The sequence below is a fragment of the Nomia melanderi genome, chromosome 4, assembly GCF_051020985.1.
Source record: "Nomia melanderi isolate GNS246 chromosome 4, iyNomMela1, whole genome shotgun sequence".
NCBI lineage: Eukaryota > Metazoa > Arthropoda > Insecta > Hymenoptera > Halictidae > Nomia > Nomia melanderi.
In genome coordinates, this window is record NC_135002.1 from 416,866 (window position 1) to 965,989 (window position 549,124).

Sequence of the window (549,124 nt, forward strand, 5' to 3'; positions counted from 1 at the left end):
GTCGAATAAACGGCAAAAAGGTTCTCCCCGGGACTCGAACACTGTCATCAGGCATGATCAGTTGGTAGCGATAGACCTCCGTAGAGGTGTTGGTTAGTGAAAAAGTTTTCCGCGCGACCCGACTGTGTCTCGGCGACGATCGGTTGGAGACGAAACGAAGCGAGTCTCCCCGTTTTCCGTAGTTTATTTTTTAGCCTCGCCTTTTTAGCGAGACGGTAAGAATTACTTGCGTCGCTGGTTACTTGTAAATTTCAAAGAGAAGTAATTTTCCTTCTGGCAATGATAATTATGTTAATCGAATTCGATGAGAAACTCCGACCGCGGTGCATGGTGTTCTAAAGTGGTTTACGTAACGCGCGTCCGAACGTAGAAATCATTTCGATCGGGAATGGAGGATAATGGGAATCATGGGAATAGTTGACTCGTCTTCACCGGTTAACGCGTTGATGTATTTTACTCTAGCGATGATAATAATGACGACAACAATAAGGATAGAGGAGAGATAATCTATTTTGGTCGAAGGTGTTTCGAAGGAACGTTAAGGGGAAGGCGCGCCGGGACGAACGAGACGATCGAGACGATCGAGACAATCGGTACACAGCCCCGTTCGTCGCTGATACATACATATATATTTTGTCTATCCGGAGAATGATAGAGATTCCCCGCGGGAATCAATTGTACATTAGAAGAAGAGAAAAAAAGAAATATATTTTGGCCTGCTCGCCAAGGGTGTGCATAATGACGACTTGTAATTAATTCTAATCGAAAAGGGAGAAAATTCGAAAAAAAGTGAACGACGGACGATTGTTAAACGAGTGGAATTACGATAAGCGTTGATTGTGTGAATTGGTAAATACACTCTGAATAGGTAGGTGTAGCTCTATACGCCTCGAGCTTATTTATTACGTTATCTGTGTGTGTGCGCGTGTGTGTGCGTGTGTGTATGTATGTGTATATATATATACGCGTATGCATAATATGTACGCGAGTATATATGTATATATACATACGGTTCCACTGCATTGTATATAACTTGATAATTATTTTCTAGTTAATAACCGATGATGATTATTATTAATATTATAATGATGATGATGATTATTATTATTTCTTTAAATCGAATCGTCGTGCAGGATTCCTTTGTCGATCGTGTCACGCGATTGTGGATCACGAGTGGAGAGAAACGCGTGCGCAACAGAGAAAGAAAGAAAGAGAGAGAGAGAGAGAGAGAGAGAGAGAGAGATTTGGAAATGTTTTCACGCGGACGAGACGTTTCTCGATATTTTGTTTCTTTTCTTTTCCTCTTCTACTCGTTCTCTTCGCGTTTGCATTGTCGCCACGTGGAAACCGGAAACGGCGGGTCGACGACCGGCGGCCCCGTCCGGTTCCGCGAGATGTTAATCTCGATCGTGTTGGATCATTAGAATCTACTGCCTTAATGAAAGTGACTAGCGTCGTTATATCGATTGTAAATAGCCCGAGAATGATTTTACAAGACGCGAGAAACGAAAGCGCGTGTTTAATGATAAGAAAACGAATAATAATGTAAATTATAACCTCATCGTTACGCGATCATCCGGGAGACGGAGGAAACGGGATCAAGCAACGAAAGATTAAGGGGGGAACGATGGAACATTTTTTTAACCGATCAACCCTGTTAACGATTAACGAGAGAATAACTCGAGGTTGAGAAGAAACGGCGGCGGGACGCGTTTCAGCTGTGTTGATTCGCCGAAACGACCAACTCCGGAAAATCGAGAGTATGGAAATTCTATCCGATTCTATATGTGTACGCGTACGCGTGGAATACTTTGAAAAGTCGGAGTTGATCGATTTCAGCCGCGAATCAGCCGTTTCCGCTTTTGAACCGATTACCGTCGACACCGGGAGCGGCTCGCGATTACTATTCTCGATTCCCCGATGCGTCCAAACGAAACTGCCTGTAGCCTTCGAAAGCGGGAAACACATTGCTTTCCTTTTTTATTCCTCTTTCTTTCTATTTTAGTTTTAACCCTCGATAGAATGGATCGAAAATTAATAAATAATAATAATGACGATGCTGGTAATAAATTTATTACGAACGAGATACGCTCGCAAAGTCGCGGGATCGCGAGATTTTCAGTGAGAACGTTATAAAATCAGAGACAACTTTAAGTTTTAAGTTTTTCACTGAAAATCTCGCGGTCCTTCGATCTTGTACACCCGTGTATTAGAGATCCGAGGAAAAGCCGGATGCGCCATCGGTCGAGGGTTCAATGGCTGTCTCAATGGCTGTCTCAATGGCTGTTCACCGCGTTTGCACTAGTTAATACGCTCGCGTGGAATCGTTCATTCCGAATTGAATCGAACGCCGCGCGGACCGGATCAACCTCGGACGAGATATCGGTTCAAGCGGTTGCGCCTGCTCTCTTCCGACGCTAGAACTACCGCGGATCGCTCAAAATTAGGCGTATTCGTAATTCTTCTGCGTCCGTTCAACGAGTCTAGTTTTTCTAACAAATTCGGAAACAAACGAATTCGCATTATATATATACATATAAAGAAAGAGAGAAAGGAAGGAACTCGACGGATACGCGATGCGACTGTGTTCGGTAGCGCTAGCGTTTAAAAAAGGTGGTAAACGGTAAACGCGCAGCTCGGCTTCCGTTGGTTTCCGGCTCGAAACGGAGCCGAGCGGGTAGGAAAAATTTGGAGTAAAGTCGGCGAGTTGCGCGTTTACCGGAGAAACAGATGAAAATTTCTAATATCGGCTGTGTTGCGTTCTAGGAAGATAACGGTCCGAACGACGGTTCTCCGTCGTGCCGGCGAAACGTTTCTGTAAAACTTTCTCGCGACGGAGTCACGGAACATTTCATGTTCGAGTGTATTCCCTCGGGTGGTTTCGTTGCGTGCTCGCAGACTGTCCAACGGTCGAGTTTGTCGCTGTGTCAGCGGTTGCGCGCGATCATTCGTCTAGACCCGAAACTTGTTCACGGCTTCCCGAATCTGCGCCTTTTCACGCGATACTCGAATGATCGTTGCCTGCAGCGTACAGTATCCGCTAATCACTCTCGCGGGACTCTCGATTTCGTTCCACCGAATCTATAGCGATCGAACGAAAGTATTATTTTATCATGGCAGACCGAAAGGTTCAGATACTCTGACCGGAAGAGCGCGTCGCGTCCCTTCCGGAAAGGTCATTAACGGATATTATACTTTTTGAAAACGATTTAACCTGCTAACCAGGTGATTTTTTTATATATATATATTAACGACGAATAAAATAAACGCGATGGATATTTTTGCTGCAATAAACGTAACCGCAACGTAGTCGATACTATTGCGAACGCTATGGTACGGTCGAACGCGAGAATAGTTAGGCAAATGAAGAATGAAATGGAAAATGAAATCGAACGTATAAACCTCGCTAATTCGACGTTGCGTCGGTGTCGTGTTACGGTACTGTTCTTGGTTCCCTTAGCTGTAACACCTTCGGAGTTTTCGCGGAGCCGAAACAAGCCTTTCTTCTAGAGTCGACTAAATTCTGCTAAATTCCGCTGGCAAATCGACGAATCGAACGCCGCGCGTACGAGCGCTCGGAAGAATATCCCCGGAGGAGCGAGGACGCCGAGAGAGAATTTGAGAAAGTCGAGAAACAGCATATAGGACACGCGGTCCGTGTCCGTCAAGCCAAGGAATCGTGTAACTCGACGCGCGCGCGTAATCTAATCTGGAAAACGTTCACGTGCCGACACGTACAAAAAGAGGAACGTACACACTCACACACATACACACACACCACGCACGCATGTCACGTACAACGCACACAGGTACTATTCGGTAGCTGTGCACCCGTCATTGTGAGCGCACGTACGCGTCAACCGGAGGAAAGAATGCGGCGTGGGTATTAAATATACATCTATATAGGTATATGTATGTATGTACATACATACCTAACACATACATATATATATACATATATATAGAGAGAGAAAGAGAGAGAGAGAGAGAGAGAGAGAGAGAGAGAGAGTGGATAAAATTGTAATACAAAAAAGATACTTGAAGGTACATTATACATATAAAATGCTCTATTTTATTAAGGATATTTTTGATATATCTATATGCATATATATGTATATCTATATACATATGTATATGTATATATATATATATACATATATATGTGTATATATATGTATATATGTATATATAAATAACTATAAATATATATATATATATATATATTGAAACTACGCGAATCACCGATCGTACAGATTATTCAGCGATCAGTGTAATTGTTATTGTCGACGTTCGATCGCGCCTTAAAAAGCGCGTGCCTATTTTACCGAGCGGTGTGCAGTACACGTCGAACCGTTTTTCTATTCGAGACTGAGAACTCCTTGCATCGAGGTTGTTGACGACGATTTCCCTACATTTTCCTTTCTTCTCCGCGGAAACGTTTCACCAGCGGTTTCGCTCCCCTTCCGCGAGAATTGTTAATCCATTTTATTTATTAGCGTATATGCACGGAGTCCCGTCCCTCGACCCGTTCTCCAACGCCTCGCCTCCTCCTCCTCCTCCTCTGTCCTTGTGTGTATCCTTGACACTGAAAAACGAGCGAGAGAAACAAATTTAGATAGCTTTTTATAAATTGTTGCCAAGAAATCATTGTTATAACCAGTCTCTGTTGCTCGCGATTCGTGGACAAGCGACGACGTCACGAGACATCGAGTATGCGTCCATCGATCGAGCGTGTAACCTTCGTTCGTCGAACGCGTGCACGTGCACGGCAGTGTCCCCGTCGAGACCTTGCATGATCCTTTAATCGTTTGTCCGGCTCCTTTCCATTCTCCGTTTCCCCCTTAACGTAACAGCTGAGCATTTACCGAGGCGTGTTCGATTACTCTAAGGATGCGTGTGTATCGATTAACAGTTTTACGTTAAAATATACATCTTTCGTCCCTTTCCCCACCCCCCGAAACCGGTGTACGTTGAATCGTTCGTCCGCCCGTCTCCGCCGATCAGGCTCGCTCTCGGTTCGCCGTACGGTCCCGATTCTCGTCGAGTGTTCTCTCGAAAGTAACGACGGAACGATGCACGAATCGAAAAACATTTCGTTTGTCACGTCGACTGCATACTTCTTGGCAAATGATCGCTCGCGCGAGTGGCACGGATCGCGGTGTATACGGAGGAATGTGGGGCCGGGGGGTGGGCGCACGCGCGCGTTGCATAGAGAAAAAGAGATTGCGCGGCTGTGTGTGTGCGTGTGCGTGTGCGTGTGCGTGTGCGTGTCCGAGGAATCGTGTGAACCAACTGAATTTAAGTTTTAAGAATTCTATTTTTGTGATCGAAAGAAAAAGAAGCATAATTACTGTAGTCAAGCGGCGCGGGGGAGGTGGAGGAGGTTAGGAACCGTCGAATGACTTTTTGCCGAGAAATACGCGCCGACGCTTTTTTCTTTTCCAAATTATCGAACACGCGTGTACGTCCGCGCGAGCGAAATGATTCCGAGCCCCGCCGGTCGGTAGCGGGTCCGGACGATCGCGATCGGCTCTGAAAACCGTCGATGCTTCGGGAATACGCGTCCGACAGCGCACGGCTGCGTTTCTACTGGCAAGTAGACGCGACTACGTTTGCCGAGACTTAACGCGAGCACGACGGAGCACGTACGGTGGGAAACCGAAAATCGGGATCTTTTCGTTTCCAATCGACACCCGACGCTCTTCGCGTTCTCCGTTAAAGAATTTCGTCGAACGGTAGGTTAGCTCGACTCTCGTTTCGATCCGCGCGGCGTTTAAGATCCGTCAGAATCGGAATTAGCCGGGAAGAAATCATTCGACGTTCTCTACGAGAAGAAATATTTTTCAATGTTGCACGACGAAGAATAGATCGAGAAATGGCGGGAACCGAGTGATGGCCACCGATCGGCCGATCGGTTCCCTCCGTTTCTCGAGAGACACGATATTTTCTTACGCGGTGCGAACAGCGGAACGAGCAATGCGAACCGATACAAAGTAGAAGGAATAATGATGAAAACGGGAAAGTCGAACCGTAGGTTTTCGCCTCGTCTCGTCGTCGCGAACGAAACGGCTGTGTGGCGTGTGTCCGTGTGCGTGTGTGGTGTGTGTGGTCTTCGATGCGCCGATGGCTCCGATTCACCGAACGACGACGCTGCTGCTGTTTCTCGACTAACTTCAGAAAACTTCGCGGTCGCGGCAGTCGATCGATAGACGCACGCGAAGTACGCCGTACACTCGAATACGAATTTCTTCAGTAGCAACTTGTTTTTTTTCACTTGAGTGATGTGTGTTGACAGTCCAGCGATTTCCACGCGACAGAGACGGAGACAGAGAGCCAACGAACGAGAGAGAGAGAGAGAAAGAGAGAAAGAAAGAGAGAGGGAGAGAGAGAGAGAGAGAGAGAGAGAGAGGTTATCGTTGACGCGTGAAAAGTCGGCTCGATTGTTTTCATGGTATCTGAAATAATTTCGATCGATCGATTCGATGCGTGCTGTACCGTAGAGGCATCGAACGGCGGGAAGAATATACGGTGTTCACAGGTTTTTTACACGATTTTATAACACCCGTCGGTCAGACACACACGGTGATATCGTGACACTTGGATAGTTTGCAATCGATTCTCGGACGCTCGAGAACCCTTTATACGCACAAACGTCTCCGAACGTCGACGACGATATAGAGCAAACCCGGAAACGGCTTGTGCAAACGGTAGAAATTTTTCACTTTTTCACGTGCATGCGGAGCGATCGTGAACGAACGAGAAAGGACGCACGATAATTCCGATATACCGCGCGTTCCTCGGAAAGACAACGCGCGAAGGGACGCTAAACGAACATTCGCTGGATTTCCTGTCTCTCCGTGTACAGTCGGTCGACGACGATTTTTCTTTTTTTTTCCCTTTTTTTTTCGATCGTGTTGTCGATGTCAAGCTCGGTCGTTTCCCTTTTATTCGTATTCCTTTCGCTTCGAGGGATCGAGGCTCGCGAAACAACGTTGACGCGACACGAGAACGATCGATCGCCGGGAGAAGGAACGTTCGATAGGAAAACGCGAGTCGATACACGACGGAGACGCGTTCAAGGTACGCAGTGAAAATATGTCCTTTTTAAAAAATTCAACACACATCGTTATGATTACGTTATTTAAATAAATATTATTAACACGAGTTAATACTATTATCGTAACCTTTGTTTATTTGGTTCTAATGTAATAGTTATTAGTTCGCCATCCTTTGTATATATATTCGCAACACTCAATAAAAAAATATTCGAAAAATATTATACACACGTTTGCCGTTTGTTCTCAACGTTTCAACCGAGTAGGTGGATACGTGGTGCGTGTCCTTCGCAGCGTACCTGTTCGGAAGAGTCAGGTTAGAACGACGTGAAATGAAGGCGGGAAAGAACCGACGCAGTACGATCTTATGTTTTTGCAGTTTATTCGCAATTTGTTCGTATAATTGGTAACTGATTTCGGATAACTAGTACTAAAAACCTAAACAATGTATGAAACTTTATACATAGTTGATTACTTATACACGGGTGGCTAAGGCAGCTATTTACAGTGCGACGCGTCGCGTCGGCCCGAGTCACGGACAACACATCTCCTCGAACCGTGATTCGTGATTCGAACGTTCGAAAACAATTCGATTCAATCTCTTCGCATTATTCCCTCGTTTCGACTTCGAATAGATTCGTGTATTCGCTAGACTGCGGATCTTTATGCGCTCTCGAACCTTGCACGGGATTTTACGAAAATGCAAACGATCGAATGAAAACGAAAGAGACGAAACGTCTAACTGTGCGGTGGTAGTCGATCGTTTCCAACGACGTTACAGGGGGGGGCGGATCCAGCGGAGTCCCGTAGAGAGAGTTAACGATGACGTCGCGTCTCTGTACGTTAACCCGATGGTGTTTCAGACTTTGGCTGGCAACCAGGTATTTTAGTGGTATTCTGCTCGCACTGCCAAGTGCTCTACCGAGAAACGTGCGGTGGAAATTAGAAGCAGACCGGGACTGTCAATGTCTTCCGATGAAAACTGATATACGAGGAGACTTTGATGATGTTCCGCAGCGGCGAGCAAGTTCTCTAGCCCGGATCGTGGCTGATAGGGCGGCACGCGTGTAACGCGTCGTGCCATTAGCGGTAACTCGCTGTTGTATCAACCGCGGTGCATGCCGTCGAACGGAGATTGGTCGAAAGCGAGGGATGCTCGGAAAACGGCGGAGTCGAACGACGATAAGGTTATACCGAGAACTCGTTTCCTCTCCGGGATATGCACCTTGGTAGCGTGGACGAGATTGAACGGAACCAGGAGGGTCATTCTCGAGCACTGTACAGTTGTTTTCAATGAATTCGTAGAAATGTCGAAACTCGCATAAACATTCGCAGTCTATACCACGGTATCGTCTTCTCCGTTACTGTGTCGTGTCTCGTTCGACTCGCAAGTCTCTCGCGAGCGTCGACGACGAATCGATTTCGCTTTGGATGCTAGTTGCACGACAAAAACATAGAGGGCATCGTCAACATTCGGTTGTGCGGTACATGCAACTTCGAATCGAGAACGACAGGGTCGTTCGACAAGGTAGAAACGGATCGGCGAAGGGGCGGCGTCTGTCTCTACGGGGAAATCTGCCAGGTTGGAGGCCACGGGTTCGAAATGCTCCGCGTAGAAAACATAGAAAAGTTCCGTCGCGCGGTGATTCGTTTCTCAGCACCGGAGTAATTAAACCGTAGAAAAGATTTCTTTCGAGCGAGATGTAATGGGAAAGCCGATGAGAAACAACGCGTCGTCCAACATCCAATTCCTTCTTAGCACTTTTGTGAATGGGGGTTGGAGGAAATGGAAAGTCGGGAGAGGGGAAGAGCACGGGTAAAGCTAAATATAGATTCAACATCGGATATGTATTTTTGTGTCACGTGACATGGGGTTCCGCGAACTTGTTTGCATTGTTATCGGTGCGAAAGGAAATTACAATACTCTCGGCGGTAATTGGACTCGGAGCGAGACGATCGGTAAGATTACGAGTTACTTGAAATTGTACAACAACGTTGAATGTCGTGTCAACGTACAGAAATAAAAATAATCAGCAGCGTGTCGTGTCGTCAACGCCGCAAACACAAGTGTTACAGGCTCGATGATCAAAGTTGGCTCGTAAACGCGTGTATCTCTTCCACCGAACCGTTGCCTCTGAACACGTGACACAAACTTCCATACCAATGTTACATCCGTCCTTCGGCTTACTCGTGCTAGGACCACTCTTACGAATAGATCAACGCGAATCGTGTGACCGACCCGATCCACGAATTAATACCAGACGTTCCTTCGAATAAACGGATTCTCACCGTTGAAACGTTCAGGCGCGAATCACGGCCGCTTTTCGAAAAATCACTCCAACGTACCGACGCGTATAATCGCTCCAAAAGAATGTACCGTGTATCTCGAATCTTTTGGAATTCATTTTTTTCTCTCTTTTCTTTTTCTTCTTCTTCTTCTTCTTCTTCTTCTTTTTTTCTGTTCCTTTTGGAATTAATTCGCGGATTCTCCCCGGTTGGGCAACTGGATGCACAGAGTATTGCACACCGTACAGTGTCCTCTGCCGAGTCCACGCTAGGATACACCATTTTTATCGATCGAGCTTATCTCTATATATATATATATGTATCTTTCGAACAATACATTCTATATACAAGAACAATGTGTACAAATTGATATACACAGTCGCGTGTATTATTTCATCGTAACAAAATTTTATAAAACTTATTGCGACATTCTTAGCTTGAGGGAGGGACGAGTTAAGAAAAATTCACGAGACCGTAAGTCGTTCGACGTATCGAAACGGAACGTACACGTTTGAAAAGCGAACAAAAAATTCATAACTACCGGAAAAACGACCGCTCGCGGCTGTACCGTTCTCGTCGATCCTCGCGCGATCGTTCCACGGGACGATCCATCGCGATCGACGTGACGCGATTAAATACAATTCGGTCGAGGCGTGTAACTCTGCCGAAGCTCGTTCTCGCTGTTGGGCTGAATCGTAAATAAGAGTTCGGTTTCACTGTTCGAAATCGAATCAACGAAAATGGGGGCCGTTAGACGAACACCTCCGATTTAGCTCGCGATACGCGTCAAGAACGCCTAAGGTTGCTTTCGAACGAATCTCCGAGTCGCGTGAACGTCCGCCGACTATTTATGACTCCAGCTCTCGACACTGACCCGCCGTATCGTTTTCGTCCGCTTCACCGCGAACGCTGCGCGAGCGTCGCGTACGGCCAACCGAATTTAATCGAATTACAACGGAAGAGATCTTCGACGTACAATTGAAAAAGTCTATCGGGATCGGTTCGATCGATGCGGTCGAAGGATCGCGAGGAGACCGACGACGACGACGACGACGACGACGACGAAGCACGAGGGAACGCATTTGCCCTCGTTACCGGTGGAACAGAGGGACGACACGCGAGACAAAACTATCGTTAATTTCATAATCGAACAACGCAGCGCAACAATTAAGGCCCATCGTGGCATTATCGCGGGGTACAGCGAATCCGTATCGATTTCATCGCACACCACCACACGTTTTTTTTCTTTTGTTTCTTAATTTCTTTAACTCTCGCAACGCTACTCTCTAAAGGCATTCTTTTTTTACAGAGTCACGAGCGCCATCTTGTCGTTCAGCGTTTTCTCGCCTGTTGCTCGTCGCGTAAACTTGTCCGTCGAGAAAATTCCACTACAAATTCATCTATATTGTTACCGATAACGTATTCTTACAAACATACTCGAATATATACAAATTACGCCTATTTATATATGTATACGCTACATATATACCTATGCGTAATTCAGGATATTTTGGTACCGATGTTCGTACGTACACCCCCACGGTCCGGTACCCGTCGATGCGCGTATGCGCGTCACGAGGTACCGCGTTCAACCCTAAAGAAACGTACAAGGTGCCCAAAACGTATCTGGCTAACGACGAAGAAGCGGCCCCTTCGTCGAGGTTACGCGAAAAGCATCCTATAGCGTTCCCCGATCGCGCGTTACTCGACGGGTTCGCGACACTGCCTCCCGTCCACCTCCAGCAAAGTCGCGACGACTTCGACGAGAGTACCCCACACCCCCTTTTTCCTAACTTGTTATCTATACCGAAAGCTCGTACGATCGGGCGACGACGAGGCCGAGTCTCGGTAGACGAGACGACCACCCCCGTTCTCGCGTACGGGACAGAGGAGATCGTTACTCGTTCGCGTCGAGTTCCCAAGACGGTACCCGACCTCGCCGGGCCGCGTCCGCTCGCGAGAGGGTGGGTCATCGAGCAGCCAGCCAACCGAAGGAAAGTCTTCTCTGCCGAATCCTCGGTACCAAACACATCCTCGACAGAACGGGAGCGCGAGGAGGGGAAGGGGCGGCCCGTCGTCGGTGTTGCTCGTCCTCTCTTTTCCTCCGTTCACACCCGAAATCCAGGTTCATCCTCGCCGTGTATGATCGTGTGTGCCGCGAAACCGTCTGCCCAGGTCGTCGTGGTCGGTCCCGCGGTTCTCCATCGAGCCGGGCACGACGACAGGAGGAGGGTGGCGGTCGAGGCACGGGGCTGCCTTCTAAGTCTCCAGGCCCGGCACTAGACTGTGGAACGTCTGGATATCGTGGAACGCTCTGCCACAGCTCTGATTGTTGTTCCTCTCGAATTTGGCTAGGTCGAAGTGCTCGTCCAGCGACTGTAGCTCGACCAGACGCTCCTCGAGGCTCTTGGCCGAGTCCGCGAACCTGGCGAAGTCGCAGATCCGGTCCGGGTCGACGACGTCCGAGGCCTCCATCATTCCGACGTCGCCGGATCTCGCGACGACGTTGTTCAGCTGCGCGCCGGAATCGTCCAGCTCGCCGGGGAACATGACGGAGCTACAGCAATTGCTCGCGCCGGTGGTGCTACTGGTGCTGTCGTTGCTCGCGTTGCTACTGCTGCCGCCGACGGCGCTGCTGCCGCTGCCGGTGGTGCCGGTGGTGCCGGTGGTGCCGGTGCTGGTGTTGCTGCTGCTATTGTTACCGGTGGTCGTGTTCGCGGTGCTGGTCGTGATCATCGTTGTCGACGATCGGACGTCCACCGTGCCCAGACGATTCTCCGGGCAGACCAGGTGATGGCGATGCGCCGATTCCGACTCTTGGACCTCGTCGATGTGAGAAAGCAACCGCGGTGTCGGCGGCAGGATGTAGAAATCGCTGAACACGTCGTCCTGGAGGTCGAGGTCGTCGTGCCTCTGACGCTTAGAGCCGAGTCCGTCGTTCCTCGTGTCGTCGCTCAATCTATAGAAAATAAATCGTGATTAGCCGCCATCGATCTTCACTGTCTCGGACGAGTATACATCTCTCTCTCTCTCTCTCTCTCTAGGAAGTTACGCGGAGACGCGCGAGTCGACAATCCCCCAAGATATTGCGCAATGAGCGCGCGAACGCTCGCTCCGTTCCCCGTTGCTTTCTTGCGTCACGTATATTATGTAAAACGAAGCCCCGGCGATTAAGATACGGCGTTCTTTTTCCGCTACCGCGCGCGTAGATCCGATCGGTGGTTCTCGCACAATTCTCCGGTTGGAAGAAGGAGCCCGCGTTTGTTGCGATTACCGAGAGATCTAGATCCGCGTTATTCCTCTAATTTTCTTCAAGCTTGGACCCAACTTGTAACTAGTATTTTTTTCCTAAAACAATCGTTCGTATCCGTACCTTTTCCTGGAGGAGGTCTCGTCATCCGTCAGGCCGACGATAAGGTTGCTAGAAACGTTGTTCTCTTTGGTGGAGTCGTTGAGATACGTGACCACCGGAAGTCCGTAATTCCTCGTCTTCTCGTCCCTGTTCTCGCGTTGCAGTCGCCTGACGGCGTTGTTGATGAGAACCGATCTGCAGAGGCTCGCCTCCGGATCCTCGATCCTCCTCAGCTTACCGGCGGAAATCTTCAGCAGACGTCGACGTTCCTCTCTCGCGCGATACTTTGCGGAAATCATCGTGGGTCGGCTCCTGCGTATCACGAGATCTTCTTCTAATCTCATCTTAGCGTCTGCAACCAGAGAAGAGGAAAACATTCATTCAAAGTCGTTCCGTGCGTGCTCTCTTTCCGATCTAGTTACGTCCAGCAACGTAAACAAACGATAATAAGCGGCAACGACGGGTCGACTCTTTGACCCGCGGCGACGGACAGACGTACATTCTTTCGTTCCGTCGAAAACTAACAAAGGTCTCCGTAATTGCTCGATTAATCCATAATTGGAGATTAAACGCGCGGCTCGACGTTGCCGTGGCACAACCTCTGCGCGAAACGCCAAGTAACAGGTGAGGTGCGACGACAGAGGTGTCCGAGTTACTACCCCCGCCACCTCCGCTTAAGGAGCTGCCCGAGACTGTGTACGTGACTGCCAGTTCTATGTAGCGTTCGATCCGCGCGGGCAAAAGTAGCGGAGGAGAGGGGAAGTTTTCGCGAGGGGAGCGTCGGCGGAGTGGCCGCGGGCACCGATTTAGAAACCCTCGACGACCGAAGCACACCCTGTCGTTTATGCGCGACAAAAAAATTGAGAAACGCTCGCGTAACGGTACCGCCGGCCGATTACAGTGGGTAAGGTTAGCGGAACGTGACCACGAATTTACGTGTTCTTGTATTCTTTTCCGCTTTTGTCGCGACTGGCCTGAATACGGCGTCGCCTTTCGACGAATCGGGACCAGCCAGCGATTTCTCCGACAATGCTAATAAGACCAATCGCGTCTGCGTTACGGTACGGTTCGTTTTTAATTTGTCGGCGGACTCGACACCGCGACGGACGTTCGTTCGTCGTTAACGTCTACGGTTTATCCTGCTTCTAAATATCTTGCACAGATACGCTATGATTCGACGCGCAAGTTTATTCGTAACACCCTCTTTATAAATATTTATTTACCACGTTTATTCGGCCACCGCGAGGTACAATCGCGTCACGATGACGAGCACAACGAAGAGACCTTTTGACCCACGGCAACACTTTCGGAACAATTTTTAGGTCGTAATCGGTCGATCGGCGGACCGAACGAAAGTGTTCAGAGCACGCGGAAAACAGGATTGCGTATGCTTTGTATCCGCTCTGGTGTCTCGTTCGGTGGCACTAATCGCGAGGAAATTGATTGGACGCGATTCGAAAGACCGACGGAATATAATAAGTGGCTATCGTCTGTTGCTCCGTCCGCGTCGCGTGTAACTCGATCGGCCAATAAATCACGTCGTTTCATACGTGACAGGAACAATCGAATGCGAGTAACGAAACCGTCGATATCGGAAATGAGATTTTTCCGACGAACCGATAGGATATCAGTGTTCCCTGAGACGCGAGGCATGCGTGACCGATTAACAGACTGCGTAATGCACTATTTATAGAGTTCGCTTTTTGTACGCACGGCAGCAACGGAATTCCCCTGCAACGCGCGAACTTCCCTGACATTCCCGTCCGCGGAGAAGCCTGAAAATATGCACGGCGCCGGATTCGCGAGAAGAAAGGTTCGACCATCGGCCCTACCGATTTCCACGTCGATTCGCGAGAAACCGTGAAACTCGAAGGATGCGCCCCTGATGCTCCTTTCCCTCCGTTCAACGGTCGTGTCGTACCGTGTAACGGTGCAGCGAGCATTTTTTTTTCTACGGCTGATCATGGAAATAACATGGAATTACGCTCTGTTCGCCGAGATATCCGACCGAAAAGGGGATACGGTAACTCCCGTTCAAAGGACGAAATATTTCAGGGAATCGTTAACGACGGCAATTTTGCAGGTTAAGCGTGGCTCACGGGAGAATCGGATTGACGCGGGCTCCGCGGCGTACTTCCCGCGAAATGATTCACCGTGCGCGTTTTCGTACGTAATTATTAAGATTTAACGAGAAGCGATGAATCCCGCCGGAAATGATTTCCAAGAATGACCGGCTGAGTCATACTCGCGGACGGAAATAATTCGGGCAACGGATTGCTCGATCGGCCGGCAGAGGGCGACTCGCGCACGTTTCGGTGCCGACAACAAAATGGCCGCTCGGCGGCGCATTACGCTAATCGCGTCGAAAGAATCGACGTCCCGAGCGTCACGTGACACTTGTTGCTAAATTATTTGTTCGTATCGGTGCCGAACCTTAATCGATACGGCGATGCGGGGGGTTCGGTGCTCGGCCGCGTCGATAACCGTATTAATCGTCGTGTCACGAGGCGCACGATTATTTCGAAACGGTGGAACGCGAAAGAGAACCGTTTCTCGCGCTGGTGGGACTACTCTTTCTAGAGAGACGGCTGTTCGTCGGGCAATTTCATTTAACTCCGTCGCCGCGGAGAACGGAGAAGAACTGTGCCACGCGGAGAGACGATTTTACGCTCCAAGCGTGCCTAAACTAACTTTCTCCGCGAGGAGAAAAAACCGGCATGGATACTCGTTACCTAACCTGTACACAGTCTCTGGCTCGGAGTCGCTGACTCGTGCGCGTCGTCCTTTCCCCACCCCTTTCCGTCGGTTTGCCGCGTGTTAGGTATACATTCGCACGCACACGGACACACGCTCGCGTACCGTACTTCTTCTTCCCTCCGACCGCCGTGTCATTTTTCCCCGATACAGTTACTCGAAAGAACGTAACTGTCGATATGGCCGAAATTATTCGCGCGGCCGAGAAGAATCCGGATTACAGACGCATTCGCGGATCGCGCGTGTGCATTTAACAGGCTCTCGTTCGCGGGCTGTGCAGTTCGAGACCGAAAACTGCGACGTTTACGCGGTCGACGATCGACGCTCGATATTTCGTGTCGCGCGCGGTTCATATTTATCTGTATCGATCTTCGCGGAGATAAGGTTCTCCGAGTGCTCGAAATTCAAGGAGGAACCAAGATTTCTGGAAGCGGTGGCTTTCCGGGGCAGTGGGCTCGCGAGGATCGTTCTAAAAACTATAACGTCACCCCGATGCCGTTACATCTAATCTTACATCACACACCGTAGCGGAGCAGTGTCTGGCAATTAAACGAAGCTTTGACCTCGGCCGGAATTAGATCCGTTTAAACCTGTCGTTTCAAAACACAGACATACTTAACCGTTTGAGGATCGCTACTCGCTCTCGAGCGCAGTGCCGATTTCCGAGTTTCTTCTCACGCTTCTCTACTCGTTTGTACGCTCGCCGAGGAGAACTTATCGAGAGTCCAGTCACCGACTAATTCTGGACGAACGAACGAACGAACGAACGAACGAACGAAGATCAACGGAAAACACACAGGCGTAATTGCCGATTTGTTGATCGAACGATGGAGCGTATTTGTCCGGCAGCTAATCGTCCGACAACAACGACAACGATAACGACAATGATAATAACAATCGTTGTAACAATATTTGCGTTGGACGTTGCGTACAGGATTGGTGGGAAAACGATCACGAAACGTGTGTACGAATGCGTCACGCATACCGAAGAAAACGCTTCCACGAGCGACCATATTGAACCGTTCAAAGTAGAAAGCGGTCGGTGCATGGGGGACGACCGGGTCGGAGCGTTGCCGCCCGTCCGTTCCCTGCAGGGGCCTTGAAAGGAATGCGCGGGTAAAAAGAAATCGGCGAGCGAGCAGTTTTACACGCTTCTAAATAAACGCGGACAGACGGACCGAGAGTCGGGCCCGTGTGCGCGCCGATTCGCTGCTCCTCTATCCTCTCGAACTCGCGATATTTATTCACCGTTTCGGCCCGTTTACGCGCATTACGTTTCATTATCAACCGCGCGCATCTCGCTTTACACCTAACCGAGCACTGCCGGCCACTGTTCGTTACCGAGCGAGAATTTCGAAAATTTCCGTAGCCGGAAACTAGAGAAGCGGCAGAAAAGCGGCAGAAAAGCGGGAATTAGCTGACGGCGGTTCGGCGAGAATCGTTATCGTTATTCCACCGTTCGATCCGCGTCGCACTCGTATCGATGTTTCTATTTGTTCGCGGGGTATCCGCCGACGCGTACACCTATCTCGCGGGGAACCACCGGTAAGCATATTTCGAAGTGGAACGCAGCACGCACCGCGTTCTCCGCGCATTCTTTAACCTCACTTTTCGCTCGATGTAGAAATCACTCGTGTCCCATTGGCGTGGATCTGTCGGGAGGTTACTTTTATTGCGAGAGCGTGTTCGTTCTACTTCTCAAGGACGATCCAATAATACAATACCGCGACGTGCCGCGGAGTAGTTACGCGGAATAATTTCTTACCGTTCCGAATATCGCGCACAGGTACAACAGGTACAACAGGTGCTCGGAAAAACGGAAAGAACGAAAGGTACGCGGCGGCGGCGGCCGTGAATCGTCGATAGAGAACTCACTTTCGAACTATGGAAAACCGTGTCTCGTCGGACGTGCACGCTCGTTACACTTTCCAGGTTCCTCGGCTGGATGCACCATCGGAAAAGAAGAAAATACAAGTCGCCGGGGAAGCAGCGCGAACGGAACGAACGCGGATCGACTGTCCGCGAGAATCCGCGCACCCGAGGATAATCCGAACGGAGCCGAAGAGAAATTTCAATGGAAGCGCGTTGTCGGTGCCGAGGAGAGCGCGAGCGAGGCCGCGTTTCGCGTGAGACGCGCACGGTGTCTCGAACTGATCTGTGCGTCACGCGTAATCGCGGCGCACGTACGACGATAGTCCCGACGACAACAAAAGTGTTATCGGGCGTCGCGTGACGTCACGGCCGGCCGTATGTGCACCACTGGCTGGCTCGCGCATGCGCGCCTCCCTTCCACGGGAACCACGCCGACAGAGAGCTACACATCGTTTGTCCTGTCCCCAGTTGTCGACCGCGGATCATTTAGCGACGAGCCTGGTCCGAGTCGCCGGAAACACTATCGCGCTTTCTCTTTTCGCGCTACGAAAACCGAGGAGGCTCTTCTCGAGACGATGTACACACTTTCTTCCAGTCTCTCTCTCTCTGTTCCCCGATTCGATATGCGCGGAATAGACGAAAATAAAATATTGGAATACTTCATGTTGACGAGAAAATGTTTGTCGATTCGAGGGTAACGTTGACCGTCGAGTCGATGCGTTTTCGCCGGTTAACGGGTTAAGGGATAATATTTGAAACGGAATTGCAACGGGACGAAAAACTGCATTGAAAAGCTTGTTACGGCGGAACGGCGGATACCGCTTTATCTCTCGACTCGAGCGCATACCCTAGCGCTCGCTCGGCTCCGGATTCCCTTCGAGACAGTGGAACAGGTACCCGTGCGCGTGTATGCGTAAACACGTACGCGCCAAACTCCGTTAAGGATTCCTCGTAGTTCGTTAATTGCACCGACACGAGTACTTTTACTCTGCTCGAGTAATGAAACGGGCGAATTTCTTTCGCGAAACGAGCCTGCCCTCTCGCGACCATAACCTCTCTGTTGGCGCGGTGCGCGCTTTCAATACCATTCGAATTAAAATGCCCGTCTTTCGATCGCGCGCCCTCGTATCGATCGAATCGACCGAGACGTTGTCGAATTTTCACGATATCTCCTTCTACGTACCGCGACTTCTGTGTCGCAACGTCTCGAGAGAGCCGCTCGATTACCAAAATTCTCTAATTAAAGGGAAAAACTCGCGGAACGCGCGACGCCGAGAAAATAATTGCGCGCACCAATTTTCCGTGAGCGCCATGTTTGTAGAACGAGACCGGTCTCGATTGTCGTAATCCCGCCGATTCCTTTCGAGCTTCTGCGCCACAAAGTGCGCACAGAAACGATGAAATTGTACGTGGCAATCGTTAAATAGGCCGTGACCATTCGCTCGGTCGACTTTCTCCGGCAAACCGCAATGAAATGAACGAAGACACGGAATCGAGGGGAAAAAAACAAGTCGTTCGTATTTTAGAACGCTTTGTCTCTCTGCGAGCGTTACAAGTATCGCGGGCGCATCGCGACAATGCCGCGACGATGACGACGATGACTGCGACGGACTACACAACGACTATAGCGACATCTTATCCCCTCGCGAAAGCTCCGAGAGTTCCCCCAGTAGCTCGAGGCTTCTTAAAATAAACCGAAAAAAAGTAGTTGCTCCTTGGCTTTTGTTTCCGATTCCGTGGCTACTTAACGGAACGGCTAGCTCCGCGGTATCGCTGTCAGGAAACTCGATGCTTCTTCTTCTAGCGAACATTTCAATCCACCGATTGCTTAAATACCATTTCTTCGAGGTTACAGAGAAATAACTTTGTTGTTCTTTGTCGCCCGTCGGACGAGTTATATTCGCGGCGAAAACACTGACACGTGTACGCCATTTCATTAAAAAAAAAAAAAAAACCATCATATATATATATACATATATATGTATGAGGGTGTGCATAGAAATATATATATATGTATACATATTTATATGTATATATGACACGCGATGCAACAGGTTGAAAAAAATCAACGAACGTAAAACCGCTGTAAAATTTTTAACAAATTTTCGATTTCGCGACAGCCGTAGAGCTTCGAAAACGAACGGGCGATACGTGCGCGAGAGACAAGCGAAAAGAATGTTGCCCCGTTACTTTCTCCAAATCACAGATTTCACATGGCGCGCGCCCCTGGAGACGCGGCGAACGAGATTCTAGAAAATTTTAAGGCGAACCACATCTTCCGATTTCCACGCCAACCGTTCGAAATAAATAAGCAAAAAGCGTGAACATTATCATCGCCGGTACGCGAACGTAAAAACTGATCGCACTATCGTGCCTAAATGCAAATTAAATTGCACAACAGTTTTTCTTGGTGGCGATATTGCGTAACCGAGAGTATTGTATTATTTCTACAACTGCAACTTTTTCAAAGCCATTATGTAAAGTACATTGCGATGTTTATTACTCGATCCCCGTTGCAACATCGTTTCCTAGTTCACGTCAATTTTCACCTCGTACGAGAACAAAGTTGCAAAGACAAGAATGCGATATTTCAATCGGATCGATAAGCATCCGGCGGACCTGTCGACCGCGTAACGAACTTACCAAAAGCGGCCTCCGATCGTGTCGCGAAACAGCCATTGCGACGAGTTAAGTCGTCATGCTCGTCGAGACGTACGCGCGCTACTTTCCAAGTTCCATGGCGAGTTAACTCGTCGCGCGTAGTTAGAGGATCAAAGAGCCGAACGATTTGGAAAAAGTTTGCGGATCGGCGAACGGATACGCCCCGCGGACGACGATCCCCGAGCCGATCGGAAATAAGCCGATTCGAACGGGCTGCGCCGGGATTCCGGTGATCCAGTCGCGTCTCTGGACTCGACTCGAATCTCAGGTTGGAACGCGGCGCGGCGAGCAACGTCAAACGGACGGCAGTAGGTGCAGCGCAATATTCCAGCGGCCTCGAGTTTCGCGTAGCAGGAACATTAACGACCGTCAGCTTACTTTGTTGTCCGTAGGCCGCCGCGCGCCGTAAAGCCACATCAATACACGGCAATCACGCTAAGAGCAGATGTTATCCCTACCAACGCCGCCCCTCCAGTTTCCGCGACTCCAGCCTGGAGAGATCGGCCGAGATTCGAGTGGGGATGAATCGGCTCGTGTCGCCGATACTCGGCGGCTTCCCCCACCCGCGCCACCACGCGTGTGTGCATCCACTAGGAATCAGGGTTGTACCGCGCGGCCACGTTCCCTTTGCACGCCATTTTTATTTGTTCTTCCCTCATTATCCGCCGTACGACTCGCTCGCTTCTCGCCGGAAGCGAAGGATATCCGATCGCGAGTCTACCGAGAGATAATCCGCGATATACTCCGAACGAAGAAACACCGCGACGAGTCATCGGTGCGAGATTATCTCCGTGATTCACGAGTGCCGATCGTTTTCCGGGAAGCCATGCGTCTCTCGGATCCGATCGGCGAGGATGTACGCCGCTGCCAGGAATAGGGTTCGAACCGCTGTTCTCGGTACGTCACGGGCGTCGATTAAATATAGCGCGACGATTCGATGAGCCACTCGCCGATGCGCCCGACGGCAGCTACGGCCCTGATAGGTGTCTCGTGCCGCGCTCGACGGTGTGCGCGCGTACGTGCAGAGAGATCGCGACTCGTGTGCGCCAGTATTTAGGTAGCGGTTGGAAGGAGAACGCTGTCGCGGAGTAGGGAGAGACGACTGTATCGATAGCGAACGAGCAGAGCGAGGAAGAGAGAGAAAGGACAGCCATAACGTCGGTGTAGACGCATGACGTCACGCGCTCCACCAGCTGGTCGGAAGACGCGCCATTCTCCTTGTTGCCATGCCCGTGTTTTTGTCGCGCGATAACACTGTCGCACACCCAGGGACGAGAAAAGCCAGTGCGCGCACTTGCGGGACTCGGCAACTTTTCGGGGTTCGCTCGCCGATGCCCCGTCACCCTTCAACCTTCGATCGAGTGCGATTCGAGTTCAGCCTCGGAGGTTAGGGGACTTCCCCCCACTCCGACCTCGATACCTCTCCCACCTCTGCTTTAAGGCCCCACCTGTTGATGGCGTTATTTCAACCTCCGAATAGCGATCGTTAATGTTAATTGCAACAACTTGGAACAATTTCAATGATTTCGTGCCACCAGCGGCGAGTCGGACCGTTCGGCGCAACGAGGCGCGACAGGGAAAGTAATTTAATCGAAAGAACGATTACGTTTAATCTAGGTTATTAAATAAGCGAGCATCCCTCCTGCCTCGCATCTTTCGTGGACGAAAAAGAGTTCCCACCGAATTAACGCAACGAACGTTTCGCCTTCAATCCTCGTGCGACTATGCCAACCCCTCCGACTATCCCACTGTGAAGCGTAACCCGAGGAAATAGAAAAACACCTGGCAGATATTCGATCCCGCGTCGTCCTTCTTCGAAGACGAACAGCGTTTTCGATGGTCGCGAATCGATTTCGTTTTCCTAATTTTATTCGCCGTCGATATTTCGTTTTTCATCGCGGGACCATTAAATACTGTCCTTTGTACGATCCGAACAGTTCGATATGAATTTATTCGATTCCGTCGTGGACGGCGATGGGTTAAGAACAACGCGGACAAACGACGATCGGTTTTTTCCAGTGACGGATAAACGTCGAACGGTTCGAAGACGCGGTGACGTTAATGACATCAGCGCGGCCAGGATTTCCCTAAAGGCGGGTGTATCGCGTACACGAGCGTGACGTAATGCAGGCATTAGTAATTATTGTGGCATAATGGTGCGTGTGACGACGCGCGGCAACGAGCATTTATGCCCACGCAGTGGAAGGAAACAAGCTGACGCGCGCGCGCGCGCGCGCGCACCTAAGGGAATTCATAAAACCGAGCAAGGCAATGGCGGCGTGCGCCGGTGAATATGCTTCGGGCAGGTCTCCTTTGGATATCTGCCATTGCGAGCGATGCTTTGCATTCTAAGGGTGTCACATGGCTCGGTGATCCCCGCCGCGGATCGTCAATAGCTTTCGTGTATCACTTGTTTCGCTTTTGCGGCTTTCGGTCGAACGCGTCGCGAAAACGGCAACGTTTACGAAGCCCGTCGTCCCCCCTATCAAAGCGTGCGCGATCTTGTTCCTTTTCTACGGTACACAATGTCCCCCGACCGCCGTGTCGCGGCTTCCGCCAGTACCGAGGTTCGCGTCGGTGCAATGGAAATCGGTCGCGTTTCCGGTACGGTGTCGTCGATAGATAGAAAGAATAGCATTCCGCCGGAGAGGATCCTAATCCGCGATCGAGCGTCCGATCCGCGATCCCGTTAAAGGGACGCCTCGATCGATTAATCGTAGAAATAACGGCGCACGCGACGCATGCGATATTTCGCGCGGCGAGGTGCACGCTCGCGGAAGGTCAGTGACAGAAAAGAGTTGACAGGTCCGCGGAGCGGAGGCCAGTCATCGTCCTCCCGAAATTTCGATTAGCACCGCGCTCGCAGCGCCGCCCGTAGCTCGCTCGACTACTAGACTCGGCTCGAAACTCATTCCAGGAGTGAACAAACGGATGCGCGTACGCACGGTGCCTCTATTTCCACGCGTGCCTCTCCGCCGTAAAGGTGCGTTTAGCCGCGGGTCCGACCATTAACCGCTTTCTCGATCCGACTCGCGAGCGAGCGGAAGCCGGTCGCGTTTCACGAAACACCGATCGCCGATAAAGTTCTTCCCTTGGCGCGCGCGGTCAAAGCGAATTGCTTTGTTTCGAGAACGCCGGGGACACGGGGGGGGGGGCGGTAATCGCGGCAACTTGCTCGAATCCTCGGCGAGTAAACGGTACTTTCGGCCAAAGTACACGGAAAGATTAAACCGCCACGGCGATCTTTAATAAACTTTGTCACGCATCGGAGCGTACCCGCGGAACACCGCATGCGACGCTTTTGCCGTCACGCTGAAACCCGCGCGCGCGCGCGCAATTCATTTCGCCTCGTAACCTTTTATTTCCGATGGGAATTATATCGCATTTTCGTCGATCGCGAATCGAAAGGTCGAACCGGGCACGATTGCAGCAGAAAAAGAGGTCGCGATCGATGTCTCGTCGGATGCAAACGAACTTGTTCGTTACGCGTCGCCCGTCCGTCGTGCCCACCTAAACGCACCTTAACAACGTGCTCACGACTGCGTTCTATTTCCGTCGACGGATTCACCATAGAATGAGATCAGTGCGCTAAATTTACGACGGATCCCTCTCTCCTCTCTCTCTCTCTCTCTCTCTCTCTCTCTCTCTCTCTCTCTCTCTCTCTCTCTCTCTCTCTCTCTCTGTATACACACTGGAATGTTATCCTCTCTCTAATAGCTACGCTGGCTGGCTCTTAGGTTGCTTTCGCCGTTCAACACGCTCTAGCGATACGTATCACTCGCCAGCGCCGCGGGGGACTAAGGCCGGGTCATTCACGACCCATCCAGAGATTCTCCGAACGTGTTCGCCTAAATTGTATTTCGTTGGACCGGCAACTCGCGCGTTTCGACTTGGAATAAAATAAAACCGTGACGCGTGTATCGTTGACAAGCGATTGTTGTCAATAACATATCTTGGCACTCGGCGGGTCAACAGAATCAACGTTTGCTCGCCTATTACGTGCTTTTACCGGTATAATCGTGTATCGACGTTTTATCTCCAATCACGCGACGCGAGCCCCGCTGCCTACGCCGTGCGATTTTTACATTCGGTCGCGATTATATATTTCAAAGTTCAGCCGCTTCTCGTTTTCAGCGAACCGCGTCTGTACAGGTGCGTACGATCGGAATATCGGTCGACGAACAGGTTAACAGAGTTGCTCCGCGCGAACGCAGCCTCGTACCGGACCACGAAAAAATAGCAAGAACGACGCCGCGATGCGTTCGTTCGTCCGAGTTTCGTGCGCGCCAGCGTACACGCGTATGCGCGACGCGTCGGTTGACGGAGAGCGTTAACCGTGCTTAACAAAACAGAACGCACCGTGTTAGTTGTATTATTTCCAGAAATCCCCCTATAGACCGCTAGTTTATTCCACGTGCAGTTTACGCCGCACAGGAAGCGCGTATTGTTACGAGGCGTACGGAATGACTAAGAGATTAAACGCTGAGCCATTGTATCCGATAAACGAGTCCGAAGTAAACTGCCACCGAATAGGAAATATGACGTTGGATACTCCAAGAACGAACGAGCGGCGCGTTGTAGACAACTCTCTCGCCTAAAAAGGAAAGAGGGCGTTGCGTAATCGAATCTGGAAGAACCGAGCTATCCGATTCTGCCGTCCTTCGCGCGAGTTCCAAGTGCACAGCCGAATGTATTCCACCGTGACGCGACCCAATAAGAAACACATAAAAGAGGACGCGTATAACGTTCTCCGAGTCGTAAAGGGATTTCTGGACGGACCGAACAAACTCTCAACGGGAAATCGATGAGATTCGATTTTTCATTTCCCGGCCGCAGGCGCGGAGTGTTTAACGGTATTTCTTTTATTCTCTTGTTATTATTCGCCGAGGAAACGAGACCGCGACCGTAGAAAGTTTCGAGCAATATTTTCAGAAAATCGTTTCGACGAGAGGCGATGCGGTCGGTTGCCGAACAATGGTTCCGGTCGATCGGTTTCGTTTCGAAATCCCCCTGCGGGTGTACCTTACGCGCCCGTGATTTCCAACGAACTCGATTCCGAATTAACCGATAGCAAATTATGTTCGCAAATGAAAGCGCACCGCTGTAATTCCAACGGAAAATCACCGAACGGTACAACGGACGCGCACGCTAAAAACCTAACGGCGATCTCGTCGAGTCCATTTTCTCCCCTCGGCCGCGACCGCTGCTCGGAGTACAAGCGCGAGGCGCGATTCTCGAAAGATCAAGAGGGACGGCGCGTTTCCTGCTTCATTCCCTGCAAAAGGTTCGGGCGATTTCGAGCGGGTAATACCGCGACAATCGCGCACGAGTCACCGAGAAGCCATTCGGCGAATGGAATCGTGCCAAGTAATCCGTTGCCCGACGATTTTATTCATAGGGCTCGCGCGGAGACGCGTGGATCCAACGTTTTCATTGTTCCCTCGTTAGAAACTAATTTCTCGAAACAGAGACGTTTACAAATATATATTACCGTAGCATGAACTACGGTTACCGGAATTTATTAACTACCCGAGGAGCTCGGGATCAGCTTTAAAGGCGTCCGCGTTCCGCTCCCCGCCTCGCCCGACAAGATTCAACGATCAAAGGCGCGACGCGGATCGATGAGAAACACGTAGAGCGCGTTACATATTTATAAACTGCTCGCGACATCTCTTACCGTCGTAATCATGAGAAAACTCGCAGGAAATACGAATGGCCCGATCGACCGACGATAACGAACGAAACGCCGCCACGGTGAAAACCCATTTTTCTTCCGAAATTGATTCGCTCTAATTTCAGTCGGGTCGGGTGCAACGACAGCGCAAGTGCAATTGCGGCGACGCGACTCCGCTCGAAAAGAAGAAACGAGGGGAACAGGGAATACATTTCCGAACTCGGAGAGGATAAAACGTTCTCGATCAAAGGACGGGCGAACGGACTTTCTATTTCGACGCGACCATCTTGCGGGAATCGCGGAAGCGTGGCATTTCGGCTCGCGTTACGGCAATTGTAGTTAATTGGGTTATTTTTCGCTCGACCCTGGGAAGTTGGTTCGCTCGATGCTCGTATCGGTCGCCTCGACGTTCCCCTCGCTTCGCTACAGTCGCTGCAAAGGCCGGGCGGAGAGAGACGGAGACGGAGACGGAGAGAGAGAGAGAGAGGATCGAGCGAAAAGAGAAGAGAACGAGTGCTTCTCCATTTTGCGCGAGCCAGGTAGCCTAACCTCTTCCAACATCTTTGACAGGCGTACGAATTCTATCGCCGCCAGGTAAATCCGCGTGTCCGACAAGAAACTCGCAGAGTGCCGCTGGAATATTCTATCCGATTCGGTGAAACCGGGAGAGATCGCGCGGCGCGAGAGAATCGTTGGAAAAACTGCAGACCGGTGTTCGACGAGGGCGTCTCGGTTAACGAGTGATTTTCAATGCTGTCGTTTAGCGAGGTTGATACTGGCCCCGGGCCAACCTCGTAACAATCACCTTGACGACAACTTTCTAGAACCTCTGACGGAATATAATTAATTTGCATTTCAGCGTCGCGTGCGAGTTCCACGCAGTATTGCGCTCGCAGGTAAAAGCGGCACACGCAGCCGAGCGTCAGGTAAAATTGCGCAGCTCCGGTGTGCGAGTCAACCGCCGCCCCCCTGCTCCGCTCCGCGTACCGATCGGTAATCGATAGTCTCTCAAGAAATTAGCACGAGTTTGTTTTGTTCGGAAATCGAGCACCGGCCGAGGAATAAATTACAACGAAAAGTCACCGCGACTCGCGCCGATTAATCCCTTATTTCAGCCGCTCCTGCTTTTCTCCGTTCGGTCAATTAGTTTTGCCGGCGCTCGCCAATCGGAAAGAAAAGAGAAAGGTCAACGACTCGGTTATTATTTCTATTATTGCTTCTAACAATGGCAACTCTATTATCGAGTTATCGACAACCGTAATTCATCGCGTAGGCCTTTTTCGATTCGAATTTCGGTGGCGGACGATTCTCGATCGGAGAGACGAAACGGATTCATTTTTTCCCGAGACACGTAATTCCGTCCGATTAGGCGAACCACCCTTAAACGGAAGGCAGAGCGATGGTGGTTCGCGAGGGGGGAAGGAAGGCGGGTACGAGGTTGAACAGTGCTTCGAGCGGCCCACTTTCTTTACTTTCACGCTGGCGTCGTCGTTCTTCTTTCGACGCGCTCGCTACTCGGGTTCGTAACTCGACGACGAGAAAGGCCCTATGGCGGACGTGCACATTTGCTCCTCGCAGCGCGCGCGCGTCCGCGTATGTGCACACCGTGGAAACGCGCGCGTCGACGCGACCAACACCGCCGCACGACCACCACCACCACCACCCACCGCCGTCAGAACGCCGTTGACTCCGGGTATGTACGGTCGTTCGCGACACGCAAGAGTAGCATCGAACAATTTCTAACGGGTTTCCACTGGTTCGCGCGAACAGTAAAGGAAATGCTCCGTAATAGCCCCCCGTTCGCCGGTGTTTCCGATTCGGCTGCTTTTCCTTCTGTAATTTCCCAATTAAATCCGCTCGCATCTTCCATGAAAATCGATGCAACGTTTCCAGCGTACGATTCGTTGCGTTTCCATCTCGCTCGACAATGCCGGCTTTTGTCCGATCGACGCGCGGAGATCTTCCGATCGCCTCGTTACCAGCGGGACGGCCGCTCCCCGCCGCCGATGAATCAAACTTAACGATTTCGTCGGAACCTATATAACGACGGCTCCGAACGTTCCATTTTAGGGTCGTGTCCTTGACAGCCCTCGCCGGCGAGCCGAGGAACTGTACGCGGCGAGAGGAGGCGTCGCCGAAGACGCGCCGCCTCGAAAACGGGATTTTTAAACCGTTAATCACTGGACACGCTCGCGCGTGTCCATTGTTCTCCGGTTTCTTTTGCAAGCGTGTTTACGGGGAATACGCGGCTCGCGCGCGCGCGCGGTGGATGCCCTTTCGTAAGTCACTTTGTAATTCAACGCAGATCTGGTATGCGCGATAATACCTTTGTTTAGCGTTCGGAACCGTCGTCTCCGATGCACGCGTGCGCGGGGAAAGAGAAAAGAGTTGCTGCCGCATATCGGTTGCCTGTGTTGCGTTTCGCTCAGTCCACCACAAACAGCTGCGTTCGTCGCGCAGCCCTATGAAAGTAGCTGTACGCTCTCTCGAGCGAGACGTAAATAGTTATACGAGTCTCTCTCGCTGTACGATTTTAAAGCGGAGTTGTTAACGTCTGCCTCTCGCGATGCGTTTAAGGCGAGCATCCCTGAACGACAGCTCGGTCCACGTCGATTAACGCGCGCTCGGTTATGGTGCTGCCAAGCTTTTCAGCTTCGGAAATCGCGCGGATGTTAAAATCGTACTCTATTTCCATAATCGCGTATTGCACAAGGAGTCCCGAGCACTCGTCGCAAAATGTTCGTGCTCGTTGTTGATTAGCCGGCGAACCAGGGAGCATCGCGCAATGACCGATACATTATCTAAGAGACCGGTTATGCGCGAGAACCCCTATCTGCTGTTGACCGAATCTGGGATGTCGCGAGGGACCGTCTCGATGGAATCGTAAATAGTTACGTCGACGCCGCCGTTGAATCTCCAGTCGGACGAGGAAGAGGCCACGCACGTCCGACGAGGTGATACGTAACACGTAGAATAATGCAGATTAGTCGCGACGCGGCTAAAGGAGGCCACTAATGTAACGTTAATCCGCTGGTCGAGCAGTTCAAGAGAGCAGCTTTTTTCTCGGAACCAGAGTCCCTTAATCTTTAACGCGAAAACCGCTGGATTCGGTGGGCGATCGTCTCGGCATCTTTAACGATATTTCGAAAAAATATGGTGACCTCGATCGCGATAAAAATGTTCCTGCATAATTTCCAACGCGATAATCGTTACCTGCAAAGTCTTCTCGAAGCGTGTTAAATGTAAAGGGCAAAGATAATAGGTGTTGATATCTAACGCTTACGCACGAAGAACGTTCCTCTTTCCGGTTGGTTTCTGAAAACTGCAACTACGTCAAGAACGCCGCGGCAACGGGGAGCGAGAGAGACGGAACGGTTCGTATCTGTCCATCGGTGACGTTCGTTCCGGCTGAAATCGGATTGCTTATTTTCGAGCGTATCGCGAGAAACGTTCATAGCGGTACGGCCGACAGATTAGCGGGTTAAAGGTTACGACATAACCCTCGCTGGCGAGCGGACCGCCAGGCGATTAATGGCCAATAACATTTTAGGTTACGTAAAATAGATTCGGACGGCCAGTGGTATCCGTAGCCCTTGTTACCGGTCGAGCAGTAGTCGGAGGTAATGTGGTTCCCGCGATAATAACTCGATACGTTGGCTCGGTACGTGTCTCTGTTCGGTAAATCTACCGTGCATACGTTACGTCGGGAGCGAACCAGCGGGGCGGGGAGAGCAGAGAGAGAGAAGCGTATCGAAAGTGGGGAGCCAGAGGACACCGCAGGAACGCGACGAGAATCGGCCCGAGTGAAACTTATTACCTTGCTCGTTCTGCGCGTATTAATGCTTCCTAAACAAGTAATAACGTTCGCCGTATCTCATCGGAAACCATCGGAAGCAGATTTCGGAGGCTGGAATCCCAAAAATTCCCCGGATCGATCCGAATCGAACGCGTCTCGAGCTGCAAATCGGTTTTCCAGTCCCGGTGCGGGACGATAGCAGGCCGTGCAACGAAATGAGATACGGATTGACCGAGATCATACGTTACGACCATAAAGTGGACAAAATCGATACCGGCCGAGCAATCCACTTAACGGCGTTCTCTAAGCAGCCCGTGTACGTGATAAATCGAAGGCTGCGGACTATTTAGATATGCCGCGACGATGCACGGGAACAGATTATATGTTAACGAACAGTCTCGATGGGTCCCGTTCACGACGGGAATCGAATTCGTCTCGACCGTGGTTCGTCATTATCGAACACTCGTCGAGCGCAACTCGATTTACTCCGTTAACGCTATTCCGCCGAGAAAACGGAGTGTACGTGAGGATGTGTCTCTGGGTCAGAAATGACCCATTTACGATTCGTCTCACGGTTCGTTGCGCAAAAGTGGCCAAGGCATCGCGGAACATTGTTCGCCGAGGTTGCTCGGAAACGAGGCTTGACCGTTGCGAATAAGTTTCGATCGTTTCGAGTGCTCGGCAGCCGAAGCGGCAAGCCCGCATCCTCGTGTCACGGTATCGAGTGAAACGCGCCACCCCTTCGCGGCGATTCCTCGGTCGAACCGCTTCAAGGAACACCGCCGAACGGTTCATCTATCTTTAGAAGTGAACGCCCACGCGAAAAAGCCGAAGCAGCCTTTTCCCCCGAGATTACGTTGTCCATTGAGGACGAACGCCGCGCCATACGCGTAGAAAACCCGCGTAATATCGTCCCTGTGACAAGATCGTCACGCATGCTTCTTGCCCGCTATACAATGGCGCGAGAGAGGAGGGCTGGCGGACAGGCCGGCGGACGGCGGGCCGGCGGTGCGGCGGGGAGGCGGGGAGGCGGTGGTGCTGCGAGAAAAGCCGACCAACACTCGGGGGAGGGTAAGAGGCGCGGACGGGGAAGGGTGTACGAGAGAGTCGCGAGCAGCACGGGAACAAATAGGTGACGCGCGTGTAGATGGAGGTTGCTCAACTTGACATCGCTTTCGTGACGTCATACAAAATCACTTTACCTCGAGACGAAAGCAACTGCTGGTGCCCCGCGCGCTATCCTCGTTGCACGGTGCACGCGCGTCGTCGTCGCCGTCGTCGTCGTCCTCGTCGTCCTCGTCGTCGTCGTCGATGAAGAGCCGAACACGGGAGGGTGATAAAGAACACACGACGAACGCGGACGAGATGACGAGGATTCCCCCGGAGAGAGAGAGAAAGAGGAGGGCGAGAAGGACGGCACACGCGAGACAGTGCGACAGAGAGCGGACGATACAGCGTAAGTCTGTTGGGTAAGCGAGCGAGCGAGCGAACTAGCCCCGCTCTTCTCCGCCGACTGGCGGAGGACGTCGCTTCTTTGTTCTTCCTTCCTGCTCTCGCAGCTACTCTCGGAGCTTCACCACCACCACCACCACCGCACACACAAACCACACGGACAGGCACACACACTCGGCTGACTAACGGAACGAAGTTAATCGGAGCACGTTAGAGTTCCTGTCTATCTCTCTTTCTCTATCGACTGCGTCCCTTAGCGTCACTGTTGCACTCCTCGATGCGTGTGCTCGTTCGCCGATGTACGGAGCTTCTTTCGATGCACCACCACGGATACTCGGTCGGCTGTTAACAGTGCACTCGTACCGCGACACCCGACAGTTCGATTCGCAGTGAGCGCTTCCTCTTCGCGAAAATGATTCGACGACGAGCTACCAACGGAGATACACGTATATTGTACACTTGGCGGTGTACGTATTCTATGTGTCTGTCTGTGTGTCTGTGGTATCCTTGCGTGTGTGTATACACGAGTGTATACACATGTACAAATATACAAATATATAGATACAGATGGATATATAGATGTACACAGAAAGTACAAGCACACGCGTCAGACACGTACACGACGGAAGAAAACACTGTGTATACGTGACTGTTACCCTATCGTGAAGCGGCTTCCGACCAACGTCCGTACGCAAGCAAGGCCGGAGCACGACTGAGCGCGTACGCGAACCGACACTGGCCGAGCGTGTGGCCCACGACGCGGAGATACCCGACCGAACGTCGTACCGCTACAACACGAGTTCCGAGTCCCCCCGCTCCCCGGCCTGCCCCTCGCGCTCGAACCTCCAGCTAACCCCTCCCCCACCGCCGCTCCGAATCCGCCGCACCGTACCCAACGTTCCTCTCGTTCCACTCGTTCCTCCCCGTTCCTCTTTCCCTCCGCGCTTATATCTCCTGCTTAAACCCGTACACGTCCTTCGGTGTACGAGACGTAACGCGATTTTTCCTCGGCGAAAACTAACGCGTGCACGGCTCCGCCGAAAACCCATATCCGCGGCCGAATAATCGCTACCTGTGCCTTTTTTCTCACGGCATCGACTAGGGTCGGCTTTTGGATCGGCCGCCGAACAGGTGTGAGGCAACGCGGTGGGGCACCGGGGTTAAAGAGACTAGGGGAATGCTAAGTGATTCCTGCAGAACGGCGTGCTCCTACAGTCTATTATTCCGATGATTATTATTCTTATTCGGCCGGAGAATTTCGACAGCCCCTGCGCCGAGAGAACTCGGTTCCCAGATTTTCGGGGATCCAAGGAAACGGCGAATGCCCCGAATGCTCTCGTACCTGTGAACGTTCAACCAACGAAATAATCTACGGTATCGTCGCGACGTTACTCGAGTCGCCCGGAGCTCGATAAAAATGGCGTAGGCTGCGCTCGAACCTTTCTGCGATAATAAATCGACTTAACCTTAGATTTTCCGTGTCGAGCACGGAAGACGGCGCGAACGAAGCGAGCCAGCCGACGCGAACCGGTAGGTAGTTCGCGCTGAATTTAATGGCAGATAGGAAGGGTACATTATACCCAATGGGGCATACGTGGAATTTAGTGGATGTACGCGCGTCTAAGTACCGTAATGCGATATGATAATGCGCCGCGCGCGTGGTTTTGTGCGAACGGCCACGTGAAATATCGTGGCGAGCGCACCGTGTGTGTCTGCGAGACCGCGCGCGTACTCGTTCACCTGGGGAAAAAACGCCCAACCCTTTTCTTTGCCAATTTTCTTTCCAGCCGGCCCGACGTTTCCTCGCGATTTCCGTTGATGACTCGATCGATACGCGGTGGAACCTCGTTTATCCGAACGAGTTGGAAGCAACGCGGCTCGAACGATCGAACAGCGAAACAAGCGAGAAAACGGTGCATCGACGATACAGGGTCTGGATAATCGAGCTTCCACTGTACATCGGTTTCCCGAGCGACATTATTTTCGAAAGAGCGCGAGAAACGGTTCTCGGAGGAAAGGGGGGATATCGGCGCGTTCCCCGAAGAGGCGACGTCGTCGCGAGCGATCAGCTGGCGAAACGAAAGCGAAAGCGACTCGATACGTTTTAACTTATCAGCGATTAAGCGTGCGAGTTATTAAAACGCCCCCACCGTAACTACCCGTTGCTATCTTCGCGCGCGTTTCTTCCTTTCACCGAGTAAAAGTGAACAATTTAATGCTGGACAGATCTACGTTCCCTTTTTTCAACGGCGCGCACTCGGATCGGAGATCCTCCCGGTTTCCCAACGAGGATCCGGCTAAAAGTCGTCGACGAGAGATGGAGGGGACAGGCATAAGGGTTAAAAGCACTGCGCGATAAAAATGACTCTTGCGGCTCTGTGTTTCCCCCTAGACGAAACTAAGCGGTTCTCATTCATCGAGGACCCTACGGATTTCGATGGTCGATCGACGTCATTCGCGTCATTTCGAGGCGGCGACGTAGCTAGTGGTTCCCAAACTTTGTTACTCGAGTAACGGTATTTTGGTTCTTACACCACTTTCGCAATGCATTCGGAAACTTATCGATCTTTTAACCCTTTGCGGACGATTTAATTACTCGAATAGCAAGTGAGTGCATAGTTCCTTTTTTTTCTATCGTTTAAGCATTCGATGTACAATTTCGCTTCACACGTTGCAAGCTTCGTGTACTTTGAAGAGTCTTCGTCCGCGAAAGGTTGAAAAACCTCGATGATGCAGGAAAGCGATCCGGTCGTATCGGTCCGGTGTTCGCGGCCGCTCGTGCCGACGAAACGTCCGTTAGCGGCGCGTCGAGTCGAACGTGTGTGCGCGCAGAAAATCAGTAGGTCAAGGGAAAATTCTTGAAGGAAAGTTAAAAGGGACAGAAAGAAGGGAGAGGCGTAGCGTCGGTGACGCGCGATACCGATTCTGGGACACCGGTTGAATTCCCCTGTCTGCAGAGGAAGAACGAACCGGAACGCGTAATTGAAAATGAAGAAAGATGCACGCGTTTAAAAATAGCCCGTGAAACAAGGAACTTATCGATCGTTAATTACGCAACCCGGACCGAGAAAACATTTCGAAAGAGCCACGTGATCGACGGTTCAGTTCGTTCGTCTGGATGCCGGCCACGCTCTGTGACACGCTTTATTCTCGCCCGTCTTCGGCGGAACTGGAACAATATTTTCCAATGAAATTAACAGTAATAGCGTCGATAAATTATTTATCGAGGATTCAGTTCGCTTTCATTCCGATTTCGTTTTCTCATCTGCGATTATCGCCGGTTATCTCCGTCCCGCGTCGACTTTACGGAATTAATCTTATCTACGCCGACCCGTCCGTCGCAAATTGTGTACATGCAAACGATTCCCGCCGTTCGACGTTCGCAACGTCGATTCGTCTGGTACATTAACAATTCAATGTTGATCTTCTTCGAGGTTGTCGACATTCTATTTTCCTGCTTTTCGCTCGAATAGAAATTCATTTCGGTCGTATCGCGCGGCGGTCGCTTTGTTCGTTTGTCGGATTTATTTACGTGTCACGGGAATAACGATCGCGAATAATTCGCCGAAGAAGATTGGCAGATATTTTAGCCGAAACTAATATCCCGCTTTGTCGTTTCTCGTTACGTTGTTATTTCTGTAACAAAGGGATTACATATCCCGTGTACGAACAAACCAAATCACGGTCGAATCAAATCAAACGATTATGCGCGGTGCGCGAGGCTCGCGCGCCGTGGAAACAATTGCGGGGAGCACACGGGATACAACATCGAATCAGGAAATTGCGACGGATCGATATTTCGGCTTAACTTGTACGGTCACGCGTTCCTGCACGCCGCCGACTATTTTTCAGGTTACCGTGCAGCTTAACGAATTTAAAATGGCTCCTTAGGGCAAGGGAACTTCGGCCCAGCCCGTCCCCACTTCCGACGGACCCCTGGACGCGATCGAAACCTCTAACATCGAATGCCGCGACTGTTTCTCCGGTTACAGTCCGTTCCGTTCGCAAAACCGACCGTTTCAATTCCGTGCGTTCACCGACGCGCACTATCGGACTCGAATATTTGAGCAAACGCTAACTTGGAATTAACGAACGTCTCTTTGATATTTATAATTCAGTGTTTTGTTTGGCCGACGACGATCCGATCGAGAACCACCGATCTGTCATGCATTTAGAGCGTCGTTTAACGACGCTCCAGATTCCACGTTTCAAGCCTACACTGTTACAGAACAAATAAGAAAGGGAAGCGCGAGCATTATCGTAAATAGTCGATACGTTATCGTCATAACCCGTCGCGACGTGAACTCGCGAAGCTGTATTATGTGAAAATGGAAATCATTGAATAAATTTGTCTGCCAACGCGTATCCTAAAATACGAGTTAATCGATATCTCGGCGAGATTTACTCTTGTTATTTAACGAAGAAATGCCAACTACGCTGCTCGGCAATTCGAGAACCGGAGATCGGTTTTAAAATATATTTCATTTGGAAAAATGTGCAATGCCGAGTGACTCGACGGCGACGGTCATCGATAGAGCGAATCGCGGAACGCAGAGAAACGGAGGAACAGGAGAAAGAGTGGGAAAGACGCGTAAGGTCGCTCCTCGAAAAAGGATGCATTATTTAAGGAACTCGGGTTTCGAATGGAACGCCGCGGGAGCAAGTTTCGGCACGGCTTTTGTCTTGAGTTTATGCCGTAACGTTTCAGTCAGCTCGAATGAAAGTTATCTTCTGTTAGGACGAGGAAGGGTCGATCGTAGTGGGAGAAGATGCTCGGTCGTCGGGTAGCGCGAGGCGTCGAGGGGAACGAGGGACGGCGAGGGGCGGCGAGCGGCGGCGAGGGGCGGCGAGCGGGGAACAACTGGAGACAGGTGGGCGGGAGAGGGGTCGCCGGAGGAGAAGCGGAGAAGCGGTCGAGCGGAGGGGCGGAGGGGCGGCCGGCCGTACAGGCGGAGGCGCAAGGAGGAGAAACGATGCGCAGTACAGCGCAAAATAGACGCACCGAGGCTCTCTTGCTCGTTTGTATTCGTTTTGCCTCGAACCGACATACTTCCAGCCGATATCGGCTACCGACTCCCCTTTCTACCTAACCAGTCTACGTTACTTTCCTTGTTTCGCGTTGTTGGTAGAACTGGAGGCACGGGACGACGCACGGTGTTGCGTCCGATAAGCCGAAACCGAGTCGACGTTTAACGGACTGTAAACTCGCCATGCTCTAAGAAATATTTCTACGACTCTTCCACCGAAACATTTACTTCGTCGAATAATCAATTAGCGCGACGTTCTCTTGCGAACGCAACTGGAGACGAGTCTCGGTTCCAGGTATCCATAAATTAGAGCGTTATCGCGCGCTCGGTTGACGCAACGAATTGAAATTCGACCTTGATAGTAGGTTTATCATCGTTAATTGATCGCTGGCGACAACTCCTCGCCGATAAGCAGGCACGGCGGGCCGCGACACGGCCGCGGAAAATCGGCGCGAATAATCGTGATATAAAAGGCGAGTAAACAACGCCGGGCGCGGGGTAAAGGCTGGATCCAATGCATTGAACGGTCAACGACGTTCTGGCTCGTGCGCACACGGGGCCGCGCAACACGTGACCAAGCACCTAGCCAGCGAGAGCGTGCCTAGTCGAGTGGGGAAAGCCTTTTCCCTCGAGTTTCGTGCACGAGTAATGACAATCGAGGCTGCGAGAGGAAGGTGTATGATTGCGACGTGATGCGAATCGAGACTACCCACCGAACTTTCTTGAATATTACAGCACCGACGTCAACCATTTATCCTGCCAGGATTTTCGGATAAATGGACATTACAATTACCGGGATTCTTGTCCTTTCTTAACCTTGCGCCCCGAAACGCTTCCGTCTCCGATTTCGACGAATTTCACGGGAAAATATATTTAGCGCTGCGTATTCTATTTTGTAGGCCGATAAATGTCATAATTATAAATTGCATTGTTTACCGCGAGGTATACGCAAGGTTAAAAATATTTGTTCGTCTACTGGGGCGACCAAGGCCGAAAAAGTTGTCGAAAACGACGTCTCCGATAATAGAGTGGAAGGTCGTGGAAATCGGCGATGAGCTTCTCTAAATAATTACCGCGACAAAGCGCGGAGGGAGAATCGACTGGAAGCGTGTGCTCGACCGGACGAGGAACGGCGAAAGAGAAATGAAACGGCGGGTAGAGAAAAACGCGCGTCAGGACTCGTTTCGTAGTGGGGCCGTCGGGAGCGTTGTACTCCGGGTGTCTTGTAATTGAACAGCCGACGAGCCACCGAACTTCCTCGCGTCCGTTCCACCCGTAAGGGAGAGAAGAAAACCGTTCCTATTTCTGGCCGGTTCCGAGGCCTGATCCTACTACGGGCTGCGAACAGCCCAGGATTAGAAGGTTGTTTGTCCTCGCGACGGAATCCTCGTGTTTCCGCTTTTCGAGCAACGATCCTCGCCGCGTCTATTTTTACTTGTTGCGACGAGAGGCTCTGCCCGCTGTTACGCCCCCGACAAGTAATCCCTGGTCGCGCGCGCTCTAACGTCTCGATGTGTTTTTCTTAAGTTAGCTGCGAACTCTGTCATTCGTTTCGTTCGCCATACGGGCGAAATTGTTCAATTTCGGTCGAGGCAAATTTTCGCTAACTTGTTGCAAAACGCGTACAATTAATTTCATAATAATAATGTTAACCCTTTGAACTCTGTACGCTTCAATATTGCACCAGGAATAATATTGAATATTTTAATGAATCAAAGAAACTACCCTAAAATTATTAGATTTTCCACACAATCGAATTTTGTGCTGAAAAGAAAGATAAAAGATCGAAGGAGTGTTATAGCATTTTTTAATTTCACTAGAGATACTGTAAAAATTAGTCGCAGTTGCTGATAGATTTCCATCTGGAGTGCTAAGGGTTAATAATAACTGCAGTTGGTTTTTTTGTAACAGTGACTAAAATTCTGTAGATGTGCATCTTCTCGAAGGTAATAAATATTATTGAAAGGTGAAGAGGGTATCGTTTCGGCGACTAAACGACAGTACTACCGAGGAGTACACTGGATTGTAACTCCTCCGGGGTAGCTGACCTAAGGAAGAAACAAAATTGGAGGAGAATACGATGTATTCCGGGCAGGTATATGAACGGGGGACAGGCTCCGGCGAGAACAGTGTTCTTCGGTCGAAGGCCACGGTTTCGAGGCTGAGAACACTCGGACTAATTTATTCGGAAATATTCATGCGGTGACGAGGATGCTCGCCGTGCTCGTGACCAACTGAACGCGTTCGCTAGAATCCCAGCCGACGCGATAATAAACAAACTCCGCTCCCTGTTATTTCCGAATTAACCCTTGTCAAATTTAAACCGTTCCCCGAGCCTCTTTCGCGCAATTTCACAGAATCGCTGCGACTCTTTGTCCCTCGACGCTTTTACTTCGATCTGCGCTTCGTAAGAGGAAAATCTTGGTAAAAATATTGCAAATTACAGTCTCGACGGACAAATATTCGTGCACAAATATTTGTAAATAAATCGATCGGCTATAAGAATGAATTGTTAGCATATCGAGTTTAGTGGAATCGAACGAAATTCCTCGGTTGTCCTGCTCGCAGCGTTTCTCCTTTCGCAGCGTGGAAGCGTGGCACGCGACGATCCGTCGACAGAGTCGCAAGCAAGAAAGTGGATCCAGCTCCGATCCGATCGCGGAAAAAATCCTCGGCCGCTCGGTTGAATCGGAAGAGTGGAATCGTCGGTTCGAAAGTGAGCAGAAGCTTCGACCGGGCCTTTGCGAGACCAATGGCAGGATCACCGAAGGGCTTTAAAGGGGTTAAACAACCGAGACCTTTCGAATTCGAGGGGTACCTGGCTCTCTTTCGTGAATCCGCTGCGGCGGAGGGGCCGAGGGGCGGGAGGAACGCCGGGGACGCTGGTGGGGAGCTGTTCGTTGACTTTACCGGGAACATTGAGATTTAATATCTCGAGAAGGACGTCGCGGCGTGGCCACTCGCGGGGGAAAGAAGTCGGCCGCAGAGAACAGCTCGAAAGTTGCGCGCGGCTCGCTTCGCTATCGCATTCGCGCTTTAACTCTGTCCGTGCCAGGCTTTTTGGAAGCGTCCGGAATCTTTCGTATCGTTCGTCGAGCTGCGCGTTCGATCGCGCATTGTCCTGGAGATTTTAAACGTAATTCGGCAAGCATAAATATCACTGGTATCGCGATTCTTGGCCTACTATTCGACATTTCCGCTCGTCAGCCAGCGACTCGAAAGTGCCGCTCACCGGCGACCGCGGCGATCATCGCGATAATTTTCCGCCGATCCTGCGCGACAGCGCCGGAACCTACCCCAACGCGATGCACGAGAAGGTAATTGGGCTGGACGGCGACTCGACGTCGACTCGACGTCGAAATATTCATTACCGTGTCCGCGGGAATCGAACGACAGCTGCCGCGCAGGGCAACCGGGGCGGGCAGAGAATATATCTTATTTCTTTCGTACACATGCACACGCGTACAGCTCGCAATATGCCCGAGTAAAAAAAAAACTAATTCTAAATTATTTAAACACGTCGCAGTTTCTGTCGTCGGCGAGCGCGCGAACGGAAATCTTAACGATATTACCGATACATCTATAACTTTATCGACAGTCGCAATACCGTCGCGCACTAATATTACTGGAAAGCCATCGACACCAAAATCGTATAAACACGGATTATCCGGCACGCGGGCCAGGACAAAAGCCTCTGTCTTCCGTTTGTTCGGCTCGTCCGTCCCGTCCGTCCGTCCGTCCGTCCGTCCGTCCGTCCGTCCGCCGGTCGACGAGGAAACGAACGGAAGAGAGGCGGGAGCGGAGGGGGGAGGTGGACACCCGGTGCAGTTTGAAAGAGTAAAACGAAGACAGAACCAGCCAGGACTACTCGACTGCCCCCGTCCTCGTCCCTCCAAGGATAGACCCGGCCGTTCTGCTCGTTCCTCGCCCTCCGCCCCATTCGTTCCTCTCTCGCGCCGTGCAGCTTTCGAGTACCGCGCTCTCCTATTCGAGACGCTCGATATTTTAATTCCTGCCGATCGACCGACTACCTCCGAGCCGCCTTCTTTCGCGGATATCGTTCCTGCCGTTCCACGGAGTAAATAACCAGCTGGCAAAGAAATTGTTTCCTCGTTGCCGTTCGCATCGGAATCTTCAGCGACTGGCAGGGCACGATCACTGTAACCTGTACAACCAATTAACGCGCTGCCGACGACTAACCCTTCGCGACGACCGCTGTCGTAATCTATAATATCCCTAGCATTTCGAACAGCGATCGGTTCCGGCGAACTCGAACTCGAACCCTCTTCTTCGCGTGTCCGAAAGATATTTTCCAGGCAACGAAGCGAATACGGTGCACCGTGCAACGAGAGAGAAAAGGAGGACGGGCATCTGATCGTTGATCATCGGAACGTAAAAATACGCGGAGGTATTCGAGCCGTGAAGAGTAATGAATAATTGGCAGTTCGGATGGTTAAGGCTGAGAAATTGGAGGGGTAGACTCGGCAATGCGCACGGCGCGGTGTCGCGGTTGTTCGATTCCGCGGCAACGAGATACGCGGGTGCGGAGAAGAAATCGAGTATACCGCTACGACACGAGTTCCGAGTCGTTCTCCCCTTCGCACGGTCTCGTTCCCTCCCCCGCCGGTCGGCGTAGTTCGGTTTCGTCTCTTTCTCTCTCCCTTTCCTTCTTTCTCCATCTGCTCCTCTCTCTTTCTCTCTTCCGTTGCCACGTTGGTACTCCTGCTATTACTATACGGGGTGTCCCAGCTTTTAATGGGCGAACATCGAAAGTCATTGCGTGCAGGTCTGTGCAACAATCGCGTATTATGAATATAAACACGGGTTATCGACTGAAACATCTTCGCTAATATTCTACCAGCCTGAGTAAAAGCAAAACGTAAACGCGAATCGATTAGATACGTTAAAAGTTTCGAAGAGAAATGCAAAATACGATGCGAACGCGGTGACAGCGATATTCTGATTCGATTCGTTATCGATCACTCGGAGCAACGGGTACACCGGCAACGTCTGGTCGCGACGAATCGGGACACCCCGTATACCTTCCACTTCCTCGACCGTCCTTCGCGAGTACACTGCAATTTTTCTCGGTTAGCGGGAGCCGAGCCGGTGAGGCCAAACATGAAAATCAAACTTCAAGGAAATTCCTGATTCCCGGCGACCGTCCGCGCGCGTCTTTCGCCTTTCGCTTTTCGCCTTTCGTCGACGCTGCTTTCGTCCCAGCTCCGAGCCGGAACGAAAGGAAGCGAGCAGCTTCCCTTTTGTGACGATGTTATCGCCCCCGCCGATGTCCCCCGAACATTTTTTCGTTTTTCCGTCGAGAAACCTCTCGGACAATGTCGCCTTGCGAATGGAACACAGTGGACCGGCCGATAACGAGCTTAATACGTTACGAATGCGTTGCGCGAATTCGCGTCGCAGGAAATTGCGCTGCGCGAGAGTTTCCTCGTGTAAAGCGAATAACGCGAAGCGACGCGTTTTGAGTGATCATTGCGCCGCGCCAACTTTCTCTGTGTTTCACGAAGAATGAAAAGAGAGCGAGAGAAGCGAGGAAAAAGAGAGGAAAAAGAGAGGAAAAAGAGAGGAAAAAGGATGAAAGCCAGGGGCAAGGTAAGGCGAGCCTGTGCATTAGAGCTCTCTCGTCGGTTCACCGCATCCCTCGATCTTCATCCCTTCCTCGCCACTTTTCCTCGACTCCCGATTCGTTTTTCTCGATCTTCCCGGCAAAGAAACGGATCGAAAATGTTTGTTGTGGTTGTTGTTTGTGCGCGATTGTCACGTGTCCCGTCCCACCCGTCCGCAGCCGGGTGCGCGTTCGTTTCTCTTTCTCGGCCGGCTGCTGGCGAGCTCTCCGTCGCACGCACGATTTCATTCCCCTTTCACGCGCACGGTTTTATCCTCCTCCCGTCGAGCTTCATTCTCCGTTACTCTCGTCCTGGTGCGCTCCCTCCCGACGAGCACGGACCGCGCACACCTACTACCGCCGCCTTCGTTCTCCGCAGCCCCGGCGTCTTCTCTATCATTCGCTAACTCGTCTCCTTTTTGTTCCAGCGCGGCCATCCCTCTAACTCGATTCTCTTTTCTTCCGCGACCGACCGACGACGGGGATATCTCGCCGCGGAGATGCGGACTAAGTTTTCTTTCGGCGCTGGGTTCTTCGGATTAACGCGTTCACGAGTATTTTTATTATTTTCGAACGTGGAACGCCATTTCGAACGGCGTTGGATTTTTCGTTAACCCCCTGCCTTACAATAACGTGTCGGACACGTAATGCAGATTTCAAACAGAATCGAGCAAGCACGAACATTGCTTAATCTCTTTCAATTCAAATTTAATATTCTTCTGTCATCGATTGTTATACTTTGGAGCGCAGATCGATATAGAATATGCCTTTAAATCTGCTCTTTTCCTTAATAAATTATTAATTACAAAGTGGTTGTATCAATCGTAGCTGAGAAATAGATCGTAAGGCAAGGGGTTAAACGTTTAGTCAGACATAGCGACCAGTGATATCGAAGGGAAACACCGTTTCCAGTTTATGAGTATTGATCTTTCCCAATGAAGATTCGCTTTGGTTAGATAAACGCGCGAGTCTCTGATCGGCGAGAGGAATATTTACAAATAAACAGCTAATTCACAAATTGCGAATATAGTATCTTATTAACGACGCACTGTGATTGCAAGTATCGGTAAAAGTAATATTTACTTTGAACAAAACATTTAGAATAATAGAGAGTCATCGAAAGGAGAATGTAGAAGAAACTAGGAGCGCGAAGGGTTAAGGGTTAAACGCGAACGATTCCTTCGCCAGTGGCCAATAACGTGCCAATAATTTTTATCACGGACGTTCAGTTTGCTTGATCAACTATGGCTTACAGCTTACACAACCCCGACCCCTGTTCACTTCCCTTCTCCCCGACGCTCGGTCTCTCTCTTTCTCCCTCTCTCTCTTGCTCTCCGTTACTCTCATTTCCATCTCTCCGTTGGACGCTTTACTTCCCTCGTACGCTCGCTCTCCGCCGTCAGACATCTTTCGTCCTTTCCTGACCAATCGATTTCCCTTCCGTCGCTCTCTTACTTTTTCCTTACCGCCTGTACAAGGTGATTCACCCAGCTCGATAATCTAAAAATTACTCCTAACCTATTTACCGGATGACAGTATCGCTCGAACGATCGCTGATCATCGACGCGGGGACGTAATAGTCGGTTATTTTGTACGAACAGTCCGTTGAAACAAGCTGCAAGTCCTTTTCGCGTTATCCGAGGGAAGCCTCGATGGGTTTCGAGGAACGTTCACGGGACGGAGCGGTCACCTTCGTTCCTCGGAGTTTTTCGAATTGTTCCTACAATTTCATCGAACCTCTGAAATTTCTCCTTCGATCGATTCGTCTGTTCGCCGAATAGACGGTTCGCGACATCCGTACGTGTTTCCCGAAAACGTGGATGTATCGAATAGAAAGTTAACTAGGAAAATTGCCGAATAAAAACGGAGCGAAAGATATCGAAGCCACGCTCGTGCCTCGGAACCGCGGTGGTTGAGCGAAGCATCGAGCGGCGACTCGATAAAACGTCAGAGCGATCAGTTTGTATGCCAGCTTACTTATCGCGGCGCAGAGGAGTCGAATCACGTGAATCACCCGGTGAATATTCTCGGTCCCTCTCGCTCGCTCCGTCCGCCGCCCTTTGTCAGTCCTCCTCTTCTCGTCGCCGAGAACGAACACACGGAAGGGCAGAGCAACACAGCGCAACACGCAGTTGCGTTGCGCTCCGTTCCAGCGTGCACCGGGAATCCGTGAACAGCCGGTTTAAGCCGGGGAGGAAGAGGTGGAGACGGCAGCGGTCGATCGATTTTCATCGTGTTTCAAAATTCTCTATGCGAGACCTGACCAGGAACTAACCACTTACCGATCAATTGTGCTTTTTTCTCTTCCATGGACCCTTGTTGCGGGGCTCGTTCGCCGCAACTGGTATCAAAGAAATTTTATTTCCACCCCTGACCACCGCCCGTTTGCACCGGTTACGCTGACCTTTAACCGATTATTTAGCCCGGTTGATTTTCGACGAAATCTTGCTCTCTCCGAAGTAACGACTCGTCGAGTACGCCTTTTTTCAATGAACCGTGCCCGGTAACGCGGCTGGATTATTATTTCGGAATGCCCGTTCGCTGAAAGCTCTCTGCGTGCTCGGTCGACGCACGGTACCTTTGACACCCCTTTGCATCCCGTGTTTCGCGTTATTCCGAGTAGAGGTGCATTATCCTGCGCTCGGCGATTCTCGGTTTCCGCTTGGACCGCGCGGGGATCGATATTTTCGAATAAATTTCGTCTAACCTTTGACTCGTCGGATATCCGAATTTCCGTAAAGAATTCGGGCTTACGTGCATTGGTGTTTCTAATTCCGTTGATAGGTCGTTCCATTGGCGTGTTCGAAACGACGCGATCGCGAAATAATTTGATCGGGAAGCGGCGACGATCCGCGGCGACGATCCGCGGCGACGATCCGCGGCGAGGAATCTGCGGAGGTTTAAAGGTTAACAGAATTTTCGTGTCGGGGTGCCCGCGTCCGGTTCCATCGTCGCGCTTTGTTCCGCGGCGCTGCGGCGCAGCCTCTTCGCGATTCATTGGCCTCTGTTACACTACACGAGCAACGAGTGTGTTCGGTCGTGGGTCAATTCAGCCCCTCCAGGCGTACGAGCGCCTGCCCGCCTGCTCGCTCGTCCCGCCGTCGGCTTTTTGGTTAATCGAGTGCGGTTATACGTAAATATTGAAAAGCGCGTTTAGATCCTTTACCCCGCCCTACTTCTCCTCGCCCATCCCCGCCGCCGCCGCCGCCGCGCGACTGTTTACCTTTTTCGTTACAAATTGGACCCGCCCGTGCACGCTTGAAATAATTATTTCCGGATCGCGGATTTTCATTCCTTTTTATTCGGTTTCATTCAACTCTATTCGGTTTCATTGATTTTCATCCGTTTGATTATTCGCGAAACCGTGGATAAAAATCGGGATTTCGACTCGCCTGCTCCGCAACGTTCCGCGCAAGCGAATCGCGCTGCCGAGGGTCGCGGGGGCGTAGGGAGCGACTGGAAATAAGGAATACACCTGCTTCTGTAATAAACTCGAAGAGCTTCCACTCGCGAAGCGGAGACCATTATCCCCGGCGAGTATCCGCGGGAATCTAGGGGAGCAATTAAAATCGTGACGCGGGATCGTTGAAAACTAAACTGCATTCTGAAATGCCGTGAAATGAAATGAAACGAAATATTTCTATAAGGATTTGTACAGGTCCGCGGCGGACTCGCTGAAGCCGGTTTACGCGGCGAGTGTATATAGTCATCGGGTTGGAAGGACAAGACCGTGCAAAGCCGAGACGCGCGGACTCGGGAGAACGTGGCGCTTCTGATAGCGTGATTCGGGTAATGCAAGCGTAATAGGCATATCAAGCACGAGACCATCCATGCTGATCGATCTTCCGGCGTGGCGCGACTAACTGTGAAAAGCTGTCGGCGCCGGCAGCGCCGCAGTCGCCGCCATCGTCGTCGTCGTCGTCGTCGTCGTCGTCGTCGTCGTCGTCGTCGGTCTCGCTCCTCTATATATCTTACTCCTTTCTCTCTCTCTCTCCCTCTTACATGTGTATATATATATGCATATATATGTACACGTACTTTTTCTCTTTTCTCGGTGCTCTATGCTCGTCCGTCTCTTCTCTCCTCTCTATCTCTCCAACATTCCCCCGCTCCGTTTTCTGTTTTTTCCGCTGTATCTCTTAATTTAAAAACTTTTTTATCTCCCCTCGTTTTTACGCTATTTTCTATTCCGCCAACTTTTTCTTCCGCCTATTCTTTGTCTCCTATTCCCTCCGTCCGATAACGTTCGATTCCTTTACTCCCTTTTCCTTTTGTGCCATTTCCTTTACCGTATCATCCAATTTTTGATCCACTTTATTTCTCCTTTTCCGCCTCCGTCTTCGTTCGCGAGTCCCTTTCTCTTTCTGTTCAGTGTGGTCCGATAACGACCGTGTTTTACGCACCACACCAAAATAATCCGATTATCGGGCCAGAGGCTGGCTCGCAAAAAGCGCCATCGAAACGGAGAAAAGGGCGAGAACCAGCGGCGAGGGGGAGAGCGAGAGAGAGAGAGGAGGGGACCGGTGGAAAGAAGGGGCGCAGAGGGAGAGAAAAAAAGGAGAAGGGTGGTGGTTCTTAACCTCTTTCAGTCCTCGGCGTTTTAACAGCGATTTGGACATCAAGTTTTAATGAACTCTTGGTCCACCTAGTTCTCCCGTAATCTGATTCGTCAATTTGGAATATCGCCAGCCGGTGTTCGCGTGTTCCGAAATATTCCCATAGTTTTCGGAAAGGGTGAATAAGGGACTGACGAAATCGGTTGCGATCCTTACCTCTTTTGTTGCCTTTTATTCTTTTCATACTCTTCGTAGATTATATTTAATTTGTCGAATAAGCAACGCACAGTTTAATAAAGTTTCGTCTGAAGCGACAAAAGCGAAATCCCTCTTGGAATGTAATTTTTGTTCGCTGTGGCAGATTGGCACGCATCGAGCACACGGTCCCTATAGTTACCGGTCTAAAAGTAGGAGGGTCGTCGATGTCTCTCGTTGCTCGAATTTTCAGTAGTTTGCATAACGTTAGGTGAAAGTCTCGAGCTGGAATGGTAAGGGCCTGGCCGACGCAATCCGAACTCGGGATCGAATCGCTCTTGTAGAAAGTGAAATTAAATTCTTTTTTCCTCCCTCCTCGCGCCTCGACGCTGGCCACTCGCCGAACGAGCCCGACGGTTTTCGAAGCGTTTAGAAACGTTTCGAACGAGATTTACAGCCGTTACAATTTACAATAACTCGAGTAATTAGTGTTCGCTGGTAATTGCTCCACCTCGAATCGTTGCAATCCGCTAACTGTTCCACCTCGAGTCGACTCGAACGACTGTCTTTCCTTTCCAAATTAATTTACTCGATAATTCGTTGGATTTGATCGTTTCGACGAACGAACGAAACTAGCACCGCGATTTGCCAGCACGTGTTCCGGCAAACGAGCGAACGAGTAACGTACGAGGAATGGGAAAATGTAATACAGAGCGCAGCAGCAGCAGCAGCAGGTGCGAGCGTAGAAGAAAAAAGCCCCCGATCGTGTCTCTCGATGTCTCCGGACGTCTATTTATCGATTTGCGCGGCGATGGTGTATACAATGCCTCTTAGTACACAACCTGCGGTGCCGGGCACGCAGGGGAGAGGGCGGGATCAGATTTCGAGGGATCGAGCAGTGAAGAAGGCGTATCTCGATAACCGAAACCTCTTCTCATTCATTTACCGAAACGCTTCGACGTCTCTCCGACGATTCGAGCGTATCGGTTATCGTGCGAGTAATCCACGAGCCAAGGATTCTTCGATCCTTGTTTAACTGACTAGATCATTTTCCTCGTTCGGGAAACGTTCTTTTTTCAGCGAAGAATCCCGCAGTCGGTGAAAAATTCGACAAAGTTACGTTTATTCTTCGTCGAAAGAAACCTTGGCAGCAGGGATGGCAGAGAAAAACGGGGACCGAGAGAGAGAGAGAGAGAGAGACGAGGAGTGTCCAGCGAGAAACGCGACAAACTGCAGGCCAGAATCCTCTGTTGGCGCGGGGAGGTTAGCAGTGTGCTAGAAAATAACGGTTGGCGCGTAGGGAGCAATGGAGCCGAGGGCTCCCATTGAGAACCACTAAAGCGGCCCCTACAATCACCGGCGAAGGCATGTCGAGGGTGGCGGTGCACCTCGGTTAACCCTGTGTATACGCTATTCGAAATAATTTCCCGCGTGATATTAACCCGTTGCCTTATAATAACGCGTCAGACTCGCGGCGAACATTTTAAACAGAGCTGGACGAGTTCCGATAGTTTGCGGTGGAAAGTAATCTGCGCGAGATTAATTAAAATTTTCAATCGATAGATTAATCTCGGTTTTTGAAATGTCTCGTCGATCTTTTTTTCGATGCGTCTCGTTCTACGTTCGCTTAGAACGCCAAGTTGGGGAGCTGCTTTCCCAGCAGATGGTGTCCATTTTTAGGTTAGACGTCGAACATTTCGAATCGATAAAGGTTCCTCGTTGACGATTTCCCAGCAGGTAAATCAACTGCGTGGGAGGAATCTTTGAATCTTACGAATCGAGGCAAGTAAATGACAAGGAAATGTTATTAATTGAATGAAACGGGATCAGGAAGAGGTTCAGCCTTTGAGAACGGGATTGATTTTACAAAGGAAACAAATTCGATCGGCCGCGAACACACGCGGGACGGTCCACTCGGTAGAAAATTGAAACGAGAGTAAGCGCACACGTAAAACAACAGCCGCACGCTCTGATAACTCGTGTTTTCCGATAGGTTAGGTCAGGGACTAGACTGGAAACAACCTTTCGAATCGCAGTGTTGTACACGTGTTTTTGATTTTTATTTTAGTTCTTCGACACGGGACTACGCCCACCGTCTTTTTCCTCGCTTCCGTTATTCGATGAACACTCGACAGTCGCGACAATCGCGCCTGAACGCTACAATTGCCGAGAAATTAAGCCGCCTAATACCTTCTTGCAGGAATCACGAAAGAGCATCATTGAGGTTTCGATTCAGCAATTTACCAAAGGAATGTTTCTAATTTAATTGCCTGATCTAAATCAATATAATTCAAGTAATACCAACAATTTTATTACCGCTATGCCTCGAAACGTATTATCCCAACTTGATTTAGCGACCGGTATATCTAGTTTTCATTTCCTCGCATTTTCATCCTTTCGGATTCAAAGAAAAATGCCGAGAAAACCAACACACGCGTCTCCACTTTTCCGATAATATCAGAAGCATCTCGACGAACCGAGGACTACAGCGAAATCAAGCTCGCCTCGAATCATTTGTTTCGTTCTCTGTTACGCGTCCGCGAACGGTACGAACCCGTTCGTTGATTTTTTCCGTGTATTCATTATATTAATTAACTGTTGTACCCGTCGGCCTTGGCCAACTCACCAAACCGCAGTGCGCGATACAGGCGTTGCCCAACGAAAGTGGGAATTAGTGCATTATTCATTTAGAAAAGGAAACGTTTCCAAAGGAAGAGAAAAAGAAACATGGACGGCGCGCGGTGCGGCCGCAGGAGCGAACGAGTATAACTCGCGGTGGAGTTTTCGATTTTTCTAGCGCGCGGCATAAACATCGCGAGCGCGCCTTTAATGAAAACGGTCGAACGCAAATGGAAAGCCGTCCTTCGTGTCGCTTCCCCGGGTTTTCTTCTCTTTTTCCCCCGTACCGCCGACCCCTGTCCCGTTCCCAGGCTGTTCCCTCCGCCGTCCCGAGGTTTCCCCTCTTTCTCCTTCTGGCCGCTCCATCGACTTTCCTAGGGATCCCGCAGACAATGTACAGCGTTCTCTCCTAGACCATACGCATCGCGTTTCCGAATAAACTCGTAACGCTCGATACAGAATAAATCCCTCTTGCTAGTGTTTGCTCGACGTACAAATTTTCAGCTTTTCCGCGCGTGCTTAACCTCTCGCGCTGAACACGAATTCCGAGATTTCGCAAAGTCGACGAACAACTTTGCTTTTACCTGTTTCAGTTATGTATCCTTACCACTCCAGATGGTTTTGTAATTTATCAGTAACTGCAACTAATTTTTATGGTATCTCTAGTGAAAATGATAAATGCTGTAACATTCCTTCGATCTTTTATTTCTCTTTTCAGTACGAAATCTGGATGCGTGGAAAATTTAATAATTTTAGAGTAGTTTCTTTGATTCGTTGAAATATTTAATGTTATAACTGGTGCAATATTGGAGCCTACGGAGTTCAAAGGGTTAAAACGAGATACATTTTGAAGCAATCCATGCAGCACGAGCGACGCAGCAAAACTATCGTTGCGTACACGTCATTGGCAATTTTCGACTGAAAACATCTCGACGCGTGTGGTACGTCTTTCCAGCGCGTGCTTAACGAACCAATGTTTTCCCTCGAAACAAACAACGTCCGTTTTCGCGTCTAAAGGACGCTCCTTTCTTCGTTTTCACTCGGTTTTGGTTTAACCGGCGTGAACGGTCGAGAACTCCGAGGAGCATTTTATAATTCACACGGTGTTCAAACATTTGTTCCCGTCCTTAGTAGCGCAGCAAGTTTTTGCGAATTGCGAGAGGCGAGCGGGGCAGGCTTCTGGAAGATTTCTAAGAAGATTTCTAAACGGATTTCCGAAGATTATCAATTTCCTTCGAGAATTATGGATCCATAAAGCCGAGTTTCCAAGTAGCCAATCTCGGGAGTTTACGCGACATTAATCACTGCGCGGACAACCAAAACGTTGACGATTGTTCGAACTTGAACGTCACAATATTTTCTCTTTAATATTAGCCTTCCCACGAAAGCGATCGGAAAATAGATATAGGTAACGATCCTCGTTCAGAATTTCTTTGAAAAACGGAGGACCATTCCGAAAGAAGCCACCAGGGTTTTTCGTTAGACGCGTGTTATAGCGCGCGTAGAGTTCGATTCGAAACGAGATTTTTCTGTCGGGCCCTCTCCTCGTAAGTAGGCTAGCAACGGTGACGAGTAGAAATCCGCGGAGGAGCGAGTTGCCCCGATATAGTTTTCTTGGCCGCGGAAAGAAGTGAAAGTTCATTTTTAAAGCCGGGCTCCGGCGGCTTACAAAAGCGCGTAATTACAGGGTGAACCAATCGGGCCCGATCATTGTTTTCAGCGGAATGATAGATCCCATCGGGAACGCTATCATTGAACGCTCGGTTACGCAATCGAGCGGATCATTCCCGCCGCCAGGCGTGTGTAACGCTGACCGTCCGTGCTGCACAAGCGTTATTAATACATGTCGATGAACGTGTGCCAACAATAGTGATTTATTTTCCGTCGCCCGCTGTCGTTTGTACACGCTCCGTCTCCGTCTCCTCCTCGAATCTCTCTCTCTCTCCTTCCCTCCGTCCGCGTTAGCATCTTCGCGGACGCGGCGCGAGGTAATTCAACGCCTGTTCGATCGTTTTCTGGAGAAACGATCGCTTTTCGAGGAATTATTTTTAATCAAATTCCACCGCTACGCCGTCCGTTTGATCGATTTATTCCGACGACAGAAATATACCTCGCAACTTGTACGTTTCGATGTTCCCGGCGGAAGGTGAATCGATTAGTTTCTCGCGACGAGTGCACTCCGCGAGCAGCGTCGGAGGGTTAAGGTTTCGAAGAGTTTCGGCCCGAAACGGCCGAGCGCGTCAGAGCGGAGCGCAATCGTTTGTCGAACGGAGCCGGCACTCCCATCTTTATTTTCAGTGGCAGCGGCCGCTATATTTAGGCGGCTTTAGTCACCTTCGAAAGTGCCTCCTACTCCTCGTCGAACGCTGTGTTCGACGTATCGATACCCTAATCTCGTGCGCCTCGGGACCCGAGCCATTTACCGAGACAACGGCCCTCGTTCAACGCGAACCGAGCACACACTATCAGCCCTCGACACTTTCAATGGCGAGCGTGGCATTCCGAAAACGAGCGAGTACCTTCACTTTCCCACCGATTACGCGAAACGAAAATATCCTAGTTGAAATGTGTCTAGAATGTCGTCGCTTTTCTTCTCTTCGCAGTCGAATCTACGCCTCGCGAGAGTTTCAATTTGGAAAAGATCATCGCGCGCTCGTTCGTTAATTCCCCGGAACACCGTGAAATCGTCTCGAGCAGCCGAAAAGCGTTCGCGTCTGAACGCGGCTTCCGTTGTACGCTCGCGAACGGACAATGGAGGCAGCGACTAAATTCGAAACGAGACTTTCGCGCAGCGTCGAAGAAACGGACTGGTTCTTTCATTAGCAGCGAGCAGTCGCTTAGCGTAACCGTAAGACGCGAGGACTCGGGCGGACCTCTCCTCGTATCCTTTCCAGTAATTGCAACGCGAGAACGTGCACGATCAACGCCGCGGATAACCGTGTTTACAGGATCTGGCGTGGCAACGTTATCTCCGCCGACTTCCGCAACGTCCGTGCTTCTTTCATAAACCCACGCGGAATTCGTTAACGCATCGCGGGCCAGACGTTCCGTTGCTAACCGCGTCTAGACGTCTTTTCTCGCGCGTGAAGCGTGTTTATCGGCCGCACTCGCTGTCGACTCGAAATCGATATTCCCGCCGTGGACGGAGGAGATTCTTTAATTATGGTCCTTTAATTATTAACGATTGACGCGTGTACCGGCGAATAAATACTCGGCGGAACTACTCCCGTGAAACCGAAACAGTTCTCTTAATCGTAACGACCGTAACGTCGACAAGAAAATGGAGTCGTCGAGTTGACGCAAAGGAATGCTGTCACCCGAATTCGACTGCGACGACTAAAATACGATTGATCGTTTGTTTTTTCGTTTTAATCTACGGTACGATGGTCGAGTATACCCGGATAATTTCGATCGAATTATTTCTCGAATATTCTTTTGGAAACGCGTATTTAATTAGAAGCTTGATGCCCGTTGGAAGCGGCACGCAAGCACGCGAGATATCTCGTCACTCGTCCGCGATGCGTTAACCTTCCATTAACCCCTTGGCTTACGGTATCGACCCGGACTCGCGGCGAAGATTTTATACTGAATTTAATGAATACGAGCATCGCTCGTCGCTTTTCAGTCGGAATTATACACGACTCTCCTGTTGTCGGCGTCCGATAATTCGAACGGGTCTCTTTCCTCGAACATCTACGAAGCGACAGATGATTCAACGCGTCGACGCGAATATACACCGCAAGCGTGTTAGCGGTGTACAAGTATAAAGAGGAAAAAAGGTACGCAAGCGTTCGAAAAAAGGCAGAGTCTCGAGGGAAAATCCTAACGGGTTAACGTCCGTCGACGCGGATCACCGAGAGGTCCCTGCATCCGTCCGCGTTTCACGATTAGCCGACGCTAATGACCGCAACGCCGACAGCATTTCGAAAATTCCGCTCGCAACACGGCCAAAATGATAATAACGATAATAACGGTGTGCGTTCCGCGTTCCCGAAATTCACTCGTTCCGAAGCCGGGTAATTCGGTCCGGCCCGGCCCACCGGCGAACGGAACACAACGATGAAGCAACTAATCAACTATTTCGCGTGGCTCGGATACGCTCCGGCGAAACTAGCCGACGATTTATTTTGGTCCCGGCTCGGCAGCGGTCGCCGTCATAACGTGATTAACCACTTGCCGGTATTCGTTCTTCGGGACGGTTTTCAACAATCGTCCCGACAAATCGGCCGAACCGACGCGTCGCTTTCTTGCGCGGTTCGAACGTCGCGATTTCTGGGTCACTCTCGGTTTTCAACGATCGCGCGGATCGGTAGATATTCCGGTTGGACCGATCGTTCGCGGACGGGCATTTCCTCGAATCTCTTTCCACGACGGATTTATCAACGCGTCGAAATCTGAAATATCGGAGAAACAGAGAACCGCGTACCAATCATTCGTTACGCGAATAATTCAATTATCCGTCCGTAGTTATCGATTTTAGATACGGCGACGTTCGACCGAGAAAGGTTCCAGCGAATTACTCGTTTAATTGTTTCGAATTTCAGTCCATTGCGATTTACGAACGTTTACACTTTATTCTCTTGGTTCTACCGCGTAGAACTACGCGTTCGTTTATACAGATCGGGAAAATTGTAATACCAGTGCATAGTTGTTCCGTAAATCTAGCGTGAAAACGACTAGTAGAGTCGACTGCGCGAGGAAAGTTCGTTTCCCCGGGAAACCGCGTTTCCGAACGAAAAATCTAGTGGCCCGGCTACGGAATTCCGTCGGCACGGCAACGCCACGTCTCCCCGTTTCGTCGGCGACCTTCTGGGCCGAGCGGCGTCCGCGAGGAACGGTATCGGGCGTAAGATCGGCGCGCGCGGCGAAAAATAGCGCATTTAATTATAGGTCAAACGCGAGATTCCGCGGAGCAGCTGTTTAAATAGCGATCCGCTCGCTCGTCCCGAAGGCGATACTCTCGCGAGCTCTCGGAGCCGGTTCCGCTGATCGCGATCGACTCGAGAAACTCGCTTCGACGCCGGCGCGTTTTTCCTTTTTCTCCTGGTCTTTATCGCGCGGAACGAATTTGTTTACCGGCAACAGGCCACCGATGGACTCCGCTACGCTCCAACCGGATTTCTTCTCGGTCGGTTGTCGCTGGTGACCCACGCTTTTGTACCACCAGGTAGCCTCTTAAACCAGCCGGCTAGATTTCTTAAACCTCCGACTCGTGGCCACGACGAATAGAGGTTGTACCAGAAAATTCGGACAATTCTAACGAACGAGTCGTAAAGCGAAGGATTGCTGCAACAATAGAGCCGATTGTTCGTCGAGTCTGTCGTTGCTTTCGTCCTTCGAGCGGTCTACGCGCACTCTCGACGACTGCTCTCTATTGTTTTCGATTCAATCCCAACTAACGCGCGAATGATTGCTCACCCTGAGCTTAACCGGGAAAGAACGTACAAGCGAGACTATCTTGCTATTCTCGACGCGCTACCTTCGAAGTTAACGCGCGCTTGCAACGGACGAATCGTCCGTTCGCGTTTCTCGCGAATCATCGACCCTGGAACTGGTCGAGGTCGGCGGCGGGGGACATCGTACGGCGACGAGTTCATGAAACCGAGACGAGAGAGCGCGGAAAATCTGAGTCGGTGTCGAAATCCGGACAGGCCCGCAACGTCCGAGGCACCACCTGAAGGGAATCTCGGTGCTTCCCTCGCAGTCGCCGGCTTCGTCCGGCTATCGGGCACGGCATCGTAACCCGCCGGACAATGAAAACAATGTGCTCGGCTGAGTAATCCTCCTCCTTCGGGCAGCCCTCGCGGAGACGTTTAATTGTGAGGCGGCCACGTGGGCGAGACGGAGAAGGGAACACGGGCATCCAGGTGCACAGAGAAGGACGACTTCTCGTTGTCCGACGGAGACGCTGTTAGTCATACGCATACCTGCCTACTTAGGGAATTCAACGGCCAACTATGGCAAGTACCCGCGATATCCGAACCGATAATATTCGGCTCGGTCGCAACGACGCGACGTTCTCGTGCTGTCGACGAGCTGAACCACCGGTGATCTTGGCCAGATCTGTCATTTTTATGTTCTCCTGCGATTTATATATAGTTTACCGTTACCACGATAACATTGTAATCGTATATTATTGCGCTCCGAGCAATCGTCGATACGGCCTTCCAGCAATCCGAATCGTTTTCGCCGAGACCAGTCACTGTACACCGCAACCGGTACGCCGGCGATTAAAAACAATTGTTGAATAAGAGTTCCCTTTATCTCGCGATTACTCATTTCTTGGCTTTCTTCGGCGCGTATCTCGAGGATACGTCACCGAATCACGTGGACGGCCGCCCAGTGCCCGATGCCTTCGATCGCCGTGTGTTTAGGTTGGCGAGAGTGTTCTTTAGTGAAATCACCCGTCGATTTGTAGATATCGCGCGCTGATAATCTGACTAATAGGAAATATTGCCCGACGAATCATTGGTGAGCGTGTCGCGTCGTTGCACCGGCGTTTTCATCAAAAAATAGTGATGCTTCCGAAGATTTCAAAGTCATCGCTGGTTTCTTCGGTTCAATTATAGACTCTTACGCTATAAATAACGCGGACCGAGGCGTATCGGACCGAATCGGATCGTTCTGTTCGTTCAGATCGAACATTTACAGACACTTGACCGTTGATGATCGAAAATGGAGAAGAATGTTATACTCGTTTCTTCAGAAATAAGAAACAAGAACATGAGAAGCATCATTTGCGACGGAAGAAACGCGGGTTTCTTCTTTGAATCCGAAATTCACCTCGACCGACACTGTTCATCGCGAGACGCGTCCAGGCGGATCCGAGCGATTTATAAATACCTCGCGTAAAAAATACGTTATGAGGTAACAATATTGCGGCTGGACGCGACCGCCGAGCGATTATTTCGGGTTTCCAAGTTCCATCGGAGACGGACTCCGCCGCTGGAAAGAAACTCCCTCGGCAACCGACGTCCCCGAGAAACGATAATTATTTCAACGACGCTCCGCTCCTTACGACGGAAATAAAAATCGATCGATCCCTCGAGCCCCGCGCACCTGATAATCGCGCACCGAGTCCCCGGATCGCATTCGCGGCTAATTATTTTTATCCACGCCGACGAGTTTATTAATTGAGCCACGAGAGCGACGCGTGTTTGGCCGGCGCTCTTGTTTCGTCATCCGCCGCTATCGTTTTAAATAAATTATTCCGCGGCGTAGAGACCGTCGCAAAAGTATCCGCTCCATCCGAGCACGCGGCTCCTGTACCCGATATCGCTAAGTATGTAGCGTTGAGATTCGCACGGCGAACCGAGGTTTTTTCCCAACGGTGCAACGAGCATTCGGTTCGAAGGAATTCGCTCGCGATCGTGCGCGTTCCTTGTTTCTTGAGCAATCAATTTTATGAAAGTTCATTTATTTTATACGCAGCGAATTGTTTCAGCCCGGCGACTCGAATTTTACGAAAGTTGGACTCGCCGAGCTCGAACCATTCACTCGTCGCGAACAACCGACGATGAGGGCGACGCAGCTGAGACTGGCCGATGTCGCGCGGATCCTCTGAAACGGAAGATTATTTTACGGAAATTCACTAACTGGAAACGCGAAACGCGTTACGCGAGTTCGAAGAAAATCCGCGAGTATGCGGCGAATTCGGTGCGACATTTTCTGTCACCGAAGAATCCGCGCCGCTTCGGAACGCGAGGCTGCACAATTCCGCCATCACGAGGACTGTTCGCGACACGGTCGACAATCCGTCTGGTAACCGGAGCCGCGGATTATCCGTTTACACATTTCCGCGTGCAATTAACAATTCCGTGTATCGTAAACGGATACTTGAAAATTCGTTTAAACGTTTACGGTCCGCGCTCAAACGTTTCCCGCGTGCATTTGTTCGAACCGACATTTTTCTCGAAATGCTTTACGCTCCGCCATGTTCGGAGCGTTTCCGACTGCCAAAGCGACCAACTTCGATTCGTGGATTTTTTCCACGTTCGGCGGCGAAGCGTTTAATCGATGTTTCAAATTCAACTGCGCGATAACGATTATATTGTCGATAATAACGATTTATTGAATATGTCGTGATATTTATTCGCGAATATATTCGGGGAAACGTTGAAAACCAAAGTGTGCGATGTCATTAATTATCTCCATTGTTTTCCCTCGGTAGAGCGTTCACTGTGGAAGTAAATATTTTATTTGGGAAATGATTAGAGGACCACGTGGCGCGTTCGATGAAGCAATCAAACGGTTCTAACGAGTGGCACCGTTACGATCCGCGAACGATCACCGAATTGAAATCGAGAGCTGTTTTCGAGAGAGATTAGGACCAACCGAGAACTCTACACGGCACTGAACGTAGCAAATTGCCCTTGAAACTGAAACATCACGTAGCCGGAAGATCTAGGTTAGGTCTGGATCATTGTTCGTCGACCGTGAAGCCAAAGAGGTTAGGCATCGAGACACTGTCGATACAACGGCACAAAGAAATGCTGCCAAAACCGTTTTCAAAAACCAATCGTTCTTCCGTGAAAATGTCCCCAGAAGATATTCGACTTATTTCGCGTCCAATTATCCGTGGAGTACAGTGATTTCCGTTGGATTTCTCAACAACACGATAAACCGAAGAGATAAACGTTTTATCGTGGCGAGAGCGTTTTGCGGTCACAGCGAGGCAGGTTGAGAACCACTGGCCGGCGTATAAATCAGTTGGAACACACATACATTACAGTTACGCGCAAGTGGAAATAATTTAGCTGAAAGAACGGCGAGGCCTGCGCCGAAGATCGGCGGGACGCGCACTCCGTTCCGTTAGCCGATTCGCAGGTTCCATTACCGATATTTTCGCGAAAAGTGGCGCGTAAAGTGGCAGAAAAAAACATGGCGGACCACGACGAGACAGCGGAGCGGAAAACAGGATCCAGATATGAGTAGTGGGTTAGGAGCATTGTCCACCTGTCCACCTTCGTTGCTGCAGTCGGCCGCGGGGCACCTGCGTGACGTCACACGAGGAAACAGCTGGTCGCTCCTTTCTTACCTGCGTCTCGGAGTCCGCTGCTCTGCAACCTTTCTCCGTCTCCCTTTCTCGTCGGCGAGCTCGCTCGCCCCTTCCGCGGCAGGCACGCTCGTTCTCCTCGTTCCATTAATCGGTTCTCGCTCGCGCCTTGTTTACTTTTTCTCTCTCTGCCCCGTCGGTCCCTCGGTTGCTCGGTCCTCCGGCGTTCGCTTCTCGATTGCGCGAGTCGCGTCACGTTTCCATTCCTCGACGAACTTGGTACGCCTCTTTCTCTTCTCTCTCTCGGCATTTCTAACTGGCCCGTCTCTATCTCCGTTCCCTCTATCCCGCTTCGCCCTCTCGCTCCCGCAGCCTCGTTCCTCTGCTTCCCTTCGCGTCTCTGTTCCGCCGGTTGGCGCGCGTCTCCCTCTCTCCGCCTGCTCGCTCGCGAACTCCACCCGGTTCAGTTTTCATTCTTCTCGTCTCAACCGGATCCCTGGGCACCCTTAACCTCTACGTCTGTCACAGATAAACGAATCGCGCGCGATTAATTTTTAACCGCGCAAAACGCGCTCGTCTCTCGATGCGGCGCGCTATCGATACCTCGATCGACGCTCGTAAATGACGCGCGACGCGGATAGCCAGTCCTCGCCTGGCCTAGGGCATGCCGTGATCGGTGATTGGTCGTCGCTGCCATTACGGCTAACCTGAAAATAATTGAGCCGAGAATTCGGACGCGACACGCCGCAGAATTCGAGTACCACGGTCGAGCATTCTTGGTTGAAAACTTATTAGGTAGTCTTCGAAGGCTTCTTCGAGACCCTTCGGAACGGTGCGCCTCCTTGCTGGCCTTGAAACCATCGACAGACCAATCGATAGACTCAACAGAAGGAGCTCGTAAATCCACGTTTATTATCGGCACCGAGAAGCTGGATGAATTTTTCGGCCCGCCAAGAATTCGGTGAAGCCACGTTTCCCCGAAGAGCCGCGACGCGGAAAGAAAAGCGAAGACGACCGGCCGTGAGTCTATGCGCTTCCGAGAAGCGCTTATTTAAAATCGTTTTCTCCCTGGGATCGAGGTTAGGCCGCGTTCTAAAGCGCCACGTTTCCCCCTTTTATTACGTCGCCACGGAGTCCTACGAATCGGTCGAATCCTCGACGCCGGATTATTCCCACGGGATGCTTGGCGTACGCGTCAAGTTGCGATATATTAACTGTCACAATGTTTTCCAAGATTTACGGGTTAATTGTTGTTACGAGCGCGACTCGTTATCGGGGCATTTCAAGGAATCGATAAGCGGACGGGTAATCCGCGCGAATCGAGTTCCCGGTATCCGGGAACCCTTTAAAACGTATTCCCGATATTTCCAGTTTATTAACGATCCATAGCGCGTCTATGCATGCTCGTCCCGCGATTGAATATTTTCCTGGAACCACAAGTGAAAATAAAGAACTGGAATGTTCCATCGAAGCGTCGCTCCGCTCCGCGTTAAACTATTCTAACGAATCCCTGGCGCTGTATCCGTTCCGCGGCTGACAGTTTATTTATCTTTACGCGTTATTGCGCCTCGACAAAAGAAAGTCCGAGAAAAGAATTGGTCGGGGCCGAGTAAAAACCGCGGGGCAGCTCTGGTTATCTCGAAAATGTGCCACACGTTATTCGCCGCGTCCGTCTTTGTCCGACCGACGTGTGTCACCGTGCCTGGTCGATGTTCCTCTCTTTCCACGGGGTTCCCTTTGCGCTGGATGAAGCGAAATAGAGGAGCGGAGCGGGAGAGGGTGCCCGGCATCTTCGTTCTCGTTTCCACTCGGTCGGAACTCGTCCCTCCTTCTCCGAACGTTCGACCCGTAACACCTCCTTCTCCGTTCGGCCGGCTCTGTCTCCGTTCATCGTGCACGCGCGCCCGAGGTTTCTCCTCCCGGCGAATAATGAGTGCGACTGCACACGCACAGGGTGTCCCGAAAATTGCTCCCGTCCGTCGGATGTTTCCAGCTGCGATCCCGAGACTGTTCCCGGGTTTACGACGGGAAAGATTTCAGGCGTCCGGGTTGTCCGTGACTCGGCCGGCTAATCGATCGACGTTGACGTATACCTAAGTGCGCGATAGTTTCTGGACGATACGTATGCTTATGTGCGAGCCCGAGTGCCGCCATTGGGGCGTTCGACTGGCGAGCCTCGATGGAAACCACGCTGTCGCGGGATTCGAACACACAGAAATAACCGAGGACGTGTTGCACTCGGAAATTCCGGCGGCTTGTATTTTTATAAATTTCCATTTGTTTTTCCGTACGATACGTTCGACGGCGTAAATATACTCGAGCGTCTAAAATTACTCCGCTCGTTTCGAGTCGTCGGAGAAAAATTGCTTTCGAGCCGAGAGGAGCCGCGATAACGCGTTACGGGATAACCTAATTCCGAGGGCACCGCGGAAGGAATGAATTTCGTGCGGCGACGGAAATAAACGTGGAACGGGTGCTTCGAAAGGGTTCGAAAGCAATTGCAACGCTATCTTTGGAGCACCCTATTTTTCGGACGCCTGTTGTGCATCCCGGGGGAAGGTAATACGGAGCGGCGCGCGTGCACGTTTACACACTCATACACGTGTCTCTCCTTTCGCATCGGGGCTCTCGCAGTCGGCCGGCGTCGTCGTAGTCGTCGTAGTCGTCGCAACGTCCTGCTCTCGCCGTCACGGGGGCCGCGGGGAGCGCCTCGTTCTCCTCGGGCTCGAGCCACCTTCAAACTACAGTTAATTCTCCCGATGGACGCGTGGCGCTGTCGAACCGTGTGTGCACGTAAACGCGACCATACGTGACGATTCTTCTTCGATAAGAGCGTTGTTGTCTCTAAGTGATTTTCAATGCACGACGATACAGCGGCGCTCAACCGCGTTCCACGCGCGGCGACCGACGCGACGTCTGCGCCAATGAATCAGGTTATGACTCAGGAATCCTTTGGAAATCGCGCGATTCGAACTTGTTGTTCTATTCTCGCGCACGGCCGCTCGCGAACGACGGCCAACAGAAATATCACTGACAAAGCAGAAAACCGTACTACAGCGGTACGAATTCGACGCCGAAAGTACTCGCCAGCGACGACGAATAAGAAGAGCGCCGATAACGAATTACAAAGGGAAATGTTTGCCGGGCGTCCATGTTTATTTTCCGCTCGCGCTTCATATTTATATCGTTCGGTTGACGATCCAGTTTACACTGCGACACTAGCGTCGATTTGTTGGTATCTTTCCCGAGTCGAAAATCACTCGAAGAACCGGTTCACCTCTGCGACTCGAGAAAGTAATTACTTTAACGAACTCTCAGGGCGAATATGCGCGTATATTTCTTCATTAGACGCGTTAGGCTTATTCTACCGGAGATTACGCGCGGGGATAATCAGTTTCTTCGCGTTTATTCCGATACGTTCGAATATACGTGTCACCGGTGACGCGCGAAGCCCCTGGCGGAGAAAATCAAATTCCGTCTAATTCGCATGCATATACATGAACGCTCGCGACTGAATCTGCATAAACGTCCGCGTTCTGGGTATCAGCGTCCAGATAAGAAGCGTTTTCGAGCGAACGTAAACACGCTCGGAGATAAATAAAATCAAAGGAGTGACGATTAAATTGGCTCGCGTCTAACGACGCTCCCCGGCCGGGCAGCTTTCGTCCCCGTGTCCCGTTCGTCGCGTGGCGAGCAACGTTTGCCAAACAATCCCCGCGAAATAGTTAAACAATACGCTTTAAGTGCGCGTTTACACTGCAATACGCGGACGGACTGCGATAAGCGGAGTTGCACTTCGTACCGAGAGCACGCGGAACGGGACGGGTCTCTGCTCGGAATACCGAAGACTGTTTATCCGAACGAATCATTTCATCTCAACTAATTCACGATATTTCCTATTTTTCTATCGGTGAGCGATAGAAATGGGATTAGATTAAATTGATTCTCGTTTCATTCGTTTATTCGTTTAAATCCTATTTGTTACCGTATCGCTTCTATTCGGAAGCAATAATTCTCTAATGTGTTTCTCCTAATTTTAAAGCGATTACACAAATGTACATGTTTCACAATTTTCGTTATCTTTTCACACTATTAATAACTACGCGCAAATAGACATTGCACTTGAAGTGCACGTCGCAGCACTCCCATTAGCAAGTGAAATATTTTCAAAGAAATGAGCAATTTTTGTATATTACACCGCTCGCAGTGTTGTCGACGAACAGTCCGCTATTGTTCGCAGTGCGTCGCGATCGCCTTAATTCCCGGGATCCGTTTCGACGTTAACTCCGCGGATATCTCTCGTGCTCTTTGTTCTACTGATTTTACAACGATTTATGTACGCTCGCTGACATCTCGACAATCGGGGATTCAAAAATAGACGATCAGACCACGTATCCGCGTAATTGCGTCGGTCGCGATCGACGCGAACGTTTAGCGAGTAACGTTAACGATAATGTTAGCTTCCGTGGAGCCAGTGTTAACCGAATCACGAGCCGGCGAGCTGGGCAGCCGCGTGCGTCACAGGCGTGCACGCGCACGCTCGCGTGCAGGGGGCAAACTTTGATCGGAATTGTAAATGGGAAGAAAAAGAATATTCTGTGGATAATCGCGCGAATGCAACATTTCCTGTTAACGTTCGATCGTACGATTAGCCGGTGATTTGTACGTTGATACGAATTCGTATTTTAATCCGCGTCTGTGCCGTTCGCTTTCCGCGAGTCGGCTGTTATCTCGAACAGTAAGATATCGATGCTCGCGTACGTTATTTCAGGTGTATCGTAGCAGTTTCTGCATTCCATTCTATCCTGGCAGACTCTATAGGGAATGAAATCAAATTACAGCATTTATTATTACCGCGCTGAAGATTTCCTAGCATTTATGGGAATAGGAGGAAATAAAATATTAAAAGAGCAGTGCATTTTCTGATAGTGTGTAGGAAATACCGCGTTCCACAGTGAACTCCGACGCGAAAACGGAGAGTCGATTAACAACTAAAGGTTCCCAGAAAATAAATATTTTTTTTCTCTACAAGTTTTTCCCCCTTAGATTCTGGCATTTACGGTGATATTTCTTGTATCGCCTTTCAGCCGAAATCCCCCTTCTGTTTTTCCTTTAAGTCAATTGCATCGCTCGCCGTCTAGAATTATTATCATTACCCGGCCGACGTGGATTCGACGTCCGTCGAAGAACACGTCGGAAAAAAAGCGGCTTCGATTACGTACGCGATTTACTAGCGCCGAAACGATCCTCGCGTGCGATGGGTCTTCGCGTTTCGAGTCCGAAGGGGAGGGCGAGAGGCCGAGATAAATGAAATAGAAAAGAAAAACGGTCTCGCGTCTCGTCCTGCGAAATAAAACGATATCGATCGGTCTACGCGCCGAACAACCTGAACGGCGAGAGGAACACTGACAGAAAGAAAAGAAAAAAGAGGCGTTATCGAAGTTACGCTCTTAGTTAGTTATATTAGTACGAAGTATCTCGCCTATAATCTGCGATCGTTTAACTAAAAATATCCTTTCGTTCTCCGAATTTGGTGCGGCGATATTGCTAAGCGGAAAGGTGTATCGAGAGGGATAATTGAAAAAATAATCGAAACTTGCCGACACACGCAATTTAAACATTAGTAACTGGCCCGGTTTTCCTCGCTTTCGATCTAATCAACTACTACACGTTGCTCAACGTTTCCGTTACACTTGAACTCGCGACTTGAAATATCTGCTTAACGATCTCAATGGTATCCGCTGAAAGTTGACTGTTCTCGAGTACCCCGTACGATCCAGCGAACATCCGTTTATCAGATATTCCAGCGATTTAGGCGGATTACAAGGATACCTCTTTCATTTCGCCGGTGTCCTGCGAAATAAAACGATATCGATCGGGCCAGGTAGCGAGAGAAGGACAGAGGGCCAGCAGGAGAAAGAAGCATTATCGAACCTAAGTAATTCTGCACCCTTCTATTATAGGCATTGAGATTGGCACACCCCGCCAGGAGAAAAACCCCTAGCCGAGGGTTGAAAGGGCTCGTCTTTGTGTCTCGACTGCGTAAGATCAAAAAGGGCCGGCCGGGACGGCGCTTTGTACGCGACGATTCCGAATCACCCAGCCGGTCGAACTCTCGACAAACAAATATCCGCGCGCCTTTCAATTCCAATTACGTTTATCGCGAGGTAATACACGCCGCGCGCGCGGCTCGGTTGCCACCGTCGCGCACACACTATCGATTCGAGAGGCGAACAACGAGAAACAAAAAGGAGACGAAATAAAAACACATTGTCGCGGTGTTCGTGCGCACCGACGGAATCCCCGTGCAACCGCAACCGCGACTGCACTCCGGGTTCTCGACGTTTGTCGCGGTCGATCGTCCGCCTTCCGATTCGACTTGGATCCGCGGGACGATCATTTTTAGTTGAATTCGACTCTACTCTCGATGCTGTTAATCGTTAACGGAGCGAATGGTTATAGATTTTCTTAAAAGATCCTCCGCGAAAGAGGAAAGCGAATGCTGTTTCGTTTGGTTCGTTCGCAAATAGGATCGCGAACAGAGTTGCTGCATTCGAGCGAAACGACTCGGTTAGCTTGTTGAACCTAACTTCTGGATAGGGGAAAGGGGTGCGTTGCTGCAGGAAAATCCTCGCGGGGCGCCGCCGCGACACACTTTCCGTTCCTGTTGATAGACAATAAAACTCGGCCGGCTCTCCCGAAGGTTAATCGGTAATTAAAAGTCGATTACCGTTTCCGCGGAATATCGACCGCGCCGCCCTGCGACTGCTCTCCTCTCTGCCACCAAGCTTTCTTGCATTCGGCCGGACGGCTCGCGAAGTTTTCGGCCGGTGCAACGACCCCGGTGGTCCGTCGTTTGCTGAAAACTCTTTATCGGCCTCTTTACTTTCTTCGAGGAGAATCGGTCAAGTCGAATCATACATCGGACGCATAAGCAACGGAAGAAACGCGAAACGATCTTTGGTTGTTCGAGTAACCAAATGATGCGTTTTTAAGTTAGCATTTCAAAGGTGGAATTTTGAGAATTAAAAATCCTCTAGCAGCCACTCGAAATCGTTGAAAAATCCGTGCCCGGCGGAAACGAGGGCAAACCAGCGGCTTCCTCGCGAATCCTCTGCTCGGGAGGACGAGCACGCGCTAACGGGTGGCGAATCCGACGCGATCGCGGAGAAAGGAAGCGATTCTTTCGGCGCGTGAACGAAGGATTTCGCGAAAATGCTGGGAATGTGAAAGTCCGAGGCGCGAGGAGAGTTCGTTTTCTACGACGGCCGGCGACCTAGAAGCTGCCGGTAATCGCGGATCACAACAGTGTCACCGCTGGATTATCCTGCTGTTGACAAACTACCTGGTTACCTGGCGATTTACGACGTCCAGCTACCCGACCCGCCCCGCCCCGGAAATCGCGTTCGACTTCTTTGCTGGAGGGCTGGATTAACGGTAGAAGCGGACAGGTCGGAATGACCCATTTTCATTAATTTTACCCATTAATCGTTTCCTGCGTAATCGTTGACAAGCTGCAGGCAGATTCTGTGAGAAATGATTTAAGAAGTTGTTTCACCGATGCCCGAACCGAGATGGAAACCAATCGAAATCTTAATGAACGCACGCCTGTCGGCTTGACAAAGAAATTTCGGAACGATTGAAATGCTCGGCGGTAGCAGCGTTAAGCGGGACGATCGTTCCCCTTCGCGATTAACCCTGTCACGGATCATAAATCCGCCGGAGGAGATCTCGGCCGGCTAGGAACCGTCCTCGCACCCTTGTTTCAGCGACCCTGACTCGCATCGATCGCCTAAATCCTCGTTGACGGCGATAATAGAGTATCCTCGCGCGAAATGGTTGCCCATCGAAGAATGAGAAGAGGCAAAGAGAACATCGAGGAACCGGTTCACGATTTTCTTGTATCCTAATTTTCTTGCGATCGGCGTTCAGATCCTTAGCCTTAGAATTACCGGATCGGTTGAAATTTCCTTGCGTCCCGATTATCGGATATTAAACAAGAATAAAATCGCACGGCAATCCTTCGTTGTTGAAACATTGAAATTATTCCTTGCAGCTTTCGATCTCGCACATCGAAGCGAGCCGCCATTACGTCGGCCTCCTTCGAAGAATAAATCGAGGAATGTCCCGTGAAATCCATCGATCGTCTCGTTTTCGATTTTCAACGGTTCCACGGACTATCCGTCCCGGCGTCCCGTGAAATCAGGTCACGCGACGAATTAGACAACGTTGGTTAGGCTCGTTTCTCCGTTTTAACGTGCTCGTGGATGCGCTCGTTTCGACGTGCGTTCGCGCACACGCGTCTTCTCTCTCCGTTCCTCTCTGTTCCTCTCGCGCGCGTTCCCCTCAATGCCAGTCCACGTCACAATTCATTTTCCAACCGGTGTGCTGCCCGACATTCTTATCCTGCTAGTCGTCTATCCCCGTTCGGAACGTTCGCGACCGGGTACAGTTAGATCTCGGTTCTCCGGCCAGGCACGCCAGCGGTTCTGGCCGCGTGGATTTTTTCACACGAAACGAGAATTTTCCACTTTTCCGTGGCATTTCCGCCGTGCGAGCGGGAACAGATGAAACGAACATTTAGGAATGGAATCAACATTTTTTCGTTTGCTTATTTATTAACTCTTCAATCGTAGTTGACGAGTATACTAGTCATCGCTTGTTTTCCATTACGCGTTCGAACCAAGAATTTTCAAATAAAATTCCACAGTTAAAGGGTTGGAGAAATTTTAATGTATAGCGAAAGGGGATTAATCGTTTCACATGAATATGACTTTGAAGAAAGGTTATTTATTCGAATAAAGGTTCTAGTCATTTCGTGGACACCCCGTATAGGTACCGTAACCGTGGCGCTCTATGCAGGTTGAAACGAGTCTTTCCAACGCTGATCGCGTATCGCCGGAGAGACACGGGCTAGTTTTGAATATGGTTTCATAGCGCTGGGACCGTCGACTCTTTACCTAAAGTGTACTGCATTTTATAGTCCGGATTAGATCCGGGTTGAAGCGTAGCTTCGCGCGAGAAACGATTCTCCGTCGTAACGCTATTCGTCCGATTAGGTGCTTAAAAATTGGAATTCCCGTAAAGATCGGTAGTCGATTCATGATCTATTATTCGCTCTGAATTTTGTCTTTGAATCGCACGACCCAACGGGCATCCGAGCGGCCTGAAAATGGCCGAGAATCCGTCGTAATGAACGTTCGCTAGGAATTTGCGTGAAGCAACGCTTGGAGACCGCCCGCCCCCTACTCCCCATCGCGGCGCGCATTCCATGCCGGAGGAGCGTAAAAGTTCCCGTTGCCCCGTCGAAACTCACCACTTTCACTCTCGACAAAAATGTCCCCGGCGAGGAACGTGGGCGACTTCGCGCGGACCGTCCCGCGGACTTCAGACGAGCTCAAGAAATTCGAACTGACACTCTGAATCTTCGTTTTCAACCGGTTGCGCTCGCGTTCCTCGAGGCAGGAACACCGAGATTGTTCCTGTCCCTAGCGAAATTTCTTTATCCGTTAAATCGTCGGTCTATCGCGCAGACGAATTATAGTTTGCGAGTCAACTGCTAATTTAATCGAGTAAACGGTCAACGAACCGACGAGACCTAAAATCTATCTAAAATCTCGGATCTCGAAAATCGAAGCTAAAAACTCGGGACGAAGTAGAAGAGTCGAATCGAAGTTTAAACCTGTTTCGCAAACGATCGTATTTCCACGTCTAACAGTGACAATTGTGTAACATCCGACTGGCTGAGCACCGATACGCGCGATCGCGAAGAGATACGGCACTGCTCCGAAGAAAGTCGTTTCCCGAGAGCCGCGCGAAGCCGTACTCGGCCGTGTGTTGCGCGTATCGCGGCGCACTCTGACCCAGAAACCCACTTTCTTACCGAATTAAAAGCGACATCGCCGAGCGTACCGCGGCTCGCGGCTAGATACGCCCGGCCAAATGGATCGCCGCGATCTCCGATCGCGTCTCGTTGCGCCGCTCGTATTCGTTCAACGGAATGCCGGACCAACCAAAACACGATTATCGACGGAAAGATGGGAAAATAAGGACGACCAGCTGGGACTTTTTATCGACCCGCCGTTTCGCCGTTTCGCCGTTTCGCCGTTTCGCCGGTTAACCACACTGGCAGCCTATTATCCCGTTAACCGTGCCCCTCGAGATAGCGCTTGCGAGCGGGCCTTTGGGAACAACCGAAATCAATAGGCTACTATTTCCCTATAATCGCTAATTTTTATGTTTCACGCGTTTATCTGTAAGCTTGTAAGAACGGAATTTGTATTACCAGTGCAGACAAATTTTAGACTCGCTTTAGAATTGAACTTGGCTTACAGGAAAAATCGAATCTACGTTATTTTATCATATTACCAATCCAAATCGACCGATCGCTATGCTCTTAGATCTTTCCACTTTAGAAAACGGAAATCTAAAGAAGAGCGTTTCCCAGTCGGTCAGCGCGTGAAGTGCCGCGACGAAGTTAAAGTCGAAAAGATCGAGAGTCGAGCGTTTGCATATTCATGACCAGTCAGGTTGTTTGTTGACCGCGCGACCGGAGAAGATCGAACAATGGCGGAAGGCGAGCACGGGAAAACGCAGTGGCAGTAGCACTAACAGTAGCAGTAACAGCAGCAGTAGCAACAGCGGCAGAAGATATGGAAGAAACGAGGTTAAATAGTAGGCGCGCGCAAGAGGAGCGGAAATACGCGTCCCCGATCTACTAAACTCGATGATTTCCGAGGCTGGTTATGCGTGCGCGGGCTCGGCCCGTCCGCAAACCCACCCTGCTATTTTTCTATCGCCCGACGCTTTCACAACGCTCTTTCGCCGACTGCGATCCTCGCTTCGAATCGTGTCGCCGCCGAATTATCAAGCAGGACCTTCGTTTTTCGATTCGATGGCCAATGGTTCGAGCGAGCGGAGACTGGAGAACAAGTCTTCTCTTTTTATCGAGACCTAAATCCGATGGAATCCTCAAAATCAACGATCGTTTCGATGCTCCTCATTAACAGTGAAATTTTCAAATTTTCATCGGTCTTCCGACAAGCGCATTTGTTTCCTCCGTGAGAAGTCGAAGGTTCGCAAATATTGTTTCACCAGATTATCCCGTGGCGCGGTGATCTTCTGTTTTCCGATCGAACAGAAATCGAGGCTTCCTAAACATTATTTCGCCGGTGGATTCGACGCGGATTCGATTTTTCCTGCCGATAAGGGGCTCCGATCGATCACTGTCAGCGGCGAGGGGAACGGGCCCGAGAGTACAGGCGAAAGGTGAAACGGCGGGTTGCGGCGTCGGCGACGACCTTGACTCCTTTCGACTGTTGTTCTTAGGTTAGGAGGCTCGTGGGCGGCGCCGGGGGTGTGGAAGACACGTGGGACGGAGGGGATGCCGGTGACACGGCGGCGTATCGGCGCGTCTCCATTGAAAACGGCTTTCAAGCCGGATTTGAATAATCCGCGCCCCGGGAAATCCTCTTTGCACCGGCGCTGGTATACAACCGCCCGGCGTGTAATAGCGGAGCGGATCTTTTTAACAGCTTTTCGACCGATAACCGATGCGCCGCCGATACTCGCGCGCCGGGGGCGACGGGACTGCCTGCCCGCTGGGAGACGTCTTTTTCTCCTACCGTTTTCGAATTCTCTGCGACTACGCTGGTTAGAGAGCTACTTCGACTGGCGGGTTCATCGCTGATGTTGCTCACCGATCGAAGCTTCCGAACTGCTTCGAGAGGACTGCGACTAGGCGACTCCGCGATTAGCCGAGTTCGAGACTGCCGATCACTCGGAAACCTTGGATTCGTTTAGGGAGCTGCTCGCGGTACGCTTCGCGAGAGAGCCACTCGTTGGTGCCGAGTAGCTTTCTCGCGGAGAAAAGAAATAACGGAATTTTCGATTTCCCATTACGCATCGGTAATAAGCTTAGAGTTACCGCGCTTACCATACAAGAATATGCAAGTATCAGGACTATTTCCCGGTTACCTTCGCAGGGCAATTGCTCGAATGCCTATATTCGTTTCCACTTTCGATTAGATCCCGCGTTCTTCCGCGTCTCGGTTAATTACCATATACAGCACTGGCATTTCCGATTATCCCAGTCACCGATCAATCATCCTTCGTATCGTCGAACTCCTCGCGCCAGAAGCAATTCGAGATCGGACGAGCGGTGCATGCACGGTTTTGGGGCGGGCCGGCTAGCGATGCATTTGGCTCGTTAGGACACAGATCGGTAGCAGGACGCTCCAGCGGAAGCTTGGCAGCGAGGAATGTCGCGTGGACGCCAGGACGTTTCTTCGAAAGTGGACGTGGTCCCGCAGCCAACGCGACACGGCTCCCTGTCCGGACGTCTTACGTTAATTGTCAGTGACGCACGGACGTGACGAAACCCCGGTCCATCTAATTATGACGCGGGAAGAGAGGTCAGGTCCCCGGTGAAAGGCACGAGCGAGCAGCTGCGGCTGAAAGTCCGCAGTCCGCCACTGCTAAATACGTTCTGGAAGGACTCGCGGCGTTACTCAACCTATTGCCAGACGATTTTCGCGATGCGTTACCGATTATCCCTCTATCTGCGTCTTCGACGTCGTTTCATCGAATGCCTACGTATCGTCGGTAGAACTATTGCTACTCCGATCGAGTACACTCGTATTTCCGAGTGGAAAGTTTGCGCTGATTAATTTTCGAATCGTATTCGGGAGCATTCGATTTCTATACGGCATTTCGCAAATGTATATCATCCGGTGCTTCAGTGTCGTTTCGCGGCGGGAAATTTGAGTCGCGAGCAAAGTTGTAGCGCGTTGTTTCGCAGCGAGGCTCCAGGTAATCTCGACCGATGAAAATAAGACACGGACGAGCAGAGGTCGGATCAGCGAGAGTTCTGAAACGCAACCGTGACACCGTTCCACGGACCTTGTCCGTGAATGATAGGCAGGGCCCGTGACCCCATCCTACGCACCTGCCGGTGCCCCGGGAACGATACGATCGCGATCATCGGCGAAGTTTTACGACGAGGCACGAGGGCACAATCGATATCCCCGGTGGGGGCCCATCTCCGCACCGCCGTTACGGTATCTGTCGTACTCCAGCACGAAAATTAAAGATCCGGCCGTCGCGAGGGCGAAAACGCCGCCACGGCATTACCCGTCGCGTTCGTCGCGAATATTCCTCCCCTTTCACCCTTCGCGCGCAGAGTCCGATAGTTATATATAATTTACAACCACGGTAAACTAATTACAGTAGGGTGCTTTCGAGAAGCATTAGGAATTTTTTCGTAAAAAGGTAAACTACATGGGAAACTCTGGAATACTAGAATGAAACATGTAACAATAAGATAAAACCAGTAGCTACCCTCGCGTTCGATTGTCCGAACGGTTTGGGATCACGGTTGTTCGGTTGACACTTAGCCAACGGAATGGGGAGATCTCCCACTTTTCGCTTAGCAACGTATCGCCTTTTATTCTGTTTATCCTTTCTTTTGTTGTTTAGTAAGTCTTGAAGTCGGATTATTTGCAGTTCATCAAATGCGGTTCTTGTTTTTGCAGAACACAGTTTCTCACCGAATTGATGAATTACCGAAGGTAATGAAGGAGGTTGTAGTTATAGTTGTTTTTAGGCGATCGCCTAAGTGTTAATCGCTGCTCTGTTTATTATAGAATATTTATTAAATTTGCCACGTTCGAGGAATTCGAAGAACCTCAGAGGTTCCCGAAGGATAGGCGGCGGTCGTGTCCGTGTCGGACTCGAGTTTCGCGGATTAAATGTGTTAAAAGCTCCGGCCCGCGGATAATTGCCAACCATAACGAACAACGAGTAGAATGCGAGCTGTAAAACAAACCGGGGCCGCGCGTGCGCTCGCGAAAAACTTCTTTGACTCCTTTAGCGCTGTGTGTTTCGTCGCTGAACCGGCGCGGCGGTCCGGCTCGTTCGGCTTCTCCTTTTTGTCCCCGCGTGCTCCCCTTTTGATCATCGCGCCGTGTTCCACGGTCCTTTTAAGCGAAAGGAAACTACCCGGTTCAAACATTCAAGAAAGAAAGAAACGAACAAAATAATGTACGGGGAAACAGGAGCAAACGAACTTTGCCGGGCGTTGCGAGCTCCCGTGTTCGCGTGGAAACGAACTCGCGGGGTTCGAATAAAAATCTCGCGCCTCGGAGGCTTCTAAATTTCCTCGGAGGCTTCTAAATGGCTCTCGCCATTCGAGGAATCAACGACGTTGATAACGCGCGCTGAAAAGTCTCCCAGCAGAGATCAAGGAAGGATGGGAGAATTGATCTTTGGGAAACGGAACTTCGAGGAAATGATATAAACTATTCGAAGTAAAAGGAAATTCTCAGATCGGCGAAATCGTTTGTTTAAATAAAAGCATGTAACTGAGAGTATAATTAATCGGAACAATTGATTTCTATCGTTTTGAACTCGAGGAAATTGTTAATGTTAGATGTTTTTCACCTTCGAATGCATGGACTCTGAAAAATTCGTCGATCTTATATTCGTGGAGATTCGAAGATTCGTGGATGGAACACGTTGGAACGCGACGGGAACGGAACGGGTCCGTCCGTTGAACGGGCAACGTTTGATTCGAGGCATTTACAGGTCATCCCTAACCACCCCCGGAGGGACGAAGTTTCGGGCCGCCTCGACCGATCGATCAGTCGGCCCTGTTTAGCCCCGAACAACGCTGAAATCTCCTCGATACTGTTCGCAGACGGATTCGACTTACGTTCGTCTAAACGGACACGCTTTGCGATCCGGTATCGCCATTAATAACGTTATTACAATCGCTTCGTGGCTTTTAACCCCTTGATTAATCACCTCTTCCGTAATTAAGCTTCCAACGATTACTTCGTCGTTTCGGTAATTCCCTGACAAGGGCGGACAATCGTAAAATCACCGTTAAGGTCGATCTAATACCGAAGAATAAACTCTCCTGACAATACTGGAACGCAACTAACTCGATATTACAAGCCAGAGACACGGAATGCGAGCAGTAATTGGAAAATCTGGAAGTGTCGACCGGAAACTTTCCCTGTTCCAAAAATAACCTACGCAAAAATCCTGAATGGAATTCTTCGCGACACGAAGGTACAATGGTTGGTTCGTTATTAATAAAAACTCCCTCAGCTGCTGGTTACGCGATATTGCAACAGATATTCGCCGAGCGAGCCCTGAACCGGATGGGGATGACAAGGTGTATTACGCAACGGACTTTATCGGCGGGTCGCTACGCCGCGTAATAATGTTACGACACCTTCCCCGATTTAACCTCCTCCGGGTTCGCCGTCGAAAACGGCGCGAAGCGCAACCCTGCAGCCGCCACTTCGGCTCGGAATTTCATCGACGGACTGCACGGGAGACACTCGTATTCGTTTCATTCCACTCGATCGAAATTTAACAATTAATCTCAATTATTCTTATTGTTAAAACAGATTGTGTATTATATACAAGAGAACGATAATATCGTTATTTATCTTCTTATCGATGATAATCGTGCGTCGTACACCGCTCCGCGAAATTGAAGGATTACCCAATCCTAAGTAAAGATCGTCAACCTTTGAACTTCCGTGGCATCGCAACGAGAAGTCGCTCAACGTTCTCCTTAGGCTCGTTGCGAAGCGTGAAACGTCTATTTTCGCATTCCGCGAGCCATTTCTTCCTACGATGTTCCTGCTTCGCGCAACGGGCGAGACCGCACGCGTACCTTTTCGTTCCCGAAATCGCGCGAATTCGACATTCGAATGTCGATCCGCAGGGATGAAAAAAATTATTCTCGAGGCAGAATCCGCCGTGGATTCGAACATTAGTGTCTATCCTTCGCGACGACCCCTCGAAACACGACGTGCGATTTTTGCCCGGCAGTTTCTTGGAGTTCGAGCGATTTCGATCACGCGCGAGAAACGTTGTCCCCGAGCGAAGCGGTTTAAACCGCCGGACTTTCTAACTGGAATCTGCACATAGACAGACGTCTTCGGACGCGTGGGAGAGCGGCTGTGTCGACCGCGCGAGGAATGGAACGAAGGTACCGTACTCTCGGAGTCGCTGACACTGTATCGGCTCCTCCTCACCGAGGATTCGAGTCCTTCGAGAATATCCGGGGACTACGGGAGGTTATTAAACGGAGATCAGAGAACAGAAAAGTCACTGGACAAAGAACGTTCATTGCTAAAAAGAAATACTCAATATTGTATATTCAGTATAAAAATTTCATTTGTATGTTCTCAAAGTCAAGGGAGGTTAGAACAGTTTTTGTCTCGTTGACTTGGCCAGTCGGTCAAACGAACGACTCGTGTTGCACGAGTTTCTTTTATAGATCAGATTCGAGCAAGAAATAGCGAATTCGAAGGGGCCCGCGACACAAGATGACGATCCGTCGGGATTAATCGGGCGTCAGGCACACGTAACAGGCCTCGGCCCGCGTAATTATGTCGACGGGTCGATCAACATCGTAAAACACCGAATTGGCCGGCCTCTAACCGTGCCGCGCACGTAATATTGATCCTGATATTGCTGCTTGGCATTGAATATTTCGAGGATTAACCTCTGCGGCGCTCGAGTGTTCTTTGCAAAAGGCAGGGACGATTTGAATATTCGTTCGATTAAAGTTTACATAATGACTGTATGCGAGTGTGCCGCTTCACAGGATAGAGATACAAAGTTACTGTCAGGAAGAGCAAATAAAAGGTAATAGGATATTTTTTAGTTGACCTACTATAGCAGCGACGTGTTCCGCCGGATCGACGGACGGATCCAGCGACTTTCATTCGATTTTATTACGGGCCGCGCGAGTAAACTCCCTTTCATCGATGGTGGTAACGCCTCGATCCGGAGGGAAACTTTCCTCACCCCGTAAGTGGTTATTCTGGTGAAAAGAGTCGATTTTTTTCTTAGCTTTCGAAAGTTTGCACCTTTAAGAAGATACTTTTTATAGCGTAATTCGAGATAGTTTGCCCGATACGGTATTCTAATAGACGAAGAATCAGGTGCGCCTCCGAGGTAACACTTTCCATTCAGGGGGTGATTTCAAAATTCTCGTGTATCTCGAGAGATGTTTCTTTAATCAGCGTTGCTACGTCCGAATAAGCTACCCGGTTTGTTGCTTGGCTGATAAAACTAGGATATCCTACGGTATTTAAGCAGCGCCCGATAATATTCGCTACAGCAGTCAAGATAAACCTGAACTTACGATGAGACGTGAATCCATTCTGCTCCTAATCGCTCGTCAACGATCAAGTAATTCCCTTAAGCCCAGTTGCGAAGGAAGGCGCAAGACAAGGGTTTGATACTGTTCATCGGAAATTCTTCCAACAACAAAGGGCTCGCGCGGGCGGTGAGGACGGCGTGGGCAGCGAGGGCGGCGGGCGGCGGGCGGCGGGCGGCGAGGGCGGCGCGAGCCGCCATTAAATTCGGAACGATCCCGTCGCGGCGTAAAGCGATTCCATAGTTTAGCGGGTGCGATTGATTGGCAACTGCGAGCGTTATTCCGCCCGCGCCACCCCCAAGTATGCACGTGAACGCCCTGCCGATGAAAACGTAATTATGGATTCGCTTTGACGCTGTAAAAGGTTCATTGCCGGCGAACTACGTGTCTTATTAGCCCCCGTGAGTCGATTGATACGCAAGTTGCCGCATCTACTCGGAATCTACGGTTCGTTCGACGGATCCGGCAGCTGTAAATAATGTCACGTGACCAGTGTCTAAGATCGGCAAAGTGAAATTCGCGTTCTCCGAGCAGTTTGATACAGTTCCGCCAACTTGTTCGCGCGGAGTCGCTTCGCCAGACCGATCGCGACGCTGGTCTACCGAGCGAAAATCGATTAGTTTGTATTCCCTGGTGGTCCAATTCACTCGCGTTCCAGTTCACCCATTAGTAGAGTAGATCGGTTTAACGATTTTTCAGGAGACGGTCCGTATCTTTTCGATAATCGCGAAACAAGGAACAACAAATGGGCGATTTCGACTCGTTCGGTGGCTTCGGCGTTAGCGCTGGAAGATGGGAAGTGCGAGGATTTGACGAAATTATTGTTACTATTATTATGAAATTATGAAATATAGAAGTTCAAACAAGCGTTTTGTCACGAAAATTCGAAAAACAGGCGGTTACAGTCTGCGAACGACTCAGCTGTATACCGATGGCGCGTCGTTGTCCGTTTCGGAACATTTCTTTCCGTCGGTCGGTTATTTTAATTAGGTCGACGCGTCCCTCTCCGTTTATCGGCGATTAATCGCCGCGATAAAACAAGGAGGCGCGGTGCCATTATGCGTGCGTCCGCGCGGCTGAATCCGAGGCGAGTCACGCGCCCTCCGGTTACGCCATTGACCCAACTTCGGGACCCTCGTTTTCATTAATCCTTTCAACGTCCACCTCTCCCTTCCTCGTCAGCCTTGTGGACCTTTGCGGCTGGCACGTTTATCCATCGATTCGAAATATAAATAGTCCTCTCCCTTGGGAATCCGAGGACTCGTCAAGATTCTCGTGTAGAAATTTCTCGTCGCGTAGGAATTTTCATTTCGATCGCTTTTGAAATCGAACTGGAGGAGATTACGCGTTCGTAGATGAGTCTGGAGATCCGTTTGCAAGATCTTTGGAAACGACCATTGTCTCTGGGACGCAGAGATGCTTTGTTCCTTCGGAGATACGTAAATTCGCGCGATTAACATGAGTTGGGAACCGCTGCTCTAAACGCTTACCATGTTACGCAATCTGTGTCTACTTGGACGATGACGCTTTTATCGAACCGTTCGGATACTTTCGCCGCGCAGGTGGAAGTTGTTGGCGTGAAACAGTGGGATTCGCGGTGACGGAGTCGAATCTCGCGACACCTTCGGATCGAACAAGTTCTAAATCCTACGTTCGATTTCCTTCGAATCGTACTCCTTTGTTATCTCGATCAAATGAAAGAATAGGAAATTCTTTTGGTACACACTCGAAACACTCGGGATCTCGAAGACTTGCAGCTAGAACGGGCAGATCGATTCTGTCGGAACGATATGAAAAGATAGAGATATCTCCGTAGGAAAGCGTCGAAAGGTCGATTAGACTGTTCGGCGGTTGCAATGCCGAGAACGATCAATCGGACCGATTGGAGGCTAGCCCAGATCCACCGTCGACGATGTTGATCGTCCGTAGACATCCGGTTCTCGGGAACGGTGGTCGGCGTGACGCGTCTCGTCTTCGGACACCTCTCGCCGGCGGCGTGTACACACACACACACACACAGCGTATACACACCGGCGCGCTACATAATCGATATCACGGCGTGGCCAAATGCCTTCTAACACCGGTTATTGATTTGAAACTCCACCTCTGGCCGGCGTGTACGCGCATAACGCCGGCATAATAAACCAGCTACCATCCGCTGTCGGCGTTAATGTCAATCTAAGAAAGATAACGCCGGCCAGCTGACGACAGTTATCGCCTCGTTGACCTTGAATCACCTGTCGGCCACGCCGCTTTTCCCCGAATATCCGGGAAAATCGGTCGCGCCACGGATCCGTATCGCTCGGCGATCGTGCCGGTGGTTCGCTCGGTTGTCCGGCACTCTGTTTCGACGCGTGTCACCGCCAACATGGCGTCCCCGAGCCTCCGCAGCATTCTTTCGCGATCCGTTCGTCTCTCGTCGCGAGGTTTCCTTCGTAATTGGATTGATTTTATTCGAATTATCGGTGCGTTTAATTAGAGAAAGGAATTCCACTTTCACCGTGAGTCTGTGCTCCATTCGAATACCGAGCGTCGAGTGTCGATCGCGGAGATACACTACTCTCTGTCTCGAGTAGACGAGGAAACTCGCAACGTTCGCATCGGTTCGACCGAGAGTTCGAAGTTTAATGATTTCTAGAAATTTCCCTGGCTGATTCTTGTAACCGGTTATCGCCTTCGAACTTTTCGTCGGCGGGTCGTTCGTTCGTTTTTCCGTCGATATTTGTTAAACGGGCTTCCATATAGAACACGTTTTTACCCCACTCAATCCAAGTTGCGAGAGACCAAGCCTCGAGTACTGGAGGGTTGGAAGAGCTCGCGAGGGGCAGCACGAGGAGAAAAATATTTGAACGTTGGGAATGGCTGCGAATGAAACGGAATAACAATATTTATACGGATCGTAGGTCGCGCGAAGGAAACCTCCGCACTTTACAGCCTCAACTATGCCACTATTTGTACTATTACATATCTTAAGAAACAAAGTTGAAACGAACTACCCCAAGTTTTTAATTTCACCCGCTCCTCGACAGAAAATCGGTTACAAAATCGGCTCGAGTGTTGCGATTCGCGTTTCGAAAGATACAAATTTCGATGAATCTCTCGCTTTCGCGAATCGAGCGTCGAATCTCGGTTGACCGTATGAACTTTCTTAACAACGATTAAACGTTAAAACGTCGAAACGATACCTGAAATCAATTCGAGCATTCGGAAAACACGGTCGCGCGAGTCGAGTTGGAAAAAGATATGAAATCCAATCTGAAATTCAAAGACGTTAATACGTCCGTCGTCACGGGGCAAACCCAATACGCGTTCGAGCGAACGGGCTGATAACTATCGAGCAGCAGCCATACAATTAATTTATTCCCCGCTGCTCGTTCGAACAATTAATTCGAAGAATGACGATCGAAGGCGACGACGGCTGCGTTCCGCGATGATCTCGCATACACCAGGGAATTCCTGGTTTTAACTTTCAACGGCCCAAGGACGGATCCTTGGGAGCAGTGACGCGATCGCCGCGTCTCGCCGCGTCTCGCCGCGCGTCTTCGACGCCAGAGGAGTTTCGTCCTCGGCCGACGATAAGATTAACAGCCGCCTATCGTCGTAGATTTTGCCTGCCACGATTATCGACTTCACAAATACGCTCTTCGGATCTTCGGATACTCGGATACTCGATTAACCCCTTCGAATCTGTTCCAGTGCTTCAATATTTCACAAAATATTCAAACTCCCGGCTACGATAGCTAAGTTCGAGCAGTACGTTCTTCGAATGTTGTCGCTTTAAAGATGAATTTTCGCGGTGAGATACAGAATTAGTTTAAGGGGGTCAAGTAACATCTCCAACGTAACTGTAAGCTCTAAAATCTCGAGTGGAACAGATTTTATTATCTCGCATTAGCGAAACTTTCACGGAACTATGAGAATTCAACGATTAATTCGAAGACAATGGAAAGACCGGATTAACAAGGCCGCTTCCGAACGCTCGTGTTCGACAAGCTTTTCCTTCCCCGGCGTTTCCGTTTCGGGGAAAAGCGCTGTAACCTAAATCGTAACCAATCGATGGACTTCCTCGGCATATGTAGGTTCGCGTGCACATTTCCTCGAGGAAAATTTCGCGGGGCTCGAAGAAGCTGTCTCGTCGAGGCCATCGAAAAACACGGCCGCGCGATCCGCTCCGAGAAATTCGCGAGAACCGACAGCGCATCGGTGAAACCCTTGCCCTATCATTTCTTTCTGAAACTAAGAGGAAATTCCAGTCTTACTTTATGCTCTAAGGTATAACCATTGACAATAGAGGAACAATATCAAATTTACATTCAAACGAATCGAACAGCATTTGTGCTCGTTAAACTCCATTTGAAATCTTCGCCGCGAGTCCGACACGGATGTCGTAGAGCAAGAGATTAAACGCGTTTCGTTACTTTCGCTCGACCTTCTTCGACTCGGACGTATTCTCATTTCGTCAAGGATATCTCTCAATTCGCGAGAAACCTAAGAAAATCGTGGTCAACGCACGCCTGCTTATTTCTCGATAATATTCCCGCTGAAACGAGAAACGCGGAGTCCGAATCGTTAAGGGAGGACCTCGGAGAGGCGGGTTAATTAATCAAGCAATCGCACGATTTTGCCCAGGGTTAATTATTTACCCGCCCCGCAGTCTGTTGCTTGCGTAGGGTTAGATAGTGTAACAACGTAGTTTCACGGGGACCGATTACACGGCGTCGTTGTTCGTATCGTCCCAGCATCGTGGTTCCACAAGCTCGCACGCTCGCCGAAACATTCACGGTCTTCGCGAGCTTGAACCTCTGACCTTACGGTTTTTTCGCGACCATTTCGTCGGGATTAAGCGTATTCGACTGTAAGCAACATATACTCTGCTGTTTAAACGTGTACATCGACCGCACGTTGGTTTTAATTACAAGATAAAGGGTCGATCGATATATTCTGACACGAGAACACGCGAGACTGTTGACACGATCGGAGAAGCGGTGAACAATCGATCTGAAAGCTTTCGAAATTTCTAATATAATCCAAGGCAGGTTTACTAGACGCCTAGTTTCGCGCGACGCCATCGCTGCGAACGTACGCTTGCCAAACAGCCATCCCTAACCGATCATTTTGATACACGCTTCCGACGAAAAATGTCTGTTTCGAATCAGAAGCGCGAGAACGGTGATCTGATCGAACACACGAGTTAATTAGCGAACAGCAGAGTCGGGTTACACACGCGACAGGCGACGTCTAATCGCGCGGGATCGCGGGTCGAAGGAGGAACGAGCTGAAAAGCGATGAGTACCGTTGCGTTCGCAGGGCAACGCCGGCTTTGCAGGAATAAGGAATTCCAGTTGGCGAATATTCAACGCGAATCACGCTCTCCGGGAGTATCGAGCTTGCACCTGGACCAGTTTTCTGCCGCAGTGCTGCCGCCGGAGCCCTCCCCCCAGCCCCCGCCCCCGCCGCCGGCCCCGCGCCCCTCGCCGATTCCTCCTTCTCTTTATCCCCGCGTCTCTTTCCCTCCCTCTTTCTCTGTCTCTCCCCGCGTTTGCATTTTTTTCATCAAAACGTTTCGGTGAACGGACGGGTATAACCCCGCTGCCGCCGCCGCTGGAACGGATGCATTTTAAATCTTGGCACGCGATGAAAATTCAACGGGTCGAACGGGTATAAACAGTCCCAGCGTCGCGGGAAAGACGATCGCGCTTGCTCCTCGGGTTTATTTGTTATATTAGCGGCGAGGGACGGTCGGATCTCGGTGTTCGAAGTGATTCGAAGCTTTTCGATGCATATCCGGGGATATCCGCAGGTTTTCCATAATGCTGTAAACTGAAACTAAAGTTCTGGTAACAGACGGCGCCAGCAGCGAATGCGTTGACGGTATCTTTGCGATATTATCGATATTCCTCGGCAGGTATTCACACCTCTACAAGCGTCCAACCGATTGCTCAAGAGGAACCACGCGAAGTTTCTTGGTTAGCCAACGACGCTCGAGAAGTGTGAACGAACTTTCAACGTTCGAAAAGCTTGTCCCTGACTCGGCGTCAATTAGGCCAATGCCTCGGCGGACAGATCGACGACTCGTCGGAAAAAATCGTTCTTATATATTCAAGCGGCCGGCGTGTTGACTAACCGCGCGTCCGGTCGCAATTCGGTCGACCAATTTCCTGTGCCGGTTCTAGATTCGCCGCTCGTCGAATAATGCCACGAATCTATCTCGGAACTCTTTATCCGGATATTACGTTTATCTGGTCGCGATTTAGGAAACGAGCAAGCTTGACCAACTTCCTGGCGCTCGGAGTTGCGGAATATCGCGAGCGCGTCGAGATTCGCGCGTTCACGGTCCCGTGAACCCTGCAACGTTCGCGCGGAGATCTTCGACGAAACGCGCCGGTACCTTGAGTCGTCGCGATACCGTCGCCGACTTGGCCGCCATTTTGTCGGGCCTAACCTGTACGAAATATCGTGGTTTTTGGAGCTAATTCTATATTTTCAAATCGACTAGGTATCAAATTGTACGCGTGTCTTTCGGTAGATTTTCTTATTGTTACCGTTAAGAGTAATATGTTAATAATTTATTAATGGAAAGATGGTTAAAGAACCTCGCGAGAGCCCCTTTTCGGAGATTCATTCTTCGAAGATGTAATCGTTTCCGTACACCTTGTATATCGCGTTTACAGGTTTGCAGAAATTCAGAAGCTTAGAGTATTAAGTATCTTCGACTTAAAATGCTGCATTAGAAACCTGTTTTACCGGTAGCTAGGCGCTGACACCACCATTTTGCACGTTCCGTCTAGACAAATTTCAAATAAGCGGGAAAACGATGTCTCTTCCAGGGATAAATGCAAGCGGATTTATTTAACATTCGAAAAACTTCTGTTTCGTGCACGCTCGTGTTCGGAACTGGAGATTTTTCAGTGAAATTCTCGTTCCCCCGGTCTGGAAACGGCACGTAAAGTACTTAGATTCCTGCGGGCGTTCAGCGGCCGCTGATTTATGCCGTTCGCGCCATTCTTTGACCTTTACGAATTCTTCGGACGCGTGCAACAAGTTAGACCACCGTTTGGAAACGGCGCCGCGGCCGAAGATTCGAGAGGACGATAGCCATGTGTATCCCATTGGCCTTAAATGCAAATACCGTCTTCTTCCTCGTCACGGCGAGGTACGCGTCAATCCACGGAACCTGTACCCGAACGTGTGCCACCTTTAACCGCAACGCCATCCATTGAACTCGTGTTCTTCAATTTTCTGTTTTCAATAATTCCCAGCTACTCGAATAACGCGTCGCTTCGGGAAAGAAATTTTTCACATTTCTTATTATCTCTTTCGTATCGAAAGACTCGCGTCGACGAAGTTATTACTATTATTATCACCGTAACGATCGTCGGTGGCGAGAGGGTAGAAAAAGTTGGAGCTAAACGCGAAGATGTATTTCTAATTGGAAACGAGTAAATCACTCGACTCGGTTGATCGAAATAGATTAGAAGCATACATTGTAGGACGCCGTGGAGTCGGTTTAAGGGGAATTCGCAGATACTTTCGTGGGCTGAACGTCCATTAGAAATTGGCACTTAGACGCAGCGCCGATCCAGGGTTGAAGCAGGGTTGTACGGGCAGCAGATCGGGCAAAACGGGTAGCTGCACGGGAGGAAAGTTTCGCACGGTTGTGTTCGTTACTCGGAGAATTTCCCGATCCCACCGCGACGCTGTCTAACCCCCGATGAGAAGCTTTAGCTGTAGGGGACTCTCAGATATTCATGAAAATGGAACTCCGTCCCGTGCAGCCGCGATACGCTCGCAATGACTCAGTCAACCGGTTGGTCGCTTTTTTCCTTCCTGGTGTATATCGATTCCGTACCGGTGATTTAATTTCCACGAGGAAAAATCCTGCAATGTTGTTCGCTCTCAATTAAGACGCGAATAAAGGGACAGCCGGGCTTCATTACCGCCGAAAATTTCGATTGCATATAAGAGAAGGTTCGCGCGAAATCGCCGATACAGTCGATTGCCTTTTAATATCGGTATAATCGTATTTACGATGGAGATTTTAAGTCTCGAATTTCGAACTTCGAATGCCAAGTATTCTACGAGCAGAATTCCCTTTTCCACCGGCGATTATCAACGATAAGATATTTCAACCGATCCAACCGCGGGGAGATCAAAAGGCGAACGACCTTAAACCCGAATAACGATCGATTCGAAGCACATCCGTTGGTCGGCGAGATTAATGATCGATCGAAGTACGATCGACTGCGACTGATCCCGATGCTTCAAGACTAAGGTACAGCCATCGAAAAGACAGGTGATCAAACTCGAGAGCAGTGTTCCAACAAGTGTCGCGGCCGAATCCGAAGCGAACACGATTCTTTTGCGGTGAAGGTCATCCGAAGGTCGTGGCCGTTATAGGTCACCAACGTGCTATCGAGGTCAAGAATGGAACAGAGCCTCGGAGAAAGCAGCTGTCCCGCCCCGTGTGTCTATTACTATCATCCGTACGACCCATATTCTCGCGGAAGCATCGCGTTCACTTGCTCGTCCGCCATTTTCGACGCCATATTTACCCAGATCTACTCGACGACTGCAGAACGTAACCCCCGGACCGATCTGCTTCTAGCTTTCGAGAGGCTAACTAACACATCCGATCGACTGCAAGAAATATACTATTCGACCACGTCGATTTTCAAAGTGACTCGCTCCGCGAAACGAAAACCAGGGAAACTCGACGAACCGTTATGCGCTTTATGCGTTTTCCCGCTGAAATTCGAACACTTTAACAAAAAGGATTTGGTCGTTTTGCCTCGCGAGCGACTCGTTTGGTTCTCGCGAGCAAAGATACGTTCGACGAGGAGTATTCTAAATAAACGCTTTCAGAAGGAAATCATGCGGATTAAAAGAGTGTCGGTGTAATTTACGTGCGTCACGGTTATAACTCACCGAGAGACGCGTTATATTTTTAGTGGAAAATCGTCGAACGCGACAGGCGAATTACATCCATCGGCGGCTGTAAGTTGTTCGTTGCGTACACTGATCGCTTTCTGATCGGCGGTATACGTCCGCAATATCGAGAGGGTTAAAAAGCGGCGAAAAAGAGGAGGGAAAAGGACAAAAAAATGGACGTGTTCCTGTGGCGACGGCCAGGTGAGCTCTGGCAGCGCCAAACACACGATATTGTTCCCGCAAACATTTACGTGCTGTGAAACAGGTGCGAGTCGTGCTCTCCACGACGCAATATGCGAGCACGACCGCGCCGTGGATAACGGACAAGTGCTCCGGAAATCAGGATTGCAAATGACTCTCAACCGAGCCGCACGGTCTTCTCTCTCGTGACGATTAAAATGATACTCCTGCTTGCCGCGATCACGCGACGGAAAGACACTCCGACACGGAACTTTGTTCTAATCGCCGCCATATTACCAGCAACGGAGATCTCCAAGTGCACGGAAAGATGGCTGCTCGATCTTGGTTCCTTCGAGGCATTTCATTCCAGTTACTTTACGATGTGTGCATTTTCTGCGTGATAGAGCAAAATGGACGTTTAGCGTTTTCATTTGTCGGGGAACAGATTCGAGTGGAAGTTGCGCGTTGCGTAATCTTTTACTCGAGAACTTTCGAGTCATAGGATACAGGCTGACAACCACTGGCTAACGCGTATACGACAGAGGCCGGTAAAATTTATTCAGAGACGATTAACTTTCCGCGAGTCCTTCTAAACTGTATTTCAAAAGAAGTTTCGTTGTTTCGCAGTATTTAATTAATCGACAGTGAACAGCTTCTCGAAACAAAGAAATCGTGCACTCGTCATAGGAGTAAAGTCACCGGAGGGATGAAATATTCATAAGCGCAGATCTCATTAATCTTTAACCTATGCGAGTCGGATAATATTTATAGGTTTATTAAATTCAACTTCGAGCCTTCGCTCGTAGCCCTCCCGATAAACACTGGACAGAGGATTTAATAAATGTCAGTGACTCGACGTGACGAAGCAAAAAGTAAACATTAGTAATTATTTTCAGCCGCGAACGAAACGGAAGTAACTTAAAAATAGTCGTCGCGATAGAGGAAGATGGCTACCGGGCAACATAATGTCTGCTCCGCAATGCGTCACACGGTTAATTCGCGTGTTGGTTCAGGCAGAGTATTAAAAATGGCAAATTTCGAGTCGGTGACTCAACTCGAGATATTTTCGGTTAGCGCCTAGCGTCCCCGCGACTAATTTCGCAGAAAGCGCGTAAACGTATCGGGACGAATCGTCGACTAGGGCGCGACAGATCAAATGTTTCTAGCTAACTCTGCCGCGCGCATGTAACCGCTCGTTAATGCTGCCGATATAAAGCAATTTGTAGACTATCAATGTTTTCTGAACGCCATCGATTCCGCCATTCGAACTTGACGAAATATTAACAGAGCTCGTTCGAATCTGAAGCGTTCCACGTTGACTCCTTTCACTTTTCATTCGAATAAACTTTCGGACTTTCTTTCCGTGCCTTAATTCGCCCGAAGAACCGTCGAGTTCGAATAGCTTTGCTTAGCCAGAGAGCGAGAAACGCGCAGCAGGAGAACGGGCAAATGACGCATTCGACGATTGCATATTCGCGACACGAAATGATACAATCGAACGAATCTAGAGGTTACTCGTGTTCTACGGCGTCGTTAGTTTGCCTGGTAGGGAGCACGAAGGAATCACGGTGAGAGCCGCGGACGCGTCTCCGGAGGTTCCCGTGCGGTCAGAAAAAGGGACAGTAAAGTCGAAAGGCTGCTGCTCCGGAAGGCAGCTGTTCGATGGAAAAGGACGCTGCACGGCCAAGTGTCGTACAGCTTATGTTTCGCAACACCCTGCGTTCGGGTAATCATTTTCGAGAGCCTCGATCGAAGAACACAATCGCACCTGATATTTCGTCATTGGACGCGCGTGCAGCCACGCGACGAGCCAGTGGCGTACCGCGGAAAACCAGCCGGTGGCGGTGGACGTTTCTGCGATACTTTCGCGTTTCGCCGGTTGGAAAACAAGCTTAGTCTTGGGCAATTCCCAGCGGCGAGTTTCGCCGAGTCGGTTCGATGGCGCGGAAGAAATCGTTGCGCCGATTATTCCTGAAGCGATTCGGAAGGTCGGTTATTCGACACCTCCGGCCGCGCCGAAAGAAAATTCGACCGCGATACTCCGCCAGAGGAATGTCACTACGGTCCGCGAACGAACGGTTATGTAGTCGACTTAACCGCGGCGAAACCGCGTGTAACGGAACTATTCGCACGGTCGAATATCCTTTTAATAGACTCGACTCGGTTAGTAATCGACGCGCGTTTAGAATTATTACGATGCCGTGTGTTTAACATTCCCCTTTTCCTCTTTGAATTCGCGTACGAGCGTCTTTACAGCGAAGCGAGAAATTACTGAAAACGGTATCGTTTCCACCTTTGCTCGTGCACGGCGGGGTAAAAACAAAGCCGCGAAAAAAGAAAAATGGCGGTCGTTGGTCGGCGAGGTTCGACGCGTGACGGATACGTTTTAGTTTTGCAATACGTAGCTCGGTAGCTCTCGGTGTCCTCGAGAATCGGTACGGTCCGTTAGCGTTCGCTCGATTCGATAAGATAGGAGGAGACCCTTTAAAGCACTCGGTTTTCACGAACATTACCGAGGAATGCGCCGCTTAATCGCTTCCATTAAGAGGAACAAGTTATTTATATAACTCTGCCCGGTGACAATGTTCGCTCGACGGTATTATTCGCGTCGATTTTCATTCGAGATTACTTTCGTCGGACAATTCGCGTCAACGTTTCCAGGGAAAAATCATCGGTGCGCGAACAGTTTTTTCTCTCGCCGTACGTTCCGCGATCGAGCGTCTTAGAGTAGCTAACCTGACCTAGAAATAACGGTCCGCGAGAAAGCGAATTCAAAGGAAGAGAGAGAGAGAGAGAGAGAGAGGTGAAAAATAGAAGACGTTGGAAAATGAACCGTGTCAGGTAGGAGTGGGACGCGGTTAATTCAGCGACACCCTGTAGATCGGAGCAACAAGCAGGAAAAGAATAGGACCGAAGGGGTCCGGTGGTGGGTTTTCACCAGGTGTGCACCGATACGGCGTCGACGGTGCGAGCGGTGTGTCGCGCGGGCTTCTGTCGGGCATGCGAGAAGCGATACGAAGGAAAAATTACGAAGGTCGTGCGCTCACCCTCGAGCAGGTGCCAGTCTTCGTCGAGCGAGGCCAGTGCCTGGGCCTGATTAGCCTGTTGTTCGAAGTCGAGCATCTTGGACCGGCGTGCGTCTCCTCTGCTCTGGTCGGTGTATCGGTTCGTATCTTGCCGGGCACACAGGAAGTATATCTCTGGTCACTTCTGCCACGAGAAACTATCGCATAGCCGTTCGCGGGCCTCGGCTCGCCGCGAAGTCCACGCGCAGGTACGAACGAGTACGGCACACGCACCGTTTCTAGAGAACGCGCGGCGACGATCGTCTTACGTTTCGCGCTAAGCTACCGCGCGAGCACCAGACCAGCGGACGCGCGCGGAATCTTCTCGAGCCAACAATTGAAAACTGGTGTATATCAAAGACACGACTTTCCCCTCGTAGAAACGTTCGCTCGGATAATCTCGAACGTCCTTTCGTCACGAGAGAAAGAAAAAGTGGGCGGTGGGCGGTGGGGGGCGGTGGGGGGCTGGGGGAGGCGGAGCGAGGGGTTAGGAGCGAGCGAGGAGCGAGCGAATCGGAGATAGAGTGGGAGCGAGCGAGACGGAGGAGCCGCGTTGTACTCTTTCTCCGTCGCGGCGCGTCTCGTCGCCGAACTCCGGTTAGCTCTTTCTTTTTGTTTCCGCCGTTTAAAACTCCGCTCTCTGTTTACATCGGTGTTTCTGATTGGTCTGGTCACCGGTCGGTCCCCCCGTCGGTCCTCCCGCTCGCCGGGAAGCGGCGCGAACCGAACCGTTCTCGGTCTGTTCTCTCGTTTGTTTCTCTCGAGAGACAGCTAACGAACGCCGGGAAGAACGGTCGGGGTCTTACTGACCGATTTCTTCGGTACGCGTATATGAAATTTCTTCTGCTTTATTTTCAGAGGGGAGATTATGTTCGCGCGTTACGCCGAGAGAGAGACAGAGAGAGAGAGAGAGAGAGAGAGAACCGTGCGTGGTGTGTTGTGTCACGGACTTTTCTGGCAGAGTAACCAGACGAGCAGACTCGCTCGCGTGCATACGTGGCGGTACTCGAACCGCGACTGATTTCCCCTATCACTCCGTGCTCAGCTGCCACCCACTACCCTCCCCCCCACCACCCATCGACTGTCCCCACCTCCGCAGCCACCGTCGACGCAAGCTTGATGGTTGCAAGCAACGGTAGAACGTCTGACCCTCCCCTCGCCGCCTATCCGCGCCCCTTTCTCCCTAGCCGTACTTTCTCTTCCTCTCTCCGTTACTCCTTACGCCTCTCTCTCTGTCTCTCTCTCTCTCTCTCTCTCTCTCTCTCTCTCCCTCTCTTTCTCGCTCGCTCGCGCGCATTCTGTTTCTCGCTGCAAGTGTACAGGGTGCGGCGAAAGTTGTGGCGCAATCGAGAATAGGGAGATTCAACAACGGTAATAACAAGTGGAAAGTGTAGCGTCAACTTCCTCTTTAGAATCGTCGGAACTGAAAGAAAACGGGGCGGGTAGATTGGTCGAGGTGGCTGAAACATTCGCAATTGCGCTCGAGCGATACGCGGTTCGCGCGCGATTGATCTCACGACGCTTATCGTTAACGTATCGCCGCGAGAGACGTCGACGACCTACTCAACGCCCCGCTTCGAGCGCGGCCGTAACGCTCGATACGAATCTATATTTACCGATATTTATACACGGTGTCCGGCGATATTCGCGTGTTCCGATACGGACGCGCGCGATCCCTTCTCGGGAAAGACGTTCGGTCGGTTTGTTTCTGTTCGAAAGAGAGCGCGATCAATTTTCGAGGTAGACGCGATAACGAAGAAGAAGGCTGCTAGGTAGACGCGCAACGGCTACTCCAGCCGAGTCCGCGAAGGGTATTGGTCCCATCGGCGAACGTGTACGCGCCTCTCCCTCTCTCATTTCTCTCTCGTACTTTGTAGTCTGCGACCGTTAATGCAGGGAGAAGTTCGCGAGGCACTCGTGAATCCTCTTCCACTCTCTATTTCAGTTCCTCTCTTGTCCTCCGCATGCCTTTCCGTTCTATTTCGACGTCCGTCTCCCTCTAGCCTCGCGTTCGCTCCCGCTTCGCTCCCGCTTCGCTGCCGGTTCGCGGCTCGGACTCCTCCTCTCGCTCCCGCCGACGCCGCTCCGCGTTCTCCGTCCTTCGCGAAAAGATTCCCATCCTCGTCCCCGTATTCTCCGGGTTACGGCTAGCCCGGGTTACCGGTAACCGGCCAGTAAACACGAAGTTATGCGTCTCTCGGTTCTAACCTGCTACTTTTTAGCGTGCTATCTGGGAAGCGAGACAGATGCCGGAGATTCTGTCTTTCGGCCGATATTCCGCAGCCTGGCGCGGCAGCTGCCGATGCTCAATTTATCGTGCCCGATGATTCTTTCGTCTTGCGGGCCGACCTTTCGGCGGTCGGAGTCCTTGGCCGTTCTTCGCCTCGAACGTTCCTTTAAATCACCGCGTTTTCCTTCGCGCGACTGGCGAACCGCATCCTTCAAAAATTTCCTCGGTCCCTTTGCCGCGGTCCCGCGCGACTTTCTCTCGCCGTGCGTTCCCTCGCTCGTGAAAGCCAACGGCGAAATATCAGTTTATCCGAGAATCCTGTATTTCGGAACCGTCCTCGAGTACAACGTTCGACCAGTCGGAATCTTTCTGGAAAATATCACGGAAAATACGTCGAAAGGATAAAAGTATCGTTGAGAAAATTCTTATCGACGAACGAGACGCGTCGCGTCGAGAGCGGAGCGTCCGATCGTATTATCTGTTTCGCAGTCGCATTACTTTTATTAACCGGTTAAGGGTTAAGGTCGCGCGCGCAAGCCACGGCTCCTGGAACGCGTATCGCGTGCTCTCCAGCATACGGCCCTGATGGCTCGCGCGCCTCGTCATTTGTCCTCGCCCCCCTCGCCGTCCGCCCGCCCCCGACCATACACAGGATACCGTCCGCCGCTCACCAAGCCACTCGATTTACTTCTCCCCCTAGCCCCACTTCTTTCGGACCGCCTCTTCTCTCTCTGTCGCTCCGGTGGGCGCGTCGCGTGGCACTCTCTCCCTTCCACTCTCTCTTCTTCCCCACTTGCTCGCCAGCCGACTCGTTTGCTTGCTTACTCGCACTCTCTCTCTCTCTCTCTCTGCCCCCCTCCCGCCCCCTTTGCCGCTCTTTACTCGGCTATTCGCCGTTCCTTCTTTTCGGGCTATACGATTACGCTTCCTTCTCTCTCCGACGAGCGAACCGTTTGTTCGTTGCTGTCTCGCATTGTTTTCCTCGGCTGCGCATCTGCCCAAGTTTTTCTCTTCTACTTTTATTCCGATCCGATCGCTCGTGGATCCTTTTCGATCGACGCGATCCTATGTTTCCTCGCGGTAGCGAAACGAGCGTCCCGGTATAAGTTTCTACCTAAAATATTGTAACGTTCAATTTAAAAACCGAGTGCTTTCATCGAGATTTCTTTTGTACGGTCGAACAGGTTTCTCTGCGGTCACGTCCGAAGAGGGAATTTTTTCGGGCGCTTATCGTTTCCAGCGTCGACCGTGGTTATCCAAAATCGAGACTCGCCGCGATCCGACGCCGGATAGAACAGTCGGACACGGTTCGAGAACCTCGCGGACGATTCTCCTGGCAAATTGAAATGAGAGACGCGGTAAAGCTGTGCGCGACGATTTTTTCTCGTGTTTCTAGCCGAGGAGCGTCGCCTTCGTTGCGTTTGCGCCGGTACGGTCGACCGACCGGTCTGTCTTTTTCTGTTTCGTTCCTGTTCGACCTCGAGAGGAATCGGCGTAAGGTTTCTCCCTCTTCGTCGCGCGTGCCACTATCCCCGGCTCGGCGTTCCTCGTCCGCCGGATCGCTCCGTCCCTCTCGGGCCCCGTAGTCCGTTCCCTTTCCCTCCAACGGTTTGTTCTCCGTCGCAGATGCTCGCCAGTGACGACAACCTCCCCCACCAGGCCGCCTCGCGAGGATAATCGAGACGACCTGACGAACGTTCGTGCCTCACCTTCTCTCCCCGAAATCGTATTGCTATCGCTGACACGGATTCCTAACCCGTTTCACGCTGTACACGAAATATAATTGCCTAACGTTCGCTCTCCCTTCCTCGCGGAAAGAAATAAAGAAAAACCGAGGCACACAGAGAGAGAAAGAGAGAGAGAGAGAGAGAGAGAGAGAGAGCAGCGTGTCGATTGGACGCTTATTTACGCGAAAAGTTCCGTTCTAGTAACGCCGCTAAAATATTCCCGGCGAGCAATATTTTCAGGCATCCGATGAGGTTGCACGCCGCTAGAGTTTTGGTCTACCTGGCCTCAGCGGGAGTTTCGGGTTTCCCGTGAACAGGAAACCGTATCATTTAGCGTCGCCATCCCCACGAGTGAAAATGCATTAACCGGCAACGGCGGGCAACATTGCGGCAAAGTGAAACCCATCGTCACGGCTGCGGCCGCGTTGAAGCGGCCCGCGTAAAATAGCGCGACAATCGCGGAGACCCCGAACATCGTGATCCCGCTAACGTGCCCTTCCGGCTCGTCCCTTATTCCCTCCGCTGCTGACCCCTTACCTGGCCTCCCCTCGCTCCCCTGCCCGGCGAGCTCTAAACTCGCGTAGCCGCCGTTTCTTGCCGTGCAGTCGCGTTGTAGTCGCAGTTTCACCGAGAGTACCACCGAACGCAAGGTCGTCGCGCGAGATCACGTGTGATCGTTGCGTGTGTCGCTGGACGTAACCTCGCGCGCTCTGCCTTGCCGACCGAGCCTCTCGGCCGAGGCGGACGCACGCGTTTTCCTCCGGAACGACGACGTCCCGGTTGTTTCAGGCCGGCTCGCAACCGAATATTCCTCCGATGCTGGAATTCCGACGCTGCGTCGCTTTTCGCTGAGTCGTTCGCTCCTCGTCGCAGCGGACGTCGCGCGAAACGACGCGGCGAGAAGTAGGAAACGCCGTGCTTCTTTCAACTTCGTTACGTCACGTAATCTTATAACGCGAATGTGTAACCGTGGACAATAAGTAAGCCCCTCGGAGCTTACGCAATCGTAAAAATGTACACGCCCATTGGAAGGCCGTCTTGCCACTCGACGCGAGATTCTATTTAGTTTGCGCGATAATTCGTTGAACGCCATGGGGGTCACCGGTGACCCAAATCGAATCGAAAACATTTCTGACTGAATATTATATTTTTGCTTTCTGTATTTCGCTCTACGAAATCCCGTGGCATTCACTGCGTCGATCGAAGACTCCGCGATTCGAAAGTTAGGTTAACCGATCGAAGAATCGTCTATCCACGCCCGGCGAATTCCGGTGAATTCGGATTCGACGGAACGCAGGAAAATAGCGTAACGTCGAATCGAACGTTTATCCGGCATTCTTTGACGGCAGGAAGTTTAGGTTAGGTGGAGACGTCGCGACGAAAGCAAGGCGGTCGGAATATTTGTTGAACATTTAACCTGTTGCCATTTTTGTGGCTTTCATCCGTGACCTATCGCAAGGACTTGGTCCGTGAAGCTGGGCGCCGCGACGCGTGTACCCGGCGAACTTTAAAATCTCGTGGGCGTCCTCGCGTAGGTTCGCGAGGCGAGTTTCCATGGTGATCGCTCGCTATGACCATGATTTCGACGTGACGTCATGGATTTCGAAAGGACATCCACGTGCTACGAACGTGCGGCGTCGGCTAACGAGTTTTCCCCGTAACAATTTTTCACCGTTACGTCACGGGGAAAATGCACTCGACCAGACTCAACTCGACGTGTAAATATAGTCTACTCGGATAAAAAAACCCACGCGCGCGTCACGGTTATTTAAGAACGAGAAAAATCCGCTATGGTTGCCCACTGGCGAGTAAATTAGGTTCGCATCGGGATGACGCTGAACAACGGAAACGGTAATTAACTTATTTATCGGTGTTCGAGCGACGAGCGGAATTAGCTGTATTATTCTTTTATTCGGACTTCATATTAAGATTTGAGAATGAAGGTTAACGAACATTCTTCCTGGATTAACGGTGAAATAATTTGGCAACGGCTCCCCTAAAGAGATCTTGAGCGTGCTTTTAGTCGAGCTGATACCGTATCGAAGGAGATAAGATAAGTTTACTATATTTATGAATATGCAAGTAATCGCGCCACAAAACAGGATAGCGTCACCGAAAAGAATTTCTTGCGCAGACGTATGTTTGTGTTCCTAGGTTACTGGAATTTTTACAGACTCGACGAGTCTGTGATGACCTCGTGAATAGGTTCAAACGAGGCAGTGACATTTACATTCGAAGTTTGAGCAGCCTTGTTACTGTTCCCTTACATCGACGAAATTGCAGACTTAAAGTTTATAGAAAATGACTCGTAAGTAAAGACCTGTACTAGGAGCTCGCGTAAATAGGCCACGAACGTTGATATACATACGTATATATGTAGATCGAATTTGAAGTGGCTGGGAAATACTGTTCCACCGTGTCTGTCGCACGAAACTCGTATCATTGGTTTCTCTCTTGAAAATTATTCTTTATTTATCGTAATTCGATGTATAATTTCAATTGCTCGACGATCGCAGATTGTCATGGGAGAAATAGTTGCAAGCACGGTAATAAATATTTTATGAATAATCATGAAATACATTCGAAGTAGATTGCGCAAGGATGATTTCATATAATTTAAAATAATAACACATTACGTAATCATGGCTTGCAATAGTTACGAAAGATGTATGCGTGCAGTGTTTCAATGAGAATTTAGATTAAGTAGCGTGAGAGCTCGGAGACGACAAAAATTGTCGGGATACCTCTTCGTGTGACTTCATTATCGGAGGGCTGCAGGATCGATAGACGTTTCACGATCTTTGTTAGTCGAAAACCTGAGAATATTTTCAAAGCGAAATGTCTAATGCAACGTCTCTCGAATACGAATCACCGACAAGATCGTTAGCAGATGTTGGATCCTACAATTTACTTCCCTTTGTCGAGGCATTGAATATTTTCATGATCCTTTTCGAGAGGGTGACAGTTTGGCTATCTAGCGGCAGTTGCTGTGAATTAAAATAGAATGATCGGAACAGATTGTGGATTCGCACTGACATATCGTCTTATAGTAATTTTCGCTTTAACATATTTTATCTGTAATTGGTAAGAAAATTATATCACCGACGACAGGTAAGAGATAGACTGAATACCTTAGGAGACTTTGTCTCCGATGTTGCACACTTAACATCTGTAGGTGACTTCGAGGTAGTAATTTATATGATCGCTAGATGGCATGCTTTTTTGTTAGGTAATAGTCAATTAAGATGGCGGCACTAAATGCTATGCGCTCATCCACGATTTGTGTCTAAGCCGGGTAACCTCTTAAATGGTGTACTTTTTTTATTAACAAATTAAAGCTTCTGTCGACAGACATAACACACCACTGTCAGAGACATGATTCCATTTAGATTTTATAATGCCGTCAGAGGCTTCGCGACGAAACTGGATAAAATTGGAAATCTTGTTAAAGTAAGCTGGTGATTCTACGTTCTTAATATAATGTGAATGAAATTCTCTATAATTTTATTTGTCAGTATTTGAAGTTTCGAGATATCAATTACTTGTAATTTAATAACGCAAGCGAGTGTGTTAGTTTGTATTTCATGTCAGCTCTTTGTTACCAAAAATTCGTATTACTTCTATTGAAGTACAAGAAAGAGGGCATAGATTTAAGATACAAAGATTAGTTTAGTATTACGGGTTGTCAGTTCTTAATAACAAGTCACAGAATATTGGTTGATCCTTTCTTAGCAAAACAAGGTGGTAGTCTTCATGAAAGGTATACCGGAAGAACCCAAATGTGGTTTCAGTAATGCGGTTGTTCAAATATTGAGGATGCACAATGTCAACTATGACGCGCACGATGTTCTTCAAGACGAGGAACTTAGACAAGGTAATTGTTATTATCCAGAACATTGATTGTTTCCAATAAAAGTTGTAATAATAAGGTCTTATCAAAGCTGGAATAATTTCTTTTGCAATCAGGTATTAAGGACTATACCAACTGGCCCACGATACCACAAGTGTTCATTAATGGTGAATTTGTGGGTGGATGCGACATCCTATTGGAAATGCACAGGAATGGAGAGTTAGTACAAGAATTGCAGAAAGTGGGTATCAAGAGTGGTTTTGTAGAGAAAGAGGAAAAGAAAGAGGAGAAACCTAAAGAATAAGCGCACTCAAAATCTAGTTTGTTTTTAATCCTGTAAATAAAACGTTCTGTTGATATCTTACCTTTGTTATAATAAATTTTCTTATACCGACTCTTAGGATTATCATGAACTGGTAGACTTTGAAGTCTTTATAGAGTATGCATGCAGATGGCAGCATGTCAATACGAAGGTAGCAATTAATAAACCTTCCATGTTCAGTAATAAGCCACAGAGTGTATAGTCCCTTTAAGCCCATTACTTAAACAAAAACTGATCAATACAGCTCCTATACAGGTCTCATTACTTCATCATTTATGGTCTCATTCAGAAGTTGATCTACTTCTTTGATTCCCTGATGGCATTATCTTGTATTTTTCTTATACATACATTTAATGCAACAATGGAACTGCATTTTCCAAAGATAATTAATTAATTCTCTAAAATAAAGACTCGTTACATTATAACCTAACAAAATTCCGATATTTAAATACTTATAACTTTACAATGAAAAATCATTCAACATCTTTCCTGGACTCATTATAAAGCCTAATACTTCTACTTTCATGTTCTCTAAATCATTTTTCCCTAGGATGTTTCTGTCTTACGTAACGCATGGAGGAATAAACGCATTTTCATTTGTAAAAATTTCGCATTTGAAATGTTGAGAACGCATGGTTTCGCGTCTGTTCGCGAAGGGGAAAATGCAGGGCAGAAAAAGTGGTTCAAGGCCGAGCGTGGCACGGGGAGAAGTCCGTGCATGCGTGACCGTGATGTGCATCGTATTCTTCCGCATTGCGTTCACGGTCGTTTTCGCCGCTTCCGTTACAACGGCCCGACCGACTTCGAATTTATAGTCGAGGCCGGATAATATCGCAAGAAGAACGGGCCGTTTATCGTCTCGCGTCGCTCACCCCCTTAAACCGTCGAATACGGAGTCGAGGAGGATCGGGAATTCGAATGGCGACGATACTCGTCCACCGGAAGTAGATTAACGGTTATATCAACAGCCAAATTTTTTACGATCACCTCACGCTTGGGTATTACAATATCTTTACAGAATATTTGATTTCATTTAATACTATTTCCGTATTTCTTTATTTCTTAATATTCGTTAAATCATTCAGAAAGTTTTATTTATCTAGAAGTGTCGAAGAAATGGACATTCGAAGCAATTTCGTCAAACGGAAAAGAATTTTCGTCAAAATGAAAGAACGGTTGCTAATATAAAGGTTAACGGATGAGGAACGCCTGACTGTTGGCTTCCGTCGGTCAGGAATACGAAATTGCGAAAGAATAAATGAAAAGAAGGCGAACGGTGGATGCTCGTGAATTATATTTGCTTTGTAGGCGGGCTGGTCGTCCTTGGAAGCCGTGAACCTGCAAATCGTGGGATCGCGTGCGGACTGATTCGTCGACTCACTGTTTTCCTTCCATTTTCTTCGACACTGGCTCCCTTTTCCCTGTAAAATCGCCGCTCGTGATCTCTAGATTTCGTTAAAGAAACGATCGAAACCGTGAGATAAACAGAACACATTTTATTTAATTGTTTCGGTGCTCGTGCTGTTCGCATGTTCCCAGATATTCGTGATATTTCTATATAGATGTATGCATATCTCAAAGATTATACTGCAGCACGTCATCGATTTTCACGATTCCTTAATTAAACATTTCATTACGGTATACTTCTATATTTGGTATTTGTAGCCGTTCAAATCACGAAGTGAAATAAGTTTTGATTATTTTGTGAATTTCTACGATGACTCGCGATAGTAAAAAGTTTAAATTTCTATTATAGGCACGGAATTTAGGGAACAGATCAGTGGAATCGCGATAACATTCGAAAGATACGCCGCGCAGCATCGTTCCCGAGACCGGGCCGCCATATTTACGGGAGCAGCTGGCGCGCACACGTGCCATTTTGATTTCCCGGCACTAATTGCGAGTCGCGTCTGGCTGGCTGGCTGGCTCTCGAGCGCCAAATTAATTAATGGCATACCAAATGATGAGAAGAGAGCGAGTTCCGCTCGGGTAGTCCTCCCTTAACCCGGAAAAACGTGAAGTAACACGTGTACGATCGTGCCGCGAATACCAATGCTTTCTTCTCCGTCGTTGTGGTCGTCGAGAAGAAGCGCCGTCGTGCTTCGTTAACGACGTAACGCTCTTTCGTTCCTCTCCTCTTCCCCACAATCTTTTTCCCTCTTTCCTTTTGCACAAATATTCTTTATTCTTAAGAAGATATATTTAGCTCTTTACACTCGACTGTCCTCTTTAAGGTTAACGAAAGTGCTTCAACGTAACGAAAGCAGATTGAAGCCTACAAACAATTGCAATAAAAAGATTAATCCCGAAATAAAAATATTTACTAACGCGAGTAACTAGACGATAGTGTAACCATCAGACTTGTGATACCAAATCGTTAATAATTGTTTCTAATACCACTTATATTTGCCACGAAACAATGAATATCGTATGAACCGTTGACAATTCTCATGACATTTCATTTCGCAACGAAGCGTCACTCGTTCCTTCGTGAATAAAGTAAGTTTGATTTATGGGATTGTCACGTTTCGCCACAGTTCACTGGCCAAATCAGCAACATTCTTGCGATCTTTGCGCAATGGCGCGACACACTGATCCATTTCGGGCGAACCGTTGCGAATTCGAGGACCTGGCTGTACTCGCTAAACGGTAAGGTAATTTTTTACTTAAAAAATATCTACCGCAATTTACTGTATTTTTATGAAATTGATTGTTCTACACGCTTCCTGGCACGTTAAAAGTCGAGATCAGCTCGGCTCGTAAAAATTGTCGGAATGATTGGACTGCGCTTCTGGGAACTGGAGTGCGGTTTATCTTGTCCTCGTCACGTGTCTCCGACCGATCTCCGTCGAGACAGATCCCGGGCTCGTAAAACTTTTATGAAAGAGCAGTGCGCGGCGACCCGTCAGCCGCGATTATGTCCTCGGCTTCAAGATTTCCGTAAGCGTCGGAACGGGCAAAGCTCCGGCAGCTCGCGAAAAAGGGGGCTGGAATTAATTACGCGCGATTTCCGAGTGCTTTAAGCTAGATACACGGGCCGGCCGGCCTCTCGACTGGCTGCCGGCCAAATGGATTTCCAAATGCGCGATCGCTAACGCGGATGATCTCCCATCCCGGGATCAATCGTATCATTCGATTTCACTGGAACTTCCGTTCTATTCCTTCGATGAGTTATTTATTTCTCAATTATCCCCGTGCTCCTCCCTTGTGTCTTTATCGGTTGTTTATGTTGGGTCTGTTTCAGTACTTCGCGACGTTGCAACGAGCAATAATGAGCTTTTCGAATCGATTAATTCTAGTTAGACATCTATCTACCCTACACATCCAAAACTAAAAGCTGAACATTCGAAACAGTCCACAGGAAGAAGGATCCTAGTCTCTGTAACGTGCCTCGAGGACTGCAATCTGAAAAGTCCGCTAAGTAGATGAAACCACGAGTGTGGAACCGCTCCGAGATCCTCCTGCAAAACCACCAATCCCGTTTCTAACTTCTCCGATACTCCTTGCAGGTAGCGTTGGCGATGCTCGCGAGTGAGCTTTCCGCGCCCCGAGATTACCCTTATATCGGAATCGCCGAGCTGTTGTTCGCCCCTACTTCCCAGTCCACAACAGCGAAGGGAGGTGTCCGGAGTAGCTGTTGTACACGCGGATCATCCGAAAACTGCTAGTCGAAAATGAGAGTCGAAAATGAGAACAGCGGAGGAGTCTCGTTGATCGTGAGAAAATTACCATTGAAAGTTACCGTCGAAAATAATGTAGACGTCGAGTCACACATTACATAGTAGTTTGAGTTTCTCCTTTCTAAACTGCAACGTCTCGACGCGATTCGACTGTTCCTCTCGATCGCGAACCGGTCGTACAGCCGACCGCCGGTCTGAATCGAGCCGAAGGCGCTCGGATAACGCGGACGGTGTTCGCGGCTCATTAAGCGGGATGACAAACCAGTATGGTAATGATAGGGGTGATAAGTGCGCGGCCCGCGGGAGCCGATGGAAATGGGGTGGCCGGCGAGGTGGCGCCCTCCCTTCGACAACTTCGATCGAGCCAACCCCCCGGCTTCTTCGCGTCTCCCGCTTTCTCGCCCCTTCCCCTCGCCATCGACACGTTCTTCCTGCGTTTTTCGACTCTCCGTGCTTCCTTCAGGAACGTCGCGACGACCTGGATTACCCCGCATTAACGCCGGAGCTACAGCGGCACTGCCTCCGCGCGATTAACAGATTGCTGGGGAATAATTATGAAACGGAGATTCTTCGCGAGAGAATAATACGAGCGGAGACAGAAGGAGCGGTATCTGAAAATGGAGTTTAACGCGAAATCCGTATAACGGGGAGTTTTTTAATTGCGCCGTACAGGGTTCCACTGTACCAGAATGAGCTATTTTTCTTCTGTCGCGATCATCGAGAAGACACGGATCATTTTCGTTGACACTGCCAAGTAATTGATTAATTCTTATGAACGCAAGCTGGACATCTCTGTAAATGTATTTGTATAAATTCGAGAAGAAAATACGAGAGTCGGTTTTATCGTTCGGCAGTTCTAGCGTTGAGTGGTCAGGGTTTCTTCGCTGTATCGAATGCTCAGCGGGTTTCTTTCGGCGGAAAGTTTCTTGGGAATACCATTTTCTTTGGCGATAAGATGTTCCTCCTTTTTAGGGGCACTTCGGGAGAGTCTTCCGAGTGAGAGGTTGGATGTTATTAGCGGCTGTGGTCGTAAGAGTCCTTAATATTGACCTTGTTACACGAATCTCAACAAACAAACAAACGTATGTTCACCGCGTCTTTTAATATCATTCGTTGTAATATTATTAATTAATCGATCAAACTGCGATGCATCGATCTATTGAAACAAAGCCTTGTTCCTCGATTCACGTACGATTTCTGTAAGTTGACCCCAAAAACTATCACCTGTACGCGATTGTAAAGATATTCGAGTGCAAACGGTCAAGTCTTTGTGATCCAGCGACGATCCAGCCTCTCGAAGCGACAGGACCACAGTCGGAGTCCGAACCTTTTGACGGGCGTTCCTCGAGGACTGCTTTGAGGCCGGCACAATGGCGGCCGGCCCCGTCTTTATGCGCTCGGCCGAGTAATTAAAGCGCCGTTCATTAAAACGGTAAACACGTTTCGCGGATAACGAGACGGTCCTGGAGGGGTCCACTCTTCCGGCCGTTTCCGCAGAGTCCGCGGCGCGGTGTCCCGCGTGTCGACGCGCGTACCCGCGTTCCGTCTCTATTAACCTAATAAACCGGTGTCACCCGGAAAACCTCTAGCCACTGGCTGTCGCTCGATTCTCCCCGTCCAAATCCCAGCGGTTGAACCCTCGAACTGGAGAGCTTTCTTCAAAGTTTCTTGCTGTGAAACGCCTCCATTACGAACGGTTTTACGACTATCCGCCAGCACTGCGACTGGCAATGGACACTCTGTGGACCAGTTTGACGCAGTAGAACTTTGATTTTAAACCGTTCACCGTCAAGTAACGGAAACGAAGGAAATCGTTTGGGAAATGGCCATAGCCCACTCGGTTCGACAATCGCACAGTTTATTAACCCTTTCACTACGGCAGAACGTTGCGTCAACGCGGATTTCTAGGAAAGGGTTTCGAAACCATGGCGACACTGAATCGAACTACATTAAAACGATCTAAAATAATCAGATTATATAATGTACGACCAACGGAAGATGGAATTGCTGAATTGGAATTGAAGCGAAATTTTTCAAGGGCTTTTTGGCGACCACAATAGCCAAGGGGCGAAGAAGAATATAATATATCTTCTTTGTCGGTACAGAATTAGTTCTCAGACCTTTGTCGAGAACTTCATTGCGAAGAATAGCGGGTACGAAAACGATCGTAATGTTTGAATTTGGAGGCATTGAAGAGGACGCGTCGCAGTGTTCGTAGCCGTGAAGATCCCCCACGGAATCGAGTCGAGCCAGAGATTCCTCGAGGACGATCTCTCTGTTCGTGCGAGGCAGACGGAGCGTGAAAATCAAAGAGTAACCCGGTTATCGCCGCTCCTCGGGCCTTCCACTGTTTTCATCCCTCAGGTCACGCTAGCGTCTGCGTTGGCTATCGCAACCCCTTCGCGTCGGACGGAGACGACGGACGCTTCCGTCAGTCTTCCACGAAGAGTTCCGTGACCGGTGGCGAGTGGAGTTTAATACGGTTTGCTCGTCCTCCGATTGACATTGTTTCAGGCGATCGTCGATTGCTCGATGGTGCTGGCGCCGAGCTGGAAGGGACTCGTCTTACGCGCAGCGCGAAGAGCAACAGCATTGCGATCACTTTCGCCCACGGTGACTCTATCGTCCTTCCCATATTTCAATTTCAACTGGTTTTCCTCCATTAGCGTTGCTGTTGCCTCGAGCGGAAACGCCGGCACCGCAACGACTCTGTCCTACGAAATGCGATCAACCCCCATAAAATGATACAAAACGATCGCTAACATCGGGCAGCCACAGGAACGGCCAATCGGGAAATATAACGGCAACACGGAAAGTCAAGCCGAAAAGACGAACGCATCTCTATATACACCCATGACCAGGGCAACACCGAGAAGGTCACCCCGTTTGATACTCCGCAAAACTATCTCGGATCAATCAGCGAGCGGGGACTCGTCCGTTCGCCGCGGGGAGGGGGTCGTTCGGCGCGGAACGAAAAAGTTTCGCTCGGGAACCACCCCGTTCCCGGCCCCCTCCAGCGAAGGGGCAAGAGAAGCGTGTAGAAATTCGAAGAAACTCGCAGAGCGGCGAAACGGAGGAAACGAGAAAGACTCGGTCGTCGGCGTGAAGAGGGTGCGCGCGGGTCGAGGAGAACGGTATGAAGCTCTCGCCTCGGTGGGGGAGCGCGAGGGGGTGGTTCGGGGGTAGCCAGCGCCGCCGCGGAGGGTGAGTCGTCAGTCGCCACTCGGTCAGCCTGCCGCACGGCTGGGTTTCGGGATCCGTCTGCGCGAGTACACGCTATCTCTCTCTCTCTCCCGCACACGCCCACGCTCGCAGGGACGGCCACACGGACGGGGAGGCGCGGAGATACGTTGCAGTCCGCGGTGCACGGCGATCGGTGTTCGGCGTGCGAGCACGCGTCGGAGCTCTGGAACGCGACGCGCGTAATCGGGGGTGGCGGAGTCGCTCGCGCGAGCGCCGCTCGTGGCCGAGGCGCCGGGGGACGATGACGCTCGCCGAGTGATCAACGGAGGAAACGCGGAACCCGGACGCTACTGGCTCGCGTAGCCCGCGTAGCCCGCGTAGCCCGCGTAGCCCGCGTCGACCGCGACCGGTCAGCGCGCGTGCACCCGACCGCGATCGATCCTCGGGCGATACGATCCAGAAACGCGATGGACAGAACCGCCGCCACCCTCCTGCGCCGGCCGAGATAACACCGGACGGAGCCACCGCCAAAGGAGACCACGGCCGCCGACCACCGCGACGAACCACGCCGGGATTACTGTGATCGGTACGAACGCGGATGATTCGCCGCCGGGATCCATCGGAATCGGGCGAGTCCCATTTTCCGCGATAACAGCCCCCCTGCCGCCCTACTCTGCGCGCCTCTCTCTTGCTCGATGATCGTTGCGGTCGCGTGGTGCGCCACCGGACTGTCCCTCTCTGTTCCCTCTACCGTTGTTGCTTTCTCTCCGTCTTCCCTCCGTTGTTTCCGTGTTACCTTCGGCGGGGCTGCTCGCGTTCGGACCGCGGGGGACGAGTTTCTTGGCTCGGCTGTCCATTTGTGAGTAAAAGTACTTTCCGTTCGCGGAGGATGCTGGTTCGATAGTGACGATCGGACGGACGGTGTTCCGAGCTAGTCGGTTTTAATGTTCGCGAGGGGGGGTGTCCAGGCAGACTGCCGATGGTTTCGGCTTCGAATGAACAGCTAGGTGTAGGTGCTCGCTGGATTGGACCTGTCCGATCGGACGAGAATCACTCGGTGCTCTGTGGATCGGTCGCGAGAAGGTAGTATCGTTGAAAGTGGAACGCATGGTGCGCCACCGGACTCTCCTTCTCTTTTCGCATCCTCTCTGCCGCTTTGTCTCTTTCCTGTTCCCTATTCCCGTGGTACTTTCGTCGAGACTAGGACTAATTCGGATTCAACTGGAGCAGGCGAGTTTCTGTTGGGTTAGGTGTTCGTTTGTGTCCATCCGTGAATAAAGTATTTTCGGTCGACGAAGGGTGCTACCTCGACAGTGACGATGATTTCGACAGTGCTTCCGCGTTCACGCGTAATGATCTTGGGAGATACTGGTGGTGGTTTCAGTCTGCAATGGACACCTAGATTTAGGGGACACGCGAGTATCGCTGGATTGGACCTGTCCGATTCGACGAGAATCGTTCGCCGCCGTGTGGACCAGTCGGGAGACGATGGCTTGGATTAGGGTGTTGCTTTTCGCGAAACTCCGACTGCACAGAAGAGAAGTTCCGCTTGGAACAAGCCGAAGATCTAATAGTTCTCGAGAGAAGTAATACGCTTCGGAGTGTACAGCGTCGAGAGATGCAGTAGCAAAATAACCGACACGCCTTTGAGAGAACTAGTCGTCTCTATGGTGTCCTAGCGAGGACACCGTGCGATATTTTAAAGGCAGACGCAAGTTCCTCGGAAGATTAGTCGCGAGAAGGTAGCACCGTGAAAAGTGGAACGCGTGGTGCGCCACCGGACTCTCCGTCTCTTTTCCCAGCCCCGCTGCTTCTCTCTTCCTCCTTCATCCCCTATTTCTCTGTTCCGTGCGTCGAAACTCGTGACACCGACTAGGACTGATTACGATCGGCCCGGAGGGGACACGCTTCTGAAGTTGGCTGTCCATTTTAGAGTAATATTATCGTGAGTTCTCGTCGACGGTATTTCTGGCAAGCGAACCTTTTCCTGAAAGTAACGGTCGGTTGGACGGTGCTTCGGGGTAGTCACTTTCAACGCGGCATCTGTTCGAGGGAAACGCTTCTAGAGTGACTCGCGATAGTCTCAACATCTTGCCGAACCATCGTCTTATCCGAAAATTATTCGTTTAAATTCGATAGGCTTACCTTGCTTACGTATAGTACGTTGGAACGATCGAATAACCGAATTCGTGTGCGGTCGGTTGTGGAAATACGAGTCGACTCGTGACTGGTCAGCTAGCTGTTAATTTCGAATGGATACCCGCTGCAGGAGACACGCGTCTATCGCCGGATTAGACCTGTCCGATCCTGATCGGACGAGGAACGTTCGTTCTCGCGTGATTGACAGTAGACGGCAAGAAATACAGAGACGATGGCTCGGATTAACGCGGTAGCTTCGTGAAACCCTGACCTCGCGGAGGAATTCGACTCGGAAGAAGCCGGAGATCTCATAGTTCTCGGAGAACCGATACACCTCGGAATGTACAGGATCGAGAAATCTAATGGCGAGAGAACCGATATATCTTCAATCTGTTCTTAGAACGTTGCAACGACGAACAGAGAGGTCCTCTCCTGGCCGATACCCTAAAGACAAGTACCTAGATTTGGATTTAAACGGTATTTCGAGGGGATCGATGGAATTGATAAAATCCATAGAAATCTTTCGTCTCCGATGAAAATGTATAGAGTTCGGGTTCGAGTGGCAGCAGTTCCTTAGAGGATCAGTCGCGAGAAGGTAGCACCGCGAAAAGTGGAGCGCGTGGATCAATTGTCCGACCGAGGCGGCGTCGCGCAAACGAACCACGCATATTTTCACCTGACCAAGTACGATTCGGGGGAATCTTCGAGCGCGAAACACGCGTGTAATTGCACAGTGAACGACCAGGTGACGGAAAGTCGGGAGAGAAAGGTCGGCCAGCCGTTCGCCGAGCGTTCTACGCCATTGGCGGTGAGTGCAGCTGTACTCGACGGGAGTTCCACGCGTGTCCTCCGCGCTCCGGCTGGCGGGGGTTGGTATACTTGGAGGTTGGGGGTGGGTTGGCGGCGGCGACGCGGAGTTACTCGGTTCCCAGCGCGAGAACAGGTGAATCCTTTCGGACAGGGGCCGAGGAAACAAAGGGATTGGCAGATTTGATGTTTCGATGGAGCGAAGGGGTGTGGTTGGACGCAGGATCTTTATGCAAACTCGAGTATTTCGTAACGTAATTAGACGATGTTTATGTGGTGGATAAGCTGCGCTGTAACTTAGGGTGATATAGATTTGAATTTCGACATCGCAAAGTGTAAGATTTAATATTGAAAATTAGAATCGTTAGTCTTTGAACAAGTCAAATGGTAATTGACGTAAGTACTTAGGTATATTAGTACGATAGACTTACTAGCATTGCTTTTCTGATAATTCCGGAAGCTGCATCGAATAGCCCATTGGTCCAACATAATTACGTGACTAAATGACTTGATTGCATTTTAAATATGAAAGCTTGGTGTCGCCAAAGCGACGACATTCATCGTCGAAGGGTTAATTGTCCAGTCGAACGAATGGCTATGCGGAGAGCGGTCGTTCGTACGAGTTCGCCGCGATCCACGGTGATATCCGGCACGGTGGCCGTCGCGAGGGAAAATATTTGGGTCAGAGAGGGTCAAGGAGGCATCGGAGCCGCCGCACAATCACGGAGTCGACGACTCGCGGTTTCCGAGTCGGCGAACGTGCGCCCCGTTTCGTCCCTTTAACGCGTTCCTCGCTATCGGTGCTCGTTAAAAATGGATATTTAACCCTTTGCACCCTGTTGGCTGCGCTATAGAAACGTAATTTGCATTGCCGCTGCCGCGCAGTTCATTCCGAGTCGCGAAATTCGTCTTTTATTCCGACTGAAATGAAGCGAATCGACGAAAATGGCCGGATCACTGAGGATTAACGCGTCGATTCGCTCGGTATTTAACGATACTTCGAACGAGGACTGATAATTCAAGCTTCTCTCATCTCATAGGGAATTTTGAGCAATGTTCTGGTCATTTAATTTATTGGAATCAGGAATAATTGGAAGTTTCTACGTGATGCCAACTCTTCGTGGTCGAACGCCGCCATAATGGCGACTCCGATATTCAAATCCTAACCTATAAATGAATTTCATAGCTATTCAAATGACGAGAAATTAATATATATACAATACGATTTGTTATACAAACAATTGTTACAATTAAAAAAAATTTTCTTCTACGAAGGGTTAGTGAAGTTGCCACAATTTGGGTTTAGAAGGAAGGTTCATTCGGCGGAATTTCCAGTCGCAAAGAGAACGAGCAGTCCACTGAAACCTTTCCGTTGTGTTTCTCGTTAAACATAAACAAGTTGTCGGCGTGTTATCGGTAGATTTTTCGTCTGAGTCGTTGTTGGACCGTTGTCCCAACAAAGGGGACGATTTCGACAACGTTCGAGATAATTATCCACCCTTCGGGTACGGGCACGCTAGATAGGGTGGCTGTAATCGGTGGTTTCTTTCTGTCTTGACGCGAGTTCTGGACCACTGCCAGGTTCACAGGTCGCCGCGTTTACAAACTCCTGGTACACGGCTGGCTGACGACGCGTTATCTATGCATTTCCAATACGGGACCATTTTCTCTCTCTCTCTTTTCTCCTCTCTGTGTGTTTACCTTGAATTTAAGGGGTCCGCACGTACAATTTATAGCGCGGCGAGCTGTTACCGCGATTTCGAATGAACAGAAGCGATTTATGTTGTCTTATTTCACCCTTTTCGTTACGATCACCACATTTTCTCATAAACTGGATGAAAATACTGGATCGGTTGCAGATTAATTCAGTTTTTAAACAAGAAATAATTAACCCCGTTGCTCTTCGAAAGTATTTTACTAGAAATGCTTCATATTTTCCGATGAGATAGACACTGCATCTCGTGACGCATTTCTGATTTCTTTTGTTACGATTATCAGAAGAGCGGAAACGTTTCTTCGAAATATAAGTGAATTAAGATACGAATAAATGTATTTTTGTAGCTCGTGTAGAAAAATTGGGGAAAGTCAATCCGATTACTCGATAGTTCTAGTTTTATCGGGACTCTTTTCTTTACAAATGACCGGGTTCCAGTTTCTACTTTTTATTCCGTTGTTCATGGAACATAGGTGTTTCCAGTCGTTTTTAAAAGATATGAAAATATTTTACTAGCCGAGTCTGGCACAAGTCGGAAGCGTGATATTGATCGCAATGAATTTATTCAGTTCTAGATACGAGAATTTAATTGCCCCGAGTAGCCTGGTCGCTCGCTCGTAAATATTGCGTCTCGAATAAAAGTTTAGAATTGCTTTGTGAATAGCTGGAGGTAAAGGCGCACTCAAGTTGAGTCGATAAAACTTGATTAACTTCTGGTAGATTGCATTGATTAGTGAAATATGTCGGCTAAGAGTTTCGATAATTGTCCTCTGGTACGATAGGTATTTAACTATCAGTTGCCGGACGACTTTTCAAAGCTTCAGGACCTGGAAACTTGAAAGCGTTGAACTTTAAAAATCTCGAAATTTAAACTGAAACTTTGAGAATTTAGAAGTTTGAATATTTGAAAACTTGAGACAACTTGAAATATCGAACAGATGAGAATAGGAAGCATTCTTCATTTAACGGTTCGCTCCAACGAGTCAAGACCAAATTGATCGGAAGAAACATTGAAATTGGAACTCGTGAAACACAAATATGACACAGAAAATCCTGATGTTTCCTAACGGGAAAGGGAGAGATCGGTAGAGAAAGAAAGAAGAAGCGAACCCCGGCGTAATAATCTAATAAATCGGAGCCGGGGAGTTCTCTCGAGTCGTTTCGGGTCGATTAAACCCGAAAAACGGTCCGGCATCGGGATCGAAGTGCCTAGGCTCTTCTTAAACCGATCTGGTTCCGTGTTTTCCGCCCCTTTTGCCACGAAATAATAACGAGCCGTTCTCCGATCGTCCGCCCCGGCGAATTGGCCGGCCCTTTTCCGTGTGCCGCGAATAGATTGGGTTATGAATTCGGTCGAGCCCTCATGGGAAATCGGAAGCCGTATACGCGGCCCGTTACCCCGTGGCCCGAATACAATTTCGTGGCGTTCCACGTCACCGATCACTCGAACCGTCCGATCGGTTGCTCACTTTTTGCGAGGAACCTCGTTCAACCCTTCCCGAACCTTTCGCGTCGACTTGTAAATTAACTCTTATCATTCTGAAAGGGAAAAAGCAAAACCAAAGGTTCTATATAATTTTTATAAACTATTTGTTTATTAGTGGGAGTAGTTAATTCGCTTAAAAACAAATTAATTCACTCGCACTTTACTTATAATGCGGATATGCTTTTTCTCGTTGCAAAATATTAGGTTCTTGTCGTTTTACTGGATTTGATATGAAAATTAGAATTGGTAACATCATCGTACACCGAAAGCTTACCGAAGTTATAGTGAAGCGGTAATCAGTCTACAAGTTCACTGCCCTTTGGTTCCTCTCCGGCCATTTTTTCGCTCGTCCGCCATTGTTGCTCTCTCCATTGGCGCGTTTCTATTCGCTCGCGTTCTTTCTACCGTTAACCGCTTCCATCATCCGTGTCTGGCATCTTCTGCTAGTCTTTCCTCTCCCAGTGCGCAATTTTATTTATGCAGGCCCACGACTCGCTTTCCACCGGCGAAAGCAACGCGAATCCCGGTCGAGCGACACTGGAATTGGCCCGTTGAAATCTTGCACGCGATGTAATTCGATTTCCTCGGAATCAGTCCGCCGGGCACGGCGACAAACCATCGGGGAACGGCGCAATTCGCGCAGCTGTTTGTTTTCTTAATCGTTAATCGTGAAATACTGACCGCGTAATTCGTTTCGCGGACTTTGGGCCCAACCTAAACGATTCCGTCCCCCATGATTACTTCGACGCGTCGATTGCCACGGGAATCTTGCGTGGCGAACGCAAACAGAAGCGATTGTCGAGCGCTTGAAGATAACGTTGAAGATATTTCAATTGTTTACGATTCAATAACGATAACGATAATCGTCAGTCGGATAGTCTATTCTTTAAATAATTGAACTCTTTAAAGGTAGCGCGCAGGTTTAACGGTTAACTGCCCGATTCTTCTAAGGTCTTTGCTACTGCGATACACGATCGATCTTCCTCTCGGTCTAGAAAAAAAAGGAACGTTATTTTTGCCGCACCCTGCGTAACGAATATAAAGCGCGGATAGCTCACGAATCCCGCCCCTAAATCGCAGATCCGTTCTAAGCCCTCGTCTCTCCGCGACGCGAGAGAACTTCGCCTAATATCGAAATACATTTCGGTATTAGTTTATTTTCCCTCTGTTCCGTAACATGCTCCCGTTGGAATTTGTCAAACTAAGGGTTGTCAACCACGATGCATCGTTGTTCGCCGTTGTAAAGGATACGCGACTCGAGTGAGAAGAAACACGAGTATCTCCGAAGGCGACATCCAATCCCGACACAACTACGCCCCCCACCCCGAAGCGAAAACGCAACATCGATCTCAATTAACACTTTCTGTGTCACGCGAAGTTTCACCGTTTCTGTTCAAAAGCTTCATTTGCACTATTTAGCCATAACGAACTACCAATTACGGGAATTCTTCGCGAGGTTGGGTCCGACGAGGGGCTGCAACTTCTGTTCGATGTATCTGTTGGTACTGCCTTTGTTTCGACTATTCATTTAATCCGATAATGTCGAAGCTTCTTTCGAGCTTTTTCGGGTGTTTGCTTTGGAAAAGTTGAGAATTGGATGCTTAGGATACGGGTGTTGTTTCGGGGATAACTTCTTCAAATTTACCTCATTCGTTCAATCTAGGATTTTCCATTTCTGTGTTTACTCGATTCTCTCAAGGTGAAAATTTATTCATCGCGCTCCTTTTTGGTCGATCCTAATACGATTAGAAATTCCTCGATTTCAACGCGAAAACGACCGAATATTCCCACAGCGTGCCATCGCGGGGATTAACCAAGACGCGCTGGCGCGGTTCACGGGGTTAAGGAGACGGTGTCATCCAATTAACCCCTTGTCCTATACATCGTGCCGGAATCATGATGCAAATTTTCATCTGAATTTGACAAGTCCGAACGTTATTCGCGCTGTTCGAATACACGCTGAACGTTGCTATTATCGATCGTTAATCTTAGATATGAACTCAGGCATGGAGTAAGCGTTAAACTCTCTTCCAGAAAAGACGAAGCAACGAGTAAATTATGGCTACCTAAAAAGAATGTTGCTTATTCGATAAAAATTTCTAGAAACGAGAAAATGCGAAGAAATCGACTGAACCGCATTAGCTTCCGAGCGAGCGAATCGCGAAAGAAACGACAGGACAAGGGGCTAATCAGCGGCGCGGATTCGGCATGCGTCGTGACCGGGGTTGCGTCGACAAGGAGCGCCAGCCGCGGATGAATCGTCGGTACGGAACCGTTCCGGCCTGTTAACGACCGAATCGAGTAAAATATCGATCGGTCGCGGGAATGGAGGTCAAGAGGTCGAACATAATCGGTTCGATTCCGGCGGATATCGCGTACGTCACGTTCGTTCTTTGGCCCGGCCTGGCGCTGGCTTCGGGGATCGTCGAGACGATCCGGCGTCGAGCGATTTTATAATTTATAGACACGCCGGGATCGCGCCGATACGACGGGGACGGGATGTCGCTCCTGAACCAACCGTTTATCTTCGGGGATAAAGGGAATCGGGGCCGAGCACCTTCCTGACAACGTATCGAGCGCGACAATTGAACGGAATGGATCCGTTTCGAAAGAAACGTCGGAGAAATTGCAGATTATTATTCTTGGTGTTATCATATACTTATTTTTATTATTATACAGTTATCGTCATCGATATTGTTGTCGGTGGGTTATCGTAAATGTTATTCTATTATCACCACTATCGTTATTTCTTATTATTCGCATTTCAACCGCAAACATCCACACTGCCGATCTTCGTCCTCTCCACTGGCACGTTTCAGATATAGTCCTCCGAAATTCATTGCCCGATTCGCAACCAGCCCGGGATCTGGGTCCCGATTCGCTGGAACTCTCTTCGAAACGGTTCTTTCAAAGTGTTGCTCGCGTTAGGCTGAAAAAAGGAGAAGCATCCCGTCTCTGGCGAGTCCGTTTGAAAATACGACTGAAATAATGAATAGAGCAGGGGGTTGGGAGCGGATCGCCGTCGGAAAGTTGCGCGTCGAAAACGTCCGGGATCCGCGAGTACATGTTGAACTTGGTCCCGTCCCTAGCGGGCGGTGTTCCCGTGGCACGGTTCGCCGGGGAACGCGGCCGGATCGCGAAACAGGGGCGCGCGGCTGACGTCATCCCGTGCACCGGGACTCCATTGACCGAGGGAACTCTCTCGGATCCCGTCGCCGTCGACGGCGGCGGCGGTGCTTTCAATGAAATTCTCTGTAGAATCGGTTTAGAAAGATAAGGACCTCGGGTGACTCGGTTCGTTTTTCAGGCTGGGTCCGCAATTTTTAGAACCTCCTCCCTAACCAACCCCTTTAGGACTTTAATTTATTCAAACGAAAGTAACCAGTGCTCTCGTAACTACGACAGTTGGGGGAAGGGAACGTTGCTGGTAGATATAGACGATAGGTATTTATAGCTTTCCACTTGATGTTAGTGGCGAATCTCTGCTATCAACCCTTTGCACCGCAAGTATTTCGATATTACAAGAATAACAGTGATAAAATGACCGTGGGACTTTTACACGTGGGACAACACGTCAATGCTTGAAGATCTTTGGGCATCCTTTCGTTCATCTTTCTCTTCTGTCCCCATTGGTTGATATTTTCTTTAACTCGGAACCCCTTCGCCCGTGCTCCGATTCCTTGTTCAGCTTCCAAGTTCCCCTCCACTTATCCAGTCATCAATCTCCCCTGCCCTTTGCCTTCCAGGAGTCGTAGGTGCAAGGTGAAGCCGAAAAGGTAGCCCACCGTTCGTCGAACGTTGGAAGGTCGATCGATCGATACGTACTCGCGCGCACCCCTATAACCGGGCGGACGGGGGAAACGCTGCCATCGCCGACACGCTGCCTAGTGTCAACACGGCAGCCGAGGTTACCTTTTCGGCCTTCAACTTTGCCACCCTGTTCGCAGCTGGTTGAGCTAGGTCAAGCAAGCAGCAACGGTTACATAACCCGCGCCGCGGTCGCCACAGGCCGGATCGTTTTGCGACGTTACCGCCTGCGAAACGGATATGTGGATACGCGCGCGGAGCAATAATAATGTCGTAGGCCGGGCCGTGCGCCGGCCGGATGCGAATCGAATCGATCGACGATTCACGGCTGATACTCCGTTGCGTGGAACGGTTTAGCTCCATCGGCCAGCCGGTTTCCTCGTTGATCGCTGCGTTGTTGCAACGGTGAATGCTAGATTGGCATTTTCGTTTACGAACCGGTGGAAAATGGGCTTTTACGCGAGTGTACCGTGGGAACGCCTGGGCCTGCGAGCTGTTGTAACAAAAGATTGCTTTCATGGTGGATAGAGGGGTTGAAGGATCGTTGCCTCGAGCTGAAGTTACCGCGAGCCATCGATCTCCGAGCGAAAAATCAAAGCATAATCAAAGACCGGTTCAACGATAGACACGAAACGAAGCGTTTCCCAGGGAAAACCACGAAAATCCAGGTTTAAAGCGGCATTGTCAGCGAGATAATAAATTCCAGCTCCCCGTTGTCGAGCCAAATATTTTCGCGTCGGGCTCGCGTCGTTCACAGAACGTCCCGGGCCCTCAATTTATCCGTCAGCTCGATAATCCCGCGACACGGCGGTGTTGTCGGAAGGAGAGCACGGCGCGCGGCGCGGCTGAGCACTTCCGTTTGTCACCGGGAGCCATTGTCCTTGCCTCCGCCACGGGAGCGATTTCTTTTGAAGAAGAATGGACGTTTGAGGGCGGCCGCTGCGGACCGTGTCCCTGTAACACTTTTCCTCGTTCCTCGTGTCCCGCGATCCCGCCGCCCAGGGAACGTAATCACGCGAAGTAGCTATTCGGAAGAGACCGAGTCGGCGTTACGGCTCGTTACCTCTGAAAGTGGACACACTTGTGGCCCGGGGCCGACGATCATTGCCGTTGGCTACGTCTGTTTAACGATATTAGTGTCCCGCTGGGGCGTGCAACGAGAATCGTTGCGGCCAACCCTTGCCGCGGTTCTTTCATCCCCTCGAGCACCCGCGACGCGTCGTTGCGAGACGACTCGATGTCTAATTATCCGGTGCAGGGACAAGAGACACTTGAACTGTGCGTTTCGTCTGGTTCGTAGCTTCTGCGGTAAATGGCAGCGGTCGCATCGGTTGATGCTCGCGCAGCGAGAAAATAGTGAAACACAGTCTTATGCTTGGAACTAGGTGTCGAACGCGGCAGAATTCGCCGGTGAAATTTCCAGCCAGCAGGCTCCGAGATCCCACGTTTCCGTGGATCCCCTTTTTATCATCCGAGTCGTTCCATTCGTTCCGTGCGCCTGATATAGCGGAGCCGGCGGGTGTCGAAACCTAGCGGAGTGCTCGATTACGTGTTTGTTCGATGTTCGGCAAGGCGACCGGTGTCCGTGCTAGGTAAAAGCGTGGTCCTGGAACCGATCGATCAACGGGGAAGGAGAAAAAGGGTAAGCGAAGCGCCGGCGGTCGTGCCAAAAACTCCACCCACGAAAAATGACGGGCTACCTTGAGATACGGCTTGCTTTCTGGCGAGCGGATCGCTCGAAATCCGGGTGACCTCCTTCCGGAGCATGGTCTTTGCCCCCTTTTCCTCTCGCCTTTAAGGATCGGACTGGGAACCTCTCGTCCCGCTGGACAATGTTTTCCTATGTCGTTCGAGGAGCATTTCTTAGTACACCGTTTCGCTCTTGGAGCCGCGCCTCGGCGAATCGCTGGGAAAATCGGCGGTGCAACTTTGCAGCTCGGAGGACCTTCGGCGTCCTTTGGGGATCCCCTCCGGACCCCTCGCTCTCTAAGAATATCTGGAGTTTCTTTAAGGACTCCGGATACCTTTTAAGGGTTGCGTGAAAACTTTGCCTCGTTCGGGGACACTCTCGGGTACTTCGAGGGCCCCGGATCCCTTAAAAATTTGCCACAAAGTCCTTCAGGGATCCTGGATATCTTCCAAGCGTCAGCCGCAAACTTCAAGTGTCCTTTTTGGACCCCCGCGCAGGTCTCCTACAGTGCTTAATGATTCTCCAGGAACCACTGAAATATCTCCAAGGACTTTCGACGTGTTTAAAAGACGCTCGAGTGTCTCGCGGATATTTTTAGAATCTCTGGAGGTTCTTCTACAATCTCGGGTATCCTCTAAGGACCCTCGGAGTCGCTTCGAGGGTCGGGAACTCAAAGAATCTCACAGAAGTCTTTGAAACTCGGACAGAAACGTCGGAAACATCGTACGTGTAGAGGAATAATAATGTTTCTCTCGGTCGACTACGGTTTCATTGGTCGAAAATTCTTCCGTCGACGAAGGTGGACGCTGCGACGCCATAGGGCTTCCACGGGGAGCCGATTTGTCCCGATTGTGCTCGTTTCCGCGTTCCCTTTGTCCCGCTTCCTCTCTGCCCCGCCGATGGGAATCGAGTAATACCCGAGAAATTTTCCCTCCGGGAGGAAGATGGCCGCCGGCCACTGCCTCCGCCGTCTATGCACGCCGGTATCGCGTTCCAGCGAGAACCTTCCATCGATTGCGCGAGCTACTTCTCCACTTTCACGGTGACCTTCGCGAGTTATTAGAATTCTTCTGAAATCAGCCGCGATTTCGTTTTGTTTCCGGTGACGGCGAACGGCCCCGCCTCGCGTGCCAACAACGAGCACCGGAACGGAGGCGTTAAGAACGTGGAGAGAGGCCAGCGATCGTTCGCGAAATCTTTTCCGGTGCGAATACCTTGATCCTCCGGTTTATCGTTGCTTTAACGCGCTCGCCGCGATATCAACGGTCGTGGAAGTGCCAGGAAAATCATGTTTTTTCAATCGCATCGTTAACCTTCCGTTTTTCTCGAGAAAATTTCGCTTGTCCTCTGTCAATAACAACGCGAAGAAGCGAAGAAATTCTGCAGCGACGAGTAACTTGTTACTATTTGGTTTCTTGATGAGATTCAAGCTGGATAGCGTGGATTCTCGACTTCCACGGAGTCGAGAGTAGCCTCGAGATCTGACGAAATTTCACGATCAGCTCCGACGTCCTTGCGAGGACTTCCGGTACTCGCGAGTCGTCCCAGTTTCGTCCTGTCCGCCATCATTTCACTTGCAGATTTAAGCCAGTCCGCTCGCCGAGCCATCCACTCCTCTTATCTGTACCGCTTTAATCCGAATCGATCCGTCTATCGCGATCCAGGAACGAAACTCGCCCCTCGCAGCTACTGTTCTAAGGAGAATTGATCCCCCGGTTCGTCGCGTTTAACCTCAGCGCGATGAATTTGCCAGGATTTTCACACCAGAAGCATCGAGAGCTTTCTTTGGGCATTATAACTGTGCAGCGATAAAAGTGACTCGTCTTCGGTTCCTCGTAAAATTTACATGACACCGTTTATTTCAATTTCATGGCATTTTTATTGTAGCTTCTGCGCAAATCGACGAGTGTTCTGGCAAATTCCAGCGGAAGCTCCTTTATAACTCTGCTAGTTATAAAGCGAAAATCTGAAATGCATCATTCTGACCCGCATGGTAGTTCCGGCGTTAAATAAATCTTGCTGCGACAGTCGACACCCAGAACACCAAATATACGGGTCGAAGAAAGGGAGATTTCCGCGTAGCGGATTAAACAGTGCGAAAATGTACAGGAAAATCATGCCAATAAAAAAATCTGCCTTTCAAAATTAAGAAAGTTCCTATTCATTGGAAGCGCACTTCGGTTTTGTAAACGAAACACTAATAATAGTCATCATTGATTTCAGTTCAGAGTCAGACACGTCATTAAGCTTCCCACGGAGAAGGTTTTCACGTTAGAAAATCTTGGTCTATAAAGGGTTGAACGTATCGCGAACGACCCAGTGGCCAAGTTTCTCTTCTTACGTTGCTCGGAATTCACTGTTTTTCCACGAAGCTTGCACGAAATCGATGTGTATAAATCTAGCTCGGAAGCTTCCCCGGCTCGGCAGGCAGCTTCCCGATTGGACTTCTATGAATTCCACTTACGCGATTGCTGGTCGATAAACCGGTCCCCGTTTCGCGCGTTTTCGTCACGAATTTCGGGATCCTCGCGTCCAGCAGCGCATAGAGCAATGGCGGTCGACCGTGGACCCCCGGCCTACGTAAAAACACAGCGTTTTAATTGTAACTTATTTCTTTTAAATTGAACACATTGACTGCCACGGTGGTCGCCGATGACCGGAACTTCCAAATTACTCGACAACAATTACAATTCGTAAGATAACAGGGAGTGAACGAAAATGTTTAATAACGCGAATAACTTGCTCATAGTGTAGCCTAATAATTGCGTACCAAATAATCGACAATTGTTTCTTTCTATTTTTGCTACGAAGGAATAAGCGATACATAGAACGCTGAAGTTTCTCGTGGCAGTCGACGCGTGACTGCCAACCGAAATAAGTACGCACGGAGCAGGAACCGGTAGCGTAAGGAGCTCGGCAGCTCGTGACAAGGAGGAACATCGATAGGCTTGGTCTCGGGAATCAGGGGCGAGGCGCAGCGGCGCGCAAAAGTTATTACCGGCAGCAATTTTCGAAACGGCACTGGAGAACGAGTGGCGCGCGCCGGTATCGGGAGTAATCTCGGCCAGCACAATGCCTGGGCAAAACAAAAGCTATCGGGCCTCGGATCCCGACTTCGTAGCCGCGGAATGGCCGCGCGCCGCAATCTCGGCCCTGGCCAAGTCGGGTTTTCCCGAAAATCTCAATGGACAAAGGATCTTCTTCTCGAATGCATCAGTTGCACCTGTCTTCGTTTCTCCTCGGATACGAATGCGGAATGGAGATGTGTTTGATCCTAGCTTACATCGTACCCTCACGGTTTTATTCTACTTATTGTCGTTAGAACCCCTTTACCAAAGATTTCCAGGTGATTTAACTTGACACTTTAACTTGCTAGGATCAGCTAAAACAGCAAAATGCACAAAATGGAGAAAACATATCAGATCATTCGATTGAATTGCGTTGTTATTACTGATCTTGCTCAATGTCACCGCATTCAACATAGTTTATAATATAGAAACGTTGTCAAGTAATCGTCTTTGAATTGAATAAACCATACTAATTCGATTTGATTGGGGATCACCGGTGACTCCCAAGGCATTCAACGTGCTAATAGACTTAATTAGCAGACAATTAAATGTGCCGCAATTCGTGCCGGTCGATAAGTTATCGGTACAGGATCGGCAACGATTGGCAGCGCCTCTAGCGGCTGCGCGCGGCAGTCCCGAGTAATTCCCGCGCAAATTGCGAGTGAACGGTCGCGGACGAGTGCTGCGTGCAGAATTGCAGAATAGGATAGCAAAACCTTTGGATTTCTGGTGTTGGTTAGCCGAAAGTGCGCCACGAAGGGCCGAGTTTGTCGCGGAGGTTAGATTGTGCCAGTGGTGCGTCGTTTCCCGGCAATCGGACCGATTTAATTTTAGTCCGATAGCGTCGGTCTCGTTGCCAGTATTTCTGGCGTTGGATCGATTCGCGGGCTTCCGCTCGAAAAACGCGAGCAACCTAGCCGATACCCGACGAACGGACCGTTACCTCGCCCGTATAACGATGGGGTTCGATTGTTCTGGAAACCTGTGAGTACTATCGATCGAATATCATTTGCGAAACGAAAGCTCGCGAGGAGAACGTCGCTTAAATGGTTGCCAATTCTAATCGAACGTTTCCCGGTGAATTCCAAGCGGGCATATATATATATATATATATATCTGTGGCGTTTGTAAAATCATAGACTACTTTCCCGATGGAAATTGTGACATTTCCAGGGACGGTGCGTCGATTATTTCCTTTAAAGATCGGAGTCATATCGGACGATGACAAGAACGGCCTGTGCCTGTCAGGACAGGTTCCAACCTGTTCGGTGGAACGGATTGCGTCATTAAATTCGACGTGTGGTCACGTGACCTGTCATATTCATCGCGAAATCCTTTTTGTCGGATCCTCTTGCCAACTTTTCACTCGCTTAACGCGTTCGTCTATATTCCACGAATCATTTTTCTCGCTTTTAGTACTATTTTCTTGCAAACGGAAAATATACTGTAATTATTCCGAATTTGGTCGTTAGGATCGCAGTTCAGTGCTCCGCCATATTGGCTGCGAACCGAGAAGCTTCCTTTTCGATGAAAAGTCTTTTACCAATTTCCTACGGTTTTCAACATTTTTCAAATTTTACGCACGAGCAAACGAAAAGTGTAACGTGAAAAGTTTATATAGTGAAAGACAGAAAATTCTACTGCGCCGAAGTGACCGAAATTACTCGATGTATCGCATTGAATGCCATTGGGCTCACAGGTAACCCCTAATTAGATCGAATTACTACAGCTCATTTAATGAAACGACGATTGTTTGGAAACGTGACGGTATTATAAACAGTGCTACCTAATGCAGCTAGATGAACGCGGAATAACAATAATACAATTCAATCGAACGATTGATTATCATATTCTTTCCATTTTGCGCATTTTGCTCCGTGAAATCGTGTGGCATTCAACGTGTTAACCACATATGGTACCACATATGGTACACGCCAATGTTTGTAAAAAAATATTTTTAATGGATACATGGTCACGGTCGGCGGTACACGTTGCAAAGCAGTGAAAACATAGAGAAACAATATCAAAATATATAAAAATTATTATTTTATTGAAAAATTCAATACAGTTGATAAGCAAAATATAACTAACGAGGTTATAAGGAACGTGTTAATTATCGATGCGATACAATGCGTTAACAGCGTCGTTAGCGTTACTTACCTGGCGGTGTAGCGCGGATCCAGCCATTGAACGGTGGCTACTGTCTCGACTTGGCACGACTTAATGCCCGCAGCGTGAAAACACAATTTCATCCGCGCCGCTGGCAAGATACCGCGGCTCTGTCGCCGAGATAGGCAACCGCCGTCGCCCCATTCACCAAGGGAATTAGCTGCAACTTCTGAATACCGTGTATTGATACCGGGAGGGGGGAAGCGTATCGCGGGGCGGGTCAGGCTGAATGCTCGCCGCACTGAATACCTCTGGCCACGTGTCCTTACATTCGCTCTCAGATTAGCCAGAGATAGTCCGGTGAAACCTTCCGTAACCCTTCTCCATTGTACGGTTCGATTAGAGGTCTCGTGATTACGGCCATTGTCCCTAACGATAGACGACCCGTTGGTCCCTGCGTGGGTCTAGGAAGACCTGGAACCACCGACTCGCAGCGATGCTTCCTTTCTCGCGTATTCCTTTCTCCCGATGAATCATTGCAGAACGCCAGTTTCACGGTATCCACGCGAACGAGCAGGGAGTCGAACGAAGGACGAATGCTCTGATGTCATCCTAGCCGCGCGATAGTAGGAGGCACCCTTGTGTAACAAAGCAAACCCGCACAGTCCAACATCCAGCTACGCGCGTCTATCCCGTCTGAAGCAACGGTTTTATGAAGGAAACTTTAATTCGACGTCTCGTTTCCAGGTGCAGCAGCGTCGTCTCCTCGTCGAGTGACAGCAGCCCGAGGAATCGAGCGAGCCTGATCATCGGCCGCCTCCGACGAGCATTCCAAGTCGCAGCCAGCCATCGGAGGAGCAGCGAGAGTACCGGACGCGCAGTGCCCTGGTCAAGATTCAAGGATGTGACCTCGGATTCTCCTGCATCCGCGTTCCCCCCGCAAAGGGATGTTCTCCTCCGCGTGCACCAGCTGCACCGACGCCGAGGAGGACGCCGAGGATGTGGAGAACGACGTGGCGGACACCATCGCGCAGTCGTCTGATTACTTGCCGTCGGGTCTCCGTGATAACGCGCGCGATCACCTGGAAGGACTGCGGTTAGATGGGTCATCGGTCGCGCGTCCACCAGCCGAGGACACTTCCGCGAGGCCAGCGACGCCGTGGTCGCCGCCTCGATAAATCCGAACCGCCGTCCCCTTCGTTTCCCAGCTCGCTGTTCTCCTCCTCCCGCAGCCGGCCCATCCGCTCCTCCGCCTCCTTCTCCGCCTCGTCGTCATCGTCGTCGTGGTCGTCGCTCGCATCCCGGGAACCGGCTAAGCCCACGCCCGGCGCCGGACCGGACACCGAGCCGGCCGCGAATCGGAGGGGAACCGAACGCGCCGAGGAACGAGCAGCGTCCAGGTGACGAAAGCACGGAACCAGTGCCATCTCCCAAGCTACCCACGAGAGAGAGGTCCGATAATCGTCATTGTCATACCGTATACCGTTAAAAAACGTTCTAGGAAGTGATCGAGGAAGCTCCCCAGGCCGCCGAGCTCGAGGCCCCGTATAAAGCCGCGCGTCCAAGTGTCGGTGTTCGCGGGCCGACACCCAATTCGGAACTTGTTGAATGGATCGGTGGTGGTAGGCGTACGCTCGGTTGCCCCCTTAGCCCGGGACCGGTCGACCCGCGACTCGGAACCAACCCACGATGCTGATTTGCCCGCGGGTCATGACATTCAGTTAGTGTTGTGTGTCGTGGCCGGCCTGTACGTCGCGGTTCGCTCTCCGACCGGGGCACCCGGGAAGAGGGAACGGAGGGAGAGAGAGGGAAAGGGTGAAGGAGTGAGTGAGACCAACAGAGAAGACGAAGAAGACGAAGAAGAAGAAGAAGAAGAAGAAGAAGAAGAAGAAGAAGAAGGAGAGGCGGTTACCGAGGAAAGAGGATCCAGAGATGAGGCGTGCGAAACAGCCCGTGTTTAGCGTAGCCGCAAGAGGCTGGCCTAGGTCCTGATAGCCGCTGCGACCAGGATCCGGGGATCATTCAAGGTGAAAGGATGCCAGGGGGGCGCAGGGGCCTGGTCGCCCCGCAAAACACATTCTTGGAGAACATCATACGACGGAACAGCAGTCAACGTGAGTAACGCCGGCTTTGATTGGTTTCGTTTTCCGATCGGATCGATCACCGCTCGGAATCGGCTGAACGCAGCCCCGGATAGGGGTTGGAGGGCGGAGGCAGGCACGCTTTTGTGGGAATTCGCGGCGTTTCGGTGCGTGCCGCCTCGCTTCGCTCTCGCCGGCCCTGCCCTGCCCTGCCCTGCCTCCCCCTACTCCTTTCCCACGGAAATAGGTCAAACTAATAACTTTACGTAACCGCGGCAAGTGTGCAGAGATAAAAGTTGGTCCGTCGTGCTCGTAACAAGATTACGCTGACCATGATAGATTCTACTTACCAGGGTACACCCGCGGCTGATCCTCGCCCCCTCCCGAACGACTCTAATAGTTCGGGAGACGCGGTGTCAGCCGTTTAACCACGCGTTTCTTGTCAATTTATATTCCTTTCTTTTCTATTCTACGAGTCGTACGAATGCTTCCGGCGAGAATAGATTTTTAGGTTAAGCGGAGTTTTGCCAACGAGTATACCGCAGATCTCTATGCAAATTCGATTCTTCCCATAAATGCATGGAAATTCGTAGTCCGGTAACAAGTTTCGGGTTATGAGGTACGAGTTTACGCAATAGCAGGCACGATTAACTCCGTGCTTCTTCTAAGCCGCCATTTCGTGCTGCGGATTTAACACTTCAATGGCTAATTGTCCCGGTAGTCCCGGAAAACTGCAAAGATAATGATTCGTTTGAAGAGGCCCGAGCAGGAGCGCGTGTCTTTAAAGCGGGTAGCACAGAATCTACCCGTCCGTGTCCTCCTTTCACCCCGTTCGTCTGTAATGGGATGGGGGCGGGAATATTTAATTAATATAATCGGATGAGGCGGGTAATTGGCGATATCGGACCGCCTTTTCTCGCGTTTGTTTGGATTCATAGGCGTACGGCGAGCATCGGTGCGAACCGCGTTAATTGGCGTGGGTTAATCCGTTCACCGGCTGACATTTCGAACTCGAACGATCGCACGGGTCGCTAAAAGTGGCCGACTCCATTCTAGTCCCATAAGAAATCGCCCAAGACAAACGAAACATCCGAGAGTCTGCCAAAGACAAATTCTCCGGACAAAGTTCCGGCGAAGTTCGGCAGAGTCAGAGTGCACGCGCAACCTCGGCTGGCCCAGGTTCCCCGAGCGCGTTGAATCCTCCGGCTGAACGTCGCGCAAACATTTGTCCGTTGACGCCATCCCGCGATACCGTCGGGAATGCTCCCATAATTATTTGCCGTATCGATTCGCGCGATCCTGACCGTAAACACCGGCTGATTCTCCGGCTGAGTCGAGAGCTTAAGAGGATTCGAGCAATCGACGCCCTTGATGCGGCGCTACCGCGATACTGACTCCGCAAGTGGGTCTAACTAAGTAGATGCTCCTCGGTCTGCCGCGTTCTTCGGCTGTTTCTCGAATCACTCGTCTTTTCGTTTCTTTTAGCCTCACTTTTGTGGATTCGATTGTTTTCGACTCTGTTGCGTTGCCTTCCGTTAACGCTGGAACTACCGGACGCATCCCGACCCATTCTTGATTTCTTCATTTTGCAATTGTTAGAAAGACGACAGATGTTTCTCTGAGAAATTATTAAGGACACTCGATTAGTAACAGGCAAAGCAAAGTGCAGTGGCCTATAGTAAAGTGATCTCGCCGCTAGATCTCAGCCGACACAGCTAAGAAAGCATCAGCGTTACGACACTCCGCCCAGATTCCCGAGCACGCGACCGCCAAAAACCTCGTAGCCGGCGTATCGCCCCGGTCAAAGGTCACCGGCGATGAATAGGCTGTTGTGAAAGGGTTAATCCGAGTGTGAGACGCTCCGGCATTGACCTATTAACTCGAAAAGCCACGGGAATCCCAAGATCCGTGCAAGCAACCGCAAAATCTCGATCGAATCCGTACGGGCGCCAAAGTAGAGACTCGAAGGATATTCTCGAGACTTTCGATAAGCATAATTTTCTGTTAGAAATGGAACGAGTCGCCATTGAAGTTTGCTACCGTATGTTCACTGAAGACGAACAGTCTTCGTATCGAACCAATACGACTCGTACAGTTTCTCTACCCTGCAACGCAAACTCGCAAGACGAAATTTATATTTACATGTAATTCGAAACCTTCGGAAATCTACGACTGTAATTTTCATTTCTCAAATCCTCTTCTCTCGAAAACTCGACGATATGAAACCCATGCGACTCGAAGATCTTACGTTTCTCCCTATAATTCGACTTATCGAGGTTCTACGCTACTTTTCTTTATATTTCCCTTCTCTTGGCCCCATTTCCCCCATTATTCCAATATAATATGCGTTTACGTGTAGTGCCTGGTTTCGTTGGGCATACCGCGGAAGGATCAAACGATCGTTCCGAACGGGAAATAATTTATCCGGTCGGCACGCACAGAATTTCGGCAGCGTTACGCTCGCCGCGTTCCTCGGCCATTAATATTAGCCGCGGCCGGGCGTCGACGGCCCTCGCCAGCCTGCGGATCGGTCGCGTTAATAATCGTCCTCGCGAAACATTCCCTTGGCTCCGGTCGGCGATTCTCGTCGTCGGGTTTTTTTTTTCTCTCGCGAGGATATCAACCCCTTTGCTCAATGGGTCGTGGATGTTACGCGGTCGTTATAGCCGTGTGCCGTTTTACTCGATTGATTTTGAAATTTGTGTCACTGGGAAACGAAGCTTTCTTGCCAGAAAGTTCGCCCCGCGGTTTCCGCTCGCAGCGAGCTGGTTTCCGTGATATTTGCTCGACCTTTTCCACCGCTGGTTCCTCTCTGCAATATTTCGCGGATCTTGCTTCGGCGTTCCGCGCTGACCAACTTTCCCAACTTCCGGATTCACCGTTGGACGCGAACCGAATAATTGAAACATGAAAAATTGTGATTACTCGGTTGCCGGGATGTACCGACTCGAAAGCTTACCTCGCAACAAAACCCCGGCACTGCGGTACAGACGAAAACGGAGAAAATCAATGGATACGCCACAGCAAGGTCTCAATCTTGGTTCGAGCTGCAGGGTTCCTCGTTCCGTGCGGCAAGCTTCACGGTTCACCGTGATGGAGGAGAAAAATGAGGAACTCTTTCGACCGGGTATCGGATCTTCGTACGCACTGCGGATCGTGATTAGGTCGGGACTGCTGGGAATCCGGGCAGCGATACGAGAAGCTCGTCGTCGCGACGATTTCGATCCCCGCTGGCTCGTAACCGTGTTCGGGATATTGCGAACAGCCGGAGATACGGAACTTTAACATTCCACGACTGCGGTCCCTCGACGATCATTTCCTTCTCGCTTCGTTCCTGAATTTTTCTCTTCGAGATGGTCCAATTAAACGTGCCCGTGATAAGCGGAATACTTCAGGGTCCGAACTGGTTTTTCTAGGGCCCCGTAAAAGCAGCCCAACATTGCTAATGGTTTCTAGAGATTTTAACTTTGCTCTGGATAGACAGTAATTACCGATGTTAACGCTATTACTGATCATTCTTATTATCGCCAATACTATTACTAGCAATAGTTACTGCTAATAATCACAGAGTCGTAATTACTACGAGAAACCTCAAGCTCTCGCCGTCCATCCCGCGAAACGCGTATCTTCGAAGAATTTTACAAAGAATTTTAACCGACATTGTTCCAACAGTCAAAGTATTAAGTACACATCGGGGGTGGGAAAATTCTTAGTCGCGGCTCTGTATTCATCAACTTGGCTTCCTACATTCCGATCTCCCGTGAAACTTTGGCAACACTCCCGTGGGCGTCTCAACTTCCGTGAACCCGTTCTCGTGAATTTCGGGAGTTATCGCGTCATTTGCCGGAGTTTCGCGTAGAATAGGGGAAAAATCCTGCTCGGGGCACGAGTTCGGGTTAAAGCTCGTATATCGATTGAATTGTTTCACACGCTAATTTCACGGGCCCTCTCGCCGCAGAACATTAAACCCGGTGCATTTTTTACGAGCGGTCGTAGTCGCGTGACGTAATACGTATGCGCGCGTGTGCGCAGTGAATTATGCGAGGGAGCGTGGGCGAACGCGATGTCTGATGATATAAACGCGTTATTGTCTACCGCGGGCTCGTCATAGTCTCGTCATTGTTCCGCCATGGTTCCGTGATGTCGTTATTCTCTTGCGTTTAAGCCTGCGGCCATTCTGCTGGGTCGTGGCGCGGTCCCATCGTAGGGCTGTTACGTAATTTCACGAGGGTTTCCTGTAGTTCTATCGTAGGACTTGTATGGTTCACCGCGTAAGTCCATGGCAAGCTTGCCGAGCTCTTTTATAAGTAAGTTAGAGGGCGACCTGTGGAAACAGGTCGTAGGAGCGTTGTAGGGCCGACAATGTTCGCCATAGTTTCAAGATAGGGCTGCCACGGCTCGCCATAGATACGTTAACTGTCGTGGCTGATTGTACATGTATTGGAAACATTCCGTGGACGAACTTGTAGGTATTTTACTGAGTCGTGGTGTGGTTTTATCATAAGGCTACTGGGTTCGCCATAGTATCACCATAGGGCTTCCAAGTTCGTCATCATTCCATCGCAGAGTTATCAGAGCCTAACTCATAGAACCTTCGCGAGAACTCAAGTTCTATTCGTATGAGCCTAGAATCATTCTACGAAACTTTTTCGTAATCTAAACATAGGGCTACCAGGTTCGTCGTAATTCCATCATAGGGCTACCAGGTTCGCCAAATCCATCCATTACGACTCCCTCGCGCGCAAATTTCAGCGCAATCTTTCTTCCCTCGATCCCTCGGTCGCTCGTTCATCGAACCTCCCCTGGAAAAATCATTTGGCAGGCAGTTCGATCGTTGAATCAGCCCCCTAAAAGTCAGGTTGAGCTCCGAGCGTCATCGATACGCGTAAAAATAGACGGTCGAAAGCTCGGGGCGGCCGACAGATTGCGAAGTTCACTCGGCGCTCCACTCTTGTTTCGCGGGCCCTCGTGCACAGCCTGTTACGTCCTCAATTCAAACGTGCCGTGAACGAATTAATTAGCGGCGAGAGACGCGCAGAGTGGCGCGCGCGTGTCACGTACCGCGTTTAAAAAATCGCGACTGACAACGAGCTCCGGCGACCGCGAGAGAAACCAGCGCGAAAGAACTGTCCTACGGACTCGCGCACGAGAAGTAGTTGAGAAAAACAAGTTATAAATCTTTCAATGCATTAGTTCTCTGTACACGTTGTTTAGGCAGGATCGATTCGTCCGAATGCGCCGAGCGTATTGAAATGCAGCCAACCGAACGCAAAACGAAATGAAATTTCAATACTTTGGCCATTCTTCTTTCCTAAAACAAGTTCAAATGTCCCTGAACCTACTTTTCCCAGCATTCTATGAACTACTACGAGTCCGATGAACCCGTCCGATCTTTTACGTCGCAATGAACAAAAGTGGAACGCTCCTCTGACTTTTCACGATTCAGTATTCTTTCACTTACATCGTAAAAACGCAAAAGCGTTGAAAGTACGAAGCACATTTCGTTTTTACGTAAGCGTTATTACCAGAATGGGCCCCGTGGGCCGTCCTGGTCGTTCGAGGGTTAAAAGGACACTCGTGGAACGCCGCTGGAAGGAGAAAGATAGGGAAGGCAAGAGAACAGGTGTAAGAAACTCGTAATCTTTTTACGCTGCTAATTGCGCGAGGGTGTAATGGAGACCGGGGCGTCAAGAGAGTTGTGTCTAACGCTGCCACTTTAATGGCGCCGCGCACCTTTCCCACTCGCGCCGCTCTCGAGGCTGACGCTCTCTCCGCCGAGAATCCTCGTCGCGTCCTAGACAACTGAATTTAGAGTATTACCGCGCTTCAACGTTAGAACTGCGGCACCCATCGAAATGACCGATCGAAGTGTTCTCAGCTAGAATCGTAAAAATCGCATTTCCACGATTATGGAGATTGCGAAGGTTCCGTGAGAAATTCTGAGATGCATTTCTGCATTTGGACGGACGGAACGATGGAGAATCCCTAGAATTCCAGGGATTTTGTTAGCCTAACTTTCGCGCGTTCGCGATTTTGTCTAATTCGCTTACCGTTTCAGTTATTGGAATTGGTTCAGCTGGAAAACCTACGCGATGGTTTATTATCCAAAGAAAGAACTATCCTTCGCAGTAATAACTTATCAATCGGAAATCGAGGATTATCAAACATGATTCGAGATGAAACGTTTATGTTTCGAAAACTAAGCCTCAGACAAATGATTGAATTACTCGGGCAGCAAGAGATTAGCATGTAGTTTCCGTTTTCGCTGTTATTTAAGCGACCGATGTATAGTTTAGCTTCATCTGCCGAAGGTTCTGTACATTTCAAAGAATCATCGGCCGCAAAGGGTTGATCGGCGCGAGAAGCGCGCGCGAACGGGTTAATTCCCATTGAAGGAAAATCAGCGTAACAGAATCGGCGGCCGAGGCCGGCTGATTAGCCCGGACATTTAATCGAGGAGCGATCCGGTTCGATCGTCGAAAGGAAATTTCCTGTCGGGCTCGAGCGACACGACGCCCGTTTTCAACGAGATTTAAACACGGCTAAGGTCTCTCAGCCTTCGGCGAGCTCGAGCGATTCCCTCTTCTTACCTCGAACTCTCGTTTCCTCGGACTCCCGTTAATCCCGAGGCTTCGTACACGAAACTTTCGAGACCCGAACGGTCTCGTGCGGTTCTATAATGCGATTTCCAGCCGGAGATAGTCGCTTAACCATCGGCCGGGGGCTGGGTCCGCGCGGACCCGGCGTTCTTACGGCTTCGTTCAACTTCTCGTCGTCCGTTATCTAACTTCGCGTCGGCCGTTACTCGTCGTTACGTGAACCCTTTATTTTCTTTCGTTATTGGCAGCTCCCATTGTTCTTTTCTCTTATCTTCCTGTTTCCTTGCTGCGTGCTTTTATTTCCTTACATTGTATTCCGTGCGTATGCAGATTAATGCAATGGCTTCCGAAATGATTATGCGAGGAATTCAGAAGTTGTAAGAACAAGGGCTTTCTGACCTAGAAATAACGAAGGGACGAGTAAGAATAATTTATTCCATTGAAACGTCGAAAAACCAGGAAACATCGAAAGATCGAGTCAACCGCATTGGCGTCCGAGCGACTCGATTCGAGATCGGGCAACGAGGAATATATTATCGAAATAGTTCTGTTGAAACGCGGTGAACGGAGAATTAGGCGATAAAGGCATGTTTCCCGTGTTATCGAATGATGGAAATGGGTTAAGTCGCGAGAAACGTCCCTCTTAGCACGGAGAAGGGGCGCGCAGGACCGTTCGAGGATTCGATCGTTGCCGCCCGTTCCCGTTTCAACGGCGGTCCCGACACATTCAATACAGGAGCCAGCCGGGCCAATAATCGTTTCCCGGATGAACGGGATCTTCCGCAATTAGCGATTCTGGATGAACCGGTTCCGCGCGTCGCGGTATCCATCCGCGACGAGGATTTTCCCATCGAGCCGGGGCGCATTCATTTGCGACGCAATTTGTCCGCGTCAAATATTGACGGCGTGTCCCGCCTATTAATTACAGTATTAACACATTCCGGTCGTTTTGTTGGCAGTCGTGCTCGCGTCGCGGTCGCCTATTCCTTTCTCGTCGAGAGTGAAAGATCGCTGTCGCGTCGGGTACTCGACTTTGCCAAATATTTGAACATTGTACGCGTTCTCAAAATACGTGTGACTCGCGATTAGGAATGATTACTCAAAACTAATCGCGAAATCCGAGATATCTTGAGTACTAACTGATACGAATACCAAATACTAATTTCAAATACCGAATGCTAATGATACTCATTGATGATATACTGTACCAACACTAAAAAATTACACTTCGATCGACTTTCCTTGGAAAAAACGCAGTTCTTTCCAGTTCCTCGTCGGTTCTCCAGAGTTTCGGATCCTTCCCTCTTTTGTCTTCTTTCTGTTCCTGTTTCTCGAAGCCCGTTGCGTTTTTCGCTTCCTTCCTCGACCTAATCAGCTTCCCGCTTTTAAGTTCATTAGGGGAAAAAAGTTTCGGGATTGTTTCGCGGATTGGGAGGCTGGCGAAAAGTTGCCGGGAAGTTGTTGGAAAGTCGGTCCCCGTTTCGGCGGTGTGCGTGAACGAACATTGTTGCGCGCGCCGCGAATTGATCGCTCGACGTTAACAGCAGTTTCCGCGACAGCGTGGCTCTCTAATTATAATTACACTCGTCCGTGTATCGTCGCTCCGGCCGCGTTATTAATAGAGCCGCGGTTCGTGTGTGCAAATATAGCTGTCGAATAAACGCCCGGGAAATAAAGGACTATTTTTGTCGAATTTCCATCTCGCAGCATTTAATTATACCCTTTCGTCGATACTTTCGCGAAACGAGAACGCATTGTCGGTAGTATCGCTTGTATCGCTCGCCGGTGACAGTATGGTTGCATTGGATCGTTACGCTGACTTTTACAACATCCCCGATAGTATATTTCAACGGTATTTCAATCAGTTTTCATTTAAACGCGCGTAACTTTCGCAGCACCTTTCCAAAGGTCCTCGCTTTCCAAAAACTGAAAGAAAATCTACCCGCGAAGGTTAAGGTTCGCGAGATCTCCGCGCGAGCGTGGAAATCGATGCACAGGCGAGTCCCCCGTTTGATAAAGGTTTTATTGAAAAAGTTTCGGAGACCGTGGCTATGATTTTGACGAAGGAACCACTGAAAATTCCATTCGACACGCGTCTCTGTCCTTTTACCTAACCTTTTTCAAATGTCCCTTTCGCAGCGAATATTCGGAAACTCCAATACGATCGGCCGATTGTACACGGGGAAACAAATGGAAAACAGAGTACAACGTTTCTTTGTGAAACGTATTTCCGAGGTAATCGAATTCCAAGGGTTTCCTTCGCGAGAAGTGGAAACAGCGAGCCATGGCCAGCCGCACCAGCCATTTTTATTTGAGTTGTCAGGTCAAAGTGATCGACTCAAGTTTCAGCGTTAAAACGTTTAACGCTGCTTAAAGCGACCAACTCTCTTAAAATTTCTTATCTCTTATTTTCTAGAGTCAATCGTTCCGTGAAGCGAATGGCTCGTTCAACGAAACACACGTTCGATGGACCTTCGATCGGTATTATCTCGTCGACGAAGCGTCCCACCAGAAAACTTTCTTCCACCTTTCCGATTCATTTCTCTTCGTAGAGTCAGGCGTTGCTCCGTTCTTTCGCGATTTGGGGGGTGTTCCGCGTGGACAACTGTTCGACTCGTTTTTCCTTGTCGCTGTTGTCGCGGTGTAGCTCAGATTGAACGTCGTAACGGATCGCCGCGTGCTCGTAAGCGACGTCGGCGTCGACTGCACGCGACAAACGGCCGGAAATAAACGCGGCTTTAATTACGCCCGCCGTTAATTACCGGACACGCGACGGATATCAATTTGTCAATGAATCCGAAGCTGCGCTCGACTTTTGGATCCACCCTGCGGCCCGGGTTATTCTCGATTTTCCGATAATTATCTTTGGCCGATCGAAGCGGGCGGGCTTGACACATTAATCGAATTACAATAATTCAATTAATTATATAATTACCTACTATGTTATATAATAGAATTAACTCAATTAATCTGTCGTACGTTTAGCTTTAGGTCTAAATGGTTCTGTTAACTATTTTCTTTTCGGCTGGATAAATCTATTAGTCTAGAAGAGTTTAATGCTAAGAGATTCGTTAAACTTGGCATTGTACTGAGGAAACTGCTCGCAAAATGGCTGCTCCGAGACAAACGGAAGTTCCTCTTTATTTAGGTAGTCGTTACGGTGGAAGATATCTCAAGGATTACGATGAAACGGTACGCTTCAGTTGTTGCTGGAAGCTAGAAAATAAATCAATTCTTTTACATTAATCATTAGGAGCGTGACGTGTCCTATTTACGCGATTGTCGAACAACTTTCGTGGTAGAACCTATTGATCGCGCTGTCCTGAAACGCTCGCGAGATTAAGAAGAAACTTTTCCTTCGACGTTTCTGTTCGCCGTTTCACAGATTGTTGCGCGTATCTTCACCGAATCTTCGTGCAACCGATACAGTTGAACCTACCGAAGCTTCGATTAGCAGAGCGGAGCGGGCGAATCGTTAAACGTCGATTTCCTTTCACGATTCGATTAATAAATTCATTGGTACAGCGGAAAGCGGAGGGAAAAAGCTGTCGCACTCCGGCGAAGAGGGGAAAAGTGGAAAAACGGATTAGAATACGGCAGGCAACGATACCAGAAAATTGTCCGGGTTGTATTCGACGCGAGGATTTGCATTTTCGGGGCGAGTTCGGTACCGGGGTCGCAGTCGAACCGGCGCAGCGCCGGAGATCCTCGATTCTCGATGAGACCGAACGATCGACTACCACTCGTTTCGTCCATTGAACGCGCGCCGGCCGCGTCGTGGGAACGCGGTGCCTCCTCTTTCCAGAGGAATTTTTCGAACGCGCGCAACCTGAGTGGGTTCAAACGCCTGTTATTATCGGACTATGGATTTTACGCGCTCCCCGGCGGCGCTGTTTTCCCGAAACTCCTATTTCGCAGCGCGATTCTCGGCACGGAATAATGAAATTCGAATCGGGCCAGTCGCGAGCGGAAAATGAAACGTAATTTCCATGCGAATTGTCACTGAAATTTCAGTTTCATCCGTCACGGATCAATCTGCGATTGAATAATTATGTCAGTTTCCTTGTAGACTGTACGTTCGATCTCGTATCGCGTTCGCGTCTTACATATTCACGATCACTTTTACGCTTTTCTTTTCATTTCTATTTTACCGTATCGTTACTTCACGTCAACTTCTTTTAAATGGTTCGCGCCGACTCGTGAGTAGCAGATAAATAAGCGAACGTTCGTTCGTTGAAACTATCGGACGCTGCGACCCAGTACTTTTAAATCACCGTTAGATTACCGGGTTGATTAAAACTCCGATCATTTATCGGCTAACAGCGTCCGGCCCCCATTGTTTCCCCGGCGGGCAGCAACTTTTCTTTTGCGGCGTGGTGTCGCGGCCACGATTCGTTGTTCCCCGAGCGAACGAACGGATAGTTGAGCCGCGAGTTGGCCGCGGCTCGGCAAATCGGAAAGAAATATTCGATGGGAACGGGAACGAGAACTTCCCGGCCGCACCGAAAACATCGGGGAAACTTTGGTCGCGGCGGACCGTTCCATTTTGTAAATATATTCCGGCCCTCCGATAACGAAACACCGAACATTCCACTCCACCCGGGAATCCCAGGTTCCCGCCGATCGTCGGAGCGTAATTTTTATTTATCAGATACGGGACGAAGCCGATGAATCGAGTTAACATTTTCCTGCCGTTCGTCTTCCGCTCCTGTTATTTCTCTTCTCGCGACCCGATGATTTGTTGCTTCGAATCGACTGGCTCTAGCTTTCTTATTTTACAATTATCGCGGTCTCTGTATTTGAGATTATTTCGAAAATTAGCATTTTCATGTTCCTTTTGATACTTCGATGATGTCACGCGACGATCGACTGGTAGCTTTCTTATTTCACAGTTGCCGAAGTTGAACGGGTTTTCGTGGTGTTTTGTTATTTTTATAGGAAATTGGATTGTGGGTTATTTGAAATATTCGATGGATGCTGGTAAATCTGATCTTATTAATTATTGGCGATTCTCAGCGCTAAACGCGCCGAATTGCAAAGTTTCCATCTGTGTTTCTCTTTGTTCTCTTTGTTCTTGAACAACTAGTGGAATCTACATTGTTACCGCGAGAAAATATCGAGGAAACTTCTTTATAAATAACCGTGCGGCGACGAAGTCTAGTGAAATATCAATAAACGCACTCTTGCCATTTTTTACAAGACACAACGGACCGGTCACTTCGAATGCTCGGTGCTACCGGCGTTAATCGATACCGTTTATGGACAAGGAGAGGCCAGTCGACTCTCCGCTGTCGATACGCACACGCTATCGTTGAAAAATATTCGGTCACTTGTTTGGCGATGAGTTGTCTTTGCTTTTTCAACGGGAAACGAGAAAAACAGGGACGGCCACTTCGATGCTCGCGCGTTTAACGGGCCGTGCATGCGACCGAATAAAAATACTGCTCTTTCTTTCTTTCTTTCTTTCTGTTTCGATGATCGTTACTTCGAGCGATTTCACACGAATTGCACGCCAGCTGTGCAACGCGATACTTCGTTAGCCGAAAAGACCAGTCGCGTACGAATAAAGTGAAAATTAAAGGGATGCGAAGATTGCGACTCGCATTGCTTTCGAGTTCAAACGTCAAAGCCAATTTCGATAAGACGACAAATGTTCTTAAATTGTCAAAGCAACTCGAAGAAGAGTTTTCGCCTTCGAGGGTCGTCTTCTGAAAACATCCTCTGCTGTCGAATAGATTAATTTAATATTTTTGAGTGCCGGTGTGAATGCACGCCTCCATCTTGCAGGAGTAACGAAAGAGGCAGTGGTAAGGAGGCTGGTTCTTGTTTAAACATTGAAGAAACTGGCTGACGTATTTAGCTTAATTCGTCCCTTTGCTGCTAAGAGAATTAAAGTGCAGTAGATGAAATGCCACTGCAATTGCAGAAAGATGTACGTGGTGGGTTTGGAATTCTAGCGTGAGGCGGAGCGGTTATTTAATCATTTTTGGGAAATCAGTGATCGACAACTGAACATTTCATAATTAATTTTGCAGCGAAAGAGCGTTTAATCTTAACGGAATTCGTCATTTTTGGGGGAGTGTTTATCTACGAGTTTAACCAATTAGATTCTACAATTGCGATCGCTACAATTAACCTACAAAAGCTAGCCTCCTTTTTTGCATAGCTCAACCATTAAGAAACCCATTATCATATCTCCACTGGTAGCAACGTTCGCACATGAACAGTTCGCAAACAATTCCCCTCCAACCCTCGTTCAACAAAAACTTCTCGAATCCACCCAACTCGCAGAAATCACAAAACACCGTTCTCTCCCCTCCCGTCTCATAATTCATCCCCCTAAATTCCTTCGGAAATTAACATATTCCCCACCAATGGGGGAACGCGGAATGGGGGAGCAAGAACTGAAAAAGTACCAGCGATACAAAAAAATGCTTCAGGGAAAAGTTGTATAGAACTAAACACATACGGTGATTCCAACGTTAGAACAGAGAAGCGTAATCGATTCGCACGAAATTGTTATTTTTCAAGCGACAATCGTCTTGTACAGCGAGAACTGCTCAGCATCGGTAGCCTTCAATTTTCGTTACGAGAGTAGTCGAATTTTCGGGTTTCGTCCAGAAGCGGCCGCGCTGTGCGGCATGCCGGGTGAAAAAAAAGGATCGAGTGACGGGTGAAAAGTGGCCGGGAAAGGAAAGGGTTCGGAGATACACGTAGACGCGGAATGGAAGAGGTCGAAACGTAGGGGGTGGCGAACGAGCGACGCCGCCACGGTCGGGCGTTTCCGGCCGGTTTCGGCTCCGTTCGCTGGGTCATTGGGTCAAATCTTCGGTTACATGGGGGCAGGTGGCCCGTGTGCAGGGGGCGGGCTCTGCACGCGTTCACAATGCAAACTTCAACCCTTAGCGGGCCGCGCGATGGCCGGCTCGTTATTCGATGCGCGACTATTTTTAGAAGGCAGCGACCGAGCGGAAAACGCCGGGTCGTGCCCGAATGAAAGATGAATAACTCGCGGGACACGGTGCCCCGTAACACGCCCCCTGCTCTTCGACCACTTTTTTCGGACCCTTGTTTCCTCGTCGCTTCGCTTCGCGACCTTTCGGATCGTGAGACGCTCGGTACACACCTCGGTTTCGACTCTTTCAGGATTAGAATTGCTTTTTCTTAGCTCCGGGAAGGTTCTCTTGTTCTTTCTAGAGAGAAGCGTCCGATCGAGCTATGCATCGGGGTTTCTAATACCGGGAAAGAAGGAAACCGTGTATTAACCCTTTGCACTCGAGGGGCGCCTTACTAAAATAGTTCTGTCTCTTAATTTATAGAAGATAATCGATTGTGTTAGTTGCGAAAAATATCGTTAATATTTAGTCAGAAAGTAATGAATATTTTTAATGAAAAATACTGTCGAGTGCGAAGGGTTAATCTCTCGTTGTTCGGAGAGCACGATTATTTATTCTCAGCTTCTGTCTGGTAGTTTTTAGTCTGTACTGTCTCTTCGGTCTAGAACTTGTTGGCTGTTCGTGAATTTTGCGAAGGAGCTCGGAGGACCAGAAGCTTCTCCGAGTCTTCAACAGTCGTCGAAATCACTCGATCTAAAAGTCCCAAAATTCGATGTCGTGCCACTCGTCGAGCAAGGATCGTTTCTCTCGTGAATCTCCGACGAGAAAGTGTTATGTACGGGAACAAAGCGGCCGACGACGATCGTCGCGACGGCCGGGAAGGTCTTCCGCCTAATAAAGCGGAAATTCGGTGAGCCGGCGTTGGAAGAATTAGTTGGTCGCGGGGGAGAAGAAGAAAGGAGGCGGTGGGGGATAAAGTGGAATCGATAGCGCGAGGCAGCCGGTTTTAAAGAAAGCCGGCGGAGCCTCGGAAGATGGATCGCCGTCGTATATCGGACGACTCGAGTTCTTCTGCGGTGAAAACACACCGAGTGACCCGAGGCGAGCCGGATTTCTGGCACGGGATCGACCCGGCCACGAGAAATCGGCTACCGACGTTTCTCTCGGCGTTTTATCCCTTAGAACGCAGAAAACAAGCTCCCGGTCGATCGCGCGCCGAACGAGGATTCGACGTCGTCCGAGTTAGCTTCTTAACCGATTCGTTGCGAAATTCAGAACGAAATCATCCGATGTTACGCGTACTGTCTCTTTCTTCTCGAGTCTGCGTTTATCTGATTTTAGTTATTTCTTCGTGTAATAAAAGACTGTAAAGTGCACCACGCTTTGGATACTTTATATCTTTCTTCGATTGGCTCCAGTTCTGTGGAATTTCGCGCTTTCAAATTTCTCGCGAACGGATCGCAGTAGTCTGGTAATTAAGTTGGCAATGGAGGTTTCGTAATTTCGTTGGAGTTTGGTAAATAAGCGAATACTCCGAAAGATGATGGGAGATTATAGATATAATTGCGTAATGTACGAGATGAAGTTTGAAATAGGTTTGCAGGATTAATATATCAAAGTGGAAATTTCCTTGGAAGATACACCAAGGGATGTTTTAATCAAGCGAGTACAATATTTCTGTAATTCTACATCCCCATCGAGATTCGCTTCCCTGTTCTGCAATCAATAACAGCGTGCACACAGCGCCAGAACTTAATCACTTAAACTCGAAGTTACATTAAAGCTGGCTAAGCAGACAAGACGGTAGCATTGTAAACGACCTGGGGGGAGGTTGAACATCGGAATTAACTAATTCCATTTCGATGGGGACGAACGCCAGGGCTGGGAACAATGGCGGATCGAGCTGGGCGCTCGTTTCGCGACGTTTCATTTCTAAACTCGTCTAAACATTATTTTCAAAGGAAGAAAATTACTTTCCGAACGATGCAATTTCTGCGGTCCATGGAAATTAACGAGTCCGTTTGGCTGGAAAATGTTACTTCCTTTAGACCTTTTTAATAAATATTACTGGCTAATCACGTTACATCATCCATCGTTACAAAATATACGGAAGTCGCAGGGTTTCCGAATATTACGCAATTGATTGAGAAGCAAATTTTTGGATATCTTATAAGAGAAAATGGATTTGCCCCACTTTCCAAATGGCACGAACGCAACGTTCAGTGTTTTATTTGTTCTTCAGCGCCAAGACGATCCACGAAGCTATTTAGTTTCGGATTGAAAATTAGTTGAAAATTGCGTTCAAGATTATCCATGAATTATTCGAGAATCATATCGAGAATTATTCCGACAGAATTCGAGCAATTAGTCGAATGAAGTCGAAAGAAGAAAATCTTGAATGGACCTCTCTCTTTCTCTGTTTCCCTTTCGATAGACACGGGAGAGGCGTTCTTCTTTCTTCGTCGAGTGGCTTCTTCAGCGTTTGTACGACACCCGGCCTCTTCTCGCGAGAAAAGACGAGCACTGTTTCCGCGAAACTTGCCCCGCGCCGAATCGGCGGTTCTGCAGTTGCGTTCTTTGGCTGGCGAGGCTATTTTTTCGCAGTTGGAATGCAGGAAGAAGTGACGGGATGAAAAGAGGAGAGAGGCGGAAAGGAAAGAGGGAAAGAATATCTAACTCGGCCTTAGACGCGAGGATGTTTGACGGTTCAGAAAGGTATACATATTATACGTCGGGACGGATTGAGTAGCTGCGCGGCGCGACAGATATTGATGGAACGTATTTCGATGAAGACGCGATACGATTCCGAAGATATTATTCGGTAGATGTTGCGACAGTGACGTAAACCGAGCGGAAGGTGGAGGAGTTAGAATTTTATAACAAATTTGAAATGTTACAAGAGTATCGAAATCATGCTGGGGAAGTACAGATTAGGGTACAGAAAGTGGAAAGAATTTTATTGTACCTTAAATGATGAGAATTTAAAGAAAAGGGAAAATAAGATTTCCGAATTAGCATTGCGGTGGTTACAGATGGTTGTATTATATGAAACGTTAGATTCAATATGGATACTTTCACTTAGAAATCCGTCTGCTATAAGTATGGAAAAAGAAAGCGACATGGTGTTAGGGTTCGGTAGCTCGATGGATAGCGTGCTTGGTTTGTATCAGAAATGTCTCCAGTTCGAATCCCCTTCGAATCTTTTTAAATAAGTATTTCATCGAATTTTCTGTGAATAAAATTCAAAGGCAGTTTTTTCATTAGTATCTTTGTAAAATATACAAAGCTCTGTTTTTAATATTAGGTTGTAGAGACATAAATAAAAAGGTGCATTGTTGAGAGAAATAAATAAGAATACCTTTGAAAAGAAACAACAATTGTTTATTCAAGAAATGCTGTTGATGATACATATAAAAAAGGGAGGGTTGCATATTATATATTCCATTCATAAGTGTTAAACGCACAACAAGGTTGTAATAAAATAATTAATTGTGCCGTTTGCGATATTTATTTCGTTCTCCACAAGGAATTCCCACGGTGCAAGAAACAAACACACATTCTCACCCCATCGAGCAGAAATAGTGCAGAATGCGCGAAGAAAAACAAGGCAGGAATAAAACCGTCAACTGCAATGTGTGCACGCGCTAGAATGCAGAATGCAAACAGACAGGAAAGTGTGTTGTTGGAGGCGGGGGCGGAGCCACGATGGTGTGTTTTAAGCTTCCAGAATAAAATGTGTGTACGGAGTACACACAAAAGCATTTGTGACTAACATATTTGGATGTGGATGTTGGTTTAATCGGTTTCTGCACACAGTCTTCTCGTCGTCTATTGCAACAATGAATTACGCCGTACACGTGAGCCTGCATAAATAAATGGTGCATCGAAAAATACGAGTACCGATGATTCGTCGTATAAATTCCGTATGTTGCACGGCCGATAATCGCATTATACACGGAAAACTACACAAATACACACATAGTTCCACAAAGCTGGCCAAACTTAGCACATCCACTTTTCTGAAAGTGCACTCGAAACGCAAGTATCGATGTTCGGCGCAACAAAGCTCTTTCGCGTTCTCCAGATGATTTCCGGAAGCTCGCTGGCAAACGAATAATAATAGGGAAGCCACACGGACAAATTGTATCGTCGATTCGCGGGCACAATGCAGGCCGCGGGTTTTTCAGCGAGGCGAATGCCAGAAAGAGCGCGTCGAGCCGAGCTGACAAAGGAACCCCCTGGCCTCCCCGGGAGGGGGCAGGGGTGGAGGGAAAGGGGTTGAAGCGTTTCCGGGGGTTCGAGGATCTCGAAAAATGAATACACGGGAAGCCCGCGCGCGCGGTCGGGGTAAATAGAGGGGAAGGCGCGCATCCGTGGAGGGGAGGATTCGCGAAGTGGGACGTGTTCTAAAAATGGCGCGGCTCGCTCTAAAGATAGAAAAATACTTAAAAGCGCTCGGGGGAATCCCTTCTCCGAGGAGAATCAGGGACGAAGAAATATTAGAGGAGCACGAATTATCGACCGTCTGGTAACTTCGTAACGAGACGGGGCCGTGGAAACGCGGCTACGACTGCGACATCCTCGAAATTCCTCGAATTCTCGTTTTCGTTTGCCCTCAAATTCGATGCTGTCTTTCTATTATTAATTGTGATACGCGCATGCATCGGGAATTCTTGCTTTATTTTGGTAAATCAATGGCGAAGTTACCTTAGCGAGTCGCATAGGAAATTATAGGACAAAGAGCGAGCCAGTTAATCGTGGAACTCGGTTTGACAGATTTTTCGAGTGTGTAACGGAGTCGATCAATGACGGGTATGCTCGTCGAACGCGGTTAGCTGGTCAACTAGTTCTAGTCGGAGTCGAATGCGGCAGCTCGCGTGTCGCCGAGATTCCGAATCGAATTTTCTTCGGTTGCGACGGCTTTATTACGGTGAATAGGGCTCCCTTTGCAATGAAAGTTCCGCGAGCATCATTGAAACATAACTGATCGCGTGGAACGAGTTCCAAGGGAACGTTGGGAATTCGATTACAAAGCGGGGACCCGCGAAGCTTCCTTTTCGTTGCGCTCGTTCGGCTGTTCGTTATTGCCGGTCGATTTTCACTCGAGCTTCCGCGAAACCGGAGACTTATAATTAATTTCTTCCGTATTTCTGGATTTAAACGTTCGATCGAAGAGAAAAGAAGATCAGGGTTAGCTCGCGTCGTCGCGGAGGAGAAATGAAAATTCGATATTCGACTGAATACGCGTTACGCGAGTCGGAATTAACCCAGTCGAGTGAAAAATGGCCCTGCCCGAAAGCTCGCGGTGCTTCTGAAATGAACTTTGGTACCGAGGCGGGGGACGCAGCGCGTCGTCTTCTTTAACCGAGTTTTTGACGCGTCCCGACACTGACAAACTGCAACCGGAGGAGGATACGTGCGGGATAACGGAAGACGCGACCGCGCTGGCTGTCCCGGCGACGTCAATTATTTTTCTCTGATAAATGGCCGCCCGGCGACCGACTTCTATTCCAGCGTTGCGACTTTCACCCGCGCTGCCTTTCGGAAAATCCTTCTTTCTCCGATAAACCGTATAATCATTTCGAATTTGTAATCTTGGACATTCATTTTCGTTCGTTCCGTGGAAGATTCGTCTTTGGAAAATTACGCTCTCCCAACGTAGGGAACAGGATCCCCGAAATTCCTCTTTGCGACGGAATAATGTCGCGAGCATCGACTTGACATTTCTGGCGAAGGGTCAGCCACGGTCCACTCGTTGGCCGAAAGACGGAAAAGAAGTCGGGGAAAGGTATTCGGCGCGGAAGAGACGACAATGCTGGTTTAACTTGACAGCGTGAAAGACAGTAATGCGCGGGGGCGCAGCGGGTGGCTGGAGGGTGAAAAGACCGGGAAAAGGAGAGGGGCGGACAATAACTCGTCGATGTCATCACCCTGTTGCCGGTGTCGCCGCGATCATCCCCCGACTTGACATAAATTTTCTGTAAAGCCGCTACTATTTTTGGCGGGAGGGGCGCGATCGACGGGAAATCCGAGCGAAAAGGGGGACAGCAGCGAGAAGAAGGGAGGAACGAGCCACCGCGAACGATCTCCGGTGCCAGCCAGTCAACCGTGAACGTCAGAATATCGAAACAACTTCCAACAACCTCCTGCTATCGGTCTCGTCACCCTGTACTACGTGCGAATGCGTTTTCCCTTGAAAATATTCGTTGGTCTCGAGTAAGGGACAACTTATTCGACAGCTCTGCTGGATCAATGGGAGAAGAGAGAAATTGAGATTTTTCTGAAGGATTCCACGGTGTTGGATTATTTATCGTTATACAAGTCATTAAGAAGCCAATTCGGTTCAGCCTAGAAAACAGAAATACTTGCATTCTCTGACCTACCATTTGTCGCTACGTTCCTTCTCATTTATTCTGTACCAGCTGTTAGACCCTTCGAACGGCTTCGTGTTTCTCGCAAAAACCGAGGACAAGTTCAACTCTGTTGAGCAGAATTTCCTCGTTCTCCCGTTTCTCTCTCCCCTACGAAAACGCAGAGTTCACGAACGAACCGCGGAATTCCTCCCCGTCGCGTTTCTCTCCTTGAACTTTTCAAGAGTCGCGTTTTCGCACCTAGAAGTGCCACGTGGCCGCCCCTTTTATTTAAATCGGCCGGGGAATAATCGGCGTTAATTAATTCCTCCGCGATCGCCTCTCCCTCCGCTCTCGAGTTTCGGACTCGGGCACGGGGGCGGCGTGCCGGCGAGAAATGGATTGAAAGAAACAATGCCGGCCGCCTTGCGATCGAGCTGCGCCGGAAATCGCGCGAAGGGAGCGCCCTTTGTTCGCCGTAACTCGCATTCTTCGGCCGCGAGCGGGTTTATTAATTCGCTGGCGTCGTTCGTCGTTTTCTTCCGCGACTCGTCCCCTTCCTAATTCTCGTCCTTCTCGACAGAATTTTTTCGAAGGAAAGGACGAATGGCAGCGCGAGAACAAGAATATTATTTCATTGGAAAATGTTGCACATATGTATGATATATTGTATTTTCAAGCATCGAAGTGTTATTTTTGCCGACGAAGGACTATATCCTTCGGTAGGAAGGTATCACGATATAGTATTAATAATACATCGAATAAGAATAACGTTATGAACAACATCAACACCGATAACGCGGTAAATAACACAGCAAAATATTCTTGACAAGAGAAGCATATCTTTCCCAACATAAATCAGAGATACGATCGCTATTTCTGTGCAACGTGTATCATTAGCCAATTGCCGTTCACTCAACAATTAACTCAAGGCAACGGTCAATTTCCCAAACGAAACGCGCCACGTCCAGACCGCGGCACGAGTGCAGTTCCGAGCGAAACTTCTTTCCTCGCCGCCGCGGTATCTGATATTTCACAGCGTTTCGCCGCCGGTCTTTATTCCGTTTTATAGGCAATAAACGCGACGCGGTAATAAAGTTACGAAATAAATAAGAGAGGGCGAGGGAGAGAGGCGGCCGTGGAAGCCGGCGCTGCTTGTCACCGGAATTCGAGCGGCCGGATCAGCCTTGGGGCGAATTTCCATCGCGACACGCGATCCGCGCTCGTTTCGCCGGCGAATCGTGTCCGTAATCGTTACAGTTTCGCTTTTCGAACCAATCGCGGCCGGTGCGTGCGTGCCGCGCACGATAACGTCGAAAAGAAGCCGACGGGCCAGGAAAAACGAGCACGCTTCCCGTTTCTTTCGCGTGCGGTTTTCCCGGTACGCGATCCATCGATCGTTCGTCGCGCTGCTCCGGTTCTGCCGGGGTTGAGGATCGCGCCTTGTCTTCGAGAAAGATCCTCGGCCGCCGGTTCCTCGCGCTTCTTCCGCATTTTCCTTGACTTCTTCGAATGTTCTACAGTTGTCTTTTCGTTTACAGCGCTGTAGTTTGTCTTCTGAAATTCGTCGATGTCGAATTAAAGCGCAAACACGGACGGGAGTTTGAAAAACGAGAGAAAGCACTCGCGCGTCGCGCGTATTCTCCTTCGTTCTATATTTTCGTCTCGGTCGTCGTATAAGAGGGAGAAGGAGAGCGAGAGGAGCGAGTACACGGGGAAATATTTCGCGCACAATGGCCAGATAATGGTAAACGATCGAAGGCAACGGGAGGACGTCGACGATAAACGAAACGGTGACTCATTGTCCGACCCGGAGAATTGGCCGGAATTTAATAGACTTTCGACGCGCGGCTCGCCGGCATTGTCGGCGCTCGGGCCCGATCATTGAAAATTGCCGATATTCACCGGTGAATGCGGAATACGGGGCGATCCCGTGAATGACAACAAGATAACCGAATCGGCGACGGTATCTCCGTTATTAGGAGAGCCGGACGGTTCCGAATGGCGGCTCTTCGACGCTGCTCGCGCGAATCTTTCTTGCGCGCCGGTCTGACGCGTGGCCGATAATCGTTGCTGCCGATATCATTCTATTCAGTTTACTATTGCTATTAAATACTCGGCGATCGCGCTGGTAAATGATAACTTCCACTCGGAATCTCCAGCCGACGCGTGTTTTACGCATCTACGATTTTCGATTACTCCGACTTTAATCAAAGAAACTCAGAAAAATCTACAACTTCTTCTACATAAATCGATTCTTGGGAACGTCAGGTTGTAGCTGATAATCGGTGAAAGAGGGAAAGTATCAACTGTAAACGTTCTACCTCGAGTACATAACGATTACAATTACGTTTCTACTATATCATTTGCCTGACACGTTTCTATTATCTACCTCGCGCCACATCAATCGTAATTTCTTCGCCCGTGCAAAGCGCAGCATAGAAGGCGGTGCCTGCTCATTTCTACGAAGCGAATGGACAAATAAATAAATAAATCTGTCCGCGTTGCGACAGGTGCGAGAAGGGCGCAGCCATGACTGCGTGCGTGTGACTGCATCGGCTGCACCTTGACCCAGCGAGCCGGCTTCGGTCGCGGCTGAACCGTTCGCGTGCGGATCAAGATTAAGCAGCCGCCACGGCTGACCTTAGCCGGCCCGACACGATCGTTCGCACCGGGTGCGTAGTACAACGCGTCTCTACCGAACGAAACCGATCCAACTTTCGAGTGTCGTCCAGCTGACTCTGGGAGATCGTTCTCTGGGAAGAGAACTTCACTCGATTGCTTTCGCTTCGCTTTATTCTACGAAACTTGTTACGCAAACGGACAGAGCGTCGCGCAGATATCGCTGGTTTCGAAAAGACTGAGGCGTCCTCGCGGTTTTCCTTGGCATTACAGGATTTCTTAAGGGAGAGAGAGAAGGATTGTATGGAAAAACTATTCTAGGGCCCGCAATTGTGGGTCCTGTGCTCGAACTTCCATCGCTGTTCCTGAGTTTTTGAAAAAAGCGATTGTTCTGCCGCGTACCTCGCGGAAACAGGCAATAAACAGATAAAATTTAACGTTTCGTTTCATTCGCCGGTCCGGCAGATTGTATGACGCGAAGGAAAATTATTTTCATTTCTCCAAGACAGCGGATGGAATAGAACGTTAAATTTTATTTGTTTGCTGGAGCCTGTTTCCGAAGAATGCGTAACGAAGCAAAGATATCTCTGACAGAGATGTCGCGTAGGGCTAGAGAAGAAGGCGAAGGTTTCGAATGCGACTATCTCTAGTCAGTCCCTGAACGAATTGAAAAGGGGACGCACGAAGGTGCCTAAAACCACACGGGGGAAGAGGGAACACAGCGTTGGTCCCGATATCGTTCGGAGATCACCGATTTATGCGGTTTCGGGTTAATTGATGCGTGACCTGGAATCTCGTTGAAACTTACCAGCTGCATAACCGTTTCTGGCTGGATAAGAGATACCGAATTTATCGCATCTCGAAAGTACCGATAGTTAGGGTTTATATTGCACACGTGCAGTGTGGCAGCAGCTTTCCGTATCGCTGGGAATGGAGTTTAGTTAATTGGGAATTTTATTTCTTAACGCGACGGACACTTGGGAAGATATCGTGAAAATTTGTATAGTGGAATTTGAGATAGTTCGAACGATAGTGCCTCGCGAACGATGGAGGAGCGGGTACTTAGCAAGCTGAACTAATTCCGAAACTAGTGTGTGTGTGTGTGTGTGTGTATATAGAAACGCGTTTTCTAGTTGGTGTCATTAAAAACTTTCCATATTTCGCCACAACTACGAAACTAAACTCTATAACTGAACTTTCGCGGCGTGTCTCGAACTTTTCGCGCTTCGATCATCGAAAAGCTATTGTTGGAACGACGGAATCTTGACATCGCGACGCTCGAGCGCCACAATTTCGTGGCTTTTTTACTGCCATTTCTAAAACTGGGAGAGTCGACGGCAATATTCGTATAGACTGCGACTCTATTCCATTTCCCCTCCGTCGACGTTTCGGAACGGTGACATTAAACCAATTCCATTCGAAATTTTATATTAAACCGTCCCGTAGGCAATGTCGTTTCTTCTGAATTTTTCAACGGAGAAACGCGGAACTTCTCCAAAAGTGGCGTTTAAAGGTTCATCTTTTATGGATGAATCGATGAAAGAACAGCGCGAGTATTAATTGGTTGCATTAGAAACTAGGATGAGAATAAACAAGGCTATTCGTGGGATTGCCTAATATTCCCCTCGAATTTGAACCGACGATAACAGGCGAAACTCGATTAAAGAATTTCACGTGGGTCACGTGTCGAGATAAATATCATTATTTAACGAGAGGTCACGATAACAAATTTGGACGTATATGGGTTGGGGAACGAATATACACGGCGGTGGGGTGGTTGATGGGATCGAAAGCAAAGAGCGACACGGTTTCATTAATATTTATTAAAACCGAACGTTCAGCGGTGCCTTACGTGTCGTAACTGCATAAACGTCCGCAGTCCGTTCATAATTAAATAGCGAAACAACTAGTACCCTGTGCAATAAGCGGCTAGATGTGTCACAATGCAGAAGAAACACTAATCAACGCGTTAAATGCCGTGGCATTATCTTCGACGAGATAAACGTGCACCGATGATGCAATTCAATGAAATGATTTGATACTATATAACATATAATATCGTATTATCTTATTCCGAAAGCAAATAATATATTTAATCACGCCTGTTATTCAATGCATCATATTCCTTTTAAACTTCGTAGACTTCAAAGTGACATGATAAATAATAATATCGACTGTACGCGTCGTGCTCGGAGTTCGATCGCGTCTCTTTCGAACACTTTTCTCCCGGATGCACTTATCGTCCGCTGCGGGCTGCAGCGTCGTCCGACGCGTCGCCAGTGGAACAGACTCGAATTAGTCGGACGTTTCATGATTCTTCCGTGATCGAGGCGTGTGTAACGTCGTTGACGTTATTGGTACGTTGCACGAACCGTGACACGTTATTTATCGCGTTGGGACACGTGAGAAGAATTACGTGTCCAAGATCAATGTTAGCGAAATTATTCCTGGCGCGACGAAGATACGAACTTTTCTGATGAACCGTTGGACATCTCACCTGCACGTGTACGCGGACGAATCGCTTATCGGAGATATTCGTTTCCACGAAGCCTAGTGACTCGAGTTGCGAGAAGCTAACGCTGAGAAATCACTCGATCATCTTGGTAATATCTGTTGGCTCGGTGAAAGCAAAGTAAATCCGCGTTAAACCATTCTGCAACTTTTACGTCGTAGTTCCTCAAGGTTTTTATACACCGGCGCATAAAGTTACTAATTACCAATTAAGGTCGTCGGTTAGCTTCCCGCGAGGAAAACCAGATTACGTTTCAACTTTCCAGCGCTCCGAAGAATCCGGTTGTCGCGTTCCGGACGAAAATCGACCGTTACTTTCCCCGGGAAATCTCGATGATTCGAACGGCAACGCTATGCGTCTTCCTTTCAGCCGGCGATCGAGAGAAATCGGCTTCGATCGATCTCCGGGCGCAGGGATTCGAGCTCGGAACTCAGCCCCTATCGCGTATTCCTTTCGTTTCTTGAATTTCGTAGCGTCCGATCGATCCTATCGCCTTTGAGAGCCCGTGCCTCGCGTTCCTCCGAGCGGCCCTCGCAATCTCGCTGTCCTCTTCGGCCCTCCCACTCTCGGAATCACTAGTCGCGCTTCTATCTCTTTCCCGTCTCGCTTCTTTCTCGCAATTTTCGGAATTGCCGACGATCGCGTCCCCTGCGCGAGCGAATCGAATCGGAACGGCCGATCGGAACCGTGACTAGAGGAATTTGGTGACCCAGTATTGTTTATTCAGTTGTTCTTTTGATAAAATGCAGTGAGTCGCTCGCGTTTGGCATTCGATTCTCTCGAGAAAGTGGTTTAATTGAAGTACTGCTTGTAACTGAGCATCGTTGGCGATTAGTTCACTAACGAACCATCGACGACAGTGGCCGCCTTCAAGTTTTCTTCTTTATTTCCTTCCACTTTGCTGTTGTTATTTTATCAAATAAAATAGTTGGTGGTCTTGTTCTACGGATAATGTAGTAGATGAAAATGTAGTAGACAAAATATTACTGCGATTTGCCTAAACAATTCATAGTCTTGTCCCTGAGAAAAAACACGAAAAAACAACCCCTTTAACCCTTTGCACTCGGGAGGCGCCTTTCAGTCGCCATTTGATTTGACCGAACGAAATGATAAAACTAAAAATTCAATATTAAATTTTCTATAATGTATCGACACATGGAACATCGAAATGAAATAGTTGTATCACTTAATTCATGCGAGGTACTTCTTTATGGTAGTTGTAAGAATGTCATTGATATTTCATCAGAAAATAATGAATATTTCTTGAGAAAAGTATTCTCGAGGGCAAAGGGTTAATATGCCCTTCACCCCCTAAATCTCTGAATCGCCATTACAACCGGCGAACACCTGAACGATCGATACTCCTCTCGCCCCGTCCGGAGAGAGAACGATAAAAATCAACTCTCGTGCCCAGTCCACTAATCTCGCAAATTCAATTAAACCGGAGGAAAAGGGGAACACCGTGTTCCCGGTTCGCCGCGGTTGTTCCCCGTCGTCGGGGGTGTCCGTGGCGCTGGCATCCAAGGGTAGATTAGCCGTTTCACGTGAAAGGGGAAAGATGTTCGGCACCGCTCCGAGGCACTTTATTGGCCTCTAAGTAGAAAAGTCCATTAAACAACGGGCGGTACATGCGTGCGCGTGCACGTGCGTGCCTTCCCACCCCCGCGCCTTCGATATAATCGTCCGGAGAAATCGAATCGTTCGCGTGCGTCGCGCTCTACGCGAGAAGGTCCGCCGCGCGCGATAACGAGGGAAATTTTATTTTATGAAATATAAGGACATTCTTCTGCGAGATTAACCCTTTGCGGAAGATTTCATCGAATGCTTAAATAATATTGAAAACAAAATGAATACCGATCGCTTGCTGTTCGAGAGAAGAAATGGAAAACTGAATTCTTGTTGTCGCAGTATAGGAGAATTGTCAGACTTTGATCTTCTGTAACTTTGTAAAAAAGAACGATACTGCTTTTTCTTTGGCATCATTTTAAAGCGTGATCTTTCTACTTTCATCTCTAGGAAGCCATTTTTCCTGGGATGTTTCTCTTTTGTGCAACCGGTGATACGGCATACACACTTTTTCTCTCTCCGTTTCCAATATTCTGTGACTTTGAACATCTCGGTTTAGATTAAAAATTGTTTTTCCAGGTTCAATCCAACTCGGATTGATAGATTGGCGTCTCCCTTTTGTAACGGTAGCTGAAAACTTGACGCACGATTTCTATTCGCCATTTTATCGGTCTCTATTGGTCGCTTTGCATTTAAGGTTAAACGCGCGGTCCCGTACTTCGCGCGAAACCGTACAACACAGTTAATATTTTGATTTTATTACCATTGACCCAGCAAGCAGGGAAGCCTCGCAACCGTTCGTAAGTTCGTTGTTTTCCATGGAAAACTTCGACTCGCCAGACCGATCCGATTCGAAGCTTTCGAACGTTCACGTACAGCGAATCGGAAAAATGATTCTATCCTTTCCACTGTAGCTTCAAGTAAGCTTTCATACGTATTCCATTGCGTGTCAACAATTTATAACAATCTTATGCATTTATACAGTCTATAACTTCTAAAATAGTAAACCAGACGGAGAAATGAAAATTTCATATTTCTCGCACGACTGTTCTAAAATACGTTGCCACTGTTGCCATATCGCCTCTCCGCGCAATGGGCTATCAATGCAAATTGTCCATACATAAAAATGGACTTTCACGGGAAAAATGTACGCGCAGATAGTTTTTTCGACGCGCTGCGGTCGGCCACAATAATTGGCAACCCCGCGAAAAGGGGACGCATGAATGTTTCAAGACGAGCTTGATCGTTTCGAGAAGTTTTCCCGGCGATGGATCAGCGCGCGCTGGAAAGTGGTTCAAGTACGGGCGTGCAGCGACGCGCTACTGCCCCCGAAATAACGATTACACCCACACTATTTACCTGAGAGACGGACTATCGATTACGCCAGCCGATAAATATAACGCCGCTAAAGCCGCGCTCGACCTTCCACGGCGGATCGTAGTCAACGCTCGTTTTCAAGGTGGCCTTTTTCTTCGATGTACGTGGCCGTTGCCGATTAACCCCTCGGCTCTATGATTTCCTTCGCGGCCACGCTCGTCCAACTTGTTCTCCTAGGCGTCGCTCGCGGGAAGGATTTCCAGCGATTCTATCGATTAGCGTACACTTAATAATAGACGCATTCTGAATATTCAGTTCTCCGAGTACCGAAACCGACGAAACGAATTGCCCTATTGTAGTTCGGACGAGAAGTATTCACCCTTCGCGGACGAAGATTCTTTTGAGATACACTAAACCTTCAGCGGGTGAGGTTAAATCATATATAAATTGCTTAAATGATTAAAAAACTACGTGCTGATCTCTTGCTGTTTGAGTAATCATCTGTTTGCGACTCAGTCTTCGAAACGCGAATGCTTCATCTTCAACTGTCGACATTCGTTGGCAAAGGGTTAACGTAGTAACGAAACGTTGAAGCAAGATCATTCGTATAATCAAAGATTTCTTGATATTTTCTGATTGTTCTGAATTTTAATATAATTAATAATATTCTGTTTGGTTATTCAAGGACGTACTCGTTTGTTCGTTTTGTAGGTTAGAAAGCCCTTCTAGCTTCTGAATACATTGTACATCATTTCTATATTATTCTCGTTGAATTCAACTAGAAATCGTCGTCTTACAGCGAGAGGTTAAACTTCTGTTGATAGCATTTGCAATTGGATGGAATAATCTTTCTCGTTGTTTACCAACTGCACGTAGCGTCTTACGCTGCCTCGCGTAACTTCTCAGAATTATTCTCGAGAGAAGCAGCCGCGGAACGGAGAAGGTCGTCATCCGCCAGTAGTTAGGACAGTGATCGACACCTAGCAGAAAGGCGAACCGGCGCGCTTCCCTCGGAAGCGACAAATATCAAACGCGGCGTGTTTCCGGTGCAATCCATCCTTAATGCCCGTCCGGGGCCGACTTCCTCGACCAGCGCAGACGTTCGCCGAGAAAGTTGCGGAAACTTTCCGGTAATTGGATCCTCGTCGAACGAGAAATATCACGAGTTTCCGGCCACGACCGGAAACTCGCGATGTAATCGGCGCCGGTGCAATTTCTCCTGTGAACAGGGAATCGACGATGTTCGTTCCGCCCGTCTTTCGACTGTCCTTTCTTGCCATCGAATTTTCCGTTGATTCTAGGGCTTTATCGCTCGACGATGCGCTCGAGTCGCGAATTTAGTTCTACGGAATGTCTCTGTCAGCTTATTTTCGTCTTTAGGGAAGATAAATTCGAAATGTTCGATTGAATTCAGTTTACGTTAGTTTACGTCAGTGTATATTATGTTTCACTGTTTCGAATGATTCTTCGAACACTCTTAGGAAAGCTACGTTAGAGAGCAAAGAAAGTCTGTTGATGGAGAATTTGTCGAATGCGCCAGGTGTTTTTAACTTTCCAAACTTTTCCACAGCGAGAAAGAGACACGAGCACGCCGAACGCATCGAGGGCCTCTCAGAACTCGATCTTTGATCGCGGAGGGCTGTTTATCGGTGGCCAGGCTTCGAATGTTCCCTTACGTGGTCCCTCACCCGCCGGCTCACCTCATCCATATTCAAGAGGCACTTCGCGCCGGTGAATCGGATCCGCCCCGATAAACGCATCGAAAATCTCGCGAGAGTACTACGTACTACGGGGCGGAATTTTTAATCGACAATTAAGAGAGCGCACCTTCGATCCTTAACGAACGGCGGCGAGCCCCGAGACCTGATTTCTCGCCGGGTCGTCGCTTGAAATTATCCTCCGGCGTTTCATTCGACGTTACGGGGCACGGCGCTGGGCGAGTACCTCCGAAAAGGACGCTGGATCGCGCGAGTCGGAGTTCAGGGATTAATCTCGGCCGAACGAAGCACGGACAACGGTTCGACGGTGTTTTCCCTCGCCGCTCGGTCGTCGTCGGCTTGCCAGGCCATTCTACTAGCCCAATTTGGCAGTGTCTCGGATCCGGGAATATTAATGTTCAATTTCCACGGCATCCTTCTTATCGAGTTGGCAGCCTAGGCTGGCAACATCCACTTGTTCGCGTCTACCGGGCTGTTTCTTGTCATTCCGATCCTCTATCTGGCGAGTAGCTTCCTAGCTGCAGGTGACGCTGTATTTTCTGCTTCGAGTGGACTGCATTAACGAAAGAATCGAATGATCGTTGAGTGCCATCGATATCAGGGCAAGATATTAACCCTATGCACTCGAGAGCTGACTCAGTCACCACATGATTTGACACAGTAAAACTGTAGCATGTGATGTTTAATGTTAAACATTGGAATAAAACAGCTTTGTTCCTCAATGTACTGGTGGTTTCTCTTCGAATTAGTCTCAAAGAACATCGTCTCCGAAAGAAATGTTAAATATTTCTACTAAAGAACATCCGAGTAAAGGGTTAATCAGAAAGAGGTGCTTGAAAATCGACGAGGCAGCAAATGCCTTCGATAACTCGCGACACGATAACCATTGCGAAGCACGCGTCGAGGGTCGAAGAAGAGAATCGGCTCGCACACAGGAACGGAAGACGAATGCGCGATGCCGCGAGCGATGCATCGACGTCCGCGATCGAGGAATGCCGGGCGGAACGGCTCCAGCTGGCAGCCTCCTCGAGAGGATCCTCTTCGCGGGCTCCTGTTGCATAGGCCCGCGAGGGAACGCCGAGGGCTTGGCCACGCTCGAGGACGCACGCCGTTCGGCGCGGCTATCGAGACGAGGAGCCGCCGCGCCGTCGAGAGGACACTCGATCAAAAGTGCCTCCCTGTTGCGAGCTCCGTTGTTCCCACGGCCTCACCCCCTCGCCGTCTGATCCTCTTCGCTAGCAGCCGGCTGCCAGCCCGACTGTCCCTCCGTTTTAGGGAGATCGTGATAGGCTAAGTGCCCGTTATCCACTGTGTTGCCGCGGCCCGCCGGGTAATCTGGTTACCTTTCACCCTTGCCAACTGAGTCTCGACTCCCGCAGACCTATTTTCAGATTGATTCGTTCGCGTGAACCGGTTTTAACGCGACGTGTCGCAAGTTCTTTCAAGTTCTTTTCAAGTTGTTTAAGTTGTTTGAGTTCTTTGTGTAAGTTGGACGAAGAAAGCCAAGTAGAATCGAGGAATAACGCTGCCAAGGCTGGAATTCATCGGTCGCCGATGGGGGAGGACGATTTTCGAGGGGGTTGGTCGGCCAACGGGACGCGTAGGCGGTGCATGGGTTCGAGGTGCGTGGCCTTGACCCGCTTCTAGGGACCGGGCCGGGTCAGGAGTGTGCGTTCGAACGGCGAAGCTCCTCGGTGGCGTGCACGGGGACCGAGCTCGAGCCGCGTGTGTCCGCGATTATCGTTATCGTTCCGGTGACGAGGCACGAGTCGCGAGGAAATGGCAAATGTCGAGGGAACAGAGGAGCCAGCCCTTCACTCGCGAGCTCTCGCTTCTTCCACTGTTGGAACGTCCGATGACGAGTCTTTTCGAAATCGTGTTACGGAAACTTCAGTGCTCGAGTACTCGAACGTTCGAGTAACTCGAAACTGGAATGTTCGGAAGCGGAGAAATTTAAGAATTCGAATATTCCAGTTATGCAAACGTTCATTTCGAGTTTTCGGAACCGAGACGAATAAACGAAATCGACAAGCAGATGTTATCGGACGCGGAATAAACCGCGATCGATCTTTTTCTTCGATAACCGCTTGTCCGTGGGAACGGAGCGCGGCTCAATTGAAAAATATTAATAAAAACGGACCGACTCGGCGTCAACAGTTTTATTATTAAACGCTGCTGCCGCAGCTGCTGCATCCTATTGGAGAAACGAAAGCGGAACGGGTCTGTTTTTTTGGCAGTCTTGGTTCGGTGGTAGAAAAACAACTGGTCGCCGAACGAAAAGGTTGTTTAGACGAGTGAACGAATCCGATGAACTCCTTTCTCGTTACTTTTTCACTCCTCCGATCCTCTTGTTTCTCTCGTTTATAACGATTAATACATCGAAAGTGAAATTCAAGTTTAAAAGGCTCAACTACCCAAAGATGAACGTTCCTTAATGTTCTCAATGCTTTCGCGTTCACGCTTCGATTACAAAATGGCGAACGTTGCACGTCGGACCAACTCCGAAAATTCGAAATTCAATGAAACAAACATGAAAGTCGTTCGCGTTGAATTTCCAGTGAAATATTCTCCCCGCCAAAGATTGTTCGAAGCATTTCAATTATTCCGTGATAAGTTTATCGCTTAAGGTAATATTCAGTTGCAGCGGTTGAAGATCGATCAAGGAGTATCATCTATCGACGAACGTGATTGCTTAGAAAGATAAGAACCGTCGAAAGATGACGCCTTCCACCAGATTTTCGAGCGTTTCGCACGGGCAACGCTCGAAACTGGGTGAATGCGCCTTGATTAATCTCCCCGGCGCGACCCCGTCGTCGAATCGACGGCGATTCAAAATAATTCCCGACTAACCCCCCGCTCTTTTTCCGTTCTGTTCACAGCTGACAGCAGTTTTCTCCTGGCGAACGCTCAGATCGTCGACTTCCCTATTGTCTATTGCAACGAAAGCTTTTGCAAAATCTTTGGCTATGATCGTGCCGAGGTAATCTCCTGTTCCACGTGCGGGACCCGCGACCGTCTACCGGCGGCTCCACGAATTCTCGCCTCTCACCCTGTCCCCGCAACGGTTTTCGGTCCCTTTATTCGACTCGCTTTGAACGCGCCGCCGGATTTCGCGGTGGAGACGCTCGGGAAACGTTAAATCGAGCGTACGCGGCTCAGACCGAGAGAAATGAAGTCCGATTTCGCTGGAATAGTCGCGCGTTGTCGGAGCAAACGATGTTTACGTTTGTCGTTCCGTTGCACGATCGTTTATATATTTCATTCTTTATTCGTTCGGTACTAGTCGACGCAGTGTCGCTACGCAAGAATGAAATCGCGACTGAACGGATCGGTAGTAGTTAAACGATATTAACGCGCCATTCTCGACGTGTCTTCTGATTTTTCATTTTGATTTTCCGGTCTGTAGTGAATAGAAATCCGTATCTTTTATATTTCCACACTGTACATCCATTTAACAGGTTGAATGCAGGTTACCTCGTTGTCCTATAATATCGCGTCGGACTCGTAACGAGAATTTCGAACTGAATTCGGCAGAGATGCTTGATAAATTCCTAACCGCAACGTAGACTCATCGGTTCCGAGGGAAATCATAGGGCAACGGGTCGAAAGTCTCGGGTCTCGGACAGAAAGGCGGCTTCGACGTCCTGTATTCTAGACCGACGACGGAAAGATGACGAAGGGAGACGAAGATCCAATGAATTATGCGGGAATCGGCACGATCCCGATTCAATTTTCGCGTTATCCGCGGACAAACACCGAGGCTCGTCCGATTCCCCGATAGCGAGCCCCCCGTTCCGAGCAATTACCGCTTTTCCATTACCCCTTCCAGCCGTGTAATTAAATCGACCCGTTACGTCGGATTTATGTAACGCCGCTTCCGCGTCGGGCCACGCGACCGATCGCGTTCTTGCCGCTCGTGCTCGTTTTCGGGAACGAGCGTTTCACCCCTCGCCTCGCCACTCGTTTCGTCTCGGACGTTTCTGCTTACGCTGTTTCATTTTGTCGCGATTCCGTGGATACGACTGTTGTAAAAAAGCTCGACTGTTACAGATTCGATTGAATTTTGTTTATGAAAAGACAATTCTTTCGCTTACGGCGCGAGATTTATGAAAGAATCGACAAAATCGAGTCATCGCGATCGCAATCGAGTTAACCACTTGCGCTGGAAATGAATTCCGAGATTTGTTGAATTTTGTTTTCACTCGCTTTACGCTGATATGTACACCAATTTTGTTTGTTAATCATTCTGTATAGATACATTTCGAAACAATTTGATAGGCGCAATGCAACAAGATTGTCATGTGTGAAAGACATAATTGAGGATTTTGTAACAGAAACATCTCGACGTGCGTGGCGCGTCTTTCCAGCGTAAGTGGTTAAAACAGTCGTCGGAACTGTACCGGGGAACGGTGTTTGCCTTTGAAAGCTGTCGGCGAGCATTTAACGGTGGCCTTTGTAGAATCTTCGAAACAACGCGTGACGACCGCGTGAAAATTCGAGGCTGTAGTTTGTTTTTGAATCTTGAGAAAAACGTTCCGCGATGCTATACGGATAATTTATATGAACGACGCTCGAAAAACGGTATTTCGTCGCGACACCCACGGTTTCTTTTGAGAATGACTAACGGGAATTTAACGGGACCCCGGCCTAAATCATGCAAAGAACGGTATTGACATGTTTGTTCATGATCCTGTCAGGTTATGCAAAAGTCCTGCCGCTGCGGATTCATGTACGGGGAGTTGACGGACAAAGAGTTGATCGCCAGGATAGAGGAATGCCTCGAGGGCCAGATACACGATCAATTCGAGATCCCGCTCTACAAGAAGAACAGTAAGTACCAGAGGATGCATGGCAGCGTCGCTGCGCGGAGAGAACTTTAACCCTTTGCACTCGGAAGCGTTTCGCTGGAAATATCCGACATTTCTCGACGAGACAAACATTCTCTGAAGCCAACTAATCGGAAACTATTCGTAAGCGGAAGAAACAGCTGCTTTGAAATACCATTTATTAACACGGACGAATTTGGTTTATTCACAGTTTTGCAAATTATGCATTCGTGTTATTTGCAAGTTGAATCTTTAACGCTTAGCCAACCGAATGAGGTCTCTCACTTTTCACTTAGCTAGGTATTGCCTTTTATTCTGTTCATCTTTTATTTTGTTATTTAGTAAGTCTCGAAGTGGGATTATTTGCAATTATTTACAAAACAGTTTCTAGCCGAATTCATTGAATCAGTTCAATTGAAGATAATGAATGGGGTTGTAGTTATAGTTTTTTTAAAGACTAACTGTAAATTGAGTCTCAGAGACTCTCTTCCATGTGTCGTAACGACGTTACATTTGAGACTTCAGATTTTTGCTACATCGAGTCCGAACGGAGACCGAGCGTCGCGTCTCGAGCGCGAAGGGTTAACTGCGGCGTTCGTGGCTATTTCCACGCCGAGAACCGACGATTTCGGATTCACGACCAGTGTCCACCCTCCGGCGAACCTGTCGGGTTATTTTCGAGAATTTATGGCCGCGCGGAAGCGGTGTTTTATCGCCGTTCGAGCGACAGACGCGCGATCGGGGCTCGAGGTGGAAGAATGAATAGCTTATACGGATACTAGAGTCATTTTTTATTGACGAACAGCATTCGAACATCTCTCCGGGGCTAGGCTGTTCACCAGAACTGTAAATAGTTCAGTTGTTGCGGTAAAAGCGAAGCGTTCGAAGGTTTTCTCTCGATCTTCGATTTCGAAGCACTGGAAATTGACGAATTCTAGGAGAGCCTTGCGAATTCGCTGCTACTATCGCTCCATAATTTCACTAAAGTAGAATAAACAGTTCGATTACTTTACAATCTACTGCAGAATCGATTAGCAATATCTTTGCTTCCTTTTGGCAACGCGATGCAACAAAGATCATCGCTATTGCCAGATTTTACGAGAAACTTGCGAATTCGTTGCGACTATCGCTCCATAATTTCGCTGAAGTAGAATAAACAGTTCGATTACTTTACAATCTACTGCAGAATCGATTAGCAATATCTTTGCTTCCTTTTGGCAACGCGATGCAACAAAGATCATCGCTATTGCCAGGTTTTACGAGCACTTCTCCCCGAAGAAATCGATGAAATCGATACGTAATGTCAAAGTTTAGTCAACCGACTCGTGTTGGTAGGAAGGAACGCAATCGAACTAGAGTCTAGCGGTCGTAGAGCGTATTTCGAACTTCTCGCCCGAGGGTGGCCAAAGGAAATCGTCGGTTCCCAACGCGCGGCGCCATTGGGCACGGATTTACGCGTTGCATGCCGTTGTGCATGCGGAAAAGACGCTGGCCTTTAACGCACCGGTGTTCGGTGTTCACAGATCATCCACGCCAACGCTTCTGACCCTTGCTGACTGTCTTTCTCCCCGCGTTTAGGGTGGACCGAGGCGAAAATAATTTTCCGTTCGATAAAAAAGAAGCGAAAAATATTTCAACGTCGATATTCAGCTCTCGCGCTGGAAAGACGAGCCACGCGCGTCGACGCTTTTTTTCTTTCGAAACTGCCGATCGCGTTTTACGCGCATCGATAGACTTGTTGCATCGCGCACACCAGATTCTTTGGAAACCGGGTAAAAAGAAAATTCATTGGACAAGCCTCTGCCAAATCTCCGAATTAATTTCCAGCGCGAGCGGCCGATCGATTCGCCTCGATCCATCCTATCTGCTCTCCCCCTTTCTCGATGTTCTCTGTATGTTTTCCACGTGGCAATATATAATTCGATATTCATAAGCAGTCGAGAACGCAGTCGCTGCAAGGTACAGTATTCGGATCACGGAATGTAAAGGGTTCATGGCGTCGTCGCAGTTCTCGATATGGAGGCTTTCGGGCGTGAATGTCGTTTTGGAAATGTTCAGTGTTTCGAGGTATCGAGGAAATATCGTAGCCTTTTCCCTTTTTATTTTATCGAAGGAAACAGTTGTTGCTAATTCGAGGGACTTGGTTTTAACGTTCTATCAAATTATTCCCTGAAAATAGAGGTACGTTGGAACACTGAACGCGTTTCTTCCGAACGGTTTACGTCTAGGAAGCAAAATTGACAAGGACTGTACCGATTGCGATAGTTTCGCGGCAAGGAATAAGCGAATCCTCCTAAGCAACCGAGCGACCCATTCGGCGAATTACAATATCGCCGGCGGAGCACAATAATGAATGATCGTTCTGTTTCAAGGTGCTCAACGAGGTATGTCTAGCACAGGTTCGCAAATGAGCGCTCGAAAGACCCACCAGTAAGTCAGCCCCGATTCTACCAATACAATCACAATAATAATTCATAGTTTTGTCTTTTATCTATCTCTCTCTCTCTGTATCTATCTGTCTTTGTATTTATTTCTTCATAAGAGTGTCTCGTGACATATGAGAATCGCTTTGAGGACGGCTTCAGCGCGCAAAGAGAATAAACAAAGTTAATGTAATGTTTACGTTTAACGAAATCTTCCATGAGAAGCGTCTTATTGTTCGTCGCTTGAATTAAAGATCTGTCATACTGTTCTTATTCATATTGTTGTTCAATTGTTAGTTACTCTATTCATTGATAAATTGAATTTGTTGAATGAGTATTTCGAAATCTTTTTTCATTCTTCCGATGGGCTGAAGCCGTCAGCAAAGTGTTCTCCGTGTGTTTCGAAACACCCTGTATATATACATATATACATATATATAAAAACATTAATGAGTATGTACATTGGAGCTATATTGTATACGATTATTATACGCCCATCTCTAGCGTGAGCAAGAGACGACACACGTACAAGGATCGTCGAACGATCCCTGGACCAAGGGGCGCCCATAATGAGAGGACATTATTCGACCTCCCGCCTACTCTTGAATTCAGTTAATTTTTCCCGATTTGTACTAAACATTAGATAATACGCACAAGTACTTGAATTACGCGCAATCATCTTCGCAGTGACTGTCTCCTCTACCAGCCCAGGGAACTGCCATGGCGGTGTCCGCCATTTTCACTCGTTTCGCTACGATCCGCCATCTTATTTCCTGAAATATTCGAGATTTAATGTTTCTTCTTTTAAATAAATTCACGAATTCGTTGCCTTTGGGATCGGAAGTGAAGCAACTTTTATTTTTATCGTTCGATATATTTCTTTAAGAATCTGTGATTGTATAATCATTTGTCGTTATTCTTTGCGTTACTTCGATATCTTAGGCAACGGATTTTTTGGAAGATCGTCGCATAATCTTTGATAGACACTCTTCGACGGATGCTCTCCGTCATTTTCGATAAAGTATAGTGCGGGGAACCGCGCTAAATTCGACTTACAGAAGCAGTTTATCGAGATCGGTAATGGATCACTCGAAAATAATATCCCAGGATTTGTTTACCTTACAAGAAAACCTTTCAAGCCTCTCAGGACCCCATATCGCGGTGAAACGATTGCAGTCGAAGCGAGAACTGACGAAAATCCTATTTCCAAGGATGGAATCTATTCGATTAGTCGAGAGTAGGTTCGCTGGGCGGGCAGAGAGGCGTAATGTATGCAGGGGTGGGCAGCTCCACGATTTAAATAAAACCTTTCGAGCAACGAATAAAATCCTACATACACGTGACCAGTTTCTCATCGTATTAACCCAAAAATTCGAGCAAACGAATATTCAACGATAATCGCTTAAAAGCATAAACAAACGGAAATCAACAACGTTCGACCCTCTGTCATTTGAATATTTGCAGTTCTTTAATCATGTTTGAGTAACGAAAGATCTTTAGTTTCCTTGTAATAATTGTCTCCTGATTTTGGTCTCTAGCCTTTTAACGTACTAATGTACGATTTTTAATAATTCCGAAAATTCTAGAATCCATGAAATAGTACGGTGCCCGCCCCTGCACGTATGTTTGTCCGTGTGTTTCGTCTTATACAATTGAAAACGCTGCGAGGAGCATATATCGCAAACGAGACGAGTTCACTCGTCGACAAAGTGGCCGTTGACAGCGTAATCGCGAGTTTCTTTGTCGATTTTTGGAACAGTCATAAATGTCACGTCCACCGTAGGTAACCAGCGTACGACCCGAGCCGAGATTACCGTACATAGTCGCGCGGAATTAAGGGACCACTGAATTCGATGAAAAAATCATCGATTTTCTCCTTCCCTTGTTTCATTTCAGCGCCAACGTCACGCTTCTCCATCAAACTCGAATAACTCGGCGAGAAAAAATCGTACTTAAATTTTTAAGGTGTCATTGTAAAGGGCAGACTCCAATGTTCAAGTCCACGGTGGATTCGATGTTTAAACAAATTCGTTGGCGTCCATAGAAACGTTCGAATTCGTGAAACACTGAAAAAAGGTGAAGAAAGAGTACGTATGCTCTTTCACTCGGCACATAAAGAGGAAACGTCGCAGGGAAAAGTGATTTAAAGGGATCGAGAATGGAAGGTTAATGTTTGAAAACGAGACTATCCAGAATGTCGTGCGATCTTTTTCCGCGAAATTACAACGGTTCGAACATCGACATCTTTTCACCGAAGGTTTAGCGATCCCTTAATTCCGTCCAGGAGAAGTCTCCTTTAGAAATTCTCCCTCTTTCTTTTTTTTCTGGCTCCCTCCCTGGCCGTTCTTTTTCTTTCTTTCCCCGGCTCCCGACTCGACTACGCGGGCGCGGGGTTTGTAATCGAGCACGATAAGTTCAAAGTGAATTTGTTCGATTGTCGAGCGACCGGCGGGATGAAAAGACGCCGTGGAGAAAGGCGAGCGCGGATTAAAGGGGCGCTAAAGGGAACGGAAACGAGGGCGGGGGTGGGGGGCGCGAAATATTCGAATAAAATAATATTTATACAGCGTGTCTCGCGCAACTGGGCCAAGCCGCGGCCTTAAGGCTGTGCGACAAAGCGTAGAGCCTATAGTTACGCGACAAAGCACACGGGACAGCTTGTGCACTCCTTTAACGATTAATTCGAACATTCGAAATCGATCGGCGACTCGCGCAATTTTTCACTGTTCTTCAAGTTTTTATTTTCGATACGTAATTCGGTCTTCTTGTAACTGTAAATTTCAAACTATAATTCGTTTAAAACAAAATAGAGAGTTTTCAGTAGTTTATTTTCAGTAGATACCGTAGCTTTTCGAAAGTTTCTAATTTAATCTTGTAATTTAAAAAGAAGAGGGACCTATCTTCCAATCTAGGAATTTCCCAGTCGCCAAGTGAAAACAGAATATCGAAGCTTCCGTCGAACTTTTTCGAAATAAAACTAAACAGAGGGTAAAAGAGTCCGATGGAGCGAGATTACAAGCCCCCCGCGACCGGAGCCGCGCAATTGTTTCCGTGCCAGCATTAATTACTGATCAGTATCGCCAGGCGAATCCGCGGGAGCTCGCTCAACGAACCGGAAGCGGCCGAAGGACGGAAAAAAGTGAATCGGATAATCTCCTCGATAATGTTCCAGGAGCAGCAGGCTCGGCCGCGAATTTCCGGTTGCGAAGGAACTTCAAGTGTTCTTCGCACGCATTTCGTAATTATAATATAAATTTCTTCCGCAAAATCAACGGAACCGTGAAACTCTCCACTCGAAGAAATAATTAAATTAAATTAAATAATGGTTGTCATGGTTGTGTCTCGATTTGGACACGTTCAAAAATTCCTCATTGCTTTTATATATTATTTTATATTACACCAATTTCCAAACATTAGAAAATTTCTAATTCAGATCTCGTTACTTCAGACACCGTGTTATCAGAAAATTCTCAGCAGATCTCGACATATTTCAAGAGGGTTCTTCACGATATTAAAATGTTTCCATTGAAGCTACCCTCGGTCCGCAACTCGAGAGATAAAAACAGGCCGAAACCGATTCCACCAGCGAAACGTCGAAGCGACGCGACTTTTTCGCCCGCGGACGGTTCGCCGGAAGCTCCCGTCGACGCTTGCCCAGCTATTGTAGCCGCGCAGCCCGCGAACGCCGCTTAATTAAGCGTACATCGTCGAGCATCGGGGTGGAAAGGACAAAAACCGTTGTCGCGCGATGTTCCCGGGGCGAGAACTCGACGATCGGGACGTCGAGGAGCTTTTTTTCAGGGGAGGCCGGCTGTACAAGCCTTTTCAATCGAAACTTGTCCACGGAAGCGGTTCGAGTGTCTCCTGGACCTAGTTATCGATTCCTGGACTCCGAAAGTTTCCAAATTTCTATCGATTCGATTCGGGCTGCGTCAACGTTTGAATCTTCAAAATGTCAACGTTCTATTAACCCTTTGCACTCGGAAGTATTTCGCTGGAAATACTTAACTGTACAAAGACGATATTCGTTTAAATGAACTCGAAGAGAAAATCACAGGTAAACTGAGAGACAAAGCCTTTTTATCCGAATATTTCATACACCGATGTATTAGACAGTTCAATATTAAATATCAATCTTTATACTTTTACTGCAAAACAATTTCAAAGTGCACCAACGTCCGCGACTTCATGAGAATTCGAGCCGAAAGTTTTCGACGGCAGATGTACGCTCGCGGAGCAACGATTCCTCGAGCGACAGTTTTCCATTGCGAGTCGCGCTTTCGAGGAAATGAAATAACTGAACGCATAATTTTCGAGTGCCTCTGGCTCGTGGTAATTGCAACGTAGTCCTGGCCAGGCTCCGTCCGCCCCCACTCGACACACGCGACGCTGATTTGCATGGGTGGCACGAGTTTGCCCACGAGGAAGGTTCCCGGTTCGCGCAGCTTCGCCAGACCCCAGCCGTTTCCCTCTCTCTCTCTCTCTCTAGTTGATTAACCGGCATGCCTGCGAACCGTATTTACTCTGTGTTACTCGGTAGTGTACAAGCAACAGCTTCCATGTCCGTAGCGTGATAGATAGCGATAACGTTGGGCTCGCCCTGCGGGAAGAACGCTCGGGGAAGCTTGACCATCTTCCCTGCAACGAAAGCCTTCGACCCTGAGACGCCTAACGCGCCGGGGCAAGGAACCGAATCGGAGAACTTCGAACGACAGTTGCTTCTCCGTCGAAACGTTTTGCAATATCTGTTGCACTGTTATTGGAGTTGATCGGTAACTGATTCTCGAGAATTCTCAAGGAAGAATATTCAGGTTTGTCCGACTAGTTTATGGGATATTCTCCTTAATTTCACTGCATTGTCCGTTGCCTGATTAGCACATTTCTATTTCATATTTTCAATTGTTTTTCAACGTTCAAGCTTTGCCTCGAACCCAATGAGATCTTCCTGCACGGTGCTCGAGCTTATTTAGAAGAGTCGAGTAGTTAGTTAGATAGAAGCGAAGTAGCTGCCGTTTAAGTTGCTACCGGCCAGAATCTCCGTGAAATGACAGCGTCCCTCTTTCCGCTTGATGCGCAGAAACACCGCTATGGCTGATCCTGCAAATAGCGCCGATCAAAAACGAACGGGACCTGGTGGTCCTGTTCCTGCTGACCTTCCGGGACATCACTACCCAAAAGCAGACAATCGAGGCGGACGACAGCAAGAGCGGCCTATCCAAGTTCGCGAAACTCGCCAGATCGGTCACCAGGTCCAGATCCGTTCTTGTCTCACAGTTCAGCTCCCATCTGCCAGCCCTCAAGGACTCCGCGTTGCCGACCACTGCGAAACAATCGCATCTAACTCACGTAAGTGCCTCGCAGATCAATCTGATGCATCCGCGATGAGTACCATTCTTTTATTTTCAAACTTCCGATTCGTTGGACCTAGATTATAGAAGCGTTCACCATTCGGGAAGGTGTCTAGCTGTAGAGAACTTAAATTCTCCAGAAAACACGCGTTTGGTGTAAAATTTCACGAGAACTTTATTTTAACACTAAAACTACCGAGCAGTTCAATTGACCTTTGAAAATTTCAAAAATTTCATTTCAATTTGCGTAGTGCTAAATGAATTTCTTTAATAATTTCTTAGAGAAACATTTCTTACCTTTCTAATAATTGCAAAAAGAAGACATCAGGCACGGGTCATTTGACCCCTCTGGTAGTTTTAGTGTTAAACATCTTCCCTTCGAATAATGTGAAGTGTTTTCGGCACGTTGGGAACTTCACTTGTTTCTTTGATTCGACTGATTTGAGTTCGCTGATTTTTATTTCGCTGTTAAATTAGTTGCATTTCGCCAGTTTCCGTATGATGATCGGCTGTTTTTGGCCCCGTCTAGTTATTGACCTTAAGCGGCGACGTAATGCCGCAGTACAGGCAGGAGGCGCCGAAGACACCGCCGCACATTTTGTTACATTACTGCGCGTTCAAGGCGATCTGGGACTGGATCATTTTGTGTTTGACCTTTTACACGGCCATCATGGTGCCCTACAACGTCGCGTTCAAGAACAAGACCAGCGAGGACGTATCGCTGCTGGTGGTCGACAGCATCGTCGACGTCATATTCTTCATCGACATCGTCCTCAACTTTCACACGACGTTCGTCGGCCCCGGCGGTGAAGTAGTGTCCGACCCAAAGGTACCTACTTTACCATCTGAGATCGCCCATGATCATTTCTCTGTATATCTCAAAAACACAAAAGTATTCTCGAAAAAAAAGATTCTAAAAACACTAAAAATATTACAAATATTGATACTAGAATTACCAGAAAAACAAGTTAGCCCATTTCAGAATGTTTATTTCGCAAATATTTAAAGCACAAGTAAGATACAAGTCCCTTCACATCTCGAGATATGTATTGTAATATTTATAAAAAATTGGAGATCGAGCAACTCGTATTGCGTCCACACTGAATCGTTTATCGTTTACGGGCAAGTAGAAACGAAGACCTGTTCAAGTCCACGTTGTTCGGGTTCCAGGTGATCAGGATGAACTACCTGAAGTCCTGGTTCGTGATCGACCTGCTGAGCTGCCTGCCGTACGACGTGTTCAACGCGTTCGACCACGACGAGGACGGCATCGGCAGCCTGTTCTCCGCGCTGAAGGTGGTGCGTTTGCTCCGTCTAGGTCGCGTGGTCCGCAAACTAGACCGGTATCTGGAGTATGGAGCCGCGATGCTCATTCTTCTGCTCTGTTTCTACATGTTGGTTGCTCACTGGCTGGCCTGTGTCTGGTACGTCACTTTAAGGTGATTTTACCCTGCCCACACACTGAAAGGTAACACAGCTGCGGCAGGATTGACGGCTACCTCGACGTCATTTACATAACCAGACCGGTTAACGGTCGCGGTCACCGATGGGACTCGTAATCCTCTTGCGTGCAACTCGTTGGGGACCACCGCGGCCAACGGACAGGATGACAATTAACGTCCGCAACGTATACGACGCTCGTTTGTCGCATGAACCGTGTAGAATTTCTCGAGCTTTGATAAACGAGTAAGCGACATTTTTTCATTGTTCCTGGAGGAACGTTTAAACTCATGCAAATTTATTTGAGCGATGATATTATGTCACAACGAAATGCGCTGGGAGGATCAGTCGATTGTAGAATACTTAATAATTTCATTTGTATTTATTCCTTTTGCGATCTTATAATCTTATCCTCGTTATCATTGAATAATTAACCACTGATTCTTGAAGAATCGAGTCCCAGCCGTAACCGCGACGGTTCGAATTAGAAACACGGAGACACGCGCACACGACACACTGTGACGCATGAGCCGCTTTCCGCTCTCGTTCCAATCGGGGCTTCGAGCATCTCTCAGCGTACGACGATACATTGTTTGACCGCGGAACAATCGAAATTTTCGTGGATTCTTCGATGAGAATGTGATTAGCGTCCACTACCCCGATAAGAACGAGACTGCTACAGCTTCTAGAACGGTGACGACGTTTCCGTTACCTAGTGGACCGGCTGCCGGCGCGCCAGCCGAAAGAGAACCCGCCCACGACCACGCTGTTTGAAAACAAGACGAGAACTTTGCATCCGTGGCTGATTAATTCATCACACGAGCTTCCCAATTACTCTCGCTTGTGCCATGCGCGCTGCCGAAACTAGTAGCGCTTCGATTAGTCGAACAAACGAGAAAACCCAACAGAAACGAACGAGAAGTTAGTGTATAGCAAAGATAGACCAGTTTGTCCGTCAGTGAGAAGAGTATTAGAATATTTTCCACCGAAACAAATTATGCCTGAGGTTTAGAGTTACAAGGGTTGATGCCTGTGGATTTTTGTGAAAGTGCTTTGTATTGTCAAACATTGTTATCGGTGACTATTATGGTAGTCACGCATAAAATCCTATCTCGACTTCGATAAAATGTCTTCGATAAGATAAGACGCCTTCTGTTCTCAAGATCTATATCGGCAACGAACACACAAGAATCCTCGGGCAAACGATAATACTCCCAGCACGTCTAGATCGCGTTTGCGTGACATCGATTGTAAAAAGCTGGCCAAACGAAGTCACGCACACGCGACGCCGGCCTTAGCGGTCGTTCCCAATGTTGATTCGTCGATCTTAACACTTTCACGTCCGGTGACACCAACGCGGTGCTATTGGAAATTACACGTATTAAATAATTAAAGTATTAAGTAATTTTATATTTTATATTTGTACATTTTACCGGACAACTTTGCAAAAAGTTTCGGCAACGGAGAAGAAAATCTTTGGGAACCGTGCGGACGTGAAAGTGTTAACGCGCTCGGTGTCGCGGATAAGTCAGATTAGAAACTGAAAAGTCAGCGTTCGAACGAATCTCGAACAACGTAAGACCGAGTTTAGCCTGAAATGAAAAACATTCATTTTCGCGTGAAAAACAGATCAACGAATCAACGCAACAGCGAACAGTTGATAAAGGAAACTCGAGAATAGCGAAATAGATGAAGCATGGCAAAGTGCTTTGACCAAAGTCGCCTATCATTCGCCGATCACGTGGCTGTGGCCGATCGCGATTCATCGCCAACCGTCTGAGAGGAAGTGTGTGGTTGGTTTTGAAGGTACTCGATAGGACGATCGGACGCGGACAACGGTGTCCAGTACTCCTGGCTGTGGAAGCTGGCGAACGTCACCCAGTCACCGTACAGCTACCTGTGGACCAATACGAGCACCGCGCCGGAACTGGTCGCCGGCCCGTCCCGCAGGACGATGTACGTCACCGCGCTCTACTTCACGATGACCTGCATGACCTCGGTGGGCTTCGGGAACGTCGCCGCGGAGACCGACAACGAGAAGATCTTCACCATTTGCATGATGATTATCGCCGGTACGACCATTGCGTATAGCGGCGACGAGTAATCGACTAATAATTATTAAACGCCGCTAACAAGGGAACCCTTCCGACCGGCGCACGCTGATTTTCATGAAACCGATGTGAAATTTCACGTGAATTTCATGAAAATCGAGTGTTGGTGGAAAAGGTTCCCTCGTAAGTCTGATTAACCCGTTTCCCCGTAACACCGTGTTAGATTCGCGATGAAAGTTTTCAGTCGAATTCGTTAGATTCGAGTGTTGTTTACTTATAAGTATGAAATCGGTCTCTTTCTAATAGATTATTAACGATAAGGGTTTGACCATTAGTAACTAACGGTTATCAATAACGAGTCGCTAGTCGAAATATAACGCGTGAATTGCACAATTTTCTGTAGTCTGTATTTCCGAAGTATTACAATTTGCCCAACTCTGGCCACGGTGCGGTTCTTCGAGAATATCGATTCGAGCTAGGGAGAGGGGACCTTGAAAGGTCCGACGTATGGTTCACCGCACACGGAAAGGGACACGCGTTTCCCATTCTTCGCTGCTCGCGAGATGAGACGACGAGGAACACCGACGGTCATGATGCAAGGATGCAGGATCCGTCATCTTTGGATGAATGGATCAATCGTTGGCCAATCAATCGATGCCTAATTTATTTCAGAGCATTTAACAAGCGCTAGAATTATATTTGTTCATATAATATAGTTGCCAGCTGATTTGCAGGATTAGCAAACGGTTGCACAGGATTTGGAAAGTGAACAGAGTTTTAAAGACAACCGTTTGGACACAAACGTGGGTGTACCTCGTGGTCTCTTCTCTTAAGGTATAAGCTACGGTAATCTGTCGATACCCGCAGCCCTGCTGTACGCCACAATCTTCGGTCACGTGACCACGATAATTCAACAAATGACCTCCGCGACCGCGAAGTACCACGACATGCTGAACAACGTGAGGGAGTTCATGAAGCTGCACGAAGTGCCGAAGGCGCTCAGCGAGCGCGTCATGGACTACGTTGTGAGCACCTGGGCGATGACCAAGGGCCTAGACACCGACAAAGTGCTCAACTACTGCCCGAAAGACATGAAGGCGGACATCTGTGTTCATTTGAATCGAAAAGTCTTCAACGAACACCCGGCGTTCAGGTGGGAGAGCTTTCCTCTACCCCCGGGGATTCCCCTAACCGAATAAAATCGAATTTTCAATGGAACTAGCTAGCAGTCAAACTAACGAGTTTGTATTTCATCGGTGATGCGCATTTATTGGGAAACCCCTAAATAGGTAGTTCTAGCGTTAATCGAATTTTCTCTTTCTCCATGAAAACTTTTAACCCTTTGCACTCGGGAGGTGACTCTCAGCCACCACGTGATTTACAGTGAAGCTATAAAGTTTGATATTTAATATTATACTTCATATAATACATCAATCTGAGAAATATTGACGCGAAATAGCTTTGTCCGTCAATTCGCGTGAATTTCTCGTCGAGTTGGTTTTACAAAATATCATCTCATCAGAAAATGTTGAAATATTTCTAGTGACAAACTTGGGAGTGCAAAGGGTTAAGACGGATGGTCGGACAATAGCGATTATTGATCTTACAAGCAGACCACACGCGTCCATGTGAATTTCTCCGGATAAAATCTACAAATAACTGGATTCCTCTCGTAGGCTGGCCTCCGATGGTTGTTTGCGTGCCCTGGCGATGCACTTCACGATGTCGCACAGCGCCCCCGGCGACCTGCTGTACCACACCGGCGAGTCGATCGACTCGCTCTGCTTCATCGTGACCGGTAGCCTCGAGGTGATCCAGGACGACGAGGTGGTCGCGATCCTCGGCAAGGGGGACGTGTTCGGGGACAGCTTCTGGACGAACCCGTCCGTGGGACAGAGCGCGGCGAACGTCCGCGCCCTCACCTACTGCGACCTTCACACGATCAAGAGGGACCGGCTGCTGGAGGTGCTGGATTTTTACCAGGCGTTCGCGAACTCGTTCGCCAGGAACCTTGTTCTGACCTACAACCTGAGCCATCGGGTGAGTCCTCGACCATTTGAGAAGCCGTGTTCGCATAGCACTTCGTAGACTGCGAAGGATTATGGATTTTCAAGGGGTTTTCATCGAGGTCGACATGGATGCGGTGTTCAGTAGATTGTCAGCTAGTCTAGGGGAAATGAGGAAACGTTCAGCGAGGTTTCAGTTGTTTATTGAACTCGAAAAGTCTCGAACAACGGTGCGGTGTTCTCTCTTTGGTTTCTGTGTTGCTCGTAATAGGAATAAACACGCGCACGCACACGCACGAACAGTCTTATGTAACAATAGTGAACGATAGTCGCGCGAAATGTTTACTGATACACGGAGTATTTGTTCGGCGCGGGTGCTCCCCCGGTTCTAAACGGTTCACGTGACTCGCAGGCACTAGAGAATAGGCAATCGAAAGACACGGCGACTCGCGGTGGTTTGCTCTTCTCGTTATCGCGACACGGTGTGGCTCGTTCGGTGGCTCGTTGGGTGACGCGAGCGAGTCGCGAAACGTGACAGCGATCGGAAATAGATGACTTCCAGCGGCAGAAAGTGATATCAGGCCGTTACAGGGACACGAGAGTTTCAACGGAGCTTGTTTCAACGTTGTCGAAACGCCGGCTACGAGATTACCGATATAGTACCGATCGCGGTGGTGACGTTTTACCTGCTCGCTCGTCGCCTTACGGATACAACAGATTTACAATGATTTCTCTGTTCTAAAAAGCTGTTACATTTTTAATAGCCTGATTACAGATTCGTATATACCCCTAGCATCAGTGAGACGCGTCGCACGTCACTCTTTCTTCTCCCTCAAACCGTCGCTGTGCATTTTACGACCGGCCAATTCCATCATCACTTTGGTGGTAGAGTCCTGGTCTAGAACCGACCTAGAGTCCCGCACGTCCTCCTCTTGCTCCGGCAAAGGACCGACGCCCCACACTTCACAATGCTTGATCTTGAAGTTCTCCTTACCGCTGAGCTGCACGTAGTTCTGGAAGGTTGTGCAGGATGGACTTGATCTGCCTGTCCCGTACTCGCTGTCCAGCCACAGGCCAGGGTAGTTCAGCTGCCCCCCCATGAGCAAACCGTTAGGCATAGTCTGTTGGAGGAGATTCAAATACTGGTAATGATTATTGTAAGTTGTGGATGAGAATGTTAGTATCTCTGGTTCGAGCTTAAACAAGAAGGAAGTGTGGTTTCCTATGAAATTGGGACCCACTTTCCAACTGTCGGAAGCAAAACCCCCAAAAACGTGATCGTCGGTGTCTTGGAGGATTATAATGGTGGATCCTTGCATGGTAATTCTTCCTAGCATGGTGGAGAACGATTCCCCGTGCACTTGACTAGAAAACAAGAACCTCCATTCGTTGCGAAGTTCGTGGGGCAGGCTGAGATTTAGAAACAGAACGTCCCCTAGTCCCAGAATGCTAGGGAAGTGAGGTATGTTCTCCAGACCTTTGCACACTGGCAGCAGATTCAAGTCGTTTATTCTGCCACTGGTGTTCTTGTCCCCCTTCTTTTGAGAAACAAGGAAAAGGCACTGGAAGACGTGCGATTGGATCGTTTTGAATGTAGCAGCTGCAACAAACCAATTTTCCACCTGCTCGGCAGTCAATGTATCCCCGTGTTTAATGATGTCTTCGCATAAAGTTCTGGAGCGCATTCCTATCCTCCTGGTATTCACGGTGCAGCCTATACTGCTCCAGGTTAAATAGTGTGCATTGCCGGAATTCTTCTGAAGCCTCAAATAGGAATTTATCGTAGCTTGTACGTATTGTAGGAATATTTCGGTGGGTATCTCTTGCTTCTGCTCCTCTTCTGAGTAGCCATTAAATACTAAACTTGTCCTCTCTTCTGGACTACCACGAACAGAGAACACATACAGACGACCAAAGTTCTCTCCATTTATAGCGGAGACTTTTTTTCCTGGTTCGTGGCAGAGGAACCGTACCACAAATTGCAATAAAGTGTCATCCAAGTGGACAGTCCAGTGTTTAAATATGTCCTCGCGTTTTATGGAGCCTGAGCTTCGAAACATAGACTTGAACAGATTCTCCACTAACGTCAACTCCTCCGCGGACAATATATTCGCGGAAGAAGCACTGCGGCTCCAAGCATGACCCATCTGGAACAATACATTAAGCCTAATTTATACTTAATTCACAGCTCGACCAAAAAACATTGCAAAGCATGCAAAAAGTCACACGAGAAACACAAAATCCAATGTTTAATCGGACTCGATAAGAAATTACATCGTATGTCTGACCAACGGGTACCTTATTCTACTTGATCGACGTATCACCTTTTTCCTCGGTTCGATTCGCGACGTGTCGATTATTTCACCGAGAACCGTTGCGCAGAAAGTGTACGAGCGAAACAGTTACGGATTCTTCGACGAAAAAAGAACCGGAAAACAAAAAGAAATGCGCTGCTAAATCTCTCGACAGGTAGGGGTACAGAACAACAGTAGGTATACACACCTCTTCGTGGTTTCGTGGAGCGATTAGGATTCGAAACGAGTCACGGAGGTGAAAGTACGCGCGAGGCCGCGCACCTTTTCTCAGGAATCAAATACGACGCATCCGAGACGAAGTTCCGGGACGGAACTCGTCGACGGAACGGTCCGCGACCTTATCCGTTCCGACGCGATAAATAAGATATTTTGAGGTTAGTCGAGTGCGAGTTGTCTGCTACTTATGCGCCTATCGACTCCCGTCACCGCGCATGCGTCGTGGCCGAGTGTGGGCGTGCAAACCGTTTCTCTTTTATCGCGACTTTTCATCTAGAAAAACAATAGGGAGCCGTTGTTCTTCCGGTGTCGAAGCTATCGAAAACAATTAAATCGAATCTTCGGTATCACACTGACCACACTATATACGCTCGTACTAGTACGATCCCTCGTGCCCTTCTCGACTGGCGCTTTCCGTGGCCGTTACTCGGACATTTTGAATTTTTCAAACGCAAAATTTATATAAATAAAATTGGGGAGGGAGGATTGCCTATAATATGTATATATATATATATATATATATATATATATGTATATATATATATATATATATATATATATATATACAGTATCCCCAGCGACGGCTCATCGATTTTTCCTAATTAACGAATATAAGCATCTGCCGGCGAAACGTATGGAATAAACGAACAATATAAAATACATAAATAATAAGTTGCCGAATTAGAGATTAACATTTCGCGCATGCTGCAATTCAAAGCATCGTAACCAGTTTATTTCAGGTGATTGGGCCTTGCAGGTTAGGTAGTTGTCTGCTGCTTTTTTAATTGTTTTTTAAATAGGTTCATTATAAAACACACTGCATTTAGGTCACGCGAGGCAGGAAAAAATGAACGCAATAACCAATTTGCCTCGTCCCATCGTAAACCTAATATCGAACGGGAACGACCGGTGACCAGCGCTGCGTGCGGGCCACGAAAATTATTAATACTGAATAATTAACCGAATAATCGTCACCTACATAGTAAGTGGCAGAAAACCGATAAAGGGTCCGGCACGCTGCGGGACATTAATAATAGCGATGGAGATCCCCGGGAGCAGAAATAATTATTCTGGGAGCCATAAATAATGCCGGGTCTTGGGATGCAATCGTAATCTGATTAAATATTTGCTTATCTGCCGGCACGGGCCGGGCGGAATTGGCACGAGCCGATCGAACATTCGAATAATCGTATTTCTTTGATCCCGCCGCGTAACGATCGCGTCCATTTCTCGCATCTCGTCCCCGAAGAAGGTACAAAGTGTTTATCTGAATTTCTTATTCGAGTGGTATCGAACGTGTCCACGTTTCCGGGCCGCCCATTATGCAACAAAGGAATCAATCGCGCATGAATAAATCGCGTCGGATTAACCTGTTAACAAGGGACGACGAGTCAACTCGTCGTTGCCCGCGGACTTTGTGCGCTCGTCGCGAGTCGCGGATGTACAGGCACAGAGAAATAAGTAATTCCATTGATGTCTAAACATTAGAGTCGTTCGGGAGGCTTCTAATTACTTCATAAATGTTTAAACTTGCAACGAGAGCAGTCGATCTGTTGGGAAACCCCTCGTTTCCCTGTTCATTCGATTGATCAATTTTCCATTTCGCTGCGTCTCTGTAAACATTTGTTCGCGGTATAGATTTCTCGATTTTCAGGTGGAATATTTCATTGGCTGTTTACCATTTTCCACGCACGGCGACTCTGATATTGTTAATACGTTTTATTAATGATATTATCTGTTGTTACTACGTTGTATGAACGATATCACCAGCCGCCGATAGGTTGTATCAACGGTATTGTTGTTTCATCGGTACGATTTGTCCACAGTTAATATTCCGGAAGGTGGCCGACGTCCGGCGAGAGAAAGAGCTGGCCGAGAGGAGGAAGAACGAGCCGCAGCTGGATCAAGCGCAGGATCACCTGGTGCGCAAAATTTTCTCGAGGTAGGGACAGATTTGTTGCCATTGAGCTCGAATGGATACTGCCGCGAATCCATTCCGCGCGCTGTTCGCTGCCTCTCTCGATGGTCCTTCATCTTTCATCTATCGCCAGGCTTCGCGGATTTTTCTCTCGCGAAGCCGCTTCAACGATATCCGGAAACGATATTTCACAGCGAGCACGTATCGAATTCGAACAGTTGTACCGATAGCCGAATATTCGAATGCCAGCGAGACGTTTAGAGCCGTGCGAGTAATGTCCTTTGAAGGAGAAGATGAAATTTGGAAGTTTGAAACGTTCAGACTGTCGGAATGAAATGTTGTTTGAAGAGGAACGCGAAGAAAGATGATGGACCGGGAGGAGAAGAGCAGCAGGCGTCACGGAAGAAGCCTCGTGCCTCGGACACACGCGTGTTCTCGCGCCATTGTCGTCCGACCAGCCTCCCCCGGTGAAAATTTGAATTCCTTCGACAACAAGATACTACAGTGAACGTCCGCAGGAAAATTCAGAGCCGCCCCCGAACAACCCATCTCCGCAGACAATAGCGTGGAACGCGCGGGCGTCGTCTAGTCACGATTGTTTAGCTGGCGAACGAACTCGACGGTCGTTAAGCGAATCACGAGGATTATTAAGGGGAGGGTAGTGGCTGCGATCGAGGTGAGAATGTCAACGAGAGAATGGCAGTGCGAGCGAGCGAGCGAGCGCGAGCGTGAGAAAGGGAAAAAATGAAGGATAGCATAAGAAACGCGGAAAAGATGCGGAGGTGTGTCGTCAGCGGGCGATCCATGTCTCTCGAAATCAAATCGAATCAAAGAAAATACAGTAAAGTAAAGTAACATAAAGTAAAATAAAAGAAAAGTTAACGAAAAAATAAGATAAAATAAGAAAAAAAAAACCATTTCCAAAAATCGTATATCTCAGTGGTAAAATTGTTGTTGATTGTTGATCGTTGCTTGGCTGGCCTGTTGTCCGAAAAGGTTCAAGACCGACGGGGATGCCCAGATCGGCGTGACCAGGGCCGCAAACGGACGGTCCCAGCAGGATTCCGACGAGGAGCTCACCGTGAACGTCCTGCCGCCCTGGCCCAGTTTTAGGCAATTTCATTTCTTACGTATTTATTTATCTTCTTCATTCTTTTTTATTGCCATCTTTGCTACTTCTTACGTATAATAATTATATTTGGAGAATTCTCTTGAAGAAAGAAAGAAAGAAAGAAAGAACGAACGAACGAAACGAAACGAGAACGAAACTAGAACGATACGGAACGATACGCAACGAAACGAAACGAAACGGAACGGAACGGAACGGAACGGAACGAAACGAAATGAAAAGATAAAGGACAGCGATACGAATGTGTAACCTTTTAAAGATCACGAGAACGAACACTCTCTGGTTGTATATAATATATATACATATATATACGTATATGCATATATATATTATAGAGAACTACTTAATCTTATCGACTTTAATTGTTACTGTTCGATCGATTCGATTTATTATTCTTCTTCTCATTATGATTATATTCAATCATCGTTATTATTATTGTATATCGTTACATATATATTATTATTCTTATTGTTATTATTATTATTATTGTTGTTGTTGTTATTCTTATATTATTATTATACTCGTCAACTGTGACTTTTTACATTATATGTATATAATATACACGCGGACGTTCTTGTAACACAACCGCGGTACGTCGATTTACCCGCGCGAGAACAGTCGTTGGAACCGTTGATCGACGGACATTTTTCTTTTTCCGCGGCGAACCGTTTGAAGGACAGCCGCGTGATTTTTCTCGCGTCTCATAGATCGGGTTTGGGAAATTTCCCTCATTCGAGAGATCTCGGGCGACCTCGCCACTTTTTGCTCTTTTTTTTCGTCTCGAACGAAATCGTTGAAGACTCCGTCGGAAGAGAGGGTATCACGGATGTGCAATCGCTGTACACACGCTTGAAAGAGACAACTGATATATATATACTACTATCTATATATATATATATATATATATTAATTCTATTTTCACAGCACGTCCACGAAACACCCCCGCCTGGCCGAATCAAGACCCCGCCCCCGCAGGGGACCGTAGAGACGCGCACGTAGACCACTCAGTATGCATAGACCACTCACGGCGACGATCCTCGTCGGCGAGATCGATAGATAGAGCTCGTGGCCGCCGGCAACGAGGCGTCGTTCGACCGACCGCCTCTTGTCGTCGCACCTCGAGAAACCCAAAGTTTCGATCGACTCGGAGATGATCATGGCTAACAGCATCGCACGCTCGCGATAATCGGCCAATCGACGCCGTCGGTTCCTCGGGGAACCCTCGAGTTTCTTAATCTAGAGATACCGCTAACGAACACCCCCTGTGCGTACGTATCGAGATCGGCTCGTTAGTCTTTGCTTCCTCGATTAGTGCCAAAGAAACGATCGAATCAATGGTACGGAAGAGAAATCGAGTTGAATCTTCGCGAGACCCAGTGTTTCCGAGGCGCGCGGAAAAGTCAAAGTCCCTCGCCCGTGATCGTTTCCCAGTAAGTATACGGAAGTCTCATCTTCCCTTCTCTTATCTTCTAAAGAAAGACTCCTCTGGGAAGACCGAGACGTTTCAGCTTCCACCAGTAGCCTACAGCTTTCCGTTTCGTTTTTGTAGACCAGCGGTTCCCAACCTCTCTCTCCCCGTGCCCCTTGATCAGGCTTTTCAACTCCAAATCCCCCCGCAGCATCCCTTCCATTTTCTTAAGTTAGCTAAACAATGAGAAGGCTTTCATCTTCGACTTTGCATCTCACAGTTTTTACCCATTTCATCCTCCACGGAAGCAAAAGTACGTCGCCTCGTTTCTACGTTTTCATTTTGACTCTGTAACATTGGTCACGGTGTTCCTCGCCGTGAGCAGTGTTACGTTAGGTTGAGAACCGCTGCCCTGCCGTAGATAGACGACCCAGGCGGACCCGCGTGCTCGTAAGGAAACTGTGTATCTATCTCCACCTATTCCCTTCTCTCAGGTGCGAGCGTCGCGACGGGGCTCGATTCGGCCAGGCGTGTCGCGTCCGGCCAGGATGCGTGTACACATCACCACCCGGTGGCCATATAATACAATCTTTGCCATTTTCTGGCGATCACTGCAGTTCTGACGAATGCTAGAGTGCTGTAAGATATACGGCTTTAGAGGGTTATGCGCATTTTTCTCCCACCTCGTGCATGTATGCGTAACACGCGCGCGAGCCCCGCCGTGCGCGTGCTTACGCATACGTGTACACTTTTAGCGGACAACCAAGATTGTATAGTGCGGCCTCGAGGGCTGCGCAACTATTTCGCTTGATTCTACGAGTAAAACGGCATCGTTCGGTCAGGTGTAGCACTAGAACTACCGACCACTTGAATAGACTTTTCAAATGTCTCCATGGAAGCTGTAAACCCGCGCGTATTAAGGTTTCAATCGACTTCTATTTCAATTCAGGTATCGCCTAAGCTCCAATGATTTTTCGAAGACTTGTCTGCGCCTTGGTAATTGCAAAAGATTTAATCAGGAATAGGTCAGGTTCACCGATCTGCTGGTAGTACCGTTGATGCCTCCTTTCGAATTTTGAATGACGTACAGTAATTGCACTGCAAATCTACGCGTTTATATTACATAGAAATACAAAAGAAGCGCAAAACGGAATGAAATTCAATAGAAAGCTCGCTTCGGTCCACATTTCACTCGAACTTCTGCGAATTCCATCTGAAAACTTTTCCTCGCGAAGACACCGGGTCTGACAGTAATAACCAATCCTACTACGGGAGAAAAAGAAAGTTTCGAAGTTGTTGCCATTAACAATATGTCATTTCCCGGAGAATAATATCCACGACGCGGAACCGCAAGGGGTAACGCTAGAACTACCGGACCAGCTCGGAACCGCCCATTCCGCGATGCTTCTACAATTACTGAGAAGCTAACAGACACTTGTCTAACGAGCTAATGAACGGATTTAGTAATACACGATCTACGTCGGAAATCAATCGAAACCTCGCGCCATTGGAGTCTCCGTAGAAAACTAAAACGAAGCGAATTTGATTGCTCCAGTAGTTGCAGTAGTCCTAGTGTCACGAAGCGACAGACGCACGAGCACAGCCGGTGTCGTCGAACGAAAGTTTCATTCCGTCCTCGGAGTTCCACGGGAGCGAAATAAGTGGCGAAGTCCTCGCTGCGCCTCGAGCATCCGATCCTTTTACGATTTTATGCAACGCCGAATGCATGTGACGTACACACTCTAGGATTCAAATTTCTCTCTCTCTCTCTCTCTCTCTGTCTGTCTCTCTACCTGTTTCTCTATCTATCTATCTATCTCTCTGTCTGTCCCTCTCTCTTTCTATCTCTATCTCTCCAACTCTCTGTCACCTGTACTACTTATATATAGATATATGTGTACACATATACATATGTTTCTAAATATATATATGTATACGCATATATATTTCTATACCTTACACAGCGACACACAAAACACACACGTACATACACGTACATACGCATTATATGATAATGTTCCGGTGTCGGCTGGCGGCTGCTTGAAAAACTGCCGGACTGCAGTTCGCATTCTCGTCGAACAGTTTGCGTGTACCGCAAAGAACCGGTTAGCGTACCTCGGTCGTGGCATGTCTTTGTGCATGATAGATACTTAGAGTTACTTAGAACACTTTACACCGAGCGAGGTGGTCGCGAACGAGGCACTCCCAAAGTTGATCAGGCAGCTCGCGGCACCGATTACGATACCGTATGTCATCCGACGTCCCGTCGATCAACTTGGATCGTGACCGGCTGCTGGAAGATGATCGGTAGACCCTGCCACAGGGGACGATGAACGTCGACGGAAAGGATGAGCACCGTCGGGAATTTTCCATGGATTCATGGTTTTGCTCGCGAAGTATCAATGACGAGTTCCGGTGAAGTTAGGAACGCGAGAGGTTCGACGATTTGCCACGCGAAAAGAATGAGAACCGTTCGCGAACTCCGATCGGTCAACCCGATATTTACTGATTCGCGTCGATTCGTTATTCCGGTCGGGAGTCCTCTCGGCAATAATTCAAACTCCGATGCTCCCTGCGAGCCGAGAGTCTAATTACGGCGCTGCTGTCCACCGCTCGCCAGTTCCTAAGTCGGTCGATCCGGGCTGAAAAGCGTCGCGATAACGCGTCCCGATGATTCGCTGGAAAATCCGAGTAGCCCGGTCTCCGCCGCGCGGAAATCGGAATCGGTGATTAGGAGCCTCTTGCATGATAAATTGCGACCTCGTGTTATTGGTAAACTGGAGCAAGCGAATTCTCGTTCTTTCTGGCTACTTCTTTGCAATCTAAACTAAGATATAGCATTTGTTTTCTATACTGTAACTGTGTCGGTCTGCTGGAACTGATCTAATTGAGAATGAAATTCTTGCGATTTTCTGGAAACCTTCTATTTTGTACTCCCTTTTTGATAATCTTTGTTCGAACAACTGCATGAAGATTACTTGTAAGTTAGTGTTACCGTCGTATAAGAGGTTTTTGATCGATCGTTCGCGACCAATGGTAGATAACTCCGAGATTTCTCAAGCAACTTTGAAACGTGCGAGTGTCACGATCGATGGTTGATCGACAACGGCCGTCCCTCCCGTATGTTTTATCGGCATCTTTATCACCACTGCGACTACTGTCTTTCGAATCCCGTAGGCACACCAAAGTAGGTTGCTCGTGAACACACCGCTGGAGCTGTTTTCCCTTTTTCTAGCCTCAGTAGAACGAACTTGACTCATCTTTTACCACCAAGAGAATCAGAAAAGCAAAAAAAAAGAAAATTTACCATATTCTTCTCGCCCTGTCCGAATGAAACAAAAAAGAAAAAAAAATGTAGAGAAGCTCTCGTCGTTCGCCGGGTAACGAACGATGATTGATGATAAATGAATGATGACGATCACGATGACGATGATAGCGATGACGAATCCTCGCGCGCTGCAATCTAGCGAGCGAACGAGCAGAGGGGAGAAAAAAAAAAATAAGAGATATGAAAGTTTCACGCAGCCGAGACGAGTGAAACTTGTATTATCCGGGGAGAAAGTAATCCGATCCCATTTTCCACGACTTTGTACACCATGTATTTTACTATTATCCCCCTTTACTTAATTATATAATCGCCTAGTGAAACTGGCCTCTTTGACCCCGTAAATTGTAAATAGCCCCGTCCAGTTGGTCTCGTGCGGTTACTAAACACGAGCGTTCTCGCTCTCTACTTTTTTTTCGATCCAGGTTCCGCAGGGAGAGGCACACCGCCGACGTGGAGAAAGGGGATGGGAAGGACGGCAAGGACGGCAAGGAGGGCGAGTCCTCGCACTCGAGGAAACTCTCCGCCGCCGACGAAGGCACCGCCACCAAAGGTCGACCCGGAAAGTGGGGACGATTGTTAGGTAATCCGATTCTTAACGATAACATCGGTTCTATCCGCGTAAAACAAAGATAACGGAGAACGCGAAGCATAAGGGTGAACGCCATATTGTCGGCAGTGTTGCTATTACCGACTGGGCTAGTCGTTTCATGCCGCTGAAGGATGATACATGTTTCCAACGACGGTGCTTCGTTGTTTAAACGATGAAATAATTTATTCTTCAACGAGAACGATCGTGTAATGTAAAACAAACCGTTCTGCACGGTCGGTAAAAGAACTGCGACGGTTCGATAAAACAGAGTACTTTACCGTAGTACGGTAAAGCTGGTATGTTGAACCTCCACAACCCCTGCCTCGGTGAAACTCCCCTGTAGCGAAACTTTCATAATAAAACGCAACGGTTGATTGCAGGAAGCGCGAGCCTGGACTCGGGTAGCGAAACAGGAACAGGCGTGGACACGTTCAAGCGGTCGTTGAGCGCACGGGACGCGCGTCCAAGCTCGAGCGGCGGCAGCAACAAGGTGTTCCCGAAGTTCGGCAAGCTGACCGGGACGATCGAGGAGTCCGGTGACGGGGACACCGGTAAGGAGAGTAGCCAGCAGCAGCAGCAGCAGGCGAGCGCGGCGGACTCGAAACAGCTGCAGCTGCGTCGACTGGAGAGCTACGACGACGGTCTGATCAGCACGCAGCCGAGCCACGACAGGGAGATCCTGGCCGCGGTGCTCGAGGTGAAGGTAGACCTAAAGCTGGAGGTGCAGCGCGTGAACCAGAGGCTAGCAAAGATAGAGGACATGCTGCAGATGCTGATGAGCCGGCTGCCCACCGTGAGCCCGCAGCAGCAGAAGGCCGGCTTCCCGCCGGGCAGCAACGGGTCCGGGCAAAGTCAGCCGTCCAGCCAGGGCCAGAGTTCGTCGAGCTGCCAGCAGGCGACCCAGACGAACGGCGGGATCGGCGAGCAGAAGGTCTCGATAGCGACCACGTCCACGTCGACGATGGCAGGGGAAGGTTACAGGGAGCAGGGCACGACCACCGAGCGCAGCTCCAAGTCCCAGGATCATCATCATCACCATCACCATCACCACGAACCGTCCTCGGGCAGGCTGAAGGACTCGGACTACAAGAGCTCGTCCAGGGAGGTCAGCAAGGAGCTGCTGGAGAGGCTCGCGCAGGCGACCACGTCCAGGTCGGACGACGCCGCGCCGCTGGGCCCGTTGATCCTGAGGAAGCGCAGGAGCAAATCGCGGAACAAGGGGGCCGCGCCGTTGGCGCCGCTGGCCAGCCAGCCGATCAGCCCGTCCGAGGCCACCGAGACCACGCAGATGCTCGAGTGCACCGACGACAGGGAGCAGCAGTCCTCCGCCGCCGCCGAGAGGAGCGACAGGAAGAGGCCTCCACCCAGGCCCAGAGAGTACTTGTGAAAGTTCTTGTGGCTCCGGTCGGTTGTCTCGTGGCTCCTCCTCTGAGGGGACGGGGAGGGGAACTGTGACAGGGCTCCGAGGTCGGAGAACTTTGTATCAGACTCGCGGTGTGTCGCTCGGATAGGGGGTTCGCAAAGGCGACCACCCGGAACGAGCAGCCACGCGAACCGGCTGGGTGAATCCCGTGTCGGAACCACCACCCCCGCACCACCGAACACTCTATTTTTCGACGTTCAACGAACTGTCTAGGAACCGAGGAGCGAAACGTCGCGCGACGCGTTTACGAATTTAAGCCGCGCATTTTGTCTGTAACTTCACCGGCGCCGCTGCAATTTACCGCTAACAGCCGCTTCGCGAAATGATATCATCCTCAGCGAGCTTCGCCGAAGATCCGTCGGTGCACACGCGAAGAACACGGCCCCTGCGACGGGGGAGAAAGGAACTAGCGTAATTAAATATACATATATACATATATACATAAAGAATATGCATATAAATATATATATATATGTATATATATACATATATTTATACATATATATATATATATATATAAATATATACGAATAAATACCGAATGTATAAAGAGAGAAACGATGTGGGAGAGCGATTGTAGGTTGGGGATTTGGGGGGTGGGGGTGAGGGGACGTTCGTACCGATGAGATGCTCCCGTTACCAACAAGTTGGCATATTTTTGCATGGCCAAACGAACAAACAAATGAAAATAAAAAAAGGGGATAATCGCGATAAAATGGAGCGAAATTATGATCGGAGTACAGTTTCAATTGTTGAGTTTTCAATTGCTTGCGACGGCTTCTTCGAGACATCGAACGTTAACAAACGGGGAATAGGGCGAACAAAGAAATTGGGGCGAAGTCCGGTGGAACGAAGAAACCGAGAAACTATTTCTGAATGCTCGCGTTCCACGCCATTGTGAACACGTGAACACACACAGAGACACGTTACACACCGACACATCGTAATCGTAGATTTACACGCATCTTAGGGGATCTCAGAGCTAGAGCCGTTGGAGGGGCGGGTGGGGGAGGGGGGCGCGGTTAGATTTTAAGTAAATTAAACGATGAGATTGGAGGAAGGGGGAACGAAGCACGGAAGTAACGGTCACTCGAAGGGAAGAAATGATTTTGTACACATTCTCTGTTGTTTTTAATTAACGAATATCGTTGGGTTGCTGCGAACCGACTTACCACTGCTTCTGGCGACCTCCGAAGCGATTCCCGCGGCAACGCGAACGCCGATCGGTAGCCTTCCGACTGTCACCGTCTGACTGTTTCGCGCGCGATCGAATTCGAGAACAACAACGTAGAAACTTCACCGGGATTCATCGATGTTCCTCGCTTCAAGGGAGGATTCCGTAAACGTTCACCCTGAGAGATTGTCCTTGGCCTCCATAGTTTCCTATAGAAAACCTCTCTACAAAGAGTTAAGGAACCTAACGATTCGATTTACTTAAATTCATTTATCTTCGCTTCGAAATACTTTCTTATAGGTTTTGTAAATCTGTCCTAGATTGATATCTCGACCTAGAAGCTAAATTTCGATGGACAAGCCACGGACGTTCTCTCGGGATGAACCGATTCGCCGCATTTCTTCGAGTACTCTTTCTCGGAAAGTATCGTCACCGATCTTCGACGGTCATCGCTCGCCCCTCGAGCGTCCCCCGACGCGTCGACTGTATTCACCTGACCGGGAGCCACGGGAAATCGGCCATACTGCCATCGAACGACACCGCGATCGTCTCGGGAAAATGAATCGAAGCTCCGATCGGTGCGGATCCCAGAAGCTCTCACGGACAACTCATTCGCATACGAACACGACACACGTACAAGTCGAACACTGCGCGGAGCGAGAACCCTTTGCGCTCGATTGGCGTCGACGCGACGATTTCTGCGAAAGTTCAAACAAACGTGAAACGCATTTCGGGACGTTCATTAATTTCGATCGTTCGGATATCTCGGAAAATTCCTTCTGTTCGAGCATCAATTGACACGCGCTTCTAATTCTCTCTGAACGGGACTTTTAATTTTCGAATAATCGGAGAGTCGCGATGGTTGATCGGTCGTGTCGAAGGGTGTGTCCAAGGGCGCAAAAGGTTCAGCAGGATTCACACGTTAGAAATATTGGGGCGGTGAATGCGTTCGAGCCGCAGGAGTCAAGGAGAAATCGAAGCAACGGAAAAATCGAGGTACAAGAATCCGGCGATGCCTAGGAGTCAGCTTTATTTTTTTAAACGGATCAAAGTGCCCGTTGCCGGCAGAGTTTGTCCTCGGACTCCTAATTCGATGTACCGGGTGGTAACGTAAATTCGTTCAGATGTATCAAACGCTTTTGTTACTAGCTTCGTGTAACGGCGAAGTAACGAGGTTTCTCGATAAATTATATAATTTCATTGTCAGAGTTGAAACATTTTCCATATTTCGAACGCAACCTATTTACGTTAGCAGCCAACGGAAAACCGGTCGAGCCTCGAGTGCCGAGGCAATGGGCGTCGAATCGGTCCGCGTCGTAGAATATTATTAGAAGTCAATTTGGCCGCGTTTCGGAAGCGTTCCCGTGTCTTCGCTGGAGGACGTCGAGTCCTGTGGATGCTGCGCCACGATTCTCGGTCGCGTCTCTCGATCGAGGCTCCGATTTGCTAAGTGGTTCGAGGGATCACGCGACCCTTGTACACCCAACGAGCGGAGAAACTTCCGACAAAGCGGAGAAACTCCGAAACTCTTTTCCGACGCACGCAACGGTAACTTTTAGTTCGTTCGAATTGTTTGAAGAATCTTCCAAAACGGCGACTTCCGAATCGCTCGTTTCCAAACCGGAATCGCTGGCCGCAACGACGATCCCTCGTGAACGCGGATCATCGAGCGCGAAGACCCGTTGTAACCGGTCAGCGAGACGAGAACTGGAGCCGTGATCCAGAGCAGATCGCCGAGAACTCGCGCCTCGATCCTCGATCCGGGGTGTCGATTCACGGACATCCGGGACGTAGGACGTACGCGACTCGCCGGGGTTTCATAACTTTGTTACGTCGCGAACATGACCTAATACCCGCGTACATATGGCATTCACGAAGCCGAACAGCAATATTAGGTGTATATATCTTGTAAAACTAACGACGTCTGTATATATATATTATATATACAAATATACATATATTATATATCTGTATATATATATACGGTAGACCGCCGTGTAACGCGTTGCATGAACTCGCGTCGCAAGGAACCGTGCTGTACGCGATTTCCTCGTACAACGCGAACATAATGATACTCCCTCCGTTCCGAAATGAGTGTCGTGTTTAGAGCTTTTAGTTCCCACGTTTCGTGAAAACTAAAATAAACCAGAGAAATCGGCAGTAGCGAAGGAAACGATAGAACCCTCGATTGAACCTTCTTACTTTGAAACACGAGAAATTGCTGTGTCGTAGTGGACGTCGCGTTGTACGAGGAATTCTACGTAAACAGCGGCCGCAATATCTTCGACGCGTTGCAGGAACTCGCGTTGGGCGGCGGTCCACCGTGTATGTATATCGTGCGTACGATTACGGCGCATCGGGTCCGTGACAGCGCGTTCGCACCCGTTTGCGTGGAAATAAAATAACGGTCGTCGGCGCTCCTCGACTTCCGGTCACCGTGGAGGGAGGAAGTCGACGGATATTCCAGCGTTCGAACGTACGCAAGTACGCAGACACAATACGAATAGTCTCGCGATCACGCGACGCGCGCTAAACACGACCGGTTTGAATTTCATTGCCGCTGCCTTTTTCAGATTAGACGCTGCGAAACAATTCTGAAGGACAATCAAAGATGGAAAGTACTGATCTCACGCTCTTCTGTAGGACGAAGCGATTAATTGACTAAGGCTAGATATGTATTTCGTTATAGCTTAAGCTAAGACACCGCTAGAGCGACCGCGGCGAACAGCGAGCAGACAGCTTCAGGAATATCGTTTCTAAACATCGCGGACGGTCGCGCGGGTTTTGCGCTCTTCGTCGAACCGATCGCGTGAAACGGCGTTGTGCGCGTGTTTCTTCTTTTCGAAGAAATTTCATTGCAGAAATTTCATTGCACTCTTCGAATCGCCATCTTGAGCGTGGAACGATGGTAACCTGCTTTATCGACAGTTGATCGTATCATTTGCATTTTTTAGATTTTCAGTTAAAGGAATCAATCGGAAGAACTACATAGATTTGTAGTTGATAAGTACGTTCGCTAAAGCTATTGTTGCTCTTTATTCTCCGCGAAACAAAATGGTGGTCCACGACGCCGTTTCTCTGCCTATGTATTAACAATGTCTGTTCGTTCGCGAATCCGTTCCGCGAAGACGCGTAAACCCGGCCGAACGTTCGCGGGCAACCGACAACGCTAACAGAAATTAATCTGGAAAACCAATCGGGTTCAATCGGAGGATGGAAGTGTGAGTACCGGCTTCCCCGACAAACGGTTCGAAAATGGCGGAGTCCCCGACAACCGGGCAACGAACGATCCGTGAACGTCGAGGCACGAGAACGCCGAACCTCCTAATACAATATTTTGTATATTCTTTTCTACGTATAACTACTGTAACCGCTTTGAGCGAAGCGTTGATCGACGATCAGAAGCTTCTTCAACCGTGATCCCCGATCGTTGATCTTTGGTCCGAGATCAGAGCCGATTTAAAAAGGGGGAAGGAAAGACGGGCGAACGCGCTGCCAAGGATGGCCGTGCGTGTAAATATTATAAATAACATAGGAGGAGAATGAATTAACGAACAGAGAAAACAGAGAAAAACGCGAGACAGTATGAGAGTGCGAGAGAGAGAGAGAGAGATTGGGCTGCTTGTGTGTGAATGCGTGCGAGAAGGAGCGAATAATTGTAATCTCGCGTTCATGTGAAACGGAAGTAAGAAAGAGAGAAAGAGAGAAAGAGAGAGAGAGAGAGGGGGAGAAAATGAATTATCGAAGAGTTACGAGGACTTTGTTAATTAGGTTTTAGCGGCGAAGACGATATAGCTGGCTCTATCGTAGTTTCTATACTTAACGAACGCGAAAGTTTAACAACACCGTTCACGGGAACGAGAATGGTGTGAGGAAATACGTTCTTTTTTCTTTTTTTTTCTAGCAGCTCAAGCCACCAAGTCGATCGAGGTTTTCGGAACGGTGCGCCGGCTCCTCCTTGAAGCTGAATAAACAGGGTGGTGGAAGCTTGCGGTTTCGACGCCATTGAGATGCAAGCTTTCGTAAAACGAACGAAAAGAAAGTCGGGAACGATACGAGACGCGTCAATTTTTGAGCGAAAAATCCGTTGACTTTTCAAACACCGTTCTTAGAGGGGAAACGATCAGGGAGTGCGAGGTCGCTGCATCCTTTGGGACGCTCGGAATCGCGAGCGAGTCCCGTGAAACGACCCTATCGACGATCGTAAGTCACCAACGAGAAAATCCTCGATTTCCTCCGTCGAGATACACGGAAATTCTCTGTTCGCTGAACGAACGTGAGTGTAAAGGAATTAACTGAATCTCAAGATCGCGAATAGTTGCCGAGAATCGCGGAGAAACTGGGACAACCGAGTGGACGGTAATAAAACGTAGCGAATAACGAATGCTTGCGAAGGATCCCAAAGAATCGCGAAGAATGAAGAATGGTCGTGGAGAGTAGACAAGAAATTGGGCAGAGGGTGGCAAGGAGTATCGGAAAGTAGAAAAGAATCGTTGAATATTTCAAAATCTCGCGGAAGAATAGCAAAAGCATCGTGAAAAATGATAGCGAGAGATGTTTCGAACAGCCAAGTATCGCGAAACGCCAAAGAAACACGAAGAATAATAGAGGATCGCAAGAAACGGCAAAGAAAACGGTGAGCGTAACAATGGCGGATGGACCGCGAGAAAAAGCCCGCGAACTACGAAAAGTTCTCGGTTACTTACGATCGATCCGAGCGGGGTCGCCGGAAACTCCGTCGACGCGGTGCTCCTTGTTGCCAGACGACGCAACGACAAACCGGAAGACACACTCACACAAACTCTGTGTTTCTCATCGACGATTGGCGCGAGCGCTCGTTCAAAAACATAGGAAAAACATGCACGGAGCAGTTTCTCGATCGGCCGTGTGAAACGATCGGTGCATAGAAACCGGAAAACCCACGCAACGTACACACACACACACACATACACACACACACACACACACACACACACACACCCACATGAACAAGCATACATACGTACACACGCATAGACACACACACACGAAGAAGAAGAAAAAGAAAAAACGCGGAAGCGAAAACGATGAATAAACATGTGATATTACCGATTTTTTATATCAGCTACTTCGCAATAATGAATTTATCAGCCGTACTCGAGGGGTTTGGGGGGAGGGTAGGGTTGAGGGGGTGAACAAAAAGTAGCGTCGCGACACAGGTCGTCGTCTTCGATCGCAGGAAACGAAGAGAGTCCCGCGTGATCGATGATATCGGGAAAGGAAAGGGGAAGGATCGAGACAGAGAGCAAGGAAGTTTTTTTTTCATTTGCCGGCACAGAAGCTGTATTGGCGAACGGAAATCCGCTTGATACATTCCGATCGGTCGTTTCGGTGACACTTTCTCGCGCGATCCTCGCCTTCTCCGAGAATTTCGAAACGAAAAATCAGTTCCTTCGAGCGCGAGCGAGTTCGCGAAACAGGGGGGAGCGAGGAGAAATCCACGGGAAACGAACCGAATTTTGTTTCCGAGCGCAGGCGACGCGTTACACGTTTACGACGACGACAGTGATCGCTGCGACGATCAAGGCAGCCGTGATCGTACCCGAATTTTCATGAGAATGGTTAAGCGAAATCTATAATAGTAGCTAACGAGCGGAATAACAAAGGAATAAAGAAGAAAAAAAAATATATATATATATATATATATTATTATTATCATGATTATTATTATGATTATTATTATTATTAACGTAATTAGAAAGGGGGGAAAAAAGGTTTTTGCTATAACTAAACACTTCGTCCATTTTTCTATATGGGCAATTCGTTGCACTGTAATCAATCCTCGGCCTTGTAAATTCTGTCCTTGTCATTTCCGGGGACGCTGTTCAGTGACCGGATGCCGCGGCGGATCCATCGGGAAACTCTCATCGGCTTTTGCGCGTGTTCTCCCGAGCAGACGTCGGGCGCAATTTTATCCGGACAACGGCTAACAAGATAAGGAAAAACCTTTCTTCGTTATTCGGGGGATTTCTACCGTCTGTTACCGGTGTGTGTTCCGTTGCGTACTACAAATTATTCGTTTTCTTTAGTTGTCGATACGAAATATTGTACATATGTTACTAATAACGTAATATCGATGATTTGCGGTTAATCGTTTAATAGATACTCGTTCAGGATAATCGATAACGTTGCTCGAACAAACAGAACAACTTCGTAATTAGCTCCGAATAACGAACAATCGTTACCCGACCAAAGTATTCCGCTCTTTCTCGACCGACTCTGCTCTCGAGAACACCCATAAACATCCGGCAAACACTTCTCGAAGCATTCGCGAAGCGACGATACTCGAGAAGAGGACTGACTCGAACGAGATCGAGGAACGATCCGCCGACTAACGCGTAAACGCTCGATCCGATCAGCGCGGCATTCGCGAACCGGCGAAACCGAGCTCTTTGCGGACTCTCGTGTAAAAAAAAAGCAGGAAAACAAGCAAAAAAAAAACACACAGAAGAAAATAAAGAAAACGAACGCGCGATCTCGACGCGAGCCGACCAACGAAACGCGACGAACAGCAATAGTGCTCCCGAGAGCGCGTCACAATTCGCCGCGTTTGTTGTTCTCCGTTGTTGTTTCTCGGTCAGTAGCGATCGTCGACGATTCGTTCGTGGAAACATGCACACACACGTCCACGTACACCCACATACGCGCACACAGAGTGAGAAAGAGAGAAAGAGTGAGAGAGTGAGAGAGAAAGAGAGAGAGAGGGAGAGAAAGAGAGAGAGAGACACAGAGACACGTACACGTTCACACACACGCATACATTTGTTCGATCCTCGGGGAATCGGCCGGGAGAGCTGGAGTGACTGGGAGAACCTTGTCGAGCGTCCGCGCCTCGGCTTTAAATGTATTTTAAATAAAATTCATCGTTTTCCTTTTTATTTGCCTTCTTTCGTCTTTAACACGTTCGCGACCACCATCTTTGTCGGACCGAAATGAGATACGAGAAATAAAACTCGTCAACTTCCCGCACGTTTTATCATGCGTTGCCAAAACGTTGAGCGTCGCGAATATGTGACGGTGGTGACGAACGTATTAATCGAGAACGAAGAAGAAAAATCGTTGAGCGCGGTGTCTCGATGCTAGAACCGCGAGACGTTTGCGCGGCCTGGTCGCCATTTTGTTTGGCTGATCGTAGCGGCCATATTGTCGCATCCTTTAGCCCTAGAAGGACTAAGAATAATTGAGATATCAGTTGCAGGGTATTGTAAATATGTTATTTCTAGACCGCCGATGTTTGTTCGTGTTTAGTAGATTCCAATGTGCAAGAATTTACAGGAATTTTAAGTTGCTTCGAATCTATAGCTGTCGGAAAGATGTGTCATCGAGACATCCGCAGTCTAGAGATGATTATAGGATTAATGTTTAGTTCATGAAAGGTGTCGCGTTTCGGGAACAGCATTTCTTAGTCCTTCTAGAGTGGATCGTAGAATTGTACGAAGGTGCGAAGATGAGGAAATTGTTGTTAACGATCAGTTGAAGCCGAGGCACGGGTGCCAAGCGATGGCGAGTGTTTTTGTCGATCGAGTAGACATCCGATAGAATGATAAGCTCAGTCCGAAGGAGACACGCTCGACCAACGAAGCGAGAGATTTCGGATTTGCCGCGGTCTTTAATTGTCGCTAGTCTTCCCGCGTTGTTCGCTCGAATCGGTTTACAGGATGCGACGATCGAACGGTCCCGGGAACGATCGAGAGAAGCGTTTTACGAATCGTCGTCAACGACCGCTTGAAACCGTATCGTCGAGAGATCAAATTGTAGCATCGAACGAAGCCTGGCTAGAATACTCAAAAGAAAGCTGCTTTCGAACTTATAATAAAAAAACCATTAAAAACTTCAGGTGGCCGATTTTCTGGCGCGCGAATGATACGAATCAACAACCCTTTGTGTCTCACTCATCATCATCTTTATTCTAACCCTTATCGTTCGCGGACCTTACAAAACGTCGTCCACGATGTAAAAGACACGACCGCCAAGCGAGTCGTGCGAACGACTGATCGGAAAGGAAACTAAAAAAAATCCTGATTGCAGTCTCAAGAAGCTGGACCGGTTTCCACGATCAGTCTAGTCTTAATAACGAAAAACAATTCAGGATCTCGCTTCTTGAGACACTTAACTTCCCGTTATCTTCAAATAAATAAACATAAAGAAACTAGACTACAATATCCGATGCGCATGATTCCTATTGCTACTCGCAGCCGGTCTCGGCCAGGCCGTGTTGACGGGCAAGACAAGGCACTGCTCTTTCTTTTGTCAACAAAATATTTCTAATAACATAATCAGGTAGCACAATTACTCAGCACGGCCTGGCCTTGCGTGGCAACGCGAATCATCGCAACACGTTACAAAAAAAACAAAAGAAACATCACAGAAGTGGATAAAACGAAATTGTACAGAGTATCGTAGGATAAAATATTCTTCTTGGGAAATCCCCGGACACCTCGGCGAGCGTATTATCGTTCGCTGTCGCGCCAGCTTCCGTCTTTTAAATGCTAGAGACTGGAACGGACCCCGAACGGATCATCCTCGACGCGCGGTAGCCATCTTATGACGGTCGCCGTCTCTTAGACGGGTTTCTCCATCACGTGGATGTAGAAACCGGGATGCTTGACGTCCTCCAACCGTTTAAAGTCACCGTAGATGGTGTGCTTCGCCCTGTAGTGGAAAGCCTCTTCCAGCATGTCCCTGAACACGTGCAACCTGTGGGGATAGTACGAGAGCCTGAACTCGCTGATCACCTTCTGGCCATCGTCCTCGTCGATTTCGTCCAGGGTGATCATATAATCCAAGGTGACGATCGCTGGTTTCCCAGAGACGAACAAAACGGAAGCCTTGATGTTCGTCATGTGTTCACTCTGGAGAAATACGATAATTAACGCTCAATTATTTCCCTTGTCACAGTTCTTTGGCACAGAGGGTCTAGCAAAATGGCATTCTCAGATTGGAACGCGTTGTCGTGGCAGCATTCTTAAGGATAAAGAAACTAAATATCGTTTGAGTATGACATAATAAATTACAGCTCTCAAGGTTATTAAGACTTCGTTAACGATAATCGATAGCAGCGACCATCTCGCGTTGCGCAAGGTGCCACGTTCGCTGGAAATACTTTCGATCGCAGCTGCAGTTGCTGACCATCACGTGGAGATAAAAAAATAGAGTCGACACTTTCTTTTTTCATTGCAAAGCCACGTGCACGAGTGCACGGTCGACTGGAGGACCTGAACTCGTGAATGAAACGAAGCAACTTTCGCCGATCGCGCGTTCCTTGATAAGTACCAAGAATTCTTACGTTATAGTAGATGCATTTGGGCGGTATGTTTCCGGTCTCGATTATGTAATCGTAGTTCCTGTGATCGATCAGCAACAATCCGCCCGGTTTTACGCAGCGTTCGAAGTTCAGCAACGCTTGCCTGCAAATGAATTGAAACGATCAACAATTGGTAACTTATCGAAAATTCTAGACAAAAGTGTGCAAGATTGGTTCAGTGGCTAGCTACCTTTGCTCCCGTTGGTCGCCAAACGTGTCCGGCATGTGGGCGAAACTATTTCCTAAGCAAATCACAGCGTCGAAACCCTCTCCTATCAAGTGACCAATGTCCTTGGGCAAGGTCAGCCAATTAGCTTCCTCGATCACTGAAAACAGAAACGAACTTTCCACTACGAATTCACGCAAAACGATTCCGTTCTAGAGATCCCTTCGAATCTCAGAAGCACTTGGCTAACTCTAACAGCAATAATCGAATCAATTTCTCTTTTCATTTACTTTGACAATCTAACCTTTCAGACTCGCGACAGGACCTAACTCGAACCTAACCCAGTACCAGAATCCTCGAAATATTTTTTAACACTTTGACTGCCACTCATCGACACTCCTATCGAAACGATTTTCTTAATAAAGCATCTAACAATATTCGCTTCGTTCGTTACGTCACCAAGAAAATTAACGTTTAAGTGACATGACAGTCAAAGTGTTAAAGGACACCCTATAGATCAGTGTTTCCCAACGTGGGCCAATCTAATTTCCAAGGGGGCAATTTGAAACTTGAAACGTCACTTCATATATTGCACAAGGTTTACGCGCATACACAAAATAGTAAAAGTATTGTAACAAACATTATAAAAATACTACAATATTAAAAATCATATATATTAGATAGGGGGCATAATTTTAGACAGCCTTTTGCGACTCGCCACAAGACAGGTTGGGAAACACTGCGTCACATTTATGAACCGAGTTGAAAGACGAATCCTTGAAATTCCAATTACCCCAATTATCGAACGCCGGCTCTTTCCGGCGTTCCCATCTGGCCTTCAGCGCGTACTTCAGCATCTTGTCCGAAGCGTCCACGCTGACCACGTCGAAGCCCTCCTCGAGCAGCATGACCGAGTCGACGCCGGTCCCGCAGGCCACGTCCAGGATCCTCTGGCAGCCCTTGTCGCGCAGCAGGCCCACCAGGAAGTCCCGATAGTTCTGCGTCCTTTGCTTTTTGTCGCCGATAAACACCTCCCAGACTTTAGCCGCCCTGCCGTCCGCGTACTGGTCGCGGACACCTTCGGCTGCTGTTCCCAGCGAGCGGGTACGGAATACCGAATCCATCATTTCCTCTCCGACTCGTCCTGAAACCGACCGGTCGTTCATATTCCCGGTTGCGACGCGTCAAACAACTGTTCACACCCTGAACTCTCTCGTGAATCTCATTTGGTTTCACTGTTCAAGTTATTGGGCCGCGCGGGTCGTGCGATCCTCGGGGAGAGGTGTACATTTCCCGCCCAAGTTGGGAGTGTTGCGTCTCTTCAGGAAATCCCCTGCCATCTTTTGGGACGTGCATTCACTATTCGAGAGAGCCACGAGACTCTCCAGCCGATCCGGTAATCGACTGGACTTTGTTTTGATTTAGCAAAGACTATTTCAAATTTAGTTAATGGTTCGAATACGATGACACTGTCCCGTGCTAGGGCCGCAGACTTTTCGAACTGCTGCGTAGATAGACTCGTCTATATAGTTACGTAATTCATGGTGGTTGGCGAAACGCATCCTGCGTATGGGGTTTCGTTACGCGGTAAAGTAAGGTATTCTCGTGGAACCGTGAGGAATATATCGTAGTTAACAGGAATATTGATTATCGGCGAGAACGCAAACGATTTAAATACGAGGAAGTTGGTCTACGTAAAGCAAAGCACTTTTGCAAAGATGCGGCGTGAGGTTCCATTTTTTGATTTCCATGGTTACGTTCTTGTGTGATGATATATGGAAAACCGGATTGCAACAATGTGGTTTATCTTTATAGAAAGATACGTCGGTGATCTTGAAATCTTGAAACCGAAGTCGTCTCCCGACGTGACATTGGGAATCCCCTCTACCCTTCAGGTCAAGCAACTCTGCGCAAACAACTTCCCTCGTATCTGCGCCGTGACGTCTTGGAAGGCGTAGAGAAACAACGAACGCGTGCAATCGCAGGAGGCGCCGATAAATCTCGTGTTACGAGAAACAATGTATGCACGTCCCGACAAGAAGAACAATCGGTAAAGAATGTCGAAGGTCGCGTTGAAATTTACTGTTGCCGAGATAAACGATATTTGCTGCGCTCGGTGCCGAACGCACGAGCAATAGGGTTCAATATTATCGGCACCCGATACATGCCAGGGTACTTGTAAATCTCGACGTCCTTCGCATTGAATTATTAATAAAATTCCCATCGTGAGGTGAGTCGGTGGACGTTCGATTATTTTCGCAGGAATTTTCAACAATAAAACGCGCTATTTTATCAAGTATGAACATTCGACTGAACGCTATTTTCATCGGACCGTGTCTTAAAAACAAGAAAACAAGAAAGAAGGTAATGCAAAGCGAGATAACGGTTTAATCACGATTATGGGTGATTATCCTGCCCTCTTATCTGCTATTTAAATGATCCGCGAGTGACGATAAGATTGCGACAGACTAATTACGAAATTTCGATGGATCAGCGAAAATCGGCTGTCCGGACACAAAACTGGACACGAGTAACATTGTTGCGTCAGTTACGAATTTCAATGTAATAGCTCTAACAATGCTGATCCGTCTTTTTGAAAATCATATTGTCTTTGTTGCATATAGAAATAAACGATGCAAGTGGGATGTAGAAAAAAAGTATTTGCCACGTGCATAAGCTAGGTTCGGTCTACAGATTTCGAAAGCTGACTTTTGTTATGAAATAGAAGTGAATAATTCTTACGTTAACGTTATGAAAAGTGTTCAAGAATGAAATTTGCAACGTACCTTTTGAAATGAACCGTTGACCAGTGATCGATCGATTTGCGGAGAACGAGCGATATTGTCGTTTAAAGGAAGTATTCGGTAATTAATCGCCGAAGAGAAGTAGAGGAGTGAATCGTTTAGAATCGTTGAATTGAGAATTTGCAAAATAATGAACGATCAAGATCACGGGAACTGGACTAAGAAGCGTGAACGTCTTCGCACGCTGTAGTAAATTGACACTAACCCGTCGCAGCTACAGTCTCAGAAGTATATAAAGGTTCCCGAGCCCATGCTGCATGATGTAATTTTCAACCCGGTTGGAATAGAGCAGCCGAGAAATGGTCATGACACGGCAAGATTCGAAAACATTGCGCAAATTAAAATGATCTAGCCAGTGCAATGATGTTGACAATTTTCCTTACGATAACCACAATATCGTTATCGCGTCATGTAATTCGTATTATATCTTCGATCGCTGGAAAAGCTCAGTATCAACAACGATCGCAATCTGTGCTGAAATTGCTTCATAACGATACGTCGATGTTTCTTGGCCACAGTCTTTGAGTTTCCTACGTAATCTGTGATTGGAGAGAAATAGTTGAAAAAATAAGCAACAGGAGATACAGGTAGATGAAAAAATTGATTCGCAGATTTGTTTTGGTTGGATAACAACATATAATTACAAGTTGTGGTGTAAAATTTTATAATTATTTTGTCAGAACAAATTACATAATTCACGAACTTATTCCTAAACTAGATACATGCTAGAAATTCCTAAAAACCTTATCAGTTCAGAACACTGACAAATGTATTTCTAAATGCCAATATGTCATATTGTGCAGCATATTATATCATAGGTTTCTTTCACTGAATGGAAGCAAATGTACAGTGCAGTTATATTTTGCTATTTCAATTTACATGGATAAAAAAAAAATAACTCAATGAATCCTTAATACAAAAGAATATTTAAGTGTCAGGAACAAGACAAACCAATACTTACAGCCGAACTTAATTAATATGTTTTTACTTGTAATACCCTTATTCGATAGAATAATCGATAGAGATACAGTCAAATGGCAGTTTCTTGTTCCTTATAAATTATCTTCTCTAGTACTATTCACAATTCTTTCATATTTGACAACTACATCATTCGAATAAATTGTTGTTTATTTAATTTTTCATTTAAAAAGAACAATCTACAGAAATAGTTATTTTCCTAATGAAGAAGTGCATTGTAATTAAACTATTTTGAATCCACAGAGTATATTTTTTTTTGTTCTTCAATTTTTTAGCACTTGCATTTTTGTCTTACTTGTAGAAAAATGAGGTAACTGTTTTACTACCTGCATCATTAAAGTATGTATAAATATTTGGAATCATCCTGCTAAATTGATTAACTTTATTTCTTAGTAATGTACATATTCAATTACTTTAATGCTTAAGTGAAACCTCAGCGATTGTGTTGGACATCTTTGGAAGGAAACCAAATTTTTTATCTCTAACCGAGTCTTCAATAGTGTTATATAGTAATTTAGGGCTGTGCACGAAAATTCATTTCTCAAACGTGCAGTACTTCACTTTAAACACTAACAAGGTTTAATTTATTCTTTGAATTGGGCCTATGTAATGATCAGTTGAATGTTAAACTGTATCACTTTGTTATTCGCAGTAGTTTCTTTCCTTCTCCACTTCCTGTCCTCGACTGTTACAAGGGATCTTACCCTCATATATTTTTTAAGTCTTCTGGTAAATCATTCTTAGGATGTTTGTTTTCAAAGTGTTGCTTATACGTCTTTGGGTCTGGCATCTGTGCCTGCAAACACATTAAATAGTAAAGATTAAATTCATAAATTTATATAAGATAATCATAAATCTTAAATCTGTTAATAAACTTACTTTACAAACTGTGCATACATGCACTAAAGCTTTCTGTGCTGCCTTTTTCTGATCATTGGCACTGTGTCCTTGTTGTTTTTTCACTTTTGCAGCCTTTTCTGCAGCCTTAGCTTGCGATTGAATTCTCTGTTGTCCACGAGCCATTCTGCAAAAAAAGATTCTATTATTCCATCAAACCTTAACACGGAAGCTAACTTTTCACTTAAAAATAAAAATTCCTCGAGTTCCATTAAACTGTGACAATTGCATTTAATGTTTCGTGCTAATTTTAATACAAAAATAAATAAAAATGTCATCACTTATATTAACAATCTTACTTGTTTGAAGGATTCAATGATTGTACTAACAAACTTTCAATAAACAGAATAAGAAAGAAAAAGGCGATGCGTATACATATACTTTATTCATTATTATATAATTATGGTACAATAAATATTTTTACTCGTAAACATCTATAGGAACTGTAACAATATTTGTCCTATTCGGCTTGCAAGGTTGTACATACATTATTTGTTGCGTTCACATGACAAACAGGCGATTATTTACAAACATATAGACGATTCGAAATGAAATGATCGTATCGTTAAATACGGGCAACCGTGAACAACGAAGAGATGCATTGTTACAAATGTTAACAAAAAGTTCACTCGAAAGTGACCGGATCTGCACTGTACGTCTTCGTTCGTCCGTGCAGTCCCCGTTCCTTTCTCTTTGACAAACTATTATTACGTACTTTCTCTTCAACCGAGATTACTCAGCACGTAGCCAACCTATAAAATCGGTATGGTACGAACCGTAGGCTGGCCGACGGTGTCGTTCACGTTTTTACAGGATACATTTTGAATGAAACGTGAGACTCTCCTTTATCAGAATTCATTTCACCAAAGCCACGAACGAAAAGAACGCGTGGACGTGTCGCGTGTGCCCGAAAAATAGATCGCTCACCTGTCCGAGGATGAACGTGTTGCAAAAGCAAGATTCTCTTGCCACCACGATGATCCGGGGCACGATTTTCGGCAGCCACGAACCGAGCAATCTTTCTTTCGATTTTTGATTTCGTCGCACGATCAAATATCGCTGCGGGATCGAGAAATTCGCGAAAAGGGGACGAACAGTCAGCTCAAAATCAGTGCTCTCGGCACATCTGTCGGGACGAGTAGTCTTCGATCATCCGCACGTGAAGTACTCTATACCGTCTGACAGAGAATCGTTTCCCGGAGAACAAAAAAATCCACCGCGAGGAGTAACGCGATTCTCACGGAATCGCAATTGATTCACGCGAACGTCCTCAGACTTTTCCCTCTCCGGCCCTTCTTGATCCTTTCGGTCACGGCTGTTCGAGCTTGAAATTGTTTTTAATCGATATTTCAATATTAAGCCCTGCAGCCTCGGTGCCCATATTCCTGGATACACGAGAAGTATATCAAGTTTTAGATCCGTATCGGAATACTTTCTTCCAATGAGAAATGTAGTCTTCTGACAGTTCCACCACGCTATTGGCTCAAGCATTTTCGAACCGTTCGAGGAAAATTCATAGATCCTTCTATAGATCCCAACAGAGCCTTATATCACTGTCGCTTCGAGTCGAGTATTCCGGTTAATTTTCTTCGATTCTAGCAACAACTAGCAATTGTACAAATAGTTAATCGCTCTGATATTCCGACGTCGGAAGCAGTGCTTTCTTTCTTAACCTGTGATACTCAATGACGTATGTCGTGAAAATTGTTACGAGCGTAAGAGTAACTAATAAATTAGTTGTTGAATGTTTTTTCATTGATCTCTTGCGTTATCATTCGTTGTGGCAATTTTAATTGATAATTCGTTTTCCATACGTAATAATTATTCTAGGCAGAAAGAAATAGTACAGCGCCATCTACGACGAAACGTCCAAGCTTCTGGTCATCGATACTTTTATCTTTTCACGATAGATGGCGCCGTTGCTGGTTTCTATGAAAATTCCTAGATTTGCGACTCGGTCGATAAGAGTGAATAGTCTGCACGTGATGAGCATTCAAATATGGACAACTAAATGATAAACGTGCAAACTTATTTTTCTATCGTGCAGAAAATTGTATTGTTTACAGTATACAGATCTTACAACTACGCACAGCTTAATGATTATTGCATATCACCACGCTCAGTTAAATACGTCATAAACTAATCTTGTTTTCAGTATTATCGTCAAACATTATATTGATAGTGCAATCAATATAAACAACTAGACAATTTTATCAGAGCTAGTTACACTGCGCTCGAGCTGGAAGCACTGTTAATCCAGTAACATTTTTATTTACGTTGTCAGCGGAGTTCAACGAAAACGCATTTGCATTATGTAGAAACCAATTGAAACGTCACTGGGTTTTCTCAGCACCGTATGACGTCAGTAACCAGTTAATCATTATAGTTTTCCCTTCTCCCACCGCGGTTGTAGACGCAGTATAATCTACCGTCTTTCATCAACGGCCGTAGTATATACGTGTCATTGATATAAAACAACTAAATATCTATATAATAAAATTCTGTGAAACATTAGGTAAGCTCTAAATCTTATTCTACAACGTGTTGGTATAAAGCTTAGTGGATCACCGAATTGTTTGTCAGTGTTTCGTAACTCTTGACAAGTGTACAAATATACAAAGCTCTTTATCATTATTGGGCGTCTACTTCTTCTATTCTTCTCTTTCTTTCAGCTGCACATGAAGCTGATCTCTAGTAATTACAGTATTACAATCTTTTCCTGATAGCTATATAATTTAGTAGCCAACTGAAGGAAATATCTTGTTTTGATTTCAGATTAATTGGAGCCAGCCGTTTTCTTCAATAAAGCAAAAATGAGTTATGGGTATCAAGTAAGTTTATCCTCATTTTTGCTGTAGATTAGTCATTGTGACATTTTAATTTGTTTGACACCGTAAAACAGGTTGTTCAGTGTTGTTTTTCTTACACTAATAACATAGTAATGTTATTTTCCATATTATTATTTTAATTATATTAATTTAATTTAATTTATAATATAGATTTCTTCTAATATGTATAAACACATTAAGTGTAATGAAGCAATATTTGCTTGTTTTAAGTGAATTTTCATGTGGTTATTAGCTACATTATTAGGGCAATTTATTAAAAAACATTATGCATAAGTTTTGGAGCTTGTTATTTTAATTTACACCTTAATATCAAAGGGACCACCAGTGATTCAGTTTCCGGGACATGCACCGCCTACATCGTTTGGAGCTCCACCTGGCACACCTTCTGCTCCTGGTGCTCCACCTTATTCTGAAGGTGGCAACATAGGTTTCCCAAATGGTCCCCCTACATCTTTTGGAATGCCACAACCTTATTCCTCTTATCCCCCTTCCCCTTATCCTTCTTCCCCTTTCCCGGCCCAACCAAATCATCCTTTACCTGGACAAGGTCCTCCTCATGCACCAGCAAGATCTTCAATGCCTATTCCTCAGTCTATGCCGTATCCAGCTCAACAAACCAAGCAACCGTATCCTAGCCAACCATCTCCATACGCAAACCAACCATCTCCATATGGTAACCAACCATCTCCATATGCTAGCCAACCATCTCCATATGGTAGCCAACCATCTCCATACCCACAACAGCAAAACTATAATATGTATCCAAATCTTCAACATGCACCAGATGCAAAAGAAACTTTCGGTGCACCTTCTCCTTACCCTTCTGCTTCTAATATTTATTCGAACAGTGCAAGCTTCTATCCAGGCGGAAGCTATCCTGGGGGGCAGGGTGCTGGTTCCTCTTCTCCATATGGAGGCAAACCCGCTTCTCCTCAACATTCACGCCCAGCCCCCCGCAGAGATCAGTTTACGCCTAAGGTGAGGCAGAGGAAATAAAATTGGGCAACTTCGCTAGATATTTCAAATTACTCTAGTTGAAAAGAAGTAATTTTTATATGGTGATTCCTCGATTTTTGTTACAGTTGTCTCCTACTGTCGTGGCCTACCATGACTTTGATCCAAGAGCAGATGCAGAAGCCTTAAGAAAGGCAATGAAGGGATTTGGTACTGATGAGAAGACCATCATTCACATACTTGCCAATCGTAGTAACTTACAGCGCCAAGAAATTGGTGTACAATTTAAAACCCTATATGGAAAGGTGAGGACCGGATTATACTGATTATCAAAGAACGTGAATGACGTTTGTCTTTTCAAATTAGGATCTGATCAAGGATTTGAAGTCCGAATTATCAGGAAATTTCGAGAATTTGGTTCTTGCCATGATGATGCCATTACCGCAGTATTACGCTAAAGAATTGCATGATGCAATGGCCGGTGTTGGTACTGACGAATGTGTACTTATCGAGGTACTATGTACCATGTCCAATCACGAAATCCGTGTAATTAAACAGGCTTACGAAGCAAGTAAGTTTTGTATGCGTTGAAGTTGTACTTGTTAGAATTACAAACTTAACAATGGCAATACTAATATTTTCAGTGTACGGGAGATCTTTGGAAGATGATTTAAGTAGTGACACATCAGGAAATTTCAAACGCTTAATGGTATCGTTATGTTGTGCCAACAGAGATGAGTCATTCGATGTGGACCACGGTGCCGCGATAGAAGATGCCAAAGAACTTCTAAGAGCTGGTAATTACTTTTTTAATATAGCTCGATTCTGATGCAAGTTCCTTAATAAACTGAAATTCTTATGTTTGTTTCGTTTGCAGGTGAACTGCGTTTTGGCACCGATGAGTCTACATTTAATGCTATTCTTGTTCAGAGAAATGTGCCACAATTAAGACAGATATTCCACGAATATGAAAATATAACTGGACATCCTATTGAGACCGCTATTGAAAATGAATTCTCGGGTGATATTAAGAAGGGTCTCCTTGCTATTGGTATGGATTATTTTACTATGTATATTCTTTTTGAATTCTGAAGGAATTTACTAATGTCAACTAAATTTTACAACAGTCAAGTGCGTGAAGAATAGACCTGGCTTCTTTGCTGAGCAACTGTACAAAAGTATGAAGGGTTTGGGAACCGACGACAATCGTTTGATTAGATTAGTCGTTACACGTTGCGAGATTGATATGGGAGAGATTAAAGAGGTCTTCAGGGGATTGTACAATGAATCTTTGGAGGATTGCATCTCTGTTAGTATATTCGATAAAGTACAATTATACATCGTATCTAACATTGACCTAACATGATTTAACATTCTTAATTTCTTTGTAGGGCGATTGTTCTGGCCATTATAAGAAATGTCTTCTGGCTCTAATATCTTAAGAAACTACTGTGCCAACAAATTCAGTGTACCGTGTGTTGATGAAAAGTTGGCACAGGGACAAGATGGGTCTTTCATTGTGTGTTTTGTTTATTCTCACGGTCGCAAGATTGTGTTAATGTGTACGACGCTTTCAGCAAATAGCTTGCAAGCCGAAAATATGTATGAGAATGGAGATGTTTCCTTCCAATCTGACCAACGAAACCCGCATTGTTTTGAAGTGCTTTCTTTCCACCAACGTATCACATAATTCAGCTGTGGTTGCATTTAACAGCAAAATTATATTTTCAATTTTAAATATTTACACCGTTATTGGGCTCGATTCACCGTACACTATAAATGCCAGTAATACGCATTTTACATTGAAAGAGTTGCTGCAATGTTCCTATTTGTAAATTTCGTTCTCAAACGATTTGTAAACTTTTATAAAAGTATTACAATGTATCTTCCATGTTTCTGCGTGTTGTAAACTATAAGCTTAAACATATAAAATGGGCGATAGGTGTGTTTTGAAAAGTTTATTAGATATATGGTGTTTTATATTCGGATATATACCTACATATGGAGATATATACACATGTTATTTACACTTATGAATATATAGTGAAAATAGATCTGAAATTTATTCTATACACATGATGAAAATAAAATATGTTATTCTGAATAAATCTTTGCGTTTCAATCATTGAATCTTAAAAGATATATCGGTAAATTACTGACGAATAACGTTTTTGAATATAACACGGTTACCGCGCCACCATGCGTAATGAATGTACAACACAGAAGCGCCAAGTAGTACTACTTGTCGGTAGATGAAATCAGTGGCTGTTATTTGTACGCTTTGTTTGTCAACGAATATTTCAGTTTTTTAACAGAAAAATCTAAGCAAAAATGGACAACGAAAAGAGTACCATGCTGGCAGTTCTACAATTGCTCAGAAAGTATAATTTAAAGGTATGATACAGATAATTTCTTTATCGGATACTTCATAACCTTAACACCGTACATAAACACTGACTGTTAATGTAGAAATACTAAGATTCTACCTTTCTGTGTAAGATGTACTGTTAAAGGATAAAAAGATTATAACAAAATGTACATAAATGTAATAAATACTTTTATAGGGAACAGAAGAATTGTTTAAGAAAGAAGCAAACTTGACAGATATTTCTCCAGACGAAGCTCAACAGACTGACTCTGAAGTTAACAGTGTTCTCTCTGCATATAAGAGTGAAGGAGATCCTGCGCTATATGAGAAAGCATATAGTGAGCTAAAAAAATTTGTAGAAGGTTCATTAGACATATATAAGGTAAACCATTGCATGTATAATATTTAATATTAGGTAGAAGATTCTAAGGATCTAGAAAAATTTGTTCGTATTGTTTCTACATTTGAACCAAAAGATGAAATGTATTTATTATTAACAACAGCATGAATTGGGTACTATACTATACCCAGTTTTGGTACATATGTATCTTGAATTGGTTTATAATAATCATTCAGAAGAAGCGAAACAGCTCTTGGAGAAATTCTGTGGAAACTTGGAAGAGTATTATCAGAATGATATGAAGAGACTGTCTAATGTTACCAAACGCGAGCAAATGGCTGGAAATGAATTAACTGACACTTTCAAGTATGTATGCAAATGATACCTGCATAGAATGTGATTCCAAGTAGATATCATGGTATAAATCATATAAAATGGTCCACAGATCTAATCAGTTCATAATTAGAATGTCGAGGGACACACTTTCGATATTGAAGAGGCATTTACAAGAGAAAAAGCACAGTGTGTTGTTAAATATTATACAAGAACATCTTTATTTTGATATGTACGAAGGAGTAGCAAGAAATAAACAGCAAATTGATGCTACATCGGGTGCAGTAGTTGGTGAAGCCACAAGACAAGGTACTGTAATTTACAGGTGTTTCTGAATTTTAAAGAAATTAAGATATCTTCTGTTTCAGACAATAAAGCCAAAGTGTATTATGGACTTCTGAAGGAGCCAGATATTCAATGTATGCCTCCAACAGAGGAAGAAGAGGATGATACAGGTGGTGCAGATGGGGATAAACCTAAGAAAAAGAAAACCAAGAAAGATCCTCTATTTTCCAAGAAAACCAAATCAGATCCGAACGCACCACCTGTTGGGAGGATGCCTTTACCAAATTTGTAAAGCAGTCTTCCATCTAAATTGTTTCTCCATATCATCTTACAATAAACTCAATCTGAATTCTTTAACCATAGAAAAGACGCAGATAAACTGGAGAAAGTGAAAGCGCTCAGGGAAGCGTCGAAGCGGGTTGTACTGGGTCCAGATACGTTACCATCTATATGTTTTTATACGATTCTGAACGCGGTTCACACGTAAGTTCACGGAATGATTAATTGCGTCTATACCAATCTGAATATGTGCATAACATTAGACATAGTGTGACAGCAGCGGAAGTAGCCGAAGATTCGAGTTTACTGGCAATTGGGTTTAGCGATTCCAGTATAAAAGTATGGAGCTTAGTTCCTCAGAAATTAAGACTGATGAAGACTGGCGAACAGTTACAGGATATCGACAGAGAAGCAGGTACTGTTAGTAGAATCGTATGTTCAGATTTTCTTGACGCAGGTTAATAATATGTTTTGTATAACGGTACGGTAGATGATGTATTGGTAAGAATGATGGACGACCGTACAGCGGAGACTTCAAGGACTTTGTTTGGGCATAACGGTCCTGTGTATAGTTTATCGTTTAGCCCAGATAGAAATCTTCTTCTCTCGTCTTCAGAAGACAGTACAAGTATACTCCGTAATGTACTTTTATAACTCCCTTAAACGACAAAGGATTATATTATCATCGTGTTACAGTCCGACTGTGGTCTTTACACACGTGGACTTGCGTTGTCTGCTACAAGGGACATTTATTCCCAGTGTGGTGCGTAAGATTCTCGTCTCACGGTTACTATTTCGCGACATCCTCCCACGACAAAACTGCCAGACTATGGGCGACAGATTCCCATCAGCCTCTTCGAATATTTGCCGGTCATTATTCGGATGTAGATGTACGTAGACTTGAATTCAGATATCCGTTACAGCAGAAATTCTGTAAAATAATCTTGCGACCTTTGATTTGCAGGTAGTACAATTTCATCCAAATTCGAATTACGTGGCGACCGGTTCCAGTGACATGACTGTAAGATTATGGGACTGCGTAACCGGTAGCCAAGTGAGATTAATGACGGGGCACAAAGCTCCAATTTACTCCCTTGCTTTTTCCGCAGAAGGTCGTTTTCTAGCGTCGGCTGGAGCAGACCATCGCGTTTTAGTTTGGGACTTGGCGCACGGCCATCTTGTCGCTGCCCTCTCAAGTCATTCTGGTACCGTGCACTGCTTGTCGTTCAGCAGGGACGGGAATATATTGGTCTCAGGTGTCGATTGCTTCCAGAATCGAATTCTATAATTTTATATTGAAACATATCCTTTATACTGATTATTCTATTCGCAGGATCGTTGGACTCTACAATCAAGTTGTGGGACTTCACCAAACTCGCAGAGGAGATGAGTTTGGAAGACGTGAATGTGTCGCATAACCCGGACGTGAAAACGAACGTGGATACCTATCTACTTCGGACTTTCGCGACCAAAAATTCGCCGGTTTTGACGTTGCATTTTTCCCGAAGAAATTTACTCTTGGGCGTTGGAATGTTCGAGTCCACGTAACGGATGTACAAACTTTTTCTTATCAAGTTACAAGTCTACCTACTGAAAACAGTTTGGCATTGAATTGCCACCGTTGTAATATAAAAAATTTTGTCAATATACTTTTTCACATTAAATACTGCGACCAATCACTAGTGTTCTTTTTTAATCTAGGTACTTACACGGTACAAAACTTTATACCGACGAAGCATCAAGTTCTCTGTCAAGTTTACCAGGAGCTTAAGCATCTGATTGTAGATGGCGCCCCAATTCATTCAATATCAATTCAAGGAGACTTAATCAAAGATGCAACGTGGCAGGAATTATTTTAATTCACGATGACTGTAGCCCGTGTTGCCTGCACAGCTTATCGTCAGGCGTTGAGCTCTTTGTACATCTAAGAGATAAAGGGAAAAAATGATAAGATACTGGAGCGTTAATATCAGAGAACTCGTAGGTCTCTCGTTGAATATGAATATTCATGAACTGATCAGGGCGATGTTCGGTTATAATTAACGAAGCTCCGACGACAAAGCAGATGCCGTAAATCCAAGGGATTCGATTGCTGAACTTAAATTACGGCTGGAATATGGATGGAGCCAGGATGAGCTTCTCAGTGACCACCATCCATATTCTATCTTCGTGATTGAGCACTCGAAACTATGGCACCGTGATTGTGATTTATTTCGAATTCCACTTGCTTCCTGTATTTTCATGAGCTCCTCTTTGATTGATTACAGGACCAAGATTATTCCGATTCGGTTTCTCGCGTTCGTCGCCAGAGGGCTAGAAAGTAGACGTCGATACCCGAAATCCCTTCAGTCGATAATTTTCTCCATCGCAATCGGAAGGCTAATGAACGTTCTTCAGGAAAAACGAAACTTCGAATCAGTGCAAGACGGAGCTTTCCGAAACGCGATAAGAATCCCACGCGAGGATGAAAGGAGAAGATTATCGCAACGCCGGAGGAAATGTATCCAGGCAAACTCGAAGAAATTGTTGCGGCACCGGTGACCCACATCGAACGTTTCATTCGCGCCGGCACATTCACGGTTGACCGACATCCGGTCTGAAACGCGCGTCCCTCAAAAACGGCCGGATACCAAGACGATCCGAATAAGACCGAAGGTCCGTGTCACTGAATGCACTCGTTAGCCCGGAAGGTCAGCAGAGGGGAAAATAAAATGTGGTCCGTTTGCAAAGAAACCGTTTCATTTCACTGGATCTGGACTAGAAATAAAAATGGGAACGTGGCGTGACCTTAAGAGGTCAGCGACCTTCTACCTGAAATTTCGAGCCACATATAAGTACAGAGAGGTTCGAACTAAATTATAAATTCCATGTTCGTTTCGCTGGACAGTTTCGGTAACGGAAATTGCGATACACTTAATGCTAAACAAGATCATTGACACGTTGGATGCCACACGACAGAGCGTACACAAAATGGAAAAAATATATTAAATCATTCGATTGAATTGTATTATTATTGCTCGTTCATCCAGAATGTCACATTAGGTATTATCTATAGTATAGAAACGTTCTCGAATAATCGTTCAAGTGAACTACAGTAATTCGATTTGCGGGTCACCGGTGACCCCGTGGCATTCAACGTGTCAACGAACGTTTCCGATGGAATTGAATCGGGGACCGCTAGAGGGCTGGAACAACAGGGAGTACGATCGAAAGCAATTTCACGCGAGAAATTTATTTCCGATTGTTGATACGCTTACTTCTATCACAGCATACAGACGTAAGTTATACGCGCTTGTTACCATACGTGTGTGTATGTATTCATGTATGTAATATGTTATGTATGACGTGATCCTCTTCCTCGTACACGTGTCTCTCTCTCTCTCTCTCTTGTGTTGTTCCGCGCGCGTGAAAACGATGGCCTTTAGTAGTTAACACTTTCGTAACGGTGTCGGGAGTGGGAAAATGGGGGATGAGGGGTGGGTTACAATGTTAATGGCGTATCGTCTCGTGTCTTCCGTTCGCCCCTTTCACGCCTCTCGTATTCGCGCTCGTTTAAACGATAACCAACTATACATCGATCTCTACATCCCAGTCACAAGCCTCGCGCGTCGATATCAAACCTAGGTTATATGTGTGATCTTTAACTATATGTTATATCATCTTCGATAACGTTATGCATTTATGAAATCTGTATAGGTTAAGTTCGTGGTTAATGCGGGAGCGTAGGGATTCCCGGAGCCGACACCTCGTTTCACGGAATTCTTCAATGAATTCATTAGCGTCGAATACAGAATGATTCGAATGACCTCGAGGTGTATTGAAAATATCCTTCCAATACGCGGGAATCGTCGCGAGATCAGGATCGCGACTCGAATTTCACTTCGTAATTTACTCTACGTATCGTCGTCGTTGCTGCGCGCAATGGCGACGCGATAGGGCGTCACTAGGCTCCCGCGTTAACGGTGGTTGGCTGCGTGTCTTACAAAAAACGATGGAATTATCGACGGATCGACGCAGATCACACCGATCTCGGTTCGGTGATACAATGGATCGGGAGGGTTCGCGGTAACGCTTTGGCCGATGTCTTTTGGTCGTAATCCTTAGGATACGTTGTGCACGACTCTCGCCGTGTCGTTCGCTTACGAAAATGATGAAATTATACAATTAAGAACTTCAATGGTGACGAACATCGGTTCGAATCATTCGGTCGTTCCTTCTGTCTTCTTCTGTCCGTTCTCCCGTTTCCAGTGTGAATCGCGACGGTTCCGTTCCTTTCCTAAACGTTCGAACGCGATGCGGCTGACCACGTGACCTGTTCCCGCGAGAAGCGACGTTGCACGCCATCTTCTTCAAATCTGTTCTCTGCGTCTTCCGTCGTGGACGTTTGTGGCACTATTCTCCGGCAACCGACCCATGATAAAAATTCTCTCTGTCTCTCTCTCCGTCTCGATGCAAATTATGATTTCTACTTCGTTTTTAAAAGCATATACTTGCACTTGCTTCATGGTTTCTTACGTGTTCTCCATCTCCGTTGCTCCCCCGACAGTTCGAATCTCTCCGATTCACCACCTGTTAATCTAACACCTGTGTCTCTAAAGCTACTGCGATACCGGGGGCCTTTCGTCGCGGAAACCGTTCGCACGAGTGTTCCAACAGCCTTGCGTCAATCGGATTCGGCTCCTCCACTCGGTGGAATCTCTCGGCGCGCCCCGAAACTGGCGGAAGCCCGTCCGAAACACTGATACCCGGGGAGTCCGTGCTCGTCGAATTTAAAAATCTGTCCGGTCGGTACGAACAGACGCCACTCGATGACCAGACCGATATACCGTTCGAACGGAAAACGAGTCCTCGCGAGCCGAGAGAATCGACCCGTTCGTTGAATGCCTTTCAGAAATTGGTCTATGGGTTTCAATACGATTATTGCGCAGCTCGGTTCCGCGCGTGCGCGCGACACGCGGCGGTTCTCTTCGTCGTCGGTTCGTCTTCGGTGGGTTCAGAGACCAGCGAGGTAGGCGTAATTCTAAAAATCTGCAATTTATTCACACGGAGGTCTCGATATCGGCGATGGCGTATTGTCAACAAATACTGTCCTTCCCGTAGTTCTCTAGGTACATCTCCTGAGGCGTGGCCACGTTGTAACGTCCGCTCAGGCGACTACCCGTCAGGCCGTTGTTGTGGTGAGTGTGGTTCACGTGGAGGTGGTTCACGTTCAGGGCGACGTTCTTCTTTTTCTTGCGGGCTTTGTGACGGTAGAGGCAGTACTTCAGGCAGCCGGTCGCGAGCAGGAGGATCAGGAAGATCCCCAGGGCACCGGCACCCACGGCCACGTACAGCAACGTTATGCCGAAGCGGTACGAACAGTTGGCCTCCTCCTCGTCGAAGCCTGACGGGCAGTGGCGGATCCCGTCGCACCACAACACCGAGCTTATGCACGCCTGGATCTCCGGACACCTGGAAAGTAACGGTGTGAAACACTAACGAGATCACGGACGATATTAACAGTAGAACTACCACTTAAACTTTAGGTGTTACTTAATCAGCTTCAGTAATCACAAAAGAAGAAATCAACAAACTGTTGCAGGTCGAATTCGGAAGTCTACAGTGAAGTATAACTGATCTGAAGTTTGCCTAACCTATATGGACACTCTTCTTGGGGCAGTATGGTGAAGACGTTGGAGCTAACGCCTGTATTAGGAGACCGTTTAGAGATAGCCATCCACGTGACAGCATAGAAACCAGGCTCCCTCTCAAGGAATTCGACGACGAAGCTCCTGGAATGCTGCGCCATGGCGACGCTGGCGTTTATCGCGCTATAGTTCCAGCCGCCGGAGAAGAAGTCAACGGTTCTGGCAGTGTCGACGCCGCCCTCGGGGCAGATCACGCTGCGCTCCTTCGTGTTGGAGGCCGAGTAAACGATAATACGGTTCAGCGTGGTGCAGTCTTCGACGTTATCTAGAGTAATACTGTATCCGGCAGTCCTTAAATAGAGGAAGTTGATGCGAGCGTCCTCCGGCTCGATCAGCCAGGGCTCGTTGACGCACTGCGTCGCGGTGAGGTCCTCCGTGTTGGTCAGAATCTCCTCCACGGCGGCCACGCCGGGAATCACCCGGGGCAGAGGACTTCTCAGAGAGATCTCACCACTGGTCCCACGTAATCGTCGTTTCTCGAGCTTCGTCGAGCAGCCCTGCTCGCTCGTGTCAGCTCCCAGAGAGACGAAACGATACTCTCCTTCGAAGAAGAAGTCCTTGTAGTCTTGGGTGACGTTCATCAGGGTGACCGTGAACCGGACCTCCACCGCGTTCGACGTCAGGGTTCTGAAGACGATTCTGTCGGTAACGTTCGAGCACAGGCAGTCGCGAACCTGGAATTTGTAATCGAACAGCGTGAAAACGAGGCCAGCGATGACTAACTCTTTTCTTGTATAATCATCAGCGTACCAGTTCAACGCCTTGCCAAGGGTACTCCGCGACAACGAGCTGCGCGCTGCCGAACTTGGTCGCCTCGGCCAAGCGCCGGTCGCAGGTCCACCGGTTGACCAAAGGATCTACGTACGAGGAACATCCTTTGTTGCCGAACGAGGCCCTGGTTATCGACAGTTCTATCCTGTGGTCCGGCTCCGCCTCGAAACGATACACACAGCTAACGTTCTGCGCACCACCGCGTCCGTAGAAGAACACACTTTTCGGCGACACGAATCTGCCGATCTTAGCGGAGGACGAGGACAGGGGGGGCGTGGAAGACGTGGATGAAGCCGACGCGGAGCCGAACACGTGGTTGCAGGAGACCGCCTCGTGCACGAACTCGTACCGCAGCACGAAACTGATCGGGTAGAGCGCACTCCCTTGCCGCAGGATGTGCTCGAGCGTGAGGTCCCTGCCCGACGACACGTAGCTCTCGGCGAGGCTGCAGGGCCTCGCGTGGCGGCTGCCGTTCCGCAGCAGGCTGTGGTCGCAGAGCTTGGGCGTGTCGTCCTTGCAGAACTGCCCCAGAAGCGTGATGTTCTGGCGAACGCAAACACACGGTCAGAAGCCGAAGAGAAGGTCAGCGGTGAAGGAAAGGGTACCTTGCGAACGGAGGTCACTTTGTCCGACGTGTAGTCGCCGTCCCATATGAGGAGCGTCGCGTTGCAGTCGGACGCGACGTCGATGTTCGTCGAGGCCTCCGCGCTGGCCGCGTAGTACTTGACGAACGACAGCCAGACTATCTCGTTCAGCTTACCCTGGAAGTGGTAGCGGCATGTCGTGTTGGGCGGCAGCGAGTGCTTGGGATTCTCCAGGACACCCGACGAGCTGTCCTCGCTGGATATATAAAAGTCGCAGTTGTTGTTCTCCTTCACGAACGTCCTGGACTTCTCGTCCACGAACAGCACCTGTGAACGTGCGATCAGTTAACCCTTTGCGGATGAGGATGAAACACAGAAGACTGTCAGTGGATGAAGGTAAACTATACATCGATTAGATCATTGGAACGGAAGCTACGTACTGATCTGCTTTAGTAATTAAATCATCGTTCGCGACAAGATGTCGACGTTCAGAGGGTTAATGAAAGAAGCTGCGACAAACTGACTGTTCCTCAACCTAACATAGGTTGACGCTGAGTAACCGGCTGAAATTACCTGAACCTCCAGCTCGAAGCCCGGCAAGAAGGACAGAGGGACAGGGTGAAACGGATTGTCGTACGGAGACGTGTGGAACTCGAGTAGCATCGTGTTGTGGCTGCTGACGATGTCCGGCACCGCGTCCCCTCCGCACAGTCTGACCAACACCTTGTCCGACGTGGAGCCGCCGTCGTACACGGTCAGGTAGTCCTGCACCACGTTGCACTCGTCCCAGACTCTGAGGAACGGATTCGTCGGATGAAAGAATCGAAGAAAAAAGGAGAAGTCCGGCCAGGAAACCGAGTTACCTTAATATCCTCTGGCTTCTGTCGTATTTCACATCCTGGTCCTTAATGTGTATTTTATGGCTGTTCCGTTGACTCACGGCCAGCAACGCCCGGTGGCCGGGAGGAGCGCGGTTCTGCTCGACGCGGTAATAGCAGGTGACGTTTCTGGGATAAACGCCCGGGTAATTCGGCGATTGGAGCCGGCAGGCTCGCGTGTCGCACTTGGTGAGGACACGGTCGCAGTACGTGCCGTTCACCAGCTCCCCCCTCCACGTGGACATGCTGCTGTTCCCGTATCTGAGATGAGCCTCGCTGCGTCTCAGGAACTTGTACGACAACTTGAAATCGAAATTGTAGCCACTCCCCTATGGAAATCAGCGGCGGTGAGGATCTGTACCGGGGGTTCTCCTGGAATCTAACGGCCCTTACCTGCTCGGACAGTCGCAATATGTACAGAGTCAGGTTGATGGAAGGCGTCTCGCTATAATACACGGTGTAGCCCCACGCACTCCCGCACCATTGGCCCCCGGTGGCTGGACGACCCTCCTCGCGTATGGTCATGTACCCGTCCGGGCATCCCTCCGACGTGAACGACGAGAAACAACCCACGGTGAAAGTGTCAAACGTTAACTGCGGGTAACGGATAACCAATGCTTTCTCTGCGTCGCTTTGCCAGCGTCGTTAATATTCCTTACGGCGCAACGAGCTAATTCAACTTTGTTGGGCTACGAAATGCGAGGAGGTCAAAAGCGTATGGTGAATTGAGGCCTTAGTCCGTTTCCGTAGAAACGTTTTCGCGACGTTTCGGCATCGTTGCGTCGTTTACTGCACTTTGTTCTGTTGCTCTTAGAGAAATTATCTGTTCATTTAGATCTCAGAAAGAACGTTTACCAAATAATGCTTAAAAAATTCAATATGAGTCAAATCGACGCGTTCCGCAAATCTAGCGTTCAGACGCTTATTTAGGCAACGTTTCTAATTTAGATGAACAGTCTCAATTCACCGTAACTTACCAGGCCGTGGAAACATCGGATCTACCGTTAGGTGAACATCGCGATCACAATGAAAACTGTAGCGTCTGCTCCGCGGAGAATTCGTTAACTACGGTATTTGTACCGACGTCGATCCAGCAGTCAATGCATTAACTTCAGCGGAGAACGCGTTAACTTCGGTTAACCGCGGCGAAGTTCCAGCGAACCGATAAACACCGTCGTTGCAGTGTACCGAGGAGCAGAGCGTAGACCGGACGCGAAAGAAGTTGGGAACAAGATTATGGACGTCGGAAAAAATCGAGCAACTTCCTCGGCGGAGGGTAACGCGAGGGAAATGAAGCTGGTATACGAACCGATTAATCGTCGCGGTAGCGCGGAGGCCGTAGAGGAGAGCGAAACGAACGAACAAACTCGCAGAAACAATTTCGAGGGGACAAGGCACTCTCGCGGAAAACGAGAACGTGTCTCGAACGGACGGGCAAAAAATGATTATCCGAGGCTACTGGCCGGGACGCTCTGTCCGGGCCGTGACAGCCTCCTTCCGGCCTAGGGGGGAGTCAGCATTTATTTTCTAGGGGGTCGCGGCCGGTCTTCCCACCTGAACTAGGTCTCCGAGGTCAGACCCGGCGGCAGTGAAGTTGAGATGACACAGGAATGGCAGTCGATCCTCCCTCGGCCGGCGGACCTCCACCCTGTAGGTCCTGCCCACGTCGCCGTACAGCGTTCTGTTGCACGCTGGAAACCCGCACAAAGAGATCAGACGAGCTCCGCCGAGTAGAAGCCGAGCTTCCAGGTGGTAGAAGTACTCGGCTTGCTAGCTCTTCGCTCGAATTCGAATCGGCGCTACGTTTCAAAGTCTAACGATGGATATTACAGGGATCGAACTACATTCGTGACACGCTCGAGGGGACTCACGGGTGCAGTATTTGGGCTCGTCGGACTTGTCGCCGCAGTCATTTTCACCGTCGCAGTATTTGTCCTGGGCGATGCAGTTTCCGGTGTCGCATAGGTACTCGGACGGTCTGCAAATGGAACGCAAATAAAAGGGCATCGCGTGGGACTACACGGGACCCGTTTCGCGGCGTACATCGACGGACGCGGGACGAGTTGGAAGTTGTCTCTGAGATAACTGAGAGATTTATCGGGACTGACGTTTCACGGGGATGAGAGAATCGAAGATTCACGCAAGAAATGCCGATACATGTTGGAGACTTTTGTACCTGCAGACAGCATCGTTCTCCGAGCTTGCCGCTGGAGTGGTAGTGGCGCTCGATGTGAGCTCAGACGGCGTGGGGCCCAGATAGGCCGCGAAACCAGGGTATCCGGAGTAGTCCGACGATATTCCGGGGTGGTAACTAGCGGAGCCAGCCTCGATCGAGGCCGTGATCGCGGCTGCGATCAGCAGCAACCGCCGGCACATCAACATGCCCCTTCACCCTGGAAATGATCGTTAGCGATGGCTTATTGTGCTATATTTCCGGCAGTCCTCGAAGATCGAGGGATTTCCAAGGCGAATGTTCGACGTGTAAATGGAGGATGATTTAACCCTTTACACTCGGAAGCTTTTCACTGGAAACATTCGACAGCTTCCGGTGAGAGACGACACTGTTTGGAACGAGCTGAGAAAACAGGTATATTAAGAAACAAAGCTATTCCATAGAAATATTTCACATATTGATGCATTGTATAAAAGTTAATATTCTATATAACGCTTTGTAATTTTATGTCGAGTAAAATGGCGACCAACAGTCGCCTCTCGAGTGCAAAGGGTTGGTGGGTGCTTTAACCCTTTGCATTAAGAAGCTTTCTATTAGGAATATTGTCACATTTTCTAAGGAAACGAAGCATATTTCGTGAAATTAACTCGAAGAAACATCACGCGTACGTCGAGGAACAAAGGCATTTTATTCCAATATTTCTCAAATCGATGCATTACACCAAGTATAATATTAAATATCAAATCTTATAGTTCTGTATGAAACGACGACCGAGAATCACCTCTCGAGTGCAAAGGGTTAACAGCTTAAGAACGCTCGATCTCAACATCTCCGCATCGAACGGTTAACTCGAACGGAAGTGCAATCGAAGGATGGCTCCTCGGGTGAATCGCGTCGCCCGGTATTCGGGAGACGAACTCGAGAGAGCCCTCGTTCGCCGGAAAACGTAATACGCCTGTACGGAGCGATTTTAATACACGACACGAGAGAGCGGCGGGGGGCTTATTAAGACGGAAGATGCAGCTTTCGACAGAGCCCGAGCCCGGACCAGGCACTGCGGAGCATGCAGCAGCAAGTGGATTATGCTAATTCCATTCAGCCGGTTATATTTATCCCCTGAACCAGGAATATGTTTCCTTATTCCAGGAACAAAGAGCCGGCTCGAGTTTATCTCGGCCTCGTTCATTTATAATTTTTCAGCCGCCGCCCCGCCCCGCGACGCTCCAACCGGCGCGTGTAACCTGCCGATGATAAAGAGGACGCCTCGCGAACGGGCAGCTCCGGCGCGGGGAATCTCATAAAAGATAACCGGATTTCACCGACGAGGGGGTTCCAGGGGAAGAAGCTGCGTAGGGTACGCGTGCCGCTAAAAGCTCTGTTTATTAAGTCGGTGAACGGGGAATCTGGGCCAAACCCACGGCCCGGCGAACACGTAGCGTCGAGTGGAATATGGTAATTCGACCCAGTCGAGAGAGACTGCCAGCCTCGCTCGCCTCGCGAATCTACGGCGAACCGAGTTGCGAGTGTCGTCGGAATTGCGAGAGGAACTTACGCGCACGGTCAATTGAATACAGCGGGGACCGGCAGCGGGCCGGGGGGGCATTTCGGATCGCGGGATTCCAGGAATTGTCGACCGCAGAAGACGCGTCACGGGAACCCGGCTGCTCGCTGTACGACGAGACGCGTGGCAGGCTGGAGCATGTGGCTGGAAAACCTGGGTGTATCGTTGATAGGAAACGAACGGAAGTTTTACGGATGATGCAGTGACGGTAATGGGGAGGACTGAGCGGAAACAACGGTGAGTGGGTAAAAGGTCCTCGTAACTCTCCGTAATGTTACCACCGAGCAGTCGAATTGAAGTTTTCAAATTGTTCTACTGGGACTCTAAGACTAACTATTGAGACTTCAATCGACTTATACAATTCGCGTGTTACTAAGTGAACTGTTCCAGTGATTCCGCAAAGCATCGTTTATGCTTCAGTTTAGGCATTACTAAATCAGCTTAATCGTTTCTTACAGAAGTGTCTACGTTTGCAGTCGCTTTGAAAGAAGAGATTAGGAAACAGGTAACTTATTAAAGGCAACAGAAACTTCCGAATGGATTTCTCTCGCAGAAAGTTCAGTTTAGGTATTACTAAATCAGCTTTAATCGTTTCTTACAGAAGTGTCTACGTTTGCAGTCGTTCTAAAAGAAATTAGGAAACAGGTAACAGAATAACTTATCAAAGGCAACAGAAACTTCCGAATGGATTTCTCTGGCAGAGGTCGCTCTTCATAAATGTAGGATCCTAGAAGAAAGGTTGTCGCGTTAGACTACTCGCATGATAAATCATGGTTTAACGACCGCGACTGTACCCTCGAACGTTGCTTAATCTCCGAGCGCTTCTTACAGGAACTCAGGGAACTCCGGTCTCGCGGAAACATCGTTCTTGCCCGGTGGCATGGCGCGTTCCATCGGGAGGCAAGATGGCGGTGCTAGAGGGAAGAAAGGTGGCGTCGTAACGGTGCACCCGCGAGGAGCGAGCTTTTAAAAATCAGTTTCGACCGTTACTCCGCGCAAAAAATGGCCGGCGTTCCGGCGATCCGGGGGCAGGGGGCGGGGCGCGGGTTAAATTGCCCGCACCGGCCTCGAAATTGGGTCGGTGCACGGGAAAATCGACTGCAGATTGAGAGGACCTCTTCGCGGCGGATCAAGCCCCCCGGGCCGCCCTCCTTCGCGAACGCCAGGCCTCCTTTTTCTTCCGGCGAGGCATCCAGCCCGCTCGTTTCCATCGATGCGAAATTGGGGCTGAAGGGGACCATCGAATCGTTCGCCAAGAATAGGCAGACCCGATTCGAGGGGATCGACGATTTCCACGGTTCCGTGGGCTCCTGCCGGCGGGCCGATCGTTACGCGGCTCGGGGGCCGACGCGATGCGAGGAAAGAAGGGAGGCGATTCCGTCTTTCGCTCCAGTTCAGTCCGCGGCGGCGGCCCGTTACAACGCATCAACCCGATACGCAAATTGGCCGTGGCGCTGCAATGATCCGCCGGCCGCGCCACTGATTTCCGTAATTGGAACCTCTGTCCTCATCGCGCCCCGCTGGCTGTGCCAACGAATCCCCGAGCACCGAACGCTGTTCACCGTTTGGAATCGCTGTCGCATGGAAATACGTTTGTCGGATCGCATCGGGCCTTACGGTGACCATGGCTCTCCTGGCCAGTCGAGCAACAGTAACGTCTTCTCCACCGAGCTCGGGCTTTGGGAACGCTAAAACAAGTATTTACGGGTTGATGGGGCTCGCCGCTAACTGCGAGCGTTAACATTTTTCGGTGTACCCGGCGCGCACCGGAACCAATGGCAGCTCGTTAATTTCCCCGCGAAAAAAGCTTGAAGCCCGCCATCGCCGCTGCCATTTCAATTCTGTTCCATTAACGCTCGCCGACACTCCGCGCTTCAATCTTCCAGAAATAAGACCGCAAAACGCCCCGGGAACGGTCGTTAAAGTCACCTTTAACCGACCGGCGAGCGCCGGAACTGTTCCCGCGGTATTGATCGCGCTGCTGCGCCGCGAGATCGGTTGCGGCTCCGCTTCCGGCCGATCGGCGTCGGTTGCTCGACCGGAAACCACCGGTGTGTCACTGGTAACGTTGACTTTTGGATTTCAGACTCGCGCATCGACTCGTGAGTCCCTTTCCGTGGAGATGTTACAACCTGTTGCTTAATTACAGGTCATCGATGGACCGGCACTTCTGACTCGACTGGTATGGCAGTGCTGGGATCGATATCGAAGATTTTCTGCGGGTATTTTTACCGATAGAGTAGTTCACTATATGGCAAAAATATTAGGTTGTTCCGTAAGTTCGTGTTGTAGTAGTTATATTTAGTTGATGCTGAATTATACTTCTCGCGTTATGCTTCAGTTTAGTCGGAGAAAATACTCGAGATCGATAGATCGTGAAGTTGGGATTTTATAATTAATCGAATATTATTTTATATGGTGGAGAAATAAATGGTATGAAGTTATGGGACGACCTAATAATTTCAATTATATTATCGACTGTGTTTCATTGCCATGTATTTAATTGTGTCTTTCCATTCTGATAATTTCAATTATGTTATCGACCGTTAATTGCCATATGTTTAGTTGTGTCTTTCCACGGCTTCATTTCAGTTCATAATTACGAATTCTGAGTGTTGTAATTGTATATGACGCACTACAGGTTTCCAGGGCTCGTCTCGCTTTCAGCTGGTTCATTCAAATTTTTTAAATAAATATATTTCTCCCTTCGATCGAAGTACGTTCGATAAAACATCTCCGTCGAGCGCAATTGGCAAAGAAATAGGACGAGGGGTTAATAGTTGACGCGTGTTATCAGCAAATAATTCTTTCGGGAAACAGCGAAATCCGCTGGATAAGATTACCAGGAGACACCATGGGAAAAGTTCGCGACTGAATGCAGTCAAAGCTGTTGCAGTCTCGGAAGTTGAACGACGACTAGGAATTTTCTCTTCTCCCCGTTCGTTTTTTCTCCCCTCGTTCTTTCTTTTTCGTCGTGTGGCAGCGCAATCTATAGATTCCTCTAACCCCGATATCCGACTGTACATCCCCCAGGGCGTTACGAGACAGATGCAATGTGTCTACCTATTCGTAGAATAGGGCGCCGCACATATGTGGTCGGACGAAGTTGGACGTTGGCAGGGAAAAGTGCCAGAAGGTACTGAAAAGGGAAGGAAATAAGCGCTGTACGTGGCGAAGGCGGTTCCCCGGCTTGCCAAAAATCAAACTTTCTGGACCGTGCTCTATCCGCGCCTCCCCCTCCGCCATCGCTCTATCTCCTGCCCCCTCGCGAGAGGCAGGGTCCAAGTGCGGCCATAAATAAAATAAAATCCGGCCCATGGATAACGGCCGTTGTATTTTGCAATATTATATTCGGCGGCGCTTTTCAATTGCGCATTAGCCATTTGCGGAACGGCAATGTCCACCGGTTGATTAATATTTGCCAGTGAGCCGGTCGTTTCGCGCAAAAGCGAGCCATTTAATTAGATCCTACGGCCGAGTCATTACGTAAATAAAACGCCATGAAAAGCATGCGGTGGGATGGATTGTAAAGCGAGGCAGAATTCTCGTTTCGACTGTGTTCGATGTCGCACGCGAAATTTTCATGCTCCTTTCGACTCTGTCGATCGCCATGCACCTCGTTTCGAAATAAACAAGAATCTTCGTGTATTCTCGCGTGAAATTTTCGAGGTGCTCTGAGCGAACGCGACGCCATCTTGGTTTCCTCGGAATAAGCAAGATGAAGGTTCGTCATCTGCTATTTCGAATTCGATCGTGTAATCCAAGGAAGCCACGGGAATTCCCATGGATTCGAAGAGTGTATTTTTTGGATATCGAAGAAGTGTGTTTGTTTCTGCAACTGTATTTGTTCGTCGATCGCGTACCGACCGATCCGCCCGGCAATCTACTTACGCGGATCAAACATGTCGGTTCCCATGCTTCCCGCAGCGAACGCTGAGTAAGTAAACGCCAGTTGGCGCGACCTGGCATCATCAGGATTTTATCTGGCCGGTAATTCCTTTCTATCGGTTCCGCGACGACGCGCCCGACAAAAAGTCAATTTATTCCGTCCCGTACGCCGCGCCGTTGATAAATGTCCCTTTTCCGATCTCCCGAATTTATTCCCTGTCCGCAACATGTTGCCCCACCTCGACGGACGCGCGCGGACCACGATATTTTCAATTACACGACGCATGTCGCGTCGACTCGCGCGGAGAGTCCGACATTTTTGTCGGAGACGCGACGAACAGTGTCGCCGACCGCCGACACGACAGAGAAATATTGAAATAACAGAGAACGAGTGAAACCTCGAGTAAAAGACAAGAAAGTCGAATGTTGTTCGATTCCACTTATCGACCCTTTGCAGTCGAGAGGTGCTCTCACTCGCCACTTGACTTCATATAATGGAACTGTGAAATTTGATGTTTAATATTCTACTTTGTGTAATGCATTAGTTTGAGAAATATTTAAATAAAATACCTTTGTTCCTAAATGTAGGAGATTTCTCTTCGAGTTTCACAGAATATCGTATGTACCTCATCGGAAATATTCAAATATATATAGTGAAGAATTTCCAAGTGTAAAAGGTTAATTTAAGGGTCGACGATACGCGCCCTCGATAAGTCGATATCGTTCCTCTATCGAATACTCGTGAAAAGTTGAAATTTTGAAATTCCACGAGGTCATTTGAAAACTGACGACAAAGCAAAACTAATAAAGTAAATTCTACTCAACTCACCTTTTTTGAATATTTTACTTAAGAATTTCAAAAAAGATGAGTTTCAAGATTTTAGTAGCTGCATTTATTATCAATTGAAATTCCCTAGAGCAGGTTCCTTTCACCGCCGCGGACGGCGCTCTATCGCGACGTCATCGAGGTCATCTGTCCAAAGATCGCTCGCGCATCTAGAGAATTCATACGCCTGGTACATTCTTCTATTCCATTGAAGCTGCGTTTCGAGTCCCGCCTGTCCATTTTCAATCCCCGGACTTCCACGCAATTTATACTGAACGAAACGAACCTATCGCGATCCCGAGTGTAAACCTGGCGCGATTATTACCAGACTTGTCTATCAAAAGTTAGATAGGAGTTGCTGGCGCGACATGACATCATCAGGATCTTATCTGTCGTCGGTAATCTCGCTTCATCGGCACCGTATCCCGGGTCTGTTCACGCATCATACATCACTATGCTGCAGACACCATACATGCGCATATTCATCATACATCGGTATACATGTACACATGACACACGTACTCTCATGTACTGGGTTCTGACATTTAACTTTTTGCATCAGCGAAACATGGCGGCGCTTCGATAAACCCTTTGCACTCGAGAATATTTTTCTCAATAAATATTCATTATCTCTCGATGAAACGTCAATGATATTTTTTATAATTAACATAAAGAGCTACCTTGCATAAATTAAGTGACAGAACTATTTTATTTCGATGCTCCATGTGTTCGTACATTGTATAAAATTTAATATTGAATTTTCAATTTTACACAAGTTTCCATATTTCATTAAATACATATATTTACTCCTAATTCTCGATTACTGAAGATCCACCTTTTCACTATCTATAATAATAGCCACACTATAGTATTGTAGAAAGCGCGAACTACGTCGGATCTCCTTTATCCGTTTGGACTACGAGAGCCATTCGCGAGACAGTCATTCTCCAAGGACCACGAGTTTCCCCCATAACAAACGCGCGAGAGCACCGAGCAGTCCTCCATGACTCGAAGCATCGAATGAGGAATAAAAAGCAAATGATCACGGAGACACGCGTCGCAGCGAGCCTCGCGATAATCAGCTATAGGGAATTTCTCGCGACAGGAAATTCGAATTACACGGACGTGAGCGGAATGCGGCGGGCGTGCTCGCGCGGGGAATCCCGAGCGCCTTATCATAACTGGACGGTTGATGGGAGCCTCGTTTCGACTTCCGACGCCGAGCAGCGCACGTTTCGCGGCTACCAATCAAAATTCAAAGTCCGGCGAATGGTCCTCGCGCGTACACACGCGCGGGAGATACGGGCCGAATCGAATCAGCTGAGTGTCCTAAGGCGGGACGTAAAGTGACCCGCTATGGTAATCGAAATGGGAACACGTCCGCGCCATAACCGAGCGCGAAGAGCGTGAAAGATGCTGCCTCGAGCGGATTTCGCAGCAATGTTTCGTGATTGCGCATCGATTTTTCCTAGGTGCTGGGGACATCGGTTGGCGACTTTTATTTCAGCGATACCGGTGCCGACTCTTTCCGGCGAATAAACAGTTCCGTTAACGCTGGATTCACGGAACCCGTCGATTTGACGGATATTTGAACATTGATATTGATATTTATATATTCATTTATTTACATTGATACTGAATTCTTTGAACATTGTTTCATAACGAAGTCGACTTTGGTTGCAATTACACGAGTACACGTTGTAATTCTCTGTTCTTGAAACTATTCTTGCAATCTGTGTAAATAAACGTGTAGCGTTCTAGGAGCGATAGAATAGAGTGTAGAATAAATGTCCGTAAATCTAGTGTTAAGATAAATCCACCGTTTGAGTATTAATCGTGCCACGCGGCGACTGCATTACAGTCCTTTGGAAATTTACCGCGCGGCGCGGGACGCGGAGGGAAAATTCAGTGGTGCCGTTATCGAAAATGTTCGCCGTATCGATTTCGGCGGCTGGCGTAATTGTGTCAGCCGGCAAACTGGACGGAATGAATTTTATTCGCGGGTTAAAGACGCGTCTCCACGTGCGAGGCATGAAGGGAGTGTTCAGGTGGTAGTAATGTAAATCTAGGCTGCCAAAATGGTACCTTTCCTCAAAGTCTCTGTGCTTACTTCTGTGTAGCGTTCAATGGAAAGTGGTAGTTCTAGTGCGAACTTAATCCTCTTATGCTAGTACTTAAGAAGCTGCTCGAGGATTGTATGTGAGCAGTTCTACCTATTTGCTTTGAGCAGTACATAGTTCTACCTATTTGTATTGAACACTTCATAGTTGCTAAACTCTGCATAGTTCTATCTATTCGTATTGAACACTTCATAGTTGCCAAACTCTGCATAGTTCTACCTATTCGTATTGAACACTTCACAGTTATTGAACACTGCATAGATGATCCAATGATGAGTGAGACTAATAAAGATTTCTAAACTAATATAACAATCTTGTTCATTACCCACGAATCAAAGCAAACAACTCTTGCTACTATCAATTTATTACCTTCAAATGAAATGTCTTCAAGTAGAATGGAAAATTCTCTTACGCTTCTTCGGAATCGTCGATAGTAAAATATTACACGATCTCAATAGCGAAAGTAAATAGTAACGCCAAGGGGTTATACACCTCTGCCGTAAAACGAGATCGAGAAACCGTCCACCGTCTTGACGGGAATTCGAACGGATAACCAGATACAGACACGCGAGCGCAGTGATTACACGTCCGCCCCGCCTTGCGTGAATAATTGCGGCACCCCGTTCCCATCCGGCAGCACCCGGCATTAATATTTATTCGCCGCGGAAACAGAATGATTAACATATTTTTTTTCGCAACGGTGCGCGCCCCGCAAATGGACTCGCGCTTCCCCATAGCCGGGGCGGCCTCGGCTCTCCGGTTTTCGCTTCAGTATTTTCGACTGAATGCCCCCGCGGAAAAAAATACGAGGAAAGGGGAGGGAGGGGGCGCATTCGCGTCATCTCGCGCCAAATTAGCAGGCGAAAATTTCTTCCGTCGTGATTAAAACGTCCCTCGTGGTTCTCCTACTTTTTCCCCGGCCGTTTCTCTCCGCCATGGAAACAGGCGCCCGTCCCCGTGGCCAAATTTCCGACGCTCCGCGCGCGATTCATCGGACGTTCGCATTCAGAATCCACGAGAATATATGGTAACTGTGGGCATAGGTTAGGCGAGGCTTGCCGAACCGACAGCGAGCTCCACAGTGACTTGCCCTCTCCTACTTTTACCCGTGTACGAACACTACAGCTGTTTATGTACAGTATGAGGCAGTTCCTACACTAGGGGTGGTAGGGGATTGTTGATCCAAAGTCACTATCACAAGGGTAGTTCGACTCTGGCATAAAGGAATTAACGGTGACCTTCAATCCGTAGAACAAGTGCTGTCCTAACTCATTATCGTACTTGAGTTTGCCTCGTGATCTAAATTTTGGACCAAACACGAATACAAGTCCCACTCGAAGCGACACGAGTTAGTCGTGATAATTATGTCCCGGGTTTTGCCCGGTTAAAGGCACGTCGAGGGGTTAAATTCTCGGTGCAGGAAAGACGCGAGGGAAGTATAGCAAAGAGTCAGAGAAACCGACTTCCGGTTCGCAGAATGAAACGAGTACTTTCCCCGGAGGTTCTGCGTCACCGGAGAAAAGTCCCTAGACGATACATCGGAAACGCGAAAGTTCCCGGTAGGAAAAAGAGCGAGTATTTCGGTAAATTCCGCGTGCCGTCTGGATTTTCTTTGGCTCCCGTGTTCTCCCCGTACGTCTGCGGGCGGCACACGGCCTCGTCGAATTCAGAGAGCGTCTCCTCTCGTGCGGAAAGGGGAAGGCCGACCCAGAGAACAGCACGTGAACGAAGAATACCACGCGATTGTTAGGCGTCCCCGATTAATCTGCGACTTCTTTTCCTCTTCCCGCTCCTCCATCCGCCCCTAGCCGGCGGTCCTCGTCGTCGTCGTCGTCGACGTCGTCGACGTCGTCCTTGATGTCGCTATATAGTGATACTCGTCTCTCCTCGTGATTGCGAGGACACAAAGACACACACAGAACGTCCCCGTCCCCGGGCAGACGCGCCACGAAGAAGACCGAGGTGAATATAGTTAAGAAGGGTGAATGTGGGTGTCATCGACGGAGGACAGCTCCGGTCCCCTTTTCTTCTCGCAGACGGTAATCAAAGTACCACCACCACCGTCGCGGCCGTTTCGTTTTCGAGCCCGCCTCGAAAACCGGCGGAACGACGGTTTGATTAGTCGAGGCGAGCCGCGCCGATTTCCACTCGGAAACGATCAAACTGGACGAATCCTTTTCATCGGGCTGCCTTTTGTACGCATAATGTCCCCGGATGAACGCGTGCCTCTATTGTTCGCGCTACTTCGGATTAAAGCGAAATAGAAATCGTTATTTCGATCGCGGCAAATGGAGGAGCCGTCTCCTCGCTCTACAAAATGGCCGCCGCGGACGGTCGGCCGCGCGGCTAAAGGCCGCCACCATGTTGTTTCGTTGCCTCGAACGAGATCTGATTTCCATCGCGTTTCGTTCTGTCGATTTGTAGCCACCGTCGGGAGCTAATGATTTTATTGTCGAGATCGTGAAGTTTACTCACTCTCTCTCTCTCTTTCGGATCTGGTATAACTCTTCCATTTTCCACTGGAACTCGATTTTTGAACGCACTGGGATTTCAGTGGGACAACCGGCACGGTGAACTTTCGAAATGAAAATTTACCCTGTTCTTTTATGTACCGCCCGATTCATTCCTTTCGAAATACCGCGACGGCCGTGGAAAATGAGAACGTGCATAGTCCTCCGTTCCATACCCTAGGAAATTCGCACGGTTCGCGACGACGCGCGCGCAGAAATCTGAGCTGGATATTTTCGGAATGAAAGGGGAAGAAATTAGCCAACCCCGAGAAGGAATTACGCTGTGATATTTATCCGAACGTCATTCGCGAAGTCGCAGCATTCTCTCGCGGTGGTCGCGCCGCGCGGAAGCCTCGTGGCAAAACGGAAAACAATTGTTCCGAGCAACTTCGACAGGACGAGTTCAGGATAATTTTAGGCGAATCCCGAAATAGAACGAGCGGAGCTCGCGAATATCGCGGCTCGATGACAGCTATTCTCGGCTGCTCTGTCGCGGATAATTAAAACGAGTACGGTGACCTACAGTCTGCCGGAGATCGTTGTCCGATAATCTCGCGTTTTCGTCTATTCGCGGGATAATTATGAAAGCTGTAACAAGCTCGCGGGATAGGCCAGGCACCGAAAGAGAGGTCGACGAGGAGTTGGGTAAAGTAGAATGGGTATTCAATGCCCGCTACGGGCAAGTTTTCGAATAACTCGGTCGTTTAAGAAACTCGAGGTACCGTAATTCGCGCGAATCCCGGGACGTTCGACGATTTTGACTTGAATGTTGCACCGTTGCTGCTTCATCGGGCCGAAGGAAATACGGGGAATAGCCGGAAGCGAGGCGCTACCTGCGAACTTCGCGCTGAACTCGATGCCGAGAGAGCTCTCGACGAGCAGCGTCGTTTTTTTTTTTATAGTTCGCCCACACTTTGCGAAATATCTAAGTCGCGTCGCGAGCGAGCGCAAGTTCGGCCGGTAATAAACCGCGCTCGGGGATCGAGTGATAAGGTTAGGGGAGGCGCAGAGGGGAAATAACATCGGGGGCAGTAGTTTGATTAACTTTTCACTTCGCGTCATCGCTTCGCGGCAGTCCGAGCGTTGATTCGCGTTCGCAACTCGCTTCCGAGAAGTTCAATTGAAACATCGCTCGATCGATGCGCGGCTAACCTACGCCGGCCGAATACCCTAATATTTTTATTAGCGAACGCACGATCCGACGTGCGCCGCTAGCAAACAAGCGGACCGGATTAAAATTACACCAGTAATTATTTGCCCGCCGAAATTGCCCGAAAAACGCTCCCCTTTGTCGACGGACACATAAATCACGATGAATGGAGGCTTTTATTATCAACCGCTCGTGCCGGACGTGTGCAGTTCCCCGGGCAAAAATGAGCAAGGAATCATAATGAAAAACGCGCGGCCGAAATACATGGAGGAGATATTTCGCGGCCGCTCGATTTTATGCGGTATTCGAAATGTGTTTCTCGTGTTGCTTAAAATACAACCAACCGGCCGTGTCGAACGCATCACGGGGAACGCGTACATTTCCGCCGCCATTTTGGTCCGCGCTGAAACAAAAATAATGAAGAATAAGTCCGCCCCCCCCCCCCCCGCGCCGCGCGTCTCTTCACCGACGGACGCGAATAAAAACGAGGACTCTTGGAATAATCCTTCGTTCCACGAGCACGCCGCGCGCGCTGCTCCAGCTACCGGATGTCCCAGAAAAAGTAATTAAACGTTTCGATTCGTGCCGAAGCTGGAATTCATGAACAAAGAGGCGTATTTCCTATGCGAAACTCTATTGTCGACGATCTCGCGGAGAGGAAGCTTCCGTCGGATTCCCCGGCGTTCTCGTCCCCAAATCGGCCGACCTTGAAGCGCGACTGCGAGCTGCATCGCCGCTTCTTTGCAGATGATATCGCCATTGCTTCCGAGAAAGAGTAGCGATGAATGTCAGCAAACGAGGGCGAGGACAAAATAGCTTCCACGGTTCCCGAGTGCAGAGTCTCCTCGGTTTCATGGAAACGCGAGCGTGCGCGATCAAAGAAATCAGGTGAGAAAATCGTCTCTTATTTCTCGTTGCTTAAGTGGTATCATTCGTACATTGTGAATTTGCGATGAAAGAACTTCGTCGTTGCTAGGAATTTAAAACGAACGCAATTCACGCAAGTTTCTAGAATAATAGACGAGTGACTCGAGCAGAAAATTTTCTCGCGAGATTTCTCGCGTTCCGCCCTCGAATTACTCGAAGCCAAAGGACGCGTAAGATCTTGCACTATTTCGACGGATCTTTCAGCGAAGTGTACGCGTACATACCTACACGCGACCCGCGAAGCTAACGAACAGCTTGCAGCCGAACAAAAGCCTGTTGTTATTCGGGAAAGAGGGTAATTGTTCGATCCTGGCTGGCTGGCTGTGTCGAATTCCCGTTCATTAAAATCTACAGCAGCATTTAGCCGTCGAACCGGGGCGGTGCGGTATTATCCTGATAAAATAGAAACGTAACGCGAGGCAGCGCAGCCAACGGTGGGGCGGGGGTGAGTTGGCAGAGAAGGAGAGGAAGAAAGGGAGATAATGGCGGATAAAATATAACGGAATGATTAATTCCTCTCGAGCGACACCTTTCAGCCGATGCTCGGCTCCTCGCGGCGGATCGGACGCGGCAGGTGGCGCTCCCGGGGAAACATTTTCGAGCGGTCTAATTCTTTCGCGTTCCCATCCTCGGCCGAACAATAATTTATCACCGGCGTAAATTTTTCAAGAGGATTTTATACAAAGGGGAGTCCGCGAACGAGCAGGCTACAATGGAGATAAAGAAAGAAAAATAGAAACTGAAACGCGAGGCGCACGAGACGCCGGCGAAGGGGTGGAGTAAGAGGACGGACGCGCGCGCGCGGGGGGGAGGCTGAGCAGCGGTAAGAGGAGGAGTGGGTTTGTGAATGGCTAGGGTGGCCGTGGGTGGCGCAAGGTAACGAGAAATGTAGAGCAGAAAATGAAAGACATGTCGAAGAGAGAATGAAAAGGAGAAAAGATCGGAGGGGAGAGAGAGAGAGAGATAGAGAGCCGGGGAAGAGGGAGAATAGAAATACAGATAAATGGACGGATAGATAAATGGATAGATAGCCGGCTAGATAAACAGATAGACAACCGGATAAACCTTTTATTTCGGCGAACGGGGGATAAAAAGTGTAGAAATAACGAGGGCCATGGAGCTGGATGAGGGAGGACGAGTGGGACGGCGGTTCAGCGGAGAAAGAGGAGACGGACGAAGAATAGAAGCGAGAGAGCGAGAAAGGAATTGTTGAGAGGAGCACTGCTAATATCCCGGGGGCGGTCGTGGGATAGGGTGCACCTGCGCGTATGACAGATACGCCCCTGGCATAAAGGCGACATTTAGGTCACCGGCTTTTACCACGGCGGGCTACACATGCAGAGGCGGGCCTTGCCTTACGCCCGTGATCGTTTTCATTGCTAACACTGGCCCGCGATCTCTCTCCCTTTCCGCGACGGCGAGATTCCACCGTTGCGCCGAGCAACAACTTCGGAAAGAATAGATCGAGCTCGCGCGAAGAACATCGACACACGCCCGCTCAACCTCGCCGCTCGTTCGATTCGACGTTCAACGGTTGGACAGCGCGATCGGGTATTCCCCTTGCACCGCCGGTTTCCGACCTTTGCGCCGCTACCCTCGAAGAAATTCTTTCTACGCGTCTACCTTTTAACACTCCGACTGTCGCGTCACCCAAACTTGGGTGATAATACTTTTCAAGTAAACTTGATTGTGAATTTTCTCGGTAACGTATCGAACGAACCGAATTTTGTTGGATGTATGAGATACGCGAAAGATAGTAGAGCAATTGTTAAGAAGAGTCTTGACCTTTTAGTTTCTACTTAACGAAGAAAACTGTTTCGAGCACGTGGGGTTAACTTTGTATTAACCCTTAGCCGGATGGTTTTCCAATTTCTCAGCAACTGCAACTAATTTTTATGATATCTCCAGTGAAAATGAAAAATGCTATAACATACCTTCGATCTTTTAGTTTCCTTCTCAGTACAAAATTTGGATGCGTGGAGAATCTAACAATTTTAGGGCAGTTTCTTTGATTCATTAAAATATTTAATATTATAACTGGTGCAGTATTGGAGCCTACAGAGTTCAAAGGGTTAAAAATGTTGGTGAAGTTGGAAACCGCGGCCTTACGCCGCGCTTGAAGAGACGTCGACTCAACGGAGAAAAGAGAAGCAGAACGAACGAGACTCTCGCGACAAGAAGGATCAAATTGTTTCCCGTTCGTTCGATCCAGTCGGGTGTCGAGCGCGTCGCGCGGAATTCCTCGGAAGCCCGATTCTTCTTCGTCGACCGCACTGATCAGGTTAACGACCAAAATGGCGGCCGACGCCGGGGCGTCTAGTGTTTGGCTCCTCGTCGGGCCGTGTGTTTTTATTTCCGGCGGGGCCATTCATTTTTCAACGCTCGTCCGGGAGACATTTTCGGATATCGAAATTCGCTTGCCGAAACGATAGACGGGTAATCGATAACGCCGTCGTATACCGCTCGCGATTACTCGCCTCGCGTTTCCCGTTCAGCCGAGGAGGAAACTCGCGGCCGAGTGTTACCCTCGGTCGAATATCGTTTAGACATTAAGGGGGTATTCTCATGGACCGCCACGGAAGAAACTCCGACGCTCGTTCTCCATCTTTCTCAAGCGGAAACGCGGCGCAACGACCGAGTCAGGAATTTAATGCACGGATTACGCGTGCGGTTATTGTCGGTTCCCAGAGTTCTCGCGGATAAATCACTTTGTCCGAGTTCCTCCTCGATCGTTTCGATTCACCGAATCGAAAGAGGCACGGAATTTCTTCTCAAAACGATATTTTATTCCTCGACGCCCTTTGACCTGGCGCATCGATCCGCTCCCCTCCATCTGTTTCCTTTTTTGCTCCGCTATTTATTATTTAAACGCGCAGACAGGTTGTCGATCAAACGTAATCGGGATTGTACAATGAATTTTATAGGATTTATCTTTTCGTAATTTATTCGCCGCCAGAGTGCTCTATAATTGTGCCACGGTATTGAGTGCATAAATATATAATGGGCTACCTAGATTCTGAGGGAAGAATCGGTGGGAGAGAGAGAGAATGAACGCGGCTTGCGAACAGAGAGCGAGAGAGAGGGAGAGAGACCAGTGTCCACATTTGCAGCGCTTAAAGTGCTCTGCATTACGAGCGCGTAAATGTGACACGGCCCGACTAAGTAAATTCGAGTCAGATGTAACTGATTGAGGTTATAATTCCCGGCTATTTGCACCTGGCGCTATTATTCCTCTTTCGTGACGGATAAGTAATCGATACAATCGATACGCCGGCAATTGCGTCGAGTAAAAACAATGCGACGATTATGGATTTCGCGCGCGTGTAACAATAACTGAATCGAAACAATCCGTGACATCCGCTGCCAGTGCTTACTGCAGTGACGGTCTCAATTATATTTTCTTCGATGCGATAAATCTAAACAAAATAGAAAAATGAAACTGAAACATCGAGTTCCTAAATATAACGTCGTAGCTTATCATTTCTAATAACGATATCTATAGGATTCATTTCATTTTCATTTTGTAAAATATAGGATTATTTAAATATAGGTTAATTTTAGGATGAGTGGATAGATTTTGTTATAACCGTGAACAAAAATTCGGCCCATAGAGTGTTAATTGGACCGCCTTATCCGGCGAGCTAGACGGTACAGGTTTGCGTAAAGTCTCAAGATTTTATTACGACGGGGTCCAGCGTGCAGCCGAGCGAACAATCCATTTGACACGCCTCTTAAACGCGAGATCGCACACTTCGTAATCGTTCAAGAGGGACGCAAGACCTCTCAATGATTCTCGCCGTTGTCAAAGCCGCGTCTGCTGCAGAGATTGGAAGCTCGAAGCGTCTAACGACTATAACGTGTTCACAAGAGGGAAACAACTATCGAGGCGACGCGGAAAGGCTCGCCTATCGCTCCGAAGGCGCGCACGCACCGCCATTTTGGTCCGAGCGGCTCCCGCGCGGAGAACGGCGCGACGCGGATAACGGAGAAGCAGATGCGTATCGGTCTCCGGTAAGTTATTGCTGAATCAGTCGTTTCGAGTCCGGACCCATCCGCCGAAATAAAGCCGGCGCGTTCGTCCGCGAATCTCCGAGTTTACGATTGTTTTCGTTTTTCCCGCACGGCGCGGGGAATTACCCGTATTGTAACTTTGATGGGACGAGAAACACGTACCGCTGCATTTGCTCGCGTTTTACCTTTACGGTCCGCCTCTTGCATTAATAAAATGAAAAAAGACAGATCGAAACGGGGAATAAATATTGGAACAACGCGATCGGTTACGACCGCGGACGCATAAAAACGTGCCCGCCGGGAACCGTTTCGTATCTGCGCCGGGATATCTCGCTCGAATAAAAAGTCACCGGGAACTTGCTACCCGAAACAAGCGATGATTTCCGTTACGCGCGGAAGATCGGCCCCGAAACTGAATCGCGGCCGCTGCCTTATCGTTTGTTTATCGAATCGTTATTACGGGCCGAGATAGCCGCGTTGCTCGGCGCTTCGTGTGCACGTTATCGAATTCTCGGTCGTGTAAATAAACTCCCGTTTCATCAATCACGGTCATCATTTCCATTGCGCGATCATTCCGCGCGGGAGTCAGCGGAGAATACCGGTGCCCCGCAGGGCACACAAATTACCGACTTAACAATCGCGAACGAGCGCGCCCGTCAATCGGTGCGCTCTTTTTTGTTTTTGTTTTAAACGGGAACAACGGCGCCGACCGTTTTTCCGATTTCCTCATAAATTCTCGAACGTTGGACGATGTTAATAGCGCGGGGATGAAAGAGAACAGAATTACGGCTTTTCGTCAATACGCTCCGACATTATTCAGGCGTTTCGACGAAATCAACGATGATAAACTCGAGGTTTGACGCGAATCATCTCGCGTGTTCCGTTTCGGCAGGACGATGAAAGCGGAAGTAACCCCTTGCATTTCTTTCTGAACTGTGGTCGATCTAACTACTTTGTTATTAACTGCTTAAGTATTAACCCCTTGCACTCGAATGTTTCTTACTAGAAATATTTACCATTTCTTTACGAGGCGAAGACGATGTTCTTTGAGATTAACTCGAAGAGAAATCGGCAGTGCATCGAGGAACAAAGCTATTTTATTCTAATATTTCACGTATCAAGGCACTAAAGTTTAACATTAAATATCAGATTCTATAGCTTTACTGTGTCAAATCGAGTGGTGACTGAGAGTCACCTCCCGAATGCAAAGGGTTAATACGTTGAATGTCGTGGAGATCACCGGTGACCCAACCAAATCGGATTACTATAGTTCATTCCATTGAAGGACGATTATACATTTCTATATTATAAACGATGCTAGCAAATGCGGTGACACTGAGCGATCAGCGTGCAATAATAATGCAATTCAATCGAGTGATTTAATACATTTTTTCAATTTTGTACATTTTGCTCTATGAAATCGTGCGTTCAATTCAATCCAACATGTAATTTCCAGTCGATCAAATTGAATATTTTTTCCTGTGAAATTCTACTTGATCCAGAATTCGATGCGTAAGCATTGTTCAACTATAAATCTTCGCCATGACATCGCAGGGCGAGGGATTAAACAAATAAAAATCGACGGCTGTTCGCGCCGAAAAGTTGGCTCCCGAAATGTTTAATTCCGGCGGGGGTTATCGAGAGAGCGAATTAACGGGAAAATTTAATGCAGTTGTCACGTGTCCGGCCTGTTACTAAATCTATGTGTAACGTCATTAAATCGGCGCGAAAACGGCGGCGTGCACTCGCCCCCCGCTCGACGTGTTTGCCTCGACGGTAACGCGTGACCTCGCTCGGTAGGCGCTAATTGTAATAATTTTCTCGCTCCCATGCGTGTCGTAAACGCGGCGCGAAAGGACACGGTGCGTTTCGAATTTCGAACGTTGTACCGCCCGTTTCAGAATTATCCGCGCGAATATTCGCCGGACACCGGGATGCTGCAGCCACGATTTAGAGGTTATGTTCAACTCACCCATGGCGCGAAGCTGAGGAGACAGCGGCTGACAGGTACGAGAATTTCACTGCTTACTGAACACGAGTGTTTTTGATAGCGCAACAATGTTTCGTAATCAAATTTGGAAGTAAGGAAAGCTTTGATTTCTCTTTAACACGTTCACACCGGCGTGTACCACCGGTGGCTCACAGTAAGATTATCACATTAGACAGTGTGTACCATTGACGGCTCGTTGGACGGTGTGTAGCATCAAATATGTGGCTCGTCAAATGGTTCGGTAATTAGAAACATTGCCATATAGGTGAGAATTAATTCACTCATCGATCGTTTCAATATTTTTATCAATTTTGAGAATTCAGTCACTAGTTCCAGCGAAATACTTCCGAGTGCAAAGGATTGAAATAAGTTGAGAGTCGTCTCCAATAGGCACGCGGTCACGTGTCTCGATATGTATCGAACTATCAATTTCGATCTCGGTTCCTCTCGACGGAGATTCGACGAAACTGAAAACTGTCTCGGTAGCGAGTTCGGTGGCTGGCGCTGGACGTTGTGTTTACACGAAACGATAAAACTTGGCCGCCTCTTCTGGCACACCGTGACGAGAGTTTAGTCAACCCCGCGGTACTAGTTCGCTAAGTGAGAATAATTCGACGAACGGCGAACGCGCGACGTAGACGCGGCGCGGGCGTACAACAAGAGGAGAATTATCGTCCCGACGCCAATTTCGATCCTGACAAGGCTTTGTCGGCTACATTCGCTGGATCCGTAAGCTCAAGACACTTCCGGAGGGTAACGACTATTCCCGTATCTGTGGCGTTAACTGTTCGCCGTGCGAGTTGCCTCCCCGGGAGCGTAACTCCTCGAACGAGCATAACCTCAACCTGACGCGTAACGGGATATCGTCGTTTCCCTAGACTGCGTCGTACCTTTAACCCTTTGCACTCGGAAGCTGCCTCTCAGTCACCGCTCGATTGGTGCATCAAAATTGTCAAATTTCGTATTTAACGTTAAGTCTCGAGCAATCTGTCGATACGTGAAATGTGGAAATAAAATACCATTGTTCCCCTTATTCTGTGAATAGATCTCTCGTTGAGTTAGTTAAAAAAAATGTCATCTGTATCTCATAAAAATAAATTGAATATTTCTAGTGATAAATGTTTCGAGTGCAAAGGGTTAACCAACCTGATCCTTTCCAGTAAAAACCATTTACATGCTTTTAACTATTGAGAAAGAATAAATGAGGAATGGGTCATTCTGACCCATCCAGTAGTCTAGTGTCAAAAAGGCGGGAACCTGCACTGGTTTACAGAAGTAATACCAAATTTTATAGTTTCTCTGCATCGAATCAAGTGGCGAGAGTCAGCTCTCGAGTGCAAAGGGTTAATAGTGCGAGACGCGGAATGTTCGAATCCGTCGGCGTATAGGTAAACGGGGATTCTGAAGTATTCAAATCCGCGACCGCTTAACGCAAAGTACATATTTAGTTTCCGTACTTATGTCGAGGGGGCGCATGTAAAATTCCAAGCAACAAGAATTTCTAATTAAATAATTTCAAAGTTTCTCCAGCCGCGCGAATTGCCAATCTCCATAAAACGGTAATACCGGTGTTCCCCGGGGGACGACGGTGGGTGAGCCACTCGCCGAGGAAACGTACAGACCGTTTCAGAATTATCGGCCGAAACTCTGCCGTCCAATGGAGCTCGCGAGCAGTTCAGACCGCGTCCGTGGAGGAGCTGCTCGGAATGATCTTTATCGTTGTGTACGCGCACCTTGCCGGAACCGTGCATGTGTTCCCAGAGATACTCAAGATGTTATGGCACATCCGTGGAGCCGGTCATTCCGGAATAATTAATTACAGAACGAAACCATGCTCGTTGCCACTTACGAATACGAACCAACAATTGAAGCTTTCGTATTTGACCCCAATCGCACCACGATATGCGACTTTCAATGACATTTGAACTATTCACTGAAATCTTTTATTTCATATTGCATTTGCAACAATTTTTTGGGCTTTCTTATATAATTGCAAATTGCAAAGATATTACCTCCATAGTTCTAGTGTCGAAGGAATCAAACTTCGACAAACCCGTTGCACCAGAGTTGGCCTGTACAACCCTAGAAATCAAGTATCACGCGTTACACGAGAATAGATTAAACTACCCGCGATCCGGTATTTTTTGCGAGGAGTTTCTCGAGCTCAGTAAATTTCACTTCGGAGTTGTAACTGTTTGACGCAGATATAATTACCCGCCGGTAGTTGGAGCAACCCTGCCTCCGGGGCGCAGCCAACTAGAGCTCTCGCGCGCGCATACGCGGGAATTATTGCAATTACAATATCGAGCCCGGAAATTGGAATGTAAAAGTAAAACGAGGAACCGTCGGCCATGTATCACAGACAGCGCGCGGCGCCCGGTGATTCCCTAATCGAATTTCTCGGCCGGACGGTGTCGTGCGGCCGGAAATCGTGAGTAATTCGATTCGTTACCGTCCGTGGCATGCTCTCTACGCGCCAAATAAGAAACTAGTGACGGATCACCGTCGGGACCGCTCTACGCTTCTCTCTCTCTCTCTCTCTCTCTCTATCCGCGCGAAACCGTGTATCTTGCGCGCGTAATTGCCTGACTCGTTGAGAAGATTACGAACAATATCGAGCGGAACCCGACAGTCGGATTCCGGCCGGCTCGATTCAATCCCGGCCCGCATCGCGAGATAATCACGGGCCGCCGATAGATTCTATTAAAACCTTTAAAACTCGCGAACCGGGCGGCCAGATTTTCTTCTCGACTGCTCCCTTCTCGGATATATATATATATATATATATATATATTTCTCGAGGAATTATTCCGGAACGGACAACTTTTTACCTTGGAAATGAAGAATTATTTCTTCGGCGATCGCGTAATTCGCGGCTTATAATGGAATCGCATTGTCTTCGATGGACGGTTTGTGCGGTTTGTATCGAGTTCTCTTGAAAGCGACGACGATGCGATTTTGACGCTATAAATATCGAAGAGGCAAATGGCACGTGAAAATTTATCTTAAAATTGGGTTCCGAGTTTAGTCGTGCATTCTGTTCTTTTCGACTTTTCCAATGATGATTATAAAAGTAGCTGTAGGAAGTTACCATTTAATTTGACGCGGTGGAACTATAAAACCTGATATTTAACGTTAGCTTCGAGTTAGTTTCGAGGAATATCCTGTTCGCCTCGTCAAAAAATCTCACATTTCTGTGGGAAACCTCCGAGTGCAAAGGGTTAAACCGCGGAAAATTAAACTAATTTTAAGTGAAAACTTCAAAAGGCGTCTTTCGAAACCTCCCCTAAAAATAGCGAACTACAATATTCAAGCATATTTGCAAATAAATGTTCATCTCGTAGAATAGTTACAAAATTTAGTAACTTGTTATAAGCAAGTTCTCGATAAAAGATGACAAACCAACAGAAAAACGTACTCAATTTATTGCACGAAAAATTTATCACGAGAAATATTCAATTTATTTTGATGAGATACGGATGAAATTTTTTTCAATGAACTTAACGAGGAGTCTATTCACAGGTGCTAACTTTTTCAACTATTATTTATTTTTCAGACAAACATGTAATTCTCCTTCGTTTCGCTTTAGTTTTTCGTTAGGATATATTTGAAGTGCATTTGTCCTGCATTTAACGAGTATACACTTCGTTATTTGATTCTATTGCGCGTACAATGAGAGATTTTTCAAACTAAATTCCACAGTTAACTGGTTAAATGGAAAGTTATTCTTCCGGCATCAATTATTGTACTAGAGCAAACACGAACATGGAACATGCCTAGAGCTTTTGTCTCCTGAATAGATTATTAACACGTTGAATGTACGATTTCAAGATGCGGAATGTGCGAGATGAGAAGAATACGATATTAAATTATTTCATTGGATTGCGTTCCACGCTTAACCGGTTAACGTTAAACACGAAATTTCACAATTTTGATGCACCGATCGAGTGACGACCGAGAGGCGCCTTTCGAGTGCAGAGGGTTGATACTCTAATTGAATTTGTTTGGTACGTATCGCGGACATGTCCCGGCGCGGACAGTCGGATCTTCTTCCGGCGCGGTCCGCGTTCCGGATTCCTCGGGCCGAGCGAGTCCCTTACCCCGCCCAGCCGCTGCCCTCTTATTTTCCCGGGTTCTCTTCATTCCGGGCTGCCATCCAGCAGTTTTAAATCCCGTCGCTCCGCTCGCGGACGGACTAAGGGATACGGCTGTATCGAGGGATTCCCTTTGAGCCGCCTTTAATAAAATTGAAGTCCCCGGAAACGATCTCTCCTCATTAATCTATTTAGCGAGGCCGGAGCTGCCTCGCGCTCGTCAAAGCGTTTATTTCCGAGTCTTTCGCTGCGTACAAAGAGGAAAAAAGGGGAAACGAGGCGCAGCGTCGGAGCGGCGGGAGGGGAAGGAGCTACAGGAAGGAGGGAAAAAATGAAAATCCGCTTGCTTCGAAGTGCTTTCAACGAAATTAGAATTTCAAAAAGGTCACCGGTTAAACCACCACCCCCCGCCCGGCCTTCTGTCCCTCTCCGCGAGCCGCCTCGATTATTAATTTCTTTTTCCCCTTTTTTCGGCCTCTCCCTCTCTCTGCCGATCTCGTTTGTTCGCTCCGCCACGCTCTCGCGCACCTCTTCCTTTTTGTCTTTCTTGCACGTCGATGAAGCGATTCGCGTCCACGGCTCATCTTTATTCATCGCGGCCGCCCCTCGCCCCTCGGTTTCTTCCTTTCTTCCCCGCCGCGCGCCTCCGGTCTCGTAACGGTACACGTTGTACATTAGTCGGTCAAACTATTAATTCCCGTTTGACACTCGGAGACCGATGGCACGGACACGTTCGAGTGCGCCTCCGTTTTTCACGGGGATTTCCATGATCGATTACCGACCGCGCGAAACATGTGTACCCTCTCACGGTGTTTTGCTCCGCGTGCCGATCGACTCCGCCGCCAGCCGCTGGGATTTCACGGTCTACACGCCGGCGGAGATGCAAACAGACTCCTCGCCGTTTGCGTACACGGATTCTGTGCCAGCGGGATCAGTCGGAACGGGGACGCGTCCCCGCTGGAGAATGGGGAGTCGTCACGGAGGAAATCGGCGAATTCCTTGTGGCGTGTTGCGGGGAAAATCGCGGCGGAGCGACGAACGTTTTCGCACACACTTTGCTCGCGAAGCGACGATTCGCGACGGTAATCGCGTCTCGACAGTCCCGTGGGATTCCCGGTTGATAGTGGGAAGACTCGAAAGCGAATGGGAAAGAGGACGAGCTCGACGAGAATGGTCGATTAGTTTATTAGCTCTAGATTAATTGAACGATGTTCATTGCTTACGGATCGAAAGACTATTTTGCTATCAATGTATTATCTTCAAATGAAACTTTTCTTTCAAGCAGAACGGAAAATACTTTCTTCCGAATTGCAGAGAGTAAAATGTTAGAGCTTAGAGGAAGTAAATAATATCAAGAGGTTAACGCGTTCTAGAACCTTTCTCCCGAGTCGCCAACTCTTTCAGATCCACGGACTTCGAGTGTCGCTCGCCAGTTGGCCACCATGAAAATAACCGTCTCTTCGAGTAGAGTAAAAGAAAATTCTACGAACGAGTAGCGCAACCTTTAAGCTGCCGCGGTGGAAACGCGAGCAACAGGGAAAAAATCCCGACGCTTCGTCATCCGTCTTTTAATTCCTCGCTGTCTGGAGCTCGTCGACGAGGCGGAGAATGATCCGCGAAGGGGTTGGGCGAGGTAAGAGGAGTTCGATCCTCTATCAGGAACTCGATAAGACACCGTACGCCACTCGGCCGATTCTAATACCAGTTTGACACTTGGAGATCGATGAGAATGGGAAAGTATCGTACATCAGCCCCTTTGGAAAATTATTCAGCCGATGCGCGTTACATGTGCCCGGCTATAAATCACGGTCGCTGAGGAGGCTTACGGATAGAGAGGTTCGCCGGGGGAGGATGACGGGGGAGGATGACGGGGGAGGAGTAGACAGGAGGAACCTGTAATAATAATTTGCAGAAGAGGAAGAAGAGAAACGCGAAGTTCCGCTCGGAGTTCCATATTGAATTTTTCATTGAACCCCGCGGTACGTGGACGGCCTCTTTCATTGCGTAATTAGATGTTCGAATCGAGGAGACCGGTGAGTAACGACATTGAACCTCGATTCTCCTTTTTGTTTCACACCCATCGGCGAATCGTTCCTCACTCTTCTCTTCTCTTCTCTTTCTCTCTTTCTCTCCCTCTCTCGCTTCATAACCCAGCGTTTTTATTTCTTTCTTCGCGATATGCCGAGACACAAAGTCCGCTCACGTTCCGCGAACGCCCCAAAGAACAGGTAACTCTCGAAGGAACTCCGGCAAAGTATCCTGTATTAAATTACAGACGGGCCGGGCGTAAATCTTCGCTGTGCGCGAAACTCTCCCCGCTTTCTTCCCTTTTTTCCCTTTGCCCCCTTCTACCGCCCCCGCTCTTTTCGTAACTTTTCGAGTCCGCTTTGTACAATACACCGGTCTAGTGTGTGTGTGTATCATTGCGATTGCCCTTTCTTAACCCCTTGCCGTACAATGACGACTGATCGAACAATCAATGTTGTTCAATGCCCATGGATCAAAGCAACTATTTTGCTGTGATCAATGTATTATATTGAAATAAAACTTCCGCTTGAAATAGAATGGACAATTTTGTTGGTTTTCTTCGAAGCTGTTGATAGTAAAATGTTACAGGATCTCAGTAGAGAAAGTAAATAACGAGTATACTCGTCATGGTAAAAAGTAGTGACCATTGACTATTTAAATTGTAATTTCTGCGAAAAGCCAATGGCCACTACTTTTTACCACGACGAGTATACCCGTTATAACACAAAATCCTGCAACTTCTCCATGACGAGTATACTCGTCAAACACAGTTAAATGATTAACCCATTCGAGACGGCGATTTTTTTCGAACACGGTCCCCAGGAGCGAAATTCTGTCACAAGGTTTTCCAATTTTTTCTTTAAATCTCTAGACGATAGTCATAAAGACTCAATTTTCTTATTGTTGATGAGTATGTTTGTTTTTCTATACTTTACAGATACTGTTAATTCAAAAAAAGTCTTATCTCGACGACTACTTTACTCAGAATAACTGATAAACGCTCGTTGTAATTATTGCACACACGGTGTGCAATCGGTCTCGAATGGGTTAACCCGTACGCACTCCTTACCTAACCTCCTCTTGCACGGTGGCACGCGGGGGAATCCCTGGCCCCCGTCCGCGGTGTATCGGTATCCGCATTCGCGTGGCTCCCTCTTGTTCAGGAAAGGGGGCAAAGGAGGACACGGAAAAAGAACGAGCTGCCGAACTCGAGGATGCGTTGCCTGATCAAAGCGAACGGCAGCTTTGTACCTCGTTTTCCGCTAGGATAGATACAAAGGATGATTGTACAGGGTGTTCCGTTTCAGCGGTCTAAATCCTGTTTTGGATCTTGCCCGTAGGCCTTCTTAATATGCGGGCGTGACTCGAGGAACGCGTTGATCTTGCGAAATTTGAGACGTCCGCCGAATCGAAGTGAGGTTATGTTTCGTTGTATTCCCAGTCGTGGAAATGAGTGCAGCACTCAGTTATTTCAAGGGAGGTTTTATCATAAAGGTTTTCGACGTGTGGCGAGGTCGCCTTTTACACTGTGTATACGATTAAGATCTAACTTTGATGGTTACGGTTTGACAGTGCTGAACCAAGTCTGCTCGCAGGGTCGATTTAGTCCTTTTTAAAAGAAAAAATAGGAGTAGCGGGGTTGAGTTCGTCGAGACATTTGTACAGAAATGTTCTTTAGATACTAAGAGACAGAATGCGAGAAGCTAGAAAATGTTCCGTGTGTCGCGAGTCACCCTGTATGTATACGAACCGGGGAGGAGATCGAAAGAAGAAAAAACGAGTTCAGATTCGATCGCCTCCGAGTGCTCGACCCGGGGATTCCCCCTTCCCTGCCTCTCTCGAGACTTCCTGCACAAATATTAAGTTAACGATCCCTCGGAATCTTCACAAATGACGCGACTTACGTCAGTTTGTTGGGATCACCAGGGGGCAAGGCGGATTAGACGCGTCGGTTATGACGTGTCAGGAAAATGAAGATGGCTCCCCTGTCGGCTAAAGCTCGTTAGCATAACAACCATCAGCGGAGAGCGGGCGCGATAGAGGTGTGCAGATTATTCGCCGGAAAAAATATCAGGAAAACACTCTGAGTCTTCTATCGGAACGATACGAACGATCGCGAAAAATGTAAAGATTGAAGATCGCGTAGCTTCATGGAGTAGTCTAAAGGATCCGTCAAATTTTCGTCAAATTTCCGTCGAATTATTTGGCGGGAAAAATATAAGAGAAGGCACGTACTCTCGTCTATTGGAACGATACAAACGATTCACGAAAAATGTAAAGATAAAGGAGTAGCCCAATGGATCCGTCAAATTTCCGTGAAAAATATAAAAAAAGAAAAATATAAGAGAAGGCACGTACTCTCTATCGGAACGATACAAAAGATTCACTGAAATTACGCAAAGATCGAAGATCGCACAGCTTGCTCGTAGCCCGTAGGGGTCACCGAACCTAACCTACAAATCTGTCCAAGTTACCACGTACCGTACGATAATGTCCTCCTTAATTTTTTCGCCGCGAGATCTCGAGAGAAATAGCCCGCGCACACCTGTAGAAGAGCTCGCCGGAATAAACGACAAGCGGATTGGCCCTGTTACCGTTGGGAAAAGGAAACTGGCGGTGGCGATAACGTCGCCAGAATTTCATCAGCGGCTCTTAATAAAACTCTACGAGACGCACGAAACGTAATAAACGGGGCGACGTGTACAACCTCGAGACGGGCCGGGTCCTCGGTCGACCCACTTTTTCCCAAGATGTATGAATATTAGTTTAACGAACTCTCATCGCGACGAGGACACCTGCCGGCCCCCCCCTGCATCGCGGCCGCCGCGGCACACCAATTTTTCCCCCGCGCAGCGTCGATATTCCAGGTTAAACGGTCCGTGGGTTCGCCCCAGTCACGATAATCGACCATCTTATTTTCCTCGTTCGCGCACCCCTTAGGTGAAACTCTCCGGCTTCGATGTCTCCTCGTCTCCCGCTCGAGTGCCGCGGATTCGAGGGATTAGTCCCAGGCTCGAATTTTCTAAGTTCTCGAAGTGGCCCGCCGTGAGACGGTTAGATGTTGGAAATTAGAGATCGGACGATAAGTGCCACCGTGTAACCTGTGGGGGGACGAGTCTGCCGGAACGCGAGGAATAATTAAGCTGAGAGACGAAGACGGTTTAATAAATGAAATCCGTCTAATTTCGAAACCGGTAATCTTGAATTAGGGGATCGCGGTTCTTGGTTGACGCGTTGGATGCCATGTGGGTCATTGATGACCCAATCCAATCGGATTATAGTTCAATTGAAAGATGATTATTTGACGTTTCTGTGTTATAAACAATGCTACCGAATATGGTAATATTAAATATTACATAATATGAACAAAACAGCAAGAATATTGTAATATATTAGAAATCATATATATAATATTCTTATATCTCTGCTATTTTATTTACACGTGTAACTATCGGGAAACATACGAAGCGATATTTCAAATTTCAAATTTCAAATTATTGAATCCCTTAAAAATTAAATCGTCACGTTGCATGACACTGGGCTAAAGTGTGTGGAGCGGGCGAAAGTTGGCTGTCAGCGCCATCTATACTGATCCAGAGCATTTAAAAACATCGCGAACTGTAGTACCGATCGATTCCGACGAGACGGTACCGTACCAGCGATTCTAAAGCCGAACGGACAACAATTCGATCGTAGTTCCACGGTTGGGTCCCCGTCGTCGGGGGGTCAGAGTAATAATTCGTGCGGGGAACATCGGAAACGGTCGGAACGTCTGAATCGCATATCCGGCCGAAATGGCCGGATACGAATCGGGTGTCAGCTCTGGGAATCCGGCCGGTCGATCGGTCGATTATACGAGCCGTAATAGACCGTCACGTATCTACGAGAATCCGTTGTGTACCGGGCCGGGTTCGACGCGGCTCGGGGAGCTGTCGGCCAGAAGCTTCTACACCGTGTGCCACGGTTCAGGATTTGCAGCCGGACACGTGTACGCGGGTATTCCCCGGTTGGGTGCACGCATCGCGGCATTAGCACTGTGAGTAGCGCTTTGCACTCGGAACGGTTGGTACGCTTGTGTGAAAAGGCTCGACATCTTCGATGTACAGGGAGGATAGAAAGACTCGCGTCGTGTCATAGAAACACGTTTCGCTTTATGTTACTTTTTCGAAATATTTCGTAGACTAATGAGGCATGGATAATGCGTATCTAGAGTCACGAGCTGGTATATACTTAACGCTAAAAGTACCGAGCCATCGAGTTGCCTTTTTCTAACTTTTCCATAACGCTGAAAGTGAAAACTATTTCTTCAGTGGTTCCTCAAAGAAAAATTTGTTATTTTATTGTTTGGAAAAGCAGAAATTGGGAATCGGTCACAATGACTCATTCCTAATTTTCTCCTTTGTAATTATTGAAAGGGCACAGATACTTGTTTGGGGAATCATTAAGAAAACTGATTTAGTAATACCTAAACTGATATACAAGCCAATTGCAATCTTAACAACTACACACGTGTGGTTCTACAAAGAAAGGGTAAAAAGTCAGTTTAACTGCTGGATAATTTTAGTGTTAATGCATAAAATTTGTCAGCTTTTTCAGACACCCTAACGTACTAGCAGTCGATACTCCGGTATTCTAGTATTCTAGTAATCTAGTAGCCGATCGACACGAGTAACATTTAGCGATAAAGGTTCGACAAGAAGAGGACGTCGGGTACGAGTAATCGGATTGCGGCCGCCTCCGTCTTATTCGCTTGCCGCTGGATAGGAAACGGTCCCAAGACAATCAGAGTAATCTTCGTTTAATTACGAAATTATTTCGAGTGCAGAAGCTTTCACGAACTCGTAATCGATTCGTCTCTAAACATCGTACCGGTGCTTTTCAATTAAAACTTTTTACCGGCCAGTACGAGGACCACCGCCGCGGCCTGGTAAAAACGGTCGACCCGCCGAGGGGCGAAGAACCGTTCCCCGTAATTAATTCAATGTTAGATTCGTTACACCGTACTTTACATTCCGTAGTCGTCAAAGTCTAACGACTCTGTCAGCAGGGGAAAGAATATATACTGACGTTCCCCTTTTTCTTTTAGGACGTACTTCTGGATTCGATTCGTTCCAACGCCAGACGACAGAACCATTACAAGATTCCCTTTCTATGGTAACTATCTCTAGATCCATGCAAAATTCTAATATATTTTCTAATTAATTTACTTTCTTCTGTAAACAGACTTCACCTATTAGACACTATTCAGATTAACCCTTAGCAGTCCTATGTCTACCTGTTTTAACAATTTTTTCTATATTTATTTGTATCACAATTGTAACATTTAAAGGTAACACTTCAATGACTCTCAAATATTCTTGAATAATAAATAGAGCGTCATATTAAGCTGTTATCGAATGAACGTCGACGTGAACCTCAAATTGAGAAACCAAGAGCACTTCAGACAAAGGGTTAACACTACCACCAGATGGATCAAAACGACCATTCCTGATTTCATTTTTCCAGTTATTCAACAGACAACATGCTTCTCTGGAAAGGTACTAGAGAAACTAGTTTATCAATAGACAATCTGAATTGCAAACCAACTGAAGTCTCAATAATTGTCTTGAGGTTTCCACAGAAAAGACAATTCAACTGGTTCCAGTATGGAGCGCAGAGTATGCAGAAGAGATTAGGATAACCATAATGAAAGGAGTCGATGGTACGCGAACAAACACGGAGATTTGTGTCTAGCCATTATTTGCTTGCAGCAGATCACTCGAAAACATTCCAACCGTTCCCTCTTTCAGATTGTCCGGCGACGCGGGATCCGCAGATGGAGGAACATTCGCGAGCGGATCGGCGAGGCAGGCGGCGGCAGCGCCGCGTAAATTTATCGCCGAAGCTCCGCTGGGGTCAGTTAAAGCCACGGCTTTAATGTCCGCGGTGAACGCGCAACAAGGGGATACACGTGTACACATGTTCGCCCGGTAATTCTGAATCGAGTTGGAACACTATGCGCAGCAGATCTTTTTCCAACGATCGCCACGATTGTCCACGGAGCCTCGCCGCTGCGAGCCAACAGATAACGCGGCTTCCGCTCCTCCGGCGCGCCAGCACCGGAGTCGTAAAAACCTCGGAACGAGTCGTTGCCGCCGCACGATGTAAATATCCGTTATTACAGATAATCACGAGGAGAGCCGTCCTCCTTCGGCTCGCGCGCGGCCACCCTTCGGTCTACCCTGGCCGCCCTATATTGTTAATCTTGACGGTTGCTCGTTACGTAGCCCGCTTTTTATTATAGACGTTCGCATCTCGGCGATAGCTATTCGAACGGCCGTAATGAGACTGAGGGCGCAAGAACTGGGTCGAGGGAAAATTTCGTTTACAGTGGTGATACTTGAGCTACCGTAAACTCGTCTACGGACCTCTCAATATTCACGTATCGCGACGAGCTTTACCATTTCTCATTAACCCCTTGCTTGTGATTTATTTCTGAGCTGTGGTCGATGCAACTTTGTCAGTGGTAATTCATTGGATAGAGACGTTCTAGGTATATTCTATGCCTACCTTTGCTGTGAAATGTAATTGATAACGGAAGAATAATATTTCATTTAGATTCACAATACAAACGATAATTATTTGCAAACATTTTTATATTATACATAATGCTAATGCGGTGACATTCGGCAAGATAAACGTGCAATACTTGAATTTACAAATTTCAGATTTCGCAAGATGGAACATCTCCCCAGCCAGCTCTACTCTCACCAAGATTCTGATGAGTTCTATCAATTCCACCCCGTCATTCTAAAAGCATTTATCGAGTGGTCCTCAATGATGGTTCCCAGCTAAATCACACATCAACTGTTAAAATAATATAAAAGGAAGAAAACTACGCGTCCTCTCGCGTAACTAAAACACTTGTTCGCGTCTTTCCAAAATGAAGATCTCACTCTGCCGAAATCTCGACGTTGGTCCGCAACGGATTAACCAGCCAACCCTAAATCGAATCGCAGCGCGTGGAGCAGTTACAGGAATTCCGCGCGGCGAGCGATCTAATGAAATCGTTACCGGCGTCCTCTCGGCACGGCTGGACGACAAAGAATCGGCCGCTGTAGCACGAGCGTTTCCGGCGTGGCCGCTTTAACGAGGAATCTTTGCCCGTGACCGGTGACTTCGATCGATGGTTCCGTTTCCGGCGAAGAAGGGGACACCGAGTGCAGCCCGTTACCTTTTCTCCGATCCGGTTTGCCCCGCGGCGTCCTGCGGCCATGTAAGAAAGATGGGTCGAATGAAGACGCGGCGGAATTCCGTCGTTCGATGCCTCCCCCCATGCGAAGAATTTATCGACATCGGTAAACATCCACGCAGAATTTCCCTTTGAACCCCTTTTCGGGAGCCAGATGCAAACGACGCTCGCCTCGCCTCGCCAAGCGTCCCTTGAAATTATTGCGCGCACGCGTGCGCTCCCCTCGTCGCGCTGTGCGACGCTCTTTGTAATCCGCCGTGTTCTTCGGTTCTGCTTGAGAACGAGGCTCAGTATTTAGTGTTTCAATCGCGTTTCCGTTTCTTCAACGTTGCAATCGCGCACTCTTTTTCGAGTCGGCCACGTTCCCATTTTTGTTGCTAGGTTCGTTCAGTTTTTTTAACTCAATCGCCTTTTTGTTCCTCGAGCCGCTATATTTTTTTCCAGCGTTTCCCGATGCAATCGCGTTTCAATTTTTTTTAGATTGCCAGGGTGTGACATTTAACGTAGCCGTTAAAGAGCATGAAAACCGTCACTGACGTAGCCATTCGTATTGATTTAATATTTCGTGTTTGCAGATAAACCGAGGACTGCAGCAAGTAATTCTGGGAATCGAGGAGAAAGGGTCCGCTCAAAAATGGCCCCGTAAATGCCGGACAAAATACTGGTTGTTTGTCCACGCTGGGTGCAGTTTGAAGCGTGGCAACAAACGCGAATGAAATCCGAGGATCGCGGAGGCAAACTTGATAAATAATTGCAATACGGAGCGGCGGGTACGCGCGGCGACACTTACCAGAAGCGGAAAAGTTAATTAAAATTACTGGGAACAACGACGGGCGCACTCAGACGATATATAAATTCCCAACTGCGTATCGAGGACGAGGAACCAGCGCGGAGATGATCCCGAACGATGTCCGCGACGTACAGGGTGTAACGCAAGCGCATGCTACCGATTTCTATTTCTGTATCGAATAATTCGCAGGCTTTCATAGTATCCCGAGCACTTCGGTATATGTAACGCGTTAAAGTGTAACGCTGATAGCTTCGACTGGAATAGCCGCTCCGAGCAGCTTGTGTAAAGGTAAACAGTCGCGGATTATTGAAACACGATAATAGCTGCAACCTTAAAACAAGGTTAAGTAGGGCGCGTTCGCAGGGACTTTTCTCGTTCCGCGTCGCGATCGGGGACCCATATGTTTCGTTACACTCTGTACATCGTCCGATAATAATCCTGCGGCCCGTCAGAGGTGTTAACCGGCGAACAAGTTCTCCCCGGCTCTTCTCTATCCGCGCCCTCATCTGCCAGCCGGGTCGACGTTTCTTTTGAAGCGGCTCTCCATCTTGGAATTGCTTCACATACAGAGTATTCGCAAGGGGTAGTAGGATTCGACGGGGAAAACGATCGATTCGACCGGTGCCGCGAGTAAAGGAGAGAGAGGAGTGGAGAGAGAGGAGAGAGAGAGAGAATGATTGCCTTCCGCTCGGGCTTGCTCGATTTTCCCCATTTCCTTTCCGCCGCGTACGCGGCTCGTTGCACGGTTTATACCTGGACCCGGTAATTGAGCGATTCGATGCTCTCCGTTCGTTCGTTCGTTCGGTCAAAGTTACGCAGCTGATACGCTGTCTTTAGAGCACTCTCTTTCTTTTTCTGCCCAATCTGATCTAGCTAAGTGAACGTCTTAACCGATTAATCTGCATTGTGAGACTAACAAGTCGGACAAATTTTTGTTCGGTCGGTTAAAGTTATGCGGCTGATACGCTGTCTTTAGAGCACTCTTTTTTTCTGTTGAATTTGATCTAGCTAAGTGAACGTCTTAACCTCTGCTTCGATTAACCCTTTGCACTCGAGAATATTTTTCTCAATAAATATTCATTATTTTCCGATGAAATGTCAATGATATTTTTTGCAATTAACATAAAGAAATACCTTGCATAAGTTAAGCGACTATTTTATATTGATATTCCACGTGTTCGTACATTATATAAAATTTAATATTGAATTACCAATTTTACAATGATCTTGCGTCAGACGAAATGGAGACTGGAAGGCGCCCCTCGAGTGGAAAGGGTTAGCAATAAAAATTGATACGGTATATTATTGAATCCTCCGATTCTCTCTGAATAAACATTCTTTCTTGTTCCCCGTCTGGCGGGCTCGGCCGCGAACCATTCATCTCCGAGGAACGTTCTCCGAACGAAAGTATAACGAACTGGGAGATTCGCTCGGCGAGCCACCCCTTAATCATCCCGCGACAACTCGAGACCCGACCGACCCTCTCACGGTGCAATTAAACGAGGAGGAACGACGGGTGATACACACAACCGACGCGAGACCGGCTGAAGTGTTAAATCACACGATCCCGTGCGCTGCACGACATACCAAGAATCTCTCTCGAACAACATCAAACCCGCGAATCAACTAGCATCTGCCAATCCACGTCGCGAGAGGGTCAGCTCTTCCGGGATGAACTCGTAACCCGGTTAACACGCTCGTCGTCGCTCGTATTTTCCGAGACTTTCGATTTTATCGTTTATATCTCGACTGAGATTCGATAGAGAAAACGGGGAATTCAGCGACGCTCACCGGTGGGAGACGCGACGGATACGTTAACCCCTTGTCCTGTTTCTTTCTCGATTGTGATCGGTACAACTACTTTGTCGTTAACACGTTGAATGCCATGGGGCTCACTCAAATTCAATTACTGCAACTTCGTCGATTAACACTTTGACTGCCATGTACTCGTCGAAACTGCCATGTAATCGAAACAGTTTTCTTCGTTAACCAGAAATTGGAAAGTCAAGATTCTTAATAATTACTCCACTATCTTTATACGAAATATGTATACGAGATATTTATAAAATAGCTTTGTTTCTCAATTTACTATGTTTCCGAGTGCAAAGGGTTAATTCGTTTGCCAATATCTTTGCCACCTATTACATTCATATTACTGTATCTTCACTGTTGCTGCAGCAACTGTTACTGTTAATTGTTCAATCAAATTCAAGACCTTCAAGTCTTCAAGACGCAAATGACAATAACTAGTAACCGCTTTTATCTCTTCGAAAATTAACAACCACAGAACTCGATCTCACCTCTCGCATTTATTCTTAAGTTACCGTTGTAACTTAAATTACTCTTAATCTATTATTACAACGTTTATTCGTAGCTTGTTGAAAATACCTTCGAGTTCTTTAGAATGCAAATGCCAATAACTAATAGCCGCTTTTGTCTCTTTCAAAATTAACAAGCACAGAACTCAATCTCACCTCTCGCATTTATTCTTAAGTTACCGTTGTAACTCAAATTACTCTTAATTTATTATTACAACGTTTATTCGTAGCTCGATTGAAAATATATTGGAAAGATAATTGACGCGTCATGAAGTATTAGTAATTTTAACGACAGTGATACTTAGGTTGCAGCGTTATCGTTGAAATCGGAGGAGGAGCAGCGAGTCCACGGATGAAACGTTGATTTCGTCCGGGCGGGTTACGGACGAGCCGATATTGTCGGAGCGAATCGGTCGGGCCGGGGCGGTTTTATATTTCAAGATGCTCGCCGGAGCAACGAGGTAACGGTTAGCCCCGATCGAAGTTCAATATTTGCCGTTCGGTGCTTGTACCTTTACGCGCTGGGAGGCTGTTTGTTTAGGATCATTACGAGTGTTACAGTAGCTAATTACTGTGACAGAGTTTTATCGGCAAGTGTCCGCCGCCTCTGTTTTATTACTTCGATCCGGGGCCACTGGGACGTGAAACTGGCTGAAACTTCCCCGGCCGATACCGGTCTATAATTTTGTTAACATATACATGCCAGCACGGGGAAACTACTTCGGAAGACTTGCATAATTCGAACGGAGGTGTGACCACAATCGTAAAAGCGAGTTGTTTCGTGATTCTTCTAGAAAATATTCTATAGTACTCGACGCAAGAAAGAAGTCATAGTAAATAGAGTACAATTAACGTACTATTTAAAATATTTCAATTGTACTTTTATTTGTTCTATTTATGCAAGACTTAAAGCTACTATATTTCGTATAAGTTCCAAATTAAGAAATCTTAACAAAATTTAGCATTGTCGTACCGGCCAATTTTCAGAAAACTGAATTGGGCGGATGGCAATTTCCACTGAGGTCGACTTGTATCACTATACCTAGAAAAACGCAGATATATCGTTGTGCGATATATTTTAGATCGGTAATCAATTCGAATGAAATTTTATATTCAATACTGTGGTAATCAGCGAAGTTGCATAGCTAAGTGTCTATAGAAAAACGAGATTTCTCGTTACCGGTAAGCAACGTGTTAATTCAATCTAAGAAAATGTCGTCTGTATCTCGTTAGATGCTATCGAATATTTATGACTCGACATAGGACTGCCAAGGGTTAATCGGAACCGGCAAATCGTACGGCACGTTGGGAACCGCCGGTCTAATGGATCCTGTCACGCCTCCGCCATCGTTTCAGGATTTTCCATCATTTCCCTGGCATTCGTTCCTCGTTCCGCGGATCGAAGTTTTCCCTGGCCCGGAAACTTCTTCGCGATACACCCCCGAGTCAACGATTTCCGGCAGGAAGGGACACTATTGTGGCCACGCGGCGCGCTGTCCTTTCATCGTAGGCGCGAGCTTTCTTGCGAGCAGCTCGCGCGATCCTCCCGAACGAGTCCCCAACCGGAAACTCGACTTTTACACTCGCGCGGGGAATTACACGGGTTCCGCGGACGGTCGTATCGATACCGAGAGTATCGACGCCAAGTTTCGGGGCTGGAAACTTCGGAATTTGAAAGATTCGGGACCCGAAGAATTTCGGACTTCAAGCGTTTCGCGCGCGAGGAATTCGGGATCCGCGGAATCCCGAGTTTGACGAATTTCGGATTTGAGAGAATCACCATCGGACGAATTCGGGATCCGAAGAATTTCGGATTTCAGGCGTTTCGCGCGAGGAATTCGGGATCCGCGGAATCTCCGGTTTAACGCGTTTCGGATTCGAAAGATTTATAATCCGAAGAAAGGATAATACGAAGAATCTGCGATTCGAACGATGGTAACCATGACGTTTACAATACGGGACTTCGAAGCACTACTCCATGTTTAGCCAGAAAATTACAGTGTTGTCCGGTAGGAATCACAGAATTTATCCCAACGTAGTTTTTCCGTGAACTCGGACGAGAACTTTCGCGAATTGCTGGAAATTTCGAATGAAAAATTAGAAGCCCGTTAATGCCGATACTTGACGCCATTTTGCGAGCGTCCGCGGCGCGAATTTAAATTCCGGCCCGCGGCCGAACAACAACGAAACACTTTTAATTGGATTAAATGAAATTCAAGTCTGAAGGGGTTGAAAAACGGTCGGGCCCGATAGAAAACGGGAATGAAATACTATCTTGACCCTATTTACGAGCCGGTCGGACCGCTGGCAGTTGAATCGCGCGGAGAGGGGGCAGATGGGGGATGGACGAGACACGCGAGCCCGCGCCGCGATGGCCGCCGGACAATCGCGGCAGATTATTCGACCCGTTGTCCGGCTTGTCGCGCGACTCGTCGATTAAAAATACAGTGGAACCTCGATTAACGGCGCATTCGCGGCACCCGTCAATTCGGCGGATATTACATTTTATAAACATTACTCGGTCGAACCTCTAGGCAGCTTCGATTCGCGAAACTACGAGCACCGATGCGACCGGAATCAGCTGTTCCCGATTTCTTGTTTCGCGAATGTTCGAACGAGATCGTCCGAGAAGAGATTAACCTGAGGTAGCTGAACATTCTTGTTCGTTATTAACGTAACCTGGCCCGCAAGCCTAATGTTAACACTAAATCTGCCAACCAGTGAAATCGATCCCATCGAATTTCTCCATGTAAACTCCAACATTCCTCGTTTCTATCGCAATTAACCCTTTGCGCTCCGTAGCCTCTCAGTCGCCAATCGACACAGCAGAATTATAGAGTTTGACATTTAATATTAAACTTCGCACAACGCATCGACATGTGAAATATTAAAATGAAACGGCCTCTTTCTTTCGTTTATGTGCGATCTCGGTAAGTCAGTTTGAAAGTGTCGTTGGTATTCGATTAGAAAATGTTGAGTATTTCTAATGAAAAACTTCTGGAGTTAAAGTAGATTATGCGACACGCGAACTGAAATGCCAATTGAAACTCTGACAAATCTACTGTTTCTTTCTATAAAATAATTAGTCGGAGGTTTAGTAGTTCTAATGTTGAAGCTGCATCTTGGTGAACTATCATTAGAATTATCGTTCTATCCTTAGAATTTATCGTTTTGCGAACAATACAATAGAGGATATTAAAGTTACGCAATTCTATGTATTTGATACATGTCTTCGAAAAAGGCAAACATTGTAGACGCGTAGGTTAATATTGATGTAAAATTCATGGATGTGCGTGCATATGTATGAGTGTATGAGTTGTTTTGAATAAACGCGGAAAAAAGATATTAAAATAAACGAAGTTTGTGTTGACGAAGAAAAATATATAAATTGTCATCGTTTGAATAAACGTCTATAACATCGTTTTTATCTATCGTTAGTGTTGATCTTATTGAAGGGGTACTAAGTTGACCAATTATCGGTGAAATTGACCGTAATCTTCGGAATAATGTGGTTCGACAGAATATGAAACTCTGTAGGAGAATCTATTGACAATTACTGGCCCCGAACGCGACAATGAAGCTGCCATTTATGTTTCTAACACACCGATCGCTTCGGTTCGTGCGTTAAACCCTCGCGACGCGTGCAACTAACTCGTAATCGCACGACCGTTTACGCTGAAACAATTACAGAGTATGTAACAATAAAGTGCGCCGAGGGTCGCGTTATAAAGTCTAATATCGCGACGTTAACGACATTTTTTCGAATCCTTTGACGTCCGAAACGGACGATAATCTGGTGGCCCCAGGCCAACGGTTCTCGACGGATGGCTAATTATTCAATATTATTACACGATCCTTTCCAAGTATCAACGGATTCCTCGCTGCAGTGCTAGCAACAGATGATGAATCCATTCGACTCTTTTGATTCGACTCCATGGTTCTCACGAGCGAATAATATTCTGCGATTTATAAGTCAACAAAGTTAAGTGAAACACGTCCTTCGTCGGTCAATGCAACTCTAGAGAATAGTTCCTAAGGAACTAATTTACACTAAACATCACGGTTCAGTGAACACCACACTTTCCAACCCTTAAATTCTCAAAGCAAGAACAAATACACATTGTCATTGTATATGTGTTATAGAAGAAGCTACAGTGTTTTAGCCTTTATTGAAGTCTCACGCTCAAGTCTCGTTCTCATACAGAAATTGGTAAGTCTAAGTGATCGGTAGTTCTAGAGTTGAAACTGAAAAAAGGGAACTATACACTCAGTTGCTATTCAAGTAACTGATTCGTTTGGAACTTAGTATTCGAAATATGAAAACTTCTAACCACAATGTCAACATTCAAAGGATCAAACATCTATTCGAAACGCACGCTTATAGGTTTCACAGAGAAATTGATAAGTAAGTGATCGGTAGTTCTACTGTTAAAACTAAAAAAAGGGAACTATACAGTCACTTGCTATTCAAGTAACTGATTCGTTAGGAACTCAGTATTCCAAATATGAAAACTTCGTCTAACCGAAACGTCGACGTTCAAAGTATCAAACATTTATTCGAAACAGTCCCCCGTTCATCCCCGCATCCATTCCCACATCACCGTTAGCGCACCGAGTGGCAGTCGTTGTCGTCTAAACGAGCACGGTTTCCCAAGATCGAGTCCGAAGGGGTTCACGGGGGCAGCGCCGTCCCCGATTTTCAATTTGAGACGCGATTTCACGGGCCGTTGCCTCGTCGCGTCTCGTCGCGTCGGCTCGCGGGTTTCACGCGTGCAGAGATCGACGCGCGGCTCGAACGGCCGAAAGGATGCCCCGGGCGGGACCGAGAGGACGAGGAGCTCCTGCGGGAGGACCCGGCGACGGTCAAAGGCGTCCGCGTGTCTCCGGCGATCAAAGGCAATCGCGATGGCGGACGGAAAACAGGATCCGTATCTTCGGCGGCAGGACACGCGATATCTTAGCTCGAATCGCCCGATTTTCCTCGCTTCCCCCTTGCCCCTCGCAGTTGCGCAATCTTGGGTACTTTGCTGCGATCATTCCGGAGACGCTCGAGGACCGACGCGAGTTGAGACTATCGAATCGGCGCATCGGGGAGATCGGATTCGTCTAGAATTCCGTCGGAAGACGACACGATTACATTCGAAAATATTCGGTGGCAACACGGTTCGTATAATTAGATTCGTTAAACAGCGAAGCAACGCTGGCTTTAAACTGGAAACCGTTTCCAGTTCATCACAGTTGCAACGATTCCTCCGATCTCGAATCGCATCATCGTTGTTTCCCGAAACTCTCGAGTTCGTTGGTATCAGCTCTCGAATGCCAGCCGAAGATTAACAAGGGAGAATCAACTCGGTTTCAAAGTCACCGTAAAATTCGATGAAACAAAGTCAAGTTCCAAAGTACTTCGAAGCTTTCTTCCACGGCGAAGCGAACCAACCCCCTGCCGGACGATAGAGCGAACCGGTTGCTACCCCATCCCGGACCTTCCACTTTTTCTCTATCCTAAAGAGATACACAAATCCCCTTTCCCGGGGCGGAGCGGTGGAAAGAGGGACAAGGACGACGGAAGTCGAAATTCCTTTTCCCGTGGCCGATACGCCGCCGCCGCCGCACGCCGCACGCCGCACGCCGCACGCCGCCCCCTGCCTCGCCGCGAGTCGAGTGTTTACTCGCGTGTTGGAGTTTCTGTCAGTGTCGCGCGTCCTCCCCCCGGCAAACAGATCGATCTTCGGCCTCGAACGGCGCCGCTTTTCACCGATTTTCGCCCGGCAAACGACAAAACCGATCCCTCGGGGCCTGTACCCGGCCGCCAGTTCCGCGCCGGATCGAAAGACGAGCGAGGATATTCGGGGGAAACGGTCCCGGGGAAGCCCCGCTTTAGGCTGCGGCTACGCGAGGCGCGTTTCCCGACGAATAAACATCTGAAGATCCACTTTGTACACACTCTCGGGGATCGGCGATGGATATTTGATCGCCGGAACGTATCGAATTCGTCGGGACACGCATCCACTGTAACCACAGCCTTACGCACGCGTTCGCAAACACTCGCTACACACAGAGACACGCACAGAGACACACACAGACACACACTGGTTTGGATATCGGACGGACAGGACTCGGTTTCGGGGGAAAGTCGATTCCTCCGTTCAATTTCACGGGGAATCGCGCGAGAGGGTTGAACGATCGTTACCCGGGAGGGGAGGGAAATGGTTCGTAGAGACGCTACGGAAACGTGGATCGCCGCGGATTGAAGCTCCCAGGGAGGAGGGAGGAATGTTTACCATGCCAAGGAGGTTTCTGGGGGTCGCTCTTGTATCGGGGGTTGTAGGTTCGTCGAAAAACCGATCGAAACGGTCGGGGGAGCCATTAGCTTTCAATTAGAGGCGGGATGCGTGCGAGGGTGGTTCGAATCCTAATGAGAACCGTTGGTTCGTTCGAGTCGGATCGGGGGACGAACGTGTGACGGTTGCTGGAAGGTTTTCAATGGAGTTCGTCCCGGTTCGGGGGGATCGGGGATCGCCGGGGCGAAGTCCAATCAATCGTACACGGGCGGTTTGGCCGCGGGATGGTAGCGGCGAGGGGTAGCGAGAGAAGGATGCTACTTACATGTCCAGTTTCGGCCACGTTGAACGACCGGCCTAGGTAAGGACTGGCAGGAGCGGTGCGGCGCGTGTCAACGTCCGAGGACGCGGCGTGCTGTCCCAGACACCCGGGGAATCACAGCCAGCGTTTCCTCTTTCCGCGGACGTCGATGCTCTCGGCCGTCATCTTGAGTCACTCGAGGCACACAATCACGGCGTACCGTTTCACCGCCCACCCCGAACGGAATTGTCACTGTGTTTCGGCAGCAGGCTGCTCTAGCGGGCCAGTCGAGCCTGGACCAGTTCCTCGCCGCTGAACGAGCCCCTTGTTTGTCCGTGGGTAACTCTCGGAGCGAGAGGAAAAGAGAGAGAGAGAGACGGATAGAGATAGAGAGAGAAAGAGAGAGAGAGAGGGAGACGGTCGGCGAGGAAAGGGCGACGTCGAGCGGCCACGGAAGAAGGCAGGTCAGGTTTGCGCGCGAGCAGGCTGCGCTCGGCGATTCCCCGGATCGCGGAGAGAGATCGTCGGCCCGTGCGACGGCCGGGCGGACAGCCGTCGATCGCCGCACACCTCGGCGAGAGCACACTTTCCTCGCGACGAGAAAGAACCGTGCCAGGCGAGCCGGTTCGCCGCGAAACGAACGCGAACCGGAGGACGAACGCAACGGACGAACGAGGCGGCTGAGACCACCGTGGAAGGAGTAGGAGTGCGAACAACGACGGATAGATAGGGGTGGTGGTACGCCCGGTAGTGGTGGTAGTGACGGTGCCGGTGGTGGTGGTGATGCCGGCGGCCGGGTGGGGGAAGCGATTTGGGTGGCGGGCGAATGAGGCTGGCTCGCAGGCCCGGTGGTGCTGTTAGCTTCCTTGCTCGCCTGGCTGTTCCTCTGGCTGTTCCTCTGGCTGTTCCTCTGCCTGTCTACTTGCCTGCTGGCCTCACTACCTTGCCTGCCTTGCCTGGCTCGCTCGCTCGCTCGCTCGCCTTGTTTACCTGCCTGCCTACCTCGCCAGCTAGCTCACTTTTGCTCGCCTCCGCCTCTGCCTCTCCGACTCTCTCCGCTCCGCCTTGCTCTCTCGCTCTCTATCCTTCTATTTCCGTCTGTCCCCGCTCGCTACCCTACCTCTGTCTCTTTGGCTGCGCAGGACCCGCCACGACCCGGCCAAACCCAGACACCCAGCGTGTAGGTACCGTGGGCTCGCTCGCTCGCTCGCATTCGAGGTAGCTCCAGCCACCCCAGCTGCTCCATCCCCACCACGCGACGAGCCACCCTACTGGCGGCAGGGATGTAGCGGCGTCGCCTGGCGCCACCGGAACCGCTCCTGGAAATTGAGATATTCTTAGGGACGTCGCGTCACGGGGGCATGCCGAATGATTCGCGCGCCGGGGATCGCGCCGCGGGATTCTTGGGATTTCCGGGCGAAAGGGGCCGCCGGCGTGCCGTGGTCAACGGCTGGACGGGTGTCGAGGTGTCATCCGTCGGTTGGAATGTTTATGAACGCAGGCCATCATACGGGTGACTACTGCTCGCTGGACTTACATCGTCGGCTGGATCTGTGCAACCGCTTTGCAGATTTAATGTAACGCCGGCGGTCGATGAACTGCTCTTGATAACGTCTTAACTCTCGGTCAGCTGGAGATTCCTTGTATCACCGTCGTCCCGAGTAACGAAGACGCCTAGGGGAGAATAGACTTCGAATAGAATTCAATTCCAAGGAAGAAGTAATAAGCAAACGTTAGACCAATACTCACGGTATCCCTGTTCCTCCTGCAAACTGCGATCGACGAACACTAGCCCGCTGAGCTGCAAAAGAAATGTTTCGACTGTAAATCGCTGCGAACCGAGAAACTGAAGAACGGAGAATTCCCGAATGTTGGGAACGTTTCGTTCGATTGAAAGGGGTGAATGCGTCCCGATCGGCGCGAGGCGATTGCCAGCTGCGGAACTGCAACTGCAACCGTTCATCGATGGGATATTAGTAAAATTTTATTTCGAGCACGCGGGGGTCGGCTATTACCCTCTACGGGCGAAGAAAAACGCGACACCCGCCGCCCCTCCGGGCCGAGTAGGAGGAAAGCGACCGAAGACACTGCTCGTCCTACTTTCTTGCCTCTTATCCGGTTGCTTTTTGTTTCTCGCTTCGCAAATGGCCCTCCCCCGCGCCGCGCCGCGCCGGCCGAATGGCCTGCAATCAAACACAGCGTACAGACAGGGGAAGAGCGACGGGGGCGAGCGTTCCCGGCGGCGGAAAAATTTTCGGTGGAACAGCTTAAAGGGAATAATTATAAGAGCGCCATCGATATCAGTCGCGGGAGTATTACCCGCCGCGCATAAATTTCCGCCGGCAGGACCGTCGGGCTTTTCTTCCGCGTTTCGTCCTGCCTCCCGCCCCTTCGCCGCCGTCGCCGCCGCCGCCGCCGCCGTCGTCGTCCCGACCGGAAAGGTCCCCGGGCCGAACTCCTCGCTAATCAATTAAGAAGAATAATCGTCCACGTTTAGTTGAGAGGATAACAATTACCGATATCAAAACGACGTTGATAAAGCTTCGTTAAAACGATTCGAACCCTCCCGACGGGGGCGGAGGAGGGAGAATTATCGATTCGCGGGGCCGCGGCGCGGTGATGCGACGGCTCGCCTCTTGAATTAGTTAGACAACAACAAGCCGCAAAGCTGGGCCTGCCGATGGATGCTAAGTAATTGGCGCACTTCAACGAAAACGTCGCTTATGCAGATCGTCGACGACGACGACGGCGACGAGCGGGGCGGGACGAGGACGGAGACGCCGCGCGGCACAGGGAAGAAACGAGAGTTCGATTCGCGCAGTTCCGGCGTACGGATCCGTAAGGATTCCGTGCTCCTCGGCGAACCGCGGAACAGCAAAACAACCTGACGCAGGGGGAGAATCGATGAAGCCGGGGAACGCCGGGGAAACGGTCGAACGTCGAACGTTCGCGCGGCATCCGATTATGAGACCGGGCCCCGAAACTTTGATTAGAAACGGACCGACGATCGCTGCTTCCGATGGAGCCGAAAGATTTCACCGTGCGCCTGGGCGAGGCGAGGCGAAGCGTGCAACTCCCTGGCCGGAACCGTAACCGCGAATCCGAAGCCGTGCATCATCCCATTCGCGAGATTGTTCCGCTCGAAGAGCACATAATGATACTAAATTTCAGGACGCGCGGGAAATGGGTCCGTACTTTCGGCGGTCTTCGGCGAAATTCGTGCGGCGAACGTGTTCCGGCTACGGCGAGTGCGTTCCCAGCCTGAAACGGGGCAAGTTTTCGAGAAAAAGTCTTCCATTGTTGTTCGTAGGGTTGTCAAATGATTCGAGGGAGATACGAGGGAGCGAGTATCGCTCGCGCGTCGAGCTTGTACCGCGGGAGACGAGCCATTCTTCGAATCCGATGCGAATCGGGCGACTATCTCGACGAAGTTTCCCTTGTTTACCCTCGAATCACCCGACGCGCGGGTAACCAGTAACGCAATTAGCGGTGAGGAATACTTACACCGATGTTATAAGCAGGTTACTGTTTACTCTGCGTCGGAATCCTCTAAATCGCCAACGCTGCACCGTACACGAACCTATTCCCTAGTGGTAGCCACCCCTGTAAACAGGAATCAGGTTTCTTTAATCAAGAGACAATGAGCCGGTTTGAGAATAAGGATGATGTTCTCCTTAATTGATACAATTATATAATTATATATCAATAATAATTTACTTCTCTCTTCTCTTCTCTCTCTCTCGGAATTTATTAAATCCCAGCACAGTTCACAGCTAACAAATGTAACTGAGCTTATTCGCGAAGATAGAAACACAGCAACTGCATCTACCAGCAAAAATAAAAATATTCAAGTATTTTTCATATATACAAACGTATGTTTCAACACTAGAACTACCAGAGTCAAAATGACCCATCTGTTACAATTATTGAAAAAGTACAGATGCTTCTGTGAGAAATCGTTAAACTTGATTTAGTAACACTCTTACTGAGACATAATCCAATTGAAATCTTAATAAATACAGTTAGAAGTTCTATAAACAAATATAGAAAAGTCAGTGCAAGTGCTTGGTAGTCCCAAGTGATAAAATAAACTACACATTAAAACAAATACCGTGAAACTGAAATCCCACACAATTCCAGCTCTCGGCGCGCTAGAATCTAGCCGAGCACGTCCTCGTCCCTTATTGCAACATCCTAAAAATCATTTCTGCTGTCGTTACGATCGAAGCCAGTCTTCAACCCGCAACATTCATTTCTGTCGAGTGGCGAGCACGGTTCCGTGCCGGAGGACTGTAGCTGACCCGGGCCCGCGGGAGGAGCTTCCGTTTATGGTCCCGGTGTGTTTATTGCCCCGGTATTTCGTTACCGCGGAGCAGACATCGGATGTAATCCTCGTACTAAACGGGTCCAATTGGCGAGGAGGCCGGCGTTAAATTCGAGACCGGCTGTGACCGGCAGTTCCCGGTGATTGAAAGTGGTCCCAGGTTCTTGAGCGGCGCCTTACGGCACTAACGACAACGCCAGCCGTCCCCCACCCCGCTTCGCGGAGCGCCGCCGATTCCGCCCCTCCGACCGTGGCCCTCTTTCGCCCCTCTCGCCGGGTCAAGCTCCGCGATCAGCATCGAGCTGCACCGACGTATATCTATTCCAGCGTGCCGTGCTCGATGAGTCTGCTCGAAATTACTCGGCGAAGACGCTGCGAGGGCCGATGATCCAACGACGACCTCCGCCGAGGGCGGACGCGTTACTCGAACGACCGTCACCGTCGAGACGTGTTTCTTCCGAGGCGAGGACTGGGGGAGAAAAATTCGTTAGAGAACTGGGGAAACTGGAAATCTGAATGTCTTCGGAATGGGGCAGTTCGCAATGCGGAGTTGGAGAATTTGAAAGTTCGAGGGGTCTAACGCTTTGCTGTAAATATTTGTCTTGCGTTAGACTCGGAGGAAGAGTGGACACTCGAGAGGTGACTCTCGGTCGCTTGTTTTCGTGTAGACTCGTAAAGAGGAATACGTGATATTGAGCTGGATAATGTCGGTACATGGAGTATTCTAATAAATTTGTTCTTTAACCCTTTGCGGACGAATGTCGATGTTATGCGAGATGAAAGTTTCAGGTTTGGAAGACTAGACGAATGATTTGATTCGGACAGCGAGAGATCGGTAGTTCTCTTCTTTTATATTAAGCGATTGGTGTATAATTTAACTGTCTCTAAAGGTTTACATTTTATGGAATCTCCGTTCGCAAAGGGTTAATTTACGCGTTCTCATTAGTTCCAAAGAAAAATGGAAGACTAGACTAGGATGCACTTAATCCTACCAGATCCGAGACTGATCACAGTCGACGCCTAAAAGGAACTATAACTACTCTAATCTAGAGTTAATTTGCGTATGTTTTCTCATTAGTTTCAAATAATGTCTACGCCTCATAGGAAAGTGTCGAATACTTCTAACGAAAAGCTTCCGAGTGCAAAGGGTTAAAGACTCCCCTGTCGCGAGGGAGTCATTCCGAAAAGCGACGCGAATAAAAATAAATTCGCGGGACACGTGACTCGCGGGCGAAGGGAGAGCGCGGCCCGGCGGGGCGTCCGATCGATCGAACACCGAAGAGACTAGTTGATATACAAACTAGAAGACAGCGAACTTGCCGGGGCGATAATTATCTCGGGACTCGGGGCGCGGAGCAGTTCGCGGCAAGTTATCTAAGCAAGCGGCAACTTCCGAGATCTCTTTTCTCCGGGGACGGAACCGTAATCGATAACAGGTTTCGCGGCCCGGGACAAAAAGTCCCGATCCGCTCTCCGCGCTCCGCGGGCAAAAATACTTGAACGCCGCTTAATATTAAAGCCCGGTGGTGCCCCGGCTGCTGGGAATTTTCGGCGGCGGCGCTCCACGGCCGGGCATCGATCACGCGTTCCCTTCCATTTTTTTCTTTCCTTCCTCGCTGGCCGGCGCGCATCAATTCCTAAGCATCGCGCCGTGGTCCTCGGCAGCAACGCCGGAAGCGGACGCATCGATCCGGATCGGAGGGACGTCCACTCGATTAACACTTTACCGACCGATAGCCCATTAATCGGCTTTTTACAACTGACGCTCAGTCTGAGAATCTTGAGCGACTGGGCCGTGAGAAAAGCGTGTACGCGACTGCGTGAATTTTAATTACGGACGAAAGATGCGAGTGAGAATGCAAGGGTAAGAAAGACAGCGAATGGGGGTGCGCGTTTAAACCGAAACAGAGCCGGCGCCAGGGTGAATCTGTGGCTGAGCGGCCGGTTGGTAAAGTGTTAACGTAACTTCGACGATCCACGGACACTGCGTTCGAAAGTAGGATGGAAATTAGACTGGTATTCCTTTCGCTGCGTGTTTACGTTTGACGCGTGTGCTTTGAAGTCCCTCGACGCTCGGAGGACTGTCTGTCTGTCTTCTGATTACACTCGTTCTCCGAATCATCGTGCTCCGTGTCACCGCACTTGCCCTTCAGCTCGGAAACGTGGAAAGACATCGCCTGTACAGAACGTTGGTGTTACATTAGTACCAGTCTCTATACGAGTTACAGTGCTGCGACGCTATTAACACTAGGTTTACAGGCATTTATTGTACAGTTTATTCTATTTCTCCTGGGTAAGTTGATATTCGTTCATTTAGATTTTGGAAATTGTAGATGTAGGAACCAATCAATTGGATCAACGAAAACCGATTGAAACATTTACCAGATAATGTTTATAAAATTCGATCTGCGTGAAATTGACGCGTTCCGTAAACCTAGTGTTAACACGAAACCGATACCGCGGGAAGACTGATCCGCTCGGCGACGACAGCGAACGAGGCACGCGTGAAAAGAATCCTCCCGGCGGTGGGCCGTCCGGGAGACTTCTTACCGGCGACGCACGGCGCTTCCTCCGGTAGTATTACCCTTCTTTCCATTCGGTTTCCCGCGGCGCGGCCGGAAACGAGATAATTCTCGAACCGCGTTCCCGTTCTAAGAATAACGGCTCGCGGCCCTTTGTTCGCCGCGCGGCGCGCGTTCCTCGTGCTATTTTCGAGCCGGCCCTGAATTTTAATGAGCATTACAATCACGCGCCGCCGTCGCGAGGAGAGTCCGAGGGAGAAGGAACTCCGGGGAGTCCCCCGCGCGCGACGAGAAAAATCCACCCTCGACCCCCGCGGAGAACGCGCCGCGTCATGCACTTGTTACGCGAGTGGCCGGCCCTGTTGCAAATAATTGTGGACGCGAGCTGGTTCCCGGATCGGCCGCAACGCCGGCCGGCCGCTATTGACCCGAGAGGTCTAGGTTCTGTCCCAATACACCCGGAAGAACCCCGATGATCCCCGGGGTCTCTTGATGGAACTTCGCTGGGATTCCACGGTCCGCGGCGTCTCCCTGCGGAGCCTCGAAGGTTCCGCCTATCCCCGGAGTCCTTAATGGAGATCGACGATATTCGAAGTCTATCGGAGGTTCCACGAGGGCCCTCGGTGATAAACTGGATCCCCGCTCGCTCGCACGCACAAAATTCCTCGTGCTTCTTGAACGTAATTACGCCCTCGCCTTGTAGTCTGTCGAGACTCGACGGAGACTCCTAACTCGCTTCTTAGCTCGTTGCGGTTGAATTTCGTAGGTGCGTTCGGTTCAACTGTTTATCGTTAACGCGTTGAATGCCATGGGGGTCACCGGTGACCCCCAACCGAATTGAATTACCGTAGTTCATTCAATTAAACGATGGTTATTTGAAGATATTTCTATATTATAGACAATGATGCGGTGATATTCAGCTGGATGAACATGTAATAATAACGCAATTCAATTAAATGATTCAATAGTATGTTCTTTCCATTTCGTGTATTTTGCTCTGTAAAATCGTGCGGCATTCGACGTGTTAATAATGCATTAGTAAAAGAGAACGTTCCATTTCTAGATTCAGTATAAACAAAAAGGTTTCCTTTAAACTGAACGCAGTGGCGTTTATGTTTGTTGAACCGTATTAGAAAACTTCGCCTCGTCTGATATAGATATTGTAAGGCGAGTTGACACGTCGAACGCAGGATTTCATAGAGCAAAAGGTACACAATGGAAGAAATACAATATTAAATCATTCTATTGAATTGCATTATTGCACGCTGACCTCGCTCAGTGTCACCGCATTTGCTAGCATTGTTTATAATATAGAAATGTATAATCGTCTTTCAATTGAATCAACTACAGTAATCCGATTTGGTCGGGTCACCGGTGACCCACGCATTCAACGTGTTAAGCAACTTTACTGTTATCTGTTACGACTCAAGGTAAAAGATACTTATCTCAACGCTAGAACTACTAAACGGCTCAAACCACCCATTCCCAATTTCTTCTATTACAATCGTCGACTCAACGGAGGTCATTCTTCTCTAAGACATTCCTACATAGTACCGAGTCGCCAAGATTACACGCCGAGGAATCGAATTATAATCCCATCTTCTCGCTAAAAATCCTTCGAGTCTCGGCTGCGGTCCGCGTCGAGGGCAACCCTGGAAAAAGCGAAACGTTAGTTTAAATACCACTGAAAGAATCTCGACAATCAACTACCATCGAGTGTCCATTCACGGGCGCTTCAACAACTCCGGAGTGCACAGTTGTTCCAAGAATCCGAAACTCCGCGCTCGCGGGGTATGAGTTTCTAGACACTCGAAGAAAGTACTTGCACAATATACGGAGCGGGCGGCAGCGGAGGCGGCGGAGGCGGCGGAGGCGGCGGCGGGTCCGATGGAAAAGGGACGGTTCGATCGTGAAGATAAATCCTCGCGATTCTTCTCGCGGTGGCAGCATTTCAATCCCTCCGAGCATCGAGAAGCGAGACACGGCTAATCGAGCGTGGACTGATCACCGTCCCGGCGCACGGAGCTGACCGGCGGGCGGCGGCGGCGGGGGCGGAGGGTCGCGCACGATATTCAAGCCGCGCCTTTGTGCTCTCGTTCCTGACCGTCGGCGATTTCGCGCTGCGCTTACATGCCGCTTTGTCCGGTCTCGTTAAATGATGTATCGTTCGCGGCGCACCGGCCGGCTGGTTGGCTGGCTGGCTGGCTGGCTGGCTGGCTGGCTGGCTGGTTGGGTCGAGCAGGTAACGGAGTCACTCAAAAATTTACCCTCGCTAAACCGATGACATTTTTCTTCGTTCCTGTAAGCGAGCAATAAACGCGCGAATAGATGAATACAAACGTTCGACGTTCGATTCCCCGATGAAACGTGCCAGTCCTATCAACCGAGCTCCGGCCAATTGCGACCGGCTGAAGGGGTTCCGTCGGGTTGATCTTTGAACGTTTGGATTCGCCGGGATTCGGTCTTGTTAATCTTTAGGTGGAAGTGGCTGGGTGTCACTTGACATAGAAACTCTGATCGATTCCCGGTAGCTAATGACGCCGGCGGATTCCGAGCTGCCGGTTCCTACCGTTAGGTCTAACGATCAACCCCTTGTTACTTCTTTCTTGGCTAGCTTGTCGTTCGCGATGAAGGCATAATGGACGCGTGCAACCGAAGCAAAGAGGATTCGGTGCTTTCACGGCCTGGATTATTGAAATTTCGGCAGCTGTGTCCGGTGGGAGAGTGTTCCCAACGTTTCGTCGTTACTGCCATCGGAGGAGCAAAGACGCATTGATAACGGTGTGTGTAACGATGAAGAAACTAGTGTATTTGATCCAGAACACGAGTGAGCCGATATAAAGATAGTCTTCCTTGATACACCGTTATCAATACGTCGTTGACCCCTGAAGCCAGCTGCAGCGGCGAATCGTTGGGAACGCTTTTCTACCGGCTCCCACGAAAGCCAAGTTTCAATGCAACAAATCAAAGAGAGCCAAGCGAACTTTAATTGCCCCGAGGCAAATGAAGATCGGGCTGAACGCGAAACGGCTGGGAATAAGAAAAATCGCCGATGTTTCGCGGTGGAGGTTACCGAGAGGGGAAATCCGGCGGGCCGCGCAGCCGGTTAATCGCGCGTGAGATCGTCGCCGGAATCAAACAGGCCGATGATCACTCTTTACGAGGGCGGGTCGCGAATTACACGGGACTCGGGATCGGACCGGGAACAGTCGATCCGGGGGAGGGCGCGGCGGCGGGTTCCGAGAGGAGATTAGCAATGTCGGGGCGAGGTACGTTCGCGCGAAGATTAGATACACCGGGCAAAGGTGTAGTTAACCCGGGGTCTAGCCGGCGCTGATATACTAATTGAATTAGTTATTTCGAAGCGGAAAGTTAAGGGCACGTCTGCGCCAAGTTTTCAACCAGAAATAACTCGGCGAATCGACGTGCTCGCCGGCCGGAGCCGCGAAGCTCCGGCGAGGCTCCAGCTCGCGCGCACGCCCCGGAAAGTTCTTATTAACCAGAAGGTTTCGTTTGATATCGAGCATGAGTATTATTTAATTATCAATTCGGCGGGGGGAGCACGGAGGTCGGCGGCCATGCGCGATGCGGCCTCGGGTCGACGTTGGATTCTACAGCGCGTTTCAAACGAACGACGTTCGAGTCGCTTAGAAACCGACGCGGTTAGATGCGGAACAGGACAGTCGAGGACATTCATGATTTGTGAAATGATTGTACGATATATTAAGGGCTTTCTGGCCTAGAACGAAAGAAGCCGGTGAATCCTTGAGTAACTGAAAGGAATTTGAAACTTAGAAAATTGTCAGAAAATTGAATTTGAAACAAAATTGAGAAAATCGAGCCAGAAGCTTAGAATTTCGATAGCGATCGATTCGCTGACGCGTTGTCGCGAGAGTCTTTAGACAAAATTGCTATATAATATTGCTTATATAATATTCTTCCTCGGCAAAGTGAAAGACGCTGGGAATAATTGTGGATGACCCGGTACCGGAGATTCCGTAACACGCGCTTTGTCTGGCTACGTTAGCTACTATTTCCATTGCACATCAATCTTCCGATTGTAATTGTTCCCGAGCAATTCGGAAGCGCCTGTTATCGGTTACCACCGCGGCAGTCAGCGTGTTAATTAATGTGTATCGATCCAACGGTAAATTAAGAACGTATAACTAAATCCTGGCGCAACTCGCGACGTCGACGGCCATCGCCGCTTCTTCGACCGACGCGCGATCGATGGAGATCGCGAAAAGATAGCGTATCGGAGAGACGGAGGAAAAATTCGATTGTCGCTGATGGGAATGAGCCACCGTGGATATTTATGGATATTCGATTTGAACGCGATCGATTCTTTTCCTCTCCGCCCGGCGAATTTACATGACCATTGTCGACGCATTACATTTACAGTCCGCTTGTTTTCCCCGCGAGCGAGTGCTCGTCGATAAATCGATCGGCCGGTCGGTTATGCTCCGTATAAAAGTGCCCGTTAAAATATTCGACCGGGTGTTTACGTCGCGGCCGTGTAAAACGCGAATTACGGAGTATCCGGTTCTCTTCTGTTCCCGGTCTGTTCCTCGTGCGCGGAGAATAAAGGGAATCCGTGCAACGACGCCCTCCGACGCCGTTGAGTCTTCGTCCCGAAATGTCCCACTGAAAGCATTAAAGGCATGAATTACTCGGCCCGCTGAACGTTAATTAGGAAATATTCTGGACGACCGCAGATCGCGGAGCAAGCGGCGCGCACCCGCTCCGAAAATATTTCGCTATTGATTCGCTGGTAATCCGGGAATCATGCGATAGTCTTCTAGTGTACGCTAAAAGCTTCGGATTAATCGAATGACGACGATGCTATTGTTCAGTTGTCAAATCTTTCCATCCGCTTCGCGGAATACCGAATTTCCGTGGAGGTAACGACGGAAATATAGGTGGCGTGTGAATAAATATAGGAAAAACCAATATACGTCGATCGTTAACCTCTGGGGTAAACGTAGGCGAACGGTTATGGAGATATATAATCTTCCCCTTTTTAATGAGTCGTCAACGATGAAGTAGCTTCGTCGAGCGCGGTTGCGCAAGGAATCATAGCACAAGAAGCTAAACGCGATAGAACCGAATTTGTCACAACTCGAGAAGTTCGCGGTCCCGCTGAAACACGAGGGATCACGCGAGACCGCGAGAAGGAAAGAGACACACACCTACGGCATGCTCGGCTAAAGCTGGGTCATTTCATTTGCAAGGAACGGATATAGAGATGCAGTGATACCGTACGACGATCCAAGCGGTCTCGCGTGTGCCGCTCCTAAACAAACGCCGCGCCTCCTGTCCTTGTGTCGCGGCCTGCGGCATCACAGGCTTATTTGTCCGTCCCCCACCGGTGTCCGTCGCAGAATACACAGCAAATCTTAATCATAAATAAACATTTATGTTGTATCAGTTATCAGCGAATACACGTGATGTTCGGTGACGGTCGCCGGTGTCCGTCGCAGAGTATACGGTAAACTTCGATAAGCAAACGTTTACGTGTCAATTATCGGAGCAGCGTGAAACTTAGCGACGGTCACCGGTGACCGTCACGGTGGTGAACGTGCCAATAGTACCGAGTTTTTGTATTATACGTTGTATCGACATACCTGCGATTATGTTTCGGATTTCGCGAGACAAACTTTGGGAACGCAGGAACAAATTGCTCCATGTTTAGACGAAAGTTGCGAGAAGTTTCGTCCAGCGGGAGGGACAATTAAAATGCGATAAAACATTTTATTAGCGTGGCCGTTAATGATCGCGAAACTTCTCGCTGAAAGGACGGCGACGTTAACTGGATACACTTTATTCCCCGGTAAGCTGAAATCGGAATAATTGCACAGGAATTACTGTTTCCCCGGGCGAAGAGATGTACAGGGTGTTCGATAATACCCGGATCTACGGGGGAAACAATATCAAATACTGCCGGGAAGTTCTGCGATTTTCTCGGGAGTACCGAAGAAATGGGCGAAGAATTATTTGACGCGCTATGCATAAAATTTGGATTACTCTGAAGGAAATATTTCTGCTTTTGAATCAATTCTGAAAACGTATGAAACACTTACTGTCGGATGCTTAAAATAGTCTCTGCTACGTGTTTCTGAAAATAATGATAAGCAAGGACTTATAAATCTACAAATAGAAAAATTCATTCGATTTTTGTCAGCTGGAATAAGTTGGTCACGGGTTATATCCGTCATATGTAATTCTTTTAATAGACTAGAGCACGAATAAACTAGGATACAACGTGGAAACATTTTGTTTATATTTCACGTTGCTCATTTGTTTCATATCTTTCAAATTAAATGTCCCTTGTGATCATTATTCGTGGAAATATCGATGAAGCGCAATTTAGGAGACCGATAAAGCAATTCTCTCCTACTGTGAGTCAGTGACGCTCATCTTGGAGCTGGACGGACGCGTGTCTCCCTCTTTGAGGGACACCGGAAGCAGCTAATGATTCGGCACGATAGAAATTGGATCGACTCATGGAACCATGGGCTTGCAATGGATTTCTCGTAACAGAAGAAGCTTCATTCGAAAAGCGAAAACTGTAGATTGCCAATGACCACCGCTGCTGCAGAAAATAGTGGCATCGCGTGTTTGGTTTGTGGATATGTTTTCGTCCAGTGATCGCGTGTTGATTGGCCAGTATTTGTCCGACTACTGTCAGACGCTGTTTCTCACTCGCACGAACATATAGAGTACAGATACTACAATGATTGCATCTACTGGGAAAGTTATCGCTCCAGGGATAAGTTTTCTGTAACTCTCAGGCGTGGCGCAGACGTGAGTGATGACCACGATCAGTCGAACTAAAAGTTTAAATTTATGACTGTCCGAATTCGTTGCGACTCGGACTTTGACAACTTATTTCTGGAGATTGACTGCCTTGATGGGGCTCACGAGAGAATGTAATTTACTGGCGAAGGATATTAAAGAAAATAGAAGCTAGCGGGGAATGAACTGGAGGTGAAGGCATTGCGGGATGCGCAGTTTCCTAGAAATAATATCGATCCTTTATTTCATACATTCCCAGTGATTAGGAACGATAGAACTGTCTTTTTTTATGGTAGCTTTTATTTCGTTTCGTTTGTAACAAAATATAAATTAAGAATTACCTTAACGCGAACTTCAAGATGTTTCAACTTCACGGGCATTCTCGGACATTTCGCTGGGCGTTTGAAACACGTCGCGGGCATTTTGAAATACAGAAACTAGGGCGTTCAATTGCACTGCTTCGCTGCAACCAATAGCAACCCTCTTTTCTATTTCTGCTAATTTAATCACCAGATCAATAAGTACCGGGTCCGGAAATTTGACTGAAACAAAATAATTAAAAACGTGGCGCGGCTCTGTAAAATATCGGATTAAATTACTGGCTACATACTTTTGTTTACAAACAAATGGACTTCTGTTAGTATGTCTTGTAACGCAAGCCCCTTCTTCAATTTTATGTCTTGTATTTCTGTAGAATCGTATGTTAAGGAATATATGTATGACTTCTAGAATAATGAATGTTACTTGTGGAACAGATAAGGATACTGCAATAACAGAGTTCATACGACTCGTTCAATAACCAATTCACAATATTTGCTATATCTATTGGAAGAGGATGTCCAACACAAGTGTAGACGGTTTCTTCTGTAACTGAACCAAATGCAAGCCACGTGCTCTGAAGTACATTTAAAACTTTCCTCATATCTCCTCCACTTAGGGTGACCAATGCTTTTTTGCCATCTTCGCTGACTTCCAAACTGAAATATTCATGTTGGTGTAATATGAATAAGAATTCATCTACAAAACTACAGACTCACTTCTCTTCTTTGATAATATTATCTAGCCTAGGTATAATCTGACTTTCAGACAATGGACCAAATCTAAACTTGGTGCAACGGGACTGAAGAGCAGGAATAATTTTACTCAGGTAGTTGCATATGATACAAAACCGTACATTGTCTGTATACTTCTCAATAACTGGAACATAAGATTCCATTAATGCGTATTCCTTAAATTTGAAACAGTCTAATATATAAGACTTACTTCTTCTAAGAGCATTTTGTGCATCATTCGTCATAGCATCTGCTTCATCAAGGATAATTAGTTTAAAACCTGATCTATACATTGTACCTGTACTTGCAAAACTAAGAATCTGACCCCTGACTATACCAATACCTCTGTCATCTGAAGCATTCATTTCTAGTACCTATAGATGCAAATTAATTCCATATATGGTGTTCAAATATAAAAAGAATAATTTTTAATAAGTTGAAATTAAACCATTGAATTGAATTGGGCTGGTGTATACAGTTTTCGAGCACACGCAAGTATTGTACTGGTTTTCCCTGTACCGGGTGGACCGTAAAATAGAAGATGAGGAAGTTGATCATCATCGATAAATTTATTTACTGTAAAAATGATTTACTTAATGAAATATTGTACTATTTAATCGTATAGTATCTACAGATTAAAATACTAACTAGTTTTAATAATTTCCTCGTGAGATATAAGGTCCTCTAACTTTTTTGGACGATACTTCTCAACCCTGAATGAAGGAAAATAAATTACAAGATACACGTGGTTTTGCGAATACTTATAACACAAGACTACAAAGTGAAACACAATATTCACCATGGCAAATTCATAACAGCTCCTGCTTTCGATGTCATGATTTCTAGTTCAAGCTCCTATTATAAACTTGGATGTAAAGACAACATGAGGTTAGCGGTAACACATTTGGCGGTTAACTGACGCAGCTACAAATGGCGCTGCAAATGCGATGTTTCTCATTCAAACAGAATTCCCTGATTGGTTGACGGACATATCGAAATGCATCTTGGAACCTTTGATTGGAATTCAAAACTTTCAATCGCTAAATTAATCCTAATAATAACGTAATAAACAACGGCCTCGTTATATCGTTCTCTGCAATCAATGTTGCTCTTGAAGTTCGACCTTTACGAATAACTGAGACAAACATTTGGCGAAGGATAACAGGCAAGCCCAAAGAAATTCAAAACTGTTTATAACCATTCAAAAGCTAACGAAAGTAACGGAAAAAAAGTAAACAACAAAAAATACAATGAGTAATTTCGAATTGTGTGACAAACCTCTCGACTACATATCACTCGCGAAAACTAGGTTTAAGTTAACCTTAAGAGAGTACCAAGATGACGAGTACTTGAAGACTGAATTTCTCGAAGTGATAATTAACAAAAACATGAGCAAATATTACGAAGAAGTTTGCAAGGAATTGAATTGGAACGTCAACGAAGAACTGCTCGAGCAAATGAAATCTGCCAATGAAACCGCATGGCAAAAGCTGGAGACCTCTGACGCGTTGACTCCGGAAAATTCGACGAAGCAAAATTGGCGGGAAAAGCTGGACTTCTTCTGTGAAATCGGCGACCTTGATCGCGCCACGGATATCGCTAACGCAATATTCAAGGACGAAACTAATTCATCGAGCATCAGAGTCGAAGCTGCCTTCGGTTTATTTCGATTGGCGTACGCGAGGAACAATTGTCGTTCGATGGGAAAAATAATCGGCGACATAACCCATTTAATGGAAACGTCTTGCGGATCGGCCAGCGACTGGTGCTGTCGTAACAAACTAAAAGCGTACGAGGCCATTTACTGTTTGGCTACTCGACATTTTCTGCGCGCCACCACACTTTTATTGGATTGCACGCCGACTTTCGAATCCTACGAATTGATATCCTTTAAAGACATCATCGAGTACACTGTGCTTTCCGGAATGATCTCATTGTCGCGGCGCGATCTTGATCGTCAGGTTAACAACAATGGAATCCTGCAGCAGGCTTTACTTACCGAGTCCGTTCGGTACCGAGACTATTTTCTTTCCTTCTATGACTGTCGTTACAAAGAATTCTTCAGGAATCTTGCGTGGATAGAGACCGAGCTGAAAGCAGATCCCCTGCTCCATCCCCATTATCGTTATTACGTGAGAGAGATGCGTCTAAAAGCATACTCCCAGCTGCTGCAGGCGTACAGGACAATTAATTTAAGTAGAATGGCGGCAGAATTTGGCGTGACGGATGAGTACATAGAACAAGAAGTGGCACGTTTTATTGCGAGCGGTAAGCTGCACTGCAAAATCGACAAAGTGGCGGGAACAATTGTTACCGTCAGCAGTGCCGGCTGCGATCGAGGCAAAGCACCTGACGCCACCTGTGACCGTGGATTGAATTATCAGAATACGATAAAACGGGGAGACACGTTACTTAACCGACTGAAGAAACTTGGCCAAGTTATCGATTTTTGAACATGATTTTTCCGTGAAACCGTTATTGAGATTATTATTTAAATGTTGCTTCCTGTAAACAATGAATTGAAACTTTTATTTCAATGTTATTTAACGTCAGATCGCTGGGGATTTCTTTCCATCAAAATTCCTGAAATTAGTATAATAATATTAATATTATGATGTATAACAAATAGGCATCTACTGATCAATACAAAAAGGTGTAAACCTGGGAAGATTGATATTTTATGTTAAAAACGTTGCTTATGGTAATATATGAATGTATTGGTATTTCAATTGATTTGAAGTATTGCTATGTCGTGCGCCATATGTTCATGTTACTGTGTATACCGCAGTCACGATAATCGTGGTTCTGAAACTCTGTGATCCTGTTGAAATAAGTTTCCTTTTTCAAGGAAAATATTCGTAAAATGGACTTAATTTATTTTGATTTGTTACTTACGTTTTAATTCATAGTCAATCAAGAAATTTGTGACTGTTTCATGAAAGCTTGGTGAACATGTCGTTAACATAACCTATACACGTGTAACTTTCAAGCAACAATTTTAGTATGCTCCTTTTAGCAAAGTTGATTGATATTTAGATCAACTATGGCTCATAAGTTTTTTAAGAGATATCCTAGGACGCTTATTAAACGGCCTACGGATGTCAAGCAGTATTTTAAATACTTGCTTGTAATAGATTTCGAAGCTACCTGTACGGAATGGGAGAAATTGAAACCCCAAGAAATCATTGAGTTCCCATGTGCAGCAGTATCTACGAAGAATTGGCAAATTGAGAATATGTTTCATGAATATATTAAACCAAAAGTACATCCAAATCTTTCTCCTTTTTGTACAACATTAACCGGCATTATACAGGAAATGGTGGAAACTCAACCACACTTTCCAGAAGTGTTTGATAAATTTATTAAATGGCTAGAAGAAAACAAGTACATGGAAGATGAGAATAAAGCTGCCTTCGTTACATGCGGTCTCTGGGACTTACGGATAATGCTACCAGAACAATGCGAGATAGACAACATAACAATACCAAAATATTTTGCAAGGTGGATCAATTTGAAAGAAAGCTTTTCCGATGCAACAGGATATTATCCTAGAAGTATGACAGACATGCTGTCATTCCTTGCACTTCCTCTGGAAGGAAGACTGCATTCTGGCATAGATGATGTAAAAAATATGGTTAGAATAATACAATATCTACACATGAAATATAACCCACCGTTTAAAGTAAACACTGCACCAGAAGTGATATTGAAATATTTAACAAATAATTTTAAAATACCTGTGAAGTCTTAAGAAAGGAAGAGTTTGTATAAAATTTGTTTATTCGTAATAAAATATATTGTTCATATAAAAATGTAAAATTATAGCTATATGCTGACTAATAAATATTAGATAAAAGTATTAACTTTAATGGAGCAATTTACATTCGTTTAACGTTCACTTTTATTTGTACATCCAGTTTGTTATTCTCTGTATAAATCTCGAGCACTGCGTTAAAGCTGCGATCGATTTTTCGTTTGCATTGTATCTTTAATTGAAAATCTCTTCTTGTGGGTATCATACCTTCCGCGGGCATAACGCTTAAGTATTCTGTATTTGACAAAGCAGTATCAAATACTTGGGCGACAGTACAGGTAGTTTTTATAGTTACAATCGCTTCCATTTTTGTTGGTGGAGTTAAAATTACAGTATTTGGCGTAACTATGAAATGACCGACATTTATCGCATGTTGAAACGTACTGTTCGCTAAGAGCGTACTGAAAATATTATAATTTTTAATCATATTTTTATAAATATTTATACAATCTTCCACTGACTAAGTAGTTTACTAGAAACTCACTCGGAAGGTAGAAAACTTTCGCCATTTCCATCATATATGTGACTATTATCACTACAGAGAGAATAAAACATTTGAGACTCGTCAGCATTATCGTGAAGGACCGATAAGGTTTCATCAGCACACACTTCCATCGTTAGCATAACTTCATGTTGCCAGATTCCCCGACATAGGTCTCCCAGATTTTGCTACATCGAAATGGACAAATTAACATCAGCTAAAATAGAAAATAATTAGTAAGTATTCACCACTGAATCTCGGATAGTGTTTATGTCCGACATCAATTGTTCTCCAGGGAAAACTTTGCATATCGGTTGAACTATATTCTTAAATGCTTCATTTTCACTTCCACTTAATTCGCCAGTCTCCTTCATCTTGTTATATAATCTAAAAGTTCCATTTTTCAAAATGATAGCATTATCTAATTTACATTGTTTGCTAGAGTTACAGCTTTAGCAAGAATCACTCGCCTACGAATTCGCCACCGTGAGGGTTCATCCCCATGGGTAATGAGTATTGTTCCTACATGAGATACGTCCGATCGTCGCAACAATGCTAAATCTTCTTTTCGCGGATGAAATTCCAAAGTTACCCATTGCGTTTCTTTTGGATTTAATATTAACTCGGTAGGATTTACGCGCCAACTCGAAACCATAGAAGGATACACAGCTAAAGCAGTTCAGAAATAAATTAATGAATCGAATATTGATCAATGTACTCGTTCCTTGCTAACAGAACAAACCTTTTGGTATTAATTTTATTTTAACATATGAACACAGATCACCAGTGTTTTGCAATCTGAGTTTTGCGCTTAAAGAACCACCAGAATTTAGTGTACCAAGAGACAGCCACATTTTTCCACTTGTATCTTTATATGCTTCAAAAATTTCGACCCTGCTGTAGCCACCATAACCATACAAAAATAACTGAAAATAAAGTATGGTGAACTGACCAAATTTCTTAATTAATATAAAGTATGTTCGATAAATTTATTTACCAATTTTGACGGCCGAGATTCACTGTCGTCCCTTCTGGGTTCATAATGTCTGAATATTATTTTACCAGTAGCTGCACCCAGATGATGAGGATTAAATGCAACTGACAATGTTCTGCTTTCTGAACCTTGTAACACCAGGACTATACTTGTACCACCCACATGTCGGTCTCGCAAAAACTAAAATCAGATGAATTCTGTTAAACAACATAGAACAGTAATTATGCAGATTAATTGTAACGAATTTTATAGTGATATCTTACACGAAAGTTCTTCTCGTTGTCAGATATAATAGCCTGAAGCTTTATCTTGTTATTACTGATGTTGCGAATAGTAAACTCCTTAACATCAGATTTTCCCGCTTTTATGCTATTCCACACTAAAGCGGCGTGAGTTGTTCTTATAGGGATTTTCTCACCAGCAACTGTTGAGCCTGATACTGAACTTAATGGGGAATTTCTTCCGGACGTTCCAGACCTGCTCAAAATCAGTCGATGCAATTTAAAAGTTTACACAGTTGGTAGAAATGCTTGTAGGTAACTTACTTGTTTGAGATCACACTATGGGGAGACGATGGAGAACTAACAGATGATAAAATCTGGGGAGTTTCACAGCGAAGATACGGCTCATTTTGTGTTTCCTGGTAATTACTTGACTCTCCATATACAGAGTACTCGTACACATTATTGGCAACCTTGAATTGAATTTTTGTAACCCTATAAGAGCATTAATATGATAATATAAAGATACTAAAGATGCTAAAAGATACTGTACATTTTAAAAGAATTCGCTTACATTTTCGATGCATCCGTATTTTGTGATTTATATGCAACATTAAAACAACCAGCCTTGTTGGGTTGTAAAAGTAAATTCTCGGGTTGAACACTGAAATACTTGGAACTTTTTCTAGAATCCATGTCTACGAACGAAGCAGATACCCATACCGGCATATTCCCATTATTGATGACATTCATCGGTTTACTTTGTTTATTTAACACAACAAAAGGTAGGTCTGTGTCGACTACTTGTATCTTACAGACTCCTACTTGTGCAACTAGGGCTATTTCCTTTATTATCATAGTGTCATCAAGGCCGTATTCTGCCTGGATTATCAGATTACCATCGTAATGCTCCAAAGATCTTTGAGCTGGATCTGAATGTTTCTGTAGAACACCTTTACACTGAACATTTACAGTTATACTTCCCTGGGATTTTAGTGTCACGCGTTGCACTTGACTAAAATTTTCCAAGCCAAATACCAATGGTTCATCCTGCAAAAGACAAAACAATAATAAGGAATATTAATTTATTATTTAACTCGAAACGTGCGGTGATGCTTGAATTATTACCTGTGATATAGAAAGCCTCAGGCATATATCAACGCTATTTTTGTTCTTAATAGTAATAGGAAGGTCGGCCGTGCTACTTTCAATAATGCATTGAAAATCTAATTCGTTCTTCTGAGATGGGTTTGAAATAATTACATTTAACTCTTCGGGTTTGAAGCAAATTAGATGCTTCATGATCCATTCAGATCTGGTTACCATGTCTGAGACTGTTATATTTAAAACTGCTATAATCGGTTTACACATTTTAGCAACTGTCACATTGATCTGAAACACAGCAATTTTAGTTTTTATATGACAATAAAATTCCTATTCCATCCTCACCTTCGCCTTTTGTTCTGAATTCGGTTTGATAAGTATGACATCGTTTGGTAATACAAGTTGAATATTTTGCTTATCACCTTGAACTTGACTGAGACTCAAGCCGCATATAACCCATCTATCGCTTTTATTTACAAGTTCGATGTCAGTTTCGTTCGGTAAACCGACGATACAGTTACACAATTCCTCTGTGCTTTTACCAATGACAACATCTGCAAGATTAAAGTATTAATAATGTCGGGAAATCAAATGTGTAAAAAGTTACAAGCACTATAGTGTCATAATAGCATACTATTTAACTGAGATTCAATTCCTTCAGAATTTGAATACTCTCGTACAAAAGACTCTGTTTTATCTTTATAAGAAATATTTTCTTCTTTTATATTTCCTTTCTTCTCCATTTCTTCAATTTTCGAATTAATAGATTGTTTCTCTTGCTTCTGTTTTACATTAATTTTTGAAACACAAGATGACATGTTTTGCTCTATATTGTAATGTAAAAGAAGTAATTTAGGAACTTCCAGTAACGATTATCTACTATAATCATCTACTACAGATGATCGTAATTAACCTACCTCAAACAAAGGAATTCTATTGAAATTCTGATAAGCTTAATTAATGTTTTATATACCTTGATTATATGGCGATGTTAAATTTCCATTACTTATTTCTTTTTTAAGCTCCGGACAAGTAGTCTTAAAGTTCCCTTTTGCACCCACGTTAGAATTCAAGGATAACATACTTGATACTGATTGTTTAACACCTAACGTTTCACTCGGAATTTTGCTATCTAAAGACAGTTTGGAAGAAAGATTTAACAATGCAATATCTTTTTCAAAACTCTCCAAGTTTCTACTTGAGGCTGCAGGCATGGACTTCCTAGTTGAAGGTAATAACGTGTAAGTATCCCGATTTGCTTCTTCTTTGGTTTGTGTAGATTTCTTCTTTTTCTTTGCCATTATAAGTTGATCCACCAATCTTCGTGGCGTACCACTGTCAATATCCTGCAGTGCTTGAGCAATACTAGTTAAACTCATAATACTCTGTTCTTCTACATCTTTCATCACACTTGGATTGTTTTGTATAGTTTTATTCTTAGCATCAATTGAACCAACAGAGGATGCTACAATAAGTGTCAGTTCATTAGTAAAAATTATCCTTTATAAAACACAAATAACGACAATGTGTTAGTCAAAACTAATCGTCATACTTTCTGTTATTATAGTTGAATCAACCAACGGTATAAGATGACTTGTCTTTTTGGGACTATTCACAGACAGTCCTAAACTTGGCCTTTCAACAGCACCATCCGCTAGCTCTCCAAAATTACCGCATTTCCTTTTAAAAAACTCGTCAACGGACATTTTGCGGCCAGCACAAGATCTAAAAGTTAGCCACATGACGATCGTAAAATATAAACCACAGTGAATTTTAAAAACTCACTCTACTGATAAATCCAGTTCACCAATGATACCAGAGAAACAAGACAAATTCAAATATTCCTTCTCAGGATTAGCTGTTGTTGGAAGAGCATATGAATAATTTTGCTGCCATGATGCTTCATCAGCCAGCATCTGGCTGGCCATTTCGGAAGCAGGTCGGAATTCTTCATTATTAAATTGAGCCATCAATTCAGCTGTAGTTGAATCGAATGTTATTGCATTGACATTCTTATTAGATAATGCTGACAAACGTTTCTCTGAACTTCTGCTCAATCCAGATGATCGAGCACTTATCTCATTCGGTTCAAAGACAATCTAAAAATGAAGTACTATAAGAACAGTGTTTTAATCATTTTCTTTCTACAAAGTAATACCTACACTACTTGTTTTGTTAACAGCTGAAGGCAATGTACTTTCATTTGGAATACTTGTTTGGTTGTAACTCATAAACTGTCCTTGATCAACAAGAGCTGAAGGTGTTACATTGCTGGACATGTTTTGAATATTAACATTGTTTTCTTTGTTTGTATCTGGAAGAATTGTTGAACTTGTATACGACTTTTTACAAAATATATATACAGATACACGTAAATGTTACCATGTGTGATAGATGTGGGCTTAATATTACTACAACTTTGCAGTAATTTCCTAGCAAGTTCACGTTCTGTATCTAACTTATTTTCATTTTGGTTATTTAAATCACCTGTTTCACTTACTTCAGCTAGAACTATTTTAGAAATTAGCGTTTAAAAATAACTTCGATATAATGACTATAAGAGCATATACTTACAAGAAGATATGTTATCCAATATGCCAAGAGATGAATCATCAGACTTATGTGTTATATCACCTTTGCTTATCATGGGTTGTTTGTACATTGTTTCATGGATATCCTCATTGTAGAACTTACTTCCTAAACTGTAAAAAGTCATTAGTGTCCGTTCCAACCAGAAATTACTTAATTGTAGTGTGTTAGAGAAAATGGACTTAAAAAAAAAAATAAACGTTAATTACGACTCAACCTAATAGTATATACGTTCGTTGAAAAATGATATTTAATTGATAAATATTCTTCAGAACACAAAAGAGAGCAGACTTACGTGCTTTTCCTCTGTACAGTTGAAGACGCTTTCGGTTGAGGAGTGCTTAATAAAGTCACATCAATAAAATTCGCATCCGAAGACTTCGATGGTGTAAACATTGTTGAGTTTTTCGTTTATCGTGGAATTTTAAAATACGAATATCATTCAAGATAAAGACACCTGTGCACGGAAGACCCTGGGCGACGTTTCATTTGTTAAATTGACGAAACAAAGAGAAGGTTGTACCATGTTATCCTTAACGTTTGGTTTGACAGTTGAACGATTTTAGCGTTCAAATTTGAAAATGTTCCGAGATAATTAAATCCATAGATAAATAATGTATTTTCCAGATTGGCATCGTATAATACCTGGGAAACATTGTACAGCGCCATTCGTGTTTGAACTTAGAATCTAAAAACCAACGTCGGAAATACGAAATTCATTCGAATTGATGCCTTAAAAACAAATAAATATATGTACAATGTCTCTTAAAGAATTAATGTTAAATTGATTATACTGCAAAAATTAATTACTAGGCTGAACATATTTGAACTGATATTGGCTATTTCCTTTATTAGATACTTCATCAAATTTGGAATGAAGTGAAACTTTGATAAAATATTTTTACACTTAGATCAATACATGAAATTCGTAATCTACTAATTATTTATTTTTACAAAATAATTTAGATGGTTAAACGTGTATCGTTATTTAGAACATAGAAAGTAAATTAGTAGAAGATTGGTAACTCATACATAATAAGTGTAATGAAACTGCCACCTAGTTCAAATGACACTGAAACCAGTGCCATGTGCACAATGTTATTTACTTGCTTGTCACAATGCCGTAGAGAAAGTCATACGGTGGCTCTCATTTAATTATTTGCAACAGGAATGCGTAAAAATCGGAAATATTTTTATATATATGGTGTATCAATGAAGGACCGTAGGATACAGTCGTTTACACTGTATAAATAAAGGAGACTTCTTTGCTTTGGGAGGTTACGTTTCTGTAATGCTATTTTACATTTATTCTTTAGAATTTATATTACACGGTACAATATATTGACAATACAATGGAGGAGAATATAAAGACAACACCGGAACGAAAACGCTTGACTTACGAAAATAAACTTATACTGGCACCTATGGTGCGTGTCGGCACACTTCCTATGCGTCTTCTTGCGCTCGATTATGGTGCTGATATAGTATATACAGAGGAACTGATAGATTGGAAATTACTAAGATCATTTCGTCGTGTAAACGGTAAGAAGAACATTTGAACTTTAAACTAATGGCTGACAGTGTTACAACATTTTTTTTATTAAGAGTGCACACCACCTAAAGACGTTTTTAAAGTTTAATCTTCTTTAGGATGTCCCTAGGTGGTATCCCTCCTTAAATTTAAGTTATTAACATAAATGTTTTTCAGATGTTTTGGGAACGATTGATTACATAGATAAAACAGATGGCACAGTAACATTTCGAACATGTCCCAGAGAAAGAGATAAAGTGGTATTACAAATTGGTACTTGCGATGGAACTAGAGCTCTAAAAGTAGGAAAAATGGTGGAGCAAGATGTTGCTGGAATAGATCTTAATATGGGATGTCCAAAACTGTTTTCTATGCTAGGAAAAATGGGTGCTGCTCTTCTTCAAGAACCAGAGACAGCAACAAATATTCTGAAAACATTAGTTGATAATTTGAGCATTCCAGTAACATGTAAGATTCGTGTATTGCCAGATGTGGAAAAGACCCTTGAACTGTGCCAGCTTTTAGCATCTACCGGTATATCAGCTATAGCGGTTCATGGTCGGACTGTTAATGAGAGACCACAACACGCAAATCGCAATGATGTTTTAAAAATGATTTCCAGTAAACTTTCAATACCAGTTATAGCAAATGGAGGCTCAAAAGAAATACAGAGATATTTTGATATATTAAAGTAATACCATAGTGATTTTTTTATACCGAATTGTTGTAAAGTATTTCATATGTTTTTATTTATACAGTTTAAAAGTAATTATAGGTATTTGCAGATTTAAAGAGGTAACAGGTTGCAGTAGTGTTATGCTTGCACGTGCAGCTGAATGGAACTGTTCGATATTTTGTAAAGAAGGTTTACTTCCCATGGAAGATGTGATAAAAGCATATATAAAGTATGCTGTAGATTGTGACAATTCACCTTCCAATACCAAATATTGTATACAAAATATTCTTCGTGAACAACAAGAGTCACCACTAGGCAGAAGGTTCCTGAATTCTCAAACTCTGGAACAGATATGGTATGAACTGTATTTGATAAAGTTTAAAACAAATATGTCGCATAAAGCATTTTGCAACTATGTAATTGTATTACCAAACAAATTTATAATTACGTTATTTTAGTGATGTTTGGGAACTAAGTGATTACTGTCGTTCAAAGAGAAAAGAATTTGAAGAAAAAGGTTTGCTAGGTAGATCTCAAGTTTCACCTATGAAAGAGGATGAAGTACACCTTGAAGATCAATCGTGCAATAAAAGGAAACTTTCGGAAGAAGAGGACATAGTACTAATGCATTGTGCATTTCTAAGAAATAATTATGTCTCAGATCTTGAATTGCCCAAGACTATTTTACATAAATGGACACAGACTCAAAGAAAAAAGATGCCACAGTACGAGACGCATCAGAAGGGGAAACTCTTTCGATCCGTCATTACAGTCGATGGAAGAAAGTATGGTTCATCGTTTTGGTAAGTAAATATGTCGCGTTAGGTGAATATTATCTTACATTGTTACTTCAATGTTTTTTTTAGGGAAAAGAACAAAAAGTGGGCAGAGCAAGGAGCTGCATTAGTGTGCCTATTTTCTTTAGGCCTAGTCAATGAAAAATCTGTCTGTACAACAGGAAACATTTCTTCCTGATATCCGATATTGCTTTTGTTATCAATACAGAAACTTTTCTGTTATGTAGTATTGTAATGTTTATATTTATTAATAAAAATTTATTAAAAACAATATTAAATTTTAGGATTAACTTTTTCAATCCCTATAGATATATAAGAGCATTAATAAAGTGCAGAATTTAATGCCACTATCGATACTTGAAATTTATTTATTAAAAACAAAATACAGTCAGATGTTGTCGCCCTCTATCATATGTATTCCGAATTTATGTTGGAATTGTGTGTGTAGTTGCATCGTGTTGCAGAAATTAATTATGTTTAATGAATCCTGTAAATAAGATTAATCTAGATAAATGAAGGTTCTTTAAGAAAAATACAAAAGTTTTATTATATTCTAATGAATAAAAGTAAAATTTCGTTATAACATAAAATAAACATCCGGCAGTGATAAATAATGGGTCCACCAAAACGATTCAAAAAAGATAATGGTATGAGATTTATTACCTTCTTGAAAACTATTTAATAATTTTCGTCAAGTTATCAATAACTTTTATAAAGCAAGTGTTATATTTTCCATAAATAACGATTTGTTTTCGCGTATCAGGTTATCTTGCACAAACATCGAGAGAAACAGAGATTGTTTACCTTTTCAGATAGAGGCAAATGGAAAAAACGTAAAGAAGATCCAGAAGAATATAATGAAGATGATTCTATAGACGATAATGAGGCAGATGGTGTGCCAGATGCAGCTAAAAATGATGTTGAAAAACAAGATGAGACAGCATTAGAAGATGAATTCGGTGCAAAAGATTACCGGTCTCAAATGATTTTAAAACCTGATTGTGCAACAAGACCACTATGGGTGGTAAGACATTAACATCAAATCATTTATTTTAGTGTTATCATTTAATGTTTAATGTCATTATTTAAAAAAAAATGATTTATTTAGGCTCCAAATGGACATATTTTCTTGGAATCCTTTTCACCCGTGTATAAGCATGCACATGATTTCTTAATAGCTATCTCTGAACCTGTATGTCGACCGGAACATATTCATGAGGTAAAAATATTACTATGAGTACCTAATATATGTGTGACTAATGAATGACTTTTGACATGGTAATTTTATTTTACAGTATAAATTAACTGCTTACTCCTTGTATGCCGCTGTCAGTGTTGGTCTTCAAACACATGATATTATAGAATATTTAAAAAGACTCAGTAAGACCAGTATCCCTGATGGGATCATAGAATTTATAAAATTATGTACATTATCATATGGAAAGGTGATTAAATCATTATATTAATTGCGGTGTATGAACAATTGCACGATTCAAACTGGTTACAGGTAAAACTAGTGTTAAAGCACAATAAATATTTTGTTGAATCTCCGTACCCTGAAGTATTACAAAAATTATTGAAAGATCCAGTGATTCAAGAATGTAGACTGAGAAAAAACGTAGAAGACGAGAAGGAAGAAATAATTACGAATGTTCAAAGCAAAACAAAAATTCCACAAGTAATAATTTCATATCAATGTACTAATGGAATTAATTGACCACCATCTGAAGCAATTGTTTTTAATTTAGTTTGGGGCAAAAGCAATCACTAATGTTCCAGCTGGAACAACTAAAGTACCTGAGACTACCAATGATCAAGTGCCAGCTGAAACTGCTGCAGTTCCAGAAGATATAACTACCTTTTACGATAAAATGGACAAAGAAGATGAAGACGAAGAAGAAGAGCAAGAATTGAAAACTGTTAGTTTTGAAGTGAACCAGGTATGTAACCCTTATTCTGTTTTACAAACTTTACGTCACTATAACGGAAATTTGTTGTAGGAAAAAATTGAAGTCATACAGAAAAGATGTATAGAATTGGAGCATCCGTTATTAGCAGAGTACGATTTCCGTAATGATACAGTAAATCCAGACATAAAGTAAGCATAGCGGTAGATAACTTAAAAAGAATTTGTGAACAGTTGGTAAATACTTCATTTTCAGTATTGACTTAAAACCGTCAGCTGTACTCAGACCTTATCAAGAGAAGAGTTTAAGGAAAATGTTTGGTAATGGACGTGCTAGGTCCGGTGTAATCGTTTTACCTTGCGGTAAGCAACAACTCGGTCACTACCAATTTCTTGGCTGACAATATGAATAATTGTTACGTGTCTTTTACAGGTGCTGGTAAAAGTTTAGTGGGAGTTACAGCTTGTTGTACAGTACGAAAACGTGCGTTGGTATTATGCAATTCTGGAGTGTCAGTAGAACAATGGAAACAGCAATTTAAGATGTGGTCCACTGCCGACGACTCAATGATTTGTCGGTTCACGAGCGAAGCTAAGGATAAACCTATGGGCTGTGGAATTTTAATCACAACGTATTCTATGATTACACACACTCAGAAACGTTCTTGGGAAGCTGAGCAAACCATGCGATGGCTTCAGGAACAAGAATGGGGAATCATGGTTTTGGATGGTAATTGTAGCTGACAGTAGATAGAACTGCTTTTTAATTGATTTTAGCAAATACATATTTTGCAACTTCTAGAGGTACACACAATTCCTGCAAAAATGTTCAGAAGGGTCTTAACTATTGTTCAGTCCCATTGCAAATTGGGTTTAACTGCAACTTTATTGCGAGAAGATGATAAAATTGCTGACCTGAATTTCCTTATCGGCCCCAAACTCTATGAAGCTAATTGGTTAGAACTTCAGAAAAGGGGTTTCATCGCGAGAGTGCAGTGTGCGGAAGTTTGGTGTCCTATGACGCCAGAATTTTACAGAGAATATCTTGGTTGTAAAATGAGCAAAAAATTGGTAACTACTCATTCCTGATACTGCTTCAATATAATAACGTCAGAATAGTAGCCGATTTAGATTAGCCGATTAGATAAAATCGATGTTAAATTACTTTTTCTGTACAGTTGCTCTACGTGATGAATCCTAACAAATTTCGTTGTTGCCAATATTTGATACGGTATCACGAAAGACGTGGCGACAAAACGATTGTGTTCTCGGATAACGTTTTTGCTTTGAAGCATTACGCTATAAAAATGAATAAACCATACATTTATGGTCCTACCAGTCAGGTAAGTAAAATGTTTTATTTTCGATTATTATTCCATCGTTAACTTGTATCACCATGATCGTATTATGCTTAGAGCGAACGAATACAAATCCTGCAAAATTTCAAATTCAATACGAAAGTGAACACGATATTCGTGAGTAAAGTGGCAGATACGTCGTTCGACTTACCGGAAGCTAACGTCTTGATTCAAATATCCTCGCATGGTGGTTCTCGACGTCAGGAAGCCCAGCGATTGGGTAGAATTTTAAGAGCTAAGAAAGGTAAGAATTCCCACCAGGTAAAGATAGAAATAGTCCAATTCAAACTAGAAAACGTAAATACGAATAAAATGTATCTTCAGGGGCGATCGCAGAGGAGTACAATGCTTTCTTCTACACGTTAGTTTCACAAGACACCATGGAAATGAACTATTCGAGAAAACGTCAACGGTTTCTTGTGAATCAAGGATATGCTTATAAAGTTATCACGAAACTTGCAGGGATGGATGAAGTACGTAGAATTGTTTGGATATTGGAAACTGTTCGCGAATTATTAAAATCCAATTTTGTTTATTTATATAGGAACCAGATCTGATGTACGCGACTCGAGAAGAGCAGGGCCATTTATTGCAACAGGTTCTCTCTGCCAGTGACATGGATGCCGACGAGGAAAGAATACCCGGAGAAGGTCCCAGACCCGTAAGTTTGATATTCTATTAAAATCGAGTAAACCGATTCGTTGTACTATGTTAATCGTATTTAAATTATTACTTTAGATTGTACGCAAGGCCGGTAATCTGACGTCGATGTCTGGCGCTGACGACGCAGTTTATTACGAATACAGAAAAGCCCCTGGCTCGTCCACCGCGAACAAACATCCATTGTTTAAAAAGTTCAGGGCTTAATCGTAAATGTATTTATCGGTTAGTATTAATTTTGCGACTGATTGAAAGATAATTTTTTATATATTTAAATTTTGTATACATTTTATACGGATTCGGCGTACACTGCTGGAAACGAAGGTGATACCTTGTTCTTCTGTTGTAATCACTGAACAGATTGTTATTGCGATACTTTGCTCGAACGTGACAATCAATAACCTGTACACCGTCTATATAGAACACTACACGCGTTTTGGTTCTTGGCAAACTTGATACGCTCATGATTTACATGGCAGTAATACACTTTACGTAAATGTAAACTCGTAACTCGGTTGATTTAAGTAACGCGATAAGGACATACCCGATAAATTTGTTAGCACGTAGCAATGACGGTCCCCGCTCTATTTATCAAAGGCAGGTCACCGCTCTATTTATCAAAAGGAGCTTAGCTGAGCCACACCTGAAGAAAAGGAAGAATTACATGTGTCCCTTGTGTACATATTTACAGTGAAACTTATCTGAATACTAGTTTAAGATGTAATAGAAGCAACCTAAATAAACAACCATGCCGCTACCGATGTAATTCCCAGATGAAAGTATCCATTCTCTTGTTCGCCTCTAGAAAATTAAATACCTGTATCGCTGACAATATTATTGCGAGAAAATATCTGTCGCAATAAAGTTAAAAAGTACTCGTTAACAAACAAAAAGAAACATTGAAACCCTAACCCACGTAAGTACGCAAATATTATGTAAATTCGTATAGAACTCACCGGAATTTCTATTTGCCTCTCGAGTTGAAAATTTCAAGATTGCTGAGCATTCGCTCGGTAAATATTTACCGTCGTTCTACATTTCGAAAATAAACGGAACGTTAAGGAATACATCATAGAGCCCGACATTACCGCACAGGCGATAACATCTGAGATAGCGACGGCCACATTCGTCTGTTTCACTGGTTCCCGGCGCCGAGATGTTGAAAGGGAGGGAGGGGTCGTGCAAATCTGCCATTTATTCGTAAAAGGAACAGGCTACGCGCGCCAGATGTCGGTTGGCTGGCACGACCAATGACGCGTTCGCTCTGAGCTTTGCCGCGAAGCGGCGGTGCGAATCTGCCGGCTGTCACATGCAGCCAGTTATCCCGTCGACGCTTGACGGTGCATCGTTGCAGGTGCGTCTAAACTGGTTCGACTCCGTCGATCCGCCGTTTCCTCGGTTCCTGCCGCGATTGACTTTTCGCGTTGCTCGGCCGGCCGTGCGAATCGGTCGTGTCACACTCGGCGAAACGACGACGGCCTTCGAGTATGCATCGACTTGGCGACGCCAGTGCCATACCTGCGGTGAGACTAGAAGAGGACAGGTTCGCGTAGGCGCATCGTCGTTATGAATGGAAGCGGTCGTCCTGTTTGACATAACCGTGTTGCATCGCGGTGGAATATCGAACGAACGAGGGGCTCAAGAACGCTCGGGAGTCGTGACGCTCACCACCGTCGAAGCGAGAGAGCCCGGGCACGTCCGTGTGAAACACTGAACAACGCGGAGAAAGAGGATCGTCGAGGGCAGAACGGCGAGACGTAACGACGAGGCACACGGACCGCGCGCGTTGTCGTCGGAAAGGGGCGAAGTTCAATGCATTCGTGAAAATTGGGGAGCATCTGTGTCGGTGTGGCTGCGTCGTGAGAAAAGAGGGTGCCCCCACGGCGTGTATATGTCAGTGATCGGTGAACGCAGGCGGCGGTCCTTGTTCCATCCGAAGCCGAACGGTGGACGGGAAGCGAGACGACAGAGAAAGCCGAGGCAGGAGCTGCTGCTGCTGTACCACATCGTCGACAGCGTGCCGGCGTTTCGAGTGGCTGAGAGTTCGTGGACGGCCACCTTAACCGCGAGGCAAACCAGCGCGTGAATGTATTGGAAGCGGTGGCCGCGCGTCCTACGTCGCCGTCGCCGTTGCGAACGCCGTGAAAACGGTACGGCATCGTGGATATCGTCGGGAGGCCATCCGCGCCCATGGACACATCACCCGGACCGATGGCACAGCGCGTGTCGTGATCGCGGCGCGACGGAAACGTCGAGAATGCCGCGGACGTCACTCTCGTCGTCGGATGGAAGGATGGCGGTAATCGAGATCGTCGACGAGATCGATGCGCATTGGAACGGAATCGATTAATAAATCAGCGAAACGATACGGGGGAAGACAAAACGGCGAAGTGCGCGTGGTTAGGTGAGGTGAGGTGTGGTGTGGTGAGGTGTGGTGAGAGGTGAGAGGTGAGGTGTGGTGAGCCGGAGGTACACCTCTCCCTCCCCCTCCCGCCGCCGGTCGGAGGTTAGGACTTCCTAGGTACACGCGAGGATCCCCGAAGATGAACTTCATGATATATACCCTGTATGGGTTCGCGGTGTTCTTCATGATATTCTGGTCGGGTATGTGGATCCTCCATGTGCTGGCGTTGATAGCCGGTCGATGCAAGCTGCACCGTAAAATCATCCAAGTGCCGACGTACGAGACCCCGTTGCCCGGCGTGTCGATCATCAAACCGTTGATGGGCGTTGATCCGAACCTGTACAACAACCTGGAGACGTTCTTCACGATGGAGTACCCCCGGTACGAGCTGCTGTTCTGCGTGGAGGACGACTCGGACCCGGTGCTGATGCTGGTGCGCAAGCTGATCGAGAAGTACCCGGAGGTGGACGCCAGGCTGTTCACCGGCGGCCGTAACGTGGGCGTGAATCCGAAGATCAACAACATGCAGCCGGCGTACGAGGCGGCGAAACACGAGCTCGTGTTGATAAGCGACAGCGGTATTAAAATGAAAGAGGACACTCTCCTCGACATGGTGAATTACATGACGGACAACGTGGCGCTGGTCCACCAAATGCCGTTCACGTGCGACCGGGAGGGTTTCGCCGCCGCGTACGAGAAGATCTTCTTCGGCACCGTGCAGTCGCGCATGTACCTGGCCGCCGACCTGCTACGGATCAACTGCCACACAGGCATGTCCGCGTTGCTGAGGAAGGCGCCGCTGGACGAGGTGGGCGGACTGAAAACGTTCGGCGTGTACCTGGCCGAGGACTTTTTCTACGCAAAGTCGTTGACCGACCGGGGCTGGCGTATCACGGTCTCCTCGCAGCCGGCGTTGCAGAACAGCGGCCACTGCGAGCTGCATTCCTTCCAGGCGAGGCTACGAAGGTGGGCGAAACTCAGAGTGGCCATGCTGCCCACCACGATCGTGCTGGAGCCGTTGAGCGAGTGCTTAGTGTTAGGTGCCTGTGCTTCCTGGGCGGCCAGCGTACTCCTCGAGTGGGACTCGCTTGTTTTCTATTTGGTACACATACTTTTGTGGTTCATGCTCGACTGGACGCTGCTGTGCGTCGTGCAGAACGGCCCGCTGCCGTTCAACAAATTAGAGTTTGTGTGCGGATGGTTGCTCAGCGAGATCACCAGGCCCTATCTTTTCCTCCAAGCGGTTCTAGATCCCCTGATACAGTGGCGATCCCGCGTTTACAAGCTCAGGTGGGGCGGCGTCGCGGAAGAGGTTAAGGCAAAAGTCAAATATTAAAACGGACCGCGTGGGAAACCGCGTTCTTCGTTCTCCATTGTCTTTCTCTATCTCTATATTTCTCTCTCTCTCTCTCTCTTCTTTCTCTCTTTCTCTCTCTCTCTCTTCTCTCTTTCTGTCCCTTACCTCTGGTACTCATTTGGTTGTGTCAACGCATTGTGGACCGGATACATGCTTACCGACTTCTTCACCTGCGAGATAGATGTTTAAGGGAAATAGTATTAATATTAATCTCCGATTTCACACTGGTGACAAGTGGGGGGTTAGGGGAGACGAACAAAACGGTTCACTTTTGCTACCGATCTCATACTTAACGATAGAACTTTAAGTCGCGTTCCGGGGGGCGGATCTCGTGTTCGTCAAGGCGGTTCACAATGCGTTAAAACCAACGTGACCATGTTCGTGAAATTCCAGTGCGGGACAGTCCGAATCGTACTAATTTTATCTTCTTTGGATTCTTAATGGCAGTCTGTGGCAAAAAATAGCACACCTATCTGTTACTTATCGCGTTTAAGTATGGATCTATCAGCTTAATCGGTTCAAACGACTCTTGTAATTTCTACAAAATTACCTGTTAATCCGTAAGAACCGCTACTCCCGTTCAAAGTGATTGTCCTTTTAATTTTGGAGGACTGCTTCTCTTGTCTGCCTCATTGTTGCAAATGAATCCGAGACATCGTTCGTTTCGTTGTTTTGTAACAAACTGTAAATAACTTTTTTACCGCAATGGATAATCCAACAGATATTTATTGCAAGAATATTTTTGTTAACCGAGCGTAAACTCAATGTAAATAATACCGGTTCCACTCTCTCGCTTTGTTTTCATCGTGTCCCGGATTAATTTTTCCTTAAAAAATTCGAAACAAATCATACGTTCATACGATCTTTGCACTCGCTTCGAACACTTGCACAGTTCAACCTCAACCGAAGGCAGAATATTCTACGATACGCTACAACCCGTCGCTATTTACATTGTCGGTTGAAAGGCAAACATCTAGTACACCGCGTCTATCGAAACATTAACACCGATCCTTCAGAATTGAAAGTAACAAATAACAAAATCCCGTCGCGGGTTCATCTCGACCGAATAAAATCACAGAAATGTTACGTGTGCTACGCTTTTGTCGCGGACTGATGAAAAGTGGATTTCGGTCAGTGATATCGTCAAATGAGGACTGTTTTGCACAATCCAAAGCGTTTGGTCATGTTCGTCGTTGCAAGGCATCCATTACGCGACAGCGTAGGTGTTCCTGTATTTTTTTTTAATTTAATTTAATTTTATTTTAATGACACCCGATATATTTTTTGCTATACTTATTTGTATTACGTTAGAACGAGATATAAAAAATATGCGCCGCATACGCACGACACATACATACACACACACACACACACACACGTACACTCGCGCGATGCACTTACATACGTATATACATACAAAGAGATATGTATAAATATTATACGGGGGATGTTACCGCGGGCGCGTACAATATACATGCAAGCGTCTTACGTAAACACGGTAACGGTGCAATATGTAAGGATACGCATGCCGCGCGGACATCGCTTTCGATTATTTTACACACTATACCCGCCGACTGGGAATGATACGCTCACCGATCGTGCAATGTTTTTCTTTCTCAGTCCTGTTTCTCTCTTTCTTTCTCTCTTTCTTGTTTACCCGGAATAGGTTATGTTAGAGTGTAACGGGTTGCGCTTAACTAGACTGCTGATTCAACGGGGACACGACCGTTGAATCATTAACGCTCTCCGATACCCCTTTCCAAACGACACTTTCGTTTGCATCGTTTTGTGCTACCTGTAAATAACGACGGCAAAATAGACAATCGGAAGCGTCGTTACAGCGGAACGTCGAGCGTCGGTGCGTCACTCGCGATGATTTTTTTTTTTTACTTTATTTTAACCCTTAACGGACGTACGTCACCGCCCACGTGACATCGCGGGCATCGTGACGAACCTTTATCCGTCACGTGACGCGGTTATCTTTCCCTTCGCGCCGGAAAATGTTTCAGAGAATATCTGCACGTACGAACGAAGAATTCAAGCTTTCGCGTTTAATTTTCAATCGCCGTTTAACGTTAGAACTACCGGATCAGTGGAAACGATCGATTCCTAAATTCTTCTTTTAGAGTTACCGCGGAGGTACAGGTACTTCTTTAAGAAACGACTCGAGAAGCTGGTTTAGCAATACTAGTTTTTTTTAACACTTGGGCAACCGTCTAAAAATAACTGTAACTACCTCTTCCATTATCTTCGATTGAACTCGTTCGATTAATTTGGCTGAAAACTTTGTTTCGTAAAAACAACCGTATTTGACGAATTGCAAATAATCCTACTTGAAGACTTACTAAACAACAAAAGAGAAGATAAAATAAAAGACAATACGTTGCTAAGTGAAAAGTGGGAGATCCCATTCGGTTGGCTAAGCGTTAATAAATTCGCTTGTAGCTGTCAAAGAAATGTTCGAAAGACGGTCCACGTGCTCGGTAGTTCTAGCGTTAATATTCTGATATTTGGATCGCGACGGAAAATCTTGAAGTATACCTGCTCTTACGCAATAAAACTCGCGTGGAATAATTCGCGAAGCTTCTCTCGCGAGCACATCGCAAAGATCTACCTGACAGATTAGATCTGAACCATTGACGTCCAATAAGGGTTAATTAGTCCGCCGAATTAGCCCGTGCTGTCTCGGTGGGTCGAGGAAAATGTCAAAACCGGAATTCTGATGAACATTCGTAGTCTAGTCAGTAATGTTTCCATCCTCTCTCTAGGCTCGGAGGAAGGGGGGTCGAGGACAGATAGTAACGAGGCCGACCTTAGGTCCCTTATCGCAACGCGGAATAATTGATGTGTTCTAATGAAACAGTTCCCCGGAGAAAATACTTGCGAAAGTGTACCGCAGCTGTCTTGACGCGCTGCCGACGCGACGTCTCGTCGATTCGTAAAATGTTTATGTCCCTTATCGTTGCGGCAACTGGAACTGTTCTAATAACCGGAGATCCGAATGAGTTTGTTTTGTCACCGTGACACCCGGCACGGCAGCAATGAGAAAAAACGTGGTTACAGTCGCCACGGTGCGTTCACATTGACACCCGATAGCCTTTTGGCGGGGAAACGAGGAAGCGAACGGACCGACTCGGCTAAACCGGCGAAATAAAGTCGACGAGTCAACTCGTTTCTCTTGTGTCAACGGTTTCACGCCGCTTCGACGCTTTCCATTCGTTGTTTATCTCTCGCATTGGGTTAGGTCAAAACAATGCGGCTAACCGTCGCAGCGAATGAGATGCCTCGGTCGCGCTCGTTGTTTCGCTGGATATTGTAAACAGGAGAAAAGGCACGCGAGACAAAATTCACGTCGCGGAGGGAAAGTCACCGTGGCTCGTGTTCTGTGTTGTGTTTCGTGGTGATGCGTCCGCGTTATTTTTCCCGGCGTCGTTCCCGATAAGATCGGGGGGAAAGTGGAGCCGCGGCGAAACGAGATGCACGGTTAGCGAAATTCGCGAGACAAAGCCGTGCAGATGGCGCGAGTGTGATCCTCGTTTGAAAAAAATCGTTCGATTACGGACACCGGTATTGCGCGCGGCTTGACAGCGACCTCTCACAAGAAGAAGTCGTTTAATCATGGCGGATTAGGTGGAAAATATTACACAAGTGTTTTTTCGAATCTTCCTTTCCGTTTGCCACACGCGAACGTAAACACGACGCGCACGATGAACCGGAGGGGAACGTGTGTACCGTAACCGAAGTTAACCTTAACGTTGTCTTGCCGATCGTACCTTTCGGGTGAGTGTTCAAAATGTAATATCGCCTGAACAGATTTTTAAACGAGTCTCCGAGCTGTGCAACTCGATTTGTCAGTTTGTTCGTACGGTTTTGACGGATTCGTCGGAAATTGGAAGGATTTAGGCGTTCCTTTCTTTCTCGTCTTCGACTTCATTTGTATTTACAACACGCGGCAATGAGTCGTAATGACCGCGCGATGTTCGGCATCCGTTTCGAGGTTAACTGTCCCGGGGACGCGACGTGTTCCAACGGTTTTTCCGTTGATCGTGTAAACAGGAGATTTTTCACGGATTCAAAGGGATTCGGGCAACCGGATCAACCGATCGGACAATCGTACCAAAAAGAACTTAATCGTGGATATTTCTGATTAAATCTAACCCACCAATTTTAAGACTCTAAGAAATTAAGCCGGATATCTGTGTACGTGATGCTGTTAAGTGTCAGCTAATCGATCCTCGCGATCTTTCTAATCGTGCTGCGCAGGAAGGAGTCCAGGTACGCTCGATTTCATTGAAATTGCGTTTAAGGCTGTGTTAGAGGTTAGAGATAATGTATAAACGAATTTAAGCTGGGTTCGCGATGCGGGCACGACTTTCAGCGATTTTTCGAATTGGAAGTTTCGACACACGACCTACCGCAACGGTGTATAGAGTACTCCCGCGAAAAGTTACTCTCTCTATACCTACTTTTACCTGTTGTATTAAACGCTACATAGAACTGCTCACACACACAGTCTCGGGCAGCTCCTTAACCCCTTGCTTTGCAACATGTGTCAGAGGCGAATTCCAATATGCTTTAACCCTTTGCACTCGAGAATGCTTTTCTCAAGAAATATTCATTATTTTCTGATGAAATGTCGATGATACTTTTTACAACTAACATAAAGAAATACCTTGCATAAACTGACAGAACTATTTCATTTCGATGTTCCTTGTGTTGATACATTATAGACAGTTTAATATTGAATTTGAGATTTCATTTTCTTGGGTCAAATCAAGTGGTGAAAGTCATTACTCGAGTGCAAAGGGTTAAGTTTAAACGAAGCCTCGTGTTAGCGATTTGTATGGTTTCTACTAAATTTAGACATAGAAAGAGCATGGAATGTTTTCTTTTGCATTATTAACGATAAATAGTAACGAAGGCAGCTACGAAATTCAATCGTAAGGCAAGGGGTCAAGCAGAGGTAACAGGGGAACGCTGGTGTAAGTTGGACACCTCTGACCTACCGTATATTTTTTTAATAATTTATTACGAGGGATCTCTGAAATGATTTCTATGAAATAAAAGTCTGGAGTGACGTCTACCGCTCCCGCTTTCCTCGCGGTCGCTGCAGTCAGTCAATTTCAAGGTTTTACCCTTCGTGGAACGTAACGAAGCGAAGAATCGGACGCGAGGTGACAGTCATCAAGGAAAAGTTAATTTCTCGCTAATAAACGACATTAGCTCGCAACGCATCCGAGACAATTGATAAGCTGGGGTTGGCCAACCTCACGTGCATTTCCCGTATTACTCGAGCTCCTTGCGACAGCCGACGCGCTGGTTCTCAAGCAGCGTTGGGCAATAGTTACTCGGAGTAACGAATAAATTCAGTTTTTATCCTCACTTTCGAACAACGCCGAATAACTTACTCGTGACTTACGATCACGGAACGAAACGAATTTATTCGTTAGTTTTTATTCGTCGTTTGGAATGTTTTAAGTAAAACGATCGACACATTCCCAAGGAGTCATCCTGATGCTTAGATACTAACAACTCGAATCAATTATTTATTTCTCATTGTCGTTGAACAAACCGTCGAACAACGCCCAACACTGTTCCCAAGTGAGGTTGAATTCAGTCCCATGGTGCACGTGTTATTCGATGCGACGCAGGTTATAACTTCGCCTCGTAAATACGCGCGTAAGATGTTTCCATTTCTCTTTTGTTTTTCTTGTTTGCTCATTTCGGAAACGGAATCGCCCTACCGATTGTTCTTTTGACGTCGTCGGGTCGGATAGGGGGAACTATCTAGTCTTCTGATAACCACGATTCTGGTCATCAGTCAATCGCTCCATGTACTCTAACGTCGTCATTATTTGTATATGTGTATATAAATATATTTTCCGTTTTTTTCTTTCTATTTTCAATCGAGATTATGTACTTGAATGCATGTAACGCGGAACTATTATTATTATTGTTATTATTATTATTATTATTATTATTATTATTATTATTATTATTATTATTATTATTACTACTATTATTACTACCATGTATTATTATCATATGTTCGCATTAACCGATGACGAGAGAGGTATTAACTTATATTAATATCTAATTGTCATCCAACGCTCGCGTTCGCGAACGGAGAAACATCCGCCATATTGCGTACGTGACTAGGCATTGTTTGTCACGAGTATTTATTATTCTTAAAGAAACACGAACAGATGCACGGAACTTGCATCGGCGTGACAGTTAAAACCGGATTCACGAATCTGCGGCCAACCAGACGGCGAAAACGGAACATCGTCGGAAGGATTGTTTATTTAAATATTGTCCGGGGAGCGGTCTCGCTGAATTTCCGTTCCGCGTTGTTCGCCGGGTCGCGCGAAATGAATATTTATTCCATACGACTTTGTAAATAACCGTGAAAGCTTGTAAATAGACCCGAGAACGGCGTTTTATAAAGACGCGTCTCGGCATTAAAGGTTTTTACCGAGTGGTCGACTTTATGTTTTCATTTTGTTACTCGTTTCTCACTTCCTTTTCGGATTTCCGTGTAAAATGCGAAAGATTGCTGGAAACGTCGAAAGATCATCGTACGCGTTGCCGATACGCGTGGCAGTTTGTCTCTAGGGCCTCCTCTTCCAGCTTCAGTAGTCTAGTTGGCTTCGGTAAATTTATTAACGTTGGTAAAATTGTCTATTTTTAAACTTCTAATTTCAAAGATCTCGATAAATGGACAGCAGTTTTTCTGGGAACAATAGAATAAACAATGAATATTTGTAGACGTAGGAATTTCGGGCGAATCGGATATTTCTCTCTGTTCAGTTTATCCAAAATTTGTTTCGCTGATATTGAAGTTGAATGTGTATTAATGAGAAATTAATGAAAGTATATAGTCATTCTTAGTTCTGTCTGTTCATTTTCTCCTGTTAAATCAGAACTGTTCCGATTCGCCTTAGTCTGCCATATCGGTAAAAGGACATTGGGCTTCCGATTCCTGCGTGTAATGTAGATTGCATCGGTCCCGACTCAACGATAACAATTTACACGTCGAAACGTGAATCATGAAAGCCAGGCATCGACGCGTGCATCGGCAACACGTATCTCGACGTGTAGAGGCCTCGACGCGGCCGAGGGAAAGTTGCAGATTCAGTAATTTCTCCGCGGCGAGCGGAGTGGCGGCGCTTAACGACAAAAGTGAATCCGGGGCTTTTGAACCCTAACACTTTCATCGGTCAAGTGGTCAATTAATGGAGATATTTATACGACACGAGCGAACCGTTTGGCCCCTGAAATCGTCGACTTCAGTGACCATAATGAGCTCAACTGGCCCGACAAGATGGCCGGCGTCGATCCGCCATCGCTGCAGTTCGGCGCTGCCCGAGAATCGTTGGTGGGCACGCAATCTTATCTACCGTAACCCCCCGCCAGCTTACAGGCTGTCCCCAAAACCACAATGCAATTGAAAAGCCGATTATCCCGCCTGGAAAACCAAGTGGGAAGTATAGAATTATTTTTATACGATGCCTCGTTCTCGCTCGCGCGCGAAAGTTTGCGCGCCCACGGTGTTCAATAAGAATCGGCTAACATTTATCCACGTCCTGCCATTTCCAGCTACAAATATCCGACGAGTGTAAAGTAAACTTTCGAAATCTATTATCTGGATGATGAAGTCCTTCGCAAGAAAGTGTCAGCCCATATATCCCATTTGTTTTCTCGCTTCCTCCTACGATTTCAAAAATACACTGTGTATACACGGTCTCTCTGATATTCTTTATTTCTCATTCCCCGCGAAGATGAGTGGAGAGCAAACAGCGGAATCGAGTAGGATCGCCGATACGTCTTCCGCGGTTAATAGCCTGGTGTTAACGTTATGTAACCGGTGCAACGTGTCGTCAACCATTGAATGTTAGCAACAGTTATCTTGAGATCAGTCTCAGCCGGCTGTTTTTAAGTACTCGTTGTATCATCGCTATTGTATCATCTCTGGGGACTTCCCCGAAACTCCGACGATTTTTTTTCGCGGTTACGTAGAGCGTATATCTAGGTTATCGACGGTTCGGTAATCCTCATCCTAGTATTCGCTAACACGCCACTCGGTGTTCCTGGTAATCGTTTCATCGTGCGCCAACTTATCGAGACAGATGCGATACCTTCCTTATCGCACGTACTTTTTCGATTGCGACGCCGCTATCTTTTCCTATATCTGTCTTCGTCGCTTTTTTCTTTGCACAGGTGGTTTATTGATCATTTTTCCGCGGTACTGCCAAGCGTTCGCCATGAATCACGGCCGATCAACGGCTCTCCGGGAGGAACCCTCGCTGCGAAAGCTCTTTAGACATTCGAAGAAGGAAATTGAAAAGCGTCGCTCATCGCCGCGACGCTCGTTACCCGGGGAAATCAAGCCGCGGCGCGTGAATGCAATTAACCGCCAGGTTGTCTGCTCGCGCTTTCCCCTTGTAATTAACACTAGAACTACCGAGCATTTAATACGGTTAATATGTGAACCCTATGAAAGTTGTAACAGTAGATTATCTTCGGTTCCTTCAGACGTTCATTGTAGTATTCAAGCGAAACGATTTATTTTCAAGACCATTTCGAATGTTCGATGCTTTTAAGATATCAATAATTGCGAAATGAAACAATCAAATGAAACGTGAAAATCACGGTAGATCCCCCTCTGTAACGCGATTAAAATATTCCGTGTTACGGGTTTCACGTTTACGAATTCCGCGTGAGATTCCCCTTTCGGATACCGATCCAACTTGTATCGAGTTGGTCCTCCGCTTGTATCAATTTCTTACGGAAACTCTCACTTTCATAGCTATTTTTCGATGATCTTTTAATCGCGTTATAGCGGGTCCAACTGTATCACGTTAAAAATCTATTCCACCGAGACGTGAATTGGATGTGGCACTCCTAATACCACCAGACGGGTCTCTTCTCCAAAATCATTGAGAAGGTATTGATGATCTCCGGAGAAGTTGAATACGTTGATTCCGATGAACCCGAACTATCGCGATACAGGCAAAGTGGAATCTCGATGAATAGCCAATTCTGGTGATCAAGGATGGCATTCGAGGATATCGATTTCTATAGAATGTTTACAAATTTTTGAAATTGTCGCGCGAGCAGCTGATTTACAAGTCGATCGAGTTTCTCCGGTATCGCGCATATTCGTCTTCTCTTTTCACCTCGTTCTATGCAAATGCCTCGAACCTTGTGCGCGATTCACGGTTTAAAAATATTCGTCGCCGGCGGATTGCGGATGTTCATGCTAATTTGCGATTCTAACCGTGCACGTCGAACGGAATCTCGCGTTTCTCTGTTTTCGAACAGGCATTCGGCCCTTCCTTCCCGGTTGCGGCGAGCAATCCGCGCTGTCGAACGTCCATCGACGAACAAACATCTGGTTCGACGTTCTTTTTAATAACGTTTACTGGGAAAATCATTATAACTCTATTTTTCTAATTGTACTCTTACAAATTTCGACTGACGCGAAGGTCGATCGGCGAGCCACAGATTTCTATCTCTCAGAAAGTCACGTAAAACCTCGCAAGCGTGTGTTCCGTAATATTCTCCCGTAATTTATTCGCGAATATAATATTCATACCGCAGTACTTGTTAATAATTGTAAAGTAACGATCCAAATAATGCTGTAATAATCTCAAGCATAGTTTCCTATATCTCTCTCGGAGTACCATTTTCCATTGGAATTCCGTATTTCGTGTCGCAAGATAAACAAGGCGGAAATAGAAACGTTGTGGCTTTCCGAAGACTGACGAATCGGAGCTTCCGCAGGGGTCCTCTTAATGTCTCAATTAACCGCTCGATTAACCAGCTTCCCATTAACCCTTTACCGGCGAGGATTTCTTCGAAGTATCGAGAACCTTTCGCCGTGGGAGTTGAATTGCGCATCGAAGTTTTGAATGGAGGAAAAGGAAACTGGTGATTTGTTATTCGAACAAACTCATTGTTTACAACTTTGTATACTTGATGTGAAAGTTTGATGTGGAAATGACGACATTCGTCCTCAAAGATCCTTTCGTCGGGAAACTGAATCCTAGGAACATTCTATGCATACGTTCACTCGAAAGTACAGTCATTGATAACGGGAGAGCAGCGTTTAATTCGCACACGAAAGAATCGTGTAGTATCTATCTTTACCCGATTTCGTTTGAAATTATCGCCACGGGTCTCTTACTCAATGTTACAGGGCAAGGGGTTAATCCTCTGCACTCCAGAGACTCTCGGTTACTACGTGATTTGATAAGTCAAACTATCAAGCTTGATATTCATCAGTTAACCGTGGAATTTTTTCTGAACAATCATTCAAAATAGACTCAGCGACGAGCATACGCGTCGAACGCGAAGCTGATTAATGTACTTAACCGCTTATCTTATGATTCGTTTCTTAATAATCATCGATGCAACCGATAAATCTAATCTAATACGATAATGTTTCAGAGAAGAACCGATTTCGATGTTTATTCTCTCTACGCTTACTACAAAGCTTAACGATCGATAATAAAAAAGTATTACGGAATTTATATTTATATTGAATTTATATTGACTCCGGTCGACGAAATCGAGTTTCAACACCTTTTAAATCGTAGAGAATTTTATTTAAGTATCGGTACTCGGTTTGGTCGCACGTAAAAACTGCCTTCTCGCTTCCAGAAAAACTGATACATAGTCAAACCTGTTTTTCTAGCGTAGATAGGGACTGCATAAAAGAAACCGCGCAGAAAACAATGTTCAGAAATTTACGAAACAGCGAGAAAGTGCTTTCGAACGAAATAAATAATTGAATTACACGTGGAATCATTTTAAAAAAATTTAATTTCTCATACAAGGAGACATTTTCACAATGTATGTAATTCACTGCTACTTGTCGTAGTAAAAAACGCGCATCTTGCGATGAACTGGTTCAAATTTTCGTCGCTTAAAAAACAACACCGTTGGAATTCATGTACCGCATAAAAAAAATCGCACAAAAAGAATTGCATAGAAAAGGACCACACAAAAACAGGTTTCACTGTATATATATATATATATATATATATATATTATTATGGGAAATGTGGTAGGGAAGAGGTCAAAAGGTAGATCTGTCTTAGTGACTCAGTAATCTTAACCCTTTGCATTCGAGAGGTCAGAGTCACCATTCGATTTGACACTGCAAAATTATGAAGTGAACGTTTAGTATGTTAAATGAAACTTTCTATTGCAATGTGAAATATTTCGATAACATAGCTTTGTTGCTTAATTTCTCTGTGAATTATCGTTGAGTTAGTTTCAAACGATGCCGACTACATCTCGTTGGAAAATGTTGAATATTTCCAGGCGAAAACTTTCGAGTGCAAAGGGTTAATTGACGCATCCCTGGCTCGGCAATCGCGACGCATTGTCATTGGGTCATCGGGTATACAACATGGAAAACAAAGGAACGACATTTAAATTTGTCAAATTCAGTTGCAAATTTTCGCGCGAGTCCGACACGACATTACAAGCCAAGCAGTTAATGTATTAAAATAATCGGCCGACGCCGAGGTATCTCTAATTAGCATAGCCGCGAAAGAAATCGCGGGACAGGAGCTTAACCCTTTGCACTCCGCAGGCGCCTCTCAGTCGCCAGTTAATATCACAGCGGAATTAAGTTCGATATTCAATATTAATCTTTGTGCAACGTGTCCATATGTGGAATATTGAAAGAAATCAGTTTCGTTCAATTTACGTGTGATGTCTCCGTCGAGTCAGTTTGAAGGAATGTCGTTGGTATCTTAGAGAATGTTGAGCAGTTCTAATGAGGAACTTGTGGAGTGCGAAGGGTTAAAGGTTCAAGATCTCGGGTTATTTCCGCGCGAGTTTCCCCGACGACGCGAAGGTAACTTACGCCGCGGCGTTCCGGACGGGTCCAGGAAAAATCCCGGCCATTAGGAAGAAAAGGAACGCGGAGGTTCGAGGTTGACCTCAAAAATAAAAATCCTCCGGAGACGATGAGACCGCGTTTTATCGGTGATCGCCCCGTTAACGCTTCGAGCGCCGCGTCGCCGAGAAATGGGCCTCGTTCACTCGAATAGGAACCATTTTCTTATCTCCCGCGCACCTCGAATGCCACAATGGAGCCTTATTTTTTAACAGCTGCTTCACGGTGGCTGTCGAAAGACGCCATCCAATATTTTCATTCAACCTTTTGCACTCCAGAAATTTCTCACTGGAAGTATTCAATATTTTCTAATGAGACACTGACGACGTTTTCTTAGATGGAATTGAGAAATCTCACATGCATCGAGGAAAACTATTTTCTTTCAATGTTTCGTACACTGACGCATTATACGAAGTTTCTTATTAAATATCAAAGTTTACAGTTTTGCCGTGTCAAATCGTTTGGCGACTTAGAGGTGCCTCTGGAGTGCAAGGTGTTAACGTTATTTTACGATTCTGTTCCAATTCTAACCCTTTGCACTCCAGATGGTTTTGTAATCAGCAACTAATTTTTATAGTATCCCTAGCGAAAATGAAAAATGCTATAACATTTCATAGATCTTTGGATCCTAGTGCAAAACTTGGATCTGTGAAAAATCTAATAATTGTAGGGTAGTTTCTTTAAGATTCATTAAAACGTCTAATATTATTCCTGGTGCATTATTGGAGCCTACAGAGTTCAAAGGGTTAATACTTGGAGGGTGCAGGTAGACGAGGAGGTTGTCAGGGATAATTGACAGTATAACAGACCTTTGCACTCGAAAGTTCTCCGCTGGAAATATTCGAAATTTCCTGATGAGATATACGATGTTTTTCAAGATTATTTTAACCACAATTTGATCACTTATATTAAGAACATCGGTTAGAAGCCAATGCGGTGGACAATTTCGAGATATTCTCTGATTTTTGCAAATCTCAATGGAATAAATTTCTCCTCGGTTATTCTGGGATTCATACCTTCTGAATACGTTGCGTAATCATTTCAGAAGCCATTACATTAGTTTCCTCTATTGTTCTTTTCTGGGCTCATTTTCATTGTATTCTTCTCTATAAATTTACTTCGACGCGTGAACCGAAGCACAGATGAAAAGTTCTCAGAGACTCGCCGTCCTTTTCTAAGACAGCTACGAGCAGCTCGGTGGCTGAAGCGTTGGGGAGTCATTCAACGTTCGTTAATACGACTTATTAAAATCCTCACGGCTCGAATAGCCGTATATATTAGATGAACAATCCCCGATACGCTCGCGGCGTGTTAACGCGGCGCCGGATCGCCGGTCAGCGAGAGACGGTCGCGCGCATAATTAAAAAGGCGGAATGATCTCACGCCGGCCGTCCCGCGCGCAGGATCAAGGAAACGACACTCGCACGCGTTCGTTACGCGCGACGAATGGGAACGAACCGAACCGAACCGAACCGGCCGAGTCACCGCGCGCGCAACCCGTGGTTTGCGGCTTCCTCGAATTGTCCCGGCGCGTGTGTAATTAACCGGCTGATAACAATAAGCGAGCCCGATACCGGGTCAATCTTGCAACATCATGGAATTCAGCCGGCGAAATTACAGTAATCGCTCGATCAATTCATTGAAATGTTTTCGAAGCGGTGTTGCCTCGAGCCTTAACGGGCCTCGGAAGTATTTCGAGTTGACTTACCAAACAATACCGTAATGCGGATAACAAGCGGAAGCAAATTCACTGAAGCGATCCGGCAGGATACTTAACGAGTTCATTGTGAATATTACAATGACAATGATAAACGTAATAAAATGAGTTTCCCCGTATGCGGCATTGGACGCAGTAAGCAAAGGTCGCTTGCTTACACTAGAAACACCGAGTATTTGATACGATTAATATGCAATCCCTATGCAAATTGTAAGATTATTTTCAGTTTCTTTAGACATTCGTTGGAGTAAAATGGAACTATTTATTTAATTGCGAAATGAAACAATCGAAACATTTTGACTGGTACGGTAGTTTTAGGGTTAAGGGTTAACCCTTTGTAGAAATATTAGAAAATTTTCTGATGAGATGGAACAACGCTATTTTATTTCAATACTCGGATCGACGCGTAAAGGTAAAATATTAAATATCAAATTTCGTAGTTTCACAGTGTGAAATCAGGTGGCGAGTCACCTCTCGAGCGCAATGAATAATTCTGAATTTGAGTGATTTCGAATGTTAATGATTCGAGTAACCGCACACCGAAACTTCTGCTCCACCCGTCGCATGATGTCCCAGCGTTTGCGGAGCACCAGGAAAGAGGAAAGCTTCACCCTTGCCCTTTGCACTATAATTGTTCTCCTAGTCCGTTCTCGGCCGACTCTCGCTGAATTTTTCTGGCTCTGATAATATTACGCTGATTACGAAGAAATTGCTCGCAGTTATTCAAAGTTTAGGCGGCTGTCGGCGAAACGTGCTCCATATAGAACACTATGTCACGTGAGCTGACCTCGTAACGCAAAGGTTTAAATACCATAGTCGACGAGGTAGCTGAACATTCTCGCTGGTCCCAGCTTGTTCGTTATTAACATAACCTGGCCCGCAAGCCTAATATTAACACAAAATCTGCCAACCAATGAAATCCACCCCATCGAATTTCTCCATGAAAACTCCAAGATTCCTCATTTCTATCGCAATTAACACGTTGAATGCCATGGGGGTCACCGGTGACCAACAAAATCGAATTACTGTAGTTCAATTAACACTAAAACTACCGAGCACTTCAATTGACTTTTGAAAATTTCGCTATAGAAACTCCGAGAGTGCATCTGTTCAGACTTTAATTGATTTACAATTGAATTTGCGTAGTGCTAAATGAATTTCTTTAATAATTTCTTAGAGAAACATTTGTTACCTTTCTAATAATTGCAAAAAGAAGACATCAAGCATGGGTCATTTGACCCCTCTGGTAGTTTTAGTGTTAAACGATGATTTGAAAACATTTCTATATTACAAATAATATTACCTAATTCGATGACATTTAACCAGATGAACGTGCAACAATCATGACGCGATTCAATCGAATGATTCAATATTCTTTCACTTTGCGTATTTTGCTCTATGGAATCGTGCTGCGTTTAACGTGTTAACTCTTAGCACTCCAGGTTGCTTTGTAATCCATCAGCAATTGCAACTAATTTTTATAGTATTCCTAGCGAAAATGAGAAATGCTATAACATTTCTTCGATCTTTTATTTTCCTTAGTACAAAATATTGGATGCGTGGAAAATCGAATAATTTTAGGGTAGTTTCTTTAAGATTCATTAAAATATTTAATATTCTAACTGATGCGATATCGAAGCCTACAGAGTTCAAAAGGTAAACAATTCCATTCACGTGTCAAGTTAATTTCTTTACTCGTCTCTCGCAGAGGCGTTTGTCAGGTTTCCAATAATTGTAAAAGAGGAATCTCGAAATGGGTCATCCCGATGTATTCGGCGGTGTTGCAGTGTTAAATGTAACACCCTCTACAGGACAGCGGACTCGTGTTAACAATCCCCAACAAGGAGCATCCGGGCGACGCGTCCAGCCGCAAATTGAACTCTTCCTTCTATCGGCGAGGTTCCTCCAGAGTGTGTGACAAGATTGAGACCACTTTGATCTGAATTGCCTCCGCTATAAATACGGTGCAACGAGCGCTTAACCTTGTAACCTGACTTGACGCGACGCCAAACTTCTTTCTCAAATTCCGCCGTTTGACACCGAGCCTCCTCCGCCGTTCCAGAATCCCTCTCTCGTTTGGCTCGCCGGCTCCTCCACCGGCGTTCACCTTGACAAAGCTAATCGCCGGCCAGAATTTCTTTCGGTTCTTCGTTCCTCTCTCTTTCCCTCGGTTTTCCTTGTTTCTCCTCCGACCTGCAAATCACTCGGTAGTAGTCAATGTTAAATCTTTCGGATATTTTCTGATTTTTCCAAATCTTATATTCTCTTCAGTTCCTCCGTCTTTTCTGGGTCAGAGAGCCCTTCGTTCCGTAGCTTCCGAATATGTTTTACGATCGTCTCGGAAGCCAAGACATTAATTCCCTCAATTCTTTCATTACTTAATATTGTCTTCCGAGCGAGTCAAATATCGCCAGATTTCTATTTGGAGCAGTGGGAACATTCATTGGTTCTTCATTCGAATCTCTAATTACTGTTAATTCTAGATTCCTTTACATTTATCGCGTATAATCTTCAAACATGCCTTCTTTCTATTCCCTTATAACCATATAACTTCAACACAGAAAAATCTTCGTGAACTCTCATCGTTATTAACCCTTTGAACTCTGTAGGCTCTAATATTGCACCAGGAATAATATTAGGTATTTCAATGAATCTTAAAGAAACTACCTACAATTATTAGATTTTTCATCCAAATTTTGCAGTAACAAGGAAAATAAAAGATCTAAGAAATGTTACAGCATGTTCCACTTTCGCTAGGAAGTTAAGGTTAGATACTATAAAAATTATTGGAACAGAATCGTAAAATAATTTCAACCCTTTGCACTCCAGAGGCGCCCCTAAGTCGCCAAACGATTCGACACGACAAAACTGTAAACTTTGATATTTAATAAGAAACTTTGCATAACGCGTCAATGTACGAAACATTGAAAGAAAATAGTGATGCATGTGAGATTTCTCAATTCCATCTAAGAAAACGTCGTCTGTCCCATTAAAAAATATTGAGTATTTCCGGTGAATAATATCTGGAGTGCTAAGGGTTAATCGTTTGTTCTTAGTATTCGGTTATCACCACTTTGCCGGGCTACTCGAAATCGGAATTCAAAGATCGAGTCCGATCGGGGTTTTTATTCGTTTAATTTAATCGCGCTCGGCCCGCGGCCGGACGTCTGCCGGTTAACGGGTTGGCCCGTTAGATTGAGCGTGATTGAGCGCAACAATAACTGTGCGTCGTGCGGCCACATCGATAATTTCGTTATTAAGCGTTTCATTCCGCGTCGCATGACTCATTCCGGCCGACACACGCTGCTCGTAAAGCCAGCCGTTGATCCTTGAAGCGATTGCGTCGGGGAAGCCCGTGCGCGCGCGCCAGCGCTTCTCCTTCTTTTCGTTCCGCTCGAGTCCCACGATTTTATTTCCACCGCGGGAAATCCTTTGTTACGACTCGCGCAATCGCGGGGATAACGCGCACCGGAGTGTTCCGAGTTATTTCTCCGCGGAACCGGAGTCGCTTGACACGTTGAATGCCATGGGGGTCGTCACCGGTGACCAAACCGAAGTACTATGGTTTACTCGATTAACGCGTTAAGCGCCACGAAAATCTTAAGCGTTTTCCCATTGAGTTTTTCTGTCGTAGCGAAGGAAAGCAGAGACAGTTATTAATTACTCGACGTTACGATCCTTGCAGTGCACTATCAACAACTTTGTTAGGTTATTAAACATCTTCGTTCGACGTCGGTTGTCTTGTATGTTACGATTGTTTTCTAGTCATTCGGAAGCGTCAGTGACCAGTGACTGACATGGCGCTTAACGTGTTCTTTGCGGACGGATGTCGGCGTTTCGGTGGGATGGAATGTTCAGATTTGGGAGACTAAGTCGTGGAAAAATGATGTAGTTAGTCGAATAGTAAGAGATCAGGACGTAGCTTTCTTTCTTTCTATTATAGCGTATTGAGTGTATTCAGTCACACTATTGGGCTTTGAAAATTTCGACCCTATAAACGGAAACAATAACATTTTAATCATTCCGTTTATTCTCACAAGTGACTGAAGGTCACATCGTAGTATTCGTTACGAAAACACGTGGTACGATTGGGGTTAATAAGTCGTCGAGACTGTTGTGATTAACCCTTCGCGGACGAATGTCGACATTCCGGAGATGAAATTTTCACATTTCGAAGACTAAGCGAGAAAAAAATTATTTAATTACTCGGACAGCAAGAGATCAGCTTTTAGTTTCCTTTTGTTCTATCAATTATACAATTGATATACAATTTTAGTATATCAATGTATATCAATTGTATTTTATACAATTGATATACAATGCAAAAGTAATTTGCATATTAATCGTATTGAATGCTCGATAGTTCTAGTGTTAATAATTGGGGAAGAAGTAGGAACGGATTAATGTGATCAATTTGAATCATCCGGTAGTCGTAGTGTTAAATAAGATGGAAACTGACCAAGTTAGACGCGCATTCCTCGATCTAGTAATCTTAGTCATCGAATAATCTCCTTACGGCGTACGTAAAGTGTTACGGAACTTATATACAGCGTGTCCAAAAAGGGTAGGAGCAGCTTTATTTATCAGGCAGTTCGTGCAGATACAGGAATCGCGGAGTGGATCGATAATACATTTCGGAATAAATATTGTTGCGCGAGTTTCCTCCGCGGCTTGCCTGCAGCGTTTCATTTGGCAGGAATTTTTGGAAAGATGGCGTCGCGAGACGTTCCAGGGAACCGTACGTAAGCGATAGAACGTGAAATATCGCGCATCGATTGTGCATTAAGGGAACAAAAGAAACTTTTCGGTTGACCTAATATTCTTTGTCCGCTCGTCTTCGATCGCGAGTCGGGTTTCTTTTCGAATATAGAAGAGAGTTGGATGCTTCGTGTCGTCTTGAGACGTTAATTATGACGTATTACGATCATCGGACGTCAATGAAGAATTAACGATCAGTTGGCAGACGTGTTTAACCGCATGCTGCAGCGGTTTTTTCTCTTTCTCTTCGTTCGGCTGTGGATCGCGCTGCTACTTTTAGCGTCCGCCGCGTCATGAATCATTCGTGATTAATTCTGCTGTATACAAGCTGACACGGAACTCTTCCGAGGTGTACAACTATATAGGTTGCGCTCCGTAAACATCGTTTGACGAAGGTTTACGGGGATCTCGACTGATACCATTGTACAAATACGAGTCCTAACTCTCTGCTCCGGAAGCTTCAACCCTTTGCACTGCGGAGGTGCCTCTGCGTCGCAGTTTCAGTCGATCCGAATTAGAAAGTTTGATGCTTAACGCGACGCTCGCTTTGAAATCGATGGACAATAAAAGCAATTCCTTTCTCTTTGTTAATTAGTTGATTCCTAGGGAGCGCGATCAAAACTTCATTTCAGAATAAAATTACGTTTTTCTTTATTTCATTCACGAGCATCGGATATAGACGACACTATTAATGTAAAATTTCACTGTACGCTATCGTATTTATATATTTTGCTATTATCATTGTACCCTCTTCAAATGAAATTTCCACTTGAAGTAGAATGGACAGTTTCGTAGGAGAAAGAGAGTTTCCTAAATTCATCGTAAAATTTCAGTGAACGCACTCTAGGAATTCCCGGCGAGAGATTGTAGAAATCCAATTGGCCAGCCGTGTAGTTCCAGTGTTAGTCACCGGTGCTTAAGTACCTGCGTACCCCATCGCGACGCTATCGTTTACGTAACGCGAGTTATCGCCGGCGAAATCCGTTTATCGTGCTTTACCTAACCCGCGTGTTTACGCGCGAACGCCCGAGGACGCGTTTATTAACGAGACAAAAGCGTAATAATGGTAAATAGCGTAGCCCGATTCCGCGGCGAGATTCCCCGCTCGTGTTCGCCGCGTTCTTCTTTTGTTCGGCTCCGGGGGACCGTGGCGAGCGTTAACTCGATGGTTCACGGCCGACCTGCGGCTGATTCATCGAAAATTTCGACGGAATTTCGCGAGGATGAGTCCTGACGCCTGTCGGCCCCACGTTCACGCGCCAAAGGATGACAAACGGACGAGCCTGAATTGCTCCGCGACGAGATAAACAGATACGCGATCCGCTTCAACCCTTGCCAGCCCTGTGTCGAGTCGGACTCGACGTTCCATTTCATTCCAACCTCCACCGGTTTTAACCCTTTGCACTCCGAAGTGTTTCGCTAGAAATATTTCAACATTTTCCGGTGAGAAGACGATATTTTGTAAAATCAACTCGACGAGACATTCACGCGAATCGACGGACAAAGCTGTTTTACGTGAATATTTTTCAGATTGATGCATTGTATGAAGTATAATATCGAATATCAAACTTTATAGCTTCACTGTAGGAAATCAAGTAGTGACTGAGAGTCAAAGAGTGCAAAGGGTTAATCATTTTTTCTATATTTATTTGTAGTATCACAATTGTACCATTCAACCGTTTGCACTCGAGGGGCGACTCTCGGTCGCCGTTCGATTGAACGCAACGAAATTGTAAACTGAAAAATTCTAGATTCTAGCGGTCTAGAGTAAACGTAGACGTAGAATGATACTCGATGTATCGTACAATTTTATATTGAACGCAGACTTTCTGCTTCGACGAAATTATAAAGAAGAGCCTCTCGAGTGCGAAGGTTTAGATTAAACGATTTTTCTCTCATTCCGAACGAAGCGTTATCTGGCTATAAAGAATATTTCATCGGTAGAGGCTTCGTATTTCCTGTTTCCTGGTAGAGTGTCGAGGGCATTTCGATAAGATTAATTTCTAGGATGATTGATACGATAGGAATCAGCGAACGAGGTTGATTTTTATTGCAGAGTTCATTATCTCTTTGCTATAATTATCCATTTCTATATACGACCCACTCGATACCTGCTTAAAGCCAGAGAAAAGATCAGAAATTTCATGATACGGCTTCGAAAATAATTTCACGACATATTCAGCAAACAAAGAAACGAGTGAATCCTTGAATAATTAAAACAAATATCACCGGTTCCATTGAAACGAAGAAAAACCAGAGAATATCAGAAAGTCCACTGATGCATTAACTTCCGAGCGGCTCGTACGTTAGGTGCATTTGCCCTGCGTCGACGTGCATAATCGTCAACGGTTGATTTCATTCCACGGGCCACGAGAGATTTTTCCAAGCGAATTCCACGGTGAGCTGGTTAAATTGAATGGTTCCGTTCGGATGTTCCTCTTCCTCGGCTGAATACGTGCATCTGTTGCCCGTTCCGCAGTCCACTTGTCGGTGTAATTATATTCGTGTTTATAAACGGATATCTAAGAGGATTACACGTCGGAATACCCGCCCAACGTCACGAAGCGAAGTTGTGGAGCCTCTTCTAGGAACGCTACGAAATTCGAAACGTCGACGCGATGAACCTTTCCAGACTAATTTGACAACGATCGATCTTATTCGTTACCCACGGATCGAAGCGAACAACTATTTTGCTATTATCGTTGTATCATCTTCAAATGAAATTTCCACTTGAGGTAGAACGGACAATTTCGCTGGATTTCTTCCAAGTTGTCGATAGTGAAATGGTACGGCAAGGGGTTAAAAAGATCACAAACGTTTCTCTGAGAAATCATTCAAGTGATTTAGCAATACGCAAACTGAATCGTACATCAGTGAAAGTTTCGATAGATACTTTCGCAGTTTTTACAGAGGATCTTCAGAAACATTGAACTGTTCGGTGGTTTTAACGTGAATAGAGTTTGAACGGTGTCACGTGAAACCTTAACCCTTTCGGTCGCGAGCTATTTACTTTCGTTCTCCTTCTAATTCCCATCGATGGAAATCCCATAAAGCATGCTAATAAGTTTCAGTTACTCCCGTGTAATCCTAAAAGTTTTTGTTAATTCATGTTCGAGTTGTCGTTCGAGGCGCACAGGATTCAGCCGATAACGATTTCGCGTCGATGGAAGTACTGCGACGCAACGAAACGCAGGAACTGTTCAGAGAATGCGCAAGGAAACGAGGGAAGATAGGAGAACATGGCCGAACGAGAATCACGGGTTGACTCATCTCTTTCCGGTTCGCGCGTTACCGGTTCGCGTGCGCGGGAACAATGCGGCCGAGCGATCGCGAACGAGCGCGTCCCCAGTCGGTTGGAATTCGAATGTTCAACGCTGAAACTACCAGATGGGTCGAATGACCCATGCCTGATGTCTTCTTTTAGCGATTGTTGGAAGGGTAACGAATGTTTCTCCGAGAAATTATTAAAGAAATTCATTCGGCGCTAAGCAAATTGAATTGTAAATCAATTAAAGTGAACGGGTGCACTCTTGGAGTTTCTATAGCGAAATTTTCAAAAGTCAATTGAACTCGGTGGTTTTAGCGTTAACCCTTTGCACTCTGTGGGCTCGAATATTGCAGCAGTTATAGTATTAAATGTTTCAACGAATCTTAAAGAAACTACCCTGAAATTATTCGATTTTCCACGCATCCGAATTTTCCACCGAGAAGGGAGTCGTCGAGGGGGCCGTTCTCGCCGCGCTAAAATATTCCATTTCGTTGGTACGTCACTCGGCGGGCAACGGTTGAAACGAGGCGGATCCAAAGAAAAATGAAAGTGCAACGAGTTCAGCACGCTCCTCCGTTTCGCGCGGCTGAACGTTATAATCGATCTGGTTAGCACATGTTCAGGGTTGCCGGCCGTTTCAACGGCGCCGATCGAAAAGACGAAGCGAAGCGGGCCCCTGGCGGGCTGGAGAACGCGGGGAACGTGTTAACCCTTGCCACTCCGGGTTGTTTTCTAATCTGTCTGTAATCTCGCAACTGCAACTAATTTTTGTAGTGTTCAAAGCGAAAATGAGAAACGCAACATTTCTTTGATCTTTTATTCTCCTTAGTAGAAAATTTGGATGCGTGGAGAATCGAATGATTTTAGGGTGGTTTCTTTAAGATTCATTAAAATATTTTTAGTATTATAACTGGTACAATATTGGAGCCTACAGAGTTCAAAGTGTTAATTTATCCGTGAATTGTCGTTAACCCCTTGGCCTATGATTTCTTTCTCAACTCTGATCGATATCGTTACTTTGTCACTAATAACTTATTGGGAAAAGAGAAAAATTCTAAGCATACGTTACGCCTATATTTCCTTTTAAGTATAATGGTTAATTACAGGGGAATAGTATTCACTTTGAATTCGAGTGTATCGATTAATACATATATTTGTTGAATCATGTTGAAAATCTTCACCACGAGTCTCACTCGTTGTTAGGGCAAGGGGTTAAATTAGTTTCAAACTATCCATGTCTCGTCAGAAAATTGAATATTTCCATTGAAAAACTGTCGAGCGGAAAGGGTTAATTATCTTTCTAATTGCGAACGTTTCCCGGATTCCATTTCCTCGAGACCTTCGAGTCTCCCCTGAGGTGCCTATAAGATAATACGACACTGTTCGTTCATCAGCGAGCGCGCCGGCTCGATACGCGGGATTGAATGGTTCGGCGAGCGCGACGAATCACCGGCTGATCGAGGCACGCTCGATCATCGCTTAAGCACGAGGAAACCGTATTACGCGCGGAGACTTCCACTTTCCCCGACGTCAACCACGAAGCCGGCCGACAGCTGAAAATCATTGCTGCCGATTGATCCCCGGAGGGGTTTAGCTCTGAACTCCGCCGGTTACGCGGCGGAGTTCCGCGAACCAGGCCGAATCGGGTCAAGGTGCGCGTTTCACCCGATATTTTAACGTTGACCTCTCACCCCGTAAACCCCTCCACCCGGAAATACGGTGCCGCCCGAAGAAAATAGACCCGCCCGAGGATCCAATCCCGAAACTAATCGCGCGCACGCCGGACGGCCCGACACCTTCGCTGATTTCAATCTAACCGAGACACGATTGTCATAACCTGATTCGAGCGGAATCGTGTCAAGGTGCACGTTCACGTGATATTTTCACGTTGACCCACCGGAAATCCAATATACCAGGGAAAATAGATACGGACGGTGCGCGTTCGGCACGATTTCTACGCGATGACTCGTTGCACGCGCATCGCGGAAGTAACGGTGTTAACGCTAGCTTTACGGAACGCGTCAATTTCACGCAGATTCAATTTTATAAACATTATTCGGTAAATGATTCAATCGGTTTTCGTTGATGCAATTGATTTCTACATCTACAATTTCCAAAATCTAAACGAACGAATATCAGCTTCCCCGGGAACAATAGAATAAACCGTACAATAAATGCCCGTAAACCTAGTGTGAACGCGTTGACTGCCAAATGAACACTCATCGGAATACCTATGCGGTGAAAATAATTTTCTTAATAAAGTAGAAACTTATATCTCGTACACGCAACAAAATTCGGTTCGAAACGTCACCGAGAAAATTAATGTTCGAGTTTATGTAAAAACTGGTGTCGTCCGAATTCGGGTGGCGCGGCAGTCGAAGCGTTGATCGAACCGATTTCCGGCGCGAAGCGATCCGCGGGGGTGCGCGCAGATCACGACTCTCGATTAGCTCGCCGATTTGGCGAATGTCTCGCTCCACTCATCCCCGGATCATCTAACGACCTCCCGATTCAATCCTATTACCATCATTGTCGTTAAGCCACGTTAAGAGGATTACAAATCGCGTTATCGCGCGTGTGGGCGTGTGGTCTCGTTAAACATTTACGAGGCGGAGGCATCTTTAACCCTTTTAGTACTCGTTTCTCTCGGCGTGCAGAAATATTTTAGAAAATATACATTCGAGTAGAAAAGTCAATCGAGATAGCAAGTCGATCGCGCTTCTCTCGTTTCAGGAATTAAGAGACGCTTTTCCGTTTTTAGATAGCAAAGTTCTAAATAGCGCGGTTGGTCTACTTTTCCATTTTAAGCGGGCGATAACGAGAATGAATAATTAGGAGGACGAATGAATAAACTTGATTCGATCGTACGATCGCGATGCTCGCCACTCAGACGGAAAATAATTAGTTGTCTTCCGCGAGGTTTCGTAGCGTGATATTTTCTGTAAACCTTTTTCGGGATTGGTAGTTGCATTTTCCGATAGGAGAGAGTTGTTTCGTCATCGGTTGAAAGTGTGTCTATTTCGCGTCTTAAACTGGGAAATCGTCGAAAGTCTAGGTTCGTTTCGTCATCGTCGTGATTTACAACTATTTGTTTGCTCCCGTACGGTTACGTCCAAGTATTTTATGACGTCATAAAAATTAGCAAGATTCCGGAGTGCCGCGCACCTGGTCTGTGACTACGGGATCATCTTGGGTCGCTTCGCTGTCGATTGGTTTATGGTTCGGGACGAGCCGAACGTAACGTAAAGTGACACAGACTGCAGGGCTGTTCCTACTTTCGGGTACTGAGAGGGTTAAGCGGCGAGCGGCCTGCAACCAAACGTGTCTTGTGTACCGTGTGAACCGCCCTGGCAGGGGTGGCCAACCTTTTGCATACCGTACAACTCGAGCACCTGCTCGACCTTATATTCACGGTTGGGGTAGGAAAATAGGGGTAGAAGGATCTGCTTCGCTTAGGGGAGGGAAAGGAACAAGTCAATCTGGCGATTAAATGAATTAATTTACGTGAGTTCGAAAGACACTTTTATTGAAGCGTTTAAAAATAAGTGCAATGCGATATTGTAATGTAACTTAGATGAGGAAAAAGAATAACTCAATCTCGCGATTAACCCTTTGCACTCGAAGGTGCCTCTCAGTCACTCGATTGGTGCATCAAAATTGTAAAGAAATAAATAAAATACCTCGTTGAGTTAGTCGAAAGAAATGTCATCTATATCTCATAAAAGTAAATTTAATATTTCCAGTGACAAATTTTTCGAGTGCAAAGGATTAAATGAATTAATTTGCGCGAGTTCAGGAGGCGCACGTTAATCGAAGCGCTTGAAAAGAATAAATAGACGCAAGGGTGCAATGCAATATTGTAATATAACTTACGGGAGAAAAGAGAATAATTCAATTTCGCGACTAAATGAATTAATTGACGTCGGTTCAAGAAGCACACGTTAATTAAAGCATTTTAAAATAAGTCGGCGCAAGGGTGCAATGCAATATTGTAATGTAACTTACAGGATGAGATAGAAATAACTCAATCCGACGATTAAATTCATTAATTTACATGAGTTCGAGAGGCACGCGTTAATCGAAGCATGTCAAAATAAATAGACGCAAGGATGCGATGCGCCACGGGTTGGCCACCCCTGGGCCAGGGGATGCACACGCTTAGGTAGAACGAGTCTAGTGACTTTGCAGAGAAGAATATTTTAAGGCGGGGAACACCGTCGCGAAGGACAAAGTGTTGGACCTAACTCGAACGTGTCGTACACGGGCCTACAACCGAGAATACCGCGGAACTTTTTCTACCTGCGACGGGAGCTTTTACCGAACGATATTATCCGTGTCGCGTGCGCGCTCGTATGCTGGCAACGCATTCTTATCTTGAATGAATAGCCTCGGTTGAATGGAAAGGAAAACTTCGGGAAACTTCGAGTGTCGAAGTCCGCCGTCGCGTGGTAATTAGACGAGCGCGTGAATCGCTCGCTTGTCCGACATCCGAACCGATCGGATTACGCCTGCCGATACGATGAAATTACATTATGCTCCACATAAGTACGCACCGGTGTACCCGGTTAACTGTGTTCGACGAGTATACGCGTCATCTTGAAGCTCGAAACGATACTAATTCTCTCAACAATGAATTCTTTAGTCTTTCCGACAAACATATAATTCTTTGTTTCGCTTTGCTCTTTCGTTAACCCTTTGCACTCGGAAGGTGACTCTCAGTCACCACTTGATTTCCTACTAATTATAATATATAATATTTAATATTATACTTCATACGATGCATCAATCCGAGAAATATCGGCGTAAAATAACTTTGCCCGTCGATTCGCGTGAATTCCTCCTCGAGTTCATTTTACAAAGTATCGTCTTCTCATCGGAAAATGTTGAAATATTTCTAGTGAATAACTTCGGAGTGCAAAGGGTTGAAATACGCTCCAGGCGGATTCATCCTGCGACAAGCAACGAGAGCCACTCGTACTTACAGCACGCTTCTAGCTTCGTCGTCCCGAAATCCTTCCGCTTGCATCGAGTGCTTATTCTCCACCGTTGACTCCCGCGTATCCTCATATTTTCGGTGTTTCGTTCCATTGATCTTGGTAAGGCAATAAGCTGGCGGCGTATCGGCTCGAGCGCGGCGCCACGCGAACGCCGTTCCGCGGAAGTCTGCATTAGGGGCAGGAAGGGGTGGGTGGTTTCAGCGGGAAGCGCGGCCCGGGAACGTTCCGCCGTTACATTAATTAGCACTTCTTAATTTTACTAGCTATTTACGTTCCCCGCGCTCGCGGGCTGATTTATCGCTGGAAATAGCTTCCGGCACCGCAGCTATTACGTACTTACGAGCGATTCCTTATCGCGAATACGAGAGACGGACGGTTCGCGGTGTATCCGCGGAACAGTCGGAAGAGACGCGTATCGACAGAAGGAGGGGGAAAAGAAAAAAGACAAATTACTGTTAGATTCGAATGGAGAAGTACAGAAGCTCAAGCGTAATTGTTTTGTACGTCGTAGACAGCTCGAGAGAAACGGAGAGAGGAGGAGAGAAAGAACGCGTATGTGTGTGTATGTGTGTGTGTTTGTGCGGGTATGAATGCGAAAAGAGAACAATGGTACGATGAGATGGCTGTAAGAGTTTTCGTCGCTAACGAGAATACACTTGTTACTTATAGATAGGTTCGGCGCTTATCTGAATTTCTCGAATTAACACTAGAACTACCGAGTACTTAAACCGACTTTAATTCCTCGAGAGCCACAGGTGCGTAGCAATTAAGATTCCAATCGGCTTCTGTATCAGTAGGTATCACTGAATCGGTTTCCTCGAGAATTTCTCGAAGCATCCATGCCTTTTCGATCGTTGCGAAAGAAGAAACCGGGTCGCGTCGACCCGTTTGGTAGTTCTAGTGTTAACGAACACGCAACGTCGATCTTAACCTGGCTGAAACCACTTTTCATTACATGTTCCTCTTCGGCTGCGACAGTTACCCGTTTCTTGGTTTACTCGAATACGAGGCTGTCGTCGATAGAAATCTCGCGCGATGTGTACGCCAAAGGTGTTACTATTATGTGAGCCTCTCTTTTTCTGCGATTATGCGATTGAATGGGAAGACAATACTTCGGAGTGGGGAAGGCAGGGACGAGATGAACCGGCGGTATATAGAACACCCAAGGCTGTACGTACGACTTAAAATAAAACAGACCATTTATTATTTACTATATAAAAGAACATTTGACCCAACGCCGCGTGCGGCTCGAGAAGGTTAGGGCATTCTATTCCCCGCTTCTCCCACCTGTTCTCGGCGACGCTATACAGCGTGTAACACCTAGGGCGGACGTCGCACCGGTTAACCCGTTAACTGTAGAATTCAGTTCGAGAACCGCGATCTACCCTTTGCGGAACGTCGACGTTCCGGCGAGATGGAATTTTTATATTTGCAAAAGTCGCCAACGAATCGTTTAACCCCTTAACGCACAGTTTTTTTTTAAAATAACCATGGAAACTTTTGTTCCATGGAAAAAGGCTATATTTTATTCTTGAATAAATAAGCGTTATAGCTTACAATCCCATGTAAATGATAAATATCGATAAAACGATTTTTTTCCTTTGCTTTCACATTGTTATCTCACAGTTTGGCCTGTTTAGGTTCGAATTAACTCGAGCGTGCAAGTTAAGGGGTTAATTAGCAAGAAATCAGCGTGGTTTCCTTTGTTCTATCGATTATACAATTTATGTGTATTGGCTTCATCTGATTTTTCGAAGAATCTTCGTCCGCAAGGGGTGGAAAAGCAACGACGAGTATACACATCGAGCTGGTCAATTGAAAATATGAAAGTTACATTAGTTGAGACGAACAATTGATTCTCGAGGAAATCATTACGTTAGAAAACGACGCGTACGCTCGTCGGACGCAGTTAACCGGTTGAACGTCGCATTGCTGTAGAGACGTGATTCCGCGAGATCGATTTCTTAATTTCTTAACTGCCAAATAAAGAGGAAGGGGTTCGTCGGGACGTTACGATCGGATGTTGTGCACACTATTGGCAGAGTCGATAAGCAATACCGTGTATCTACTGTTCGGTGGATCTGGAACATAATCATGCAGAGGCGAGCGAGCGTCATGCGAGCAGCGTGCGGTGCGCACGCGAGCGCCCGACCGCGTATGCGTGCTTCGGCGATACTCGGTGCGTGACAATGTTGAAAGTTCTACGCGTGTGCGATCGGACGTTATATCGAATTGTTTCGGAAGAGATTGTTTCGGGAATCGAATGTTTCTCGGTGCCTCCTCGCGCGTCTCGTGCCACGAAAGGGCGGACAATCCTCGGTTTAAGGAGACAGTGTACTCGGTGAGACTTGCGAAATTTGTATATACGTCTGTGTATTTCTAAATTATGATGTTTCCTTTTTTTATGTGTATATATGTATATATGTTACGAGAGATATGAACCTGGAGCTATCATCCCTTTGCACTCGAAAGTTTTTCACTTGGAATATTCTATGCTTTCTAATTAGATATAGAAAGATTCTTTAATACATAAAGTAGGTAACAAAACTATTTTCTTTCAATATTTCACGCACTGGTGCGGTATACAAAGGTTAATGGTAAATACCAAAATTGATAATTTCGCTGGAAATCATCTGGCGACTGGGAGTCGCCTCTCGTGTGCAAAGGGTTAACACGTTCACACTGGTAATTTCCACTCTTTCCCATTCGACTGAATCCTCGAAATTGACAAAACTATTGAAACGATCAATAATATATTTGATGCTACCCACTTACTGTGAGCCACCGGTGGTACACGCCGACGTGAACGTGTTAATCCAATGATTACGTATAATTATTCTCTAATATTACCGAAGATTGTACATAATTGCCGGACACTACGTATAATTTCCAGATTAATCGAATTCATCGTAACATATAAATATATATATATAGTCATCGTTTCGAGCAGTCTTTTCGAGCACACGTACACACGAAACTCTATCCTCTCGCCTGGAAAACGTTGGAATTTCCAGGACTCTCGCGCATGCCTAACAGAAACACAGAGGATCATCATTTTCCCCGACACGGACGTCCGACGAAAATTTGTCTACCTCCCGGAGAAGAGGGAAAGAACCGAAAAGAAACGAGAAAAGCATTTGTCGCTAATTACTTTCGCACGTTAGAGTCGCACACACTTCGCAGAATAGAAAACTTAACAAGCAAACGGACGATCCGACCGAAAAATTTCTGCTAGCTCTGGTCGCGCGACGTCCGTTGTCCGTTCGGATTAATTTGGAAATCGAAGAGAAAGGAAATGAAAGTAAGAGTAAAAAAGGGGCGAAACGAAAAATATGAAACAATCGATTCCTCGCCGTGACTTGTTGTATTATCACACGCAACATTGCCAATTATAGGTTATAGTTAATTTCATCGAAACGCGTAACTAGGCGGGCACGATGTCTCTGGATCGATTCATTATTCTATACCTCGGCCATTCGGAAACAAAAGATTACGCTGTGGAGTCCTCCGCCCGTGTTCAAAACGTGATATATACTTCATCAAATAATAATAATAATACGTTCAACAAGAATTACGTTCGACTGTACATGTTTATTAAAGTACCTGAATGGAAACAATCAGCTGGTGTTTTCTCTTCTCAGCCGAGAACAATTCGCGTCCTCAAAGCTCCTTACGTCTTTCTTTCAAATTTGAGTGTGTGTGTGTGGCCGTGTTGCGTGAGAGTTATTTGCGTTTGTTTAGGAGTGACAGACAAGCCACTCATTAGTCGAGTGGTCGACCCCGCTTGATTTTTTCAAGACTATGGACAATGTGCTTGATTGGCTCTCGGCTTTATTTTTAAAGCAAATTTCCTTATTGTGCAGTTGCGCCGTGAAATGAAAATTATTCGGACATACAAACGTTATAATTGCAATGAAAATTGCTTTAGATTAACACTAGAGCTACCAAATAATTGAACTCTTCCAAGTTTCTTTATAAAACGTAATTCTCTGTTTAACCCTTTCCACTCGGGAGGTTCTCAGTCACTTGATTTCCTACAGTGAAGCTATAAAGTTTGATATTTAATATTATACTTCACATAATGCATGCTGAGAAATATTCACGTAAATTAGCTTTGAGTTGATTTTACAAAATATCGTCTTCATCTCATCGGAAAATGTTGGAATATTTCTAGTGAAAAACTTCGGAGTGCAAAGGGTTAAGATTTCCATTGGCTTATATTTCAGTGTATCACTGAATCAGCTTCTCTAACGATTCCTAGAGCATTCGTTTCCAGTAATTATAAGAGAAATCGAGAATGGGTCGTTCTGATCCATCTGGTAGTTCCAGTGTTAAAGTTAGATTAAAGCTACACCTACTGATCAAACGAAATACACTCTACAACATCGATTCGATTTTCTGTTCGACACTTAAGCGACCTGAAAATAACTATAACTCCTCCATTACCTTCAATTGAACTGATTCAACGAATTCGGTTAGAAACTTTAAAAACAGGAACATTCGATGAATTGCAAATAATCCCACTTCAAACGAAACAACAAAAGGCGATACGTCGCCGAGTGAAAAGTGGGAGATCTCGTCCGGTTGGGAAAGTGTAAGATTTCCAATCACTTTCCTCTATTTTCCGTTCCGTGGAATCAACATTTCTGCCCAAAGGATGGCCCGAGCATAAATAACGCCGAATGAAACACGAAAGAAACGAGCGATGACGCGAGCGGCCCGGCGTCGCCGCGCGTCCGTTCACAATAGCGAGCTAATTCTTTTGAAGGCAACTAGGGACACGGATACTTTAAAACGAGCGAGCGGAGTGGGTGGCTACGCGGAATTTGTAACTCGTGCGTCTAGCTCCCTCCACGGCCGGATCGATGTTCGATCAACGAAAACCTCACGACGATTCCAGCTCTCGTAAGTAAACTTTCCCGGTGTTTCGACCGGTCGGATCAATCGAGTCGCTTCGTTTTATCTTCGTCTCTTCGTTGACGCGATCCGGACAAATAACATTCCATTCGGCGCGGGCGGAATAACACGATCGATTAACCCTTTGCGGACGAATGTCGACGTTTCGAGATGAAGTTTTTATGTTTCGAAGATTGACACTCTGTAGGCTCCAATGTTGCACCAGGAATGATATTAAATATTTTAATGAATTTTCTATTTTCGCTAGGGATACCATAAAAATTAGTTGCAGTTGCTGATAGATTACAAAACGACCTGGAGTGCTAAGGGTTAAGTAAACAAATAATTTAATTACTCGAACGCCAAGAGATAAGCGCGTAGTTTCTGTTTCTCCTATTATTTACGTAATTGATACATAATTTAGCTTCATCTGCTGAATATTTTGTATATTTCAAAGAATCTTACTCAAACACCAAGAGATCAGCACGTAATTTCTGTTTTTCCTATCATTTTAATAATTGATACATAATTTAGCTTCATCTGCTGAATATTTTGAAAATATTTAGCTTCGTCTGCTGAATATTTTATATATTTCAAAGAATTTTCATCCGCAAAGGGTTAAGCGCGCCGGCTTCTATGAGCTCTATATAAGCCCCGACTTCTTTATTCGTCGGAGACTGACATTTCGATTCGACGAGCGAAGTAACCACCAACAACCGTCGGCGGTCTGTTTTCTTCGGTTTTGTTTATTTTCTTGCTCGCTGCCCTGGATACGCGAGCGAACAGTGCGATTCGAATGCGATACGCATTGATCGGGCCTCTCGAGAAAATGTATTAACCCTCGTAACTTGGACAGTCGATCTTATATCTGTGCATGTTGTGTCTCGGCGACAATTAACGTGACCTCTTTACAATCCTACGTCAGCATGATTTCGCTAAATCAACTTCGATAGATTTCCAATCCGATCGACTCCAACAGCCGTGAATTCGAAGAGACAGAGGAACGATGGTGGATTAGTAAATGCGTCGCAGTATGACAAATTAGTTAATTCATTCCACTCGGAAGTTTTTCACTAGAAATATTCGAACATCTGATGAGATAAAGACAATATTTTCTGAAACTAACTCGAAGAGAAATACGTACATTGAAGAAGGTTATTTTATTTCTATATTTCTCAAATTGATGCGTTATGCAAGGTATAATATTAATTTGCACTCGAGAGGCGACTCTCAGTCACATGATTCGATACGACAAAACTATGAAGCTGAATGTTTAATATTTCAAATTAAAATTTGCATTGCTACGTGAAATTTTTGTCAGAAAATGTTGAATATTTCCATTGAAAAACTCTCGAGTGCAAAGGGTTAAATATCAAATTATAGTTTCACTATATAAAATCCGGTGGTGAGTCACCTCTCGAGTGCAAAGGGTTAATATTGCATTGTTGTAGAATAATATTCCCAAGTTGCTTTACATTCTTTAACACTAGGTTTATTGTTACATTTATGTAACTTTATAAAACTTAAATTTTATGTATTAAAATACATTATAATTGGGGTACATGTCAGTGTGATCGCATCAATCAAAATCGTAAACATTTAGAAAATAATATTTCTAAAATCCAATATGCGTGAATTTCACGCGTCCCGTAAACCTAGTGTTAAAGGTATCGTAGCGTTGAAGAATCGGTTATAGACGTTTCATTTCGACGCTATCGCGTCGAACATTCCTCCTGCTTTTTAATTGATCTTGTAATACACGTAGGTGATATACCTCGCGAGCAAGGTCGCGTGTAACTATTTAAATGCGTGTAGCGCGCGAAAAGTTGTTGCGCCATGTTCGTTCATTTCGACGAATTATTTACGTAATTCGTTGAAAATCCGCGATGTACTCGACCTTCTCAAGGCTGCGAGTCGATATTTAAAGAAACCGTTCTTTAGCGAACTACCTTCGAGAACTATTCAGGGGATATATGCACGTGTCACGGTATAGAACGCAGTCGAAATTTGAATAGATGCACATTCTGGAGATTCGCGATGGGGACAATTTGCCGCGTTAAATAAAATATTCATTATTTTCGAGATATCGACAATATTCTTTGCAACTTACACAAAGGAACAGATTGTATAAATTACACGGCACAATTGTTTCATTTGTTTCGCGTGTTAATACCTTGAGCAACATTTTATACTGAATTTTTCCTTTTATCATTTCGCTGCGTTCAATGGCGGCCGAACGGCCATTTTCTAGAAACCCTTCATACATTAATCCCTTGCACTCGACAATATTTTTGCGAACATTCATTATTTTCCGACGAGACATTAACAGTATTATTCGCAACTCGCACAAAGGAACGTCATAAATCATAGGGCAGAATTGTTTTATTTCTGTTTCGCGTTAATCAATCAATATTTCATACTGAACTTTTCATTTCATAATTTAGCTCGATAAAATGGCGACTGAGAGTCGCCTGTCGACTGCAAAGGGTTAACATACGTAAGTATATACCATTATCATCATCACGATCAAAGGAATTTAATTTAGAAAATTGTTTCGTGTACAATTGTTACGTATTAAATTGCTGCTGATAAAAGGTTAAGTGAACGTTCGTTCATCGCTAAGTATTTGAAACATCTTGTCGCGGTATCGAGCATTGACTCGCGTCAATTAACGACAAACGAGACGACAGGATATCTTAAGTGGCATGCGCGACGAGATAATTCCGATGCGTGATGACTTTCTCCGGAGGAATTTCGGAGAAAGAATACCACGTCGGCGTAACAATACGCTCCGGGAAACTCGAGGGGAAAAGTTTCTCCTCGGTCGTCCGGGATTTTAAGCACCGGCCGGCCGCACCTGATATTAGTCGATGAAGTTAACGATTTCACGTCGCGTTGTAGCTCCAGAAGCGGGATTCATTAAGCTCGCCCCCATTATTTCATTCGAGATAGAAGAGTCTCGCCGCGGGGGTAAAGATGTTACCCGAGCTGCTTTCCTCCGATTCGAATTGGAACGATCGTTTTCCAGCGTGACACTCGAACGGTTTTCCACGCGATGGAAATATATCTTCGATCGAATCGGATCGATGGTGATATTAACCCTTTGTACTCCGAAGTTTCTCGCTAGAAATATTTCAACATTTTCCGATGAGACGATATTTTGTAAAATGAACTCGACGAGACATTCACGTGAATCGATGGACAAAGCTATTTTACGTGAATATTTTTCAGATTGATGCATTGTATGAAGTATAATATTAAATATTATATATTATAATTAGTAGGAAATCAAGTGGTGACTGAGAGTCACCTCCCGATGGCAAAGGGTTAACCCTGTGCACTTCAGATGGTTTTGTAATCTATCAGCAATTGCAACTAATATTTATAGTATTCCTAGCGAAAACGAGAAATGCTATAACATTTCTTAAATCTTTTATTTTCCTTAGTGCAAAATTTGGATGCGTGGAAAATCGAATAATTTTAGGGTAGTTTCTTTAACACTAGAACTACCGAGCATTTAATACGGTTAATATACAATTCCTATAAAAATTGTAACAGATTATTTTCAGTTTCTTTAGACACTCAATATAGTACTCTAGTGAAACTATTTATTTTCAAAACCATTTCGAATATTCAATTCGAAGATATCAATCATTTTGAAACCAGTCATTTTGACTGATACGGTAGTTCTACTGTTAAGATTCATTAAAATATCTAATATTATTCCTGGTGCAATATCGGAGCCTACAGAGTTCAAAGGGTCAAGCAATCGATACACAATTCAGCTTCTTTCGAAGGTTCGATACATTTCAAAAAATCTCCAACCGCAAAAAGTTAATCATTCCATTTATCCCGACAAGTGGCCGAGAGTCGCATCGTGATGTAATTCGTCATAAAAACCAGGCGCAATCTGAAACATTTTTTCCACGTTAATACGCTTCAAATTCCCTCGGCTCCCGACGCTCGTCAACGTTACGAAATCATCGTGCAGCAAGAATGTTGCGCGTCCGCTTGAACGAGACGATGCACGACACATAGGAAGCGGAAACACAGCGCTCGCATGTCCTCCTCTGTCAAATAGTATACCAATGATCGATAACGTCGCGGCCCGGTTTTTTCCCTCGTATTACGGATGATATAACGCAATGTCTGCGACGATGATGAAATCTCGAGATCTGACCCGCTTTCGACACCGCGACAAAACCACCCTTTCATATTTTTTTTTTCTCCCTCCCTCCCTCCCTCCCTCCCTCCCCGCTTCTGCCCGTTTTCTTTTCTCTCCGCCTCGTTACAAGTGCATTGTGCTGTCCGCGAGGAGTCGAATCGTTAACTTCGAAGGCACTCGGGCTCCCTTGTTAGCGATTTCGTATAAGCTCGCGTATCTCGTGACTCGCGTATTTATTACGTGGCCATTAATTACACGGACGCGATTAAGATTATTACTCGCGAGGAACAGCGAACACGTAACAGCGAAGAATTATCTCCGACGGCCGGAGAGGAGGGAAAAGGATATTCAAGGTGCACCATAGCCGGTGGCGCCATCGTAATGGTACTCGACGAGTTCGAAACTAACTTGTCCCTTAAATTGATTTTCTAACCTGATTGTTCGAGCGCGGTATAATCTCGGAATAAACGGTTGATCGAATGCCACGCGGTTTTTGTCGATGAAGCAATTCAATGGAAAGGTAAGAGTTACCGAAAAACGAACGGATTTCCCCGGTTAACAGGTTAACCGCCTTTTTCGATCGCGACGCGTTCCTCGGTTCTCCGGCTAAGTACGTTTTTGAACAGTCCACACGAGTGCGGCGTAGCGTGAAGGACTGCAAACGAGAAAACAATATTTAAGCTTAACCCTTTGCACTCCAGAGGCGGCTCTAGGTCACCGAATGACTTGACACAGCGAAACTGTAAAATTTGATATTTAACACGTTGAATGCCGCACGATCTCATAGAGTAAAATACAGAAAATAGAAGTGTGATATTGAATCACTTTAAATTGTATTATCATTGCATGTTGACATACCTGAGTGGCACCGCATTAGGGAGCATTATTTATAATATAGAAATATTTTCAAGTAATCATCGTTCAACACTTTAACTGCCATGTCGTCCGAATTCGGGTGACAGCATTTTCTCCGTCAACTTAAAAATGAATTTTCTCGGTGACGTATCGAACGAACTGAATTTTGTTAGATGCGTTAAATATAGAAAGAGCAGTAGGGCGACCGTTATAAAGAATTTTGACCGTTCAGTTTCTGTTTTATTATGAAAATTATTTTGACTATGCGGAGGTTTTGGCTGGTGCTTACTTGGCAGTCAATGTGTTAATTGAATGAACTATAGTAATTCGATTTGGTTGGGGTCACCGGTGACCCCCATGGCATTCAACGTGTTAAACTTCGTATAATGCGTCAATGTACGAAATATTGAAAGAAAATAATTCTCTTGCACAATGCATGTGAGATTTCTTAATTGAATCTAAGAAAATATCGTCTGTGTCTCGTTAGAAAACATTGAATATTTCCGGTGAGAAAGTTCTGGAGTGCAAAGGGTTAATAGAACCGTGTTACGCGAGATCGTTAAGGACCGTTAAAGCAGCCCGGTCTCCGAGGTTTTCGGGAGTGACCTTCGAAATGTGACTTTCGTCAGAGGACTCGTTAATTTCTAATTACCGTGTGGCCCCGGCGTGCGCGGGTTATTTAAGTGTAGCGTTTCTGGTGGCCGATGTAAAAATATCGCGAAATTTCTATTTTTAGTGGACTCGGGTTTAATCGTGGGACCAACCGATCTGCGAGGCGGCTTTGTGAATTCGAGAGACCGTTTCGAAGAGGTTTCTGACGTTTAACGGGATAAGGTAATCGCATTTAAACGGCACATTTATCGCCCTCGGTTAAAAACTGAACGATAACACGATGTACGTTTCGGTTACACGCACCGATTGCCAAACGGCAACAATAAAAGAGTGCCAGAACGCGTCGTGACACTGTGATTAAGATTAATCGCCGCAATAGTACGCTGGACTATAAATAGGCGCCACTTAAACAGCAACAATTTCGTACGGTAAACAGCTCTTGTGAATGGGATTTATATATTCCCCTGGTATTCCTGTTCACGTGTCTATTTTCTGTGCACGTAACGCCTACTCACGTGAGACATATACAACGCTTTGTTTGTGATATCTTGGCATTATCATAATATTACCTTTACTTAACGTAGGAAAGTTATCACCGAACACGTGTACTTATCTCTGTCCAAATGAAAAAATTACCTTTCCCCTGTTATTCGGATCGTTAACACGTTCGTTCATTTGCACTGGTCAGTGAATTCACTGGATTTATTTCGTCTGCGATAAACACATAAAATGTTAGGATTTTGTTGATAACAATAAGGAAATAATGTTTACAAGGTAAAGAAAGGGTAGCTCGTGTAACAATTTTCGGCTGCAGATGCTAGAGATTCGAAAGATTTCCCGTGTGACAGATGGCAGCACCTATCAGGTCATCTGCAAGGGACTCTGTCAACGTTCAAAATTTAAATTCACGAATAGACTGATAGAGTTTGCTTTGAAATTTGTTTTTAATATCAGTTCGAAACTTATTGACCCTTTACAATCGAGAGATGCCTCGTACTCATCAATTGATTTCATACGGTTAAACTATAGAATTTGATAATTAATATTAAACTTCAGTCAACTTGAGAAATATTCAAAAATAGCCTTGTCAATGTAAGTGTGATTTCTCGTTGAGTTTCACAAAATATCCTATCTCATCACAAAATGGTAAAATATTTCTAATGAAAATCTTCCGAGTGCAAAAGGTTAGTAAGATTTTATTTATCGGTACTTTTTTATTGAAATATTCTGACGTACCAGTCAGATGTTGACCATGTGTATAAATACAGCCACAATTATTGTTGAAATAACGGTAAAATCGCAGACCTCGTTTAGGATAAAATTCGCGAAGGAAATTGATCCGGGGATTGAAGATCAGTTTGAGAACCACTGAGACGAACGAAATCCAAATTTCCAATGCCTTGAAGTTCGTGCAAAGTTTAGGGTAGTGTAACGATTTCACGTCGAGTGCGCACGAACATTTACCGCGATTACACGACAAGTTGTCAAGGGTAAAAGTACTGCAGTACTGCTGCAAAACTTTCAGCGGAACTGTCAACGCGCATCAATGACGTGTTAGTCATCTTGTCATTTCGAACGAAGAGAAAAACGTTGAACCCCATCGTATCGTAAACCCTTTTTTTTCTATGTAAAGAAAAGCAAGATCATTTTTCTTACCAATACCAAAATCACTTCTATTTCGATTTGATTTCATTTATCGATTTTCTCTCGATAATTTTAATAATTACAAGTACTTACCGTTTAAGGAAAGATTTCACGAGGGAAGTATAATCTGAATTTTGCAATTAGAGTATACTACTGGTTGAGCATTATTTATAAAACGTTTCAGAAATATTGAAACAATGGATTCCAATGATAAGTGATCGAAATATAAAGTAGACGTATGTTTCTGTTGTACAGACAAATATAAACGTGTTCCCTGTGCGTATTGACACATTGCACTCTGGTCCCGCGATAGTGTGGAATTTTTAGTCGCTTAATCACTGTTCCCGCAATATTGCGAGATTTTTTTGTATGCATGCATGCTTGCGCATTGATGTTTATTTATAAATGAAAAATTTCGGTTTTGTTGGATCTGTGGTGTTTGTTGAAGTGTATATGACGAATATTCAATGAAAATATACTATTTTATGGAAACGTATAAAGTTTTTAATATTTTTACACTTGGGCTTTCAGCGACTGATATTTAACTGGCACGAAAATGCGTTAATATTTCCCGTGTTTCAACGGGACTTAAATAATTTATTATCAATCTGTAATACCACCGTTGTGTTGTTTAATATTTTTTTCTTTTCTAACATTTCGCTAGAAATAGCGACGAGTGCCAGCCAATGAGGGCAAAGACAAAATAGCCTCCACGACTCGTGAACGTATCGTTAAATTTTCCGAGTTTCGCGGAGTTACGGGAACAATACTATATTAGAATATAACCTCTTTAGAGAAAGAGAAAAAAAATTTGCGAAGCAGCTCGTTGGTTTCGTTAATAAGACGGAACAGTTTTTTTGTACAGTTGACTTGATATTATAATCGCATGGAACTTTTCGTTAAGCATGTCTTATCTCGCGATCCGAGATTAATCTTGTCAGATAGTAAGGTGTCCGTGAATAAGAGATGACCATGGTTTGTTCAAGTTGCGTTATAGCACATCTAATAAAATTTATCGTGACAATTGGTTGTATGAAAGCTGTCGACAACCTACATGATAGAGCAAGCATCTGGTCACTTCGTGCCTTCCAAATTCTACTCTCCCACTCCATCATAGGAATTCTTAGGTTTGGTAAGGAAGTACCCTTCGATGTTTACATTATTCTGCATCTTGATATCAATGTAGTGTATTTTTAAAACAACATTATCTGTACAGAGCCCCCTAAAAGTATAACTAATAAATTATTGGGGGTCATGCGGAGGATTAGTTGGTATGAAACTACATAAGGGTATTATATTTGACTTTTCAATGTAAAACTCTAATGGAAGAAGATGTGTTTTTATTTCATCATTTATAGTATTTCAGTGTCATTGGAACAGGTGAGAAATAATATTGTAACTTTAATGCACTGATTCAAACAAAATTCTTGAAACAAAGAAAATAATCGTGTCTGACTATCACTGTGTAAAAGATAATGATTAGTTTGCACGAGAATTTTATTTAGCACTGCGAAATATGCATTCTCTATTTATAAGCTGATATAATTCGTTGAATATGCACTTAATATTTAGAGGCTTATATGGCTAATTAAGCGGGCATATCATTCGCTTTATGCTTACTGTGCAAGACACAACATGTGTTTGAATCTTTTATTTTGCTTCTTCTTATTGCATTTCATTATGGATTGATTTTGCATTGTGGTTTAGTTTGGTGACAGACCTCACTTGCATAACTATAGTTTTCTTCAACAGAACATTATAATTTAGTTCAATAATACGAATGGAAAAGTAATATTGGTAGGATTCAAATTTTCAATTATATTTGACTTCACAGAAAATTGTCATTCGACAATCAATTTCTTTAGACTTGTATTATTGAATATTTACTAAATTTGTAATACATCAAAGTACTAAATATTAAATATTAACTGACATATGGTCACTGTACCTATTATGTAATCTGATTTTTTGTTTTAAAAACTAACTTATTTTACAAGTTTGTAATGTAATGTTTATGAATTTCCACTACATTTGCAAATATATAACATTAATAATAACATCCATCATCCATATTATTTCTCACAAGTTCCAACTGATACATTCACTCCCACATTAATCTTACAACTACACAATTATCTGTTCATATCTGTCTTTCATGATTTAGAACAAATAGTATTGCCCTTTGCATATTTTCATTTCTCGCTGTCAAGTCGTGTTAGATGAGCACAGTGAAGAATTTGGGAGTTCTAAATTCTTATAAAACTCTGATGGCTTCAAGAATACAAAAAAAAAGAAAATTTGTTTTTCGCTTCATTGTTTAGAAGCAATGAGAATAGTAAACATAGTGGCACTTGTACTGAATTGTGTGTATTGAGTATTAAGCACATTATTTTCAGCCATGTTACTTCCAGGAGCTCCATGTATTACATCAGCAACCGCTTTAATAAAGTACCTAAGGATTTTCTATGACTGGTACTCCAAGATTGTTGATGTTGCACCTTTGGCATTGTTTACTGCTGGTATCCTATCTGGATATGGGATTAACGAAACTGTTTGGCTCATAGTACTTTCCGTCGGCGTTTTGCCAATATTTTTCCAGCTGCAGCCAAAACGAAAAGAGAGACAGATAAGAAGACATCAGTTGTTACTAAACATTGCTTCTACATTGCAGTTGTTAATGATTGCATTGGTGGGCTTACGATATAGTAATTATAATGTTATCAGTCTGGTTGCTTCCTTCATTTTCGAACGATTTTTCATCGATGAATTTTGCTACTATTACGATATTCCAAGTACGGACCTGACCCAATATTCTCTTTGCTTCATAGAAATTTTTATGGTGTTAACTTTAAACGAAGTGTGAATAATATTAATATATTGAACAGTTATTGCATTTTTATATCCTTAACAAAAATAAACTGATTTTTCAATTATACACTCAACTTGTATACAAATGTCGCGCCATTTTGCGGTATAGCAAGTTCCCTAGAAGAACGAAATATCCCTAGGTCGTAAAATTCTGAGAGGTTAAGAATATTGCCATACTACCGATCCTAAATAAATCAAATATTTCAGCTGTTTCGTACAGCAATAAAATATATAATCTTTTATAAACTCGTTGAAAGACAGCATGAATAGATTATACAAATTCTTTTTTTTTTAAATTTCAAGATTTGAAATATTTCCAGAGGCCCAATCAAAACGCGTTTCTTTCTGTGACGTCACATCCGTCAAAAATTACGGTTAGTATCCTGTCTGTATTGAATGCAGATCCTATGATAATACTTAAATTGCTATAATGCACTCGATGAGTTAATGTTCGAGTGAACACGAAAGCGTTCGATGCAATGTATTTATCAAGGATTCGGATACGAATCGACCGTAATTTGCTTTGAGTTCCATTGAATCAACCAAATGAATTTAATTGCTGAATATCGGTGTCGATATCACCAAACGAATTAACCATAAGTGTGAATCTTCCTGAGTGCAGGTACTCAGGACTGAACTAGGTCAACGAGGATTCGCGTAGTACGAGCTGTGATAATTTCATTTAATTTTGCTGTGCCGTGTTGATTTATTGATCGTTGGGACACGGTTCGGCAGTAATAATATCTGTGAACGTAACGAATCGGATGTTCGATCGAACGTGGTCAACGTAACAGCAGAAATTGTGCAACTTTCTCGAGCAGCTGTTACTGGAAAATGCGAGTGCGCGTCTCTGCCATATTTTGGCAGGCCAACTAATAAAGCTGCCGATACATAATCCCGACTCATTGAGAATTTCTCGTGCCTCTAGCACTTGGCGCGTGTAAGTTCACGGGAAGGTGAATAATCAAATTGGTTCTGATGAAATCAGTCACCTCTGTCCCCGAAACAAACTTTCAAGGCATCGGGCGTGACATGGCAGAGCGTCTGGGTTTAGGTCCCGAGATTCGGGAACTTAAACTTGGACAAAGCTTTACCAACAACAGATCTACAGCCTTTCACACCTTAAAATGTTAGTGTGCGAAGTACATTTCATGTCTGAGTCTTTAGGGTTCGTTTATAAATATTGGTCCCTTAATTCCAGATGATTTCAAGCCTGCTAGTGTTGATGTTTCTAAAGTAGCGAGGGTTGATGTTGGAGCTAACAACACGATGACAGTTACTGTGCCACATTTAGATGGTGCCGGAATACCTCACACAGTGTTTAAAGGTTCTCAGAGACCTTATCACAAAGAATGTGTTCTTATAATAGATAGAGTTACAGGAGAGATTACTTTGGAGAAATTGACAGCGAACATACTAGTTAAGAAAACTAGGTATGATTGGATTTTGTATCTTCTTTTTGGTGTATCACAAATAAATTGTAAGCAGTTGATATACGGTACATAATTCTTTTAGAACAGAACCAAAGTTGCAGTCACATTTAGGAATTCCTGGAGGAAATAATAGCAGTAGACCGATAACTCCAGTTGAAGCTAAGAGGAGTCCCACGCATGGCAGGGCAACTGGGAGAACAAAAGTTACAAGTGGAAAGAAAAGAGAACCGAGCGTTCAGTTACATCCAAAGCAGTTCAGTCCTCTTAGAGTTTCTCCGTATCATGGCAAGAGCCCACCATCCACTTCAACTAATAGGTATTTGAATATTTCTTATTTTAAATAGAGATCTTTGTATTTTGTGACTTTATATTAGAGCTGTATATTCATATCTCTGTAGTTTAATCATTGGTGTTATCATTAGGGCTGTATTCTTGCCAGCTTACAATCTCCATCACAGAAAATGCTAGAGATATGGCTCTAAAAGTTTCTGGTCTGAAAAATAAGAGGCTTCAATTTAATTTCGCTTATCAGTATTTGGAAGAGAAATTTGAAAAAGTAATTGTTGAATGACATTTTGAATAATTCTCTAGTAGTTTTCCTATGTAGTAATGATATTGTAATACATTAAGATTTTTTTCTAAACGTACTAAAAACACACAGAACTTTAGTTCACCAGTGCAACTATCTGCCGCACCACCTTTGGCTAGTTTGCCAATGATTGGTTCCGAGATCGATGACTGTCCTTTGATGGCACCTGGATCATTCCCCCCAATGAATTCTTCTGCACCTCCAAGACCCTCTCCTGCTGTGAATACTCAACCAACCACAAAACCTCCTGTACACGTAGACAGTGATGAAGGAGCTCTAAGTGATTCTACTACAAGTAGCTCAAGTTCAGATAGTTCGGATAGTGATTCTGAAACTGAAAATGTTCCCGTGATACCAGGAACTAATGGTACATATTTAAGATAATTATTTGATTATTATAAATGTATAATGTATTCTAAAAATTATTGAGATCGTATTTTCTCCAGGACATACGAATAGTACAGCTTCCTCTCCTACACGACTGATGTCAGATAATCTTTTAAACGACGATTTGCAGCTATCGGAATCAGAATCTGACAGCGATTAATGGTAATGTATATAAACAGCGTACAATAATACATTATTTTGAACAAATGAATGATCGTCGATACAACATTTTTCAGATATATCGGAAGATCTTTCAAGATCGTTATGGTCAAAATATTGTTTTTCCAGCATATCGTTTGCTATGGTCTATTAAAAAATACATGAAGATAAAATAGAGGAATTGTTAATTTTGTTGTACATCACAGATGAAACTGCGATAAGGAAATACGAAAGGATGCCTCCACACATTCTACATGTACTGCAGTAATTTTTTCTGTGCGCAAGCGCATAGCAAACGTTTGCTTTTTCCAACAGTTAAACATATGGAAAAAGTAACGAATACGAATGGTAATATAGTGTATGTACATTTATGTATAAGGTATTAGGGATTGTACAATTATTATTGACTAATATTTAGTGTAATTACATATGATCTTTACTTTCTTATATACTTTAAAGGTAGAAATCTTGCCGAAACCATTTATGTACTTCTTAGGAAAGTGGCAAAAGTTTTCAATCGTTTAATGTTGAATTTGATTTTTGTGTTGTTCAAAATGCTTCTGATATCTGGATGTCATAATACCGTAGTACGTCCGTTTGGTTGTACACGAACGGTCTCGTCTCAGAATGCAAAATGTCATATACGATGTGTGCACAAAAACGATCAAACGACTGTATTACTTAAAAAATATTTATTTAAATGAAATTGTATAAATTTAATAAAGTATTCATTATAATACGGATTGTATTATATACATGCAGGATATTTAATAACAAATTTTACATCGATTATATATAAATAGTCCACTAGTAACTTCACCTGGAGTTACTTACGTTTTTGTACTATATAAATTATAATGTTATTCTTCAACCTGACAATAGTTCTTAATCTTCATGCAAATTAACAGTTTTACATATACAACTAATGTCATTTATAACGATCTATGTTAGTGTCATCGGTAAATATTATTCATTTTAATAAATTGTTTTTGTAAATTTGGTAATCTAATACCAGTCTAGCGAGCTGGCTACGCCGACCCAAATGGAAATTGCTTGATCGGTTGCAAAGCTTATACACGTTGTTGTTGTAGGCGCTACTGCATTCGGTATCTTTATATTTTACTTTTAGCGTTGGTTCTATTGCCCGTAATATATGTACATTACTAAAAGAAACAAACATTTCAAAGAGAGACGTGACAGGTAGATCCTGTGATAGTTTTAAGAGTGGCAGAATGTCCCTATCGAAGTGTGTTATTGGAATGCTAGTCTCGACCGCTCTTCGCACTGAAACATTAGAACGTGTTGTTAACGTGATGTACGACAAAGAAGCCTCTTAAGTAATTACATTGACGCCAAAATAATTCGTTGCTCTAAGAGGAAAGTCAATGTAGCCTGTGATGTCTGCGACAGTCAAAGAAGTGACCTTAATCTCCTCCTTGACTATCAGTGTAGTAAATAGTATAAAAAATATGTTTTCGAAACACTTACTTGTATTGTAATCTTTGACGTAAAAAGCAATATTATTATAATTATAGTTATCGTATCTCCCGTGATTACGATTGATGTCTGTGTCAACATGTTTTGCATCGTTTATGTGAGCTATGTCAGGGTGAAATTCCACAAATGGAATTGGGCTGAATATCTGATACTGACTGATGGTATTCATACGAATCTAAACATTTGCAGACTAGTAGTTAGTTTCAAATGTGGAGAAAGAATTAAAATAAGTAATATACCTACTCTATTCAAATAATCCAATCGTAATTGTATTCCCGTCTCAACAAATAGTATTAAACTTTCTGGTGAAAATTTACGAATGCACAGATCTGTGACAGCGATATTTAACATCGGATCTAATTCGATGGACGTTACATTACTTGGTAAACGGATAGAAAGCCAAGTGATCTTCGAAAGATTTTTTTTATACTTGTCAGCTAATGTTAACGCGTACTGTTTAATGTCGTGAAACACGTCCCCTTTACCTTTCGAAGTGGAACCAAAATTGTATAAAAGAGCCTACAGAAAAATCAAGGTTGTCAATGAATTGGAAAAGTTAGCTATGAAAATTTTCACGATAAAAGAAAAACAATTCAAGAAGTACCAACCATCATTAGGAAAGTTTTATATTTCTTCTCCATGCAATCTATGGCATACTGTTCCAAAAAGTTCAATGCAGCCTGCTTCTTTGATGAATCGACAATCAATACTACGTTTACCCTTGTATTTTCTGTTACGTATGGAACAGGTAGAATTTCAACTTTACCAAGAGGCTTGCACACTTCGATTCTTTTCCTTATTTCTTTGCCAGTGACAGTGTCGGTAAACGCTAAGTCTAATATATAATCCATTCCACGCGATGCATCAAATTTTTGGTACCCGTTTAGTAATTTTTTGAATTTTAATTTTTGCTGAGAGCTACTAATGATGTTAGAGGCTGTTACATTAATTATTCGATCAATGTCGAACTTTGCATCAACCTTTAGTTCCTGTACAGTTAAGAAGTCGGTACTGAAAAATGTATGGGTTTCATTAAAATATGTCCACCGTAAGATATCGAAACGTCCGGATGCTTTGTTTCCTGGTTGATTACCAACCGGCCAGGAAATATTGTGTTCTTGGGGTGGACCTAAGTACGCCGTTGTTTTAATTGATTTCCTGATGTCGGATATTTGTCTTTGAATTTCAATAGACTTCATCTGAAAGCAGTACGATAAATGACAATTATTAAATGTAAATTGATTCCATGAAAAAATTGTGTCTGTTTAATAATCTTACTGCTGCAAAATAAGTGTTGAATTTGTAAATAAGGAGGTGATCGTATATCGGGTATATCACGAACGAATTTAGAAACTCTTCGTTTCTAGCTAATTCCTTAAAATGTTTCTCAAATAAGAACGTGGGTTTCAACTTGGTGAATTGGTACTGTTGCCCTTGTGTATGATTGGAACAAGGCGTTGATGACGAATGAACGATACATCGACCAAAATTAACGTCGTCCGAATCGGAATAAGCATTCTTTACACACCAGTCTAAATTGTTCTTCAATTCTTGTATTACCGAATTGCTCAAAAGGATCCCTGAATCTGAAAATGAGTCGTGTGTTTCTATTAATAAAAGAGTAATGCTAATAATATGATGTTATAATATAAATGAAAATTTACCTAAAGAACAATAATTCTGAATATCTCCAGGAACACCCACATGAACTTTCTGACTTACGCTAATCTTGGTAATAAATTGCATCAATTTTTTAGCATTGATGTAGCTTATATCTTTAATCAAGAAATAGTAATCATAATTTTCTAAGTAATTATCAACTATATATTTCATAGTGTGGAATGGTTTCAAAATGCTTCTGGTATCTGTGAATCCAACTATACCAGGAAGTGTAACATTCGGTTTAGTTCCTTCTGGTATTGAAATAAAATAGCGTATTTTATCCGCCATATGAGCCACTGTCTTATTAATTGCTATGTCTCTACTATGCAAATGTTGTTGGCTTGTGATCACGCCTATGAATAATTTTTCTTTGATTCCAAGTTCAGTGGAATAATATCTCGGGCGTATTAGCGTTTTTGGTACTTTTTGTGCTTGTTGCGGTTTGCTATTGATATTTATCTTTGGTTCGTATTCATCTAAATCATCTGGGTAGTTTGAATGAGGCATTTGGTGATCTATATTGATATCATACTCATTCATATTGATAGATATTGACATCATACTGAGGCTTAAGCCCATACTTAGTCCAATTATTAAATACATATTTCCCCAACAATAGGATAAAAATATTTTGAACACTGGATTCATTGTTGCAGAATATTTAACAATATATACAATATAAATAATCTGTTCGGTGCTTATCACAGAAAATAGAAAAATTTGTCTCGTTTTATTAGAAAAAATAATCTCACATGCCAGTCATATTTCATATGGCTCGTTTTTTTTTCATTTTCCAATAGTAACATCAAACACTAAAGGATTCTTGTGTAATAATTTGAATAACCTTCGATATTTCTTGCAGCTTCATCACGTAAAATATATTTATGACTTCTTTATTTCACTTTTATATCACACGGAAGACATAACTTACTCTGCATTGTAATTTTTTTCGCATTGAATTTACTAGATAAACTTGGAAAATGTGTTTAATTAACACATAACTGAATTTCGCATAATACCAAGATAGATATTATATTTATTATTATTCTTCAATAACATAACGGATAGTAAAGTGTGTTATTCAATTTAAAATTTAAAACTTTTCACCTTCACGAAATTAAATTCTATAATTTAAAACCGTTCTATTTTTGTTCTTTTAATGACAGGGGTTCTCACTAATGTTGCAATACTTCTTAGAAGCTCCTTAAATATGCTTCTGTTTATGCTTGCCTGTAAGCGTATGCTATCAATCTTCCATTGTTTTCAAAGATATCTACATGTTTTAGATTAAAAATAAATCTTTCTATTATATTTTCAAAAATATTAGCATTTCGTGTATGCGTTTGGTAGATCTTACTTCATTGAAATGTTCTTAAAATTGGCGAAGTTAATATCTTTGAAATAAACTTGAATATTATGTAAAAAATTTCTGATATTCAATTCATTCATAATCTTATTTTGAAACACAGAAAAATATTCAAGCATAGAAAGTATATTGTACAATTTTATATTAAAATTTTTATTTATTCATACTCATATTTGTTCTTAAGGACTTCAACATATTATCATCGACAAGATAGAAGAATAGATTGAGTATCTAAACTTTCGTAGTCGAAGTCAACTACTTTATCGACTTAGAAATTCAAAATATAATTTTTAGTATTTCGTGTAACTAAAAGAGCTGCTGAAATTTAGGATGTCACAGAAAATATTCAAAGGATCTTAGAACTATAGAGTATTGAACATTTTATTTTATTTCAAAATGACTGAAACTTTCAAAATTGATATATATATTTTATTACAGAGTAAAATTGATGCATAGAAGAGTTTAATGCCTCAAAAAAGTTTATCGCGAAAATACAGTGACTATCAAATCTACTCTTGTATCACGTCTATGGTACTATTGATTTTTCTATTAAACGCGCAAGTGTAATTCGAATTGCAAGAATTTCTATGAATAGAAATCGATAAAATATTATGATTAATTTTAATAGAATTATGAAAGTAAGGAGAATATTATAGCATCTGACATAAGAGCTGTTTCAGAATGTTAATTGAACATGAGAGTACATTTGTGTTTAGACGGTCACACTTAGGTTATAAATACCACGTAGGGTGTATATAAATTGTTGTATATTTAAATATTGTAAAACACAGAAAAGGCGTTAAAATGGAATTTCTGATCAAAAGGATTCCGAATGTATTACTTACGACTGGGATACCTAAGAATTCAAAATTTCTACGATTTGCATTTGTGAATTACTTTCATAATGGTCGTGTTCTATATGACAAAGATGACACCAAACTTCCTATGCACCTGTTTACTGGGAATGAAAAGAAGAAAAGTGCATATTTAGATGTAATACATAGGTATACGAATGAACCCGCTTTGAGAAAAAAACAAGTAGAATTCATTTTATACGCTATGAAATTTATGGATGAGTATGGTGTAAATAAAGATATTGAAGTGTACAAAGCGCTATTGAATGTATTTCCCAAAGGTGAATATGTAACAACAAGCAGATATCAAATTCTGCATTATCCAAAACAACAAGACACAGCTTTAAGGTTATTATCAAAAATGGAAGAGAATAGAGTAATGCCCGATTATGAGATGCAAGAATTGATCATAAACATCTTTGGCATAAGAAGTTGGCCTGCAAGAAAGTATGCAGCATTAGCATATTGGATGGCAAAATTTCATCAATTAAATCCTTGGCCAATTCCAGATCCTCCACCTACCGATCATAAAGTGCTTGGACAGTATGCTTTGAAAAAAATGGCTAGTATGGATGTGTTAAGCAAAATTACAGAGTACAAAACAACAGATGTACCTGGGGCTACTGAGGATACATGGATTTTATCTACAATGAGTAGAACACAAGAGGAACTTCTTGCTGTACAACCTACCGATCAGTCTTTATTTGTTGAAGGACCTTTTAACATTTGGATTGGAAATTCCTATTTACATTACTTTGTATTGAAGGGAGATCCAATTAAACGGGAAATTATATATGATTCTGCGGATGGTAAGACAGTAATATATTTAAAGATTTTATGTTGCAGATTATATTAAAATTATTTTATTCTATTGTTTTCAGATGTATCTAACTTGCAAATTCCCTTTTGGGAGAAACTGCATAATAAAATTCCTGTTACTGATCATGAACAAGACGATGGTGTATATTATGCAATGTGTATTACAGGCACATCCTCTAAAGATTCTTTATTATCATGGATAAGATGTTTGCAAATAAAAAATCCAGTCCTACACAAGATACCAATAACATTTAAAATAAAATCAGAAACAAGTACAGAACATCCACAAATAGAAGCAGAAAGTGATGAAATAAAAGCACTAAATGCATAAATATTGACAAATAAAAATTAGTTTATGAGAATAAATTCTAATTTATATTAACTTATTTCACCTAAGTTAGACCATTCTAAATTATTTAATACCATATTTTTTATAGTTGTGTACAATTAAAGTATATTGGAATCTTGCTCAATCTAAAATATATGCTACTGTTTACTGTGAATATCCAATGCATACAAATTAATATTCATATAAGGAGCATGTTTATTTCCTCTGTGCATACATTATTCAATGTATTTATCTATATACATGAGTGTTCAAATGGAAGGAACCTTGTTTAACTTTTAAACTAAATTACATATAACCATTGGCTGGCATCATAAAGCAATTGACCATTGAACAGTGAAAACGTATTTCATATAGCAGTACTTTGAAACTTACATTATATTAAAATGTCAATAAATAATTTTGTTAAAATCAGTGCGAATATTCAGTATAGGAATTCAAAATGTAAGTAGTTTATTATATTCATTACAGTTAATTTACTTAGAAAGTTTAAATATAGAGCTTCACTAAACTTTGAATTTCTAAGAAACTAAATGTCTTTTTGATAATAGTTATTAATTTTTAAATTCTTAAGTTTCATTATTACAGATAATAAAATGTAGTTCATTTTGTTAGGGTTTATTAATCAAGTACGATTTTTTACAATTAATACGACAGACCTCCCGAAAATGCCAGACTGCAAATATATATCTTCTAATTACACGGTGAGATATTTTATTCATCTTAACGTTTTTGGTATTCCATAAAGTTAAAAATTGACTGTGACCCAGGGTAGTAATTACGAAGATATGAAAACAGCATACAACTCAACTGTGTCCCCTTCTTTAAAACCATTTTATAAAGAACCCTTAATTATACACGAAGGTAAAAAACAATGGTTATGGGATCATCTCGGGAAACGTTATTTAGATATGTTTGGGGGTGTTGCCACAATATCTGTTGGACATGCTCATCCGTAAGTACATGGCTTGTAAAAAACATAATGATCTCCAAGGAATAATGGATAGAATAATAAATATAATTTTTAATAAATTAGACAACACAATGGTGGTTTCCTTGTCTTTGCTCTCTAGGAAAATAGTAGCTGCCATAACTGAACAAACAGCAAAATTGAATCACGTGTCCTCTGTGTATATGCACCCTCGTCTATATGAATATGCAAAAAAATTAGCTAAAAAGTTTCCTGGTAAACTGAAAGTAGTCTACTTAACAAATAGTGGTTCAGAAGCAAATGAATTAGCATTTTTGATGGCTAGAGTTTATACGCGTAACAACAATATCATTTCTTTAAAAAATGGTTATCATGGAGCAACTTATGGGACTGTAGCATCTACTGCGATAAGTACTTGGAGATACCCAATTATTGTACAACCATCTGGATATTTACATGTAAATATTCGTACTTACACATTCCAGTTTATACTGAAATAAGGGACAAATTTGCCTTTAAATAATATTTAACTTCAGGTAGGATATCCAGATGTTTACAAAGGTCAATGGGGTGGATCAAAATGCAGAGATTCCATAGTACAAGCAAGCAGACATTGCGATTGTAGTCAGGAAAAGTGTGTAGCATCGGACAAGTATTTCTGTGACTTTGCAGAAACCTTTTGTTTCAGCTTGCCTCGCACAGAAAGCGTAGCAGCGTTCATAGCTGAAAGTATTCAGGTACCCAAATAATCTAGAAAAAGGAAGTTAAAGGAAGTACAAAAACATTTCTTCTCTAATTAAGCATAAATGTTACGTAACCGTTAGGGAGTAGGAGGAGTTGTACAATACCCCAAAAGTTTCCTTCAGAAAGTATACGATCACGTCCGCAGCAAAGGCGGCCTTTGCATAGCGGACGAAGTTCAAACTGGGTTCGGCAGAACTGGTGAATATTTTTGGGGTTTTGAGGGCCATGGTGTGGTACCTGATATAGTGACATTGGCGAAAGGTATAGGAAATGGATTTCCTTTGGGCGCAGTAGTTACCAGCGCCGAAATAGCCAATAGTTTAAACACCGCGCTACATTTCAACACGTTTGGGGGAAATCCCGTTGCATGCGCCGTGGGAACAACAGTTCTTGACGTATATATACCTATAATTTTCTAACGTTACCTGAAACTATTTGAAATGTAATATTTTGTTCAAATTATTATAGATTATCGAGGAAGAAAGACTTCAAGAGAACGCAGATATAATTGGCACTTATCTGATCAATCGTTTGAATACCTTATTGCTAGAGTTCCCTAATATTGTCGGGGATGTTAGGGGAAAAGGACTAATTATTGGCGTGGAATTAATTTCAAATCCAGAAACAAAGCTACCATTGAAAAATGAACATATCCTCGACATTTTCGAAAATATAAAAAATATGGGTGTCCTCCTTGGTAAAGGAGGATTACATGGAAATGTAAGTGAATTAGTATACATTAAATATTTGTAGTATTTAAACGTATGACTAATTGTACTTAAAATGCATAGGTGCTGAGAATAAAACCACCTTTGTGTGTAACAAAAGAGGATGCGGATTTTACTTTTGCAGTGATCAAAAAGGCATTAGAGGAACATCAGGAGAAATACTCAAAGGTATAATTAATGTAGGTAATTTTAAACAAAGTACAAATGAGAAGGGCAGATGAATACAATCCCATTTATTTGGTGTAGTCATTAAGATTTACAATTATGTTATGTTACAATTTGTACAATATAGTTTCTTATGACACTATTAAGCTTAAGTTAGCATGCAAACTGCGAGACTATTGTAAGTGATAGTAATTATTCACATTTTCTTTACCTTTTGTACATTTTTCATAATTTAGGAAAAGAATACACTACATTTTTATGAAGATGAATGACAATATTTACGTTAGATTAAAAAATAATTATATGCTGACCTATTAACAAATTAAAGTAAAAATTTGTGATATTTTCAATTGTTATAGCTTCAGTCTTCTCGATCAAATGCATTCCGAATTTTATGTTGTAGTAGCTTTTGCATCTTCATCAGTATAACAAGCGATTGCATACATTTTAAAAATATAAATATTTTCGACATTTTTTATCTTAAGCATGTCACAGAAAGTAGAATATATACATAAATCAAGGTATTAAAATGAATTTTTCTCTAAATAAATGTTTTTCTATTCATTCAGATTTAGAAATTCGTAAATTCACTCTAAATTTATTTTAATAATTTTAGTTTCAATGCTTCAGAACCTCCATGTTTTGTGTACACTTTTAACTGTTTTTCATGTTCAAGCTTTCAAGTTATGTAACATGTTCTGAAGACAATTAATCTTTTGGAAGACTTGCTCTTGAACAGATTATGTAAAGATAAACGTAAAAAAATACAATGTTATTGATAGTATGTTATTAACAAATATAAATAAAACGAAATTTCTGTATAGTAAATGAAGACATAAGACATGGAGATTTTTTACATTTGGAAATAAAATTTGGCACAAAATATATATATGTATATATAATCATACATTAAAAAAGCTGCAAACGTGAAACGTTATTTGTCTTTGTTATTGCCTAGAAACTTTAGCTATATTTAATTCGATAGCTATTACTTAATTACTGTTTGTATCACAAAATATTCAGTTCTTTTATAATAACATTATCCACGGAAAAATGATTGTATAATTGTTTTTCTATTTAACGATTAAATGACATTAGTTTTTATATTAACTTATGTGGTCCAGTGATAAAGTATTATCATAAAAATGTTGAATTTGGATAAGGAATACTAAAACATAATACATAACATGTAGTTACCTACTGTAGAAATGAAATTTGGATGTGAACATTAGGCAAGTAAATTTGTCAACACTATTTTTGAGTCTGGTAATGTATCAAGAAGATAATGAGATGATTCAGCCATTGAGGCCAGATCTGCCTCCAATAATGCCAATTGAAGTTCTCTTCGTGCTTTTTGCACAACATACACCATTAATGAAATACCTATTAGAATCTAAAAATGCAACGGATATAAGCAAAAAGTGTATTCACTTTAGATAAAACATATCTGACTTGTTTAACAAGATACCTGAAAACAGAAGACAATATAACCAGTAGCTGCTGTTGATCTATCCTCGAGAACATCTTGCATAGATCTCAGACTACTACCCAAATAGATGTTAATTATTTGAGCAGGTAATAAACCCAATGCGCTTGCTAAATGATATTGAATGCCACCCATGTTGCTCACCTAAGAATGTAGTTTACATTACTATTTTAATTAGATATGTATATATATTTATACAAAAAAAAATGGTACGTACTGCAAAAATAGTATTTTGCAGACCAAATGGAATTGGAGTCAATCTTGCAAACAGTACAACTTTGAAAGCTTGTGGTCCAGATATAACTCTGAGTATTGCTCTTGCAGTATCATTTTGTAAAAGTGCTCCAATTGGCAGTTTTGATGATAATGTGCTAAGAGTTACATGTGCTATGGCTATTCCTAGATTAGCAGATAACATCACCATCATAATACCTCTTAACATACCAAAGAGATAGCCACTAGCAATAATAAGGAATAAATAACCAATTACGATAGGGAAAGAAACCACAGTAAACAAAGCAATAAATATTATAGTGACGATCCATATGTTTTGATGTTCAATCCAATAAAGTAATACTTTGATGTAGTCCCTGCAGATAAAGACTATTGCTCCTAGAAGAGCCAAAGTAGCAACCGTTACAACAATGTAACATAGTGAATTGGAATTTATGCAGTTGCATTGTACCGATGAAGAATTCTTTGATGGACGAACACTAGCTTCCACATCCTCTATATTAATTATATCCATGACCAATACAATTATCCTTCATTATGTACATGGAAGAGATCGTTCAATTATCATCCTCTTGATATAACCTACTTGAAAAACATTAGACAATGTTACTCATGAGATAACTTCTTATCAATTTTTTTGTTTTTAAATACATCCCATTATTCTTTAATGGTGATAAGAAAGAAGACATTAAATCATTCACAAGTGTTCAGTTTAATTAAATATATCTAATACTTTATTTTCCACTAAAATTAATAACAAGTTTCTATCATAACATTTTAATATCAGTTCATCATACTAAGATCCATTAAAACATCGATTATCTTAAATATTACGATTGTTAGGTGAAGTAACTTTCATTTAAAATGCGCATAATATGAAAATTAATTGCATCGAATGACGTAGTTATCGGTTATTCGTTTTTAAATATTTTACTAGCCATATTAGCGCGAGGCCATGCAAATAACAAACAGGTGTGCAAATTATTTTTACCTCGTGGCACTATCATAATAAAGAATCTCGTAAATCGTTATTTTCTGTCGTTTCGTTCATCACTGGTTTATTTAAACAACAGACCAACTCTTCTTCTCGTTTCTCGTACCAGCGTGCATTCTTGTGGAAGAGTATAATAGATTTTCAATGTAAATACAAATCATACAAACGCGTTAAACACACAACAGCTAATTGAAATCCGTTTACGTTTCCTGTTCTCATCGAACGGTATAGGAAGATGTCAAAGCAGTAACATTTATTGCGATGTTTCTTCGATTTGTTATTAGAGGGCTACTATGCTCACTAGTCCTCCAATGAAGGTAAGTCGTTCAAATTATGTTCCTAGTTACTGCGCAACAATAGGGACTTTAATCTAGTAACATTACGACTATTTCCACGTTTGTCCATCTAATATCTTTTTATTTTTATGCAGTTCATCAACAGTCATAGTTCGGCTTCTTCCATTCGTTTTTTGGTCCGCGTTACGTTACGACGAATGAATGGTTTTCAAGCGATTTAAGGCGAATTATTCTCGCTATTTTGCGTTAGTACTTACCAAGAATAAAGTACTAAAACTGCAGAATCATCGTTGACAAAGGTGAGTGGTTGCAATTACGTTGAACACGTCGAGATGTAACGTTGATGTTTTATCGGCAAATAGCAATGGCTGCAATGCGACGTTTAAAATAATTTCGTATTTCTCGTGAAATGTCCGTTACTGGAAGCTGTATGACATTTTCAGAATGTAATGAATATTTTAAAGAATTTAACGTTGAGTTTCGTTGTCGCCTGTGATCGATAGTCCCATGTACGAGAATTCTGTGCTGGTTTCAGATATATTTAATAAAATTGTATCTTTTGTAGTCCGAAGGGAGAAAGATGGAGCAAGAATCAAGACGCAAAGGACCAAGAAGTCCTAGTGCAGATTCAGAAGATTCTGCTCATAGGAGGAGGTCCAGAAAATACGATAGATCTCCGTCTCCAAGAAGAAGCAGATATCGCCGTTCTCGTTCTAGAGACAGAAGGTCGCGTTCAAGTTCAAGAGACAGAAGAAGGAAGGAGTCGAGTCGTTCACAGCAAGAGTGGAAGCAGCAGACATCTCAATCTCAAGCTTCTACTCCTAATCCTAACAGTTCTGGTGGTTATGTTTCAACAGTTCATAATCAGTATCAGGTACAATAGAATTAATATTTCCCTTTAACAGCGTATCCGCTATACGGAATCGATTATATAGAAAAATGTTGTTTCTTCTATAGGCACCTCCACCTCCAAACACAAGTCAACCACCTCCACCCATTCCAGCCTACAATCAAGGGTATAACAATTACAATTACAACTATGGACAAGGCTATGACTACAGTTACCAGCAACCCACTGGTTATCGCAGTGTAAGTTTAGCAAAAAAGATTTCGCTTGTAAGAACAGCGTTTACTCTGTAGAAAAATGAGAATCTTATTTTCTGATGATTACGATTGCATTGCAAGCATTGCAATGCAGTTAAGCTTTACTGTTTGCGAGGAATTTTTTTCAATGTGTCCCACTTGATAATTTAATCGTAACCATACGAACCGACGAGAGTAATTACAAAATTGCTATTTACGCTACCAGAGTGTTTACAACACTGCCTGGAAGTGTTATTAGCTTTCGGAGATGAACTTTGGTTCCTTTGTATCGCGAACTGTTGCAAGTCCCCGCGTAAGTATAACACACGCGTTGTTTATTTTATTGGCATCGACATTGGAAACCAGTATTATTGAGCAGATAATTCATCTTGAAGAATCTTCCATTATCCAAAGTTCTGATTTGAGTATGGACGAATAAAGGTAAGGTTCGATGGAAATACTGTTTCAGTATTTGAAATCAAATGTTTGTTTATTTTGTTAGGATTATCCTCCACCGAACTGGCAAGGAAATCAGGTGCCATATAACAATCAGCAACCACCGCCACCTCCAACGTTAACATCTCAGCAAGAGTCGTCGAGGCCGGTGGATAGTGGTTCGTCCGGCTTAGTTTCATCCATGGCTAGACCCGAGGACGCCAAGAAGGAAGGTGTGTCATCTGATCCTTTCTCTTTTTCCTTTCTTTCTCTTTCTATACTAAGAACAACAACTCCTAACGTCTGATATACACGTAATCCAAAAATGTCTTCCAATTAAATGCCTAGCAGCAATTGCAGCTGAAGTAAAACAGCAAAAAGCAACCTTGGCTAAGCAACGGGAGGAATACGTTAAAAAATCAGCCACGTTGCAACGCGAGCTGGAAATTCTACGTCAGCAGTGCGACGAAATTGGTAAAGAAGGTGGACGGGAAAATAACCGCATCATAAAAGAGAATCAAAAGTTGCAGGTAAATGTCTGCGCCATTGTTCACGGCGACGCTTATCGTTTCACTGATCGGCCGCTAATGTTTTTGTTCGCAGATTGAAATACAGAATAAAATGAAATCGATACATAACGTGATCGATATGCTCACCGGAATAATCGGGGATAAAGCGACCGTCGACGATCTTAAAAGCAAGTTTAAGCTAGAAATTAACAAACGTTCAAGAAGTCCTAAAGAGGATTTCCCGAAGGGGAAATCGGAGACACCGGATAGATCGTCGGGCTCCGATTCCGATAAGGAGTCCAAAATCGAACGGGAAACGAAAGACCGACGGTCTCCTGAGGACGCTAAACCTATGTACAATTTCGTGCATTATGATCCGGAAATGCATTGGTGTAAAGTCTGCGATATATTTCCTAAAACGGCAAAGGAATATTTGAATCATCTGCATAGCAATGAGCACAAAGAAGCTTGCTTAGTAAGTTGCTTTATCGTTGTCATAGTAGAGCCTCTAGTAAAAAGCCTCCTTCGACTTTGGTATAGGTGTTTATAATTCAATTTAATCCTTAAAAAAAGATTAACAAAAAAAAAAAAAAAGAAAGAAAGAGTAAGATAAAAAAATATATATATATATATAAAGAAAAATCCGAGGATCAGTTTCCATGTAAAATGACGCTTTACTATTATTAGAACAGGAAGCGGAAATATGTAACTGGTAATCGATTTACTTTGTGAGTGAACAAAAACGGATTCGGTTAAGACTATGTATTTCTAATTCAAACTATATTTCGTGTAAGGATGATATATTACAGTAACTATCGACGTGCAAGGTACTTGGTACGGAAGTCTGATTGGTGTTATCATTATACAGTGTTACATTGAAAATCGTACCATCGAGTAAATCTTTCATACAGCGACTTCTGTGACGATTTTTCTTGATTAACGCGTTCTTCCCTGTAACAGGAACGGAAGATAGTTGACATGCCGTGGCATGAGCGGAATGGAGAGGGAACGGAAAAGGAAGTGCCCTATTATCCAGGACTGCCAACGAAAAGGACACCGATTAAAGGTACGGTTTATTTCAGTGGATAATTACTAATAGAATACAATTCCGTAGCTTGTGCACAGACACTGTGGTGTCCGGTATGTATTGAAGAAACCTACGGCTATGGTTTGCTCAAAAATTTGTCTGCATTAGTTCGAAATCTTCGATTCACCGTGGAATCGCGGAATAAAGCAAAAAAAAAAAAACGAAGCGTTTTGAAAATTTCCATCGAGATCGTTTAAATCTTAGAAGGGGGGATGGAACGGAAAGATATATATATATATATATATATATATTTATTCCTTTTTTGTTTTATCGCGGGGCTATATTAATTTCACTCGTGGAACATCGCTTTCTTTTTGTTTCTGGGAAGCGTTTGTATCCATGGGAAACGTTAGCAGCAAATTTTCTAGCAACAATGGTTAAACACCGTAGAGATGCACTGGATTTTGAAAGGGACTCGAGGAGCACACTTTCGAGCGATTTCAGATATTTCAGCTTCTATTGTCGAACTGTTTCTTGAATTCTTCGCAAGTGTATCGTTCGTCTGTCGTCGTAAAAGTTTACGATCAAGAATGAACGAAGAAAGATTATTCTTTTGGCAAATGTGATAATATCTCGTACAAAGGAAATCACTGTTACCAATAATGATTTAGTGCGTGCACAATATTTAAATAACGTATCCCGTTATAACGAGATGTGTAAACTGTGATACTTCGCTCGTGTTACGTATTTAATATACTTGTTACATCTATATATGCATACACCTGTTCATGATATTAATGAGTATAAGTCAGAATACTTTTGTGAAACATACTCCAATTGCTGAAAGATTTAATGTCGGATGTATACGGACATACGTGCACACACAAACACATATATACGCTCCTGCGAGAAGTTGTCTCTTAGTCATTCTGATAATTAAAAATTAAACGAGTATTTTGGAAGTATGCATGAGGCAATTGCAGTATGTGTGTAAGCTTACGTTACTTTATGTAATTCGTTAATTTTTCTTTCACTTGTAAAACTTGTGTGGCATATCTGTACAAAAATAAAGCATGAGTTCTTCCCCTCTCCCCTGATTCCTTGCCCACCTTAGTTTCTTTCTAGAGAGCAACGTGGGATCATCCAAGAGATATTTAATGTTGTCAACCATTTGTTGAGCATCTTTTAATGTATTAATTTTTGTTTTCAGTGACATGAATGTGTCGTGGCAGAATATAAGGTCATTCTTTATGAACTTAAATTGTTTACCAATTTTCAAAGCTTGAGCGATATTAAGTGATGTGTCATTTGGTTATAGGTCTGCAGTTCTTCAGCGCAGCCACGGCATGGTACTGTAAACTTTGCGACTCCTGGATAGGCGATCTCCATTGCGCGAGTTTGCATTTGAAATCGAAGCAGCATTCCGAAAATTATTCCGTAAGTTTCTCTTCGGAGAAGTTCATTCTCCTCAATCCTAGATTAAACATAAAACACAATTTACAAACTTCAATGAGAATCTTCCTTGAAAAACCAATGATTTGAGACAACAGGAAATCTCAGATGAAAACCGATGAAAACGTTTAGCAATGACGAATGTTTCCTTTCTCTTCAGAGTTTCGTGGAACAGAATCCGCACTGGGAAACTGATTGGATGGCGGACCGCGAGAAAGCCTTCTCCGAGGAGAAGCACAAGCAGATACAGATGGAGCTGCAGAAGCACAAAGAGGACGATCCGCCTCCGAAGTCGAAGAAGTCGAAGAAGAGCAAGAAGAAGTCGAAGAAGTCGAAGAAGCGGCGGAACAGGAGCAGCGGCAGCGACAGTTCCAGCGAGTCGGAGAACTCGGACACGGACTCGGACCAGGACATGTCGAAGAGCATTCGCGTGGCGATGCGGAACAAGATGAAGGCGTCGACCCAGGCGATCCTGAACGAGGAGATCGATTACCACCGGATCAAGCTGAAGGGGCACTGGTCGAAGATGACGCAGCACATGAATCAGCCTCCCACGCCCGAGCCGCAGCCGACGGAAACCGACGACAGGCAGCTGTTGAACTCGATTCGCGACAAGCTGAAAGCGAAGCAAGAGGAGGAGATGAAGACGATCGGCGGTCGACGACTCAGCGAGGAGAAGACAGTGGAAGAGGAGGAGGAAGAGGAGGACCAGGAGCAAGCGTCCTTCTCGAATAAAGCGAAGTCGGAAACGCTGGAGGTCTGGGGACCAAAGGAGCCGCCGAAGCCGTTCTGGATAAAGAAGGAGGAGGAGAAGCCGCAGCCAATAGTCAACAAGCCGATCGAGCTGCCAAAGCCGGAGGAGATGCCCAAGCCCCACATGGGATTCTGGACGAAGCAGCAGGTGAACATGACCGTGAAGCCGCCGGAGAACAAGTCGGTGGAGAAGGAGGACGAGAGGGACCGCGAGGGTGACAGATACAAGGAGGACCGCGAGAGGAAGTACGACAGACGGGAGGAGAAGTACGACCGGTACAGCAGGTACGACAGGAGGCGAGGACGCGACAGGGACAGGGACCGCGACAGAGACAGGGACAGGGACAGAGACCGCGACCGCGACAGAGAAAGAGACAGAGACAGGGATCGGGATTATTACGACGACCGTAGGAAACGGGACAGCAACGACTCGCCTCGCCGCGACAGGAACTGGCGCGACAGTCCGAAGAGGAACTACGACAAGTACGGGAAGGACAGAAGAGACGACAATTCATCCAACGATGAATCGAAATTCGAGAAGAAGACGAACGAGTCCGCGTCCAAGTCGAAGAAGGGCAACGTGCAGACGAAGAAGTCGGCGCCGCAGGTGTCCAAGGGGAAGTTGCCGTTCATCGGCAGACTACCGTTGTTCAAGAAGAAGACCGAGGAGCCGAAGCTGCCCGAGAAAGATATCACACCGCTTCCATACCAGCAGAGTAAATTCGAGGACACTCCGAAGGTCCCCAACGAGATCATCAACCCGCCCGGCGTGGTGCACATCACGAAGCTCGCCACCCCTATAAATCTGGGCAACAACAGCCTCGCCAACAGCAACAGCAACACCGGGACGAACGCGAGCCCGTCGACGGGAGCTCCGGCCAACAAGAATCAGCCCATGAAGATCCTGGTCGCTCCGCCGCCGCCGGTGTTGAACGAGGCGAAACCGACGCAGCAGGTGGTGGACATGGAGATCGAGGACCAGTCCGAGGAGACCGTGATAGAGGAGCCGATGATGGAGCAGCAGAAGCAGACGCCGACTATATCCAAGCTGCCTCTGCCTCCTCACCCGCCTCCGCCTCTGAACAGACCGCCGCCCACGTTCACGGCTCAGTCGCAGCAGCAGCAACAGCAACAGCAGTCGCAGACGGTGCAGAGCAGGCCGCAGTTCTCGACGAGTCGACCGCCTCCGCCGTTCATCTCCAACCCGCCGCCGTTTGTTCAGAGCCAACCGCGTTTCCCCGCCCACCAGCCGGTGCGGCCACCGGTGCAGAGCCATCCGCCGTACATGACCAACCCACCGCCGCAGATGCCGGCCGTTCCGTTCGTTCAGAATCATCAAAACCCACCGCCACCGCCGTTGCCGACAGTGGAAGGCGCCACTCAGGACATCTCTGAGATACCGGAGCCGACCGAGAAGAGAACAGACCCGAGTATTCCCTTGCCCGACGACCTGCAAGAGGCGCTGAACATCATCTTCCCCAAGGAAGAGGCCGAGACCAAACAGCAGAGCCATCAGGACACCAACATCATGTACTCGTCCATGTACAGTATGTTGGGCTGCGTCGGTTACGGGCCGGAATACATGGACCAACCGCCGCCAGAGATAACGCAGACGGACGCGGAGGTGGACACTCAGCCTGGCCCGGACGACCTAAAGATGTTGGGCATCGACGAAGGGGACACAATTCTATAAGAAGTTTTTATGGACTCGGACGCGTACAGACTCTCTCGACTGTTCTCTTTTCCCTCTCCTTTTTTTTGCCTCTTCTCTTTCAGAAAGACTTCGCAACGACCTTGCTGGTCACTCTGATCGTTTGTTCAGTATGTTTCTTTGAAGGGGGTCGTTGCTTGCAAGCGTTGATCCGTTGTGAACCGACGAATATATCTCTACATGTAAAATTCGTATTGATAATAACACACGTTCAAAATGGAACCATGTATTTATGTGAACCAGTGTTTCAAATGGGAAATAGTAAATGTTTCTCCTACGCTTGCCAGTAACTGGTTTCGGTCTTGACACTGTTAACGATTGTCTTCGCAAATGAGAATAATAGAGGGGGTTACTCGTGTCGCGCGAAGTGTTTACTATTTTTTTATTGAACATACTGTTTTTCATTCAATCTCGTTCGACCAGAGAGTTTACCGGAACCTCAGTATCGGTGTTACAGAATCGTTTACGTATAAAGAAAGCAAATTGATTTCCATGGAAGTCTGCGATTCCACCGCAGACTCGTCAGGGTATCGTGTAACTTAGACGTGTAAGAGTCGGCTTTGTTAACTCTCAGAATACGCTTACTTTGAATCACTGTGAGTAATATAGACCACATGCTTTAAACAAATTTCCAAATGTACATTTTACTCGTCAATAGTATTCCATTAATAAAATAATGAAACGCGAAACGAGGATTTATGTTAGGAGAACGTGGGGGGTAGAAGGAACACAGGAATGATACAAGAATCGCGTGGATTGCTCAAGTATGCTTTATTTAATAATTCTCGAATTCGTTTTTTGTTTCGTCTCGATTGGTAGTCGTTTGTATAGAACTCTTAAAACGGTATATTGCATTGCTTCGACCCTGAAAACGTAAAACTTTCACATAATATACAATTGAAACATGGAATTTCTTTTTTATCAAATTCACTAAATATTGCATGGCACAATACATAGCTTAAATAATACCCCAGGCACGCGTGACGTGCCTAACATCTTCGTTTAGTATTGTCGTAACACTCATGAACATGTTATTTAACAATTTAACAATCATTCTTACAAGGTGGAACTGTATTCCTCTATAGTACAATGAAACGAATACGTAAACATAAATTTTTTTTTTTTTAAATACTTTTCATTTCGTGTATATAGGACATGTAAACTGTAGGTGAACACTGTTAAGTACTTTCAACTCTAAAATTAGCCGTTAAAACGATTAATGCATGGAATGAATTGACATTCATCTGAATGTTTCTCTTGAACACCATATATATATGTATATTATATATATATATATATATATATATATATATATCTTTCTTCACTGTGTCGTCACTTCTTTAAAAAGTGCCGAGTGTCTTGCACGGTCCCAATCGTCACTCTAGTTACTCAGGAAACTATAAAATGGGAACAACGTGCTTTCCACTCATTTCCGATTTACTTAATATTACGATTCGCTTAGCATTCGCGTCGATGCTAATTTCAAAATTCACTAGGTTTCAACTTGCTCCAGTACAATGTAGAGTACAATATATCAAAACGTGTCATCGTTTAGAAAATCTTAAAAAAAGGTGTTCACTTGTGTAAGTGAAGTTTATCTAATCTCTCGTAACACAGATATGATGAAATCTAATTTCGCTATCCCAGTGCCGAAGCAGAAACAGTATAAGTATCTCGATGTCGTTCAATTGTTTACGAAATAGTGCAAACGGTTTAGACTTGCAATACGAGGCCTGCGCTTGAAATATTATCACCGCCACCGGCAGTTTGGGCAGTCTCGGTGCAAACCAGGCCAGGTGCGACGCATATCTGAATGGGAATTTTTTCGATCACCCCACTCAGCACTTCGTCCCAGCATGAAACTGGTTTATTAATGTCCAGTGATATTTCAGTACCATCCTTGACGGATGTTAAGAACCTGTCGTCTAGCATCAAAGCAGCTTTCTTGACATCGACCTGAAATATTTCATGAAATTGTATACATGTTAGAACGCATAACAATTTGCAGTCTTACTAAAAACATTGAGATAGTATCGTGCTTACGTGATTCGTCGCGCACACGTGTCTGTGGGCGGTCAAAGATGCCTTTGCCGCCGCAGCCATTGTGTTCTTCCACTCGGAACCTTTCTCTATAAATATAACTTGATACGCTAAAGAGTGCACATGTATTCGCGAGAGTTTCCGAGGACTCGAGTTCACTATATTCTTCAAGCGTATCAACTCGAATACCATTCGCATCTGATCTAAAACCACCGTAACATTTGGCATGGAATCAGCTACATTAGAAAGGCCACCCACAACAAACTCTTTTAGGCTGGCTATCTCCTGTTCGTTCACCCCTAAACTATCCACATACGGTAGGACAGATTCGATTAATTCGTAAAAGAATTCATTCTCTACGATCGAAGCCATTTCAAAGTGAATCTTCGTAGACAGTGGTCGTTCCAACAGTTGTTTCTTCACTTTAAGCAGGAGCTTCTGACGCTCACCTGTTAGAAGAACCAAAGGTTCCATTAAACCGATGAAAAGGAAAGTTATTTAACATCATAGTGACAATTACCTTCTAAGAAGGGATAGTTATCCATCATCTGTAGGCCGCTTACAACAATCAAATTAGGCTCAGTCACAGACAAGAATTCGTCGAATGGATCCAAAGATCTTATCATCGGATTGCTGGTGTCGCTGTGTATTATGTACCTAGAAAATTATTCAAATACGTTTTAGATATTCCATGTAACATTAACACAGTGTACTCTAAAGTTAACCGAGCATGATACCTATTTGCTCTGACACTGGAGTAAGGACCCCAAACGTCTCCACGTTTATATTCCATGATTAAGTGAATATCATCTTGCTTCACTTCTCCTCCAACGATATTAATGACCTGCGGCATCATCTGATACATAGATTTCGTTAGCTTCGCGGCAAGAGTAACATCGCACCCTTCTTTGGCGAACCGCATTGCCATGATCGCCGCATTCCCGCCGATGGTGGAATACGAGGACGGATACGAGCGAGCTTTAGCGACGAGTTCGTTGAACAACGTCTCATTCGGCATGTATCTCCTACGGAAAAAATGAAACATTTTGAAAACTTGGCCATACGTACCGTGAGGCAATAAAGTCTCGATTACAGCGAAAATAATGATAAAAATTGTGACAGAACACCGAAGGTTAAAAAGAAGACGAAAAACATAAGTATTTACTCCGCGGCGGCTCCATGTCGAAAGTAATAAGCGAAATTCTTCAAAAGTTCCAATTCTGTAGTAATTTTTTTGAAATGTTCCGGCTGTCCGACATCCTCGGTGTATTTCAGCAGATGTTCAGCTTTCACGAAAACGTCAGTGCACACACCATAACCTACCGCAACTTTCAGTCTCGATGTGATCGAATGACTGTTCTCCAATTTCTCTAATTCATAAATTAAAGTTCGCAACCGCTCCTGAACAATGTTTTCCGGCGCAAACGTTCTTCTATAATAAATTGCAACTAGTACCGTCAACAGAGCAACAGCTGTGCTAAATATAAACCCCCTATTGTACCCCATGTCGAACACCAATGACAACAACACGCTTCAATGGTGCTCTCGCTGTTATGTATATATATGCATACTTAAACCTTTTATATGTACATACACATACTGAAACTTTATATATGCTTATATATACATATATACTTAACACGTTGAGTATGAGCAAAATACACAAAATAGAAAAAGTATATTAAATCATTTGATCGAATTGCATTATCATTACACGTTCATCGAGCTGAATGCCATTGCAATGGGTAGCATTATTTAATATAGAAATGTTTGCGAATAATCATTTAATTAAATGAATAACAGTAATTCAATTTGCTTGAGTCACCGGTGACCCCCATGGCATTCAACGTGTTACACCATGTTTAATGTGCGTCCAGAAATGTTCTTGAACAGTTCACGAACTTTTCCATGAACGTAAACATTATTCTACATTGGAACTAATTAACAGCTCGCGAACAAATCACGAACATTTAGACTTTCTTGGTGCTGGAAATTCGAGGCAGGAGTAAAAACTGAGAGCTTCGTAGATTTGCTTGAGGATGTTTATTTAAAAGAAAGAGCACAATGATAAATCGAGTATATATCATTGATTCTTCGTATTTGTACAATTACGCAACACATCGATCATCGTCGTTCCCTAAGTCTTACTAACGAGAAAGAGCTTACGATATAGATTAGTAAAAAATACAGAGGAAGGATAGTAAAATTTGTCCGTCGTATGTATAATACGTCCACGAGATTCTACTCAATATATAAAAATATTCGATGTCTATAGACGTAATTATTATCTCTGGCAGAGGAGGCTCGATCCGGTTAAACGGAAACATGCCCGCTGTCCAGAGATCTTAATTATTGATACACAGAAAGTCGAGTACTCGCGTATTCGGGTTCTTGGATCGATTAAATATTTCACATTGAAACAGTCGTACAAGTTCTGTACTCTACATAACAATTACGGGGAAGGTTCGCCTTGGTTTTACACCACGCCTTCTTTGTTCTTCGTGTGAAGGCGCATGTGTTTCTTTAAATTGTCGAGTCTGTTGCAGCGTCGGTCGCAGTAGTCGCACTGATAGGGCATCAGATTGCTGTGCACCACCACGTGACCGTTCAGGTGACTGATCTGCTTGAACCGTTTCCCACAGATGGTACAGACGTACGGCCTCTCGTTCATGTGGGCCGACGCGATGTGCGTCTGCAGGTTGGTCTTCCTCACGAATGTAGCTTTACAAACGTCGCACTCGAACGGCCTGACATTCGCGTGGATGGCTAAGTGAGACTTCAGGACGTTTTTATGCTTGAAGTTCTTCTCGCACAGATGACACTGGAACGGTCTCTCGTCGTTGTGCACTTTCTTGTGGACAGAAAGGTGTGCCAGCTGCTTGAACATCTTCGCGCAGATCTCGCACTGGTACGTGCGTCCATCCTCGTGGGCGGCGCTTATGTGACGGCGCAGAGTGTCCGCCAGCGTGTACCGTTTCCCGCAGATCTTGCAGCGGAACGGACGTTCGTTCGTGTGGGTCATCAGGTGACCGTTCAGGTTCCTCTTCTCGAGGAACCGTGCACCGCATATGTCGCACTGGTACGGCTTCTCCCCGTTGTGCACGTACATGTGCTTCTTCAAGGAGTTCGAGAGGCTGAATCTCTTCTTGCAGACCGTGCACTCGAACTTCCGCTCGCCAGTGTGAACCAACATGTGCGACTTCACGTGGCCAGCCTGCTTGAATCTCTTCCCACAGACGATGCAAGCAAACTGACGCTCGTGGGAGTGAGTCAGTATGTGTCGCTCCAGCACGCTCTTGGTGGTGAAGACCTTCTTGCAATTGTCACATTCGAACAAACGGAACGACTCTTTCGGCTTCGAGATGTAGTCCTCTTTGTGCGTCTGCGTGTGCACCTTCAACGAGCCTAAAGAGTCGAACTTTATCCCGCAGACCGCACAGTGGAACGAACGGTAATCCTTGTGCGTTAACGAGTGCTGACTCAGATGTCCCAACTGTTTGAAGCTTTTATTGCAAATCTCGCAGATGTACGGTCTTTCGTTTGTGTGAGATCGCATGTGCCTCTTCAGCACGCTAGGGAAATTGAATTTCTGCTTGCAATAGGTGCACTCCAAGGATGGCTCTCCGTTGTTCACTTTCTCGGAGGCGACTTTCTTCCTTTCCTTGAGAAGACACAAACGTTTCGACGCTTTAGGACTCTCCTCTGTAACGTTAAATTCGGTCTCGTCCAAGTTCACGTCCGAAGAGTTGTTCAATTCTGATGATTTCGTGCTCGACACTGTTTCCTCCTGTGAAAGATTTTTACTTCTTCTCGTTCTGTTCAAAGTGTGCAGCTTGTTTTGTCTATGGGATTGTCGCGTGTGTTTCTCGTATAAACTTAACACGTGAAACGTTTTGTTGCATAAGTTACACTCGAACTTCTTTCCTTTGGCATGCGATTTCATGTGATTCTTCAGGTGACCAAGTTTCATGTACTGCTTCTGGCATACTTTGCATTTCAAATCTTGACTCTCGGAAGTTGAGTTCGTTTTGTCATCCGTTGATTCATCTTCGAACACAGAATCTTCGGTATGCATATTTAAGGGTTCGCTTTTAACGTTGACGAAGTTAAAACCAGGAGGCTCTCTTGGAAGCTCGTTTCTGACTTCATTAGTAGAATCACTGTCACCATCCCGTGACTAATAAATTAAACAATACCGATTACTAATAATGAATATAAAGAAGTAAATGTATAAATAGAATTTTATACTTACACTATCTATATCTCTAATCTCTACAGAATCTGAATTTTCAGTGAATTCAGTCCTTTCGTTTTCACTTTTAGTAGACTTGTTAGATAAGAGATTAATCCATTCTTCTTCTGTCCATATATTTTCCTTCGTATCTACCACACTGGTTCTCTTCTGAAATTCTTCGTGCACGTTCCTTCCAAACATTATATCGTACGGAATCTTACCATTTTCGCATTGAAATGTAGAATTTTGTAAAATCTGTACATGCTTCAGAGCTTCATACCATGTTTTCGTAGGGTTTCTCTGGGCCCAACATTCGAGTAAATTCTTAAAATCTCTATTGGTCTCTTTGTTTTCAGACATTTCGCCATGAAGAATAACAAAATCCTTCCACAAAAGGCGTAATTCCTGTACAACTTGCTCTGCAAACTTACGCCCATTGTTACTTTGTAAAACCTGTGGTGCCCCAATAATGGCTAATATGTCTGAAAGTTTCATAGCCACCTCGCTTGCAGTATTTTCGTGTAATCCTTTCAACACAACAAATTTAGATACTTGATCTTCATACACGAAAAAATACTTATAATTGCTAGTTAATTTCAATGGCATGTCTATTACATCAATTTGTCCACGATGATATAGTCTCTTGTTCACAATATCACAATGTGAATTCATGTTTTCAATGTTACAAGTCTTTAAACAGCTTAGGATGTTATACGATTATTTCATAACAATAAAGTAATTAATAACATAGAAGGGCAATACCTTATACTTCTTTTAATTTATCATATATCACAATTAATCAATGTATACTTCTTCCAGAGATAAAGGATTAAGTACCCCTTCTACTAGACAACAAAGTTTTCTGTGGCACTGTTTCTGTTCTTAACATTGTCATTATTTACATCATCGATCCTTTGAAGGCTAGCAAACATATTAAACAATTAAAGCACGTGCTTAATGTCCATAACTGCATAAAAAACGATATACATAAATTGGTACTTCATCAGGACATAATAATCTGTGAGAAAATAATAGAATTCTAACCTATATAACTTATTATACGATTCATTTTTCATTGAAACAAAGTTTTCGTATTTATATTTCAAGATTCGTGCCGTGAGCCCTTGGAATTGTTTCATTTCATATTTATCCATGGAACGCACGTGTTTTTCACTATTCAATTCAACAATTAATGTTCAGTATTCGATCGTAAACTCTCGTTTACCATTTCCATGGTGCATTTTCATTAACGCGACAAGTTGCGTTTGACATAACCAGTGAGAACGGTAATCAAACCGGTCGTATTAAAATTTATTGCTGAATGTTTAAGAGAAATGTCCTCCTTTTTATTCTACCAGCACCTTGAACAAATACAATCAGCATAATTACATCAGTCGTATGGACAAGGTGGAACGGAATGAATATTCATATAAACATTTTTCATTAGTTTTATCTTCTCGCCGCTGCTAAAGCAAACGTTGCATCCCAAGAAACATCCTGTATAATAAAAAGATTTTTTAATGAATAATTTATTGATTACTTTTATACCGAGACATTTAACGTATAAAAATTGTAAAAAAATAAATACTTTATTCGTACAGAGTTTAAACGACATAGCGAACGTATTCGAGATCTATGATTCGTAACCGGATATGTTTGTGTCGGAGTTAACCAATGATGATTCGTCGTTTGCCACGTTTCCTGGCCTGTCGTGTTGTCATGTGTGAGTTGCGGGAAAAGTCGGCCCGCTGAGGGTAGTTTCGGCCAACGTTTCTTTTTCTATTGACGGTTTCATTTGGTTCACTTAAAATGCAAATACTGCGACAGTTGGATGTGCATCCGAAGGTGCGCGATGAGGCAGATATTCTCGTGCGAACTTTTAGCGGTGCCATCGGTAAAGCGTTTTACTTGTCAAAATTCCTTATAAGTACCGCCTGTCAAATTCCGACTTTGCACTCTGTCTAATGTTTACCGATAATCTGTAGACCTTTTAATATCAGGGAAATTTCGAATAATATTTTTTCTCTAATTTAATCATTATGCAGAACATAATTGGACGCTATCCTCGTATAATATTAACCTTAAATTCGGCATTTTTCGTATCGATATACGCATTTTTTTAATCAACTCTTATCTGAAAACTGATTTTTCATTTTTCTGACTGTTTACCAATGCTTAGGTTTCACGCCACGCATTCATTGATAGCTCAGTCTTTCCATTGTTGATTGTTTACATTTGCTGTCTGATAGATAAAGTTTATAACCTGCACAGTTAGCATGTGGTGTTGCTTGTACTTTCAGTGACGGTTATCAGTACTATTATCATGGGAATACTGTTTTTGTCCGAAGTAAATTATTATCTCACACCAACCCTAAGCGAAGAATTATTTGTGGATACTTCGAGGGGTTCTAAGCTAAGAATTAATTTGGACATTATAGTTCCTACAATATCTTGTGATCGTAAGTGAACAGTATATAGAATTTTATGTCATCAATACTAGTGATAGGTATATTGATATAAATGTGCTTTAGTTTTATCAATCGATGCTATGGACACTACTGGTGAACAACATTTGCAAATAGAGCATAATATATTTAAAAGAAGATTAGATTTGAGTGGGAAACCTATAGAAAATCCGCAAAGGACAGGTATATAAAATGACTAATGTCAGAAGGGGCTTAATGTCTAAATTTAATAAGATTATTTTTCATATTTTTTTCACTCATTTTATTATAGATATCACCGACACAAAAGCACTTAGCAAAACTACAGCAAAGGTAACTAAATCATTTGACATTCTTATATATAATATTATATCTCAGCTTCAAAAACTAATAAACAAAGTCATAATATTTACAGACAGTAGAAAGTAGTACCCCTAAAACGTGTGGAGATTGTTATGGAGCAGCTAGTGAAACTATCAAGTATAGTATACAAATCACTGATTAATATCCATTATGAATAAATTTTATATAATTAATTTAAACGATCGTATAGATGTTGTAACACTTGTGAAGATGTAAGGGAAGCATACAGAGTTAAAAAGTGGGCACCTCCCGACCCAGGAGACATAAAGCAATGTCAGAATGATAAGTCAATAGAAAAATTTAAGAATACTTTCACCCAAGGATGTCAGATTTATGGATACATGGAAGTAAACAGAGTGGGGGGAAGTTTCCACATTGCACCTGGTGATAGTTTCTCTGTTAATCATGTACATGGTAAATTAAATGTGCAACACTGTCTCTTATGTGTATTCATTTTTTTGTTGTCTTTTTAAAATTCACTACATAATAGCAATGCAATAATAATGATTTACAGTACACGATGCTCAACCATACACATCATCCCAGTTCAACATGACCCACAAAATTCGTCACTTGAGTTTCGGACTGAACATCCCAGGCAAGACAAACCCCATGGATGATACCACTGTGGTTGCAATGGAAGGTATGTCTTCATAAACATTTTATTAAGAAATGAACAACGTAATATTGGACTACAATCCTGTACGCCTTAAGTGATGAACATAATAGCTTTTATTAACATCGTATCGCAGTCCCTATGCCCATAAATGTACCGAATGTTGTACCGCTTTGAATCATTGTTTTCCCAACACTGTTTATCAATTGTCTTCCTCTTAATCCGTACCTGATAATAAACATTTCATTATTTTCTCGATTAGCTTATTTTACGGGTTTGCATACATTAGATGAATATATACCTGAGAGACACATATCCCCCAAACAGAGCACCGGTGGCTATGCCGACGCAAAAACCTACCAGCATATTCATTTTCATTCTATCCCAACATGAAGTATTTTGTTGATAGGGTGATCCCGCTACGACCGGCATTTTACTCTACGAATATGATTTACGTAAATATAGATGTTCCCTTAACCTATGTCATACACGGCGATCAAAGTATAATTGTCTATATTCATGTAATAAGAAATTTTAATTTTAATTTACATTCGTCGCAGTGTTTGTAAAGAGCATTTCATTCGCGAAGAAAAAATATTATTCCTTGATTGTGATATTTTATTTATTTCCGCGATCAAATGAATTCATTAACATCTAATAATTACAGTCACTCACGTTTCAAGCGTCTGCCGTAAAATCTCGAATAGCGTTTACGCCTCCTTGTACTTTCTTTCAATAATAAGATATAAATATTTCTTAATAAAGCCTTTTAACACATGTCACCAAAATGATAATGATGTAGAAGAGACAGCCGCCATATTAGTTTTCTTCAAATTACGTGACGGTAGCGTCTTTATCCGTATTTCCGTTCCGGGCGCTGCTCTGGCTTTTAGCGGGCTATTTAAATTTTCAATCAATTGAAATTAGTCTGTTTTTTAGTTTCGACGCGTAAAATTCAGAGATCGTTTCTCCGTGCGTGCTGACACGTGTCGTTTTACATTGAATCTGTCCATTAACATTCTGCTGTTTTTTTCTCCGTTTTCAGGAGCGATGATGTTTTATTATTACATAAAAATCGTGCCCACAACTTATGTTCGAGCCGATGGTGCAACTTTACTGACGAATCAATTTTCGGTGACACGGCATGTCAGGAAGGTATCGGTATTCAGCGAGTCGGGAATGCCAGGGATATTCTTCAGCTACGAGCTCAGTCCGCTTATGGTGAAATACACGGAGAAGGCGAAATCATTCGGTCATTTTGCGACGAATACGTGCGCGATTATCGGTGGTGTGTTCACCGTTGCTGGATTAATCGACTCGTTGCTGTACCACTCTGTTAAAGCGATACAGAAAAAGATAGAACTAGGAAAGTACAATTGAAGTCGAAACTTACCAATAAAAGTTTGAAAGTATTATAAAAAATAAACGTTACTGCGCATGCACGCTGTAAGATAGTTTAAACGTTAATCGAGTAACCATGATTTCACAGAAAAAAGGAAGGGTTGATGGGATATTGTAAAGTAATCGATGCATTTATCCATTTTTTTACATTGAGTTTGACAAAATTGTGAATATAGCTGAACACTTTTTTGAGAAATATATATATATAAATATATATATAATTGTACATAAGGATCTACAGATATACATATGATAATAGTTATCCTGCTAATAAATAATATTAAAAACACAAATTTTTATTATAACATGATTGTATTTAAAGTAAATGCTGTAACATTAAATGGTTTTTAGAAACAGATTAAATGTATGAGTAGAAACACCCGCTACATTTGTACAAAAAGTTAAATCATCACCACTAATTATATCTATTAATGATATATACAGTGGTTTCGAAGGATCATATTGATTTTTATTCAGTTTCACTAAGAACTGATGTCTTTCCACGAGCCTCCTCTTCCTACAACTTAGGACTCCTGGTTGTTTACATATCAGTTCATGTGATATATTCATCTCATTATGAACATAATTGAAAGCTCTCAGTATTTTTGATTTACCTGCAATCAAATGACATGTTTCTTTAATAAAAATTATTTTACTACAGACAATGTTGATCACGTGTACATATTATTTGTTTAATATTTACTACACATCCACGTAACAGGTTTCGTTTTCAATATATCTTTCATCTCACATAGACTGAAACCCATTTCCTCTTTTATACAGAAGAAATTTCTCTCTATGTGTTTCTCATTGTATGTTATAAGCTTGGGACATTTTGTTGCCACGTGCCTTACTTCAGAACCAGTTAGTTTAAAAGTATTTTGAAAATGACCTAATCTTCTATCTATTTCTTGTGTCTTAAATGATAACCAGAGAGGATTGCAATTTATAATTTTTGCAATCATTTCAGGGGTAAATTTGTGAACTATTAAGTATCTTATTCTTGTGTGAAGGTCTTCCATGTCCTCTTTAAAAATTTTAGGATTCTCGGTGATAAAATTACCAAGATTATCTGGCAGTACACGGCAATCATTCAAAAATCTGATATAGGGTTTTATATCTTTATCAAAGTCAAGATTTACTAGCATTTCAAATACATCTCTGTATTTTTCTAATTTATATAATTTTACACCTAATTTGATTAGCTGTTGGAGAGTAATTGAATCATCAGCAATTTTAGCGAAATTATAAGTTGGTGTCATATAAGGTCCAATATGAGAAAGATCTTCTGTACATGTATCTAAAGGACTTGGTGGTTTCTCGTCTGAATCTGTTAATGCATCATTAGAATCAAAATCACATTTATCGATTAGGTTAACAGAATCCGGTTCAATTGAAACTTCTGGTAGATTATTGTTTACATTTTCTGATGCATCGTAAACACCATTTTCATTTGCATCCAGAGTTGCTTCTTCTGAACTGAATTTATTTGATAGTTTAGGTACAACATTATTTATATGTTTTGATAAATTATGAGCACTATTACTATATTTATGTTGTAATGTATTAGATTCTTCTTCTAAATGATATTTATTCAACCCTCTTGCCATCATTTCAAGAAATTCTTTATCTGCATTACAACTTGCAAAATTAACATCTTTTGAAACATGAGTATAACCTCTTGCATTATTAGGTTTAATGACTTCTGTTGAATGACGGTATTCAGAAACTTCATTCGATGTTTCCTCATTATTAATTTTGCTTGCGATACCTCTGCAAGTATCGAAACTGATCGAACCTTTATAACGTGACAAATACAGTATTTCACTGATTTGGTTACATCGTATTCGAAAAACCGTGTGCACTTTCGTCAACGACATGTTCGCAGTCGAATGGTTAACGAAACACAAACATAAATGTAAATTATTCACTCATACGAATACATATTTAACGTTCATTATAAAGATAAAAATTAAAAAACTTCATATTTGAGCAATAGGAACTCGTTACTCGCGTAACTCTATCTCTATGTTTGCACATGTCTTCCTTTCAATAGTACGACCTCTACCATGATTCTGTGTTCCTAATAGCAGGGTGGCGTTTTGTGCAGGAAAACATAATACAAGAAAGTAATCGTAACCTCCACGCTGCTCCTGTAATCCTAATAGAAATGCAGCGGTTTTAATAAGAACGTATAACTGAAAGGAAGTAACAACATGCTCATTTTTTTCATTTATTTTTCTCCCTTGGACCTCCTTCGCCATTTTGGGTTCCTAATACAAAGAGTTGATTTTCGACATATTCAGAAGACAGATTCTGAATCGACTTCGTTTATTTAAATGTTATAACGACTATTTAGAAAATGGACGTATTAATACTTCAATTAAATTAGGGGGCTCAATGAATAACAGGAAACGAGTTTAACTGCAGGTACAACAGAATTTTATATTTCATTTGAAATTACATATTAATGTTTAATAACTAGATCACGATGGATTGCTCCTGCTTTCGTCCTCGTGTTCAGGTTCGTTTTCCGATGACAACGGGAGATGTTCCGTTCTGTGATTGAAACAGAGAAACAATATTTTGTTATTAATAGTGCAAATAAATCATAATTGATTACAAGGATGTAATTGCTTTACATTTTTAAGGGCACCGATTCGTTAAACTTTCTCTTCTCAACGTCCAGCAACTTCTGTTTAAGCGTCTCTTTCTGAATTAAATTATATATTTGAGTGATGTTTAGTCGTGTCGATGGATTCATGCTTCTTTCAATCGTATCTTTTAAGGATTCAATAGCATTCTCTTTCCTCACTCTTGTGTCTGCAACAGGGAAAATCGATTTTTCATTATTTTTAACGTAGTAATCTACTTGTAAATCACTTTCAAACATTGAGACAGTAAATTTTAATAGAAATTTAAATAATTTCTCTTCTTAGAAAATAAATAGATCAAGTAGTTAATGACCTTTCTGTACCAGGCAATTGTAGGTCTTATTTTACAAATAACTAAAACAAATTTATATATATATATATATATTTATTAATTTAAAATGTATATTTATATTTTATGTAATTTTAATAGAAGTTTAACGTTCGTTTTACCTAATTCAATGTCTCTCTCCCTGTCTTCTGAAAGTACACTGTCAAAGGAGTATCGAGGAACACTCAAATTTTTCAATTTCTTTTCAGTTTCAGTGAGAAAAGCATCTGACGTTTTCCCATCATTGTCGAACGATTTTTGGATTGGCACGTTCTCGATCTCCGCTACCTGTTTCCTTGCACTCAAGGATGTCATGGGCACGCAGGCACTTTCTTCATCTTCATCGATCAGTAACGTCTCAATCTGGGGTCTACGAGTCAACCCGGTGCATGATGTCAGGGAATTCCGAAATCTTGATCGTAGCCAGTCATTCCTGAGATCAGAGAACAGAATGCAGTATATTTTTCCAGATTTCAGGAATCCATAAAAAAAATTCTTTGGAGTGAACGGATTTACTTACAAAACTCTGGCGTGCAATAGTCCAAAAATAATAAGCGGTGTAGCTATTAAAGCTACAAAATAAATAAACATTTTTATATGTTTTGAACGTGATATGACGTTTCAATGAAACATTTTGTCAATCGACTGATGCGACAAATGACGATCGACTCGGCGGAATGAAGAGAACAAGATACTAACGTTGTCTGAAAATTGCAATATTATGACGATAGCTTGTATCGTTTACGTTAATTATTTATCCCGAATAGCGTTTTAATTGCAGTTCGACCAGAATATATGCTTGCACCTGATGCTTGGCATTTTATAATATTTAATTTACAATTTCACTGTTATGCATACTCGATAATACACGTGTAAACGATAAATTTGTATTTTGAACTGTGTTTATTTAAGCATTTGATAATAACAAAAGCGTAGTAATGTCCAGCATCAGACACCAGCTGACATCGAATATTTTTATGTATATACTGCATAGTAATCTAAAGGAAAAATAAAGATATCAAAACTAAATCACAAAATATGCATACAAAAGTTTACTTTTAATGATTAACAAATCTGATGCATAGCACAAACAGTGTCTATGTTATTTTTTTTTTTCTTTTATGAAACAATTTATATATGCATATGTATATATGTATGTATAAATGCTATGGATTGCTCTTGAATATTTTATATGAATTTTATAGAACATTCAGAGGGAGCAATACATATTTACGTGTGACGCGTATTTCACTTCTCTTACGTTTGTTCATCTTTTGTACAAAAAAAGCAATATTAATGTCTCAGGCTAATATACAAAAAGAAAAATTATATATATATATATTATATATATAATCATGTAGGTTTCCAAAATACCAACATTTATAAGCCAATAATATTCCTTATGTCCCACAACAAAGTAACGGAAATTATTTTAAATATACAATGACAACCACTCTTTATGTTTCTCCAAGATTGATAGAATATTAACAAATATGTACGTGTGTATATAGACGTATAAGATAATATTGAATTTTGCCTTCATTTGCAGAAGACCGAAAGACGAAACGAAAGAAAATAATAAATGTAATTATCGTTAAGTGCGTGTTCATTAGAATCATTGTGATATACAAAAGAATAAGATTACCTTCTAGGATAAACTATTATCACTTAACCTTCTTTCTTCTTTCTGATACAGAAATTTACATCGAGTATAATTCAATGTGTGTTCGACAAGTCTATTCCACGCGACTTCGCCCGTTTTTATTTTATCCAATATGTGACTTACCAGAACTACATAAACGATTAAACGCGGAAGGAACCACATTTCCTAAAAATCCCGTTTCGGTTACAGTCGAAGTACAGATTTAAAATAATGTAAGGTTACGGTACCACAGCTTTCAAAGTTTTTATATTTAATACGTTAAACCTGTACTTTAATCGTAACCACCGCGCGTCGTCGATTCGCCTATCTTTTTTTTTTCTCTTTTCTTTTTTAATAAATTACACCCCTTTAGTCGGTTTATTACAGAAGTTCATTTAAGCTAAAAAATATTAAGATGAGTATAAGAAATGTTTGGTGTACAGCTTCCGTGAAGTCGTATTGATGTTTCTCTTTCATTTTGTTTTCACAACAAAATTAGCTCTTTTCTCTAATTCGGTGTCTATTCCAGAAAGCGTCTTATTCATCTCACGGGAGATGCAGTGGTTGACACAGGTATGTAACACTCGCCGGTTCTTTTTTTCTTTTCTTTTTTTGATTCGTTTGTTCTGATACAATTCGTGGACCTGTTTCACAATTGCATTCCTGTCGTTGAATTACGCTTCACATGAAATACTCGAATGTATTCCGTGCGCGCTCTCGCGCGCGCGCGTGTCTGTGTATGTAAATATGTGTATAAATAAATATATATATGTATATATGCATGTACATACATATATATAGACATATATATTTATCGTTTTAATAAATGTCTCTTACGACAGTATCATTGTTTTCGCGGAATGATACTTAAACACAAAGAATGCAGCACTGGATAATCAATAGAGGTTAATCGTCTAAGTCATTAACGTGGAGAACTTCCCTATGAGTTAGTCCAGCAGCTGACAGTGTTGAGATCTCTCTGGATGGATATAGAATTCTCTTCGGGAAACTCGTGGTAATTTCGAAACATGCTGGTGAATCTGGTTGACTAAAAATCCAGTGATACACATCCTGGAAGAGAATGAATTAGCTTAATACCAAAAGGTCAATATATATTAATTAACTCGACTGTCAATTGAATAGTGCACTTAAAGTTATACACTAGAGATTATCTGTAGCATTTACCATTATTGTGTGGGACATTAGAAAACGCCTTTTTATTGTTCTCTCCCCAAGTTTAATTTGAAGGTGACACACATTAGGATCACCCGGTTTTGGTTCCACTGGCACTTTGCGAACAGTGAGCTCTTTCTCAAGACGAATACGTTGAATTTCCATTTCTTGTGCATCTAATTGCTCCTTCTCCCTTGCCTCTTGTTCTTCGCGCGCTTTTCGTTCCTCTTCCCTTCTGCGATCCTTCTCTTGATCCGCGCGTAACGACTCCTCGTACGCTTGATCTTGTTGTTGGCGTAACGATTGCGCCGCACTCCGTTCTGCTCTGCATTTAGAAGTCAATGAGTACTCGCAAAATCATTTTCTTTTTAATTAAGATATTTTGTTTTACCTTTCTTGACGAGCTTGTATTAAATTAATTTCGTTGTGATCAATAATTGCTTGTAGATGGGAAATAACGTCAGACGGGAATGGCGTGCCTTCCATTCTATGATAGAATAAAATGGAATCTTTAAAATTATAAATTCTCCAAAACGATTGGAGATTGAAAATGTATAAATTATATTACTTACCGACCAACCATAGTCATTCTATTGTCTTTTAAAACAATAATGGCCAAGAAGGGATAAGAACCAGATCTAAGGGCTTCTGCCACTTTATAGCCTTCTCCGGATTGTACATTGCATGCCCAAAACAAAGTACGTATATTTATAAACCGTACTACTTCTGGATTGTTTAAGGTGTTCCTGCAAATGAAAACTTAGTATTATTTATTTGTAGAGAAAATTCATAGTAGATTGTGTTAACAATTACCTGCACCACTGATCAATATCTTGAGCTTCATCTTTATGAAGGTATACCAGTAGAAATCTTAATTCCTGTTTCGCATCAGAAAGTGCTTGGCTATACGAGCCTTGATAAAAGACAGGATGACTACTACCATAACGTTCTTCGTAGGCTCGAATAAAATTAATTACATCTTCCACTGGATCGGAGGACACTTGAAAAGTAATTGTTATTTCAGTTAATTTCACAGAATCTAACATTTTTTCAATTGTTCTTTGTACAACTACAACTTACCAGGTCTAGCATTTCCCCTAAATATTGAAAGAACTAACTGAAGTATACTGATCACTCTTTCATAAAAGAAGGAAAATATATATGATAAATAACTACCACTGCCACTAGAACTTTCAGAATAATGAAAATATATTCTAGAACTGCTATCATCAACAACTTGTGGTGGTCTTGATCGTGAATCTTGCGCATACATTGAAGGCCGTCCTTCATATAAATTTAGTTGTTCCTAAACAAATATGAGAACACGAGATCAGATCAGTTGCCTCTTCATAATTGAAGAAAGCAATGTTCATAACAATAGCTTGAATAAAAGATTGTTCATATGTTTTGACGATGCATTGATTCATTTGATAATCTCTAGCATGCTATTCATATTTATATTGCAATCGACTTATGTAAGAAAACATCCTTTGTTCATGGTAATGTTGTTACGAAATGTCTAATAAGAAATCAGAGACGCATGAAGCCAGAAATGACATGATCAAAGAGATTTACTTGAACAGCTACTTCCAAATTCCAGTTATGTCTCTGCAAAACATCTCTACAGATGGATAGGTCTTCGATGCCCGTCAAATCCTGAAACCATCAGAATGTTGTTATTTTGTAGTGACTCCAAAAGAGTGAGCATGCAATAAGGAAAATAAGTCAAGTCACCTGGAACTGCAGAACTTTCTCAGTCTGATCACCACTGAGTTCGTTTAACGCGAAATCTGCCATGACAATACGTGGGTCGAACGAATTACTCGAAACCCTTCGCCGATCGTTCAAGTCACACAATTCTACGAGATGACACCGAATACATCAGCTGATAAAAAAGTCGGGCACACGAGCAAAATTACGTCGAAGCTGAGATAGCATTTGGTGCGTGATACAAAAGAATGATTAACCTCGAGCGTATGCGGGCTCTCCGGCTTACGGGGATCCGTGCATCATCGTCATAACACGTTTCGTCTGTTTGACCTGTACTATGCACGGTGTTTTCGGTGTCATGACTTTTTTTAACAATAATTTACGGTTTCAAGGTTCTGTTTCATGCGGTTACGATTTTAAGTGACGTCAACTTGCATGCATTGGCGATACGACAGTCAACAGTTTCTACGTGCCCCCATTGGCAGAATGTTATTTCTAAAAGTAACCCGGTATAAGGTCCAGAAATCCCGTTTTGTTAAAATTAAATGATCACGATTTTTTTTAAATCGTTTATCGCTAGATTTTCATTTATTGCGAAAAATGAAATAAATCCAATATTTTAAGAATAATCGACATACTAAAATGACCAATAGAAAATTGGTACACCTTGGAGTCCATAATTTTTTTACCGTCATTCACGACCAATCTTAAGAATCATCACTATAACGTGATATTTTATATAAGGTGTGTTATTGAACAGGATAGTTACCCATTCTATTTCCGTTTTCCAGAAATATATATATATATATAAAATAACATAGAGTAATTTTTTAACTTTGTACGTTGGGATCTCCAGCACAAAATATTGTGGTATACATGAAAATGTTATTTTTCTTAACGTTTACCAATCGGCGAGAGCGGGAAGATAATTATGTTGAATAACGTAAAGTATACGGGCAATCGTGAAATAAGGTAAATTTTGTATTTTCTATGTAACATTTCTTTTTCTACTGTAATATTATTTCTTTTTTAGACTCGCAAGTGCATGTGATAAATCATTGATTCAATCTTTCAGTGACGCTTTTCAATTTATCTGGCGACGCATCTTTGCACCTGTTGCTGTAAACATTGATTGCAATAAACATGAAGTCGGATAACGTTAATGAATCTCACATTCAGGTTGAAATTCAGAAAACGTTACATTCCATTAAACAATCAATATCAGACATGTAAGGTCAAGTGACATTAAATGCATATTATTTAGCAAGAGTTTGGACTTTAATGAAATGTATTGTAAGAGGAAATAGTTATTTGAAATATGGAATTAATTCTGACACATTGCTTTTTTTCCAGAAAGGATGAGTTGAACGTGATTAATGAATTTATAAACCAACTCGGAACAACAGTAATCGATACAAATAAGAAATTAACCATTACAGCTGAAGATATGGAAATCAATGTTGCAGAAGTTTTGAATAACAAGGAAAAAGAAAGTGAATTGCAACTCAATTTAAGGAATCCTTTATCTTCTACAGAATTCCAAGAAAAAATTTTGGCATGTTTAAACAATACGTAATTTAAGACTTTCTAAGTATTTTGTATATATTATATGTATTATTCCATTTAAAACTGCATCCACAAAATGAACTAGGATTTTTCTCTGCAGAAAATGTAAATGTACAATATATTTTCTTTCAGTTTACTTCAACAAAAATATATTTTTATGTAACTAGAATATAGATGTTTATAGAAATTCATATTTTTATAAATTGATTTCAGTGTTTACACTTACAATTAAATGTATAAAATTTATAGTCTAAGTAGTACATTAACCTTCTGTTTCAACAAGAAATTCTTTTAGAATCTTGAACAAATTTAAAGTTTTGATTCTGTTAACCAGCTAAACTTCTGTTCCTTGCGATCAGCTTGAGGGTTGATCATAATATTTATTAGACTGGGAGCATCGTGTACCTATAAAGTAGTTTGCAATTAAAATTATTATTCTGTAATTAATTGAAGCATTAATCATAATTACCTGGAGACATGCTTTTACTGCTTGTTGAATATCTTGAACAGTTGTGCAGAAATATCCTTTCCGGCCAAACATTCCCATCATCTTTTCATAATGTGTTTCAGATGTTAATGAATACGGTGGTGTTCTAAATATATACATTAATAAATAATACAATACATTGTTAAGTAACATTTTCAGTGTATTAAAAACTTACACCTGTGTAGGCTCTCCAGACGCTTGTAACTGCCTGAACGTTTCGGTATCTAATCCACCATAGATACCGTTATTATTTACAATAATAATAATGATAGGCAACTTGTATCTACAACATTAAGATAGATGGTATCTAATAAAGCTCTTATTTCATTATTTCGTATATTGAATTTTACCGAAACATTGTTTCAATTTCCATGCCAGAGAATCCAAAAGCACTATCGCCTTCTACGCAAATGACCCTTTTGGTGGGTGCATTGTTCTTGCAATAAAGTGCAGCCGCTATAGCGAAACCTAAACCTACCCCCATCGTACCAAAAGTGGCTGCATCTAATCTGTGTCGAGGTTCGTCATTTAACAACATTGTTTTCCCAATATCCATTGTGTTAGCTCCTTCTGAGCAAATGATACAATCTAAACAACATCAATACAACGTTTTTACTACTTGTTCCCTTATTATCAAATACGTTGACACGTAGTCACAGAGAACCAGATACTAACTCTGTGGAATAATATCCTGAATATGCTTGAACACAGTATAATAATTTAAAGGCACAGAAATATCCATCGACATTGCCTGCAAAAAAGACAAGAAGCAATAATACAAATGATAAATCCTGATTATAAGCTTATAAAAACTGAAACATGATGCTTATTTACATGAACCGTTTCTCTGTTTTTCATTGACTTAGCTAGAAGGTCTTTCCACCATGGATTGCTCTTCTCAACAAACCAACTGCGAGTTTTCAATGTGTTATCAAGGCACTCCACAGCGGTGGACACATCAGACTGGATCGCGACTGCAGAGGGAACAGAATTGTGCAGTTCTTCTGGACATATGTCGACCTAAGATATCAACGAATATGTACTTCAACGATTATCATCTGAGTCGATGCTAAGTCATACCTGTATGACTTTCACGTTAGACTGAAAACGAGGCGGTTTGCCAAAATGTAACATCCAGTTTAATCGTGCGCCCAATAACAATATAACGTCGCTCTGTTGCAACGCGAAAGTTCTCGCGCTAGAAACGCATCGTTCATCCGTATCCGGTACAACGCCCTTTCCCATTGGCGTTGGAAGGAAAGGAATACCAGTCGAATACACAAGGCTGCGAATTTCTTTCTCCGCTCTGCCATAAGCAGCTCCTGCACATTGTAAACACAAGTTAACCCCTCGCCCTACAACAACGAGCGAGACTCGCGGTGAAGATTTTCAACGTGATTCGACAAATATACGTATTACTCGGTTCATTCGAATTCAAAGTAAATATTATTCCTCTGTAATCAACTATTACACTTAAAAGGAAATGTAGGCATAACGTATGCTTAAAATTTGTCTCCTTTTCCAGTGAATTATTAACGACAAAGTAACGATATCGATCAGAGTTGAGAAATAAATCATAGGCCAAGAAAAATCAACCTTTCCCGATGATTAACAGTGGTCTCTTCGCTTTCATCAGCAAATTGGCTGCTTCTTGTATCAATTGACGGTCGGGAAATATCAATGGCGGCGGAGGGCAACGCGAAACTTTGTATATTTTCCCTTCGTCGACGGTCTGCTTCAGCACAGTGGCCGGGAAGTCCAGGTATGCTACCCCTGCGAGTAACGTGAAAGATTCGTTGTACTCGTTGTCTTTCCATACATTGTTCTAAATAGGTATACCTGGTCGGCCGTAAGTAGAGAGGCGAACGGCTTTTTCCACGTGAAGCGGTATCAGCGCGGCCAGCGGCGGTCTGGCGGCGTATTTGCAATTGGGTTTACTGGCTTCTACCTGTGGCCACTCCTGGAACCCGCCGATACCCTCATGATCCTCGGGGCAGGATCCACCAACTACAATGAGTGGCCTAAACAAAAATGAACGGTGAGCGAGAGGTACGTTGATCAGAACTGCCTAAAGAGAACAATACTCTGACGACTTGTACATTTGCAGCTGTACCTTTTATCAATAATAATTCATGTATCATAAAACTGTGAATATAGAGGCAACGAATATCCACAGCGAACCAATGGTACGTGGATAGAGTCAATTTACAGCCACGCTATATCAAATATTATTTTTGTAATTTTTAGTAGTCGCGTAGCCGGATTAACAGTTTCCGGTACCATCTTTTAATATGGTTACTGCACGACATGTTTATATAATCATTATCTAACTTACGCGCAGTGTATTTTCTTTAATAATATAGCACAATGATGGATGCAGCCCGGTTACATAATTGATCATAATAGTCTGATATCGAATTACCATAAGATGAGAGATACATATGAATGCGTCTTCTTAATACGCTGTATTAAGAATTCCCTATAAATGACGTGTTTATAATGTAACGCAACGCTGACGGTAATTCTGTTGTTTTTGTTCTTTTGTACAAAGGATCCGGACGATGCTCACCAGCAGTTCACTTGAGCATTGGCCATTCCGCCGATAACGTGGAGCAATCCTGGCCCGGAAACACACAGCACGACCGCTGGTTTTCCTAATTGAAATAAAGGAGAGATAAGAATCTCGGCTCAATTTAGATAAAATGGTTTAAACTCGCGTTTAAACAGCAATCGTGCGAGAGGATAACGATTATTTCTGTTATGTTTTTCAAGTCAACCGCTCGGTTTTGCGCGCACGTTCTTGTTTGCGCTCGTGTTTATGGCCCTTGTCCCGTGTCCTTACTCACTGGTCAGATATCCGTATGCCTGGGCGGCGTAGCAGGCAGCCTGCTCGTTTCGGAAACCGAGGTATTGAAGACCCACGGCCTGCATCTGTAGCGCTAGGTCGATCACAGGGTGTCCCATGATTCCGAAGACATACTCCACGCCCTGTGAAACAATTGGAAAATGTCAGAATGAAATAAATGTTACTTTATTAACGCTAGGTTCACGGGCATTTATTGTACACTTGATTCTATTATTCCTAACAGAATTGATGCTCGTTTATTTAGATTGTGGAAAATGGAGATTTGATAGTAGGTAATTGGGGCACATGTCATTTACAAAATAATATTTCTAAAATCCAATATGCGTCGATTTCACGCGTTCCATGAACCTAGTGTTAAGAAATGTTGAAGGCACATTTTGAATTTTTACCCCTTGCACTCGAGGGGAGACTGTCAGTCGCCATTTGCATTGCACCAATAAAATGGTAAAATTTTAAATTCAATGTTAAATTTTATTTAATGTACTAACATATGGAATGTCGAAATAAAATAGTTCTGTTGCTTAATTTATGTTATTTGTAAAAAATATAATGAATATTTGTTGAGAAAAATATTCTCGAGTGCAAACGGTTAAATTTTGACATTTTTCAATTGCGTTTAACATTTAAAATTCAAAATCTGTGTTCAATATTTCTTAACAAATTCCCTTTTACGATTTCACTGAAATGTGAAAGGAGTTGGTAATGAAATCGTTATTACTATTATGATTAAGAAATAATTTATTAATATAATACAACTGTTCCCATACCGATCTTTTTCAAAAATATTTAGCAACAAGGTTCGTTTTATAACAGTAAGATTGACACTGTTCCATTTTCAAACATTTCCCTTAATAATCATTAATAAATCCTTGGCAAATAATCATTGCATAATAAGCAATCATTTCATTTAATATTATCAGTATTTAATAAGTATCGTTTGGCAATAATGACATACATACGTATTATATAATAAGGATCTCATGAAAATGTTAAGTGCACAGATATTTTTGTCACGTAAACAATTACCTTTTTCCCTGTTTAGCTTAATTTTCAAACGTGGACAATATTAACGCGCGCATTGTTGCATGCGAGCTCCATATCAGTTGTTGCTCAATTCTTCATAGCACCGAGCATTGTTTACGTGTGAACTGATTATCTACAAAGCTGTCGCGTGAAAAACAGAACAAAAACGCCGATGGAGCTCAAGGGAGCTCGAGACAAAAAGAGTTCACGTGACTTTCGAAATTGACCGTCGAACAACACGTTCGAGAAATAAATAAAAATTCGAGGGATGGAGGAATCGTTGAGAAAATCGAGAAGAATGCCCAGCAACACGGAAGAACTACTTCCGCTTATCCCGCGACCGAAGAAAAGTGAGTTCCACTATTTCTGTCATAACATACATTACATAGTTCATCAAATTGAAACAACCGTCCGAAACGACATTGTCATATTCATTAAATTCGATGACATTTTTTGAAAACTTTCAAACGATGTAAACAAGTCAGTACGAAACCTTTGCTACTCATTTGTTTGTGCCTTTCTCCTTATCGCGTTTGGATACGAGCTCCTTATCAATTACGATAGAGCAATGTCCTTGTATTAAAAACAAAGTTGTATTAAAACCATGCACATTAATTAGAAATAATTAATCTAACTAATCGAATTTCATATGTTTCGAATGATCTCATTTAAATGGGTACAAATTCTTTTGTTATTCGTTTCGCGCAGATGATAATTAAATACGTTAATTAAGTACGCATAAAACAGACAATGGTTCAGGTAATTGCTTCAATGTAACGTAAATATTAAAGAGACTTAGTTTATTTAAAATTTTAAATATAGGTATAAAATACATCGATTGCAAAATGAACTTGTTGCACTGGGAAGTGTATTATGCGCAACATAACCTTAAAATGGAATTCTTGTGTCGATTATGAAAAAGAAAGAGATAAGAGGGAAAAGACAGATACGGGGAATTAAAAAAATTGAAAAAGTGAAAAAGTTTCTTTACCTGCTCTTTAAAGGCCTCTGCGACAATCTGATTTCCGTTCTTCATCTTTCAATCAATCGTGTCAACAGCTCGCGCGGTAAATGACTTATGTCAACTCTTTCCACAATTTTGATGATCCACCTCGCTTCTGACCTTTGTATCCCGTTGAAAGAAGCATGTCACGTTTGACGATTATTTTCGTGATACTGATAACAAGGTAATTAATTCTGGACAAGGTCAACGTATTTAAATAAGTGACAAGGTGTAACACCATACTGCTTCCGATGGCACTGTTCACTTGTTTACGAAACCATGTACCGTTCCCTATAGACAATTCAACCCTCCAATGTTACCTACTCGAATAGTTAAAATCATTAAAAAAATTAATAAATTTCATAAACATTCGACGATTAAATGTTTTTTATAAAAAGAAATGAAACAACGTATTAGTGACGTACAATATTAAAGACGCGAGTCTAACGATAGAAATAGGTTTCGTTATAACCTATAAAAATTGTGTGTTTATTTTGTTATGATTATAAGGGAACAATGAGTTGAAAATTATTTTGGAAGGGAAATTTACTTTAGAACCGAGGAATTTACGCGACTGTAATAAATCCTGCCTCAACAGGTCCAAGAAAATGATTTCCAGCGAGGGTATTTAAAAAGATTGTAGTTCCGTTTAAAAAGAGAAAGCTGACCTTGACACTACCCTGAAGGTTCTTATCCGAGGAAGTTTCCTCACTGTAGGGAATCGTTTACCTTAAAGCGACTGGTTTATTTCCAGTTACTAAATTTTAAATAAATTAGGTCTCTTTAATAGTTACGTTACATTCGAGCAATTACCTGAACCTTCGTATACGTTTTATGCGTACTTAATTAACGTTTTCTCCTGTTTGCGTTAAATAATTACTGCACTAAATATCGTAGAGCTTTATTAATTAATAAAGACAAGACCTTTTCATTCGATTCGAGAGAAAGACAATGTTTCATTGACAAAAGTGTCAATTCTCATTCGGAACCGTACCCTCGCCGCCATCTTTATTTCCCATTTGCCTCATCACGTGATTATTTATTCAGGAAAACACAGTATCGAAGAGAAGCTAGTGTAAGTTGTAGAAATGCATACTTATTTCGCACAATTTAACAAAATAAATAATAACAATGACATTTCAGAAAACAAAAGTGTATCTTATATATATTTATCTAATGTATTAATAAATATATATTTATCATGGTATTATAGTATATATATTAATAAATTTATATACTTATTTTACAATTTATATATTTATTTCATGTATTAATAAATATATATTTATTATAGTATTATAGTATATAGTGTTATAGTATATATATCAATAAATTTATTTATTCATTTCATAAATATACGAAACCTTCGCAGTAAATTTACTGTTACTAGGAAAATATAATTTCTATTCCATCGGTGTCGCGACAAAACTGAAAAACGAAACAGTTAACGACGACAATTATTTCTAAACATATTCTCCAAACAAGCTGCTCGAGAGGGAAAACTTTCCGCGTTAATTCCGTTCCCGAACGGTGAATATTTTACCTGCAAATTGGTCATTTGGGTAGCGAATGGCGGCGTTTACCTGAAATTGGAAAATTCGCCAGGTAGACGGGTCCCATTGAACGTGCCTGCGCGCGTTCACCGTCGATTTAGTCGAGACCGGGGATTTTCTCGGGGAAATGCAGGTTTATTGTCGGAGGGTACGAAATGGTACACAGGACGACCTAACGGTGAACGCGCGTCGGTAATTATTCTCCGGCGTGGCGATGGCGGTTTCCCGAAACTTCATCGACTACCTGCAAACAGCTTAGAGCGTGTTTTAATAACCGTGCAGAACGTTCAATGAATCGCAGCGAATTCGCTTTCGACGAATGCGACAGAAAGGATCAATCGTCGTCCGTTTCGAGCAACCTTGACCGCGAACGTTCGTTTTGGTAAATAAATTACGGTGACTTGGAAAACGCTTTCTTTGGGGAACGTTAACCCCTCGCCGTACAATGACGAGTGAGACTCGCGATGGAGATTTCTAAACTAATTTAACAAGAATCAATGTTGTTCGTTACCCACGTCAATTCTCATTCGGAACCGTACCCTCGCCGCCATCTTTATTTCCCATTTGCCTCATCACGTGATTATTTATTCAGGAAAACACACATTGAAGAGAAGCTAATATAAGTTGTAGAAATGCGAACGTAAAATCATTTACATGGGATTGTAAGCTATAACGCTTATTTATTCAAGAATAAAATATAGCCTTTTTCCATGGAGCAAAAGCGCAGTATATCAAAATTGATTTTTTTGGCCGGTTCTTTTCAAATGAACTGTGCGTTAAGGGGTTAATCTTCCAAATACGAACGTTTCATCTCGCCGAGACGTCGACGTTCGTCCGCAAAGGGTTAACGCAGCACGCCGTTTACCAGCGTACGAACTATCCTCGCGACTGACATGCTTTTCCCTGTCATCTGTACGGGAATGCTCCCGCCTTGTGCCAGTTGTTGTCCCGGCGCGGCGATTGTCTTCGCGGATCGTCGATCGGGTTTCATTGATCGGTGTCGCGAGCAGAGTTGTCCATAACACGCGGGCCCGAGCGCGTAAACCTCGGCCGGCGATGTTAATTGAAACAGGAAACTGTACCCATACCACATCCGCGGCCAAGAACTCGCAGGAATTCAAATAAACGAGCTCGCTCCGCTCCGCGCGTCGCATCGAAGCGGCGCGGCGTGTTTTCGATTTTCTGGGAATTTCAATCGAATTCGAGCAACCTCGATGGCTAGCTTGATCTATATATTATATAAATTGAGACCCGCGTCAAAACTACGCGTAAATCGAGGGTCAGGTGTAATATTTTTATATATTTATTTAATGTATTAATAAATATATATTTATTATAGTATTATAGTATGTAGGATTATATATATATATTAAAATCTTTATATCTACTTAATCTTAATCTATCATCAATCGCGTGGATCATCGTGGATACGGATCTCTCGATCCATTAGATAATCCTCAAAATTTAACACTAAAAGTACCGAGCAGTTCAATCGACTTTTGAAAATTTCGCTACAGAAACTCCAAGAGTGCATCTGTTCAGATTTTAATTGATTTTAATTGATTTACAATTGAATTTGCGTAGTGCTAAATGAATTTCTTTAATAATATCTCAGAGAAACATTCGTTACCTTTCTAATAATTGCGAAAAGAAGACATCAGGCATGGGTCATTTGACCCCTCTGGTAGTTTTAGTGTTAGAGACGCGATTCGATCGACACGTTGATCCATTGCAACGCGACACGTGAAATGCGACCGTTAGATTACCAGGAAGATCTGATTTGATCGTTTCGCACTCGGGAGTAAAGAAGTTTAATGACATTTGAACGTTGATAGTAAGATTCTTAAGAAGATTGAGATTCAGATTAGAATTAACCCTTTGCACTCGGAAGTCATTTTACTTGAATATTCCATATATTGACGCATCATACAAAGCTTAATATTATATATAAGACTTTATAATTTTGCAAATCAAAACAAGCGGTGAGTGAGAGTCACCTCTCGAGTGCAAAGGGTTAACACTAGAACCACCGAGCATTCGATACGATTGAAATGTAATCGCTACGAATATTGTAGTAACAGATTATTCGCGGTTTCTTCGGACGTTCATTATAGTATTCAAGCGAAACTGTTTATTTTCAAAATCATTTCGAATATTCAATTCGAAGATAGCAATAATTGCGAAACAAAAACACTGGAACCAGTCATTTTGGCTAGCAGTTCTAGTGTTAAATGTGAAATGTCTATTGATAAGAGATTACTCGCTGACTCGGCTGAGAAATGCGGGTTTGATCGATCACCTAATTTTCTGCTTTTCCTTTTATGTTTCTAATGTTTTTCATCGGTAATTCGCTATTCATTATTAGTTGGTATTTCGGAAGCTATCTATAGTATAATACTATGAAATAGATGGATCTATGAATGCGAATATATAATTCTATGAATCTATTCATATATTTTATCATATATTCAGATATTTAGTCTATCCAATTCGACATCACTTTCCTATTTAACAGTTTCTTCTTTCTTTCATGGGTCTCAAGCCATTTCTAAAATAAACGGTTCACATTATGCACTATCTATACAGCGATTAACCAGAAAATTACCTCTTGTCCTTGTGTCATTCCACTGTAACTGCCTGTTCAAATAGCGAGTGCCATTTGTCTCACGTCGCGGTTACTAACATTCCAAAAGAATCAGCTATCCTAAATCATTCCAACAATGAATTGCCAAATTCCAAATCAATTGAAAACTGAATCGAATTTCAAAATCAACTGCTCGGTTCTAATGCTAGATATCGAGGCATCTCAATTAAATTTGCTAAAGACACAACATACTTTCGCTAACGATCGCCTTCTGTCTCGTTAATACGTCGAAAATCAAATACTGCACGGTTCTCCCGTATTATCTTTAGAAACGTGCTAGTAGCTGTCAGTCGCCAGTTCCTGACACGATTTTATGCGAATCACCGTCACGCGCAATACGCGCGAACGAGCGAGCAAATTCGTCCAAGGCGGAAAAGTCGAAGACGCTCGGCAGCGTGCCGACGAATTAATGAACGACATTCGACATGCAAATGAACGTGCAAGTGGTTCGCAACAGCGGCGCGGCGCGACGAAAATCCGCGGCCAGCGAGCGAGCGACCGGCCGCGGGATTACGTAAATCGCGGGGAATTATTGAAAATTAAGGAAGCTGCGATGTCAAATCGACGAGCGTCCCGCATGACAACCGGCGTTTATTGCGTTCAATTCAATCCCGCGTCCGTGTCAAGCACCGTTGCCTCCGGCCGAGCCGCGTTTCGAGTGAACCACGCTCGCCGGAGACACCGGGAAGAAGCGCGCTCGCGATTTATTCCAATTACTCGTGTATCTTAACACTAGGTTTACGGGCATTCATTGTACGGTTTATTCTATTGTTCCCGGGGAAGCTGATATTCGTTCATTTAGATTTTGGAAATTGTAGATGTCGAAACAGACAATCGGGATTCATATTCGTGTAATTGGATCAATGAAAACCGATTAACCCCTTGTCCTACGACAACGAGTGAGACTCGTGGTGAAGATTTTCAACATGATTCAACAAATATATATATTACTTAGTTAATTCGAATTCAATGTAAATATTATTCCTCTGTAATTAACTATTATACTTAAAAGGAAATATAGGCATAACATGTGCGTAGAGTTTTTCTCTTTTTTCAATAAATTATTAATGATAATACAAATTACATATCTATCGTATAAAATGCTCGGTAGTTCTAGTGTTACAATCATTTCGGATATTCAACACTTTCGAGATATCAACAAGGAAACTGCGACCCGCCATTTTGTCGGCGAGGCACCCGGTTCTAGGGTTAACGTGTTTTATTCTGATCAGATGGCGTGTTTAATGTATTTCTATAGCATTTTAACGAAGAAACGAGAGTTAAACCTAAGTTGAATATGTAAAGCAGTTATTTTAATATTGTCGAGCTGTATAAAACGGTTAGGTTGGCCGAAAAGTCTTGTCGGTTCAATATGGTGTTTATATCATAACTTTATTCGCGCGGGTCGTAAATGAAAAAAACTTCGCAGAAGAAAGGATCGTTACTTTGTTTGACTTTGCGAAAGAAAAACGCGTCAACGCGTGTCGAAGTGTTAACGATCGTACGACCGAACAAGTGACCAGTTTGAAAATTTAATTTGAAATTCCTATCTCGTCCGATTAATCGGTCTCCTACTTCTCGTTTGAACTGCTAGTCCATCAATCTAACATTTTAGATACGTACAACACAAACCCAAAACAAAATTACAAAATCGAATTCCTTATTCTTTAAGTTACAAATTCTAGTTTGATCGATGCTTCAAAATATATGAATATAATCACGCTCGCGTTGCCAGTAGCTGAAACTTACTAGCAAACGCTCTATAGTTCTATGATTAACACTAAAACTACCAGACCGGTCAATTGATGCACAAGAACACGTATCGTAATAACCTAATTTTAAATCCCTAATTTCCAAGATCTAAATGGTCGAACATCAATTTTTCTACGAACAACAGAATAAACCGAACAACAAACGTCCGTAAATCTATCGTTAAAAAACACGATCGCGAGTTTCACGAGGAAAACCGGTGAGTTCCTCGTCCCGCGAGGGGGTAGAATTACGAAACGACCGGGAATCGTTTCCACTTCATGAAAAGCATGGTTCCAGGTGTACAGGAAAATTCGTGGAAGCTCGATATTCTAAATTTACATGGGCGAAACGCTGACCACCCCCGAGGCAGGGGTGTCGCTGACAATCCCCGAGGCCCGTTGTTCCTTTCCACCGGCGAGGAAGGGAAGTACCTGAGAATCCCCACTCGGCCCCACCCGCCGACTCCTTAAATACGCGGGCCGGATGACCGATGTCATCAGTAACACTTTGAACCGATTCGGATCCGTGCCGCGTCCGAGTCCATCCGGTGGTTGTCCGATCCTCCGCGGTCCCAAGGGGAGCCTCTGAACATGACTTGAGCCAGAGGACCCTCTCCGGCGTGTGACCCTTTGACCCGTGCCTTCATCGATTCACCGGCGAAGCAGCAGAATGTACAAACAGTTTTGCAAGAAGTACTTTCCACGTGAGTGACCAACCGAAGTTCTATGAGTATCCGAAGATTTCCGAGTGATTTCTCGTCGGTCGTCTAGATTAACCCTGCGTCGCGTCCAAGGGAAAGAGGAAACTTCCGAATCTCGAAATTCTGCGTGAATTTGATCGATTGTTCTCGCGTGAATCGTTGGCTAGGAAGTTCGTTGTTAAGGGAACTTTGAGTTTCATTCGAGAATTAGCTGTGGTTTCTCGGTTTATCTGTATAGGAAGTTTATCGGTTGTAAACGTTAATTGGAGAGCAACGACTTTTTGGCTGATCCAGTGTTATCGATGTTTCACCGTTAGAGCGTGAGTAGGAATTCTTTTCTTTATCGATGATAAAGTGGCTCGTGAATCGTAGGACGAGGGTTAATCGTTCGGTGTCGAAAATACGGAAAAGTGTTCCTTCTCGTAAATTCAATTTATTCTAATTGCGCGTACAATCGTCTCCAACGGGCGACGCAGAATATCGAAAACGATATGAAAGTAAATGCATAAGCTTGATTCGACTCGAAGTAAAAGGCACTTTTAAATCGTGGAATCTTTACGTACAGATCTCGGCTGGTTTCGAGAATCGTAGAACGATCGTATTCTCGGAACGCGTATTTTTCCGTTGGAAGTCAACTCGAATTCAGATAATCGACTTTCTTCCGCATCGGTTACACCGTTTCGCGTCCATTAGTCGAATCTACGGAGGAATTCGTGGAATTCTCGAAGCTCGAGATGTTTAGCATAGTTCCCCGCGCAGTGAGTGATTGAAGCCCGTTATTCAACCGTGTTACGCGATGATCACGTTCCTCAGTCGATTTTGAAGAATCGTCGCAGCGTGGAATATATTCCGTGTAGCTCGGTTTCGAGGCTCGAAGCCTCTCATTCCGTTTTCGTCGAACGTTCCCCTCGTTCGGGACGCACGGACGAAACCTTCCGCTCACCTTGGTCGCCATGGTTTGCCATGGACGTCGCCTGTTTAGCCGTGGATGCGGCTTTTTCAACGGCGAAACGGAAACGAACGCACCGCGAGGCAACGAGTAACGGCATTAGGAGCAGCAACAGTTTCGTAAACAATAGCGCGCGGATCAGTTTGTAAATACAGCGTCGGAGCGGTTGGAAAGTAGTCGAGAACTTTCTTTGGTAATTGTACTGTGGCCGTTTGACGGCCGCCGGGAGAGAAGCCTGAACGACCGAGTTCTGGGAAAATTTCTAGATTCCGGAAAACCGAGCGCCGCGTTTTCTTGAGCGTCGTGTCGAGTCGAGGTGCATCGTCGCTTTTTGCTTCGAACGTTTGACAATTGAAATGTTTTATTTGAAAGGTAGTTCGAGGACAGCAGTGTAAACGATTCTTTTCCTTTTGAACGATATTTGAAGCACACTCTGAACAATTGACGTAGAAGCGCGAAGCGTTGAATTTGAAACTTGCCGCCTAAGGATTTGCTGATCGCTCCACCGGTATATATATCATTAAAATAGAAATTGCAAATTTCCCTTTTAAAATTCAGTATCAGGATCTTTATCTTAATTTTGCTAGTGATCAGCTTTTCTGATTCGCTGAAGATTGCCTGTTAGAAGGAAATACAAGAGAGAACGATTATTCGTAACGATCAGCTCTAATTTGTCAAGAATTTGTAATTATCGGAAGCATTAAAACTGCGATACGTTGTGGAAACGAGCGACTTGAAGGTGCAGGCGGATCGGTTCAAATTGGAATTTCAAACAGTCAAACTCGCGAAACATGAGACAGTTGGCAGAGACGATAGGTCGCGTTCCTCTTGACGAGCGGTCATCGTCAGCGATAATCTTTCTCCCGATCCCGTTCGAATCTCCCCGGTGGTGTACCGATGTTCATTGTCAATTCCATCCAGGAAGGCGCGTCCGGCCTCTCGAACTTCCTCACCGGTCCGGATTCCGTGATATGGAAGCTGTTGAGTAAGTTCCAGCAATGGCGTTGCAGGAAGGCGCGATCCGCGAGCGCGAAACGTCGGGCGTATTCGACTCGCTCGGGGCGTTCTGTAAATTCGTTTACATTGTCATTCGGAAATTCACGCGAAACGGGCGGCTCGGATTCGCCGATCCGGAAAGCTTGAATGCGCCGGGCGTGCTAGGCGAGACCCGGCACGAACGCCTCGCCTGACCCAGCGTCGATCTCACCGCGCGCTCGCCGCTTCGGCTCGATCGAATTTCTAAAGATTGGGAGCGGCCGAACTTTCATAATTCATGCGTCAATTTGTACATTTTCTAGCTAACGCTTCGCGCGTAATACAAGCATAGCTGCGCACTATCGAATCCAGATGTTAATTGCATATTTATATACAGTAATCCCGGGAGACGGTGAATACTTCCGTTGAAACCCATCGAAACAGTGAAAGAATCCTACATTCGATTTCTAAACCTGAATCACCGCCTTCCAAACTAACAATGAAAATTCCAAGTGAATTCAGTTGCATAGGTTGCCCAATTGATCTATCTTTCGTCTTCAGCGCTAACTCGAAAGACGACGCAGTTAGATCTCATCAGCTCCATGGTTTCTAAGCATAACGAACTTATTTAATCATCGTACGATCATTATCATTCCCCCACCGACTGCATCTCTCCGCGTACGATCCCAATTGATCGCCGACGATGATCGTTGCCAGAATGGATCCCGGCGCGCGTGCTGATCTGCGTGATGATGTTCACGGCCTGCTGGACGAACTACATGTGCCGGCTGCAGATGCCTATCCTGGCGGTGCCGATGATCAAGGCCACGGGCGGCAACGCGAGCGAAGGCGTGTGCAAGCAGACCGAGGACTCGCGCTTCCGGCGCGCGGTCTCCTGGCTGGACCCAGGCCTAGAGCTCGAAGACTACATTCTATCTAGGCGCGCCGAAGAAATGGCGGGCGGCGCTCGTTTCGCGCGCGACGCCGACGAGGACGCCCGTCCGTCCGACGGGCCGATCGAGCTGTTGAACGGGAAGCCGTTCGACTGGAAGCCGGAAGTCCGGGGCCAGCTGATCGCCGCGTACAGCTACGGCAACGTTCCCGGGAACTTCCTGGGCGGACTGATGGCGGTCCGATGGGGGCCGAAGGCGGCCATACTGTGGACCTCCATCGTCGCTGCCGTCGTGTCGCTGTTCAGCCCGTTCTTCGCGCAGATGCACTGGATCGTGCTGCTGCTGTCGAGGGTGGTGATAGGCCTGACGGGCGGCGTGACGTTCCCGGCCTGCCACAGTCTGGTCGCGCAGTGGGCCCCGCCCGACGAGAAGTCGAGGTTCGTCTGGTCGCTGCTCGGCGGCACTTTCGGCACCATCCTCACCTACCCCATGGTGGCGATGATCGCGGAGAACCTCAAGTGGGAGAACGGCTGGTACATCCCGTCGTTGCTGATGTTCGTCTGGATCGTGTTCTGGGCGGTGCTGACCTACGACTCGCCCGCGGAGCACCCTGGCATCAGCGACGAGGAGAAGGAGCACATTCTGCAGTTGGTATTCCCGTTGGCATTTCGCGCTTTCGCTACCGGCACTTATCTCGGCGACGGTCTCTTGGGTTTCCCGTGTTGGACCAAGATGTTGCACGAGCAAGTTAACGCGTTAACACGTTGAATGCCGCACGATTTCATAGAACAAATCATTTGATTGAATTATTGCTGCACGTTCATCTACCTGAATGTCGCCTTAGGTAGCATTATTATATAGAGTGAACTAGTAATTCGATTTGGTTGGTCATCGGCGACCCCATGGCATTCAACGCGTTAATAGCTCAGCAAGTAGTAGGTTGCTAAACCATACAAGTATCCCTAGTAACGCGTGAGTATAAAGAGCCTCGAAGTTCCAAAGGGTCCGTATTTCAGGGCGCAAGCGGGGACCGTCAGGGCGAAGAAGCCGTCGCTGAAGGAGACGCCGATAAAGGCTATCCTGACGTCGGTGCCGTTCCTCAGCTTGGTCTGCTGCCACTTCGGCAACCTGTTCCTCCTGTTCTTCTACCAGAACTCGATGATGTTGTACCTGACGAAAGCTTTGGGATTCCAACTGTCGAAGGGAGGCATCGCGGCCAGCTTGCCGTGGGCTGGCAGACTGCTCCTCGGCTTCTTCTTCAGCTGGGCCGGGGACGTGATTAAGCGCAAGGAGATCGTCAGTCTCACTGTTCTTCGGAAAGGCGCTACCGTATTTTGTAAAGACCTTTCACGCTAAACACCACCGTAACATTCTCAACATCAGTGAATCTTCGAGATGCTCTGATATCCTTGTATTTCAAAGAAGATACATTCTGAACGAACGTCCTTTCCCATCTTCACAGCTCACTTCGTGCCTGGTATCTTCTTAATTCTGGTCGGGTACGTCGGCTGCCGATTCGTTCTGGCGAACGTGTTCTTGGTGTTAGCGTTGGGGTTCAACGGAGCGGCCGCCATATCGAACCTGTCCAATAACCAGGACCTCTCCCCAAACTTCGCGGGCTTCATCTACGGACTGATGAACACGATCGGCAGCATGTCCGGTATGATTATCTCACCGCTGGTCGAGGAGATCGCTGGAAAGTACGGAGTAAGTATCATCCGTGTTCGTCACTGTTCGGTGCGAATGGTTGCAAGGTTCGCATCTGTGTCCGCTTACCGTTTCATCTGATCGCGACAGTTGTCAAGCTTTGGCTCGTGTAACGAGGTTGACTCTGGCTAAACGTCGCTCGGTTTTTCAAACGAATCGTTACATGATCGCGCAAAAACTACCATCTGCCGCGACGGAATTTCGAAAACGCCGCTCGTCCCCGCCGCCGGGAGCGGCGAACTCGCACGCGACAAGCAACAGGCATCAGCGGGAATTATATACATTTGCTATTAGCGCGATGATGCGGCGCCGAGTGTTTAGTTACAGCTCTGACGTACGTGAAGGTGCTCTTAGCGTGCTCGAGACCTCAGTACAGCCTTGTACCGTGTTGCGTAACTCATAGTACGGGCAGTACTGGGGAATTGTGTACGCGGTGCATCCGGAATGAGTCTAGTTTCGCAATCGCGGCTCCCGAAATTTCACGGATACAGGCGCGTGACTTGGAGAACGCGAGCCTGCTCCTGTCGACGAGCACTAACGGACAATGTCAATAGAGAAACGAACGCCGAGAACGCTCTCGTTGCACGCTGGTGCCTTGTTTCACCTCGCAGCTGTGTGCCACGACTCGTGGGTACCGCTCGTCTCTATATCTTGAATCGTTTATAGTACGAGAAGTACCTACAAGTCGCACCACACGCTTCCCATGCATCCGCACACATACACACTCGCGCACACGCATCTGTCACTCGACGCTTCATTGCATCTGTCTTTGATCGACACGGTGACACGTTCGTTTGGTCAATGGTAACGCTAACGCTTCGTTCGAGGTACCAGGTCGTTCCAAGAGCCGTCGACTCAGAAACGATGATCGTTCACGCTAGTCTGAAACCGATCTTGAAAACGCTAGCTCTCGAACGACCTGGTAGCTCGGCGTCTTTGACAATGGTAACGTATCGCAATTAACATGGTTCCACGCTTAGGTACTGGGTAAACGTTAGGGCACGCGGTGATGGAGCGAGGCTCGGTTAATAGCCTGTTGTCGCTGTACGTTCTAGAATCCCATCGAGAAGTGGCAGATACTGTTCTGGATCGGCGCAGGCGTGTGCATCCTGTGCATGGTGATCTTCATCATCGGCGGCAGCGGGAACATTCAGAGCTGGAACGAGGTTCGTTCCGAGGAGGACGCGGAACGAGGTCGGACGAATTAGCTATTTCAAAAGCGCCGCGCGTCTTGACCATTACGTTAGGAGCACTTTCGTGAAACCGAGAGCCGACTTAGGGAGAGACGCTGGGCCTAGGCGACCGTGATTCGATGCCGTCGGACTTTCACCCGTGCCGAAACGGTGGCCGAGTTCTCGACGGAATATTTTAGTGAACCCTCGACGAGAACAGAGAACGCCGCTAGTGTACATGTGTTTTCTTTTAGGAATCCGTCGATACGTTACGCAAATCTTTGAACAGAGAGCGTGAAATTTATAGTACAATACGCGCGCGCATTGATCGTGCGGTTTCACGTGGCGCGACTCTCTATACCAAATGGAATCATTCGTTTTGTAAGTAATGTAGAATGTTTTATAATGTGATTGACCATTGAATCGTTTCGTTATTGAATAAACTATGTTTAAAGCGCACCGTTCGCTGCGTTATTGTCTCCTTTCACCCTGAGAACCGGAAACGAGAAGCACTCGCGAGTGTGTACAGTGTGTACCGTACGAAGTTTTCGGTTGCCAGAAGTTTTATTAGCATTCTATACACTTATCGCCACAAATACTTTAATCGTAGCAGTTACATTTCATTTGATCTGTTAATTAATTATTGCTATTCTGTGATACTCGCTAGTCGCGGGAAAAGAAAACAATATGGTAAGTCGAACTCCGTTGTACAGAATTAAAGACGGTAAAGCAACATACGTTGGGCGCACTTCATTCCAACCAGACTCGCGTACTTCTCGATCTCTTCCTCTTCGTCTTTCGTCACAGACCACTGAGAACGTTCCTTGTAGATTCTGAATGGCATCGCGGTTTGCCGGAACAGAACCAGTACCTAACAAAAAATAATTCATTATAAGTAACTGATGCGCAACAAGGTGTACAGTATTTCCTTTTTTGCGTTCTGTTTTGTTACCTTGTTTATGTCGACTATGGCATCTTGATCAATGACGTCAAGGTCTTCGTTGAACCTGCAGTACTTTTCTTTGTCTAGTTTCTTTATGCAGGCGTCTATGTCGAACCATTCGTAAGTTTCTGGGCAGAGCAGCTTCGACGGTTTCAGTCTTGCCTTGTATCTCATTTTTGGACAAGAGTGTATGTAGAAACCCATGTAATAATACTGCAAGTCCTTGGCAGTTTTATTTAATTGTCTCGTTAAGTAAACTTCCCGCAATGAACTATACGGGGCGTGTAATAATTTATTAGATACTGGTATCTCGAGGAATATGAATATTGCATTGGGTCGCGGGTACTAACCTAAATGTCCCCAGGGACAGAAAAGAGTACGCCGGGTCGTAGAAGAAATACACGCTTGAAACGCAAGATGGTAAAATGTCTATAACTCCAACAGCTATCAGTTCATTGTCCAGCCAATACTGTTCATGAAACGCACCGTACCCGCACGGTGGTCCATGTTCTGCTGTCCATTGCTTGAAAAATGAAAATATAGTTGAGAATTCTTTTTGTGCAGCAAATACTGATATGTTGTTCGATGAAGAGAGAAGATAGTTTGTTAATATTGATAATCGATATCAATAATATCATACATAACTTTGAAATTGAAAAGTACCCATTTATGTATCATGAATTTAATAAAATAAAGGAACTGCTTGAATACAAAGTGTACCTCCAACGGATGCCTTACGAAAAAGTAGAGGAATAATTCTTTATCACATTCCTCTGCTGATTCTCCATGAACAGCCATCTGATATTTTTTGTAAAGGTCTGCACTTGCGTCGAAAGACTCGAAAAATTCATCGGATTTTACTCTGATCAAGTTTATCTAACAGAAAAGGCAAGTATTTAATAAGTAAACAGCGTACATTTTAAAACGGTCCACTTTGCTCCAATCATAACGTGATCCATATTTTCTTGTTACGATTATGTATGATATTATTATCGTTGTACACGTGACGGTGAATTCAGAAATTTTCGCTCAATGAGTAAGGAATTTCTGGACAGCCAGTCGATGAAAAAGTAGAGAAGATAAAATTACCTGTAAAGGTGATTCCACAAGAAATCGTATATATCCTGGCTCTGTAACTTTCTGCACTGGAACTCCATGTATTGTTGTTTCATATTTTTTATATACCTCGAACGACTTTTCGGCAGTCCTTCGGTATTCAGAGCTCATTGGCGACGTTCTGACTAGTTTGAGCTTATAAACGTTATACATTTCACATAAATTTATTGAAATAATAAGCAAATCAAACAATTATTCATACTGAATTACTATAAGTGAATTAGCAAAAGAAACACTGTAAAAAGTATTCTACTTTAAAAAAATATAACTTCAATAGTGTACAGTGTATTTCCCTTATCTACTATCCTTCCAACATTCAAAAGTAATTTTCATTTAGACCAGGAAAATCGGAGAAAAGAGGACCAACTTATAATGTATATAATACCGAGCTAAGAAAATTGAGGAAGTGTGTAACTACCCTACCTTCAACCTATCTGTTCCCATCAACATTTCATCGAATAATTCCTCTATACTTTTTCCTTGGTTTTGCTGTTTATTTTCGGTTTTGAACATAGCATCTATTTCTGCTTGGGTTTTCCCTTGTGCTAATAACTTATTTTGCTTGCGCTCTATACGTAGAAGCTTTGCTTTTTTACATGGTATTCTAGATGGAATCATTTCTACTGACTCTAAGCTTCTAGATGTTGCTTGGCTCTTCTCATTTTGGTTTGCTGTACAAGATATACTTTCCGTTTGCTTCTGTTGCATCCCTGAACTACTTCCTGTGCTTTTGTCTGAACTGGAAGACTGCAATCTTATGTTAACTTCATCCTCAACACCCTTGACCTTTATATCAAGAGTATCCTCTTCTGTTCTTCTAAGATTTTCATCCAAATGAGGAATATGGACAATATCTATATTAAAATGAAGAACATACATGGTCAAAGATTGTTTAATTATATAAAGGCGAATGTGAAGGATCTATTAATGCTTCTACCTATATTATCACGTTCTCCTTCACTGGTATCCATTAAATCATCCTTCTGTAATTCGTTTCGTAGGAATTTCCCCATTCTTTTTAAAATTTTCTTCTGTGACTTGGTAATCTTAAAATTCAAAGCTTCGCATCTGCAATACATAATTATAGACTAAATATGTATATTCATTTTAGTTCAGTGCTGTTCAGTACAGTCAAACTCACTTTATAGTGTACGTAGGGCAACAAGTTTGGTCCATAGTTGGTTTATAACAGTAACAACCGCTTCTTCTCCAACCTCTGTCGATTAAAGCTTGGTAATCTTGTACTTCCAAAATAATTGCTTGCATGCCTGAAATTGATTAATTCCGGAATACGAAATGTAACATGTAAGTAATGTTACTTATTTTATCATATAGACTCTGATATAACAACTGAGATATGTATCATCTGTCATGAAAGCTACATAACCTATCGATGAGAGTGTAATCAAACTGATGTCACTAATGATAACTAAATAACGAGGAAACACTAAATTGTACTTACCATGACTGAAGCTTGAGTCAGAGTTTTTGCAGTAACCACATCTGCCTTTTGTTTCCCCACCATAATACCTGACTATACTGTAAGATTGCCTCGCCATTTTTGTTCGTATTCTTTGTTCACTGAACCAATTATTGCAACAGTTACGTTAACACGTCCGCAAACAAAATAACTGCGGCCGTTTCTTGCTTCAAATACGGCGAGGAATGTTTTTTAATAAAACAAAAAGTATAGAGTCGCTACTTATTGTAAAAAAAGACAACAACTAAAACGATGTCTGGATCGATAAAACAGATCGCGTTTCAACGAAGAATTTCGATCTAATAATCGATCGTTTCCGCGACCATAAATATTAATCGTCTGAGAGTATTATCTAACTGTTTCCGATTAGATAGTTTTCCGTGGAATTTCTCAAGGTAAAAAATTTCATCATTTTCGTTTAATTTTCAAATTTAATCGTTTATTCATATTTACAACATTACACCCGTGTAAACAGAAAACATCTGTCGTATCGTTGCATTATTTCATTTTCAAATTGCAGTACTAAACTGCGGATACTTCTATAAAATAACAAACGTTATTCATTTAGTTTCTTCTTTCCTACATTGAACGTGAACGTACGGTACAACCAGAACTGTAGTAAGTGTAACGATAATCAGATGATAATCATTACGGCAGACGTGAATCGCGAAATGAATTTCGACGCAGTGCAACGTGTTCGCGTTCAGCTATTTTCATGAATGAAGCTACTCCTGTTTTATATCAACAGGCGTCCCTTACTACACGGACTGAAACATCGATCTATTCCTTCGGGATATCCCCTCTTCCTTTCTGGCAACGTTTTCCGCCTACCAGGGTAGTATCGTCGATCCGAAATGCCTGGTCTAACACAGGCGTTACTACTTGAAGCCTCGGTCCCTTACGCGGCAAATATCCACTTAACCTCAAATTCAATTATTTATGAACAAAATGAATCACCGATAAAGAGAACAGCAGAAATATGCCCCGCAAAAGAAAAGAAAGCACAGGTAAGAATGTTGCAAGAATATAATCAGTAAAATGGTAATTAACACTTTACCACCGAATTAACGTGCGTAATGTACATAAAGTCAGAGTGCATTAAAGAAAAAAGAAATGTACGATGAAATCCATGGAATCCTATAGAATCTACCCTCATAAATATTAGTACTTTGCCATCAAAGATTCATCCCAGGAATTTTCCAGTATTTCATGGTAAATTTCATTTTTGACTCCAAGGGACTGAAATGTAGTGACCCCTTGTCCTACGAGTGAGACTCGTGATGAAGATATTCAACATGATTCAACAAATATATATTACTCAGTTCATTTGAATGCAAAGTAAATATTATTCCTTTGTAATCAAATTAATTATTATTATACTTATTAGTATTATACTATTCTTATACTTATTAGTAACTTATACTTAGTATTATACTGTACTTATACTTATTAGTAACTTATACTTATTAATATTATACTATACTTATACTTATTAGTATTATACTTAAAAGGAAATATAGGCATAACATATGCTTATTTTTCTATATTTCCAATAAATTCTTAATGACAAAGGTGACCGTATCGATCAGAGTTGTGCAAGAGATCATAGGCCAAGGGGTTAAGGCGTCGATTTCGTCGGGAATGAAGCCGGTCCAAAGCGCCTTCGATGGAACATCCCTGGATCGAGTTTGGAGGGGTTCCCCTCCACCGACGAGGATCTCCACGCGACGTCTCCCCACTAGTCCTCGAAGTACGGGGATTCGCCGATCCCAGAATCAACGGGTGACGTCAATGGGGACCAACCTTCGGCACGACGAGCACGTCGGATTATATTATTTCACGGAGCTCGCCTGTAATTACCGGCTGGCGCAGGTCCTCTCAGTCCGGCGTTATCCTTCGCGGATTAATCAGGCTCCGACAACGCGTAAATTAACTCTGGCCGCCTTATCTGTTTTTCTGCCCTCTGAATGCCGTCGCTGCGCCGTCACGCGAATTCCGGCGGTACAACTTTTTGTCTAGACTCCACCCCTTACTATACAATGACGAGTGAGACTCATGGTGAAGATTTCTAGACTAATTTAAGAACAATGTTGTCGACCAAGGGTTCAAAGCAAATTGATAATTGTAAGATTATTGTACTACCGACAATTTGGCAGGAATGTAAGTTTCCATTCTACTTGAAATGGAAATCTCATTTGAAGATAAACTGATAATAGCAAAATAGTTATCATCAAATGAAGTTTCCATTTCAAGTGGAATGGAAAATTTTGTTGCATTTCCGCCAAATTGTCGATAGTAAAATGTTACACTAGCTTAGTACGCCAAGGGGTTGACACTAGAACTACCATTCCTGGTTTTTTCTGTTGCTTATCGGACAAGTACAGATGCTTCTATGAGAAATCATTGAAGAAGTTGGTTTAGTAATGCTTATACCAAAATATAAGCCAATTGAGATCTTAATAAATACACAGAAGTTTTGTAAAGAAATTTAAGTCAGTTTAAGATGGTAGTTCTAGTGTCAAAAACGAATTTTCCAGGTGACGCGCCGGGCAAATGAAATTTCGTTGGATCGAGATGTAGTAAGATCGAGGGAGCAACCACCGTGACGAATCTTGACCTTTCGATTTCGTCAAGGAAATCCCTTTGATTCGAGGAAGATGAGAACACGCAGACTTACCGAGAGTTTCAGCTTACGTTCGCATCGATTTTCGTTGCGTTAATCTCGAGGGAGACGAGACGGTGGAGTTTATGGGAGCTATCGACCGCGGAAGTGCATAGCACGCGACGAAGGGTATGATGCGAATGCAAGACTAGATATTTTCTTGCCGGAAGAGTGTAATTGCAGGGACAACGAAGGTACTTACAGTCAGGTGTAGATACAGTTGGTTTGAAACGGGAGTAATTGCGACTCGCGTCGGGGGATTCGGGATGAAGGGATGAAAGTGGAGACGACACCCTTAACATCCGGATGGTTGTTTCGTCCTCCGATACGCCGGAGGAATGTATATTTGAACCCTTTGCACTTGGTTTCTCGCTAGAAATATTTAACATTCTTTGAAACTGACTCGAAGGGAAATCACTAGTACTCTGAGAATAAAGCTATTTTATTCCAATATTAAATATCAATATTAAGTTCAATATTAAGTATCAGACTCTATAGTTTTATTGTATCAAATCTAGTGACTCTCAAATCACTTTATTCTGATATTAAATATCAATATTAAGTTCAATATTAAATATCAGACTCTATAGTTCTACTCTGTTTCTCTCTTAAATTATTAACGATGTTTCAAGCAGATAATAAATAGATCGCAAGAAAAGGGGTTAAGGGTCGGATCGGTTCGCGGAATTACGACTCGGTTCGGGAAACGTCGCCCAACCCCTCAGGAATTCTATACGAGTCGGACGGCTGGTAAAAGGGTAATCAATTCGACGGTTAGCGCACGCTGGAAACTGCAGTTCGAACGAACTGCCTGTTCCCCATGCATTCGGGGAAAGTGTCCCCGTCAGTCGCAGGGTGTGGCGTTTCATTTTCTCGATACTCGGTCGGGAAATTAGCTGGGATCGCGTGCCTCCCCCCCCGACCTTCGACGACGCTCGCATTAACCTCTTTCTTTTTTCCACATACTCTTAATCCTCTTTTTCTATCGCGTCCACTAATTACCTCCTCATCGCTTTTACCCTCGTCTCGGCAGTTTTCAAACGCTTTCCGCTTCGTTACAGGTGCTTCCTGCTGTTCCGCGCGGGAAGGACGACGCTGTTATCATTATCATCGCGAGGACTTTGAATATTCATCGCGGCGGCAGCTTTCGCAGTGCGCCAAGATAGTGTTTATTCACATTTTAATGGTCCCATCAACATTCCCTCTGTACGACGCTGCGACACCGGAGCTCGAGCTTTTAGCACCTGTAAGAAGCTTCTCTACTATCGTTTGGAAACTGAAGCATCGACACTAGAACGAACGTTTCGCAATGATTGATATCTTAGAAGCATCGAGTACTCGAAACGACGTATAAAATAGATTCATCTGAATATTATAACGAACGTCTGCAGAAACTGAGAGTAATCTATTCTTACAAACTCTATAGAAACTTCATTATCAATCATATTAAATTCTTAGTTCTAGTGTTAAATGCATTAACCCTTTGAACTCTGTAGGCTCCAATATTGCACCAGGAATAATATTAGATATTTCAATGAATCTTAAAGAAACCACCCTAAAATTATTCGATTTTTCACGCATCCAAATTTTGTGCTAAGGAAAATACAGGGTCGAAGAAATGTTATAGCATTTCTAATTTTCGCTAGAAATACTATAAAAATTAGTTGCTGATGCATTACAAAACAACCTGGAGTGCTAAGGGTTAAACCTAATTAAACCAGCTGACTACATACGCCCCATTCTAGTCGCACAATGTCAAATCGCTACCTTACGACAACGTCATTCTGTCGATGATCTCGAGTAGACGTTAAGCATGAATATCATTCAGTTCGTTCGAATTTCAATGGAACATCGTTCTTCTGTTATTACCAGTTATACTCCACGGCGAACGCGGGAATAGAACGAGCCTACAATCTTCCTCTTCTTTCCCAGTAAATTGTTATCGACAAGGTAGTCGTATCGATCATGCCCGATACCTGTGTCGCAGGGCAAAGGGTTAAGAGAGAACTGGAGTATTCTCTTGAACCACTGTACATCTCGTCGGCCAGACGCTGGTTGTTTTCGTGTATCCACTTGACGAGACTCGCGCAAGCGTGCGCCCGATTCTTCAGGGAAATAGGTCAATTACGAGGAGATACGTAGCGCGCCGGGATGCGTCGTATCTCGAGTAAACACTCCGCGGAGGCGCGAGTCCGCTTCCGGGTATCCGCCGGCTGGCGCAGGGACGGCCGCGTTTAATTCATGCCGACCCGCCCCCGTCTTCTTCGCCGTCATCCTGGCGACGCGGATGAGATAGATCGATTAACACGTTAAACGCCACGAAAATCTTAAGCGTTTCCCCATAGAGTTTGTCTTCTGTAGCAAAGAAAAGTAGGAACAATTGTGAATTGTTTGGCGTTGCAACGTTTGCGTTACATTCTTTAACACTAGGTTTACGGGCATTTATTGTACGAATTGCTTTGTCCGTCGATTCACGTGAATCTCTCGTCCAGTTGATTTTACAGAATATCGTCTTCATCTGATCGGAAAATGTTGAAATATTTATAGTGAAAAGCTTCGGAATGCTAAGGGTTAAAGTCACGGTCCGGAGACACGAATTCGAGCTGTTCAATCTTGCCAGCGACGCTCGCTGGAAACCTCTGATTAGTTCAGGTGACTGTGTCCTCTCATCAAAACTGTGAATGTCACCCTTTGACGACGAAAATCGTCGCTTCGGCTACTCGAAGCTTCCATATTTGGAGTACCTTCCAAACTAATTTAACTTACGGGGTACAATGTCGTATGTATAGCGGTGAAAGTCATGTTATCGTTGTTATTATGTCTTTGTTAATATCTATAATGAACACGTTAAGTATTGTGTCAGGTTAGTTCTGTGAATTTCTCGCTTGTTATCCATCTTATTACTTATAATATCTTATTATCTTATTATCTAACTTATTATCCGCCACTTCTAAGTAGTGCAAGATTATTGAAAGTACACAAACCCTTTTGCAAACTCTGCTAAATTAAACACTGAATGCTTAAATCACAGAGAACAAGGAAACTGTGTACCGATTCCTTTCTGTTCGAACAGTTAAATCATTTCCTCACAACTAGGTACTCCAAACATGGAAGTTAGATCTCAGCAAAACGCCGACATTCGTCCGCAAACGGTTAATAATCTCGGACTATCTCCTATTCCCAGTGTCTATCAAAAATTTCATTCATTTGGTCTCCACTGCAAGTCTCCCGAGTTTATCCAGAGCGATCAAACACAAGGGAGCCGGCTCGTTCGGCGGAGTTTGTTTTCATTGGGGATGAATTACCGAATTGGGGAGCGTCTCGAGACCGTTCCCGGCCGGTCCGCCGCGACGATAAATATTTTGCACGACGTAACGCCGTCGGACGTCACGGCGCGCGTGGCGCGGAGGGGTGGGGAACGGAAAGAAGGGAAAAAAGAAGTTTCGTGCGTCGCTTGATCCCTCAACCCCTGTTCTCGTTCTTCTCGTTCGCTCTGCTCGTCTGTCCTCGTTTCCCAGTCTGCCTCTCTCTTTCTCTCTTTCTCTCTCTCTCTCTCGCCCTCTACCCCGTGCACAGAGTTGAAAAGCGAGCGTGGGCGTCCGGGTGGTTGCTCGTGGGCGTAACGGGGCGCTGCGTGGGCGTACGGCCTGTTGCGGGGGCTGAAGAAGTACGGCCGGGGACTGAATACGGGAAGCGGTGCCACGATTTCACCGTCGTCAGCGCGCGCTGCGTGCTCCGGACAGCGAGAGGAAAATCCGTTGCGAAACGCCGGCCCGGCGATCGACGTCGCCGTGCTCCACCGCAGGAATTACGTGCTCCCGACCCTCTTACGCGATGAAAATTGCAGCCCGTAACGTTGCCGAATTTACCTTCCAATTCGCTAATGCTGGCCTGTATTTTATCGAGCAACGTCGCGAGCTACTGGACTGGGGATTCCCCTGGTCCGAGGACTATCGCTTCTCTTGGTAACTCGAAGCGGATGGAGGGACTCGCGTGTGACTTGTTATGAACATTAGGGTTGGTGTATTCTTCTTGTAGGTTTTTAGAGGTTTGTGTAATTCTAACGCCTTGATCTATAGTAACGTGTCGGACTAATTTTGAACTGAATTTGAGAAATCAGTGTTCGTTTTCTTTAGAAGGAAATTGAGTATTATTTTTCTGTTATCAATGCAGTAACAGAAGTACAAGCATAAAAATTCTTTCTCTAATAAATTATTCCTGATGGGGTATTTACAGCGATCATAGTTAAAATAAATCATGCGAGGGATTAAGAATTACTGAAGGAGAATCTTAATAGTACTAGTTTCCTAATATAGACAGCTATAAGAAATATTTCTCCGATTCCTGGAATGATCACGTATTTTTGTTTTTAGATTTCACCTCTCAGCGGAACATGGATAAAGTATCTTTAGAAGGATCTACTGCGAGCGATCAAACTGCTAAAAAAGGCATGTAGGAGGTATTTATAGTGGTCTCATAAGAAGCTTGGTAATATTACGTCCAGCCCACGCTGTATTCCAGTAACTACGAGGCGAAAACGCTGGAACCTTATTTCCAGCGTGAACTGTTTTCCCCGCTCGTGCGACGATCATTCTCGCGAACGGCGCGCCTCGTCGGGAGACGACGATATCGTCATCCGTAGCGACATCGTTCCCCCAGCGACTGTGGCCGGAAGAAGAGGAGTGAGTTAAGGGGATGCTGCGCTAGTCGCTTCCTTAGGGTACGTTACAGCGCAGTTGCAACACTGTCGGAACTGCACGTAAAACTACACGGAGCTGCGTTCAGTAATCGAGCAATGATACACATAATATCGATGATTTAGCTTTACTAGAAACTCTACGAACGTACCCTTAACTCTAGAACTACCGAGCATTTAATACGATTAACATGCAATTCCTATAAAAATCATAACAATAGATTATTGTTACTTCTTACTGTTACTTCGGACCGCAAAGGGTTAAGCCGTTTATACTTCAAAACGCTACATCGCGAGTCACCAGAGTTCCTCAGAGAACTCGAAAACTAAAACTCCAAGATGGATTCTAACTGATTCTCATTCCAGTGTCAAGCCACGCTGACAAGCTCGCATTCGTCTGAAACCACCGGTAAGACACGCGTGATGTTATCGGCAAGCAAGTTTAGAGCAGTAAGACTCGCTAGGATGTTGACGTGGAGGAAGATTTCAAGGATAGCGGGCCGAGTGTGCCGCTCCGATCGGGTCATAGCGTGGGCAGAGACACACGTAAGCTCCACACACGCACACACACAGACACACACACGGCCACACAATAGGGGAGCGAAGCGCGTGTGTGTGTACCATGTTCCGCCCGGCGGTTGTTGCGGTGGCTGGCGTGTGCGCGCCGACGCCGCGTCATATCAGCCCCGTATCAACGCGGACGGAGGGTGGTTTTCGCACAGACGTCGGGGCGGAAAGGGGAGCGCAGAGCGCGGCGGAGGGGGCCGGCGTGGGGCGGAGGAGGGTTGAGGGATAGACGGTGAGGCTTTCGTTCGGGGAGGGTGGGGGTGGTTGATCGACCGTATCCGCCGCCGGTTTTCTAGTCGCCCTGCTGAGCCCCGGCGCTCATTCCGCCTCGATCAGCCGAGCACACCGGTTCTCCGCAGACCCCGGAGAACTGTTCTCACGAGAGAGAGAAACAGGCAGGAGAGCAGGAACCTTTCAAGAGAATACTTTGCAGGCGGCTTCGAGAAAGGTAGAGGAATCTTGAGATATTCTTATTTCCCGTGTATATTTCTCTTTCCTTTTTTGCTTTGTCAGGGACTGTGGGGAGTTGCACGTTTGCAACGAGAAATCCTTGAATGTTTCGTGTGTATATTTTGCTACTTTTATTTTGTTGTGGAAGAGAAAGGAACTTTTGAGAGGAAATTGTACAGGTAGTTTCAACGAAGGAGGAAGCTTGATTTTTTTTATTTCCTGTGTTTGTCTTTCCTTTTTTAGTTTGTCAGGGGACAGTGGGGAGTTGTAGGTTTACAAGGAGGAATCCTTGAATGTTTCATGTGTATTATATTTTGCTACTTTCTTTATTTTCTTGGGGAAAAGAAAGCAGGAACTTTTGATAGAAAATTCTACAGGTAGTTTCAAGAAAGGTAGAGGAATTTTGAAATATTTATATTTCCCGTGTATTTTGTATCTGACCCGTTTTCCTTGTTTTGCTGGGTGGGGGTGGTTCGTGGGGGATGTTTAATTGTATAATTCAGTGTAAATTTGGATCGCGGGGGCGATCACTCGATCGATTTAATTGCCCGAGCTTCCGTGAGATAAAGCCCGGCTAAAATTGGAGTTTACATCGGTTATTTCGAGTTATTTCGGAGGCTTCGAAATTATTCGGGTTGCAAATAGTTTGCTCAATCGCTCGGTAGTTTCCATATTTTAAATTACCCCCTATTTCATTTCAAATGCTCCATTGTTTTCTTAATTATCCCATTGCAATCGCACGATTTTTACAATATTCCTCATCATTGCAATTTTCATATTTAATCTCGCTAAAAACCACATAATAACCATTAGAATCTTAATATTTACTTCTCATACACTAGAAACTCCTCCCAAAAATATTTAACTAAATCCTCCCCAACTCTGAAAAATTCATTATCCCAAAACTTACATTTTCCAGTGAAACCCAAAAATGTCGCTACGTTAAATTAAACTTCGAACCGTTCCGCATCGCGTTCAAAAATGTTCCATTCACTTTCAACTCACCAATTTAGAAAACGTATTAATATACACCACAATCAAAATGCCACATTGCAGAGTAAAGCAAGACTCTTAGCATATTCCACATCCCAGCTCGAACAATTTCACCCTCGAACAATTTCGCTACCTCTATTTACAACGTTTCCCTTGGAACGTTATTTTCGGCGGGAATAAGAATTGCACAGAGCTCTCGAAAGTTGAAAAATGCGTTCGGAATGCGAGCGGGCGGAACGGGTTGACGTCAGCGTCTTACCCGCCAGACAGGGCTTGTCAATGGAGGCACGGTCAATGAAATGCATCTTTAATTGCGGGTCGCATAGACGCGTGCACAAACGCAAGAAACGACTATAGCGTTTCCGCGGACGCAACAAGTGTGCACGATTTCTGGGTCTACTATATCCGGTTCCGTTCGATTCCGCCGCCTCGCCGCGATTGGCCCTCGCCCGTGAACGAAGTCCGAAAATTCGACTACTCATGCAACGAAAATTGAATGAAATTGAAAATTGAACTGCGTTGCTAAGTAGGCTCTATACGAAATTTTCATTTGAACCGTAACAATTTTTTGTTTTATTTATCAATTCGGTTTCTAATATCGCGTTGCAATCGAGAAAAGTATCCATTGTCACTGAGAACACTGCGTAACGAAAATTGAAAGAAATTGAAAATTGAACTGCGTTGCTGAGTAGGCTCTATACGAAATGATTATCATTTGAACCGTAACAATTTTTTATTTTATTTATCAATTCGGTTTCTAATATCGCGTTGCAATCGAGAAAAGTACCCATTGTCACTGAGAACACTACGTAACATCACCGTAATGTTAACAAAATATTACCACCGTGTGTTTAGCTCTATACCGTGCAACTTTCGTCTGAAGCATTTCTTTGTGTCACTCGTACTCCTTCCGTTATCGAGTTTTGTCCAGGAAATGGCCGTTTGGCCGGACTATGCGACAACGCAACTCGCTGAACTTTTCAACCCCTTTCGATCTCGAAAGCTCTCGTCCGCGATTTTCACGGACTCTTCGGACTTGAATTCTGGTCGATTGGTTCTTGAGAATTGCAGCTAATTCCCTCGGTTGAGCATCTTCCATTCGACTCTCGAGCACGGAAATAAATGGCGCTTGAAGTACATTTCGCGTCGCTCGTTATTATTCGTTATAAGTAGGAATGCTGAAATTTGTATTCTATTCTTGAGTGAACTACTGACCTTGGATGCGTTAACCCTTTGTGCTATGAATTTTCCCATAACTGTTCTCGGATAAAGATAATTCATCACTAAAACTAGCAGTTAAATTGACTTTTTGACGTTGCTCTGTAGAAACTTCAAGGGTGCATCTGTTGAGACTTCAATTAATATATAATTCGGTTCGCGTATCGCTAAATAATTTCATCAATAGCTTCTCAGAGCATCTGTTATCTCTTTAACACTAGAACTACCGAACAGTCGAACTGAATTCTCAAATTTTTCTATGGGAACTTCAACAGTGCTGAATCTACGTTTATTCCACGGATCAATCATTACTAATAAAAAGGCACCATTCGATCCATCGATTAGAAATAGATTAATATTTCAAAGCAAAACTTTCAAAGGTAATCGTGCAATGTTATCTTCTTTTACAATTGTTTCCAATCCATCGTCAACCATTATTCAAAGACAAGTAATTTTATACCAGTTTAACTTTCGCCATAGATCAATTTAAACAGGGCCATTCTTGAATCCGAGATCGCCCACGTTCAATTCGAAACTACAGGTTACCGTCATTAATTAGACCGGCGATCCCGGCGCGTATTACCAATTAATCCTAACGAGGTTCCGCACTTTCGATCGGCCTCCCGCGCGAGCGCTGCATCGTTGCGCGTTCGTTTGAACTCTGACATTCCGGCGCGATAGAATGGCCATTAGGAAGCGGCGATCACCGAGCGCTTTCAGTGCTCTTGTCTCGCATTTACCGGTATCATCGAAGCGACAACTACAATATTTTATGTTACGCCCTTTATCGAACCTTTCATTGCGATTAAATTTATATTGCGGTGATTTTAAAGTCGCATTCACAGTGAAGCCATTAACAACTCTTAAATACACGGTTACTTATTGCATAATAATAGTTATTACTTATTGCATAATAGTAGTTGTATAAATGATATAGTATATACATTACAATGTTTTATAATAAATCTTTTATTGAATATTTCATTACGATTAAATTTATATTGAGGTGATTTTAAGGTCGCGTTCACAGTGAAGCCACTAACAACCGTTGAGTACATAGTTACTTATTGCATAACAGTAGTTGTATAAATGATGTAGTATGTACATTACAAAGTTTCTTTTCTTGAGAGTTTCCCCAGTCATTACAGTGACGAACTCCAGTTTCCTTATTTCGCCGTTACCGATATCTTGAAAGTTTGAAATATCCGGAATGATGTAAAGACTGAATAATTTCACTTGAATATTATAACAAACACGAAGAAATCTGTTATCATAATGTTTAGAAGGACTCCGTATAAATCGCAATGCATTGTTAACGCTACTGCCGAGTACTTAAACCGACTTCTGAAAATTGCTTCGCGAGAGCCGCAAGCGTGTAATTATTCAGATTTCAATTAACTTATATATCAATTTACTAAATCAGTTTCCGTAATAATTTCTGAAACAAGTACCTGCGGCTTTCCAATCTACTACCGACCATTTTCCTATAGAAACGCCAACGGTGCAATTCAGATTTTAACCCTTTGCACTCCGTAGGCGCCTCTCAGTCGCCACTCGATTTGGTATAGCAAAATTATGAAGTATAATATGTAACGTCAAGTTCCGTAAGATACATGAATATGTGAAATATTAAATGTCTCATGAAATGTTGACTATATTTCATCATAAAGTGTATTGGGTATTTCTGGTAGAAATCTCTTGTAGTGCAAATGGTTAATTGATTTCCAATTCCGTTTTGCGTATCGTTAAAACGTCTGTTATCTTCTCGGTAGTCGTAAAAGAAGAAATCCGGAGTGGGTCGTTCTGACTCACCTGGCAGTTCCGTCGTTAATTGTACACCTAATTACCGATAGAAACCGACCGCATTGCGTGAACTAATCGCGCGTGTGCAGCGAGTCGTGATTCGATTATCGGGGAAGAGTAGGCGCTACCAGGGAACCCCCGCAGCATCCATCTGCCCCGTGCCGCTGGTTCCGGCGCAGCGAATTCGCCGCCTCTAATTCGATCCCGGCCGTGAATCGATATTCCGACGATTAGATTAGGCACTCGGCTCGCTGGGCTCTCTACCGCGTCTATTTATAAAACGCGTCCGAACCGTGTAACATGGAAATTGTAAAATCGCGACGATCGTGAAGACCTTCTTCTTCGCGATCTTCCGTGATAAATTATTTTGCTCGGCAGTCTTCTGGCAGCGTCGCGTTAGTTTAGTTTCGCGTTGTGGGAGATTGTATTTTTATTATAAATTATAGGTTTGCGAGAGGTGTTATGTCTGTTATATTTGGATTGTAGATGTTTGTTATGATTCTGTACGATTATTGTAATATTTATTTATGATTGTCGCGTTGGTAGCAATTTTCTTTGCGTATTTTGTACTTTCTTCGAATAATCGTGATGGATTCAGGAATTTTGAAATTGTTCGAGTAGGAATATCGAGAATGGCGAAAGATGTGGTGTACTGTCGGTTCGGATCGGCGAAGCGTTTCCCGGGTCGCGCGTTCGATTGCCAGGTATCGATGGGCGTTCGAATTACGATGGAATGGTACCTGAGGATTTGCAACCTCTTATAGCAACCGCGACACGGTATGCCGGTTAATTTTTCACGTGCAATGGAAATAGATTCCTGACATTTCGCATTATGTGACATTTAAGCGTCTTTCGTAGTGACCTGCTATCTTCATTTCAACGTAAACTTCGACTTGTGCAGCGACGGGAGCACTTTATACTAACGACGCTTTCAATCTAGATTAAAAAACGAATGCGCCTGGGAAAGTGGCTGGTATCGATTTTAAGTTCTTTCGTCTTGGCTGGTGTCGAAAAATCAGGGGAATTTCTGTTTCATAGTTCTTTAGTTTGCTATTTTTATAGTTTCTTAGTTACTTAGATTCTTAGTTCCTTAGTTCCTTAGTTTCTTAGTTCCTTGGTTCCTTAGCTCCTTAGTTCTTTAGTTCCTTAGCTCCTAAATTCCTTAGTTCCTTAGTTCTTTAGTTCTTTAGTTCTTTAGTTCCTTAGTTCCTTAGTTTCTTAGTTCCTTAGTTCCTTAGTTCCTTAGTTCCTTAGTTCCTTAGTTCCTTAGTCCCTTAGTTGCTCAGTTACTCAGTTGCTCAGTTGCTCAGTTGCTCAGTTCCTTAGTTCCTTAGTTCCTTATTCAACCCACTAATCCCCAAACCTCATTGCCGCTTTCCAGATGATCTCGTGGGTAGGATTGCTAAGTCTGTGCTCGGTCGTTTTGTTGGCCGAATCTCTACCGCCATTCCTGGACCAGGAGGAGAAAAAGCCTTTACTGATCATAAGACCAAAACGTAAGAATCCAGATCCTGTTTCGACAAATTGTTCGACAGTCACCCCTTAATACACAGCGTTTGTTTCACAGCTAAGAAAGCGCAGGAGGTGCTGATGTTCGGTAATCAGCAGAATCATCAGCCGGAAGCCAATTCCGGAACGACTTACACGTCCAACACGGAGAAGAGTAAGACCCTTCAATTATCGTAGCTCTTAATAAAATCAAAAATCTGACGTTGCGCTCAAAATTGTCAGTCTCTGATTCCAAACGTACATCTATTTTTCTTATTAATTCCCAAATCGATTAAACTAAAGAATAACGATTCACTGTAGAATGTTAGTCGTTTATCCTTCTGTTTGAAATTGCCTGTTCCCCTTTATCCGTTAATTACAACTATTTCTACTAATCTGTATCCCATCTCTACCGTAGGAAACCTCCCTTCGTCGGGTTTGGGTGGATTGAAGGTAGCGCTAGCGAAAGAAGATCCCACTCGCTCGAAATCCTCTTCAGTCCGCGATGATTTCTCCCCTTATGACAAGAACTACGAGTAAGCGTCCCATCGACCTATTCCTCGATTACAGGAGAACAATCTTGCAACTTTACCACGTTTCGCTATAACTTTATTGCTGCAACTAACATAAGAACAATTGTGTTCACTCGACATCGCACGTTTCCATTACCTCAAAGTCGTTTTTCGGTGCCGTTCCGACAGGTTCGAAGTGGAGGACGATGTGAACGTGTTGGGCCAAAAGGAGTCCAACGCCTGGAACGATCCGCCGTACAGTCGTTACTACTCGAACGAGGACCGCAGGAAGAAGTCCGAGAAAGCTGCGATCGTCGGGACGACCACCACGAAACCGGCCACCGTCTCTTATCAATCGCCGACGTCCACGCAGCAGTCGGTGCAGCCGCAGGTGAAGAGAAGGTGAGTCGAAATGATTTGTTACTTCGAATTATCCTGTAATATTCATCCTTTAGAGAGAATGTTCAGTTACGAACGATACAGATTTCTTCTCCTTCCGGCGAATCATTGACTAGAGTCATTATAATCAACGAAGCTGTCGACAATCGGTTGAACTTTGCGTTTCACGAGTTTCCGAGTGAAATTTTAATTTATTTATTATTAAGTTTATTTATTATTAAGTGATTAATCCAATTACTAGAAACGCACGAATATTCTCAATCCTAACACGACTAACAAAACGCAAAAATTCCCGATCCGTATATATCGCCCCAAAATATCGAAATACACGTAGTTTATTTACAACGTACGTGGAAACTACTGCGCAGTAGAGTAATTGCTCAGCAGCTATTCCTGCCGGGCCGTTGACAAAGATAGTCGAACGCGAGAAAATAATATCGGCTCGCAGTTATATACGGTGGTTGCGTAACGTAGCTTGTTCCAGAAGCGTTTCCGACAGCCGGCGCGTTGGGGTAGTTTTTAATTGGTCAGCTGAACGTGGACGAGGGTTGTTGGCGAGACAGTTTGACCGTGTTACCGTCGCAATGTATTTCTCTGTTGGCCTCCGTCCTCTCTGCTTTTGCACTTCGGACGTGTGGCTGTGCGTGGGCGAACTCACCTGTGGAACACGCGTGTATACACAAGGGGTGGCTCTGCGTCGGAGCGGACGGTGAATCGAATTCGGTTGAACCGCTCACGATTGTTCCGCCACTCCTCGGTTTTAGAGAGAAGTTGGAGGAAGGGAATGAAAGGGAGAGATTGGGAAAATAGGAGAGCAGGGAGAGAAGTTGAGGGAAGAAAGGTTAGAAGAAAGAAAAGTGGAAAATATTGATGTTAAAATGTGGTGAAATATTTGGATGTAATATTGAGGAGTCGAGGGATTGAGTGATTGAAAGAGAGGATTAGAGGATTGGTACATTGAGAGACCGAGGGATTAATTAGTTCTATTGAAGGTGTAAAAGGTTTATGTTAAAATGTGGTGAAATATTTAGATGTGATATTGAGGAGTCGAGGGGTTGGAAGATTGAAAGAGAGGATTAGAGGATTGAAACATTGAGAGACCGAGGGATCAATTAGTTTTATTGAAGGTATAAAGTATTTATGTTAAAATCTAGTGAAATACTTAGATGTAATGAGGAGTCGAGAGAGAAAGATTAAAGGATTGAAACATTGAGAGTGTAAAATATTTAACAAAACAAAAGTGTAAAATATTTATATTAAAATATACATACAACATTTATATACACTATTGAGAAATCGAGAGAATCGAAAAATCAAGAGACCAAGGAACAGAAAAATCGAACCAAATATAAAATATAAAAACTGCGACTAATTCTAAAAGAAAACTAGAAAAAGAAAGATCAATAGAAAAGTAGGAGATTCAAAGAGAGGAAGATCAATAAGGAAACGATACAGGAACGAAGAAAGAAACAGTGAAACGAACAGAGAAACGTAGAGAAGGTTAGAAAGAGAGGAGTTCCACCCTTCGCGCAGCGAAACCCGAGGCGGGAGAGCGACATCATCCCCCGTTTTCTTCGACGTTCCTTTCTGAATGGGGATGAGAGAGGGCCGGCGAGGGCGTTGCCCCCGGCAGGAACGGCGGTCGACTTGACGACCAAGTCGTTCGATACGACTCGGGGAGGCTGTCGTTATCGGGGGCTGATCATGAACCGGCGAGCGCCTTTCCAACCCCCGGCAACCCCTCCCGCAGGAATAACTCTCGATTCCAATGCTGAGCGTACCAGTATTTTCTGCGCGTTCAGTCCTGCGGTTAACACGTTAAGCGCCACGAAAATCTTGAGCGTTTCCCCATAGAGTTTGTCTTTTGCAGCAAAGAAAAGTAGGAATAATTATGAATTGTTTGGCGTTGCGTCTTGTCTGTTACGATTGTTTTTTAGTCATTCGGATCTACATTGGATTGAAGTTTTCGATGATTAAATTATAACTTTTCTGAAAGATATGATACACTTAATTTAACTCTAACAGTTTAGAATAACAATTAGTAATACAATATGATTATCTATTTAACATATATTACATAACAATATGATATCTGAGTTTCTCTATGATACAAGTTGACCTCAGTGGAAATTGCCATCGCAATTCAGTTTTCTGAACATTTGACCGCAATGTGTTAGAATCGTAAAAGTTTCATTGGAAACTTGTTCCTCTATGCAAGAAGAGAATGTAGTAAATGTAATTGTTTAAGATTTGAATTATTTTAACATTTCTATATTCTAAATAATGCTACCCAACGCGACATTCAATTAAACGTGCACTAACGACAGTGCAATTCAATCAAACGATTCGACATCCGATTTTTCCATTCCACGTATTTTGCTCTATAAATCATACGGCATTCAACGTGTTGTCTCCTGTCTCCTACGAACTATGAACTGAAACTCCCAACGCATAATGAGAAAAACGCCAAAATTAACCGACGCAACGAATCCCATGGAATCTTTCCATCAGGCTATAGAATAAACGAGCGATCGCGCAGCGCAGCCGAGGAACGCCTCGCCTCGCGATAAAGGAAAACCGTTTAATTCGAATCGGAAGTCGATATTTTCGCGGCGGAGACGTATTTATAGCGGCCGCCCGTGTACACGGAAACACCGGCCGTCATTAATTAGGATGACGCGCGCGATGACGTACCGATCGACGTCGTCGGCCCATGAATTAATTAGTTTCCAGTCAGCCGGCCGACCCTTACGTCAAACTTTTATTTTTACGCGCGAACCTTAGACCGGCCAGGCCTGTGCATCGGCTGACCTGTAAATAAATGTCACAGGTCACCATTCCGCACACGTACACGTACACAGGGGGCGCATGCACACGCCCACGCGTTCCTGAACAAGGCTAATTCTCCGGACGTAAAGAAGAAACGCTCGCGAAGGGGAAAAAAAAAAGAAAGAGCCGGATGAACTTTCGACTGGATTCATTTTTAATGAGAGCCGCGGCGGGCTGCGCGGATGAATTTATTTATGGGGAGGGAACAATCGATCCTCGTTTTACAGCTGTACTCGGGAAATATTCGTTCCGGCAGGTTCTCGCGAATTTTTCCGAGAGAAACGCGCTTTTCTTTCTTTTTCTCGTGTCTCTCGATCCGGTTTCGTATTTTTTGGTTTGTCTGGTTCTTACGTCTTTTTCCTGGGTAGTTGGGAGCTTGAGGAAAGCATTGCTAGTTGCAGGAACTTCGTTTTAGTGAGTGGGTTTAGAAACGTGAAGAAATTTGATCGATTGATCGAAAAATGATGTGATTAACACTAAAACCGAGCAGTTGAATTGACTTGTTGAAGTTTCTTTATAGAAACTGCAAGAATGTCTATTGAGATTTTTATTGATTTGCAATTCAGTGCATTGCTACGTTGATTTCTTTAATGACTTATCAGAAACATCTGTTATTTTAATAATTGCACGAAGGAACTAGGAGAGGATCGTTTTGACCCGTCTAATTTTAGTGTTAAAATTCGGGGACGTTCGAGAGATACGCGAACAGTTTCGTTAGTTTCGTTAGTTTGAAAATATAGATCAATCCGTTGGAAGATCGAGGATTTCAATTTCCGATGGTTTTAGGATATCCGAAGCATCAGAGATCCTTCCGAGTATTAAAACGCGAGGAAGGTTTCCTTAATCCGTTACAACAGAAAGGAAATTAATTTCCATTTCGAGGCAGATTTCCCCCAACGTTGGCAAAGGGAAACGAGGAAAGCGTTCCATTGGAATTCTCGTCGGCTCTTTTCAATTAGTCCGGGAGCACGCGGAAGCACGCGGAACGCTGTCGCCAACAACCGCCTCTGAATATTAACCATAAACACAATGTCCCGCGAGTTTTAATTGAATCGCGCAATCGCCGGCTGGAATAACGAACTGGGAAATTGGCTCGCGTTAACAGGCAGCAAAAATAACATTGTTTAAAAGGGCACCGCAATTTTGTTACCGTTGAAAGAAAACACGGAAAAACCTTGGCACCCCGTGAAACTTTAACGGCCATCCCCTTTTAAACGTTCACTCTTAACCTTTGCGAAGCTAAACGCAAACTAAATGAAAATTATTTCACGGGTAACAACTAGTCTTAGTGCGGAGAACTTCGTTTAAATTTCGAGAACTTAGTTTATTAATATGTTGCATGTCATGGGGTTCACCGGTGACCTCAGCCAAGTCGAATTATTATACTTCATTCGATTAAACGATGATTATTTGAAAACTTTTCTATATTACAAGCAATACCACTTAATGCATTGATATCTGACAAGATAAACCTGCAATAATAATGACGTGATCTAATTATAGAAGTTACGTTACTTTCATTTTGTATAGTTTCCTCGGCAATATCGGTTAATTGTTTTATACAAAAACAAACATCGATTCGCGCACGTCATTAGCAATTTTACAACGGAAACCCAACGTGGCACGTTCCAGAAGTTAAAACTCTCGAATAAAACACTCGAACTTAGTCTTCGAAAGACGAACCTTCATCTCCAATTACATATTTCCCCTCGAACAATAATTCAGAAGAAGAACCCAGAAGAAAAGAAAGAAAACCGCTGTAGTAAAAGAAGAAACATCGCCGTTTCACATTTTTATTTTCGCTATAAATTATTCACGGTCGTCGGGAAATCGCGGTGGAAATCCAGGACGCTCCCTCGCGGTTGCACGTGTGTGTACAGCGGAGCGTAGGTGTGCCGTTGGTGTTGGTGCTGGCGCAGTCATCGGGGCTCGTTCGATACCCGTGACGCAATAGGGTAGCTTTCCAAGGGGTGGGTCCAACGAAAAGCTGAATGGAACCAGCGAGGTAAAGTAGGTCAGGCCAGACTATTGCTCGGCGTATCGCTGGCCAATCAGCTGACGGGAATAGCCTAGGCTAGTTACCATCCAGACTCCGCGAGATCCATGATAATGCACGGACAGGCAGACAGCTGGATAGACGGACGCGCAATCTGCTCCGCAGTTTGCGTTTCTGTGTTCCGATCACGTGCTCGCGAGCATTGTCTGCCTTTCAGGACACGTCCACGCGAATCTGCCTTTCACGCGGCTGCTTTAGGGGATTCGCTATTGTCGGGGCAGATCTTCGAATGCTGCTTTGAATAGTTGATACGGAATAAACGAACTGCTTTTCTCGCGGCGCTAACGTAACGCCAGCAGCGATTATTTCGGTGACAATTATATTCTCTTCGATCGAATGAATATAGAGAATGATAGGATATGAAAGGGAAACGAGTTATTCAGTTTGTGATTTGTAATGAGGATGTCTAGAGGGTTAATTTCATGGTTGTTACGTAGAATGTAGGATTGTCTGGTAGACTCTTAGTTCTAATATTTCATTGAAATCGATAAATCGGCTGAAACTATTGAAACGAATGAAGTTGAAGCGAGTCATTGAATCGTTAAATGTAATTTCGTAGATTATAACTTCATCTAACTGTATATATAGGATTAATTTCATTTTCTTTGCAAAACAGGTTCCCATGTAGATGCTTCGAAAGCTCGATATCAAAGAAACAGATTAAATTTCTATGATTCTAACGTATTTAAAATAGAATGAAGGTGTTAGATGCTGCCAAAATATATGTTCCATTGATCTTCGAAGACTTTTATATCGCGAGTGCGAGTTTCCCATTCTCATCGCATCTTCATCGCTTCTTAACGAAACGAGGATCAATTTCTTATTCCCCTTTCTACCATTCATTAGCAGTTACTTTGAAGTATCAAAATACATCGAATAACCGAGGTGAACGAAGCGCTCGACGACTTTTCGGTATAACATTCAGCGTCTACGCTGTTCATTCTTAGAATGCGACGGTTTCATTGAGAAAAATGGAAATCGCGGTGCCAGAAAACTGAGAAGAAAGGGAAAAGGAAAAGTTACGAGGTACAGTTCGTCGGGAACGAGCGTGAAACTTGGACGGTTGCCGGTCGTTCCCCGATCTGCCGTCCGCTCGAGGCGTCGCGTTATCGAATGCGAGTATATCGGCAGAGAGCATCGCGAGAAAAGCTGAATGAAACCACCTGACGAGTCAGTTCCGTTTTGGCATATGACCAGCCAATCAGCTGACCGGCATTAGAGCCGGTGCTGCGCTATCGATCAGTTTCCCCGTTGCACCAGGCATGCTCCACACAGGCCTGACCTAGGACAACATCCTAGCGCCCACGCGCAAACGCGCGCGATCTCCTCTCCCGACACCTCCGAGGATCGTTCTTCTCGTTCTCAGTGTCGTCATGCCTTCTAACCCCTCGCCCTATCATTGATTTCCTGCCACGTTCGACGCGGTACAGTTCTTCTTCATCTAAATGGAAAATAATGTTATGGACATTTTGTTAGAATTTGTTAGGGATGAGTATTTTTGATGAAGGTATTGTCGAGTGTAATCGGTTAACAGGTCGAAAGCTGCATGACTTTTCGTTATGTACATGAAGAATAATATTTTGGAAATTTTGTTAGGGACGCCAAATCGAATTACTATAGTTCATTTAATTGAATGACGATTATTTGACAGTATTGCTCTGATTAATTGCAGTGGGAACTTGTTTGCAGAATTTTAGAAAATTTTATGATTTTATAAAGTTAAGATTCAGTCCTTTCTTTCTGCTAATGATTCGATTTTCTCGGTGTAAAATGTTGAATATATCACTGCAGAATCTTTGAAATCCATAATGCAGAATTGCAGAATTTCTTTGAAAACTGTACACGATTGAGACGCAAAGTTGAATGATTTCTGTTCATTGACGACTCGGATATCGAGAGCAGCTCGCTGCTTTCCTCGCAACCTGCATTTTTCGCCTCTGTGCTTCCGTTACGGCGTATTGTTACTCGAATCTGTATCGCGCGCCATCGAATACGAGTATCTGCTTTCGGTCGAATCGAAAACCGATATCGTTTGTGCAGACGTATCGGTTCGAACGTCTGGAGCGTACTCGTCAACAGACAAAACACGTATTTACGTTTCCTTAACGCTTAGCCAATCGAATGGGAAGATCTCCCACTTTCCCCATAGCAACGCATTGTCTTTTATTTCCTTCATTTTATGTCTGTTATTTGATAAGTATTGAATTCGAGTTATTTGCAATTTGCAAACCTTTTGCCTTTATAAAAAGTTCTTGATAAAATCAGTTAAAGTTCAATTGAAGGTAACGAAAGAGGTTGTAGTGTTAAATAAAGCGTTAACGATCCATTACTAGAAAGCTCGCTCTTTGTCTCACAATTTATAGAAATTGTCAAAGAACGAGAAGACGATTGATAATATACAGTAGTATTGTCAACAATAAATCACAGAAGAGATCAAAGGATCATTGAACTCGCGATAAAGTATCCGACAATCGAAAGATTTCTACATCCGTCGATCTGACAAATAGAAAAGCTATATTTCTCGCTGTAACTTGTTCCGGACAGACCGAGCAACGTACAAATTGTTGAATTCTCCATTTGCAGCGTGCCGATTTACCAAGAGCCGCGATTCAAGAGGGAATTGGATATTGATCCGGAGGACGTGTTGACCCTCCTGTCCCTCTGGGAGAACAAGCGTCGTAACCGGTAAAAATGAATGCTCGTTACAATATTAACTGCGAACGAACGCGTCCGTTTTCGTGGAACTAACGCGACCTGCTGGTTTTTCAGGAACTGGCACAAATACATAAACGACGAGTACGAGAACCTGGACGAAGATGGCAACCTTCTTGAAGAGGACGACCCACGAAACGGTATTCCCAGAATGATTCAATTGATCATTCATTAATGATATTTGCTTGATTAACCGTTTGAGCGCTGTTTATCAGTATCAATTATAATGACGGTTTCGACTTTTTTATTTAGCAATTGATATTTTCAAAGCATTGAATATTCGAAATGATTTTGAAAATAAATAGTTCCACAGTACTATAACGAATGTCTGAAGAAACTGAAAATAATCTATTGTTACAATTTTTATAGGAATTGCATATTTATCGTATTAAATGCTCGGCAGTTCTAGTGTTAACGCGTCGACTGCCACGAGAATTAGAAATAATTATTAATTTCTCGGTATTACAGTGCTCATTACACTATTGCCTATAAAAATACAGTATGTCTTTATTTGTCAGAGTAATGTTACCATGAAACCTTTAACGTAATTATTCGATTGTTCAGTTATCCCGTGGATGGACTCGCCGTATCCTCCCCGCCACTACATGGATTCCCTGTCGCCGTCGGACATCGGCATCGTGCGCACCCACCCGCCGAGCTACTACGAGCAGTTCGGCAGCCAGTACGGCCAACAATACGAAGCCGCGTCTCAGTACGCCGGCAATCCTCAGTACGGGCTCGTTTACCCTCAGCAAACCTACTACAACGCGCCGGAGAAGAGGTTCATGGTCTCTAGGAAACGCTCGCAGGTGAGGCACCCAGCGCACTCCAAGAAAGAAGGATTCCTAAGCATCGACGTCCCTCGGAAACACGAAAAACACGAGGCGTGATTCGTAACCAACAGCGAAAGTAGTTTCATACTATTCACTCGGATCTTCCGACTGTCGCGTAAGCCCTCGCCTTACGATAACGTGTCAGGGTGATAGAATTCACTTGAATTCGTCAAATGTAACTGCCATTCATTTATTTCCAACGAACATTCGATGCTACTCGTCTGTTATCAATCTTTAACACGTTGAACGCCGCACGATTTCATAGAGCAAAATACACAAAATGGAAAAAGTACAATATTAAATCATTTGACTGAATGTCACCGCAATGGATAGCATTATTTATAATACAGAAACGTGTGCGAATAATCATAGTTTCATCGAGTGAATTACAGTAATTCGATTTGCTCGGGGGTCACCGGTGACTCCCATGGCATTCAACGTGTTAAACGCAGACGACTGAGTACAAAGTTCTCGTCTTTTTCTAGTAAACTAAGAACCATAAAGTTTCAAGCACAGTCGATGAACAGGGCAAGGGGTTAACGCGACTCGAACAAGAATAGTTGCTTAGGAATCTACTTTGAAATCCAGCTCTGCTATATTCGTTGTGATTAACAGCAACAATGCGTAGATAGTGATAGCATTATAGAAATAAATTTGACAAGCTGTACCGTGACATTCTGTTCCATTCCGTAGACGTACGACCCTTACTCGAGCGCCTCGCAGTACCAGATGAGCTCCCAAGCACGGGGATTCCCCTACCAGCACCGTTTAGTGTATTAAACCCGGCCGAGTTCGACCCGACAACCAAGAGAGCGACGGAACGACACAAACCAGGAATGAAACTAGGAAATTATCGTATTCCGGGAGAGCGGGGGTAGAATCGGGGGACGCGCGGCTATCTCCGGCGAGTTTCCCCTCATTTTCGCTATCCTGTCCTTCGTCGCGTGCATCCGCGCACGTGCTCGCGGGCCGGACGAGAAAGACTACTTCTTATACTCTAAGGGAACGCGTCGAACGGCGCTCGCCCGCGGGAGCACGCCGAAGAGGCGCGTGGCTAGCCGTGACAGCTTCTGAAATCTCCTTTGGCTTTTTTATATTTATATGACGCTTACTCTTTCGTGTCCCGATGGTGGTACCTTGCAGCGCCATTTACAGTAGGCTAGAAGTCGAATACAGTTTGATCCTTAACCCTTCGAGGACGAAGATTGCTGAAAGCATACAAAATCTTCTGCAGATTCTGCTAAATTAAACGCTGAATACTTAAATCATGGAGAATAAGGAAACTGTGTACCGATTTCCTGCGATTCGAATAGTTAAATCACTTGTTCGCAACTGGGTATTCCAAAGATGGAAGTTTGATCTCAGCAGAATGCAGACATTCGTCCGCAAAGGGTTAAAGTACCGTTTACGTTAGAATTAGAAGCGAAACGTAACTCGCTGTTTCTTTCCGGAATTGGATTCAATTCGAAATACCATTTTATGCGTTCACGACTGAATCGATGTGAAATATATTTCTGCGCGTTACTTTGCAATAGGGATGGTAAAGGGGATGCTGGGATCGAGGACGTAAAGGGTTCAGTGAAGGTACTATTATTGACTGGAAATATGAAGCTTTTGCTAGTAAGACGCTTCGCGAGTTTCGAGTGCTGCGGATATTTTATAAAAGGAAAGCTCGAGATGCAGGAGGCAGTCGCTCTTCGGCGCGCTCTCGCGCACTTCCGGTTCATACGGCGAAGTTGAGGGGCCCGTACACGTCACGATCCATCGTGCCGCGAATTCAGAATTCAAGAAAGAAAAGAACAAAAGAAAGGAAGTAAAAAACTTCAACTTCTGGAAGAGTTCTACTGTCTTTAATGCAAAACACGTTTCGCGAGTAATTGAAATTACAAGAGCAAAGTTCTCGTCAGGCAGAATGACTTAAAGGTATCTCGGAAAAGAAAAGCGAGCGGAATTGTTGAATCTCGATGAATATCGTCGCTCGACGGATCGTCGCGTGTACGGGTGCAACGGTGTACTGAGAAATTCCTCCGATTCGTCGCGGGATCTCGTCGCGAGGCGAGGAACGTGAACGTGTATCGGCCCCTTCGCAACGTTTAAGCTCCTGGCGCGTGCAACGCCGCGGTCCAACCGAACCATGGCGCTCACGCCACGACTGAAGTCCTTAAACAATCGTAGTATTCGAATCAAACTACCCCTCAGGCTTGGTTTCATCACTTCTCCGACTGATAGAGAGATAGGGAGCGATGAGTTAGGAGGGTGGATGCTTTCTTTTTGTTTCTCCGGAGAAAAAAAAGTGTTAGGCTAGACCGGTAGATTACCGTAGAACTCGAGGAACCAGCTAGAGAAGAAGACGAAAATGAAACGGATACGAAATTAAACGGAAAAGAAGAAAAACAATGGGACGATTGAACGTCAATCGGGGACGATAGAGAATAGTAGGTGACGTTAGATCACGCGAATTTAGAGGGTCGAGGCTGAAGAGATGTAATTTTCTAATCTTGTCGATTCGTTTCGCGTCTACGAATATTGTTATGTGTGAATATATCTGTGGACGTAAGGCAGAGAATCGCGTTTTCGAAAGTTTACTGGAACTTGGGCATGTTGGAGAAGCTCTGTGTTAGCATTTTGAAGAGAAACTATTCTTTTATGTCTTTATCGTCTTATCTTCGAGATCCGAACTTCCTTATTTCCGAATCCAATGTTAAATACAGATTTTCCTCGTTTGATTTCGACGTGATCTAGTTTTGAAACGATGGCTCGTGCCGTACCGCCTTACGACCACAAATATATGTATAAATATAAATATTTAAATATATATATATATGAATATATATATATTGTATCTAATATTTGTTAAACGAGAGAGTGACCGAAGTTCGATCGAGCTCGTTCGCGCGGTTTTTAATCCATCTGCTACGTGTTACTTTTACAACCAAAAGCAAAAAAAATGAAAAAAAGCTAGAGAAAAGGGAAGGGAGGAAGAATCAACAATTACAAAAAAAGAATAATAATAATAATAATAATAATACTAAACGGAGCGTTGTTGTAGAGGACAACAAAGGTTTGGCTCCGAACGTTCGGTGTTGAAACGCTAACGACATATCTTCTATTTCGATTCACGCTTTATATTCCGAAACCCGCTGACTAAACGTTCCCCTAGACTTTTTACTATTATAATCGTCAATTAATTTTCCTAGCCGTGTCACGGTCACTAATTAAATAACAATAGTTGATCGAGGCGACTGTTCGATGAGTGTTTAGTGTATATCTCGATAATGTTCAACTTTTTCAAGCTGATATACGGGCCGAATGGTTCAGGTTCTGCGACTCGATTTCGGTTCGAACGACTGGATACCATTTTGCGATCCGTAAACATCTCGAAATGAGGGTGACACAGTGTTCAAGTCAGTCTTCGAAGGATGATCCTTTTTGAACCACATCTTCATACATGTATTCGACCATATAGAATCTTAAAATAACGAATAATCGAGGTATCTGATAACGAAACATTGAGATATCGATGAAATTTATATTCGCGTTCGCTGTGAACGATCAAAATTCGCGAGCTGCTCGACGATCAAAACGGAGAAGATCAGCGTGACAAACGTTTCGTTAAAGATTCACGATGTTTCCGGAAACATTGAGAATCGACGAACGCGAAGAATTTCGTTTAAAATGCGCGAACAATTCGAATGTTCCGATCGAAATTGAACATTTCTTTGGAAAGCTTCCAGCGTGACCGACAAAATGGCGTGTCGCGAGACGGATCGGGCGCGCGGAATTTAAACCTCGGCCGCGGCCGCGACGCGTAAAAGTGTGTGGAACACCTGTTAACCGATAATCCATCGTCTACCAATTGTTAACCGAACACAGCAGAGAAGGTTGTACGTGGTTCGTGAGTCAGTGTCCGACGAATTCTGTTTTCGATCGAAACCAAACACGGCCTTCCATTTGCAGCAAACTTGTTCCGAGGAGACTGAATAATTTAGTCCTTTCTGTTTCTCGTTTCTCGTCGTCCGATGTCCGGTGTATGCTCGAAAAAGAGGAAGCGAATTAAAAGGAAAGAAGCTGAATGAAGACAAAAGAGAGAGAGAGAGAGTGTGTGTACGTGTGAGAGAGAAAGAAAGAGAGAGAGAGAGCAGAAGAAAATCGTAACAGGTGAGGAGAGAGAGAGATGAGGAAATGGTTTTTTCGAGACGACTGACCGTAAAGGAAGGGGGAAAAAAACCTTTTGTGACTTAACGCTATCACATATATTTTTGACGATCGTTTAGCGTGTAATTTAGACTTACTTCTAGCACTTAAGTATTACCGAGACGATGAAGAGTAATTCAGTATTTATTATACGACGCATACACACGTGTATATATATATGTGCGTGTACATGTATATATACATATGTAATTAATGTTACTCATAGACGATGAGAAGTATTAATTATTGTATAATTAAACTGATATCAATCAATCGGGCTTGCGTTTCATTCACACATATTTTCATTTTGCCGGTTCGAAGTGATTCTCGCGGCACGAGGAGACGACAGCTTACTCATGGCCTTTTTTTACGTCCTACGACTGTGTTTGCGTGGGTGTTCGTTGCCGAGATATTAACGGATTAAACGTAGAAATTCCGACGAATTCGAGATGGTAAACTCTGGAGACTGTTCTCGTTGTCGATTTCACCCCTTGAAGACGAATCAACTTTCAACGAAGCACGATTTTCGAATTTTCTGTGAACTGATTACGATCCTTTACATTAATATACTGTATCATCCGGTAGTACGGTGATTACATCGATTATTTATAATTACGACATGCGCCGTAATTCAACACCTTCGTGTTTAGAACTCGGTTTCCGTCGTTGGTCTTGAAAGGGTTGAAAGGATGACGAGCTCTAATTTGCAGTCCTAGGCAACGAACGAGACTCGAAGGGTATATCGCGATTTGGATTTTCAATGGAACTTTGTTCAGTCTCAATCGAACAGCGCTTGAACAAACAATGTTAACCAACACTCGAATATATCCGACATCGGCCAACCGTCGACCCGTTTTACTTTACAAATGGATTCTATGTGTGCGTACTATAAAATAAGTATCGTGTAAACGTGTCAACTTTCGAGATCTATATTACGTGTGCGTACTAAAATCGAATGATGGGGAAGATTAAGGGATGATTGGGGGTGTCGAAAGAAGATTAACATGATTAGGGCCAGATTAAACGGATTAAAACGAACAAAAAAAAAGAAAAAGAGGAAACGAATAAGAAATGCAGAGGAGACCGACGACAAAAGAATCGTGTGTCACCCGATGCCAGAAATATTTTTCAAACCCATGGTGCTTTTGATCGAACGATATATAATATTGTAAAACGACGAGGAGGAGAATTAACGATAACAACAATAATAATAATAATAAATAACTATATTCTATCCAGACGTATTCCTTATTGTAAGAATATTTTATTCTTCTCCCGGTGATTAAATACACGAGATGCAAATTGAACTGCGTTTGTTATTCATTCGACAGAATAGAAACGGATGGTTACTTAAACAAATAATAACACAACAATCTTCGAAATTATCAGTTTCCCTGAATCATTAGGTTCCCTTGTCGACGGATTTATTTCTGCACGATCGAAATTAACACTTTCACGTCCGCACGGTTCAAAAAAATTTTCTTCCCTGTCGCCGGAACTTTTTGCAAAGTTGTTCATTAAAATGGACAAATATAAAATATAAAATTCATTGCAACATAATAAACTTAGCTGCTTTTTATTAAATTATACGTGTAAATAAATGATATTTATAGTAATTTAATTAGAATATATTTTTTTATTAAGCTTCTCTTGAAAATAAAATATCTCCACTTTAACGAAATTCTGCATTTAATATTTTTCTTTTTGATGGTAGGTAGCAAAACAGCTCCCCAAATATAACGCAACTTTGCAACTTTTACACATCAAATTTGTGGCTTTTCTCATTTGATGTGAATAGCATACGTGACATCTTCTTCTTTTACGTTTATTAGTTGGACAAATTGGAATCAATTGGTGGTATTTTAAATTTCCAGAAAGTCTGTGAAGTGGGTCATGATGACGATGAGTCGATGTTGTAGGATTTTCAAAATTCTCTTCGGTGTGCGAGTTTTGTATCCAGTATCTTGATGTATGCAAAAGGAAGTCACGAAATACTAGAGTTTTACCACAACTTACATTCATATGTTGATATACTGTAAACGCATTGAACAAGCTGCAGTTAAAAAGATATAGTGTAACTTTTTTAGACCACTTTATTGTCTTTCTGTATATGGGGTAATAGCTAAGATATTGATCAGCCCGATCCACTCCTTTCATATGCTGATCATAATCAAGAATACATCGGGGCTTTTGAATAGATCAGCCAGGTTTCCTACAAATCTTTCCAGTATCAACAATTTCTGCATTGTGAATTGTAGAAATCATTCTTCCAACTCTGTTTTCCATGGTTTGCCACAACTGCAAAAGTATTTGTCTTTGTCGTTTAAACAAAGATTCCGATTTTTTCAATTTTGCATTTTTTAAAAAAGCTGGTAGTCCTCTGTGAGGCCTTATTGTTCCACACATTCGAATTTGTTTCAAAAGTAGTTCTTTTGCGAGTTCAACACTATTATACAGATTATCCATGTAATCTAACCTAACCATACCGGTGCCATTTCTACACGATCGGTATTTTAGACCATAAGCTATGAGGTCCCATAAGATGTCCATGGTCGATGATAGAATACGTCATTTTCGACTGTGGGCACAGGAAAATCTTCGTTACCAACAAATTGTGCATCTTAACTTCCGCATTAAAAAATCCTCTTTGCAAACATTATTTTTAATAAAAGGGATTTATAGGCAACATTTCAGTTCAATCAGATTTGTCAGAATTTGTCAGAATTTGTCAGACTTTTGGCAACACAGTCGGTAAATTTCTGTCGGTATGTAACCGACAGCGCAAGTACTCGTCACAGATGGTAACCAAATAAAAAATTTAACACTTTCTACCGAAGGTATCAAAAAACTCGAAATTTCCACTTAAAACTATTTTTCTAGTTATAATATTTAATATTTTATTCATATTAAAAAACGTGGCTTAAAAAATTTTCTCACATATTTGAGAATGACCTTAACCCTTTGCAGACGAACGTCGACATTCAGATGAAATGTTCATGTTGCAAACGAATGATTTAACCCTTAGCACTCCACGTTGTTTTGTAATCTATCAGCAACTGCAACTAATTTTTATAGTATTCCTAGCGAAAATGGGAATTTCAGGGTAGTTTCTTTAAGATTCATTGAAATATTTGATATTACAACTGGTGCAATATTCGAGCCTACAGAGTTCAAAGGGTTAATTACTCGAATGGCAAGTGATCGGTGTATAGTTTCCTTTTTCTATTGTTTAAGCACTCGATGTGCAATTTAGCTTCGCTCGCAAAGGGTTAGAGCAATATCTTCGTGCTACAATGGTTCGTTATCGTACATCACGCGAGAATCACTGAGAACAAAATGGCAAATCCCGATCAACGAGTCCTGATGCATCGAGATTCGTCCCACTTCAGTCTCTGGCTTTCCACCGTGGGCCGTTTCCGATGCATGATGTCGCGCAGTTTCTTCAAAAGAATGAAATTCTCCCGCAGGATGCGATCCTGCTTTTCTCTTTCCAGTTGCAACCCCTTCGCGTTCGAGACCACGTGTGGCCTGCCTTTCGGAGGATTCACGTCTATCGCGCAAGTTGCTCTCATCACCTGAAGCACAATTATTATTAATACATTAACAAATAAGATCGAATTCTGCGTTGCAATCGTGTCTACCAAAGATGATTAGATTCTCAGATTTAGTTCTAATTAACCATTGCGCTCGAGAGATGACTCAGTCACCACTTGATTCCATAAATCATAACAATCAATCATGATATCAAATTTTATAATTACAGTAATTTATAATTTATAGTAAATTATAGTTTATAGTGAAACTATAAAATTTGATATTGAATATTGTATATGCATCGGTCTGTGAAATAGGATAAAAAAGCTTTGTTTCTCTTGAAGTTAACTTCAAAAACCATCGTGTGTCTAATTAGAGAATGTTAAATATTAATTTCGAGGACTTTCCTTACTTACTTTCATACGATGTCGTTCGTAGGCTTTCTGTTCCCAGGTGCTCGAGCTGGCAGGACTTTTCTTCTCGCAGGACATGGTTGTTCGATCAACGGAACTCCGCCACGAGTGTTTACACGGCGTGCGCGGCACCATTAGCGAGTTTCTTTAGCAACGCGACCGGTCTCTATCGATCTGCTCCTCGTTTGGCGTGTCGTGTTTCGTTAGGCCCGCGACAAGCGTCTGTTTTCACTGGCTCCGTTTCAAACGGAACAGACAAATTGAAAGTTAAGAGAATCGAGTGGAATAATTAAAAATAAAATCGTTTTCAACGCTTGGGCAAACATTCTTCTCATTTTTCAAACTACTTACGAATTTTCTGTGAATTCCTGATTACAATCCTTTACATTAATAGATTGCATTATCTGGTAATATGGTAATCACGTCGATTATTTATAATATTAATGATGAGTGCTGCGATTAAACAGGACAAGCGTCTGCTTTCACTGGTTCCGTTTCAAACGAGACGGACAAATTGAAAGTTAAGAGTCTAATCGGATAGAATAATTTTCAACGTTTGCGCAAACATTTTTCTATTCTTAATTGAAACTCATTTTTCAAACTATACTCTTTAGTAAGTTTCAAGTAAATCCTCGAGTTCCTCCATGATATTGAAACTATAATTAAGAATTTATTGAAATTAAACAGCCCCAGTTTTCGCCCCTTAATGTACAATTCATTGAACATTTCTAGCGAAAACTATCGAGTAGATATATTATATAGTAGATATATAGATATAACGCTGGAATATTCGCCCCACGCGTTTGTTTCGAATTTCCGTCAGCAAAGAAAGTCCCGCGAGAGCGGCGGAGGGGAATCCCTACAAAGAAACGACGACAGTAGTGTCGGAAGCTGCGATTGGCGCGGCCGTTGCACCAATCCTGCTCGATAAGGGGCGGGAATCCCCTGACGAGCGTTTTTCCGGCCTTCGTGAACGAGCGCGCGAAATTAACCCCTTGGCGTACTATTTATTTTCGCTACTGATCTCCAGTAATATTTTACTATCAACAATTCAGAAGAAATGCAAGAAAATTTTCTATTCTATCAGAAGTGGACAGTTCATTTGAAGATAATACATCGATAATAGAAAAATAGTTGTTTGATTTGATCCGTGGGTAATGGAAAATGTTGGTTGTTGTTAAATTAGTGAAATCTTCAGCGCGAGTTTCATTAATTAACACTAGAACTACCAAACATTTAACACTTAGCACTCTAGATGGTTTTGTAATCTATCAGCAACTGGAACTAATTTTTATGGTATATAAGAATTAAGCTCTAAGAATTGAGCAATATTTACGTTAAATTCTATATAAAACGTTCACTTCGTTATTGCAAAAGGGATTAACCCTTGGCACTGGACAATACTTTCCCTATAAATATTCAGTACTCCTTTACGAGGCACGAATGGCATCTCTCTCGACTAATAGAAAGAAAAGTTCTGTACAAATTTGAATTACACTGATTTGAATACCGGTCATTAGATTTTACAGTTGAATAATTCCAGGTTCCCCGGGTTCCGTCGAACGGTGACCGACAGTCACTTCTCGACTGCGAACGGCTAACACTGTTTCCAATGCCGTTGTTGCAACGCCATCGCCGGCGATTCTGTACGCGGCGTATTCAGTTAAGTCGTAAACCGCTCTGCCATAATGTCATAAAAACTACCGCCAGCCATCCCGCTTAACCGAGGAATCGAAATGTCGGAACTGAAAATAAACATAAGCGTCTTACCTCCCGGCCAGGTAAGTGACGGTTGGTCCCCATTTTGTCACCCAATTTCATTACAAAGAGGAGGACAGCATTTGCCCACGACTTCTTTAATACGATCTGCGAGATATCCGTGCCGCCATAACCGAAGGACCGAACCAAAAAGACGCAGGCCGCAATAAACCCGTACTCCAGTCGTAAAAATGGCCAGTGCGGAATGAGCTCCCAGGTTTTCCTGGCTCGGCGAAATGAAATAATATTTAGCTACCTGCGGCAGAGGGGAACCCCTATTTCCCTTTATTTGGAAGTACTTCAACACTCCCGGATCCTCTGCAAACAAACCATTTAGTGCATCATTCTGTGACTTCGCTGGATGTCGACCTAGCCGAAATGCTATCCGTTTTTGGAGTTACATTTGCTTCTGTGGAAGACAGTTCTGGTTGTGTGAGAGGTCATAGTTACTCGCATGAGGCGAGCTAACGTGTGGCTCAAAATGAGGGCCCGATAGCAATGGCGTCTTTGTTCCTGGCCGAGCCGACCGCCGTGCACTTTGAGCTTCTTCTGTTTACCCTGCAACATTGCAAGCTCGGTTCAAGTAATTGTAGTTACCGTAGGAAGAAAGAAGAATTAATGTGCTAGGAAGAAAGCACGCACACGGTTATTAACCATTAGCTCCCGCCTTCTAACGTACCCAAGCTAAATGCAGGGTAAACAATTGTAAAGCTATAATGGCGTCGGCAGGTAAGAGACGCTTGCAACCGCAATATTTTGGAACCAGGGGGAATTAATGTCGGAAACCGTGCCTGCTAAACAACGTTTATTATATATAAGTAGAGACGTAATGATTACCAGTTAGTAATCAACATATCCATTCTTGCGGATATTCACCAATCTCTTGAAGTTTCGAACATTCGCACGAACCTCTTGCAATATTAAAACACATTCCTTCGTATAATGACTGTACAGTATCTATATACGTAGGAAATAATTAACGCTTTATTAATATAATGAACGATATACGACGAAGCGCAGATCGCCGAAAACAGAAGACACCGATACGCTTGATGTTTACTGTTTGCTAATTGTCTAACTTGCGACCTATGTCGTTTATACAGGAACCACACGTTCGGAGTCACTACCCTTCAGGTCGTACGTTGCTCGTTATTATTGTTTATCGCTCGTTCACCTCAAAGACGAACGGCCGACGACCCGCTCTAAAAACAATTTCTCGCAAGGCCGATCGCGCTCGGCTTTCTAATGTACCACATAATGATCAATTTCTGAAATTTTCAAAATATAAGTTTGAACCTCCAAAACATCCCTAAAACCCTTATAGTATCAAAAAGCATTCTGTTCATCCGATCTTCCCCGGTATTGCCATTTTCCCCATTTCCCCGACATCGTGTATAGGCATGAATGACGGGCGACGCAAGGGATCGTCGATCTTAATCGCGAGATCCTCAACAACAATCCTCTCAAATGGATGAGCCCTCGCCGCTCGAGGTAGGGGGTGAAACGGAAAGAGAGCGGGACGAGACGATGAAGATCTCCTCGCTCGAGGGGGAACACGCTGTTACAACGCGAGCGGAGGACCGGCTCGAAAACAGGCACCCCCTGACACGTATATCGGATACGCCGGCCAATCCCCGTACTCGATGATCTGATACACTGTATTACATTATCCTCGTGCCGCTCCGAGCCACTCGACGCCTCGCCCATCCCTTTCATCATCCCTGGAATCCGCTGTCTGCCCTCCGCGCAGCCGATCTCTTTGCTACCAGCTGACTAGGGTATCTTCTTTTCAGATTACTTTTTAGGCACAGGATTAACCCTCTGCACTCGAGAAATTTGTCAGTAGAAATACTCAATTTATTTTTATGAGATATAGGTGACGTTTTTTTCAACTAACTTAACGAGGAATCTATTCAATCTTGTCTATTTTCCCTGCAGCCCAGCTTCACCAGTTCGCCTCATTTTCGGTCGATTGTCTTTTAACAACGGGACTATCAGATTTTGAGTTGCAATCTTCTTTCAATTTACTTGTACAGTAAAAACCAGTCCATAATTTCCTTATTCCATACTACTTATACATTCGATCTGTGATTTAGCAGAATCTACAGGTTTCGTATAGTTTAGAGAACCTTCGTCCTAAGGGTTAAAACCCGAAGAATCCGAATTCGACGCCAATGCTCCGATCGCGCCGCCCACTTTCTCCTGCACCTCCGGCCAATCGCATCCAGGATGTCACTACTGTTTCATCCACCGGTACTCCATAAGTAGCATAGTTGCCCTGTAAGTTCTTAGTCTGCAAGTGATATCTACAACTATCAGCAACAGCATCCCCAGAATCCTCCACTGTCGCAGCGAATACAATTCCGCGCGGCGGTGAATAGAATTCAATTCCACTACTCTATCGAACGGGCAGCGAGTCCCCTAACGGCTCCCCCAACCGGTCGCGCTGGTCGTGGCGGAGGCTACCAATGGGAGGTGCCATGGGCGTACCCTAATTCGGGATCCAGCCGCCTTCCGTGTTCTGAGTCCTTTAGTTCTGACTGGAACGCCGAACGGCACTGTCCACTGTGCGCGGTTCTGTGCTCGTCGCCGGTGCCTTTGATCCTTGTTCGGGATACCGCTCGGAGATACTTCCCTCGCAAGTGCTCGTATCGCTGGACAGTCTTAAGATGATGCACACCATGAGTGAACACGCCGGAGGAGCTGCCGGGCTGGGTGTCAGCGTGCTGCCCTTCGACGGCATGGGCCTGTACGAGCAGAGGCGACCCAGGCTGATCTTCAAGGTGCCCCGGGTCGTACTGGATCAGAAGGGGAAGTTTGAGACGGACGAGTTGTTCAGGAGACTTAGCAGAGAGAGCGAGGCAAGTCTGACATTTTAGCTCGCGACCGGTACCAGTCTGTAGTTTTGCTCAGTGACGGGGTGGATGAAAGGGTTGCATGATTTAGGCTGTTTCAGCTTTGTCTTCGTACTATGAGTTAAGGTTCATTTGGAGCTTAGGTTGCGTTAAGGTTTGAGGAGTATACACGTCATCTTAAAACTCTTAATGGTGCTAAATTTTTCAACGATGGATTATTTATTTTTTGAAACTAAATTCCACACTTAACTGGTTAAGTTAAGTTACGGTTTGACGGAGATTTAAGTTTGACAGGTTGCGGTGGAGAATTTTATTGGGTTCTTTGAACTTGGGGGTTGTTACTTCGATTTGTTGGTGAACCGTAAGAGTTGGTCCTTATGGTTTTATATAGGATTTAGATCATAGGATTAGAGTTTACTCGCGTTCAGTGAAACATGGACCACATATGGTACATGCGAATCTCTGTAGGAAAATAATTTTGGGACACATGATAACGGAATATCAAAATATATCAAAATGAACGAAAACGTTGATATTCCTTGAATATTCTTGGATTGTCTCGGATATTTCGGTTATATTTTGTTTTGTATTGATTTTTTTAATATGATACTAAGTTGTCAGGTTAATGTTCTTTATTTATTATATTTATTTAGATATTATACGGAAATTTCCGTGGCACGGAACGTGTTAAGCGATCAAGTGAATCCGTGAACCTTCGGTTTTATCGGTGAAAGTGTGAATTTGTCAGTGGTCCTACATCCATTGCTGCGTTTTATAGTCAATTCCATATTGTCGCGATAATGTCGAGTACACCGGGACCTAACGATGCGTTCGCAAGTGAAAATTCCGACACCATTGAGATTCTTCTCGCTTTCTAGCGTCGAAGATTTTCCGCGAAGAATCGCAGGTTCATTTACATTCTTCAAATGTGAATGTTCAATGTAGATGAACGGAAACGTAGTGATCTTGTCCTGTCGTGCTCAGTCACAAGTGATTTTGGCACGATCCTCGAGAAGTTAATCCTTTGCAGACGAAAATTGAAATCTACGAAACCTTCGGTGACCACACTTCAGTGTTAAATAATGTTTAGAGTGTCCTCCGGTTAAATACGACAATGACAGCGAAGATTGTGTGCTACTGGGTTACTCTCTAAAAGACGGTTAACTTTTGCTTATATAACAGCTTTCAATTCTGCAATAGTATCGAAATTCCTTATTGTTACGTGAACAGGTGAAACTGTGAACTAGTTATTCCCATTCATCGATTACATTCAGCTATGAAACTCCTCTCGATGGAAGCTTCTTAACGAGATGATTTACTGCATTTCAAAATTGCGCAATACGATCAGTGTTCAAAGAGCACGGAATAAACTCACGAGAAAGAATGAAAATCGACGTTATTCCACATTTCCATATGCATTCCGATTAAAGGAAACTCGGGTTTCCCGACGCTTACGAAACGATCACCGGTTCCGCTTATCCCGGCCACTACGTCCATTCCGGCAATCATCATTCGTTTATTCGTTCTTTTCACTGTTATTACATGCCTCGCCTGATGTGTTGACGCGTCGATTAGCTATAAGGAAAACGTATTGGCGATCGGATTTCTCAATGTGTCATCGATACGGGCGGCGGCGGAGTTAACAGGTTGACTCACTGCGATCGCAGTGTATTCTTCTCGTATTAGAAACTTCAGAAATCAGTCTTAGAACTGAAGAAATTCATTAACTAACCCACTGCTATATTACGAGCATGAAATATTCGAAGGGACAATGTCAGTGGCCCAGCTAACTGAAAATGCCTCTGTCAACCTGTTAAATCGGCTTAAGCATGTTCTTTCAATTTGAACTGCATCTTCTCAAATTTTAGTATGTTCCGTTCGTCGAGATGCAGTTTGTAGAAAGATGAATGAGAAACGGTGAGAAACATCGGCGAAATTTGATTTTTCCAGGTCAGATACACCGGATTCCGGGACAGGCCAGTCGAAGAACGTCGCGTGCGCTTCCAAAATGGCTGCCGAGAGGGCCACACGGAGATCGCGTTCGCGGCGACCGGAACGAACCTCCAGCTCGTTTTTGGCAGTGCATCCGGAAATTACGCAGTCGAGATCAGCGACTGTGATTTTGAGAAGGATTGCGGCAAGGTAAGCTTCGTTTTGACAATCAATGGACAGAAGAGAAAGCATTCTTCTCGTTCAGAGTGCTTAAAAAAATGGATTCCTATTGGTTCCGCCCTCAAAATTGGCATATAACAATTTTTAACAATAACATAGATAATCTGTAACTCTTCGCACTTCAAAAGTGTTTCAAGTGTGTTGTGTAGAAATATTCAAAGTTCTCCGAATGAAACGGACGATTTTTGAGAGCAACTGAATATTACACGCTGAATTTGATAATTTGTGTGCGTCGAATCGACTGGGAGTGGGCATTGGAGTGTAAAAGGTTAATCGAGGTAAGTAGGGCAGGCCGACGAACGGATGCCTTCGATAGTAGAGATCAGATTAATTAACTGTTAATGAAGAGAAACGTAATATCGTTAACACATTAACTGCCACGAAAATCTTGAGCCTCCTGCATAACTGTTCTTTCCTAACGAAGATAAATAGGACGAATGATTAATTATCTGCATAATCCTTATATCACGCTATTTGCTTAATAACGATACTAATTATTAATGTTCGGTGAAAAAGGACGATCTGGAAGGTTTAGTTCGAGCTCGAAGTCGACGGGAAACCTTTCGAAAGCGAGACATCGAACGAATCGATTGGTAGCCGCCTATCGAAACCGTGTCGGCAGCAAAGTGTCCGTGATTGTTGCTCTAATTGGCCGATTGCGTGCTGACAAATGGCGTATCGCTGAACGGGACGTCTAGTTTTCGTGTCCTTGGGATCGTGTGTCCCGGGACGCGTCGTTGTCGCCCCACGGACAATTTAGTATCAGTTTCTGTCTGCCGGACAATGGTGTCAGCGTATCGGTGTTCCCCACGCAACGAGAAACGCGTCCGGTCCCAAATTTTTCGGTCCGCAGGGGGCTCGCTCGAACATCCGGCCCATAATCGCGACAAGCTTCTCCGGGAGACTCTTGAAACCTGGCAACCATTAAGTAATCATCAGTGGAACTATCGGACTGCTCGGAATCATCGATATCGAGTTTCTTTTGTTACGTTCGTTGGAAATTTATATGTACCATTAATCTTCTGGGAGATTTTAACACTAGAACCACTAAATAGTTCAAATTGATCCATTCCTAAATTCTATCCTAACTATTAAAAAGATAACGAATGCTTCTCTGCGAAATTACTAAAGAAATTGGTTAATACGCAAATTGAATCGTCAATCAGAATCTCGATAAGAAGAATTTAAGAGAAATTTGAAGTTGCCAGTGTGTCTCGGTAGTTCTAGTGTCGAATAATTAAAATTATTTATACTCCCGTGAAATGTAAGAGTATTAGGGACTTTGCAATGCGATTGCAGAAACAGATTGCTTAATGTAAATGTTAAGAAAACGAATTTTAGTAGAGTTTCGTGGATGTTTCTACTCGATGTGTTTATTTGGAACGTGTAGCGTCGCGGAAAATCATTCTTCGAGTCTTGCGGAGGGACATATTCTTGTACGCCGACGCCGACGGAGGGGCGACAGTATGGCGATCGATAACTGCGTCGGGAATCCGCCATTTTCTAGCCGGTGCGTGCGGTTTCGCGAGCATTAGTCCAACGATTGCGCACGAGGATTTTCAGATATTCGAATATTCAACGATCCCAACTCTTCATTTGCTTCCCTCGAGTAAACGACTGAATAACATCGCGTTCCCAATATTTATTAAAACAACTATTATATGCAACGCGACCCGAGATGCTCTCTTTAATTGAGGACACAACTACAGTTTGAAATCCAACTGTACGCGATGATCGAAGTCCCTTCTGGTGAATAATGATTACCGAAGCAAGTTGCATCGAGTGTTTACGAAACACGTCGAGACTTCGAATTAGAATCGCGTGACTTTCTCGGCTCGGGGAATTCATTCGGCCCATTAGCAGCTACTACAACCAATTAGCGCTTTTCCAAATCCGTCAAGCGGGTCGAGGCGACCCGTTGCCAGATGTCCGAAGACTTTACCAGTCACTCGACGCCTAATGGCTCATAAATCTCGACCAGCGTCCCTCTTCGGGTCCTCCGAACGGAAGGATCCTTTGGGAAGGATCCTGAAACGGTTTCGGACCCGAACAAGTCGAAACGACCGTTTCACTTTTGTACGTCCCGACGTCGGGCGAACAATTCCAAGGGAAACCCACAGTCTCGCGATTTCCTGTTCATTTGCGCTCGGAGGCGACCGTTCGGTCTAAGCGGAATTACCGTTCAATTTTATTAAACTTTGTACGAGGTATCAGTCTATGGAACGTAGAATAGAAGGCACATAGTGTCCACACAAAAGATAATCGAGACCTTAATCGTACGTGTTTTTCTAACGAATCATACCACGATGTGACTTTCAGTCACTTATGAGATTAAAAGGAATGATTAACCCTTTCAAAAGATGAAGCTGAATTATATATCAATTACTTACTTAATAGAAAAAAAGGAAACTACGTGCCGATCTCTCGCTGTTTCGCTAATTAAATCATTTGTTCGCGACTTACTCTTCCAAATATGAGAATTTCGTCTCGCCGAAATGTCGACATTCGTCCGCAAAGGGTTAAAATGTTATTGTTTTTGTTTATAGGGCCCAAATTTTCAAAGCTCGAGAAAAACTGTTGCAAATGCAATATGAAAGAATCAAAAAATTTAAGTATATTTTCAACGGAATAATTGCTCCATTCGGTTTCGTTCTCGCGAAACACTCTGTATGAAGGCCAGCTCGACACAACAGCTTATTCTTCGGAATCTTGATCAATCCCCGATTCCCTTCCTCGCATTCGCAAAGACTGCAGGAGCATTTGCAATGGTACAGCAGCTATTAAACCGATCGATGACATCTAGATTGGTCCCGGTGCCTATCGGGGAGCCAGAGGGCGGCCGGCCGCGCGCGACTCATTATTTCCCAGCTCGAAAACGAGGAGACGCGAAACTGCTGGAACGGCCCGGTTGTTTACACGGCGACCCGCGGCTACCGTTTTGTTTTAAACGACAATGAGCAGCGGAGGGAAAGAGGCGGCAATAAAGAGCGACGCGCGGCAGCACGTGTCCGCGGCCATTGTCTGCGCGGCCGTTCCCCGCGGAGAGGAAATAATTAAGGGCAGAGAGATCTCGCGATCGAGATAGAAGTCGATAAAGAGCCGGCTAAATGAAAAGGGTGAACGCTCCGAGCTCCTGGCGCAAACCCGCCGCGATCTTATCGGGGCACTAGCTCGTTCGCGCTCGCTTCGCGCGCCCTTTCTCGGTCGACCGTTCGCTTGAACCTTCGTTGCGCCTTTCGGATTCTTCGCTCTTGTCACGTGGACGGTTTGAGGAATTAACTCGATATTCCACGAGTCTTGAGTTTTTCGAACGATAAGAGATTCTTAGGAGGTTCGGAAATATACGACGAAGGATATGATTCGCTTATCCTGTAGAATTCTGTTACAATTATAGGTTCCGTGGAATGAATATGTCTTGCAATGAAGTAAACACTTTATTCACAATCTAGTTCACGACTAAATTCTTTCTTGAAGAAAAAAAACGAAAGAAATACAACGTTCGAGCGTTAATACCGCCGGGAGATACTCACGTTTCAGAACGTAAATTTTCCTTGACTTAGGTCAGGATGATTTACAACTCGGCCAGGTTGTTCGGTAGCCCTTCCAACCGGCCGAACGCAATTCCCTAGAATCGCTCTGGTTCCTCGAACCATCTCCAACCCTTCGAATCGTAAAATTCGAGTTGGAATAACTGCAAAAACCGCTTGCACCTTTAACCCCTGCGTTTCGCCACCAAAACGCCTGGCCATAATTCTTCATACTTCTCTATTCTAATTATCTTGAACTGATAAATTACACTTTATTTAGTTAAACATTTCAATAGAGAAATACTCCAAACAACAGTACCATTCAAACACCGTCGAGTTACCTCGTCTTCGCAGTCAAAGCTCGAAGCACCAAAACCGAGTCTCGACTCATGAATAGAAGTCAAACATAAATCACAGGGAAAAAACGGCCGATTTAAAGAATCCGGACGAAAAGTAGACAAAAGGACGTTCCGCTGACCATGTGCTAACTCGTTGACGAATGTCCCGGGCATTGTGCTGGTCGTTAGTGGACCGGAGGCAGCAAAAAGGCGCAGCGGCTCGGCTACGCCTACCGAAAAACAAAAGCGTCCGTCGAAATAGCCGGTCCTCCCTCCCCCCGGGGACAATTCCCGCGTTTTTTCTCTTGCCCTGTTTCTTGTTCTCGTGCCTTTCCAACCCTTTCCCGATTTTTCATCCCCTTTCGTTCCAGCAGGCAGCCCGGCTCGTTGCGTCTCCGTCGCGCTCCCCCCGCGCTCCCCCCGCGCGACGCTCCCGCCGCGAGCCGACATGCAAATGGCGAAAGGGTTGAGGACACGCGTTACAGTTTAAATATCGCCGGCTATTATGCACCCAGCGCGTAATGGGTCACGCCCCATCGCGGCGCGAACAGAAAAGGTGCGAAATGGATTCTCCGACGTTGTTTGTCTCTCCGCGCCCGGTCCGCGTGGGAACGAGAGAAACGGCGCCGAGCCGCTGTCAACGGTTCGGCTCCTTATTTGTTTCTCTCCGCTTTTTTTCCGGGCTTTTTTCCGTCGTGTCGCGATCCCGTTAATGACGAGGCCGCCGCGATTTGCATCGCGACGAAGGGTTGAACGCTTGTTTTCTGGCTGTTAGGGCGCTCGGTTCCGCTTCGCTCCTGCGAGTCCAACGTGTTCGTTGGAAGACAGTTCGTTGACAGTGTTACTTGTACATTCAAATCACGGGGTCAAAGGTTTCGGCTCCTCTATCCTGCATTTTTCTCCACTTTCATTCTCTCAATCACCACTTGACTCGATACAACAAAACTACAATTGAATGTTGAACGTTGAATTCGAAGCTCCGAATTTTATGTTTCGAAATCGAATGTCGTACATACTCGGAACGGTACAGTTAGCCGCGTACCTCGAACGAGATTGTTCTTTGAAACGCGTGTTACGAATTCCCCGTAAGACGGATAACGGAAATTCGCTTACATCAGCCTGAGATCGGACTTGGAAATGCAAATGAGTACGTGGGTCGAGCGCATCCTTCGAGGAACGTTGTTCAACGGACTTTCCCACCGACGCGTCACGGGTTTTACGATTCGTGAGACGGTTTCGTACGTCAGGCATCGGTATTGTATGTCAGAATCAATTGTCGGCGATGGCTGACGTCATCTCGTTCCGTTTATCATTAGCGTCATGCCGTTCGAACGTTCGTCGAACCTCTTCATTTATTTTCTAACAGTTCCTTTTGTCGTTGAAAATTGTTTTCAAGTGTTTTCGACGAAACAGATACCTGTGATTTTGTTTGATAAACGTTATGATTCCGAATAATTTTAAGTCGTTTCGGTAGAAATGACAGAAAAAGAAACATTTCACCAGTTTAAACGCGATGATTTGGAATAAACGAAGCTTTACGAATGCACTCGGGATCCCGGAAACGAAAGATTGCTCGAAATCGAACGGAGTCGTTGCGAATACGAGGAAAGAGGAGAAAAATGCAGGAAAGAGGAGCCGAAACCTTTGACCCCGTCGAATGGAGCGCGTCGATCGTTACAAACATCGAAATTACAGGCGAGTCGACCGGCGGAAACATAGGAGTCTCGTTTCCCGTCGCGAAGGAACGAAAAAAGTCGACGGAAAAGTCATCGTTACGAGTCTCGGGGCTTTTCAGCAGCTTTTTTTCCTCGTTCCCGTCGAGGCTTACAGCTGGTTGTCGACAATGCGACGGCGCAGCGTGCGACGCTTTGTGCAATCATAATCGAGCCGCGGGAATCGGCCGCGTGTAATTGGAACATTCGATCGACCGATAATCGACCGACGCCGAATTTTCCGGAGTCGTCGCTTTTCACAAGGGACTCGAGGAACTTCTCGGATGAATCCCGAGTCAGAATTACTCCGGGCAAGGAGGGAAAACGGAGCGCAGTCGAAAACGAATAGGAAGCGACCGACAGGTTTTCCTCGAGCGAGCAATTTCGGAGCGGGGCGACCGGAAACGGGGCCATTCGTCAGGAAATAAAATTACCCCGTTCGGCCGGGACGAGATAATTGCCCGTCTCCAGGTTTTTTCGGGTCCGTCGGCTGGTCCCTTCCCGACCTTTCGCGTTTCGGGTGAATTGTTCACCAGCTACCACCCATAAAAGCGGACCGCGTTTTTCGATATTCTTCACTCCATTGCTTTCACTTTTCTTCTATGTTCCTAAGATTTGTAAATCCTAGAGATTTACGAGACTATTGATGCATCATACAAAGCTCAATATTATATAGAAGACTTTATAATTTTGCAGATCAAATCAAATCTATTTGAATCATTTCTCGAAGAAGCATTCGCATGCTTTCAATTATTGTGAATGAATAAACGAGGAATCAGTTATTTTGACTGATAGCTTCAGTGTTGATTATCTTTGCTTCTAATTCGAATTATTTAATACATTCTACACATTAAAACCCGATTTCCTCGATTGTCCTCAACGGGGAAGGTTCGCCGTGCACCGGCTCGCAATTTCATCTTTCCCCGAAGCTTGTAGCGTCCAATCTGCGTAATCGTTCTCTGGAAATAAGAAACGCGCCGCGGAGAGGGGCGGCCGGTGCGCCAGGAACATGATTGAAACCTGAACACGGGTTTGCGAGCCTTAATAGACCCCTCCCACGACGCGTCCGCGATGTACAGGGTGCTTCAAGAAACGTGAAACATTGTTCCTTTTTTCTTTGTCTCGACAACCAAGATAATGTGCAATCAATTTTTCATTACCGTCAAACACGGTGATTATAAAGGCTTCGGCGAGAGGAACGTGTTCTACGTTCCTCTTTATTTCAACACTAAAAATACCGAGCAGTCGAATCGAATTTTTAAAGTTCCTCTGCAGAAACTTGAAGAGTGCATCTGTCGAGACTAATTGATTTATCATTCAGTTCGCGTATTGATAAATCGACTTCTTTAATAATTTCTTAGAGAAGAATTTTACTTTAATAATTGCAAAAGAATGAGTGAAGAATCAGGAATGGGTCATTTTGATTCGTTTATAGTTTTAGTGGTAACTTCAACCCTTTGCGGAGGAGAATTTAAACTTTTCGAAAACTTTTTCATAAAGAAGCTGAGTTACGCAAGTAATAATAAAACACTAGCTCTCGTCATTCGAATAATTCAATTACTCGTTGCAGTTCTCGAATTTAGATGTCAAACCTCGGAATCTCAATTATGACGACATTCGACCGCGAAGGGTTGATTGCTGCAGCCTTGAGTGACGTTGACTCTTTCGAGGCTGCGAATCTTGCGAGATAATGAAAAATTACGTAACACGTATCACGAAGTATAACATCAATTGATGAATTCTGTAATATAATTCCTGATGAACCTCCAGTTGTGAGTGAGATGAAACGTGTAGAAACCTGTAGATTCACGATGTGGTCGTGACGTGTACTTTTGAAACACCCTGTACAAGCTGGGGCTCGGCGGAAACGGTGCGATCATCGTGATCATCAAACGCCGCTCGTTGCTCTCGCTCGTTTCAAATTGCTCTGCCCGATCGTGCGTTTCTTCTGGAAAAAGAACGAGAAGACTCGAAGCGATCGAATAATCTCGCGCGTTCTGTCGTAGTCCGAGATCATCGAGATTAGATGATAATCGATTGATCTATTCGCTGCCGGGAAATGAGTAAAATTGTAGGTTGCTTAATCAACTGTTCGAGAATAATTGAAATAGCAGAAATTAATGTATCGAGTGAAATTTTGCTCTGGATGGCGAACATTAAATGAATAGAAATAATTAGTTGCTCGATAGAGCTGTTTCTTAACGGAAATGAAAATATGTGTAGGTCCACCTGAGATCACAGTTGATAATGAACGGTGTGTGCGTGATATGGCGGGGCTGGCTCGACCTGGAGAGGCTGGACGGTGTCGGTTGCCTGGAGTTCGATGAGAAACGCGCTGCCGAAGAAGACGCGATCCTCCGTGACCAAGTGGAACGTTACAGCCAGCGTCAACGCGACCTCGACGAGAAACAGAGAGCGTACAGGTAAGTTGAGACCGTGTTTTTATAGCTGAAATTGAAAAGTCTTATCAAATAATCGTTATTTATTGAAAGAGTTCCAAAATGAGTTATCTGTCACTTGTGATCGCCGTTTGCACCGGAAGTCTACGTTTCCTTAATTACTTTGTTTTGAGAAGTTTTCTATGAGCTTTGTGGTTAATGTCCTCAACTTCAGTAATAAACAATTTAGAATGATAACAGATTTCAGTGATAAACGGATAGCAATAATGAGCAAGTTTTTATTATAAGTCATAGTTGATGGCGACCGAAATTCTGCGATAATTATTTTCTTCAAAGACAATTCTGCAACAACTATGTTCTTCAAAGACATTTGTACGATAACTATTTCCTTCAGAGACAATTCTGCAACACCATTTTCTTCAAAGTCATTTCTGCAATAATGGTTGTTTTCGGTGGTGCTTACAGGAGCAGTGCGCCCCACCTAAATTACCATCACCATCACCACCACGGTCATCACGTGAGCGGTGCCGGCACCGGCGCCGGAAGCGGGATCGAGCCACATTTGACGCACCGACAGGACCCCGAGATGGAAGTGCGGCTGAGAGCCTACTGAGGCACCGAGAAATCATCCAGCAAGACCTCGTGAGTCTCTAGGGATCAAAAACACTTGCTATTCGAAGCTCGTAGAGCTGACGGCAATATTTCGGGCGCGTCGTCTCATAGGGAACACCGTGGCAAGGATGGGGAAGAATCATCGGATGCCGATGAAAGATTTCGATCGTTCGGTATGTGATCCTAACTGATTTTCAGGTCTTAGACGATCGAATTTCGGAAGATTAAAGCTTTAAAATGGATTCTGAGTAGATTCGAAGATCCTACGAGGTTTCTTCGGTTACTTTCTTCGAGCACTTTCTCCGTTTCTTGCCAAGGTGTTGGAAAATAGGTGTATCGTTAGGTGTAAGGTGTAAGCCAGTTCCGTTGTAAAGTAAAATTTCTGTTCAGTCAGTGACGATTAACATGTGACGCTTAATACAAATCACTCGAATCACTTTCTATAATCGTTAATCGGGGTAATGTGTTGATACTGTACGTTTCGAGTTGATTTACCGGCGTTGATATGATTACACGCGTAACTTACGTATAAACGGTATATTCGAAATAACGTTGATCGCGGCGCGTAATTAATGATTGCAGAAAGTAATCGCGGTCGAATTAACAGTTGCATATTAATTGTTGTCAATCGGATCGCCAGCTCCGACGAAAATTTTACTTTCCCTCGCGAGGCGACTGTGAAACGTCGGATTCAAGATGGCGGACCGCCCGTTCGCGGGTCATCATCGCAGCGAATTCCCGTCTTTCCAAAAGAGATACGGTAGTCACAGCTGGGAGATCGCTTGATATCTATCAACAGTGAATCGATGTTCGAAGATAGAAATTGGAAAGTAAAATCGATACATTTAACTAACGAATGAGAATTCTTCGAGTGACCGTCGAGTAGTCATCGAGTGATCTCCTAAGGTATGCCACGGACAAGCTGGTTTCCGGTTTACATATCAAACCATTACGATCGGTGCGGAAGAACAAAATGGCGTCGATGAGTCCAGATATTCAGAATCTTTTAATATTCTCGCGTGAGTAACGCTAATTATTTTACTAACTCTCATTCGGATCGAACGAACTTTATCTTAGCGATTTCATTGAAAGTCCAACTTCTGTCCGTACCGTTCGTATCTTTCGTTGAATCGAGGATATACAGGGTGTAACGGGCGACTGGGGTTAACATTTTATATATGTTTTGGAATAATGATGTTCCGTGTTTTAACCACTTGCGGTGTAAAGAAATTCACGCGTGCCAGAATAGTCAACTGTAACAAAACGCATCAACTGCCGATGAAATTACGCACGTATAAATACTAAATTCTTTTATTAACACATTGAACGCAGCACGATTTCGCAGAGGAAAACACACAGAATGGAAAAATCATTTGATCGAATTGCATTACTATTCCACGTTCATCTAGCTGAACGTCACTGCATTATGCAGCATCACTTACAATGTAGAAATGCTTTCATATAATTGTCGTTTCATTGAGTGAACTATAGCACAACATGGCATTCAACGTGTTAATAATCTTGCATATTATATTTCTCAAATCAATTCGGAAAATTGACATTTCTGTGACAGTTGCCTGTCGACGTGTACAACACGCCGACGTTCCTGTAGCAGAAGCACCTCGACGTGGCGCGTCTTTCCACCGGAAGTGGTTAAATTTCATGCGAAATTCTTCTTTATCCGTTCGATTTCGTTCGTGCGGCAGCACCCTGTGCAATATAATTGCTGGTGGCGAGAAAACGATGGTCAGGTCGTTAAATTGATTGCCAGCGTACCCGATACGGCGAACAACGGGGACGCTCGTGATCAGTTTTCGACGGACCACCCTGTATATAGAAAAGATAAGCTGGCAGTATTCATCCGTGTATCAACACTGCGAGTATCATTGTATGTATTCCATCCTCAGAGAACAATGCGCACGGGATTACATAGGATTAGCGGATCCTCTTAATCCACCGGTTAATTTTTCGGGAAAGCATTCTCTCTTACGAAACAATCGAGCAGGCAAAAAACTTAACGGAAATGCAAATACCAAGGAGAACGATGCTTCGAGTCGACGTGGAGATAATTACTTTGCGAGTTTTCCTTTGAAATCATAAATTTTTCGAAAATCCTTCCCTTTAAAATTAATCACGCAGGCAAACAAACTTAACGAAAATTTGAATAGTCGACGCGAAGATAATTACTTTACGGTTTTCCTGCTGAAACCATAAATTTTTTGAGAAACCGTTTCCTTTTTAAAATAATCACGCAGGCAAATAAATTTAACGAAAATATGAATACCGTGGAGGATGCTTCAAGTCGACGTGAAAATAATTAATTTAATTAAATTTTTCGAATTTTCAACCGTGGAATGCAATTACATGGCATTTCGAGCTCTACAAAGGTTTAGGTACAATATATTGTATAATATACATATCCATTTTCTAATTTCATTGCATTTTGGAGAATGAAATATTTGAAAATCGGGAAGCTTCTTTGTTGCAAATAGACGCGAGCTGCATTCTGAAGGCGACGAATCAGATTTTACGGTTACAAGAACGCGAGTGAATAACAACGACGCGAGATCCACGTTTTTATTGAATTGTACATATGTGTAAAGACAATTTAGGTTAATTTATTGCAGTGTCGACCGCTTTCTTTCTCGGATCGCGGGACTGATGTGAATCACCGACCGGGGAATGCCTGGCGAGTGATGAGTCCGAGCGCGGGGAAACCCGCGTCCGATCGTTGACGCTTCGATTGTAAAAAGCTGTTTATCGATTAAATGTGACTTTCGTGGAAAACGACACGATGCATTTGTTATTGCGAGGATGCCCTCGAATGTCCTTCGACGATTCGACGAATCGTCGAGTGTCTTCCTTTTACAGGTACGAGGTGTGCCGCAGTCAGCACGAATGTTAAGTGAAAAGGGAAACAAGTTCAAACCCACAAACCCACAAATTCACTAATTTACTAATTCACTAATATACAAATTTACAAACTTTCAAACTTTCAAACTTTCAAACTTTCAAACTTTCAAACTTTCAAACTTTCAAACTTTCAAACTTTCAAATTTTTAAATTTTCAAATATTCTAATATTCAAATATTCAAATATTCAAATTTTCAAATTTTCAAATATTCAAATATTCAAATATTCAAATATTCAAATTTTCAAATTTTCAAATATTCAAATATTCAAATATTCAAATATTCAAATATCCAAATATTCAAATATTCAAATTTTCAAACTTTCAAACTTTCAAACTTTCAAACTTTCAAACTTTCCAAACTTTCAATCGTTTAAACATCAGAACAATAAATTGGCAATTTAAAACTATCTAATCTAGTAATAATTCCCATATTACTGTCAGGATTTCGAAGGATAATTACCGATAATCGAAGGAATCACGGTCGATTTACGAACGGGCCCGATCGACCACCTCCGACGCGCCCGTAAACGCTCACGTATTTGCGAATCGACGGGGGAGCTGCATTAGGGGGTTATTTTCTGGAATAATGCCGTGGGCGTTGGAGCGTGGAAACGCACCAGAGTATCCGTGCCAGTTAATCCTATCAAATGGGAATCAGCCCGGAATCTCCCCTCATCAATCCGCTTTCATTGTTTTAAACTCGTTCGTATCGGATTGTATCAACCCTCGCTCCCCTTAATCTTCCATTTGCTATCTCATAAACGTCAAGCATCAACTGATTAAATAATAAGCGACAATTTCATCTAAATTAAACATTCGAAGTTGGACAACTTGAAAGGAAACTTGTTTACAGCAACAAATAAACAAGCTACAAGATACATCCGTTTCTTCGTGACATTTTCCGACGCATTTTTCTTCTGTTACTTTTGAAATAATTACAACAGGACATTGTATTTTTTCGAGTAACTTTCAGAGACTCTATGAAACTTGTTTTTCACTGTTTCAACATTTCATACGGAGTATCTTGCGTAAGAAAGACGTTTGAAGCATACGTTACAGCATTTCCCAAGGATTTCAGATGCGTGCAGCAGACAGTTCGATTACCTCGTCGGTTTCGTTCGGAAGAGCGCAGTTTGCGGAATTTCCAGGAGAAGAAGCTCGCGAAAGGGGAGTAATCGCGCAGTGGCTCGATGTAAGACGATAATGCGTGGCCTGGAATTCTTATAAGAAGCCGTACTCGCGGAGAAACGATACTGGGGGAACAAGGACCCTTGTCACTTCCCACGAACGGTTCCTCAAGATCGGGAACCCAACGGAAAGTAACCGTCCGTCTTCCCTTCTGTTCGGCGGTGCTCCAGTTTCTCGAATATTCGCAAGAAATTGTGCATTCCTGGCACATCACCTCTACGCGCTTGTAACTTGCAAAGATCTGTAACAGATCTGACGAAGTTTCGATAGAAATCTCATTGTTTTCAGTCTGATGTCGCATAGATGTTCGACAAATAAATGTTTCAAACGTCGAAATCGAATCCGTATGAAATTCATATGAAATCCACATCAAATTCCAATCAAATAAAACGCCTTGCACCCAATTTACAATCGACAAACATCAAAGGCATTCGAATCTCCTCGAAATTCCTGCCCGAAACGTCCAAACAACGTACACAATGGCGTCCTCGAGGTCCACTCGAGCCTCCCTTCGTAAATACTACGAAAACAGCCGAGTTCCTGGCGAAATCTCGATGATCCGTCGTCGAAATGGTTAATACGGCCACGTATAATTTATTGGTCGTAGCGTGACTTTCGGCAGCATTATGCAAAAGGTCCGCGACACGATTTCCCGGCGCTTTTGAATGGACGTGGCACTCGAGGGCCCGGGGGCTGGAGAAAGATGGCGGGAGGGGGGCTCCACGGAGTCATCAATTACGATTGGAAATAAATCGAAGGCAGATGCGACGAGTGCCTACAGGCCGCTCCCGCTGCGACGCCGATTTCTCACCCCTCGCGCACCCCCCGCGGACAATACGACTGTTTTCGACAAATACAAAACGATACACGACGATTGGCCACCCCCCGCCCATTTTCGCTCACCCCAGGCGAATTCTTCGACGCCCGCCGGGCTTTCAGCTTTTCTTCTCTAATAGAGCCTTGATAGGAGTTGCTGCGGAGCAAAGTGAACCGACAGTTTTATCGAGCTTGACACTTTTGTAGTTTTATGTTTCTTATTGTATTTTTTTAGTTTTGTATTTTTCTATTTTTATATTTTTATATTTTTATATTTTTATATTTTTATATTTTTATATTTTTATATTTTTATATTTTTATATTTTTATATTTTTATATTTTTGTATTTTTGTATTTTTATATTTTTGTATTTCTATATTTAAAATTTCTTTATTTTTATGTTCTTATAGTCTTATAGTTTTATAGTTTACTTAACAATTTACTCTGGGTTTTAAGTAGTAAAGTTCGAACAACAAAGACTGACTGTCGATATATCTGTGAGAAAAGGAAAGCAGTTGAAGTTGACTTCAAGCCATTTACTTTGTTTAGATCAATCCCACACATTATGTTTGTTTACTCGATCGCTATTAGCGACGAAAGCAGAACATTTTATCGAAAACATGTGTTTTCCGTAGCTTCCTTTCGATAATTTAACGATCCAGCGAGTGTTACTCTGATATCAGTGATCCGTAATGAGGTGCGATACCGTTTATCAACGTTACACAGGAAACTTCACGCGATACGGTTGATAAACGGTGTCCTCGCTCAATAACGGGAATAAAATACTGATACCAACCAGGAAATCTTACGAACTTACGTCTATTACAACAGCGATTTCGTGAAAGTCGAGGGGAAAAGATATAAAAATTAAAAAACAAGAGAACGAACTCTAATTCTTAATCGTTTCACACGTGATTACGATGTCAAGCTGAAACTTCCGATAACTCTGATATATCGTTTCGCTTTATTTAATCAATTTTACTAGTTTGATAGGTTTAGCCTTTACCCTAACATAATTCCCAATATTTATACAACTTTGTTACAAAATTTCTTCCAAAGTTCATCTTTCAATGACCTCGAAACCGATTCCCAAACGGGGATCCTCCGGTATTCGCCGGTGAATCGACGGGCAATGATTCTATGATCTAATTCCGTCGACAAAGGGAAAAGGGCGGAGAGCACGGCTCTTCCCTAAATACGATCACGGGGGCGAGGAATCGGCCTCGAGGCACGATCCTCGAGTTTCCGACGCGACGTGCGTCTACGAATGTTTTGACAGAAATGCATCTGCCTTTAGGAACGCGCCAGAAACAGAGGCAGCTCGTGCGTAAGGGCTGCGGCGTTACAGCTCCTTTGGAATAGTGTTTTATTACCTTGTGATGAACTGCTTCAGTTTGGCTGATAAAATGCATTCGAGAGCGACAGGTTGTGAAGTTGTAAAAATGTTATATTTAATAAAATATTTTATATGATAGAAAAATGAACGACCACTTTAGAATGATAGGGAATTTTTCTGCTTTATTACCTCGTCGCGATGAACTGCTTCAGTTTGGTTGATAAAATGCATTTAAGAGTTACAGGTTATGAAATTATAAAAATTAAAATTATAAAAATTATGAAAATGTTAATTTAATAAAATGTAATTTTACATGATAGAAAAATTGTCAAATATGTTATACAGAATACAGAATCTTGTACAGAAACGGATTGAACTGTTCTAATGTGTGTACCTTTTATCCCAAATGTATTTTATTTTCTGTTAGGTAACAATAATGTTTCTTCGAGAAGTAATAAAACATGTAACAACGTTCGAAGAAAAAGTTAATCAGTGTTCGAGGATATAACTGGAGATTAAAGGAGATCCGGAAAAGGATTATTTCCAACGAAACCCCAAAGTGACCGGGACGGTCAAAGTGAAATAACCGTCGGAGGATCATTCGATGACCCATCGAGGATTTGTAATCTCCTAATGACACGGCGCAGCTCGGAGATTACTAGCGGCGGTTCCTTTCGACGGGATGAATTTTTCGGCTGGTTACATAAGTGGTCACCAGGTTCCGCTGTGATTCTGTTGCTCCGTCGGTGAAACAACAGCATTGTTTACCACTTATCTCTTCCGAATTGCGTTACTTCGCGAATTTAGCTTCGCGGTATCATTAACCAACAACTCTAGGTATTAATCTTGCAGCGAAAATATAACGGTATATAATCTATCAACGACTGCAACTAATTTTTATAGTATCTCCAGTGAAAATGAAAAATGCAACATTCCTTCGATCTTTTATTTTCCTTCTCAGTACAAAATTTGGATGCGTGGAAAATCGAATAATCTTAGGGTAGTTTCTTTGATTCATTAAAATATTTAATATTCTAACTGATGCAATATTGGAGCCTACAGAGTTCAGAGGGTTAAAATTAAACACAGATCACTTGATTAATCCTGTTTGTATGAAAATTACTCCATCTAAGGCGAAGATTCAAGGATAATGCGATCGGTTGGAAGGGCTACGAGCTAATTGACGAGTTCACGACGTTGAATGGCCCTCGTGGGGTCGCATTAAACCCATCGAGCCTGTCAATATTGTCGGGAACGCTCGGGGCCGGGGACTGTTCATTTGACTGCCTCCCATCTTGTCGCAATCAGCGCACATGCCCGCATGCATGGCTCCGACGCTCGACAGGAACGAGTTTCCAAACACGATCCACGCGGTGGGTCCTCGTAAACCGAGTAACGATCGCTGAGAAGTTCGTACGCCGCTATCGTTCGACGATATTATCGTCAACAATCCTCGGCCGTCGGCAGAACACCACTTCCGGTCCGCGGTGACCACGATTCTGCTAATATCACAGCTCGAGTCTTAATTGCCTTTTTTACGCGACGTTCATTTTCGCTATAACTGTAGCAGACACGGATGTTTGCTCGATCCTTTTCAATTCGAATGAGATATTATTCTTTTGTAATTAATTATTACACTTTGGAGCGAAGATTGATATAGAACATGTATATAATTTTATATCATTAATGACAAAGTAGTTGTACCGTAACGGAGAAGCAAATCGTAAGGCAAGGAGTTAGTGCAGGAGTTCGTTAGTGAATACTCAAAATTTCCGAGTACTTTCAGAGAATTTTCACTAATTACTAATATTACGATTGTACTAATATTATGATTGTACTAATATTACGTGAACCCATGGAAAGTAACTTTATCAATGTCCTCTCTCGACTATGAACACAAAATATCTTTCACTTAATGCAAGTTTCTGGTCAACAAAAGAAGCTATTCGAATGACAGATAGATGATTAATTTAACGGTATCGAACGATGACGGGTCAGCGAAAGGTCTCGTTCGACGGTGTTCGTCAGGATTCCGAGCTGGATGGACGGCTCGATCCGGCTCGGTGTGAAATGAACCGGGATTGAATCGCTGGTGCGCGCACGTGGGCGCGTTCGCATGCTTTCGGTGATGCGACTTGAAGGGCTGGTCCCTTTTCGTCATCCCTCTTGCCGCCTTTCTGTCTTTTTGTCCCTTCTTCTCGCTTGTGTCCGTTCTTCCCTATATTTCCCTGTTTTTTCTCATTTTTCTTGTGTGATTATCTGTTCCTCTCTATTTCCCTTTCCCTTGCTATTCACTTCAATTTCTCCTCATTATTTCTGCCTTTTCTACTCCTCTCGTTTTCACCCTCGCCATCCCTCTTTCCACCCATTGTTTACACTATTCCTCTCTATTTCCCTTTCCCTCCCTCTTCACTCCACTTTCTCCTCATTACTCTCTTCCACCCTCTCCAATTCCATTTCTCTCTGTCCCACCGTCTCCGATTCTACTCTCGTTCACCCTCGTCCCTCTGTCCATCCGTTGTTCGCACCATTTCTCTCTCTCCCTTCACCCTCTTCGTTTCCCTTCTCCAGTGTCCCCGTCTCCCGGCCACCCTCCTCCCCTGGTTCCCCCTTCGAAGCCCGCCGTCCCGTCGGGTTCTGTGTGCCAACAAGCTAAATACGTTTCACGGATGGCCGCGCCCGATCAATGCCTCGCCTGCGCCTCGATTCGCGGCGAGTGCGTGCACTCGTAAGAACTTGTTCGATCGTGCGAGAGAGCAGCCCGCCTCTCCCGTTTCCTCGTTGTCGTTGTCGCTGCTCGACGCCGGTGCGAGTCGAGCGGAATGGGCCACTCGTGTCGCCACCGCGGGCTGGCAAAGTAGCAACGCCTCCCGGTTCGTCTCTGCTCGTAAGTTACTTCCTTCTATCTTTTCCTCCAGGGATCGCCGAGGTAAACGATGCTCTCGTTTCAACCCTTTGCGGACGAGTGTTGGCATTCCGGCGAGACGAGATCTTCATATTCCGGAGACTAAGTCGCAAAAGAATGATTTAACCCTTTGCACTCCAAAGGTGCCTCTCGATCACCACTCGATTGGTGCATCAAAATTGTAAAATTTCGTGTTTAATATTCCAAGCTATAATCATTTAGAACTACTTCCTCCATCCAGTAACCACAACGAATACAAAATCAGAAGATCAAACAGAACTTTCGAATCTGTCATTCGGAAACCACCCTTCCTTCAATTTCCCGTGTGCCAATGAAGTTCGCAAATGTCCCGACTCGCGTTTCAAAATGTTACCGTTTCATTCCAGCGGCAGGATTCCCAGCGAAACTGGCTCGGTCCCGTTGAAACAATTTAACAGCGTGCAACATATTGCGAGCAGGCCGCGCGAGCCGAGCTAATTAGCGCGGCGCGAGCACCTGCCCGCGCGACGTAATAATTTATGAGAACACGGGGGTAACGATTCGGTAATAAATAGTGGGACAGCGCGATCCGGCCCTTTCCCCTTTCTCCGTCGCTGTTTCCCTCCGACCTGTTGTCGGCGATCCGTTTCGATCGTCTCGGGGGAGTGAATTAATAAAACGACCCCCGGCTGCTCCTCGCCGCACAGATGTGAACCCTCCGCGAAGGGGCTGTTTCTTTTATTTTTATTGCCGCCGGTTAATAGAATAGTTTGCATTCTACGAGCGCCCTGGCACAAAGGTATATTACATTCTCTCTTGTTCTTTGTGCGGCAATGGGAGGCTCGAGTGCGACGCTTTTTATGTATCGAACGTACACTTTCTTCGGATTTCTCGTGTTCCAATAATTTCGAGATTGTCAGAATCTAAGAGATCTAGTTGAAGTTAAGAGAACGATGGAAAGGATTCGGAGAAAGCTGGCACGAACTGGAATGTAAAATTTGGATGTAAAAGTCGGAACGGATTGGAAGTTTGAACGCTTTCACGAAGAGAATCGAAGGTTAAAAAATTAAGTAGAAAGGTGAACTGTTGAATAATATGTATTTCTTTTTTACTGAATATTCTTATAGCTGTCGCGTAATGCATTGAGTAGTTAATAAGTTACTACATAGTTTCGAGAATAGCGCGTAGTACGATTTACACACAGAAAAACTAAGAGATAATTGACAACTTGATATTACAATACACGTGTTACACTATCATTTAGTTGTTTGTGTTACTAAGTATTTTTATTCGACATCCGTTTTCTTATTGAAATTGTATTTAAGCAATTTTGAAGCTCCGGTCACCGGTGGCCACCATGGCAGTCAACGTGTTAACCCGCAATACTTTAGACGTATCGGAAATAGGTATGAAACTGAGTTGAGTTTCGCGTAGCACGAGAACTTTATCAGGACTGGATCGTCCTGGCTTTGGTACAGGCATTCTTATATACTAAGTTTCGTGCGTGAGTGGGGCGGGCCAGACGGTGCTCTAGGAAGTGATAGGGTTTGGGACCGTTACGTGGTGTAGGGACGCGATAGAGTTATCTTGCTCTAGGAAGTGATAGGTTATCTTGGGGAGGTTTGAGTCACACTCGCTAAGAATGGCGCGAGGACGCGAGCATTGGGACGATTTCTCAATAACACATCTCATTCCTTTCATTCTGATAACTGAGAGTCACGTCGTGTGATTCGTTACGAAAACAGTGGTACGATTCGGGTTAAAGTCTGAAAATATTCAAAAAATGGGGTCAGTTTCTTCGACTCGAATATTGGAATCGAATTTCAATGAAAGTTGAAGTCGAACGAAGAGTAATAAGGACTCCGATCGGAATCGGGACGTATGCAAAACTCATTGTCGATCAAGCATTAATCTCCGGCTGAATGGGGGTTGATAGGGACTCGTGTAACGGGGTTAATAGTTTTCGCGCGTCGAGTGGACGCACGTGCGCGTTTACCGTGATTTATGATTTTTCCGCGGCCGGGAATCCCCTATCGCCTTGTTTTGCATTTAACGGGGGCGGGCATTTACATATGCGAGCGGATTTAAATGCGCGCGCCCGGCCCACACGAGGCCGAGGGGTGTCCCTCGTTCGCTCGCAGGTGAATGACGGGGATAAAATGCAAAAGAGATACGACTCAATGCTGTTGCGTCGATCGAATGATTCTCTGTTGTTTTCCACTGGCGATAGAAAGGAATTTTTATGTGTGTATAATTGAACGGTTTATTTTGAACGTGGCTTAAGTCCAGTTAACACTAGAACTACTAACACTAGAAGTATTTTAAACAGCAATGCTCTGGATATGGAAATCGTGAATTTTACGATCTGTTACATCGAAAATGTCGCTGTTGAAGGGTTAATACCAAAGAAAGGGTGTTAATACAGGGGTAGCTGAAATGTGGCCACATACTCGAGCATGGAAACGCATGTTTCTCAGCGAACAGAGCGATTGGTCACGCCGAAATCGGGAATCGGCTGATTTTCCCTCTCGATGAACTCGCTGGAAGGAAGGAACGAATCGGGGAACGGAAAACCATCCTCGGTTCTTCACCCCTTTCGATTATTCGATCGTCGCAGCTCGAAGACGCGTTTTTTCCACCCCTTTCGCGTTTAATGCTTTCGACCGACCGCGCACGACGCCCTTTTCTTTTCAACGAGTTCCGCGACGGTTCCAGGTGAAGCGTCGCTGCGGAAAATTGAACAACCGGAGGATCTTCCGATCGATTTCACGAGAACTCCGTGAAATTTCCTGTGTAGCGGTCGATCGTTGATCATCGAGGACGTTCAAGTTTCAGTTGCTCGTAAACGAAAGAGTTCGTTTGTTATAGCTTCATTATACCTTGAAATACGCTGCTTTGTATAAGGGCTGTTTTAATTTGCTCAAGAAAGTATGTCAATAAAAAGCACTATCAAAAATGACAAGTTGCTTAGAAAGATTCAAACAGAATATCCCACGTTTCTCGAATATATTTTTCAAAACATTTGCTTAATAAACCGTATTGTACTCTCAATATCAATAACGAATCTGCTTGAAACTGTAGTTAAAGTATCATTGATATTGATACTCTCAGTATCAACAACAAATCTGCATGAAACTATAGTCCTATAGATTAACTTATGAATCAAAATTTACATCCCCCTAAAATGTAATGTTCGCGATTCAATGCGAATATCTAGAGCAATATAATCGAAGCGATAAGAATATTACAAAATACAATGTCACACAAGTGAAACAGGCATTGTTAAGAATAACAGGACAAAATCGAAAGGAAAAAAGCGAGGTTAGGCGAGACGAGGCTCGAACAGGTTCGCAGGGTGCCAGGAGGAGGGAGCCGATTATCCGGTCGCGTATTTACGAGGTTGCACCGAACACCGTGATTAGCATGTCACCTAATTCGGCGTATCCGGCGTGGCCCGCTCCTGGACATTTATTTAAATTTTACGCTGCGCCCCGGTGCAGATGCGAGAAAGAGGGGTTCGCCTCCTAGGACGGACGAGATCCGTGAAATCGCGTGTCCCCTCGAGGACAAAGGAACCCGGCGCATTCGTCGTACGTTTAACTGGCTAATTGGCTCGCTTCCAATCCTTTGAGATATTAATTTCCTCCCCTCCACCTCTGCGACGCGAACTTCAAACGATTAATGGAACCATCCTCGCAGAAAATAAATGATCGTCGAATTGCTCTTGCAATTATTCACGTCGGAGCTGTGTGCTTTATTATTCCCGTAAGAAATATTTATTTTTTGTTCCTTGAACTTCGTTCGCTTTTCTTCCGTGTAATCTGTTTGTTTGTTTGTTTGCTAAATTTAATATTATTCTTGAGTTTCTCTCTATTTCCTCTATTTTCCCAATTGAATAGTATTCTCGAGTTCTTCTTGAAATCATTTTTCCTACTAGATACTTCCCTCCTCGATTTTCTGTTTAACCTCCGGATCTTCGTTCAACCCTTCACCATTCCGTTACCCAGCTCCCTGCTCCCACGATTACATCACGAACCATCGATCGCAAGCGAAGAATTCGGCAAATAAAATCCGCCAGCCAACGGACTGTTATTATTAGAAAATACTTCAAACATCCAGCATAGCTCCCTTTAATCGAATTCGTCGGTGCACGCGGTCCTCGAGCACGAATCTCGGGGATTCCCGGCGCATAGCTTCTCTCCCTCTCCTTCACGTACAGGATGTCTCAGGCAACTCGGGCAAACTGCAATTAACACTAAAACCACCGAGCTGTTAATCCTATTAACATCTAATCCCTATAAAACAGCTGCCAATACATTTTCTCTCCTCCCATATTCATTATAAATATTCAACTGAAATTATTTATTTCTCGCATTATTTCGGACATCGAACGCTTCATAACCTCAACAGTTGCGAAACAAGAAAACTGAGAGCGGCCATTTTGTCGGGCAGTTACAATTATTCAGAAGATATTTATCTCAACTATATTCACGTTGCATAATGTTCATCCTAATCGTTCAGAATTATTACAACATTCTTCTTCGCGTTCGGAAGACACAGCTTGCGTCCCAGTCGCGTGGGACAGCCTATACACTCAGGTGCTCGATCCCACAGGCGCTTGATCCCGGGATGCTCGGAGTGTTTGACGTTCGCATTACCGCGGAATCCACTCGTTCTCCATTGCGATTCGAGAAAGAGGAGCCGGATACACGTCACCGGCATGAATCGCTGCGAGTTTGCTCCGTTTTCGTTAGGACAATCGGCTGAGATTGTCTTCGAGACGCTCTCGATCGAGTATAATGGCGTGCTCGAGCTTAAAGAGGGGATTAACCGGTGAAACGATAGAGAACGGGCGTTTGCAGATGGATCGTTTAGCTATCTATCTAGATTTAGCGAACGAAATTACTAGTGAAGCGAACCTTGCTCGCGAACGTGTTAGGAACTCCCAATGAAATGTTTAGATATAGCAAAATTATCATCTCATATATAACATTATACTCCATATAATGCATCGATATATACAATATTGAAATAAAACAGCTCCCTTTCTCAATTTACATACGTCTTCTCATTCGTCTATATCTCACTGTAAATGTTGCATATTTAGGAAAGAGCTTCCGAGTGCAAAGGGTTAATTTCCTATTGAGAAATAATTTCAATTGTTTCCTGGATTTACCGCGTTCCTCTGGGCGACAAGTATCGGTAGTTCGCAACGTCGTTTCCGTTTCACACGGGCCTTTTTAAGGAACAGTCCTCAACAGTCATTCGCCGACCCGTTCCGAGCACTGCCTAGGAATGACGACTTCATTTCGAGTCCGATTGAATCGTCGCTGACGTATGTCGTTTCACACTGGCTGCGCAGATCGGCGATTAGCTTATCGCGCGGCCCGATCGCGAGCGCCCGAAAGGGATCGATCGTCGGCCATCCGGCTATCCATTACCGTAATCCACTTTGCGCCGTGTTTCTTTATGATGCAGATGTTAGGGCGCTGTCCTGACGCTGCGATATGCAAATCCCGCTGCGACACGCTGCGGGGACGCGTTGTTTAAAGTCACCGCGCCTCCGACGCAGGATTTCGATCGTGGATCACGCCCGGAGATCGCAATCGAGAGAGGAATTTCAATGTACGTCGAGTTCAACATTGATTCCTATACGAGCTTCTGATCCTATTGTTCGCCAGTGCAAGCTTTTTATCTTGAGATCGACTGAACTACGCGTGTCAACCCCTTGGCCTGTGATTTCTTCAACTCTGATCGATACGGCTACTTTGTAATTAATAATTTATTGGGAAAAGAAATTCTAAGCATATATTATGTCTATATTTCCTTTTAAATATAATAGTTGATTACAGAAGAATAATATTTGAGTTCCAATGGATCGAGTAATATTCATGTTTGTTAATACTAGATTTCGAGACATTTATTGCACAGTTCATTCCATTGTTCCAAAGATTGATGTTCATCAGTTTAAATCTAGAAAATGGAATATTCAAAAATATATTATTAGGAACCATAATCATATAATTGAATCAATCAAAATCGAAAGATTTACCAAATAATGTTTATAGGATTCAATATGATTCAATATGATTCAATATGATATAAAATATGATTTAAAATTCAATCAAATTCGACCTAAAGAGTTACCAAATAATGTTCATAGAGTTCAGTATGATCCAATACATGAAATATACTTTGAAATTCAATGAAAATCTTCGCCACGAGTCTGACACGTTAAGCAAGGGGTTAATTCCGATTATAATTGCAATTAATCCGACAGCGTAAGGGTCGATCGGTTCTCAGCGAGTATTCGACAATAAATTCTCGCGTTTCCTTCGGTTTCCACTTAACGCACGCCTCCGAGCGGGGGACAGGATGAAAAAAAGGATCAGCTCGAGCCACCCCGTGTATCGATTCGATAAATTTATTGGCGTGAAGCAAAAGGAAGAACGAAGTCTCGGTACCTGCGCTATGCACGCGCACTCCATTGTCCCGTGACGTTGATGTGACGTAATTGGCACCAGGAAGGAGACGATCGGGGCAGAAATGATTGGGATAAGCCGGAATAAGCCGGGATAAGCCCGGCGTGGATTCCGAGCGAGGGTCCCGGCGAACTCCGACCTCGGTTTTCCGTCGTCTGCCCTCGTGGGGGACGCCGCCGACCAATATCGCACGATCTGCCGTTCTTCCCGCGATCGAACCCTTCGAAAACACCGTGCTCCCGATACATGGGGACCTACGATCGTTTCTTCTCCGAGTTCCGTCGGGACTCTTCGATTTTTCAGTTTAGAAACACAGTCGACATTTAACACTAGAACTACCGTACCAGTCGAAATTACTGGTTTCGATATTTCTGTTTAGCAGTTATTGATATCTTCGGAGCGTTGAATATTCGAAATGATTTTGAAAATAAATAGTTGCATTATGAGTACTGTCATAAGTGTCTGAAGGAACTGAAAATAATCTATTGTTACAATCCTGCCCCTTAAGAGATCAAATTTCCGTATTTGAAAGACTAAGACGTAGGCAAATGATGTAATTACTCAAACAGCAAGAGACCAGCATGCAGCTCCCTTTCTTTCTACTGTTTAAGCAACTAATATATAATATAGCTTCATCTACTGAAGGTTTTGCATATTTCGAAGAATCTTCGTCCGCAAAGGGTTAATACTCGAAGCATTCGAAAAGTAGAGACAGAGTTTCCCTGATTAGCACAAGTCTTCGAAGGAAACCGAAAAGGAGCTAGTCCGAGTTAATTTATTTTCTAGAGAAAAACTGCTCGTCTCTTTCCTACGAAATCAGATACAATAAACAACTGTACACCCGAGGCATAAATACAAGAACAAAAGAAAAGAAGACGATAGCTCAGCCTAACAGCCTCCCAGTGAAGCAATGCGACTCGAATCGCAGATATCCGCCATAAACGAGAAAGACGTCGACACCGATCCTGGACAGGTCGAAGCGCACAAGGAAACGAGAATAAAGACTCGCCAACAGGCCAATCAGCCGGAGCAAACATTTGAAACGCGTTCGAGGGATCATCGAGCGGAGAGCAGAGGGTGGAACGCTCGTTCCTCTCCCGGTGTCCTTCGGCCGCGTCGCCATACGAATCTAATTGGCACTAATTTTCCCCGGACCTGTTCCGGCCCGGGCGCGCAGTCGAAACGCAAACAAGGAACGGGGATACGCTGAATCGCTCGCACAATATTGACCCTCAGGAACGAATCGAACATAATACCTTACGCCCCCGCCCGGCAAACGAGCTGCCAAACCGTTCCCATTCAGGCCCTGCGCGAGTATTGACAGCCGGTCATTAGGACGCAACCTCCGCGGATCCGGCGTGATCCTTCAAACTGACGTGAAACGACCACCGATCACGGACCGCCGATGAATCGGAGAGGTCACCGGTGAACAGTGAATCGCTTTGCTGGCCAAATATCGGGACCTGTCGACTTGATGTCGATCGAACGATAGATTCGCGGACGGTTCTACGCTTTGTTCGCAGTGCTAGAAAACGTGCTTTTGTATATTGATCGAGGTAGCTTTGAAATTAGAGTATTGCAATGTGCGTAATTGTGAGAATAAATTGATTGAAATTGTTAGAGAATCATGCTTGGAGAATTGAGTGTCAAGCATGTTGACGGTTAAATCTAGTTGATTGTCAGTCGGTTATTATAGATCATGTAAATTTCGAGTAGCTTCAACTCTCTCCTGAGAATTTGGGCTACGGTTTGAATAAGGAGATATATTGCAGGAGAAACCTGTGGAAGTCGGCGTGGAGTTCTTCAAAATTCTTCTGATGAAGTTTGAGTCATTGGAATCGTGAGTCAGAGGCAAATTGTAATCTTGATGGAGCAAGCATGAATATGTTAATTTATGGTTCGGTGACGCCACGCGTCGGGAATGTGAGATAGAGAATTTGATTTTGTTTTGGAAAACCGTTTATTGGAATTCGGGTTTCGTTTCCATTGGGAAAAGGAGTTTTACTACTTAAGGAGGAGAACTAGGAGGTTTACTACTTAACTCTACTTAGAAATTGATCGTTCTGAGCCACCTGGTAGTTCCAATGCTAATACGACGAGTGCTCGAGCATTCGATAACAATTTTACATTTCCCTAACTCAAAAGAAAGCTATAAACTTCTTCAAAGCTTCTCAAACCTGTCTATCTACGAAAATAAATCAAAAACTTCCTGAAAACCTAAAATATTCCTGCTTCGATGCACCGAGTTTCCTCCAATACGAAAACCATGCACCGAAATCTCAATAAAATGACACATTCGTTCACTCCGTCGACGAGTTTCGACTTCCTTGCAGATCTACCCAGTACCGGTAGTCCTCGGTGAACTTCAGGAAGGGACAGATCGCCCTTCAGCCCCGGTAACGCGATACTCGGCCCACTACCTGAGCCCTAATTCGCTGTGCGCGTCCGTCTGTCTACGGGACCGTGTCTCGGCAACGTCAGCCAGGCCTTTTCGACTCTTGACTTTGAGTGACGTCCGTATTGGCCAGATCGAATGGTTCGACACACGCGAGATTGGATGGTTTTCATGGGTTTATCCGCGGCCCTGGTCCATCTGCTCGCCTCTGTAATGGGGATAGAAGTCGGATCGTTGATTATAATGCGGGAATTATGGGACGTTTCTATCGTAGTTTGACTGTTCGGGGAATCCCGTGTTCTTCGCCTTGTATTTCAATAGTGGGACGGAGAATTTTCGAGTAATTGATTTCTGACTGATGGTTGTGAGAGTTCACTGTTAACCACCCTGTAGATTTTAAACAGAATCGAACGAGCATGAAAATTACTCGATTCAAATCTAATATTGTTCTTCTGGAATATGAAATATGGAATATGGAAATGCCTCTAAATCTGTTCTCTTTCTTAATAAATTATTAATAATATATTAAGAAAGTTGTATCGATCACAGTTGAGGAATAAATTGTAAGGCAAGATAATTGGTTTTGGTGATAAGTTGATAATATTAGGAAGAAAAAGAATTATGAGTAGAAATAAAGGATTTTAGGAATAATTCTAGAGACTTGGAAGCTTGAGTTGTTCGTTGCTTGAAAGATGCTTTCGAATTTATAGTAGGCTTTTAGTAATAATGCATTCACAGCGTTCATTAAAAATTTGTAATAATCCAATTTCCTCGATGCAGAGATCCGTTGGCACAAATACTAGAGATTTCATCGATTTTCGTTGAAACTATCGTTCCGTTGCAATTACGGGCACGCGTAGTCCGCAGTTTGCTTCTAATTTCAGCGAAGTATTCAAAGAAAATCGTTTCCACGCGAGCCGAGCGAGCTTGAGGAATCTCGTCCGCCGAAGGACGCCGTGAAAAAGCGCAAATTGGACGTGATTCGAGATCAAACATGGTTCGGAGTTGGGGCGATTAACATTCCGTGTACCTGACGCGCGCAGATTCGACGGCCGTATGTCGCGTTCGTGTCGCAACACCTCGTAATGGGAGTAAATGTTGCAAGTCGCCGCCTGGCCGTGCAACAAAGCGGATAGCTGGTCATAGTCGACTGACCATGAACCGATAGCAGCGAGTAAGCATGACGATGCGACGGTAGGAAACCTCATGGCCAATGAGCCGTCATGGGGAAGCAAAGTGTCGCCGGTGACTGCGCGAAACGCTTTACGAGATTCATTTCACCTCTCGCTGCGTTCACGGGGATTCGAAAGGAAAGCTCGTGCAATGGACGCACGACAACGTCCACGTGAAAAGCTACGTCAAAACAATCGTTTCCAAATTGACACATTGGACTCCTGAGAAGCAGGATTACTGTGTCTTTCGTAGTAACCTAAATTGAATTTTATTCAATTCCTTTCAGTCGCCACTGGATTCGATTCAACAAAATGATAAAATTTCACCAACTTTTCTCAACAATTGTGTTCAATCCCCTATTACTAAACATAACCACCAATGAAACACCGTCAATCTAAAATAAACACAGCATGGACAATAGAATATTCCCAGCGAGCCGAGTTCGAGAAAGGATCATAGAACAAGGGGTTAATTGTCGCGTCTCTACAATTCGTACTTGATTCATCCGCCTCCTCCGCATTATACGAGCTCACGAACGGTGTCGTCGAGTCGGAACGTGAAGAGAGGTAGCAGGAGCGGTACGGAATGGCGGGATATGAATATTTCGTGGAGCAGCGGGACACGTGGCCTCCCTCGTTGAATCGGGCGTGCATTGAGCGCGCCTCGGGGGGTGGACCGGCGTCGCCGTTTCCTCTGTGAACGGGACCCGCCGGCTTTTCAGCGTTGTCGCGCTCTGCCTTGGCTCGCCTGGGCCTAGCCTAAGCCCCCGATAATTGCCGGCATCACGGGGGATCCGCCGGACGGCATCCACACGCGACTGCCACGAATCGGCGCGACTGCGTTTAATTACACGTCACGTACGTACGACCACGCGGCGTCTCTATTATCCTGGATGCGCGCCGATTACTCTTGTCGAACGAAGATGGCGAACTCTGAGCGACCGTGTTTCGAGGCTTTCGGATATAGCGAGTATAGGGAATCTATTGAAATCCTGAAACACCATCAACATCAACAGGGACACAGGATATCAATTGAATCCCATTTGGCACTCCCTCCTCCCGTTTTTTGAAGATGAAGCCAGCTGCAGTGCTGGCGAAACGTTGGGAAAAAATTCCTAGTGGACACGGCTCTCTCCCGAAAGCCAGAAATGAATGTAACACTCCAGGTGAAAGCATCAAAACTACTTTCAGATATGGTTTGGATCGAACGGGAGATCGAAGAAACTTGGCTAAGAGAGATAGGATGTGAATTTTTATGGAGTACTAAATTTACGGACATTTATTTCATACTTTATTCTATTGTTCCTAGAGAACTAGGTGTTCGTTTATATAAATCGCGAAAATTGCGTAATCGCATTGCAATGTGAAATCGAATGTTCAAGGGACAATCGCGGAATCTAGCGTCGCGACGTGACTGTGTTGCGGAATCAAGATGGCGGTGCGCGCCTCGTTTTCGCGCGAGTAAGTACGCGTGCAGCTGGAGATTCTTTTGAAATCTCGCGAGACGGACGATGGAAACGGCTGCGTTCCTTCTGCCAAGCGAAAATGACGCAATTCGCAAAGTTAACGGTGCACGTCCGGCCGTGGTAAAAGTCCAGATGAACGTTCGAGAGTCCCGTCTCGATTGTCTTTGCGGTCGGCGCGGCGGCCGCGAATATCGTCGGGCCGACCGCAGAATTCCGACCGCACGATCGTGACGTTTCGCCCTTTTTATTCTTCCAACGCAAAACATTATACGACCGCCGTTCTCCGCGCGTCCCGGAATATCGTTACTCTTCAATTTTCCTTGTCTCTTCCTTTTTGCGCAACGGCCAACGCCTTCTTCAATCTCTCGTCCCGACGAACAACGCGAGGTTTGTCCTTTCATTCGAAGAAATACACTTCCAATCATTTTTCTGCTGGAGAATATCCAATTGAGAAATTCAAATTTTTACTATCCGCGAACGCGTTAAACTCGCTTAATGGCTTCCTGCAGAAGCTCCGTCACGTTTAGTAACAAATTTTTCTTCCAAGACGCACAAGCTACTGGAAAGTCTCGAGACAAAGTTCACAGGCCGAAAGAAAGGAGACGAAAGAGCGAGAGAGGAAGGGCACGGAGTCCGCTCATCGATAAAAGCGCAACGAGGTCTCGTTTTCCCTTTTTCCCCCGTTTTCTAATCCGCGAGCGAAAGGGGTGTGCGCCCTTATTGTACGACATAATTTACTGTCTGCAAACAGACGGGGCGTCGATGTAAAACACGTGCAAACAGAGGCCCCGGGATTACGCCGGGCTCGCAGCGTTAGGTAGCACCGCGCCTCTCTCTCGTTTCTCCCGCCGCCCCGGTGTCGTTTTCGATTCAATGCCCGTGGAACAGGGATTTATTTCGAGCCGTGTAAAATGACTCGAGTTGAATTGAGTCGTCGTATACCTACTCCTCCCGTGCGCGCCGCGAGAAAGGCGTTTCGATAGAGCCGCGCACCTTTTTTTCTCTTCCTTTTGCCCTCTTTCTCCCGAGTGGCAACTGGTTCGGCGGCTACCGGATTTCTCTGATCGGGAATCAGGCAGCTTGGATTTACGAACGATTGGATGACGTCTGTGCTGCTATTAATTGCGATCGTGATTTTAGAGACAATTCGGAGTTTCTGGCTTTTCTTTGATCAGAGAATCGATTGTTTTGGTAGTGTGACCAATGAATTATTTGAAAACAATCATAACGTACAAGATAATCGATGTCGAATCCAAATATTTAATAATGTAATTAAGTTGACAATAGTATAAAGATTGCAACGCCAAATGAATAATTGCTGCTGTCTGCTAAAAATAACAGAAATATGGTCAAGATTTGTGGCAACGTGTTAATAAAAAATTCACGAAGAAACATCTCTAACGCTTTGTCTTTCTACCAAATCTTCGTCTAACTGAAAATTCACTTCAATTCCTGAATGAATAATGTCACCGGGAGCTAAGCGCAGCGAACGCGTTAAAAGCAACATGGCGTCGGCTCCAACGGAACCGTCTTTCCGAACGGGGATCTCCAGCAATTAGCGACTGCTCGCAGAACGCAGGGGAACGAATCGGGGAAAAGAGGAAATAACGTCGAGGGAAGAGCGAGAGGGAGATTCGCGAGGGTGGCTGGGATCGATAACGCGTCTCCTCTTCGCCTCCTCCCTGGTATCCATGGCGACGCAGCAATGGCCGACGGGGACGTCGCGGCGCCTGCGTCTCCTCGTTCCTCGTGTAATTGAATTTTCCCGGATAAAAGCGGCTCCGACGAATTTCGGGCTCGACCCACCGGCAAAAACAGGGACGCCTATCTGCCCGTCCTCCCTTATCCTAACGAGCAATCCTTTAAATCGCGACTGCACCCCCTCTGCGAGCTGTCCCTTTAATTCTTCGGTTAAAGCAGCTAACGTGTCCTTTCTGCTTAGCACTTTTCCTGTGTTATCAAATTTTTCATCGATAATTTGAAAACATTCTTTGACTAACGATAGACGTTGAAGGATTGTAATCGCTTGGTTTTCATTTCGTACAGACATTAACACTAATACCGAACACTTCAATTGACTTTTGAAAATTTCGCTAAACTGACTCAACGAATCTCACGTGCATTGAGGAACAAAGCTATTTTATTCCAATATTTCAAGTTACAAATTCAAATATCAAAGTTCATAGTTTTACTGTATGAAAGGGTGGACAATTATAAACATGATAATTTCACACCTTCTCTAATCTCCAAGAAATCTGCAGTCCCCTTTCGAACGAATTTCTAACAGCCAATTTCCGCATTATCCGCGCAGAAGACGAATTTCCCAAGCGACGCTCGATTCGTCCGACGAAAGACGTTAAAGAGGGTTGCACAGAGCGCGAGACAGACGTCAGAAGGGTAATTGTACGGCTGTTTATACCAAATAAATTACACGGCGCCGAGTTTCCTGCGCGCAGTCCATTATTACACGGTCCGGTGGCCGTGGACGTGTTTGCCTTTCCCATGTACGGAATAATCCGCGATTTCGGCCGACTTTGTCGCGTCTCTGCGCATTATACCGAAACAGGCGAATAACAGAGGCGACCCGGGTCGCTTTTGGAATCGGCTTAAACCGCCATCGCCGCGCGCTGACGCATTGACGTTCGACGGAAAGGGTTGGCAGCCTAAACATCCGCCGAACGCCCTCGGAACGCTGTCGTCCGCGCCCGGCGCAGGTAAACTGGCTTTCCAGCGTGAAACCTACGTGGCGAAACATTGGGACACTCGAGTAAACAGAGAAGAGGTTCAATGGTAACGCCATTTCTCGCTCAAATTGCGGTTCGCAGGGAGGTTTCCGCGATCGTTCGGATTATCCTTCGAAAAATGAGCCGCGTCGGGAATAACTTACCGCTTAGTTAATAAGGAAGGCTGTTAGATCAGTGGCGATTCGTTGATTAGAATGTAAACGACTGGATTAGCAAATGAGGATTTAGAGGCGTGTCTCGACGCCTTGTTTTGGGATTCCCATCGAAGTTTCACTGGTTGAATGGCTTTATTAGGGGTCGTTAAAAGAATAAAACCGTAAAGTTCCCTTGAGGTAACTATGTGTATTCTGGTTAAATATTGAAGAACCTGATAGTCATTACATTAATATGATCCTATACACATTTCCGTACAATGTCCGCGTATTTGCGATTCCGCAGAGGTTCATTCTCCTTTTGAATGAGGCACGTAAGCCGGCACATCCTTACGGACGTCATAAATGCCGATTAATCGGAGCTCAAGAGCTAAACAGACAAATTTACCGTCTCGGAACGAACGATTCCCAAGTTTGCCAGCAAAGGACAGTGTTCCCAAAGAGCTTCCGAGGTCCCGGAAAATCGCTGGCGACCGTTCCGCCCTTTTTGTTCGAGAAAGCGGACGAGGAACAGCGAGAAGACCCGTGTTTCACGGTGCAAGAAATCAGTGGAGATCGATCGTCCATTATACCGAGACGCCACGGTTCGCTTCCTTCCTCCTAGCCTCGCTTTTCTTTTCGCCGGGGATCCGTTCGGGCTCTCCAATCGCCGGAAGACGGAAAAAAGAAGAGGAGCAGGGTATCCGTCGCGCCTGACGGCAGATAAAATCGACGGAGAGAGTCCTCGACGATCCTTTCGCGAGGACATCGACGCGATCGGCTCCTTTTCAACGCGGCTCGAGCGTTTCCGATGATGCTTCACCGATCCTACGGTTTTCTCGGGCGAATTCGTTCGTCTGTCCGTTTGTTTGCACGTTCGTTGCGTCGGAGGAACGCAGATATCGAGTATAGAGATGTAAAAATACCGGAAAACGGGAAATTCAAGTAAAAAATTCAATAGAATGTTACGAATCGAGTATGGAGTCGTGTGTGCAAATGGAAAATATCGATTTGCAGCTTGGGAAATTGAAGATCTGAGAGTATTTGACGAATTATGTATCGAATGGTTCCGAGAAACATCAATTTAGAGCTTGAAAGATTAAGGATACGAGAAAATGATACGAATAGTGATAAAATTCCCGTGAAACTAGAGGAAAATCGTGACTCTAGGTTGACTCTCAAGGGGATGACGTGTCTCGCGATAGATCTGTCGCGTTTTTTCCCCGATAAAGATGGAAATTCGCGTGGCCCCCTCGCATGGGAGCAGAAGGGGTAACACATGTCGGCGCGATCAGTTAAGACGCGAAACGGGATGGGGTTGGATCCGATCGGTTTTTACCCCAAAACCGAGGTTTTGTGTCGGGCCGGGTCATAAATCAAGGGGTGTGAAATCAATTACCACTTATCGGTATCCGTGACTCCGGGTCACGCTGAACCTGTCGCCGATCGTTCTCATTTGCGAGCAGATTTCCGCGAGAAAAGGGAAAATCGAGGAAATTAAGTCGTATGCGGTTCAGAGAATTTCTCTCTGTCCACCCCTCGAGTTGCATCAAAGCGTCGTTACGGGGAACCTGCTGCAAAAGCAGCTGCAGCTTTTAAATTACTTGCAATGTACAGGGCGTTCCATAATGGACTAATTGAAGCAGATATTCCATAGCGAAAAGATGCTTTTAATCGACTAACAATTCATTTTCCGCCATTTCTGTTGCTTTGTAATATTTAATAGGACACGAATGTAAAAATATACTGGTAAAATCATCTAAAAACTGAAATAAACTACTTCATAATTCTTACGTTCACTTTTATTTCTGTTGCAGACGCTTCGAGGCTACCAAAATAACACGAACGTTAAGTATAAATATCTTCTATATTAATCAGACTAAAATCTACTTAAATACTTCGAAATAACTTGAAGTTTTGAGAAATACCTGAACGTTCTAGTGAACCTAGCACTTCAATGCATAAAGTTCGTAACGCAACTGGCGAAAAGATCGCGAGCAACATTCTTTATCAACTGTTTCAGATTCGTTCCGAGTCCCCATTGAAGGGCGACGGGCCCCGCCGTGCGTCGAAGCGAGTTAACGTCGAATAAATCAAAATAAAAGGGGGTAGCTCGGTGCCCTGCTGCGCGGCGGCCCAGAAAGATCAGGGGCGCCCCTTCCCGGCTCGAAAGAGTTACCTGCCTCAGTTCCCTTTCCCTCTATTTTCTCTTTCTCAACGCGCTCGCGAGGCACGCATAGTTCACGGGCATCGGCCAGTGAAATTTTTATTAATGCTTTCGTGAACGGTCTCGCGCCTCTTTGATTTTCCGTTTACCGCGGCCCGGGGAGAGCGCGAGCGGCCATTGTTACGCTTCGCAGAAATTGCGCGCCAAATTACATTTCAGTTCCTTTCCTCCTGACTTCTCTCAAACATTTATATTATTTCTCTCACAAAACACTGTTGCTTCAAAGGATTTCACGATGTTTACAATAACCTAGTTCCACTTTATCATAACAATTATTATTCTCTAGAAACTTATCAGTCAAACGGAAGCTTCGAAGAACATTCCAAACACTTCCCGAACAGAGGAAATATTCGAAGTTTAAAAACTCCCTACACGATCTATTTTTCTCCTTAATCTCTTCAAGAATCTTAACCCAGTTTTCTCTCGAAAGCAGAAGCGACGCGACCATTCGTCCGTCCCGAGAATCAACGAAATCGAACACCTCGAGGAAACGTCCCCGGGATATTACAAATCAATTCCCGGCAATAAATATAAAGAGACCCGTCCGACGCCATAGATCAAGAGGATCCTGTCGGTAAACAGGATAGCGTTACAGATTCCTTCAAAGAGATCCTGCCTTTCTACGCCGGTGAATAGGGGAAGACAGAACGAGAGGGAAATAGGCCGAGGAGAACGGCGCGGCTCTGAATCGGAGGCTCTGTATACGGAATCAGAGGATTAGCCGGTCTGAATGGCTTCCAGGCGGGTCTCCTTTCTCGTCCTTCCTGCCCGGCGTTACGTATCTTCTCGTTCTTCGCGGATCAAAGGTGAACGGCCCCCCGAAACGAAGCTAATCCCGATGGTACATGCGTACCAGCATATTACCGGCGTATGCGTTCGAGTTAAACGCAACGCACACGACCTTATGGGATCTAGATCGCGTGGGAGGCTCCTGTTTACACTGAAAGTAACGCAACGCCGATTTAGGTTACCACGCGAGTCGTGAAATTGAGACTGTCAGCTTGACTCTTGGACCGGTGGCTTCTTTTTCTGTGTTCTTTTATTTTAGCGTTGGCTTTCGCTTCGTTTAGAGGTCGACTTTTGATATTGTACTGCAAAAGTACACATAAATATTCGTTTTCGAGTGACAAGCTGTGTTTTCGCGAAGTTCCTTTTGAATGAGGAGCTTCTATGTTTCCAGTACTGTTTCTAATTGACTACTGAAATATTTTACTCAATTTCGTGTCCACCTCAGTCAACTGTACCCGTTTTCGAATATCAAAGTCCTCGACCGCAATGGAGATTCCTAGACAACAATCAATCTAGAATAAAACAAATTCCACAAAAATTCCTGAAAGTCCCATCTACCCCAATTTTCAAGAATCACCCCTAAAAACCACGATCGAAATATTCCTCTCGCCAACAGCCACGCAACGAATCGCGTTTCGAGAAGATCGAAAACAACGTCCGAAAAGTCGCTCGCTCTCGATTCACGTCCACGATCGACGATTCTCGAAGGAAAAAAGGAGGAACGACGATCTCGAAGAATGACCAGCGGCATGAATGAACAGGAAAGACAGGCTAACTGAAAGCTGGTGGTTCTCGGAAAGGCGCTAACGTGCTCCGAGTCCTCGTCCCTGGTGAATGGACCTCGATGCGTCAACGTTACGTTTCAATCTTGCAGAAACGAAAAGGAACGGCGTGGCGATACTTCGTGAGAAAGAGAGAGAAAGAGAGAGAGAGGCGCAGAAGAGGATGAAAAGGTTCGGCTGAAAAGTGTACGGCAGGTAGAGCCCTGTCCCTTTAATGCCATTTCGTGCCATTTACACCTCGAGAGACGTTCTCGGATCGAAGGGGGTCCTCCCTTGGATCTCGCTCGGCTGTCGCTTATTGTCGGCGCTGGCTATACACGGTGGCCATTGACGGAACGACTTCCCGTCACGCCATTCCGCGTTGGATCGGCATCTTTTCAGTTGGACCGTTTCTTGAATCGTCGCTCTTAGGTGTCTTCTTTTCGAGCCTTCTCTTTCTCGCGTTCTTCGACTCGATGGCAAATCAAACGCGAGTATTTTTGAGATGATTTTCTTGGGCACTCTGGGAACAGGTACCATTTGCTCTTGTTCCGTGTCTTCTTTGAACCTTGTCTTCCTTCTTTCTCTCTCTTCTTTTTTGATTGGGTGATAAATGAAGGAACAGTTTTTGAGAAGGTTCCTTGGAGCTTCAGGGAACAGGTATTTTATTCCTGCTCTTAGGTGCCTTTTTTAATTTACCTTGTTTTCTGTCTTGATTCAATGGCAAATAGAGGAATGTTTGAGATAGATATCTTCTGCTGGAATAACGGCGATTTTAAAGATGACACTAAATTACTGGGCAACTTTTAAGATATACTGTGAACACGATGAAAGAGGAATTGTCTTTATAGGCAATTCGTAGGAGTTTCGCTAGCGAATATCTTGAGGTACTAGTACCAGTGAACGTCTGAATGTTTAGATTCACAGCAAAAGAGTAGACATACTCGTAAATAGTAAGAGAACCACTGAATTAATCCATCACTCGACGAAACGAGCTTACTTTCGTAAGTTTTCGTGAAATACTCCAGGAAAGAAGTCACAGCATCCTCGAGTGCGTGGAAAATTCGTGAGACGTCCGCAGAATGCAGGGAAATAAAAGAGATTCCTCGGAGACGCGCGAACAACGGCGCAAATATGATCGATGGACATTGACGTTCCCTGATCCGTGTAATTCGCGCGTAAGAGGATACAGGGGGGACTCATTGTCCTGTCTGTCGGCTCCTTTAACGACAGCTCTGACGGATGCCGACTGTTTGCGCATTTTTCGACAGCAAAATAAGCTTTCTCCGACCTGCTCCCCTCTTTTTCTACTTTCCTCTGCGTCCTTCTCCCTCAGTTCTGTTTCCCGTTTCGAGTTTTATTCCTTTCTCTCCCATTTTTCCGTTGATCTATTTTTTCGTTTCTCTCTGATTTCCTCTGCTTCTCTCACTATTCATCTCTCATCCTCTTTTTGTTTCTCCCTCGCTCCTATTTCCCTTTACGAGTTTTATTCCTTTCTATTCTCCCATTTTTCCGTTGATCTACTTTTTCGTTTCTCTCTGATTTCCTCTACTTCTCTCACTATTCATCTCTGTTTCCCTGTCTTCCCCGCATTCCCCGCGCAGTTTCTCTTTTCCTCGTTCTGCCGTCGAAATTTCCAATGGAAAAGGCCACCGGCCCGATTCCACGCCGATGCAAATGTCGGTTCCGCTTCCGTAACGCGGATCAATGAGGCCGCGCGCCACTTTTGTGCCCGTCGTCCTCGCAAACGGACTTTACGCGAGCCACGTGATCACGGGGGGGCAAAGAGGGGCGACGATTCGCCGCGAGTAACTGGATCATCGTTTCCGCTGACCGGTTTCTTTTATTTCCCTCTACAGCTGTTCCCCCGTCGTTCCCCGCCGCCGTAAAAAAAGCGTCGAACGCTTGTTTACGCGCTCGAATTTAATTGTTCGAGCAATTAGGAACGGCTACGGGATCTCGGACGCTCGGCTTCCGGCTTTGTGCACGAAGAACGATCGCTGGTTGGCTGTGGAGATTTTGGAAGATCTAGAATTGGTTTAGTCTACTGAATAATGGAACATAGTATCGTAATAATATGTAACCCTAATAAAATTAAAATACTGGGATAAAAGGGAAAATTGTTAACTTGCATAATTCCTTCATTTCCAGGTTTCCAAATTTCTGAATTCAAATCTGTTTAAATATTTAAATATCCTATATTTGTAATTCCCAATTCTGAGAATTTCTAAACTCGAATTAATTTAAACATTCCAATATCTAACCTCTGAAATTCCCAATTCCCGAAATTTCCAAACTCGAACTAATCTAAACATTCCAATATCCAACATTTAAAGTTGCCAATTTTCCAAATTTCTAAACTCAAACTTGTTTGAACATTCCAATATCCAACCTCCGAAATTCCCAATTCCCCAAATTTCCAAACTCCAACCACTTTAAACATTCCAATACCCATCCTTTCAAATTCCCAATTCCCCAAACTTCCAAACTCTAACAAATTAAAACATCCCAACACCCAACATTTAAAGTTGCCAATTCTCCAAAGATCTTGCATTACATTACATCACATCGCCACGAACAGCGCGCAACACTAACACCGCTGAAATCCTCGAAGAAAAAAAGCCGGCGCTCACCCCCGCGCAGGCTGCGCTTTACGAGCCCCATCTTCCTCCCTTCCGACGGCTGCGCTCAGCGAGGCACAATATACAAAACGTTAATATCCTGGGACGAGGAGTTAATGGACAACCGGCGCGACGCTTCCCCGTTACGTTACGTAGGCGCGGATAATATATAGTCGATGTAACAAGGTTCCTAACCGGGTGCAGGCCGCCTAGTCGCAACCCCTTTCGCGTGCCTACGGACCCGCCGTCGCGTTTCAACGTGACGAGGACAAATTGCGGATACGTCGGCTCGCCTCGTCCCTTTCGCTCTGCCCTCCCTCGCTGTGCACTCGTTGCCCTTCTTCGAGCTCGTTGATGGATGATCCTGCCAGGTGATGCACCCTCTAGCTAAAAACCCACCCCCGTTCGAAATCTTCACCGTTTAGCTACTGTACTTCTAGCGACTCCTGCTTCTTGTTCCTTTTTCGAGTTTTCTGGGTTAAATCGGGATGCGACAGTGGGAACGGTACTGAGAGTGTTAGATGAAGATGTTACTTTATAAGATAGAAATGATTAAACAGTCAAATATTCAAATATTCAACTTTCTAAATTTTTTAATTTCTGAGTTTCTATATTTTGAAACTTATAAACTACTAAACTTTCAAACTTTCAAACTTCCAAACTACCAAACTTCCAAACTACTAAACTACCAAACTACCAAACTTCTAAACATCTCAATTTCTAAATTTCTAAACTTTCAAACTTCCAAACTTCCAAACTTTAAAACTCCTAAACCCTGAAACTTCTAATCTTCCAAACTACTAAACTTCTAAACCTCTAAATATCTACATTTCTAAATTTCCAATTGCCAAACGATACCGAATCACAGACCACGTAAGTTTGAAATATTCAACGAAGTTCGTATTCGATTTCAGAGCAAAGATTCTATTTCGCGACTGAACGGTTGAGAAATCTCGTGACTCTCGGCTCACTTCGGCCATTAAATTGCATTTTAACGGGCATTCACGACTTTCATCGCACCGGGGAAATAAAATTAATCACGGCGGTGCTAACGTTGAATCGAGGACAGGATTCAAAGCGGACGGACGCCCTCGTCGGACGAGATCGTTACGGGAAATCCCGGGACGCCTTTGAAATCGTGGAAGAGTACAAGCTGCCGGATGACGACGATCTTTTCATGAACCCGCCCCCAAGCCGGAACGAATGCCAGACGATTAAAGTCATCGCCGCCTTCGAGGAGTCGTAACGCGACAGATTCTCTGATCGTTCTATGAAAAATAGCTTCTAAACGAGCCGGATTCGTTCTTCTACCAAACAGACACCAACAACAATAATCACCGAACCGTAATCGCACACTTTTCACTAACAATCAACCCGTATCATTCTTAAAATCTTCATTGAATCAATCCTCCCGAAAAGTAACGACTCTACGAAGTCAACAAATTTTTCCAATTAAAATACATTACACGATAAATTTCAAAATTCAATATTACAATACCTCAAACATCAAAAATAAAGAAACAAACATTTCGTGCGTCAATTCGATCCATTTAGTTCCAGTGTTAATCTAGAGTTAACCCTTTGCACTCGAAAGTTTTTCAATAGAAATATTCAACACTTTCTGACAAGATACAGGTCATATTCTTTGAAACTAATTTAACGATAATTCATAGATAAATTAAGCAACAGTGGTGTTTCATTTAAATATTCCACGTATGCAAATTACTATTTGAAATATTAAATATTCAACTTCATAGTTTTGTTGCATCGAATCATGTGGTGACTGAGAGTCACCTCTCGAGTGTTTGGAAGCTTGGAAATTTGGAAATTTGGAAGTTTGGAAGTTCAGACGTTTGAAAATATAGAAATTGAGATGTTTAGAAGTCTGGTAGTTTTGTAGTTTGGAAGTTAGGAAGTTTAAAAATTTAGAAACTTAGAAATTAAACAATTTAGGAAGTTGAATATTTAACTACTGAATAATTTCTAACTTATAAAGTAAACCTAGATTGAAATCGAACGCAGAATTATCAAGTTCCCCAGTGAATGATCGTCGATGAAACCGTCCCGGTTCTAAAACGGATCGCTCGAACGTTCGAAAGAAGAGGAAAAAACGTGAACGCAGGCGATCCAGTCACGTGACGAACATTTCAATGATCCACGAGCCGACGGAAGTTCTAACCGGTCGACGAGCGGCGTAACTCGTTTTTAGTCGCCTTAATTTTAGAAATCACGCACCACGGAAAACTGACAGGCGTTTCTCGGTAGAAGGTGTCGATGTCGCGGAAAACGGTCGTCGTTTCCCGCTAGCGGACGAGGCGCGTCGTTAATCGGCGAGCAGACATCAGAAGCTGCTGGCAGTAGAAACAAACACCGCCTGGGCCATAACCGGCTGCTTTTATTATCGGCGTAAGCGCGGTTTTATTACGGCGAAAAACTGTTTGGACCGCCCGACGATCCACGGGAACGCCAGCGTCGCGTCGCTTTGACGGCTGCCGACGAGGCGGGCCTGCGATGGCGTCGCGACTGCTCAACATTCCCGTGCAATAACTCCATGGAGAAAACTATCGACAGAATTATTCCGAAAATGAATCAATACGAACAGAAATCAGAATCAAACTGACCTAAAATCAAAATTCAAACGAAAATCACAGTGCCCCTTGCGAAAGTGATTATTTCTAAATTATTGAAACTATCGACGCTGCGAGAAATTACAAAGTAAATGTGTACTTCTATATACAAGATAAAGTCGCTCTAATTCTCAAAAAATACGATTTTTCCATTATCTCCAGACATTACGGAATCATTCTATGCAACGGTTCTACCATTCACACCCTCTTTCTCGTAGTACACTGAATTAATAAAGGAAATCGAAAATTCCCGTTCATCAGGTAACAAATCAAAGGCGTGTTAATCGAGAAGAAAACGAGCGGAACGTGCAATTTCGGTTTGAATCGTCCACTTGCTCGAAAAGGGTGGAAACCATGGGGCTGCGATTCACGAAATTAGGGAGATACGGTGAATTGCCGGCCAGTGTCCACTCCGATGGGCGGTCAGTTTCGAAAATTCCTCGCCGAATGGACATCTTCGACCCCCTCGTCATCCCCATTCACGTTTTTCACGCCCGAGTCTCGTGCCGGCCGGTAAAAAAGCGTTCCTGCTCGCGCAGCTGCGCCGACTTAATTGACGGAAAGTCGCTCGCCGCGGGAAGCACCTTGTGAATTTCAACCCCGGCCGCGCCTCGCACCCTTTTGCTAGAGTAATTCGATCAAGAACCCCGTCGACGCGTCGACGCCGAGACACTGTTGACATTTGGTTATTTTGACGTCACGCTGCGACACGCCGGCTCGAGCGATGGTTCCGGCGCACCGGCGCGAAACCCTTCCGCTTCTGGGCCGAGCCCTTTAGGACCACCCGCGGCTGGACGCCGGTAGGTCTTGTTGGATCGAGGAATTTGATTTTACGGGGTTGAGATTTGTTTGGAGGGAGGGATGGGGAGCAGGGATCTGTTGACGGATTGAATTTTAGGTGAATTGCATTTGTCTATCGTTTTGTGACTGTAGTGTTGTGATTTGAAGGGTTGATCATCATGCAGTTGTTATAATAATTGTAAATTTCCAAATTTCTAAGCTTCTAAACTACCGAACTACCAATCTTCCAAACTTCCAAACATTCAAACATTCAAACGTTCAAACGTTCAAACGTTCAAACTTCTAAATTTCCAAATTTCCAAGCGTTCAAACCACCAAACTATCAAATTTCCAAACTTCCAAACTACCAAACCACCGAACTATCAAATTTCCAAACTTCTACCCTTCCAAACTACCAAACTACCAAACTACCAAGCTATCAAACTTCTAAACTATCAAACTATCAAGCTATCAAACTTCTAAACTACCAAACTATCAAACTTCTAAACATCTCAATTTCTAAATTTCTAAACTTTCAAACTTCCAAACTTTTAAACTTTCAAACTTTCAAACTTTCAAACTTTCAAACTTTCAAACTTTCAAACTTTCAAACTTTCAAACCTCCAAACTTTCAAACTTCCAAACTTCCAAACTTCTAAACATCTCAATTTCTATATTTCCAAACGTCTTACCTTTCAAACTTAAACCACTAAATTTCCAAGTTTCCAAACTTCTAAATTTCTTTTCCTATAGCCCATCGACAATAGCATACAAAACACCCAACAGTTTCGTACATCTAACGAAGAACAACCGATAGGAATAGAAGGAACACTACAGAATCTTAACCCGAACGATTCCTACGAGGCTACCTGTTCGAACGCAAAACGAGGCAACTCGAAAATCACGCTCGAACCGCCCTCAGCACCGAATATTCTGCCACGAGACGGGCCGCGCGGGAAATTTAGCACCTAGAAGACAGTTACGAGGCGATCCGGAGCCGCGGTACGCTAAACCGCTAATTTCACAGTCGTTTAAACGACGATAACTCATCGAGATTTACTACGCGACCGCCGCAACAGGCTTGACATCATATTCCATTAGACCCGGCGTACCCGGTCCGGCGAGGCTCGCGATTTTACGAGCTACCCGGCGTCCGCGGGTGAAACTGTGTTTCGGGCACTGTCGTCTACGAGACAGAACCAACTAAAACAAGCAGACACATTTCGGGCGACGCAACATTTCGAACTAAGCTTCTTTCTTCGTAGCGAAAGAATTCGTGGTCTAAAAATTTCATATTTGAAAAACTAAGCCGTGGACGAATGATTTAATTACTCGAACAGCAAGATATCAGTACGTAGTTTCCTCTTTTTATATTAATTAAGCAATTGACAAGTAATTGAGCTTCATCTGCTGAAGGTTTCGTATATTTTATAGAATCTCCGTCCGCAAAGGATTAAAAATTCGAAATCGCATACAGATCAGCAGTTTAATTATCAATTGCGAATTTCTAATGTGTCTCGACGCTTCAGACTCGTTCGCTGGAACAAATGGCAGACGTCAGGCCCAATGAAGCTAGTTGGCAGGCCGTAGAGTCTGTCGGGCCGACATAAGGCCGGCCGATAAGCGCGTCGCAATTAGTACTGGCAGCTTTATTTCCCTAATTCTCGTTTTAATCAAGCCGATGCCGTGTCCGTACCGTGACTGGCATTGTCCCGGCCGCGCGACGCACTTTTGTGCCCCGCGCCGCTGAATAGGCCCCTTTCAGGAGCCCGTAATCAGCCGTTACGCGCCTTTCAATTACACCCGCGTTCAGCCGTTTAAATGGCACTGCGGAGGGTACCTTCTTCGGACACTTTTTTCCTCGGTTCCCCACCCAGGAACCTATCGCGCGACGTTCCTCGTGTTTTATTCGAGTCCGCCAGCCGAAACGTCTAGACTTTCTTGTCCCCGTTTTTGCCACGACCGATTCGATCGACTGCCGATGGACTTTAACCGGGGACCGGCTAAACGGAGGCTCTGTAAAAATTAATTAATTTGGAAACATATCTTGAAGAAGCACACCTGTAGATGAAACTGATGTCGACGACCAGAAAAGGCTCTCCAGAATTTTCTCGAGACAGCAAACAACGAGACGAACGATCTAAACACCGAAATTCCTAAATCCTGTTTGACTTCCAGTGAATGTTACAGGATTTCCCGGGATCGCGTGGTCGGTAGGGAGCGTCAAAGAAAATCGGGAGATCCATCGATCGGTTTGTTTGACTTTCCACGCGTGCTCCTCGCCGGAAACGGAGGAGAGCGCTCTCCAGTTTCTACACTCGTGTCTCCACTCGTGTTCGTCGATCCCGGTCGCGCGCGTTGACCCTTCAGGACCTCTTCCCGGAGAGGTCCTCGAAGGATCGAGGACGCAGATGTTTATTTTGACGCGACCGGCTATACCTCGCCAGTCACGGCTCCCTCGAGTGGATAAATACTTTTCGAAGCCCGTGCACAGCTTGCTCGCTCGTGCACGAGTCGAGACCGTTGCCACTTTTCGTCGACGCTTCGAGGGAAATTAGTCAAGAGATAAATGGAAGTAGCCTTAAATCGAGTGACTTCGAGTAATTAGCATGAGAATTGCTTTTCGAAAATTGGGGCGAACGGCATAGTTTCCGCTGCAGGTGAATATAGTTACTGGTGATATCGATGATTGTAATTGTTAAACGTTATTATTGATAGATTAGTAGATTGATAACTTAGAGACGAGATAGAATCAAGTAGAGATTTGATATTTTCATAACAAAGTTTCCTTCGTTTCCCTGGAAACCTCAACCCTTTGCTCTTGGCTTCTTGCAGCTTAACACGCTCTGATTAGTCCAAGAATAATTAGGAATCACTGGAATGGTACCATTAAGTACAGTTGTGACAACAAATGTATATAGAAAATGTTGTTAAAATAAATGTCGAATCCGACTCGACATAGGACTGCTAATGAAGTCTAAATTAATGCGAACAAACTGTCGGGAAGTTGAGAATTTCTCTGAAATTCTTACTTCTTCTACAGTATAATACTTATGAAACTGTAAGACACAGATTAAAGAAGGAATAGTGGGAATAAAGGTCCGATGAAGTGGGCAAGGAAGAAATAATACGAACGGTACCCGGCGCGGACTGCTAATTCTTTTGTGCGGTTTCGCCCCGTTGCCGTTTTCCCCGGTCGTTGTTCTCGTTGCTGTTCGCCGATGCACGATCGCCAGTGCCGGAGGTCTACTATTCACGTGGACAAAGTAACCGTGTAATCGAGCCTCTCCGTGGAAGCTCCTTCCGATCCGCTATCTCCTTTTTCTGCGAGTCTGACCACCTCGATTGGTTCCGTTCCCTTTTTTCGACCGGATACGCTCGAGGATCAGAAAACGTTCGAACGCTGTTTCCAGTGAGATAATCGAAGATTCGAGGTCGGAGTTGCGAGGAAATTTAGACAGAGATGTGGAAATGCGGAGAAATGTTTACTGATTTTAGGGATAATTGATTTGAGAAGTTTACTGAGAAATATTCAGCCATTTTTCAATTCTCTTCTAACAGATCTGATTCATATGAAAGCGTTAGTCACAGATTCATCGAGAATTCAACTGACATTTGAACCTACTGCCTTGCACGTTAACCCTCGAACAGCGATAAGTGCACGAAATCAGCAGTCTAACCATTCCTCTAACTCTTTGTCTTACCAAATCATCTAACTTAATTCCTGAAACCGTCCACGCGACAGTAGCGACGCGATATACGCGTGTCAAGGAAAGCATCGAGGAAATTTCGACAGAGACAGCCTCGAGAGGACATTTCCGTAGCTGGTTTCAGGGATAATTGATTTCAGAGGTTCACCGAGGAACATCGAGACCGTCCACGTGACACACGCGCGGCAGTTTTCCGGACTGGTTTCGCGTAACAGTTACACCGGTCGCGTTATTAGAAGTCGTCCGGCTTTGAAATAATGTCCCGTGACACCGCGAACTCGCTCGAACGAGCACGACCGGCCAGCATCCGCGCGACGCGGACCGTTACGGTCCCCGTCGGGGCTGCAAAACGCATTGTCGGCCGATGCGCGCGGCGCGGCGCGACGCGGCGGTTCGCCGGTCGCGAAGACCTTGCGTGCGCCTATCGTGGATCGGGTTACCGGTATCGATATCGAATTATACGCCGTCTTGAATCGATACCGGTGGAAAAAAAACTGGTCCGACTTCTCCTTAAGATGGTGGACTCGCCGGCCGAGGGAGGGGCCGCGGGGGGAAAGGTTGTTCTGGAAAAGAAACTGGAAAGACGGACGACGGGGATAGCTTCGCGGAGACAAAGAGATTTTTTTACTGGGGATGGGACGTGGAAGGAATTGTCGGGCGGTGTGTAATGTACGATCGAATGATTAACCCTTTGCGCTCGAAAGCTTTTGCCTGGAAATGTTCAATACTTTCCAACGAGATATAGTCGACATCGTTTGAAACTAATTCAACGATAATTCACAGATATATTAAGCAACGAAGCTACTTTATCTGAACATTTCACATGGCAATAGAAAGTTTTGTTTAAAATACTAAATATTCACCTCTCGAGTGCAAAGGGTTAACCCTCTGCTGAATGTTCTTTGTAGTATGCAGAATGTTCAGTGAATTAGGACCATCAAAAACCGTTGTTTTATAAACGACTATGCTTATCGCAGCGATCCAGCCGAAGGAACTTCGCAATAAAGTCGAAAGCGTTCACGTGCACGCCGCGGAGCACGTGCTGTCTCGCGCGACGCGGCCGCCAGCTGCAAATATCGTGTCGAGGCGGCTAGAAACGGAATGCACGCGTGCACACGCCGGGAGAACAACGCCGGGATCCATCTGGCGTCGTGCGTGACCTCCTTGAATTATCCGAAACTCACGTGAACGGGTCTTAGACCACCGGCCGTCTCCTCCACCGCGATTTTCCCGGTTTTCGCCCCCGGCCCACGAATTACTCTGCTACCAGACGTCTGACTGACGTTCCGTGGAATCCTCCGGAGACGATCAATGGGCCTGCTCTTTGTTATTTAAATCCGTGGACAGCCAGACCGACGGAGGACCGACGAAAATATTCCTCTTTGCTTTCTTTAACGGCCCCGACGAACAAAGATTCGAACGGAATTCGAATTTATGGTCGAATTGGGGGCGGTGTGTGGTCATTCTTCTCCTTGCGATCGCTTTTGACAGTGGTTAGTGGAATTATCTTATGTTCAGACATTGCGAGGGAGGATCGGAATTTTAAACGAGGCGTTTCGTAGAAATGAGTCTCTTCGTGACTTGAATATTGATAGTGAATGTAGATAGACACAGTGTGTTATTGATAGTGGCAGTAATTAACACTTTGAATATCATGAATTCGAGTGATACTACGTTTCATAGAAACTTGGACATTAATTGTCTTAGTATCGAGCAAACCGAATTTTCTTGGACACATGAGATAGAAGGAAGATAGTGGAGCAATTATTAAGAATCTCAACTTCTCAGTTTCCGGTTAACCGTTCGAGTGCCAAGCAGGGCGAACCGGTGTACTGCCTAAAAGTGCAGTCTATTGGCTCGTAGTTTATTTATTCCCTTATTTATTCGTCTTCCTTCTAATTCCTTATATTGCCTGCTTGGAAATGGAAAGATAGAACGATCGCACTACTTAGAATTTCTTTATCTAAAAGTAGAAAACTTCAGTTTCTGAGCTGGAACAAAAGTTCAAAAGTTAATAAAATTCGAGTCCATGGGAGTTATGAGAATTCACGCGGCAGTCGAACTGGTAAACACGAAAGCTTCCAAAAACACTCGAAATCGACCGCAAACAAACAGCCTCATCCCCGAATGTCCTAACAATTTCTCATAGCGATTCCCGGTGAACCTAAAAAGCAGTTGACAAACATGAAAAGCAGCCCCCATCGTAGATCAAAACTAGCAACCCCCGAAGAGGCGTTCGAACTCTTTTTCCCCCGATCTGGTCCTCCTCTAGGTTTCAGTTTCTTTTCGACTCGACAAAGGGCCGGACAATGGAGCCGGGGGTTGCGAGAGATGCTATCGATTAACTATGCGAGAGAGCACCGCCCTTCCTCCCTCTCGGCGACCTTTGTCCCCTTTCCGCTCCGGATTTCGCGCACACCCTGTAGATCCCGCGCGGAAGGGGACTCTCGAGGCGCTCACCCCCTTCGAGGGGTAGCACGCAGCACGGCCGACGGCCAATCGTAGCGCGTGCACGCCCAGTGACGTCACGCTCACCCCTCCGAGGCGTAATTAGCCAATCCTGTGGCAGGGTGGTCGCGATCCAACCCCCGTTCGTCGATTGCATTCACGAGCCAATGATTCCGTTAGTGCCCCAACGGTGGAATGTGTGAATTAATATGTGTATGTGTGTGTGTGAAACGCTCGCTGGCGTTTGCGTTCGACTGCGGAATCGCGAGAGCGAGAATGACAGGACGGTACGTCGGTTGGTCCTTTTTTCGATCGGACGTTTGGAATCCTGCATTCAACCCCTACCCTTGATCCTCGCATTCTTCGCGAATGACAGTATTTGGATTTTTGTTGTAGCAGGAAGATCTTGGTTGTTTGGATTTCAGTGGATAAGTAGATGGACACTCTGGTTTCCTTTTCTATGGTTGATTCTCACACGGATAATTGGACATTTGTTAACAAATGTAACGGTAGTTTAAAGTGAGAAGTTCCAAGTTTAGTAAGTTCCATTTTGGAAATGTGAGTCGACATTTGGAGATCTAAAGTCGCGAGGTTAGGAGAACCTGTAAATTTTGAATAAAACTGAATATCTGAATATCTACTTCCACTACTCAATCACATTAATTACTCAAGACCACTCTTAAAGCTCCCAAAATCATCCGCTTCAAGGATAAGAAACATAACGCCCCATTCCCAGTGCTGAACACAAACGAAGTCCTCCAGATTTCGCCAGGAAGCTGTCCTGGGAACCATTAGCCATCAATCTACAGCGTCGCCACCCTCTATCAAACCAAGAATTACACATCCACCGACAAAAGGATCTCCAGAAGCGAGAGTGGTACCGGAGGAGGCAAAAAAGACGAAGAATAAGGAGCTTCCTAGCCTAGAGCAAGATCTGTAGCAGATAGCGATCGCGTAGGGGTGTAAGGTGGAACGAGAAACCATCGAAAAAAGAAGAAGAAGAAGACGAAGAGGGTGGAGAAGGAGGGAGAATAAAAATAAGATGGAAATAAGAAGAGAACGGTCTCGAAGATCGTCGTGAATGAGGAACGCCGCGGATATCGTTGCATCGCCGTTTTAGACGCGTGGGTGAGTGCGTGCACGCCGAGTATCGCTTTCTACGGTTAGGGATAATCCGCTTACGCGGTACCCGACGCTGTCGTCGTCTCCGTTCGGCATTGTTGCCGGCGTTTTGTGAGAAAACAGCATTTTCGACGCTCGAGGTGGCGACAAGAACAGGGCTTAACTTATCTCCGTCACAACAAGAGGCCGGCTTCCCTTTCACGTGGGAGGATTCCTCGTTGCGACCCGGCCTCTGCACCTGATGCGACGCGACGACACTTTTCTATGGGCGCACCTGAGAATGAAATCTCGTTCCGTTTATCCTGTTGATCGGATATCGATAGATGTTCCACGGTGGGAAACGCTCGGATCTGTCTTCGATCTTCTCGAGAATTTCCTGCTTATAGTGATTGTTTCTGAATGGATAGGAGAGTTTGTAGTTTCGTTATAACGTTGGTTGTTAGAATCGACAGTTTGTAATAGTAACGATAATAGATGAGATTAGATAATGCGAAGTAATAACGTAATGGAGAACGAGAATAACATAATTAACGTAATGCGGAATTGAACTGACAGTTCAGTAGTGCTATGATGCAGAATAGTTTTACTATAATGAATAAATATTAGTGTCCAATTATCCCGAAAGCAGACACAAAATAGACACAAAAATTCATCGTCAGTCTTTGAAACATTGCACTGATTCATCCAATGAAACTTTAAACAGCTAAGAGTTGCAATCACCACGAGTAGTTTCTGTAATATTTTCCTTTTCAAATTTCCCATAAATGCATCCGTAGTCTATTCATTAGCATTGCGAGAAACAATAATCCAAAGAACGGTCGTCTTTCGCCGACGAACGTCAGGCGCGATCTTCCCTGATCGATGAAGGGTTGCCACCCTTCGCACGGTCGCGCGCATAATCCTATGAATACATAATCCGGATGCAAACAGCCGCCACGCGTGTCCCGTTTTAGAACGGCCGTGATATTTCACGGATTACGAATATTTGCGCTGCGTTTCACGGTATCTCGATCTCTTCGCGCGATGATCCTTCGACCGGCGTTTTTTTCCCTGCGACGACGAAAGGGGCAAAAATGGCGGATGTTGATGGATGAGTTCGCAGCCGATTTAATCGGCGGGGGTAAAAAAGTTTCCATAGTCAACGATAACAGGATGTTGTCCTTTGTCCTTTGCGTTTCGTTTAGGTAGAAATGTTGTCCTCCGAAGGAAATCGCTTGGACATTCAGAAGATAAAGTTAAATGTGAATGGACAGGGAGGGGTTGAATGAACGACGATAATGTGGTTTTGAATAATATTATTGTTTCATTAACAGTGAAAATTCGATCGACCTTAATAGTTCTCGAATGAATCGGAGGAAACGGCGCATGGAAACGGGATTAATCGATGAGTATCTTTTTAAGGCAGTCGGCCACGAACAAGCTCGACACGTCGCGAATCGAACGAGTCCTCGTCTCTTAAATTAGAAACACAGAAAAGTATTATATCGACCGACAGGCGATCCGTACGCGGATCGAGAACACGGTTTTCGGATACATTCATTCGATCAGCGGACGTTCAAATCGTAGTGAACGCTATTGCGAGTCCAACGTCGAACAGATTACTGAACGATTAATTAATTAACGTATAAATATTAATTGAATCATCAGCGGTCCGGATACATTCTCATCCCAGAAACTCATAAAATCTACAAAACACTGAACGGACTGTGGATGTTTATGCAAAACTTCGCAGAAACTCGGAGCACATTGAAACTGACCAGCAATGGGAATAAAACGTGTAAGAGGATGAAAGAAATTGTGACTGTAAGTACTTTATTTTCCTTTCAACCAAACTGAAACCGTCAAACAGAGAGATGCGGTGTAGAAAACGATTCCGGAATAATCGTACGATGCATAAACGTTCGCAGTCTAGGCTCGTAATTTTAATTCTCTATCGGCTAATCGCTAGGGATGGGAAACTCATAATCAACAAAACACTGTTCCTCGCGAGCAACATTCGAACATTACGAAAGAAAATGCGTATAACAAAATGAACCGAAACTCCGGAATACGGTCGCCCCATCCCTGTTAATCGCTACTATCACTTATCCAAGGGGACACCCGTTACATCTAGAAGAACGCGCCGCGAACGAATCAAAGAAGACGTTGAACGTTCGACATTGAACGTTGCGGGGTAATTACGGTACGATTAATATAGAAAATATCGTTACTGTTATTTACATAACGTACAAAACTATAACGTTCTGGACGATTAGACGGAGCGACAGCGGCTCCTGCGTCGTCAGAGTCTCTAATTAGTCGATAAGATTCTGTTCGTAAGCGAGTCTACAGGCGAAACCAAAGAACTCGACGAAAAGCAAGGGAAGAAACGAAAATAGAACAGAATCGGTGAGAGCTCGTTTGATTGTTATCGAAGCTACTGCGCCCCTTGCCTCACGATCGTTTCATCTATCGTTTCGCATCGCGACCGAAACGAAAACATACACACTATGCATTTCGATCGTCCAACAAACTTGTAAACATTGACTCGAATCGAAGAGGGTTGAAATTCAGTCCAAAGGTGAAACGTGTAAAGCATCAACATCAATATAAATAATCGTTTTCGAACAATATAGTATTTATTATCGAGAAACAATGTTTAAATAATATTAATAATAAACCCCTTGCCTCATGATACTTCTCAGCGGTCGCCAGAGGTCTTGGTTAGTCGTTCGCGAAAGGTCAATGGGAATTTATCTTCGAAGTGTATATACGTTTAATTTTAGGTTATGTATCGTTAATATCAAAATAGTCTTTCGTTTCGATGTATGTACAACTTAAAGCGAATGATAGTCGCATTTATCGAATCGAGCTCGACATTTTCTATCGCGGATCTGTTTGTTCGCGAGCTCTCTCTCGTTTCAAGGCAAGGGTTTCGATGAAGTACGGAAGTCGGGCCGCCATTTTGTTCGGTGATTACAAGGCAAGGGGTCGAACACTCTGGCGATCTCTTCTCTCGACGAAAGGAGGAAGAAGCGACTGTAAACGAATACAACTGGCACGATCGAGCGGTAAAACGAAAGGAAAGGAAAAAGACAAACGATACGGCGCGCCGGCCCGACGAGTAGAAATGCACCGGCGCCGATTGCAGTCGTCGCGTTTCCCGAATTAATCGCTAATCTCGCTCGTACAGGCTACAAATTATCGGTCGAGCGTTCTCGTGTGTACGACGCGTGTGCTCGCTTTACAATTAATTGAGCGTTAGGCAGCTCGTACAATTATTTCGTTCGACGGGAGTGCGAAGGCTTAAACGACGAAGGCGTATGTACATAGACGCGTTCCGATTAGTTCTTGCAAAAGGATCACACGCTCGAGCCATCAGTCGGGATCCCCTTTCTTCCCGCGGTTTCTCGAAAGGTATAAATACATGCTTCTAAATCAACCGATCCGCTAGTGTGCATTGTAAAGTGCAAATCAATCGGACGATAAACGCGGAAAAATCCGGCGACTCGACTGATTGGTAGCTCCAGCGTTAGGAACACCTTAGCTGCAACAGATTCGAGGAAACTCGGCTCGAATCGGAATTCACTTGAAGGAAAATCAATTTTCTGGATATTCTTCTGCGAAACGTGAAATGATTCTCGTGTCTTTCGAATTGATTTTGAGATCCGACGGTAAATCGTATTTTAAATGAAAACAGTGTGACGTTGAGTGTTAGGCGATTTTCTATCAGCTACACTTACAATTTAGTTGATTACTGTTTAAGATAGTATGCGGAAGAGGAAACGATACTTCGAATTTCGAACGAAGACGTTAGGCAAAGATGGTCGAGGCCGATTAATCGTTTACGAGGATTTACACTTCAACGCGAGGAAATGGCTCGGTAAATGCTTCGTAGAAAATGGCGGACGAAAGGATATGTCTCGTTAACGAATCGCAAATCGCTCGTAAAGTATTAAACCTTTCGAACACCTAACTCAATTAGCTTTTAACGCGAAATTATCGGCTTCTCCGTAAGAGGAGAGGCGCGACGCACTCGAGACGGAATATAAATTCATAGAAAAATAGATCACGAGGTGTCTTCTGCAGATCGAATGACTCGCTCTGTATCGTCCCCGAAAGGAAAGCAACGAAACGTTAAAGTTGTACATCGGAAAGGAAAATCTGTTGATTCCTCATCGGAGAATAATGCAAAAGCAACGGGGCGAGAAACCAGAAGGAAAAAACACGACACGACAAAGGATCGTCCGCAGCTAAAGTGTTAACGGCGCAAACCGGAAGTGGATGGCCGAGGGGGACACGCACACTCACTCTCCTTACAAAAATACGTTGGACGGAACCGACGACGAGTCTCTCCTCGTGCTCGCATACACACGCAAACACACACACGCAAACAGTTTTTTCTATCTCTTATTTCGTTTCTTTTTTCTTTCTTTTTCTTCTTTTTTTTTGTTATCGTTTTATATCGTTTGAATAAAACAGCGTTAAAATTGTGTTACGCAGATCGGGTCTTTGAGCGCTCCGGTTCGTTCCCTTCGCCATCTTTGTTCCAACGACAATTCCGGATCGAAAAAGCGATCGCACGACTGAGAAGGCTTCGAAACTTGCGGCTCTCCGTCGATCCTGAAAAATTCCGAATTTCCGTTCCGCTTTAGCCTCTCGTTTCGAAGAACGAACCCGACGACCTTCGGTTCCGACGGGAATCGGATGTGAACGCGGTCCACGTGGGAGTTCTTGGAGCCACAGTAAAATATCCGTGAGTTCAGGTGTAAAGGTAATTTACTTGATCACATGGTATAAAAACAGCTTGTTAATAAAATAGGGCGGGTGGGGTACATTTGTTTTTTCTCTTTACAAAGCGATTTCACGCGCGCCCTACGGCTCCTGCGAGTTCCTCTTCAACGGACAAGCGAAACGCGCGGGATCGTTTGGCTTCCGGTCGGCCGTCGTTCGATTTCATCGACTGAAACACTAATCGGACGCTCGAACGCGATCTTCTCGACGATCACTGACGTTTTCTTTGATTTTTTTCCCGGCGAGATCGCGGTCCTTTTCGGACGCGTCCGCCGCTTCGATTCGCGAAACATCGCTGGAAACTGATTCTGTTTCGTTTCAACGGACGAAACGAATCGGAAAAAGCTCCGCTTTCCGTGTCTTTCATCGAACACGCTTCTCCAGGTTATGGATTCGTTCGTCGCTTGTTGTACGAAGAAAGGGAACGATCGATCTTGAAATTGGCTCGCGACGAAGGGAACGTAGGCGACGCAGGCCGAGATTCATTCGAACGGAATCTTAGAGTAAAGAAACGTTATCTTCGTATAGTATAAATAACTATGACAACTTCGCATACTTGGGGAGTTTCAGGAATGTTAGAAATTTCGAGAACTTTATTTCAATAGAACGTTCGGATGCGTAAAAGTGATGTATTTCGCGAGGAAAAGTCATTTTCGCGTAAAATCGATCATTTGAACTGTCTTAAAAACTTCTTATCACAGGATGAAATAGGTGTTTAGTTGAGAATCAATGAAAATCCGTTTGAAAGTTAGATATTAAAAAAAATACTTCGATTACCCTTTTCACTCGCGTTGCAGAAGAATAAAAAGAATTGATATTCTGAACCTCAGCCTGCGTTCGCCTCGCACGAATTTGCCGCATTTATCGGTCCGCGGCGAAACTTTGGATCGTTCTTCGATTTTCCACGGTTCCCAGCACGCGTCAAACTCTCCCGCGACATTTTCGCTCGGTCGAGCAGATTGCAGGAGAGAAAAATTGGGCCAGCGTTGCGCGAGCGATCGAGAAACAGCCACGGGAACGGGGGCGATTCCGAAGGGGACCGGTGGAATCGATTCGTGCCGCACTCGAACCGGGAAAATCCGCGGCGATCGACGGGCCGCCGTCTCCTCCGGAACCGATCGAGCCGTTTTCCGCGTGGAAACCGTTGCGACCGACGAAGAAGCGATTCGGAATCGAAAAGAAGGAGACCGTTGACATCGTGCCGCACCCGGAACACTTGAATCCGACGTCGAAAAGCGGTTCAGTAAAATTTGAAGCTCGAATAAATGTGGTCTGACGCGTTTTCCCTTTTATAAAAAATAAATCTCGAAAATTGGTCGAACAGCCGACGGGGTGGATGGTCGAAAAGTTGAATGTTTCTCTCGAAAATATGTTCGTCTCCCGTTACTCTCGAATCGGTTTCCCTATCTCATCGATCTTAACGCTGGAACTACCGACCGTTCTCCTATAGAAACGCCGACGGTGCAATTCAGATTTTAATTGATTTCCAATTCCGTTTTGTGTATCGTTACATCATCCGTGTTGTCTTTCCGGTAGTCGTAAAAGAAACGAGGAATGGGTCGTTTCGAGCCACCCGGTAGTTCCAGCGTTAAATATATATATACATATATCACACGTGTTGCAGGTGTACCAAAGAAAACCTTCGCCTATCCGCGATCTCGGGAGTTCCCCGACGCACCTTACGATTACAGAGTACCTCCTCTCTCGCTATCTCTCCGTCATCTCGTTCTCTCACGTTTTATTAACGAACGGACGCAAATGGCTCTTGCAAAAATACAATTTTCTTATCACTGCAACCTCATCATGTTTCTCTCACTCTCACTCTCTCTCTCTCTCTCTTGCTCGCTCTCAGTTATTCTTAAAAAAAAAAAAAAGAAACGCGTTAACTCTACCTACTCGCTTCGTTGAACGTCGTCTTTAATATCGTCGTCGCTCGATTAGGGGTTGGTCCGGGACCACACAAATAGATCCCGTGCGCTCGCCGGAAGTGCTCCTCCGCGAGGCTGGCAAGAAGGCCGTCGAAACACCGGTAAAACATACCCCGGGGGGGAAAAAAAGTAATCGTGGACGCTCGCGAAAAATCCCGTCGATCACACCCTCCTGCGGGGGGTCAAAGAATCGACCCCCTTGTCTCGCGACCCGTGCACATTCTCGTCGGTAGTCGGTATATATAATATAGCGCAATATATTATATAATAATATACAATACTCCTTATCACTCTAGGATCCTAACAAACAAACAAAAGAGAAGACAAAAGGAAAGTAAGAAGAGCGGCTCGGACTGGTCTGATCGAGGGAGCTTTTCGCGTCCGCGGGCAACCCTTCGGCGAAGGGGGCTGCACGCAGCCCTTTATGAAAGGGCGAATCGACAATTGTCCGGCGAACAACAACGTCCGCCCACTAGCAAGTCCATCGTTGCATTCTTATCGCGGTTTCTGTTTCTCTTTTCCCGTTACAAAAATCGTTTTCCGCCTCTGTGTTTCCGTTCGCGTCTCTCGTTCTCTCCGCTGTTTTCTTCGTCATCGCGGGTGTTCAACGTTGCTCTTCCTCCACGCGGGCCGACGACTCGACACGAGGAACCGACGGGAGCCGAACGGCGACGAAGGGAACGGAGATTCTCGGTCCGATCCGTCGCGCCATCGCCGCGCGCGTATCAGCTCGAACGAGCGGGCCGGTTGTTCCGGGGTTCCCCGGCGTTTGCACGGGCCTGTCCCGGTCCTCTGTCAGGTAACGACGAGTCTGGCGGCGGGGTGCGCGGTGCTCTTCAGCCGTGGTCACTCGATGCTCCTCATTAATACTGCCAGCTCGCGGAAGGTCGCGCTCAGCTTGCCCGGCGCAGACTGCTTCTTCAATAGGATGCCTCTGATCGTTTGGAGCTTCTCGTAGCAGGAGAGGCACTTGTGGTATCTGATTCAACGAAATTCAGGAAGTTTCTTTTAATAGGCGATCCTGATTGCTTGCGATTCTAACTTTAGCTTCGCTTCCTGGTGTTCGGTTAGGTTCAGTGGATCTTAGAGAAATGTGATTCGCTTCGCGACGATTTAACAGTGGAACTACCGTTCCAGTCAAGATGGCCGGTTTCGATTCTCTTTGTTTCGTAATTATTGTCTTAAAAGCATTCGATATTTATATAATGAATGAAGAAACTGAAAATAATCTATTGTTATAATCTGTATGTAAGCGTGTAAAATGCTCGGTGGTTTAGTGCTAGAGAAAATATTTTCTAAGAATTCAATATTTCTTCCGAAATTTTTGTCATCGATGTCATAGGCTTTGGAAGCGTCAGACTGCTGACTTCGCGTTTCTCGTTCAGAGTGATTACAATCTACATTAGTACATCGTAAGTAATGAAACTATCTTACCGTTCCTCCCGCGACACGTCCACGCCGATCGTATGGAGAGGCGCCTCCACGTTCGACTTGATCACTGAAGCGAAATTCCGCAGGATCAGCCTCAACGCCGTAGAACCAACATTTATGTACCTAAAACAATGAGAAAGAACAACCAAAACTTTACTAATCTATCTTTCCAAACCCCAAATCCCTCGACCAGCGAAGTCAGCTCATCAACATTCACAAAAAAGCTTCCTAATCGATCGAAGAATAATTCTGTACGTCGATATAAAATGAAAAGTGTATAAAATAAATAGAAAATAAGATGAAACGAAGGATTCAGCTACAAAAGGGCCAGATTTCGAACACAGAAAGGAGAAACATGAGAAAAAACCAGACTGAGCGCACAGCCGCGTCGCTTCCACGACGCCCACCGGTGCGCGTCACGCCTGGTTTGTTCCAAAACGTGTTATTAGCCCATAACGGCGCCAATAAATAACGAAAGGCACGAAAGGCTTAGCGGCCAAATTCGACACGCTCGCTTTGGGACGGCGATAAAGGGTTCGCGCGCGCTCCCGTTCGAATCAGCGGGACGAATCGCGTGGACCGCCTCATAAATGTTCCGCGTAACGCGAGCCATTCGCTTCGAGACTCCTGAATCACCTATACATGGCCACTGACATCCTCTGAGAACGTTTAACCAACGTTCCGCAACATTTTCGAACATATTCGCGTCGTTTGTATCCTTTCATCCGACAAATTCGTCCAAAAGCGTGAGATTTCTCGAAAGAACGGCGGCCATATTGGAAATTCGGGGCGGCGACGACCGCATTACTGATTTCTACGGAAATTCCCGGTTTTAGGTACTAATTCGCGCTAAAGAATGTTGAATATAGTTCTGCCTTCAATATCAGAATTTTGTTTTGTTTATTACAATGTATATATGACGTTGAACTTGACTGGAGTTTTTATTTTACCGAACTTCGCTGTGCAACCGCGTCTGAGCAGTAATCAAATCCCTTTGATGACTATCAGTCGCCACTTGATTCGATATTTGATAGTATTAAACTTCGTATAATGCGATACGTGAGATATTGGAATAACATAGCTTCGCTCCTTAATCTACGCGTTTATTCTCGTTAGTTACTTGCAAAGAATGTCGGCTGTCATCGGAAAATGTCGAGTATTTCCAGTGAAAAACTTTCAAGTGCAAAGAGTTGACTTCCAATATTAATATTATCGTTCTTCTTGATAAAGGAAAATTGCGAAATCAGGGATAACGGGATGAAAAGATCGATAAATCGGGAAGTGAACACGGAACGACCCCTCGAAAGCGGCACGCGCCTCGATGGAATATTCATCGACGCCTTTTTTTTCTCACGGGGCCGTCACCTTCGGAACCAGGACGAAAACCCGTGACGAACGAGCCGTGAAAACGGCGAGTACCTTCTATGCAAACTGCACTGCATTACGCCATCCGAGATGTGTATATTTAGCCGGCAATTTGCTGGCCGGATTCACCCTTTACGCGGCTGTCGAACCGTGACACGGAACCACCGCGATCGACCGACATTTTTTCTGTGTCAGGCATCGAGTTCATACGTCTCTTCTGTCTAGCCGGTAAATTAGATACTCTAATCCGACAAATTGACTCCGATTCGATACTAGAACCATCGAATAGATCGAAACGAACAACTCACAGCCACAGGTTCTTTTAATACAGCAAAATTATGAAATTCAATGTTTAGTATCATCGTTCGAAGTTGCAATTCAGTCTTTATGCTCTAAGATTTCGGGGTCAAGCGAGGACTTACTGAAAGAATTATTAGACATTACGAGCATGAATAATAGCAGAACGGTAATCAGAGGACAGCGATCGAGGATGATCGTTCGGCATGGAGGAACGCGTTCATTTGATTGCGGCCTAATCGTTGAGGGGGACAGCCGGAGGAAAGGGGATCGCGCAAACGGCTGTACTCGACTGTTACGATTGACAGTGGCCGGCAGCTGCCGAGCGACCGACGATTAGTACGAATTCACTTTTATGGTATCGGTTGCGGTGCACGCACGAGCATGGAGCTGTGTTCCTGAACGGTCGTGAGCAACGACCGTGAACTTGGATGACCGTGAAAGCCATCTTGCACCTATCACGAACGAATCGCGATTTTTATACGCGAAACAGGACAAAATAGAAGTTCCAAATTTTCCTTTGTTTATCGAACTGACGAAAGACAAATTCTATTTCACTTCGAATACCGATAGTTCGTATGAATGTGAATGCAAAGGAAAATTTGCAGTTCATGGGGATCCAGGTGATAAATGGAGGGTGAGAGCTGAAGTTTTGGAAGACATGGAGAATATTATAAACGTTGAACAGTATAGGGAACTAGGGGAAAGTAGTTAAATAGTTAAGTGATTCCTTATTATTCGATTGCTTTTAAGAGCTGCCAAAGTCCCAAATTCTTCTTTCATTATTGAAGAGGTAACAGAGGCTACTCTAAGAAACGGGTATGGAAATTCACTCAGTAACACTCAAACTGAATGAAGAATAAATTGATGTCTCGGTACATGCATATTTTCCATGAAAAAATGTGGAAAAGGCAATTTAAGTGATCGATAGTTCCAGTGGCTAAGACACCAGGAGCCACGTTGATCGAGCACTAAGCTCTACGCAAATTGAATCGCTGTCATCGGGCGTCAATCAAGGTGTGCGCTCTAATAATAGCAATGACAGGCGAAGAAGAAGAAGAGGAAGAAGAGGAGAAAAAGGAAAAGTGAGTAGACGATCGTCGCAATAAGCGGACGCGTAACGAACGGGACGGCAATTTTCCGGACTGGTGGTTTTAGATCATCGACGGGGAGACGGGATATTATTAGATCGCGTGGTGATCTGGCCTGTCATTAAATCAACGCGAGGAAGTTGTCGTTTGCCGACGTAATAGGCGAGCATTGATAAATCGTGGGAGATTGAATTAAATTTTGTTGTGTACGTCTGCACGCGCCGCGCGCGACTGGCTAGGCAAGAGGATCACGAGATTACCTTTGGCGTAACGTTGCAATAGGAATCGCGACGATTCAGCGTCTGAGCTGAATTCATAATCCACGTGTTTCTAATTAGACGAGCGAAACAGGAAGAGACGGATAACCGGCAGGCACGTGAAAGGAAACGCTCGTTTCTCGCCGCGACAGCGCAATGGCGACAGCTTGTAACTGTGCGCCGGCTAATTAACCGGTTCCGAGCATCGCTTGCACCCATCGTGTCATTATTCTCCTTCTTCTTCCCTGGAATCGCTTTGTTGACATTCACTTGGAATTCCAAGGAAGAAGATTAGTTGTACCTCTTGTTCGATTAGTTTTATCCTGATCAAGAAACAAATCAATCAGTCGTGAATACATTTTTACATAGAAAGGTTGGGTGATTATATGAAGTTATATGATAATTTCTGTGTAATGGTAATATTGATATGTTAATAGCAATAATATTAACGTAACAACGACAATAATAATAAAAAGTTACGATAAAGAAAATTTGTGAAAAGAAAGCTACCTTAGTTCAGTAAAAAATAGAAGAAGTTGCAACATTAATCTTTTGAAATATAAATTTCGTAGAAGCGGTCAGAGACAATCTGAATGTTAATTAAACCTCGCATAGTTCGAATTCCCGAGAATTGAAAAAAAACCAAAGACTGAAGGCAAGGACTGAAAGGAAAGCGATCCTAAACCCGACTATCTGGGTCAAGCGTGTTCTTCCTACGCGATCGTTAATATTCATGATCGGTCGACATTCGAGAACAAAAAGAGGAAAAAAAAAGGGAGAATGACAGAACGGATTTGTCTGTCCGTGAAGAGTGTCAGCATATGCATCGATGCACGCGTTGCCCTTCGAGTTTTCAACCGTGGGGACAATAAGGCTCGCGAGAACGAGGTCTTTCGAGGATCGAAATTTGCATCTGGCACTGTCCTCCATTGTCTCGGCTAATTTTCGCGAACCCTCCTCCCTTTCGCCTCGTGTTTCCCCCGTTCGGCGAATTAGCCATTCCCATAGACGCGACGGTGAAGTACGCGACCCCACTCGAAACCCAGCCTGTTTGCCGAGCGGCTCGCGTGCACGAGCCATACGAGAACTTACCCCTGCCGCACGGTGGAAGGGGTGTCTCGGTTTTCTTTAATTCACCGACCGTGTAGTGTTTCACCGTTGAAAGTGGAGTAACGTTAGACGATGACACGCACGAACGGGCGGCCGCGCGCGTGCACTCGATTTCCACGGTGTTTCGACATTGTCGGCGTAAAACAAGCGAGCGCGAGCGTCAGATAATTTCTCATGGATAAACCGTTATCCGTTAAAGGGTACAGACGGCTGGAAAATGTGGGTGAAAGTGAACAATCGGGGTTAAGAACGCAGTGATAGGTCTGTTGAAACAGTGCGAACGACTCTGTACTTACATTTCGTATTTACTTTGCAGGAGATCCCCGATCGGGCCGAGCAGAGAGTTACACAGATCCAGGTTCCACATTGTTCTGGAAGCGAAACGGACTGTGAACGTAGGTATACACAGGGGATTACGGATCAATTGGCGATGGAGTTCTGTTACTTACGGTTTTAGAGTCAATATTCCCAATAGGTCCACGATCACTGAAAGATCGTTCATCGCCACAGCGGACTCCACTGCAGCCTGAAATTGTAAAACGTCTTCTCAATTCTACTTTTCCCACTGTCAACGATAAACGACGTTTTATTCGCAGAAAGTGCAACGTACCTTAAGATCTTTGTGTTGCATCAGGGAATAGATGATTTGCAAAGATCGATGACGATTCGTCAGTACAGTCATCATCGCCTCATGGCCTCGCATCATGCTGTTGAGCACTTCAGCCTCGGACATTTCGTTGAGGACACCGATCTGAGGGTAGCCAAACGCTGTTGAACCCGCGAAGTGGTTCTGTGGGAAATCACAAGAGCGAGGCGAGTCAGTTTCACGCGGTACACTTTGACAGCGTGATCGAATATACACGGACACAGTGAACACTCACAGGTAGAAAGGTTTCGACGTCCAGACCGTAAGGTTTATCGGCACTTATAGGGACGATTTCCTCTTTCTCTGTAGCTTCTACGCTTGGCCTCACCTGAGATGTCCGCACGTCTATCTTAGGGTTTGGGGGCACTTGAGCTTTGTTCGATTTTTTTGTCGCGAACGTGGTGGTGGTAGTGGAAGCGTTGCGTGCAGACAGCGACGATGAGGTAGTAAAGTTTCTATTTAGCGAGGTGGACCTGGACTGCGCCGAGTTCGGCCTGTTTAACGCTGGATCAGAGGGGCTATGCCTTATACTATTAATTCTGCAAGAATACGACAATTTCATTAACGCGATGCAAACGACGAGAAGTACATTTTATTTGGGAACGAATGGAAGATACTCACTGTACCGGATAATCGCTTTCGTAACCCTGTTCTCCATCCCTACAACTACTCTGCCTCTTTAGATAATGCTTAGGAGAATCCGGGCTAGGTGCTCTATTCTTCAGTTTCCCATCGTCCATTACTGGAAGAACGGCAGCCATTGGCGCCACCCGCGGTGTCAAAGTTGAATTCGACCGTTGAGGGCCCAAGGGTTGTGGAAGCGTCCCTAAATCACTGCCAGTGCCGATCTTCTTGCCAGGCAGAGGCGTAATGTTTTGTCTAAGGGGCGGTATGGACGCCAAGTTCTTCGACGTCCTGCTAAGGCCATTGTTCGTTTGCAAAGTCTTTGCCTGGCTCGTCGATGTCAACGCGTTTCTCTGAACGGGTGGCGACGACTTGATCGGCTGAACACGCACGGGTACAGGCTTGGTCAATGATAACGTTGGCGCGGGCGGGGGTGGAGATGACGGCGACGAAATGGGCGGAACTTCCTCTGGTTCTGCTGTGCTTAGATTTGACATTGAGGTAGAAAGATTTTGTAGTATCTGTGGCTGCGTGGGATCTGGAAAAGGTAATATACATAGCATAATGTGCGACGTGTACGTATGGGGTAAATGTGTGCGAAGGTTTATCGGTCGGCGTTCATGCGTTATCGATAGCAGAAGAGGAAAGACGGGGATTCACATGGAACTCACCTATGTCTTGAGGCTCCTGGAAAGCCTCAGGTTCTGGAGGTGGAGTGCGAGACACTGAAACATACCGTGCATAGCATGCTCATTCACAAACTGTACGACACAACATCCAGATGCATTTATATTCTCAGGCTTGTGGTTGTAAGTGGATAGTTAATAGTCGGGGTAGAATAGAGTTTCAGTTAAGTTAGAGCACATGATCGAACCTTGCCATGGAAAAATGTTGACACTTACGCGACCTGTTCGGTTGAAAGATGTCATGGTAAGCTGTAACGTTCGGTATGTCGGCATACGTTGCTTCATCTTCTGGATCTGTTCCGGACTTGTCTGCCTCTTCTATAGTCCTCACGTCTAGCCTGTGGGTAAGACACCAGGATTACAGGCAAGAATAGAAACGATCTTGAAAGGTTTCATTTCACTTACGTATGTTTCTTTAATCCGGGAGGCCTTTCCCTGGAGAAGCTTTTCCTTAACGAGTTCCCGTGACTGAACGGTGAATCGGACGTTGACACCCCTCCTAACGGAGCAACTTTTTTTAAATCGCACACGTATAAAACGACATTGGCAGTATGAAAACTTGCACCGATCTGAAACATTCGTAAATGGATTTACGCTAATGATCTGTCCTGTGTGTATATCAATTTCTCTGTAGTATTAGCTTACCAACTGGTTCTGGGCCACAGCTATATCCTGCACTTTCGCCCAACCAGTCGGAACCGAATCTAACGTTCGACCCGGTTCCCAACCATATACTTTTAACACATCATGGCAACCAGCGAAAAGACATTCCCCGCCCTGACTGAAATAGAGGCACCTGGCAAACAAGCAAGGTGGTTCAGTAAAATATCTAAGGTCTTCAACAATGTAAGTGCAATAATAAAATATATGAGTACATACCGAATTGTTGTGGAGTGACTTTGATCCGTAGATGATACAAGTTGAAATGATTCCAAGTCCCAGAAATGAACTGTTCTATCTGCACTGCCACTGGCTAGTAAGAACTCATGAGGATGAAACTCCACTGTTGTTGCCGGTCCTCTGTGTTCTGAGAATTCTCTAAGCTGCCTACCAGCTCTTAAATCCCATAACTAAACGATGAACGAGTTATTATATAGTAACATCAAATTGTATTCTACTTAAGTGATCTTTATGTCTGTACCTTAACCATTCCTTCTTCCCCAGCACTAGCAATCCACTGGCCATCAGGACTGAATTTGAGACTATTCACCATCCTATTGTGCCCTTTATATGTAAAGATACAACCTTTCCTCCTAATATCCCACAACTTGATCGCAGTGTCTAAGCTTCCAGATGCCAATAACTCTCCATAAGGATGAAAGTCCATGCAACGTATGCCTGCTTTATGTCCTGTTAACGTGCGGGCCAATTTGGCGTGCTCCAAATCCCAAATTTTCAGTGCTCCCGTCTGCGAGCCAGCGCATACTAAGTCTTCCGTTTGCCCAAATTTTACACATTCTATCGGAGTGGTGTGACCACTCAGGCTCTAAAACCAATGCGAACGGTCAATGAACCAAATGCTCAGGAAAAATGAGCATTGTATCAGAGCTGGTGTTAAGTAACTAGATAAAAATACCATTATACAATTCTGTTTCCCAACAGCCCATAGATTCACTTTCTTGTCATCGCCACCAGTGACCAAAACACGTCCAGACTTGTGACCCAATGCCAGACAATTGACATTGGACGTGTGGGCAACAAAATCCTCTGCACAGAAGAAACATCATTGACTCAAACGACCCGGACAAGGTGTCAGGTGCCAGTGACATCACAAACGCAGCGCGCTTTACAGTCCGGCGAAGGTTATGACCATAATAGGAAGATGCAGCGAACAATCAATCGCCGAGGCACCGTCGAACGCATTGTAAACATGAATTGTTTACCCTTAACGGGGTTCAAAGCCGCCGGAATGGAATTCCGTCGGACGCGTACCGTCCGCCGACGAATCGAGCAATGTGCACGCGATACGACCAGGGAAAACACACTTACGGAGTTTCCATGACCTCTTCGTGGACGAAGCCATGTTCCGGGGCCGAATGATCGCGTTGCTCACGACTTATTTGGCAAAGACAACAATTCGAGATTTCAGCTTGCAGACGCAGAATTTTTCCTTGCTCGAGCTCGTAGTCAACATTTTGTACGTTTCTCTGTTTTGATCTCGGCACGGTGGCGATCGTTCAACGGGGCGACAGCATCTCGCCACGGCGCGGTCCTCTGAGGCGATCCTTTCCTTGAAATCTCTGGCCGTTTTCAGAAACCGTTCGTTCCACCTCTTCGTCGTATCTCATTTCTTGAATCTGCCTGTCCGTGGGCAGCGCGAACTAACGTGACGTTGAGAAATATCGAAGTTTCTGTTTCTATCGAGATCGCGTTCCGATCGATCGCGCCAGATGTCACCAGCTCCCCGGTCAATTGAACCTGACCCGTGCGCGTTCAATTAAATATGGCCGACGATTCAATTAAGGAGGCGGGCGATCGAGCATTATCGGGAAGCTTATCAGGCTTGGTTCAGATTATGCTGTTTGAGAACATTGCGTTAAAATGCGACATGTAGATACACGTTATGTCGTGCATGACATAATCGATGCTTCAAAGCACATATACCGAATAAGGTTATGTCTTTTCCTGAACGAACTGTAGCCCGATTTCAACTGACGTAATGCGCCTGAGTTGACTGTTCTGTTGACATGTTTTCGTGACATGTGTTTCTCGTATGGTAAAATTATCTCGCGCGTAATTTATCTGTTGAAAAACGATCTGCGTGATTAGTGTGACGGGTACGATGTTTTCATATTCATGGCCGCGATTGTTAAAAATTAATTATCTTTCTAAGGCGCCTAAAAGGCACATAGTGAAATATGTACAGGGACAGTCTCCGGAACCTAGAGTTCGAGAATATTTTTATTACATTGATCACCAAGGCATGGTACAATTCATTCTTTAATTAGCTCCAATAATGTTTATGATTATAAGACTACTGAACTATTAAAAATGAGATGATTTTTGTATGTCCTGTAGTTGTTCCTGGATGATGCTCGTATGAAAAATTTTACTTCGTGCTTTAAAGGTTGGCAGATACTTTGAAAAATATATGTCAATATGTATATACTCATATTTATCAAATATTATTTTAGACAAAAAGTTCTTGGCATTTTTTTTCAAGCGTTTGAGGAAAAATGAGACAGGAAGGTATATGGAGGATTTTCCATATATTTCTCTGTGTGGCCCAGAAAGAAATTTTATCAGATGCGATGATTTGCCAATAGTATTTACTAAAATTGTACAGAAACAGAACAGCGAGACAGGAGAAGATGAAGATTGGTTTGGTTATGCTCATGCAGAAGAGTTACTTATGGTATTTAAATCTCAAAATATAGTTTGAGTAAATAAGTTTTGATAATGAACTCATTGTAGGTGCCATTCGAACCAGAAAAGTTGTACATGAATATTCAAACAGGAAGAGTGTATCATCCTGCACCAGAGAAAGCAGGGGGAGTTGGTCTAGTTAGATCAAAAATAGCAATTGAATTTAGTTCATTATTCAATTTTGAAAAAGGTGAAGAACATTGTCCAACTCACTTTTTGTGGAAAAGTAAAAGATATTCTCTTGATTCTGGGTGGTGTAAGGATAAAGTACTACAGACTCTAAGCTAAAAATAAATAAATTTTATTTTTAATAAAAAATGAAAACAAAGTACAATATATATATATGAACAACTTTCATAAAATGTACATAGATCTTAGATAATAACAAAGATTTTATATTTTTCCCTATATAATAGATTACGTTATGATAAAGATGAAATATCAAAAATTCTGGCTGTGGAATCATCGGATGTTGTTAGTGCCTTTTCTCCATTTCTGAAAAGCATTCAATGTTATGTGTCCTGTTTTATTTATACTCTATTATGAAGAAGTAATTTCATATTGCTATAACTTACTCAGATATATGTAAATCAAGAATGTCAGCAGTATGGCCAGAGAATGATTGTAGGCATTGGCCAGTTCTTGCATCGAAACACCTCAAAATACCATCTAATCCTGCAGAAAACAGGATAGACGTATTTCCCTTCCATAGCAATTTAGATATACCGCTCTCTTGCTCGATTTTTTGTCTGAGTACCTAAATAGTTCCAGTACCAGTAGAAATCAGTACTACATAACACCACATAAGGTTCCATGTAAAGTAAAAGTGGTAATACCTGTTTTGAGATATCCCAGATAAAGATTTCTCCATTAACTGTACCAGTTGCAGCAACTGGGAATGCAGGATCCTTACAGAATGCTGCAGTTTCTACCCAGTTGCTATCACTATTTGCTTCACTATTCTCAGCATCTTGGTCGATATTCATAAGATTACTTCTGTCACCAACATTCAATTTTTGCAAAATCGAAATTATCTGAAGATTGTAAATCATATTACTTAGATTCTTAAAATATAGAGAGTTGCTATCTATCACTATCTATCTTTTTATTACCTTGCCGTTACTTGAAGTACTGATTATAGTTTTTCCATCAGTAGCAGCTGAAAGGACTAAATTATTATCAGTATGACAATCAAGAGTAGTTATAGTAGACGAATGACCCAAGGAGGAAGAAATCGAAGACAAGATAGAACTTGTTTTCAAATCTATTGTCCTAATCGTTCCATCTTCATAACCAACTGCAATACGCTTGCCTAAAAAATTATACACCATTTAAATACCATTCCATCAATTAGGAAAGCACATAAAGTAACTAATACCATCTGGAAATATTGCACCATTCTCTGCTCGGCAACCATACCCCTGAAATACTTTGCAATCTCCAGTAGGTATCTTCCACATGTATACTTCTCCGTCAACAGATCCTGCCAATAATACATTTGCAGCAATATGCCACTTCATCCACTGCAATGAAGAAGACAATTTTTCAGTCATTTATAATTTAAAGATCAATTACAGAGATTAAACTGACTGTTGCATCCCCCATGTTGTAAGACCAGATTTTGGCTTTGTCAGCTACTGTCCAAACTTGAATCAAACCACTCATGTCACCGGTAGCTAGGTAAGTCTCATCAAAATTAAACTCTGCAAAGATAATGCTATCTTTATGTCCAGTGCAGTCAAGAATTATATCCCCATACGTAGTGTCCCAAATGTAGGCTTTATCTTCTTCCCCTCCAGTGGCAGCCAGTTTTCCATTTTTACTCAAAAAACCACAGAATACGGATCCTGAAATTTTTAATACGATTATGCTTGTTCACATTACTTTTATTATATTAGGCAGAACTTTCTTGACCTCGCTTATGCCCGGTGAATAGACAAGATGCATCTCCCCGCTCTGGGGGCTCTTGTTCCATCACATCCTCATCTCCAATTTCTTCTGTTTCAAACGCTTCTATCACTTCATCAACATCACCCACATAGATCATATCTTCTTCCTCGATTTGGCCATTCATGTTTGGAGAGGATGGAGGTGTGTCTATTTCGGTCATTTACTTTAATATCTAATAAAGCGAGCAACAGGTCACGTTTTGTGGGAGTTACAAGTATGTTTAAGCAAAATACAAGTACAATAAAATAATAATCCAAGATATTCATTTGTCGCTGTACTCACGCTAAATATGCAAACGCTGTTAAGCTCTCACCTTTCTCAACAATTTCAGATTCAAACCGGTAGTTCTCGTTCGAAAAAAGTGAAAATTCAAACACCCGTCAACAACGCTTAGCTCACTCGATCATCAGCTGATTTATAATTTTTTATCTTACGTTGCATGCCCTGAGAAGGTTTGGTCATTTACCGCTCGCGACATCTATACCTTCTAGACACAAACGATTACATCCAGTTACCATCCGCGGTAAATCAGCATTTTTCAAAAAATATACTACATTTCCAAAAACTCAGCTAATTATTACTCACACGCTTACAACTTGTACCAGCTGCATTCACCTGCTTACTAATTTGTGCCAAGGGTAGTATTCACACGACTGAAAATGTATACATTCAGCCTCACTTAACAAGGAAACAACTATTGGCAAAGTATCAGAAACATTCCATTTCCTTTTGAATATCAAGATTCCATTGTTTAACATAAATTAAAGACAAGTTTCTTTAATGACAATGATACAAATTTAATTTATACACGAGGAATGCCATTATCATACCATTCCTTCGAGACATCAACATAATTCCCCGAATTTCCCAGCGGCGCATCGGAAAAGCAATTGTTGCATAATTATCGACCAATGACTCGCGTCACTAACGAAATTGAGTAATAGTCGTGTTTTGTTTATGTATTCGAAGTTCGGGTGCTATACGTCAGCCGCTCATCGTGTTTCGTCAGCCGCCTCATCAGTTCTCCCACTAGCGGCTTCTAACGTTCCCTCTCTCTCCGACCGGCAGGATTTTCCTGTCGCCCTCTTCGTCAGCCTACTTCCATCTCTTTTCACAAATGGAGGTACACGCCCGAGAAACCGGCAGTCTCGGTCAAGCTCCCGCGCGGACTACATACTCCGTCCGATCTCGTCGAATTTCTACTTGGTTCCACGTGTCCTGAGATTTCGCACTGATCCCTAATGAAACGTTCGGAAGAATCGTCTCCTCGATCGAACCGGCAGCAATCAACGACGCGCGCGAAGAGATTCATCGGACGCGATCATCGGATCATCCGCCCGGCAACGATCCAGCGAAGGACCTTACGCGAAATCCCCGAGAGATCGTTCGATTGATCTATCATCGACCGCGGTGCGAGGCCGGCGATAAACGGATTCCTGGAACGATGGCATCGCCGATGCCGAAGACTCGCGAAACGATACGCGCGGAGAGGACAAGGAACGCGTCGTGATCTCGACCGAACGGTTAAATCCTCTAATGAACCCGTCGGCGAGAATGGGAGGAATGAAACGAGAATCGTTGCCGTGGAGGGAGTGAGATTTTCTTGAGAGCGGAGCTTTCGTGTCTACTGGCGGTCGGTGGGGTAAAAGCACAGTCGAGCCACGTGCCGCGCGCTTGTCAAATCGATGACCACGTTGCAGGCACTTCAGATAAGGCAACTAGCATTAGTATTTCGTTTCCTGTTCGCGTTAATTTATTTATTTATTTCTTCGTTCCTGGAGGCTCGAGGGGACACTGGGAACGCACACAAGTATTCGCAAGTAGCATTCCGCTAGAAATAACCTTTGACCCTCGTCGGTTCGAAGCCACAGGCTGGTTTCTATAAATCGAATCGAAACTCGTCTCGTCTCGTTTCGAACGAAACGGTCCAGAGTAATTCCGCGCGAAGAGAAACAGTGGGACACCGGGAGGAGGAGACGATTGGTGATCGTTGCAGAGAATCGTTTATTCGACCATTGACAATGGAAGATGAAAATAATGGCAACGGCGGTATATGGGTATTCGGTTACGGGTCTTTGTGTTGGCATCCAGGATTCAAATATAAGAGAGGCGTCGTGGGACACGTGAAAGGATTCATTAGGCGATTTTGGCAGGGGAACACCACGCACCGCGGCACTAATGAGAATGTAATTATCAGAAATGGAATTTAGGGACGCTCCATTACGCTCTCTGCGTCGTTGCTTTTCACGGCTGTGACAGATTCGTGGAAAATTCACATCAATTTTATACAAATATTATATTAACGTTTATTACGAATAGATCACAGTATTGTAACGATTCATTAATGTATCATAGTATTATTCATATTAATATAGCATAGAATATTTATCAGATTATACAATAAAATATTGTTAAACGTTCAAAATGATTCACTAGAGAATCCGATGATAATGAAACGTGAACCGTGACGCAAAACGCTAACATTCGAACACGCATAGGGGACGAAAAATTATCGGAAGCAATTCATGTTCGTTAAAACGTGCAATTTCGAAACTTTTATTGCGCGTTAGAGGACGGCACGCGAAACAAAACATATGTACGCAGATACGTATATGCGCGAAATATTTTCGATCGAACATGTAGGATTTATTGTAGTGGTCTAAAAACGTTTGTACGTTCTCTTTACAATTCTTCGTTGTTCTCTTTACAATTCTCTCTCTCTCTCACTCTAAATTCGCTTCGTACGCACTATCTCACACCGTTGCTCTTCACAATTTGCGCGATCCACGGCGGTCCCCTAGCAACGCGCGGGCTATGGAAAACAAGTCGTTGGCAACGCGTAGCGACGGTTTCACGACCGCGCTTGTTCCTACGGCTCGTTCCTGCGGACATACTGTATAGCTTTTTCATGCGGAGGTGGTCTGTCAGTTGTGCTATTTATATCGATAATTTTCTCCGCGTAAAATTCTTTTACAAAGCTTTGGCAAATGGCCATTGTCCCGCCAGAGGGATGCACTTTTGCTTGACGTTTCGAAATTTACGACGAGCGGGGGCACGTCACGAATGCTTTTGTTCGCGTCACTCGCGGTCACAAGGTTTGTGACATTGTACTTCGTTGTGTCTTCTTTTGCGTCTACAGTTTACTCGGCGTGTTTATCCACGTGTTCTTCAACTGGGCTTCGCAGTTTACGACTTCCTTGACACTAAACCTGTTAGACGGTCACAATCACCCATTTCTGATTTATTGTTTTTGCGATTATTAGAAAGATAAGATTTCTCGAAGAAATTATTCAGGATATTGATCTAGCAATACGCAAACTGAATTATAAATCAATGTCTCGACAAATGCACTCCTGAAGTTGGTATAAGAGGTATTTCGAAAAGTGAGTTTAACTGCTCGGTTTAGTGTTAATTGTAAAAATAAACGTGTCGCATTAAATGGGAGACACGAGTTGTCGAGTAGCTGCCGATAGGAGGATGCTCGTTTAACACTAGAACTACCACGTGGGTCATAATAACTCTTCCTAATTTGTTCTTGTATAATTATTGAAAAGGCACAGATACTCGTTTGAGAGGTCATTAAGGAAACTGATTTAGTAATACCTAAATTGATATATGAGCCAATTGAAATCTTAACACTTGTTATTTATTATTTATTATTCAACATATTTTCGAGAATTTCCACTGCAGACAGAAATACTTTCAACCACACACGAAACAAATCAAAACTTTTGCCAAAAATGTTAATGCATACAATGTGTTAATAACTGCACACTTGTGACTCTCACAAAGAAATGACAAAAAATCAGTTGAAGTACTCGTTAGTTCCAGTGTTTAAAGTCATACAGTACAAAGCGCGCAGGACAATACATACACGCACACGTATTTATGTGGCCACCCAGTAAGTAGTCACGGATGCTTCTATTAAGACCAATAAAAGTTGGACACTGTTTCGTTTAATTAATTTGTCACTCTGATTTATACAGTTAATCGATTTAATATGGTTATGTGCATTGAAACTAATTTTCTTTTCTTCTCTCTTGTTTCTCTCCTTTTTTTAAAGAAGTTCTATAATAATTCGAGATTACCGACGAGTACAAACAAAGATATAACTCGTGTACCCGGGTTGACGAGTCGATAATTCGCGACTTTGTATGCCCACGGTCCGAGCGTGTCACTTCATCCTTCGACGTGGCCGACGCGAACGCAACGACGAGACTTTTATCTCGCGCCTTACGGTTTATTGTACTACGATTAACACGATCCACGCGGGGTTTTATTAAATAAGTACGATTTCTCTTGATCTCGTGTTACCGTGCCGCTTCCCAATCAATGTAAACCAGTTGCAACTCGTAGAAACCGATATCTTTCGAACACAATTTCGTCCCCCGTGTTCGTGTTACGTGTTTGCGTCACATGCTTGTCCACTGACCAAGCTTCTCGTTCATTGTTCGCTTTATTTCTATTTCAATACTCGTGTTTGCTCAATGATTCTGTTTTCTTTTGTTACAGCCCGGGCGCGTGGCTACGCTGATAAAAGAACAAGAGGTGAATATACGTTTTACAACGACGTCACGATTCCTAATCCAACATTTTCCGCTTGTTCGTTCCTCCTCGCGCGGAGGAACCGGATACACGGGATCTCGCTAACTCGAAACACGATTGTAGAAGGAAAAAAAATACATTCGCTGTTTAACACGTTAAATGTCATGTCAGTCACGGATGATTGATGCCTCTGAGTTACTGAAAACATTAGTAACTTGCAAGATAATCGGTGTCGAGTCAAAATGTTCTGCGCCACGGAAACTTCGGTTACATTTTGCTTATAAACTATATCGATTTTTTAAATAAAATAATATGTTCTATTCAGGTTTTTGGTAATTTTTATGTATTTTGATATTGGTTCTTTATGCTTTTACTGCTTTGTAACGTATATCGCTATCAGTGATCATTAAAAATATTTTCTTACAAAGATTGAAGTGTACCATATGTGGTGATGACATGTTGATAACGTAACTAAGTTGATAATAGTAATGCAAATATTGGAACACTAAATAGTGAATAATCGTTGCTTTTCTTTGCTAAACAGGATAAGAGTACAAAAAAATGGTGAAGATTTTCGTGGCGCTTAACGTGTTAATGTTTCATAATGCCGATACGTTTCTGGTGAATTGCGACTTAATTAGTCTCTTTGTTGTCGCAGGGCATTGTATACGGTTGCGCGTTCCAAGTCGAAGACAGCGTGGCACTGCCGTATTTGGAAAACCGCGAATGCACTTTGGGTGGATACATAACAATAGTTTCGACGTTCTACAGTCGAGATGGGAGCAAGAGTTTTCCTGTGATCATATACATCGCCACCAATAAGAATCAGCATTGGCTCGGGGATGCCCCGCTTCATCACATAGCGGATCAAATTTTTCAGAGTTCCGGTCCCAGTGGACACAACGTCGAATACCTTCTACGGTAATTTTCGAGTCGACTTTGCGCATGGCTTAAATTCAATATGAGGCTTTATGATATAAATTTAATCGGTTAATTAACACGTTGAATGTCGTGGGGGTCACTGATGATGACCCCCAATCAAATTGAATTATTGTTTACTCGGTTGAACTATGATTATTTGAAAACATTTCTGTATTATAAATAATGCTACCTAATGCGGTGACATTCATGCTAGATAAACGTGCAGTAATAGTGATTCGGTCAACGTGTTAATTCAATTCGTTTTGAGATCAGAATGAAAGACAATAGTCAATTTTAATTTCTGCGTTTTGTGGATGTCTTTTATACTTAATTTTCTGTGGAATTATTTTGTTATGCTACATTATCATTTTGTTCGTTTGTTAATAGGTTAGCAGAATTTATGCATCGTTATTTGCCCGAAGTCTGCGACGATCATTTATTCACATTAGAGCTGTTGGTGCGGTCGCGGATAAAGGAACATAACATGTGTCTCAGGACATTAATGGGTAATCGAGACTTCGACATCGTCATCGATAACGACGATGTGGACATCGATAACGACGATGTAGACATCGACGACGACGACGACGACGACGACGACGAAGACGACGTAGACGTCACCGACGTAGTCATCGACGACAAAAGCGATGACAATGGCGTCACCAATCTCAGGGAAAATACGTTCCAATTTATATTAGGGATATCTCGTAAAACTTCGCCTTGCCTGAAAATATAGTTGGCGGATAATGTTAATTTTGAAAAGACTATAGGAGCAGCTAGCCCGCAAGACGAGAAACGCGTGTACAATGAAACGAAAGAGATAGTAAGAATTATGTTTCTCGGAGTTTGTAAATATTTATGAAAAGAATTTTTATTGTCCTAAGAGCACAACTGTGAGAATGTATTACGGTAATTTTATTAATGAAAAAAGTCACTGGTGTGTACTAACTACAGTCCACCCTTAATTTTAAATAGACGAGTAATATCTCATTACGTTTTTAATTCCTGTATTGTATGTTTTTTTTTTTAAATATGCAATCTCAACAAGGGGAATAAAAATAATTATATTTGTAATCTTCGTGGGAAGTATTTTACAATTCCAAATTAGTATTCCAAGAGTGAAACATCCTTCCAAAACACACTGTTTACTTCTGTAGGTACATATTCTAATAATCACCAAATGGTAATGTAGAATTGACAGTCGGTACAGTTGATGCTGAAGAAGATACCTTCTTTACCATCTAGCTATCTCTTCTTTATCGGTAGTATTCAAATATAATAGAATCCTTTACGCAAATTAAGAATCAACAAAATGATCTATTTTCCATAAACCTGTTTAACAATGAATGCAACTTTGTTCCTAATATCATAACGTCTATATCTTGACAATTTTGTTATTCTTAATATTCTGTACTCGGTACAGAATGCAATTGAACTTGTTATTAAGTACAGATTAACGTTATAATACACTGTACACATGATGTACATACGGTTAATTAAAATTCCATTGTGTTCCAAGGAAAATGTTTACACTGGCGACAGACAATTTTCAGAATTTTCGGTAAAAATACGAGGAAAAGGGAACACGGAGTTCCTGGTTACGCCGTGACGCCGTGACGAGGCTCGAAAGATCTTCGTTATTATTTCAGCGAAACGAAGCGTGCATGGGTGCACGCTCGAGTTGGCTCAAGTACGAGTTGTTAACTTCCCCGCGTGGATTCTGACCAATTTATTACGCACAGAATTCCTTCTTTTATTTTCTACGATCATCGCTCGATAATTGTCGCAGAATCTTGCAGACAAATCTTCGCCACACCGAAGACAATGCAACGTAAATTTCTTTGCTTCGTTTTCAGTGATTTCTTTGATCATTATACCACAAACCATATGGTACAGTACAAACTATTTCTAAAATTCACGATAGCAGCGTCGTCTATCTGGAAAAAATTAATTACATAAAAGTCTGTACAAGTACTCAATTTGTTTAAAAACTTTGTCTTGTAAAAACAAGGATCATACTTGATAAATTGCAAATAACCCAGCTTCGAGACTTACTGAACAGCAAAAGAAAAGCTAAATAAAATAAAAGGCAATGCGTTGCTAAGTGAAAAGTGGGAGACCTCATTCGGTTGGCTAAGTATAATAATTGATTACAGAATTCGAATAAATCGAGTAACATTCGAGTGTTCGTTAAACCACGTTAAAAATGTTGACGAGTCTGACACGTTAGAAGGCAAGTGGCGAACAGTAGCGAAAATCAGATTTCGCCGAGAAGAGTCAGCCGAGTTCGGCGTCTAACGAGAACCGCTGGTACGCTATGCGAGCCGATATTTTTACATTGTCGGCAGTCGGGGTTCCTGGTGTTGGTGGACGACACTGAACAGGGAACGCAGGAAGAGGACTGAGAAGCTCCTTACGGAACGCACGTAAACGAACGTTCGTCACGCATCGCGGCGATAAAGCCAGCCAGGTATCTCGGGGATAACGTTACTCTTGGCTGCGTGTGTGTTGTCCTGTAATTCCATTAATGCACCTCCGCGGACAGGACGTTCGAAAAAACGCAGCAAGCCGGTTTCCATGTGAAGAGGAGACTTTTTAGTGGATATCCGAAAACTAACCTCTGCCTGACGTGCGGCGATAGTCCTCGAAACAGGAGCGTGTTACAACCAGGATCGAAAATCAACTGAAACGCGGAGCCGCACAGGTGTACCAGGTAATTGTGAATTTCAAGTATAGATCAAGCTCATTAACAAGCAACCGAAGCAAATACTTGAGTATCTAGGTCTCCGCTGTATTGCAAAATACTCTCGTCTATCGATACGCGAGGAGATAGATGATCAACTAACCATAGTTACTTTGTTAATGAAGACGCATTTGCAAGAATGTTCGTGCATTTCATGGTTCGGGATTACCATCCAAGACGAAGTTTCTTTAATGTTCATGGATTTAGGTTAATTGTGTGGCCAAAGAGGAATAGAAATTTATCGTTAGCCACGGTTCGCGGGGGAAACGAATTGATTTTTGGCATGAGCGGTTATCCCGTAAAAACCGTCGAATTTCCATGCCGCGGTTGCGTAAGCGGACGCGAAACGACTCCACCATGAGACAACCACGACGAAAATGTTGTTTCCGTTCGCGAGTGGTTTTCACGAGGTTGCTTTCGTGCGGAAAAGTCGAATACGGTTATATTGTTCGTCACGGTTATTACACGCGTATCTCTTTCATGCTTTTTCTTTCTTCCTCTCTTTCTTTGTTACACCTGCCGTGCACGACAGATATCGCAACAATCCCGCTCGCAGATTTTCATTCACCGATAAATTTCGTATATAATCATCATTTCAAATTCTACTCGCGCTCTACTCACAATGTTGTTAAATATTAAAGCCGTTGCCGGTAATAATTCCTCGGTCCTTCATGGTCGCTCGATTTCCTGAATAATAAAAGGAACTGTGCTACCGGCGAGGCACGTTTTCCCGCGTTTTTTTCTTTTCGCCATGCCGCGAACAATGAAAAACAATGGAAAAGAACCAGGGCCGTGGTCCGATCGAACGCTCGTAAACGGGCGACACGTATTACAGCCGATCTCGTGTTATTATGTCAAGTGCCAGCCGAGTGAAAAGCGACAGATCGGTTTTTCGTTTCGAACTCGTAATTTACATTCAATCTCCGAGCGAACCCGGCCTTTTTGCACATCCCTCGAGAAATTTTGCCGCACACACTTTTTCCTAGAATATCGCGTTATTGTGTCCCGAGATTGCGTTCCGGGATAACCTCGTTTCTTCGACGAACAAACAACGAACGAGAAAAGAACGAGCACGAACGACGAATAAGTATATACACGGAACGTAGTTACGTACGCGCTGGTCCGTTGAGGTTATGTTCGGCATAAAAAAGAAAGCCAGCCGATTAATCATATTTAATAGAGAGATGCATCACGGAAAGGAGGAGAAAAAGAGGAGAACCGTAACGACGACGGGTGAAAGCTGTTTTCTCGTTGCCGTACCGGCGCGGGCCATGTTAACACGTCGATTATCCGTAAGTGATTAAATTATGCTCCCCTTGTCGTTTGCGCGCGGCCACAGTGAAACTGCGAATCAATTATTCGTCGCATTGTCGATCGGTAGAGGCGTACAGGGCGGAGGAGGAGGAGGTGGAGGAGGAGGAGAGATGGGGAGCCACGGGCCCGTTTTTGCGGACCGTGAGAGCGATCGTCGGCAATAAAACCGGCGGGGCCCAGCCTCCTTTTGCGGTCCGCGGCGTGTTTTATCAGAGTGAAATCCTTTCTCTGCGAGCGCGCGAGAGACGTATCGCCGCCTCGCGGCGCCGCGCCTCTCCTCGGCTCTGCCCGGCCACTTAATTACACGAATCCGCGCGGCGCGCCGCGGCGTTACGCGGAATTACATAAATATCATATTCTTTTCTTTTTTTTCCAGCGAACCGGAATTACGGTCAAGGCTAGCGCCGATCGGTCTCGATTTCTAAGGTGACGCTCGAAGCGGAATCACCGGCGACCGTCGGAAGGGAACGCGGAGCGCTGCTATCATCTCCGGCCGTCGTCGTCACCGGTTCACGTGTTCCGTGTGATTATCGACTTTACGGCGGATCGGACTGCGCGCCTTTACGCGAAGTTAAATGGAACGTTGGAAGATTGCACGTTCCGGAACTAGTACGAGGACCGTGGGACTGGCTCGGCCCTCTTACGTCGAATATGGGAACTAGTAGTTCCCCGAGGAGAATTATTTTCATGGAACCACCCTGTATATTATATGAATGCGTCCAACTTCCCTAATGCTTCCGACGTCGGACGGGGGAAGCGGTAATATCCTAGGGGAGACTGTGCTCGGAACAGCTCGTATATTATGCGGATGTGTTCTAACTTCTGTACTGCTTCTAAGGCTGGAGGACTGGTAACTCCCTAGCAGGAACTGTTTTCGTAGAAGTAGATGTGTCCCAACTTCTGTACTGCTTCTAATGCTGGAGGACTAATAACTCCCTGGGAGGAATCCTTTTCATAGAAGCATCCTGCATGTTGTGTAGAAATTCTGTAATTCTTCTTTCATTCCCAAGTGCAGTGGGAGACTTTGAAGCTCGAGGACTCGACCTAAAGGAACTTGGACACCCAGTACGTCCCAACTTCTGTACTAATGCTGGAGAACTGATAACTCTTCAAGAGAAATTATTTTGATAGAACCATCCAGCATGCTGTATAGAACTTCCCTGATTCTTCTCTGATTTCCAAGCGCAGTGGGAGCCATTGAAGTTCGAGGAGTCGACTGAAAGGAACCCGGACACCTGGTACGTCCCGACTTCTGTACTAATGTTGGAGAACTCTTAACTCCCCAGGAGGAATTATTTTCATAGAAGCATGCTGCATGTTTTATACGTGTAAAACTTCCGTGATTCTTCTCCGATTGCCAAGTGCAGTGGGAGACATGGAAATTGGAGGATCCGAGCGAAAGGAAGTCGGACACCCGGTACGTGGACCGTGGAACGCGTGTGCCTGCGCTGGATCGCACAATGGGAATCGTCCGGCCGATCGCAGGCTAAAACACGATGGGATCGCGCGATTTATTTGCGACGTGGATCGAGGTGGGTCGCGGACGAAATGCGGGACTGCGCGTAGGTGCATCGCGCGATGCAGCGGGCGCAAGATACTTCAATAGCAACGCCGTGGAGAACGAATACGCGCGGGTCGTGTTGCCCACAGGCTCCGTTTGCCCCGACACAGAAACCTTTCTCTCTCATCATCGTGCGCGCAACGTCCGCGCCGTTCTCGGGTCCCCGTGTACGTGCACATGTAAACGTGTGTTTAAGTACGTGTACACACCGGAGCCCGATTAATTGATGCACGGCCGCGTAATGGCGCGGTTAAATGATCGACGAGGTGGCACGGTCGCACGGTGACCGACACGATGAGTCGTGTCTTGCTCTTGTGGGCGCCCTCTGCTTCTACCGACTCTATTTTCGCGGACAATTCTACCGTGTTCGCCGTTTACGCGCCAATTCCCGCGCGGAACGGTTTCACTCGAAACGGCGCTGCCAACCTAACGCGTCCCGGTGTTCCGGTATTCGGGACCGAGCCACGTACAGGGTGTTCAATTTCGTTCCTGATCATTCGAACAAATTTCTCGGTTTCCCCGTGCGTTGCAGATCTGTTCGCGCCGGAAACATCCGATGAACAGGTAGAATACCATTTCCGCTGAAATCCGTTTCAGTGGTTTTTCAGTGAAGGTACTGCAAAACATTTGCGTATCGCGTGCACGCCGATGGGTCGACACAAGGAAGGAAACTGCGATTCTAACCGACCGCGGCACGACTCGAGCGTCGAGGTAACGGCCAGTTCTGGTTCACTTTCGATTTCACCGGGGCCGCATCTCTCTAGGATCGCGGGGCAACGAGGCGAGCGCTCGCGCGTTGATGATAACGTTCAGAAAACCGCGTGACACGCGACGCGTCCAGGAAACCCGACCGCCGGGAGTCCCCGGTCGCCGCCGCGGACTGGTGAAAGTATTTCGCCGGTTCTTTCCTTTTCTTTTTACGAGCGAACGAGGTGGAACAAAGAGAGACGCGACTGGGCGACGTAATGGCGGAACCAGCGCACCGTGCGATCCTGGATCCGCATCTGCCCGGCGATTACCGGCTGAATTACGCGTCGCCGGGGAAGCTTCGCGGCGACGTTCCCGATGCCGGAAAGATCAGCGCTCCTCTCGCGGAAACACGCGACTGATAAGATGATTGTACGCGGCCAGGGACCGTCAGCGACTGAACGGCACTCTCGCTCGATAATGGGCGCAGAACGACGGGAAGACGGAAGGAGGATTGAATTGTGACGCTTACGTGATCGCTAGGAACTTTTACCGTTCTTTCGCTACTTCCTTTTGGTTGGATCAGTCTCGTAACAGTATTTAATCGGATCGTTCTATATTATCGCGTCGCTTTTTGCGAATGGCGCAAATGTCTTCTCGTTCTGTGAGGACAACTGCGCACGGTAACCTTGTTTCGCGGAATAAACAAATGAACAAATATAATAACGAACTTCTCATTTTCAATTGTACGAGCGTGCAGTTGTTTATTCGGGAAATATAAACCAGTTCGCTCGGAGCGTTCGCAGTAGCTGCGCTGTGTTTGATGAACAATTTAATGGTGTACAGCAGCGCGAGCACGAAACAATTCAAGCGGTACTCGCTTTAATTCCCGGTGAAATTGTATTAATCTAGATTAGCCGGGGCAGTCGTTAAGCCCGCGGAACGTTTCGCGCGTTCCGTCATAAATCCGTTTTGCATTTCCGCTTCCGTCGGGTACCGCGTGAGAGTCCGGGGGATTTGCGATTCGATTATTCCCTATACGACGCAACAATGGGGCAGAAAAAAATGCATTGAACGTTAACAGGCGACTGTAGCTCATCTCGTTCGAGTTTCAATTATTTCTTACTTTCGCGATGATACGCGGTAAGCGCGTTAACGATTGTTTATTGCAACGCGTGCGAACTAGCTTGTCCATTTAATTCCTGCGTTCGCTGCCGCGGCAGACGCTCGATTATCCGAATCACTTTGTTCCCGATTCATTCGGACAATGGCGGTTCCACTGTGGTATGTTGTATATTAATATTTTATAGTATACAGTATGCACAATAAGATATTATATAATAGTGAATAATACATCATATAATGCAATAAAATATTATATATATATATATACATATATAATATTTTATAATATTTTATTGCATTATACGATATATTGACAATACTACTCTCGTTACATTGCCACTGTTCCGTTATCCGAACCATCTTAGTCCGAATGGATTCTAGTTTAAAGTGCGTCAAAAGTCTAGAGTGTGCTGGTCGAAAAGGTTCCCTTGTTAGGTTCGACAACGCTCGCGCACGGCCGCCATGAAATTTCCAAGATGGCCGGCTCGCTACTTCCGCGAAACGTTGTCCCTTAAATCGCGGTTTTTTACCGCGCGGTCCGCGGTTTTACTGCCGCGGCCGGTAATGAAAATGTTCCGCCTCTACGCGAAACACGCAGACGAATTATTTTATTGGTCGCGAACGATGCGTTCCCGAGCCGGCGTATTTACCGGAAGACTCCGAGAGTCAACGACCGACGTAATCCTCGGGCATAATCGGCCCGTGATTTTTCCGCGTCCCGCACCTGCGATTCGTGTGTGCCGCGCTCGGTGGCACCATTGATCGGCGAACACGCGGTCCGAACGAGCTAACGGCGCGCCAACTTTCGTCCTGCCGATGCACCGGGTGACCCGGGACACGAAGGTCCTCGCTTCGACCCTATCGCGGAGCTGTATGCACTCTGCTTCACCCTTTTCGGACGAAGACTCTTTGAAGTACACGAAATTTGCAACGTATGAAGCTAAATTATACATCGAATGCATAAACGATAGAGAAAAGGGAAACTACGCATAGATCTCTCGCTATTCGAGTAATTAAACCATTCGTTTGCAACTTAGTATTCAAGATTATTCCGTAGAATTGGACGCACGTTGCAGCTAGGCAGCTGCGCTCTTAGATCTTAAAATGAAGGTTCGAGTTAAGATAGTCGAGACTAGATTAAATTTGAATGAACTTCATCAAGTTTAAATCAACTACATCGCTTTTAGGCGAAAGAATTATTGGATTAAGGTTGGACAAGTTTCAACGTGCTCTGCTCGAGCAGCGAGCAATCTAATCCGCTCGAAAATCGACCAATTAGTTCCACGCGTCTCCCAAAATAATACGTTACCCCGTAATCATCTGATCGGCGAAGAACCAAGCCCATGCCCGCACGACAAGCGAACACGATGAGATGCAAGTTGCAACGGTCAGGTGTAACGATACTGCCTACCCATTCCGAGGCTTCACGCGGTCTTCGAAAGGCATAAAAGAATCGATAAGCGAACGATCCTAATCGGAAGCGTATCCCAATACGAGCGGCTCGCCTCGCCTCGCCTCGCCTCGCCTCGCCTCGCTGTGAAACTGTGTCGATATAATTGGGCGAAGGAGATCGATAACGATCGATACACCTTGGGAACACCGGCCGCAGGGAACGTGAACGGGTACGGGCAGCCCGATTTCGAATCGTTCGGCTGAATGACGGGAACGCGGATCGATCTACAAAGATCGATCATCCGGTTCACCGAGCTCGGCTCCGGTCCTCTTTATACACGGTTTAATAACGAGGAAGAGCCTCGGCTCACGTGGTTCACATAAATTTACGGGGCAGCAACCTACTTATCACCTGCTACGCTCGCGAAACGTTATCCCTTTAATATCGTTTTACACGCCGTGTAATTATCCGCCGCGCGCGCGGCCGACAAAGAAACGACAAGTTCGTTCGTTTTCTGAAAGAAATAAATTCAAACGAACGGGAATCTTCATTTTCGCGCGGCGTTACGGCGGTCGTCGCATTAATACCTGTCGAATTAAATTGTACACCAGTTGACATTCAATTACGGGAAATCGTTTATTTATTGTTGGCTCGTTCGCCGGCGTGGCGAATCAATTTGCGTCGGAAGAACCGACGATCGAAGTTGAAATTGAACTCGTCGGCTTCTTTTCGTTTTTAACCGGGCTTGAAGTCTTCGCGTGAGAGATGCCGAGGGGTGGCTCTAATATCTGTAATTTTAGAAAGTCAATTAATCGGAATGAGACGGCCGAGGATAGAAGTACGTTTAGCGTAAGTTGTAGAAGGTTTAATGAAATTTTTAGTAAATGGATCGTCGACCTTTATGGCCGTTTATTAGGAGGAAAATGCGGGGGCCGGGGATTCCATTAATTTCGAGGCTCCACTTATTCGTTTCAGCTGTGTCACCCAGTATGCTCCTTGAACCCCCATGCTTTCCCGTTTTCCAGCTTGTTCCTTTGGGTACTATGTACGCCCGTTCCTCTAGGCGATTTCCTATAACAAGCTTTCGATTATATTCGAACAGCCGCAAAATTCCTCGCGTGCCTTTCCCGTCGCGTCACTTTCCTGCGTTTCCACGGGATAAAGTGCAGTCCCGCGGTGACTGAATCACTCCTGGATACCTCCGCGGCTCCTCGCGCGGCCATGATGTCGCAGGAACGTCGGATGCGTCGCGGTCCAACGTTATTTTACTGCTGCTCGTGAAATAATGCAAGTTAGAGTACTATTACGATTACTCGATGTTACTTGAATTTAATTCGCAACAATTATTCGACGTTACTTATGCAAATAATTCGATGCGATCTCGGTGGTTCTCGGTAGTTCTCGGTGGCGGCCATCTTGTCGGCTAGTTCGCTGCTCCGTCGTTCACTAAACATTTCAAAGCAAACGTTTCGAAACAGAAATTTCCTCCACGATCTCTTTAGAAGAACTCTAATCGATTATATCGTTTACAATTGCTTATCTCGAAGATCATTCTGTTAATTAGGAAGCGTACTAATGTACAATATCCCGCCATTTTCTTACCCGGTTCCCTCACTCGGCAGAAATTTCGAATTTTTGAAAGTCAAAGGTTTCCGTTCGTGATCTTTCTGCAAAAGAAGAATTTTAACTGACGCCAGTTAACCAGAGTCTTTGGGAAACGATGAAATATTTGAATTCATGTGGTAATAATTTCATAATTCGCTATGCTTCCAGCAGTCCGCTTCCTGCGTCCATCGGGAATTCCATGCTTTCTAAATCCAAGGGATTCCGTTCACGGTGTTTCGCAAGAGAAGAATTAACCGGCGGAGGGAAAAATTTTCGTGGGTGAACCGACGACGCGTTAAACTCTGTTGACCTCTCGTGATCAAGCGAACCGGCACTCTAGCCGTACAGGACGCGTGACCGTTTACCTGGAAGTCACGCCGGATCATTGAGCGCTAATGGTAACGTTCGGCTAGTTCCGTTGAACAATTTGCGACGGGGTGGCAGGCCTGGAGAAATTTGCAATTAAAACAACCGGGGCGGGGGCAGGAAAACTCCGATTCCCCCCGTCGCGACGCCGGAGATACGACGTTGTCGCTGGTGCGTCTCGTTGACGTGGTTAAACGAACTGAACACTTTGAAATAATGCAAGATCAACGGCCTTGAAATTTGTCGATTTCGTTTTATTTTACTCGAGAGAATAAAGTGATGTCTACACGTGCTACGATACAGGGAACAGTAATTATTTCGTTTTAGAAAATGAAGTATGATGTTGAGAGATATAAACGGAATTTTGTCTTGTAGATTGTTAGTCTTAATTTATTTAATTGACGAGCGTATAAGAAGATTTACGTGTAACAATGCTTCGTAAAATGAAACACGACGATAAAAAGATACGAGAATTTAGATGGCGGTTCACGTATACGGTGATTTTTATAAACAAATACCGAGAGAGTGAAATTAAGTGGGATTTTATAGTCGATAACGCAATACCATGGGTGGACAAAAAGGAAGCATAAAATTGTATTAAATTCCCACGAACTTCGCGTTTTATTTTTAAGAAACTTTTATGAGCTATATAATGAATACATGAACATCCTGCATAAAATCAGTATTAATTATTCAATTAATATCTCGCCACTCGCCGTACGCCTCTTCGATGGAGTATCAGGTAATTTCTTTTTCGATTTTTATCCGGAGCTCGGCGTGGCGTGAAAGTTGTTCACGATCCCCGCTTACTTCGTCTCCTTCTTCTTCTTCTTTTCTTCCTTCTCTCCGAGTTGTACGAAGAAAGCGACGCTGGCCTCTCGGAGTAACGAGAGATTATCAGGATTCCGAATCGTTTCGAATATATACTTAAGGCGGAAAATTCGAATCGCTTTAAGTATCATTCGAGAACTTGGAACACTTGGAACTCTCAAAATCCCAAAGTTCCAAAGTTTAAAAGTTCCAAAGTCTCAAAGTTACAAAGTTTTAAAGTTCCAAAGTCCCAAAGTTTCAAAGTTCCAGAGTTCCAAAGTTCTAAAGTTTCAAAGTCCCAAAGTTCCAAAGTCCCAAAGTTCCAAAGTCTCGTCATCGCAAACGACACTAAAACTCAACTGAAATTTAACACTTTCAAAGCCTAGAAGCTAGCCAGAGCAGAAGCGTTTCAGAAGATCGAAAAGTTAGCAGGTATCGGATCGTATTCGAAGCGATTCGAATGTTCCGTCACACGTAAGTACATATTCGAAGGGATTCGAAGTCTTGATAACCCATCGCTGGCTGGAAGTCGTGCATTGCCAATAGAGAACCACCGCTACCATCCGACTCGACGAAGAGTGACCCTCCGTCCTCCCTCTTCCCTTCGTTCCCTCTTTCTCTCCTCCTTCTCCCCCTTATGGTAACCCGTGACCACGTCATCCTTGTCCTAACCCAGTCACGTGAACCGTACCTTAACGCGCGAGGCCGGCCAGACACGCGGAAACGCGAGAGAGGATTTCGTATTGTGTGCGGTTGCAAGAACGCTTTTACCATTTGTCATGGAATTTCGTAGTTAATCCACCGGTTGTTACACGCGTATGATCGTTTGCTCGCCAGTTACCGTTGGGATTTCAAGTTCGTCACGACTGTTTGAATTTGAATTAAACTCCGGCACGAAAGATTTGCATTCGAATTGGCAATGAATCCGTGGTTCTGGTTTCGTTTGGAATTTAGCTTTGAAACTCACAGCGGAGAACTCGAATTTCGCTTTAAATTTCACCGTTCGAACTTCGAAAGGAGCCGTTGAGATTTGAATTTGAATTTACCCGGCAACATTTCAATTTCGATGGATTTCAATTGGAAAGCGTTTCCCAGCGAAACAACCGAAATTAAAATCGAATGAATCTAATTACTACCGCGGCGGACCAACCGCCGAGCAACCATTCCACCTTTCCCCAGGACCACGACCCTCCGATAAATCACTTTTATTTCCCTGTATGAAGTCGTCGACCCCTCGCGAAAGGGTCAATCGATCCTGGAAACGTTAATCGATGATCGATGTCTCGAGTTTACGTCCGAGTGATTTATTCGAACCTTGACCTAGGATGTCGGGGATCCGACGATGCCTTTGGCCAGCCCTTCCGACCGGCCATTAAGGTTCCAGCGCGTTGCTCCTGCTTCCGGCGTTTAAATTCAGACCACGGATGGACCTCGAACGGTAGAAGGAAAAAGAGAAGAAGGAAGAACGAACGTTCACTGGCGCACGCATCACCGATTATTATATTAGAACCGGCTGGCTGGCCGTCTATCTGTTCCTGATTTGACTATTCATCGGTCTCGCATCACGATTTTCGGACTCCAGCGAACTCCCCGGCCGCTGATAGATCCTTGGAATTATGTATATCCAGGAAATTGCTTGTACGAGCTGAATAATCACTCCAATCCCTCGAAACAACAAAGGAACGATTATTTCGCTCGAATCTTCGTGACCGAGATGCTCGAATAAAAGGAAATCGAAACGACGTTGCTACGCGATGGAAGCAAAACTACTGATCTCTATCGAATAACCAATATAGGCAAGGAATAATTTAATCGCTCATTTAAACACTAGATTAACTACTATTCACCAATGATCAAAACTTACAAGTCACTAGAACTCAGAACGAAACCTCTACATCCAAAAAGCATTGGTGATTAATTGAAAATTACTATATTATTATCATCATCATCATCGTTGAATATTTGGTAAATAAATACAACAGAGTTTAATATATTTAATAATATGTATTTTAAGAAGGCGATTCACAAAACTGAACAGGAACGCTGTAACGCAATAAAAATGGTCCTCAGGTAAAACTGACACTGTTCTTACCATTAAAAGTATATTTAATACTTACTCTCAACAATTATTATTGTTATTACTATAGTTTTATATTATCCATGTACTCTCCACGCTTCAATCGTCCGACTAGAATAGAAAGAAAGGAACCGTCGAGGTAACGGGATATTTTTCAGTCCGTCATACGACGCGAATAGGTTGATTAGCTGTATACCTTCGGGAACAGGTCAGCCCAATGATCGACCTAATGAGAAATCCGGGTCTCCTCTGGCCGTGGACGCCGGGGTCACGGAGTCAGTCAGGTGAATTCTTCTGTTTCCGACACGGGGACAATCGGTGCGGCGGATTGCCGCGCTCCCCGTGGCTCGGCTCCTCGCCGGCTGCTCGATGTGACGTTTATGTGCCATTGTGACGGTCAGGTTACATTAACCTTTCGGGACCGGTATTAATCTTTCGGACCGAGGTGAATCTTGATCGTGGAAAGCCGATCCTCGTGGTTCTTGTCCCCCGTTTCGTCGGCGCACTCGAAAAACTGCAGTTCACTCGGGGCAGCTACCCCTATCGTCGAGTTAGTTCGGCTGGAACAACGTTGTCGCTAGTTCATTAACACTAGAATTCATTAACACGTACCAGTCGAAATGACTGGTTTCGATTTTTTTATTTAGCAATTATTCATATCTTCGAAGCATTGAATATTCGAAATGACTTTGAAAATAAATAGTTTCATTTCAGTACTGTAATGAATGTCTGAAGAAACTGAAAATAATCTATTGTTACAGTTTTTATGGGAATTGAGTATTAATCGTATTAAATGCTCGGTAGTTTGTTATTAAAGAATAAGTATTACTATTCACTAAAAATTCTCGTGGCAGTCGTAATAATACTATCAATGAAAATTGGTATAAACTTCCATTGGCAATCGCGGCGTACGTGAAAAAGACAGATTAATCCGTGAAACTCGAGCAGAGACATTCATGCTGTCCCGCGAAGAATGGAAGACAGTTCGTTAATCTTCTCCGGCCAAAGAAAATTCGACTTGAGAACACCGCGCGGCGAAACGGGGACGCCATTTTTCCCGGGGGACAATTTCTGTCCGTGTTTCTTTGTGCCCGCGCATCGAGCGTCTTTCTTGTTCCCCGTCTTTCCTTTTCATGCCCAACGGCGTCGGGATCCCTCCTTTTTATTATTCCTCGGCATTCTCTTCCTTATATCAATCCTTTTGTCGTCCGGCTCGCGAGGTTCCTCTTGTTCCACATGTTTCCCCTTTATTTTCCCCCATTTTCTCCTCTCCTTTGTCCGAGCCGCACGGCCGCTCGTGACCGGAAACGCAACGACCGCGCGCCTCGCTGGGACACACACGTTGAGGACAGATTTTCTTTTCGTCGATCGCTTCAGCACCAGTCAAATTATCTAATCTGTATTCCATTCTATTAAGTCTAATGGAAAGTGAGTTTTATTTAACAATTTGTCGGATAGCAGCAGAACGTGAAGTTTCGAATCTGTACGCGTCGTTAACTGTACGTTCGTACCATTTTAACAATATTGTAACCGATATTCGAAAATTGTTCCGTGAACATCACGATCTGCTATAGATAGTCGACGATAGAAATAAAGACGCTAAGGAATTTTCAGATTGGACGTTAAAGTATTCAAAGATTAAGAGATTGTTCTAAAATCGATGATTCCTAATTTGCAATTCCCTGATTTGCGATCAATCGCAAACATCTTACACGCAATCTCCATAGTTCTCTTCCTATCACCAAGTTAGTCTTAGATTTTGAAAATCCGCCGATTCCCAGACGATCTCCTCGATTTTCCAGTGCCAGTCCTTTACGATCGTGAATCATCTTCCAGGTTCGCACGGGGCCGTTCAAGGATAGGAACGGCAAAAAGGCAAAAGCTGTTAGGCGCGGGAGGGAACTCGCCGCGAGAGACAATGCCGTCGCGCAGTTCCACGGGGATTTTTGTAATCGATACGATTATCGTCGTTATTAACGCCGAAGGACGTGCCTTTACGCATCGGCGACCGCGACAACGAGCTGCCGGCGGACAGATTCGACGGCGGTTGCATTAGAAAACCTATCGATTGTCCCTGAATGATCAGCCGAGAAGATCGAATCTCTCGGAAATCCTGTGAAGCGTAATCACGCAGTTACATGCGCTCGCGCGCACGCCTGATTTTTCCTGCCGGCGCGCCGCCGGTGATTGTGATCCGCTCGACCGACGACTAGATGCGTTCTCTTTACGGGCACAGGCGATTTACCAATGTTTGCGATTCCGCAACGCGATCCTTGGAATCCTACGAGGCCGCGAATACACTTGCGCCGCGACTCGCTGCTCCGAAATGAAACGTGCATATTCAGTTCGATGTTCGTTCGCTCGATTGTCCTTTATATTTTCCTTTCAACCGATTCGCAACTCTAGAATTATTCAATAGATTTCTGTAGATTCGATAGATTCGTTATTTCTTTTAGAAATGTTCAACTCGATTTTAACGGCGTCTTCGCTCTTTCAAAAAATGGCCGGTGTTAAAGATTTTAAGTATTGTTGAGCTATCGCCATTATCATTAATTTTATATTATATTATTTCAAAGAAATCTAATTCGAACCTGATTCAGCTTAACTCTTTGCGGACGAAGGGTCTCCAAAGTATACAAAATCTGTGGATTCTGGCAAATCACGCATCGAATGCCTGAATAATATAGAAATTATGTACTTTCTTGTTTGAGTAGTTGGCAACTTAGTATTACGAACATGGAAGTTTGATCTTCACAAAGTGTTAACCCTTTGCACGTGGAAGCTTTTTACTAGAAACAATCAACACTTTCCAATGAGACAAACGAAACTATTTGAAACGAAGTAACGAGAAAACGTACGTATGAAGGAACAAAGCTATTTTCTATAAATGTTCCACATATTGACGCATTATGCGAACTTAGTATTACATATAACACTTTACAATTTTGTTCTATCGAATGAAATGCTGGCTGAGAGTCAGCTCTCAAGTGCAAAGGGTAAAAAACGGCGATTACTCGACAGCCACGCAGCAAGGACACGGAGTATTCTAAGGATAGACGTTGAAATCGCGAGGCATTCTCGTAAAAAGCCACTTATTTACAGAACCCCATTCATTAACGAGATACCTGCGGACGAGCAATCGACGAGCCGCGCTCGCGGTAAAAGACACCGAGGCGGCCGCGCCGAATTCAAGATCAACGCGTACACGGTTTCGAATAACTATTACTCATCGGCGGTAACGATCGAATCCTGTTACCTGAATCGCGTCAATATTCCATCACAATCGTTACCGCGCGACAGATGGAATTCCCGTGTCCCGTCGATAACGCGTCGATCGCCGAAAGAGCGACGGAGACGGGGCTGCTGGGAGAGCCGAGGGAAAAATACTCGAGTATCGTTGGGAACAGCCTCGACGGGCGAAATTGCGGAGGACAAGAGAGGACTCGGCGTGCGTCCGAGCCACACATAAAATTGCAGCCGATGAAGCGGAATCACAGACCTCTCTTTGTGCCTTGTACGCTCGTAGTATCGCCTAGCGATGGGAAATGATACTGCTCAAATCGTGTCGACACTTAACGCGCCTCAACTATCATAGATTAGCAATCGTATTAACACTAGAACTACCGTATCAGTCAAGATGACTGGTTTCGTAATGATTTTCTTCGTAATGAATGTTCGAAGTGATTTAAATAAATTGCTTCATTTGAGTACGATGAATGTCTGAAGAAACTGAAAATAATCTACTGCTACAATTTTTATAGGAATCGCGTATTAATCGTATCAAATGCTCGGTAGTTCTAGTGTTAACAAGCTTCGGGAATTCTTGGATTAATCATCTATCCATCGAGATTCGAGCTTATCTTCAGGAATTCTCCAGAATTCGGAGATTCTAGGGAGAATCGTGCAAATATTTACCAAGCCTCGAGAATTCGCTAAGTTTGAGGAATCGCTAAATTCAGTAAATTGGTTCGAGAAGTTAATTGTCTTCGTAATACTCAAATTTGAATACGGATCAATGAAAATCTCGATCAGTGGATCATTGTTATTTCTAGAAAGAATATTTCTATGAAAAGCGATTTGATTCTGCGGTAGTTCCAGTTGGAACTGACGAGGAGCAGTGTCAAGCCCATCGCTAGTGTCGCCCACCTTGAAAGCGAGAAGAAAGAGACACCGGCATTCATCGGGCTCCTACGAATTAATCCTATTATAGAGGAAAGCCTCACCTTCGCCTGCCACATCATCATCATCATCAGAGCCGTCGTCGTCGTCGTCGTCGTCGTTGGCGTCGGCGGCACGTCGACGTCGCCGCGCCGTTCCCTCGTAAGAATCCCACACCGCGAAGGCGAGCCTTTACGTAATGGACCGGAGGTTCCGTTTGTTTATGTAATCAGATCCCCCAGAAACTCGCCGGGAACGGTGTTCGACAATTGAATACTTAATGCGAAATGGAAAGAGGATTGTTTGGGCGTCGCGCGGTTTGAATATGACGTAACGCTATTTTTCGGAAACGCGGATTCCTGGCCGTCGTTGAGAATCGTTCTCGCTGAATTCCTATTACGATCGCATCGTTATCGCTAACTTAACAATTACTGTTACCGAAAATTACATTTAGACATTCTCTTTGTAAAATCAAGTTGGACGATTAACAAGAAACTTGGTCGAAGCATTCTGATTGTCAATTTTCCACATTTTCTATAATCGTAATCCGCCCTTGAAAATTCACTGAAAAACCAACATTAACATCACGGAAGAATCTTATTACTCTTAACCCTTTGTATTCAGTTGTTTTTCACTAGAAATGTTTTACAAAATAATATTTCTAAAATCCAATATGCGTGAATTTGACGCGTTCCGTAAACCTAGTGTTAATAACAATTCAACAAATCTAAATGAGAGACCCAACGAACCGAATTTCCGTGAACGATGTACCGTCGCTGGGAACTTGGCACTCGTGACGTCATAGGGGCGGAGTCAGTCGCTCCGAGGAGCCCAATGGCGAGTCCGGAAGCGTCTTCCGATTGGTGCGCGCGAGCGATTCAGCCAATCGTACACCAGAACCGAAAATTCGCGTGAGTAAGGCGTGCGTTTTCGAGTCCGACCACTCGGACGAAAGTGCCAGGTTCCCTGCAACGGTGGCCTCCGACCTAACAATGGCGTAAAGGGGCCACCGCGAGAGCCAGGGAAAACCACTAGGGGAAACGGCCGCGGATTCTGTCGCCGATTACGCGGAAAAGAATGCGATAAACGCGGAGGGAAGAGGAATCGGTTTTGCGGGGAGCCAGCGGCGGCGGCAGCCGCGGAAATCAAACGGAATTCCACTTGCATTGCGTTACGCTGCATTCTCCGCGATCGGAGGCTCCTTGTACTTTCTAATTACGCGTTGGCTTCCCATTCGTCGTGAAGGTGGCTCGTAACGGACGAGCCGCGCTGCGCGATAACACGGACCGGTGCATTTTTCGTAACGAAACCCGCCGACGATTGTTTCGGAACCGGGAATTTCACCTGGCGAATAATATTCCTCGCTGCGACGCGGCACGACGCCGTGTCGTTAACCCCTTCACCCTAGGAAGACCGAAGGGGAGGGCACCTCGGACCGACTGCATCGAAACTTTCGAGAGAACACCGATCGCGGAGTGCAGAAGCTATTTATGGTCACTCGTATCCTCGAGATCGCTACCGAATAAACGATTCTCGTTTAGAACATCGATGGAAATGTGAAGAAATTGAAATAGAAATTTATGCTACCGATGTCGTAAATGTGTTAACCCTTTGCGGAAGATTCTTTGGAATACAGAAAACTTTCAACAGATGAAGCTAAATATATCAATTACTTAAGCAATAGAAAAATAGGAAATTACTGATGTCTTGCTATTCGAGTGATTCAATCATTTGTTTACGTAGTCTTCCAAATATGAAAATCTCGTCGAAATGTCGACATTCGTCTGCAAAGGTTAACCCTTTGCACAGAGAGGTGACTCTCGCCGCTTGATTTGATAGAAAATTATAAGGTCATATAATATCAAGCTTCGTATAATGCATCGACATATGAGATATTGCAATAAAATAGCTTTGTTCCTTGATCTACGTATGTTCTCTCATTGGTTAGTTACAAACAACGTCGTCTATGTCTTACCAGAACACGTTGAATATTTCTAGTGAAACATTTTCGAGTGCAAAGGGTTAATAATTACTTCGACATTTAACAGCTTAAGAACCTCGAAAAGTCTGCTGTTAGTATTTTTCTGAACACTATGTATTATCATTCGTATTTGGGTGGCTCTAATGCTGAAGATACGGAACCACGGTCGGGTCGAGAGAGACCCGAAGAACGCAGCAGCGTTGAAACGCAGGGAATCGACCAGTGGCCCGAACCACGCGCTACTCTACCGAGAAACGTGAATCACTGAGTTAATAGCCAATGATGTTAATTCGCTGTTCCGTATTAGAGAACGATGTTAATTCACCTTGATCGGCTGTGACTCAGCAGCTAGGATTTGCATTTCTTTTTCCCTCGCGATGCAACTGGGAATCGATTATTTTTCAATATTCATTGAACTTTCGTCTACCATTACCTTGGCGGTTTAGAATCCGAGTCAGGTTAACTGCTTAGGAATTGGCGCCGTTTATGCAAGTCGCCTTTTACAGTTTTCTTTCAAATAGAAATAAAAAGCAGCGAGTCTAATGTCTCTCGAATTATTTAATGCTCATTTAAGGTTTCAGATTCTTCTCGAGTTGGAAATATTTTCGATTTTCCAGCATTGGAATTCCTTTAACACATTTGCTACCAGCGTCACATATTTCACGGCAGTAATGCTATATTTTACATAATGAAAATGAAATGAATCCTATAGATATTGTTATGATAAATGATAAACTACAACGTTATATTTAGGAACTCGATTCGTTTCAGTTTCATGTTTCTAATATTTCGTTTAGATTTATTGGATCGAAGAAAATATTTTAATCGAGGAGACCGTCACCAAATTCTCGACCCGCCATCTTGGCGGTCCTCCCTCCGCCATTTTCTAACTCCAACGAACCCTGTACTCCCGATAAAGCCGAATAGTAACGATTGAATTTAAATTAAACATTATTCTTCAGCAAACTCGAGTGCGTAGAATTTCCCCCATTTTCCACTAAATCATTAATGACAAATTAGTCCTCTCGATCATAGTTTATGAACAAATCACAGAGCAATCTACATATACTCCCGCATTATTTCGTCTCGCGAAACGTCGTTGTCACCCGACCGAAACGTCGAACGCTTCCATCGAAAAACTTTCGTGCGCAGAGAGTTCGAAACGTCGATGACTCCTGGCTCGCATGCGAGGCTCATTCACCGGTAAGGAGAGGTCTGATATCATCCTCAAAGCAAGGACTATTAATACAGCGGCAAAGAGAGCCGCTGGAAATATTCAACCGTTGCATTCGAAGGGAGATAGGTACGACGTGGATCTAAGTAAATACACATGGTCGCACACTCGTTCGCAAATACACACGCAAACACATGGACACGCACACATACATATGGACAGAGACGCAGGCGTGTGCGAGTACACACGGTATGTATATGTACGCAGATACATAGAGTGTACAGAGGCTGTGTTTGCACGACGCGGAGATGAGAGAAGAGAGGAAAGGATAGAGGAAGATCCGTGCCACTCGGTCATTGGTGAACGTACCGTGCCGTACCGTGCTGTACCTCGCTGCATCGTATCCCCTTGCATCGTTGCATCCATTCCACGATCAGGATTCTTGTCCTCGTATCCTTTATTGTGCTCCTGTTCGTGATGCCTCTGAACGATACTGTTTGCGATCTTGCTTTCGAAACGTTCCTTTGACACTGTTTCCGATGCGGGGATTTTCGGGGACTCGCGAACACTCTACCGTAGCTTATCGGTTACTTTATCGACACTGTGTAGTGCGAGAGGGTGGATAGAGTAGAGTAAGAAATAGTATTGTTTTATTTGTATTATTCGGTCGATGTAGATATATGCTAGATGTCTAGAAATTGAAAATATATACATATTCTTTGAAGCCTATAATATATTAAAAATTGAAGAAAATAATTAAGGCGATGCCTGTATTCGCTCTTGAAGGATTAATTAATATTCTTAAAATGGCGAGGATAAGGTTGCGATAAATAATCAGTTTAACGGGAAAAACGAGAGTGAATGAAGCGGAGAGCCAGAGTTTCCCCAATTAAGAAATCTGTAATGTCTCTCGTAATTGGGTAGAGTTAATCCTCGGGTTTCCCATCCGAGAGAAGGAATTGTATCAGCTGGTGTCGTTGAGATTAATGGAAAGAGTGTTGGCTTCATTAAACATCGGCACGAAAGAACCGTAACACGAAGAGGTTTCTCTCGAACAGTGAATCATCGCGCACACCAATAACTCGTGTCATTTGACCCCGAGATGAAGCAAGTCGCGAGCGTCTTGCGAAACGCCGGGGCATTTTATTAAAACGTGAGAACTCGATAACGATGGACAGTGAAAGCCCCACGGATCCCCGATCGCGTCCGTTTAATATTCAATTTAAATTTCCCGAGGAAAACGCGCGAAGGATAACCGTTGCTAAGTTGCACGGAGTGCGTTAACCCTTTGCGATCCTGTGTCGAGGCGAACATTCCGTTTTACGCCGATGGTTCTTATTGATAGTATTTTATTCCTGCTATTTTTAGGAATCCGCGCCGCGGGAATACAATTGATAAGTAACACTGTGATTACTAATGCGACGATTTTTGAGTATTGTGTGAGTTATCCTAAAAAATCTTCAATTCTCAGTTTTCAAATTTTAATGTCTAAACTTTGGAATCTTCAATTGTTTATTCAATTATTATTATACTCAAACAATTCTCATGTATCTTATGAACCATCTTCCAAAATCTTCAATTCTCAATTTTTCAATCGTAATATCTAAACTCTGGAATCTCCAATTATTATTATATTCATACAATTCTCAAGTACGTATGAATCATCTTCTAAAATCTTCAATTCTCAATTTTTCAAATCGTAACATCTAAACTCCGGAATCTCCAATTATCAATATTTTGATGTTTCTAAAATGATTACTAAGTGCTTCGAAATGAATCTTCACTCGAATCGTTTAACATTTCGAAACATCGTATTCGAGTACCCAGAAGGAAGCGGACCAGAATTTTTCCGATGAAACGCCGATACTCTAAGGGCCGGAAGATAATTATTAAACCGCAAGAAAATTGAGCAACATTGCTGCAGGTTTCGAGAGTAAAAAATGACGAACACTCGAAACCGCAAAGGGTTAAGCTGCGCCGCGAGTTCGAGCCGAAACTCTCGAACCCGCATTAGAGCCTGTTCGGTGCCGGTGGGGTCAAAGGATATCACCTGCATGCCCCGCGTACACGCACACCGCTCCGCGAAAAATCCCCCGTTGCATCCGCTATATACTTGACCCCTTACAGTAATCCGCGTGACAGTGCGGCCGCTTAGACGCCGCACCGCGATGCAACGAAAACCGGAATCTTCGGGGACAAACTGAATCAGCGTTTCCCAACCGCCGCACAATCGGCAATTATCGACGTTTCTCGAAAAATCCTTTTGTCGGACTTGTTCGAGAAACGAAACGAATTGTTTAACTGAAACGATAGTATTACTACTACTACTAATAATAATTATAAGTTTCTTAAAGATGAATCGATACGAGTAGCAGTAGATATCAAGTGTAAATTATATATAGTGATAGTATAGTTTGAATAGATATAGTAACTATTAACAATATTAATAATAATAATAATTAGAATCGTACTTACTACTAATAATTAAAATATCTATCGATAATGATTATAATCGGTTCCTTAACGATAATAAATCAATACGATTAGGAATAGAAATGAAAAATAAATGTTGCAGTAACAACAGTGATTCTTAATTATTGCAAGGGAACCTATACAAAACAAACGACCGTGTAAGGTTCGCGAAGGAAGTCGGTTGGGAACCGCTGATCTAAATTACACACCGGTACATGCCTCCCCATACAGGCCTTATCGCGGCCGATAACGTCTGAATAACTCGCGTCTGGAAATTATTATTCGATTACGATCGAGTAATCCGCTATCGATCCTACGACAACTCTATTCACACGATTTCTCTGCGGTACTCGTACGTGTGCTTTGTGGAATTTTTCAACGATCGGTGTTCTACGATGTGTACGTTTGTCTATTTTTGGAGTAATGAATAGGTTGGCTGGCTTGGACAGGTGGTCAAGATAGTCGAGGCACTGGAGATAAGTGAATAAGTGAATAATAGGGTAGGTACTTAGGAATGTTCGGCTGCTTGAATACTTGAAAGTTGGCGAACCTGGACTCTCGAATATCTGAACGTGTCAAAAGCGAACTGTATGAATGTTTGATCATTATGAATGGACGAGAGTTTCAGCATATGAACAGGTGAATATTTGTAGATTTGTGGATTTGTAGGTCTGTAGATTTGTGGATTTATAGATTTGTAGATTTGTAAGTTTCTGAATTTGTAGATTTGTAAATTTGTAAACTTATAAACTGGTAGATTTGTAGATTTGTAAATTTGTAAATTTGTAAATTCAAAAACGAACACACCTCCCACCATTTCCTCCTCCAGCTCAACCCTCCCGTCTCCACTCCCAACAACTCAAAAAGCCCTGCATCCCAGAAATCCTCGCCAGCGCCGAGACAGCCAGGAAAAATCGATTCCGCCCGAAATTGAACGGCGAGGAGATCGAAAAAGAACAAGGCGACGACGTCTGTGATCACGTCTCCGGCTTCGTGGTCGAAACGAAATTCAGATTCCCGTGTAGCTACCCGGCGAGGTCAAAGGATATCAACCGCGGTGCGCGCACATCCTGCCGACGGGAGGAACGCGGCTTTGGGTCCCGGTGAGTTGACCCCTGCCGGTAGTCTCCCCCGTGCCCCTCGCTCGCCTTCCCGGCCGTCTCTTTCTCTCGTTGGGAGTCTTTCGGCTCGGAGCGTAACCGTCCGTATATATACGCTTAGAATCTAGGTAAAGCCGGCCGCGGCGCCGGTAGACCGTTAAGGTTCGATCACTTAAACGTACGACACGAAAGGGGAGGGCATGGTGCCGCGGCGAAGGTGTAGGAGGAGAGATCGAGAGGCGAACACGCCGAGAGAGAGGAGAGAACGCTCGCCGCGGTGCTCTCTGCATACCTGCGTGCGAAGGTGTGTGGAAACTGACGAGGGAGAGAGCTCCAAATGTCAGAAAGAATCGAGCGGAATCGAGCGAGTGAGCGGCGGGACGTGTGTATGTGGCTGGTCGCGGGATGGTTCGGTCGTGAACCGAGGATCTCGGGTTATTGCGGCGTTCAGAGTACTGGGGCAGCCTCTCGCTGCTTTTTAGTGGGCCTGATGGGGGTTGATTCCGCGGGACTGGTGCCGATGGTTTGGTCGTTGGGGGTTTCGACCGAGGAGTTGGAGTTGGAGGAGTTGGACAAGTAGGATAGGTGTGGAGGGATTAGAAGGAGAATAGAGGTGGAGAGATTAATTGCTAGAGGAGAGTTTGAGACGGAGAGAGGGTAGAGTAACTGCGAGATAGGGAAGCAGAAAAGAGAGATGGATTGATAGGGAATGGATAGGATGAGTAGTGGGTAGAAAGTTGGATACAGTGATAGATGAATAGAGAGACAGACGAATGATGAATCAGAAATTGGGAAACAATGGAATTATAGAGATACAGAGATAGAGACAGAAAGATGGATCCACGCGCGGGGAAAGAGACATCCGTCGAAGCATGTGTCGTAAGTAGCGTGTGCTTATGGAAGCAGAAATTCGAGAGGTAGATTGATGGAATAGAGAGATGGAATGGGTACTAGTGGGTAGAAAGTTAGAGACAGACGAACGTTAGATGAATCAGAAATTGGAGAACAATAGAATTATACAGTGCAGAAAAAGAGACATCCGTCGAAGCATCTGTCGTAAGTAGCGTGAACTTACGGAAGCAGGAATTCGGGAGACAGATTCACAGGTAGAATAGAGAGATAGAGTGGGTAAAAGTTAGAGATGCACAGCGACAGACGAATAGAGAGACGGAGAAACGTTAGATGAATCAGAAATCGGAGAACAATGGAATTATATAGAGATACAGAGAGATAGATGAATACAGTGCAGAAAAAGAGACATCCGTGGAAACATCTGTCGCGAGTATCGCGTACTTATGGAAGCAGAAATTCGAGAGATAGATTGATAGGTGGAATAGGGAGATAGTATGGGTAAAAGTTAGAGACATAGCGACAGACGAATAGAGAGACGGAGAAACGTTAGATGAATCGGAAATTGGAGAACAATGGAATTACATAGAGACATAGAGAGAGATAGATGAATACAGCGCAGAGAAAGAGACATCGTGTACTTATGGAAGCAGAAATTGGAGAGAAAGATTGATGGAATAGAGAGATGGAATGGGTAGCAGTGGGTAGAAAGTTACAGACACAGACGAACCTTGGATGAATCAGAACTTGGAGAACAATAGAATTATACAGAGGCACGGAGAGAGACGGATGAATACAGTGCAGAAAAAGATACATCCGTCGAAGCATCTATCGCAACGAGTACCGCGTACTTATGGAAGCGCGGTGACTGATTGGGTGCTAGAGGGCAGTCAAGTAATTCAATTAAATACCCGCGGCGAACAGAGCCGGCCGACGGGTGTACTTCCATAAATCGTGTAATCGGGTTAAGTATTCCCGCGAACCGAGTAACTTAATTAAGTACTTCCTTGTAATTAGATACGTCGCCGCTGAACCTGTATAAGTAATACGCGCGCCGCGCCGCGCCGCGCCGCGCCGCCGCGGCGCTGCAGCCGTTTCCTTCATTATAAAAACAAATACCGTGCGCGGTGCGTTATTGGCAATTAAACGCGGTCCGGCGGCATTATACGACTTATGGCTATTATTTCGAAAGAAATATTACACTCGCGTCGGTCGCAATTAACCGCCACGCGGAAAGATGGCTCGTTCTCCGTTCCATCCGCGCGTAAATGGCCGTTCGGTTCCGTTATGGTTTTTCATGCCGGCGACCCTCGACGACGACGGTTTAATAACAATATCGCGGCGAGCCCCGCGAAAAACTGGAGAAATCGCTGCGGGGACGACGGCACGCGGAAAAATCACACGCGACAGGAATGCGGATAATTGCGCACGGGGGCCGAGCGGAGCGGTTCATTTGATTTTTCGCTTGTCGGGCTCGGACTGTGAACGCGTGTTTCTCAGGAGACAAGCGATAGTGCGAGTACAGTCGATACCGAACGCGATACTCTGCGAATTTCTCTGTATTCTCTGGAAAATCGAAAGATACTTCGAAGCGAGCTGGGATATTCGTAGCGTAGATTCGGAAGTTTAGTGAATTCCTTGACAGAGATTCAATATCTGCCACGTGTCTCTTGGAAAACGATTATTTTCAACTTCTACTATGCTTCTTCCATAGTAATGTCAAGTGTTAAACGAAGAATAGTTCGATTTTTTCACTGGTTTCCCGAATAATCTTCAGAACTCTGCGCTCGAGTCCAACCACTGAAATTCCGTTAGAGATCGCGCTTGCGAAATCGCGAGAACCGATCGGTTAGATGAAAACGAGAATACTCCGCTTCGGAATGGGCGAGGAAATCGACTGAAAATCGAGTCGATTAAAACGAAATAAGGAAGCGAAAGGAGCGAGTCGCGGCGGCGAGCGTCGGAAAACGAGAGAAAATCGAAACGCGGGTTACGTGCGCCGCGGCCGGGCGTCCGTTGCGGCCGAAACGATATTCGAAGAGATCTCGGCGAGAGGCGCGCTAGCCGAGCGAAAGGCGCACCGTTGCACTTGCACCTCGGCGCATTCTAATCGACCGACTATAATTAAGCTCGCGAAGCTCGTATTGGCGCCACGCGAGCGCGTCGGCGTCGGTACGTGCCGCCGCTGCGGGCCGACATTTAATCCCTACGAATTCGCGAAACCTGCCCCCCACCATCTTTTACCCTTTTGTGCGTTAAATGGCGAGCTCCGGTGCGAAACAACGATCGGATCGAACGGGAACCGGCGTTCTTTCGCCGCAAGTCCGTTGAATTGTTCGAAACTAATCGGCTGGGCTTTTAATAGCCGAACGGCAACGGGGATTGCGTGTACGGCGTGAAAGTTGGATTCTTTGATGTTCCGAGGGATGTTAACGCTAGAGCTATCGATTTGTTTGTTTCGCAATTATTGATATTTTAAGTGCATCGAGTATTCGAAGCCATTTCCAGAATAGTTTCACTTGAATACTATAGCGAACGTCTGAAGACCGAAGATAAGCTATTGTTACAATTTTTATGGGGATTGCATATCAATTAAATTCTAGGTAGTTCTAGTATTAACAAGCTGCTTTCGCTATTTCGAGCTTCGAGAATTCTTGGATTAATCATCTATCCATCGAGATTCGAGCTTACCTTCAGGAGTTCTCCAGAATTAGAGATTCTAGGGAGAATCGTGCAAGTATTTACTAAGCCTCGAGAATTTGCTAAGTTTGAGGAATCGCTAAATTCAGTAAATTGGTTCGAGAGGTTAATATAGTTGCTCATCTCGTTCTAGCGTTGATTCCTTCGAATATTATCGTAAAAATTTATACACTGCTTTCTCCTAATATTCACAATACTCGATTAAAGCGAGAAATGGAGAACACTGAACGTCAACCCCTCGGCTTGCAAAGCTAATTTCACTAACGTGAGAATTCAACTTAAAAATCAGTGTACCAACAATGCCTATTATTCGCTGCTACGGAATGCTACTCTCTCGGAATCGCTCGAAGGAAATATTCCAAAGGAATATCCTCCTCGAGGAACCTCCTCGGCTGACAAAAGATATCGCAACTCGGGCGACGCGGCGTCGCAACGGAAACACGTCGCTCGTATTTTCTGGCTGGAGGTAGGTGGACGTAAAAAGAGGAGAAGAACTCCGTCGATAAATGGGAGCATTAGGTGTTCGCTTTCACGTGGCGGCTGGAATTATTCCGGTTATTAGGGTCGAATCGATGCTCTCCTCCCCGTATCGTCGGTTTAGAAATGGGAAAGCGATCGGGCCAGACGATTCACGCGGACAGCCACCGGCCGTGCCGTAATATCGTGGGACATTAAGCTCTCCCATTGGGCAACGCGAACGGACGTCCGGCCATCCGCGGAACGAACGGCGAATATCGCCGCGGAGGAAGAGAGAAACGGTGGAAGGAGAGAGACAGGGAGAAAGAGGGAGAGGTAGAGATGGCGAATTCGAAGTCGCGTTCGAATGGTATTCCGAATTTAAGAACCCCTTAAGGACCGCCGCCAATAAAATCGCCTTTCGGTGCCTCCTCGGGAGAGATACTCCGTCCCCCATCGGCGCTGCCATTCGTAATAAATATTTCATCCCGGGGCAAAAAGTTTTATCGCTCGTAACGGTAACCCGTAACGGCTCCTCGAATCGTATCGGTTCGTTCATTATTTCTCGAGCATCGTTTGACGCTCGAAAGTATGTAACTTTGATCTGGCGAATAATAAACCGTTCCCTCGATTTCTCGGGGAAATCTGCGTTCGTATTCCGCGTTTTCACCGGTGAGTCTGTCAGTTTTCGAAACTATCGGCTGTGACGGTGGTTCAAAGACGAAAGTGTAGAAGATTTAGGTGGAAGATGGAATCCTGTCGCTAGACGCGGCACGATCGGGCGATCCGAAAGTTTTAGCCTCCACTGTACATTCCTCGCGCATATTTACCCTGCCTTCCGCCCCGTGCAATAAAAATTCTTAATAAACCCGGCACGCATCAAACTAAATCACCTGCCAGCGAACGATCCGCCGAACGAAATAAAATATCTCGCCCCTTACGCGCATCTCGCGTTCCCCTGACGCGCAGCCGACAAAATGGCCGCTGCGCGGCGCGGCTCGCGCTACCTAGGATCGGGAACGATCCACCCCGTAACCGTATCTCGTTTAAATAAAACGAACGAACGAACGAACGGATGTATGGCAGATCTGGCATCGATGACTATTGCGAAACCGTAATTAACCTGTAACCTCGGCTCGGGCGCGCTCAAAGTCGGACAAGAACTTATCGAAAGAAATGAAGTCATCTCGGCGCACGGCGAACGGTAACAAGGAAGCGCGTTTTTACTTTCTCGTCTAGCTTCTTCATGCCTCCGAAGAAGACTGCATTATACCTGATCATCGTTAATCAAAGTACTGTTAATCGCTGTATTTCATTATCCACTGGTACCAGAGGTCACCGTTTAACTAGAACCACCGTGCAAGTCGAAACGGCGCATTCCCGATTCGTTCTTCCGCGATTACCGAAATCGCACGGACGCTTCTCGAAGAAACGATTAAAGAACGAATTCAGCAGTAGCTAAATTGAAGTGTAAGTGTACCGAAGTCTCGATAAACGCACGGTTGCAGGTTCCACGAAGGAACGCGCAAAAATCGGTCGAAGCGTCGTGCGCGCCGCACGAAAGGCCCGCCAATGCTCGCGCGGTTCCGGCTGAAATTTTCGACTTTTTCCTGGTAATTGACCGATCTGGACCGCTACGGTTGCACTGGTCCCTCCCGTCGCGCCGGTTATGGACGATAATGGTCCCCGTGGATCGATTCGTACAGTTACGTTGCATTACGGTGCGTTACGTAGCCGTGAACCGTGTATAAAAGGCGTCCGAGGAGCGTAGTTAGTCGAGTCGTGGGAATCGATCGGATTACATCCGCCCAATTAATTTTCTTTTTTTTTCCCTCTATCCTCTCTTCTCCTCTCTCCTTCTTCTCTCCTCTCCTCTCCTCTCGTTTTTTTTATTCGCGCACGCCGGAACACCGGCTCTCCGCGCATCGCCTCCCCACCTCTTTTTCTGTGTTACGCGAGAGGAGAGCTGTCGTCGTTTCTCCTTCCCCGCCGAATGATCTCGTTTGACCCGGTGCAACGAGGTGCAACACACGTACCGGGTGCACCTGGAAAGGGAACCGACCGGAAGCGTCGCTCTCCTCGCGATGTTTTCGGACCGTCCTCTCTCTTTCTCTTCCTCCGGGAGAGATTTCGGCCGTAACCGCGCTGCGCGCTGACTGATGAGAAGCAAATTGCGCGCCGCGCTCTTAGGCGTTTGCGGTGTACCTGTCGAGAGGCCACGTTGCTCGCCACTTGCACGCCGTTACGGGTAATTCGCCTGGAATTCCGGATTTTCGGATGTTACGCGACTTCAATTTCGCCGGATTGGAAGGCTGCTGGGAAACGCTGAGCGGAACTGTGCGATTAATAGAATCTGCGCATGGACTATTCGACGTTGAAACTCGAAATTATGTTTTGCAGCTACGAAATAAAATAATCGTAGGTGCAACACGAATGAATCGAAGATTCTAAAAGAAATGCAGAAAATGCCAAGTAATCAACCCTTTACGAGCCTCGTCATCAATGTTACGCATACGAAATCACTGAATATCAAGCTTAATTCCACCGTATCGACCCGAGCGATCTGTCTTCCAGCGAAGAGTGAGCGATAAGCGCGATTAAACTCGAACGAACGCTACCGCAGATACGAGAACATTTGCTGCAGGAACTCCCAGTCGAGGAGGCAAAAAAGGGGAGTACGAATCATGGGAGAGCAAAGATCATCGTAAACGAGGAGAGCAGACTCATCGTCTCCTAAGCAGGTTGAACGCCGTTAGCGGAGTCGCCGATTTCTAGACGCGGCAGCGCGATAACGGATCCTCTTTGATCGATGCATTCGTGTCGCCCGTATCTAGGATAACCGTGGAATCGTGGCCGAGCAGTCGAGACCGCGGCCCGTGTTTCCGACGATCTGGAAAGAGGGTACGCCGCGGATCGAACGACCGAATCGGGAGGAAGAGGATCTTTAACGCCGTCTCACGTGGCTGGAAACTGCGCGCCGATACGACCGGCCGACCGGAGGGCAAGTGAAAGTCCCTCGAAACGACGACGTCGACGGCCACGCGTGTGTATACAGGTGTGCGGGTGCACGCCTGTGTTCGCAGCCTGTTCGTACGTGTGCGCCGTGTACGTACGAGTCGTTCCTTCGCTCGAATTGAGGTTAGGTTCACAACGGATCTTCGGCTCGATTTTTCCTGTAATGTCATTGCCATTTGCTTTTTGTCGTACGTTTCTGGTTTTAGTCGAGCTTCGAGGATGGAGGTTGCGAGGATGGAGGACATTTGTGATTAGGTTTTGATAAGGGATAGGGTGGAAATGCAAGCTCAAAATGGCGGAGCAGAGGAAGCTCGATGGGAGTAGGAATTGTAGTTTGAGTGGAAACATTGGAAGATTGAGAGATCTCTTTGAAGTGAGGCTAGGAATGGAGAGTTTACAGAGGAGTATGACTTTGTGGTTCGACTGATGGCTCGCGAGGCATTGTGGAACTGCAGCATCCACAATTTCCTCTTGATATTATCGATGGTATTTAGTATAGTGAGTCCTCTTTTCTTCAACTCTCTCTTTATACTTGTACAATATATAATCCTTAAGCTTAATGTCAGTCATCTCTCAATTTACGAAGAAGATACAAACATTGTGGCCTTTGTTTTAAAAGTTTTCTGGAGCAGCACCCCCACTAATGTCAGCTACGCCACGATTCAATCTACATAAACTACATTGATCACCATCATGTAACACTGTACACGGGGTTCTCGATCCGAATGGCTGGAAAATTCCAAGGTTACAGGGTGCGTCGCATTATTCCGTAGAAAAGCGTTATGAATCCTGAGACTGGAACGGGAACAATTTCTCGTTTCGTCGCGTTCGATGATCGTCGACGTGGTCGAGCGCCGAATCTCCTGCGGCGAGACCCGCCGTCGGGGCGACGCACGGGAAACCCCCGAGACCGTTCGAGCGCGAGACGCGATCGCGACGGACCGCCTATCACCTTTGATCGATTGCGACAGATCTCGTCCCGGGAATCCCCCTTTTCTATCCTGTCCAACACTTTCGCGTGGTCACGACGCTCTCGAGCCTCGCGCGCAAAAATCTGCGCTGTCGTCGACGGTATAGGGTGGACCGATTTAACGCTAGAACCACCGTGTCAGTCAGAATGACTGCTTTCGATTTGTTTGTTCAGCGATTATTGATATCTTCGAAGCATTCGATATTCGAAATGATTTTGAAAATGAATAGTTTCATTTGTGTACTATAATGAATGCCTGAAGAAACTGAGAATAATCTAGATCCACTATACCCAGCATCGAAAACGTTTTCGCCCGATCCGGCGAGAACAACGTCGGCCGATTTCCTCTTATCGCGCACCGAATCTCGATCGATAATTGTCCCCGAACAAATTTGAACGGACGTTCTCTCCTCGCTATATATAATATACTACCGTCGCCGGCCGATATAATACGACGATTTGAATTGAATCGAGCCGGCTCGAATCGCAGGAAGCGGCCCGTACGAGCCGCGTTTCCGCCGAAACTGATTTATCGCGGTGTTTACCGGGCCGACGATAAATCTCGGCCGATTCGGTTGCGCACCGCGGGCTACCGATAACGCCATCGATCATTCTCCTGCCCCGGAGAAAAATCGAGAGTGAAAATTTGATTGAGATCCTTGGGAACTCCGCGTCGGGCTATTATTTAAATCTCTCGAACCCGATTCGGGAGAATAAATCCCGCGCGTGAAAAGAAGCAGAAGAAAGCGCTCGTTAATGCCACGAGACTCGGACGTAACTCAAAAAGTCGAAAACACCGCCGACTCGGATCGAAACTTCCAGTTATTTAATACAGTATCGCATCGAACTCTCAACAGGAAATCTCGGTTTCCAATTGCCTCGAGGTATCCGCAGGGAACGTTCGATCGAAAGCAGGAAAATTCCGATAAATCGGTGGATAAATCTAAACGACAACGCATCAGCCGTCGTCGGATATTCCAATTACCGAGTCTCCGAGTAGCACAAACGCAAACACAATCAACATAAATTCCGAGGCGCGCATCGGCGGAACGGAGGGAAAAATTTCACCGTACCGGGTATTGCTCGCTGAAAAACGTCCGGCGAGAACGGCGATATCTCACAACGACCTTTTCCCCGGTGTCGATCGGCCGAAATGGCAGGGGGTGGTTCAGGAACGCGGCGCGCGCGCGCGCGCGCGCGAGCGGTACTCCCCGATCCTTATTAACGTCGTCCGCGTATGGAAAACACGCGCCGATAAAAAGACCAGCGCGCGGAGCCGTGAAAAATCCGCCAGGAAAAATGTTAATTAACTGGAGAGGGGAAAGGTGGAAAAGAATGAGACGCGCCGGCCGAGGGGGGATGCGCGCGGGGACGAAGAATGCCACGGCAATCGTAATGGGTTTGCAGCGGAGAAGCTGTGGGTAATAACCGGCGCGTATATAACGACACGATGAGTCGTGGGTTGCCCGGCACCGAGGTTGCCTCGGTCCCGCCGACTTTCACGAGGTTCCCGGGCTTCTGCTCGTATCGGTCTCTCTCCGCAGAGCGTCCGTCTGTACAGGGTGTCCGGCAAGAAGTCGCGACGCTCCTTTTTCTACCCCTTGTCGCGTGATATTGGAAGATTCGTGGTGATTTTCAATGTGACTCGATGAGTATGTTGCAGTGAGTTTGAATGATCTGGCAGTTATATGTAACCAATTGGGAATTGTGTGTAATTACTAGTTAAATTGGAGAATATACGTAATCGCTGAGGGATTTGTCATGTTGCCTGGAGTATATGTTGTTTAGTTCATTCGAGTTTGAAGGAAATGTTTTTCTGTAAGGGGTTAGTATATTTATGAGTGAATGTTAACCTAGGATATGCTGGAATTTTTGTTTCCCTAAATTATTCGTTATGAAATCGTATCGATCAGAGTTGAGAAGGGAACCATGGATCAAGGGGCAGTTGTAGACGCTACGAAATTAGCTTTCTAATTTTGTTATGTGGAATGAAATTATTATTCTATATTATATTATATATATTATATTATATTATTCTTCTATATATCGAATTATTCTTTTACATTTTAGTAACATGGCTGAGAAAAGAATATTTCTATGTAATATTTTCTGTAAATTATTCTACTATTACTAGAAAAACTTTTTATATAAAAATATTGAACAATATTGGGTGTTATATTATATGCTAGGCAAAAATCGAGAGCATTTCTATCTGAAATTTCTTCAGCCACTCCTTGGTTCAATTCCAGCTACTCCAAAATGGCGCTGTTGCCTGCGATTGGAAAATCATTTCGAATTTATCGAAGATAGTATAACTCAAAGAAGACTCTAACCAGTTGCAAACTGCTAGTTACGCGTGTTTAATGTTCCCAGCACTGAAACTACACACAATGTTTATTTTACAGCATCATTCGTAGGTTATGTTCACCCGTAACTTTAACTGTCACCATAAATGCTCTCCCATCGATCAGAAGACATTACCAAAGACTTAAAACCGATCGAATCCATAAATACTCCGAACCCTCTACCAACTACAACTTACTCGACGAACAATAATTGATTTTTAACAGAGTTTCAACAGCGCGTGTTTACATTACGGCATTACACCGGGGTCCAGCTGATATTTGAATAATGATGATCGATGCTCATCTACGTAATGGCTCCTCCCGCCGTTCGCGGCGGTCATCGGGTTTCCTTCGCGTCGGAATCAATATTTAATGGGAGATAATTATAGCGCGAGAAGGGAAAATCTAATAACGCGATCATAAATATTGATCAGAGTTTGATGAATGCGAGAGCGCGGCTTTATTCCCATCATCGGCGCCGGCGTAAGTCGGCGGGCCGATGTTTAATTGCCGCCGAATGGTAATATCGGCTAATATTGTATCGCGGGGCACGCGGATGGCGGCCATTAACGCGGGAATATCGCGAGCCCCCCGGCACCGGTCTCTCACGGGCGTTAAACCGATCGCGGGGAAACTATTCGGCGTTATCCTACGGAATCGTCGAAACGTAACAGGCGGATTTAATACGCGCAACTTCATTTTAACGTCCCCTGCTCACCGTGAAACTATTCGCCGAGGAAAATCGAATGCCCCTCGGTTTCGGATTCTCCGCATTTTCGCATTCCGGTGTCTTTCCTCCCGGCGAGACGAGTTCTCGAAATAAGAGGTTTTTATTGGACGTTACTATTACGGATTCCGCGGTTACCATTATCGGATTGTTATTGTCGACTTAACGGTTACTGTTACCAAAAATTAAAGATAAGTCTTTATCTCATTAGGAAATTTTCAAGTGTTTCTAATGGGAAACTTCCGGTAACCCTTTCTTTCTAAATTTGATTGTTAACCCTTTGCACTCGGGAGGTGACTCTCAGTTACCACCTGATTTGACACAGTAACACTATAAAATCTGATATTTAATGTTGAACTTCGTATAATGCATCGATACGTGAAACATTGGAATAAAACAGTTTGTTCCTCAATGGTGATTTCTCTTCGAATTAGTTTCAAAGAACATCGTCTTCGTCTTGTAAAGAAATGGTAAATATTTCTAGTAAAAAACATCCGAGTGCAAAGGGTTAACACTGTTACATGTACACAGAACGAAAGGTAGAAAGGGCCGAAGGAGGCGCACGTCGAACAATATCCTCGCAACGTCTCTTTCATCGGTGGATAACGGAGCGCGATGAAATTGGCGATAATTGGATTAAACGTATCTCAGCGAAATCCCCCGCGAAAGTTGCGCAAGACCCCCATTCCGGGGATTCCCATGGAGAATCGAGCGTAATCCGCGAAAACAATCTGAATTTATTCAGTCCCCCGTTTCCGTCGGGAAGCTGCGCACGCCACGTAAATCCAGCTTCCGCCCAAGGGGTTTACCGCGGAGACCGGTCCCATAAACGTCCGCGGAGCCCAATTTCCTCGCCGTCGCGGCATAAAGCTGCCTTTAATCCGCGGAGAAAAACAGCCGCGGCTTTCCGAATCGTCCAATGCGCGATCGAACCGTACAGCCGTTTAATTACGCGAAAGAATTCAATGTTCGTTAGTATATCGCTGGTCGTTTCACGGGAAATTCGAAAAGCAGGGTGTCGAGAATGAGCATGAAGTATAATTTTAATGACTTATCCATTAGCTTCTCAAACTGCGTTGTTTATTTCTGTAAATAAATATTCAACAGGGGATCTTATCGATACCGCTCGACAGTGAACTCAATGAAATTTCAATGAAGCGCAATTAAATCAGCCGTCATAACTGTTTGTCTAATAAATCGTCCTGTTTCTATGACAAGCTGCTATCATTGAAACTCAAATTATCTTTGGTAATTACCAGTTGCCATTGACTCACAATTAAACTGGAAACGATCACGCTGAATCCTGATTAATAATTCTAATCAGAACTGCACGGTGGAACGAACGATGACACTCGAGTTGTGAAGTAATTCCAATATGCAATCGAATTACGGGTTTCCCTAGTGAATCTGAGCCTATGGTTATCGGTTTCCCATGGAAAATACAGCTGAAGAATTTCTATAGGATCGAAGTCCATTTACTTCAGAGACAAAACAATGGATTGCGAAACATTGTCTAACAAATCGTCCTGTTTCTATGACAAGCTCTGTCAATGAAACTCAAACTATCTTTGGTAACCACCAATTGTCATTAACCCACAATTAAACTGGAAACGATCACGCTGAATCCCGATTAATCAAGCTCTACCAACGAAACTCAAATTATCTTTGGTAACCACCAATTGTCATTAACCCACAATTAAACTGGAAACGATCACGTCGAATCCCGATTAATAATTCTAATCAGAACAGTGCTGTCGAATGAACGATGACACTCGAATCGCGAAGTAATTTCAATATGCAGTCGAATTACGGGTCTCCCTAGTGAATCTGAGCCAATGGTTATCGGTTTCCCATGGAAAATACAGCCGTAGAATTTCCGCAGGATCGGAGTCCATTTATTCCGGGGGCAGAACGATGGACCGCGACACATTGAATTCTAATCGGTCCTGAGCGAAGTTATGGAACATCGTCGGCCCCTTATCAGCGCTATCTGACGTGATTCCGAGAAGATGCGCGACTTCCTTGATCGGTTCGCCGTGGAATCGGCGGGGATAGGAGCCGGACACCTTTCTCCTGGCCACAGTTATGTTCCCACGAACGGCCACGTTCGCGGCTACTTTGTCGCGACGCGGCCGTGTCCTGCGTGCGTAAGCGGGGCCCGCCGCGGAAACGCCTCGGGACCCGTCTCCCTGCGATCGTCCTTTAAGGATTCAGCGTGCATTGCGTAACTCTCGGAACGTACCTCAGTTTCTCTCTTTACGGTGCTTCCTTGAAGCTGCTATCGATTCCTGATAACATCCTCTCGTTTGCGATGCGATAGGGCCGTTCGGAGTTAGCGCGCCGTGATTGCCGCTTTTCGAGATCCGAGGGCTTTCATTCTCCCGGGGCTGGGGACAGTAGCGACGGCGATGAGGAATAATTAGGAGTGATGGGGATAAGAGTGTGTGCTGAGGAATAATGCTAGATAGCGATAGTGGATACTGGTGTGTGTAATAAGGAATGGTAAATAATAATAATGGGAATAATAATGAATGGTTAGGAGTAATGATAAGTGGTATAGATAATGGGGATACTGGTATATGCTAATGAGTAATGGTAAATATTGATAATAATGGGAATAATAGTAAAAGGAGTAATGATGAGTAGTGTAGATTATAGGAATACTAATAAGTGGTAATAAGTAATGGTAAATATTAATAATAATGGGAATAATAGTAAATGGTAAGGAGTAGTTATAAATAGATAATAGGAATACTAATAAGTGGTAATAAGTAATTATAAATAGTATAAATAATAGGAATATTAATATATGGTAATAAGTAATGATAAATAATAATAATAGGAATACTGGTAAATGGTAATTACTAATGACAAATAGTAATAATAATAGGAATACTAATAAATGGCACTAAGTAACACAAATAAACGGTACCAAATGAAATATTGATAACTGATTGCTTGCTCGATGGTAACCACATGTAGAACATCTACCTGAACTTGAGTCACATTTCTCAAAAAGCAGAAACCGATCAGGATTTTTCTTACTCGACCCGGTACTCGAACGATGCACCGGTAATTATAACCCGAACGAGAATCCGCGTGCGTTCGCTTTTATGAATATGCAAAACCTAACGGAAGAGGTTAACGGAGACTCAACGAGATTTTTATTTCACTTTTAATCTCCGCGTACGCGAGCCTGTATCCGGCTGACGGTCTCATGGAAATATCGGAAACTGATTTGCTTCCTTGGAATAACGATTCGCGCGAACGTGCTCGACATCGCGACTATGAATATTAATCAGAATTCTGATTACGCTCGCGACAGCGACTATGTTTCAATCTTCGTTTTAATCGCGACAACAACCACGAACATTCTCCCCTCGAATTCCGAATAAAAAACATTCGTCGAAATCCAGATCGTATTATCGCCGAATTAATTTCTAGCGAACGGTTGAGCGTACACTCGGATCCTCGGTCTAATTATAGCTGATAGCTGCGGGTAATTGTTTTCTAAGGCGGCGCATACAAGGATGCAGGAACCCACGAACGTATAAAACGCTACACGCGGTCTGCACTCCGACCACACCTTGAATATGCATGTGTCATTTCGACGTCGCACTATGCAAATGCAAATACACGGTACTGCAGTGACGTTCCAGCAACAATTCTTGAGGACGGTCGTGTACTGCTCCGCCATGGTCCCCACCCCTTCGACGCTTATCAATACGACCTCGTTTTCGACTATGTTTTTCCTCCACTTTGACGGAATTTCCTCTCTTGTGTATTCGTACTAATTACTACACCCCTTGATCTAATTTATTCTCATCGCGACCATTTGTTTAACCCTTTGCACTCGAGAGGTCTCAGTCTTGAGACTCGGTTCGATACAGCGAAACTATGAAATTGAGTATTTAGTATTCTACATGAAATTTTGCTGCGTGAGATATTTAAATAAGATAGCGTTGCTTAATCTATCTGTGAATTATCGTTAAGTTAGCTTCAAACAATGTCGTATCTCGTTGGAAAATGTTGAATATTTCCAGTGAAAAACTTTCGAGCGCAGGGGGTTGATATTCGTCGAAACTTAGAAAATGTAATCGCTGTTCTCGAAGAATTTTAGTACTGAAAATAAATATTTCAATGTTTCTTAGAGAATATTGACACAAAACTGAATTATTCCTGTCGTTACTAAAATGTTAGGTTTAATTTTTCTAACTATATCAAAAGGGTAAAAATACGCAGGTTCCGGTGGTCGAGAGAAGGGTTAAAGAAAAACAGCACGAGTTCGTTTTAATTGTACCATTATTAATCGTCCACTGTCGTTTTTTTTTCGCGTGACATCATTATATCGACAATTCATCCTATATACACGATCGGCGATAATAATAATAATAAAAATAGTAATAATAATCGCATGGTTCGTAAACCGTAATAATTGTACATCACTACAAATATACAGATCCGCAAACGTGTGTATTTATACGCGCTGTAACGTGTACGCTCACATTTTTATATATATTTATATATATCCACATACATATATATATATATTTATATATATTTCTGTATATATATAAATACACATAAAAATCATATTCTCGTATATATTATATCATATATATATATAACATTACATCGATCACCGCAACTTTATACATACGTGGACACGTTAGGAATCTTTACACTGCGTATATACAATAGAACGTGTTCCTCTTATCTCCGCGAGAAAGGAAATAGAACGATGAATGAATGAATTAAAAAAAAAAGGAAGAGAGAATAAGGGGAGAGAAAATGAGGGATGCAGTTACACTCGCATTCGTCGGAACAAGGAACGAAACCGTTTCATGACACCGAAGAGTATGAAGAGCAAGAAATTAAAATACATTCCTGGTGACCGAGATCGGGCAAACTTGTCCAACGATCAGGAACAATAGACGAAACACTCTGACTACCAATCGCGAGCCAGTGCTCGCTGTTTCTTATCGTCGAATCTCCTCAATCTTCCACTGAATCGATATTAATGACGATCTTTCGATTAATCCTTAAGAATTCTCTGTTCGTACTGTATTCTATAATCGTTCACTTAATCAATCTGCTAATTGCCGAGCATTCCAAAATTATTCTTTAGAATTCGAAAATAATTGAATCAACACCATCGACCACTAACTTTTGAGAACTTTCAAATTTCCTGTCAATCGTTAATTGAATATCGGACGAATAAATTGATCGTTAATCAATCTAATCCTCATCAAGATAACGAGTCCGCTCGTTTCCGGAGGGCGGGTAGGGGCTGGCCGTAGATGACGATTGCACTGAGTCACCGTCGACTCGAATCAATCGGGTAAGTAGAAAAAGTGACGACAGCTTCATTATACATTGTGTTCCATCATATAATGTAATCGCTTAATACGGTACGTGTCCTGCGTTAATTGCGACTCGGCCTTAGCTGCGCCGCTGCGACCATTCAACGATCGAACCGATCGATCTGTTCAATGACGGTCAACCGATCCACGTGGTGCGATTAATTCAGTTGAAGAATCTAATACGTTTCTCTCGTTATCTCTTAACTGTTCTTCGCCAATTAAAAACATGAAAATTTCGACGCCCCTCGATCCTACCCTCCGCTCTCCGACCTCGTTACCTCCGACTCGATTTCCCTATTTTATCCTGATTCTCGTTCGAGAAGGATTTCTTTAAAATCCCATCGAGACTGGCAGAGGGAAGAGGAAACGATCGAGACGAGACAAGAAACAGAAGAAAGTGGACAGAGAGATAAATGAGAAATAAAAGA

The 549,124-nt window shown here is 45.1% G+C and overlaps 42 protein-coding genes and 5 long non-coding RNA genes across 131 annotated transcripts; 26 read left to right on the plus strand and 21 right to left on the minus strand.

Annotated features, from left to right (window-relative positions):
• Positions 1-7,420: 7,420 nt before the first annotated feature.
• LOC116434736 (uncharacterized) lies at positions 7,421-87,674 on the minus strand. 6 transcript variants are annotated; one of them, XM_076367408.1, is made up of 3 exons: positions 87,258-87,674; positions 12,715-13,045; positions 7,421-12,300 (listed from the first exon to the last, which is right to left on the minus strand). In XM_076367408.1, exons 1-3 carry the CDS (start codon positions 87,331-87,333, stop codon positions 11,601-11,603), a joined length of 1,107 nt encoding a protein of 368 aa, XP_076223523.1. In that variant the 5' UTR covers positions 87,334-87,674; the 3' UTR covers positions 7,421-11,600. The 6 variants fall into 6 exon arrangements, with proteins under 6 accessions (XP_076223523.1, XP_031849253.1, XP_076223524.1 ...); XM_031993393.2 differs by lacking the exon at positions 87,258-87,674 and adding an exon at positions 57,960-58,415; XM_076367409.1 differs by lacking the exon at positions 87,258-87,674 and adding an exon at positions 30,653-31,664.
• Positions 58,576-190,157, plus strand: eag (potassium voltage-gated channel protein ether a go-go). 13 transcript variants are annotated; one of them, XM_076367369.1, is made up of 16 exons: positions 58,576-58,937; positions 119,835-121,201; positions 153,568-153,668; positions 155,386-155,518; positions 157,887-157,944; positions 158,442-158,548; positions 163,015-163,283; positions 163,815-164,114; positions 164,456-164,724; positions 166,532-166,797; positions 167,644-167,929; positions 168,453-168,816; positions 173,140-173,255; positions 174,228-174,344; positions 179,519-179,676; positions 180,066-190,157. In XM_076367369.1, exons 2-16 carry the CDS (start codon positions 121,123-121,125, stop codon positions 181,070-181,072), a joined length of 3,630 nt encoding a protein of 1,209 aa, XP_076223484.1. In that variant the 5' UTR covers positions 58,576-58,937; positions 119,835-121,122; the 3' UTR covers positions 181,073-190,157. The 13 variants fall into 13 exon arrangements, with proteins under 13 accessions (XP_076223484.1, XP_076223478.1, XP_076223486.1 ...); XM_076367363.1 differs by lacking the exon at positions 58,576-58,937 and adding an exon at positions 102,306-102,853; XM_076367371.1 differs by lacking the exon at positions 58,576-58,937 and adding an exon at positions 102,306-102,853 and having other exon boundaries at positions 164,456-164,709.
• On the plus strand, positions 94,453-95,446 carry Grx5 (Glutaredoxin 5). Its single transcript, XM_031993535.2, has 3 exons — positions 94,453-94,682; positions 94,965-95,106; positions 95,199-95,446. Exons 1-3 carry the CDS (start codon positions 94,608-94,610, stop codon positions 95,384-95,386), a joined length of 405 nt encoding a protein of 134 aa, XP_031849395.1. The 5' UTR covers positions 94,453-94,607; the 3' UTR covers positions 95,387-95,446.
• LOC116434779 (MTOR-associated protein MEAK7) lies at positions 168,970-171,755 on the minus strand. 4 transcript variants are annotated; one of them, XM_031993506.2, is made up of 4 exons: positions 171,671-171,747; positions 171,285-171,586; positions 171,107-171,193; positions 168,970-170,929 (listed from the first exon to the last, which is right to left on the minus strand). In XM_031993506.2, exon 4 carries the CDS (start codon positions 170,927-170,929, stop codon positions 169,598-169,600), a length of 1,332 nt encoding a protein of 443 aa, XP_031849366.1. In that variant the 5' UTR covers positions 171,107-171,193; positions 171,285-171,586; positions 171,671-171,747; the 3' UTR covers positions 168,970-169,597. The 4 variants fall into 4 exon arrangements, with proteins under 4 accessions (XP_031849366.1, XP_031849365.1, XP_031849363.1 ...); XM_031993505.2 differs by having other exon boundaries at positions 171,081-171,193; XM_031993503.2 differs by lacking the exon at positions 171,107-171,193.
• Positions 190,158-190,201: 44 nt separating the features above from the next.
• On the minus strand, positions 190,202-194,839 carry Gnmt (Glycine N-methyltransferase). The gene is made up of 5 exons (XM_031993556.2): positions 194,578-194,839; positions 192,585-192,935; positions 191,816-191,951; positions 191,608-191,728; positions 190,202-191,173 (listed from the first exon to the last, which is right to left on the minus strand). Exons 2-5 carry the CDS (start codon positions 192,916-192,918, stop codon positions 190,883-190,885), a joined length of 882 nt encoding a protein of 293 aa, XP_031849416.1. The 5' UTR covers positions 192,919-192,935; positions 194,578-194,839; the 3' UTR covers positions 190,202-190,882.
• Positions 193,055-195,545, plus strand: LOC116434803 (uncharacterized). Of its 2 annotated transcripts, none has more exons than XR_012998506.1 (2): positions 193,055-193,521; positions 193,607-195,545. It is a non-coding gene; the product is annotated as an uncharacterized LOC116434803 (long non-coding RNA). The 2 variants fall into 2 exon arrangements; XR_012998507.1 differs by having other exon boundaries at positions 193,055-193,516.
• Positions 195,546-195,935: 390 nt separating this feature from the next.
• Positions 195,936-198,197, minus strand: LOC116434802 (zinc finger protein 706). Of its 5 annotated transcripts, none has more exons than XM_031993559.2 (3): positions 197,398-198,197; positions 196,453-196,597; positions 195,936-196,369 (listed from the first exon to the last, which is right to left on the minus strand). In XM_031993559.2, the coding sequence occupies exons 2-3, from the start codon at positions 196,594-196,596 to the stop codon at positions 196,280-196,282; spliced, it is 234 nt and encodes a 77-aa protein (XP_031849419.1). In that variant the 5' UTR covers position 196,597; positions 197,398-198,197; the 3' UTR covers positions 195,936-196,279. The 5 variants fall into 5 exon arrangements, with proteins under 5 accessions (XP_031849419.1, XP_076223534.1, XP_076223532.1 ...); XM_076367419.1 differs by lacking the exon at positions 197,398-198,197 and adding an exon at positions 197,247-197,378; XM_076367417.1 differs by lacking the exon at positions 197,398-198,197 and adding an exon at positions 197,186-197,349.
• A 531-nt stretch (positions 198,198-198,728) lies between these two features.
• On the plus strand, positions 198,729-202,381 carry LOC116434799 (annexin B11). Of its 4 annotated transcripts, none has more exons than XM_031993552.2 (9): positions 198,729-198,985; positions 199,246-199,301; positions 199,635-200,297; positions 200,402-200,578; positions 200,640-200,844; positions 200,918-201,070; positions 201,151-201,324; positions 201,401-201,582; positions 201,665-202,381. In XM_031993552.2, exons 2-9 carry the CDS (start codon positions 199,284-199,286, stop codon positions 201,713-201,715), a joined length of 1,623 nt encoding a protein of 540 aa, XP_031849412.1. In that variant the 5' UTR covers positions 198,729-198,985; positions 199,246-199,283; the 3' UTR covers positions 201,716-202,381. The 4 variants fall into 4 exon arrangements, with proteins under 4 accessions (XP_031849412.1, XP_031849414.1, XP_031849413.1 ...); XM_031993553.2 differs by lacking the exon at positions 198,729-198,985 and adding an exon at positions 198,992-199,164; XM_031993554.2 differs by lacking the exon at positions 199,635-200,297 and having other exon boundaries at positions 198,749-198,985.
• A 107-nt stretch (positions 202,382-202,488) lies between these two features.
• Positions 202,489-205,426, plus strand: Taf5 (TATA-box binding protein associated factor 5). Of its 3 annotated transcripts, none has more exons than XM_031993549.2 (11): positions 202,489-202,667; positions 202,838-203,023; positions 203,145-203,347; positions 203,427-203,623; positions 203,683-203,887; positions 203,963-204,082; positions 204,142-204,293; positions 204,369-204,506; positions 204,575-204,768; positions 204,843-205,134; positions 205,212-205,426. In XM_031993549.2, exons 1-11 carry the CDS (start codon positions 202,605-202,607, stop codon positions 205,424-205,426), a joined length of 1,965 nt encoding a protein of 654 aa, XP_031849409.1. In that variant the 5' UTR covers positions 202,489-202,604. The 3 variants fall into 3 exon arrangements, with proteins under 3 accessions (XP_031849409.1, XP_076223517.1, XP_076223518.1); XM_076367402.1 differs by having other exon boundaries at positions 204,148-204,293; XM_076367403.1 differs by lacking the exon at positions 205,212-205,426 and having other exon boundaries at positions 204,843-204,899; positions 204,988-205,126.
• Positions 205,427-208,079: 2,653 nt separating this feature from the next.
• Positions 208,080-268,603, minus strand: LOC116434797 (uncharacterized). 7 transcript variants are annotated; one of them, XM_076367382.1, is made up of 21 exons: positions 268,468-268,603; positions 268,033-268,238; positions 264,974-265,142; positions 262,362-262,498; positions 260,109-260,790; positions 259,715-259,822; positions 259,502-259,600; positions 258,999-259,258; positions 257,747-257,798; positions 257,535-257,671; positions 256,022-257,316; positions 213,975-214,191; positions 213,670-213,776; positions 213,353-213,489; positions 212,192-212,392; positions 211,784-212,127; positions 211,494-211,713; positions 210,942-211,247; positions 210,316-210,879; positions 209,512-210,239; positions 208,080-209,329 (listed from the first exon to the last, which is right to left on the minus strand). In XM_076367382.1, exons 12-21 carry the CDS (start codon positions 214,178-214,180, stop codon positions 208,954-208,956), a joined length of 3,189 nt encoding a protein of 1,062 aa, XP_076223497.1. In that variant the 5' UTR covers positions 214,181-214,191; positions 256,022-257,316; positions 257,535-257,671; positions 257,747-257,798; positions 258,999-259,258; positions 259,502-259,600; positions 259,715-259,822; positions 260,109-260,790; positions 262,362-262,498; positions 264,974-265,142; positions 268,033-268,238; positions 268,468-268,603; the 3' UTR covers positions 208,080-208,953. The 7 variants fall into 7 exon arrangements, with proteins under 7 accessions (XP_076223497.1, XP_076223496.1, XP_076223498.1 ...); XM_076367381.1 differs by lacking the exons at positions 264,974-265,142; positions 268,033-268,238; positions 268,468-268,603 and adding exons at positions 264,398-264,495; positions 264,554-264,943; XM_076367383.1 differs by lacking the exons at positions 264,974-265,142; positions 268,033-268,238; positions 268,468-268,603 and adding an exon at positions 264,554-264,943 and having other exon boundaries at positions 256,022-256,321; positions 257,118-257,316; positions 262,362-264,495.
• LOC143174493 (uncharacterized) lies at positions 210,870-218,221 on the plus strand. Of its 6 annotated transcripts, none has more exons than XR_012998510.1 (6): positions 210,870-213,547; positions 213,631-214,653; positions 214,724-215,769; positions 215,991-216,037; positions 216,134-217,594; positions 217,682-218,221. It is a non-coding gene; the product is annotated as an uncharacterized LOC143174493 (long non-coding RNA). The 6 variants fall into 6 exon arrangements; XR_012998512.1 differs by having other exon boundaries at positions 216,134-217,583; XR_012998509.1 differs by having other exon boundaries at positions 216,134-216,270; positions 216,364-218,221.
• LOC116434801 (uncharacterized) lies at positions 232,881-252,790 on the plus strand. 5 transcript variants are annotated; one of them, XR_004236633.2, is made up of 8 exons: positions 242,606-243,112; positions 243,664-244,059; positions 244,163-244,230; positions 244,449-244,613; positions 244,697-244,777; positions 244,866-245,219; positions 245,784-246,413; positions 246,883-252,790. XR_004236633.2 is itself a non-coding variant. In XM_076367416.1 (7 exons), the coding sequence occupies exons 1-4, from the start codon at positions 232,899-232,901 to the stop codon at positions 244,754-244,756; spliced, it is 366 nt and encodes a 121-aa protein (XP_076223531.1). In that variant the 5' UTR covers positions 232,881-232,898; the 3' UTR covers positions 244,757-244,777; positions 244,866-245,219; positions 245,784-246,413; positions 246,883-252,790. The 5 variants fall into 5 exon arrangements, 2 of the variants coding, with proteins under 2 accessions (XP_076223531.1, XP_031849417.2); XR_012998504.1 differs by having other exon boundaries at positions 243,664-243,863; XM_076367416.1 differs by lacking the exons at positions 242,606-243,112; positions 243,664-244,059 and adding an exon at positions 232,881-232,971.
• A 1,303-nt stretch (positions 268,604-269,906) lies between the features above and the next one.
• RfC3 (replication factor C subunit RfC3) lies at positions 269,907-272,847 on the minus strand. 2 transcript variants are annotated; one of them, XM_031993523.2, is made up of 9 exons: positions 272,690-272,815; positions 271,490-271,701; positions 271,339-271,403; positions 271,139-271,266; positions 270,902-271,064; positions 270,676-270,835; positions 270,404-270,615; positions 270,249-270,326; positions 269,907-270,180 (listed from the first exon to the last, which is right to left on the minus strand). In XM_031993523.2, exons 2-9 carry the CDS (start codon positions 271,525-271,527, stop codon positions 269,993-269,995), a joined length of 1,032 nt encoding a protein of 343 aa, XP_031849383.1. In that variant the 5' UTR covers positions 271,528-271,701; positions 272,690-272,815; the 3' UTR covers positions 269,907-269,992. The 2 variants fall into 2 exon arrangements, with proteins under 2 accessions (XP_031849383.1, XP_031849382.1); XM_031993522.2 differs by having other exon boundaries at positions 269,980-270,180; positions 271,490-271,626; positions 272,690-272,847.
• LOC116434785 (26S proteasome non-ATPase regulatory subunit 6) lies at positions 271,762-274,571 on the plus strand. The gene is given in 2 exon segments (XM_031993524.2): positions 271,762-273,097; positions 273,712-274,571. Coding segments are annotated over 2 exon segments (1,887 nt in total). The 5' UTR covers positions 271,762-271,940; the 3' UTR covers positions 274,442-274,571.
• On the minus strand, positions 274,569-279,046 carry spd-2 (spindle defective 2). The gene is made up of 14 exons (XM_031993508.2): positions 278,857-279,046; positions 278,278-278,769; positions 277,939-278,130; positions 277,650-277,858; positions 277,329-277,592; positions 276,775-277,250; positions 276,525-276,695; positions 276,243-276,456; positions 275,983-276,159; positions 275,728-275,911; positions 275,456-275,654; positions 275,234-275,372; positions 274,989-275,173; positions 274,569-274,905 (listed from the first exon to the last, which is right to left on the minus strand). Exons 1-14 carry the CDS (start codon positions 279,044-279,046, stop codon positions 274,569-274,571), a joined length of 3,429 nt encoding a protein of 1,142 aa, XP_031849368.1.
• Dus2 (Dihydrouridine synthase 2) lies at positions 276,480-283,154 on the plus strand. Of its 4 annotated transcripts, XM_031993520.2 has the most exons (7): positions 276,480-276,622; positions 276,890-276,985; positions 281,210-281,435; positions 281,602-282,115; positions 282,210-282,455; positions 282,559-282,903; positions 282,967-283,154. In XM_031993520.2, the coding sequence occupies exons 3-7, from the start codon at positions 281,246-281,248 to the stop codon at positions 283,073-283,075; spliced, it is 1,404 nt and encodes a 467-aa protein (XP_031849380.1). In that variant the 5' UTR covers positions 276,480-276,622; positions 276,890-276,985; positions 281,210-281,245; the 3' UTR covers positions 283,076-283,154. The 4 variants fall into 4 exon arrangements, with proteins under 4 accessions (XP_031849380.1, XP_031849376.1, XP_076223519.1 ...); XM_031993516.2 differs by lacking the exons at positions 276,480-276,622; positions 276,890-276,985 and adding an exon at positions 279,082-279,243; XM_076367404.1 differs by lacking the exons at positions 276,480-276,622; positions 276,890-276,985 and adding an exon at positions 280,263-280,409.
• LOC143174444 (uncharacterized) lies at positions 279,449-280,339 on the minus strand. The gene is made up of 4 exons (XM_076366880.1): positions 280,189-280,339; positions 279,879-280,006; positions 279,668-279,815; positions 279,449-279,575 (listed from the first exon to the last, which is right to left on the minus strand). Exons 1-4 carry the CDS (start codon positions 280,287-280,289, stop codon positions 279,449-279,451), a joined length of 504 nt encoding a protein of 167 aa, XP_076222995.1. The 5' UTR covers positions 280,290-280,339.
• Positions 283,155-283,300: 146 nt separating the features above from the next.
• On the plus strand, positions 283,301-287,587 carry hay (ATP-dependent DNA helicase hay). Its single transcript, XM_031993560.2, has 15 exons — positions 283,301-283,544; positions 283,710-283,921; positions 284,006-284,116; positions 284,193-284,342; positions 284,405-284,575; positions 284,646-284,837; positions 284,898-284,995; positions 285,060-285,166; positions 285,237-285,533; positions 285,606-285,874; positions 285,982-286,146; positions 286,219-286,405; positions 286,486-286,634; positions 286,706-286,822; positions 286,900-287,587. Exons 1-15 carry the CDS (start codon positions 283,511-283,513, stop codon positions 287,026-287,028), a joined length of 2,388 nt encoding a protein of 795 aa, XP_031849420.1. The 5' UTR covers positions 283,301-283,510; the 3' UTR covers positions 287,029-287,587.
• A 1,776-nt stretch (positions 287,588-289,363) lies between these two features.
• On the plus strand, positions 289,364-333,353 carry GlcT (ceramide glucosyltransferase). Of its 7 annotated transcripts, XM_031993573.2 has the most exons (4): positions 289,364-294,362; positions 327,889-327,986; positions 332,580-332,650; positions 332,899-333,353. In XM_031993573.2, exon 1 carries the CDS (start codon positions 289,365-289,367, stop codon positions 290,559-290,561), a length of 1,197 nt encoding a protein of 398 aa, XP_031849433.1. In that variant the 5' UTR covers position 289,364; the 3' UTR covers positions 290,562-294,362; positions 327,889-327,986; positions 332,580-332,650; positions 332,899-333,353. The 7 variants fall into 7 exon arrangements, with proteins under 7 accessions (XP_031849433.1, XP_076223405.1, XP_031849436.1 ...); XM_076367290.1 differs by lacking the exon at positions 332,580-332,650; XM_031993576.2 differs by lacking the exon at positions 327,889-327,986 and having other exon boundaries at positions 332,597-332,650; positions 332,899-332,944.
• Positions 329,190-332,271, plus strand: LOC116434817 (uncharacterized). The gene is made up of 2 exons (XM_031993589.2): positions 329,190-330,540; positions 331,820-332,271. Exons 1-2 carry the CDS (start codon positions 330,375-330,377, stop codon positions 332,269-332,271), a joined length of 618 nt encoding a protein of 205 aa, XP_031849449.1. The 5' UTR covers positions 329,190-330,374.
• On the plus strand, positions 333,255-335,597 carry Eaf (ELL-associated factor). Its single transcript, XM_031993584.2, has 6 exons — positions 333,255-333,405; positions 333,478-333,709; positions 333,792-334,025; positions 334,379-334,665; positions 334,745-334,847; positions 334,922-335,597. Exons 1-5 carry the CDS (start codon positions 333,255-333,257, stop codon positions 334,843-334,845), a joined length of 1,005 nt encoding a protein of 334 aa, XP_031849444.1. The 3' UTR covers positions 334,846-334,847; positions 334,922-335,597.
• On the minus strand, positions 335,522-343,219 carry Chpf (Chondroitin polymerizing factor). Of its 3 annotated transcripts, none has more exons than XM_031993568.2 (7): positions 343,168-343,219; positions 338,006-338,518; positions 337,620-337,927; positions 336,950-337,540; positions 336,585-336,860; positions 336,333-336,516; positions 335,522-336,128 (listed from the first exon to the last, which is right to left on the minus strand). In XM_031993568.2, exons 2-7 carry the CDS (start codon positions 338,508-338,510, stop codon positions 335,815-335,817), a joined length of 2,178 nt encoding a protein of 725 aa, XP_031849428.1. In that variant the 5' UTR covers positions 338,511-338,518; positions 343,168-343,219; the 3' UTR covers positions 335,522-335,814. The 3 variants fall into 3 exon arrangements, with proteins under 3 accessions (XP_031849428.1, XP_076223403.1, XP_031849427.1); XM_076367288.1 differs by lacking the exon at positions 343,168-343,219 and adding an exon at positions 338,760-339,897; XM_031993567.2 differs by lacking the exon at positions 343,168-343,219 and having other exon boundaries at positions 338,006-339,897.
• ECSIT (evolutionarily conserved signaling intermediate in Toll pathway, mitochondrial) lies at positions 340,174-341,545 on the plus strand. The gene is made up of 2 exons (XM_031993583.2): positions 340,174-341,032; positions 341,105-341,545. Exons 1-2 carry the CDS (start codon positions 340,174-340,176, stop codon positions 341,371-341,373), a joined length of 1,128 nt encoding a protein of 375 aa, XP_031849443.1. The 3' UTR covers positions 341,374-341,545.
• LOC116434807 (alanine--glyoxylate aminotransferase 2, mitochondrial) lies at positions 341,688-344,005 on the plus strand. Its single transcript, XM_031993569.2, has 8 exons — positions 341,688-341,832; positions 342,004-342,092; positions 342,159-342,343; positions 342,462-342,777; positions 342,856-343,056; positions 343,144-343,458; positions 343,532-343,783; positions 343,855-344,005. Exons 1-8 carry the CDS (start codon positions 341,775-341,777, stop codon positions 343,963-343,965), a joined length of 1,527 nt encoding a protein of 508 aa, XP_031849429.1. The 5' UTR covers positions 341,688-341,774; the 3' UTR covers positions 343,966-344,005.
• On the minus strand, positions 343,991-346,973 carry LOC116434815 (transmembrane protein 64). Of its 2 annotated transcripts, none has more exons than XM_031993585.2 (4): positions 346,668-346,973; positions 345,660-346,261; positions 345,425-345,586; positions 343,991-345,349 (listed from the first exon to the last, which is right to left on the minus strand). In XM_031993585.2, exons 2-4 carry the CDS (start codon positions 346,188-346,190, stop codon positions 345,185-345,187), a joined length of 858 nt encoding a protein of 285 aa, XP_031849445.1. In that variant the 5' UTR covers positions 346,191-346,261; positions 346,668-346,973; the 3' UTR covers positions 343,991-345,184. The 2 variants fall into 2 exon arrangements, with proteins under 2 accessions (XP_031849445.1, XP_031849446.1); XM_031993586.2 differs by having other exon boundaries at positions 345,660-346,258; positions 346,668-346,972.
• Positions 346,974-347,077: 104 nt separating this feature from the next.
• Positions 347,078-353,918, plus strand: LOC116434786 (uncharacterized). Of its 3 annotated transcripts, none has more exons than XM_076367283.1 (9): positions 347,078-347,265; positions 347,532-347,840; positions 347,924-348,055; positions 348,552-348,717; positions 348,833-349,014; positions 349,088-349,468; positions 349,954-350,059; positions 351,339-351,457; positions 351,633-353,918. In XM_076367283.1, exons 2-9 carry the CDS (start codon positions 347,547-347,549, stop codon positions 353,916-353,918), a joined length of 3,666 nt encoding a protein of 1,221 aa, XP_076223398.1. In that variant the 5' UTR covers positions 347,078-347,265; positions 347,532-347,546. The 3 variants fall into 3 exon arrangements, with proteins under 3 accessions (XP_076223398.1, XP_076223399.1, XP_076223400.1); XM_076367284.1 differs by having other exon boundaries at positions 348,836-349,014; XM_076367285.1 differs by lacking the exons at positions 347,078-347,265; positions 347,532-347,840; positions 347,924-348,055 and adding an exon at positions 348,063-348,490.
• Positions 353,919-354,389: 471 nt separating this feature from the next.
• Positions 354,390-365,302, plus strand: LOC116434811 (endoplasmic reticulum-Golgi intermediate compartment protein 3). Of its 3 annotated transcripts, none has more exons than XM_031993582.2 (8): positions 354,390-354,532; positions 362,511-362,669; positions 362,742-362,858; positions 362,947-362,987; positions 363,070-363,134; positions 363,208-363,431; positions 363,532-363,660; positions 364,679-365,301. In XM_031993582.2, the coding sequence occupies exons 2-8, from the start codon at positions 362,534-362,536 to the stop codon at positions 365,011-365,013; spliced, it is 1,047 nt and encodes a 348-aa protein (XP_031849442.1). In that variant the 5' UTR covers positions 354,390-354,532; positions 362,511-362,533; the 3' UTR covers positions 365,014-365,301. The 3 variants fall into 3 exon arrangements, with proteins under 3 accessions (XP_031849442.1, XP_031849440.1, XP_031849439.1); XM_031993580.2 differs by lacking the exon at positions 354,390-354,532 and adding an exon at positions 361,746-361,933 and having other exon boundaries at positions 364,679-365,302; XM_031993579.2 differs by lacking the exon at positions 354,390-354,532 and adding an exon at positions 361,953-362,104 and having other exon boundaries at positions 364,679-365,296.
• On the minus strand, positions 354,689-357,677 carry LOC116434808 (ADP-dependent glucokinase). Of its 2 annotated transcripts, none has more exons than XM_031993570.2 (5): positions 357,142-357,677; positions 356,714-357,001; positions 356,497-356,633; positions 355,980-356,425; positions 354,689-355,892 (listed from the first exon to the last, which is right to left on the minus strand). In XM_031993570.2, the coding sequence occupies exons 1-5, from the start codon at positions 357,480-357,482 to the stop codon at positions 355,650-355,652; spliced, it is 1,455 nt and encodes a 484-aa protein (XP_031849430.1). In that variant the 5' UTR covers positions 357,483-357,677; the 3' UTR covers positions 354,689-355,649. The 2 variants fall into 2 exon arrangements, with proteins under 2 accessions (XP_031849430.1, XP_031849431.1); XM_031993571.2 differs by having other exon boundaries at positions 357,300-357,449.
• Positions 358,010-361,549, minus strand: LOC116434805 (uncharacterized). Of its 4 annotated transcripts, none has more exons than XM_076367287.1 (4): positions 361,255-361,549; positions 360,973-361,177; positions 360,229-360,737; positions 358,010-360,153 (listed from the first exon to the last, which is right to left on the minus strand). In XM_076367287.1, the coding sequence occupies exons 3-4, from the start codon at positions 360,703-360,705 to the stop codon at positions 358,453-358,455; spliced, it is 2,178 nt and encodes a 725-aa protein (XP_076223402.1). In that variant the 5' UTR covers positions 360,706-360,737; positions 360,973-361,177; positions 361,255-361,549; the 3' UTR covers positions 358,010-358,452. The 4 variants fall into 4 exon arrangements, with proteins under 4 accessions (XP_076223402.1, XP_076223401.1, XP_031849423.1 ...); XM_076367286.1 differs by having other exon boundaries at positions 360,229-360,400; positions 360,491-361,177; XM_031993563.2 differs by having other exon boundaries at positions 360,229-361,131.
• On the minus strand, positions 363,662-364,478 carry LOC116434818 (reactive oxygen species modulator 1). Its single transcript, XM_031993590.2, has 3 exons — positions 364,309-364,478; positions 363,935-364,071; positions 363,662-363,861 (listed from the first exon to the last, which is right to left on the minus strand). Exons 2-3 carry the CDS (start codon positions 364,063-364,065, stop codon positions 363,753-363,755), a joined length of 240 nt encoding a protein of 79 aa, XP_031849450.1. The 5' UTR covers positions 364,066-364,071; positions 364,309-364,478; the 3' UTR covers positions 363,662-363,752.
• A 25-nt stretch (positions 365,303-365,327) lies between the features above and the next one.
• Positions 365,328-367,108, minus strand: mTerf3 (mitochondrial transcription termination factor 3). Its single transcript, XM_031993572.1, has 2 exons — positions 365,738-367,108; positions 365,328-365,648 (listed from the first exon to the last, which is right to left on the minus strand). Exons 1-2 carry the CDS (start codon positions 366,912-366,914, stop codon positions 365,371-365,373), a joined length of 1,455 nt encoding a protein of 484 aa, XP_031849432.1. The 5' UTR covers positions 366,915-367,108; the 3' UTR covers positions 365,328-365,370.
• Positions 367,109-367,459: 351 nt separating this feature from the next.
• LOC116434816 (uncharacterized) lies at positions 367,460-368,607 on the minus strand. Its single transcript, XM_031993587.2, has 4 exons — positions 368,537-368,607; positions 368,139-368,449; positions 367,677-367,857; positions 367,460-367,593 (listed from the first exon to the last, which is right to left on the minus strand). The coding sequence occupies exons 1-4, from the start codon at positions 368,605-368,607 to the stop codon at positions 367,521-367,523; spliced, it is 636 nt and encodes a 211-aa protein (XP_031849447.1). The 3' UTR covers positions 367,460-367,520.
• Positions 368,608-369,050: 443 nt separating this feature from the next.
• Positions 369,051-373,010, minus strand: Faf2 (Fas-associated factor 2). Its single transcript, XM_031993599.2, has 9 exons — positions 372,799-373,010; positions 372,566-372,690; positions 372,407-372,487; positions 371,912-372,137; positions 371,645-371,831; positions 371,404-371,577; positions 371,223-371,318; positions 370,844-371,156; positions 369,051-370,729 (listed from the first exon to the last, which is right to left on the minus strand). Exons 2-9 carry the CDS (start codon positions 372,626-372,628, stop codon positions 370,565-370,567), a joined length of 1,305 nt encoding a protein of 434 aa, XP_031849459.1. The 5' UTR covers positions 372,629-372,690; positions 372,799-373,010; the 3' UTR covers positions 369,051-370,564.
• Positions 373,011-373,219: 209 nt separating this feature from the next.
• Positions 373,220-374,261, plus strand: LOC143174486 (uncharacterized). 2 transcript variants are annotated; one of them, XM_076367297.1, is made up of 3 exons: positions 373,220-373,513; positions 373,617-373,770; positions 373,895-374,261. In XM_076367297.1, exons 2-3 carry the CDS (start codon positions 373,685-373,687, stop codon positions 374,115-374,117), a joined length of 309 nt encoding a protein of 102 aa, XP_076223412.1. In that variant the 5' UTR covers positions 373,220-373,513; positions 373,617-373,684; the 3' UTR covers positions 374,118-374,261. The 2 variants fall into 2 exon arrangements, with proteins under 2 accessions (XP_076223412.1, XP_076223411.1); XM_076367296.1 differs by having other exon boundaries at positions 373,221-373,513; positions 373,575-373,770.
• On the minus strand, positions 374,240-380,269 carry Hacl (2-hydroxyacyl-CoA lyase). Of its 3 annotated transcripts, XM_076367289.1 has the most exons (13): positions 380,155-380,269; positions 379,475-379,806; positions 377,441-377,582; positions 377,164-377,248; positions 376,434-376,615; positions 376,191-376,367; positions 375,675-375,916; positions 375,429-375,614; positions 375,270-375,345; positions 374,945-375,182; positions 374,770-374,877; positions 374,577-374,700; positions 374,240-374,512 (listed from the first exon to the last, which is right to left on the minus strand). In XM_076367289.1, the coding sequence occupies exons 2-13, from the start codon at positions 379,517-379,519 to the stop codon at positions 374,417-374,419; spliced, it is 1,701 nt and encodes a 566-aa protein (XP_076223404.1). In that variant the 5' UTR covers positions 379,520-379,806; positions 380,155-380,269; the 3' UTR covers positions 374,240-374,416. The 3 variants fall into 3 exon arrangements, with proteins under 3 accessions (XP_076223404.1, XP_031849451.1, XP_031849453.1); XM_031993591.2 differs by lacking the exon at positions 380,155-380,269 and having other exon boundaries at positions 379,475-380,148; XM_031993593.2 differs by lacking the exons at positions 379,475-379,806; positions 380,155-380,269 and adding an exon at positions 378,487-378,630.
• LOC116434820 (sialin) lies at positions 378,684-392,290 on the plus strand. Of its 2 annotated transcripts, none has more exons than XM_031993594.2 (5): positions 378,684-378,833; positions 388,777-389,599; positions 389,969-390,288; positions 390,415-390,659; positions 391,715-392,290. In XM_031993594.2, exons 1-5 carry the CDS (start codon positions 378,752-378,754, stop codon positions 391,865-391,867), a joined length of 1,623 nt encoding a protein of 540 aa, XP_031849454.1. In that variant the 5' UTR covers positions 378,684-378,751; the 3' UTR covers positions 391,868-392,290. The 2 variants fall into 2 exon arrangements, with proteins under 2 accessions (XP_031849454.1, XP_031849455.1); XM_031993595.2 differs by lacking the exon at positions 378,684-378,833 and adding an exon at positions 385,909-386,138.
• On the minus strand, positions 390,415-395,691 carry Ate1 (arginyltransferase 1). Of its 2 annotated transcripts, none has more exons than XM_031993597.2 (8): positions 395,353-395,691; positions 395,032-395,158; positions 394,828-394,958; positions 394,314-394,744; positions 393,495-393,650; positions 393,125-393,297; positions 392,784-393,045; positions 390,415-392,702 (listed from the first exon to the last, which is right to left on the minus strand). In XM_031993597.2, exons 1-8 carry the CDS (start codon positions 395,447-395,449, stop codon positions 392,547-392,549), a joined length of 1,533 nt encoding a protein of 510 aa, XP_031849457.1. In that variant the 5' UTR covers positions 395,450-395,691; the 3' UTR covers positions 390,415-392,546. The 2 variants fall into 2 exon arrangements, with proteins under 2 accessions (XP_031849457.1, XP_031849456.1); XM_031993596.2 differs by lacking the exon at positions 393,495-393,650 and adding an exon at positions 393,864-394,025 and having other exon boundaries at positions 395,353-395,690.
• Positions 395,098-399,065, plus strand: LOC143174487 (uncharacterized). The gene is made up of 3 exons (XR_012998491.1): positions 395,098-395,195; positions 396,119-396,377; positions 396,943-399,065. It is a non-coding gene; the product is annotated as an uncharacterized LOC143174487 (long non-coding RNA).
• Positions 399,066-399,108: 43 nt separating this feature from the next.
• On the plus strand, positions 399,109-424,089 carry LOC116434795 (prohormone-2). 4 transcript variants are annotated; one of them, XM_076367293.1, is made up of 11 exons: positions 399,109-399,278; positions 402,406-402,752; positions 403,095-403,274; positions 409,141-409,255; positions 409,327-409,422; positions 409,666-409,783; positions 409,949-410,161; positions 417,627-417,728; positions 417,813-417,895; positions 418,320-418,564; positions 419,282-424,089. In XM_076367293.1, the coding sequence occupies exons 3-11, from the start codon at positions 403,152-403,154 to the stop codon at positions 419,366-419,368; spliced, it is 1,182 nt and encodes a 393-aa protein (XP_076223408.1). In that variant the 5' UTR covers positions 399,109-399,278; positions 402,406-402,752; positions 403,095-403,151; the 3' UTR covers positions 419,369-424,089. The 4 variants fall into 4 exon arrangements, with proteins under 4 accessions (XP_076223408.1, XP_076223407.1, XP_031849404.1 ...); XM_076367292.1 differs by lacking the exon at positions 399,109-399,278 and adding an exon at positions 401,966-402,080; XM_031993544.2 differs by lacking the exons at positions 399,109-399,278; positions 402,406-402,752; positions 403,095-403,274 and adding an exon at positions 403,578-403,743.
• A 1,598-nt stretch (positions 424,090-425,687) lies between these two features.
• Positions 425,688-428,447, minus strand: LOC116434794 (uncharacterized protein CFAP97D2). Of its 5 annotated transcripts, none has more exons than XM_031993543.2 (4): positions 428,240-428,447; positions 427,081-427,097; positions 426,733-426,960; positions 425,688-426,357 (listed from the first exon to the last, which is right to left on the minus strand). In XM_031993543.2, the coding sequence occupies exons 3-4, from the start codon at positions 426,862-426,864 to the stop codon at positions 426,133-426,135; spliced, it is 357 nt and encodes a 118-aa protein (XP_031849403.1). In that variant the 5' UTR covers positions 426,865-426,960; positions 427,081-427,097; positions 428,240-428,447; the 3' UTR covers positions 425,688-426,132. The 5 variants fall into 5 exon arrangements, with proteins under 5 accessions (XP_031849403.1, XP_031849398.1, XP_031849399.1 ...); XM_031993538.2 differs by having other exon boundaries at positions 427,081-427,385; XM_031993539.2 differs by lacking the exon at positions 428,240-428,447 and adding an exon at positions 427,337-427,638 and having other exon boundaries at positions 427,081-427,133.
• Positions 428,448-430,987: 2,540 nt separating this feature from the next.
• On the plus strand, positions 430,988-444,892 carry LOC116434796 (protein big brother). Its single transcript, XM_031993546.2, has 4 exons — positions 430,988-431,348; positions 433,293-433,484; positions 441,315-441,514; positions 441,956-444,892. Exons 1-4 carry the CDS (start codon positions 431,157-431,159, stop codon positions 442,101-442,103), a joined length of 732 nt encoding a protein of 243 aa, XP_031849406.1. The 5' UTR covers positions 430,988-431,156; the 3' UTR covers positions 442,104-444,892.
• Positions 444,893-481,926: 37,034 nt separating this feature from the next.
• Positions 481,927-487,513, plus strand: LOC143174497 (uncharacterized). Its single transcript, XR_012998521.1, has 2 exons — positions 481,927-482,184; positions 487,198-487,513. It is a non-coding gene; the product is annotated as an uncharacterized LOC143174497 (long non-coding RNA).
• kat80 (katanin p80) lies at positions 485,312-499,310 on the minus strand. 2 transcript variants are annotated; one of them, XM_031993527.2, is made up of 15 exons: positions 498,913-499,310; positions 498,500-498,630; positions 498,065-498,409; positions 497,803-497,993; positions 497,569-497,719; positions 497,329-497,492; positions 497,140-497,261; positions 496,909-496,962; positions 496,235-496,775; positions 495,849-496,152; positions 495,578-495,757; positions 495,417-495,493; positions 495,264-495,338; positions 490,851-490,970; positions 485,312-490,395 (listed from the first exon to the last, which is right to left on the minus strand). In XM_031993527.2, exons 1-15 carry the CDS (start codon positions 498,944-498,946, stop codon positions 490,263-490,265), a joined length of 2,622 nt encoding a protein of 873 aa, XP_031849387.1. In that variant the 5' UTR covers positions 498,947-499,310; the 3' UTR covers positions 485,312-490,262. The 2 variants fall into 2 exon arrangements, with proteins under 2 accessions (XP_031849387.1, XP_031849388.1); XM_031993528.2 differs by lacking the exon at positions 496,909-496,962.
• Positions 499,311-499,327: 17 nt separating this feature from the next.
• On the plus strand, positions 499,328-500,751 carry LOC116434790 (UPF0598 protein CG30010). Of its 2 annotated transcripts, none has more exons than XM_031993533.2 (4): positions 499,328-499,844; positions 499,942-499,990; positions 500,058-500,278; positions 500,338-500,751. In XM_031993533.2, exons 1-4 carry the CDS (start codon positions 499,782-499,784, stop codon positions 500,575-500,577), a joined length of 573 nt encoding a protein of 190 aa, XP_031849393.1. In that variant the 5' UTR covers positions 499,328-499,781; the 3' UTR covers positions 500,578-500,751. The 2 variants fall into 2 exon arrangements, with proteins under 2 accessions (XP_031849393.1, XP_031849392.1); XM_031993532.2 differs by having other exon boundaries at positions 499,333-499,849.
• Positions 500,568-503,039, minus strand: LOC116434788 (angio-associated migratory cell protein). 2 transcript variants are annotated; one of them, XM_031993530.2, is made up of 9 exons: positions 502,825-503,039; positions 502,522-502,726; positions 502,204-502,411; positions 501,880-502,136; positions 501,668-501,812; positions 501,402-501,601; positions 501,126-501,323; positions 500,865-501,046; positions 500,568-500,784 (listed from the first exon to the last, which is right to left on the minus strand). In XM_031993530.2, the coding sequence occupies exons 3-9, from the start codon at positions 502,397-502,399 to the stop codon at positions 500,712-500,714; spliced, it is 1,251 nt and encodes a 416-aa protein (XP_031849390.1). In that variant the 5' UTR covers positions 502,400-502,411; positions 502,522-502,726; positions 502,825-503,039; the 3' UTR covers positions 500,568-500,711. The 2 variants fall into 2 exon arrangements, with proteins under 2 accessions (XP_031849390.1, XP_031849389.1); XM_031993529.1 differs by lacking the exon at positions 502,825-503,039 and having other exon boundaries at positions 502,553-502,715.
• Positions 503,040-503,359: 320 nt separating this feature from the next.
• On the plus strand, positions 503,360-508,695 carry LOC116434789 (putative glutathione-specific gamma-glutamylcyclotransferase 2). Its single transcript, XM_031993531.2, has 4 exons — positions 503,360-504,425; positions 506,752-506,787; positions 507,443-507,705; positions 508,093-508,695. Exons 1-4 carry the CDS (start codon positions 504,261-504,263, stop codon positions 508,439-508,441), a joined length of 813 nt encoding a protein of 270 aa, XP_031849391.1. The 5' UTR covers positions 503,360-504,260; the 3' UTR covers positions 508,442-508,695.
• A 1,361-nt stretch (positions 508,696-510,056) lies between these two features.
• On the plus strand, positions 510,057-519,151 carry LOC116434791 (uncharacterized). 4 transcript variants are annotated; one of them, XR_004236624.2, is made up of 4 exons: positions 510,057-510,418; positions 511,629-511,740; positions 512,139-513,000; positions 518,302-519,151. It is a non-coding gene; the product is annotated as an uncharacterized LOC116434791 (long non-coding RNA). The 4 variants fall into 4 exon arrangements; XR_004236623.2 differs by lacking the exon at positions 511,629-511,740; XR_004236625.2 differs by lacking the exon at positions 511,629-511,740 and having other exon boundaries at positions 518,305-519,151.
• Positions 519,152-549,124: the final 29,973 nt, after the last annotated feature.

What these genes read in the sequence shown, in the direction of transcription:
- LOC116434736 (XM_031993393.2), bottom strand. Translation starts at nt 58,227, where the DNA reads ATGCCGAGAGAGAGAAGAGAAAGAGGCGTACCAAGTTCGTCGAGGAAT. An exon ending in CAGCGGACTCCGAGACGCAG is followed by an intron (nt 13,046 to 57,959) that starts GTAAGAAAGGAG and finishes CTCTGGTTGCAG; the next exon opens with ACGCTAAGATGAGATTAGAA. An exon ending in GAGACCTCCTCCAGGAAAAG is followed by an intron (nt 12,301 to 12,714) that starts GTACGGATACGA and finishes TATTTTCTATAG; the next exon opens with ATTGAGCGACGACACGAGGA.
- Grx5 (XM_031993535.2), top strand. Translation starts at nt 94,608, where the DNA reads ATGATTCCATTTAGATTTTATAATGCCGTCAGAGGCTTCGCGACGAAA. An exon ending in AAATTGGAAATCTTGTTAAA is followed by an intron (nt 94,683 to 94,964) that starts GTAAGCTGGTGA and finishes ATCCTTTCTTAG; the next exon opens with CAAAACAAGGTGGTAGTCTT. An exon ending in AGACGAGGAACTTAGACAAG is followed by an intron (nt 95,107 to 95,198) that starts GTAATTGTTATT and finishes TTTTGCAATCAG; the next exon opens with GTATTAAGGACTATACCAAC.
- eag (XM_076367369.1), top strand. Translation starts at nt 121,123, where the DNA reads ATGCCAGGGGGGCGCAGGGGCCTGGTCGCCCCGCAAAACACATTCTTG. An exon ending in CCCGCCTACTCTTGAATTCA is followed by an intron (nt 158,549 to 163,014) that starts GTTAATTTTTCC and finishes CTTGATGCGCAG; the next exon opens with AAACACCGCTATGGCTGATC. An exon ending in TTGCATGATGATTATCGCCG is followed by an intron (nt 166,798 to 167,643) that starts GTACGACCATTG and finishes CGATACCCGCAG; the next exon opens with CCCTGCTGTACGCCACAATC.
- LOC116434779 (XM_031993507.2), bottom strand. Translation starts at nt 170,929, where the DNA reads ATGGGTCATGCTTGGAGCCGCAGTGCTTCTTCCGCGAATATATTGTCC.
- Gnmt (XM_031993556.2), bottom strand. Translation starts at nt 192,918, where the DNA reads ATGATGGATTCGGTATTCCGTACCCGCTCGCTGGGAACAGCAGCCGAA. An exon ending in GGCGACCAACGGGAGCAAAG is followed by an intron (nt 191,729 to 191,815) that starts GTAGCTAGCCAC and finishes ATTCATTTGCAG; the next exon opens with GCAAGCGTTGCTGAACTTCG. An exon ending in CCAAATGCATCTACTATAAC is followed by an intron (nt 191,174 to 191,607) that starts GTAAGAATTCTT and finishes GTATTTCTCCAG; the next exon opens with AGTGAACACATGACGAACAT.
- LOC116434802 (XM_031993559.2), bottom strand. Translation starts at nt 196,596, where the DNA reads ATGGCTCGTGGACAACAGAGAATTCAATCGCAAGCTAAGGCTGCAGAA. An exon ending in ATGTATGCACAGTTTGTAAA is followed by an intron (nt 196,370 to 196,452) that starts GTAAGTTTATTA and finishes ATGTGTTTGCAG; the next exon opens with GCACAGATGCCAGACCCAAA.
- LOC116434799 (XM_031993552.2), top strand. An exon ending in TTAAAACCCTATATGGAAAG is followed by an intron (nt 200,579 to 200,639) that starts GTGAGGACCGGA and finishes TTTTCAAATTAG; the next exon opens with GATCTGATCAAGGATTTGAA. An exon ending in GAAGGGTCTCCTTGCTATTG is followed by an intron (nt 201,325 to 201,400) that starts GTATGGATTATT and finishes ATTTTACAACAG; the next exon opens with TCAAGTGCGTGAAGAATAGA.
- Taf5 (XM_031993549.2), top strand. Translation starts at nt 202,605, where the DNA reads ATGGACAACGAAAAGAGTACCATGCTGGCAGTTCTACAATTGCTCAGA. An exon ending in GAATTAACTGACACTTTCAA is followed by an intron (nt 203,348 to 203,426) that starts GTATGTATGCAA and finishes AATGGTCCACAG; the next exon opens with ATCTAATCAGTTCATAATTA. An exon ending in GTCTTCAGAAGACAGTACAA is followed by an intron (nt 204,507 to 204,574) that starts GTATACTCCGTA and finishes ATCGTGTTACAG; the next exon opens with TCCGACTGTGGTCTTTACAC.
- LOC116434797 (XM_076367382.1), bottom strand. Translation starts at nt 214,180, where the DNA reads ATGTTGATGTGCCGGCGGTTGCTGCTGATCGCAGCCGCGATCACGGCC. An exon ending in GAGAACGATGCTGTCTGCAG is followed by an intron (nt 213,777 to 213,974) that starts GTACAAAAGTCT and finishes TTCCATTTGCAG; the next exon opens with ACCGTCCGAGTACCTATGCG. An exon ending in CAAGAAGAGTGTCCATATAG is followed by an intron (nt 209,330 to 209,511) that starts GTTAGGCAAACT and finishes GTTACTTTCCAG; the next exon opens with GTGTCCGGAGATCCAGGCGT.
- LOC116434801 (XM_031993557.2), top strand. Translation starts at nt 242,871, where the DNA reads ATGGCCGGATACGAATCGGGTGTCAGCTCTGGGAATCCGGCCGGTCGA. An exon ending in TACAAGATTCCCTTTCTATG is followed by an intron (nt 244,231 to 244,581) that starts GTAACTATCTCT and finishes TCATTTTTCCAG; the next exon opens with TTATTCAACAGACAACATGC. An exon ending in CAACATGCTTCTCTGGAAAG is followed by an intron (nt 244,614 to 244,696) that starts GTACTAGAGAAA and finishes AGGTTTCCACAG; the next exon opens with AAAAGACAATTCAACTGGTT.
- RfC3 (XM_031993523.2), bottom strand. Translation starts at nt 271,527, where the DNA reads ATGACATCGAAAGCAGGAGCTGTTATGAATTTGCCATG. An exon ending in CAGCCCAATTCAATTCAATG is followed by an intron (nt 271,065 to 271,138) that starts GTTTAATTTCAA and finishes TTGCATCTATAG; the next exon opens with GTACTAGAAATGAATGCTTC. An exon ending in AATATTATCAAAGAAGAGAA is followed by an intron (nt 270,616 to 270,675) that starts GTGAGTCTGTAG and finishes TGAATATTTCAG; the next exon opens with TTTGGAAGTCAGCGAAGATG.
- spd-2 (XM_031993508.2), bottom strand. Translation starts at nt 279,046, where the DNA reads ATGTGGCTAACTTTTAGATCTTGTGCTGGCCGCAAAATGTCCGTTGAC. An exon ending in CATAGTGTGATCTCAAACAA is followed by an intron (nt 276,457 to 276,524) that starts GTAAGTTACCTA and finishes GATTTTGAGCAG; the next exon opens with GTCTGGAACGTCCGGAAGAA. An exon ending in ACAACGAGAAGAACTTTCGT is followed by an intron (nt 276,160 to 276,242) that starts GTAAGATATCAC and finishes ATCTGATTTTAG; the next exon opens with TTTTTGCGAGACCGACATGT.
- Dus2 (XM_031993516.2), top strand. Translation starts at nt 279,181, where the DNA reads ATGAATAATTTTGCTGCCATGATGCTTCATCAGCCAGCATCTGGCTGG. An exon ending in AGATATTTTGATATATTAAA is followed by an intron (nt 282,116 to 282,209) that starts GTAATACCATAG and finishes AGGTATTTGCAG; the next exon opens with ATTTAAAGAGGTAACAGGTT. An exon ending in CAAACTCTGGAACAGATATG is followed by an intron (nt 282,456 to 282,558) that starts GTATGAACTGTA and finishes ACGTTATTTTAG; the next exon opens with TGATGTTTGGGAACTAAGTG.
- LOC143174444 (XM_076366880.1), bottom strand. Translation starts at nt 280,289, where the DNA reads ATGTTTACACCATCGAAGTCTTCGGATGCGAATTTTATTGATGTGACT. An exon ending in ACTGTACAGAGGAAAAGCAC is followed by an intron (nt 280,007 to 280,188) that starts GTAAGTCTGCTC and finishes GACTTTTTACAG; the next exon opens with TTTAGGAAGTAAGTTCTACA. An exon ending in ATTGGATAACATATCTTCTT is followed by an intron (nt 279,816 to 279,878) that starts GTAAGTATATGC and finishes TTTCTAAAATAG; the next exon opens with TTCTAGCTGAAGTAAGTGAA.
- hay (XM_031993560.2), top strand. Translation starts at nt 283,511, where the DNA reads ATGGGTCCACCAAAACGATTCAAAAAAGATAATG. An exon ending in AACTTGCAGGGATGGATGAA is followed by an intron (nt 286,635 to 286,705) that starts GTACGTAGAATT and finishes TTATTTATATAG; the next exon opens with GAACCAGATCTGATGTACGC. An exon ending in CCGGAGAAGGTCCCAGACCC is followed by an intron (nt 286,823 to 286,899) that starts GTAAGTTTGATA and finishes TTATTACTTTAG; the next exon opens with ATTGTACGCAAGGCCGGTAA.
- GlcT (XM_031993573.2), top strand. Translation starts at nt 289,365, where the DNA reads ATGAACTTCATGATATATACCCTGTATGGGTTCGCGGTGTTCTTCATG.
- LOC116434817 (XM_031993589.2), top strand. Translation starts at nt 330,375, where the DNA reads ATGACCATGGTTTGTTCAAGTTGCGTTATAGCACATCTAATAAAATTT. An exon ending in CATAGGAATTCTTAGGTTTG is followed by an intron (nt 330,541 to 331,819) that starts GTAAGGAAGTAC and finishes TGTTACTTCCAG; the next exon opens with GAGCTCCATGTATTACATCA.
- Eaf (XM_031993584.2), top strand. Translation starts at nt 333,255, where the DNA reads ATGAAATCAGTCACCTCTGTCCCCGAAACAAACTTTCAAGGCATCGGG. An exon ending in CCATCCACTTCAACTAATAG is followed by an intron (nt 334,026 to 334,378) that starts GTATTTGAATAT and finishes ACAGAACTTTAG; the next exon opens with TTCACCAGTGCAACTATCTG. An exon ending in CGTGATACCAGGAACTAATG is followed by an intron (nt 334,666 to 334,744) that starts GTACATATTTAA and finishes TATTTTCTCCAG; the next exon opens with GACATACGAATAGTACAGCT.
- Chpf (XM_031993567.2), bottom strand. Translation starts at nt 338,651, where the DNA reads ATGAATCCAGTGTTCAAAATATTTTTATCCTATTGTTGGGGAAATATG. An exon ending in TCAGAATTATTGTTCTTTAG is followed by an intron (nt 337,928 to 338,005) that starts GTAAATTTTCAT and finishes ACTCATTTTCAG; the next exon opens with ATTCAGGGATCCTTTTGAGC. An exon ending in TCAACACTTATTTTGCAGCA is followed by an intron (nt 337,541 to 337,619) that starts GTAAGATTATTA and finishes TACTGCTTTCAG; the next exon opens with ATGAAGTCTATTGAAATTCA.
- ECSIT (XM_031993583.2), top strand. Translation starts at nt 340,174, where the DNA reads ATGGAATTTCTGATCAAAAGGATTCCGAATGTATTACTTACGACTGGG. An exon ending in TATATATGATTCTGCGGATG is followed by an intron (nt 341,033 to 341,104) that starts GTAAGACAGTAA and finishes TATTGTTTTCAG; the next exon opens with ATGTATCTAACTTGCAAATT.
- LOC116434807 (XM_031993569.2), top strand. Translation starts at nt 341,775, where the DNA reads ATGTCAATAAATAATTTTGTTAAAATCAGTGCGAATATTCAGTATAGG. An exon ending in TCTGTTGGACATGCTCATCC is followed by an intron (nt 342,344 to 342,461) that starts GTAAGTACATGG and finishes TTTGCTCTCTAG; the next exon opens with GAAAATAGTAGCTGCCATAA. An exon ending in TGGGAACAACAGTTCTTGAC is followed by an intron (nt 343,459 to 343,531) that starts GTATATATACCT and finishes AAATTATTATAG; the next exon opens with ATTATCGAGGAAGAAAGACT.
- LOC116434815 (XM_031993585.2), bottom strand. Translation starts at nt 346,190, where the DNA reads ATGGATATAATTAATATAGAGGATGTGGAAGCTAGTGTTCGTCCATCA. An exon ending in TGCAAAATACTATTTTTGCA is followed by an intron (nt 345,587 to 345,659) that starts GTACGTACCATT and finishes CTACATTCTTAG; the next exon opens with GTGAGCAACATGGGTGGCAT. An exon ending in ATATTGTCTTCTGTTTTCAG is followed by an intron (nt 345,350 to 345,424) that starts GTATCTTGTTAA and finishes TTGCATTTTTAG; the next exon opens with ATTCTAATAGGTATTTCATT.
- LOC116434786 (XM_076367283.1), top strand. Translation starts at nt 347,547, where the DNA reads ATGGAGCAAGAATCAAGACGCAAAGGACCAAGAAGTCCTAGTGCAGAT. An exon ending in CGAGGACGCCAAGAAGGAAG is followed by an intron (nt 348,718 to 348,832) that starts GTGTGTCATCTG and finishes TTAAATGCCTAG; the next exon opens with CAGCAATTGCAGCTGAAGTA. An exon ending in AAGAGAATCAAAAGTTGCAG is followed by an intron (nt 349,015 to 349,087) that starts GTAAATGTCTGC and finishes TTTTGTTCGCAG; the next exon opens with ATTGAAATACAGAATAAAAT.
- LOC116434808 (XM_031993570.2), bottom strand. Translation starts at nt 357,482, where the DNA reads ATGGGGTACAATAGGGGGTTTATATTTAGCACAGCTGTTGCTCTGTTG. An exon ending in TCCAGTGTCAGAGCAAATAG is followed by an intron (nt 356,634 to 356,713) that starts GTATCATGCTCG and finishes ATAATTTTCTAG; the next exon opens with GTACATAATACACAGCGACA. An exon ending in TAACTATCCCTTCTTAGAAG is followed by an intron (nt 356,426 to 356,496) that starts GTAATTGTCACT and finishes TTCTTCTAACAG; the next exon opens with GTGAGCGTCAGAAGCTCCTG.
- LOC116434805 (XM_031993563.2), bottom strand. Translation starts at nt 360,882, where the DNA reads ATGAATTCACATTGTGATATTGTGAACAAGAGACTATATCATCGTGGA. An exon ending in AGATTAGAGATATAGATAGT is followed by an intron (nt 360,154 to 360,228) that starts GTAAGTATAAAA and finishes TTAATTTATTAG; the next exon opens with TCACGGGATGGTGACAGTGA.
- LOC116434811 (XM_031993579.2), top strand. Translation starts at nt 362,020, where the DNA reads ATGCAAATACTGCGACAGTTGGATGTGCATCCGAAGGTGCGCGATGAG. An exon ending in TCCTACAATATCTTGTGATC is followed by an intron (nt 362,670 to 362,741) that starts GTAAGTGAACAG and finishes AATGTGCTTTAG; the next exon opens with TTTTATCAATCGATGCTATG. An exon ending in CACTGTGGTTGCAATGGAAG is followed by an intron (nt 363,661 to 364,678) that starts GTATGTCTTCAT and finishes CTCCGTTTTCAG; the next exon opens with GAGCGATGATGTTTTATTAT.
- LOC116434818 (XM_031993590.2), bottom strand. Translation starts at nt 364,065, where the DNA reads ATGCCGGTCGTAGCGGGATCACCCTATCAACAAAATACTTCATGTTGG. An exon ending in GGGGGATATGTGTCTCTCAG is followed by an intron (nt 363,862 to 363,934) that starts GTATATATTCAT and finishes GTTTATTATCAG; the next exon opens with GTACGGATTAAGAGGAAGAC.
- mTerf3 (XM_031993572.1), bottom strand. Translation starts at nt 366,914, where the DNA reads ATGTCGTTGACGAAAGTGCACACGGTTTTTCGAATACGATGTAACCAA. An exon ending in ACCTGTTACGTGGATGTGTA is followed by an intron (nt 365,649 to 365,737) that starts GTAAATATTAAA and finishes ATTTGATTGCAG; the next exon opens with GTAAATCAAAAATACTGAGA.
- LOC116434816 (XM_031993587.2), bottom strand. Translation starts at nt 368,607, where the DNA reads ATGTTTATTTATTTTGTAGCTTTAATAGCTACACCGCTTATTATTTTT. An exon ending in CTATTGCACGCCAGAGTTTT is followed by an intron (nt 368,450 to 368,536) that starts GTAAGTAAATCC and finishes CTCTGATCTCAG; the next exon opens with GAATGACTGGCTACGATCAA. An exon ending in GGAGAGAGACATTGAATTAG is followed by an intron (nt 367,858 to 368,138) that starts GTAAAACGAACG and finishes TCCCTGTTGCAG; the next exon opens with ACACAAGAGTGAGGAAAGAG.
- Faf2 (XM_031993599.2), bottom strand. Translation starts at nt 372,628, where the DNA reads ATGGCAGATTTCGCGTTAAACGAACTCAGTGGTGATCAGACTGAGAAA. An exon ending in GATATTGATCAGTGGTGCAG is followed by an intron (nt 371,578 to 371,644) that starts GTAATTGTTAAC and finishes TTTCATTTGCAG; the next exon opens with GAACACCTTAAACAATCCAG. An exon ending in TAATGTCCCACACAATAATG is followed by an intron (nt 370,730 to 370,843) that starts GTAAATGCTACA and finishes ATTCTCTTCCAG; the next exon opens with GATGTGTATCACTGGATTTT.
- LOC143174486 (XM_076367297.1), top strand. Translation starts at nt 373,685, where the DNA reads ATGAAGTCGGATAACGTTAATGAATCTCACATTCAGGTTGAAATTCAG. An exon ending in AAACAATCAATATCAGACAT is followed by an intron (nt 373,771 to 373,894) that starts GTAAGGTCAAGT and finishes CTTTTTTTCCAG; the next exon opens with AAAGGATGAGTTGAACGTGA.
- LOC116434820 (XM_031993594.2), top strand. Translation starts at nt 378,752, where the DNA reads ATGGAGGAATCGTTGAGAAAATCGAGAAGAATGCCCAGCAACACGGAA. An exon ending in GAGAAGGAGCACATTCTGCA is followed by an intron (nt 389,600 to 389,968) that starts GTTGGTATTCCC and finishes TCCGTATTTCAG; the next exon opens with GGCGCAAGCGGGGACCGTCA. An exon ending in AGATCGCTGGAAAGTACGGA is followed by an intron (nt 390,660 to 391,714) that starts GTAAGTATCATC and finishes TGTACGTTCTAG; the next exon opens with AATCCCATCGAGAAGTGGCA.
- Hacl (XM_076367289.1), bottom strand. Translation starts at nt 379,519, where the DNA reads ATGAAGAACGGAAATCAGATTGTCGCAGAGGCCTTTAAAGAGCAG. An exon ending in AATGCTCAAGTGAACTGCTG is followed by an intron (nt 376,616 to 377,163) that starts GTGAGCATCGTC and finishes ATTTTTGTTTAG; the next exon opens with GCCACTCATTGTAGTTGGTG. An exon ending in CAGTAAAAGCATGTCTCCAG is followed by an intron (nt 374,513 to 374,576) that starts GTAATTATGATT and finishes ACTACTTTATAG; the next exon opens with GTACACGATGCTCCCAGTCT.
- Ate1 (XM_031993596.2), bottom strand. Translation starts at nt 395,449, where the DNA reads ATGGCGAGGCAATCTTACAGTATAGTCAGGTATTATGGTGGGGAAACA. An exon ending in TTGTGGAATCACCTTTACAG is followed by an intron (nt 393,298 to 393,863) that starts GTAATTTTATCT and finishes TCATTTTTCAAG; the next exon opens with CAATGGACAGCAGAACATGG. An exon ending in CCATAGTCGACATAAACAAG is followed by an intron (nt 392,703 to 392,783) that starts GTAACAAAACAG and finishes ATTTTTTGTTAG; the next exon opens with GTACTGGTTCTGTTCCGGCA.
- LOC116434795 (XM_076367293.1), top strand. Translation starts at nt 403,152, where the DNA reads ATGTTATCGGCAAGCAAGTTTAGAGCAGTAAGACTCGCTAGGATGTTG. An exon ending in CACGTCCAACACGGAGAAGA is followed by an intron (nt 409,423 to 409,665) that starts GTAAGACCCTTC and finishes TCTCTACCGTAG; the next exon opens with GAAACCTCCCTTCGTCGGGT. An exon ending in CAGCCGCAGGTGAAGAGAAG is followed by an intron (nt 410,162 to 417,626) that starts GTGAGTCGAAAT and finishes CTCCATTTGCAG; the next exon opens with CGTGCCGATTTACCAAGAGC.
- LOC116434794 (XM_031993543.2), bottom strand. Translation starts at nt 426,864, where the DNA reads ATGGTGCCGCGCACGCCGTGTAAACACTCGTGGCGGAGTTCCGTTGAT. An exon ending in ACGAACGACATCGTATGAAA is followed by an intron (nt 426,358 to 426,732) that starts GTAAGTAAGGAA and finishes ATTGTGCTTCAG; the next exon opens with GTGATGAGAGCAACTTGCGC.
- LOC116434796 (XM_031993546.2), top strand. Translation starts at nt 431,157, where the DNA reads ATGATGCACACCATGAGTGAACACGCCGGAGGAGCTGCCGGGCTGGGT. An exon ending in TTGAGAAGGATTGCGGCAAG is followed by an intron (nt 433,485 to 441,314) that starts GTAAGCTTCGTT and finishes AAATATGTGTAG; the next exon opens with GTCCACCTGAGATCACAGTT. An exon ending in GAGAAACAGAGAGCGTACAG is followed by an intron (nt 441,515 to 441,955) that starts GTAAGTTGAGAC and finishes TGGTGCTTACAG; the next exon opens with GAGCAGTGCGCCCCACCTAA.
- kat80 (XM_031993527.2), bottom strand. Translation starts at nt 498,946, where the DNA reads ATGGCTTCGTCCACGAAGAGGTCATGGAAACTCC. An exon ending in AGTCACTCCACAACAATTCG is followed by an intron (nt 497,720 to 497,802) that starts GTATGTACTCAT and finishes CTTGTTTGCCAG; the next exon opens with GTGCCTCTATTTCAGTCAGG. An exon ending in CCAGGAGCCTCAAGACATAG is followed by an intron (nt 496,776 to 496,908) that starts GTGAGTTCCATG and finishes TACCTTTTCCAG; the next exon opens with ATCCCACGCAGCCACAGATA.
- LOC116434790 (XM_031993532.2), top strand. Translation starts at nt 499,706, where the DNA reads ATGTTTTCATATTCATGGCCGCGATTGTTAAAAATTAATTATCTTTCT. An exon ending in ACATTGATCACCAAGGCATG is followed by an intron (nt 499,850 to 499,941) that starts GTACAATTCATT and finishes TATGTCCTGTAG; the next exon opens with TTGTTCCTGGATGATGCTCG. An exon ending in TTTTACTTCGTGCTTTAAAG is followed by an intron (nt 499,991 to 500,057) that starts GTTGGCAGATAC and finishes ATATTATTTTAG; the next exon opens with ACAAAAAGTTCTTGGCATTT.
- LOC116434788 (XM_031993530.2), bottom strand. Translation starts at nt 502,399, where the DNA reads ATGACCGAAATAGACACACCTCCATCCTCTCCAAACATGAATGGCCAA. An exon ending in ATTCACCGGGCATAAGCGAG is followed by an intron (nt 502,137 to 502,203) that starts GTCAAGAAAGTT and finishes TAAAAATTTCAG; the next exon opens with GATCCGTATTCTGTGGTTTT. An exon ending in CTTGATTTACATATATCTGA is followed by an intron (nt 500,785 to 500,864) that starts GTAAGTTATAGC and finishes AATGCTTTTCAG; the next exon opens with AAATGGAGAAAAGGCACTAA.
- LOC116434789 (XM_031993531.2), top strand. Translation starts at nt 504,261, where the DNA reads ATGGAAGATGAAAATAATGGCAACGGCGGTATATGGGTATTCGGTTAC. An exon ending in CGCTGATAAAAGAACAAGAG is followed by an intron (nt 506,788 to 507,442) that starts GTGAATATACGT and finishes TTGTTGTCGCAG; the next exon opens with GGCATTGTATACGGTTGCGC. An exon ending in AACGTCGAATACCTTCTACG is followed by an intron (nt 507,706 to 508,092) that starts GTAATTTTCGAG and finishes GTTTGTTAATAG; the next exon opens with GTTAGCAGAATTTATGCATC.